At 40.7% G+C, this 576,716-nt stretch overlaps 1 protein-coding gene, 1 long non-coding RNA gene, 1 other non-coding gene and 1 pseudogene across 3 annotated transcripts; 3 read left to right on the plus strand and 1 right to left on the minus strand.

The window, feature by feature from the left end:
• Positions 1-42,540: 42,540 nt before the first annotated feature.
• Positions 42,541-428,257, plus strand: GRIN2A (glutamate ionotropic receptor NMDA type subunit 2A). Its single transcript, XM_028520832.2, has 14 exons — positions 42,541-43,431; positions 44,019-44,209; positions 45,603-46,034; positions 267,088-267,680; positions 309,058-309,172; positions 340,887-341,092; positions 346,886-347,054; positions 347,164-347,317; positions 354,221-354,346; positions 358,276-358,505; positions 366,189-366,349; positions 387,664-387,851; positions 411,306-411,544; positions 416,872-428,257. The coding sequence occupies exons 3-14, from the start codon at positions 45,621-45,623 to the stop codon at positions 418,669-418,671; spliced, it is 4,395 nt and encodes a 1,464-aa protein (XP_028376633.1). The 5' UTR covers positions 42,541-43,431; positions 44,019-44,209; positions 45,603-45,620; the 3' UTR covers positions 418,672-428,257.
• Positions 259,975-260,185, plus strand: LOC114514143. The gene has a single exon (XR_003685920.1). It is a non-coding gene; the product is annotated as a small nucleolar RNA SNORA73 family (small nucleolar RNA).
• On the minus strand, positions 263,279-291,613 carry LOC118499577. Its single transcript, XR_004902073.1, has 4 exons — positions 291,139-291,613; positions 266,564-266,798; positions 264,472-264,700; positions 263,279-264,380 (listed from the first exon to the last, which is right to left on the minus strand). It is a non-coding gene; the product is annotated as an uncharacterized LOC118499577 (long non-coding RNA).
• Positions 428,258-453,227: 24,970 nt separating the features above from the next.
• Positions 453,228-453,815, plus strand: LOC114502403 (annotated as a pseudogene).
• Positions 453,816-576,716: the final 122,901 nt, after the last annotated feature.

The raw sequence follows: 576,716 nt of genomic DNA on the forward strand, positions 1-576,716 counted from the left end.
AGTTTGCAAACTTGCTTCCAATGTCCCTGACCCCATAGCCTGTGATGGTCCAAAGTCCTTCCCATGGTTTTGCAAGGGCTCAGTTCCCTGTGGTTTCTTCCATTTCCAGCTCCTGTGTGGGCATGCTGGCTTGCTAACTTGTTGAGGATGAGAGGCATCATGCCCCATCACACTGCTCCTGGACTCTCCCCCACGCCTGACACTCCCCTTCGTTTTTTGGTCTGGGGAGCAAACAGTCTTCTCATGGTCTCATGCAGAGCAATTTCATCCTCTTCTTTTGAAGTCTAGGAACCAGCAGCACTCATGCCTATAGAAAAGCAATTTTGCACCCAGTGAATTTATTAGCACATCCCTCCAAACAAATATAGTGCTTTCCCGAAAAGGAATCCTAGTGAATCAAGCATTTTCCAGTTTGTGGCATGCCTTTCCAGTTAGCCAGAGAGCTCTTCAAGAGTAGGGGCTGTGTATGAATAATGTTTGTCCTAGGTCAAGTTCTCCCAGAGTCAGACCCTGGATGATGATTCAATGTACATGTGATTTATTAGAAACGTGCTTCTGGGAGAAATTGACAGCAAAGGAGTAGGAAAAACAGGGCAGGAAAGAGGATGTAGCCAAACAAGTGGGAGATTTCAGACCAAGTCCAACTGTAACATGATCCCATGGGGAGTTCTGGAGGGTAAATGACATCTTAGCATCTGTCCCACCTTCAGTTAAGGGGCAGCTGGGTTTGTACACTCCTGCCCCCTTGAGCCATTGGGGGCAGTCAATTTACAAACACTTCTATAGACAGATGGGGTTTCTGTAGCTCAAAGGCAGTCCTGTGAAGAAGGTAGCAGGAGTGAGCTTGGCATATAAAAGCCAAGTGGTAAGCATAGAAAACTGGTAAAAGGGGTTAGGCAGAGCACTGATGGTGTCCCCTACACTACTTAGCTTCAGTTTCCAGAACAAGTGATGCAAGGTGGGTGCTTGGTGGTGTTTACTAAATGAATAAGTGCATTACTGTCCAGGATTTCAGACTGATGTGGATTGAAGTGGGTAGGAGGTGACTAGAAATGTGGAAAACTCTCAGTGAAGAAGATTCTTCTGAGCTTTAGGGACAGGGTGTTGACAGGAACTCCCAGGGACAAAGGCAGGTGAGGTCTCAGATGCCACCATGATGATTAACCATGCCCTGATCTCAGAGAATGTTCCAGTAGCAATCATTGTGCAATGTTTGGACATTTATGAGTTGATTTTCCATTTAATTTTCTCATTTGGCCCTTAAGACAAGCCCTTGAAAGATTATTCCCATTTTGGAGATGAGAAAACTGAGGCTCTGAGAAGTCGACCCACTAAGTTTCATATAGCAAAAGAGTCCTGAGAATGCTTAAGATGATTATTTAATGATGTTGCTCTTTGCTTCTGAGGTAGCAGGTGTAAGATATAGTTACAAAATGGTGGCCCACATGCTTAATTTTTGAATGTGTACTGGCTAGCACAATAAATACTGTGGTCTGAATGTTTGTGTTCCCTAACCCCACCCCCCAATTCATATGTTGGAATTCGAACCTCCAAAGGTGATGGTATTAGAGGTGTGGACTTGGGGACTTTGAGACACTTTTAAATGATGAGGTGGAGTCCTCACAAATGGGATTAGTGCCTTATTAAAGTAGCTACAGAAAGATTTCTTGCCTCTTTCACCAATGGGAACCCAGTGAGAAGTCAGTAATCTGTCACCCAAGAAGAGGGCCCTCACTAGAACCCAACTATACTGGCACCCTGTTCTTGTACTTCTAGTCTCCAGAATTGTGAGAAATAAATTTCTGTTGACTATAAGCCTCCCAGTTTCTGGTATTTTGTTGTAGCAGTCTGAGCTGACTAAGATACATAATAACATATTTTAATTGAACAAGTCTGTTGTTTCAACATTGAAAGATTTCATATGGAAATATGGATTTCTGGCTTTCTTGAACACCATATCACATGGGTTCACATTACCTCTTAGTTGAGATTGTGGCAGCTCTCCAGTTTTTAAATATTCTTCAACACTCCCCATTGCTGCACTATCCAATATGGTAGCCACTAGCTACATGTAGCTGTTGAGCCTTGAAAAGTGGCTAGTCCAAATTGGGATGTCCACTTGAAAGTTTCAAGTTACAGATGGGATTCACACTGGAATTCTATTGGACAGTGCTGGCCTATACTTTCCTATATGAGGCTTGCTTTTTCTACCACCTACCTGATTGTAGAGGCACAGGAATTTGCAATCTCTGCTGAATGAAAAGGAAGCATAACTTGGAGGGAGGGAACTAGAGTTTAAGTCCAGGCCCTGACACTTGCTATGTGATCTTGGGAAAGGTATCTCCCCTCTCTGTGCCTGGTTTCCTCATTTCATGATGGGGACTTTGGACTTAATTTCAAACTTTCTGCAGCTGAAACTTCCTCTCCCACACACCTCTGAATTTACGCTTTTGTGGTGGGATGCTGCCTGCCAGCTTTGATCTGAGCTCTCCCTGCTGGGGGCCCCTCCCCTTGCCCTCATTCCAGCCCTTCTGGCTGTTTCTATATCTTTGGGGAGCCCTGATTCCATCAGGGGCCTCCCTCCTCACTTCTCCTTGGGGGTTGCATCCTGGATCATTCTACTTGGCTTGTTTACAAAATGAGAAGTTGACCATGTTTCTCTTTCTTTTTTAGTTAATATCTACAATTTGCCCTCATTTATTTTAATTCACATGTAATAGCTATTAGTCTGTTCACCTTCTGCATTTATTTTCATGCACCCTTGGGCTCATAAACCATTGTTCCAAGTAGTGTGTTGCCTATATTAAGAACTTAATTTGTTTGTAATGTGCACATCAGCTGCATGATTTGTTCTTTGCTTGTAATTAACTTTTAAGCTGATGCCAAAAATGAAACTCAAGGTAAAGTTGGTAAGATTAACCATGCTGTCTGCATCCAAATCTTTCAACATCTTCCTTGGACTCAGCAAATCTGGGAGAAATATTTTTTCCTTTCACTTCCATCTGTTACTTTGCTGATTTTGGAGTCAGTGCGTCCATTGGTGGGCTTGAATGTCGGAGTTGGAATCTGGCACTTTTCAGTTTCTCTACCAAGATAAAGAAACTTTCCCTCCAACCCTCTAACCCTGGAACTTGAACAGGTTTCTTTCTTCCTGAGAAGGCCTCTGGACTCATGGGCACCCATGGACATCTAAATTCCAGGCAACTTTCCTCCTTGGCTAAGTAGATTTAGAAGTTAGGTTGTGCTAGACCAGAGCTTCTTGAGCCCTACTGTGCATATGAGTCCCTGGAGATCTTGCTAAACTACAGATTCTGATTTAGTAGGTCTAGGATAGGCCCTAAGAATCTGCATTTTAACAAGTTTCCAGAATATAGTCTAGGACCATATTTTGAGAGGTGGGCACTAGACCTCATCCTTCATAAAGTCTGGAATTATATCAGTCTTGTTCCTTATTGGCACATTGAAACCCTCAACTGTTTGCAGACTGAACGAGTGAATGGATGAATGAATTACACTCGGGGATATAGATTACTCTCCATTAGATCAATCTTCTTGGAGTGAAATGTCTTCCTTCTTATTGCCACACTATAAAAAAATGTAATTTTATATATTTTCCAATTCAGGAAGGGCTAAATGTCATATGCTGATTTATCTCTTCCATATATATGGTATTTCTATGTGTGCACACACATATGTTTGGCTTTTGGAAGTGAATTTATAGTAACAGAAATGCTGTTCACCATGCGTCTCTTTCTAAGTATAGCCTGCCTGCCTTCATCCGAAAGGGCCTGCTTCCAGAGAGCCTTGCAAACTGAGAAATCCTTGTTCCTGTTTTTAAAATTCTTCAGAGAACTGCCTGGTTCTCCCTCTAAAGCACTGGCTCTTCCAACATTCTTCCAGGGCTCTGATGACATCAGTGGAGGAGCTTCAGTTAAGTGCTGAGTTTCTATAAGCCTTCTCTTAAACATCCTGAAGATTCTATTATCTTTTAATTACTATGGATGGATTATTAATTTTTCATGAGGCAATTTTTCATAAGATAATTTTTTAAAATGTTTTATTTGTTATTTATTTTTAGAGAGAGGGGAAAAGAGGGAGAGAAAGAGGAAGAGAAACATAGATTGGTTGCGTGTATTACCCAGGGACTGGGCCCCTAACCCAGGCATGTGTTCTGACTGGGAATTGAACTGGTGACCTTTTGTTTTGCAGGATGACACCCAACCAACTGAACCACACCAGTCAAGGCCACAACAATTTTGTTAGAAACAGAAAGTCAGAGCATAGGATCTGATGATGGTGCTCATTTAACAAGACAGAGGCAAAGAATTCTTTAAACTGGATTCATTTCCTAATATACCTGATTTTATATTGGAATTTCATATTTGCTTTCTTCCGGAGGCCCTACAAATTATTTCAACTTCAGGACCCACCTGAACTTCTTCCTCCATGACAGGCTATGGATTCTCCTGTATTTCCCCACCAGGCTCCCTGGACTATTGTGGACTCCTGTGGTTTTCTGGCTAAACCCCCCGTGGGATGTGGGAAAAAGCCAAAAGGAGGAATAGAGGAGCTCAGAGGCTGTCATTCACCCTGGGCCTCATGGATAAAAGACAGTAGAGACAGTCCACAGACTGAGACAGTCTGACCCAGAGCCAGCAGCCTTAACTTTCATGCTCCACTGTCGTACTTCTGAAACTTAATGTGCCAAGGACAGTTGCAGGGACCGTGTTAAAAATGCAGAGTCTGATTTGACAGGTCTTGGGTGAAGCATGAGATTCTATAGTTCTAACTAGCTCCCAGGTGATGGTGATGCTGCTGAATGTTATCCACACTCTGAGAACAACTGATCCAGTGGGTCACACCCTAACTGCTCATTGAGAGCACCTGTTTTTTCTTTTTCACAAAACCCTGCCACCTTGGCTCCACCTCGGGAATTCTGATTTAATTGATTTGGGGTGCAGCAGCCTGGGCATCAAAAGTTTAAAAGCTCCCTGGATGAATCTAGTGTATAGCAGGGCTGAGACTACTGTTCTAGTGCCTTTATGTTGAGACTTCATCTGATCCAGGACTAATTCCCCCACCAAGACCTCTGACTGTCTGCCTCCACCTTTTTTTTTGAAGACTTTTTTTCCCCATTTTGTTTTCTTTATTTTCTTCCTTTATTTTTTTTAGAGAGAGGGAAAGAGAGGGAGAAAGAGAGGGAGAGAAACATGGATGTGCAAGAGAAACATTGATTGGTTGCCTCTTGCACGCCCCTAACTGGGAACCTGGCCCAGAACCAAGGCATGTACTCTGACTGGGAATTGAACCAGCAACCTTTTAGTTGGCAGGCTGGCATTCAACCAACTGATCCACATTAGCCAGGGCCCATCTGGTCTCTTATAGAACAGTCTAACCCCTTACCCCTGGGAAAGTGGAGACCAGACCGGATCAGACTTGAGTTCTCCTCACTCCCTGTCCTGCCCTGGGCTGGTTGGTTGGTCTGGAGGTGCTCGGGATACCTTAGCAGTGGGGAGCAGGCAGATGTTAAGCTAAATGTGGCCATGTACATCACAATGAAAGGAACAGAGGTCTCCCAGGGTGGCCAGGAGATACTTCCAAGCTGTTTTTTTGCTGAAATGCTAGATGCTGAGCTGAAAATAATTTCCACATTGTTGAGAAGGCTACCAGGATTCCCTTCTTGCCAGAAAGTGGGTGCCAGTGAGGGCTCTGGAATCCCAGGGAAGTTAGTACCACCAGACCAGGATGTATCAGCAAGCCCTGGAATATTGGCTGCCTAGGAGGTACCTGTGTAGGGCAGACTTAGTGCAGCTTTGTCACAGATCCATGGTGATGCAGGTCATCTAGTTCAGTTGTTTTTTAGTGATCTAGGACTTTCTGGGAGACCAGGGGGTGGAAGAAATAGGAAATTGGTTTCCTATTGCTGCTGTAACAAATGAACATACTTTGTGGCTTACAAAAAACACATTTATCTTAAAGTGGTGGAGGTCAGAAGCAGGTCTCACTTGGTTAAAATCAAGGTGTTCTTTTTGGAGACTCCAGGGGACAATCTGTTTCCTCCTCCTTTTCACCTTCTAGAGGCTGCCTGAATTCCTTGGCTTATGGGCCTGCCTCTGTCCTTAAAGCCAGCAGAGCAGCAGGTTGAGTTTTCCACACACCTCATCATACTGACCTCTTCTGCCTCCCTCTTCTGCCTCCCTCTTCTGTTTAATTGGGCCCACCTAAATAATCCAGAATAATCTCCCTGTTTTAAGGTTAGCTGATTTAACAAACTTTATTTTCATCTGATACCTTAATTTCTTGTTGTTATGTAACAGCATATTCACAGGTTCTGGAGATTAGGACATGACACCTTTGTGGGGGGCATGATTCTGCCCAATAGGGAGTTGGGGGAACTCCAACTCCCTGAGTGTGGAAGTCTGAGTCTGAGTGTGGAAACTTTATTTTTTATCCCTCATTTCAACCTGACCAGTTCTGGTAAATACGTTTACATATAAAATTTCCTTTGAAGAGAGTATTCCAAGGCTAACAACGTTTTCAACCAGTGGTGTAGTCTCTCACTGCTCCAAATGGGCTCCTTGGAGCAGCAGCATGAGCATTCCCTGGAAGCTTTTTAGAAATTCAGACTCTCAGGCCAGACCTCCTGAACCAGAGTCTACAGTTTGGCACAGGCCTAGGACAACTTGTAAGCATGCTGACATTTGAGAAGGCCTGGGATGAGCCCCTGCAACCACAGCTGATCCTTGAAACAACCTAGCACTTTAAAAACACACTGAAGTCTGAGCCTCACCTGATTCATTGGCTTCAGGTGCAGCCTTGGTGTTGCAATTGTTCAAATCTCTGAGATAATTTCAATGTGTGGCAAAGTCTGGGAACAGCTGGTAGTGTCTAGACACCTCCTCGTGCAGAAGAGGACATTTCCCAGAGAGGGTACTGCAGAGAGACACTGGCTGTCCCCATGAGAGGATCTGTGCTCCTGAGTTTATGGGTTGAGGTTTCTGCCCTTGCCTAGAAAACAAAAACAGTAGCAACCTTGTGAACGACAATTTAGGTGGAGCAAGGATGAAACTTTTTTTCCCCCTGCCTCTATCTTTCTTTAGGGATCAAATTATTTTAAATGTCAAGCATGTTGTAGTTTTAATATATAAAAATAGTAAAAGTGGAATAAGAAATAAATAGTAATGTGACTCAGGACTTTGATACTGGTGACCATTTTGGAAAACCCACCACGTACCAGAAACTTTGTGTATGTTTTTCTATTCAGTCCTCACTGTGTCTTGGCAAGGTGGGAAATAATTGTCCCATTTTGCACACTTTGGGGAGGACCTCCAGAGTTCTGTGGTTTAGGCACTGGAATCTAGTTGACAGCTGACACATTGGATGACCCATGGTTAGTTGTTGGCTTTGCCCCTATTACAACGAGGGAGGTATGGGTGTTCAGTAGCCTGCAAAGATCTTGTCCCAATTTCCTTTTTCTATCAATTCACCTGTCATGTGCTGTTTGTCACTGTACTGTGACCATCAGCGTAGAACCACAACTAAGTCTCTGTGTGCTCCCTGCCCATTTCCTTTTTTCTTTTTCCTCCTGTCTGAGTAGAGACATCAAGAAACTACCTGCCTTGGCCTATATTTATTTGGTTCCTAAATAGCCTCATGGCACAGTAATACATTACAGAGGAAACAATTGGAAACTTTAATTATTATTATTAAATTTTTGAAGTTCAAATCCAATGCATAATGCTTACTGCTTTATTTGGTTAGTTGTAAGGATGAGAATAATAAGAAATAGCTAACATTTATTGAGGTTTATTCCTTGCCAAGCTCTGTTCTTTACCTGTTTGAACTCATTTAAATCTCACAAGCCTAGGAGGCAGCACTGTCATAGTCCCATTTTACAGGTGAGAAAATCAAAGCTCAGAAATGAAATGGCCTGATGCTTGGAAATGGCCCAGTAGTGGCTGTGGGCAAGGTTTTCTCTCTTGCACTCCCTTCCCTGCACCCCTCTCCCCCAGTCCACTCTCCTTGACTCTGCCCTACAGCTGTTCTGTCAAATCCTAGAGTTACCTCAGAGGACACCCTACGAGGCCTCCTCGGCTAAAGGTCCTTACTCTGTTTCTCCTCCTAGGTTCTGCCTTTCTCTCTGAGGTGCTGGGAGGATTCTGTAAATAGTTTCGTTGAGGTGCTGGAAGCACTGGGTGGAGAAACTCACTATAAATACCCAGCATTTATAATTAGTCTTAGTGGCAGCACAATTCTGCGCATGGGGGAGGCAAACACCTGCAGGGGCAGAGAGTCAAAATACAGGGCCTTGAGGGCTCTGGAGGGCTGGCTTCTTGGTGCTACCTGAACTAGGGAGAATCTAGAACCCACGGGGAGTGCAGCCCCCAGACAAGAACACAGTGGCAGGGCCCCCTCAGCCTCAGACAAGAGCAGTGGGGGCTGGGTAGGGGCTCCCTGTCTGTGAGATCTCTTGCAAATTATAATTCTTCCCTGAGCCTCAATTTCCACATCTGTAAGATGGGGACAATCATTTCAATTATAAAAAAATTAAAGAACTTTTTTTTGGGGGGGAAAGGGGACAGCTAACTGAACAAGTATAAAAAAGTTTAGAAAAGGAAGAAAGAAAAATAGTTTTATTAACACTAAAATTATCACGTATGTTTTTTAAAGAGAAAGGTCTTCATGAGCCAACCCATGTAACTGTGGTTTACCAAAATTAAATACATGAATTGATAAATTTAAAAAAAATAAAGAAAAATTTATGTAAAGGTCTCAGAACTGGTACATGGAGTAGGCACTTCATACATTCTTGTTTCCTTTGTGTGAAAAGCTGGACAGATGCCATTGAACTTGCATATTAAATGGGCCTCTCCTGCTTAAAGACTATCCCAGATTGCTCACTGGTGCCAGAGGTCCCTGTGTCTGTATCTTATCCCAGTGGTCCTCCTCTGCACTGAGACTCACTCTTGGCCACAGTTGCTCACCGCAGGAGTGTATCCAGTGTCTTCTGCTTTCTGCTCCCAGGCCTACTTGGAGGCTGCCAGAATCTGCTCAACCTATGCAAAAGTGCAGAAGGGCAAGGGAAAGAGCCCAGGGGTCCCCCTCAGCCAGTGGGAAAGGGAGAGGGTGAATAAATGTGCTACTCCCCCACCCTTCAGAAGAAAATTTCTGGAAGACTCCCTGCTCACTTCTCAGAGGTCTAGCAGCACCGACCTCTGTGATTCCAAGTGCTCATCTTTTATCCACAACGAGTGTGTATATGGATTTCCTTCCAAAATGTTTCCACAACTTCATTTCCACTACCTGAAATCACCTCCCAAATAAGGACCTGCACCAAACCCTTGTTTCAGGCTCTGCTTTTGGGAACCCAGTTCATGACATCATACCTGGAATAAGGTCCAAACTTCTCACTGTGGCTGCACGACCTGTCACTATGTGTTTTTGCCATTCCAACCTCATCTTTCACCACTCTCCCCCACACCTTCTGCCTTCCAGCTGCACTGGCTTCCTGTCACCTTCTTTTAATTTATCAAGCAGTCCCTCTTCAGGGCCTTTGCACATGCGGTTCCCTCCAACTAGATTGCCTTTTCCTTTGCTCTTCACCTGCATCAGTCCTACCATCCTTCAGGTCTCAGCTTAAATGTCAGTCCCTTAATGCTGTGACTCACTCTTGGCCTCTGATCTTCTGAAGGTTCCAACCCCTTTCTTCTTTCTCATGACAGTTTGTTTCCTTTCCCTTTCATGGACTTGAAGGTATACATTTATTTATTTATTTTTATTGTTGTTCAAGTACAGTTGTCTCCATTTTCACCCCACTATGACCTCCTGTCCCACCCATGTCTGCCTCCCACCTTCGAACCTACCCCTTTGGCTTTGTCCATTTGTCATTTCCACATGTTCCTTGTTGGCGCATCCCCTGTTTTCCCTCATTATCCCTCTCCTACCTCCCCTCTGGTTGCTGTCATTTTGTTCTTAATTTCAAAGTCGTTTGTTATATTTTGCTTGCTTATTTGTGTTGATTAGGTTCCACTTATACATGAGATCATATGATATTTGTCTTTCACTGCCTGGCTTATTTCACTTAGCATAATGTTGTCCACTTCCATCTGTGCTCTCATGAAGGGTAGGAGCTCCTTCTTTCTTTCTACTGTGTTGTACTCCATCATGTAGATGTATCATAGTATTTTTATCCACTCATTTACTGGTGGGCACTTAGGTTGCTTCCAGCACTTGGCTATTGCAAATTGTGCTGCTATGAACATTGGAGTGCATGGGTTCTTTTGAATTGGTGTTTCAGGATTCTTAGGGTATAATCCCAGCAGTGGAATTGCCAGATCAAAAGGAAGTTCCACTTTTAGTTTTCTTAGGAAATTCCATACTGTTTTCTACAGTGGCTACACCAGTCTGCATTCCCACCAACAGTGCACTATGAGAGGTTATAGAGAAACGGTTCCCTTTTCTCTATAACCTCTCCAACACTTGTTTTTGTTGATTTGTTTCTGCTGGCCAAACTGACTGGTGTGAAGTGCTATCTCATTGTGGTTATAATTTGCATCTCTCTGATGGCTAGTGATGCTGAGCATCCTTTCATATATCTCTGGACTCTGCATATCCCCCTTGGAGAAGTGTCTCTGTTGAAGACCTTTGCCTGTTTTTTTCTTTTTTTAAATATATTTTATTGATTATGCTATTACAGTTGTCCCATTTTCTCCCCTTCATTCCCTTCCACCCTGCACACCCTCTCCCACCCACATCCCCCCTTTAGTTCATGTCCATGGGTCATAAGTTCTTTAGCTTCTACATTTTCCATACTATTCTTGCCCTCCCCCTGTCTATTTTCTACCTACCATCTATACTACTTATTCTCTGTACCTTTTCCCGCTCTCTCCTCCTCCTACTCCCCTGTTGCTAACCCTTCATGTGATTTCCATTTCTGTGATTCTGCTCCTGTTCTAGTTGTTTGCTTAGTTTGTTTCTGTTTTTGTTTTAGGTGTGATTGTTAATAATTGTGAGTTTGCTGTCATTTTGCTATACATGTATTTTATCTTCTTTTTCTTAGATAAGTCCCTTTAACATTTCATATAATAAAGGCTTGGTGATGATGAACTCCTTTAACTTGACCTTATCTGAGAAGCACTTAATCTGCCCTTCCATGCTAAATGAAAGCTGGATAGAGCAATCTTGGATGTAGGTCCTTGCCTTTCATGACTTGGAATACTTCTTTCCAGCCCCTTCTTGCCTGCAAGGTCTCCCTTGAGAAAGCAGCTAACAGTCTTATGGGAACTTCTTTGTTGGTAACTGCCTCCTTATGTCTTGCTGCTTCTAGGATTCTCTCCTTCATTTTAATCTTGGGTAATGTAATTATGATGTACCATGGTGTGTTCCTCCTTGGGTCCAGCTTCTTTGGGACTCTCTGAGCTTCCTGGACTTCTTGGAAGTCTATTTCCTTTGCCAGATTGGGGAAGTTCTCCTTTATTATTTGTTCAAATAACTTTTCCACTTGTTGCTCTTCCTCTTCCCCTTCTGGTATCCCTATAATTCAGATGTTGGAATGTTTAAAGATGTCCTGGAAATTCCTAAGCCTCTCCTCATTTTTTTGAATTCTTATTTCTTCATCCTTTTTGTTTGGTTGTTTCTTTCTTCCTTCTGGTCCACACCATTGATTTGAGTCCCAGCTTTCTTCCCATCACTCTTGGTCCCCTGTGCATTTTCCTTCATTTCACTTAGCATGGCCTTCATTTTTTCATCTAATTTGTGACCAAATTCAACCAATTCTGTGAGCATCCTGATCACCAGTGTTTTGAACTGTGCATTTGATAGGTTGGCTATCTCTTCTTTGCTTAGTTGTATTTGTTCTGGAGTTTTGATCTGTTCTTCTGTTTGGGTCTCTTTTTGTTTTTGTTTGTTTTGATGTAACTGTTACATAGGAGGGGCAGAGCCTTAGGTGTTCGCCAGGGCAGGGTAACCCACATCACTGGGTTGTGACGCTGTATGTGGAGCAGAGGTCAGAGAAGGAACAATGGTGCTTGCTCCACTCTCTGTTGGATTTCAGTTCCTTCCACCACTTCCCCCAGGCAAATTGGGCCCCTCTGATACTGATTCCTGGGTGGGTGGGCTTGTGTAAGTTCTAGGACCCTGTGAGTCTCTCCAACAAGCTCTCCTCTGAGGCTGGGAATCTCTCCTGGCACCTCAACCCCCACAGGTGTTTTCAGTTGGTGTTTTGAGGCTTTATTCTTCTGCACTGGGGCCCTGGTTTGTGAGGTCTGTCTCACTCCCCATTTTTGCCTGGTTTATCTGTGTGCAAATGTGGTACCACCTGGTCCACCAACCACCTTGTGTGCCATGTCCTGCTCTACAATCGCTACCTCTCTGGGTCTGCCTGCTGCCACCCTGTGCCCAGGGTCTGCCCACTGCCATCTTGCATGCCTGGGTTCTGTCAGCTGCTGCCTTGCGCTCCCTGGATCCTCAAGCCACTGAGTTTTTTGCTCTGACCCTTCTGTGCCTGGCCGCTGGACTCCATTCCTCCTACTGGTCTGGATGAATGAGTCCAGTTTAACTCCTTGGTTGTCAGGCTTCCATACAGTTCAATTTTCTGTCAGTTCCGGTTGTTATTTTGTTTCTAAATCATTGTTGTCCTTATTTTGGTTGTTCAAGGAGGCACAGTGTGTCTACCTATGCCTCCATCTTGGCTGGCAGTCCCTTTGCCTGTTTTTAAATTGGGTTTGTCTTCCTGGAGTGGAGTCATGTGAGTTCTTTATGTATTTTGGAGATCAGACTCTTGTCTGATGTAGCATTGGCAAATATGTTTCCCGTGTGGTTGGTTACCTTTTTATTTTGCTGATGTTTTCTTTGGCCATGCAGAAGGTGTTTATTTTGATAAAGTACCATTTGTTTATTCTTTATGAGGGAATGTTAACTATTCCTTAACAGTTAAGGAATTGAAATTACATTCCACCCTTTGAAAGCAACTGCGAGGCTGATATGGTCCCTAGTGAAAATGAATTTGACACCCTTGCTCTAGGGGATATATTGATGAAAATATTGCTGTGTGGAATATCTGAGATTTTCCTGCTTATGTTCTCCTCTAGGACTTTTATGGTGTCATGACTTATATTTAAGTCTTTTATCCACCTTGAATTTATTTTTGTATATGGTGTAAGTTGGTTATTGTGTTTCATTTTTTTTAAATGTAGCTGTCCATCTCTCCCAACATCCTTTGTCGAAGAGGCTATTTTTACTTCATTTTATGCTTCTGCTCCCTTTGGCAAATATTAATTGACCATAGAGACATGGGTTTATTTCTGGGCTCTCTATTCTGTTCCACAGGTCTATATGTCTGTTCTTATGTCAGTACCATGCTGTTTTGATCACATTGGCCTTGTAATATAGTTTCACATCAGTTATTGTGATCCTTCCTACTTTGTTCTTCTTTCTCAAAATTGTTGTGGCTACTCAGGGTCATTTATGGTTCCAAATGAATTTTTGAAATGTTTCTTCTGTACCTTTGAAATATGTCATTGGCATTTTAATAGGAATTGCATTGAATCTATAAACTGCTTTGGGTAATATGGACATTTCGATGATGTTAATTTTTCCAATCCATGAACATAGTGTATGCTTCCATTTATTTGTGTCTTCCTTAATGTCTTTCTTCAGTGTTGTGTAGTTTTCTGAGTACAGGTCTTTTACATCCATAGTGAGGTTTATTCCTAGGTACTTTACTTTTCTTGTTGTTATAGCAAATGAGATTTTTTTCCTGATTTCTGTTTCTGATGTTTTATTGTTGATGTATATACTTCTGAATACTGACTTTATATCCCACTATTTTGCCAAATTTACTTATTAAGTAGAGTAGTTTTTTGGTGGAGTCTATAGGGTTTTCTATGTGCACTATCATATCATATGCAAACAGTGACCATTTTACTTCCTTCTTTCCAATTTGGATGTTTTTTATTTCTTTTTCTTGTTTGATTGTTGTGGCTGGGACTTTCAATACTATGTGGAATAGAGGTAGTGAAAGCAGACATCCTTGTTTTGTTCCTGACTTTGATAGGAAAGCTCCAATATTTTGTCCATTGAGTATGAGGTTGGCTGGAGGTTTCTTATATATGGCTTTTTATTAAGTTGAGGTATGTTCCCTCTATACCCACTTTACTGAAGGTTTTTTTTTTTATCATAAAGGGGTGTTGTACCTCATCAGATGCTTTTTCAGCATCTATTGATATGATCATGTGATTTTTGTCTTTCCTTTTGTTTACATGATATATTACATTTATTGATTTGCGAATATTATACCACTCTTGCATCCTTGGCATGAATCCCACTTGTTCATGGTGTATAATCTTTTTAATGTATTGATGGATCTGGTTAACCAATATTCTTGTTGAGGATTTTAGCATCTATGTTCATCAGTGATATTGGCCTGTAGTTTTCTTTGTTGTGTCTTTATCTGATTTTGGGATCAGGATGATACTGGCTTCATAAAAAGAGTTTGGGAGTCTTCCCTCTTCTTGGATTTTTTTGGAATAGTCTGTGAAAGATAAGGGTTAGCTCTTCCTTAAATGTTTTGTAAAATTCTCCTGTGAAACCATCTAATTCAGAGCTTTTGTGTGCTGGGAGTTTTTTAAATTTATTTTTTATTGCTATGATTTTATCAGCTGTTATTGGTCTGTTCAGGCTTCCTGCTTCTTCATTCAGTTTTGGAAGATTATATTTTTCTAGAAATTTGTCCATTTCACCCTGTTTTTCAAATTTCTTGGCATATAGTCCTTCAGAGTAATGCCTTACAATTCTTTGTATTTCTGTGGTATCAGTTGTAATCTCTCCTCTTTCATTTCTGATTTTGTTTATTTGGGTCCTCTCTCTCTCTTTTTTTTTTCCTTGAATAGTCTGCTTAAAGGCTTGTCAATTTTGTTTATCTTTTCAAAGAACCAGTTCCTGGATTTATTTAATTTTAATATTGCACTTTTAGTATGTATGTTGCTTAATTCTGCTCTGATCTTGGTGATTTCCTACCTTCTACTTGCTCTGGGCTATCTTTGTTGTTGTTTTTCTAGTTCTTGTAGGTGTAGGATTAGGTTGTCTATTGAAATGCTTCTATCTTTTTTAGGTAGGCCTGTATCACTATGAACTTCCCTCTCAGGACTGTCTTTGCTGTGTCCCATAAGTTTTGGGTTGTTGTGAGTTCATTTTCATTTGTTTCCAAAAACTTTGATTTCTTCCTTGATCTCATTCTTGATCCATTCATTCTTTAATACCATGCTATTCAATCTCCATGAGTTTGAGTGTTTTTTTTGAATTTTTTCCTTGAGGTTGGTTTCTAGTTTCAGTCCCTTGTGGGCAGAGAAAACGCTTGATATGATTTCAATTTTCTTGAATTTGTTGAGGCTTCTTTTGTGTCCTGTCATGTGGTCTATCATTAAAAATGTTCCATGTTCATTTGAAAAGAATGTGTATTTTGCTTCTTTGGGATGAAGGGCTCTATATATATCAGTTAAGTCCATTTGATCTAGGGCATTGTTCAATGCCACAATATTTTTGTTGATATTTTGTTTGGAAGACCTATCCATTTTTGACAGTGGGGTGTTAAAATCCCCTACTATAATTGTGTTGCTATTTATATCTCTCTTGAAGTCCTCCAAGATTTTCCTTATGTATTTGGGTGGTCTTATGTTGGGTGCATTTATATTTACAATGTTATGTCTTCTTGATGGATTCTTCCCTTGAGTATTATGAAGTGTCCTTCTGGGTCTCTTTTTACGGCCTTTGTTTTGAAGTCTATTTTGTCTGATATAAGTACTGCTACCCCAGCTTTTTTTTTCCCTGTCCATTCACTTGGAATATTTATTTCTAGCCTTTCCCTTTTAGTCTGTGTAGGTCTTTTGTTCTGAGGTGGGTCTCTTGTAGGCAGCATATATGTAGGTCATGCTTTCTTATCCATTCAGCTATTCTATGTCTTTGGACTGAGGCATTTAATCCATTAACATTTACAGTTACTATTGATAGGCACTTATTCATTTTTCCCCCTTTGTACCTGTGTTTCTCTCTCTCTATCACTCTCTTTCTTCCTCTTCTTATAGCAGCCCCTTTAACATATCTTGTAGTGCTGGTTTGGTGGAGGTGTATCTTTTAGCTGAAACTGCATATTTATTTGAATGTTTTTTCATCAATTATATGACTCCCCTACTAGACTATAAACCCAATGTAAGTAGGGATGACTCTTCCTTGTCCCATGGACTCTGTAGCATTTGGCACAGTTCTTGACACATGGGGCAAGGTTAATAAATATTTATTGAATAAAGGTGGAATTCAGGTTGGTTGGTTCTATTTCAATCCCAAGCTTTTTCTTTCTTCCAAGTTATGGGATGTTGTGTGTTTGTGCGTGTGTGTGTGTGTGGGGGGGGGGGGGTTATGGGGGATGGTGGGAGAGGATGCAGGAGTCAGGAGGCAGAGAAATAAAGTCTCTGCCCTCACTACCCATGCTCCTTCTTTGACAGAATCAGAGGATCACCGGTGACTGAAATACAGTCCAGTCTGGGCTCAGGCTCTAGGAGGATGTATCCTAATGCTTCCCTCATGACTAGGGAACTTCTTGAACATCTGGTGCTATTTTCATCAGGACCATGGGTGGAGTATGACTTCAGGGGGTTCAGAAGTCTCATCTGCATTGTTGACCTCTGTAAGGATAGGACTAACTTGCAGCTTGTCCTCAAAACTCTGTGCTTACCTCCAGAGATGTTGAAACCATGGACTCGGACAAGAAGGGATGGGACATATTAAACAGTGATTTATAGTGTGCTGTTTGAAGTCCAAACTGTCTAGAAGTGCCATGTACTAACTTGCTACACTGTTCATTGGAAAACATAGACGGATGCTCTGCACCTGGATTCGGTTATTAAGCTGAGTTTCTCAGTCTGGCTTTGGCTACTTGACCATGGGAAGGTAAAATGAAAAATGTTTCATTGAAACATATGCCTTGGCATCCCTGAGGCTGAGATCTCCCACACACATCTAGGTGGTTCATGGTTTGGAGACCAAGCTAGTCCTGTGCAACCAAGAGGGGCCCTTAGTGACTGCTCATGGATATTGCAGATCTTTCTGAAGGTGCTCAGAGTTTCCTTATTCTATTGTTCTGTGTCTTTTGCTTGTAACAAAACCTTTCATAACTTTCTTTGTTTGAATCCTGTGAGTCCTTTCAGTGATCTGACCCAGCACCATTGTTGCAGCCCTTTTTCAATGCTGGTCATTGGTTCCTGGCAATTTCCCCTCTTGACACTGAGATTGTGGAATCCTGGGATGTCTTACCCAGGAGAGCCCTCAGGACTCACAGCCTCTGGCTTGCTTCTTATGAATGAGAAGATGGAGCCATGGAGACCCACCCTGCATCTCGTGAAGGAGAAGGTAAGGCCATGAGGACCCAACCTCTATCTCATGGAGAAGATGGAGCTGTAGACCTAAGCTGTATCTCATAGAGAACACAGAGCATCAGAGACCCAACCTGATGGTATGAACAGCTCATAATCACCAAGCAAGTTATACACAGAGAATATAAATGTTACCTGTAATTCCATTATCCAGAGACAGCAGCGGCTAATGTTTTAATATGTTGTCTTTTGGTGTTTTTCCCTCCACTCATATAAATAAAATTGACACATATTGAATAAACCATTTTACATCCTACTCTTTATGTCAATATTACATTGTGAGCATTAGTTGACAATCTATAAAAAAGACTCAGTTTCTTCATTTGTAAAGTGGGGATAATAATCATGATGATGACAGTAATACCAGTACCTATGTTAAAAGGTCAGTGTAAGGGTTAAATGAGATAATGCATATAAAAGCTTTTATCACAGTATGTGGTATATGCTAAGTGCTCAGCAAAATTATTACTTAAGAAAATACTTTAAAATTGTAAATGGCTGAAGAGCAGTTTATTAAGTGAATATATCACTATTCATGTAACTATTCCTTTATTGAACTTACAGGTAACAGTTAAGAATCAGGTAATTAAGTTAACTCTCAACTCTGTTTTTTCTACACAGCACTGTTACCTTCTAGAAAAGCAAAATTTCAATGCAGGGCCATGGGAGCCCATTGATGGCAATGATCACAACCACAATACAATTAGGGAGACCCTAAGCCAGTAGACTTTTAGGTGACAAGGAACATGGTCTTAGAGCTGAGTGAGGAGTGAGCTCAGAAGTGTACTATGACCATGGAATGGGATTGGGTCAACCATGCAGATGTCTACATGGTTGACATCTACGCAGGTGTCAGACAGAGTGGGAGACACAGGATCAAGTCAGCCTGGGGGAGAGGTCAGTGAGGGTTTCCTGGAGCAAGTACAGAGGTGATGTCACTATAGGTGTACATCTAGGTTCAAGTTCCTCTGAAAATGGATCCTGAGACAAGGATGTGGGTGCAGGTGTTTTATCTGGGATGAGACTCCCAGAGGCAGAAGGGTGGGAACAGGGAAGGAGTGTCTAGAAAGGGTGGAGGCTCATAAAAGTTGTGTTATTGAGCTGTGGGCAGCTAGGCCTTGGTGCTCTAGAACCCTATAGAATTGCCCCTCCAGAGCACTGAGCCATAAGTCCTTTGCCATTCTAGGCTGCTTTGTACATGGAAACTCACTGAGTGGGATTTGCAGGGCTCTGAAAAAAGCCCTGAATCAGAGACATGGAGGGATGTGGAAGCAGCTTTTAGCACTTGAGAAAATGATAATTGAAGTAACAGTAATAGTTACTGTACATTGAGCAAATGTTACCTCTGCAGCTGTCCAATTCCCATTGGACAGATGAGGACACTGAGGCTCATGGAAGCAGAGATTTACCAAAAGCCACACAGGTAGTAAGCATGGGAATTAAGTTCCAAACTTAGCCTCTTTGACTGCAAAGCTCATGAGATTTCCCAGTAGCAGCTAAGGGGTGCCTTCTGTAGGGTAGCCATAAAGTCCAGAAACAAAGGTGAGATTGTATAATGACTAATTTATCTGCTCAAATAATGATTGGTGCCAGGCTTTATGTCCTCCCTGTATGAGCCTGGTTGGGGGAGGAAATGAGAAATGATTAATGGTGGTAGGTAACTTTGACATAGCCCTCGGTAGAGAAAATGATGATGGGGGCTATAGGGAAGTGCCTTTCTGGATCCAAGCAGAGTGAGGTTGGGAATGGATGGGGAGTAAACTTGTTTCCTTTACAAGAAATGCACCAGTTACAGACCCTTTTGCTCAGAGGACCTCTGAGAAGATCCATCTCCTCTGTTACTTTTGGATTAGTCAGTGGAGGCCCAGATAGAGGAAATGAACGATCTCAGACCCCACCTCTTTTCAGGGGCACAGCAAGGCCACACTCATGGAATCCCTGCTCTCTGCTGTGCAGGCTCCCCACCTCCTGGATTAACTCTGAGGAGGATTCAAGAAAGACTCCTGGTGACCTGTGTGTGACTCCTTCCCTCCATGGCTTCCATTCCTCACCCAGCGCTGCAGCTTTCTCCCTCGTTCTTCCTTCCCCCTCGCTCTCTGACTAAGAGAACCCCTGAAGCCCTCCCTTCTGCCAGCTCCCAGCCACCCCCTCTCCTCTGGAGCCCTCAGGCTGTGATGGGTGGCTCCTAGGAGAAGCAGGGCCGTGGGTGGGGCAAGTCAGATAATTATATTCTTGGAAGGTTTGAATCTCAGGCTAAGAAGCAGGGAGGCAGTTCTTCCTGCCCAGTTTGGGAGCTGGGTCTGAGTCAGAAACCATCTCCCACAGCCCAGCCTCCTAGAGAGGGAAGCTGGTCCCACTTTACCTTTTCACCTGTGAGCCAAACCTTGAGCCAATTCATTTATTCATGTAGCATTCATTTGTTTATGAAATGCTTATTATGTACGTACTACATGCCACACACTACATGGAGCCTGGGGATACAGACTGGAAGTGAGGGCAGGGGCCATGTGGTATGATGGTTCAGAGTGTGTTCTGTCAGTCAAACTCCCAAGGTTGAAGTCTTGTCTCCACCATTTACTAACAGTCCAATTTTTCATGGATTATATAAGTACCCTATGTCTTACTTGCCTCATTGGAGACAGGGGTATTATCAACACCTTCCTTGTAAGGATTCAAGGATAGAATACATATAAACCACTAGGTGCAGTGCCTGAAGCATATTAAAAGTCTACAAAATGTTACTTGTTGCTGATATTACTTTTTAAAAATTCTATTAAAGGGTTGAATATTGTATAGTTCCTGCTCTGGAAAAACTGAGTATAGAGATAGCAAAGAAGCCTTATTTCACATGTCAATTCTGACTGATTGATAGAGCGTGCTTGGAATACTGTAATTAAGATTTGGAGGATTGGTTTAGATCCGGCAGGAAAAGCAGCTTGATTGGTTAGCAATTTCTGCAATGGGTTTTAGACAATGAAGAGGTGGTGCATATTCCTAATATTCCTAGTGTCATCTACGTCTGTTGCAGAGTTACTCTGGGAGAAGGAGAGGGAATGGCAGGGGTGGTAAGAAATTTAGAGGAGTGTCATATTTTTAGGATTATAAGACACATAGGACCATAAGACACACCTAGGTTTTAGAGGAGGAAAATAGGAAAAAAATTTTGAAGTAAAAAATGTGGTAAAATATTTAATAACCTGTGACCCACTCCACCGCCCCCCCCCCCCCCCAGCAAACCAGGTAAGCTATATTTGGACTATAAGATGAACCCCACTTTCCTCCCAAATTTGGGATAAAAAAGTAAATCTTATAGTCTGAAACAAACAGTATATGGTCACGCCTTATCAAATGTTGGAGGGATAAGGGCTGCAAAAGAGCTGTTCTTATGCTGATATTTCTGAGCATCCACAGGAGTTGTGGACTCTCCCTGCTCCAGGGTGCCAAGAGCTTCTTATCAGAGCATTCAGGTTTGAATCCTGACTCTGGTATTCACAGGCTATGTGGCCTCGGGCAAACACTGGACCTATCCTAGGCCTCAGCTTCCCCATCTGGAAAATAGGGAGAATGACCCACCGCTCATCCCATCACCTGCCTGAATTTTGGTGGGGGCGAAATGAAATAATGCATGTTAAGAATTTAGAACAGTGCCTGACACTAACAAACAATCAAAACCTGATGGTTAGCCATTAATATTTTGTCTGCCTTAAAGAACTTGGGGGTGGGGAGGAGCTTTCTTTCCTTGGTAATCCATTATCAGTCAAATAGCTCCACTCTGTGTGAGCTGAAAACAAAATCAAGGATTAGTTGGAACAATCAAATTGTTCAAAAATAGAGGATTAACAGGAAAAAGCTTAACACTTCAAAATAATTGGTACATTGCTCACATAAATTGTGGTAGGTTATACAACACTATATAAAATGTAATTCCATTTTTTTATGAAAAAGTATTGATTCATAACTGACCAGAAAAGATGTGGAAATTTGAACACCATGATGTTAACAATGATCACTCCTGAGTAAGTGGATTGTGGGTGTTCCTATTAGAGTTCTTAACAATATCTGTCTTGGGCTCATTAAACAGAAAAGGCGCTTGTTAAAAGTATGTTGGGGAATCCCAAACCTCAGGGGAATGTCTCGGCTTTGAAGAGCATGACCCAGACTTGTCTGGTGGCTTGCCCAGAGCCTTGTGTATACCAGGAACTTGCTTCAGCAGCCACCACAATTCCTGATTATAACGAACACAACTCTGTGCCTGAGGGAGGACTAAGAATAACAACCTTTATGACGAAATAGTCAGTAGCCCAGAAGAATATACAATGAATTGCTTCAGCTCTGAGTCTTATCTTCTAACTCATGGAGTCTATGGTGGGTGGCTTCTCAACCCAGTTCACTTGGCTCCTGCTCCCTGGTGGGCAGGTTCTTCCAGTTGAGTTCCTAGAGCTTCTCTGGATAGTCAAATCTCTTAGGGAGCAATGTCCCCAGCTCTCAGTTACCCCTTTGGGCCCTTTCTCTCTTCTAATTGGTATAGGCTATCTGCCTTTTCAGTGTTAAGACCATCAGACTCTTCTCCCATCATGCAGCACCTTTTGGTGTGAAATAGTTCTGGCCAAAGGGCTTTATGAGAGAATGGTTCCATTATGGGTCAGAATGGATCTAGAATCCCCATGGAGGAGAGACGTCAGAGATGAACCTGAAAGGACAGTCAGGATTTTCACAGGCAGACATGGGGTGGAGAAGAGAGAGGGCGGTGCAGGCAGGAGGTGAAAGCATGTGATTTGGGCAAAAGTGATTCCATTGAAAACAGTCTGGAGGTTGATAGAATCATTGGTCTTATTTTCTGTTCTCTCAATAATGTCCAAGCAAAGTGCCTGACACTCAGTAGGGATTTAATAAATACTAGATAAGATAGTAAATAAATGAAGGAATGAAGGAATCAATGAATACCAAGTCTTTGGGGATGGGGGAGGGACAGATCTAAAGTCCAGCTGGGCGGTTGATATTTAAATTTTTAAGTTGTGTCGCCATTGACTTAGGGCAATAACATGGTTGTAATTCTTCCAACTGAGTCCTAGTGATGCCAGCCTCTAGTAATGGGGAGATGGGAAGGAAGGAAAGATTCCCCACCCTCTCCCACCACCTGCCCAGGTTGGAGCGAGCATCCTCCAACCAGCTAGTCCTTGTCTGTTTAACTGCCTCCAGGAGGCCAGGCCATGATGTACAAACCCTTGGGCAGTTGGCTCTTGCCGTCTTGTCCAGGTTTTTCTTGCTCTCTTCTTCATTTTGAACCTTTCTGAGAAAGAGAAAAACAGTCCCTGGGAGCTAGCCTGGAGCTCACAGCCTGACTTTGGTGTTCTCCTGTTGAGCAGATACACGTTCACATATCACCAACATCTGACAAGGTCACTATGACCAAGAAGGGTCAAGACAAAGCAAGACCCCTTTGCAATTGTGTCTGAACAAAGACAAAACAAGAGTGCTGTCTAAACCATAAAATTGACCAAATAGCTCCCGTCCTGGCTAGTGATTGCTACATCTTCATCAGTTACAAATTTAGCCTTATTTCCCTACTTTCTTGATAACATTAAGATACCCAATTATAGGTAGCATATTATTTTGGTTAGAAGCAAGTCCCAGATTCCAGTTGCCCTTAGGAGAGGTGATTGCACAAGGCATAATATCAGGAAGTGGAGATCGTGGAGGACATCAAAATTCTGCTTATGATGCCAGGTTTTCATTGTAATGAACCCACTCCCCCATGCCCCCAGTGGTTCAGAGGCAGGTGAAAGGTGAGGACCTATCCAGGAGACAGTATAATGTGGTGGCAAGTAGGTGTACTCTGCCAGGGTCCAAATTTTTTTTTTCACATGGGACTTTGAGCAAGTTCCTTAAACTTTAAAAGTTTTAGTACCTCCATTTAAAAATAGGAATGATCATAATAACAATAATAACTACTTCGTAGGGCTGTTTTGAAGATTAAATGAGGAAATTTTGCCATGTATTTTTGCTGGGTATAATGCACACTCATGTTTTGTTTGCATTATACATGGGATTATTGTACCCATGGTATGTAATCATTATACCCATGTATAATGTGCATCCTTATTTTTCCAAGAATTTGAGCAAAGAAGTGTGCATTATACATGGCAAAATACGACATGTAGAGACTGCTTAGAGCAATCAATAAATGTTAGGCATTGTTCTGTTGGGTAATTCTTCCTCCCAGCTCAAATTGGAAGGTAGGTTTTGAGGACCCTTCCCACCCAGTCCTTCCTGGTGAGATCTGGCATTCCTCTTTGGGACATCCACAGCCCCTTTGCTTTCTATTGTCAAAGCCTTGATCTGTTTATCATGTCTTCTCCAGACTGAGAGCATTGTAAGGCAAAGTTCTGGGTCAGTTATGATAGGATAGGTTTTGCTGTAGCAACAAATTATCCCTAAAGTTCAGTAGCCTCCTCACTCAAAAGTTTATTTCTTTCTCACATTGTATGTCCATCACAGGTTGGCAGTGGCTCTGCATCATGTCATTTTCACTCTGGAACCTGGTAGGTAGGAGAAACTCTATGTGAAACATTGCCAGTCTCATGTAGGAGCAATGGGGAGGGAAGACAGCAAATAACATGTTGGCTGCTAAATTTGTTGGGAAGTGACACATGCCAGTTCCACATGCATAAGGGTGACCAAAACAAGTTACATGGCTGTTACTGAGTTCAATAAGTTGGGCACATAAAATCTTTTTATGGGAGGTAATCCAGAATCTTTTACAAATTGTGTTAAAATCTACCAAGTAAATCTTATAAAATTTATTTTATGAACAATAGCAATATTAATATCAGCAAAGTGCCAAGTATGGTTCCAAATTGTTTACATAAATCAATCTGTTTAACACTCATAACAACCCTGTGAGGAAGGAACTATTATTAATCAAATTTATAGATGAGGAAAGTGAGGCACAGGGCAGTTTAAGTTTCATGCCTAAGGTTGCAGAGCTAGTTGGAGCTTTCAGGGCTGGCTGGGGAGGGGCAATGTAGCTTTGATGGGAAAAGAGTAGAGAACCAGGAAGGAACAGTGGGACAGAATTCCTGGGTCTGCGGGGGAACCATGATGCTCCTTTACCCTCTGGCTGCTCCTCAGTGACCTCCTTTTGTACCGGGCTCAGTGGGGCCCATCCCTTCCTATGGCTCACATTCAGCTCCCCAGCAAAAAATCCTGTGTCTAGGCCCTGCTCAGCACCATAAAAATGTCAATTAGGTTGATTTAAAAATGCTCCCAGTCTCATTAACAATAAACTGTTAGTGCTGGTGCAGGCAGCCAGAGCTAAGAATAAATAATATGAATATTAAAAGGTTTCTGGCATCATTAATTATCAATAATAAATTATCCCCCAGCCCTACTCTCTCTCTGTTGCCAGGGATCCCTTCTTTCCTGGACAGGAAGAGTCATTACTGGAAATCTGAGATTTGGCTTATTCATCTGCTGCAGAGAAGGAATGCAGGCATTGTAGACTCAGACCCCGGAAATCACTGCTCCTGCAACCTCTAGTATGATGGATTTAAATTGTTAGCCATTCTGCTTCAGTCCACACAGCATGGGCCACAACCCAGGTCAGCACCTGACCTATCCATGTTTGCTGAATGAATAAAAGATTAAGGGTGTGAGGTTACATTTGTACTTCCAAGACTGGGCTCTGCTACTTCCTAGCTGTGTGATCCTGTCAATTATTTCCAGGATTGTCAGTTTCTTCTTTTGTGAAATGGCATTGATAATAATAGTAACTACTTCACAGGTGGCAAAGATTAAAAGAGATGATGCCTGTTCTAGCTCCAGGCACCCACTAAGTGCTCAATGACTATAAGCCACCATCACCTTCTTCATCATCATCATTTTAATGATAATTACAACTTTGTGGTGGAGGAACTTGACGGCTTTCTGGCTCATCCCTTCAAAAGAATATTCTGCCGCGTTAGGAATGATGTTTGCAAAGACATCTTAATAACAAAGAGAAATGCTTATGATAACTTCGAAAAAAGCAGACTGCAGAGTTTCATATGCTTGGTGATTGCAATGATGTTAAAATAGATAAAAACAAGACAGAGATACATCAAATATTATTGATTTTTTTCTAGGTGATGGAACTATTTTATTTTCTTCAGTATATTTTCTGTAGCTTTTATTTTTTTACAATAAGCATGTCTTGTTTATTGTGAGAATTTCTCAATATGCACAAAAATACAGAGACTGGTATAATGAATATCCATAAACTCATCACTTAGATTTAGTGATTGTTGATATTTTGCCTATTTGCTTCATTTATTTTCCCTTTTGGGTGAAATATTTTAAAGTTACTGACATCTTGATATTTTATTCCTGAATATTTTAGTATATATCTCTAAAAAAAACCCCAATAAGGATATTTTCCTACCTAATCACAATACCATGTTCACATCTGAGAGGATTAGGAATAGTTCCTCAGTGTTATCTAACACATAGTCCATATGCATATTTCCCCACTGTCCTTCAAAAAAAGTGTTTTGTAACTGATGTGTTTGAACCAGGATATAATTGAGGCAATACATGATTTTAAAGGCAAATATATTACATTTGGTTGTCATGTCTCTTAAATCCTTTAAATTGAGCACAGCATAGCCCTGCCTTTTTATCTATCACATTGACTTGTCAAACAGACCATGTCAGTTACTCTATTGAGGTCCCAACTTCTGTATTTGTCTTTTCTTTGTGGTTGCACTGCTTTTGTTATATAAAAATAGTGATTAAAAAATACTTCCCTCAGTAGTTATTATTCACTCTCTCAACTGTGTAAGTAATAATAATGATTCCAAATTTCCATGTGCCAGGCATGGTACTAAGCACTTTATTTGTAATATCTTATTTAATTGTTACAATAAACCCCTGACATAAATATTCTTTTTATCAATTCCATTGTATGAGTGGTGAAAATGAGGCACATAAGGAAAATAACTTCTAAGGCCCCATTGTCGGGTGGACTAGCTCTGAAGCCTGCAAGCTTAACCACTATGCCGTATTAAATGAATTGAAGGAGAGGCTGCAAACTAAGAAGGAAGATAGGGGAAACCAACTCTCTCTCTCCTTCGGGATGCTAAATGACAACTAGAAGCGAATTCCCCATCCTGACCAGTAAAAGGTCTGGAGGGAGGTGATTGAGTGGCACCTGCAATAATTAAATCTATTCTGCCAGAGCTTGGAGCTGTTCTGGGTGTCTCCAGGGTTTTCTTCTGCTTTCTTTTCTTCCATTCTTAGTAGGTTGGAAGGGCCCCAGGAAACTTGTGCTTTTCCTTCTCTGGGCTTGAGAGTCCCTGGTTCTGCTATTTTTGTATGCAAGGAGACCTCAGACCTCAGATGGCAGATTCATACCCTAACAGACCATCTTGCCTTCTCTTTCCAGGCCAGACTTTTTATAACAAGGGGAATAAACAAGGTATGGTGAGGCCTTTGAGATTCAGAAGCTGCAACATTCCTGTCCTGGGAAGTTAGCTGTTCCCATGAGCAGGTGATTGTCTGTCTTTCCCTGGAGCACAAAAGCCCAGATGCCTCCAGTTCTCCCCAAGCAGTAATCTTTTAGCAGTGCCCCAGGAGGTTGGCTGTTTTCCCAAGAGCCAGGACAGTCTTACTGGTAGTTTCTGAAACAAAAGTTTTAACATACACACTACTTGCTAGACTTACAAGACTTGCTAGACTTTTTACCTTAAGCTAACATTTTCCAAGTCTTGAGTTCCCTATCAAAAGTACACAGTGCATGTTGGGTAAGTGCACTAGAAGGGAAGTTCAGGTACCTGCTTCCTTAGCTTAGATTTGCCTCTGCTGTGGACAGGCTGTGTATTCACTAAGGTTCGCTAAGTTCCTAAGTGCATCACCTTGTCCTTCCACCTCATTTGACAACTGAAGTCAAGCATTGTCAATCACCTTGCCTCAGGTATCTCAGTAAGTAAGCATCAAAACCCACAGAAGAATCCAGTTTTCCTAACTTCTGTCCCAGGGCTTCTTCCACCCCTCCGATGTGCTTCTTTTCTATCTGGGCAGCATATGATAATGCACATGTTAAAAAACAATGACTCTTACTATTTACTGAGTATGTACTAAGTTCTTGCCTCTGCCAAATGATTCTCATGCATTATCTTAATAGTGGCCCAATGAGGAAGCTATTATTTTTCTCATTTCGCATAGTGGACTACTGGAGTTCAGAAAGGTGAAGCAACTTCTAAAGACACACATGTAGTAAGTCACAGAGCCAGAATTCAAGGCATCCTCCCCAATCTTTGGTTTCCTGCTTTCCTGAGAGTGGGATGACCACACACTCCTTTGAGCCAGTGCCTTGCTGAGTCTGTGAGGGACTCTGAGCAGTCTCGAGAGGGCTGTCATTTCCTACATCTTGTGGCTACTGGTAAGGGAGTATTGTTCTTCGACTTGTGTTATTTACCTAAGAATTTGCAAGGCTGCTTCTTGCTTAGGTTACAAATACTTCTGCAAATATAAATCGAAATTTGGCTTTGCTTACCCAGAAGTAGGGAGAGTTCCAGGCAACCCTAGAAAAAATGCTGATGCAAACATGTATGTGCAGAAGAGGCCCAGGTTTTCCTCATCATCCCCATGGTAGAAAAAGGGATTCTTGAAGTCTCTCTGCTAAAGTGGCTTTGATGTTTATTAACAGAAAGTGTGACCTGTGGTGGATAAGGAGGGTTCACTGAGGTGACTTCCAAGGTCATAGAGATGGCAAAGTTCGATCTATTACAAAGTGCCAACTTCTGATCACCTGTGATAGAACCGTCTGAGAGGCTTGTTAAAGATACAGTGTATAAGTTATCTTTTGCTGTGTAACACCAAGTCCCAAATCTTATCAGCTTAAAACAACAGCAATTGGTTTGCAGATTAATCTTTAAGTAGGGCAGGGTTTAGCACTACTGGTTTGCTTTGCTGGAGCAGCTGAGCTGGGGAAAGGAGGATCCACTTTTTTCTTTTTCATTATTTTTAATGCTTTAAAATATTTTATATTACCTTCGACATACAATATTATATTAGTTTGGGGTATACAATATATTGATTAGACATTTGTATAACTTATGAAATGAACAACCCAATAAGTCTAGTACCCATCTGACACCAGGCAGGGCTATCCAACCTTTTGGCATCTCTGTGCTGCACTAGAAGAAGAATTGTCTTGGGCCACACATTAAATACATTGCAACAGGTAATCACAAAAAAAATCTCATAAATGTTTAAAGTAAATTTATGTTTTTGTGTTGGGCTGCATTCACAGCCATCCTGGGCTGCAGGTGGCCCACAGACCACAGATTGCACACCCCTGCAGATACTACAATGTTGTTGACTATATTCCCCATGCTGTACTTTACATCTCTGTGACATTTTTTTAAACTGAAAATTTGTACATCTTAATCCTTTTCCCTTTTTTATCCCCCCACGCCCTCCCATTTAGCAGTCTATCCCCCCACGCCCTCCCATAGAGTCTCTGTCTCTATGAGTTTGCTTCTGTTTTGTCTGTTTTTCTTTATTTTTTACATTCCATATATAAATGAAACTGTATGGTATTTGTTTTTCTCTGGAAGACTTTATTCCTCTTGACATAATACCTTCTAGGGCCATTCATGTTGTCAAAATGGCAAGACATCCTTTTTATGGCTGAATAATATTCCATTGTATATATGCACCGCATCTTTATTTATCCATTTTCCCATCTCTCAATGGGCACTTAGGTTGCTTCAGTATCTTAGCTATTGTATATAATGCTGCAATGATCATAGGGGAGCATATATATTTTCTAATTGGTGTTTTTTGATGTCTTTGGATAAATATCTCAAAGTGGGATTGCTAGGTCACAAGATAGTTCTAGTTTTAATTTTCTGAGGAACCCTTATCCTGTTTTCCATAGTGGATGCACCAACTTACAATCCCACCAACAGTGCATGAGGGTTCCCTTTTTTTTCATACAGGAGGATCCACTTTTGAGATGACTCACCCATATGGCTGGCAGGTTGGTGTGTTTGTTAGAAGAAAATCCTGCCAGGGTCGTGGGCTGTGGGCCTTGGTTCCTCTTCATATAAGGCTTGCCCATGGATAATCAGGCTTTCTCCCAGCAAGATGGCTGGGTTCCAAGAGGAAATGTCCCAATAGAACAAGGTTAGATTACATTGCACTTATATGATCTAGCCTCAGAAGTCACTTAGCAACACCTCTATTATACCATATTAGTCAAGGAAGTAAAAAAAGGCCCACCTACTTTCAAGGGTTCATAAACTGAATCTCTTGAGGGTAGTGGCAGTAGTAGTTTCCTATAGGGAAGTATCTGGTGTCAGGAAAGAGATGGATGGGGGAGCGGGACAATAGAGAGAGGCAGACAAGGGGAGGAGGTACATGTCTCACTGTAGAGCCTAAGTTTTTGATACACACACATTATCTTTTATTCAAAAAATAAATAAAAGGCTGAAGAAGCACCAAAATATATAAGGGAGATCTTGGAGGACTTCAAAAAAGATATTAACAGCAACACACTCATTGTAGGGGATTTTAATACTCCCATTGTCAGCAATGGACAGATCTTCCAAACAAAGAATCAAGAAGGACATCATGGCTCTGAACAGCACTCTACATCAAATGGACTTACTTTGTATATACAGATACAGAACCTTTCACTCCAAAGAAGCAAAACTTACATTCTTTTAAAATGTATATGGAATATTTTCAAAGATAGACCACGTGGTAGGTCACAAAATAAGCCTCAACAAACTCAAGAAAAATTAAATTGCAGCAAGCATCTTCTCAGATCACAATGGCTTGAAATTAGAAACCAACCTCAATGAAAAAACTAAAAAACATTCAAATACATGGAGACTGAATAACATGCTATTAAATAATAAATGGGTTAACAATGAGATCAAAGAAGAAATCAAGAAGTTTCTGGAAACAAATGAAAATGAACACACAACAGCCCAAAACCCATGACACATGGCAAAGGCAGTCCTGAGAGGGAAGTTCATAGTCACACAGACCTACCTAATAAAGATAGAGTATATCAAATAAGCAACCTAACCCTACATCTACAAGAACTAGAGGAACAACAGAAAATGAAGCCCAGAGCTAGTAGAAGGAAAGATATAATCAAGATCAGAGCAGAATTAAATGACATAGAGACTAAAAGAACAATTCAATAAACCCAGGTGATAGTTCTTTGGAGAGACAAACAAAATTGACAAGTCTTTAACTAGACTCATTAAGAAAAAAAGAGAGAGGACCCAAATATATGAAATCAGAAATGAAAGAGGGGAAATTACAACCCATATCACAGAAATACAAAGGATTGTAAGAAATTACTATAAACAACTATATGGCAAGAGATTTGACAACCTAGGTGAAATGGACAAATTTCTAGAAAACATATTATCTTCCAAAGTGGAATCAAGAGGAAGCAGAAAGTCTGAATAGACTGATAACAATTAATGAAGTTGAAATAGCAATCAAAATACTCCTGGCATACAAAAGCCCTCAACCAGACAGCTTCAGAGGCAAACTTTACCAAATATTAAGGGAAAAACTAACCCCTCTTCTTCTCAAACTATTCAAAAACATTCAGGAACAGGGAAGACCCCCAAACTCTTTTTATGAGGCCAGTATTATCCTAATTCCAAAACTGGGTAAAGACAAAACAAAGAAAACTACAGGCCAATATTACTGAAGAACATAGATGTTAAAATCCTCAACAAAATATTGGCAAACTGGATCCAGCAATATATTAAAAAGATCATACACCATGATCAAGTAGGATTCATCCCAGGGATTCAAGGATGGTATAATATTCGCAAATCAATAAACATAATATATCACATAAACAAAATGAAAGACAAAAATTACATGATTATATCAATAGATGCTAAAAAATCATTTGATAAGATACAGCACCAACTTATGATAAAAATGCTCAGCAAAGTGGGAATAGAAGGAGCATACTTCAACATCATAAAGGCCATATTCAAGAAATGTACAGCCAGCATCATACTCAATGGGTAAAGGCTAAAAGCTCTCCCACTAAGATCAGGAACAAGACATGGATGTCTACTTTCACCACTTTTATTCAACATAGTATTGGAAGTTCTAGCAACAGTGATCAGACAAGAAAAAGAAATAAAAGGCATCCAAATTGGAATGGAAGAATTAAAACTGTCATTATTTGCAGACAACATTATGTTGTACATGGAAAATGCTATAGTATCCACCAAAAAACTACTCTACCTAATAAGTGAATTTGGCAAAATAGTAGGATATAAAGTCAATATTCAGAAATTGAAGGTATTTTTGTATACCAAGAATGAAATATCAGAAACAGAATCTAGGAAATAAAGTCCCATTTACTATAACAAGAAAAATAAAGTACCTAAGAATAAACTTAACCAAGGAGATAAAACACCTGTACTCAGAAAACTACTGAAGAAAGAAATTAAGGAAGATGCAAACAAATGGAAACATATACCATGTTCATGGTTTGGAACACTCAACATCATTAAAATGTCTGTACTACCCAAAGCAATCTATAGATTTGACATAATCCCTATTAAAATATCAATGATATGTTTCACAGATTTGGAACAAATATTTCAAAAATTTGTATGGAACCATAAATGATGCCAAATAGCCTCAGCAATCTTGAGAAAAAAAGAACAAAGTAGGAGGGGTCACAATGCCTGATATAAAACTATACTACAAGGCCATTATAATCAAAACAGTCTGGTATTAGCAAAATAGTCTGCTATAAGAATCAGACACAGAGATCAATGGAACAGAATAGAGAGCCCAGAAATAAACCCATGTCTCTATGGTCAATTAACATTTGACAAAGGGGGCAGAAGCATAAAATGGAGAAAAACTAGCCTCTTCAACAAATGATGCTGGGAGATCTGGAATGGTACATGCAAAAAAGAAAAAAATGAAATTAGACCACCAACTTACACCATACACAAAAATAAACTCAAGATGGATGAAAGACTTAAACATAAGCCATAACACCATAAAAGTCCTAGAGGAAAACATAGGCAGGAAAATTTCAGATATTCCATGCAGAAATATTTTCATCAAAACATCCACTAGGGCAAGGGAAATAAAGGAAAAAAAGATAGGACTATATCAAATTGAAAGCTTCTACATGGCTAAAGAAAATATCATCAAAATAAAAAGGGAACCAACAGTATGGGAAAACATATTTGCCAACAATACCTCAGACAAGGGTTTGATCTCTAAAATATATAAAGAACTCATATGACTCAATGCCAGGAAGACAAGTAATCCAATTAAAAAATGGGCAAAGGACCTGAACAAACATTTCTCCAAGGAGGACATACAGAGGGCCCATAGACATAAGAAAAAATGATCAACAACACTAGCTATCAGAGAGATGCAAATTAAAACCACAATAAAATACCACTTCACACTGGTCCGAATGACCATTATTAATAAATCAACAAACAACAAATTCTGGTGGGGATGTGGAGAAATGGGAACTCCAGTGTACTGTTGGCGGGAATGTAGACTGGTGCAACCACTGTAGAAACAGTATGGAATTTGCTCAAAAAACTAAAGATGGAACTGCCTTTCGATCCAGTGATTCCACTGCTGGGACTATACCCTAAGAATCCTGAATCACCAATTTGAAAGAATCTATGCACCCCTATGTTCATAGCAGCATTATTTACAATGGCCAAGTGCTGGAAACAGTCTAAGTGCCCATCAGTAAATGAGTGAATCAAAAACTGTAGTACATTTACACAGTAGAATATTACACAGCAGAAAGAAAGAAGAACTCCTACCTTTTGTGACAGCATGGGTGGAACTGGACGGTATCATGTTAAGTGAAATAAGCCAGGCAGTGAAAGACAAATAGCATATGAGCTCACCTATTAGAGGAACCTGATGAATAAAACAAATAAGCAAGCAAAATAGAACCAGAGGCACAAAAACAAGGGACAAACCAACAGGGACCAGAGTGGAAGAGGGTGGGCAGGTAAGGGAGGAAAGAAGAAGAAGAGGCTAGTTAAAGAACAAGTATAAAGGACCCATGAACATGGACAACAGGGTGGTGATTGACTGTGGGATCAGGGAGTGGTGGTAAGCAGGGCAGGGCAGAGCAACAGGGGAAAATTGGGGCAGCTGTAATAGAACAACAATAGCAATAAGTAAGTAAGTAAGTAAATAACTGAGGTGGAAGGGAACTGTGGGTGGATGTGTTCATGTGTGAGCCAGTGTGTCTCTGTGTACTCACAGTCTTGGGGCAGGCGTGGGTAACATAGCTAAAGAGACAACTCCAATGGGAAACAAAGGACAGGGTGCCTCCATGGCAAAGACAGGGCATTGGGCTCTAGCATGTCCATGCCCTTGAGCCTCCTAGAGGTATATTCCCCCTGACCTGGTCCATCTCTTCAAATGGAAAGAGATCCATCTGTCTGCCTGGGGCTGTGGACGTATTGGTGAAAGCAGTAATCACAAAAATCCTTTATCCTTTCACTAAGAGTAAAACAAACAAAACTCCAAACAGGCCAAAAACATCCACAACAACAAAAAATAAAACTCCACACATACATCACTCAATAAAGAAAGCTGTGAAGCATAATAATATCTGCTATTTATTAAAGACACAACATGTGCCAAATGCTTTACCCAATTTAATTCTCACCCAGTAGTGATGTTGTGGACAAGGAAACTGAAGCTTCAGAGGTAGAATGAATTGCCTGTGCTGGCACAGCTAGAGGAAAGGTGTAGGAGTATGGTTCCAGCTATGTCTGTTGGCACGTGGGTCTACTTGTTGAACTCCCACCTTTCCTCCTTGTCCTGTTGCCTGGATCCTTGGGTGACTTTGCCTAATGAAGAGAAATGTTCTTTATGCAATTTGGATCTGACCGCTGGACTTGGCAACAATTTATTTTGTGATGTCCCAGTAAAAATGGAGTTCTTTTTTAAGAACAGTGACTCTCAGAGGGCAGAGCTAGGAATTTTAATTGGGTGAGAGGCAGCAGGGAGTAGTTGGAGTGAGTACCAAGTGGGGAGTCAAGAAGCATTCATTCCAGCCTCTACTGGCTGTGCGACCTTGGGCAATAATACTAATGCTCATTAATGAGAATAATAGCTTCTATTTATTGATCTCTTACTATGTAGCAGATGCTGTGTCAAGTGGTTCATGTGTATCATCCATTTAATCTTCTCTGCAATCCTGTAAAGGAAGGAGGTATGAATATTATCCCCATTTTGTAGATGAGAAAATTGAGGCTTTATGTATTGAGCAACATGCCCAACACCACACAAATAGGAAGTTACCTGCAAGATTTGGGTTTGGGTAGAGGGGTTCCAGCATCTGTGCTTTTACTATTGTGCTATAATGTTGATAGAAATATGAATGTAATACAGGCACACTGACAGAGGCTAATATTTATTGAACATTTTCTATGTGCCATACAATATTCCAATCCCTGTATGCAATATATCATTTAATCCATACAATGACTTTATGAAAATGATATTATCTGAATTTTTTTCAGATGAATGAATGGACTTCTCATGTGTTTAATGAAGGGGTTATCTCCCTTTGCTACATGGTTCTTTTCTAAGAGCTATTACTTACAGAAAAAAGGGCTAAGATAGGCATGAACTCAGGTCTTGTAGGGTAGGGCTGGATTCTGATTAAGTCCCTCCCTCTCTCTCCCAGAGAGAAGCTAAGGGAACCTGATTTGCTCAGGGAGGTAGCTGGACTATGCCTCACCTGTACCTTCTTCAGAGGCTGGAACACAAGCTGCTCCCTCGAGCTTGCCACGCCTGTCTTCCATCAGTTTGGGCTGGGCAGCCTGCCCCTTGGCAGAGCGGGCTACAGCCTGAGGCTCCTGGGTCCTGCGCAGCTCAGTGAACTGTGCAAGGGAAGGGAGGCTCTGCCAATGTGTCACCAGCCAGCTCCCCTCCGGGCACCATCTGGGATGCTCTAGCTGGAAAGGCAGGACTAGGCAATGGCTGCCTACTCTGCTTGTGGTCCTCACTGCCCGGGGCACACACCAGGAACACTCTGCCCTGGGAAGGTGTCAGAGCGTCAGGGGACAAAACATCCCAGGGGACTTCTTCTTTAGGCCCCCAGGGGCCCTATCAGGCAATAATAAGCATTTTGATAACTGACATTTGTTCAACTGTTACTATGCCTGGGCTCTATGCTAAGTGCTTTGTGTATGTTGTCTCATTTAACTTGCACCGCACACCCCACAGTATTCAAGTACTATTATTCTCATTTTATAGGTGAGGAAACAGAGACAGAGAGGCTAAAGGACCTACCCAGGGTCATGCAGCTGGTAAGTTTCAGAACCAGTGTTCAGATTCTAAATTTTTAAAGCTTGGCTGACTCATGAGTCCTGGATTCTAATCTTTGCTCAGTCTCTTACTGACAAGTAATTCTCTTCAGTCCCCTGATCTTCATAGGTCTTCAGTTTCCTCTTCTGTACAACGTAGGGATGGACCATATTTTCAAAATGTGTTCATCAGAGTCCCAGAGTTCCATCAGGAGCTGTGGTGGAACAAAGCTGAGGAGAGGGTGGAGTTAAGGAAGGTGAGGATACATTGAGGATAAGCATTAGAACGTCAACCTCTTACCTCGTTTTCAACCTGAGACAAAACTGCCATTTTTCACTCCTTCCCATATTACAGTTATGTGTGAGAGTTGGCTTACTGAAGGGGTTCTGCTGCTTATGATAAGTCTGAACATTAGCAGTTGCTTATCTGACATTCTTGTACCTTAAGAGAGCAGAAAAATGGGACTTGGAGAGGATAAGGGGACCCATGTTAAGAGGGTCAGCTAATTAGTGACGAGCAGATTATGTGCTGGTTCAAAGTGCAGGTTCTGCAGCTAGATACAAATGGGTTCAAGTCTTAGCGCTGCCTATTACTAGTATTGTCCTCAGGAAGGATCAAATCTCCATTGCTAGACAGCCCCTCTTTTTCTACTACTGAGTGCTCCAGTGAGAGTAGTTGATGACCTGAGTTATTTCTCTGATGGAATAACTCAGTAACTGGGTCATATTTCCTTTTCCACTTTACCTACAACCCTAACTCCTAACCCAAAGGGCAGAAGACACCCAAATGTGTTTAGACCTGTTCAATTATGATGCAAATACCAAGGGTACCCAAGGATCGTCTTCTCCCTGCCTTCCAACCAAAGAATAGCAAGAAATAGTGACTTTCTATCTGGCAACCTGTAGTACTGGAATTCATGCCCAGCAGAGTCTATATTCATGAATAGGGCAGAGCTGTGCTTGTGACAAGAAGGCATGAATAAGAGACAGTGTCTGACCATTAGTAGCTATCTGACCTTCAGCACATTCCTTCCAGGCTTCAGTGACCTCATCTTTAAAGAACAATGTTGGCGGTTTGCTGATGCCCATGGGCACTGCAGCTTTGAGATGGTGTGCTTCCATGATCCCAGGCACCAGGAAATATAGCTTCTTTCCTTGACATCCAAACAGTTTCTTGAGAAGTCTTCTTCCTAAGCAACTTGTGAATCAGAGCTATACTTGGCCAAGTCTCCCTCTTTCTCTGTGGGGTGAATGATGAGGCTTTTTAGTACTCTTGGTCTTGGGAAATTGGCCATAACTGGTCTTAATTGGTCTGGCTGCAGGGTTTTCAAAGCACTGGCCTGAGAAACTATTCTGACCCACCCACAGAGAGTGAGAAAGCTTCAGGTCATGTCAATGAACCTTCACAGTAATGTCTGAGCCTGTAAGGGAAGAGATTTCCTGAAGAGGCTCCTGTTCTCCTCTGGGCATGAAGCTGCCCTGCATTGGTGAGTGTGAGAAGGACCACCCACCATTCCCCCTTCAGGGTCTAGCAATGTGACCCTTTGGGTATTTCAGGAGCTTCTCCTTGTTCCTCCTGTTAGAGAGGGAGTTGCTGATTTGGTTGATCAGAGTCTAGAGCACTCATGGAGCCACATTTCCTCATGGGCAGGGTTGATTGGCTTTCTTTTCTCTGAAGCTCAAGCAGTAAAAGGTTCAGGCTGATTTCACCACAGAGGCCATCTCTCTCCCTCTGTCCCTTCCCTTCAGTCCCACACTCTTTGGTGCTTTCACTTGATCCATGCCTTTCTGTTTTGTTAGACAGTGTGGTCAGGGCACCACTCACATCTCCTTCACTCACCATGTCTATGGCATCACTTATAGAAAATCCACAGGTGCCTGATGGCTTCCTGCATTTCTCTGTGTACAGGCTAGGCTAGAAAGGTGGGGAGTTAATGCCCCAGGAGTGACCTTAACCAATGAAGGAAGAAGGAGTGGATAAACACTCCTCTCCTTCCCTGCTATCAAGTCAGATAATTCTGAGGTGTATTTTACATAGTCTCTTGGCCTGCTTTGACTGGATTGGGATTTTTAGTTGCTCCCAGTGGCCACCCTTCCATTAACATGACTTGTATTGGCTTTCTTCCTTCCCACTTCTTCCTGCGCTTCTTAAATAACCTCTCATGTTCTCAAATTCTTAACTCAGGGTCTGCTTGTGATATTGTGATTTATAAGAAGAAATACATATTTGGTCTTTACCCCTGTTTCTAGCATAGAGCCCCTAAAACCTTTGGAATTTCCTAAGCCTTAAGAGCATAAAATTGTCTGTTGTGATGTTAATGAGGTGACTTTGGGGAAGCAGCTAAGGACTAAGGACAGGGTTTGGTTGCCTGCCATGGGCTAGTGATTGGAGGGCTGGAACTTTCAGTTTCTCCCCTGGACCTGCAGGGAGGAGAGACTAGCTGGAGATTGAATTAACAATGGCCAGTGATTTGATCAGCCATGGCTATGTAATGAAACCTCCATAAAAAACCAAAAAGGTGAGGTTTGGGGACCTCTGGATTGGTTAACATGTGGAGATTTGGGGAGAGTGGAGAGTGGTGTTCCAGGAGAGGACATGGAAACTCCATGCCCTTTCCTCATACCTTGCCTCTATATCTCTTTGATTTCTGTTCTTTATTTTCCATTGTAATAAATCAGTAATCTAGTAAGTAAACTGGTTTCCTGAGTTCCATGAACTGCTCTAGAAAATTAATTGAACCCAAGGAGGGGGTAGTGGGAATCTTTGATTTATAACCAGCCAGTCAGAAGCACAGGTAACAACCTGGACTTCTGTTTGGCATCTGAAGTGGAAGAAGTCTTGTGAAATTGAACCCTTAACCTGTGGAATCTGACATGGTCTCCAGGTAGATAGTGTCAGAATTGAGTTGAATTTTGAGACACCCAGCTGATGTTCAAGAATTGCTTTTTGGCGTGGGACCTCTTTTCCCACCTCTGTCCTACCCCCAACATATTGGATATGAGTGCAGAAACTTTACTGTTCTTTAGAGGGATCCACTTTAAGACATATCCTTGTACAAACTTCACTACAATGCTGTGAGTGTCTGAAGCAGGGTGATTTAACTCCCATTTTACTAATGAAGAAACTGAGACCTGGAGAGGTCAATGATTTCCTAGAGTGGTAGAATATAGACTCCTGACTCCCAACTTGCTATTCTTTTCTCAATGGTATGTCTTGGTGCCTCCTGGGTCCCTGTCTAGTATAAAGGAGGAAACTAGGTTGCATTAGATAAAGACCAATAATGAACATAATCTTTTGTTGCTATCTTCATTTTAGTTTTCAAGACTAGCAGTGGATTTGTTTAGAAAAAAACCTTGCCCTTTGATTAAAACTACTGATATCTGAATGGGTCATGGGAGCAGGCAGGGAACTGTAGCCTTTTGGATAAATTACTGTGGAATGATTAACTAGTGCCTTTGTTAATCCAAGGGTCTAGACCTTCAAGAAAATCACAGAATCATAGAACATCAAATGTGGAGGACAGCTTTGAGGTCATCTTGGCTAGACTAAACCTTTCTTTTACAAGTGGGGAAACTGAGGTCTAAGGAGGGAAAAGTCCTTAAGGTAATCAGGCAACATGGAAATTAGAATCTGAGAGAAAGTAAAGGAAATATAGGCAATTAGAGTCAGATTGTGCTAAAATCAGGAATCTATGAGAACTTGTTAAGTCAGGTATGGCAAATTAGAGCCAATCAATGGATGGGGTTACCCAGAACACCTACAACTGAGCAAGCTTGTGAAGTTCTATTTAAACTTTGAGAGAAATAATTCAAAAATTGGTTAGTGATGTCTGCCTTGGCACAGGACAAGTGAGTCCTGCTTATCTGCCAGTACATTAAAGACAAGCTCAAGAAAGCTGGGACCCTGGTTCACCCAAGAGTTGGAACACACAGGCTAGGATTTGGAGGGATGGGGAAGATGGATCAGCACTGAACAACAATGCCTAAAGGTGGTAGCTAGTCTGGTGTTCAGGTTACTCAGTTATCCTAAATTACTGTGTTTTTTTTTTCTTCTCTCTCTTCCTTTCTCTCAGGATTCTATCACACTGCTTTGGAATCCCAATAACCTTGTAGAATGCAAATACATCTACTTTATTTTACACAGCAGACACTCAAAGCAAAAATTCTGGATTCTGTTCTGAATTTTGCCTTTAGCCTTTTGCCTCACAATACTAAAGCTGATTAGTCCCACTTGAGTCTTACACCCTCCATATGCAAAATAAAGGGCTAGGTCAGAAATTCTCAAAAAGCATTAAAAGAAACAATCACTCTGTAGCATGGTAGCAGCTGTTATGGGAAATAAAATAGGTTTCCATGATCAATTTCTTTTGGAATATTGCTGGATTATTATAAAAACATTTTTTAAACTTCAGGACTTCTCAGATCCTTTAAAACAGGAATTTATCTTAAAGTGATTTGGATAGGCATAGCTCCCTAAATTTACTTGAAAACAAAGCCAAGCAGGATAGTCTCTAAGAGTTTTGCAGCTTCAAGATACTATAATTCTCCTTTCAGAATATACATATAAAGGGAAGCATAGTCAATGATTGCTTCATCTCTCCTATGAATATGATATGGTGTTTTTAACCAGGGTGTAAGTGGCTCAAAGCAAGTGGCAACTATGGGAGTCCTTTCCTTAGTAGAGCATTAAAGATAAATCAATTGGTTTGCAAACAACTGACACAATTTGTTTCTTAAGAGTAGACCAGGTTATTTCAGTTACTTTAATAATATAACTGGTGGTAAAAACCAACTGGCAAAATTACAGGACAGTGTTGACTAAGGAACTTTTTTTTAATAGTCTTTGTCAGCATAGCTGCTATGGTTTTCCATCTGAAAGTCTTGAGTAGCAAAATCCTGCTGAGCATCCTAAGCTGTGTGGTGGGTTGAGTTTTGCAGCCCAGCAGAAGGTAAAGTTATCATGATAACATTAACACTGGTTCTCCACAATGGGGAGATGTCCTGCCTAGAGCAACTCCAGTTGCCCCTGTTTGTCTTCCTCCTCAGTTCAAAAGAGGCCACATCCTGTTTGATCTATCCTTTGACACGCCTGGTCACAAATAACTTTAAACTCTTTGTAACAATAGTTTTCATCAAAGACTATTTCAGGGTCAGCATTGATATACAAGGATGAATGTACAGTGACTATTAACCAGGGCATCATCAGCATGGTCTGTGGAATTAAAACAAATAAACACACTTGCCCCTCTGGAGATTTTCATGGAGAAGATGTAAAGTGGGTTCAGGAATCTGTATTTTTAAAATATTCACAGATACAACCCACATGTCCATCAATAGAAGACTGAGTACATAAAATGTGTTTAATTCATACAATGGAAAGCTACTCAGCAATAAAAAAGAAAAAGCTGTTGTTACTTGCAGCAACATGGATGAATCTCCCAGACACTAGGTTAAGTGAAAAAAAACTCCCAATAAAAAGTTATACTATGTAGAATTCTGTTTATATGAAGTTTGAAATGAGCAAAGCTAGTATAGGGTATTAGAAACCAAAACTGGTTTTTCCTGGGGTGTTGGTGAGATGAATTATGAAGGGATGCAGGTGTACTTTCTGGGAGTGATGAAACTATTCTATACGTTAATTAAGGTGACGGTCTACACAGATGCATACAATTTCAAAACTTAAACTGAATCCTTAAGAGAAGTGCATTTTATTGTATATAATTTAAACCTCATTTAAATAAAACAGCGTAACTTTCCTGTAAGCCCCCAAATTAGGGCCCAAGTCCAAGAAATGATCATCTCCATAAGAGAAGGGCCTAACTCAGCTCAGCCCAATTACAGCCTCAAGAAAGGGAATACTTCCCTATTCTCTGCTTTATATCATACAACCCCCCATTTTCACCTACTTTCCATAATTCTCTCATCCTTTCTCTGTCTTTTGGATAATAAAACGCCATAAAACTCAACATACCACAACCAGTGTAATAATAAACCCATAGGTGTCCAGGAACTGTGCCCCTTTCTGTCTCCATCTCAGTAGCCACAGCTACATTCTTGGAAGGAGGTCCTTGAAGAGACATCATATTTGTCAAGCTCCTACTATGTGCTAGACCTTGTTGGCTCCCTTATCAAGGTTATGTGGTTTTCTTTTCAAAATAACACCAAGAAGTAGATTTTTTACTATCCTTCCCATTTTCCAGATTTGCAATCAGAAAGGGAAGATAAACTGCTGCCCCAAAGGTGTTAGCGGGCTAAGTGGAAGATGCAGGGTCAGCACAGTGATTGTACCTCTTATAATTTAAGGCCTCTTTCCTTCCCAGGCCTGAGGAGAGAAAAGCAGAGATGGGCGTTGGAAGGAGAGATACAGTTGAGTGTAAAAGGGGCAGTGGTCCTCACTTGGCAATGCTTTTCATTCCTATTCCTCAGAATTCAGGCTAGTCACCGCCGTCCCCCGCCCCCGCACCCCCAACACACACACTAAGACAGTTCCATGCTCTCTGAATAGCCCTTGCTGGGGGCTTAGAAGTAGCAGCCTCAGGGTGACTTTCATTTGGTATAACTTAGGAAACAAGAAGGAAGGAAGTGGGGAATATAAAGATGCAGTTATTACTTTTAGGATTCTGGCTCTCTGAGAACAGAGAAGTGGTTTCCTCTACAGGAGTGGCAAGGTATAGGGAGAAGTATTGGAACAGAATGTGTGCGCGTGTGCGTGTGCGTGTGTGTGTGTGTGTGTCAGCACGTTTGTGCGTGGAGGGGGGAATTGCTGTACTCAGCGCGAGGCACTTGGGGAGGAGGAAACTGTAGCGGAGCTCTGAATAATTGATTCTTCAGCCGCACCAGACGCCCGGGAGCGGGCTGAGAGCGTGGTTTCAGCACCACGGAGAGCGGCACGCCGCCACAGGCGCCTCGGCGGTCAGCCAGCCACCTATCCTGGCCTTGTCTCCACCGTGCGCTCTGGGAGAGCGGGTGGCTGCGCGCCAGCGCCAAGGGAATGCGGGGTCTGCCTATGAGGACCTCCGGGGAAAGCGGCTGAGGGCGGGAGACGCCTTCGCTCCCTGAAGCTCCAAGCCTCTACAGCTTTCGCGGGGGCTGCTGCGTCTCACCGACTGGGAACAAGTCCCTAAGTTGGCGTGGGGGCGCCCTGCTTTCCTCCTCCTCCTCTTCTTCGGAGGCGACCGCAGCAGAAGCACGCTCTGGGAGCCCGGCTTTCCCAGTGCTGTGAACCAGGATGGTCAGGTGCTCTCGGGACTCCCACCGCGACGCGGAGAGCTGAACGCCTGGCTCAGAGCTGGCCCCGCAGCGAAGGGCTAGAAGGGAGCTGTTTTTTCCCTGCCCACGCCTCTCTAGGCCAGGGGCCGCGGGGATCCCCGGCTACAGGCGCGCGCGCGCTCCAACACTCACTCTCACACACATTCGCCCTCACACACATCAGCCTGGAGCCTGGGCTGCGGAGAGGTCTCGCGGGCGCACTCAGAGTACTGGGCAGCTGCTGTCAGGAGTGGGGCAGAAAGCCGAGCGCCAGCTCTTTGAGGGAGGCTCCGGGGGCTTAGCCGGAGTATGGAGCCGGTTGAGCGCTGAGAGTCACGGCCGCAGCCATCAGCCCTGGAGATGACCAGGAGCGGCCACTGCTGAGAACTATGTGGAGAGAGGCTGCGGTGAGTGCTGGAGCGGGACGCGGGGCCTGGGCGACCCCTTTGGGAAGAGGACTGTGGAAGGCCTGGTGCTGAGGAGCAGCAAGACCGCAAGAGAGTAGTTGGGAATGATCGCACCTCCTTCGGGGATCTGGGAACGCGGGACCTGGAGTCATTCCCTTCCCCTCTTATCCTGCCGGCTCATCCCAAACTCAACCAGCCCCCACTCCTTATCCCCCCACCCCCATTCTCTCTTTCTCTCCCTACCCCCTTCACTCAGCAGCTCCTGGACGCACAACTCCCAGCAGCCGGCGCTGGGGAGGTGGTAGGGGGTGAGGGTGGAGGTGCCCAGTTAGCTTCTCGTGGGTGGCCAAACTGGGGCTCCGGTTCTCCTCTGCGCACTGGAGCGGAGCTCTCCATTATCAGCCACAAGGTCTGAGGGACCGGTCCCGGGCGTCTCAGACACGGACCTCCCGCTCTCACTCCCGGGTCGAGCCCCCTGTGTGCGTAGAGGAGCTGTGAGCATTGCAGACTGCAGCCTGCCTCCCACCCCAGTCCCGATCCCCGTGGGCTGACCCTGCCTCCCCATCTCTTCACCCCCTCCCCCCCAGAGCCCTGCTGCAGAGCCTCCGGCTTGGATAGCCGCCCCCCGTGGGGGCGATGCGGACAGCGTGGGACAGCCAGTGGAGCTCGCGGGGGCCGCAGCATGCGGGAACCCGCTAAACCCGGTGGCTGCTGAGGCGGCCGAGATGCTTGTGCGCACAGAGCACCCCACTGTATCCTCGACCTTCTCAGGCTACAGGTACGTCCCAGCAGGAGAGCTGGGTTTGGCGGGATGGGTAGGTGGAAGACTCAACCCCAGCGAGAGCGGGAGAAGGATCTAGCGAGAGAGGGAGAGAGAAAGCGGGAGAGGGAGCATCGGTAGCGAAGCGAGGGAGGAACACCAGGGGGCGCTGCGGCTCCGCAATGCACGCAGCACAGCAGCGCTGAGGTAAGTGCGAGTTCGCCCCAACTTCCCTTAGCGCTAGCAGCGCCAAGCCGGAAAGGCGCGCTCCTGTGCACGCGTGCACGACTGTGCTGGTATTTGCAGGCACGCGCCTCTGTGCACCTGGCGCGGTACATATGTATGCACTGCCTGAGCACATGTGCTGACTCCAGATAGCCATGGGAGGCCTGTGGGTGTGCGCAGAAATGCGCGCGTGCCTGTGAGCGTGTGCAGACCCACTGCCCACGTGCACCTAAGACTTGGTAGCAGGACTTGAAGTGGAAAGCCTGGGGAGGCGCTGTACAGTTCACGTCCGTTGGAGAGCTTCTTGGGAGCCTACCTTTAGCCCTACGCATTTTTTTTTTTTTTTTGCCAGCTCTCACATGCTGGCCCGTGGGGGGTCGCGCCTCCTTTCCAGAATTCTGCATTGCACACGGGGCGCGTGAGAGAGGATGTGTGTGTATGCGCGCGTATAGGGCGTGGGTCCTAGCGCTGCTTGCTTCAGGGCCCCTCTGCAGGAGGAGGGATGGGTCCTAAGTTCCCCCAGGCGCTCCAGAGGCTGGGGCACACAAACGAGAGTCCTCACTCCCTTGCATTTGGGGTGTACCCTACAGGAGAGAAGCAGGGTCTGCAGTGGGTGCCGCGGGTAGCCAGGTCTGTGCTGCATCCTGCGAGTTTGCAGGGGGCGGGGTCAGTCTATTCGCTCCAGTGCCAGGTCAGGGTTACCTTGTCACTGTGCTGTCTCTGCACGCAGGGGCTGGTCTGTAGTTCGCTCCTTGCGAGCAAGGGGCGGGGTTGGTAACTTGGTCGGCTCCTTCCGGCGTAGGAGAGGAGTGGGTGGAAGGTTTGCTCCGCGCGCCTACGTTCGGCGGCTGTGGTCTGCAGCTAACTTGGTGGATGTGGTGGGAGGTGTGGGCGGAGTTGGACGTGGAGAAGAAGCTGGAGATAGGGGATGAGAAGGAGGATGGATCCGAAGATGTATTTACTGCCAGGGATGGAGAATTAGCAGGGACTGGAGTTGGGGATGGAGTTGGAGATGGGTCTAGGGACGTAGATGGCGTCGGGGATCCAGAATAGAGTAGGCAACTCAGTCAGCTTGCGCCGCAGGTGGGCTCTCTGCCTGGCTAGTGGAGCAGGGGCAGGGGCAGCAATCTGTTTCGTCTGGAATCCTTGCTCAACGCGGTCTTGACTCTCCCTCCCCACCTTGCAGGGACCATAAGTGGCGACTATGGGCAGACTGGGCTATTGGACCTTGCTGGTGCTGCCGGCACTTCTGGTCTGGCGCGGTCCCGCGCAAGGCGCGGCGACGGAGAAGGGTCCCCCGGCGCTGAACATCGCGGTGCTGCTGGGTCACAGCCACGACGTGACAGAGCGTGAACTGAGGAACCTGTGGGGCCCAGAGCAGGCAGCTGGGCTGCCCCTAGACGTGAACGTGGTAGCACTGCTGATGAACCGCACTGATCCCAAGAGCCTCATCACACATGTGTGCGACCTTATGTCCGGGGCGCGCATCCATGGCCTCGTGTTTGGGGATGACACCGACCAGGAGGCCGTGGCCCAGATGCTGGATTTTATCTCCTCACAGACTTTCGTCCCCATCCTGGGCATCCACGGGGGCGCATCTATGATCATGGCTGACAAGGTAAGGCCAGGAGGTGATGGACTGCCAGGACTGTGGAGCGTGCTAATCATAGGGCAGCCACCAAGGGTCTTCCGGAGCCCCTGGGATCGATCTTGCTGTGAAAAAGGGTCGTGGCCACTGACCCTGGTGAGAACCAGGTCCTACCACTGCAACTCAGAAATGAGTGGAAATTCTTTTTGCCTTGGGTCTGAAAGCAGGGTATTTAGAAGCACCTTGGGTCTACCAGGAAGGACTCGCAAAACACAAAAGTATAGTAACGTGGTGGAATGCTTGGAGATTTCTAAGTAGTGTACAAGATGCCAGCTTGGGGCCACTTGAAACGGCATGACTTACATTCTTATAATATCAATTTTACCAGGCTGTTTTGTGGAAAAGGTCCATTTTTTCCTTCTTGTGGTGACTAAAACTATTTCAACAAGGATTAAATGTGGGTATGTTGTGGGTAAAAATGCAGAGTTTTTAGGTAAAGCACAAAAGAACAGGAGAATGTCATGCTTCTGCAGCCACAAGAAAGGCGGAAAGTTTGAGAAGCCCTGGGCTACAGGCCACAAGAGAGAGCTCCTCCTGGGGAGTGGGTGTGAGTGGAGAGGAGAACTGGCTGCAGAGCCAGAGCGTGGAGGGCCTGACACTTTCCACATCTTCATGGGGTGGAGCTGGTTGGGTTTCCAAGGCCCATAGATGGAAGCATTGGCACCCAAGGGTGGGCTTTGGTACTGAAGTTTGAGAGTGTCAGAATGAAGGAAGGTGTGTCCAAATTTCTCAGCTTAGAATGAGAGGGAGGTTTTTTTTTTGTTTGTTTGTTTTTTGTTTTTTGTTTTTTGTTTTTTTGTGGACCAGATGAGAGGGTTGGGAGAAGAGGGTAAAGATACTTGAACATTTGAGTGAGATGTTATGAGGGCTGGTTTGAGAATTATGCAGAATTGGAAGGACAAAAGACAGTCAGAAGGACAGAGGAAGAAGCAAAGACAGGAGTGAGAAAAAAGGGAAGGATTAGAGTTGTGGGAACACTGTACCTCTACCTAAGCCCCAGCAAGGGACTGGGGCCAGGAAGGAAAGGAAATATTAAGTGTACTTGTGTGCCATGGTCCCCAGCCCTGAGTGAGACCTTCTTAGAGCACGTTCCTCAGGTAGCAGGAGATAGCCAGCTGGAGCGAGCACAGATTTGTCGTAGCACTTTCCTTCTGATGTTCTCAAAGCACTTTTATATTCATCAAATCAGATTCTGTCTCTGCCTCAGCAATTCCCACCAGCTCCTTTGGGAACTGTATTAATTCTTTCAGGTCTCCTGGGCTGCAGTACGTTCAGCAAAAGTACACAACTGATGTACTATCTTATTAAACATTTATTTCAAATGGTTTGTGGCCTGGAAAAATTCCTTATTATGGTTGAGCATTTTCCCAACCGACTCTCAGCTTTGGGATTCCTTTCTCGGGTGAAAAAAGTAGGGAATGTCTGTACCCTGCCACCAACATATGGGCCACTCCAGAACTGGAAAGGGTCTTAGAGTCTACAAGAGCAGCCTGTAACTTTCAGATGAGGTGACTGAGGCATAAGGCAGTTAAAGACTTGGCCAAGACCACATGGTGGGTGATGGATCTAGATCTCTGAATTCTTTTGGTCCCAAGGTCTGATCTCAAGCCTATCTTTTAACTTTGTCATCCCACCTTCAGGAAGGTCAAGAAATTTCATGTAATGGGAGGTCCTGGGCCATGGAAATGTGCAACCAGTCAGAGCCTAGAGAGTTTGTGCATCAAGTGACCAGCTGGAGTGACAGCCTTCCTGTGAAGTTATTAAGAAGGAGAACAGTGGTTTCCAGCAGGGACTTGGAGTGTGATTTTGAGATCTAAATATTATCATCAATCCCTCCTCCCTTCTGAAGTTTTGACCGAAGGAGTAACCACAGAAAACAGTGGCCATGTTGAAAGTGAAATTCTGGACTGTGTAGGGCCCAGTACCTCAGTGGAGAAATCTGGTAAAAGCAGCATTGAAGCAGGTGGCTTGAGACTCGGGCTGGGAGGGCTGAGCTGGCAGCTGTGTGGCTCTAACTTATGCATCTGATTATAGCCAAAGCAGCAGGAACACAGGAGGGCTCCTAGCTAAGTACCCCACTGATATGCAGGGACCCTCCCCACTGTGACTGTCAGGCTCTGACCTGTGGCCAGCAGCTGCTTCTCTCTCTCAAATAAGGTATTAGAAAGGGAATTTCGAGAAGTCCAAGGGATATTGGTGGAAGCATCCTCCTTCCTATGGAATGTAACTGCCTTCTGGGGATTGGACAAGAGTGTGACCCCACTTAAAAGTGAAGAAGAACAGGGAATCAGGAAATGGCAAGAGGGAGATGAGAAAGGACATTTTCAGAGAAATCAAGATCAGAGAGAGATTTAAGAGGGATGGAGAGGAGAGGAATGAAGGGTTTCAATGGCTCAACAGTGGTGAAAGAAATTGGATACTCCTCATCATTAGGGCTTTCCAAGTTGGTCTTGATAGCAAGGAATCAAATAAGTCAGTGGAGACAATGTTGGGGTGTATGTTGGACCCCATGTGTGGGATATGCAGGTGATGTTGAGTGGAGTTGAGTTAAAGGGTGGTATTTTGGAACACCTGGATGTGTTAAAAAAAAAAAGGAGAGAGGCTGTCTGAGACATGAACAGCCCTTGTTTCCATTAGTAACATATCAAGTTGGCTAGTGAATTTGCCACCTGTTTCTTTTGGAGCTGAATGCTGAAGACAGTTTCTTTGGGTCTGAAGAAGCAGTCATGGATGTTGCCTAAAACTCCACCTTGCTTCATTGGGTGTGCCAGTGGTGTTAGGGTCACAAAGTCTGAATCTCCCCATACTGACAAGGCTTTTCTGTCTCCCCAAAGATGATGTCTACTTGGTAAAGTCCAGAACATACCTGTGTTTTTGCTTCTAAATTGGTAACATGATAGTGCCCCCATAGATAATAATAGTACTTAATTTGACTATCAGTTAAATTGAATACTGTTCCCCACTATCTTTATTTTTCTCTCAATCTACTTGGCCCTTGGGGAAAAAAGAACAAAGTTTTATAGTAATTGAGATGTGTCAAGTGACAGATTTTTTTGTGGTGTTAATTTAATTTGCAGTGAAGATGTTAGTTTTTGCTTCTATCAGTGGGTGGTCTTGTGATATAATTAAGTTAGAGGTGGAAATAATGTTTTATGTAGATAAGTTCTAACCACATTTTGGTTTGGTCATTTTGATCTCGTTTAAATGGAATACATGCTGGTTACAGTATCAGCCCCTAGTAAATCAAGTGTATGCACTAGATTTTCAAGTTTCTGCTCAGTGCTCTCACCTCCTCCATCCCTTTGCCCCTTATTTCTAACTGCTCCATAGAGGGAAATGCAAAGCTTAGATTTTAATTACGTTTATCCATGCGGGTTAATGCTATACATGCCTCATCTCCTTTACTAAAGTATAAGTTCCTTGAGGACAGGTTGTTTTTAAAAAAGTGTATTGGAAATAACAAATACTCCTTCTCCACAGACAGTTTATAAAAACATTTTTTCATTGTAGAGCACCTAGAAAGTACATTAAAGTTTAAAGAAGAAAATAAAAATCTCCCTGTAAATCCTATCATCAGGAGTAAACACTGTTGACACTTGGGTCTATTTTCTTTCAAGCTCTATTTATTTAGTTATAAATTCAGGATTATACTGTCTGTATGGTTGTCTTTATTGTACTTTGCACTCTGTAGGCTTTCTTAGTCAGAAGATTCAAGTTTTGCTTTAATTCTGGAAAAATCTCAGCCATTATTTGTTAGATGTTTCCTCTCCAACATTCTATTCATATGTAGTTTCTTCATCAATCCTCCATGTATCTTAACTTAAACATCCTCCCCACCCCCTAGTCCTCTGTTTCTCTCTGCTATGTTTGGGAAGTTTTCCTCAATTCTATACCCTAGTTAACCAGCTCTTCTCATTTGTGTCTGGTCTATTATTTTGCCTCTGTCTTAAGTTTTTTTAAATTTCTTTTCCAATCTTACCCAAGGACATGATTATTGATTTCAGAGAGAAAAGAAGGAAGGGAGAGAAACATTGATGTGAGAGAGAAACCTGCAACCTAGGTATGTGCCTCGACCTGGGGTCAAACCCATAACCTTTGGGCTTATTGGATGATGTTCCAGTCAACTGAGTCACATTGGCCAGGGCTATCTGTTAAGTTTTAAACTTCAACAATGGTTCATTTTATTTCCAGGATAAATAACTAGTCCCTTTTCTATACCTTCCTGCTTTTTTTTGTTTTCTTAAAAAGTCTTCTTACCTTGTGGATGTAAATCTCTTCTCTTTTTCTAGCATCTTTGTTTCTTCAGGTACAAATTCTCCCATTTTGTGATTCTGATCATTGGATGTTCTCATACATTCTCTAATTTTTGTTTGTAACTTATTTTCAAGGTAGATTTATGTATTCACCTGCTCCCTAAGGGTGTGTGCTTTTAAACTAGAGCTCACATCAACAGCTCAGGTCAGATCTCTCTTCCTGCTGTACATACCCTGTTGCTGCAGGCTTGGGTCTTAGTCTCATGTAGATAGCTTCATTTTGGCTTCTTGACACAGATAGGGGCATCCTTTTTGGCTGTGACTCATGGTGGATGGTGCACATATTTCAACTCTATTCACAGCTGGCAGCATGGTTCTGGGTCCAGTTTTGCCCCTTAGCCCTGGTGGCTATTGGGACTTCTGCACCCATGGCTCATATTGGACCCATCCACCTGTGGACCTGTGGCTGTGATTTCTACTTGAAATTGTAGAGTCTCATCTTTTGATTCATTTATTTTTAGGGGGTCCTCTCTATTTTTGATCTGTGATTCCCTTCTCTTATTTTTAAGCAGTGCTATGTAAATTTTAAATATGTAGAGATTTATCTATAAATTCTATGTTGTAAAAGCAGAACATAGAATACTGAGTGTGTTCACGCTGACTTTAACTCAGTTATATTTTACAACCTGCTTTTATTTTTTCAGACTTGATTATGTTTTCTTGGAATTTCCCTGATCATTAAATAGACTTCTCAAACATGATTTTAAGTGGGTTCAGAGTACTTTGTTTGTGCCATAATTATTTTGACTGTTTTTTCTACCTTTATTAAAGTTAATTTCCAATTCACATGTATGTTCCTTCTGGCACCTTGTGCTGTCTTGTTCTTTGCGTTTGTTACTTGGTGTATGTTTCTTCATTGGATGAATTAAGTCGTTGGTTTTCTTGGCAGCTTGCAGCAGTTTCCTGGTGCACTTGCCACACTGTGGTTCAGGGCTTTCCATTCAGTGGTTGTTCTCCAAATGCTGACTGATTGCATAGGTGTGTGCCACGTCTTCTCTCTTCTCTATTGGGCAGATAGTTACTAGTCATCTTGGGGATTAACAGAAATTGAGGGGTTCCATACAAAAGGCCTGTGTAGCACTGCTGAGTAACAGCTCATCAGCAGGTGATGGTGCCCTTGTAATCCCACAGCTCTCGAGTTTGGATGTGAGTGACGGGCCTTGCCATTCAGCACTGAAAGCTCATGGAAAGGGCAGACGTGCACATCAGAATGTTGGTGGAGCCCACTCAGCTCCTACTAGAGGCAACAGGTAGTTCCTGAGAGTGGGGAGGCCTATATTTAGCCTGCTCGATGAGGCACGTCAGATGTAGTCATCCACTCCTCCTCACTTTAAGTCATCGGAGAGCAACCGGCATCTCCCCAGAGGCACGACTAACTTTCCAAATGGCCTCCTGGGGTTGTTGGTAATCACGTGGACCCTTGATAACTGTGGTCTGTTGGAATTTGAGGGGAGGAATATTTATCTGCTCCTTGGTAGCCTCAGGTGGAAAATAGAGTAGAGTGTGTGTGTGTGATGGTGGTGGTGGGGGCGGGGAGCAGGGAGAAGTGGGGGGAGAGAGACAAACAGAACTTTGGGTTTTTGCTGAAGAGCTGGTGGCTTCTGATAAGGCCATCATGTCAGTTAGAAGTTAGATTATTAACTGGTATGTTTTGTTTGTCCTGCACTCCTTATCATTCAAATTTTAGCTGTCAACATTTTAAAGTTAGTTGCCAACATTTAAAGACATTACATTTAAAAAATCCAAATTTCATGCTTCTTTGAAAAAATCAGAAGGCCTGATCTCACTGGGCCCATTTTTCTTAGGGCAACAGTGGACTAGAGATAAATAGCAGCCACCCCCTCAGATAGGGCAGGTGCTCTTTCCTTTCTTCCACTTACCCACTTCACTCATTTGTGTTGTGGACTTGGTCCTGAAGGCATTTGGTTTGAGATCCCTCATGCAGGTGAAAGAAATAGCTATTCTTCATCAGGAGGCCTTTCCTGGGCATTCTCCTTCCCTCCCAGGAGCTGCCAACTCCAGGAGTTGCCCAGGAGTTGGTGGATGGCAAACTCACAGTGTGCACATAGCCACTTGGCTGTGTTCATGTTAATCTGCTATAGCCTTTTGTCCTTCTGAGTCCACAGGCCTAAAATCCTTCTCAGCCCAGGACCCAGGGAGCCACTACCAAACAACTTGAGCCAGAAGTCCCTAGAAAACCTTGGACAAAGAGTCTGAGAATCTAAATTCTGTTTTCAAATGGCAGTGTGACCTTGAGAAAGGCCCTTCACCTTTTTGAGCCTTAAACTCTCCTTCTGTGATATGAGGGTTTGGGATGATATTACCTCTAAGTCCCCTTCTGACTCTGAAAATGTAATGGCCTTTGAGGAAATGCTGGCAAGAAACATACCTAACTGTGAGCAGTGCTTGCCTTTAGGTGGTAAACTCACAGCTGTCTTAATTTTTTTTAATGTCCTTGTAGCATGGTTAATAAGTTGAATCTCAAGTTACAGTGTCTGGGTTTAAATTCAGACTCCATCATTTACCAGCAGGGTGATCATGGGGGAAAGTTCCTAAAGGCTCAGTGCCTCAGTGTCTTCCATCTTTTAAAAGGGAACAATAATAGTACCCACTTCATAGAGTTGTGAGCTTTAAATGAGATAATGGATACAAAGTACATAGCTCAGTGCTTGACTTACAATAAATACTTATTACAGAAATCCTATGTATTGTGTCTGTATTTTATAGTTTCTTTTTTTCTCCAGTGAATATGCACTTTTTAATAACCAGAAAAAAGGATGAATGGTAAAGAAGTTATGCCCTGCACAAAACTGGGAAGGAATTCCACAGAACCCTTAGGAGTGGAGACTCCAACATGAAATGACTCGTATTTTCTTAGCTGGGACAACCAGAAGCTTCCTTCAAGTTCTTTGGACTTGCCATGAGCTTTGTGCTGGCAAACTGAAGATTGATTATGGCCAATGCGAAAGTATCTGTAAGAGGAGACTGTCTCAGTGACCTTTGCAGTAAATAATTCCGCCGATTGGTTCATATGTTTGCACTGGGCTTAGGGCTTTAGGGTGTGGACATATATAGTCTTTCATTTTATCTCTGCCAATGATTAAGTAACTCGTTGATGGCCTGAACAACCTGGCAGTTCCAGAGACATTTGATTGAAGAGTCCTTATGCGCAGATGAGAAAATAAAGGTCCTGAATTTTGCAGTGATTTGTTTAGTCACAGAACCAGAACCCAAGTCTTTGGGGGATTATTCTTCTGTTCTTCTTTTATTGCCCTTTCAAGTTAATCATTATGAACGCATTTGGTTTAGAGAAGGCACTTAGATTCAAGAGAGACAAAAGATTTTAATGTTAATGTTTTGGTTGTCATAAGATTAAGATGTTGGATAATGGAATTAAAATTCAAAACTGCCTTTCCAGATGGAAATGATGAACCCATACTACAGACTGCACCGGAGGGTTTAAGAAGAATTGGGACTCCTGTAGAAAGGGGGAGATGTGGTTTTCCAACTCATTTGAGAATAATTTTTGCAAAGGTCATGAACTGGTGAACTGCCTGCTGAATCTGGCTCATAAATGCATTAGTATTTTATTTCCCACCATACCATTTAAAATGCTTGAATTTTAATGTCTTTAGATGAGGTGGGCATTGTCAAGTTCACTAGAGCCCTCCTTGCTCACTGCTCTTTCACATCTAGACAGATTCACACATTTACGTAAAGTGCACAGCCTCTGCAAGCATTGAGATTGTGATCCCCTGTCGAATGGGTTTTATTTGTTATTTGCTTATTGTTGTGCATTGAGCAGATGCTCATCAGATTCTAAATAGTGATATGGCCCTTAAAAAAGTAAAGGCCACATTTCTCAAAAGATAATGCTCAAATCAAGAGTGGTGATAGCTCTATTATATTTTTTATATTGCTAGGAGGGCTTCCAGCTGCAAGTAACAGAATATTTGACCAACAGAGGCTTAAGCTATTAAGCTATTCATTTTTTAACTGGTTGTTGTTTAACAAAGAGTCTCAGGTGTGGTTTAATGACTAAATATCCCATCAAGGACTCAGGCCCTTTTTCATTCATCTACTTGGCCTCCCTCAGCTGCTAGTTCATCTTGGTCATAGGATGTATACTTCTTTCTGGCCATCACATCTTCACACACCAGCATTCAAAACAGGAAAAGAGAGGAGGGATAGAAAAGAGGCTTTCTTCTAGGCTGTCCATCCTTTCATTAGAGTAGACTTCCCTTACATTTTTTGGCCAGAAATGGTTCTCACTCCACCTCTTGTACATCACTGGTAGAGAGTAATAATGAGGATTCTTCTCCAAGAAGGGATAATTGCAACTGAAGAAAAATGAGCTTTTGCTAGCAGGGGTGTAGGGCCATGGCCAAGTGGTACAATGGAAGGTGTCTTTGGCAGCACGAACACCATTATCTGGAGACTTGACTCAGTTCTTAGGGGTGGAGGTAATATTTAAAGATGGATGCTGAAATTTTGCAGTGTATCTAGAAGAAGGGCCTCCAGAATTGTGTGGGATCTAAATGACATATGGTAAGAGTCTCAGAAGAAATATTGAAGAAATATTTTGGGAAGTTTATCCCAGAGAAGAGAAAGCTCAGAGAGAATGTGAGAGATGTCTTCAATGGCATCATTAGGAGGTAGAAGGTTTAATATATACTAATATAATTATATATAAATATACTTTAAAATAGAATAATATAAATGTCTGTCAGATGTGACTGAGCTGAGAGTGGCCACACATCCATCAGGAATGCACTGGAGAGTTGCATTCACTTTGGCAAGACAAGATTGGGTCACCTCTGAGGTCCTTCTTAACTCAAAGACACTGTACCTCTCAAATCCTTGAATTTTTTTGTTCAAATATCCAAGTCCTCGTTCCTCAGGCCCTTGGATTTGGCTGAAAACCAACATCCTCACTTTCTGCAAGTATATGAGTAATTCATTTTAAATTTGCCTGGCATGAGGGAGGAATTTATGAGCCCTGCATCATCACCTCAAATCCCCAAAGGACTTTATATCACCTTGAAGGGTAGACAATATTTGAAAAGCAGAAAACCTATGTATATATCAACTCTCACACATACAAATATAAACATAAGTAGGTCAGCTGACATCATATTTACTAGTGGAAGTGTTTTTGATTAAGAAGCACATCTACAGAAGATGATGTTTAGAGTAATTGCCAATGATCTTCAAATGGGAAGTTTTTGCAGTTGCATCCAGTTAATCACAATTACTTATTAAAGTATATTCACATTTTTGCACATCTTACTATAATAATGCTTTTATATTCTAAGGAGATAGCCTGAACCTTGTCTGAAATTTCAGTTGTGAAATTATTCTTTTTTTGTCTGTTGTACTCCCCTGTGTTTTGAACATTTGCTTATGGCAGAAATGACTCTGGGGACTCTTCTGTTGTTTGTCTACTTCTCCTAATTTCCCCCTCACATCTTCGAGGGGGAAACAAATCTGAAACTGCTTTCCAAATTATTTATCTTTCTATTTAAATCTTACAATGTTCCATATGATAGAAATTGAGATATTCTTTCTAATTATTTATTTATTGCTAAGAGGTAATCATGGGCAGGTAAAAAAAAAACCCTAAATAATACCATATAGCATTTAAAGAAAGAATATCCTCAGACACATGTTATTCTCCATGGAGGTGACTATGTTACTCATTCAAAGAAAAAAAATTAAATTGTAACAAAAGTTTATTTCCATTTGTAACTTTCTTCTTTTAAAGCTCACCGATCTGAAAAAGGTGAACGATTTTCTGTTACTCTCTAACTGTGCCTATTTTCCCAAAACAAAATAAAAACTCATTCTAGTATATAAGATCACTTCTGAAAATCACTGGCACCTCAAGCCTAGACCCCCACACACACCTAAGAAATCTGAGATAATTTGGGGTGATTTGGGGGATAGTCATGATCACTTCATAAGCTAATAAAAGCAGTGGATCCTCTCCAGAGGAATGCACCTTCATAAACATGCATTCAACATTATATGTAGTTTCAGAGGATCTCTGAGCCCCATTCACAGACCTCATTAGAATTAACTTATTGGCTATTAATATGTTAATTCTTCAAACATTTATTGAGCCTGTACCCTGTGCCAAAACATTCTGTAGGTATATCTATGATGAAACTATTTGCGTTGGTGTAACTCAGCATCTAGTTGGAGACTGACCCCAGCGTGATGCATCTACAGTTGGGGTAGTTCAGAGGGCTGTGGGAATAGAGAGGATGGGCACCTCATTCAGTGGTCCGAGGGGGAGCTCGTCAGAGAAGATGCCCTACCGAGCTGTAATCTAGTGTTGAATTTGGGAACTTCTGATCCAGAAAGCCTGACCTTCCATGTGCCCGCAAGCTGCATCAGCCCGGGGAAGGATGAGCTGAGAGTGGAGTAGGCTGGCTCATGGAGGGCCAGATGCCAGTTTACAACCTAGGCCTTTCCCTCCTCTTCACAGACTCTTCAAGGCTGCCAGGCTTAAGTGTTGTTTTGATAGCTCCTGAATTTTCCTCTGGACAGCAGTTCTCACAGTCAAAACATTGAGCTTTTTGCTTATTTCTGTTTTGTTGTCACCAGCAGCTGAATGTCTCCTGCTCTCTCTTGTCTCTTCCAAATTAGAAAACTTGCCAGAAAGAGTGAGTGGCATTTGAAACCCATATTGTCTTGCTTGTCTCTAGTCCTAGAGCTGAAAAAATGGCACAACTTATTTATCAGGTGAATTGTTTCCAAGCTTAGGTACTTGGAGGGTTGAGGAAACACAGTCTTGGTTAACTTCAGTGAACAGAGCCGAAACCACAGGAAGAGGGTGTTGAGTAACACAACAGGACAGGCTTGCTGTGGCTCTGATGCTGGGCATGGGGTGGGCATGGCTCCCATCAATGGGATTTTGCAAACGGCAGGCTTCATGGTCAAATTATACTGGAGTTAATTGCTATTGGTTTTTGTCTTAGTTAATTGGTACTTTTGTTCCCTTCTTTTTTCCTTTTTAAAGCTACTTGGCAGCTTTCAAAGAAATACTTTTATCATGGAACATTTCGAGCACATAAAAAAGTAGAGAGAGTAGTATGATGAACCCTTGTTTACCTGTCACCCAGCTTCAACAGTTATTAACACGTGACCGTCCTTGTCTCATCTGTGACTTCACCACTCCCCACTCCCTACTCGCTCATGGGATCATTTTATAGCAAATCTCAGACATCATTGTTTCATCTGTTAATATGTCAGTATAAATATGTGTAGTATAAACATGTCAGAATAAATATATCAGTATATATATCTCAAAAGAGATAAGGATTTTAAGGACTGTTCAAAAATAACTGCAGCTAATATAAAAGTAATTGCATACACGCACATTAGAAGATCAGTGAGATTCAGAGAGGTACAGAGAAAGGAGAAATCATCTTTGATCTCAGCATCCACAGGTAACTGCTAGTGACATTTTGGTATATTTCCTTGTAGTCTTTTCTACACCTAGTACACAAACATATACATATTGATTATATAATTTTATGTGTAGCTTTTAATTCACTTAACATTTTATCAGAAGAATTACAAATTATTTGTAAGCATTTTATCTGCTACATTTTCTATGCTGAAGACACATCATTATTTACTCAATAATTTAGATTTCTTCAAATTTGTTGCTATTAGAAACAACACTTCAGTGAACATCTTTATAATGCAATGTCTGAATTGCAGATTGTTGGTTTTAAATTGAACCTTACGGTTGAAATTATTGGGTTACTATACATAAAGCATTTTGAAGTTCTTAATACATACTTCTACTGAACTTTTGGTTTCCAGAAAGATTGGACCACAGGACACTTCCAGTAGCTGTTTTAAAGTACCTCTGTTGTCACCTAACTCCAACCAGTACTTGAAATAAAAAATTTTCTAATGTTATCTCATTATTCTAATTTGCATCTCTTTTATGGCACCTGCTGTGGAATATATTTTAGTTTAGTCACACTTTCATATTCTCTAGGTGTTGCACATTTTAACCTCTTTAAGATTTCTCATTGTGTAAATAGAAAAGCCTAAAAAAATGATGGATTCCAATATAAAATAGAGTGAAAGAATTCAAATTTTTAAAAAATAATAAATATTTTGAAGCCTGGCAGGCAGTTCTATAATTATTCATTCTTAGTCACCGGGCATTGCTCAACCGTTGTGTCTGTATCAATGTTATTTCAGGAATTGCTTTAAAATGTAAAATTCCCGAGCAGAAAATTATTCTGTGGGGCTTGACTATTAAAACTTGCCAGGAGGAGGTAAGAACCATGTCCTAGTGGGCCTGAGATGTGCTCACACTGCAGGCTCTGTGGGGAATGGTCAGGATGGGAACCCATGGTTTGTTCCTTTGTCCATAAAGTCGAGGGCAGGATGAGGATGTCACAGTGACCGCCCCATGAACTCAGAGGGATATTGCATGGGTGGCAAGGAGTAACTGTTCTCCTTTTCCATAGCAAGGGTAGTGCCAGTGAAATGAGTTGTAAACAAAAGTAGGAGGGACTTAGGGTTGGGTTGATATTCACGATGTGGAAGATCTTCCAAATATTTAACCTTTGCTACAGCATGCCCATTGTTACAGACTGAATGTTTGTGTCCCCCCAGATTCACATAATGAGTTTGTAACCCCCAATTTCATGGTGTTAGGAAGTAGGGCCTTTGGAAGGTGATTAGTTTGAGGGTATAGCCCTCATAAATAGGATTAGTGCCCTTATAAAAGACCCCACAGGGCTGCCTCAACCCTTCTGCCATGTGAGGACACAGTGAGAAGATGGCCATCTGTGAACCAGGAAGTGGGTCCAAACCAGACACCAAATTTGCTGGTGCCTTATTCTTGCATTTCCAACCTCCAGGACTACGAAAAATAAATTTCTGGTGTTCATAAGGTGCCCAGTCTATGGTATTTTGTTTTAGCAGCCTGAACTAAAAGATACCCCTGATCAATCAGAGCCAACACTCTCTTTGTAAGATTCTGTGGATTAGGGCACAGATATGCACAGATATGTAGACCATATGAAGACATAGGGAGAAGACCACCAACTGTACACCAAGGAGAGGGGCCTCAGAAAGAACCAAACTGCTGATGCCTTCATCTCAGATTTGTAGCCTCTAGAACTGTGAGAAAATTGATTTCTGTCATCTAAGCCCCCCAGTCTGTGGTGCTTTGTTATGGCAGCCCGAGCAGACTAAAGCCCAGAGGTTGGGAGGAACTTCAAGCTTCATGCCAAGCTTGCCTAGTGCTCTTCTTCTACTCCTGAACTGGGAGGGAGTTCAGATGCTCCGCTCAGAACTCATACCTCCATGTACTCTAACACTGACTATTTTCTCCTTCTGTTGGGGTTTCCATTCTGGCAATGGGGTTCACATATTGAGGTATCAGGTCCTTGTCTTAGAATCCTTTCTAAAACATATAGGACTTGCAGGTTCAGTGTTTCCTAAAAATTTTACTCAAATAGCCTTAGGGCGTGTGGTAGACAGGATAATGGCCCCCCAAAGATGTCCTAAACCCTAGAAACCTGTGAATACATTACTTTATATGACCAAAGGGACTTTGTAAATCTGATTAAGTTAAAGAACTTCAAATGGGGAGATTCTTCTGAAATCTCCAGTGAGTTCAATGAAATCATAAAGATTTCATTATGAGAAGGAGATGGAGAGAGCAGCAAGAGTCAGAGGAGGCGATGTGATGACAGAAGCAGAGACTGGAGTTATTTCCCTTGAAGATGGAGGCAGGGGCCACGAGCCAAGGAATACAGTCAGACTCTAGCAGCTGGGAAAGGCCAAGAAACAGATCCTCCCCTAGAGTATCCAGAAGGAATGCAACCCAATGACACCTTGATTTTAATCCAGTGAGCCCCATTTCAGACTTTAGACCTCTAGATCTGTAATAGAGCAAATTTGTGTTGCTTTAAAGCACTTAGTTTGTGGTAATTTGCTATATAGCAGCTGTAGGAAATCAACACCTGGAAAGTATGGTAAACATGTGGTGTTGGGCAGGCTGTGCCACATATGGCCTTCTCTTTGTGCTTAGCCTTAAAATTCATGCAAATTATGCATAGCATCCCATAATGTAACTATGTTGGAATCAAGGCCAAAATAATTTAAAAATTACTTACTAGATAGATGTGTCAACTTGTCCTTTCTCCAAATAGCTAAGCAAAAGTAAGACTCTGGGAAGTTTTACCATGTTTATTCTCTGCACGTGTATACTTCTGAGCCATGCATGCCTCTCTTTGAGAACCTTTGAGGTGAGTGTGCTTTGAATCCAGGCAATTCAAAACTTGGCTCCTTAACTTACCAGCCTTGTGTCCATGGACATGCTATGTAACCATCCTGAACCTCAAGTTTCTTATCTATAAAATGTGTTAGTGGTAATGTCAATCTTGCAAGCCTTCTGTAAAGATCAATAATTATCTGTGAAAAGTTTATAGCATATTGCTTGGCACATAAAGTAGAACATACTATATAATGAGCACTGTTCTAATACTAATATATTCTATGTATTAACACTTTTCATCTTTGCAACAGCAGATGAAGTAGGCTTCATTATTATCCCCATTTTATAGATGAAGAAACTGAGACTCAGAGAACTTAAGATATATGTCTGAATTCACACAGGTGGTAAGTGGTAGAGCCAGGATTTGAACCCAGCTAGTTTGGCTCTTGGGAAGAATTTCTGAAGCTGGCACTACTGACCTATTGGCTGGGTAATTCTTTACTGTGGGAGGCTGTCCTGTGCATTGCAGGATGTTTAACAGCATCCACAGCATCAACCCATTAGTTCCAGTATCACCACCACACCCTGAGCTGTGACAACACCAAATGTCTCCAGACACTACTAAATGGTTTCTGGGGGGCATTTGTTGCAGGTTGAGAACCACAGCTTTAAGTTTGAAGTCTGATCACTGTGTGGTACTTGTCTACACAGTAGGTGCTTAATAAGTGAAGTCCTCCTTACACTTTGGGCCCCATGTTTTGCAAAACCTTCAAAGCTCTAAGTAGACAAGGGTCCAATGATGTTCCTGTCTCTTTGTCTAGTCAGCACCCAGTGGAATCTGTTCCCTCTCTAGGGGTTGGTGTCAGGGCCAAGTGGGACTTGGTGTGCGAAGATGTTAACACTCTTTGGCTTCTCTGGCATCTGAGGAAAGCTGCAGCAGATTGAGGAAGGGCACTGAGCAGATTGCAGAAGGCATAGATGCTTGTGCACATAGGTGCTTAATATTCTTTTGAGAAGGATGATTCATGTAGCTCAAACATGGCCTTATAGGGAGTTGTCTGAACAATTAATATGCTTCCACCAAATTCTTTGTGAACAGTTTCACTATCACCCTTGGACCTGGATGGAAAAAAAGAGGGGGGGCGGAGCAAGAACTTCAGGATAACTGAGAGAGAAAAAAGAAGAACTAATTGATAACAAGCTTTCTGTTAACTGAGACATTTCTCCAAAATACACTGAGATCAAGTTTTATTTCTTAAATGAATCTGATAATTGATTTTGGTTAGTGCCAATTGTTGGAAGAATTTATTAAAGCAGCCAAATCTCTGGTTCAGCTGCACCCAGGAAAGTTCTGTTCCCCAACTGTCCTTCTCCCTCTGAGTGGCTGTATCAAAAATATGAATCATCAGCCACACAGTGACCACAGGAGAGGTCTAGATAGATCCCTGATCCTACCTGTTACCAGGAATCCTGTTTAGCATGTACATTTTATTGAGTACCACCTCCAGCTTCAGGGAGATGCTAGACTGCTGGCGTTTAAGTTGGAGGAAATGGTCATGAACCATGCAGCCTTCTCTTTTGTTCCTAAAACCATGTCTGGTGTCCTAGCTGGGACAGAATTTCAAAGCTAGATGGAGGCTTGCCCAAGTCTGTGTGCCATTCACATTTCATCTGTCCTTGGCCCACTCCTTGGTGTGGTGTGTGTTCCTATTCACTTACTTTGTGGAAACTGTATCCTATTTACATTTATGACTTCATCTTTCCCTGTTTCCAGCACCCAGTTTGGGGACAGGGTACATGTTCAGTAGATGTTTAAGTAAAACAGTGGATTAATAGAAAGGGCTAGGTCCAGGACTATATTCATTTCCCATGGCCACTATAACAAATTGCCACAAACTTGTGTCTGAAAATAACACACTTTCACCCTCTTGCAGCTCTGGAGAGCAGAAATCTGAATTCAGGTTCACTGTGCCAAAATCAAGGTATCGGCAAGGTTGTGCTTTCTTTGGAGGCTTGGGGAGAGTCTGTTTCCTTGTCTTTACCAGCTTCTAGGGTGGCATTCCTTGGCTTATGACCATTTCCTCCAACTTCAATGCCAGCAGTGTAGTATCTTCCTTCAGTTGTCACACCTCCTATAAAGACCCTAGTGATTGCATTTAGGATCTACCCAAACAGCTAGGATAATCTCCCCATATCAAGATCCTTAATTTAATCACATCTGCAAAATCCCTATAGCTATTTAAAATAACATTTACAAATTCTGGAGATAAAGACTTGGATGTCTTGGGGGGCATGATTTAGCCAATCACAGGGGCCATTATAATTGTCTCACTATAAGGACATGGCAGGACTGTGCTAATGGGTTTAATTTGCTTCATCATGTTGCTAGGGTGGGCATAGTGGGCAGGCCAGGCAAACTCTGGACTTCAGTTTTCTTATTTGCATGTGAGAAAGTTAAGCTAATTGCCTTTCCAGCTTTAACATCTTTCCTTGTTTGGGTGAGCTCTATGCAATAAGAAAGGCAGATTGCGTTGGAAAAATTTAGAGCTTTGCATTAGGCAGACCTAGGGTTTAATGTGAACTTCAATATTCTTCCTGGTAAAAAGGAATAATATATATAATAAAATATTATGCACTAATATATAAGAAATAATACATTTATAATATATCTTTTCTTTTTCCTTTCTGGGCCTCACCTTTATTCATGTGTAAAATTGGATTGGGCTAAGGTCTACCTCTTCATAGGGGAGTCCACTCCTTCTTTGAGGTCAGCAGTCACTCCTACTTGGCTGATAATAATCTGCCTCCCACTGTGTTGGTGGGACCGAGGCCCCTGTAAGGTGAGATAGGACCTTCCTCAAAGCATCCCTAGTAGCTGTGCTTCTCCAGATGTGGTCCTTATTAGCTGGAGCCATGCAGATGCCTTCACCATCTATACTTGTGGTCCCAACCTCTTGCCCTGGGTTCCCAACTCATTTCCTTAGCTTCTTGGTATGCTTACTCCCTTGACATAAAGTAGGATATGCTGTGCAGTGAGCCACGAACCCCTCAAATTGAACCTGCCTAGAACCAGTCCCCTTTGGACTCATCTTCACACTGGGTTTCCTCTCTCTGTCAGTGCTGTCCCAGCTCTTCAAGTCACTCCCACTCAGAAAGGAAAGGAAGGGTGGGTGGCTGTTGAGTTCCCACCTGCACAGGTGCCATATTGCTGGCAGGAATAAGAGGAGCACTGTCTTCAGGAAAGTGAAGGACACAGAAAGGAAGAGAAGCCCAGAGCGTCACAGACACTTGCTCTTGGTCACACAGCTAGTAGGTGATAGAGCTGGGACTTAAACTCTGGTCTGTGTTTATTCTACCACAAGAGTTTCCTCAGGGCTTCCCATGACACCTTCATAATTTTTTCTGGTCCATTTTGACTGTCTTTTTTTTTTTTTAATTGTGGTAAGGAAGGCATCACATAACATTTGCCATTTTAACCACTGTAAAGTGAACAGTTCAGTGGTATTTAGTGCATTCACAATGCTGTGTGACCTCTATCTAGTCCCAGAACATCTTCATCACTCTAAATGGGGGCTTCATAGCCATTAAGCAGTCACTCGCACCCCTTCCTTCCTTTAGCCTTGGTGACTGCTAATCTTTCTGTTTCTATGGATTTAGCTATTCCAGGTGAAATGGTATCATATAAAATTTGGCTTTTATGACTGACATCTTTCATGAAGATATGTTTTCATGGTTCACCCATCTTATAACATGTATTAGTACTTCACTCCCTTTTATGGCTGAATAGTATTTCGTTATGAGGATGGATTACATTTAGTTTATCCATTCACCCATTGATGGATGTTTGTGTTGGTTCTACCTTTTGGCTGTTGAGAATAGTGCTACTGTAAACAATTGTGTACAGTATTTTTGCTTGAACACTTGTTTTCAATTATTTTTTAAAAACTATTTTATTTATTTATTTTCAGAGAGAGGTGGAGGGAGGGAGAAAGAGTGTGAGAGAGACATCAATGTGTAAGATACAGTGATCAGTTGCCTCTTATATGCCCGTAAATGGAGACCTGGCCTGCAACCCAGGCATATGCCCTGACTGGGAATTGAACTGGCAAACTTTTGGTTTGCAGGCTGGCACTCAATTCACTGAGCCACATGAGCCAGGGATGTTTTCAGTTCTTTTGGGTGTATATCCAGGAGTGGATACTTGTATGGTAATAGCACAATTAACTTGATGGTGATTGACATTTTTCCCACACTGTTTTTCTTTATTTCTTAAAGAAATAAATTTCTCCTTAAGAAAATAAACATATTTTAAAAGGAAATGTCATATCATTACAAAAAAAGGAATCCATTTTCCTTTGCTGTAAGTAGATGGCAATAGTAAATGAACAAATAAACAAAATCACACAAGTTAAAAAAACTCTCAAAAGAAAAATTTAAAAAAAGGAAACATAACAGTGCTATTAAAATGTAACTAGCTGCTTAATAGGCTTAGCATATTACACTTTCCTTAAGAAGTAGATTAACAAGTGTTAGGAAGGTGTTGAAGATCTATTAGCACCAAAATGAGACATTCTCATTAGTTAATTAAAGGATTAAAAGAGAATCAGGGCTTTGTCTTGTATGCTTTAATGTCTGTTAGTTCCTCATCTAGTGTGAGACAAGACCTTCTCTGGTACTGCATCTGGCACTCTGGCTGTGTTCATTCTTCCACTACCCAACTTGTGGTGGCCTCCTTCCTCTCTGTGTCACCTGGTCCTTATCACTTTTCACTTGGACTATGATTCCAGTCTTCTAACTTCCCTGCCCATATGCACGCCATCAACCACAGCTCACACCACCAAAGGGGAGCTTTGACCATAGTACTACCCACACTTAAAGCTTTGATGTGTCTCCATTATTTCCAGGGTAAAGTCTAAACCCTTAACCAGGTACTCAAGAATCACCACAGTCTGCTGCCTATCGCCTTCCAGCTCTTTCTGTCTCCTATATTGACCCACCAGGTGAACTAGAGAGCTTGCTCCTTCTTCCACATGCCACAGTTATGACTGTCACTGAGTTCTTCTCTTCCTCCCCCATCTTCACCAGTGTTGATCATCTTGGTTGAACTAACTCTCAGGGTTCTTACAAAGATCAAATAAGGCATACAGAACCCCTGGAAACCTTAAAAAGAAATACAAGTGCAAAACATGTCATTACTGGTCCTCTTTGTCCTAAGTTCTTGAACTTTTGAATGTCAAGGGCTCCAAGGTGCCTTTTCCATTTCTTAGGTTTGAAGCAATTGCCTTCCCTGCCTCCTATGCCCTCAATATCTTTCGTACTACCTACCTGACAGATAGAATGGCCTTGCACATGGCAGAGTATATTCCTGTTCTTTATCTTTGCTTTAACCATGTCATCTTTTCACCCCTCAGTGCCTAGTATATGTGGTTTGAAAGAGCAAATCTATGCCTATGTGTGGGAAAGATCATCTTGTTATGGTAGACCAGGAACAAAGAAAGCCTTAGCTTCACTGGCTCTGCCAAGCATAGTTTCTTTCCTTATTTTTCTTCTCATATTAGTTGCACCTTTGAATATGTTTCCTCTAATAGGAAGTGGCAGTTCAATTATTTGGATGTTTTAAATTTATATTCTGCTACACAGCTGACCACACGTGTGAGCAGGCCATCCAATCTTGTGACATGATTCCTTCCTTTTTGTTCTTTGCATCAAAAGTTTGGAAGGAGCCACAAGACAGCTGATCCCAAGAGTATTGAAAATCACTGTAGGGGACAGAAACGTCCCTTAGGAGAAAGGAGACAGGTATGTGTACAGGTGCAGAGGTGGAGCAGGAAAGCTGACGGTTCTCCTGGCCTCAAAGCTAGGCAGTCCCTTTCATTACCCTTCTGCAAATTAAAATGGATTTTCTGTATGGTTAGTTACTCCCTTCTCTTCTTTTGAAATAATTTTGAGCCTTTGAACTTTTTCAGTGGAAAGCATGGTACCACAGTCCTTTATACCCAACATCATAAACATTGATACTACCAAAGTTGCATGATCAAACATAATCATGGACAGAGACCATAGAAAGGATTATTTAATGTGGGCCATCAAACAGATGTGGAAGATGAGGCCCAGAGAGGTTCAGGGACTTGCTGAATCTCAGGTACCCTCCTTCTTGAGTCCAAGTCCACAGGTCCCCTGGCCCATCAGACGTTGATTACTGGTGTTGTTGTAAGGACCAGCAAGGACATTCTTATTCTGTGATGGGGATGGTGATAAAACCCCTCCTCATTGCAAACTCATTACTTACACCACACTGTCTTCAGATAAAATGTAAACTGCTGGACACACAGATTCTCTTACCATGTTTTCTGATCTCTGCCCATCTCTCTAATGTCTACTCAATTCTCTCCCCCTTTTGCAATTTGATTTGGTTCTGCATTTCCCTAAGAAAGTTCTGAGGAATACTAGTCCTGGGAGGTGGTCCCTCCAAAAAGGAGTTTAAACCAAAACAAGTTAGGAAGATGCTGAACATCATGAAACCCTCAGATATTTACAATACGTATTAGCCCATTCAAGGCTCTGAGAAGTCCTGCACTAAAGACATCTTTTAAACTGCATTTAAATTATTTCCTAAATTGATTCAATCACGAAACTCTCCTTTTGTTATTTTATGCAATTCTTGTTCTTGTTGGCTTGATAAAATATAACAGAAAACATCGCTCTGGTTGCTTCAACACAATACACCTGGCTTCTTTCTCTTTTTCTGGTCCTTACCTGTGCTGCTGCTCTTGCCTCTCTCATATCCTCCAAAACTCATCTCAGAAGCCGTGCCCTATGGGAAATTTGCACCGTCACCTTCACCCAACCCCAAAATGGGATTAGGTACTTTCCCTGTGCTTTTGTAGCTTCTGCTGAAGATATTCTTGTTGAGGCTAGGGACTGTGTTTTATCTATTTCTCTTAATTCCCTCATTGAGTCATCCCATAAATATGGATTGTGCCTCCTCCTGTGTCCAGGCATGTTGTTCAAGGCATTGGGGATTCTGGAGGACCAGACAAGGTCCTTTCCCTCATGGAGCTTACATTCAATTAGATGGCAAAATGTGAACTTATGACAAACACATAATGTTAGATTGTATTAAGTGCTAACATAAAAGCAGGGTGAAGAGACGGAGAGTGACAGGTGATGATGCCCTTTTGCATAAGTTTTTCAGAAAAGCTACATTAGCTGAGATGATTTAGGTTATGGTGCAGAAACTATAATTCCTATATCTTAATGGCTTACAACAATAAAGTTTATTTCTTATTAACTCAACATACCCAGCAAGAGTTGTCTAGGAACTCTGCTCTACCTCTCTCTACTTGAGGACCCAGTTGGACAGGGCCTATGTCACATGGAGCATGTCTGTTTGTCATGGAAGGGTGGGGAGAGGTGTGTGATGAGTCATATACTGGCTCCTAAAAGTCTTCAATTCATGTTTGATTGGCCACAACTAACTCAAGGGAAAAGGAAAGTATTTTCTTTCTTTGTGCCTGGGAAGAGAGGGAACTGGAATTGTTGATGGACAGCATTAATGTCCTCTCATATCAAAGAGGACAAGTGAGCAGACACCTTAATGAGAGGAGAAAGGAGCTATGTAGATGTGGGGGAGGAAATAATACATACAGAAATCCTGATTGGCTAGTGTGCAAAGACCCTGCCTGCTCCTCCAGTGCACTGATCCTTCAGCATTCAGCACAAGGTTTGGTATTAAGTAGGCAACCAGGCAGTGTTTACTGAATGAATAACTTGAATTTCAGGACTTTCAATGTGAGACGTTTCTATTCCAGTTGTCCAAGTGGCAGATATAATTGAGTGTACATTTGTAGGACTAAATCACATTGAATCAGCCCAAAACAGGGTTGTTTGATATTGGAGTCCCTCAATGAAAGGATTTAGAATCAGTTTACTGAACTTATCTCTAGCTACATGATTTATTTTGACCTGTCCTTTGATTAAGTGCTTTTCCCTCATGGATCTTATGTTATAGCCAAGGAACAAGACAGAAACATATAAATTCACTCTAATCATACAATATTCATAAAATGCATACAAAAAAGAAAATTAAAAAGTGTTTACCCATGTGTTTATTTGGTGTCTTTATCATGCTTAGAATGACTTTATCACTGTCCACATTCCTTGGTACACTCAAGGAGGGCAAAGGCATTTTTGTTGCCATCACTGAGTATCCCCAGCACCTTGAATAGTGTTTGGCAAGTAATGGATGACCAATGCATCCAATACTTGTGAACTGGTTGGCTGAGGAAATATGCATCTTTTAAAGTATGGTTTGGGGAGAGTTCTGATTTCAGCACCATTGACTGTCAAGGAGAAAAAAAAATTGACTAGAGCAAGAGTGGTGGTCAAGACAGTGGTGGACTGAGCATCAACCCAAGAAAGTTGACAAAGCTAGAGAACGATTAGATGAGACCACAATGAAATGAACTAGATCAGAGTGAGCACTGGTGAGGAAAAAGAATAGACTTGATGGATAAATGGGGTTTCAATAGTGCAGCTGCGGGAAAGATTACCACATGCAATCCATGGCTTTTAATCATAATTATGTCCATATTAAATGCTAACTTTGGCAACAATTTCCCTGGGCTTATTCATCCAAAGAGAACAATATGAATAAAGAAGTAGGTGACCAAGTACATGGTACATATGGGGAACTATATGTAGTTGGTTGAGTTTGGAGCTTGGGGTGTTTACATTTTAATCCTAACTTCTCATGACTTTGATGCGAATTTTGGGCAAATGGAAATGGCACCAGTCATGTTCTTGGATCTGCCAGGTGTCTTGATTTTTTGGCAACAGTGTGCTCAGTCTTATGGTCCTTTCTTATTCAGACCACCCATTGTACTGGCTTCCCTGGTGGCCACTGTAATGGAGAGGGTGTCTGCTTAGGCATGCTGTGACTCCTCAGAATGAGTGACAAGTTCAGCATCCCTGTTGGCAAGATGCTAAGATAGCAGAAGGCTCTGAGTGTGCAGACTCAGCATTTATATTCCTGCTGGTATGAATGAATTTCTCAACTGCAGTTGCCTTGAGAAAAGCTGCAATGTCTGATGAGAAAGGTCAAGGGTGAGACAGAGGCTGGACAGTCTTGGTGACTTTGAAGGGTTTTTTAATAAACTTTTTTCAAAAGATTTTATTTATTTATTTTTAGAGAGGGAAGGGAGGGAGAAAGAGAAAGAGAGACATCAATGTGCTGTTGCTGGGGGCCATGGCCTGCAACCCAGGCATGTACCCTGCCTGGGAATCGAACCTGCTATGCTTTGGTTCGCAGCCCGCACTCAATCCACTAAGCTACGCCAGCCAGGGCTAAAGGGTTTTTTTTGTTTGTTTTTAACAGGTCGGTATCTCCACCTGGAGAGTCTTTAATGCCTCAAACTCAGAGGCTTTGGAGAAGCCTCTATGTTAATGGGCTTGAAACTTCTCTGAAAAGCTGAGATTTCTGGATAAACACCAGGTGGTAATAGCCATTATAGTATATAATTATGATGAGGGTGGGAGGAAACTTTCAGTTGTCCAGCCTGATGCAAAAATGGAGGCTGATGATGTTGGCCAAGCATTGATCTTGAAGAAAATGTTTTCCTGTGGGTAGGAGATGCTTTAGGAAAACACTCCTGCAACTTGTGAATGGAGTCCATAGGGAGTTCTAGAATTTTGGAGAATATGTCTGTACCTTGAAGAAACATTTGATTTTCATGCCTCATCATTTCCTATTGGCCATGCTTCACTACCTTGGTAAAAGTTGTTGCCTGCATTTAGAATGCTCTCCCCACCTAAACAGCAGTCAAGAACAGTTTTTCACTGATAAGCATGAGACATTCTCTGGTCAGGAAAAGAGAGAGAAGTTCGTAAAATTGAAACTCTGAAGGGGTAGAGCCAAGGCAACTCCTGGAATTAGGGGATCAAAAACTTCTCAGGGTTCTTGGCGGGATCTTGGCAGAAGACACACTACTCAAAATTAAAAAGGCTGTTGTACTCAGCTTACATCCTGTGTCTCAGATCTTGACCAGGGACGGGCATTTAATAGATTCACCAAGATGGTGGATAAGGAAAGTGAGGATTCCTCAGAGGCATTCATGGCAGTGATGCAGCCACATCGCTAAAGAAATGAACATATATACATTTCATAGCTGTTCAGGCCCCAGCTTATCTGCTCTGGGATGCTTTCTTTCACTTCTCCAGCCAGAGTTCAACAAATATTTGAACATCTACCATGTGCCAAGTGTTCAAGACAATAAGATGCAGTAAGAAACAAGATAGGTAAGATCCCTACCAATAGGGAATGTACTCTCTGACAGGGATGATAGGTGGTAAAAGTATGAATAACCATATAAGATAAATTCAGGTATCCGTAAGTACCAGGCAAGGAAATAAAGTACTGTAAGCTGTAAGAGTCAGAGTGCTGAGGATGGATGAGGTATAGAAAGGGGGATTTCTCTAGTTCCTCACTGGTCGTGTTATCATGACATTTTACATCCAAGTGGAGATAGATGTCAAATTCGCTGGCTGGAAACATGAATCTGGAACTCAAGAGGGAGCTTGGGCTATAGGTGTTGCTGCCTGCACTTACATGGTATTTAATGTCATAGAGCTGTCTTCTCTGGTATATTTTTATTATTTCTATAATAAAAAGTCATTTAAAAATTGAGTCAATTTAACAAAAAAGAATAGTTAAATAAGAATTTTGTTCAGAGGTCAGCATACTTTTCTATAAGGGCCAGGTAAAAACTATTCTAGCTTTGTGGGTCATATGATCTCTGTAGCAATGACTCAACTCTGCCATTGGAAAGAGAAAGCAGTCTAGACAATATGTAAATCAATTGGCATGGCTGGGTTCCAATGAAACTTTATTTACAAAAACTTGGTGGTGGACTGGATTTGGTCCACAGGCTGTAGTTTGCCCACTCTTGAGTGCCCTCAATGCTGAGGGTTCAGGAGGATGGGAAAGAATCATCAAGGAGGCTGAGAGGTAGCAGCCAGTAGAGTAGCAGGAGACCAGAGAAGCATAATGCCCAGAAAAGCAAGTCAATGAAAGTAGAGATCCACAGTGTCAGATATTCAATAAGATGAGGGCTAAGAATTGGCCGGTGCATCTTGCAATGTGGAGACTACAGAGACCTTAGCGAGAGCCTTTCAGTGATGGGATGGGAACCATGAAGTGGGGGCGGTTGCTATAGACAACTCTTAGATCATTTTTGCTGTAAAAGGAAACAGAAATGAAGAATTATGTACAGGGGGTAAATAGGGTCAAATAAGGGTTTTTCTTTCCATTTTTAAGGTGGAAGCTATGTTTATATTTCAGAGTTGATCTTTTTCTTGTGTTATAGTTGTACCCTGTACATACTTCTATAATTCCATCTTTCACACAGGCATTTGTTTAAAATCTATGTCTTCCATGAGAGCAGGGTTTTCAAACCTTAGTGCGTTTATATTTTGAGCTGGATTATTTTTTGCTGTGGGACCATCATGTACACTGTAGAATGTTTAGAAGAACTCTTGACCTCTACCCAGCAGATGACAATAGTACCCCTCTCCTAGTCATGACAACCAAAAATGTCTTTGGACATTGCCACATTATCATCTGGGGATGCTGTTGCTCCTAGCTGGGAACCACTGAGTTATAATGGGAGCACCTAGAAGGAAGAGACTATAATATTCATCTTGGTCTCTCTGGTTGCCAATACTGTGTCTGGTGCATATTGAGGGTTCAATAAGTATTTTGTTGAGTGAGTGGTGTTTTGATTATATGATGACAAAGCCATATCATACCCAAGTGACTCAATGGAGAAGGAAGGGAGGTCTCCAGAGAAGGTTTCAATATGTCTGATCTGTGCTGGGGATCCAGGATTTTCAGTCACACTTGGGAAGGTTTTTGGTTGTCATCACAGAGACAACCACATCCAGCTGTCATTTCTCATACAGTTTCTGGATGACCAAGATCTCTTGCTTCATGCCCCCTTTAGCAGCTTGGTAATATCACTGTCATATAGTTTCTGCAAAAGCAAGTGGACAACAGAGATGGGGAAACTCTTTATCTTAAGTGTGAGTTCTACTATTCAGGCTAGTGCTTAGAAATGCCTCGGAGTTCCTTCCCCAGCCTCTGTCTTCACGTCCAGATGGAAACCCAAAGATGAGTAGACTTGCCGAGTCAGAATGATAATAATTTTAACCTTCATTCTGAAATAGCTTTACCATTATACACTCTGAGGTGTAGCTTTTACTTCCACACCGGTTAAGCACAAAGCAAGGAGGGTCAGGGGGGCAGGGGGCAGTAGAGGTGTGTGAATTGCTGAGGCAGGAGCTGGAGATGACAAGGAATAGATTAAATACCTTCCCTTGCACCATCCCCTCGTAGAAGCTGACATGTCCTCCTACTAGGGGGCTTGAGGGTTTATAAAATGTTGTTGAATTAATGGATGACTGGATATATTTCTTGTTCTGACCTTGTCCTTGTTTTCCTTTTGTCTGTGTCTCTGCCTAGCATAGGGCCTCTCTGAATTAATAAGAACTTATTACTCTGAAGAAAGGAATCTCAGGGATCCAAGAATTGAGTACTTTCTTCCCTTTTACAAGTTTTCCTATACCACCGTCATGGTTTTTCCCATGTTATGACCTCAAATGTTTTCAAATTATGGGCTGCCTCCTCTTTTTGTAAGTAAAGTTTTATTGGAACCAAACCACATCCCTTGTGAACAGAACTGTACCTATTTGTGTATACACGGTGCATGGCTGATTTTGTGATACAAATGTAGAATTGAGTAGCTGCCACAGAGACTGTATGGACCACGGAGCCTAAAATAATTACTATTTGTAGAAAAGTATGCAGACATCTCTTCTACATTATTATTTAGCCAATTTTTTCTTTAAGTTGACTGAATTTTAAAATTTATTTATTATTACAGAAATGATCAAACACACAAGAGTAGAGAGAAAATGTAATAAACCTTTATGTACCCTTAATCCAGCTTCACCTCATGGTCTATCTTGTATTTTTGATAATCCCTCCTATTTCATACCCAATAACAGTCTCAATTATTTTAAAGCAAGTTCCATGGATTTTATTATTTTATTATAAAATTTCAGTAGCTGTCTTAAAAGATAATAGCTCCATTTATCAAATATAAACATACTTTTGTTATTACATTTAAAAAGTAATAATTCCTTAATACCATCAATTACCCACAAATTGACTCAATGTTTTAAAACATAAACATAAACTTAAGCTTCCTTCCAATAGCAACTTGCTTGAAATTATAATTGGGATGTGCTATTTATATTTTTCTCTTATACATTAGATTAACTACTGAATTACTAAAAACTTTGAAGGAAAATATAGCCACCTACCTTCACTTTGGAGCAAAGCACATTAAGGAGGCCCTTGCCACTGTCTCCCTTGCTCGTGTGAAGGGCCTTAGTGTGTCCTTGTTTTTACCATGCTGACAGAGCCAGTGAGTGTCTGAGCGAACACCAGGGATATGCAAATCAACCATGAAACCCGAAAGAACAACAGCTTCTAGTCACCTTCGCCAGCTCAACACAATTTACAATACAAGTAAGACCGACAGATATAATTGGATAAACAGAAAATAAAATTAAGGTAATCTATCCTAAGTGTACCAAATTCCTATAATGAGTTGCTTTCAGCAGTTGTGGAAACATATAATTACCAAACAAATTACATGTTATTTTTATCTTAGAAGCTAATTAAGTGTTCTACGTAAATTATTATGTAGTGGCACAAGGATCTAAGTTGTATTAAGTACCTAATTGGAAAAGGGACGAGACCCGAGAATTTTACATGGGAACACGATTGAGAGAGATCGAAGCAAGAGGGCCTGGTTCCAAGGCAGGGAGTTGTGTGAAGGAAGAGAGATCTGGAGAGACTTTGGGCACCTACAGGTGGTTGAACTTGAGCCTCAGTGTTTCAGGTAAATCAGAGCTTTGGCCTTTATGGAGCTCTGGGTCCTTTTTAAGCAGTGAAGGTTAAGTTTGTTCCAGCTCTGTCTTCTTTGTAGCACTTGCTTTGCTCCGATTTTCTTGTGATTCAGCAAATCCTCAAATATCTCCTAAATCTTCAAACATCTCCTTGTGTGTTTGTGCCCCTTTACTTCCTGGAATGAGAAGAAATGGACATTTTGGAATGTACACTTCTTTTTGAAATGGAACTTCATTTAAGCTGGAGCTACACCTGCCTCCAAAGACACATCCCTGTTGAGTGTTGAAGAAGAGATGGGCACATCTCTTTGGTTGAGGCAGGGGAGGGGTGGGTGGGAAGTTCTCTGAACTGAAGTCATAGATTAGGCTTACTGTTCCTTTCCTGCCACTGGCTAGCTGTGTGGCTATGCAAAGCATTGCACCCCTCTGAGCCTTGGTATCTCATCTGTAAAAATGTGGAAAACAGCCCATTGTCTGTTTACCTCATGGAGGTGCTTTGAGGATGACATGCCATAATGCAAATGCACACTATTTGTAAAGTCTTAGTAACAGTACAAAATAGTCCAGTTTTGCAGTTGTTATCATTATCCAATGGCAGCAGTACAAAGCCAGACAAGGTAGGCATTATAACTTAAAATACCTGGAATCGTTTTCTAGCCTGGCTAGGTCCAGGTGTCATTGTGAATGGGTTTCTACTGCTACTCATCTTGGTTCTTCTCTGTATTGGCTTCATTCTCAGGGAATATCCTCTCAACAGCACTGCCAATGTTGCAGTTTAATGATTCAGAGGAACTAGAGGTCAGTTTCCTTCTTGATAGCTCCATCAAAAGGCCCAGGGCTAACTCTGATTGGACTCCTCTGGATCATGTGCCCCTAACTGAGCCAATCACTGTGGCCAAGGAATGGAGTATGCTTATTGGCCAAGCTGGTCATGTGCATATCCTTAGAGCTGGAGATGGGGTTGACCCCACTTGTGATGCTAGTGCTGGCAGTGTCTAGAGGTAGGGAGTTGGGGAGAGTTGGTTCCCAAAAACTGTCAGAAGGAAGAATGTTTTCTTGACTAGAGAATACAATAGATCTCATTTGCCCATGTGATACCATTTTGAATTACAATAGAAATGTAACTCAATAGAGTGGGAGGCAGGAAGAACTTGTATTCTAGTCTTGATTCTCTCACTAACTGTGTGAGCCTGGGCACGTAACCACCTTTTTTGGGGACTCCATGTGGCCAGTGGATCAGCAGGGTCTGCATTTTCTGGGGTATGTTGTTTAAATTACAAACATCAAGCCTTCCGTCCCCTCCCCTCCTGCCCAGACAACCAGAATCTGCATTTCAACAAAGCGTTTTTTTTTTTTCTGATTTGACCTCTTTTCTGTTTCCATTTTAATAGAGTTTCTTATGTGCTCTTCTTGCCCAAGGCCTTTTCAGAAGAGCCAGGGTCCCTCTCCTCTTCCCATTTGAGGGCATAGTAGAGACCTATCCTATCCCTGAGAGATGTTCACACCTCCCTTTACTATCTCATCACTGAGAGATGACAGTGGGAATCATGAGAGAAAGCAGACTTGACTTCTAGATCCCAGGAAAAATCAGCTTCAGCAGGTTCCAGGCCCCTAGGCCACTCTCATGATCTTGATCTTGACTCAGGCTGATCTGTGCTGGCTCCCTCAGATGTTCTGAGGCATTTTATACATGACTAGGCTTAGGGAATTTGGCTAAGCCTGTTCTGTTCTTTTTCAGTTTTCTTAATTGAAAGACTTCTTGTTTCCCCAGTGGAGAACTTCCATATGAAGAATTATAAAATCCAGACACTGCCAGACTAGCTAATGATGTTCTTCTCTCAGCATTCATTCAGTCATCCATTCATTCATCAAACTGTCCTTAAACACATTCTATATTCAAAGAATTCTGATAATGATGGCACAATAATAACAATGACAATGGTAATAGTTGGCATATACTAGAATTTTATTATATGCAAGACACTGTGCCAAGTGCTTTAAATATCTCATTTAATCCTCATACTAACCCTATGATGTAGTTGGTAGTCTCACTCCCATTTGGTAGATGAGGAAACAGGTTCATTGAAATGAAAGAGTACCCAAATAGCTGGTAGGTAGTCAGATCTGGATTCAAGCCATCTCTTTCTGACTTCTGAGTCTGCTTTATTAACTGTGACACACACTAACATGTTAGACTTAATGAAAAGAACTCATTGTTTATTAAACTTTATCTAGCCTTTAATTCTTACTACTGCCATGAGGAAGTTACTGTGCCCACTTTGGTGATGACAAAACTGAGATATGGGAGTGGATTGATGAGATCAAGGTCACATGACCAAGGATTAGCAGAGACCAGATTTAGACTCTGGCTTCTTGCTTTAAATGCAAAGCTCTTCCTGCCATCTCGGGCTGTAGAGGTCATAGTCTCAAGGCCCCTTGGAGGGAAATAAGTCATGTCCAGTACCTGGAAGTCTGTGACAAGTACTACATGGCTCTTGCAGGTGGACCCTGGGCTCTAAGGTTGAAACAATGACTTGGTTGAGCTTATGGTAATAATGCAGGTTCACATTGATTCAGCATGAACTTTGTGCTAAGTACTTTATATTTTATTATTTGATCCTTTTAACAGCCCTATGACTCCCCATTCTACAGATGAGGAAACAAGGAGCACATAGAATATGTGCTCTCACACAGAATAGGTGTGCAGTGAATTTTTAAAAAGATTTTATTTATTTATTTTTAGAGAGGGGAAGGGAGGGAGAAAGAGGGAAGGAAACATCAATGTGTGGTTGCCTCTCGCACATCCCACCACAAAGGACCAGGCCTACAACCCAGACATGTGCCCTGACTGGGAATTGAATCTCTGACCCTTTGGTTCACAGGCTGGAACTGAATCTGCTGAACCACACCAGCCAGGAAATTTTTTATTGAAAAAAAGAAAGGTGGCACTTGAGCTGGATCAAGTATAGTTCAGGGCTAGGGCAAGAAGAACAAAGGTGGCCGTAAGGACAGTTTATGAGCAGAGTTGAATGCCTGAATAGAGAGTTTGAACTTAATCTTGTAACATGTAGGAAGGAAGGTGAAATTGGTTGTGGTGTGCAGAAGGACTGGAGGCAGGTGAAGCGTTAGGTTAGTGCAGGCCTGCAGGTGCATGTGAACTAAGATGATGACAGTAGAAACATAAAGGAACCACCTACATGGATATCAACATGTGAAGTGGGTGAGAATGTGAATTTAGAGTCAGACACACTTGATTTTTAAAAATTTTATCTATGGAATGAACACTTAACATGATATATACCCTCTTAACCAATTTTTAAGGGAACAATATATTATTATTGACTATTGGTACAGTGTTGTACAGCAGATCTGTAGAGCTTATTCATCTTTCTCAGCTGAAAGTTTATGCTCATTGATTTTGCAGTTCAATTTTTAATTTTTTCAGGAAACTCCATACTGTGTTCCACAATGGCTACATCAGTCTGCATTCCCACCAACAGTGCACTAGGGTTCTTTTTTCTCCACATCCTTGCCAGCACTTGTTATTTGTTGATTTATTAATGATGGCCATTCTGACAGGTGTGAGGTGATATCTCATTGTGGTTTTAATTTGCATATCTGAGGTTGAGCATTTTTTCATGTCTATGGGCCATCTGTATGTCCTCCTTCCTGAAGTGTTTATTCAAGTCCATTGCCCATTTTTTAATTAGATTATTTATCTTTCTGGTTTGGAGTTGTTATAGAAGTTCTTTATATGTTTTGGAAATTAAACCCTTAACTGATATCATTAGCAAATATGTTCTCCCATACAGTGGGTTCTCTTTTCATTTTGATGATGGTTTCTTTAGCTGTGCAGAAGCTTTCTAACATGATGTAGTCCCATTTGGTTATATTTTCCTTGTCCCAGAAGATATATTAGCAAAAATATTGGTACATAAGATATATGAAATTTTACTGCCTATGTTTTTCTCTAGGATCAGTATGGTATCATGACTTATATTTGTTTTTATCCATTTTGAGTTTATTCCGGTGTATGGTATAAGTTGGTGGTTTAGTTTCATGTTTTTGCATGTACCAGTCCAGTTTTCCAAACACAATTTATTGAAGAGATTGTCTTTACTCCATTATATGCTCTTGCATCCTTTGTCAAATATTACTTGACCAGAAAGTCATGGGTTTATTTCTGGGCTCTCTGTTCTGTTCCATTGATCTATATATCTTTTCTTATGCCAGTATAAGTGTTTTGAGTACAGTGTCCTGACAGTATAGTTTGATATCAGGTATTGTGACCCCTCCAAATTTGTTCTTCTTTCTCCTGATTGGTGAGACTGTTCTGGGTCTTTCTTGGCTCCGTGTAAATTTTTGGAATATTTTTTCTAGATCTGTGAAATGTCATTGGTATTTTGATAGGAATTGTGTTGAATCTATAAGTTGCTTTGGGTAGTATGGACATTTTAATGATGTTAGTTTTTCCAATCCATGAACATGGTATGTGCTTCTACTCATTTGTATCTTTCTCAGTTTCTTTCTTCAGTGTCCTATTGTTTTCAAAGTATATGTCTTTTACCTCCTTGGTTAAATTTATTCCTAGGTACCTAACTTTTTTCATTACAATAGTAAATGGGTTTGTTTTCTTAGTTTCTCTTTCTGACAGTTCATTATTGGTGTATAAAAATGCCATCAATTTCTGATTATTGATTTTGTATCTTGCTTATTTGCCAAATTTATTTATTAAATCTAGTAGTTTTTTGATGGAGTCTGTAGGGTTTTTTTTAGGTATTGGAAATATATTTTATTTTTCAACAGAGCCCAAATGATATTTTTCTTTTATTTTTATAATTTAAATGTATCACTTTTATTGTTTTCTATTACAGTCATCCCAATTTTTTCCCCTTTTCCCTACCCCACCCATCCCATGCCCTGTTCCCACAGTCAATTCCCATGCTGTTGTTCATGTCCATGGGTCATTCATACATATTTCTATAGGGTTTTCTATGTAAATATCATATCATCTGTGAATAATGACCATTTTACTTCCTTTTTTTCCAATTTGTATGGAATTTTATTTCTTCTTCTTGTGTGGTTGCTGTGGCTAGGACTTCCAGTACTATCTTGAATTTGTGTGGTGAAAGTGAACATCCCTGTCTTGTTCCTGATCTTAAGGAAATGCTTTCAGTTTTTGCCCATTGAGTATGATGTTGGCTGTAGCTTTTTTGTATATGGCTTTTATCATATTGAGGTCTGATTCCTCTATTCCTGCTTTGTTAAGAGTTTTTATCATAAATGGGCACTGGAGTTTATAAAATGCTTTTTCTACATCTATTGATAGATATAATCATGTGATTTTTATCTTTCATTTTGTTTTGTGATGTATCACATTTATTGATTTGTGCATATGATATCAACCTTGCAGCCTCAGGATAAATCCCATATGATCATGGTATCTGATCTTTTTAATATATTGCTGGATCCAGTTTGCTAATATTTTGTTGAGGATTTTAGCATCTATGTTCATCAAGGGATGTTGGCCTATAATTTTCTTTCTTAGTTGTGTCTTTTTTTAAAAAATCATAATTAGAATAATGCTGGCCTCATAAAAAGAGATTGGAAGTCTTCCCTCCTCTTGAGCTTTTTGAAATAGTTTGAGAAGGATTGGTGTTAGTTCTTCTTTGCATAATTGGTAAAATTCACCTATGAAGCCATCTGGTACTTTATTTTTGCTGGGTGTTTTTTGATTACTGCTTCAATTTCATTAGTTATTATTGGTCTATTCATGTTTTCTGCTTCTTCCTGATTCAGTTTTGGAAGATTGTGTGTTTCTAGAAATTTATCCATTCATTCAGGTTGTCTAATTTCTTGGCATACAGTTGTTCATAATATTTTCTTACAATCCTTTGTGTTTCTGTGATATCAGTTATTACTTCTCTTTCATTTCTGATTTTATTTGGGTTCTCTCTCTCTCTCTTGATGAGTCTGGTCAATGGTTCATGTATTTTGTTTATCTTTTTAAGGAACCATGTCCTGGATTCATTGATCTTTCAAATTGTACTTTTAGTCTCTCTGTCATTTGTTTATGCTCTGATCTAGATTACTAACTTCTTTCTGCTCACTCTGGGCTATTTGTTGTTTTCTAGTTATTTTAGGTGTAGGGTTTTCTTTCTTCTTGAGGTAGGGCTGTAATGTTATGAACTTCCCTGTTAGGACTGCTTTTGCTGTGTCCCATAGGTTTTTGGGTTGTTGTGTGTTCATTTTTATCTATTGCCAGGTTATTTTTGATTTCTTCCTTGATCTCATTGATAATGTATTCATTAATTAATATCAATAATATGCTGTTTAGCCTCCATTCATTTGAATGTTTTTGAGTTTTTTAAAAATTAAGGTTGATTTCTAGTTTCATGCCATTGTGATCTGAGAAAATACTTAATATGATTTCAATCTTCTTGAATTTCTTAGAACTTATTTTGTGTCATAACCTGTGGTCTGTCTTTGAAAATGATCTATGTGCACTTGAGAAGAATGTATATAATGCTGCTTTGCAATAAAATGTTCTATAAATATCAATTAAATCCATTTGATTTAACATGTTGTTTAAGGTCGATATTTCCTTGTTGATTTTTTGTCTGAAAGATCTATCCATTGTTGACAGTGGGGTGTTAAATTCCCCTACGATGACTGTATTGCTCAACAGCAATCAGCCAGGAGATCTTTAATAAGATCTCCTTATTAAAGTTCATGAAGGTATTCTTTATATATTTAGGTGCTCCTATATTAAGTGAATATGTGTTTACAAGGGTTATATCCTCTTGTTGGATCCATTCGTTTAGTATTATGTAGTGACTTTCTTTCTTTGTTTCTTGTCATAGCCTTTGTTTTGAAGTCTATTTTGTCAGCTTTAAGTGTTGTTACCCCAGCATTTTTTCATCTCCATTTGCATGGAATATTTTTTTCATCCCTTCATATTCAGCCTGTATAAATCTTTTGTTCTGAGGTGGGTCTATAGACAGCATGTGTATTGGTCATGTTTTCCTATTCATTCAACTACCCTATGTCTTTTTATTGGAAAATTTAATCCATTTACATTTACGGTTATTATTGATATGTACTTATTCATTGCCACTTGTTTTTCTTTATACCAATGTTCCTCTCTTTGTATATTTCTTCTCCTTCCTTCCTTCCTTCCTTCCTCCCTCCCTCCCTCCCTCCCTCCCTCCCCTCCCTCCCTCCCTCCCTCTCTCTCTCTCTTTTCTTTCTTCTTTCTTTCTTTCTTTCTTTCTTTCTTTCTTTCTTTCTTTCTTTCTTTCTTTCTTTCTTTCTTTCTTTCTTTTTTTCCTCTTCTTAAAGCAGTCCCTTTAATATCTCTTGCAATACTGGTTTGTTAGTAATAAACTCCTTTAGCCTTTCTTTTTTTTTTTGGTCTGGGAAGCTCCTTATTTCACCTTCAATTTTATTTTAATTTTTTTATTGTTGTTCAATTACAAGTTGTCCCCATTTTTCCCCATTACTGTCCCCTGCTCAGACCACCTCCACCTCCCACATCTAATCCCCCACCATGTTATCTTTGTCCATGGGTTCTTTATTCCTGTTCCTTGACTTGACCCTTTTTCTTCTTTCCTCTGTTATCCCCCTACCTCCTCCACTCTGGTCACTGTCAGTTTGTTCTTTATTTCCATGTCCCTGCTTCTAATTTGCATGCTTGTTTGTTTTGTCGATTAGGTTCCACTTATAGATGAGATCATATAGCATGTCTTTTACTGCCTGGCTTATTTCACTTAGCACAATATTCTCCAGTTCCATCCATGCTGTTGCAAAGGGTAGGAGTTCCTCTTTTCTTTCTGCTGCATAGTATTCCACTGTGTATATGTACCACAGTTTTTTTATCCACTCATTTACTGATGGGCACTTAGGCTGTTTCCAGCACTTGGCTATTGTAAATAACACTACTATGAACATTTGGATGCATATGTTCCTTTGAATTGCTGTTTCAGGATTCTTAGGTTATAATCCCAGCAGTGGAATTGCCAGGTCAAAAGGCAATTCCATTTTTTGTATTTTTGAGGAAATTCCATATGGTTTTCTACATGGGCTGTACCAGTCTGCATTCCCGCCAACAGTGTATTAGGATTCCCTTTTGTCCACTGCGTCAGAAGTACTTGTTTTTTGCTGATTTGTTTATGATGGTCATTCTGACCAGTGTGAAGTAGTACCTCATTGTGGTTTTAATTTGCTTCTCTCTCATGGTTAGTGATATTGAGCATCCTTTCATATGTCTATGAGTTTGTCTTCAATTTTAAATGATAATCTTTCTGGATAGAGTGTTCTTGGTTGCAGGTCCTTGCTTTTCATTACTTTGAGTACTTCATGCCAATCCCCTCTGGCCTGAAGTGTTTCTGTTGAGAAATCAGCTGACAGCCTTATGGGGTATCTCTTGTAGGTAACTTTTTCTCTCTTCCTGCCTTTAAGATTCTCTTTTTGTCTTTAAATATTGCCATTTTAATTATGATGTGTCTTTGTGTGAGTCTCTTTGGATTCATCTTGATTGGGACTCTCTGTGTTTCCTGAACTCATGTGACATTTGTCTTCACTGGGTTAGGGAAGTTTTCTGTCATTATTTCTTTAAACAGATTTTCTACCCCTTGCTCACTCCCTTCTCCTTTTGGTACCCCTATGATGTGGATATTGTTAGGTTTTATGTGGTCCCAAAGTTCCCTTAATCTGTCCTCATTTTTCAGTCTTCTTTTCTTTTTGTTTCCCTGAATGGGTGTTTTTCTATCTTGTTTTCCAAATTGTTGATTCATTCCTTTGAGTCATCTAGCCTGCTTATAATTCCTTCTAGTATATTCTTAATTTTGGATATTGTATCCTTTATTGCTGACTGGCTCTTATTTGTAGTTTCTATGTCCTTTTTCATGTTGATGTAAATCCCACTAAGTTTCTTGCAGTTCCCATGAAGTTCTTTAAAGTTCTCACTGAGTTCATTTAGCATCCTATAACAATTACTTTGAATTCTTTGTCTGATAAATTGCTTGCCACAATTTCATTTAGCTCTTTTTTGGGGGGGTGGATTTCTCCTTTTCTTTCATTTGGGGGTTGTTTCTTTGTCTCCCCACTTTAGCTCTTTCTGCTTTGTCTCCTAGTTTTTTGGGGGTGGCCTTTATGTGGTAGGAGTCTGGTGGGACCCAATGGTGTAGTCTCTTTGATCACCTGAGATGATGCTCTAGGAATGTCCCTTGTGTGTGTTATGTGGGCTTTTCTGTTGTATTCAGGTCTTGATTGTTGTTGGCCCATTTGTTGATGGGGTCTTCCCTCCAGCTGGCTAACTGAGAGGCTCAACCCCAACCATGTCTTACAAGTTTTGTATAGGTGTTGACAGAACAAAACAAAATAAAGCAAAACAAAACAAAACAAAAACAAGCAAAGGAACCCCAACAACAACAACAACAACAGAAAAATCAAGAACAAAGATCAAAGAATAAAAAAGATGAGAAATGGAATAGTAAAAGAAAAAAAAAGACTCAGCAAAGGAAAATATCAACAAAATAAAAAGACAACACAGAGAATGGGAGAACATATTTGCCATTACATCTGATAAAGGGTTAATATCCACAATTTATAAAGTACTTACAAAATTTAGCACACACACACAACAAGGAATACAATTAAAAAATGGGCCGAAGGCCTGAATAAACACTTCTCCAAAGAGGACATACAGATGGCCAATAGACATGAAAAGATGCTCAACATCAGTAGTCATCAGAGAAATCCAAATAAAAACCACAATGAAGCCCCAGCTGGTGTAGCTCAGTGGATTGAGTGCGGGCTGCGAACCAAAGTGTTGCAGGTTCGATTCCCAGTCAGGGTACATGCCTGGGTTACAGGCCATGACCCCCAGCAACTGCACATTGATGTTTCTCTCTCTCTTTCTCTCTCTCCCTCCCTTCCCTCTCTAAAAATAAATAAATAAAATCTTAAAAAAAAGGAAAAAAAACCCCACAATGAGATCTCATCTCACACCTGTCAGAATGGCTGTCATCAATAAATCAACAAACAACAAATGCAGGTCAGGATGTGGAGAAAGGGGAGTGCTTTTGCACTGTTGGTGGGAATGTAGATTGGTGCAGCCACTGTGTAAAACAGTATGGAGATACCTCAAAAATTAAAAATGGATCTGCCTTTTGACTCAGTGATCCCACTTCTGGGAATATATCAAAAGGAACCCAAAACACTAATTCAAAAGAACATGAGCACCCCTATGTTCATTGTAGCATTATTTACAATTGCCAAGATATGGAAGCAGCCCAAGTGTCCATCAGTAGATGAGTGGATAAAACAACTATGGGACATTTACACAATGGAATACTACTCGGCTATAAGAAAGAAGAAAGTTTTTACTCTTTGCAACAGTATAGATGGACCTGGAGAACATTATGCTAAGCCACTGAGAGAAAGACAAATACTACATGATTTTGCTCATATGTGAATCTAATGAACAAACCAAAAAACAATCAAAACAGAGACAGACTCATAGATGGAGAGCAGATGAAAGCTAGTGGTGGCGGAGGGTAGAGGGAGAGGGATTAAGCAAAAAGGAAAGAAGACTCATGGACATGGACAACAGTGTGGTGATTGCATGGTGGAGGAGGGTATAAGAGGACTAAATGGTAATAAAAATACAATAAAATATTGAATAAAAAGATTTAAAAAGAATACAAGAATTCTAAAGGAAAGAAGAAAAGATTATCAAGGGAGAGAAGAAAGAGACACTCAGCATAAGGATTAGAAAAACAGCAAAAAAAGGACAAAGAAAGAGAAAGAATAAACAATAAGAAAAGGAAAGAAAAAATATAGAGTAAGAAAAGGAGAGTAAAATAAGATATGATAAAAAATAAAGAAAAGATATAAATTAGTAGAAAAAGAAGATATAATAAAAAGGTTATGAAAAAGAAAAATAATGTAAATAATGAAAAAGAACAAAGTAGAATTTTTCTCAGCAGAGTTTAGTGCCTGCTTGCTGGGATCTCCCTTTGGATACTACTCTGATGTTGTCTGAAGCTGATATCAGCCAATTTCAGATGCTATCCGAATTTGGCCTTTGACAGCCTGTTCAAAGGTGCAAGTGATCCACAGTTTGTGTCTGCTGCTCCCAGGATTGGCTGTACATGAGAGGGGACAAGCTACACTGCAATTCTGGCTTTTACCAACACAAGGCCCAGGGATGGGTCAACAAAAGTCCCAAGGCACTGCAGGATCTGCCTCCGCCTGCCTTTGCCTGCTGACCTGCTGTCTTTCTTCACCACTGAATAGCCTGTTCCTGAAAGGGCTTCTGGCAGAATCTAGAGCTTAGGATCCCTGGATCTCCATGGTGGGGGAGGTGTTGTTCAAACTTCATGGAAGATGGTGGGTGTGTTTCCCCATCTCTGAGCTGCATGTCTGAATGTGTACTGAAATATTACCCTGGACTCAGTAGGGCAGAGCCTCTAATAGCCAAGCAGTTGGGGCGTCTGGACCCAGGGTTTAGATCTGTTGGAAACCAGGAGGGTGTTAGAAACTCTCTATATCTTGCAAATCAAGACCACAATGATATATCACCTCACACCTGTTAAGATGGTCATTATAAAAAGGACAAGAGACAACAAATATAGTCAAGGATGTGGAAAAATTGTTAATACTTGTATATTTTTGGTGTGAATGTAAATTGGTGCAGCCACTATGGGAAGGTTCCTCAAAAAATTAAAAATAGGACTACTACCATGTGACCCAGTGATTCCACTTCTGGGTATATATCCAAAGGAAATAAAATCACAATCCTGAAGAAATATCTGCATTCCCATACTCATTGCAGCATTATAACCAAGATATAGAAATATGTGTCCATCACTAGATGATAAAGAAAAGCATACATATATGTGTGTATATATATGTAAATATAAATATAAGTATAAATGTCCCCAGTGTGTATATATATACACACACATATACCAACACACACACGAGTATTATTCAACCTTAAAAAGCAAGGAAATTATGCTATTTGTGCCAACATGGATAAACTTGGAGGACATTAGGCTAAGTGAAATAAGTCAGGCACAGAAAGACAAATATCACATGATCTCACTTCAATATGGAATCTAAAGAAATTAAATAAATTAGAAAAGTCTCAGTGATAGTAAAATAGCAGCATCATGGTTACCAGAGGCTGGAGAGGGGGAAAGGGAGAGATAATGATAAAAGGTATAAACTTTCGGTTGTAATAGGAGTCAGTTCCGGAGAACTAATGTACAGCATGCTGACTGTAGTTAATAATAAGGTATTATATATTTAAAATCTGCTAAGAAAGTATATTTCATGTTCTCTCTCCTCCACACAAATGATGACTATGTGAGGTGATGGATATGTTAATTTATTTGATTGTGGTAATCATTTCACAATATATACATTGTGTACCTTAAGTATATGTAATTTTTGTCAAAAACATAAAATAAAAAAAAGAAAAGAAACTCCCCATTTTACCCTCTTTTTACCCACTGACAACCACCTTCACACTCTTTGATTTTATGAATTTGACTGTTTTAGATAGTTCATGTAAGTGGAATCATGCATTATTTGTTCTTCTGTGACTGGCTTATTTCACTTAATATAATGTCTTAAAAATTCATCCATGTTGTCGCATATTGCAGAATTCCCCTCTTTTTTTTAAAGGCTGGATAGTATTCCATTGTATGTATATACCACAGTTTCTTTATCTCTTCATGTGTAGATAGACATTTAGGTTGTTTTCACATCTTGGCAATTGTGAATAGTTCTGCAATCAATATAGAAGTGCAAATATCTCTTTGAGATCCTGATTTCAATTCTTTTGGATAAATACTCAAAATTGAAATTGCTGTATCCTATGGTAATTTTTGGAGAACCTCCATTCTGCACAACAGTGTGTAGGTGTTTCAATTTCTTCATGTTTTTGCCAATACTTGTCTTTTGTTTTCTAGATAATCATCATCTTGGCAGGTAGGAGGTAGTATCTCACTGTGTCTTTGATTTGCATTTCCCTGATGATTAGTGACATTGAGCATTTAAAAATATATTTATTTGCAATTTATATACCTCCTTTTCAGATAGGGTTGATTTTAATCTAGCTCTATCATTTGAGCATGACTTTATTCTGAGCCTTAACTTTTTTCTCTAAAATGAGAATAACACCACCTGCTTCTTAGAGCTGTGAACCATGCACTGCTGGTGCTTGCCCATATCCCCCTAGGTCTCACTTTTGTTTACCAAAGGCTGCTGATTACAAATACATGTGAACCTCTACATGCAGTGTCTTCTCTGGAAGCAGGTTTAGCCCACCTGCAGGGTGAGTGAAGGTGCTGGAAGTATCCAATGTTAGATAAGGAGTTCTGGATAAGTACTCTAGTTCCTTGCCTTTTAGGTGTGATGGTTGTGATGTAGATATTTTGTGCCTCTTCCTAGGTATCCCCAGTAATAATAAGTTCAGTTGCCCATGGTTGTAACTTGTTTAAAAATGCACCATTTATTGTTTCCTTTTCCTTCCCTGTCTCACTTCCCTTTTTCCCTACCTGGGTTTCCTGGGATCATTTCTCAAATAAGCTACTAGAAACCCAAATCCTTTTTCTAAATTAAAAAACAAAATTAAGTGTATTTTATTGATTATGCTACTACAATTGTCCCACTTTTTTCCTCCCCTTTAGTCCCCTCTGCCCTGAAACCCCCCTCCTACCAGCATTCCCCCTCCCCTTAGTTCATGTCCATGGGTCATACATATAAGTTCTTTGGCTTCTCCATTTCCAATGCTATTCTGAACCTCCTGCTGTCTTATTTTGTACCTACCATTTATGCTTCTTATTCCCTGTACCTTTTTCCCCATTCTACCCCCTCCCTCCCCACTGACAACCCTCGATGTGATCTCCATTTCTGTGATTCTGTTCCTGTTCTAGTTGTTTGCTTAGTTTTTTGTTTTTTTTTTTAGGTTCAGTTGGTGATAGTTGTGAGTTTGTTATCATTTTATTGTTCATAGTTTTGATTCTCTCTTTTTTCTTAGGTAAGTCCCTTTAACATTTCATACAATGAGAGCTTGGTGATGATGCATTCCTTTAACTTTACCTTATCTGGGAAGCACATTATCTGCCTTTCCATTCTAAATGATAGCTGGTAGGAGGGTGGAGACCCACAGCCTAGGCAGAGAGGATGGGCAGCAAGGCAGTGGCTGGAGGACCAGGCAGACGAGGTAGTGGCTGGCAGAGTAGGCAGTCCCACATTTGTTTGCAGATAAACCAGGAAGAATAACTGGACTCTGAAAGATATCACTCAACCCAGGCTTCTAGCATGGGAAAAGAAAGCCTCAAAACCTCTGGCTATAAAAACCTGTGGGGGTTGCAGCAGTGGGAGAAACTCCCAGCCTCACAGGAGAATTTGTTGGAGATAGCCACAGGGTCCTAGAACATATACAAACCTACCCACCAGGGAATCAGCACCTAAAAGGCCCCATTTGCTTATGGGTAGAGGAGGAAGTGACTGAAAGCTGGCTGAGAGCCAAGCAAGCAGCATTGTTCCCTCCCGGACCCCTCCACCACATACAGTGTCACAACACAGTAATGTGGGTTGCCCTGCACTGAAGAATACCTAAGGCTCTGTCCATTACAATAGGTTTGCAGAGACAAAAAAAATATGGCCCAAATGAAAGAACAGATCAAAGCTCCAAAAATAGAACTAAGTGATGAAGAGATAGCCAGCCTATTAGATGCATAGTTCAAAACACTGATAATCAGGATGGTTGAGTGTGGTCACAAAATAGAGGTAGAAGAAGGCTATGCAAAGCAAAATGAAGGAAAATGTATAGGGAACCAACAGTGAAGGGAAGGAGACCAGGACTCAAATCAATGGTTTGAAGCAGAAGGAAGAAATAAACATTCAACCAGAACAGAATAAAGAAACAAGAATTCAAAAAATGAGGAAAGGCCTAGGAACCTCCAGGACAACTTTAAACATTTCAACATCTGAATCATAAGGGTGCCAGGAGGAGAAGAGGAAGAGCAAGAAATTGAAAACTTACTTGAAAATATAATGAAGGAGAATTTCCCTAATCTGGCAAAGGAAATAGACTTCCAGGAAGCCCAAGAGGGTTAGAGAGTCCAAAAGAAGTTGGACGTAAGGAAGCACACACCAAGGCACATCATAATTACATTACACAAGATGAAAGATAAGGAGAGAATCATAAAAGCAGCAAGAGAAAAGGAGACAGTTACCTACCTAGGAGTTCCCATAAGACTATCAGTTGATGTCTCAAAAGAGTTCTTACAGACAAGAAGAAGCTGGAAAGAAGTATTTGAAGTCATGAAAGGCAAGGACCCACATCCAAGAATACTCTATCCAGAAACTCAAGTTCTTGTCTTAGGGTTCTTTGCTGGGAGAACTCAAAGTATGACAGGTTATAACAATGATCAAATTAAGTACGGTGTATAAAGTGTTTAGAAAATTTTAAGTCCCAGTAAATGGTTGCTGCTATCCTTATCATCATTGTCATCATCATCATTCTGAAGGCAGAATGAACTCATTGTAAGACATTTGCACTGACAGATAAGTTCATTTAAAATGAAGAAAATGTGATAGGAGAGGTCACCTAAAAGTATTGTAATAGTTTCTTTTTTAAAGGAAGGTAGTTTTTTTATTATTAATCAGTCCTTGTCAAACACCATGGATAACAATATCTACAATTCAATATGATTATTCAACTGTCTCTTGCATCCCAAATTTGCTATTCTATGTTACCCATTTTGATTTTTTCTTGGAAGAATAACTCACTTTATTAGAACCCAGTTGCAAGTGAACCTTACCTTTGATGTTTCTATTGATATTTGAGCTTTCATGCTTAGTTGTAGGCTAGAGAGAGAATTACTCTTGGATTTTCATTGGTTTAGCCTTCATTTGTTGAAGAGTGGGATTATAGAGTCTGTGCTGTGGGTTATTAGTTTCCAATGTTTATAATATTGGCTTCCCAAAGTATAAGATGATATACTTGCTGGTTTGCAAGAATAACATGGAACCTTTAGAATTAATGGGGTTGGGTGGTGGAGCAGGAGGGAAGAATGATGACAAGTAGTGATGTAAAGCCCATTTGCCTGTGAACTTGATCATTTGACCTGTGTATGTTTGCTCTGGACCTGGGACTTGGGGGAAGAGGTATGAAAGTGCATGAAAGCCTGTCTTGAGTGTTAAGAACATAGCATGATAAGTATAGCACCTGTGTGACAGTTTTATGTGTCAACTTAGCTAAACTACATTCACCAGTTACTCAATCAAACACTAATGCAAGTGTGGTAGTGAAGGTGTTTCATAATTGTGATTAAAGTCTAAAATCAGTTTACTTTAGGGAAGATTTATCCTAGATAATTTGGATGAGCTTGAAACAGTCAGTTTTGGGACTAAAAGTGGAGCTGAGGTTTTCCTGAAGAAGAAGGAATCCCACCTAAGGAAGAAGCTTCAAATCATGGCCAGGAATTCTAGCCTGCACTATAGATTTTAGACATGTCTAGCCATTCTCCATAATAATGTAAGCAAATTTATTATAATAAATCTCTTAAAAATTGTTTCCTATTTGTCTGTTTCTCTAATTAAATCCTGACTCATACAGATTTGGTGTCAGGAGTGGGGTTGCTTCTATAAGAAATACCAACAAGAGTGGAAGAGACCTTAGAATTGAGCAGTGGGCAAAGGCTGGAAGAATTTTCAGACAAATCATTTAAAAAGCCTAGATTTCCTGAATAGACTGTTAGTAGAAATTTGAAAGCTAACAATTCTGCTATAGAAGACTTGGAAGAAGTTAGAACCATTGTAGAGAAACTGTTACAGGGTGCAGCCAAGAGGGGGGGACCCCAAATGGACATTTGAAATGTGGTCCAGTACTTAAGGCGTCCAGGAGATTTTAAGATGTCTCCATTCCCCACCCCAGGGTGTGGGTTGGGGGAAGGGACAAATGAAGCAGGGCCATTGAGAGCTGTTTTGCATAGCAACAGCCTTGCAGCTAACCTCTGGGTTGGTCATTTAACATATCTATAGCCTTTGGCTGGTTGCATAGATATGTTAAGTAGCTGTGAACAGCTCTAAGACAGGGGAACAGAAGTAACTTCCCTACCCAGAAATAACTTCCCCACCTAGATGTAACTGGTGGGGGCAGGTCCCCTGCATTACAGTGCCTGCGTGGGAGCTCAGAGAGGATTGGCTCCAGGACATGGGGCCACGCCTGCCCAGACTCTTGATGGCAGCCCAGTAAAGCTGGAAGGATACGAGTTCCGGCCTGTGAAGCCGAGTGTGGGAGGAGTCGGAAATGAGGCTGCAGAAGAAGACTGGCCGCGGGGATTTAAAACCTAGACGCGGCAGCCCTGAGAGGAGAACCATGCTGCTTTAGGAGGAAGAACCACGTGGACTCGATGGAGTGGAGAGCCATGCACAGCCCTGAGAAGGAGAACCATGCAGACCTGACGGAGTGGAGACTCCTGCAGCCCTGAGAGAGGGAGAACCACGCGGCCTGGCAGAGTGGGGACCCCCGCAGCTTTAGAAGGGGGAACCACCACCTGGTTTTAGCAGAGATCCCGGCGACTCAGCTGAGGGTGCCGGGAACCCAGGGAGGTCTCCCAGTCGAGATGGAGTACTAACTGGGAAGAACCAGAGGACTGCCTAAGCCATGGACTTCTATTTCCTTTCCTGAGATACGGTACTCTGGACTGGGCAAAGGGGGAAGGAAGGAAGGAAGGACTGTGTCTGTTTGTGGGTGTCTTAAGGGACTTTGGGATTTTGGTAAAGACATTAGGTCACTACTTTAAGTTTGTATAGCATTAAATAAACGTTTCCTTTCCTTTTCACGAATCTCTGGCATTGAGAGACGTCTTTCCTCTGGCGGCGGACATAACGGACCCGGGGCCTTCTTTCAATAATAGTATATCGTCCCAGGCCCCCCTTGTTGTGTTCTGTAACAAAACCACAACTTAAAGAATACCTAAATCACCATAAGCAGACTGTTTGTAGAAATATGGATGTTAATTACCAGTGAGGGTTAGCCAACATGGAAGTGAGGACTATATTATTGGAAACAGGAAGAAAGGGGGTCCTTCTTATATAGTGTCAGAAAGTTTAGCTGAATTGTGTCCTACAGTTATGTGGAAATCTGAACTTGTAAGCTATGAGCTTGGGTAGTTAGCTGAGGAGATTTTCAAGCAAAGTGTAGAAGGTACAGTCTGGGTTTTTTGTTTGTTTTGTTTTCTTGTTTTTTGGTTTTTCTGCTTTCTGTAAAATGTGAGGGGAAGAGATAGATTGACAGAAGAACTGTTAGATGAAAAGGATGACTTGAGAACTTCTCACCCTATTGGAACTGTTAAAGATGCTAAATTAGGAGACTCACTGTCAGAAAAACTGCTCCAAAGAGAAAGCCGAGGGTATGGCTGGATAACCTATTCCTAGTGCCTGGAAAGGATCAAAAAGTCCTAGATCTGTAGATTAGGTGTGTGGCTCATGACCATCTAAGCAGAAGCCAGGGATACAGATAGGATTACCTCAGAGAGATATTTTGAAGAGCCTCTTTTCTAATGGAATGAATTCCTATGAAATACACAGGAGACCCACAAAGTTCTTGAAATTTCCTGCCAGCAGAAACATTGTCAACATGGACTGAAGGGAACAGAGAAAATGAAATGAAAGAAGGCCACAACACTCCCAAAATTCTACAGACAAAAACAGACTACTAAAACTACCAGGCTGAAACATGCATGCTACCCCTCATGAAGAAGGAAGGATTACTCTGAAGGCAGAGCCATGGAATGCAGAGAATTATTGCCAGGCCTTGAAACCTAATGTTGGGTTGCTTAGCTGGATTTCCAAATTGTCCAAAGGTAAGGTCCACTTGCAACTGGGTTCTAATAAAAGTAGTTATTCTTGGAAGTTGTTATTCTTCCAAGAAAAAATCAAAATGGGTAACATAGAATAGCACATTTGGGATGCAAGAGACTGTGCTGGAGTCACTGGCGTCATTTTTTCTTCCCGTTGTTTCCCTTTTAGATTAGGAATGCCTATACCTGATATCCGATGACTGTCCTACAATTGTATTTTTGGAACAGATAATTTGTTCTAGTTTTACAGGTTCACAGATGGAGAGAGCTTTTGCCCAGGAATGGATTATATCCAGAGTCTCATACATACTGATTTAGGATTGAGATGAAGAGACTTGGGACTTTTGAGCTGATGAGATTTAGATGAGATTTTTTTGGATTGTGAGTTGATGCTGTACCAGGGTGAAACTTTTGGGGATGGGATGAATGCACTTTGCATGTGGGGACAGAAGTGAATCTTTGGGGGTCAGAGAGTGAAATGCTATAGGCAGAAATGTGTTCCCCTCCCCAACAATGTCTACCTTGTAAGCCCTGAAATTTGAGAATATGTTATCTTTTATGGCAAAGGGACTTTGAAGATGTGATTAAGAATCCTTCCAGTTTGAGATGGGAAGCTTATCCTGGATTATCTAGGGTGGGGGCAATGTAATTATAGAGGCACTGAGAGGGAAGCCAGCGGGAGTGTGGGTGGGAGTCTGAAGTGAGGTGGAAGCAGAGTTCAGTGTTGTGGCCGAGAGTCATGGAATGCAGGCAGCCTCGAAAAGCTGGAAAAAGCAAGATTCTCCCCTACAGCCCTCAGAAACAAGTTTTAGGAATTTCTGCTGACCCATTTTAGATTTCTGACCTCCAGAATTCTAAGATAATAAATTGTTTTAAGCCACTAAGTCGCTGGTAGCTTGTTACAGCAACAATAGAAAACTAATACAACTTGTGTGCCAGACTTTCTGCTGTACTCTTTAAACACATTATTTTATTTAATTATTTCTGGAGTCATTTGGGGTATAGGTATTGTTATCCTCATTTTGTGACTGTGAAAACTGAGGCATTGCAAGTTCGGATAAATTGCCTAAATGATAGAGGTAGTAAATGGTGGGTCTGAGACTTATCCCTGTATCCAACTTACTCCAGTGTCAAAAGAGTAGGCCTTGAATGATTACTGCTAAGGGACATGAGGGGTACAAACAGGTAGGTTGGCAAGCCAGAAAGACATAGTTAAGTGTGAGGCTTTATATAAGGTGTGCATGATGACCTAATGAAAAGTAGTGTAGCAGATGTCTAAGTGTACTGGTGGCTTATTGCCTGGGCTCAAATCCAGCTTTGCCATGTTTACTGGCTATGTGACTTTGGGCAAGTGGCTTTACCTCTCTGTACTTCATTTTTCTCACTTATCATAGTAGCATCTTATAAGGATGTGGGACTTAAAAGAAAAAATGTTAAAATGCTTAGCATAGTATCTGGCACATAATAAATGTTCATAAATAAGATAGTAAGAATAGCCCTTGCTGATGTGGCTCAGTGGATTCATCGGTCTGTGAACCAAAGGGTCACCAGTTTGATTCCCAGTCAGGACACATGCCTGGGTTGCAGGCCAGGTCCCTAGTAGGGGTGTGTAAGAGGCAACCACACATTGATGTTTCTCTCCCTCTTTTTCTCCTTCCCTTCCCCTCTTTCTAAAAATAAACAAATAAAATCTTTAAACAAAGATAGTAATAATAATAACAGTAGTAGTTATAACAAAACAACAAAATACTACTAACAATGATGTATTTAGGCAAAGTGATATCAGGGGGAAATAACACATGATCTGTGGTGGTTTGGGGGGTACAAGTATGTTACAAGTGAAGGGAACAGCAGGTTCTCCAAGCCTTTGGGCATGCCTTGTTTCCCTGGTGTACCACTCCTCTTTGTTTCTTAAATTGCCTACTCTCTATTCTGATTCTTTATTCCCTCTTTTCAAAAGCCACTTCCTTGACCTTGATTGGAATGGATACCCTTCCCTTGTGGGCTAATAACTTGAAGTACTTTCCTAGTTCACTGTTGTCAATATGCTGATGCCTGGAAACTCCTTGAGGGTAAAGTTTCCCTCTTTCCCTTTCTTATGAATTGCTATGTCCAGGGAATTTATTTATTTATTTATTTATTTAATTTTGGGAGAGAATTTATTTTTTAATTGAATGAATGATGTGATGAGACTGGAGCAGTAGACCTGAGCCATACCAGGGAGGGTTCCCTCAGCTTCCCCTTTTCTCATGAATTTGCCCTAAGTTAGTTTGCTTTCTTTCTGAAACTGAGAACTCCCCAGAGAGAAGCTCAGACATGGGACCTGCAGAGATGATGAGGCTGGTTGCTTAGCATCTCCATGGCCCTTCACCAGTACATCCCACTCCCTATGCTGTTCCTGGCCTCATTAAAACTGTTCTCTACCAGCCTTGGTACTTAATATATACTGATCACCCACAGTATGCAAGCTGGTCAGCAAGTGTGTTCAGGAGCCTCACTCCACATCTGCTTCTCGGCTCCTACTGCTTCTTCATCACCCCAGCTCTTGCAATCTTTTAGATGTGACTTGACTTTTTTCATCTGCACCTTTCTAACAGAGGTCCCAGCTGCTAAGATGCAGTAGCTAGAGTTCCATTTCATTTGCCTCTTCTGCCTTGAGGGCTTTGGTTTTTATATAAGCTGCCTCCTCCCTCTTACTTCTCAGTCCCCACACTTCTGGGAAATGCTGAAGGGAGGAAGGGCTGGTGATTGGTTCTGAGTTCTAGCTCTCCAGTAGCTATGCCTGTGTTAATAGCATCTCTATTAGCATAATCCTTTTGACTCCCCCAGCTGTTTGCTTTGCTGGGGACCTGCCTGAGTCACTCTGCTCCTGAACTTTCTTAATGAAGATATGATAGTGGGTGGTTGGAGACAGGAAGTTGGAGGAGAAGGGAGAAGGGGAGAGTCCCTTGGGTTATTTCCTTGTTACTCAATATTATTGAACTGGATCCTCAGCATTCTATCACGTGATGTTTGGATGCTGGGAGGGAAGTTAAATATAGAATTGCTCCTTTTGGCTTTTCAGAAGGTTTATATAATGTCCTGTTCCTTTGACAGTGCGGGGGGGAGTGGATAGGATAGCTTGGAAGATGGGTCGGTGTCCCGAACTCCATTCAAAGCAGTCTACTCAGCAGTCTGACCCGTCTGCCTACTCAGGGGATGTTCTGTGAATCATATTTGCAAAGACGCAGGTGCTCTTTTGAGCCCAAGGATCTGCTCAGCTTAAAAATTCTATTAACTCTATGATTCTACAAGTAGCCTTCACAAGAGTGGGTGCTGAAAATAGAACAGTTGCGTGGCATGTCCTGAATTTGCCTGAGTTACTGATTTGATTTTTCCTTCAATTCTTCTCTGAACCTGGCTTGGAAATTCAGCTTGCTTTGCTATCTGATTCCTGCCCTGGGGTCCCAGGGACCAGCGTTCAAACTTTGCCTGTATCATATCTCAGCTGTGTGACCTTGAACTAGTCTCTCGGCTTTTTTAAGTCCCATTTTCTCATCTTTGGCATGTCCCCAAACCTGTGCCTCCCTCCACCTTTCCTATCTTAGTCAATGATCCACTTTCCATTTAGCTGTTTAAAGTATAAACCTAGGAGTCATCTTTGATTTCTTTCCCTCTTACCACTATGTTCAAATTACCACCAAGTGCAACTAGCTCTGCCTTTAAATGTAGCCATAAAATCTTTCCCCATCTCTGTGCAACTTCTTATGCAAAACACCTTCGATGACAGCATCATCTTCTAAAGTGGTCTCTGCTTCCAGCTTTGATTACCTACAGTCAATGCATGGCCTAGCTGCCTGAGGGATTGAGAGCAACAACAAAACCCCTAAATCTAATCACATTACTCCTAATAAAATCTTCCTACAGCTTTTTGTTTTACCGAGAATTGAAATCAGTTTCTTATCTTGATCTAGAAGGCCTGCCATCATATTCTGATCACATTGCAGACCGAATCCGGTGCTCCTTTCCTTTGGTCCCTCTTGTATCTTCTAGGAACAATCCTGGTATGCACCTTAGGTCCTGTGCACTGGCTGTTCTCTCTGCCCGGGATTTTCTTTTCCCAGGCCTTTCAATGGTAAGCTTCTCATTATTCAAGTTGTATCTCAAATGTTGCTGCCTCTCCCAGGCCTTTCTTGATCACTCAAGTTCAAGTTGCCTCTACCTCCAGCATTACTGTACTACTATCAGTTCCATTTTCTTTTGTAGCATAGGTTTATCTAAACATTATTTTGTTTATATTTTTATCTGACTCCTTCTAGTAGACTGTATGCTCTTTGAGAGCAGGGAACTTACTTGTCTTAGTGAACACTATATCCTATATCCTGAGAGTTGTGTACACAGGTAGGTACTTAATAAACATTCATTAAATAAATAGATAAAGAGTGGCCATGGGGACAAAATATGAGACACGCACACACACACACACACACACACATTTATATATACTTTGAAACTGCCAGAGTAAGAAACTCTCTGTTAAGTTGGGAGTCAGACTTTCCTTAGCTCTCCAGCTGCCTTGGGCCATTCTTGATCATATTATGTTCCCAAGAAACTTTTCCTGTTTTTTGTTGAATAAAATTCTTTTAACTTCTCAGCTACCTCATGGGCCTTTGCATCTGTTCTGCATCTGTTTCTTAGCAGACGAGCTTGGCACATGGTACTTTTTAGAAACATTTAGCATGTAAAGATATTTATAAAGGAGGAATTCTTTTCTATTTTTGCCCAGTCATCTGTTAGAGAGAGGGAGAGCAGTGAGCAGGCACTCTTGATTCATGCTCTTGCCTAGGGGGTGCTACCTGTCTCCATCCTGGACAGGTGGGATGCCAGAGAGGCCCCTCTGCATTCCAGGCTGGTTTTAATGAATGAAACATCCACAATGGTGGCATGGCCAGTCTTAGCATTGTATAAGTTGGACCTGTCCTCTATGTTTGACATTTTCCAGATGAGTTATTATTATAACCACCGCCTTCTGAATGTCATTAAGAGTGGAACTGCCAAGTTAGGGGGACACAGTCCACAAAGCCACTGTCATTTTTGGTAGTAATTACAAGTGTGGAGATCCACAAGACCACCCTCAGTATTGATAATTCACTGGACACTCACAGAACTCACTGGAAGCTATTATACTCCTAGTTATGATTTATTATAGCTAAAGGATACAGAATAAAATCGGTGAAGGGAAATACATAGGGTAGAGTCCAGGAGAGTTCTAATTGTGGAGTTTCCAGCTGCCCTCTTCCTGTGGAGTCATGGGCAGTGCTACTTTCCCTGCAACGATGTGTGACAATAAGCATGGAGTATTGCTAACCAGGGGAGCTCGCTACAGCCTTGGTGCCCAGAGTATTGGTGCCTATGGCTAGCTGTCTGTGTGGCTCATCTCAGTCCCCAGTTGAACTAATACTGTGTGACTCAAAGCTTACAACCTAAATCCTATTGTTACACTATCCAGTGTGAGCCCGGGCCCCCAGGCAAACAAAAACACTCTTATCAGCCTTGAAATTCCAAGGGAAAGAAAAAAATCTCCTTTTGGGCAAGATTTAATTATTTTTAAAAAATATTTTATTTATTTATTTTTAGAGAGAGAGAAGGGAAGAAGAAAGAGAGGGAGAGAAACAATGTGTGGTTGCCTCTCGCTCATCCCCCTTCTTGGGACCTGGCCCACAACCCAGGCATGTGCCCTGACTGGGAATTGAACCCGCCACTCTTTGGTTCACAGGCCTGTGCTCAATCCACTGAGCTGCACCAGCCAGGGCAGATTTAATTCTTTGTAAGAGCTAAGCCTGGTACTGCTGCTGTGGACTTTTGCAGATGGCATTGGGGCTAGCTAGCCCTTTTCTTGTTCTAACACTTAAAAAGTCCATCGATTCCACAAATGTGTATTGATTGTGAGGCATGAGTCTGGCTCTCTGCCAGCTGATAAGAATACAGTGGTTCAAGACATAGTTCTTGCCCTCAAAAGCCAGCAATGGCAGCAACACAGATTGGTAAACAGGCAGTTATACATAATTATATAATTGTATAATAGACCCCCCTCCCCCAAGAACCCTTAATATTGCTTCTAGCACCATAATTATATAATTATACAATTATAATTAGAAGTTGAGTGGTGTATGGGGGTGGGAAGACATGTCTTGGCCGAGGAAGATCACCTACAAACATATGGGGGTGAGCACAAGGAACGCCCCCTTCTTTGGGAGGTCACAGGTGACTCATATCAAATGTACAGTCAATAAATACCATTGAGGATTCCTCCATGTTGTACCAAAGCAGCTGGGTTTTGAAACCAAGAGAATGGGGTTTCTATGAGGGATTCTTGGCACCTGTTGCTGTCAGGAGTCTTTTAGACAAAAGGGAATGGAGGCGAATGGAAAGGGTTGAGTGGGGCCAGTGAGTTCGAGTCATGGAGATTCGGAAACCATACTTAAAAGATATAAACTATTCTTGGTAGAAATAGATGGCTGCTTTGTGGTTCTTTTAGAGAGCTCAAGAAACACCATAAAAATAATAGAAACAAACAAACAAGAGGAAAAAATATTGGCAATTCTTGCCAAAGGGTTAATATTATTCCTTCATAAAAAGATTACTTACAGCCCTGGCTGGTGTGGCTCAGTAGATTGAGGGGAACCAAGAGGTTGCTGGTTCGATTCCCCATCAGGGCACATGCCTGGGTTGCGGGCCAGGTCCCTGGTTGGGGGCATGTGTGACAGGCAACTATTTTACTCCCACACAATGAATTTTCTCTCCCTCTCTGTCTCCTTCCCTTTCCCTCTCTCTAAAAATAAATAAATAAAATATTTTAAAAAGATTACTTACAAATTAAGGAAAAGGCAAATACGCTAAGAAAACAGGCCAAGAAAATTAACAAGTGGTAAGAAAATAAAAACATAAAGGTTAAAAACTCCCTGAGAAAATGTTAAAGCCTGCTAATAACACAAAATACTCAAACTAACAAAGTTAATCAGCTAACACAAAAGTGTGGTTAAGTGGGGCTAGATATTATTTTTATAATAAGGAAAGCAAAATCACAAGGGGCAAACAGAGAAGACAGCTAGAAGGGGTTTTTACAGTAGCCTACCTACTTTTTCTGGTGGGAAAAAGGGTGGGGGGAGGACATCTGGCATCTTCTTTTCTGCATTTTTGCTTTTGTCCCCTCCCTCCCGTCCCACCCCATTTCTCTGTAGTGTGAATGTGTCAGATCTCCTTCTGTTCTGAGTGGGAGAGAATTCTGTACTCTAGTGAGCTGAGGATAGGGAACGATTTGCCTTCGAGCATCCTCCTGTCCCAACTTATTCCTCCATCCCTGCCTCCTGCAGGATGCTTGACTTTCTTGGCCCAGGAGGAAGGTGCCCTTTCTCTTTCCCCAGGGTGCCTGATCACTGTAGCAGGTAAGGCAGCCCCTTTGCCCTTGGCCAGCCAGCTTCGTGTATGCAGACCTAGGGCTCAGCTAAACAGGGACTAGAAGACTCAGGGAGCCCTGCTTCTTTCTGGGGATTATATTTTAGCTTCTGGGCTTTTCTCAAGGCTTTCAAATTCACTGAAGGAGACTCTGCTGCTCCTTGTCCTGTCTAGATTTGTGTAATTGAGGGAGGCTGCCTGGCAATTTATGTTGGGATTTACTTATTCCTTAGGAGGGCAGAGCTCATGGCGGATGGACCAGTTGGGCAGTAGTGTGTTTACTCAGCAAAGTCTCCCCAAGGTTCCCACTTCTCTTAACAAGCTTTGGGGGTGACTCTGTCCAGTGCCTTTTCGGACTTCCAGGTAAAGCCCAATTCTTTTCCCCCTGCACCCCCTGTTTTTTTGGCACAGAACACAGACGACTTAAGAAATTTTGTACCAGAGTGGTGTTCCCAGGGTCAAAGACCTTTGGTTTCTAGTGGGAGGCAGAAGGCTTGTAGAAGACAAGTCTTGACCCCATGGTCTCAGGCTGCTATAGAACTTAATTGCTGCAATGTTTAACCTATTGTTTTATAGGACAGATGTGTGGCATTCCCCTCTTTTAAACCCTTCCCTGGCATCCGTGGTCTTCAGAATGAAATCCAGTATCCTCACTGAGCCCTGCAAGGCTCTGCATGACTTGGCTGCTACCTGCTATTTTGGCCTTTTTTTCCTATTGTCCTCCTTCTTTCTAACCCCAGGGCCTTTGTACTCACTGTTCCCTCTGCCTGTGATGCTCTTCTACCCCTCTGCACTTGATTGGCTCCTTCTTATTCTTCAAAACTCAGTTTACCTAAATTTCTTTTCATCAGAGAGGCCTTCCATGATAATCTAGTTTATTGCTCTCATAGCGGCCCTCCTTTTGTGAACAGTACTGAAATTCCACATTCTATCTGTTTATCTATGTGGTTCTGTCTCCTTCATGATGTGGACACTTTTTGTGGGTGGGACCCCTGGTTCATTAGTAGATGTTCAGTGGAGCAGCAGATGCATGAGCCAGCTTGAAAATATTAGGAGTGAATTTATAGATAACTCTTTGGAAAAGCAATTTTGATTATATCTCTCCTGCCCTCTCCCAGCTCAGTCATACCTGGGCCACATGGAAGCACCTCTTGCAGCCAATAATTTCATTAAATCTGTATTTAAGTCCACAGGAAAGCTGTGACCCCAAGCACCAAGCAATCCTGCCCTCATTTATTATTACTCTTCAGGTTGGCGACTAGCCCTGCTTGACCTGGGTGAGCAAAGAGTTATCCAGGCTAAGCTGCTGGTTAGGTTGTGAATCTAACTCTTTTGCTGGGTGAGAAAAGAGTTATCCAGGCTAAGCTGCTCGTTACGTTGCTTCCTCTGCTGTTTGTTGTGAATCTGAAATTTTGATGGCAAACCTAATAACATCCTCCACTTATTGAGTGCCTGCTGCTCATGGGGGCAGGCACTTGACATACGCTATCCCTGATCCTCAGAGCATCTTTATGTGGTAGGATTTATTATCCCCATTTTACAGGTGAGGAAACAGAGGCAGTCAGAGGTAAATTTGCACATTGTTTTGCCAGACTTCAAACCCTGTGCTCTTTTTCCACTATACAACATGTCCTAGCTGTTGACCCACATGTATACAGCCCTTCTGCACTAGGATGACACTATGATGATGTAATGAGCTGGTGAGACCTTGCTTTTTTTTTTTTAATCTCAATAGTATTTGCTTTTTATAAAGACTATGCTGGTGGATTGAGTTGATTGAGTTATGAGGGTCAGAAACTTTTGATTTCACTTCTTCTGCCTCTGGGGACTCTCCTGGGTTTCCTTTGACTGGGAAGGAGACAGACCCCAGGAAGCTGATACCTGCGAGGATACAGGGCAGCCACGGCTCACATCTTGTGTGCTTTTGTGCCACGTGTGGTGCTGAGTGCTGTACAGGTACTGCCTCGGTTATTCAGCTCCAGTTCACTTCATAAGGTCCTTCTAGATGCTCCTTAAACACCCGCATACTTCAGACCAGGGGTGTCTGCCTTTTGGCGTCTCTGGGCCACACTGGAAGAAGAATTGTCTTGGGCTACACATTAAATATGATTGTAACATGTAATCACAAAAATATCATAATGTTTGAAGTAAATTTACAGTTTTGTGTAGGGCTGCATTCATAGCCATCCTGGGCTATGTGCGGCCGAGGGCCACAGGTTGGACACCCCTACTTCAGCCAAAGAGAGCATTTTAAAAAAACTCTCCCAACTTCTAAATGTCCCAGGAGCCATGAGGCACCCACGTGGGCTTTACCAGTGTGAATGTGATCATGCTGGAGTCAAAAGGATGAGCGGTTACGTAGGTGATGATTGATGTGGTGTCATTTTGGGGGCAGGGTATGCTGAGCATACACCAGTGTTTCTAGGGGACCCCAGAAAGGTCAGTGCCATTTTTATACTACTTTGCTTTTTCCTCTCATCTTGCCAAGTTACAGTTAGCAGGTTATTCATCTAATTCCTTTTTTTTAAATTTTAATGTTCCTCATTTTTTTTAAGGGACAAAAGGAGACTTTTAGGAAATAAGATTCAGGAAACTAATCAAAGCAGAAACTTTCTGGGAGGAACCTGACAGTGGCATATCTGTAATGACCTTCAAGAAGATCGCATGCTCCAGGCAGTTTCAGGGTTTGGGAGAAAATAGCTTGTTCTGAATAGCCTCACCTGCTGCAGCAGTCCTTCAGTCCTTCACTTTGCAGAGGTCCCCCCAACAGCCCACTTTCGTCGCTTCCTGGCCATGAGTCTCCTGAAAGAGGTTTCACTGGGATTAAAACTCCTCCAGCTTTCACAAAGGGCAAAGGGGACAGCCAATGCTAAAAAAGGGGGCCTTTTGCACACTGCCAGGTTTCTAACAAGGTTTTTGGCTCTGGCTACAGGAGGTGTATAATGCATTCTGGTTTGGGGCCAAATATTATTAGAAGATTTTGCTATTTAAGCTCTTGAGTATGGGTGGGTGCAGCTGGAAAAATAACATGTTAGTCAATAGGTTACCAATTTCACAGCTGGTGATGCCCAGAAAGGAATGGCATTGAATGAGCTGCAGCCAGACACATGGTGCTTGATCAACAAAGCTCCTCTGACAGGAAGCCTTTGTGAAAAGGGTATTTGGGAACTTAGAAGCAACATTTTATTTTACTTTAATTAAACCATGTTTCCCTCTTGTACGCAGAGCTCTATGAGATCTTATGTACATTCTGTTTTTATTCCCTTTTGCCTGACAGTGTCGCCATTATTTGAAATCTTGAATGTGGAGTAACATCAGCCAAGGCCAGTGCTGTATTAAAGTGTCAAAAGTGTTAGCATTTGCTCACCCTCCTTTCCCAGGGAGAACAGCTTTTTCTTCATGTTGGCCTGTATGCTTTACTGTGGGTCCTAGTTTAGAGAAACCCTCACATGTCTGTGCTGTGAAAGAAGCAGCGTCATGATTTCAACTCAGGCAGAGTGGCCTGGAAACTCTGGGTGCAGCTGGACCCCATCAGTGCCTTCACTTGCGTTGGGGTTATGAAAATGGGTAAGCTTGTGCCTTTGTGTTCATGAGGTTCTTGAGAATTGCCTGATTTCCACAGTCACAAGGACCCGGCACAGGGTGTGTGGACCCAGGCTCTGCTGGCTCTGCTGTGAATGATTCCAGAGCTGTCTATGGGGTGATACGAATGTTATTCTGAAAAGCTCCGTCTTTCCCCTTCACAGCTTCTGAGCTCTGAGGACCAAGGGTTGTGATCCTCCAAAAAAGTGTTCCCAGACAAGATGGGTGTCCTTCCCCCAGCAGGGGTGTGAGCCAATAAGAGGGGCAAAATGATTAGGTGACGTCCTAGTAGGAATTTAACTCAGTCTGTGGTTGATGTCACTAGGGACAGAGGACAGGGGTGTGAGGGAGGCAGTGTCCTAGGGAGGCCAGTTCTTGTGGTGTTCTTGCAGTGGCTCACAGCCCCTGCTTCCTGAGGCCCCACCCCTTCTCCCTGTGCAGGGCTGGTTTGATCAAGGTTTTGGACTGATTAAAGTGCAGCTCATCCACAGACTGCCTGATGACCTCTGACTTTTGTGGCTGGGCTTGAAAAGAGGGACTTGAGTGTGGGGGTTTGTGAATTAGAAATCAGATAGGATTTTCCTGTAAGCCTTGTTGGTATGGGAGCTGAGAGGATGCCTGACAAGCTGAAGTTAGGAATGATCAAGGAAAGTCTGTGGGTGGAGAGAGTAGGTGAAGACTCTAGAGGGGGCAGAAATAAGATGCCATGGAGAAAGAGAGAGAGACAGGCACAGACAAAGAGAATGAGAACATGATTCCCAGTGGCAATCTGCATGTGTCTTTATATAAACAGTTTTCTTTTTCTTCAGCTAATGAGAATGGGGCTCTTTTCTTGTGAACACAAAACACCTGCATAGGAAGAGGGAGCCAGAAAGAAAGAGGTCGTAAGTGTATTTCAGACAGAAGATCAAGGTGTTTAAATGTGGAGCCTTTCTGCTTTGCTCACCACCCTCTCACCTACCCACATACACAGTCTCTCTTTCACTTAATGGATTCAAAAAAGAGAACTTTAATTACGAGGTAAAATTCTAAGACACATCCAGAAAGTTGATGTTTCATGACTTAGGAAGTTGAGGAAAGGTCCTTTGATTTCAGGACCCAGCAGAGTTTAGTAAGAAAAAGAGAACTGAAAGAGGGATAGAATGATTAATTGATCAAGTTGGGGTGGGAGCCATAGGTTAGACCAGGATTTCTCAACCTTGGCAGGGAATTCTTCGCTGTGGGGGCTCTCTTGCGCATTGTAGGCTCTTTAGCAGCATCCCTGGCCTCTACTCACTAAACTCAAGTAGCATTCTGCAGTTGTGACAACTAGAAATGTCTCCAGACATTGCCAAATATCCCCTAGGTGTAAAATCAGCCCAGTTGAGAACTACTGGGTTAGACAAAAAGAAACCCTTATTCCCTTTCTTGAATGAGTTTTTTCCATTTCTATTGTACCTACTGTCTGTGAAATGCTGTGGAAGTTACAGAAATGAATAAGGCACAGTCCCTAACCTGTATGAAGTTACAGAATACCGGAAAATATTTGACGTGAGACCAGCTTATCAAATACAGTTAGAGAATCCCTTTTGCTTGGCTTTGGAGATCAGCAAAGATATCCGTCTGAAATGAGTAAAGTGCATGCTAATTCAAAGTATATGAAGATAATGGTAGATGCTGTAATAAGCCCCAGAATATCAATAGTTTAACACAGTAGAAGTTTGTTTCTTGTGCATGTAACATTGTTCCTGGCTGGTCAACAACGTTCCTCCATGCGATGATTCAGGGACCCAGGCTTATGCTATATTGTGGCTCTTTCCACCACCCAAATCTCATTGTTTCCAATAAGCAGAAGAAAGAGAAAGGACAAGGCATGCCCTCTTTAAATAGCGTATGCTTGGATGTAATTTCATTTATGCTCACCTTCCACTGGTAGAAGTTAGACTCCTGATGATTTCCAACCAAGGAGAATGAATCAATATTGAATTGCTCATCTAGGCCACACTCTATGACACTGTCTGGTCATGCAAATTGATCAGGAGCCTATCCATGTGGAGTGTCTTCTTCAGTAATGGTGAGAGTTTTGCATGGAGTCCTCCTTTCTGGACAGTTTGAGGTGGAGCTGGGATAGGAACCCAGATCTCCATGTCCAGCAGTCTGCCCGCTCTTTGAATTTCTTTTTCTCTTTTCTACCAGGCTTGGAGATACGGATTGTGCCAAATTAATTCCTATAACCCCAGTGCCCAGCACAGGGTTGGGCACATAGATGGCATTCAGTAAATGTTTGCAGAGGGGATGAATGGATAAGAAATATTGCTGAAACAAGACCACTAATTCAAAAGGATAGATGTACCCCTATGTTCATTGCAGCATTGCTAGTAATAGCCAAGATATGGAAACAACCTGATGTACACTGATAGATAAATAAATAAAGAAAATGCTTTATATATGCATATTTGGCAATATTATTCAGCAATAAAAACGAATGGAATCTTGCCACTTTTGACAACATGGATGGACCTAGAAGGTGTCATGCTAAGTGAAATAAGTCAGACAGAGGAAGACAAATATCATATAATCTCACATATATGTGGAATATTTAAAAAGTAAATAAATAAACAGAACAGAAACAGACTCACAGATACAGAGAACAAGCTGATGACTACCAAGGGGAGAGGGTGGAGGAGATAGAAATAAAAATTACTTCAAAATGAAAGTCAAAAAGCTATTAACTAAACAAACAAACAAACAAAAAGGAAATATTGTCTGCACCTTGAGATGCGTGCACTCAAGGCGGGTTTTACTTTTTAGTCTGCAAATTGCAACACAGGTGCTTAGAGAGCTGTACCCCCAGCTGTACTCTGATGTTACAAGGATCAGGGCAGGACAAAGCCCAAGTGCTGCATTGAGGGTGATCAAAGTTTTCTGTATTAGTCAGGGAAATAAGTGACAGAAGTCTAACTCAGAGAGCTTTAAGCCAAAAATTTATTTTACTGTGTAAGGAAAAAGTTTAGAGTATCTGGCTTCATCAGGAACCTTTTTCTCTTCATTTCTTGACTCCACTTTCCTCTGTGTCAGACTCATTCTTTAGTAGACTGTCCTCACTCTCTTCAGTGATGACAAAGATGTCACCAACAGTGACAGACTTTTATCCTTCAACTCAGCCACCTCAAAGTAAAGGGCTCCAGAGAATGTCCCAGGGTTGAGTTTCATTGGGCAGTCTGGTGTCATATGCCCATTTTTGCACCAATCACCATAGCCTGCCTCTCATTAGCCAGACCAGATCATTAGAACAAGGGGTACCCAATCCATAGGGATAGAGGGGTAGGGAAGGCAGTTCTTCTGGGAAAACCTGGAATGCTATTACAGTAAGATGGGGAGAGTGGTGCTGGATGGGCAAAGATACCCAATGTCCACTATATTTTTAATGTTCTTATATAGTGGACCTCTGTATATTTGTTCCTAAGACTCATTAACATTCCTCTGGTAACTGTATCCAATTAACCTCTGCTAAGCCCCCTCCCCTTCTGTGGCCTCTGAAGTTCGTGTGGAGATTCTTTCCCTAGTTCAGAAACAGAATATATAGTTAACACTGGGGCTATTGACACCATTATATCCCTCTGATCTCAATGAAAGGTTTAGGAATGGTTACCTGGCCTTACCTGGCTCAGGAAGAGCCAATAAGATGAAATCAGTTTTTAGCTCAAACTTCAGTGAAGGATATTATTTTTTAAAAAACTAACTTCTTACATGAAAAATTTCCAACACACACAAAAATACCCACCATCCAGCTTTGGCATTTATCAACTCTTGGGCAGTCTTGTTTCATTACAGCACCACTCACAGTGGATTATTTTGGACCAAATTCCCGAATCATGTCATTTCATCTCTATATTTTTTAGCATATGCCTCTAAAGATAAGAGCTCTTGGGGAAAAAGACTTGGTATTTCCTATTGGAAAGGAATTTGAGAAGATAAAAGGGATAAAGTTGCTCCTGTCATCTTGCTTCCTTGTGGGGCCAGCAATTGGAGCCAATTAGATGATGACAAAGCAGCAAGGAGGAGAAACTAAGTCCTGACAACAAATTTGGGGCTCTGAATTCAGCTGTGCATGAAGTAATAAACTTTACCACTTTCTTTTTCAAGTTAGCTGAGCCAGAATAATCTTTTTATACTATGTTGTTGTCACACTGCCTGTATCCTCTTGGCCCACCCTGAAGGTCACTTGAAGCTTAAGTGGACAGTTCTCAACACAATGATGGCTTCTCATCCTAAGCCTGGGTATCTCTCTGCCTGAGGGCTTTCTCTGGCCATAGGATTGTGCTTGGTTTTTGCAAATGGCAGACCATAAGTGGAAAGGAATAAATGCCCCCCAGAGCTACACTCAGCCACGAGGGACAGAAATTGGTGTATAAATATCCCAGCTTCCTTGTGGCTCAATGGGAAAACACTGAGGCATGTATTGATACTGGACTGAGTGTCAGAAGCCCCTTGTGGGATTAAGGCCCAGTTGCCCCCAGCAGTAACCCTTCCATCAGTGCACCTGTGATTGGCTTTCTGTCTCACTTGTCTAGTCCCTCACCATACTTCCTGTGATCACCTCTCAACTAAACCGTGTGCCCCACTTTCTTGTCTCAGGATCTCCTCTAGTGAAAGCCTAATTTGAGACATTCCCCTTTTCCCCAGTCCTTCTCAAAAAATAAAAATAAAAAAGAATTATAAGTAATTATGCTCCATATTTCCCACCCCCAATATTTGCATGAAATAGGAAATAATGGATAGTTCTGGGAAACTGTGACTCCCTGCCACCCCAAATCCCAGTATTCACTCTCCTTCCAGCTCGAGGATCCAGTTGCAGAACCCAGTCAGGTCTCAGGAATACATGGTATGCAGTAAATTTCACCTACAGCACAATAATATCCAAGTGCTGTGGACTTGGACACAATTCACAGCCTGTAAGTAACAGGGACCCACTAATAGCCTCACCTGGTGGATCAGATGAGAATGCGCACGTGGAGGGATGCTCTCTCTGCTCATCCTCCTCCAGATGAATTTCTCTTTGTATCTGAGACAAGGAGGGGTGCGGAACAATAGGGAGAGCTGCTGTCTGTGTAGGGACATTTTAAAGTGTTTTTTTCTACTATCTACAAATGAAAACACCTGTGCAAACGAACACTTAAGTTGTGATGAAACAAGTAGCTTCATTAAGGGCCCTGTCAGTGTTTCACTAATCTGGAGACCAGTTATCCAGCGTTGTGAACCTTTAAGGAAATCACCCAGTAAACTGAGAAAAAAAATCTTAGAACACCCAAAACAAAATCTCAAAATTCGTGCACTTTACTCAAAGGAGAATCTTCTTAGACTCTCACTCAGGGCTAGATAACTGGTACTTTGCACACAGTGCCACCACAGGACTGGAAGCACCGCAGTTAAGCAGGAAGGAAACACCTAGGGCAAACTCAGAAATTAAAGGAGCCAGGCAACAATTGTGAAGGAGTGAACAGAGGCCAGTCAACTGAGCAGTGCTCCGGGAGAATGTGGGTCCAATGCGGTCAGTTCTTCAGTTTTCCAGGAAAAAGTGGATGCTGGAATTTTTAAGTGAAATGAACTTACTTTTACATCAAAAAATATTTAAACAAAACAGTTTTAAAAACAATGTGCAGGTCTGACACGTTGGAGGCCTGACGTTGCCCCATTAGCTGAGGCGTGGATTCTCCGTTTTGTCACTGTTGCTTTTCCCTGGCTCCAGTAGAACACTTTATTTTGTGATTCCTTGGTCAGATAACTCGATATTGGAGCACAGAGCTGGGCTTTATTTAGGAAAGCCTTGTTGGAGAAGTCAATGGGTGCATAATCATTTGCAGAAGTCACTCTTATTTTGGTTGAGTGGGCAGTATTCATAGCTCCCAAAACAAACTAGCCGTGCATATCCTGGGATCCAGTGTCGCTGCTGCTGGGGGACTGAGGGGACACAGAAGATACATCTTTCTCTTCCTTCTCATGTGTTTACACCTTCAGCTTTCAAAGGTTAAGGTTCCTCTGTGGGTGACTGGCCTGCAGTGTTCCCTCTGCTTTGCTCGATTCAGTTAATTTCATCCAGACTGGAACCTCTGAGTCTGGAGCTCTGACTGTGCACACCCATACCCTGTTGAGTAGATTGACATAACCCCTCAGCTCTCTCAAGTGTCCAAGCAGGTTCTCCTATGGGGCTTTCCCAAGAGTGTATTTCAGCTTCGGCATCGCAGAGCACAGTGAGGTTAAGTCCTGGTGTGTGGATTTATGAACTGTTGAATCAATACTCTTTTTTCTTAGGATGCTTTTCTCAAGATCCTCCTCCTTAAGATCATGAGATGGTTTTTTATAAAAATTTAAAAATAATATGCATTGTATTTGTTTTATCTGATCCCAAGAGTGTTATATACCCATTTTTTATAAAAATAAAATTTAAATTATTAATAATTCTGTCATACATATTAAACAAAAATAGCATTTTTTCCTTTTATTTTCTTTTATATATGTGTGTATTGGGGTATGTGTATGTTTTAGTCCATTGAAGCTGCTAACAGATACACCATAAACTTGGGTGGTTTATTTAAAAAAAACATTAATTTACCACAATGCTGGAGCCTGGGAAGTCCAGGATCATGCACTGGCAGATTAAGTGTCTGGTAAAGGCCTGCCTCCTCATTGATGGTCAATGTGCCCTCACAGGGAGAAACCAGGGAACTCTCTCTGGTCTGTTCTTATAAAGGCACCAATCCTATTCATGGAAGCTCCACTCTCATGACTTAATCACTTCCCAAAGGCCCCACCTCCTAACACCAGTGGTGATTATCAACATGGGAATTTCAGGTGGGCCCAACATACAGCCCACAGCAGTGTGTATGTATGTGTGTGTATTGCCTTTTGATATATTTTTAGATTTGATCTGCTAAATATTTTGTGGGACATTTTTGCATCTGTGTTTATGAGATACTGATCTATAGTTTTCTTACGATGGCTTTATCTGGCTTTGGAATCAGGATAATATTAGCTTCATAAATTGAGTTGGGAAGTGTTTCTTTCTTCTCTGGTATATGAAATAATTTGTGTAGCATTTTTATCCCCTTAAGTATTTGATAGCTATAAGACAGGTAGGGCTGTGGTTTTCTTTGTGAGAAGATTTTGAAATGTGAATTTAATTTCTTTAATTGCTGTAGGGCTGGTCAGGCTTTTTATTTCCTCTTGGAAGAGTTTTGATAGTTTGCATCTGTGATATCATGATCTTTAATAAGAAATATATACTTGGTCTTTGAATCCAATTTTGGCACAGAGCTCTTAATACCCTTGGAATTTCCTAAGTGTGTTGAGAGTGATAAAAAGTGTCTTTTGTTGTGATAATGAGTGACTTTTGGAAAGCATCTAGAGATGCAGGGGCTGGTCGCCACTGCAGCAAAGCATGTAATTAGAGGGTTGGTACTTTCAGTCCTACCCCCATGCACAACCTCTAGGGAGGAGAGATGGGCTGACAGTTGAATCAGTCATCACTGGCTAATGATTTAATCAGTGGCTTATGTAATGAAGTCCTCTTAAAAATCCACAAGGATGGGGTTCAAAGAGTTTTTGGGTTGGTGAACATGTGGAGATGCCAGGAGAGTGGTGTACCTGGGGAGGGAGTGGAAGATCCATGCCCTTTCCCCACACCTTGTGCATCTCTTCATCCTATTGTTGATACATATTTTTTAATAACCATTGTAATAGACTGATAATCTAATAATTAAAATGATTCTCTGAGTTTTGTGAGCCACTCTGACAAATTAATTGAATCCGAGGTGGGGAAACAGTCTTTAAGACTGAACACTTATCTATGGAATCTGATGTTATCTCCAGGTAGATCTCAGAATTGGGTTGAATTCAATTTAAGTTGAATTGCTTGTTGGTATAGGGTAGCTTTCACCTCCCATCAAAATTTCTTGGCTTATCTACAAATTTATCCATTTCGTTTAGGTTGCTGAAATACTCTGAATTGTTCATAATGTTCCATTATTATTCCTTTAATATCTGAAAGGTCTATAATAATGCCTCTATTTTATTTCTGCTAAGTGTGGTGAGACTGGATGAGATAAACACAAAAAGTACCTAGCCTAGCATCCATTTGTTGTATATGAAGCACTCTTTTAAACTCTGTTATTATCCTCAAGAATATCATCTCTTCTCCCCAGAAAGTAAACATGACAAGCACTTTGCGTGTTTGTTCACTTCTGTGTCCCCACCATCTAGAACAGTGAGTTTAGATAGCAGGCACTCAAAAATACTTGTGAAATGGATTCTTCTGGTTTAAATCTGAGCCTTTGATTTCAGTGTCCTGAAGCTCAGCAGGAAAACAATGGCCTCAACAACCTAGCCTGAGGTTATCTCAGCCCTGGGTTATGCTTGTCTTGGGTGAGCTGCTCACTTTCCCCTTGAGATTATTCTAGCTGGCCAGGATCTTTGGGGAGGGACAGGACCTTCAGGGGTCTTGTGAACTCCAGAAGACTAACAGTTCTCTGTCACGGGAGGGTGCCCACCTTCCTTCAGCCTTGGTTTGCAAATTCCAGACATGGCACTTTGCTAATTGCTAACCCTGCCTGGCAGGAGAATAGGCATTTATTCAAAAGTAAAAAACAGACTCAGCAGGATCCTATAAGTACTTCCCACGCAACTACCTGTGGTGAATTTGAAGTTGGCACATGGCAATTTCCACACCAGAGCTGGAGGAAAGAGGTTGGATGTGTCATGTCCTCTGGGGGTTCCTGCTGTTGTTTATGCCCTGTGGTCTCCCTTGGTGCATGAAGATCCATCTTTCTAACCTATCCAGTTATCTAGTGATGAAGCAGGATATCCAAACCGTCAGTGCCATAGACTTGTCCTGAGATCTCCCATCATGTTCTCAATTGCAGAAAGAACTTCCCTGTGAGTGGTTAGGTTTAAAGTTGCACACTTGGTGCAACATTCCCTCAGTAGGAAAGTCTGGTCCTCACCACTCCCACACCTTGGGGTAGAGATTTCTGGATTTGAAGCCAACTGACCTGGGTTCAAATCTCCACATGTTAATTGTGAACATAATGTCTTCAGTCTAACTCCCTTGTCTTGGTTTCTTTACTGAAAATGGAGATGATGACAGGACAGTGTCTACCCTGGGGGCGGTTCTTAGGAGGATGAAATAACAATGGGTTTACTGCTGCTCATTGCCAAGCCCTCCTTTCTCCCTTCCTTCTCTCCCTTCACAAATCCTCCCATCTCCCAATCTGCCCGCTGCATTGCTGTTCACAAGAGGAGTTAGAATTCCCACATTCTTCTTCTTTCTCTAGAAGTGAAGGAACTGACTTTCTAAATTTCTTGCAATGCCATTTTACTTTGTTAAAAATCACATTTCCTCTTGTGCCTTCATATGTGTTAATCCAGCAAACACTGAGCACCTTCTAGGTGTCAAGCTGCATCCAGGCACCAGGACTTTAGAGGCACACAAGTCACGCTGTCTGCCCTCCTGGGGCTTAGCATCAGCCACAGAGCTGATGCTATAAATAATCACATGCACGATGGTGTGTTTGGCATGGTTGTGTTAAGCTGGTGGTATTTGGTAGCTTTTTCTTAGGTTTAAATAAAAATATTTTATAGGAATTTTTTTAAAAGTTAAAAAAACACGCAAACCAAAACCAAAACAACACCAAAACACCTCTTTCACTATTTTCTTTCCCTAAAATATTCATCATCTTGGATATTTCATATGGGGATATATGTATGCCTCATTTTATCCATACTTTCTAGAGTCCTTGGAAGTGCGTGTCCTTTTTTTTATACATAATTCCATATATAAGAAGTGATTATACAAAAATGTTAGTGTAATGTTTGCCTATAGATATATAAATAATTTATACATATCATACAAATTTTATTTTATATATATTTTTATTTTGCCTTATTTAGGGTGTCATAAGGAATTCCTGTCATTAAAAGTATTTATGTTTATAATGGCTGCCAAATGCAATATCATAGCTTGTTTCATATGCATTTAACCACCTCCCCTTCTGTATTGTGATTTTTAAACATGGCTTCCTTGTGTTTGCCTATTTTTAATATCTTTATTAACGTTGGGTCAGCTGGTCCCACCACTCAGGCCTGAAGCGACTCCTTCACAGCCTAAAGCCCTCCTGGTTCTGACATGACCCTGACATCTTCCCTCTCATTTTCCCACGTCTGCAGAAAGACACAGTGCACACTGTTAACTTTGGAGGTTTTGGGCAGCTTTGCTGAAGGGCCCGGGCTTTCCTCTCGTGGGACTGGCTTCAGGTTGTAATTGTGTGGTCAGCATTGCTGAGGAAAGATCGTCAGGCCTTTCATCAGGGTTTCCGAGTCCACTGCTTTTGCTCAACTTCTCTGGCTCCATCAGGCGAAATGATTCAGGATGAACTCTGCACCTTTGGGACAATGGCCACAGGCCCCAGACCCAGAGCAACACTGCTTTAATCTTGGCCGAGAAGACCGAAGACTTTTCTTGGGCAACTAATTAAAAGTTGACTTCAGGCTTCTTTCATTTTATGTTTTTTTTTTTTTTTTCCTGTGTTCCTATAACATGAGCATGTGCCTCTGCTATGGCATTGATCACACTGTGTTGTCTTTTTATTTTATTTTATTTATTTTTTTGTGTGTCTTTCCCATCAATCTTCCTGATAGACTCTAAGCTCATGAAGGACGTGGAAAAATGACCCTTTTCTCTTTGTGTTCCTGGCATTTACGGAAGCGCCTGCATATGCTGTGGGGTCTAAAGTCTTGACTTGATGGGAACTGACAGATGATTTTATTGATTTTTAAGGCTAGGTATTTACTCATAGGTACTCCTTGAACTTTTTATCTCAGGAATCAGGACTCGGTGTAAAAATTTGGCATTGTCATATGGGTGGCTTAAAGAATCCAGTCATTGAGGGAAAATATATATTTAGCTCATGTGGAAAATAATACAGTAATTAGCAAATAATAATAAAAGAGTAATCTCTGTGTTTCACATACTCACAGCTGTAAACCTGCTTTTGTTCCACCCTGTGTGGTCTCATTCCTCCCTATAGGCAGCAGAAATCACGCTTGTGCAAGCTCCCCAAATAAAAGTGCATTTAATCAAATGGAAAGTGAGTGACAGGATTAATATAACTTACGTATTTATTATTTAATTGCTTCGTTGAATAGTGTATCCCAGTAATATTTATTAGACTCCTGTGATAGTCAGGCCCTGTGTTAGGCACTGGGGATAAAAGCTGAAAAGACATCGTCCTCATTCTCATGCAGCTCTCACATCTGAAACCATTCACTTAACAAATATTTATTGAATGTCTACTGCTGCTTGAGGTGGTGGAGAAATATCAATAGATAAAACAGACAAAATATATTGACTGTCATCCACAACGGGAACATGAAATGACAGAGACATGAGCAGTACTGTCATGCCTGGCTCTTGGCAAAAGAGCAAAAGAACAAAACAAAATGCACAAATCCTACAACAAAGCTCTGAGCAAACATTATGTTGTGGTTTCCCTCTTCCCTTTTGCCCTTTCTTCTGTTTTTCTTCTTACCCATCTTCTATTTTCTTCTGGGGGTTGGAAGAGGATAGGGAGCTATGAACACTGAGTGTCATATTTGGTGAGATTCCTTTGGGAGCCTAAGGTTGAAATATAAATAGTTCATACCATGTCTAAATCACTAATCAAGGTTGTGTCTATGTACTATATAAGCTGGTTAAAAGGAAAAGTTTGAACTCAACTTTCTTACCCAGTTTCTGTGCTGTAGCAGAACCACTTTTGATAGAATTAAATCACACATTTTTTTTTCTCCTGTATATCTGTGGTATCTTTTCTTTTCTGACTTTGCACCTGTATTTATCCTTTTTTTTTAAATCACCTATTTTATGCTGTGCAAGTTACTAGCCATGAGGGATATACAGGAATGGAAGACAGATACAGTCTCTGGCTTTATGGAACTTACAGTCTTATTGGAGAGAAACACCAAATAATGAATGATAAAACAAATTATTTAGTTAAAATTTCCATAATTGCAATAACAAGAATTACAGACTGCTTTGAGAGGGGGCCTCAGGGTAGGGGGCTGATACTCAAGGGAGCCTTTGGCGTTAGCTAGGTAAAGATACGGGTTGGAGGAGAGAGTGGCAGAGGAGTTGAGCATTCCAGCAAATGCAAGCCCTGTGGCTGCAAGAACTACGGCCCCTTTTAAAAACCAGGGAGTGGGAATAGACGAATGGAATTATACTAGTGGCATCAGTAAAGGCCAGACCATGTAGGGGTAAGTGGGCAACTTTAGGGGGATCCATGAAGGGTTTTATTTATGCAGAAAACAGACATGATCAGGTTTTTGTTTTTTAAAAGATACCTCTGGCTGCTGGGTGGGGAATAAATTATAGGAGGCAATAGTTGAAGCAGGGAGAAAGGCTAGTATGTTATTAAACTTGTCCAGGTGAGAGATTATAAGGAATTGGGCCAAAACAGGAGAGAAGGAGGTGGATATGAATAGTACATGGGAAGCAGAGTGACTGGGCATGGGCGATGAGGGAAAGGAAGGAGGCCAGAATCCCAGAGTCTTAACTTGGGTATCTGGAGAGACGGTGGTGCCATGCACTGATAAGGGGTTTAGTTTGAAGAGAGGAACGTGATGGTTTTTTTCTTGAATATGTTGGGTTAGAGGAGGCTTCAGGTCATTTTGATGGAAATGTCAGGAAAACAATCTAGAGCTAGTGGGGCAGGTGGCATTTGGGAAGCAACAGCCTTGGAGAGAAAGATCACCCTGGGAGAGAAGAAAGGATGGGAAGAGAAGAGGGCCACAGACTGCGCCTTGAGGATGATCAGTAAAGAGTAAGGATTGAGTTTATGTACCATTATATGCCCAGCTCTTCTCTTAGACCTCAGTTTTAGAACCAGCACAGATCTTTGAAGTGAATGAACAAATGAATGAGTGAGTGAGTGAATGAATGAATGAATTTAATAGTTTCTTCAAACTGCTTTGTATTGAGAGAACTATAGTTTACATTTTTGCTTTGTTCCACAGGTAGAGGGTGATTCTTTTGCTTCTGCCTAATATAGTTTTCAAAGCCACTTTACAAATATTTTTATCTTTGGCTATGATCATTTTTAGGTTCCACAATTTATGAAGGACACTTATAAGTTGGATTTCTTAGGAGGAATGCAATTCTAGTAGGAAAATGACTGGGGAGGTGCAGGCTGTTGGAAATGGTCCCTAAAAATATCAGAGGAAGGATAAGTGTGTGTGTTCCTGGGAGCAGGGAAAAGTGGGAAAGGGAGGGGATTTAGTAGATTGCTATACTATAGAATTATCTGAAGAGCTTCCATGTTGAACATGGAACAGATATATTCTATGTTGCACTGGAATCTAAAGGAAGAGTAACGTCCAGAGGAAATAGACTCTGGCTCCAGAAAAATATAAGGAAGTGCAGTGGATGGACTCACTAAGCTGAGAGTTGTCACTGGAGGTTCATTGGGCAGAAGAAGCACATGTTGCAGAGGCTCCAGTGAGAATTCTTGCACTGGCTTGCCTTGGATGTGCATGGGCTTTTTGTCCTTTAGATTCTGTGGGGTTATTAAGACTTCTGGTAACAGTTCCCTCATGCAGCTAGTATTGCTTCAGCTGTTTAAAGTAATATTTTCCTGTGCCTCTTGCTCCCCACCCCCCCAAAATGTTCTAGAACCATGTTCATAGAATTTCAAAAAGAAAGATTCTGGTGATTAGTTAATACCCTTGACTGTTAGAATTGTGTATAGTTGTGATTCTTTTTGTATCTATTCTGGTCTCACTTAAGATGGCTGAAATGATTGATCACTGCCCTTCAGAGAGTCATATATTTTCTACTCTGCAAAATATCTGCAAATTGCATCCTGACTTATGCAAGGAGAGCCTTCTCTCATCCCCGAGTGTGCTGTTTTTGTCAGCAGTGATGATTCAGAGGCTGTGATATCTTGGCTTACCTGGTTTGAGTTTCAGCTTTGTTAGGACCAGATGTACATCTTTGGACAAGTCTACATTTTCCCATCTTCAGTTTCTTCATTCTTAAAAAAAAAAAGTAGCTGTTGCTGCTGATGGCATCTACTTCCTCAGAGTTAAGTGTAGGTCTCCCATGAGAGAATTTAAGAGAAATTGCTACATGGCATCCCCACCTGCCTGTGAGCTTCTTGATGTCAAGGATTATGCATTCCTTTTTTTCAGTGTCTCGTCCAGGATGTGGCTCAGAGCAGACCATAAATGCTTGTTTAGTGACATAGCAACTGAAGTATCCACTGTATGTCTGTGGGTGGGAGAGTATCTCCAGAATGAGTGATCCAAGGAGTAGGAGTAGGGAGGAGTAGGGAGGAAGGATGATGATAAATGGAGTCTGATTCTTGAGAGACCTAGGTTTGAATCCTAGCCCTGCCACTTACTAATTCTGTGGCCTCAAACAAGTTACTTACCCTTCTGAGCTTTTGTGCACTCATTGAAAAAACAGTAATAATATCACCAATGGTAGTGAGTTAATTATGTAAAAATACCTCACTTGGTCCTAGAAACATACTTGTTGCTTCATAAATACTAGTTGCTGTTGTTATCATCTTTAAGGTTACCAGTGTGTTGTCCATTTTGTCTGTCACCTTTGCCTTCATGCAGGTAGCTTGATGTCCTAGAAATTGAGAGTAGACTAAACGTTGAGTGGATTCCCCCAAACCTGCTAAACTATCCCCCCAGTTATGGCAACAACAGTTTCCGCTTGGAGAGGAGCTAGCTCTCCAACAGATTTAAGAGTTCTGTTAGGGATGGGGGTATTTTATGTGCATTTTTTTCTTTTCTCCATCTGACTTCATTTAGTCTGAGAACCACACTGATTTTCTTTTCTTTTTTTTAAACTTTATTTATTTTTATTTACAGAGAGGGGAAGGGATGGAGAAAGGAGGGAGAGCAAAACAATGATGTGAGGGAGAAACATCCATTGGTTGCCTTCCATACTTGTCCCAACCATGAACCTAAACAGCAACCTGGACATGTGCCCTGACTGGGTATCAAGCCAGTGACCTTTCAGTTTGCCGGGTGACACCCAACCAGCTGAGCCACACTGGTCAGTGCCACACTGATTTTCTAGGCAAGGAGAGGTAAAGTTGACTGACATTCCTAGTTTTCCTTGCTGGAAGATTAGGCTCTTGTCCCAGGTTTATAATTAGTATCCCAAATACTGGATTGAGAAGTATTGGCCAGAAGGGGAGAAGAACTGGCTAAATCACAGTCCTAAATGACCCTTGGGATTCTGGCCAAAACCAAGGAGCAATCTTTCTTGGAACTCTGACATCTGCTATTACTCAGAAAGCTGCCTGGTAAGTTAAGCCAATTTAATTAATTAGACCATTTTTTTTTCATAACTCTTGCAGTTTTTAATCCTTTGATACAGCAGACAGCTCTGAGTTACTTAACTTACCTAGTTCTTTTCGATGCTTCTTCATGTTGTAGCTTTTAGTTTCTCTTCTTCCCAAGGTGTGCCCCTCAGATCCCTCAGGAAGCAGAAGCTGAGTCGGACTTGGGAGTGCAGAGGTTTACTAGGAGAGGGAGGAGGGAGTGTCAATCCCTGTGAACAATAAAATGAGGGAGGAAGCAGGACTGGGCAAGGGAGAGCTCCAGATCTGAGATGCAGATCTGACAGTCTCTGTGAACACAACAGGTAGCTCTGGAGCAGAGAGACATTGCCCATTAGAGGAATCCCACACTGGGCAGACATGGCCAGGCCCCAGTACCCACCACACTCAGTCCCTGGCTGGGGACTGCAGGGAAGAGCATCGCCTCAGCCCCAAAGCTGAAACAGATCCTGAAGGTAATGCAGTTGGAGGCCATCAGTGAATTGTGCTCCTAGTGGCTGAAGGAGCCATTCTTTCTTGAAGGCATGCCTGACAGGTGCTTGAGTGGAAACTACACCTGGAGACCCACACGTCTATGATAGATAAACTCAGCTGATTAGGGAAGCTAGCTGAGTGCTGCCATCAGGGCCATTCAAGCCAGTTTCCTTCATAAACATTTATTTACTCTTTCTGGATGCTAGTCACCCTGGTGGACAACCTGACTTGAGATATAGTGAATTCAGCAGGGAATGTGCCTTCAAAAAACATAAAGCCTTGCAGATAAAATGAGATGTGTGGGCAAGCAACTATTTAAAAAAGCATAAATGGACAAGGATCTTAGGAAATGTGCAGAGAAGATCACTATAATAGCTATCATCTCTAGAATCCTCACGGGGGGTACCTGGTATATTCTACATTAACTAATTTCTTCATGAGGTGTGCGAATTGTGATCTCATTTTAAAGATGGAGAAATAGAGGTGCAGGGAGGACAAGTGACTTCACTAACAGCGTATAACCAGTGAAATCCTTCTCTCCATATCCACCATAACTCTGGAGCCAGTGGGATCATTTCACCTGTGAACTAATCATGTCACTCCCCTGCTTAACCTCCTTGGATGGCTTCCTTTGCTACTATGGTGATTGTGATAAAAATGTCTCTGTGGTCTTCAAGGTGCTGACCTCAGCTGCTTACCCAACCTCTTTTCTCACCTGCCCCTCGCTCCTCACAAGTCACGTTGCCCTTCTTGCAGCGCCCTTGTGTTCTCCTGCTCCGTTCTGTCACAGGCCCTTTGCACTTGCCATTCCTTCCACCGTCACTCCTTGACTAGTAAATTCTCTTTGTGTGCTTAAGTAGCTCTCATTACAGTTTGCGATGCTCCAGTGGCTTTTGTGATTATTTGACTATCTCCTGTCTCGCTGCTCCATAAGGGTAAAGAATTATCCATTTGTCCTCACTTGACATTTCCGGCACCCGTCACAGTGCCTTGCCCATAGCAGGTGCTCAAGAACTGTGTTGAAAGGGCCGGTGTTCCAGTGTTTGAACTGAGGACATCCCGATATCACTGCCACGAGAAAGCAGAGTTCCTTCTAACTGGTAGTGAGGGCAAGTCCTAATGGCATTCTGGAGGGAGTAATGTTGGAATCCAGCCTTTGAAGCAAGTTCTGTCTCTTAGCCTCAGTACACAGGACAGGAAATCAGAACCTTAGAGCTACAAGGACAGGGTAATAGAGTATGGACAGGTCTATTCTGACCTGCCCTACAGCCTGGAAGAAACTATCTAGTATCAGCCGTGTGAAAGTGCACCTACTTCCATATTTTCTTTGATTCAGGAGAACACTGGTTTGCTGAGGAGCGGGTAGGAGGGAGGGAGGCAGGACTGCATTTCCTTCCCTTTTCTGAGTCTTTCCCAGGTGCTGAATCTAGGCACTCCATTCCGGAGACAGGCCCTGCATTTGGAACACTTGTGATTTGCATTTAATTACTGAGAATGTTTCTCTCTTTTAAAATTGTAATGTTGCTTGCAGCATTAAAGGAAGTTCCTGTTGGAATGAAAACACCAAAAGCTTTAGAATAAGTATCTTTTATACTGACCACGTGGAGTCATCTCAAAATAGGTAGTTGATTTTCATAATGGTTTTTGCAATTACCTAAAATGATGCCCTTTCTAAGTCTTTAAGGTCAAGGAGGACATCTTTGGCCAGATGCACCAAATAGGAGAATTTTAGGAACTGCTTTGCTTTGATCCAAATTCCCGTAGAAGAGGAACCTTAAGAAAAAAAGTGCAGGAGGGCTCCCGCTATTTAAAGATCTGACCACATTTATCAGCCATCCCCTGTCCCCACTGATGCCCAGCTCTGGCTCTTGTAATACCCAGGATTTTCCCTCAGGGGCTGGCTTGATCACAGTCTCTTTCTAGCCTCCAAGTTTCATAGAACAGAAGTAGGTTCTGCTAGTCCCTCTATTGGAACTGGTGTTCCAGTCTGGCTAGAGGCTCTGTTCCCTCTCTGATGTCTCCTAGCTCCTGTTATGGAAGGATGCATTCCCAAGATGCCAAGATGGTATGTGTAGTGGGAAGATTGCACAAGGAAGAGTCCTGGGTCCTCCTCTTCTCAGATTTCCAACTTCAAATATATCTATGATTATTTGTTTAATGTGTGCTTTAAATCACTTGCTTTTAAATTTCAGTACAATTATTTTTTAAAAAGCAACTTGGCATCAGAGCCATAAGTGAAAAACCAGCATCACGTCCTACAAACAGAAAGTCAGTGTAAAAATAAATACAATGAAGACCCAATAAGCTTTTCATTTCTAGCTGGAGACCCCTGTCTGCCTAGACCTCTGAGCCTGAGGCCTGATCTCTGTTGAAAAGGGAGATTATCAAGTATTGCAGGGTGTCCAGGATATTTTTCCTTGATGGTTTCAGAAAGATTGAAACAGTCTTGAAGGGAGCAGCTGTCTCATCTTATAATTTGATGTTACTTAATTCTGTATCTTTGTACCACCTAAAAATTATCACCAGTAGGTAGCATCGTGCTTGGGAAAGGATCCTATCCTTTTCTAGTAGACATCCTTGAATTGGTTAATTTCGTATATTCTTTGTCCCCTGGGCAGGCTCAGGAGACCTGGTAGTGATGAGAGTGATGTATGAGACTAGTCAGTTTCAAGGAGTCGATGGTGGCTGTAGCAGGGTGGTGCATGGGGGGTGAGCAGAAAGGGAAGTAAAAGGGGTGAGGTGTCTGCTGTGGGTAGGAGGGTACTTGGCATGGGTTGGAACAGTAGAAGTAAAATCCATGATTTCACTGTTGTCTCTGGACTCTGCCCTTTGGGGACATTTGGGAAAGGTGGTCTGAGGCTTGAAATCTAGCCTGACTTGATATTTTTCTGAGTTCTTTTATCTCGTCTAACTGGTCTAGTTCAAAGTTCTTTGCTGTTCAAAGTGTGGTCTGCAGACCAACAGCATCAGCATAACCTGGGAGCTTGTTAGGAAGAAGAATCAGGGCCCCCACCCTCATACTCCCTCCTCCCGAGACCCAGCCTATATTTGAACACTATTCATAGGTGATTCATAGGCAATTTAAAATTGAGATTGCACACCCATGACTGTGGCAGCCTTATTCACAGTAGCCAAGAGATGGAAGCAACCCAAATATCCATCATGGATGAGTAGTGAACACAATGTAGCACATGAGGTCTGTCCAGAAAGTATCCAGCCACATAACATGAAAAATAGAGACATTTGTTGAAGAAGATATGAGAAACATTGTACATAGGACAACGATGCCTCAGCCCCTTTCAAAGTAGGGACCTTGGGACCTCACACAGTTCTCCCAGCATCTCGTCTGCTGTTCAAAACACTGTGAAATCCTTTGTTGGAATTGTCATCAGCTGCCCTGTCTTATTTTCCTGAATCTCATCAACGGCCTGAAATCTCTTCCCTTTCAAAGGTGATTTTAGTTTTAGGGAAGGCCAGAAGTTTCAGGGCGTCAAATCTGGGCTGTAGGGGGGTCACTGAGTCATGTGAGAGATTGCATGTTTCTCAAAAAAACTGTGCACAAGACGTCATGCGTGAGCAGGTACGTTATTGCAATGAAGTTGCCAATCACCAGGTACCCATAGCTGTGGCTGTTTTCATTGTATTGCATCTCTCAACCGATGAAGAACGTTGAGGTAGTACTCTTTATTAATTGTTTGGTCTGGAGGGGCATACTCCTGATGCCCAACACCTTCCTAATTGAAAAACACAGTTAATGTGGTTTTAATCTTGCTGTGACTTTGCCACCCCTTCTTCGGGCATGAGGAACCAGGAGACCTCCATTGGAATGACTGGACCTTTTTGTTTCCGGATCATAGCTGTAGACCCACGATTCATCTCAGGTTATGAGCTTGTTGAGGAAATCTGGTTCATTGGTAGCAGTTTGAATCAAGTCATTAGCAACTGCAGCACGATGTTCCTTCTGTTCTGGTAGCAGAAGCCACAGAACAAAGTTTCCCATGACATGTTCTATGCCAAGCTCCTGCATCATAGTCTAAGACACAGTAGTTTTTGGAATCTCCAGATCAGCTTCTAGTTCTCTCACTGTCAGTCGCCGATCTTTGTTGTTGCAGCCTGTGCATGTTTAACATTCTCAGGTGTTCTGCTTGTTGCAGGCCTTCCATCCAAGAGAATGTGGATCACTTTCACAGATTCTTGACTACCTTTGAAGCATTCATGCCACACTTTTATTTGTGCTGTACTCATTGCATCGTCCCAAAAGCCTTCTGAATCATCTGAATGTTTTCCTCAGAGGAATGTTCAAGATTAACACAAAATTTGACGCAGATTTGTACACACACTCACTTAACAGCATCTACCACACCCATTGACTAATATAGTGAAGTCGTTATTGTTCATATGTGTATTTCAGTCCACTTTCCTGGGCTGCCAGGTAACATTGATGTCATGCAAACCGTTCTTGTTATATTAACAATGGCTGGACTTTTCCTGGACAGGCCTCATTGTATACAGACAATGAAATATTATCCAGCCTTAAAAAAGGAAGGAAACACTGTCACATGCTGCAACATGGAGATACAGGACTTTATGCTAAGTGAAATCACCCAATCACAAAAAGGCAAATACTGTATGACTCCACTTATGTGAATTATGTAGAGTTGTCAACTTCACACAGATTGAAAGTAGAATGGTAGCTGCCAAGGGCTGTGGGGTGGGGGGGGAAATGGGGAGTTGTTTAATGGATGCAGGGTTTCAGTTTTGCAAGATAAAAATGGAGATCCATTGCACAACAATATCAATATACTTAAAACACTACTGAATTGTACACTTAAAATGGTTAAGATAATAAATTTTGTTATGCATTCTTTACCGCAATTAAAGTAAATTACAAAGGAAAAGAGGAACACTAGTAATCACCTTAAAAATGGTTGGGAAGCAGTACAGACTGTGGTTCTCCAAGTTTAGTGGGTACAATGGTCCACTTCAAGGCTTGTTAAAATACAGGTTGCTCCTACCTCCAGAGTGTCTGATTCGTTTGGTCTGAATGGGGCCCATGGATTCCCATTTCTAACAAGTTTGTGGGTGATGCTGCTGCTGGTCGGGGACTGGATTGTGAGCCGCACCATCCATGAGCCTTGCTGCATGCTAGTCTAGAGAAAGTCAGAACGTAATGGTCCTCTAAGTCCCACAGGAGGCCCCAACCCAGGAAGCACATTTCTATCACGCAAGGAGCTTGAACAACACAAATAAAACAAATACATAGATGCCTGGGCCCCACACCCAGTGAATTTGATTTTATGATTCTGGGATGGAACCTGGACCCATATATTAAAATACCTGTATGCTTTGATATAAATTGAGTTTACAGGAAAGTTGAAAGAATAGTAGAAAGAACCTATATACCCTTTACCCAATTTCACTAATTGTTCACATTTTGCCTCATTTCCGTTACACATTTTTGGCAGGAATATCATTTCAGTGACATATTTTTCCTGTTGAGTCACACGAGGAGACACATGAGGTCTCTTGGTCCTGATTATTGGTGGTATTCATTTTGATTACTTGGTTAAGGAGTGTTTGCAGTCTCTATTGTGAAGGTACAACTTTCCTGTGTGTAACTGATAAGTAATTTGTAGGGAGATGCCTGAGACTCTGTGAATACCCTGTTCCTATTCCTGATTTTGCTCACTGGCATCAGCATCACTGATGTTTTCTAACTCCATCATTCCTTATCTGTATTAGTTGGTATTCTGTTGTAAGGAAGAGTGTTTCTTTTTCCTTTATTTGTTCTTATCAGTATGGATGCACGACTCTCCATTTTTTTTTTCCAGTGGGCTATAATCCGCTATTGTCATTATTTACTCTTAAGCTTAGATTGTCCTGGATTTGGCCAAGCAGCACCACTTCAAACTGGCTCTTGTGTTCTTTTAACTGTTCCTATCTTAGTGAGTTTGAGCTGCCATACAGACTTTCATAGACCGGGAGGCTTAGGCCACAGACATTTATTTTTTTGTTACACTTGTGGAGGCTGGATGCCTGGGCCCAGGGCACCAGCATGGTTGGGTTCTGGTAAGTGCTTTCTTCCTGGCTTGCCCATGGCTGCCTTCTTGCCATGTGCTCACATGGCTTTTCCTCGGCATTTGCTCACTGGATGGCACATCAGTTCTCCCCTTTGGGCCACATTTCTCATTTATGAAAGGAGAGAAACCAAACTGCATGAGCTCTGTGGTGATGTCTTGGTCAGAAGACCCCAGGACCATCCCCTCTCTGGAGTCTGAGCGCCCCCCCCCCCCCACTCCCCAGCAAAAGCCACATTGTAACAAAGTATATTGGTTAACTATTGCTGCATAGCAAACCACCCTAGAATTCAGTGGCTGACAACAATAATTACCTGTTATCACTAGCACACCTGTGGGCTGGGGGAGTGTGCTGATCTCGGCTGGGCAAGCTCCTTGATGCTTTAAGCCAAGAGTATGGCTGTGCTCAGGTCCTCTGTGAGCTCTGGACTCAGGGTTGCATTGGTGTGTTTGTACTGTGGCCGAGGCTGAGAAGGCAGTGGCTGTCTAGGAGAATTCCTCATGCGATAATAGTTGGGGCTTCACAGAACAAGCAGAAACATGCAAGGTCTCTTAAGGCCTAGTCTCAGAACTGGTACACTGTCACTTCTGTCTCCCTCTACTGACTAAACCAAGTCATGCTCCTTTAGTAAAAGGGACCACAGAGTCACATGACAAGGGATGCAATAAGAAATAAAGAATTTGGCTGAGAATTCAATCTACCACATAAAGGATCCATCCCCTTTTTTGATCACTAGGGTATCCCCTAAAATAGCCAGAGACTCTAGGTCTTAAATATAAAGCCAGTTGATGCCAACTGATTTAATACAGTCACTGGAGTCCAGGTGCCGGTGCCACGTGACAAATGGAAGAGTGACAGTAAGTATGAGCTGTGTGACTTTAGAAGCTGTGGACGCCTGGGTCTCTTCCACCAGTCAGGGCTGAACTCGGTGGTCCAGGAGATGGGGAAATGTAATGAGAAACAGGATGGACACCTGCCACGTGCCTCTGATAGTTGAGGTTTTCTGACAGTCTGTTCTTTTCAAGACCAGGCAAGAAAATAAAAAGGATACAGTTGCCATTGGGACCAGCATGCTGCTGGAACAACTACATCCCACCCGCATCTGCCATTCTGACACACATATCCTGTCTGCAGTGGGAGGAAACTGTAAATCTTAGTTCTACTTGCTTTTCTTCCTTTCTGGGTCTCAGCAGGGTGAGACGTGGCATTAAAAATTACTTATATTTTTCTCAGTCCTTGCGATTTACTGAGCACAAGAGGTGGAGGGTCTAAGAGAAACAATTCCAGAGTTATCTGCCTCATTTGAATCCTAGCTCCATTATACGAACTTGCTGTGTGATCCCTGGCAGGTCACTTAACTTCTCTGTGTTCTCTGTGTCCCCTCTCATCTGTGAGAGGGGAGTAAAATAGGACTGACCTCAGAGGGTTGTTATGAGCATGAATTAGTTAATATGTACCGAGTGCTTGGAACAGGGCCTGGAATATGGTAAACAGTTAAGTGTTATTATTATTCAAGGCCAAATAATGCAAAGGAAAAAAAGGGCCCTTTTCTAGTAGTCTCTCTGGAGCTGAGAGGTTACTTTGTCAGACAAAGGAGGGTTCCTTCTGCTCCGACATTCTTGAGAAGAGGGAACTTATCAAGCTCTTGAAGACATAACCATCTTCGTCTGCCGCCTTCTCACTGACCTGTAGGACAAAGGGGCCGCTGCTATTCCCATGTGGTCTAACTTCTAACACAGGAAGATCTCACATGACGTTGCCTTTCTGCTGAAATGCTAATTTATTATTCAGCATAAAGACCGGTTTTCTCTGGACTTGAACATGACCCCCTTTCCAGAACTGAAGATTAAAAATATATGCATGTAACTATTGTGCTGACACAACTGTGCCCATTTGTGTTACTTTTTTTATACTTCCTAAATATTGTTTGGATAAGATTATTTAGAGAGAAAGAGGTTAAGCTGTCCCTCCTCTGACTATACTCTTCTGCCCCTTGTGGAAAGGACGAGGTTGGTGGTACAGCAGGCCACACAGTTGACTAGACTTTTGGGTGGGCTACTGGGGGCTAATTACCTCCTCTGTTTTTACAGCTTTATTGAGGCATAATTTTTTTTAGTTTTTTTTAAGAAATATATTTTTTAAAGATTTTATTTATTTATTTTTTAGAGAGGGGAGGGAGGGAGAGAGAGTGAGAGAGAAACATCAATGTGCAGTTGCTGGGGGCCGTGGCCTGCAACCCAGGCATGTGCCTTGACTGGGAATCGAACCTGCAGTGCTTTGGTTTGCAGCCTGCGCTCAAGAGGTATAATTTAAAAATCATAAAATTTACTCATTGTAAATTCAATAATTTTTCCCCCTACAAATGTACAGATTTTTGCAACTATCACCACTGGAGAGCTTTAGAACATTTTTATCTTCTCTACAAAATTCCCTCAAGCCTGTTGGTAGTCGACCACTGCTTCCACGCCCAGCCTCTGGCAACCACTCGTCTGCTTTCTCTGCATATAGATTTGCCTTTTCTGGACATTTCACATGAATGGAGTCCTACAGCATGTGGTCTCTCGAGTCTGGCTTCGTTTACCTAGCATGATGTTTTGAGACTAACCTATGTTGTAGCAGGTGTCAGTGGTCCATGCCTTTCTATCACCACACAATTCCCCGTTGCGTGGATACAGAGCCTTTTGTGTGTTCAGCCCACCGGCTGATGGGTGTTTGGGTTGCCTTCACTTTTTTTCTGTTATAAATAATACTCTGATGAACATTCATGTACAAATATTTGTGTGGACATAATGTTTTAACTTCACTTTGGTAGAAAACTTTGCTGAAACTGACAAATTGTTTCCCAAAGTGGCTGTACCACTTCACATTCCCATCATTTAAGTTTTTCCATATCTTTGCTTTATTAAACCTTTCTTTATTTTATTTTCTTTATTAAACCTTTCTAGTGAGTGTGTAAGTGGCATCTCACTGTGGTTTTAATTTTCATCTCCCCAGTGACTAATAGTGTCGAGCACTTTGCCATGTGTTTATCAGCCATTTGTAGGTCATCTTTGGTGAAATATCTATTAAGCCTTTTAGTTAAGTTGTCTGTTTTCTTATGGTAAAGTTGTAAGAGTTCTTTATTCTTGATACAAGTTCTTTATTATATATATGATTTGAAAAATATTTTCTCCTAGACTGTATACCTAGGTACTGGACATGATCCCAGAGAGCCTATGGTGGCAATTTCCATGCTAATGGTTAGGGAATCTGTTTAAGGATGATATGATGAACTTCTCAGATTCCACACGGGGATCTGAGCCTGGGATGTCCGGACCACCTATAGTTGTGTGCATAATTGTGTCTGTATGTAATTGCTCAAGGGAGAAGCTCCAAAGCTTTCATTTGTTTCTTAGTGAGGTATGCGATGTCTCCACAAGGGTGAGAACCACTGACGATGATATTGATATTAGTAATAGTAAGTAAGTTTTATCAAGGACTTAAAGAATGCCAATATGTGCCCTGGCTGGTGTGGCTCAGTGGATTTAGTGCTGGCCTGCGAAATGAAGGGCTGCTGGTTTGCTTCCCAGTCAAGGCCCATGCCTGGGTTGTGGGGTGGGTCCCCAGTTGGGGGCGTGCAAGAGACAACTGGTCCGTGTATCTCTTGTACATTGATGTTTCTCATCCTCTCTTTCTCCCCTCCTTCCCCTCTCTCTAAAAGTGAATAAATAAAATCTCTTTAAAAAATGCCAATTTGTACTGAGTATATTCATAGATTATCTCATTTAATCCTTGTATCAGTCAGTTTAAGCTTATTTATGCTGCAATAACAAACAACTCCAAAATCTCCACGGCTTACAAAACAAAGGTTTGTTCTTTTCTCACAGTTTATGTTAGGTTGTTGTGGTTCTGCCACATATCTCAGGGCCATGCCTCAGGGTGAAGGAACAGTTCCTGTCTGGGTCCTTGCTACTCTCACAGTACAAAGAACAAAAGTATAAATCAGATGTGAGTCTGAAAGCTTCTTCTTGGAAGTAGGACGCCACACTTCCACTCACACTCCCCTGGCTCTGAGCCTGACATCAGTGGGGACTGCATTGCCCAGTGTGGAGGGATCCTGCAGAGAGGAACAGTGAATATGTGAACAACAATGTAATCTATTAAAGTGCTTAAGAAAAGCCATGAGGTAGATGGTGGTGATTATTATTTTTGTTCCCTTTTTACAGATGAGGAAATTGAGTGTCAGAGAGATGAACTTTCCCCCAGTGCTGAGTCCAGCATTGAAGTGGACTCAGTCCGACTCCAGAGCCTGTGGCTTTAATCACTGAATTTTACTGACTTCCCCTGGTATATAGCAGCAGCAGGCAACTTCTGTCCTCTTTCCTAGCCTGCAGCTCAGGCAATCCAGACACGACAGTCTCTTAAAGCTTCATCGATCTCTGATAATGCTCCAGAGAAAATCCACTTCCCTAGCTGGATTCCCTGTTTTCATAGTCCCCAGCCTTGAGATTCATTCTGGAGCGTCCAGCTAGGCATTTGTTTGGCAGGGTTTCTGTTTGCTAAGAGCTTACCATTCGTGCCATGGTGGGAATGTGCTGGGTATTTTTAGAGCTCAGCAGCCTTGCAGTGCTGCCTGCTTTTCCCCGCGGTCCGTGGATTAACCCAGGAGTGGCATATGCCCACGCATTGCCTGCCTGGTCCTGGTACACAGTCCTCGCTGCTGTTGAGAAAACAGATTGTCCCAGGCAGACATGTAGCCAGGTTTTTCCCCCTGCTTCCCTCCTCTTCTGACTGCTCCCCGCCTTTTCATGGTGCAGCTTCTTCTGGGGACCCACCATGATTTTATAGCTGTTTCTAAGCCAGCAAAGATGATGGGATTTGCTTACTTGCAGTTAAGTCTAGCCAGGAAGCTGCTGGTTCTTGTTGCAGATGTCTTCTGTGTTTGCAGCTTTGCCTATGGTTCTGGGCAGGTGGACTGAACATTTCCTCCTGGGGAATGAGAGGATTCAGAAGGCTCAAGAAGTGATGACTTTTTTCAGAATCATGGTTCCTCCAAACTCGTTTTCAATGTGTATCAAACATTCACATGCCCAGAAACTGATGGCAGTATTACTGTGAGTCATGATGGCTTTGCTTTGGTTATTATTAAAAGCTTCAGATAAGGACCAGAAACATCGCAATTAGTTGTGTAGATGTTATGGGTCTTCGTGGAAGGAAAACTGGAGATTGCATGAAAAGGTATTTAGATTATCTGGAAGCACTAACTATGGCGATCTAATTGAAGAAATACTTCCTGAGTGCCTACTGTGTGCAAGGTGTAGGATTTCATTTCGTGCAGTGGTTCCAACATTCCAGAAGACACCGGAGGAGCAGATCAGCACATCCCTCAATATAATCTCCAGCATACATTTACAGGATATGACAGACATTACATTTTTCATTCATCAATTCACTCACTCACTTTCTCATCCTAGTGTTGTGGTTAAGAGCACAAACTTTGGAGTCAGGCTGCCTGAGTTCGAATCCTTACTCTAGAACTCACTGGCTATAAGATAGCACCAGTGACTGAAATGCTCTGTGTTTCAGCTTCTTCCTAGGTGCTATTAGTAGTCCCTAGCTCACAGAGTTGTTGCATTGATTAAATGAGTTACTAGACATATAGCACTCAGAATTCCTGGTGCATAGGGAAGCACTATCAAAGCATTGGCTCCTTCTCCTCATATCATTTGTTCAACAGACATTTATTGTGTCTTGTGTTGCCAAGCTCTGACCTGGGTCCTAGTTACAGAGCAATGAAGCAAATCCAAACCCTTGCCCCTGAGACGCTTACATTTCAGAGGATGGAGGCAGAAAATAAATAAGTAAATGTATAATGCATCAGTTGGTGATTAGGACTTGGAAGAAAAGTGCCGAAGAGATTCCAGGCAGACTCTGGAAAAGTCAGATGAGGGAGAGATTAATTCCTAATGAGCAGAGATGATGTAAACCTCCCCAGAGGAGCCGACAGCTGCTGGGATGAAGACATAGTCTTGTGAGGCATGCACATAACATGTAATCCTGAAATGAGATTTTGCCAAGATGTTGAAATATTCTTCTCAGGAGGTCTATTTGTCATATCTCCCTTCTTCTTGTTTCCTAGAAATTGTGATCCTAAATGAGGTCAGAAACGAAGGTGCATTTCCTGTCTTAGTGACCTTGGTGTCAGGCTCAGGGAGGTTCCAGGAAGGCTTTTCTCCCAGCGGCAGATTCCAGGAGAGGACTCGTGCAGAGGAGGGCAGTGTCAGCAGAAGCAGCTTCTGAGGGAGATTTTGGTGTGTCTGCAGGACAGAGTGCAGACTGGGGAGCAGTGGGAGATGAGGATGGAGAGGTGGGTGGAGGGGAGCATGAGAGGCTGTGTAGGCCTTGCTCAGTAATTCAGATTTGTATCTTGATGGCATTAGGTATCCATGCAAGTAATTCCTGAAGCAGAAGTGTTCCCTGATCAAACGGGCTTCACACGAAGGTTACCACTTACACCCAACAACCAACAGTTTAGCAACATTCAGCCCCACCTCCTAGCAGCCAGGCAGGTTCTCATGTGCATGAGCACCCACTGCGGGGCTGGGGTGGGAAGACTGGACACGGGGATTGTTGTGCTTTGCACACCCGTCAGAGATTTGCATGCCCAGAACCAGCTCCCTTCTATGTTGTCTCTCCTCTAGCCCCTGCAAATGCTAAATGGTGGGGGTGTCTTCTTGGACGAAGTTGTTTTTTAGGTTTGAGACTCAAATGTTTCTTTTGAAAACATGGTTATGTTTTTTTAATCGTCAAAGAGCAACTTGTTCCTCCTATGCTAACAGAGTCCTCTTTTCCTTAACTCTTAGGGGAAGCTTACCTAATCAAGCTGTGATCAAGTCAGTCCAGGGCGCCCATGTCGGCCTTTAATTTTTTAAAAAAGAGAATGACAGATAAAGGAAATGGGCCAGCTAGATTTTGAAGTCTTTTCTATTTTATTATTATTAAAGGAGGCCCATGTGGGGGAATGCCTAGAGCTAGCTCCTCATTTTGGTACCAGTGACATCATTCCCACCTTGACCTCTTTAGGAATTGTTGGCTCTGGGCTGGTATTAGCTGTCTGTTGCTACATAATGAATTACTCCAAAGTTGGTGGCTGAAACCTATTTATTGTTTTACAGATTTTGTGGGTCAAGAATCTGGGCATGGCTTAGGTGGGTTCTCTGCTCAGGGTCTCACAAGGCTGCACTCCAACTGTTGCCTGGGGCCGGGGTCTCAACTGAGGCTCAGGTGGTTTTCCAAGTTCACATGGTGGTTGGCAGAATTCATTTCCTTGCAGGTGTAGAACTCATAAAGACATCCTGTTCAAAAACAGCAATGGGGAGGGAGGGAGGGAGGGAGAAAGAGAGAGAGAGAGAGAGACTCCTGTTTCTTCCAGTTCCTGAGTGCAGGGGAAGTCTAAGTCCCCTTTAAAGCACTCACCTGATGAGGTTGGGCTCACCTAAGATAATCTCTTTTATGCTTAACTCAAAGTCAGCTGATTAGGTTCCTTCGTAACACCTGAAAATTTCTTTGCCTTTATCATGTGGCATAACATAATCACAGAAGTGATATCCCACCATACTCACAGGTTCCACCCATACTCAAGGGGAGGAGATTATTTGAGGGCATGCATCATTGATGGTCATCTTAGAATTCTGCCTGCCTCAGCTGGTAACCAAAATCTGAGAGAGCATATGGTTTGGAGAACAGCTCTTTTCCAAAGCCCTCTAATAACTCCACTGTGAGAAGAGGTGGAGTGTGGCCACCCAACATTTTGGAGGTCCCAAGTATGGGTGAAGTAGAGCCATTGGATATAGAAGAGGCAGCTGTTGTTTGCAAAGCAGGTGAGAGTCACCTGTTTCAGAATGGCTTTGTTAGGACTGATTTCTGCTGGATGCAATAGACCAGCGACTTTGTAACACTGGAAAATTAAGGGTTCTGGAAGTTGACAAGTTCAGGAAGTGAAGCTAACCTTAGACCTACTGACTCTGGGACTTTTTCTGCTTGGTGCCATTGAGTTTGCTATTTTCTGTTCACGGGTCTTAGCCTTTCTCTCTCTGAAAAAGGAAGGCATAGATAGAGTCAGGAGGTCTCTGAGGTCCCTACTCATGTTAATATCACTGCATGACCACAGATCTAGTGACTCTGAGCCAGTGAACATCAATTTTGGTGCCCATTAAGAAGCAAACAGGTATGGGGAGAGGTACCTAGGAGCACATCTCAGTTATGTTTCCTTTTGGAAACAACCAGTTTCAGTTAGATTCTGTCTTCACAAAGGTAGAGAAACCCTCTAGGCATAGAGAACTTATTTTAAAAAATTATTTATTTATTTATTTTTAGACAGAGGGGAAGGGAGGGAGAAAGAGGAGAGAAACATCAATGTGCAAGAGATACATGGATCAGTTGCCTCTCACACACCCCTACTGGGGACATGATGTGCAACCCAGGCATGTGCCTTGACTGGGAATCGAACTGGCGACCCTTTGGTTCACAGGCAGGCACTCAATCCACCGAGCCACATCAGCAAGGGCGAGTTCTATCTCTACTTAAAACTATCACCAGTTGTATTTGAAAATAGCAGAACCAGGGGCCACCTGGTTCATGGGGCTTGCTTTCTTAATGCTTCAATCGTACTTTTAATCAGAACAAATTTCTAGCATTAATCTTTGGTGCTTCTTCCTGCCATTTCCAGCCACTTGACACCTTTTCATAAACAAAATGACAGTTTGATTGAATGTAGTTTTTAATTAAACTGCCTTCACTTGGAGCAACTTTTTGGGAGCATATGTGAGGAGCCGCACTTCAGAACTGTGAGCTGTGGCTGACTTCTGAGAAACGCTGCCAGGCAGTTGGGAAGAACAAAGGGAACCAGGCAACAGGAGCTAACCAGGCACCCAAATCCTGGGCAGCAGCCTCACTCCATCCCAACTTGCCATTTCTTGTAATAAGTGTACGAAGACTTAGCAGCGGGTGCAGATACCTCTCATGGTACCCAGGACATAGCATGTGAAATCTTACGAAATTGCCTCATGGTGGCTGTTTATATTATTGGCATTTAAGCTGTTTGTGGCATGTCACTCCTTCCACAGTTGAGACTTTGCAATGAAATGAAACGAGACCACTGTTATTCTGCCTTCAGGCACAACTCAGAGTTTTATGAGCAATGGTGAACTCTGCAATACAGAGATCAATACAAGATCTCAGAGTCTCACAGGGAGGTGAAAATGTTGATGGGGACCGCACACAAAAGCTAAGAATTAAAGAATGGGCTACCTCATGTAGGGTGGAGATGTGGCTGGGAATAACTTCACAAGCTCTTCAGAGGGCTATTCATATAGGAGTGGGGGAGCAGTATGTAAAGAACAGCCTTTGGCTTCCTGGAGGTGGGCATTTACTTGGTGAGAGGACCCCAGGCATTCTCATCTGGATACAATGCAAGGATGCAGGTAGAGATGATGCTGTTTTAAGTAGCATCAGATCAGAACCCACCCCTCCCTTTGTGTTCTGGTGTTCTGTGGAATACAGATCTACCCAGATAAATAGCTGCTGCCTTGGAGAAATCCATCAAGCCTTCACCCTCTGCATGACTCATCTCCCTGTGGCAGGCGGTGCTCAGCTTCCAAGAATAGCCTAGCCTGAGGGATCCAAGCTCGGAATCCCTTCCAACTTTCAGGGCTCTGAAGTTGGGCGCCCACAGAGGTCTGTGCTTAGGTAACGGGGTGCAGATGGCTTGCTGTTTGCAGAGACAGTGGCTAATAACCATCTCCCTTCCACCTGTCCTTTCTGCAATATTCCAGGAACACAGAATTCCAGGCTGGATCACATTGCTTTACAAAGGAAGCCTAATCACAAGGAGGCTTAATGAAATAAGACCACTGTGCATTTTAGAGGCTTAAAGATAATCAGGAAGCCCACTCATTCATTTATTTGCTCATACAACAAATATTTTCTGACTGCCTTGGAAGTGAGAACCACAACAAGAAACAGTGCGGATCTTGAAGAGGTGAATCAGACCTATGTGCTAAGCCCTGAACGTGCTCTTCTGTACTGAGTCTTGGCCATCAGGCAGAGGAGTGATAAAAATAAGAGCTGGCATTTATTGAACACCTCCTATATGCTGTGCTTTGAGCACTTCATATGAATTAACCTTCACAACTGTTCCACAAGTTAGGTTCCATTGTCAGCCCCATTTGCTAGTCGAGAACCCTGGCAAACAGAGAGCAAGCACAGAGGGGAACTTGCTCCAGCTCATACAGGTCGGTAGGGAGCTGTGTCCAGAAATGAACCAGGGTTCTCTGATATGAACCATTTAAAAATCATGATGTTGTCGCCATTCCATCATCACAGCGATTTTCTGTCACTTCTTCCCAGAACATACCGAGCTCTCTGTCTCCAGGGGCTTTACATGCCCCTGTGCCTGAAACATTACTATGTTGGCCCTTTCTCATCCCTCAGGTCTCATCTGTGGGGCCAGGGAGACCTTCCCTGACCACCTAGTAAGTTCTTTCCTCTTATTCTCTAGCCCAACATTTTTTTTTATTTACTTCATAGCCCTTATCATAATGGAACAGTACTATGTTTATTTGCTTTTATCTATATGCCCCTCTGCACCAATCCCCACTAGAATTTAAACTCCTGAAGGCATGGACCTTGTATATATTTGCCTCCATGTCTGTAGCCTGGCACATGGTGAGTTCTCAAAAAATACTGGCTGGGTACTCAGAGGTGGAATACAGGAGCAGAACAAATTGCAGGCATTGTTGATGCCTGGATGTGAGAATGAATGAAGCTGTGAGCATACAGCTGTGTGGTTGTTGTTATTACTGTCATTACCATGGCTACTGAAGAGGAAGGACACTGGAGACTTAGAAGGCACAACAGAAAATTTGGGGTTACAATGCAGAACCAGCAACCCAGTCACAGTTGCCTCATCCCAGTCACGGTTGGCTCTGTCAGCAGGAGCTACACGGTCCTCAGGTTCTGTGTGGGTAATGGAGGCTTCCAAGTCCCTACAACTCCCCCAGCCTCACCCCACCTCACAGCTTCTGCTTTCTGTCTGCGGCAGGGGCTGTGCCCTTGGTTCCCCACAGCTACTGCAGGCAGAGAAAGGGAGGTGATCTGGCCTGGGGTGGTGCTTCTGCAGGGCAATAGTGGCTGAGCACAGAATTGATGCAGGCTGTATTCACCTTGGGGATGGCACTCTTTGGCCAGGGTTCCCCTCCTCCCAGAAACTGGGGAGCCATCAGATGCTTAGAGAGTCCCCTGGTCCTGTTGGCTGCCCCTTAGGTTTGCTTTTTTCTCTTATCCCTTGCTTCATGTACCACTAGTATGTGCTAGTAGGAGGACTTTGTTCTAGAATGTTCCACTGGTATGGCCTGTGAGTCTCTCTTTGTTCCCCCATGAAATAGGGATCATACTGACTGATGGTGTGGTTACAATGATTAGGTGAGGCTGCTATTTCCTTGGCACAGTTCTGGGCACATGGCTGGTAAAGTCCCCATCCCACTAACAGTAACAAATCGACATCTCACATTTAATAAAGGCACTTCAGGCATTGGACTAAGTATTATGCCACTATTGTTGCCATTAGTATTATGTTATTAAAAATTTTCAACTCTAACAGCTTTATTGAGGCATAATTGATGTGCAATAAACTGTACAACCAAGTAAGTGTTGGCATATGAGTACACCTATGAAACAAACCATCACCATGATTTTATTCAGTCTTTATTGCATCCCCATTTTACAGACAAGGAAACAGGTTTAGAGAAAGAAATACTTCATCCTGGATCACATGGAGGGCCAAGGGCAGAGCTGTGCGACCTGGGCCTGAGCTTCTAACCATGGTGCAGACTGCCTGCCACTGTAGTGAACGTTTCCTTGCTTGTGATGTCCAGGATGCTCACACCTGCGTTGGAGGTTTGCAGAACTAAAGTGAGAACCTACTAGTGTCAATCAGTCAGTTTACCCAAAGTGAAACCTTGCCTTGCCCTCTTCAAGTGTGAAAGATGTCACTGAGCTCGCTTAACACTGGGATGAGCAGTTCTAGGAGGGTAGCAGGCAAGTCAGGTTGCCGAGATTGATAGCATCCAGTTTTCAGTGGGGAATCTGTGTGCTGGGTGCATCCAAAACTCAGAGCCTGATTCTGACACCCATGGGAATGTTTTGGAAAATCTTATGGTGTTATTAGATATGGCAGCCCAGTTGCCCAGGGCTAAGGGATGCTGGGTATATGTGGAGGTGCTGGAAGCGGCAAAGACATGAGACCCAGTGCCTGTCCAGTTTGTTTAAACTCTTGCAGTTTTGGGGTGTTTTCCTTAGACTCCACATGTTTTCTTAGACTGTCTCTTCTGAATTATGTTTTCTCCATCTGCTTGGCATGTCCAGTCTGTGTAGTCACACTACCTGGTTTAATTCTCACTGCCACTGCTTACTAGCTGCCTGACCTTAGACAGGTTAATCTCAGGGCTCTCCACTTCTTCAGTGCAGAGAGTCATAGTGCCGACCACATGTACTTGTTAGGTGCATTAAATGTGGCAGCACATGACAAATGCTCAGCATGATGCCAAGGCCAGACAAAGCATGCAGTAAATGTTGGCTGCCAGTATTATTGTTGTTGGTTATTTTTGTTGTTAATACCACACATTTGCCTCATTGCTCCCTCTTCTTGTACTAATCTGTTCTTTTACCTTCTCCTCCTCCTGCAACTGATTATATTTTTGCTTGCTCTTCAAGATGCTGTCTTCTTCAAAAGCCTTCTATGAGATATGATTCTCTCTTCTGAGGCCCATTTATTCATTCTTTCAACAAATGTTTATTGAGCAACAACTATGTGCTGGGAAAATGAATAAGGCAGACAAAAATCCCTGCCGTTATCACACTTCCATTTTTCAGTGAGGAGGAGGGGAAGAGGCAGAGGATAAACAAGATCAATGAGCAAAATATATAGTTGAAAAAGTAGTAACTACTATGGAGAAAAATAGGGAGGGAGGTTTGGGATCTGTCCCAGTTTAAGTCTGTTGTTTCAGGGTCGTTATGGATAGTCTCAGAAACATCTCAGTCTGGATGATAATATGTTCACCGTAGAGCAAGGAGTGTCAGAGATGAGGCTGAAGTTTTAAATGTGATGTCAAGAAGGGCCTGGCTGAGAAGATGATACCTGAATAAATATCCAAAAGAGGCGAGGGAGTGGACCATTCAGAAGAACATTCTTAGAAAAAGGAACAGCATGTGCAAAGGCCCTGAGGTGGGGGGCATTTCAGGTGTGTTTGAGAAACATTAAAGAGGTCATGATGGCTTGGGCAGCAAAGGTGATGATGATAGCAGAAAGGGAACCAGAGGTCTTCAGACTGTAAAAGGGCTTGTGGGACAGAGGGAGGACTAGCCTGGGAACACCTTGCAGGGTTTGGGGCACATACGGGAGATAGACTGACAGGGCCATCCTGGCTGCTATGTTGATACTGGATTGTAAGAGGGCATAGGTGGAGACAGGGACTGTCATCTGGGGGAGAGGTGACAAGTGGTATGGACCAGTCTGCTAGTGGCAGTGGTGAGAGGGAAGGGTGGCTTTGCTGACGGACGATGGGATGTGAGGAGCAAGAAGAAGAGAGCAGTCACAGATGCCTCCAAAGGGTTTGGTCTGAACAGCTGGAAGGTGGAAGCCGCTATTGACTGAGATGCCTGTTTTCTGTTGCTGCCCTAACAAATCACCAAAAAAACCTAGTGGCTTAAAACATATCCATTTCTTATGTTCTGGTTCTAGACACCAGAAGCCTGACCTCTCACTGGACTAAAATCAAGGTGTCAATAGGGCTGTGTTCCCTCTGGACATTTTAGGGCAGGGTTGATCTTTTGCATTTTCCAGATTTTAGAGGCTGCCTGCCTCCTTTGACTGTGGCTCCTTCTTCCACCTCCAAAGCCAGCAACAGTGATTTCTCTGTGTCTTTCTCCTGAAGTCACATCTCCTTCTAACCAAAGCCAGGAAAGGTCCTCTTATTATAAGAACCCTTGTGATTATATTGGGTCTACCCAGATAATCTAGGATAATCTCCCCATTTTAAGATCTTTAACTTAATCAATCTGCAAATTCTCTTTTGCCCTGTGAAGTAACAAACTCCCAGGTCCAGGGATTAGGAAGTGGGCCTGTTTGGGTGTCATTACCTTGCCAACCTACACCTTCATCAAGGTGGAGATGATAGGAGACACATCTCCTGTCATCTGTTTGAGTGATTGACTGTTTGAGTCTGGATTTCAGGGGAGAGCTGTGGCTGAAGCTACAGCTTTGGGAGAGCCCTAGACTTTTCATGACAAATACACTTTGTATTTGTTTGGGCCCCACGGCTCTTTCTGCTCCAGACTGCAAGCACCATGATGGTGGAGCCATGCCCTTTCCTCTTGGTATTTCTCAGAGCCACACCCCAAAGAGTGTTCCAATGACCTGTGACATGAACATAGTTTGAAACCAAATTTACCTCTTAGAAAGGAAAAGGATCTATGTCCCAACTCAGGGACAGTCACTGATACCTGCTGTCCACCTGCCTTGCCACCATGGTGAGCCTCTTGAGAGCTCATAGCAGACCACTAGCCCACTGAACCCATGCTTTAGCTTTCGGGTCCCCACCTTTGTTACTCTGGATATAAACTTGGCTCATGGTTCAGACTTCTGTGGGACCACTGCAGCAGATGTGACGTGTGAACATTCTCCTGTGGATGGTTTTTGGGTTGAGGCCCAGTCCTACAGCCCACTGGACCCTGTTGTGAGCTAATTTGCAAAGCTTAGCAGTGCCTAACAGAGCAGAGGGGATAAATAAACACAAGCTGCAGGATAGACTTCCTACCAGTGACTCAGGCAGGCCTGTGTGGGTGGTATCCTCGACCCACTTTGCTTGCTGACATCCTAGGCTGTGAAATAGTCTGGTCAGCTCTATGTCTGAGCATTAACAATGTTACAATGTTTCTGTGCTTTCTCAGGCCTCACAATAGCATGTTTTTTCACTTTTGCAGATGGGGCTCAGCATGAATTTCTTCACACTGTAAAAGGGAGTGGTTTGAATTATCTTACTGTCCTTATAGAAGCATAGTGATTAAGAATAGTTTTCAAAATCCCTCTGTCTGGGTTCAGTGCCTGCATCTATCTGTACTAGTTATAGGATCTTAGGTCATGTCATCTCTCTAGGTCCTGATTTCCTAATCTGATTGTATATGATTTTGAAGACCATAATAACCAACATTTATTAGATCTTTACTCTGTGTCAGGTACAAGATATTATTATTTTCACCAATATGCAGAATAGGAAACTAAGGCACAAAGAGTTGGAATGACCAATGCAAAGTCCCAGAGCCAGCAAGGTCAAGGCTGAGAGATTTTTGTTGCTTTTCAATTTTTATTGTGGTAAAATGCACATAAAATTTACCATCTTACTCCTTTTTCACTGTAGCATTCAGTGGTATGAAGTACATTTATGTTGCTGTGCAACCATCACCACCATCCATCAAACTCCTTTCATCTTGCAAAACTGAAACTGAGTACCCATTAAACACCACCTCCCCATTTCCCCTCTCCCTAACCCCTACATACCTACCTACCCACTACCATTTATTTATTTATTTATTTACTTACTTACTTATTTATTATCCTTAGACATCATGGTGGCTTAGGAATTTGTTAGTACTCTGCTGGTTCTGGGGGTGAGGAAGAAAAGACCAGCCCTCTGTGCTTTGTCAAACTCCACACTCAAGATGAGAGGGAAGGAGGGAAGAGGACTGTCTGGCTACCATGTCAGTGGCCACCATCCCCAACACTGGCTTCAAAATCCCTTTCCTAGACCAACCTCACATAATGTTACCAGGTGATGAGTGGGTCCTTTGGAACCTTTAGAAGTCACCAGTCAATAAATGATAAGCATGAGTTCTATCTCCTGTGGGCCTCACCTGCAAGTTCCTTCCATCTCTCCCGAGGGGTCAGAAATGCTCAAGAATTACCAAGTCTTGTTCCCGAGTTTTCTTAGCCTGCCTCTGTATCTGTCTCAGCTCATTTTCCTTTTTTTTTCATAGTCACCTTGATGAAAACCAGATTCATGCCCTGCCTGTCCCCAGTTCTAGAGGGTTTTGACCTTCATTGTGTGTCAGAACCACTTAGGAAGGTCACCATTAAACCTCCAAATGCTTGGGCCGTTCCCTAGAAATATTGAATTAGAATTTCTAGGTGTAGGACCCAAGGATGCACATGTGTAATCAGATCAAAGATGTTGGGCACCCACAGACTACATCTGGAGATGCACTGCTCTACTCTAGAAGCCTACTCACCCAAACTGTCCTGAGATCCCAAAGGGAGGGTAAACCATGTGTTTCTCAGTTGTGGCTGCATGTTATAATTACCTTGGGAACCTTAAAACCTTTTGACACCTGGCCACACTGCAGACCAGTCAAATCAGAATCTCTGAGCGTGGGACTCAGCCACTGATATTTTTTAAAGCTCTTCAGGTGGCTCTAAGGCACAACTAAAACTGAGAATAAGAGGTTCTGTAACCTGCCTGGGACTGGCAGCCATAAAATTATATCTGTTGATTCCCTTGGCTAAGCCCTCCAACCCATTCAAGTCAGCTAGATTTAGGATTTTAGGTCTTCTCTCTTTCCCTCTCTCTCTTTTTTTAAGAGAGAGAGGTGAGGAGAGAGAAAGAGAGGGAGAGAAACCTCAATCAGTTACCTCTCATATGCACCCTGACTGGGTACTAAACCTGCAACCCAGGCATGTGCCCTGACTGGCAATTGAATTGGAAGCCTTTCACTTTGTGGGACTATGCCCAACACAGCTGAGCCATGCCAGCCAGGGCTCTCTTCTCTTTTACTTCAGTGTATTCTTAATTCTCATGCTGCAAACTGAGAGCACTGAATTGCAAAGGGTGCACATGCCTCCATGTTACATATAGCAGGGCTTGGCTAACCATATAGGGCATTGCTTGAGGAATCTTCTCTTACTCATGATGGTGCTAGAATGACCAATACTTATTGAGAGCCACTTACTGATGTCCCAAGTCCCCAGATGAAGGGGCTATCACTATCTGGTCATGAATATGTGGCACTAGGGCCTTTCTGGGAAGGATCGTTCTGCAAGGTGGGCAAGAGTGTGGACTCTGGAGTCAGGCTATGTGGTTTCAATTTAAGCTCTACCACTTAGGTGAGCCAGCTACTGACCTTTTCTGATCTTTTGTTTCTTCATCTGTGCAATGAGGATACATAAAAGCACTAAAGAATTGTCTTAAGCAGATAAGTGTATAAGGAAAATGTGGTGTATACATACAATGGGGTAATAGACTTTAAAAAGAAGGAAATTTTGATCCTGGTCTGGTGGCTCAGTTGGTTGGAATGTCATCCCATATATCAAAAAGGTTGCAGGTTCGATCCCCAGTTGGGGTGTGTATGGGAGGCAAGTGATCAATGTTTTTCACGCTTTCTCTCCCTTCCTGTCTCTCTAAAATAAAAAAAAAAAAGTATACTGTCTGCTGAGAGGGGGGAAAGAATAAGAGGGGAATTTTTCAATATGGGACAACATGGATAAACCTGTAGGACTTTTTTTAAGTGAAAAAAATGTTTTATTTTGTCTGGGTGTGATCTGAATCATATCTTATGGTCACAACTTTTACAGGCAGGCTATTAATTCAGCAAGCTATTCCCCTACATTCTTTCTCCTCTCTCCTACTCTTTTGTCATCTACCAAAGTGCAAAGATACCTCTAACCCCCTCCCCTCACCCCTAAAATCAGAGTATAGTGTATGGTAGTCAGCAAAACTGAGGGGAGACTCCTGTCCAAGAGAGAGACTCTCCAAAAAGTGGCCTTTTTGTTCTGATCATTTCAAACTGAGAAGGGCTGATGTGACCATGCTGACAGTGCCCCTGTCACCGACTTGGAGCACCACCGGTGGTTCCATGTCACCATCATTTTCTTTTGAGACTTTGAGTTTCCAAAGACATTTTTGATCTTCTTCAAATGCACAAAGAGCATGTGCATATACCTGGGGCAGCGTTAGGCTAAAAACATAAGGCCGACCTCTCCTAGACCAAGTCATCTTGGGCAGGATCACAATAACCTGTCTGATTCCAAGTATATATTCCAGGAGCAACAATAATATATCATTCACTGATTCCATATAGTATAGTGAGAACCAAGCAAAGAGAAAGTTTTAAGATATGATTATGAGACAATGTAAAAATCTCAATTTCTAAAACCCAATGAATTAGTAAAAACAGTGAATAGAAGCAGCAATTAAGTCATTTTATTTTCATGAGGAAAATTATTTTAGGGTCCTCAGGAAAAAAGACAATAAACAACAAGTTGGGGATGGTTTGAAACCCTCAGAACCAAAGGTTCCAAACACCTGTCCTTCTGTGACTGTACGTCACCTAGCTCTTTCCCAGCGAGGAACCAGAATCAGATTCCTACCAACAGAAGACCCCTAAGACATGTCATGTTGGTTCCTGCAGAATTGCATCTTGTGAAGTAGTCTTTAGAAATTAAAATGAGAAAACCAAAGAGTATAATCCTAAGCTACTTTTGAACCTGGAGGACATTATACTAAGTGAAATAAGCCAGTCACTGCAAGACAAATACCACATGATTCCACTTGGTATCTAACAAAGTCAAATTTATAGAATCAGAGAGTGGAATGGAGATTGCCAGAGGCTGGAGGGGGAGGGAGAAGGCAGAGTTTCTAATCAATGGGTGTAAAGTTTCAACTGAGCAAGATGAATAAGCTCTAGAGACCTGCTGTACAACACTGTGCCAATTGTCAACAATAATATATTCTTCACTTAAAAATCTAGTAAGAGGGTAGATCTCATGTTAAGTGTTCTAACCACAATAACATAAAATTAAATATAATAAATTAGTAAATAAATAGATATGAGTCAGCTTTCAGAACAAAAGACAATCATCTTAAGAATTAAACAAGGTAATCTACACAAAATATTTGACCTCATGGCTGCTGTCAACTCCCCACTTTTTCTTCTCTAGGGTTGCCTTCCAAGAAGCCAGGTTGACAGTCAGGGCAGGTGCTTGGGATGATGCCAGTGCTAGAAACAATGGCCAGGTTCCTTGTCCAGAATGCTCTCAAGGGCACAAGCTCAGAATCTCTCTCATTTTTCCACCCTAGCCCTGCCTGGTGAGACTTCTTCATTTGTCCTCTACTCATACCTTCTCAAACTCCTCGTCAGTCCCTCTCAGAAAGCACAGCCAGGATAATACTCTGAGGCACCATCCTGCCTATCTAATGCACTTGAAGTTTTTTTGCTCACTATGAAGTCATTAGTGCGAGGAAGGGCCTTTCATATTGAAGGAACCAGAAGAGATACACATCCGTCTTCTTAGCGAGACCTATGTGTCACCTGGTGACCCTCATTTATCCTGCTGGACTCCCTTACTGCAGGTGTGGGGTGTAGACTGTATGGTTTTTCTCTTACCTAACCTGGGTCTGCATCCAAATGACTGACAGTGGCATGTTCTCTTTAGGCCAATAAATTTACTACTACTAACATAATTTTAGAATATTTCCAAGTTTATAGATTATTATGATTATACCTTCACAACATCTCTAACTTCACACCTCAGGTTTTCATTCAGCAATATTCAGCATGCACCATGTGCTGGGTGTGTTTCTTTTATGTGCATATTACTTAAACTGATTTTCTAATTCCCACAAATTAGATTTCCCCTTCTGATCAATACCACCCACTGGTTGGCACCAGGAAAGTGCTGGGTACTTGACAGTCATTACTCTGGGAGGACATGGAGTCCCATGGTCTCCAGGTCTGCCACTCTCAAGTAATGTAGTTACTTACTATGTTGATGCTAGCTGCTCTCCCAAACAGAGAGAAGTGGTGAGAGGAAGACAGGAAAGGAAACCTAAACAGACAGAAGGGAGTGAACTCCTTGGAGAGGAAAGTGCCCCTGAGAAAAAGCACAGAAGAAAGAGACATGTAAAACTCATCTCCTCTGGAAGCAAACAGGTCCAGATGGCCTGCATGTGAGGCAGCCCTCAGAGCTGGCTAATCCAGCCTCCCAACAATTGCCAGCCAGTTCACAAAATCTCCAGACAGCAGTACAGGGAAAAGAAGGGGCTACTTAAAATTTACTATCTGGAAAATCTGATGATTGGTGATCAGAGAACATGAGGGGGAAATTCATAAACATCTCAGTGTCACCAGGATCTTGGGCCCTGGGTGGCTCTTGAAGTTTAAGAACAAATCATTTCAAGCCTCACTGGCAGCACTTTTACCGTAATTACAAACAATGGACATACAGGAATGTTATAGATGGCTGCCTTCTGAGCTGTAGACAGACCAGTGCTTCACAACTGAATGTGTGCACAGGTTGCTGGGGACCTGGTTCAAATGTAGATTCTGGTTCAGCAGGTCTGAAGTGGTACTCAAGACTGCATTTCTAGGAAGCTCTAGGGAAACATTGATACTGCTGGTCTGTAGACCATAGCCTGAGTGGTGGGGGTAGAAGAATGCTAGTTAAACAGATCCATGGAGGCCTGAGTGGAGATATTTTGTGGTGGCATAGAAGTAGCTGGGGTACCTAGAAAGCATTGCTGGTGTTTCTGGGATTCATATGCAGGGGAGGGCTTGGGAACTCCCCTAGGTGGGGGGTGTAGAGTCAAACTTTCTGACTACCTCTCAGGTAGAGAAGAGAAAGACATTGCCATTGAAGTCCCAGGTTTGAATGACTTCTGGAGTTGCTGGGGTTGAGAACATCACTGTTGTGCTTAGGGTGAGAGGGAAGGCAGGCTGCAGGGAAACTATAGGTACTGTTTCTTAATCGCCTGTCCTCTTTTTCTGCCTCCAATGTCTTGCCTCACTAATTGTGCCCACAATTCACCCAACTGAGTAAGCCAAAGACTTAGGAGCTGTCCTTTATTTTTCCTTGTTGGCAAAGGCAGACTGTGGCAGCTTGCTCCACCCCCACATGGCTGTGTAAGAGTGGCCTTGGGCTTAGAACATTTTCTTGCAGAGATAAGGAGCCCTCACAGTGTGTACTGGACAGATCTCCTTGCTTGGGCATATCTTTCCCTCTTCTGGGCTTGACATGTACTTCTTTGTTCTGCTCAAGAGTGTGCATTGGATGGCACCTGCCCACCCCCACTGCTATATCTGTTCTCTGTGAGGAAGGATTGGGATCCTTACACTGCAGTGTAAAGTAGGGTGTATTCAGCCACACTGCGTCAGCTGTGGAGTAGATCCCTGGCTGTGGGGACAGACACATTGCAAGGGCCTGGATCTTGTGCACTCTCTCATTCCTCTTGCTGTAAGTGAACCCTGGACCACTTGAGCTGGTGTACATACTGCCTGTTCTCAGCAACCTTGAATCATGCCCTGATCTAGTCTCCATGTGGCACTTACCTGTCTTTTAACCTTGACCACACAGCCCAACCACCCAAAGGATGAGACTTCCCCTTTCTCTCTTCACTCATCCCCAGACTAGTACAATTTAATTATTCTCCTTCAAACAGATATGTCAAATTCTTCACGTCTGTATCACCCCCATCATCTTTCACCTAGACCTCTGGATTGGCCTTCTTACTGGTCTCCCTGCTTCCACCTTTGTCCCTCTTCAACCCAAGATTTTCATCTCTCCTAAATAGCCTTCAAGAGTTTCTCATGACATCTTGACTAGAATTCAGGTGTCCTCTAATCACCTATGAGAACTTACCTTTCTCATTCTTCTCCCCTTTGCCAGCTGTGTTCCACCACACTGGCTCTATGACACTTCTGAACATAACTGTGTGTTCTTATAGTCTTTGCATATTCTGTTCCTTCTGCCTGGAACCAGTACCCTGCTCCACTGCCGCCCCCCCCAAAAAAAAAACATTCCCCTCACCCATGGCTCCTGCTATCTTTCACAGCTCTTTTTCACTGCTGTTTCCTCAGTGATGCCTTCCCTGAGCACAAGGGGAGCATCTCTGGCACCTCTACTTTACCTCCATGGCACTAATCAAAACTTTGGCTTATATGTTATTGATCACCTTCCTCTTCTGCTTGGATGTAAGTTCCATATGAACAGGGACCCTCCCTTTCTTATCTGCTGTTAAATACCCATTGTCCAGGTCCAGGATCATAGTAGACCCTCAATACATATTAGTAAAAGGAGTGATTCAGTTAGTGAATAAATAAGCTTTGGGAAAGTCGGAAACAGGGAGGAGTACATAAAAGAGGCTAACATTCATCGAAGCACCTACTATTTACATCATGCACCTACTGTGTGCAAGATATACCTACCATCATATTTGCTTTGTCCTATAGATTGCTATCAGATTCATACTGCAGCCCAGAGAATTTGATTAACCTGCCCAGGTTACATTGCTATTGTGTAGCAGAGCTGGTATGCCACTTAGCCTAGGGTTTATTGACCTTGGCACTGTAACATTTGGGCCCAAATAATTCTTTGTTGTTGGATGGAGGGGTGGTTGTCTTATGCATTGTAGGATATTTTACAGTATCCCTGGTCTTTACCCTCTTTATGCTAGTTGTACCCTCCTCAACTTATGACAACTAAAATGTCTCCATACATGGTTAAATGTCCCTTTGGGGCCAAACTAGCCTCTAATTGAGAACCAATGGCTTAACCTTTGGATAATTCCAGTCTCCCCTGTGCCCCTCTGCTCCAATCCCTGCCCACACCATTTCTCTTGGAGAGCTGCTTTTTTTCTTGTGGATTCTTCATCCCACCATTTCCCACAGTCTTCCTTGTATTGTGCACCCCACTGGGATTGCAACAAACAAATGGTGATGTTCTAGTGAGTGTTGCAATAAACATTCACTTTTCTGGTTTATTTAACATCAGCCCCATGTTCAGATACTTATATCATTGGCATGGATGCTAACATGCTGAAGAGAAAGTGTGCAATTTTTTCCTTTGCCTAAATAGCACATCTGATTGTTTAGTGTGAGATAAACCACTGTGTTTATGAGGAGACAACTTGTCAAAACAGACTCATGGCTTCACCACTGGAATAGCTTAGCCTCCTAGCCTTCATTCAGAGATAGAGTGTGAATTTTTCATGTGTATTTAAAGTAGAATTTATTTCCTGCCTTTTTTTTGACAGAAAAAAAAAAAAAAAAAAAAACAGCAACCCAAATGCTGGTGTCTTAAAACACAAGGGGTGAAAAGAGAAAGGAAAGGAGGAATATGTATGCTTCACAGAGAATGTGAGTGAGTTCCTGCAGTTAAAGGGAGGGCTCCCTTTTTGGATCATTCATCTCTCCATCCATCAATCCACATACCCACCCACCTAACTATTTATCCATCTACCCATCCATCCACCCACCCATTATCCATCCATCCATCCATCCATCCACCTACCCAAACCCTTATTTATCTATCCATTCATTTACTCATTGATCCATCCATCTACCCATCTATTCATCTATTTGTCTGTCCATCCATACATCCATCAAAAATATTACGAGCCAGGAGTTTGCTGGTTCTGTGGGCTGGTAAAAATTTGTCTTCACTCTCTAGGTGTTTTCTTGGAAGACACACAAGTCAACAATCATTGCATTACAACAAAGTATGTCAAATGCTGAGACAGAGGGAAGCACAGGGGCTAGGGTAGTCAGAGAAAGGCTCGTTGGCCCAGCCTTGCGGGGTGATCAGGGAAAGTTTCCTGGAATGGGCAAGCTGAGGGTTCCCTAGAAATCCTCACTCCCCCATCCGTTCTAGCCACAGTAAATGCCTTGAGTGGAGAATTTTTCACTTTTCAACAGGCAGCTTAGAAGAGGGCAGAGTGAGCTGTCCATGCTAATGGCTACAATGGCTAGTTTCTTTAGAGCTTCATTAGTGCTATGCTACTTCACAGATGATCTCATTGAGGCCTCAGCTGTCCTGTGAGGTCAACACTATTATCACATGACACTGAGGCCCAGAGAGGTGGCAGATGACAGTACTTTACTTTCAGGGTTGTTATAACAATTAGGGGTAATGTATTTGAAGTCTCTGGTACCTAGTACTTCATATCATTATTGTTATCCACAGAGTTCCCTCCTGCTAACATAGGGACAATTTCTTGGTTGCTAAACAGAGCTGATTTCAGTGTCCACCCTCCTCTTCTTGCTTGGAGTATGGAAGCTTCTCTCTTTACACTCTTCACAAAGCAGCCTGAGGATCTCTAGGCTGGAATTTGGGGTTGTAATGGGTTTGCTTGTGGGGGCTTGAGCCATCTCAGCGAGTGTTCAGCAGTAGTCATCAGTTTTAGAACACACCCCTCTCCAGCCTAGATTGTGGCCTGCACCCTGCCATCCTGACTTGAGGCATCTGTATCGTTTTGGTTTGCTGAGTGGGTCTTTCGGTGAGGGCCACTTTCCCATTGCTTTGGAGCCCAAAGAGCGAGATGAGGAGGAAGAGTTCTGGAGTGCTGCCCCCACTCCCAATTCCCTGCCAAAGTCTGGAGGCTATTTCAGGCTCCTTGTATTTTTTCCTTTTAAACTATTTAATATTTTTAACTACACAATTCAGTGACATTAAGTGCATTCATATTGTACAACCCCCACCACCATCTATCTTCAGAATCTTTTCATCTTGCAAACTTGAAACTCCATACCCATTAAACACTAACTCCCCATTCCCCTCTCCCAGCCCCTGGCACCCACCACTTTACTTTCTGTCTCTGTGAATTTGGTTATCCTGGGTACCTCATAGAAGTGGAATCATATAGTATCTGTCCTTTTGTGGCTATCTTATTTAATCTAGCATAGTACCCTCAAGGTTCATCCACACTGAAGCATGTATCAGAATTCCCTTCCTTTTAAGACTGTATAATGTTCCATTGTATGGATACACCACATTTTCTTTATCCATTCATTTGTTGGTAGACATTTGGGTTGTTCCAGTTTTTGGCCATTGTGAATAATGCTGCTTTGATGGGCTGGTCTTAGAATTCAGTATTAAAGCCAATAGCTACTAAATGGCTTCTGTGCAGCAGGCACTGTGCTGGGCTCTGTGTATACATTCTCTCATTAAATCCTTTTAATCCCCCTCGAGGTTGACCTTCTGTTGTTACATTTAACAGACATTGGGGTGGGAGGCTTAACATGGTTCAGTCGCTTATCCCCAGGTCTCAGAGTGACAGATCCTGGAGGGAACAGTACTTCCTTTGTGGCTCATTGTTAACAGAGTAAGCAATTGTGAGTGAGGTCCTATTCCACAAGGAAACTCAGATGGCCCATAGTTTTGTCTCAGCCGACTAAGATGCTCTCTGATATTTGCCCAGCCCTCCTTTTTCAGCACAAATCCACCTTCAACATTTTCACTTCACAAACATTGGCTAACCTTGAAAGTCTCTGCTGCTTCTCCCCTTTCTCCTTTTTATGACTGAGAGATAAATAAGTTGGTGATGTCTCTGGAAGGACATTCTAAGACAGACAGAATCAGAGTCCAGGAAGGACCTGGAGGCCACTTTGTGAGCTAGTGCTCAGTCAGTCCTCCCCAGAAGTGCAGTGTAGCAGAAGTAAGGACTCTGAAAGGCACAGAGAGGAAGACATATCCCAAACATCAAAGGCTGTCAGGCCCCCGCTTCAACACTGAGAGATATGAATCCTATGTCAAGACAGAGCATCATCTGCTTCCTAAAGCCTGAAGGACGTTCCCACTCAGTTTCTAAGCAGGGGCACAGTGTGAGTGGCTATAGAAGGTGTCAGGAGGACAAGAGAAATTATTTCCTGGTTGTTGAAGCCATAATGTCTAAAGCCATTTACAAAAGCTTTCTCTCAAGGAACAGCCTCTAAGGAATGAACAGGCAACTTCCAGCATGTTATTAGTATAGTCCTGGTTTGGGATGGGGTTGGAGTAAGTGATGTATCCAGTCCTCTTCCAGCTTAGCATTCTGCTGGGTGGCCAACAAGATATTCCATAATTATTAACACTAATGAAGACACACTACACAGCAAGCCCCATGCTGCTTCATGTCCATGATCTCATTGGGCCCTTTTATAACTGCTATGAGGTAAGAGCTATTATTAGCCCCATTTTACAGAGGAGGAAACTGAGGTTAAGTAACTTGCCCAAAATCACACAGGGAGCAAATGACAGCAATCTAAATATATATTACATGCACTCTGGGGTGGGTGGATCCTGGAGGCACCTTGCAGAGATGGGCCATATCAGCCTAAAGTAAAAAGAGAGACTTCTGTGGCACATGTCATAGGCAGAGAAAGGAAACAGTGGTTTTAATAAGCAACCCTAAATAAAAAATCATAAGGGTAGATGCTGTGAATTGGAGGTGCATCATTTTGCTAACAAGTTGTTTCTTATGTGGGTACCTCCACACAGTGGGCTCCTAGGTAGCTAGCTTCAGGCACACATTTAATGATGGTTAACAATTCTCCCAACAAATACCAAGCAGGTGGGTTACCTTAAAGTAAAGCACAACATTTGTTAGTGTGTATAGATTTGCAATTGTGTCAGAGATTTATTAACATCCTAATTTGTGTGAGATGCTGTAGAGAGAGCCCTTTTACACATTATCACCAGACTTTACTAAATTTCCATGTAATTTTTTGCATGGTCTCAACCTTTCATTTACACACTATTATGAATTCTGATTTATGTTACCTTCTGGTCCCTGCAGGTAGGTTATGCTCAACAAGTTTAACACTGGTCAGGCATAGGCACTGGTCAGTTTGAATGGATGCACTGAGCAAATTAATGGAATGTGGCCGTCAACAACTGACTGAATATCAATGCAACTTAAGTCATTGGAGATTGCATTTAGCTTAGTCCATAGGATCCAACAGTAATTTGTGTTGTGACAAAGTGTATGCAGAAGTCAAAACAGAGACCAAGCAAGCCAGAGTCAGAGAATAGCAGGCCTGTGAAACAAAGATTTTCAGCTGAGTCATATGGGTGTAATATTCCTGGGTTGGTGACTGGGGGCTAGTGAACAATGATGTCATGTGATATATTTGAATTCACAATATTAATTGATCCTGAAATTTAAAATAACATTAGAGGAGCATGCAAGTTTAAAATGTATATCAAGATAAATGGATAAAGTGAAGATAGTATATGTATACGGTGGAATATTGAACAGCCTTAAAAAAAAAAAGGAAATCCTGACATTGTGACAACATGGATGAACCTGGGGGATATTATGCTAAGTGAAATAAACCAGCCACAGAGGACAAATTTTGCATGATTTTATTTGTATAAAGTACCTAAAATAGCCAAACTCATAGAGGCAGAGAATTGCGCTGCAGTTGCCAGTGGCTAAGAGAAGGAGATAATGGGGAGTTGTTCAACTGGCATAAAGTTTCAGCTGCACAAGACGAATTGTTTCTAGAGCACTGCTCTGCAGTGTAATACCTATAGTCAACAATTCTGTATTATCCACTTAAAAATTTGAGAGGGTAGATCTCATTTTAAGTGTTACTACTATATCCAAAACAAAACAGTATACACAAAAGACCACAAAGGAAGACCAGGAAACTTTTGGAGGTGATGGCTATGGATATTACCTTAACATTGTGGTGATGGTTTCACGAGTACATGCATGTGTCCAAACTCATCAAATGATATATATCATAGATATATATAAATATATACATATATATCATATAAACATAAAACTCATATAAATATATATCATATATATAAATCATATATATATAAAATTTTATATCCAATATATCTTAAAGCAGTTTCAAATGTTTATCATGGAAGCATGTGTTATAAAATCTTGAGAAACACTAATGTGAAGGCATGAACAGTAGAAATAAGTATTGGTTTGATGTAACTGTTGGGATATCATGGAGCAAAACTGTTCATCTTTTTCTGGTTGGTAAATGAGGTCCTCATTGAAAATGTTTGAGTACTTCTTTTGCAGGGCTTGGGAAATCAGGCCAGGCCTCAGTCCCCAGAAAGTGAAAATGGGAAAGGAACAGTGTGGATACTGTTCTGCTGCATCAAAACTGGCAGAGGAGAGGAAGTTCCTGGGATGCACTAAGCAGTATTCATAGAGTGACTGTGGGTGCAGAACTCGTGCAGGTTGCTTTGGATAGTGGGAGGTTGTTTGACAAATAGGAAAGTTAGTATCAAGTTCTCGAGGAATTTCTGTTCTATTAGGAGAAACAAAACACTCACCAATGAAGTCAATTCAATTCCACAGATATCGATTGAAAAGATACCATAGGTAAGAAGAGCACTGTGCTTGAAAAGTAGCTTGAGAATCATTGCAAAATGACAGATCACTGTGAACAATCCTGTGTGTATTGCTAAGAGACACAAAACCCAGAATGCTAGGAGTGCTCTGATTAGGAAGGGTTTCCAGAATGAGGTGACTGTGGATATAATGACTGCTTCCTCAGGGGAGCCTAAGAAGAGGGTTTTTGCTCCATTATCAGCTTGGTTTTGGGTAATACAAGACATAAAGTCTACCATATGTCTAGAAGTTTCCAGTGTTTTCACCAGTGGCTCTTTTTATTATTTTGGCCCCGGCAGACACTGTGTTTTGAAGAATTGTTTTGACTACTCAAATATACCAGTAACTTGTTATTCAGATCTTCTGATTTGCTTTTGATTGTTATTCATTCAACACATATTCACTGCACACCGAACCACTTGGATTAGGTTTGGTGGTTTATGACAGAAAATCAAAATTAATGATGGCTTAGTGAGACAGAGTTTTATTTCACTCTCATATATAAAAGAAGCCTGGCAGTGGATACCTCAATGCCTATAAAGTGGCTACACAATGACAAGGACACAAATTTTGTTTGTCCTGTTGTTTCTCCCTAGATGGTTTCCATTCCTAAGGTCACCTCATAGTATAACATGGCTGCTGGGACTCCAGCCATTATGCCTGCATTTCAGAAAGCTGGACAGAAAAAAGAGAAGAAAGAGGCAATAAGTGTATGTAAGTTGTCTTTTAATGGAAGTTCACCAGGAGCTGGAACACAATACTTGCCTTATATCCCATTGGCCAGAATTTAGTTATAAGGCAAAACCTAGTTGCAAGGAGCCTGAAAAATGTAGAAATGTTGGCTTTATACTGGGTATCCATAATTTCAGCTGAATCTTGGGATTTTAATATAAGGAAGAAGAGGGGAATATATGTTTTTTGGGGGTGGGAACCTCGTAGTTGCTCTGACAGGCACATGCTGGAAGCCAAATGCCAGACTGTATACTGGAAATGACAAAAAGGGAGATGATGCCAACACACCATGATTTCTATGATTCTAGTCCAGCAGTTTTCAAACCCCAGTGGGTGTCAGGATTATCTGGAGGGCTTATGAAAATAGATTGCCAGATGCCATTCCTGGACTTTCTGATTCATTAGATGTGGGGGTGGTGGGAACTGAGAATTTGCATTGCTAGATGCTGTCGATGCTGCTGGTTCAGGAACCACACTGATCTAATGATTTAGGTCAGAGGATGACAACCTAGGGCCCATGGGTCAAATCTATCTGGCTACCTATTTATGTATATAAATTTTATTGAAACAGTCATGCCCATTTGTTTATACTGTTGTTTAGGGCAGCTTTTCTGCTATAGCAACAGCAGAGTTGAGAAGTTGCAACAGAGACCCTGTGGCCTGCAAGCCTAATGTATTTATATCTGACCTTCTATAGAAAAGTTCGCCGACCTCTGCCTTGGACAAAAGCTTATTCTCATAATCCATGAGGAAGTGTGCACATCAACAGAAAAATCAGTAAGTGTAGGATCCAGATTCCTGTTCCATCCCAGCCACTTCTTTTCCATGTGACTTTGCCTCAATTGCCTCACTTCTATAGTAGGGGCATTAGGCAAGTGATTCCAAGTCCCTTTCAGCATGTCCCTGATTTCAGCAGAGAAGCCGATGGAATGGCCTTACAAAATGTCAGGCACTGACTGAATTGAGTCCATTTTGCTGCAAAGCTGGAGTTGCCCTTGTGTTCTGTTTGTGAAAGTGTTCCCTTCACTGCTTTTGGAGGAAACACCTTCCTTTCTTCACTTGTAGTTGACAACTGACATTTGTCAGAGCTGACATTCATTAATCCCTACTTTTCTCAGCTATTTTCCAGTGTGTTCTATTTATCACCTTGACTTTTTGGTGCCTTTGCTACTACTAACCTTCTCAGAGTCAGAAAAGAGACAGAGTTTATAATGACACATACAGTATATAATGTCACGCCACCTCTCTCTTGTTTCAGCTTATTGCACTGGGGGTATGAAAGTCTTTTTCAGGAGCAACACAAGAGAAAATCTCATTTTGATGGTACCCCTGTCAACCAAATGAGACACACAGTTGACCACATGTAAATCAGAGTGAATGAGTGGAAGCGAATATGTAGACAAGCAGGAGCGTCCAACCTGCAGCCTGTGGGCTGCGTGTGGCCCAGAGTGCTATGAAAGTGGCCCAACACAAAATCGTAAATTTACTTAAAACATTATGAGGCTTTTTGGTGATTCTGTGTCACAATGTATTTAATGTGTGGCCCAAGACTACTCTTCTTCTTCCAGTGTGGCCCAGAGACGCCAAAAGTTTGGGCATCCCCGATTAAAGGAACCTATTCATTTGGATTTTGGTAAGCCTTGTGGGCAGGTTCCTGCAACCTCCAGTTGCTTAGGACTTGTATTTTCCAGTAGACAGGCTTGGAATCAGTTGTTAAAACAAAATAGAAGTTTATTTCTGCCTAGGTCAGGGCAATCTGGAGATAGATGGTTTGAGGCTGGCATGATGCCATCATAGATCTAGGCTCCTTCTGTATTTCTGTTGTGTTCCTAAGCACATGGTTCCTGAGCAACGTCAGTGAAGTTGTTTCATGGTCCAAAATGGCTATGGGAGATCCACAGTTTTTTGTCAGGACGGTGTATATAATTTTGCTTCTTTAATTTCTCCTTTATTAGAGACCCCCACCCCACCTTTAATCTGTTGCATAAGCTCCTTCCTAAAATTATTACTCACTTCTTAACTTTAGAAATTCTCAGAATATTTTTTTTTTGCCTGTCTTGCTCATTACCTCCAAAATCTATATTCAAACTACCCACATCCTTCTATCTCCACCACTAGTGCAGGCTGGGGCTAACTGAACCCTGCATTTACATAGCTCTCATAGTGAGTGAGTGCTTCCCTAAATTTTATACCCTAGATGTCTCACATGCCTCAAGCTTACCCCAACCCTGGCCCAAGCCACCATTGCCTCTCACATGGATGAATGCACTAGCCTCTAAGGTTGTTTCTTTTGCCAGTTATCTTTTCCTTCACAACCCACTCTCCAGTCAGCCTCCGAAGAAATCTTTTAAAACAATATATTCATACCCTGTCATTCCCCTGCCTAAGCTACCCAAGTAGCCACCCATTACACTTAAAATACAACCCAGACTTGTTCCCACGGTTGGTCTATCAGGTCCAGTGGAATCTGGCAGCTGCTCCATTTTTGTTCTCATCTTTGACCTCTCCTTTTGCCATCTTCACTGAAGCCAATGAGCTTTCTTCCTCTTTCTGAGAGTCATGCTCCTCTCCTTTTCTAGGGCCTTTTTGTTCTCATTTCTCTCTCCTGTACTGAGGCTGCTCAGCCTGTCACACAGCTTGCTCCTTGTGGGTTCCCACACCAAGTGTGTGTCCTGTCTCCCCACCACAGTGCATCTCTACTATGTCCCCATGTGGATTCCCCTCAGCAGTTATCACAATCTGTAACTGTCTTGTTCAATTGCTGGCTTCTTGACTATGTTTCTGCCCACTGGAATATAAGCTTGCCAGGGCAGAGACCACATCTATTTTCTTGCCCCAGTGTGTTCCTAGTACTTACTACAATGTCAAGCATGTCATAAACACTTAGGATTTGGGGAGCAAATGAGTGAATAATGAATAGATTTAAATGCATAAATACCTAAATACAAGTATCGGGAGATCTTAATGTGAGGGCACTTGGCCCACAGACTCTGCAGAAAGAATTCAGTGAAGTATAAACTTAGATGTGGGAAAAGTTATTTGTTTTCATTTACCTGTAGCTGAGATTTTCATTTTCCTTTAATTTTGAATCATAGCAACAAACCATAGTAATATTAACAATAGTCTGATTTTTTCACTAAGAGAAATCATTTATATTTTTGTATCATATTACCATTGTTGCAGATATCTTAGAATCATTGTTTACTTTCATCAAACCACTTGGAATAACTATAGTTAGTTGACATAACAAATCTTGCTATTTAATATAATATAGGCTTAGATATGTATAACAGACATATTTAAAAATATTGTTATGACTATATTCTGATATAATTAGTTTCTTTTGTAACTTAATATATTTAAAGTCATTTAAGGTATCATTTTTAACATTTCATTTTTAGTATGTCATTTAACAGCTTTGTTCTGAGAAGGAATCCGAAGGCTTCACCAGCCTGCCAGAGTGGTCACTGGCGTCAAAAGTCAAATTCTTTGTAATGAATGAATAACTTTTACATTTTTGTTTTTTGAGGACCACCCTAAGAATAGGAACATCCTTACCACCCCCCAATTACTTAAATTCCATTTATCCTTCAGGGTCCAGGCAGATCTTTTTCCAAGAAGACTTTGCGGCCTACTGTGGGCTCCTCCTCCTTTGAGATAGTGTAGCACTTACTTATTTGTCAAACCAAAGAAACCACCGATCCTACATTAAACCCCTTTGTGAGGGGACATTTCACTTCTTATGAGTATGCATTATTCCAATTCACAGAGGCCTTCCCAGTTACAATTAGTGCCCTGGCCCCTGCAGTGTTATCTTCATAGAACTAGATGTTTTCTTCATAGACTTTAGTGTACTTATAGATATATATTTATTTGTTTAATACCCCTATACCCATCAGGAAAGAGAGCATGGGTGTTTTGCTTATAAAGGCTTCAGAACTTTTATATCAGAAGGACCAACCAGCCAAGATAGAGGCGTAGGTAAACACAGGCGTTGTGCAAGGAGGCACAACCAAAACTAAGGACAACAAAAATTTAGAAACAAAAAAACAACCAGAACAGAGAGAAATGAACTGAATGGAAGTCTGACAACCATTCATCCAGACCCGTAAGGAGGGGCGGAGTCAGAGGCCAATGGAGAAGGGTCCAGGGTTCCCGGCAGGAAAAAGCAGTGGCTGGCAGATGTGGGAGCACAGGGCGGGCACAGGCGGTAGTTGGCGGACCCCAGAAGCGCAGGGGAAGCTGATGGACTGGTGGCAGACTCTGGGCTAGGGAGACAATGAGCAGACCCAGTGAGGTGTGCAAGGCAGCTGGCTGTCCACAGTCACACATTCTCGTGCAGATAAACCAGGGGAAAATGGACAGTGACACAGACTGTGCAACCCAGGGACCCAGCACCAGGAAACAAAGCCTAAAAGCACTGATTGAAAACACCTGTGTGGGTTGAGGCTGGGAGAATCTCTCAGCCTCACAGGAGAGCTCCTTGGGAAGACTCACAGAGTCCTAGAAAGTACACAAGCCCACCCACCCAGGAGCCAGCACCAGAAGGGCCCAATCTGCTTGTGGGAAGTGTCCGAGGGGACTGAAGTCCTAGAGAGAGTGGAGAAGGTGCCGTTGTTCCCTCTCAGATCCCACCCCCACATATAACGTCACAACCCAGCAACTGAGGTGCCCTGCCCTGGTGAACACCTAAGGCTTTGCCCCTCATACTTAACAGGCATGACCAGACCAAATGGAGAGAGGAAAGATGGCTCAAACAGAAATGAAAGCCCCTTAGCCAGTACTTTTCAGCAAATGAGAGATAGCCAACCTATCAGATGCACAGTTCAAAGCACTGGTGATCAGGATGCTCACAGAATTGGTTGATTTTGGTCACAAATTAGATGAACAAATGGAGGCTACAATAAGTGAAATGAAGAAAAATGCACACAGAACCAATAGTGATGGAAAGAAAACTGGGTTTCAAATCAATGGAATGGACCAGAAGGAAGAAAGGAACAACCACACAGAAAGGAAAGAAACAAGAATTCAAAAAAATGAAGAGAGGCTTAGGAACCTCCGGGACATCTTTAAACGTTCCAACATCCAAATTATAAGGGTACCAGAAGGAAAAGAGGAAAAACAACAAGTGGAAAAGTTATTTGAACAAATAATAAAGGAGAACTTCCCCAATCTGGAAAGGGAAATAGACTTCCAGGAAGTCCAGGAAGCTCAGAGAGTCCCAAAGAGGTTGGACCCAAGGAGGAACACACCAAGGCACATCATAATTACATTACACAAGGTAAAAATGAAGGAGAGAATCTTAGAAGCAGCAAGGGATAAGGGGACAGTTACCTACAAAGGAATTCCCATCAGACTGTCAGCTGATTTCTCAAAAGAGGTCTTGCAGGCAAGAAGAGGCTGGAAAGAAGTATTCCAAGTCATGAAAGGCAAGGACCTACATCTAAGATTGCTCTATCCAGCAAAGCTTTCATTTAGAATGGAAGGGCAGATAAAGCGCTTCTCAGATAAGGTCAAGTTAAAGGAGTTCATCATCACCAAGCCCTTATTATATGAAATGTTAAAGGGACTTATCTAAGAAAAAGAAGATAAAAAATATGAACAGTAAAAAAAGACATCAAACTCACAGTTAGTAATAACCACACCTAAAACAAAAGCAAACTAAGCAAACAACTAGAACAGGAACAGAACTACAGAAATGGAGAACACATGGAGGATTAGCAACAGGGGAGTGGGAGGAGGAGAGAGGGAGAAAAGGTACAGAGAATAAGTAGCATAGATGGTAGGTAGAAAATAGACTGGGGGAGGGTAAGAATAGTATGGGAAACGTAGAAGCTAAAGAACTTATGACACATGAGCTAAAGGGGGGATGTGGGTGGGAGAAGGTGTGCAGGGTGGAGAGGAGTGAAGCGGGAAAATGGGACAACTGTAACAGCATAATCAATAAAATATTTTTTAAAAAAAGAAGGGCCAAAGTGCCACCAATCTGGTTCTGGGTGGCAGGGATGGCTAGAACACTTGCCTGGAAGCTCAGTTTGCTTAGCAAGCCCACTGTATTTACTATTATATTTATACTTGATATCTGGTGATATTAATGGGAATATTAGCATGCATGGCAGGCAAAACCCATATCTTTTTAAAAAATTATTTTATATTTTTAAGATTTTGTGTATTTATTTTGAGAGAGGAGAAGGGAGGGAGAAAGAAAGGGAGAGAAACATCAATGGGTGTTTGCCTCTCACACACCCACTACTGGGGATCTGGCCTACAACCCAGACATGTGCCCTGACTGGGAATCAAACCAACGAGCCTTTGATTCGCAGGCCCATGCTCAATCCACTGAGCCGCACTAGCCAGAGCCCATGATATCTTGTTACTGTGGTTGTTACCATTGTAAACCTACCATACAGAACAATGCTTGCTTGGTACATAGACCTTAAATAAACTATGGATAGATAGATGTATAGAATAAATAGTGAATGGATGAATGAATGAATGATGAATGGTGGATGGAGTGGATGAGTGTAGGGTTGGATGGTTGGAAGGGTTACTGGTGGGGGTTGGAAAGGTGGAGAGGAGTGGTGTATCAGTTTCAGAGAGTTGCCTAAACAAGGTATTGCAAATTTGGTGGCTTAAAATAACAGAAATGTATTGTACCAGAGTTTTTTTTAAAAGTATATTTTATTGATTATACTATTACAGTATAGTATACTGTACCATTTTTTCTCCCTTTTCTCCCCCTCTGCCCTGTACACCACTCCCTCCAGCATTCCCACTACCACCCTTAGTTCATGTCCATGGGTCGTACATTCAAGTTCTTTGTCTTCTCATTTCCTATACTGTTTTTAATCTCCTCCAGTCTGTTTTGTGCCTACCACTTATGCTCCTTATTCCCTGTACATTTTTCCTTCATTCTCTCCCCTCCCCTCCCCTCCCCTTCCTGCTGATAACCCTCTATGAGATCTCCATTTCTGTAATTCTATTCCTGTTCTAGTTGTTTGCTTAGTTTGTTTTTGTTTTATAAGTTCAGTTGTTGATCTTTGTGAGTTTGTCATCATGTTACTGTTCATAGTTTTAATCTATTTCTTAGATAAGTCCCTTTAACATTTCATATAATGAGGACTTTGTGAAGATGAACTTCTTTAACTTGATCTTATCTGGGAAGCACTTTATCTGCCCTTCCATTCTAAATGATAGCTTTGCTAGATAGAGTAATTTTGGATGTAAGTCCTTGCCTTTTATGACTTGGAATACTTCTTCCCAACTCCTTCTTGCCTGCAAGGTTTCTTTTGAGAAATCAGCTGATAGTCTTATGGGCTCTCCTTTGCAGATAACTTTCTCCTCTTCTCTTGCAGCTTTTAAGATTCTCCCCTTATCTTTAATCTTGGGTAATATAATTATGATGTGTCTTGGTGTGCTTTTCCTTGGATCCAACTTGTTTGGGATGGGACTCTCTGAACTTCCTGGATATGCATGTCTATTTCCTCTGCCAGATTCGGGAAGTTCTCCTTCATTATGTTTTCAAATAAGTTTTCAATTTCTTGCTCTTCCTTTTCTCCTGTTGCCCATATGATTCAGATGTTGGAACATTTAAAATTGTGCCAGAGGTTCCTAAGCCTCTCCTCAATTTTTAAAATCCTTGTTCCTTTTTTCTGTTCTGGTATGTTTATTTCTTTCTTTTGTTCCAAATCATTGATTTGAATCACAGTTTCCTTCCTTTCACTGTTGGTTCTCTGTATATTTTTCTTTATTTCACTTTGTATAGCCTTCACTTTTTCCTTTATTTTGCAACCATACTCAATCATTTCTGTGAGCATCTTGATTACCAGTATTTTGAACTCTGCATCTGATAGGTTGGCTGTCTCCTCATCACTTAGTTCTTTTTCTGGAATTTTGATCTGTTCTTTCACTTGGACCATACTTCTTTGTCTTGGCACACCTGTTACATTGTAAGTGGTAGAGGCTTAGGTATTCCCTAGGGCGGGGAAACCCACTGCTGCATTGTAGTGCTGTATGTGGGGCAGGGGTCAGAAAGGAAACAATGCTGCTTGCTTGGCTCTTGCTCTGCTTTCAGTCACTTCTCTCTCTTTCCACAAGTGGATTGTGCCCTTTCAAGTACCAATTTCCAGGTGAGTGGGCTTGTGTATGTTCCAGGGTTCCATAAGCCCCTCCAACAGAGTCTCCTGTGAGACTGGGAGTTTCTCATGCCGCCACACTCCCCAGTTTTTTACAGCCAGAGGTTTTGAGGCTTTAGTTTTCTTCTCTGAAACCCTGGGTTGCATGGTCTGTCTCACTCCCCAGTCTTTCCTCCCATCTTATCTGCACATGAATGTGGGATATTCCAGTCTGCCAGCCACCACATTGTCTTGTGTCCTCTCTTCCCTGTCTTCCTGTCTCTGCCCTTCCTACCAACATGTGTGAATGTTTCTTCTTTAACTCCCTGGTTGTCGGACTTCCATACAGCTCAGTTTTCTAGGAGTTCTAGTTGGGTTTTTTTGTTTGTTTGTCTTTAAATTTGTTGTTGTCCTTCTTTTGGTTGTACAAGTAAGCAAAGTACACCTATTTATGCCTCCATCTTGGCTGGAAGCCCTTTGTTTATTTCTGTACCAAAGTTCTGGAGGTTAGAAGTCCAGAATCAAGTTGTTGGCAGGACTGTGCTCTTCCTGGGGACTCTAGGGGTGCATCCTCCCTTTCCTCTTCTATCCAGCTTCTGGTGGTTTCCAGAAATTCTTGGCATTCTTTGGCTTATAGATGCATCATTTCAAGCTCTGACATCATTATATCACATTCTCTTATGTGTGTTTCTGTTTTTCCCTCCTATAAAGGTGCCAGCCATTGGAATGGGGCCCATTTTAATCTTGTATGACCTTACCTTAACTACAATACATGTGAAAATATTCTATTTCTAAATAAGGTCATATTCTGAGGTTCCAGGTAAACATGAATTTCTGGAGGATGCTACTTACCTCTAGACAGGTGTTTAGAGAGTTTAAGGGATGGATGAGTAGAGCAATAGAAGGTGGTGGAGATGGTAAGTAGAGTTGGGAGGGGGGATCAAGGTGATTTCAAGGGTGAAAGGGTGCATGGGTGAAGGCGTTATTGTATGAATGAATGGAAAGTGTAGGGTTGAACAGATAGAGGGTGGGAAGTTGGATGGGTGGAAGGGTGAATGACTGGAGGGATGGAGGGTTGGGTGGTTGGATAGATGTATGGTGACTCAATTAGATTATAAACTTCATAGTAGAATTCATGGCATATATGTTTCTCTTCTCTTTCTTAACTTACAGCACTTGGCATTTAGAAAATGCTCATTAAATATTTGTTCTTCTTTTTTCCCCTGATTTCAGAAATGCTGTTCACTGGGATGGCTACTGACAGCTGTCCTCAGCTGTGAACATCCAAGGGAGAGGGATGTATGTGTGAATTCAGTTGGCACAATGACCAGTCTGGATATGTCTAGCCTGGACTGTGTTCCTGGTGCCTGAAGCAAGTCTGAGAAAGAAAGTGAGTGTTGGGTATAATTCCAGCTGTTAGGAACTAAAAAATATATAAACACAACTATTTTATATCCCAACATATTTTAACTCACAAACATGATGTCAGATAAATACACCTTAGGCATGTACAATTGCTTTCATTATTTCAGACTGGACAGGGGGTAATGCTATAGTGTTGGTGGTTCTAAAGTTTAGGTTGAAGGTTAAAACCTTAGGTTAAAACCTTCTGTTGAAGGTTTTATTTTACTTGCCCAAGGAAGGACTTAGTTGAACTTAAAAGTACCTGTTCTGGTGTTGTCTATTTAAGTGTTTGAGTTTGTCGGTGCTCTTTCAATGGATTTGCAGGTTGGTGCTAGATGGATTAACTTTGTAAGATGCCAAACATCTTCTCAGATGCTTTTTCTCCTCCAAACATACTTAGCACTGGTCCAGATATCTCTGATGAACTGAGAAGACTCAGAAAGGCAGTCATATCATTGTGATGCAAAACTTTCTTTTTTCTGTTTTAAAAGAAAATATATATAAATGCTAGAATATTTCAGACATACAGAGAAGTACAGAGAATAAGAAAACAAACCCATGTGCCAACTATTCAGATTTAACATGTTAACATTTTTGTCACATTTATTTTAGGTTTTAAAAATATACTTAAATAAAGACGTTGAATCCTGCCACCCTCATTCCATTTTCCTCTCTTCCTCATTGAGGAAACCACTAACCTAGTTAACAAACTCATTTTTCTATATGTGTATGCAAACCTAAAGAGTATTAGTATTTTAAAGCTTTTTATAAACAGTACTATATTGTATGTATCCTTCTGCAACTTGTTTTTTTATTCAATAATATGTTACTGCAATTCATTTATGTTTAGCTCTAGTTGATTTGACTCTTTTATAGTTTCTATTATACAAATGTATAAAAAGCTCACAGATCTACCTGTAAACTAAATGATGGTCACCTTTTTGTTATTACAAACAATGAGCCAGTGAACATTCTTGCATACCTGAGAGATTTTTCTCAAAAATATATACCTGTAAGTAGAATTCTTGAGTCAGGCTATGGGCTAGATATCACTCAGCATAACAAGAGATTGCCAGTTCCTCAAAATGACTGAGTCAGTTTATTCTCCCTCATCAAAGAATGAAAGACAAATTTCTCATACTATATTCAAATCTTGGTATTACTACTCTTGTCCATTTTTGCTTATATGATAGTTATGAACTGGAATCTATTATTTTTGATTTCCATTTACCATATTACTTGGGATATTGAGCATATATTTTGGCTAGTTGTTTTTTTTCTATTAGGATGATTATTTTTCTTATTGTCTTGTGTGTATATTTTTTATATCATGGATATTAATTTTTGAATCTGTTAAATGTATTGCTGAATTTTTCACCCTTGTTTTCAGTTTATCTTTTAAATTTAAGTACAGGGTCTCATAATAAAAAAATTAAAATTTTAGCACATGAGAATTTGTCAAAAGTTTTTCTTAGTGGATTTTCCTTACTGCATGTTTCTTTTTTTGTTTTTAATCTATGAGCATACCAAGGATATGCTCACAGATTTTAAAGAGAGAGGAAAGGAGGGAGAGACAAGGAGAGAAACATTGATGTGAGAGAAAAACATTGATTGGTTGCCTCTTGCATGCGCCCTGACCAGGGACACAATCCACAACGCAGGCATGTTTACTGACTGGGAATCAAACCCAGCAACTTTTTGGTTTACAGGGTGACAGTCCAACCAACTGAGCTACACTGGCCAAGGTGCTTTTTGAATCTTTTAAAATAACTCATTCCCTACTCCAATGATAGATCTTTTGAAATATGTTTTGTCTTTTACATTTAGATACTTACGCTATCTGGAATATCTTTTATATAGGTTATGAAATAGGATATACTTTTATTTACTTTTCATGTGGAGAGTGAACTACTTCAGCACTGCTTGTTGAATATCCCATCATTTTCTCAAATTTGCAATAACTCCTCAGTGATAAAATTCTTTCTGGATTCTCTGTTTGTTCCATTGAACTACTTGCTTATACTCAGATCTTTTTCATGCTGTTTTCTTTTTCCATTAATGTACCTTTATAATAAGATTTGATTTCTGAGAAAACAAGTCTTTCTACTTTTTCTTATCATAATTTTCTTTTCTCTTATGGGCCTTTATCCTTAGATATAAATTTTGTACTTAGGTTGTCATATTCTATAAAATTCCATTGATTGATTAAAGTTCTATTTTATTTATAAATTAATTTAGAGAAAATCAAATTTTGATAGGAAATCTTTTTATTCATGACCATGATGTAGCTTTTTTACTTATTTGGGACATATTTTAACATATTCAATGGAGTTTTAAAACATCTCTATAACTGTGTCACATATCTTGTTTGGGATTCCTAAGTGCTATCTATATATAGCATATACATATATATATATATATGTGTGTATATTTTTTCTATTTTGAATGTAATAGAGAGCTATAGCTATGGCAAGGAGCACAGGTTTTTTAGTTCTCAGGTTCAAATTCCAGCTCTGATCTGATACTCATGGCTCAAACTCTTTAGTCTTTTTCTTCTTCTTCTTTTTTTAAAATTTATTTTTGTTGAGATATAATTAACATATAACTAGAATGTGTTGATACTTTTATATTTTGCAATATGATTTCCAGTGTAGTGTTAGCTAATACTCCTATCGTGTCACATAATTACCATTTATTTTTTGTGATAGAAACAATTAAGATATAATCTCTTAACAACTTTGAAGTTTATAATACAGTATTATTGTCTATAATCACTATACTGTTCATTAGATCTCCAGGACTTAATATCTATTTGCATGTTTGTACCTTAAACCACATGTTCCCAATATCCCTAACCCCAGTTTCTATTAACCGCCACTCTACTCTGTTTCTACAAGTTCAGCTTTTTTAGGTTCCACATATAAATGAGATCATACAGTATTTGTCTTTCTCTGTCTTATTTCACTTAGCATAATACCCTCAAGGTACATCCATGTTGTTGCAAATGGCTGGATTTTTTTCTTTCTCATGACTGAATAAGATTCTGTCAAATATATATATATATATAAATCCTCTTTATCCATTGACAGACACATAGTATTGTTTCCATGTCTTGGCTATTGTGAATAATTTTGCAGTGAATGTGGGAGTACATGTCTCTCTGATATCCTGTCTGCACAAATATCCAGAAGTGGAATTGCTGGGTCATATGGTAGTTCTGTTTTTAATATTTGAGTAACCGCGATACTGTTTCACACAGTGGATCCTTAGTCCTTTTAACCATAAAATGGTGATACCTGCGTCCACCTCACAGGCCTTAATGGGAAAATTAAATGTGATAGGTTCTAAGAAAATTAGTTTCCTCTTCTTTTCTATTACAAATGGGGAATGGCTCAAACGACCAGGAGAATACATACATCTATCATTAAGATTATCTTTTTGTTATTCGCAGTAAGATTTAATAACCTCTGGAAATTTTTGACGATGTTTTGCTCCCAGCATCTGTGACATTGTCTTCTGGCCTCGATCTTAGTCTTTAAGGGACTTACCTTTTCAGTTCATGACAGTTCTGCAGTTTTTCTGCTGAAGTCTTCAGATAGCTTGGGATCTCTTGGCACAGACAGAAGAGATGTTTGTTTGTTTGTTTGTTTGTTTAGTGGTGGTTGTTTTTCTTCTGCTGCAAGTGTACTCTTTATAAGATACCTATCTAACCATGTCACCCTTATGCTTGAACATCTGAGCTGGCCCCATGGCTGACAGGAGCAGGTCAGCCCCACAAATCAGGTAGGACCTTGTTCATCTCTCTCCCCATCTTGTGAGCCGCCTGTCCAACATTGCACTCACCCTGGAATGTTCTGCTTTCTCTAGTATTTTTCTACCTCCTTGGTCTGGATCATGCTGTTCCTGTGTCTAGAATGCCCTTTCTCCTTGATTGATCTTAGAAATCTAGCAAAGCTCAATTCAAATGGTCCACTCTTTGATATCTCTCCTCCCTGACCCTCCAGACACACACACACACACACACACACACACACACACACACACATACACACACTGAAGGCAGAATTAATCTCTTCCAGTTTTGTATGCCTAGAGCACTGTAAAAAATACTTTGATTGGTAAACTTGGAAGGCATTATGCTAAGTGAAATAAGCCATACAGGGAAAGAAAAATTTTGTATATGGTATCACTTATAAATGGAATCTAAAGAAAAAAGAAGTTAAACTCATAGACTTGAACTGTGAATGCATAGAAGAGAGAATAGAATTGTGATTGCCAGGGGCTGGAAAATGGGGAAAAGTGGGGAGACGCTGGTTAAAGGGTGCAAATGTTCAGTTACAAGATGAATAATTACTGAGGATCTAATGTACAACATGGTGATTATAATACTGTATTCTATACTTGAAATTTGCTAAAAGAGTAGATATTAGGCATTCTCACCAAGAAGTAAAAGGTAACTATATGAAATGATAGGTGTATTAATTAACTTTATTGTGGTAATCATTTCAAAATGTATACATATGTAGAATCATCACAGTTTATACTTTAGATATATACAGTTTTATTTGTCAATTTTAACTCAATAAACCCAGGGAGAAAAGTGAGTCCCAAGAGCTTAGGCAACATTGACCTTATGCATGCCCATGCTTTCCTTGCTCTGCTGAGGTGCAGGAAGGGAGTGGGCTCTCTGCAAACAGAGGGGGAGGAAACAGAGAAGCAGACTCTGTGAATTTCATGGTCTCCCTCTTGCTGATGTTTTATGATCATTCCAGTTTTACTATCAAGAACAAAACAACACAACATTGTGAGCTGATGATTACATAAATATTGAAACTCTAAATCATAAGATAAATGTTACTTGCTTGAAAGAAAGCCATTTATGAGAAGATTTTGAAACCATAAAATTACTTTGAGTAACTCTTCACAATTTGTTCATTCAACAAATATTTATTGATCACTTACTATGTGTGAGTCTGCTATAGACTCTGAGGATACACCTGTGAAAAGGTGATGTCCCTGCACCCATGGAATCTACCTTTCCGGTGTTTTTCAAAAATCCTCTCCCAAGGATACATGTATTGATTTTAGAGAGAGGAAGGGAGAGAGAGGGAAAGAGAAAGAATCATCAATGTGGGAGAGAAACATTGATCAGTAGTACCCCAACCAGGGATTGAAACTGTAACCTAGATATGTGCTCTGACTGGAAGTCGGACCTACAACCTTTTTGGTGCATGGAATGATGCTCAACCAACTGAGCCACCCAGCCAGGGCACCTTCTCAGTGTTTTAGTACTACTCACTTATGACTCTGTCTGCTCCACTGTTCTCTGAGACACATTTGAAACCATGTCTTGTTCCTATTTGTGCATTTTTACTGCTGACTGTAGTCATCTGAATTGGGGTGTGGTAATTCCACGCAGAGGAAAAAGTACACCCCAAAGTGCAAAATGATCAGTGCTGAAGTAATTGCAGAGTGAATGAACATGGTATAAGAGCTCCAACACTCCAAATCCAGGAGCTAAGTGTTTCATACAGTCTTTTTCTTTTCATCTGACTAATACACTGAGCTCCAACTCCTGTGATGTACAGGAATTAAGAGGAAGAGCTCTGGAGTTAGGTTGATTGTGTGTACATCTATGCTCCTCCACTTAACTACCTGTGGGACCTGGGACACAATGCCAAGTCTTGGCTTCCTTATCTGAGTAATGGATGTATTAGTGCCTTCTTGTTGCTATGACAAATTACCAAAAATTTTAGCAGCTATAAGTGAAGCATCATTATTGTCTTATAAAGTATATGTTCTGGAAGACCAAGGTTCAAAATAGATCTTACTGGGTTAAAATCCAGATGTGTAAAAGCAGAGCTACATTCCTCTGGAAACTCCAGGGCAGAATATGTTTCCTTATCTTTTTCAGCTTTTCAAGGTTCCTGCTTTCATTCCTTAGGTTCATGGCTCCTTTTTCTGTATTCAAGTTATCAGCATAGCATCTTCAAATCTCTTTTTCCCTCTAACACTTCTGCTTCCCTTTTATAAGCATACTTGTGATTACATTGGGCCTAATCAGATAATTCAAGGTAATCTTCCATACCAAAAGCCTTAATCACATCTACTAAGTCTTTTTGGCCAGGTAGGGTAGCATATTTACAAGTTTCTGGCAAGAGGACATGGACATCTTGTGTATAAGGGGACATTACTCTGCCTATCAGGTATGATGGTATGGGTATGATGATTGCTGTGGTTATCAGAAGGATTTAATTCATTCATTCATTTATTGATTTAGCAAGTATTAATTGAATGCTTCCTATGAGCTAAGCACTGCTGGCAAAAAAATAGAAAATTTCTGCCCTCATAAAGCTTTCATTTTAATCAGGGAAAGAGACAAAATAAATGAGTGAAGTATATAACATATTGGGGGGTGCTAAGTGTGATGCAGAACAATCAAGTAGGGAAGGAGAATAGGGAAGGCTGGGCAAGGCGTTGCCATTTAAATAAGGTAGTCAAGCTAGGGCTCACTGAGAAGGTGACATTTGAAACAATGAATATAAAATGCTTAGCACAATGTCTGGCACAAATTAAGGACTCTAAAATGTAAGTTAAAAATAAATTTACATAAATAAGTAGGCAATCCATCTGCTCAAAGTCACCCCACTACCTATAAAACAAAATTCTGGTCTTTCTGGATGATAACATTCTCTAAAATTCAATGGGCTTTTGCCAAGAGGCACTCTTAGCTTTGGAAGGGCTATTTCAGTATGGAGTGTGACATACCAGAAAATTAAAATGCTATTATAGATTTTCTTTCCCCTTGGCTCTCTTTTGGAATAGAAAGAACTGAGAGGCAAACAGCTCAGATGAGGGAAAGTATTGAACAGGCAAGTGCTGGGACCAGAGAAGCCTTGCTCTGCTTTTTCCTGTGTATCAGGAGGAGACAAGCATGTAGAACTCAGCCCTGGAGCTTACATTGAGATCCCAACTGCAAAGTCAAAAGGTTTTGGAAAACAGAAGACCTACAAGTTTGAAATGGAGAGAAGAAGTGGGGAGAGAAATCCTTTATGCATTGAGACATCTTGAGCGAGTGACCCAGGGGAGGCCAAGTGGGGTGAGTGTGATTGTCTTTCAGGCTGGACCGTTGCTTGCCTTTTTCACAGCCTAGGGAATGCCCATTTCTGTAGGCCACAGTGCTGGGTATGTCAGCATTTGGGGACAGTGATATATGTGCTCTGTTTCCTAGGACAGAGGGGTTATTCCACAGATGCAGACTTATCTAGACACGCTTTCTGAGTGTTAAATCAAGTTCAGGAATCCAGGTAGTTTGTAAGCAGCATGTCCCCACATATGTCTTCACCAGCGAAGACTGGAATTGTGCTTGGGGCAAGTGGGCCAAGTTTCTTTCTTGCTGTATTCAGAAATTAGTTTCTTACGCAATTCCTGACGTGCTTGCTTGAGATGGTGGGCAGCAATCTCAAGTGCTGAAAACTTAACCCAGGCAGCCAAGGAGGCTGAGATTCAGTATGAAGGAGTTTAAATGAATAATTTCTTAGGTGGTACTTAGTAGGTATCTGGCACAATTTTAAGTATTTAACAAATATTAACTCATTTAGTTATCATAATAACTCTGTAAAGTAGATATTATTATCTCCATTTTACAGAAAGAAAATGGAGTCATGGGGAGGTTAAATAACTTGCCCAAGCTACAAAACTAATACGTGTTGAGAATGGGATTCTAACCAGTATATCTCTAGAGTCCATAATCTTAATCACTAAACTAAAGAGGAAGTATCTCAGTTGGTTTTCACCTAGAAACAGATGCTGAGTAAGGTCTGAGCAAAACTGGTTTGTCTAGGGTATGCAGAGGCACTGGTGGGAGAGAGTGGAGGTGATATAAGGAGGGGAAAGACTCTAATTAGGAGTATGGTACTCAGCCAGATACCATAGTGGGCAACTAAACATCAATGCTGCAGGAATCCTTTAGGAATCAATGTAAAACATTTGCCTAGGAACCCCTGCCAAGGAATGAGGGAGCTGGGGTATTTATACTCCCATACCCTTTAGTCATCAGTTAAGGGCTGCCCCAGGGTGGGGTATGCAGGTCAGTCAGAAGTGTCTGGGCAATGTGGGGTCCCATACCTGCAGAGTTGCTCTCTGACAAAGATGCAGGTGCTGGGTCTCAGAAGTCAAGCTGGTCTTGCTGAAATGGTAAGAAGATCTGAAGGAATTTTGGTGTAGCATTCTCCACCAAAATGTCTCATATACAACAAAGTACTAATGGTATGTGCAGCATTTTTCTTAAGGGTTTTTCACTCATTATTTTATTTAATTCTAGGAATGATCCAGAGAGGTAGGTTTTATCATCCCCATTTTATGGATGAGGAAACAGATTGAGACAGTAATGTCCCCAAGTTAGCAGAGAGTGGAGTCAGCATTTGAATCTATATCTATGATCTATCTGCTACCAAATAATGGTTGTGGTAGTTTTATAGTATAAAAACAAGTGATTGCTTATGCAAGAATGTAAATTACTTGAGTTCTAGGGATAAATCATTTTATCTATATATCTCCATCATCTATAACAGTGGTTTTCAATGAAGGGCAGTTTTGTCCTTCAGGGACAAATGTTCCCCATTTGTCAATGTCTGGTGACATTTTTGGTTGTCATGACTGGGGGAGGAAGTGCTATCAGCCTCTGCTGGGTTCAGGTCAGGATGCTGCTAAATACCCTACTATGCACATGACAGTCTTCCACAACACAGAGTTGTCAACAGTGCCAAGGTTGGGGGAACGGTTGGGATTGATGCAGGGCTTAGTTTAATGTCAGGCTTAATAAATGTTAGCAGAATGTCTGACGGTTGTGTGGTGCATGTGTAGATGGGCCACTCTTCAAAGGGTGGTAGGGACTGAAAATAAAATAATAATCATGAGTGATTTAGAGTTCACCTAGTATTTTTCATATGCACTATCTCATGTAACAATCCTAAAATCCCCCCAAAATGCAGAATTGATAGTATTGCTATTGTTAGAAATTAGAGAAATTAAGTGACTTCTGAAGATAACAGAGACATGTATGGAGCAGCTGCCTGAACTTAGCTCTGTCTGACTCAGAGTCCAGGGCTCTTTAAATTATCCAACTCAGCTTCTGAACTCATTTAAAGATGGTGTTTGATCTACGTATGAGTGGAGGGGCAAAATGGATTTGTTATAGAAAAGATAGGAAGGTACATCTGTTAGGATGCTTTTGGCTGTAAGTAATAAAACCGCAAGTCAAATTTGTTTCATCATTGAGGATGTTTATTATCTCACGTAACAGAAAGTCTTGAGGTATTTCCCTGACTGGTATTGCTCAGTGGGCTGGGCGTTGTCCCTCAAACCAAAAGGTCATCTGTTCAATTCCCCATCAGGGAACATGCCTGGGTTTCGGGGAGTTCATTCCCTGGCTGGGGGCATGCGAGAAGCAACAAATCAATGTTTCTCTTGCACATCCATGTTTCTTTCTCTTTTTTCCTTCCTTATCCTCTCTCTAAAAATCAATAAATAAAACCTTTAAAATAAGTCTTGAGGCATGGTGGTCCTAGGGTTGGTTAAATCAACTGAAGAGGCATGATTTAAGAAAAAAAATAGCAGTTTCATCTTTTTCATTCTTTTCATTGGCTGTGTTCTCAGGGTAGTTATGAGATGCATGCTGCAGTTCCGAGTCACAGATTGAGACAAGTCAGCAACCAGAAAAAGAAGGGCCTTCTATTTCATAAGACGTGAGTGGAAAAAAATTCTCTGAAGCCCTCAAGATGGCTTCCCTTCATGTCTCATTGGTCAGAAATGGATCACATGCTCACCCCTAAACCAATCACTGGCTGAGGCAATGGGTATATCATATTGGCTCAGAGCAGTGCATCTCAACTGGGGGGCAATTTTCTCTCCCTCTTCCTTAAGGATAAGGTCTGGAGATATTTTTTGGTTGTTGCAACTGGGTATGGGGAGGTTACTATTGGTGTTTAGCATATAGGAGCCATGAAGCTGCAAAATACCCTACACTGCACGAGACAGTCCCCACAGCAAAGAATTATCTGGTGCAAATCAACAGTGCTGAGGTTGAGAACCCCTGATATAGGGAAGAAAGGATTTAATTTGAGCTTCATGGGGCAGGGTAAACACCTGAACAAAATGGGGAGTCCATCAGCATGGAAGAAGAGGGATATAGAAAGTGGGTGGGCAACCAAGATAATTTGCTACGGAAGGACTTTTGTATATTGTTGACGACTGATGTCATAGGAGGCAGGTGCAGCTCTTTTTTACAAAACGTCTCTGGATGCCTGTCAGACAGTGCCGTGGCCTGAACGGGCCATTGGTCTGACCCAGTCTGGCATTTCTTATCTACATCAGGCTTGCTGCCAAACCCTGAGGATAGAACGTCACCTCTGGCAGGAGATCAGTTGGGATTAATTGATGGTGAAGCTGTGTCCCACTTTGAACCTCCCTCTTCTGCAGCTTGAGCAGCACAGGCCAGTTCCAAAGAGGCCTGAGTGGGAGCCTGCTGTGCCAAAGAATGTGAACTAGCCAGAGACCCCTGGCAAACATAAGGGGAAGAACATTTTAAACTTGCTTCTTTTTGGTGGAGAGGGTATCTGTATTTTTTAAATATGCCACTTTATGGTTATGAACTCCCAGGATACATTTTCACAGGCAAACCTTAACAGAAATCCTTGAATCAGGTCTGCAAATGTGCGATGCAAGTCTCCAAAGAAGGCTTTGGCCAATTGTCAAGAAGCTGCCACCAACTCAAAAAAGCACATGACATCAACTAATTGTCCCCCAAAATTTGTTTTAAAAAGAGTTCTCTTTGAACTCTTTTCTCCCAGATGATTATGTATAGTAAATGTTTAATTCAAGACCAGTTGCTTTGTATTGTTCAATAATTCATTGGCCATTGATTGGGGAACTGTACCTATTTTAATGCTTGACTAAACAGATAGCAGTCATCACACATTTATATGCAAATATTTGAGTACTTGTCTTGTGCCCTGTGTTTGATGTTAGAGACACACACGGTGAAAAGAAGCCATTCCTTGCCCTTGGAAACTCACAGTCTGATAGAGGAGACAATTTTAAACATCTAATTGCAATGTATTGAGTAAGACCAGTGATAACCATTACAGAAACATAGCAGACATTGGATAGCATGTGAATGATAAATGTGTTTGTTCATTTCATTAACATTTATTGAGAATTTGCTGAATATAAGCCATTGGTACTTGGGGGATTGAAAGTATAGTTTTTCACATAACTGATTCGCCAAGAGCTTTTCCAGAGCAGATGATCATAAAGCAATATGATGCTTGTTTTATTGAAGATATATGCAGAACACACTGATAGCTTAGAAGAATGACTTAGTTTGAGGGCTCAGGAATGGCATTAGGAAAGACCTCACAAGCATTGAGCAAAAACATGGAGTAAAGAAGAGGCATAAAGGAGGGCAAGCCAAACTTCACGATGCAGCAAAAAGTCACATAGACATGATCTTAAAAATAATATTGTAGCCCTTTCCATTGATCAGACAGTGTGAAAGTGTGTATGTATTAGCAACCACATTATGGTTCCTACTGTTTCTTAAGATCCAATTCTGTGCCAGATGTTTCTGTTATTCAGCCTGAGTCTTGGTATGAAAATATTAGGCATAAATAACTCTTACTCTTTCCAGCAGCATGGAAATTATTATGCTAAGCAAAAGAAGCAAGTCACAGAAAGACAAATACCATATGATTTCACTTATATGTAGAATCTAATGAACAAAATAAATTAATGAACAAAATAGAACCAGAGGCGTGGATACACAGAACAGACTGACAGCTATCAGAGGGGAAGGGGGAGTAGATAAAGGAAGGTGAAGAGATTAGCCAAAGTGTTGGGGACCACCCTGCCTGGTCTCAAGAAGCTGTAACCCCCCGTGACTTAGGCTGAGTGAAAGACCTCTGGACCAGGAGCCACTTCCAAATCTTACTTCCCTGGCATGAACGCTGCCTGTTCTAATGCCTGGCTTCCCTTTTGCGTGATCGGCAGTCAATGATGGGTAACAATTCTCTAAGAAAGAGAATGAATCTAAGACAGACACAATCACGTGGGATGGCCTGAGGGAAGTAACTCATGGGGCTGTGGAAATGAAGGGGTGATCAACATCAACCCCTACACCCTTTGGCTTTGTCAAAGCCCGAGTCTTTGTTCTTAGATGTGAGAAATCCAAGTCTCCTGGCTGCCTCTGTGTTCTGCCTGCAGGGGCAGTGCAGTCCAGACCAGAACCGGCAGGTCCCTGGGGCAATCAGGCCTGGGACATAGAATATGCAAGATCCTGTGAGATCTGTTTGCTGGAGGATGTTATTAACTTAGAATTTAAAAGCACAGGCAGGAAACCTTTGGAACCTGTAGCCCTTTCATATGTTAAAGACCACAAACCTTGCCCAGAATCACAGCAGGAGTTCTGTCCCTACCTTTGTAAGTTGCCTGCATCTTTTGATCTTTTCTGCCAGACTGTGAATCCACAAACTAAGTCTGTTTTCTCAATAAAAATCTGCTTGGGTATGGACATGGGGCACTCTCCCCACTTGAGAGAGGGTGGCCATTCTCTCCCTATTCCTCAACAGGACCTGGTTGTCTCTGTGTATGTTTTTCTTGTGTTTCGATGAACCATTCACAGTGGTCCGTGCTTACTCCAAAGAACATATGGATAGCCCATGGACACAGACAAGAGTGTGGGGACGGCCAGGGGAGAGAGGGGCAAGGGCTGGGTGGAGGTGGGCCAAGTGGGGGGATGGGAAAACATCTGTAATAGTCAACAATAAAAAAAAACTGGGTTGATAGGGGTCAGGTTAGGATGATTGAACAATTTGAAAGCACTTGAGCACTAAATTGTAGTTCTAGTAATCAGCACAGTAGGGGCTCAGATCAGGGAGCCTTCACCATGGCTAGAATGGTTGTGAGAGCATTCCCAGCTGAGATAATTGAAGGTTGGTGGTGCCTTTGTAGGATATTGAGAAATAATACCTTATATAGTGAGCAGTGGAAAATCACATCAAGACCTGTCCAGCTTTGGGAAGCTCTATGGCAGAGGGCAGTGTTGGGCTCTCCACAAAGATGAGGAGTTAACATTTATCTCGAAGAGCTTTCTTAGTGTGCCATTGTGCTCATCAGAACGATGTATTAGAAAGAATGCGAACTTGGGAGTTCCACAGGCATGCACTGAATCCCAGTTGTGCCTCTTAATAGCTAGGTGACCTGGAACAAGTTATTTAACCTCTTTGAACTTTAATTTCCTCATATTTAAAATAGGGATATTAATACCTAAACTATAGAATCCTGGAGAGTTTATCTACAATCTATGGGAAGTGTCAAGGATAGTGCTTATTGTGAAGTCCAGGTAGCCCATTAAATGTTACTATGAATGAGTTGGGATGTGCTTAGCTGCAAGCGAAAGAACTTTGACTTAAAATAGCCCATACAATGTATACATTTATTATCTCACATCAGGCTTTGGGATCCTTGGGTTCAGTGGTTCAGTGTCACTGTCAAGAGCCAAGTTTCTTTCCTTCTCTCCACCCTACAGTCCCTGGTTTTGGCTTCACTGACAGACTGGTACCAAAGGTATTTCTGAGGTTTGGGGTATCATATCCAGACACAGAAGAGGGACTTCACCTTTCTATGGCCCATTTAGGAGTGAGCAAGTAAGCCTTCCCCAGAACCTCCTCTCCTTTAGCGGCTTCCTCTTAAGGTGTCATTTTCCAGGACTGGATCAAATTCCTGAACCATGTGCTGATGGAATGCATGTTAGCTATTGGGGCCTAATGAATAATCCCCCAGCTTAGCAGCCTGAGACAATAACATTTTCATCTCACAGATTCTTTTGGTGAGGAATTCAAGAGCAAGGTTCTGGTCAGTATGTTGGCCAGGACTGCAGTTGTATAAAGTCCAGACCACAGCTGGAGGACCTGTTGCCAAGATGGCTTGCTCATGGAGCTGTTGGCAGGAGGCCTCATTTATTCACTTTGAGAACCTCTCCGTGGGTTACTTGAGCATCCTCATGTTATGGCAGCTGCTTCCGCCAGTGTGAATGATAGGAGAGAAAAAAGGGAGCCAGTGTTTTTGTTGATCTCATCTTAGAAGTCTCAGGCTGTGACTTCTGCCAGATTCCATTTATTAGGAGTGAATCATTGAGTGCACAAGAGGGGGTCACTCTCTCCTTTTGAAGGGTGGGAAAGAGTTTATAAAATTTTTTGTGGACATATTTTATTTTTATTTTTAAATATTTTACTTATTTATATTTAGAGAGGGGAAGGGAAGGAAAAAGAGGAGAGAAATATCAATGTGTGGTTGCCTCTCACATACGACCCCCACTGGGTACCTGGCCTGCAACTCAGGCATTTGCTCTGACTAGAAATCGAACAGGAGACCCTTTGGTTTGTAGGCTGGCACTCAATCCACCGAGCCATGCCAGCCAGGGCTGTGGATGTGTTTTAAAACTACCATGTCACTGGTATACTGGAAATTTCACAATTGTTTTAGAACAATTACCTTGTGGTTAGGGTGGAGTGCATGTTGGGGAGCGAGCCAACCACTAGGTCTGCCATGCTGTTACCTTACTAACATGAATAACCCACATGGAGCTCCTACTGTATGCATCTCATTGTTCTGGGTACTGAGGAGGATGTGAAGATCGGTTAGAAATGGACCCTGGCAATTATGGTAAAAAGGGAGTGTAAAATGTGCTGGAGACTATACTCCAATATAGAAAGCTAATGGTGCCCTGGAGAGGGACATCAGCTAAAGTGCCAGAGGGTGGGTGTGGATTACAGAAGGACACAGTTTACTTCCAATGAGCACATTCGTGAAGAGACTTCACTAGGATATGGGATTTGAATTGGGCTCCATGGAAAGGGTTAAATTCACAGTCAGAGATGGGAACTGGGAAAGAACATGTGATCATATCCAAGGTATCAGCCAGCATTTATTGAGCACCTAATATGTACCACATGTTGTGTGTGTATTAGCCCTTATTACACTCCTGGAAGACAAGCAACATTATCTTCATTTTACAGAGAAAGAAACAAGTTCACAGACATTAACAACCCTTCAGAAGACCTGTGCTAGTAAGAGGCCTCACTTAGAGTGCTTGCCTAAGGCATACTTATGTTTCAAAGAGCTTGGGGCACAGTGACTTGCCTTAAGAAACTTGGTTAGCTTGTTCAAAGTCAGGCTTTTATATAATAATTTAGCTTTAGGGAGTAGGTACAGCAGAGTGAGTAATCTCTTTACAAAAGAGATTTGTCACTTTATTGAAACTTTACTGAAGATTCTCCCTAATTATCAAGCCCACACCCCACCCAGAACATTGAAAATATGATTCAAAATTCATTAAGATTTATTTTGCACACCTCCCTCTCTGGAATTCCTACTCTGCATTATATACTGTTTGTAGGCTGAGTTGTTGGAACAAGAAGCTTGTGAAACTGGGAAGGTCTCATGGAAGAAGTGAGATCTTTCATATTAAATTCACTTTTCAAAGTATAAAGGTGATAAAATTTATTGAAGTAAAAAAAGCACCCGTTAATTGTTGTTAATTAACACCTGGAACCCACCCACTCGGATAATCACTTGTGGTTGGAAAGTGAGCATTGAAGAAAGAGGGGAGTGAGTCAAGCGTGGTTACTTTGCCAGGACGCTTTGGTTTCAGGTAGAGGTTTGGGAGGGCTTATAGGAAGCACTGAGAAAACCCTCTCCCAAAACCTGAGACAGAAAGGAAACACAGGCTTTGATCAGTTGCCAAACACAGATGCCTCACCAGGAGCAGTGTGCTACCTCCAAGCCTCATCCCAGATATCTAGCTCCCTTCACAGCTGTATCTCCCCTCACACCTGCATCTCTCCCACAGTTCTATCTCCCATACAGCTGCACCTTCCCCCACAGCTGCACCTTCCCCCAGAGCAGCATCTCCACCTACGGCTACATCTCCTCCAATAGCTTCATCTCCCTCCCAGTGGCATCTCCTCCCACAGATGTGTCTCCTCCCACAGCAGCATCTCCTCCCACAGCTGCATTTCCCCCACAGCTACATCTCCCCCAACAGCTGTATCTCCCCCAATAGCTACATCTCTCTCACAGTGGCATCTCCTCCCACAGCTGCATCTCCTCCCACAGCTGCCTCTCCCTTGCATTTACTTGTGATGTGTTTTTATGTGTTTGAGATAGAGTGTGTACAGTCTGCCTGTAATGTGTGTTTCATGAATGTATAGTGTGTTTGGGGGAGTATGAATGCATATATTTGTGTTTGTGAGTATGTGTGTATTTATGAGTTTATATGGCTGAGTGTGTGGGGTTGTAATCTCTCCTTCAGCCTAGCTCTTTTGTAAATAGCTAAGAGAGGGGACATATTTCAGCCTGTCGCCCTGTTCTCAGAGCTTTTCTGAAAGATAGTCTTCTGTCACTAGCTGAGAGGCCAGGAGCCAGCCCCTCCACGGCACTGACACCACGGTGATCTTCTGGAGGGGCTCCTGCTGACCCCTCCAGCCTGTTCCCTCTGCTGCTTGTCTCTCTGCTGCCCTGCTGCTCTGTAGGTGGCAGCATTGATAAACCTTGCTCCTATCCTGTGTCTGGGGAGATTAGCCTTAGAAATCTTTAGATTCTTGCCTAAAAACAACAAAAAACAAGAAACAAAACCCCCCAAAACCTATCTTTTAAGGTTTAAAAAGAAAAAAAACCCCTAGTAACTGTGGTTTTATAAAAGCAACATTTATCTGAGGCCCCAGGGATAGAGAGCAGGCTTGGTGAGGGGTTGGAGTGCGATTCATATATGGATCCTCTGCATGTGTGTCTTCTCATTGACCTTTGAGAGGTGAGTATGAGAAGAACTAAGAATATGCTGTAGGCAATGAAACCTTTTTACATCTGGTAGCAGGGGGCAGGACCAACCCCCATCTCTCCCTTTCTTATCCACTCACTTTTTTACTTACTTGGTCTATAAATACAACGCTAGAGTGTAGCCCTGCTCAAACAGGCATTGTGCTGCCACCCGAGACACAAGGTAGAAGCATATGTGGTCCAGTCTAATGTGGGGGGAGACCCAAAGTAAACATGCAGTCAATTTGCAGTGTGAGGGATGTGGTATAATCTTTGCACTGTGGGGCCTGGAGGAAGGGCAGAGAGCTTCCTAGAGGAGGTGACACCACCTTGATTTTTAATGGACCACTTGGAGTTATCTAGGCCAGGGGACATTTGTCAATGTCTAAGAACATTTTTGTTTGGCCCAATTGGAGGTGGGGAGTAGTTGCTACCGGCACCTAGTGGGTAAAGGCCAGGATGTCTGCTAACCATCCTGCAGTGCACAGGACATCTTCTCACAAGGCAGAATGATCAGGCCCCAAAGGTCGCCAGAGCCTCCACAAATCCTGGTCTCGGCAGAGCAGAGGGAAAGGCATTGCATGGAGGGTGACAGGCTGAGAGTAGCTGCAAGGATCTGGGCCTGTCTGGAAGGACAGCCAGGTGTGGAGGAGGGCTAGAAATGGGAGTAGAGGAGTTGCCATACACAGAATAAGGAAGACCTTCAAATGTCCTGTTGAGTTTAGATTTCATCTTAGGATGGAAGGAGGGGCATTAAAGCATCGTGAGCAGGGGAGTGACGTAGTCAGACATGCTCTTTAGAAACATCACTCTGGGTGCTGAATGTGTGTGAGATGGAGAGGGGCAGGGCTGGACCCTGGATGGGGAGCTGCAGGTCAGGGGCATTTACTGCAGGTAAGGGAAAGGCAATCACTGTGTTTCCACAGAAGGGCTTCGAGTCGCTTTAGTTAACTTAGTGTAATGGAATGCAGTTACATAACAGGGCCCTTTTTTTTTTAATCTATCAAGAAAAAAAGCCATATAAAGAAAAGCATTGGTGAGATGAGGATCCAAAGTTCTACACAGCTACCAACGCCCTTTCATTTAAATTACCAACCAGGTCAGCACATTGCATAACAACATGAGCAATCCACTTTTGCTAACCCGAGCAGAATTCCCCAGTAGCCCAAATTCTGATGCTTGGACCGGTGATGAGGGACATCTATGAGATGATGTGTCATCAAGGCAAGTGAATTATTTATCTCCACAGCATGATCCTCTGAACATTAGAGATGTTACTTGACAGGGTGTTATGGGTCAAACTGTGCCCGCCCCCCCCCCCCCAAAAAAATATGTAGAAGTTAACTCCCAGGACCTCAGAATGTGACCTCATTTGGAGATAGAGACCTTACAGAGATAACCAAGTTAAAATGGGGTCATTAGGTGGACCCTAATTCAAAATGACTAGTGTCCTTATAAAAGGGGGACATTTGGACCCAGAGTCAGACATACAGAGGGAACATGATGCAAAGGCACATCGAATTTTTAAAAATAGTAAGAACTGATATTTTCATCTGTCATACATCGGAGAGTGCCATCTACAAACCAAGGAATGCCTGAGGCTACCAGAAGCTAGGAGAGGGGATGGAACAGCCCTGAGCCCTCAGGAGGGACCAGCCCTATTGACACTGTGATCTTGGACTTCCAGTCCAAAAATTCCATTGTTTAAGCCACCCAGTCTGCAGTACCTTGCTACATTAGCCCTACGAACTAATACACCAGGGGAAACACAGTGATTTAAAAGGGGGAGTTCCTGGTATGTTTCAGGTGGACCCACTGATCTCAGTAACACAAGTGAGGGGGTGATAGTCATTCAGTCACCACTTTTATCTGGAAGCAGGGGGCAGGGGTTCACAAAGTGTGGTCCCCAGACCAGCAGCATCACCATCACTGGGGAATGCAGATTCTTGGGCTTCCCCAAAGACCCTCTGAATCAGAAAATCCTGGTGGTGCTGAAGGACACTGATGTTTGAGAGCCACTGGCCTGGGTGTGTGCATCTCTGGAGAAGGCAGGTGAAGCTTCCTAGGCAAGGTGATACTTGAGATATGACTTGAAGGGTGGGCAGGGCTTTAGGAGGAGATGGGTGGGAAAGGACATTTTGGATGGAGCAGAGGTAGACAGCTGAAAGTATGAGACTTATTTAGAGGACATGGGGACATTCCGTTTACTCAGGGGGTAGAATATGTGAAGAGGAGCAAGAGAAGGTAAGTACAGACACACAGTGGGAAGTGAAGATGAAACTAAACATGTTATTTTGTAAAAGATTTAAAAGCCAGAATGAGTTTATACTTAATGGGCTCCCTAGAAGGAGTTTCAGGATGCCTGCTGTAGGACAAATTATTGGTAGGCATTTGTGTGTGACCCTCAAAGTGGTTGCTCCCAGCCAGCAAATCCCTGGATACCCAACCACTATATCTCAAAGTGCGGGCTGCAAACTGGTGGTTCTTGAGGTTGACGGAGGGGGTCACACCAATACTGGATTCAGTCAACAGAATCACCAGCTTCCTTTTAAAATTGTTTCTCAGTTTTCTAGATTATGTCAAGGGAAAAGTGTTAGTCAGAAGTATCACGTTTCCAAAACCAGCTTTTTTCCCTTCTTAACAAAATGTCAGTAGGTCTCTAGCTGAAGGTTTTTGTCAGGCTCCTGCCCCAGCTAGAATTCACCAGCATTATTTTACATTCTTTGTATTTATTTTTATGGCTGCCTTTATGTTATGGTGAATGATACCAGTGTTTCACTTAAGATGCTGTGGATAAAAGTATCTTTCAAAATAAATTTATTTAAGAAAAAACTAACTTAATTTTTAAAACTAATAAATTATTAGTAAATGGGTGGTTCACAGATAAAGCAGAAATCACAAAGATGGCTTTTAAATGATGGAAGATGAAGAAAGCAACACCACTGTAGAACATGAGAAGAAAAGTATAAATGTTAAAGAAAGGAATAATTGAGTGTAAGCAGGGTGAGCTCAAAGTGTAGAGGTCTTAGGGCTGGGATAAGTTTATTTTTCATGAAGGACAACTGACAATTATTTTAGACAATTATTTTAGAGTTAGTATGTGATATAACAGCAGTATGTGGATGCATGTATCTACATATACATATGTGTGTATTTCTCTATACATGTATATCATGTGTGTCTCTCTGCTAATACATACATTCATCCCTCTATATATTTGTGTGTCTGCATGTGTCTATGTGTGTATGTCTCTATATATTATATATGTGTGTACATATATATACATATTTGTATCCTATGCATGTGTCTGTATGTGTATCTATATATGTGTGTGTACATATATGTATATACATATATAAAGTATGTGGGTGTGTATTGTGGGGATGTTGGAGATACCTAAATTTTGGGAATCTTCAAGAATGCAGTTTCTTAAATAGATATACCAGTTTTCTCCCACCTGAGACTATTAAAAGACTAGTGAAATCTTTATCTCTTGACCTTGACCATTAGCCAGCAAGTCAGGATTCTTTTCCCCAAAGCCTATCTCTATTATATCTGAGTCAGCTTTAAACCAAGTTTCTAATCTCTCCTGATCACTCACCCAGCCTGAAGGCACAGAAAGAATGGGCCCTTGTCTCTGGGGACAATATGACTTGGCCGGATAGGATGGAGATCTGCCTGCCCTTTACGCTGCTGATCTCAGCTTTCATTGGCAGTCAGCCTTCCTGAAGACATCCATCTAGGCCAAGGTTCACGCCCTTCCTGTGAGGTGTTCTTTGCTGGTTGTTTGACCTGGGGTGATAGCCAATAAAAAATAAAATAAAATAAAATAAAATAAAATAAAATAGGCAAAAAGTGAGCCTATTACACGGCAAGGTGGGAGGAGGAAGATGCCTCTTGCCTACTTTTCTCACTGTTGGCTGCTGGGCTGGACAGGGCTAGAGCACTTGCCTGTTTCAGTGGGCAGTGAACGAGCCTGGACTCAGTGCAAAGAGGGCTGCTTCTGGAGGAACAGGGGCAGGGCTCCAGACTGAGGATGGCGTCTCCTTAATGCTGTGGTGCATGCCTTCATGTAGTCTTTCACTCCTCCTAGGTTGCACATGGTATCTTGTTCATACTTGAATGCCTAGCACTGGCTTAACAAAAGCATATTTCATTTCTGAGCATATTGCATATGTAGTAGATATTACCAACATCACTCACAGATTTGGAAATGGTAGCCTGGAGGGGTTGAGAGATTTGACAAAGGCATGAAACTTGTCAGGGGCAGATTATGGCTTTATTTTACAGATTTCTCCAACCCTCCACTCTCAGTTTTATCCTACCATACCAACCCATTTATTCGCATCATTGCTAGCTTTCTTATTTGTTTGTTTGTTTACTGTCTTCATGTCTGTCAGTTTCTCCCACCAGGCTCTGAGTTCCTGATGGCAGCATCCCTGTCTCTTGGGTTCCCCATGGTAACCTGAGTGCATAGCAGCTCCATCATAGAGCTAGGGCTCCACAATATTTGTTAACAGAGTGAATGAAGGAGTAAATGAATGAATGAACAAAGGATTTGAATCCAGGCTATCTGACGAAAGCCTTGCTCTGTAACCTCTGCTCTCTACAGAATTCCACGTGACAGAATCATGGTAAATGTTGAGGAAAAACTGGCTTACAGCTCAAAGTTGTCATGACAGGGAGCACCAGTATGCACACCTGAAAAAGTTTGAAAAACACATGCAACACAGATATAAACATATGCCCAGGAGTTCAGGATGAACTGCAGTCAAAAGTGCAGACCAGCTGGGGTGTTAGGGGTGTCCATGGAGCCCGGTGTGCTGGGATGGGGGGTGGATGGCATGGTGATGGGTTCAGAGAAAGGGTTCCCTGTTGGGCAAGGACATTGGATATTGTTTTATGTGAGCAGAGGCCTCATATTAGGAGTATCAGCTGGGAGTCAGGCAGGACATATGACTAGACCTCTTCAAGACTGTTTCTTCATTAGTCATTCAAAGTGGGTTTTACCACTGCTTCAGGATGTTTCAGAGCATGGACTAAATTTGAATGCCTGGGTTCAAATCCTCCATCCACCACATTCTAGTTGTGTGTCTACTGGAAAGTCCTCTTCTTCCTTCATGCCTCAGCTTCCTCACCTGCACAATGGGAATAATGGTAGTTCACAAGGGCTGGATGTGTTAATTTTTATAAAGCACTTAGAACACATACAGCAAATGCCCAACTTGCTGGCTTGGTGAGATCTTATAAGATTTGACTTTTAATAGTATAAAAGGCTACTAAAGAAACTTAGCAGAGGTGATGTTTGGATTAAAGTGTCTCTGTTTCAAATTCAATGGCTAAATGAGAGACCTACAAGTGGGCAGGCCTAAGTCTTTAAATAACCACTTAATTTGGCCCTGGCTGGTGTGGCTCAGTCTGCAAACCAAAGGGTCACTGGTTTGATTCCCAGTCTGGACATATGCCTGGGTTGCAGGCCAGGTCCCCAGTAGGGGACACACAAGAGGCAACCACTCATTGATGTTTCTCTCCCTCTCCTTCTCCTCCATTTCTCCCTCTCTCTCAAAATAAATAAAAATCTAAGGAAAAATAAAAATAAAAAAATCAATTAATACTTACAAAGCATCATCACACATTTTATCTCTTTGAGGTCTGTCATCCCTATGGCTTAGCTATTGTTGCCTGAGGTTTAGCAAGTGTGTTTGAAAGTCATGTTCCTTTGATTATTCATTCATATATTGCTTGAAAGCCTATTATGTGCTGGGCTCTATGAGTACAGTGGGGAGCAAAAACATGCTCTCTCTGCTCTCCTGGGACTTAAAGTCTAAAAGGGGAGGAAGCATATATGGAGAAAGGTATCATCTAAATAAATATACAATATCCTGTAGTAAGTACAGACGGTCTCTGACTCATGCTGGTTTGACTTACAACTTTTCCACTTTATGATGGTGTGAAGGCAATATGCATTCAGTAGTAACCATACTTCAGGTCTTGAATCTTGGTCTTTACCCAGGCTAGTGATATGCAGTAAGACACTGTCATGATATGGGGCAATGGCAGCAAGCTAGAGCTCCCAGTCAGCCATGTGAGAACAAGGATAAACAGTCAATACTCTACAGTGTATTCATTGTGGTAGATGATTTTTCCCAACCGAAGGCTATGCAAATGTTCTGAGCATGTTTAAGTTAGGCTACGGTAAGCTATGATGTTCAGTAGGTTAGGTATATTAAATGTATTTTTGACTTAGGATATTTTCAGGTTACAATGGGTTTATCGGAATGTCACCCCATTGCAAGTCAAGGAGCATCTGTATTGTGAAAGTACAAGGAACTATGAGAACAGGGGGGGGGGGGGGGGGTGTTAATCCACTTGGGAGGTCAGACAAGGTTGCCTGAGGACATGGACTGAAACTGGGATGTGGAGACTGGAATGTGAACCTTGTAGTCACACCCTGGGATGTGACTGGGTGAAAAGAGAAGAGTGTTCCAGAAAGTGGGAACAGCCTGGACAAACCTCATGGCCAGAGGACCTGTAGCAAACATCTGAAAACATGCCAGAGACTCTGGTGCTTGGAGGGTAAGGATGCGGGCAGGCAGGCATAAGACCACGCAGGGACTTGCAGGCCACTATTGGCAGTTGCATCTTTATCTTAAAGGTATATAGAAGCCACTGAAGATTTCCATACCACGGTGGAGTGGGGGGGTGAGGATCAGATTTAGTCTCTGACAGCCACATGAAAACCAGCTGGAGTTGATATTCTAGTGGAGGAAGACAGACAACAGAGACAAATGGGAATATCGACTGTATCAGGGAGTGATGTGGGCTGGGAAGAAAAACTGATAGTAGATGTCTTAGTCCATTTTGGTTGCTATAACAGATTACCCTACACTGGGTGGTTTAAACAACAAATATTTGTTTCTGACAGTTCTGGAGGCTGGGAAGTCCAAGATCAAAATGTCAGCAGACATGGTTCTTAGTGAGGACCTATTTTCAGGCTTGCAGATGGCTGTCTTCTTGCTGTGGTGATGAGCAAAGAGAGAGAGAAAGGAAGGGAGGGGAAGAGGGAGAGAGGGAAGAAAATCGGAGAAGGGGGAGAGAGGGAGAGAGAGAGAGGCTTAATATCTTTTTATGAGAGCACTAATCCCATTCCTGAGGGCTCCACTCTCATGACCCGATTACCTCAAAGTCCCCACCTTCTGTTACCATACCATTTGGGGTTAGGATTTTAAATGTATGAATTTTGGGAGGATGTGGGGAATTCAATTCATAGCAGTGGGGCAAAGAATAGAAAAGCTCAGCTGCTGTTTAGGTAAGAAGGACCTCTTGAAGTGTTGATCATTTGAAATGAGAACAGCGCTACATGAATATCTGGGGAAAGAGAAATCAGCATACAGCAGGTGCAAGTGCCCTGAGGTGGGCACAGGCTCTGTGTGTCTGAAGAGCAGCAAAGAAGCCAATGGACTGGAGAGAAGAAATAGAGGATGCATTCAGAGAAGTGACAGAGGCAGATCATGTGGGGTCTTTATTTTTTAAAATCCTCACCCAAAAATATGCTTATTGATTTTAGAGAGAGGGTAAGGAAGAAAGAAAGAGGGAGAGAAACAGCAATGCAAGAGAGAAACATCAGTTGGTTGCCTTTCATACACTCCTCAATTGGGGACCAAACCCACAACCTAGGCATGTACCCTGACTGGAAATCAAACCTGTGACCTTTTGGTATATGGACAATGCTCCAACAATCTGAACCACATTGGCCAGGGCACATCATGTAGGGTCTTAAAGGCAATTTAATTCAGGAAGTGACAAGAGGCCATTGAAAGCTGGAGAACAGGGAAATGACGTGAGATGTGTGGCAGAAATATTCCAGCCTAGGCCCTTCCCCCTCCAATTCCAGGGCCCCAAACCACTTTCCTAAGTTCAGATTTCTCTCTGGCCTCATCAGTGTTAGCATATTTTTATGTCAGCAGCTAGTATGGCAGAGTCCATTGTCTGAACAATGCATGAGACAAAACCAAAAAGGCTTTCTTAAGTTTTTAAATTATATTTTATTGGTTATGCCATTGCAGTTGTCCTGATTTTTTCCACTTTGCCCCTTCCACCCAGCATCCCCCACTCCCTCAGGCAATCCCACACCATTGTTCATGTTCTTGGGTTCTGAGTATAAGTTCTTTGGCTACTCCATTTCCTATACTGTACTTTACATCCCTGTGTCTATTCTGTAACTGTCTGTTTGTACTTCTCAATCCCCATTCACATTTCACCCATTCCCCCACAGCCCCTCCTCATCTGGCAACCATCAAAATGCTCTCTGTATCCATGATTCTGTCTCTGTTCTTCTTGTTTGCTTAGTGTGTTTTTTAGGTTCAATTGTTAACAGATATGTATTTGTTGCCATTTTATTATTCACAGTTTTGATCTTTTTCTTAAGTAAGTCCTTTTAACATTTCATATAATAATGGTTTGGTGATCATTAACTCCTTTAGCTTTTTCTCATTTGGGAAGCTCTTTATCAGCCCTTCAATTCTAAATGTTAATTTTGCTGGGTACAGCAATCTATGCTGTAGGTTCCTGCTTTTCATGACTTCAAATATTTCTTGCCAATCCCTTTTAGCCTGCAAAGTTTTTTTTGAGAAGTCAGCTGACAGTCTTTTGGGAATTTGCCTGTAGATAATTAACTCATTTTGTCTTGCTTTTAAGATTCTTTCTTTATCTTTAATTAACCATTGGCATTTTAATTATGATGTGTCTTAGAGTAGGACTCCTTGCACCCATCTTGTTTGGGACTTTCTGTTCTTCCTGGACTTGCATGTCTATTTTCTTCACCAAATTAGGGAAGTTTTCTTTCACTATTTTTTCAAATAGATTTAAAATTTCTTGGTCTTTCTCTTCTCTTGCTGGCACTTCTATGATGCAAATGTTGGACCTCTTGAAGTTGTCCCAGAGGCTCTTATACTATCCTCATTTTTTGGATTCTTTTTTCTTCTCATTGTTCTGATTGTTTTTTTTTTTTTTTTTTTTTTGCTTCCTTATGTTCCAAATCATTGATTTGATTCTTGAGCTTCATCCACTCTACTGTTGTTTCCCTGTAAATTGCTCTTTATTTCAATTAGTGTATCCTTTGTTTCTGACTGGATCTTTTTACCCTATTGAGGCCCTCACTAAGTTCCTTGAGCATCCTTATAACCAGAGTTTTGAACTCTGCATCTGATAGATTTCATATATCCATTTCATTTAGTTCTTTTTTGGAGTTTTGATGTGCTCTTTCATTTGGGCCACATATCTTTGTCTCCTCATTTTGGCAGCCTCCCTGTGCTTGTTTCTATGTATTAAGTAGAGCTGCCTTGACTCCGTATCTTGGTAGTGTTGCTTAATGTAGTAGGTGTCCTGTAGGGTCCAGTGGCACAGCCTCCTTGATCACCCAAGCTGTATACTTGAGGTTCATTTTTCCTATGGACTGAGTACACCCTCTTGTAGTTGAGCCTTGGTTTCTGTTGGCAGGTCAATGGGTGGAATTTACCCAGGCCATTCAGCTGCAAGGATTGGCTATGACCACTGATCACCAACCTCTACTGTCTGTGGAGGATAAGCTGTGCAGGGGCATGGTGTTGGTGCTCTGAATGTAGTTTGTAGCTGGGTATGATGGCCCTGGGGTTTCCCAGGTGAGGCAGACCAAGGTCAGGCCCCACCAGTGTTTTGCCAGCAGTCACCCTGCCTGAGTTATAAAGTAATCTGAGATGGCTGTTATGGGTGCTGGGCTTGGAGATTGCCAGATGAATCCAAGCTCTGAATCTAGGCTGGCTGCTGCTAGTGCCAGGCCTGTAGCTCACTGAGGCCAGCTGTTGATTGAGAGGATTTAGAAAGTTGGGAAGCGTGAGCCAAGACCAGCTATTTGTGTGGAAAAGCAACTTGGATAGGCCTGTAAGTTGGTTGGGGCAGAGTCTCTGGGGACCACAAAGGCAGGTCAAACAGTGTTAGCTTGGTTGATAGAGTCTCAGATATGGCACCAGCCTGTCAGCTCTGTGGGGATAGGACCTAGAAAAGAAACAATAGCCTCTATTTTCCTTGATGCCAGACACCTCAGCCTCCTTCTGCATGACCCTCAAGCTGCTACCCCAGCGATGGAGCGCAGAGAGAGTCTGAGTAGGTAAGTCTGTGTGTGGGTTCTTTAAGAAGAACTCCTTGGGGTTCTAGCAATTTCTGTCACTGACTCAGTCTCTGCTGGTTTTTGCAGCCAGAAGTTGTGGGGACTTATCTTCCTGGCTCTGGAATCCTGGGTTAGGGGGCCTGGTGTAAGACTGGGACTCCTTGCTCCTGAGATAACCCTCCTGAATTTTTATCTACCACATGTGGGTGAGGGACCAGTCTGTTTCATGTTTGTGCCCCTTCTACCAGTCTCGATGGATGTAGTTTCTGTAATTCCATGGTTGTCAGACTTCGATTCAACTAAATTTCAGATAGTTCTGAGTGATGGTTGTTCTATATTTTTGTTGTAATTTTGGTATGGTTGTATGAAGAGGTGAGCCGTGCCTGCTTATACCACCTTCTTAAACAGTCTTTACTTTAAAAAACTTTTTTGGTAACAAATTCTAAACTCATTTTTGTTTTTCCTGCTGAAATGTAGGAACCTTGACAGCAGCAACTGTGTTTTGCTCGTTGCAGTATCTCTGCAGTGTTCTCCTCCTTTTTCTCTTCCTCCTTCTCCTTCTTCTTTTTGTAGTTTTACTTAAGTATATTTACTTACAAAGTTTTATTGTATTTTTATTACCATTTTAAAAAGTTTTGATTTAATCATTATTGTGAATTTTTCCCATTACCATTTAGTTCCCTTATACTCCCCTCTCCTCACTATCACCTCACTGTTGTCCATGTCCATGAATCCTTTAAATAGTATCTGAGATTGTAATAGATGATCACCCTGCACTTAAGTTTCTAAGTAATGCCCCTTGGCCTGAGAGTAGAGATTCAGCAAAGAAAGAGGAAGGAGAAAATTAGAAAAAAGAGAAACATGGAGAGGCCCTTTTGGTAACAAATCAATATAAAAGCCCCAAAGAGAAAGTCTTGGGCATAAGACAGAATGCAAGGAGAAGGTATTTGTGACAAAACTTTTCTGACAATGCCTGGTCCTTGCGTGGGACTTACCTGGGATTCGCAGGTGCCAGGTTAATTCCCCAGGGCTAGAGAAGGTGCAAGCAGGAGATGGAAACTAATACCCCCTGGATTTCATATCTACCTCCCCATGGCAATGCAGAGGCCTGAGTACAGCACTGGAGAGGGCGGAGGCCACACCACCTCAGAGCCTCACAGGGAAGCAGCATCTCAAGTCTAAGTATGCTGCTAACACAATCACATCACCTGCTGGAGCAGAGGAGGTGGAAGGATCCCCCATATGTATGTATTTGTTGTGTTTTCTGCCAGAACTGACAGTAATATTGAGTGACAAGAGAAATGTCATTGTATAATATTTGATTAAAATAAAATTTACCCAAGAATGTGAAGGTGACTTGGAAAGTCTCTGAAATGATTTCTTCCTGCCTGCAGTCCATTTCCATCACCAGCAGTAAATGCCTAGGACCTTGTAGCCTCTGTGGATTTTCTACTTTAACTGGCTGAACTATGCAAACACCAAAGAAGCTACTGCATGAATAAGATAGGGAACTTTTTAATCACAGGTGAGGCGAGACATATGCTTCATCCTCAAAACAAATGTTGGGGCATTAACTTTTAAGGGCTGCATTGGATTTTTCTATTTAATATTTTATTCAGCATTTTCTGTCCTCTTTTAAAAATGCTATTTTTCATTTGAATCTACGTGACTAAAGCTTTTGGGAAGATGTGCTATTAGACTGGGAAATAGAGGGTTCTCTTTGGGGATTCCCCCTCCTGATTTTCCACAGGCAGTAAGGCTTGTGGCCTGTATTCATGGCCTGTTCAAGCTTTGGGAGGAAAGATAGGCTGGGCATCTGACATCCCACTGGGTTTGTTTCAGTTTGTCTAAGGAAGCTTTCATGCTACAATGGCAGAGTTGGGTCACAGTTACAGAGACCGTATGACCCTGACCCTTAAAGCTGAAAATACTTGCTCTCTGACCCTTTATAGGAAAATGTTTGCCAACTTCTAACTTAATAGTAAAGCTTATTTCTTATGCATCTAATGGCCCAATGCAGGTCAACAAGCAGCTTCCTGTCATGTGGGATTTAGGGACCCAATCTCTACTGTCTTGTGGCTCTGTCACCCAGCAATATACCTTAGAGTGTTCTGCAACCAGGCATTGGAGGGAAGAAGGAGAGAGGAGAAACTTGCTCACCTCTTAAAAATTCGGGTTCATTTCCATTTGGTAAGAATTAGTCACATGGCCAACCCCACATGCAAGGAGTGCTGGGAAATGTAGTACCTGGCTGGGCAGCTGTCTCCTAGCAACAGTGCCGCACTATTTATATTAAGCACACATTTATTTTGGATAGCCGTCGCCATCATGCTCTTTTCCCACTATGCTGGATGCCTGGCTTTCAATAATCACTCTGATATTTAGTGACTGAATATTTGGAGGGATTTAAACACTCTGTGCCTCAGTTTCCTCATCTCTGAAGTGCGTACAACAAGAGTATCTGCTTCACAATGTTGTGAGGAGTAAGCAACGCTATATGCTACATGGAATGCTTGGCACAGATCTGGCATGAGGCAAACAGGAAACAAGTGTCAGTCACCAATGATAATGATGTGATTTCCAGTGACTCCATAGAAAGCCAGAAGCACTTCAGCAACATCCTTCAGAGCACTTTGTAATAAGTCCCCAACCACCTGAACTTCTTAAGGGGAAATGGTCTGGATATGAAAGGGGATACTTCCTGGAGAGATTTACACAAGCCAAGGCATTGGATACAGAAGGTGGAAAATGCCCTTTGTCTAATTAAGGCACACAGGTGTCTGTCTGGAATGCCTGGAGGACAGACAAGACAGGAGGAACCCACAGGCAGAGAGCGTGCTTGATTCATGGACACATCAGCATCTCTTGTTCTACCCTTTACTGAGCCAGCATCCCATTTGCTTGTGACAAGTGGCAGGAAAGCATCTGAATGGGAAGTTGCAGAGGCTTTGGGCCAAACCTCACTGAAAGCATGCTGACTTCAGCACTGCCCGCCCCCCCGTAACATGTCAATAAGGGCTCCTCACATCTTACTAGGTTTTCTTCCCTGCCCAGAAGCCAAGAAACTTTCCAAAGAGTTCAGTTGATTCTCAGAGCAGCACTAGTTGGTGATAAGGGCAGGATTTATTGTTCCATTTTGCAGATGGCTGGATAGAACTCCTGGGAGACATGCCAACCTCACATAGCTACTCAATGCAGACCAAAGAATGGCAGCCATGCTCCCACACTGCTGTTGGATTTTGGAGGCTGTTTCTGAGACAGGCTAGATGAACAGGCCTTAAAGCATGGAGAGGAAATTCCTTATATCCTAACACTGATAAATGGGTATTCTGTCCAGCTGAATTGCTGAACTTTGCTGTGAAATCTTGGACAGGTCTCATCAACTCCTTGTATCTCAGTTTCCTCATTGGTAATATGGATAACATTTTTCATAAGGTCTCTCACACCTTTATGCAGATGCCAGGGATTGCGGGAGCTATGAACAACTCATTCTCTCATGCAATAAATTCTATTCAAGAACTTTCTATCAGCTCTTAGTAATGAGGATCCAGCAGTCAACAAACCAAAAACCTTTTGTCTTATCTTTGGCTACAATCTACAGTGAGGTAAAGCAGATATAGACATACACAAGTAAAGCATGTAAAACATCAGCTGGTGATAAGCACTAGGAAAGAAATGAAGCAGGGAAGGGCAAGAGGGAGGGTTAGGGTGATGGTGCAATGGGGTTCCGATTTTAAATAGAGCCATCTGAGAAGGCTTCACTGGCAGGGAGCCATTTGAGAGCAGAAAGATCCAGTAGGAGAGAATGTGATTCCTCCAGGTACTTGAGGAAGAAGAGCATGGCAAAAGAGGGAACAGCATGTCAGCATGTGCAAAGGTCTGGAGGTCTTTCCATTTGATCTGAAGCAAATGAAAAGACCTGCCTTCACATTTCCCTAACTTCTTTTTTGGTGGGGAGAGGGTAGTGAGAGAAAAAAATAGACCAAGTTCTTGTTTGACATGTCTCTAATTGAGTGAGGTTTGTGGTTTTTCCCAGGGCCTTGTTAAGAGCTGTCATGGCTCATGTCTGCTTGTGGTGTTTCTGTGTCCTCTACAGTCCCTCCCAGCTTGACTGTGCAGTTGAGCAAAGCATCTTCAGGTTCTTCAGTTGAAAGAAAGGAAAAATTAGAGATGGGTCCTAATATTCTTCTTGAATCAGAGGGAAAAGTGATCTGAAGATTGAATTTAGGAAATATTATTGTTGGGTTTTTTTAAGTGGTCTGGAAAAAATCTTTCTGACTATGTCAGATACATTGCATAGACCACATTTATATGCAAGGAAAAAGATAGAAAGGAGATCTACTCAAACAAAAAATATAAAGAATAACAATAGCTTTCCTGTATATTATGCACATCAAGCATTTCTGTCATACTAGTGAAGAAATTGAGGTTTAGAAAGGTGAAGTGACTTCCCCCAAGTCATTCAATTCAGTTAGTAAGAACATGAGTCTGGATTTGAGCTGTCTTCAACCATTAAGCAGTCCTGTCCTAGGACTGTTGCCACTGGTCAGGAATTCTGGAAGTTTTCTTGGCATCCTTCCACTTATGCCTACTTTTTCCCATGTGGTGAGTGTACAGAGCTTCTATAAACAAGAAGGTTGGACTGAGAACAGTGGTGGTGTAGAGCCACATAGCATTGTGTAAGTCAGAAAGGCTGCCCTGAGGTTGACTCAAAGACTCTGGCTGCCAAGCTTGCTTTGCCTGACTTGCCCAAGCCTCTTGCCTTTCTTTTTCATTTGGAGGAAACTTCCACTGCCTAAAATACATAGCGTCATTGCAACCCTGTCCAAAGCCTTAGTCTGGAAGTCTCCAGGGTTTGCAACAAGATTTCTCTGAGGCAAGGCTGTATCTCCACCTGTGAGCCTTTGCATCCCTTAGACTGCCTCTCACTGCCAGGTGACATACCTGGGGAATGACTCTTGCCAATACCCTTGAGTGGGGCAAATAGTTATTTTCTTGGAATCAAATTAGGAGACACTATGGCCTCCTTACTTAAACACATTCCAGAAGTCCTGCTGCTTCCCCAGTCTGGCAAGTTTGAACACTTTTTGTTAAAACCTGGGGCCATGAGTTTTCTATAAACATGAAAGTTTTATAATTCATCTGCATCACTAATAATTTCCTTTCCTCACTAGCCCCTCTGTTCTTTCTCCCACACCTCTCTATTTTCTCCTTCGCTCTCTCTTCCTTTCTTTTCTGTCTTCTCTTCTCCAGCTTCTGTCATTTCTGTCCCTATTCCTCTCTCCTCGTCATCTCTTCTTTTTCACTTTCTCCTTTCTGGTTCTCTCATCCAAAACCCTCGGCCTCCCCAGCCTTTCTCCACTTCAGCTATTACCTCCTTCTCATTTACTCTTGGATTATTTTGTTGGAGGCTGTGTTTGAATTAAAAGCTTATTTTCATTCCCCCCTGACAAAATAAACAGCTAACCAACCAAATAGCTATTCTGTGTCTACAAGTGGTCTCTTTTGCCACTCAATGACTCTTACTGAACATAAAATAATAGCTAAGCAGTGGGAAAGCTATTGTGCCTACCTCTTCAATGAGTGGTGAGTTGGGGGTTGTGTTTGAACATGGGCCTTCCCAGTATTGTTTAGGCTTCTCATGTTGATCCCAGTCTAACTCCATGGCTTGAATGGAGTTGTAAAACAAGAGTCTCTGAATGGAAGGCCCACCATGGTTATGTGATTTTCAACAGGCAACAGGAAACAGAGAAAAGCTGGTAAGGACATAAATTAGCTACTACTGAAATGCATCTTTGCTCAGAACTGTGCATGTCATCGATAAGGTCTTCACAACAGCATAGAATGAGCCCCAAATCCAAATGATCTGGTGGATATCTGATGAGAGTTTGATGTGCTTAATTTGAACCCTTGTCTATATTGGGAAAAGCCAGGATGCCATGGTGCTTGAGAGTATGTCTTTGGGTCCAAATTCTGGCTCTGATGACCAGCTCTGTGACCTTGAGTGAGTCATTTAACTTCTCTGAGCCCCATCTGCTCTTCTGAACAATGGGCACCATAGCACCTTCATATGAATGGATTAAATGGCATAATGTACAAAGTGCCTGGCATGAGGCACATGCTTATTTGTCATCATTGCTTTCACTGTTTTGGGCCCTCATTTTTACTGTATGTAAAATGGCACCAATGCCCAATTCTTAGGGCTTTTGGGGGATTCGCTGAAACACCATAAGTCAAAGGCCTTCCTGGAAGGCCTACGGAAATGTGTGGACTTGTCATTAATATTATTTCTGTCTGCAGATTCAACTAGCAAGGCAAACGGTACTTATATGCACCCAGATACACATAGACACAAGTACTATAGAAATTAACATAGACCATGTGATCACTGTCCAGTATATTCTACTTGGCTTCTGGTGGCCACTGCCTTAGTTGGCTGCATTACTTCATATTTGGAAGTCTTTATTCTCTAGCATTGGAATGCAACTGGAATACTAGGAGCAGCTTGTGGTCACAGTTTTGTTTGTTTACAATGTGGTATAAAGTTAGTCTGGGAGAACTCAGTTGGAATCTACCCGTTTCAATGTCTGGTGGTTGTTCATTCTGTAGCAGACAGTTGAGGTGAGAACCCTGGCTTCACCACTTACCAAATGCTGGGCCATTGGGCCAAGTTTCTGAGCCTCATTTTCCTTTTCTCTAAAATGGGAATAATAATAGATCTTACTTGATAGGGCCATCTGGGAGGGCAGAATCTGACACAACAGGTGCTTAATAAATGCTGACCATCAGTTTGGTGAGTTTGTTCACTTGTTTTGTGATATACCTCCCCCACAAGACTCTAAGCTCCATAAGGGTAGGTAACCATCTGTTCTCTTTGTGGTTGTATCTCCAGCATCTAGTCCAATGCCTGAAATATAGTAGGTGCTCAATAAGTGTGTTGAATGGATTCATGCTTAATGTGTCTGTTTGTTCAATATGTCATTCAATACTTAGGTCCTGTGGCTGTCTTAGAGCTGGAAAGGCACAGGTTTCTTAGAGAACCCAACTCTGATCTTCCTTCTCCCACCCACATTGTGGCTGGTCCCCAAAAGCCAGGGGTATGCTTTTGTGGAGATTCTGGTAGCCCCCTGCCCCCCTGCAAGGATTTCTTCCAGAGCCCAGACTGCTGAATTGCAGCCAATTAGTACTGATTAGATGTTAATGAGTCTGAAGCTGCTTGGTAAGCTGCTTAGCACATACTGGGAGGTGAGAGGGAGAAGCCCATGGGATGTAGTGGCATTGCACACAGGCTGCAGAAGTGCAAGAGGCCTGACCGAGATCTGCAATAGCACAGTGATGTGTCCAGACTCTGCAGCTGTGGTCCTTTGTGCTGGGGCTGACACAGATAGGATCCCTGGCAGGGGAGTGAATGGATAATAATGGCATTATTATTATATTAAAGTAATGTTATTTACCGAGCACTTAACCAGGGCGAAGCACTATGCATGATGCATTATTGTACTTGATTTTATTTCATCCTTACACCATCATGGGTTACACCCCTCATGGATTATTTACCCTCATGTTGCTGCTAAGAATTGGAACACTTAATTAATTCACTTTATATCATGGACCTAGTAAGCACATGTGACATCTTGGCTGCAGAGTCCATATTTTCCTTGGTTATTCAGAAACTCAATATGGAAAATTCTAGTCTTACATTATTGACCACCTACTGTATTCCCTATACATGAAGCTCCCACCATGTACTGAAATCATAATATACAGAACTTCAGTTTTATATTTATTAATCACCTACACTCTGAAAGGTGTTTTATATGTAATTAACTTCTGGACTCATTGGAAAACTAACACAGGGCAGGTATGAGGATTCCCATGCTTCAGATGAGAAAACTGGGTCCAAAGAACTTCGATGAATGTGTGCAAATGCATGCCGCTACTGAAGGACAGAGACCAGGTCAGGGCAGAGAAGTTCACATGACCTTAAGGCTGATCCCTTATCACTACACCAGTGCTTCTAAAACAACAGCAGTGATGAGATCTGTTTTTTTTTAAATTATTAATTCTTCATTTCCACATAGCTTTGTAAAATACAATAAAAAGTTATTAGAAAAGTGACTCTATATTTGGACATTGCAGCAGTACCAACATGGATATAAAATTTTCTAAACACTTACTCTCCATTTCTGTACTGATCTTGTTATGGATGCATAGCAATCAGGTCCCTGGGCCACGCACTTTGAGTGGCCCTCCTGAGATGCACATACTGCTTCTCCACTATGTCTTCTTCTTGCCTTGGGTCTCCCAGGCCTGCATGCATATTAGCATCTTCAGAGGCTTTCTGATTTGATTGTTCTGGAGTAGGGCCCAGACATCTGAATTTTTAAAAAGTACCCCATGTGGTGCTAACATGCAGCCAGGATGGAGATGGTCTTTTGAGTGTTTATGCCCATTATTTCACCTGAAACCGTTCTTTAAAGGAGGCAGATTGGGATTATCTCCCCTCTTTCCCCTTTTCTTATAGACAGGGAAGCTGAGGGCCAGAGGCACTGAGTTCATAGTGGAGCCAGATCTAGTGCTAGTGTCTCGAATTTCAGCTAAGGGTTCTTTCTGTTCTTCTGGTACCCCAGAGAAAGCCTCCTCCTTCTTACAGGATTCTGGAAGCCCCTCTGCTTAATTACAAGCCTGCTTTAATGAGTGTCATCATGCATTTTTAAGATGTCTGGTTGAATGGTGGAAAAGGAAAAGGAGTGAGGAAATAGGTACTGAGGCAGGAAGAAAAGATCTGAGTTGCCTCTGGAGGCCAGAACTGCATCTGAATTGTAAGGGAAGTTAGTGTGCATCCTCAGTGACTTGCAGGGAAGCAGAGTTTGGATCAGCCAGCTTGGTAAGACTTCTTCCAACTGCGAGGTTTTATGATTCCAGCGTCGCTGAGCTCAGCAGGCTGGGTGGCACAAACCTGCATTTTTTACTCTTTATTTCTGAACTATCTCTAACATGTACAAAGGTACAGAGAGCTGTTTCACAACACTGACTGGCTTGTCTCCTAGAATGAACATTTACCCAAGTTTCTAGCCCAAAGTTGAGTTCATTAAAAAGTTTCTTTATGATAAGAGACTAAATGTTCTGAACCAAACCACTCATGGGGAAAACGTACAATTTTGTGATTTCAGGTCATGAGCACTGTGTTACAGAATCTTTTCATTTCTTTGGGGTCATTTCTAATCAGCCTGGAAGTTAGCGTAACTTAAGGTCAGCAGCCACTACCCCTGAGGCTTTCAGTTCTGAATCCTGTTTAGGTAGGGTTGAAATTGACCAGGCTACAGTTTCAGAAGAAAGCATTTGCCAAGCATATGAGTAGCAAAAAGAGGAATTTGGGGTGTGGGGTGGGGGTGGTTTAATCTACTTGAAAACAAACTGTGCTCTTGCCTTGGGTAGATAACATATTTATGTACAAATAATGCTAATTTTATCTTTAAAGTGTGCTTACAGATTTCTGCTTAGAAATACTATTTTAGCATTCTTCTTTGAAATGCCTCTCAGATTTTACCATTTCCTCACTACCATCCTTATGACAGTGTATGAGGTCTGTCCAGAAGATATACAGTCACATAATGTGAAAAATAGAGACATTTACTGAAGAAGATACAGGAAACATTAGACATAGGACAATGACGCCTCAGCCTCCTTCAAAGTAGGCACCTTGGGACCTCACACAGTTCTCCCAGTCACCATCAGCTGCCTTATCATATTTTCCTGAATCTCATCAATGGTCTATAATCTCTTCCCTTTAAAAAGGTGATTTTAGTTTTGGGAAAAGCCAGGGGTCACAGGGTGTTAAACCTGGGCTGTAAAGGGGCTGAGTTACCTGGGTGATTTGATGTTTCACTAAAAAACTCTGCCCAAGACGTGATGCATGAGAGGGCATATTGTTGTGATGAAGCTGTAAATCACCATTTTCCCATAGCTGTGACCTTCTGAAACATTCAAGTAGTTTCAGTGGAGGAATGTTCGAGCTTAATGAAAACTTTGATGCAGATTCATTGCATCTACTTGCTCAGTCATTTTGAATGTGATGGCCACAAAGTACACATGTTCACTCAATGTCCTCTACCACCCTCACTGACTACAGTGAAGTCGTCATTGTTCACACATATGCATCCCAGTCCACTCTCCTTGGCTGCCAGGTTACATCAATGTGGTGCAAACTGTTCTTGTTATATAACAATGGCTGGACTTTTTCTGGACAGACCTTGTTGTATACCACTTATGGTACTCCTGCCGTTTGCCAGACAGTGATGGATGCTTTACATGCAAAATCTGACTCTGGTACTTACTTTACTCTGGTACTTAATCTAATAAAAATAATGATGATGATAGCAATGATTATAGAATGATAATAAACAGCTGTCAGATATTGAACGCATCATACACATTGTGTGCAATGTCTGTTTTACCTGCACTGTCACATTTTATTCTCATACTGTCACACAGGAAAGCACTGTTAGTATCCCCATTTTACTAATAAAGTGTCAGCAGTGGGGTGATCTCCTCTTATTGATGGGGTAACTGAGGCATAAGGAGATTCAGCAATTTACTCACAAGCTGAAATAGGATCCAGGCCTTTCTTACAGATCTCACCTCCCTTGGACTTCTTTAGAGATAGGGTCATCCTCACCTCATGCTTTGCTAAAAACATGCTCTCTGGGGTTGGGGGGAAGATGTTTTTTTCTTGGGGCTTGCAGGGACTTGGGAGGAAAGGTAAGGTCCAAGCAGTGTAGACAACAGCCAGGGTCTGGAGCTGTAACTCCAGGTATAGTCTCATTTATGACAACCAGAGTTTCCCAGGTGTCTGTGACTCTGAGTCTGGGATCTGGATGGTCACAGCAGCCTTGATTTGAGAGGCAGGTTTCTTTCCTCTCATCTCATGGGCAAGCAGAGCTGGGTTTCGCAGTGTGTTTGGATGAATGGCAGAGACAGGCATGCCAAGCTGAATGCTGTGGCACTAGGACAGTCAGCTCCCTGACTGGAGTTCCTCTCCTGCAGCCTCAGCAATAGGTGGACCAGAGGTCCCTCATTCCCTCTGTGAAAGTGTCCCCTTTCTGTACAGCCTGAGACAGACTCAGGACCCTCTCACCTGTCTCCAAGCAGATCTGGCTATAGGATGGAGCTGAGACCCAGGCCACTGCAGTGCATTAAGTGCTTGTTGTTCCTTTTCACATTTTCATGAGCTACTCTGCAGGGGCTGCCAGGAATGTCAAGGTCAAATACAATGGGATTGCTGCCCCTGTGTGTGCCTTCTGGTGCTACCTGGCAAATCCCACCTCCTACTCTTTTGTCTCTTTCTGGAAAATACCAGCCTTCTCTTCTCTCACCCTGATCAGAATTCTTATAACACTCATTGTTTCTTTTTTTTTTTTTAATATTTTATTTATTTATTTTTAGAGAGGGAAGGGAGAGAGATAGAGATAGAGATAGAGATAGAGAAACATCAATGTACGGTTGCTGGGGGTTCTGGCCTGCAACCCAGGAATGCACTCTGGCTGGGAATCGAACCTGGGACACTTTGGTTCCCAGCCCGAGCTCAATCCACTGAGCTACGCCAGCCAGGTCATTGTTTCTTTTAACAGGTGCTTTATCATGTATTGTTTCATGGTTTTGTACTTGAAATAGCCCACATGTTTGGTTTGCCTTCCAAACTAGATTAAATGCCTTCAGGTCAAGCCTCATTTTAACAATTCATTTCTTTAAAACAAACAGCCTACTTTTTATTTCTCTAATGATAAAAATAACATATTTGTTGTAGAAAAATTTGAAAGAAATGTATTAGGGCCAGGACTAGGGTGAACTAGGGAAGGCACTCACCTTGAGTATAAACTTCAAGTGGCAGTAAAAATCTCAGTTATCAAGACACATATTATTTTAATGCAATATTTAAAAAATCAATGCCAAAAATTTCATGATGAACAAAATATTGACTTTTTAAATGAAGAGAGGATGCAACAGAGCTGGGACTAGGGTGACAAGCAAGCCAGGCTGAGGCAAGTATAGGGTCTGATTCGTCTTTGTTTCAAATTTGGTATTTCTTTCATCATAGATTTTTTTTGTGTTGATTTTGACTTATGAAAATATTGTATTAAATATTCCTTATCTTGTATCACTAAGTCTTTGACACCTTCTTAAATTTTGCACCCAAACAAGAGTATCATTCACCTCATACTGGTTCAAGCCCTGGTAATATGACCAATGTTTACTGAGCACTTACTGTGTCCCAGCCTTGTTCTCATATCCTATTGGTGTATAGTCATCACATCAACCCAATGAGCCAGGAACTGTTACTGTCCCTTCACATTTATCAGAGCAGTTGAGACCCCAGAGTAGGAACTTGATACCAATGTCATTCAAAACAGGCAGAACCAAGATGCTAATGCTGTTTTGCTGTAGAACATGCACTTGGGTTATAATACCCTGTGAAGAAATAATTTCCAGTCCCACCTTCAGTCATTACTTCCCCATGTAGCCTTTTCTGATCCCCAGACTCATCAGGTGCCCCATGATGACACCATCATAGCATGCCCAATGGCATACAATTATTATCTATTTACTTGTCCATCTTCTTCATGAGGCTTCTCAAAGATGGCTGTGTCCTTATCTTCCCACGGTTATTTTGTGACCCAAAATGGAAAGGTTCATAGACTGCTTTGGGCTTGCTCACCTGCTCATGATGGCTCTGGATTTGACTTCATTTGCCCCAATAGATACATGCTTCCTGAAGGACAGAAAGAGACTCCGTGGCATCTTATCTCTTAGTAATCACAATCTTTCTCTGCATTTGTGCTCATCCATCATGGCCCATTAAGTGGCAGTGGCCTGGAGCCCTTTCCTGTGTGACTGATGATATTTGAAGACTTGGCAGAGGAGATGCTGGAGGCTCATCTTGCATGCTAGCTCCACCCTGCTGCACTGTGTGAGTGACAGTGATGGGGTTAGGGTTGGTTCTGGTCAAGTCAGAGATGCCCTAGCCCATGTTACCTTAATGTGGAGGAACAATATAATCACTCAAAGCAGGAGAGAAACTATTGCAAAACCTCAACCCAACTAAACTCCTGGCCTCTTAATTATCCATTCATCCTGCAGTGGCTATGCCAGACACTGAGGGTTCAGCCATGATCAAGAAGGACAAGGCTCTTTGTCCTCTTAAGACACCTGACTGGGTAAGTGTATCATACACTAAAATGGGTTTTGATTGTCAAGTAGCGTGGTCCTTCAGACATACCACATGCAGTGCATCATGAGGCAATCGTCCTTTCCTATTCCACGTGTTAAAGTGAGAGACAACAAGCATTTATTTGAGATCAAAAAAAGAATAGCTACTCGTAGCACTGATTCAGGTAGAAACCCAAATAGTGTTTCCATTAGGAGATAAAGAAGATGGACATTTGTAAGAGGGGAAGGGGACAATTACATCAATAGAAGGGAGGCATTTGTATTGGTGCAAATAAGTGAACGCAGTGATGCTAATTCTAAACGAAGTTTTTAATTTTAAGTCTGGTAGTAATCAGCCCAGCGGTCATAATATCTGCTCTTATGTTGTCTTTGCAAACAGTTCTTTGGGCCATAACATTGCTTTAGGTCCAGTCCAAAGTTTATTGTGTCCAGTTTTAACATTCCAAAGGTTTGAGGCATAGGACATGCAAGGCAGGTCCTCTGGGATGGCCGTTCCTGTTCTATTTTAAAGTGGCTTTGTGTGTGTATACACACACGCATACACACATATGCACACACACATGAATATGTGGAAATCCAGTGTGCATGAAGTGGATGTCCTATCCTAGCCTGTCTGAGCTATGTGCTGAGAGTTGCCTGGAGTGACAGAGGGAACACTCACCATGAGAAGCTCACAGTCCATTTGGGAAACTAATCTCAGATTTTCAAGGCGTCTTTCCTGACTGTTGCCCAGCCCATTCCAGAATGAGTTAATTCCCCTTCTCTGTGCTCCTGGACTCCCCTGGGCTTCCTTCACCCAGGGGACACCCACCTTGTTGTTGAGTAAGGGTCTGCTTGGGTGTTCATTGCCCACACTGACCAGGAGCTCCCTCAGAGCAGGAGTTGAGCTGTTTCACTTCCCTATCCCCTGCACTTGCTAGCGCCTGGTAAATAATATGTGCTTAGTAAGTGTTTGTCAAAGAAATGCAATGACTGGATGATCGAACAGATGAAAATGCTTAGGAGCAAGCTGATGCAGCACTGTTAAATTAATGCAAATTAATCTAGTGCAAATTGTGTACATAAAGGCAAAGTGATTTTTCAAATGTAAGTATACTCAGAAATTTGAAGTGCTCTCTGAATCAGGAAGTCTTTTCTTTTTTTTGCTTCAGCAAGCTAGTTGTTGTATCACTGACTTGAAGTTCCATATTTTGCCATGTATAATGCACTCCCATGTATAGTGTGTGCCCATGGTTTTGGCCCAAACTTTCACGAAAAAAAAATCTTTCATTTTAGTTTTTTAACTCAATTTTTATTTACTTATATTTAGAAACAAAACATTATCATTCCAGGGTATTATTTTGCATACATATTTCATTATTGCTGTATAGAGTTACACTTTTAATGCATAAGCATAAATAAAAGAATTTAAAACATTTATATAGATATGGAATTAGTACCACCCATGTATTATCCTTATTTTCCCCTCAAAAATTTGGGCAAAAATGTGTGCATTATATGGCACAATATAGTATGTCACCTGGACCTGGAAGCAGGTCTCTAGTGGTACGTCACAGGTCTCTGTACTTCTGTACTTCAGTCTGCTCTTTGTTACTTTACATGGCAAAAAGTGTCATTAGAAGTAACAGGGATGACATTGCAAGCCAAAGGGTCACCAGTTTGATTCCCAGTCAGGGCACATGCCTAGGTTGTGGACCAGGTCCCCAGTAGGGGGAGCTTGAGAGGCAACCACACATTGATGTTTCTCTCCCTCTCTTTCTCCCTCCCTTCCCGTCTCTAAAACTAAATACATAAAATATATTTTTTTAAAAAAGAAGTAACAGGGATGACAATGTGGACATCTTTGGGGGCCATCATTCTGTCTGTCCCACATGGCCACCACTTTAGACTCTACTGAATGGGTTTATGTATTTCCTGTACCTGTCTCTCCACTATAGACATTTGTTTTCGTGAACCCTCGGTTAAATGGCTTGGCTAGATAAGATTGAAAAATAATTCACTGGTAGGTTTCAGGGATGCTCTGAAAAAGCATGCTTCTGCAAGAGCAGGAAGGAGGCCTTTCTAGGGACTTAGGAAGCAGGCTCTGATGGGCAGTGACTTTAGTACACATAAGTCAGGGTGAATCAGTCCCACCTTGTATTTTTCCCTTTAAGATGTGGACTCTTGGAGGAATGAGTCTTATTGGTTGCTCTGGGTTTCACCTTAACCTGAGGAGAGCATGTGCCTTGACTGATGTCCTGACCAATGTGATTGGGAAGTGGTGATTCCCAAAGACAAATAGGATGTTACTACCAGTAGAAGAAGGGTTGGATTCTGAGGTCCGTAGTACCTTTTTACTTGAAATGATTTGTAGAGTTGAGGCCCAGGTGATTCTCTAGGCCTCTTAGCATCTTACTAAGTACTAAAGGGTGAATTGGGGATATGGAATGGTGAGGAGAGCTGCTAATGAGCTGAATGAACTTGGTGACTCCATTTTTCTTTCTGGGCTTCAATTCTTCCTCTTTAAACAAAGAAGGGCAGCTTAGGGCATCTCTAAGTTCCCCCTCACCTCCAAACCTGGAATTTTCAGAGGTAGGCACTATTGTTAATCCTTTCAAGACTAAGTTCTCTCTTGTCTCTGGAACAAGCTCCATTTTTTAAAGTTCTGGAGGACTTAGAAAAATAAGGATGTGGGAATTTGGCTGTGTAGGGATTATTCTTGCATAAACACACAGATTAATTTAAAAAGCTAGACGAACATGCCAAATGGAAGAGCTAGATAATTAATATTAAAAATTAAGATACTAACCAGGTAGGCTTTGTTTTTATCTGCCTTTTACAGACTGGAGGATGGAGGCTCAAATTGTTTGTCAGTGTGCTCCAGGGCACAAAGCTAGGAAGTGGAGTTCAAAGCCCTGAGTGTCTGCTCCGGGCCTGGCTGCCCACTCATAGAACAGAGGGAACTAGGCTTAGTGCTGGCCCAAGATAAGTGGCTGCTCCAGGCCAGGCCACATCTTTGGGATCCTCAGGTTCAGTGCCTGTGTGCATTTGGCTGTCATCCCACCTGGTTCTGCCTCTTGCTCTTCTCTGTTCCATGTGACCTCTCCCTGTTGAGTTAGCCGCTGGCCAGGGCATCTAGCTGCCTGGATGCCTTTCTGTTTTGTGCTGGAATGATACATTGGTTTTTATTTCCTGCAGGAAAGATCAGGTTGGCAGGTTTGTTCATTGGAAGGAGGCACTCAGAATACTGAGGGTGACAATGGGATTGGCCTTTTACAATCATGCTTGCATAGTGAATTGAGCACAGGTAAGAAAGACCTGTGAGAATCACCTGTGGCAGGTGCACTGATGAGCTGAGGCACAGATTCCATTGCACCTTACCCTGCCCAGGTCTCTCCTCATTACCACTGGCCTCCCCTGATCTGTGTCTCAGAATTGTGCTGTCCTTGGTGATTGAGTTGAATCACAAATAAAAGGCCACTTATGGTTTCAAGCTGAGTGTACCTTTCTACAATATGTCACTGTCACCTGCTTGCTTTGTATTTAGAAAAATTCTACCTCCTCTTAGCTTTTAATTCTCAATTCATCTTTATCTATCGTCTACTTCTCTCTATGTGCCAATTCTATTGTGCTGCTATATGTCATATATTTAAAAATAGTTTTTCTGAATAAGCAATACATGCATGAGATAAAAAAAATTAATCAGCCCACCATGTGTGGAGTTAGCATTTCCCCTCCTCACTGTCCCTTCCTGGAGGAACTGCTGTTTATTTCTTTTACATCATTTTGTCTGTGTATGTACTAGGTAAGACCTTATGAAATTACCTTGTTTATAAGTCACAGAAGTCTTATATTTCACATGGTTTCAAATTCCAGCATAAATATGGAAGTTACATCTAATCACCACCTTGTACATGATCTATTTTCATGTGTATTATCCGTCTTTCTCCATGAAATTGCAACTGCTGTGGAGCCAAGCATGTTTTGTTTTGTTTACAGCTGTGTCCCCAGGGTCCATCACTAAAAAGGCTCTTAATCAATAAATGATTATACCACTCTCTTTTCACAAATGGTAGCCAATACTGTATACTGTCTGCACCTTGCCATTCTCATTCAACACTGTGTTTCAAATAGTTCTTTGCCAGTCCATGTAAATTGGCTTCATTTCCTAATTAGCTGCATAGAATGTGTTTCAATGGTGAGGATGTACCTATATTGGCCCTTCTGATGGCTAACCAAGAGATTGGTTGTTCCCAATCTCTTACTATTACAGACAAAAATGTCCTGAATGTCATTGCACAGACCTTCTTGTCCACACGTTTCAGTACCTATAGGAAGTTCTCTACAAGTAGAATTGGAGGGTCTGAGGTTGTGTTGTTACCTTGAGTGGATATTGCCTAGTTGTTCCAGTGTGTGCCCAGGGAGGAATCACCTTTTTCATGGGCTGGGTATTTGGTCTTTTGGTTGATACCGTTAGAAATAACCCACCCACTTTCTTGGGCTGGACAGAACAGCAGAAATTGTGGGTGGGTCGCACATTGATCAGACTTCTAGAGAAGTCTGTCTTGCTAACCCCTGTGGTCACCAGCAGTCCATTCTTTGTGTGTTAACTGTTATGTTTGTGTTAGAAGATGGGTTTCTCAGCATGATACGACCAAATTAGTTTTCCTGTTGGAAGCCACCATAGGATGCTGGTTGGGGCACAGCTGCAGCTGAGGCATGAGATATCAAATCCAGGGAAGGGGAGGCACTGCTGTGAAATCGCCATCTATCTTAGGAGTGGGAGCTGTCAGGGCTCCTCCACTCACTGCAGCCCCTACTCCTCTCTGTAGAGTTATTGCTTCCCTCTCCTCAACTGGTTCAACTTCACTCATTTTCATAGTGTGCTTTCTATATGCCAGGTGCTTTCTACCCAAGATCCAGTTTAACTTTCCAGAGAGTCCTGTGGGACAAGGATATTACCCACATCTTAGAGAGTATTAGAGGCTCAAAGAAGTGGAATAACTTGCTAGAGTAAGCTTTTTAAAAATGTAAATAAAACTAAGTCACTCCCTGCTTAAGACTTTCCAATTTAAAGTCCTCCCATGTTCTTACTTTGCACCTGCCAATAGTTTCAATTTATTCTTTTTAAAACAAAATCCTCATCTGAGAAATATTGAAGTGAGAGAGAAACATTGATTGGTTGCGCTCTGTATGTACCCTGACCAGGGATCAAACCTACAAACTAGGTATGTGCCCTGGCCAGGGATCAAACCCACAGCCTAGATATATGCCCTGACCAGATGTTGAACCTGCAGTCTTTTGATGGATGGGATGACACTCCAACCAACTGAGCCATTTGTGCAGGGCAGCCCCAATTTACTCTTAGTCCCATTCTCTTCCTCTCACATTTTGCTCCAGCTATCATAGCCTTCTGTCCACCAATGAACTCTATGAGCTCATTCCTACCTCAGGACCTTAGCATTTCTACTTCCCTCTGCCAAGAATAATTAGCCTCCTAACTTACATGGTTGGTGTGTTCTAGCCACAGCATGCATGTCACCTTCTCAGCAGTGGCATATCTTTCTTGGCTGATTCCACTCATCACACTTTATATCATTGCCCTGTTTCATCTTGTACACAGCTCTTCTCACTATCTGAAAAAAATCATTTTGTTGTCCACATGTTTTATTTGTTGATGTGGACTTTAGGATCATCTTTTAAAAAATGATGTTTTAAAATCTGGGTGAATACTTATTTCTCTGAGGTGTTTTTATTTCATTTAAGTCCTGACTGTAAGCAGGAGGGTGTTGATAACAACCTCTCTGGCTGCAGTTAGGATGGTGTCCTAGGTTCCTGGGACCATTTTGCTTAACTTGACCACTGGTGGAGGTCACATTGTATTTGCAGAGCTTGTTTTTCTCACATAAAGTTGATTATTATTAAGACAACCTATAGCCATACAGAGATCTTCACTGAAGGGAAAATAGTTAATGGTCAATGCTGGCCAAAGTTGTAAGATGGGAACAAAAGCTACCTTTTAAGAATTTATGGTTTCAAAAGGAATTTTTTCAAACAGTCAAGGTTTATGTGGTGGTGGTGGTGGTGGTGTGTATGTGGTGCTCCTTTCTCTAGGTGGGCCATGTACCCTCCAGTTCTCCACTTAACCTGTCTGGACTATTTCAGTAACTTATGTCACATGCTTGGAGCATTTGATTTTGTGACCTCTGTTCTAAAATTTCTCATTTATTTTCCTTCAGAATGAGAGATAGCAGGTAATGTGAGTAACAAAAAATGATATATCCATGTTTGTTAATTTGTGTAATTGCCCAAGCCTGTGAATACAAATAGCAGATGTGTGTGTGTGTGAGAGAGAGAGAGAGAAGGTGAGGAATGAACATTTAAGATTATATTTGCTCAAAATATAAGTAGCTTTTGATATCCAAATCTTCCCTGCTACTTTGCACATCAATAGTCATTTAAAGTAAGTGCTGCCAAAGAAGTAATAACTTGAAGTGATTACTTTAAGTGATGCATGTTGCTGGATGTAATTTTTAATGATTACTTAAATTGCTGATTATAACCTACAAATATGCCCATACACCTGTGATTCAGTCTCAAAATTGTAAAATTCAAAGAAACACAGTTAATAGTTATTAATTTTTTTCTATTTTTACTTGTATTTTCCCAACAATATTAATGAGCATCAATTTTATAATGTACTTTAAGTTACAATTCTTAAAATTACCTTTCCTCTCCACTTGTGCTCTTTCTTGCCCCATGGTAGTAGGATGGATTATAACCCCTTAAGGTGTCCATGTCATAATGCCTGGACTTGTGAATATGTTACTTTATATGACAAAGGGACTTTGTGGACGGATAAAGTTAAGGATCTTGAGATGGAGACATTATCCTGAATTATTCTGGCAGACCCAATGATATAATTACAAATACTCTTGTAAGGGGAAAACAGAGGAGATTCTATAAGAGGATAGATGAAGGCATTTGATGACTGAAGCAGAGTATACCCCTGCTGACACCCTGACTTCAACCCAGCTGATTTAGGACTTCTGGCACCCAGAACTGTAAGAGAATAAATGTGTTTGTTTTAAGCCATCAAGTTTGTGGTAATTTGTTATAGCAGCTATAGAAAATTAATACTTTCCATAACTGGCCTCTTTCTTTGTGTATTGGCAAGCCTCTCCATGAAAATTTTTCAGTCCCCTTTTTATTCCCTTTTATGGGCAACAATGAGGCAACACACACAAGGAACTAAGATAGCAGATCATCATCTTTCCCTACTCCATGATTCCTTCCTAAAAGGGGCATAGACAAATAGAGAAGGTGAAGCAATATGGATAGGTGACTACATAATCTGTTATCCATAATGACGATTAAAATCAGTGGGAAAACCAATGAGTCAGTAGAACTCAATTTTCTCAAGCATTTATCCTTTTTATTCATAACTCAATTTCTTTGCTTTTATGACCTTATTATTTGCTGCACAAGCCCACCCAAACTATTCACTAGACTTTCCTCTGACATGGCACTATCTAGACTACATGTGGCTCTGCCTCTAATTACTGTGTGCTTCATTTGCATGTGGTTTTACTCATTCCGATGTCATTAGCATAAAGTAGGAGTCTCATTGCCAAGGCAACCAGAAGTGGGAGCATATACAATTCCAGCCTTGTCCAAGTACTCAGATCTACTTGGTATATTCCCATTGTGTTCTTGGTTACCCTGTCTTCCATAGCCAAAATAATACAAACCGTTCCATGGTCATTCCTGTTTGTTTTTTATCTTTCTATTATGTTTTAGGAGGTCTACACTATTTTTCCCGAATTTATTGAACTTAGTTCTTTAATTTCTGTTAGCTAATCGAGACATCCTTTCCTTTTTCTATGTGATACATTTCCTACCTGAAATTCTTCTGTGTTAATTATTACCTTCAACACCTTCCACATGAACTTTCTTCTTTTTTTCACTCTTCTATTGACCAGTCCATGCTTCCACCATTGCAATTGGAACCCAGGATTTCTGTTTCTTCTCTACTTCTGGACTGGACACCTTGAAAATGGATGGAAGATTAGACCCTGTAAAGAAAGACAATGGAGGCTTTCAAGAAATGTGGTTCTAATTTTACACTTAGTGTTTTATGCTCTCTTTTCCCTTAAAACATGCATCTGGGGCTAGTTTGGGTTCTAATGTCCATAGCTGTTAGTCATTGCAGCCACGTACTCATTTGGTGGCAATATGCCAGATATTTCTAATAGTTAATGCTTAACAGTTTATTTTATTTTATAAAATGTTGATGAATTTTGACACAAATGAAAGTCCATGTGGTGCCTTATAGAGAAATCACCTTTCTCATAGAGGCCACAAAGTGGTGGGCGCACTGGACAATTCTTATTCACAAATGAGTCCTCTCTGACTCACACAAAATCTTAAATGTGAATAAGTTGCCAACTTTTAAAGTAGGAATATTTCACACAAAATTCTGATTTTTGGATTATCTGGAAATACTAAAAGATATGGGTTAAGTCTGTATTCTCATAGCCTATAGACAGCTAGAACTCAGTAGTTGCTGCCTCTGGGAATGAGGTGGCAATCTCTGGTTCATCTCTGGTATTTATCTACCCCACTTTGCTCAGTTTTGCTACCTGCCTGATTTCTGTAAGCACTTCAGTTTGCAACTTCTGTCATGGAGTTCCAGGCTGACAGGAGAAAAGCATGATATAGATGTCTACCCTTGTTGCTCCCTCGCCCATCTGATTGATGGATGTTCCTTTTCTATCTCTTGGTCATTCAGTTTTCAGAGATGATGGTCTCATTACCTTCCCATATAGCTATTTCTTCTGTAACCAGCTCTCCCTAGAAGAAAGTTCTTCCACAGATTGAAGTAACGTTTTCATCTCTTAAATCCTCCCACCCCTTAGTTGATGACATACTAGTGGGCATCTATTTGGGTTGCTCTCCCCTTCCAAACTTTATTTCTGTTAAATCCCCAAGGGCTGAAGCCCACTAAGGGTTGTGAAATTAACATTTACACTGTACTGATTATAAAGCACCAAGGATCCTGATGCCACCTCATCCTGTAACATGCTTTATCTGCTTATTTTATGCCATTTGAAAGCCATCTGCCATCTGAGAAGCTGCTGAAGGCTCACCTGGTAAGACCCAAAGGAAAATATGTTTGTTTTTATGATGATAATGGTGTTGATAACTATGATGATATTAATAGCTACCTTTTATTGGCAAACTGCTGCCAGGGTAAACAATATGCCAGGATAAATGATTAGTAAGAATTACCGTATCTAATCCAAATTAAATGTAGGTAGTAGGTATTATTTTAGTTTATAGGTAAGCAAACTGAGGCTCATAGAAGTTAAATATATTCTCAAAGACCATTGTGGCAGACATGGTGTTTGCCCTCCCCAAATTCATTCTTCTTTTGGCAACTGCCATACCTTTCCTTTGGATATAGACCCCTACCTCATGCAGTTCATGTCCTTTGGGGGAGGCAGGCTATGTGACTCAGGCTTAAACTAACCAATACAATTCCTATTTATTGGCTACAGTCATTGGCTCATTGATTAACATGAGTCACAGTTAAGAACAATGAGATTAGGGGTAATTTGGTTAGGGGCTTCTGAGAATCTTTTGAAGAGACGCTCTTATTATTTAGGACATGCAGGAGCATGCACGTGGCTCCTGGAATGGCTGGCAGAATCCATCTGTTTCCATAGGATGGTTTTAACACATTGACTACAGAATGGAAAGTTGGAAAGAACAGAATCTTGATGACATCATTGGCTCATCAACTCAAAATAATCCTGAAGCCAGTGATAGAACAGATTTCCTGGGGCCAGCTGGAATCTAGAGGTTTTTGGTGAAGTCTGCCTTTGTATTACAACCAAGACAAGCACCAAAGCAATGGGGATGAAAACCTAAAGACCTAAGTATTGCATCAGCTTCTAGAGAATGAGAGAGAAGGGAGTGAGGGAGAACAGCAGTTCAGGAAAAGAAAAGAAAAAGGAGAAAAAGGAAAAATGTGCTCATGAGATGCTGTTTAAAACAAAAGTAACATGAGGGATAATGTAGAAGAATCTTTGCCTTTCTACTTCTTAACACAATAAATCAGTACAGTTCAGATAGGCCAAGGTACCCAGAACACTTCTCTCTTCCGTTTCCTTTTCTGTTTCATGCCAAAGTATCTTCAAGAACTTTAGGACCACTTAATAGTACTTGAGGACATTACTCAGTGCTTAGTACTTTATATGAGTGACCTATTGGTGGGGAAGGAAAGAGATATTGCATTAAGTAATTTTGGAGGCATTTCCACAAAGAAAGATATTGGATTTTTACCATTTCTCTTGAGAGTTGAGCCATGAACGCTTCTCACTTTCCTTTTAGGAGGACAAGAAGTTTCCTTTCTGTGTAGTAGTGGGATTAATATGGAAGCAGCAGCAGCAAATATATGAGTCTCACCATGTGGGATATGAATAATAATGGCTTCTCAAACATGTCCACATCCTGATTCTCCAAATCTGTTTATATGTTACCCTACAGGTCCGAAGGGACTTTGAAGATAGGATTATGTTAAGGATTTTGAGATGAGGAGATTATCCTGGATTATTTTGGTGTGCTTAATATAAAACCACAAGGGCCATTTTTTAAAAAAATTGTTTTCTAAAATATTTTATTTATGTATTTTTAGAGAAGGGCAGGGAGAGAGAAAGAGAGGGAGAGAAACATTGATGTATGAGGGAAACATTGATATTGGTTGCCCCTTGCATGCCCTCACCAGGGACCTGGCCCACACCCCAGGTTTGTGCCATGACCGGGAATCAAAGTGGTAACCTATTGCTCTCAGGGATGATACTCAATCCAATGAGCCACACCAGCCATGGTACAAGGATCCTTCTAAGTGAAAGAAGGAGGGTTGGAAGTCAGAGCCAGAGGAGGAAATGTGACCATAGAAGCAGAAGAAGCAGAGGTCAGAGTAATGAGATTGCTGGGAGGGGGACATGACCCAAAAAAATGTAGTAAATCCTAGAAGCTGGAAAAAATCAAGGAAATGTATTCCTACTTAGAGTATCCAGGGAAACAGAACCCTGCAGACACTAGATTTTAGCCCAGAGGAGCCCATTTTAAGCCACAAAGCTTGTAATTTATTACAGCAGCAAATAGTATCTAATACACCATGTAACAGCATCTGTGCTGAACGTTTTGCATACATTTTTTGCTTGATCTTATCAAGCTTACATTGTAAAGATTACAAAATATTGCTCAGAGATGGCAGTTAATATGTCTAGGGTTACTATATTCGTTAAGCAGTTAATCGGGATTTGAACCCAGGCAATCTGATACCAGAACCTGGGCCCTTTATCACTGCCATCCTCTACCTCCCCAGCATAGCTGGGAAATCTTAGACATAAAGATGTCCTCTCTGGTGCCTGGGAAGCTGCCTTATGGGTAGAGCCCTATGCTCTTCTGAGGGGAATACTCGTTCATATAATAGAAATTGTGATACACTGGAACTTCTAACTTAACTCTGGTTGTTCTAGTCATGCAGCACTTCCACTGGCTTTGATCTGGCTACAGGGAACCGGATTTCACACATCCTATGCTGGCCCCTCCCTGCAGCATGTTTATGTTCCTGAACCAGCCATCCAAGAAGCTGGCCATGAGCAGCAAGAAGGGGAAGGCCTTACATGTGGTTGGAACTGATACATTGGGTGATTTTTTAAAGGGTGGAGGAAATATTTGTGACTATCATCAGAACCAAGCACAGTCTTGGAGAGGAAGGTCAGAAGGAGTTCCACACTCTCCTGAAAAGGAAACAGAGCATTGAGTAGGCTCGAAGGGAGCAAGGGAGAGAGGAAGATGGGGAAAGAGGGAGGGAGAAGGTGAGGGAGAGTCAGATATGAAACAAATTGGGAAAGATACATAGAACAGATATATACAATAATACCAACAGAGAGAAAAGGAGTAAGATTTTAAAGGACAACTTGCTGAGTGTTAATACAATTATAAGAGCATCTACTCTGTGATCCAGCAGATCTACCTTTGTTTTATTTTAACAAAATATCCATAATGTAAAGTTTACTATTTTAACCATTTTAAAGTGTTCAAATCAGTGGCATTGAGTGAAGTCACAGTTTTGTGCAACCATCACTGCTATCTAGTTCCAGAACTTTTTTATCACCCCACATGGAAACCCCCTGCCTATTAAGTAGTCATCCCACATTCCCTCCCACTAGAACTAGCAACCACCAGTCTGAGTTCTGTCTGTATGGATTTACCCATTCCAGATATTTCACATAAATGGAATCGTACAATATTATGTCTGGCTTCTTCCCCTTAGCACAATGTTTTTGCAGTTTACCCATGTTGTAGCATGTGGCAGTCGCAGTAACAACTAGACATAGCTAAATATTGACTTCAGGTCATGGCTAACCTATGGCATGTGTGTACATGGGAAAAAAATGTGTTAGAATGAAATAGTCTTATACTGACACAGAAGGTTTTCTAAGACATTGTTTTGGGTGAAAACAGCACATTATAGAAAAAATATATATCCTATTCTTTGTGTAAATGGTTATGAAATGGGGTCATATAATTCTCTATATAAATATGGCACATATATGCACAGGCTGAAGTTCGAATGGTAGCATGACAAACCCATAACAACAGTGGTTGCTGTGGGGCTGACTGAGTATTATGGGTGGTGGTCAAAAGGACTTTAGCTTTGTGTCTCAATTTTGAATTTGCCAGAGGAGAATATATTTATATTTTGAATGTGTACATATGAATTAATCAAATTGAAAGAAAACAAGGAAAGAAGCGAAGTACAAAGAGACTAATAATACCGAGAAAAATGCACAGAGGGAGTCCACAGAGAGGCAGAGATGCCCTGGGGTGGAATTTGGGTGAAACCAGTCATCACACCATTACTCTGCCCTTTGGTATGGAATAGCATGAGTGGGGAGTGCTGAACAATGAAAGCTTTTAGACTCAGCATTCTCCCCAGTGTGATTAGCAATCATAGCATATTGAATGCTTGGGATTATTGGTTCGTTCCATGGTTAGGAATTCTAGAAGCCAGTTCAGGGTGAAGCTATAGTTTTGAATCTTACTGGGCAATCAATGTTTTGATTTTAGAGAGTTTTCTAAGCTTAATCAGGTTGTTCTTTCTGTGTTGTCAGGATGATAAATTTTGGGGATGGGGTGATTAAAAAACAATTGTGATTTGTTTGAAAGAATGGACTGGTATAGCTTAAAGAATTGTGTTAAGATTGGCATCTTCTTTTTGAAACTTCATAGGTGTGAGGAATAATTATATGGTTTTAAAAAAAAACCTAGTAGAGGAATCAGACCAGAAAAATTAGTGGTGTTTCTTTCATTCTGGCTTCTTATGAACTGTGAGTTCTGGTTTGGGATCACCACCTCAGATCATCTACCCATTCTTCACAATTATTGTATTTAATGAGTAGTTAACGTGTTTTTCAGACCATAAGATGCACCTAGGTTTTAGGAGAGGAAAATAGTAAAAAAATTTTGAGGCAAAAAATGTGGTAAAATATTTAATAACATAAATAATATAATATTTCACCAATGTAAATGTAAACAGAACTCAACAACAGCATTAACAACCATTATTCCTCCCCAATTTTTTTTGGGGGGGGAGTGTGCCTTATAGTCCAAAAAATACAGTAATATGCACCAAATACTAAGGAGTTAAAACAATAGGCATGGCCTAGTCCCATGGATGGCGCTTATAGTGTATTGGGTAAACAGATATTTTACAGCAATCACAACAATTATGTATACATGATTATAAATCCTGACAAGGAAACTCTGCACAGACAAATGCATTTGCATTTGGAATATTACTTACAGGTGTGCCCACTACAACCCACTCAGGGACGGATCACTTGGGAGATGTCTACTTGGATTTCTGCACTCTGGCCTCAGGCAGTTAATTTTCTCTCTTAATGACTATGGTAACACGTATAAGCAGGTCTTCTGGGGTTCAGTTTGTATTTAGTTGAACTTAATTTCTATGAGCACCCAAGTCTCAGAGAATTGCTGTTTTGGGGAACAGAGGGAGTGGGAGAGACTGAGGTCTGTGTCTTCTGCAGCTGAATTGTTGAGACAGAAAGAAGCAAATAATGACACACACACAGTTGGATATAATTGTTGGAGATGACCTTCCACCTTATATAACTGCCATTTATTTGGCTGTGTTGCTTCTTCCCTTTCTGGCACCCTTGTCTTCCACCCTCTGCTTTATTTCTACACTTGTTTCTCTTTTCTTTTCTTTTTTTTGTTCCAAACCCTCCTTTCTCTTTTTATTTCCTTCTGTTCTCTTCTCTCCTTCTCTTCTCCCTCTTGCTCTTTATTCTCTCTTTGACCCCCCATTCCATTTTCTCCTTTATCTGTTATTTTACCTCTTTGGTCACTGTTGTTCAATGTACTTCCAATTCTTATTTCTTGATTTCTCTGCCTCACTAGAAGCCCCTCCCCCATTATATCTTAGCCCCCCTGAGGGTGCCACATGGATCCTATAAGCATTACTTCATTATCCCTCCTTAAGTGGAAACTAGGCTTATAGGGACCATTTCCTCCTTACATTGAAAAAATATTCTGAGAATATAGGATTGGGGGAACCACTCAAAGAAAAGTGAGTGAGGACATGGGAGAATGTAGTGTGAAGAATCATTAACATTAGAAGCACAGTACACATTGTGTGTGTGTGTGTGTGTGTGTGTGTGTGTGTGTGTGTGTGGGGTGGGGGTGGGGAGAAGACTAGGAGGTGGGTGGTCTTATTAGATGACCCGGACCTTGGGTACACTTACTTGTTTGAGGAGATTTCATTCTGAGCATGAGTCAGACTGCTTTGAACTCCTCTTCCACTCCCTCACCCGTATCCGGGCCTTGCCCTTGAATCTGTGCCAGTGTGGCCTGAGAGAGTAGACTGGCTCATGGTATCTTAGCCAAAACAACAACAACAACCACAACAACAACAAATGTTTATTTTATGGCACATCCTGAGGGGGTGAACCCCTAGGAAGCCTTTTGAAGATCCTATTTCCTCCTCTATCCCCTTCATGGACCTGCTTAAGAATCTCTCTTCTCTTAATTTCCGCAAATTATCTTGACCATCTCTTTGCCACCCAGATCAGTTTAGTCTTACTTTCCCTTGTCCTTTCCCCAACTCACCCCACATCCTCACATGCCTATTTTTTTCTTGTCATTGGGTCCCCACATGGCCTTCTAAAATGCTTCTCTTCTGCAGTTATTTCTAACCTTTTATAGGGGTAAAAGGCACTATAGAGAATCTGATGAAAGCCAAGGACTCTCTTCACAGGAACATGCACAGACACATAAGAGTTTTCATTCCCTCCGATTCCAGGGGATTTCTCAGCTCCCTGAAGCCCATTCCTGGACCTTTAGGGCACAGGTACTCCTTGACCATTCTCCAAAAGAGCCCCATCCCCTGTGATACCAACCTGCATTTATTTGCCCCTTAACCCTTATAACTAGCTGAAATTAGATTATTTGCTTATTTATTGTCATCAAGATGTTGCCTAAGAACACCTTCATTACCATGGCAACTGTAGGCAAAAGACACACTTTCAGGATAAAGGAAACCCAATGACATGGAGATGTTGGTTGAGTGTAGAATTTTGGGTAACATTTTTTTCATGCTCTGGTGATATAAGTGCCCTTGGCTTGAAACTTAGTCCAGAAATTCTCAGTGTTATACCTAGTGGTTTCCATTTGTATTCATATCCTTCTCTGTCCATGGTCTTCTATTTGCTCTTTGTCTATTTTGATAGAAATCAATAGTTTCCCTCATGTTACACCTGCATTTAGAATAGTGAATCAACTCCCCAGTCTCCCTCTTCCATTGACATGCAAAGGTTAGCATCTTGGGAAGTCAATCCTTGGGGCAGAATTTAGTTAAGGGAATGTTTTCTTTCTAATTGATTGAATCCCATTGCTGAGCCCCTCTCATTTCACCTCTCACCTGGGGATGTGCAAGGCTCTGCAGTTACCTGAACAATGACATTTTGCTTTATTGTCTTGGGGAGAAGGAGATACAAGACCTGGGCCCAGGCAATCTGAGTTGGGTAACCCAAGTCACCTCTTCAAATAAGTGAAAGAAACTATCCAGGCACTGATAAATGGGTTTTGTATTTTGACAAGTGCAAGGCTCTCTTCAGCAGTTTGCCTTGGAAATTGGAAAAACGAACCTTGCAGTTGAAGATCTCATGTTTTCATTTTGTTTTTTAAGTGGGAACAGGGGTGTTTCACAGCATTGCCTTTACCACTGAGCATTTGTGCCAAAGATGTGAGATTATGGCATGCAGAACAATATTTCATGTGATGAATTTTTTTCCCTTGCTCCAGAACGTTCAAGAATAAGTATCCACCTGCAACTCCTGTAAGATAGAAAACTACTCTTTGCAACTGAGCAGAAGTGATAGTGTAATGGAACACCAGGACATTGCAGTGATGCCTCTGAAATCTGGGACAGTACGAGAACAAGAACTGCATCCTCTTCCTTCCACAAGCCATCTGTATACTGACTCATGATGTACCCTGAGGCCTCTTGTCTCTGTGGACTTGGAGCCTATGTCTTTACCAAGTGGGGGTTGGACTTGGGGCTCATTTAGGTTCTGGCCTTCCTTCTCCACTGGACAAGAGATTTTTAGTGTTCTTGGGGACATGACATCATTCAGAATTACTCTGTGTCTTTATTTCCCCACCTGTAACGCAAGATGGAGAAACATCCCATGCATAGGAGAGATTCAAAATGGAACAGTCTCAACTCTTAGGAAAAATATTGTTTTTTAAAGATATGAGTTTAGTTATCATCACTTATTGAAGGAAAATGTAAGTTGGAAATAAGATAAAAAGGAGATAAATTGGGGCCTGGGTATGGCTTTCATTGTACTTCCTGTTATATACTATTGATTACTTTGTCAAGTGTTACTCCTTTGTCTCAGGTTTGTCTGGTGTCAACATTTCCCTATGAACTGCACTCTCCATGGCTGCTTTGATTCCTCTTTGTCCTGATTTATTAGCTCTGGTTGATGCAAGGATAGTCTCTGTGTGAAATTAAGGGCAATGTACAATCTGCATTTTTAGCAAATAGTTACACATGATTCACAATAAATGTTAGTTGTTTCTGTTCTTTACCTCTGGTTGAAGGCGCTAAAGGAGGGCAGGTTATTTTTGCAAGAGATATCTTCTTCCTAAATTCAGGAACTGAGATATATATTGACCTGTTTCTTACTTTTGATAGCACCAAGAACTATCGCACAAGCAGTTTGTAGTCAATTGGCTGAATAAATAGAATATCCCTTCACTGTTCCATCTTCACATGGGAACTTCAGCTCTGAGAGCTTCTAGACACATAAATCCCCTTTTCAACTCCTTCCAGCTTTCTCTATAAGCTATCTTATCATCTGAGAAGACTTCATGTTAAGAACCATGATTGTAACTTGAAGATACATCATTTATTTTGCCAGTCAGACCATTTTAATAATTCAGAACTAGACTTTAGAGCCAGAAGAAGTTCAGTTTGTTCCCAAAGGCCATTGTAGTGGACACTATATTTGTCTCCTTAAAATTCACCCTTCTGTCTTTTGGTAACTGTCATGGTTTTCCTTTTGATAGCCAGATGACCAAGATTCAGTTGTTTCTCTACTGTGGGGACATCATTTCCTCTCTGTTTTCCTGTATGGACTCAATAGTACCTAATCTGTAAGTGGACTCAATAGTACCTAATATCAGATTGTTGGGAACATTATATCTGATAACTCCTGTAATATGCTGAGTGGAGTGCCTCATTAAGAAATACCAGACATTTGCCTTTTTCCATTTCCTTTTTAATGAGAACATGGACATCTTACAAATAACAGGTCATTTGTTAAAAAAAAAGAAAAGAACTGTACTATTCAAACCCTATCCTACAAGCTCTGCTAGCCAAATTTCTCCTACACTTGACCTTTATGAGATAAAAACAGGTGGAAGAAATGCCAATATTAAGAATGTGGTCAGAACTCTATTTCTAGGCAGAAGCTAGGGTCAGCATTCATTTGTACCTCAACCTTATATTTTTGATCCCTAGGCAGAGATTATTCATGTTCAGAGTGACAGTACTAAACCCTTGCCAGAGTCTTCAAGATTCGACACATCAAAATTTTATCTCTTTATTAAGGCAAGAAAATGGACCAACAGATTAAGGTTTCAGCATTGATTAAGGGGAAAATAAGGGTTAGCTATAGGATTAAGTCTGTTAGCTAAGTAGATATATTGATTGTACTCTTCTTCCTTCTTGTCTTATGGTTGACAACATTGTGTTCTTCAGGATCTGGGGCTACATTCCATCAAAAATGAGAGAACTGGGGCCTCCGTGGTGTTGTGGAAAGAACATGGGCTGGGAGTTAGTCTGATTTGAGATTAAATCATGCCTTGATTTATTTTTAGCTGTATCAAACTGAGGAAGTTATATGGCATCTTTGAGCTTTAATTCTCTCCTCCTCATAATGTAGATAATAATAGCTTCTTTGGAGGGTTATTGTGATAAAGAAATAAACTGAAGATTAAGGCACCTATCACAGTGCCTGATATATAGAAGGTGCTCTTTAGATATTCTTTGTCCTTGTTAAAACTCTGTGTGGTGCGGGGGGAGGAGGGAGAGAGACAGAGATAGAGAGAGAGAAACCGAGAGACAGATGACCTGATAACTATTGGGGGAAATAGACTTGAAAGAAGCTGGAGGGAGATTTCTGGTGATGCTCTGTATCTTGATTTGGGAAGCAGTTACTTGGATGTATCCAAATTATAAAAAATTGAGTAGTGTTGTGTAATGATTTGTCCATTATTTTATAAACTAAAACTTTTCTAAAAATGTATGTCTGTAAGATATTTTATCCCTGCAGGTACACATACATAATGATGGGCCTCTTTCTTTCAGCATCCAGGAGAGGCACAATCCCAGAACATTTTTAGTGTTTCCTTCCCTTCACCATTGATTTCTGCCCCTGACATCAGACATGACTTAGGTCCATATTGTTCTTTGGACCTGGTATTTTCCCACTGCCTCTGATAGGTGATAGGTTGGTGTAATAGAAACCATATGGATTTTGGAGGCAGAGATGCCAGGGTTAGAATCTTGGGTTTATTTCTTACAAGTCTCTGATATCATGTTTGCAAAATGGTTGCTGTAAGGATTAGAAACAATCCAAGTGAACCATTGAATACAGTGCTGGATGGGTTGAAGTATTTGTCTTACACCTTTTGGACTCATCTCTTCAGTAGAAACAATCCTGTCCCCAATCTGGAAAGACTGACTTTTTGTAGAGCAACTTCCTGATATTTATTAAATTGGTTGCATGTGTGAGACTTTTCCCCTTTCTACCCAAATCTGGATCTGAGTTCATCTTGATTCTTCTAGAACTATCGAAGGCCATTACCTCTGTATTGGACTAATCAGAGTAAATAGATCTCATATGAGTGACAACTTCTCTCTTTGCTTTTATGTATGTTAAATGTATACAATTTGAATGTCTAATAATTTACTTCTATTTGGTGTCATTGGTTTTATTTTCTGCTTAGCACAAGGCAGAGGTGACTAGATATTTTGAATATGCCACTTTTTAGATATTTATGGATATATTTGCTTACATTCATATGCCCTTGTTTATTCTGCTGCATTTGCACAGGGCATAAACCACAGTCATTAAGTAGCCATTCTTTGTGGATTGGTAGAATTCCTCATGTGTGCCTGATGGCATACCAAGAAAACCACATTATTCTTTTTGCTTTTTATTTTCCCTTAGTGTCTGAATTATAGATGGAAGTGAATAGGTTTTGCTATACAACTCCATATGAATGTTTTAAAAAGGAAGAGGTGGCATGTATTTGGGTTGTCTTTATTGCTCAGAATAATTTTCGAGGGCTCTGGGACAAGTTGTGGCTGTTTATCCATAATTAGTAACCTGGTTGCAGGCATTACAGATGCTCTACAGTAACAGCCATTAACAGAAAGTATCAATCTGTGTGCCCAGTGAAAAGTCAAGTCTCCAATACAGTAGTTCGAAGTAGGGTCCAGGGAATAACTGCATTAATAACACTAGGTATGTGGTTCAAAATACAGATTCCTGAGCACCATATTCAGAGATTATGATTCAGTGGGCCTAGAGTGGAACTCAGGCATATGCCTTTTAATAACTCATCTGAGTGATTCTGATGCCCACCAAATTATTGACTTATGCCATTAGCACTGTAGAGGTCTGAAGGATGGACAGTCCCTAAGTGAGCTTATAGGGTTTATGGAACAGGGAGAGTGACATCTAGATCTTGAAGGGTGAACAAAACATTAGCAATATTAGCATATTTTATTCCTTTAAAAGGCTTTCAGTTATAATAAATGCATGAAAATACTATAAAATATAACAGAAAAAGATCACTTGTTGTCCCATCACTATTGTAACATTTTGGTAGGTTTTCCTTATGTGTATCTTTTAAGGTCACCTTGTAGATTTATTCTGTGTCCTGCTTTTACTCACCTAATGCCATAGCTTAAGCATTACCAAAGTTATTAATCCTCTTCCTAAATACTTTTCTCTTGGTTGTAGAATTCCTTTTTATTGGTGGATTTCCTGTCTTAGTATATATTGGCATCTAGGCAGAAGAGACAGTGGTGCTGATGGTTTCCATTTCCAGAGGAAGATGGATGCTTCTGTTTTCCATTGAACTTGTTCCCCAGCCAGATGATCAAGAACCCTCCACTTACTGGAATCAAGATGAGTGAGACTGCATATGATTTTGGTCAGGGGACAGCCTCGTTCCAATGTATTTCCCTTTTAAAATATTGACTAATAAACACTACTTCCTAATGATGAAGGCAGATAGAAACCAGGAGGATAAATTGAAATTTCATACCATACAGAGAACTATATAGAAATGAACATATAAATCATTTGGCCCCATTATTGGATGTTGTGATAACACCATTTGGTTCGTTCTTACTGATGGCAAGGGAACTGATCTCCCTAGGTTTGGACCAAAGTGAACTGAGGAGCATAGTCAGAGTGGACAAATCAGGAGACATTTGTTAATAGTTTAGTTTCTGGCAGAGCCTCACAAAGTCAAGTTACTTCTGAGAGAGAGAGTGTGCGTGTGCGCACATATGTGAGTGTGTATTCGAGAAGCGCATACTGGTACGTGCATTTGTAGTTGAAAGAGTGTCACATTAGGAATAAGCTTATCTGCTCAGATTTCATCAATCCTTGAAGTTGGCTGTGTCTGCATAGAATAAAAAGGCAAGGAAAAGTGGTCCTCTATAAATTAGAGATTGGAAAGTACCTGTTAGAACACCTAGATTTTGACAGAACTTTCCCCTCCAATATACAGGGCTTAAAAATTGAAGTGGTTTTCTCCTCAGAAATGCCTCAAAGAATTTTAAAATCTCCTTTGTAGTGGTTTGTGATTTCTTGTGCATCTGTTGCTCATACTAACTCAGTTTATTTATTTTTCATTTAAAAGTAAAGGTGATAACTTTTTCTGAAAAAAAGAAAAGAAAGGAAACAAAAAAAGAATAAGCTTACTAAGGAAATCTGGGATGTAGTAGCAGCTGAGCTTTTGAACATCTTTGAATCCACACCTCAATACAAGGACAGAACAGCAAAGGTAATAAAACAAATAAACCCACCTCCTAGGTAGTATCTGCAAAGGAATTGTGAGACAGGATGTCCCCATCAACCCTCCGAATGAGTGTGTGGATAAAACCCCCAGAAGCTGCAACTCCCATGTGGCATTGGAAACTGTGTGTGAGAAAGTAGAGGAAAAGAGTTACTTCTGATGACCCTGACAGTTTGAGAAGGTGAAACAATCATTGGGTCCTCCTGGAAAGCTAGGCAGACCATTCCAAGGATGACAGCAGAAACTAGGGGGGTCTTGCTGGCTTTATTTGAGAATGAGTGTAAGGGGCCTGCAGGAATGGCTGAGGAGGGTACTGGAGTAGCCTTCAGGTGTGAGCCTATGAACACTCAGAATGGACAGACCGGAGTTTTCTTCCAGGACAAAGCCCTGTACTGCAGGAGACAAGCTAGGAGCAGAAACTGCAGTCAGTAGGCAGGACACAGAGAACAGGGGAAATGATGGAAGTAGTCCAGATGGATACAGGTGAGAGGAGCAGAAGAGGAAGTGCTCAAAAAAATTAGACACCATATTTTTAATCACTTTATGTAAAAACAGAACAGGGAACCATAAAGCCATGAAAGAGAGAAGCTATCTTAGCCCACCTCTTTCTCCTGAAAGTCTAGGAAAACTGAATTCACTCAAAAAAGAACACTAGAGGATCATAGTTGAATCCCATACAGAGTTATCATGAAAAAAAAAAAAAAAGAAGGCAAAGTAGAAATCTGAATGACTATATTAGAATCTACTTTGTAACTATAAATATAATGATCTCCTATAAAAGGATAATTTCTACTAGGTTTCGGAGCTTCACCAGTATTTGCTCATTCTTAAAAATCACTTAAACTACAAATACTCTAAAACAGTAACCAACTCAGTAACAATAAGCACCCCTAGCATTCAGATTTTTAATTTTGAAATATTATTTTCCAAAGAGAGAAACCCTTGGGAAAGTGGCTGTTTCTAGGTGAGAGGCTCATCCTTGCTGGAGCACCTTTTCATAGAAGAGAGCAGAGATGTTACCAAGGACAACAGGTCAAAAGAATTCAGAAGGCAACCTGAAGTCCCCACTGGCCAGAGGTGGAAGACTTCGGATACCAATAAGGATGCTAGTTGTGAGAGATTGAAACACACAGAATCCATGAGTTTATAATAACACATTCATGAGTTTACAATGAAATATTTTAAAAGGTAACTCACTGGGAAATTTTGGTGGATGCTAAGAAACCAACTCATCATTTAAAAACTCTATGCTAAGGGGAAAGAATCAATATTTGTCCTGTCTTTCTTTTTTAAAAAATATTTTATTGATTATGCTATTACAGCTGTCCCATTACCCCCCCTCCATCCCCCTCCACCCTGCATACCCTCCCCCACCCACATTTCCCCCCTCCAGTTCATGTCCATGTGTCATAAGTTCTTTAGCTTCTACATTTCCCATACTATTCTTGCCCTCCCCCGTCTATTTTCTAACTATCATCTATGCTACTTATTCTCTGTACCTTTTACCCCTCTTTCCTCCTCCCACTCCCCTGTTGCTAACCCTCCATGTGTTCTCCATTTCTGTGGTTCTGTTCCTGTTCTAGTTGTTTGCTTAGTTTGTTTTTGTTTTTGTTTTAGGTGTGGTTGTAATAATTGTGAGTTTGCTGTCATTTTACTATACATGTTTTTTTATCATATTTTTCTCAGATAAGTCCCTTTAACATTTCATATAATAAGGGCTTGGTGATGATGAACTCCTTTAACTTGACCTTATCTGAGAAGCACTTAATCTGCCCTTCCATTCTAAATGAAAGCTTTGCTGGATAGAGCAATCTTGGATGTAGGTCCTTGCTTTTCACAACTTGGAATACTTCTTTCCAGCCCCTTGTTGCCTGTAATGTCTCTTGAGAAATCAGCTGACAGTCTGATGGGAACTCCTTTGTAGGTAACTGTCTCCTTATCCCTTGCTGCTTCTAGGATTCTCTCCTTCATTTTTACCTTGGCTAATGCAATTATGATGTTCCTTGGTGTGTTCCTCCTTGGGTTCAACTTCTTTGAAACTCTCTGAGCTTTCTGGACTTCCTGGACTTCCTGGAAGTCTATTTCCTTTGCCAGATTGGGGAAGTTCTCCTTTATTACTTGTTCAGATAACTTTTCCACTTGTTATTTTCCTCTTCTCCTTCTGGTACCCCTATAATTTGGATGTTGGAATGTTTAAAGATGTCCCGGAGGTTCTTAAGCCTCTCCTCATTTTTTTGAGTTCTTATTTCTTCATTCTTTTCTGATTGGTTGTTTCTTTCTTCCTTGTGGTCCACTCTATTGTTTTGAGTCCCAGTTTTCTTTCCATCACTGTTGGCTCCCTGTGTATTTTTCTTCATTTCACTCATTGTAGCCTTCATTTTTTCATATAATTTGTGACCAAAATCAACCAATTCTGTGAGCATCCTGATCACCAGTGTTTTGAACTGTACATCCGCTAGGTTGGCTATCTCTCGGTTGATTAAAAGGATGGGTTCTGGGGCTTTCATTTGTTCTTCTGTTTGAGCCATCTCTTTTTTTTTTTTTTTTTTTTGGTCTGGTCATGCCTGTTACGTATGAGGAATGGAGCCTTAGGTGTTCACCAGGGTGGGGCAACCCAATTGCTGGGTTGTGACTCTGTATGTGGGGGCAGGGTCTGAGAGGGAACAATGGCACTTGCTCTGCTCTCTGCTGATTTCAGTCCCTTCCGCTGCTTCCCCCAAGCTAACTGGAACTTTCTGGTGCTGATTCCTGTGTGGGTGGGCTTGTGCTCCCTGTGGGTCTTTCCAACGACCTCTTCTGTGAGGCAGGGAGTCTCTCCCTTCGCCTCAACCCCCCACAGGTGTTTTCAATCAGTGCCCCAAGGCTCTATTTCCCAGTGCTGGGATCCTGGGTTGCGTGCGGTGCCTTGCTTCACAATCACTGCCTCACTGGGTCTGCCAGTTGCCACCCCTCGGCCGGGGTTTGCCAGCCACTGCTTGTGCGCCCAGGGTCCACCCCCTGCAGTCTTATGCACCCGGTCCCAATGCTCTTTGTGCCATGCAACCCTTCTCTGCCCAGCTTCCTGACTCCATTCCTCCTACCAGTCTGGATGAACGTGTCTATTTTAACTCCTTGGTTGTCCAACTTCCATACAGTTCAATTTTCTGTCAGTTCTGTTATTATTCTGTTTCTAAATTGTTGTTGTCCCTATCTTGGTTGGGTGAGGAGGCACAGTGTGTCTACCTATGCCTCTATCTTGGTCGGAAGTCTGTCCTGCCTTTCTTATAAATATAAAGTATCCATTGGGTTAACTGAATAGTTAATGAGAGAAAGTTTATCTTTTTGACCTTGGTCCAGGCAATAAATGAAGAGGGAGTAATAGAATTAGAATATCACTGCCTTGCAAACTAATGTATTAAAGAATCTAGGCAATGATCATAAATGCCTGTTAATATTACAAAAAGAGACAACTGGAAATTTTTTTCCTAAAGGAAGTACGTACCACCTATGAAATAGTCTGGGAAAATAATTAAAATCTGCGTCTGATCAAACCTTTAGATTAAGCTAATCCAGTTCTCAACAAATATGGGAGGAGTATAAATCTGATTAATGACATCATAGAATCCAGTTGTCTCATGTTGTACAATCCAGACTGGAAAACTGAGATGAAAGACCCAGGTTTTCAACCAATAATACAATGAAATTAAAAAAAAAAAAAAAAGGTGGAAGGGGCCCTGGCCATGTGGCTCAGTTGCTTGGAGCATCATCCCATACACCAAAAGGTTGCAATTTGATTCCTGGTCAGGGCAGTTTTGATCCCATGTCTGCATGCATACTGGAGGCAACCAATCAATGCCTCTCTCTCTCTCTCTCTCTCTCTCTCTCTCTCTCTCCATCCTCTCTAAGCATATCCTCAGGAAAGGATTAAAATCAATAAATAGGTAAATAAATAAAAATAAATAAAAAGGTGGAAGGGAAATTTGTATGTTAAAAGAGACTTAAGAGTTATATTAACTAATCATAATAATATGTACCTTATTTGTATTCTAATTCGAAGACATAAAATGTTGGAAAGAGAAGTATATAGGACAATCAGGGAAATGTGAATATAGACCAGACACTTGATAATACTAAAGATTTAAAAAATAATTTTGAGTTGTGATGATGGTCTTATGGTGATATTTTAAAAAGAGAGTCCTTGACTTCTAAAGATACATACCACAATATTTACACATGAATTGACATGATATTTGGAGGTTTACATCAAAATAATCCAGGTAAAGGGTGACATTGGTAAGAATATGGATGAAACAAGATTGGTCATGAATAATTGAAATTTGGTGATGTTGTACATAGGAGTTCATTACAATATCCTTTCTCTTTTCTGTGTTTGACATTTCTCATAATGACAGGTTTATAAAGAATATAGTGTCCTAAGATTATGTAAATGTTCCTGTAAATGATCTAATTGGGTTATAATGAAACCTTGCAGATTGGTAAAAATTATCTGCCCCATTTCTTTTGAACACTATTAGGTGATAGAGGTGTTTAGCTAATGCTGCTGTGGTAATCACTGGTAATCATATTGCAATATATAAAATCAAATCAACATGTTGCACACCTGACTCTTACCCAGTGTTGTATGTCAATTGTATCTCAAAAATAAATTAGAATGAAAAAGAAGTAACAGAACACTAAAAAGTTATTGGAGGCTCTGAGAGCAGCATGGCAATGCTGTCTTGAGATCACAGAAAAGAATCCATCAAGTCAAAAAGTTAATAACAAACAGTCTTGATTACATTTTCAGTTTTTGTGCCTGACAGTCACAGTGACTGATATCTTTTCAGTCTGGGGTCCTTGCCAAGTGTTTTCCTCCTGTGCATTAGCTGTGGAGTGTAGAGACCACTGGGTGAAATGTTATATGGGGCGATTTTCCAGTATCATCAGAAAGAGTCTATGATTTCACTTTCTATATGGTGTGTGTGTATAAAATACATATACTCATGTATATGTATATAGAATATCTCTTATATGTACATAGGACTTTATAGTTCCCAAGTATTTTCTAACACATTCATTCATTCAGTAAATATTTATTAAATGCCTAAGCAGCTGGCATTGCACTGGATTATGAGGACACAGCACACAGAGATCAGATTGCAGTTTACTTACATTCTATTGTAGGGAGACATCTGTACACAGGTAAAGAAACTAATCACAGATTTTGAAAAGTGCTCTTTCTAAGTAGAAAGCTGTGGTAAAGACAAATGGACAAAGGCTCTGCTTTAGAAAGGGAAGACCTCTCAGAGCAGGTGACACTTCAGCTGAAGGCTGAAGGATGAAAAGGAGCCACTGAGGAGGGGAGGAGCTGGGGAAAGCATTCCAGAGGGAACAGCAAGTGCAAAGATGCCAAGGCCAGAAAAAGCTGGTCAGCCTGGAAGCTGCCGAGCTGCACTGTGGTGAGAGTAGAATGAGCAGTAGGAGAGTGGCCCCAGGATGGGTCTAAGTGGTTCTTCAGGGTAACCCCGCCGGGCTCTTTTCAGTGTCCCTCCCATTTCGGCTGTGTGGGTGCTGAGTTGTCCCTCTCCTGTCATTGCTCATAAGTCACAGAACAAAGCTCAAATCCTTTCCTCAGCCTCCAGAACTGGTGTTCTTTTTAAGCAGATAAAATAGACCTGTTACAGTCTTAGTCTTTTCTTGCCTCACTTTTCTCACAACCAGAGAGGTCAATTTAAGCTGTGCTTGGCGTGACCAGCACAAGGGGCTTGTGGTGAAAAGAGAGGGCAAGATCCCACACACTCCTGAAATCGACATCAGGATCTTTTCACAGGTTTCGCTGTGGGAGTAGGAAATGTGGGCACAACTTTTAATGTCTTAGAAGTGTCTGTGGGTACATAGCAGAATTTACTGTCACATCCATCTGCTGTTCTCCCTCTGTCTCGCTGAGTAACCTGCCATTTTGAGATGAGGAACTGGAACCACGTCATGTCACCAGATCAGAGATTAAGACATCACTCTGATTCTGGTGGGGCATCAGCTGCAAATACAGAGCCACTTCCTTTCATCTTCTGAGAGACACACACCAACTGTTGATCTCCTGCTTACTCTTCTTTGAAAAGAAAATAAATGAAAATTCCTTCTGCAGGAATGTTTCTTTTGGCAAAGTTGTTTTCATGGTGAACTTGGCCCAGGTCAAAGAATGGGAAAAATCTGATGTTTTAACTGAGGATGGACCCTTTCTTTGTGGAGGAGGAGCAGAAAGAGAGAAGAGGGGGAAGAGAATAGGGTGAAAGGGGGAAGGGGAAGAGGAAGTTGAATCATCCTCTGTAGCTCCACTCCCTGAGGCTCACAACTTCTCCATGGATGCTTTGAGAAATGAGTGGCTGGTGCTTTGCTGATGCTGTAGCACTGTAGTGTCTAGAAATGTAGCATCTAATTGTCTGATGTTGCACAGAAAAACAGGCTCAGAAATGTGAAGGACATGTCCCCACTCAACAAGTTATTAAGAAGTAGAGCCAGAATACAAGTTCCAGACTTCTCAAACAGTGGCCACTTTTTTCTTGCCAAACAGCTTTTTCTTCATTGCCTCTGTGGTCCAAGCTCCCAGGTCAACCTAATTAAGAACATCATTTTTTTCGTGAATTAGAAAGGATTTTATGTTTGCTTGGTGTTTGGATTAAAACTAAGAGAGGTATGTAGTCATCCAAGTATACTTCCCTGGGAGAAGTCAGCCATCTGAACTGAGTCATGTGTATGTACATGTGTGTGGTATTGATGGGGAGGGACACATTTACATGTGTACTAGTTAAAAAAAATCAGTGGCAGAATTCCTTAAACATACACTTGAGTTCTGCCTTCCACTGTCGACCTTGGAGTGGGTGGTACCCCACACAGAGTGCCTGGACATGCATGTAATTCTTCATTAGATTCTACACATAGGCTCCAATACACAGAAAAGGCTTAGCATAGTGTCTGAAAGATGGTGTGCAATGAATGTTATTAGATTTTACTTTAGCTTTCCTATTTAGAGTGAGATAAATAATATTTCCTCAGTATTACAGATTAAAAAATTGAGATTTAGAGACCAAAATAAGTTCAAATTGATCAATTAGCAAATGACAGTCCCAGGACCCAACATTAGGTCTGTTTAATTTTTGAAACAGCTGTTTTGCATGCCAGCCTCGCACTGAGTGGGGGCCATGTAAAAAACTGGTTGATTAGAGATTGATCACTGTGATCACTTAGGGAATATGGAGAGTTAACTCCCTATTTGTTCTTGAAAACAGAAGCAAAGTTGGTTTTGGCCCTCTTATTTCAGGCCTTGCACAAAGTTTATTTATAGCCAAGTACTGAGCATAAGCAGGATATACTATTTTGTATTCCACTAATGTGGTCTTTGCCTGATAAGTTGCATTCAAGATGTCATTTCTCATTGGGTGTGGTGCCAGGCTGGCCACCGGATGGATAGTGGCTTCCCTCCAAGGGATAAATTTACAAGTCATGAGTGAACAGCTTCAGTGGATGTGCATTACTTGTGAGATTCCTGTGTGATTGGGGTCGCCTGCCTGAGATTCTGTTACTGGAACTGGAGCACTCACTCCCAGTTTTCTGTCACCCCATGGATGACATCAGTCATGTTTGAAAGACAGTGCACACTTGGCTCTAAGGATTCTTGGATGCTGATTGCTCCCAGCACACTGTTCTGTGCCTGGGTCTTAACTTACAGAGGTGACTGAGTGACCATCTGGAGAGGTCGATGCATTGAAAGGAAAGTTTCATGTTACTCACAGTTCCCCTGAGAACAAGAGACACACCACACAGGGCCAAGGGAGGAACACTAGGTTTGGGTCAGGAAGCATAAGCTGGAAGGAGTGGAAAACCTGGACCAAAGCTTCTCTGGGGATTTCCAAGAGAAAAGCAAGACTGGATAGGGTAAACAGTTTAGGATGGCTTGTTTGAATAATTTTGGAGGGTTCTAAACTACAGGGATGGTCCCTGGTTGCCTGGCACCTTGGTCTTTGGATGATCAAGGCAAGAGAAATTTTGCCTCCTTGGGGGGGTGGGTGGCAGGAGGGTTAGGGTGGCAGATAGAAGGGGTATAACTCTGACTGGTTCCTTTGTGAATCAGTCATCCTCCTGCCGAGTCCTTTGCCATCTTGAAGAATTGACTAGCCCCAGAAGAGGCAATCTTTCCCCAGCCAGAAAGGATTTTTAAGATGCCAAAACATCTTAATATGTAGAAAATTTTAAAAGTATGTAATATATATACCTAACTATTTAAGTTGGTTCAGGATCCTGAATCTTAGGGTTTTCTGTTGGGTTCTAAATACCAACTTCAGGAAAAGTCTTGGGTTTCACTCTTACTGCTAATAGGAGACTGAGCAGAGCAGAGGAAGGGGGCACTCCACAGAGGTTCAGAAGATAGGGGTGTGGCAGTGACTCCTTTTGGGCATGAGACCAGTTAATCCCCCTCTGACTACATGAGAGAGTTGTGTTACATCAATGTTTCCCAGAAAGTGGGATGCACCTGGTGAATGAGATCGAGGAACATGGACTCCAGGTGGGCAGGAACTAATGCAAGAATGCTAGGATTTAATAATAGAGTGTGTTTTATTTTCATGGTGATTATTTGTGTAAGTGACACACAGTTCCCCATTTGTGCAAACTATAAAATTTCCCTTAAAATAGCTTAATTTCATTTGAAAAGTGAGTTGATTTATAGACAAAGAATGCCTAAAGGCAGACATCAATGATTGAGATTGAAGAGAAAGTGTGACTGTGGAGTTGTCTATTGCTCCCTTTAATGCTCTCATGTATTTTGGGATTCTAAGTGCACACACATTTATGGTTGTTATATCTTCCTGAAGAACTGACCATTTTATCATTATGAAAAGTCTGTCTGGTATTACTCCTTGTTTTGAAGTCTATTTTATCTGATGCAAATACAGATGATTCAGCTTTCTAATGCTTACTGGCTTTGTAGCATATGATTTTTCCTTTAATTTACTTTCAATCTGTTAGTGTCTTTAAAGTGCATTTCTTACAGATAGCAAATAGTTTGTCTTGCTTTTTTTGATACATTCTGATGATCTGTACCTTTCAATCCACTACCATTTCATGTGACTACTGAGGCCTTTGGATTAAGTATACCATTTTATCATGTGTTCTCTATTTCCCATTTCCCATTCATTTCTCTCTTTGCCCTGTCCTGTTGTATTAGTTTTCTATTGCTGCTGTAACGAATTAGCACACACTTAAAGGGTTCTAGGACTGAGATCTGCATTTCCTTGCTGTCTGTGGGCTGTGGGCTGGCTGATCTTTGATCCTGAAAACTGCCCACATTCTTTCTCAGGCGTTCCATGGAGCACCCCCCTCCAGCAATGGTGGGTTATGCTTCTCTCCCCCTTTCAACCTCTGGATCTCTTTGACCTCTCTGCCACATTGCTCTGACTCCAGGTAGAGGAAGTTCTCTGCTTTTAAGGACACAAGCAATTCAACTGGGCTCAAGGGACAACTTCCCTATTTTAAGGGTCTTAAACACATTTGCAAACTTTTCCCCATGTAACAACATATGCACAGGGTCTAGGGTCCAGGTCGTGGACATCACTGGGGGCCATTCTATTCACAATATCTGCCCTTTAAAAAATTTAGCATATTATAGAATTCCATTTTAAATGTGTTTAGTGGTTTTTAGCTACATGTCTTGCAATTTTAAAGTGATTGCCTTGGAGATTACAATGAACATCCTTAGCTTTTCACAGGCTACATGATGGGGTTAATGTACCACTTCCTGTAAAATGTAGAACCTTTCACTGTGTCAGCCCATGTGCCTCCCTCATCCCCCTTTATGCCGCAGTGTATGTGCATTAAAGCCATGGGAGACAGTGTAAGAATTTCTGCTTTAAACAGTCATATGCATATATATTTTTTTAAATTAAGAGAAAAAATAGTCTTTTACATTTTCTTAGATTCTTACCATTTTCCATACTCTTCATTTGTTTGTGAAGGAATTTGGGTTTCCCTGTGATATCATTTCCCTTCAGCTGAAGAACTTCTGGTAGCATTTCTTGAAGTGCTGGTCAGCTGGCAATGAATTCTGTTTTCTTTTATTTGAAAGTCTTCCATTTGTTTTCACTTTTGAGGGGCATATTCACCAAATATAGAGTTGAGGAATTTTCTTTCAACACCTTAAAGATGGTTTTCACTGCCTTCTTGACTCTAGACTTTATAGTTTCTAATCTTTAAGACTGAAAATTTTGCATCATAATCTCCTGTCACTTTTCTCTTGCTAATTTCAAGATTTAAAAAAAAAAATTTCATCAGTTTGACTCTGCAGTGCCTTTGTGGTTTTCCTCACATTTATTCTGTTTGGGGTTCTCTGAGTTTTTTTTTAATTTGTAAATTTCGGTCTTTCACCAAGTTTGGGAGTTTTTCCCCTTTATTCTCCAGTATTTTTTCTACCCCCTCTCTTTTTCACATGTTAATCATGTGTATTGATCACATTAAGTCCATCCAGTAAATTCTTTATATCAGATACTTTCTTTAGTCCCATAGTCATGGGGCCAACCAGATTCAAAGGGAGGAGAAAGAACCTATCTGTCAATAGGCAGGCTGGCAAGAAATGTGTGGTCATCTTTAATTTATCCACTTGATACTGAAATAGCTTCTAACTTGCCTCCTTCCCTCCATTCTTGCTTCTCTCAAATACCTATCTGCACTACTCCTTGCCTTCTTATAAACACCTTTATTTCCCAGAGTGAATGAACTTTCCATCTCAATATTATTTCACAGCATCCTGTATTTACTTCATTATTTACCACAGTGTCCTGCAGTTATAAGACCTGTTTGTTTTCCTCACCATTTGGTCTTCATTTCTCAGGGTGAGGGACCATATTTGATGCATTCAGAACCTCTTACATGGAGAATTCATCAGCCTGTCTTCCCAAGGTAGGGACTTGCCTGCTTTGTTTTTATTTCTAGTGCCTAGCTCCATGCCTGGCTTATCAAAGACGCCTAATAAACATCTCTTGAACTGGAACGATTTTTAAAAAAATTCAGTCAGTTAAGGCAGACCCAGAACTGGACTCCAGATTTGTCTGTTCTCTAAGTTAATTCTTTCCGGAGTTCACCAGCAGCTGACTGAACCTAAACAATCTTCAAGGCCTCTTTTCCTTATATATCCAGCTTATATTTTTATCCCCATATCTGAGGAGCACTTTCTCTCATGTATTAAAATATAAAGTGAGTATAATAGGGTGAAAAGTTTTGAGGATACTCCTATATTGGTCTGTACCCCAGTGTCTCTCTACTAGGCAATGCACCAAGCATTGTTCTGTTTCTTGGTTTCAAACTTAAAGAAATCAGCTTCAAGCTCCAGGACTAAGAAGCAGTTTGTGTATCATATAATTGTTGCTTTGGACCATTTACTTGGTAGGGTAGTCATTTCTTCTTTCTTCTGGAATAATTTAATAAAGAGAAAAAAGTGAGTTAAATGACTTACATGGAGGCCCAGGAAATTGGATCCTGAAGGCTGAAGTCATGTGTTCATTCAGACTTTGAGTTTGAGCTTCCCTTTCTTTGTTCCGATGCTTGACACAAAACAGGAGCTCAATGGATGTAGTTGACATTAAAGTTGTCTCCACCTACAGCAATCATTCACCAACTTTAGTGTGCATAAGAATCACCTGGAGAGCTTGTGAGAGCACTCATAGACTGGTTCAGTGGGTTGGGGGTGGGGCCCAGGGATGTGTGTGTCTATTAGGCTCCGTGTGATGCTAATGCTGAGGGTCCATAGGCTGCTCTTTGAAACTGTGTTTCTCAGCAGTGGAACTCCTGACATTTTGAATTATATTCTCTTATTATTATTATGGTAAGAACACTGAACATGAGATCTACCCTCTTGACAAGTATTTACAGGTACAATACAGTACTGTTAATGATAGTCACAGTGTTTTAAAACAGATCTCTAGAACTTACTCATCTTGCCATAAGTGAGTATACCCATTGAACAGCAACTCTCCATTTCATTTCCCTCCCCCAGCCCTTGACAACCACCAGTCTGCTCTCTGCTTTTATGAGTTTGACTATTTTAGATCTCCTATTTAAGTAGTATCATACAGTAATTGTCCTTTTGTCATCTAGCTTATTTCACTTAGCATAATGTACTTCTGGTTTATCCATGCTGTCAAAAATGGCAACATTTTCTACTTTTTAAAGGCTGAATAATATTTCATCATAGGTATGTGATGCAGTATTGTCTTTATCAATTCATCTGTTGATGGAAATTTGGGTTGTTTGAATATCTTGGTTATTGTGAATAATGCTGCAAATTAATATGGAAATAAGGATCTCTGTTTGAGATCCTGATTTCAATAACTTTGTTCAATTTCTCAGAATTGGGATTGCTGTATCATAAGATAATTCTATTTTAAACATTTTTGCAAAACCTCCGTACTACTTGCCATAGTGGCTTCACCAATTTACATTCCCGCCTGCAGTAAACAAGGATTCCCTTTTCTCCACTATCTTCATTTCTTGTTATCTTTTGTTTTTGTGAGAACAGCCATCCTTACATGGGGTGAGATGATATCTCATTTTGGTTTTGATTTGCATTTCCCTGATAATTAATGATGTTGAGCACCTTTTTGTATACCCATTGGCCTTTGGAGACATGTCTTTTTTAGAGGACGTCTAGTCAGATCCTCTGCCCATTTTTTAAAATTGGGTTATTTGTTGTTGTTATTGAGTTGTAGGGCTTTTTATATATTTTGGAAATTAACCCTTTATCAGATATGTGCAAATATTTCTCTCATTTTGGAGGTTGCCTTTTCATTTTCTTTTTTTTTCCTTTGTTGTGAAGTTTTTCAGTTGAGTCCTACTTGTCTATTTTTGCTTTTGTTGCCTATGATCCAGTGTCATATTTGAGAAACCATTGCCAAGACCAATGTCATGAAATGTCTCCTCTATGTTTTCTTCTAGAAGTTTTACAGTTTCAGGTCTCACATGGAAGTCTTTAATCTGTTTTGAGTTGACTTTTGTATATGGTGTTAGATACAGATCCAGTTTCACTGGATAATTCTTTGTTGTGGAGAGTGTGTGTGTGTGTGTGTGTGTGTGTGTGTGTGTGTGTGTGTATTGCAGGATGTTCAGTAGTATCCCTGGTCTTTATCCATTAGATGCCAGTAACACTCCTCCCCTGAAGCTTTGACAGTTAAACATGTGTCCAGACATTGCCGAATGACTCCTGGGAGTTGTAATCACCCCCTGTTGAGAACCACGGCTCTAGGGTTTCTGGTCTGGATGTCCCATGGATTGGCGTGTCATTCACTGAGCAGGTTCTGATGGTGGATTATAAGGTCTGTTTTAGAATCTGTTGAGTTTAGTTGGCTAATAAGATCTCATGAATGCCGAGATATTTGGATATAGAAGCCAAGTGGAATGGGCAGGCCTAACAATATGGATTTGAGATCCATCAACATATAGTTAAAGGCATAAAGAATGGGTAAAATTTCCAGGTAACTAATCTACCAAGAAAGGACCAATGGAGAAGAAACAGAACCATCAGGAACACCAACTGTTCAAGGGGTGAGTGAAGGAAGAGTTGCCAATAAGAAGAAATGATTGAGGGTATATGAGAAGAACAAGTAGGAAAAAGTTTCTCAGAAAACAATGGAAGAGAGTGTAGACAGAGAAAAGAGAGGTAACAGTCACTAGATGAAAAATTCATTAACCCCAGGTCTGAAAAGGGATTATGAGACATGTCTACCAGAAGATCATCTTGAGCACAGAGACCTATGCTATCCAATAGGAAGGCCACTGACTACATGTGGCCACTAGGCAGTGAAAATAATACTAGACTGAGCTGAGATATGCTGTAAATGTAAAATTCACACTGGATTTCACATTTACTATGAACAAGAAAGAATGCAAAATATCATATTAATTATTTCTTTAGTGATTGCACATTGCAAGATAATATTTGGGATATATTGGGTTGAATAAGATACCTTATTTGAATTGACTCCACCTATTTATACAATAAAATGTAAAATTATATATGTGGCTTGCATTATATTTTTTATTGAAGAGTACTGTCATAGAATAATTTCTGTGGAGGAGTGAGGACTGGGAACAGCAAATAGTGAGTTGAGAAAGGTGAGGATGTGGAGCTGGAGAGCAGACCACTCTTTGGGCAAAAGAGAAGACAAGTGATCATAAGGAGAGCATGGGCTGCTTGCTATTTGGCAGAAAAGGGAAGGTGAGCAATTGTTGCTTGGGAGAAGAAGCAGTGCTATGAAAGTTTATTTTTAGGAAGAGAGAGACTTGGGCATGTATGAGGCCAAGTCTAGAAGAGTCAATATAAGGGGAGAAGTGGGAGATAAGGGAACAAAAGAAAGAAGGATGCTAGACAGGGCTTAGAGAGATTTTCATTAAACATGTGGATGGAGTGGAGGGGAAGAACTTACCTCCATCTTTAACCCTTTGAGCCTCCTGTTTTTCTCCTGAAACATGGGGATGAGGCTCATGTTGTAATAGCAATGCCTCTTCATAGTGTTGTTCTGGATCTTAAATGAGATAGTAGTTGAAGATCAATTTTGTAGTTGGTGAAACACTATATGAAACTGTATTTTGGCCACAACCACTGCTGTCTTTCCATCAGTTTGCTGCCTCAGCCTCGTAGCGCATGCATAGTTCATATTCTGTATTGCCACAGAGTTGCAGGATAATTCACCCTAAATTCACCTCTACTCAACCCAGAATCAACTGCTAACATGTGGAACACAGTGACTTTAAAACAGTGATTGGCATTGGGTAACCCCCCACAGTGGTTCTCAGGTGTGGTACCTGGACCAGCAGCATCAACATCCTTTGGGAATAGGACCTAAAAGTGCACATTCTCATACAAGTCCTGCTGAATCAGAAACTCTGGGGGCAGAGCCTGCCAATCTGCTTTTTAACAAACATTTTGGTGATCCTAGTTCAATCCAAATGTTTAGAACCCTGCTCTAGTGAAATTAGGTTATACCCTTTGAGTGCAAGGATTCTCAGACTTTGGGAAACTAGTTAAAATTCAGATCCTGGGCCTAGGAAGCTGCATATAAAAGACCCTGAGATTATTTTGATCAGCTACCATAATACACTGTAAATATTTTAGGCTTGGCAGACAAAGAGGCCGCATGTGGTGCTGTTGGAGCTGAAACACAGCCACAGATAATACATTAATGAATGCATGTAGCCATGGTTGGTGTGGCTCAGTGGATTGAGTGCTGGCCTGTGAACCAAAGGGTTGCCTGTTCAATTCCCAGTCTAGGGCACATTCCTGGGTTACAGGCCAGATCCCCTATCCCCAGTAGGGGGCGTGCTAGAGGCAACCACACATTGATGTTTTTCATCCACTCTTTCTCCCTCACTTCTCGTCTCTAAAAATACATAAATAAAAATATTTTTTGAAAAAAGAATGTTTTAAAAAAGTTTTAGAAGGGAATGGGTGTGGCTGTGTTTTGGGGCCATATAAAATAGACTACATGGTAGGTTTAGCATAAGGGCCATACATAGATAGCCAGCCCTGCTTTGGAATCCAAATACCACCCTTGCTTGTGATACTCATTTCCTCATCTTCCCATCAGTGATTCTCTATCCATCCATTCATTCTTTAATTCAGTATTTTTATTGGGTCCCAACTGTGCCAGATGCTGAACTAGGCTTAGGAGATGCACTTATGACTTCTGGGCATGGTCCTTACTCTCGTGGAGTCAGCAGTTGCAGCAAGTGTGTGGGGGATTGTTAAGCAGTGTTAGAATCTATTACAATATCTCGTTAATATGAGGGGAGAAAGTTTATTAGCCATCCAAAGAGCTTCCTTCTATTCCATAGCCCAGCCCAACATGCTTTGTGTTCAGTTTCCTGGCTTCCTAGCTGCACAACTTTTAATGAAGTTGAGGCAACTTTTGAGAGCATTTTTTGGTTCTACCCCACTAATTGCTAAGAGTTCTTTGTAAATGGTTTACAGAGCTGTTGTCACCCACTACCAGGTAGTAGCCATTTATGGGTCAGACCAGACTAGCTGATTGATATGGCATCAGGGGTTAGGACAGAAATCTATTCTACCCATTGGTGTGGAAATGCTGAAACACCCAGCAGTGTTTGCTCTGCCACCATCTGACTATGTAACAGATAGTAGTACTTAATGAGAAAGTCTTACATTATTAGAAACTTTTGTTTAAGCGGAGACTAACTCTAGATTTATTTCATCTTTTGAAGAAGTTTTTTTTAAATTTTATTTTAATCGTTCAAGTACAGTTGTCTGTCCTTTACTCCCATCCCAGCCCACCCACCCATCCTTCCCCACCTCCCTCCCATTTCCATCCCTCCCCCCCAGTTTTTGTCCATGTGTCCTTTATACTTGTTCCTGTATACTCTTCCCCTTTTCCCCTGAAACTCCCCTGAAATTCCCTCCCCTCTCCTGTCTGGTCACTGTCAGCCTGTTCTCTATTTCAGTGTCTTAGGTTATATTTTGCTTGTTTATTTGTTTTGTTGTTTAGGTTCCTGTTAAAGGTGAGATCGTATGGTATTTGTCTTTCACCACCTGGCTTATTTCGCTTAGCATAATGCTTTCCAGTTCCATCCATGAGGTCACAAAGGGTAGAAGCTCCTTCTTTCTTTCTGCTGCATAGAATTACATTGTGTAAACTATGTACCATAGTTTTTCGAACCATTCATTTACTGATGGGCAGTTTTTAAAGACCTGAGCATCCTCAGGATTTACAGTTTATTTGGTTCACATTTACATGCCTGCTAGCCCCAGAGGCTCTATCACTTCCTTCTTTGAATCTGGTGTAATAATAAGAATAGCAATATCAGAGCAATGAACCATTCTTTGCCACATATAAACAAGGCATTGTGCTAAGCAATATAGTGTGTGGTAGATAGGATAATGATTTCCCAAAGATGCCCATGTCCCAATCTCTAGAATCTGTGAATTTATTAATTTACATGGCAAAAAAATATTTTTTAGTTGTGACTTTGAGTTGGGGAGATTATCTTGGGTTATCCAGATGAATCCAATTTAATCATATACATTTTGAAAAATTTTCAGTGGACCAGAAAGTTTCTTTTGCCCCAAGATAACTACTACTTTGAATTCAATCACTGTAGAGTAGTTTTGCCCATTTTTGAACTGTAAATAAAATTTCTGTCATGTTATGTTATAAATGGAATTGTATACTGAGCATTCTTTTTGTGGATGGTTTCTTTTGCTTAGCATAATGTTTTTGAGGTTCATCCATGGTATTGAGTATTGAAAGGTCTTTGCTTCTGCATTTTATCCATGAGCCCATATCATTAGATGAGTTCCCAGCCTGGAAGATGGGCTTCCTATGGGATTTTGGTTGCTTATTGACATTCGAATGGTACCTGGTGATTCAAGTTTAAAATGTCTCCCTCATGGGCTACTACAGCATTTGTGAGATAGTGGTTCCTGGCACACAGTAGAGGCTTAATGAAGGACCATTAAATAAGTGGGCATAAGGACAAATGTTTCTCTAGCTATTGGGTGTTTACTATATACCAGGCACTATAGTGCTGAGCATTTTGAATTTATTATCTTACACAAATGGAAACAATAACTCATTTGAATGGTAAATGTTATTATTTCTAGTTCATAAATAAAAAAATTGAGACCAAGACAGTTACCCATTGGGCCCAGGTAATATGATTAATAAATAATGGACTCCTTGATCCAACAAATATGTTCCCCATCTTGTCTGGGCTGTCTTTTTAAAGTAACATTCATTGACTTTTTTCCTTTATAAAGGAAAGACAGGTTAATTAAAGAAAATTTGAGAAATATAGAAAAGCAAAGGAAGAAAACATAAAGGCACCTATATGCCACCACCTCAGGACAATCACTATTTTATTTTGTAGTGTACAACCTTCTTGTATTATTCTATATAGTATATTATCTGTTTAATATATTAATGATCATGGTACACCTGAAAAATTATCTTACTTCCTATTTAACTTTTTCCTGGGTTGTTATAAATTCAGTGGATGTGATATATTTCATTCAATATTCATTTAACTGATGCTAATAGATTACTTTCTGTGTGACATTTGTTGAGCCCCTCCTGTGTGCAGAACATTAGGCAAAGCTCATATTCTGTACTATTAGGCTCTACTGTTCCCTTCTTGAGCCAGCTGAGTTGGGTCCCAACCCTGAAGCCACAGAATCTCCTAACCTTTAGAGCAGAGGTGTCAAACTCATTTTCACCGGGGGCTACATCAGCCTCATGGTTGCCTTCAAAGGGCCGAATGTAATTTTAGGACTGTATAAATGTAACTTACTCCTTAACTAGGGGTGAAGAACTCCACGCTGCAGCCATGTAGAAACAGGGTACTGGGATGGATAAAACAAGGTGGAGGAAAGGATTCAGCCCGTGGGCCTTGTGTTTGCCACCTGTGCCTTAGAGTGTTGGCATTGTTGGTGCCTTTAATGGATCCCTAGCTTTGTTACTATATGCTCCTTTTTTAATTAATAAAAGAAGAAAATCACATCAAAAATTCCCTGCAGATTCTCTGGGCTTCTTGCTTTAGCACAGCAGGAATCCTGTGTAACAAATTGGAGCGAGACTCCCGGAATTCATCATCCCAGGTGAGGAGTTCACATATCGCATACCAGAGCTTGGGTTGCATATTTAAATACTAACAAGCCTTGTTCTGCAAATAGATTGAAGGATTCCAAAACCAAAGTGCCAAACTTGATTTTCAGAATGAGGTGGAGCCTATAAGCCCATTATGAGCTCTTATTGGAGGATTTTCAGGGCACATGAGGTTTTGAAATAGGAGGAGACACAATGTCCGATTCAGAGATGAGAGCTGGTGGATGGGTGAGGGGTGGGCAGATGAAGGTAGACTTTTTGTGTCTGCGGAGGTTGGAGAAGATGTTTTCAAAAGGGCTGTGAACCTCTTGAGGAAGATTTCAAGGCATTGAAGAAGATTAATGCAAATCCAGCCTGGATTTTTCTGGCCTAGATGGTTACTTCTCCTTGTGACACTCAAAACCAAATGTTTGAGTGGAAATGAATGTTTATGGGACAGCACAGAGGCAGACTACACCACATTGGAGGCTCCCAGCAGTCCAGCAGTGGTCAGTGGCTGCATGGAAGATGACCGTAAAATGTGTGCTATGGGGCATAAGTTAAATATTTGTCCGAGTCGACATAAATTAGCATCAATTTTCTTTTTGTGGATTTTACATAACATCTCCTATATTCAATGTTAATTCATTCAACAAACATTTATTGAACACCTCCTATAAGCCCACACAGGTACTACACAGTGAAAGACCATGCTCTTATGGACTTTATAATCTGCTGGGGGTACTTTAAGTATTTATTGAGCACATGTGGCTTAGGGAAAGGTGGAAGTGTGAAGCCATTCAAATTCTAGTTTTTGTCCTCAAGTAGCTTGCAATCTAGTTTGAATGTTAAGATATGCAGTGGGTACCTACTACATGGTATATGAGCAAACATTCTTTTCCCAGCTCACTCTAATTCTTGACAGTTGTTTTGGCAACATGCTTCCATCCCATGGGATCTGCTCTAGGGCCAATCTGAGGACACAGTGACTCAGAGTCTGCTTTAAAAATACAGATTTCTGTGCCAAACCTTGACTCTACTATACAAATAAAATCTATGGGACTAAGGCCCAGAAGACTATGGGTAAAATAGGACAGTGGGGCTGAACTTGTGTGTGTATCTGTGTGTGTGGTATGCACATGTATGCGTGTGTGGCATCATTCATAGGTATGAGGGGTAGTCAACAATAACCTTTAGTTTGCCAACAGAGATGGGTTTAGAGGCCCAACATTGCCCAATGTGAGGAGCCATGACTCTGTGCAAGTCAGCATTCAAGGAGGCTGGATGTGCTGGCAGTTCAGGGTGGGCTAGATGGCATATATGGCAATTACAGTAACAACTAACTGTATTGGGAGTTCTTTGTGTGCCAAGTGCTTTTACATCATTGCCACCTTCAATCTTCATAGTCTCTTACACAGAAGGTATAATTGTAATTTCCACTTATAGAGGAGGAAACCAGGGTGTAGGGATATTAAGCAGTTTGTTCAAAGTGACACCTTGGAGAGAGCAGAGCTGGGATCCTAACGCACTTTATCACTATCCCTCCTCCCCAGTATAACCTAGAGAAGCATGCACCATAAATATGAAAAACAAGCCAACAAGTGCTTGAGGAGGATCTTTGGTGGCAGGTGATGCTTGCAAGGGTGACACATGTGACACTATGTAACCCTAAGAGTGTAGTTTTCGGGAGCCTTCAGGAAGAGGTTCAGGTGATGTTCTCCTACACATGTCTACAGAATGGTCCTTAGACAAGGTTCAGAGAGATCCAGGGAATACCTCTCTGAGCCACCAAGCCCTCTGGAGTTGTCATTGGTCATCATATTGGTTGAGAAATCACCCAAAGAACAAAGAGTTGAGGGTGCCCCATTCTTGCTCGCTTTCCTTATTTGGGAATTCTGGCCCTCTCTAGCTGTGATGTGATTGCATAATTCTAGTAATCTCCTTTCCTCTAGGAATCTACTTCTCAGGGTTTATATTTATTTTATTTCTGCTGTTCTGGCTGCTCAATATAAGCAGAGCATAACCATGGATAGAAGTTTTATTCCCGATAATGTCTTTCAAAATGAATTGGGGTTTTACAAGGGAATGCATGAAAAAGAAGGTTCCTTAAAGGAAACCACAGTATCTGGACCCAAATGCTGAGGAGTGCTTTTAGAGGTGAAAAGCCACATTCCTTCTTGGGTGGCCCATGAGGCATGTGGTGGCAGTCATGCAGCAAAATCAGCCCTGGATCTGCAGGCCCCTCCTGGATCCGCCATTTGTGAGTTGACAACTGTGGGCAGGCTCCTTCACTGAACTTTCCCGTGAGTAAAACTGGGTCTGGTCCCAGGTAGTCTAGGTGTTCCAGGTGTTCTTCCTAGCTGAGAACAGGCCAAGGCAAAGAGCAGCCAGGGTCAGAGTGACAGGCCAAGGGTATTCCCATGTTGGAGGAAGTTAAGAGCATTTTGTGGTCACAAAGAAGCAAAACACTGCTAATAAGGTAATTAGCACCTTTTCTCTGATTAGCAGCCAGGGAATTATTGAAAGAGATTAAGTAGAAACTGTGAAAAGATTTTTGGGCAACTGTGAGATGAGAAAACGGTAATAGCCTGTTCTTTATGTTTAAAAGATAAAAATATGTTTTATAAGCAGAAAACAGGTCTCTCCCACCCTCGCCCCACATGGCTTCCTTTCAGACCCTCACTCTTGCCTTTGCACGTGAAGTTCCCTCTTCACAAGTGGCATTCTTTCCTCTCCTGTCTGCCAAAGTCACTTCTATCCCAGTATCCCTTCCTCGGGAGAATTTCTAACCATCTACATTATTCAATTTTCTTCACTGTGTGTTCTTAAGGCACCATATACTTTCCCTTTAAAGTGCAAATGTCAATAGCAATTTTACATTTGCATCACTGTTTGATTAATGCTTGCCTGCCCCATCTAGACCATAAGCTCTGTGGGCGCAGGTTCCATAGCTGTTTTTGTTCACCACTAAATCCCCAGCCTTGGTACAGAGAAGAATAAATAATAGGATAAAGGAATGAATTAACTAAAGGAAAACACAATTGAGGGATACTTGACATTTGATCCTTTGTACAGTTCTAGGGGTTGGCAAAGCTGGTACAGCTTGTCATTCCATGGACAGACTGAGGTTCTGTGGATCAGTGAAATTAAATGCCTTTCCCAAGACATACACCTCGTAAAACAGACTCATACAGAACCCTTGAGGATCAGATTTTATACTCTCTACTTTAAATATGGGTATGATGTTGCTTATTGGTAAAAGCAGAAGTTTTAAAATTTAGAAATTAAAGTGAGCAAAATACAACAAAAACAAAAATGAAAGACAGTCAACAAAGCCCACAGGATGATGGGTGCTTTCAAATTCCTCCCCTCGGTGTGAGCTACCTTGGAACGAAGTCTGCCTGTTACATTGAACTTGCCTGGCACACACCTCAGTTTTCACCTCATAGCAGACAGGAATAGTATCGCAGCAAAAAAACATTTTGCATCGTGATCACCCACTTGAACAAGAAAACCTTTCTGGGATGACACAAGCAACTTTAGGGAGTGACATGGCAATAATGGGAGGGACTCACACCCAACACCTGGCCAAGATTTATCAGCATGACACAGGCAGCTGGGCATTTCTGATCAAAGGTCATGTAACCTTCTATGTTTCCTGCTTGCTGAAGTTGGAAGTGGAGAGAGAATCCGAATTAAATGTCCTCCTTGGTGTGGGTGTCTCCAGGACCTAATGCATGCTGACACACTTGGGCAAGATTGCTAGTCTCATCCAAAACCAGCCAGTAAACCAAAACAAAGCCATAAACTGAATCAGGCCCTTCTCTGTGCATGGGATATAGTTATTAGTAAACTCATGGAGAACAAACAAAATTAAACATCACACATAGTTCCTGACTTTATGGAGTATATGATTCAGTGAGGGACAGACACTCAAGAGAGCCTATGCAGTATTACCCCCACATCTGCAGTTTCACCCTCTGTAGTTTCAGTTACCCATGGTCAACCATGGTCTGAACACATTAAATGGAAAATTTCAGAAACAAGAAGTCATGATTTTACATTGCACACCACTCTGTGTGCCATACTTTATCCCATCACTCAGGCCTTGTATCATCTCACACCAGCACAAGAAGGGTTCAGCACAGTAAGATTTTGAAACAGACTGCCATCACTTAACTTTTATTACAGTATATTGTTATAGTTGTTTTAGTTTAGTGTTGTTAATTTATTATTGTGTCTAATTTATAAATTAAACATTATCATAGTTATGTGTGTAGAGGAAAAAGCATAGAATATACAGGGTTTGGTACTGTCTGAGGTTTCAAGCACCTACTGGAGTCTTGGGACATATTCCCTGTGGATAAGGGGGAATTGCTGTAAATAAAAGTTTATTAACAACCACATTAAGTGCTATATAAATACAAGGAAAACATAAAAGAGAGGAAATTTGCCTAATCAAAGAGGTCAGTGAAAGTAGCCTTTAAAAATAATGATTTGGCAATGAAATAAAGGATGAGTAAGAGGCTGAGAAAAAGCGAGACGGGATAGCACAAGCAAAGGCTCTGTGGTGGGCACAGTGGGCTGAGAGGTACTGCAGTGGACAGGAAGAAAGCAAGGCAGCATGTAGTTTCAGATGAGCCTACAGAGGTAGCAGGGCCCTGACCCTGCTTGCATCCATAGGCCACACTGTGGTTTATGCTATTTGTCCTGAGAGCCATTAGACACTGAGTGGTCAGCACCAGAGTGGAGAGGAATTCAGGTGTCAAGAGATTGAGACCCTCTCCTGACTCAGATAATTGGTTGTGAGGATTGTGGAGTGCCTACAGGGATGACATCAAACTCATCTCCAATCCCAGCCAGACAGCCTGCAGAATAAGTACATCATGATCCCAGGTGAGGGCAGCACATGGTTACAGTTACTATTTGCATAAAATCCATCACAGGGCAAATCTCTCACCACTTGCTATAACTCAACACTCATTGACATTATGAACAAAGTATGGCCTGGAGAAAGGAGGACCTTGACTAATAATGAATCCAGGCTAGTCCCACAGCCTGGCTGACTCCATTGATGCATTTTATCTGAGTGTGGAGAGAATTTGAGTGTTGGGCAGAAAGAGTCATTCAGAGGGAAAAGGCCTATTAAATTCTGACTTTCTTTTTTTTTTTATAACTGCAGAGCTTCTGCTTTCCTAATTTGTGGCCTGAAAGTTTTGTTGGCAAGGGATTAAGAAGATGTGTTGGGCTTCTATGCCAGAATTGTTCAATCACCATGTCATGTGAGCTTCAGAAAAAGAGGCACCTGAGGAGGCTGTTAATGAGCTGAGTGTTGAGTGGCTCTTAGGTGTTCTGTTCTCTTTGTCCTGTTCAAATGAGAGGATGTTGGCAATGCTCACTGAGATGGCAACAGAAAGATGATGCAGGGTATGTGAGCTACAGAGCAGCATCTCTGCCCCAGAGGGTGTCTGTGAGGCTGTCTCAGTCAGCTGACTACGTTCAACCTTTGCTTCATTTATGTTTCCAGGAGCAGAACATAATTAGGTTTTATATTTTCTCTGTAAAGAGAAAGGGATGTCCAGAGTGAAGAACTAAGGGACCCCATTTTTCAACATGGAAGGTATATTCCAAATAAATATTATGGAATTAAGAAGAAAAACATTCCCTTTGTGTTCCTTTAGCATGTAGGGACTTGTTTTAGGACTTCCTGTGTTTTCTTGCACATGTTTCTTTGTCCAGCACAGGAGGAAAATGCAGAATATCTGGTGAATGGGAAAAGAGATGGCAGGGGGAGGAACCAGCTGGCCTCAGTGTGATCTCACCAGCAGAGGGATTCTTCTCTCTGCCTCAAAATACTTTGACGTTTGAGAGGAAGCACAGTTTGGTTAGAAGTGTTGGGTCTTCTTCCAAGTGTTGGGTCTGCTTCACTTCTTGGGTCTCCTTCACTCCTCTGGATTACTGAGGTCTGGCTTTTGTGTCATCCACTTATGCCAAAGCTTCAGTGACCCTATCACTGCCCTGTGCATCAATTTCTTTCAGTCTTTGTCCTGCTGGGCACTTTGGACACCTCCCACCCTCCTCCATCTTCAAGCTCTCCATTCCCTTTAGCTTCTAAGACTTCATGCTCCCCTGCTTTCTTCTTGTACTTCTCCTGCATGCCTTCTCTGTCTCCTATTCATGTATTTTCCCTTGTGCTACACCATAATTTAATGTTTTCCTAAAGTTCTCCAGGCTCTTCTCACTGTGCATACGTTAGGAGATATCTACAGCTGTCAACAACCCCCTACAGGTAGACAGCTCCTAATTGTCACACTTAAGCCCCATTCTCTTTCCTAATCTCCAGACCTTCATATCTGCATATCCTGCTACCTGCTGGGCTCCCCTACCTGGAAGTCTCAGGAGCAGCTCATCCAAAGCTTTATTCCCTTCTACTTCCAGTAGGTGCTTGTCCCCTTGATCACGCATTTGTTTAACAAACACTTACTGAGCCACCTCTGTATGTCAGGTATAGTGGGAGGTACCAGGGATACAAGTGTAGGGAGAAAGCAAGGTTCCTCATCTTCTCCACCTGTGTAAGTGATACCACATTCAACTGGCCATCCTTCTCAAGTCCCTCCCCTCTCCACACCTCAAAATCCCCTCCAGTCCCATCATTTGGCTACCAGAGCCAATAGAATTGATCTCCGAGGCATATATGAATATTTCTCATATTCTTTGTTTCCATATGCACTGTACAGGTTCAGGTCTTTCCCTCTTTTCTGGGATTGCTTCTGTGGCCTCTTGATCTGCTCTTCCTGCCTCTAGTCCTTCCCTTCTCCAGGTGTTTATACTCTAGCCATAGTGATTTTTTTCAGAAGAGAAAAATCTGATCATGTCACATCTCTGCTTAAAATTCTTCAATAGATCCTTTTCATCTACTGTAGAAAACCTCAGCTCCTTACTTCTTTTTTCACTCCTTTTCTGTCTCTCCTTCCTCCCTTGTTTTCTTCTTTCATTTCTCCCTTCCTTCCTTCTTTTCTCCTCCTTTCTTCCCTCCCTCTCTCTTTGTCTTCCTTTTTCCCTCCTTCCCTACTTTCTCTTTGCCTGACTTTCCCCTTCAAACAAGAAGTTAAATATCTTCAATTCAGTTTCACAAATATATGAATTAAGCTCGCTCCATTACACAGCAGGCTCTGTTACAAATACTTGGAATATATCAGTTAATATATATTTTGTTTGTTTAAACAAAATATCCCTTATATTCTATCAATGACAGTCAGACAAGAAACAATAAACATAATAAGTAAATCATATGAATTATTTGGAACATAAAAGTGTTAAGTGCTTTGGAACCAGATTTAATGGTTCTCTAAATAATGAACCAGAAGGCATGGACCTACCCTTGGGCCTGCTTCCCCCCTCACCCTCCTCCATCCTCCAGCCTCAGGTTTTTATTGTATAAATGGGAAGAAAAAGAGCCATCTACTAATTTCCCATGGCTTCCACAAGGGTTGAAACAAATATGAACTATCTAAGGATGAGGGCTCTCGTTGGGGGCTGGGAGGTCAGTATGTCATGTTCATCAGGCCCTTTTGTGTTCATCTTCACTAGAGAAGATAAACCTGCCTGAGCTTGGAGAGCAGTCAGCTGACTTGGCCCCTGCCTGAAGCCGGCAGTGAGTGTGGCTACAATTGGGAGGCCCCAGAGCTGAGCAGGACCATAGTCAACCACAATTTTCATCTTTAAATAGTAATTTGGAACCTCTTTCAGAGGCTGACATTCAATTTTCCCTTTTGTGTCACTTTTCAGGAAAACAAACCATCGATTTTTCTGTTAAAATCTCTCCCTACCCACCACCCCTTGTTTACACTCCTAATTTGTGCTCAGAGTTCAATTGTGATGGTGGACTCCAGTCCCAATTAATTCATCCTCTTTTTTTGAGTTTCAAGTGGATCTTGGCTTAACACTTGCTGGAGAGAACATGTGGGAGTACACTCACACACAAATGCACACATGAGCATTTAGTGTGGCCTTGTTCAAAGGGCCAGCCATATTCCATATTTGGTCTGCTAGTCCCTGAGAATATGAAAAATGAATAAATCTGAAGCTCAGTCTATGCACATTATAGGAAGCTCTGGAATCTGTTAGCTTCATAGGGAAGTGATTAGCAAGAGGAATATTATCTCCAAGTAAAATGGAGCGGATTACCTTGCTAAATCTCTTGGCATTAGTTTGAGGTTCATTCTTCTGCTTCAGAGGCATTATTTCTAGAGGGGGAAGCCAGCAATGACCAGCGCAGTGCTGAGGAAGCAGGGAGCTTTAGACAGCCTTAGAATGTATGCAACAGGAGCCGGTGCTGGGTCAAGGAAAGGGAGTAAACAGGTTAAGACTTAAGAAGAGGAGGGTGCACATTGCCCAGTGGCAGCAAGCTGGGACTCTGGAATCCAACAAAATTCAAATGAATTCACTTTGACATTAACACTGCCTTCTCTATGGGGTTGTATTAATGAGCAAATGACATAATGTGGACTAAGTGACTGGTGTGTAATAATTAGTAAGTAGTAGCCACTGTAGGTCAGGCATGGTGCTGACAAGATTGTGTATGTGAGCTCATCTGATCCATGAGGTGGGTGGCAATTGCTTTTCTTATCTCACAGCAGAGGAAACGGAGGCTTAAGGATGTTGAGTCAGTTTCTCAAGGCCATGAAGCTAGTACAAGGTGGAACGGAGGTTTGAATGCAGATATGTCTCATCCCTGAAATCTGTGCGTCTTCCACTGAACCAGCTCTCATTCCAGGATTCTGCTGGGTCTGTGCTCTGGCAAAGCAATGGTACCATTCTGTTTGAGAGTGTGAGAAAACAGGAAGTGCCACACTCACTCAGGAGCTCAGGCTAGAGGAGACTGTTGTCACAGCCACTTAGTCTGTAGGTTCTGTAAGGTCAGAGGGTGACTGATGACTGCAAGGCTGCTTGGGGACTTCAGATACCCAGGAGGAGCATGAAGACATGGTTGGCAGTGTGCTCCTACAGGCCCCCAGGGATTATTCCTTCCAGCTGGGTCCGTGTCTCAAGTGAGCATGAGGTCCCAGAGTTCCCCAGGGGTCCCCATTGCACCAAGGGGGCTACAAACTGGAGAAACCTAGATGAAGCACCCACCTCAGCTGTAAGTCCTGCTTGCTTTATTTATTGTCTATTATGATAAAATAGTTAAGGTTTACCATTATAACCATATTAAAGTGTACAATTCAGTGGCATTAAGTACATTCAGAATGTTATGCAACCGCTATTTCCAGAGCCCCAAATGGAAACCCCATATCCATCAGCTGTCACTCCCCATTCCTCTCTCATTTCCAACTCCTGGCAACCACTGATCTGCTTTCTGTCTCTATGGGTTTGCCTGTTATGGATGTGCCATGTAAATGAAGTCATACAGTATGTAGTCTTTTGTGTCTGGCTTCTGTGCTGAGAATATGTAATTGTGAGGGGAAGGCAGAAGAGGGGGGCTGAGGAGTGAGGTAGAGTTGGGGAAGGGAAACTGTGTCCTGTGCTCATGGAAGCTCTGAGTCAGTGCTGACAGCAGCATGGACACAGGTTCTAGGTAGAACCTGTTCCATTCCTGGATTTGGATAGAGAGGGATACCATTTTTTACTAAATCTGTTTGGTTCCTAAGGTCTGGAGAGCAAATAGCAAGAGTTCAGACAGCAAGGAATGCCAGCCTAATAGCCCTAAAATTGTGTATTTGTTTCCAGCCTTTGAATTGTGAAAGTTTGGGTAGCAAAGGATTCCTGTGCATCAGACACTCAGATGTGCCTCCCAGCTCCCTTTACCTCATACCCCCATGCACGCAACTCTCACTTATACCCCACCTTCCCAATTTCATGGATGTGCCCCTGACACACTGTTCATTCTTTTACCTTGTCATACTTACAACCCATCTCTCTCTTTCTTCCTTCTTTCTTCACTCCCTCCCTCTTTTCCTCCCTCCCTCTTTCCTTCCTTCCTTTCTTCCTTCCTTTCTTTCTTTCTCTTTCTTTCTTCCTTCCTTCCTTCCTTCCTTCCTTCCTTCCTTCCTTCCTTCCTTCCTTCCTTCCTTCCTTCCTTCTTTCTTTCTTTCTTTCTTTCTTTCTTTCTTTTCATTTTTTTCATTCTTTCATTCCTTTGCTTACTTATACCTTCAACTAATGTGTTCTGGGCCCCATCATGTACCAGGAGGTAGACTGGTTGCTGCAGAGATGAACTAGCATTAATCCAGTCATATAGAGACAGATATTTAAATAGGCACTTAAAATGCCTCGTGGTGAGATCCTCTATAGACTGGACATGTTCTGGAAGCACCTTGGGGGTGGATGGGGAGGAGGGGAGAGAGGGGGCAGCAGTGCTCATTTGTATCCAGAGAGCTGGCACATTGCCCCCCACCCAACTTTGCAGTTCATGGAGCTTTGTGCATCCCTGTGTCACTGATGTCTGGCACCCCCCCAGGTAACCAGAGTCCCACTAGGTACATTTCAAAGATGAAAACATGAAGGCTCTAAGAGACTCAGCAACTCCCTCAAGTTTGAAAGCAGCAGGGCCCACATGCAGGAAAGCGGGTGGCTGTGTGCCTGATGGAATCATTTCTCACCAAGCAGATGGGTGTAGGCACCTTCTGAATGATGGGCTATCTCCCCAGATTTGCTGGGTTCCTGGGTGACTCCAGCTTTCTCCCTGGAGTAGGGTGGCTCAACCCAGGGTGGCCCCTCTTTCTTCCCTTCTCCCCAGTGCAGTGCATTCTGACTCATCGTCTCTCCTGAAAGCACTTTGTCAGATAAGACGACAGGACTGACAGGTTGTGACATGCAACTGTCACAGCCGGGAGGTCCGATGGAAACATGCAGAGGTGAGGATGTCAGGCAACAGACGTTGTCTTGTGTCACTCCCCACTCTTCTCTGGGAGAAAGAGGCCCCCTGGCATCATGGCTGAAGGCTGCTGTGGGGTCAGACCCCTAGGTCTGAACCTCTGCTTTGCTAAATACTGCACATGGCCTTGGACATGCTGCTGAGCTTCTCCAATGTTGTACCTCAAAGCTTGGCCCCTGGACCAGAACATGGATGCCACCTGGGAGCTTGTTGGCAGTGTTCTACCCTGCATCCACTTAATGGTGTCTGTAGTGGGACAAGGTCTCCCAGTGTTTCCCATGCTTACTGAAGTAATAAAGCATGTCCCTATAAGCCTCAGCTTCCTCAACTGTAAAATGGGAACAGAAATGTTTCTCTGAAAGTCAGTGTAAGGACTGAATATATTTGAAACTCTTTGCAAGACTGAGGAGTGGTTCTGGTTTGGTCTGAACCAGAGAAGTTCCAGGGATGCGGGACTTTCAGTTTTAACACTGGGCAGAATTATCAGCCTGCTCTCAGCTTGTGTCTGGCACACAATGAGAGCTCCTTGGGAGCCGTGGTGTCGGGCTGTCATCAGGACATGTAAGAAACATGTGGAAAGAGCCATAGGGAGACTATTTGTGTTTGCACTGATGTCGTGCTGGACTGTAGTGTTTTGGGTTTCACTGTTGTCATTGTGGTTAACTCTTTCATGGTGACAACAGCCACAGCCATCATGGCTCCTGTTAATCAAGCTCTGGGTATGTGCTGGGAGCAATCCATGCACGATCACCATCACAACCACTTCCTCCAGGTAAGGACTAATGTTCCCTCCAGTTGAGAAATGAGAAAATGGCTTCTCAAAGATATTAAGGATTTTGCCCAAGGTCCTGACATTAGTAAGAGAAAGAGCCAAGTCTTGAGCCCTCTGTCTATTTGGCACCAATGGCTGGGACTTTAATAACATGGACATACAGACCCCCAAAGGGAGCAGCAATTTCCTCCATAGGCTCAGCTCTCAGAGCTGTTTGTAGACATTGCTTAGAGAACAGTGGAGCGTTTTGAAGAGGACACTTCTATAACATTTCTATAATGTTTACCACCAGGGCCTGTCCCTAGCAAGTGTGTGGGAATGCCAGAGACTTTCTTTTTTTCCAAAAATAAAGTTGCTTCCTTCAATTCAGCAGCAGCCCTTCTGTGTGTGACAGCCAGAGATGAGGACTTAATGAACAGGACCTGTTTGTTTTTTCGCCTCTCTGGAACAGCTTAATCACAAGTGATTATTATTGGTGGCAACTGGTCATGTCTTTCATCTGGGTCATGAGGAAATCAATCACAGTGTCATGTTAAAGAAAAATCAACAATAAAAAAGGGGTAAAGAAGCTCATACAGGGAAGGGGGAGATATGGAGAGAGGGAACCCCCCCACCCCAGGGGTGAGGGAGAGCATGGATAAGAAAAGGGAAGGATGGTGAAGGGAAATGTACCACTCTGTGGTTTAAATTCTTCTGATCTAAGTTTGGAAGATGAATGAGGAATGAATCACATTATTTCTCTTTCTTTTTTTTTTCCTAGCCAAAGTGGCACCAGGAATCATAGGTTGCCAGTGTCAGAAAAGCTAATTCAAGTTGGCTTAAATAAAAAGAGATAATTATTTGGGACATGTGATGATACCATGGGTACTTGGCTTCAGGTATGGCTTGAACAAGGTCCTCAACAGAGATGTCAGAACTTGGTGACTCTCCATCTTTCAGCTTCACCTTTGACTTCCTTCTCAGGATGGTATATGGGGTAGCAGGATGGCTGCCAGAAATTATGGCTGAACATCCTTTCAGATTCAAGTCTAACAGTAAGAGAAATTGTCTTTTCCTGGTTGCTTTCTCCACAAATCCTGAAAGTCGGTCTGTATAGAGCAGGTTAGGACATATTCCTACCCTAGAACTAATTGCTGACATTGTGGGGAGTGGATGAGCTAATTGGCTTGACTGAGAGAGGGGAAAGGATGACTCCCAGTGGAAATTCACTGTTGTCAGTAAAGGAAGAAAGGATGATCAGTGGTCAGGATAACAAATATCTATGATGTGACCAAGGGAGGTTTTGCTTCTCTAAGAAAAGGGATCTGAAAAAAATTATTCAGGTGCACAGACCGAGGCCAGTATCTTAGTTAGAGTCGGGACTGGCAAAAAACAAAATAAAACATAACAACAACAAAACGAAGCTCCTGGGTAGCCTCAGTCAGTCTGTAATTGCTAACAGCCCTTGTCTGGAAGCCTTGAGTCAGATGCACTCACCTGCAGGTTGACAGAGCACTTGGGTGAAGCCAGCTTCCACCTTTGCTACGTCGTTGCATAAAAATAAGGGCCTGAATCTCAGCAGGTGTTACTTCTTGGCCAGCTCTGCTAATGATCCAGAAAGCCAGGCTGGGGCCAAGAGCATCAATCATCATGTGGTTTTGAATAATGCAGAGGATATTGGGCTGCCCTAAACTAGTTGCAACTGGAGTCAAGGAATACATCTCTCCATACATTTGTGCATTATCTCCTCCAGCATTATAGAAGGAGAACTTGGCTCTGGATGATGAACTAAGACAAGGTCTGGAGTACCCAGGTAGATATGGAATTTCCAACCTTACTATTCAAGGTTAGGATACCAACTGACTAAGTGATATAGACAACAGTTACATGCTTTATAGAAGGGGTGTCAAACTCATTTTCACCAGGGGCCACATCAGCTTCACGGTTGCCTTCAAAGGGCTGAATGTAATTTTAGGACTGTGTAAATGTAACTACTCCTTAACTAGGGGCAAGGAGCTCAGTGCTGCCACCAGATAGAAACAAGGTGCCAGGCCGGATAAAACAAGGTGGAGGGCCAGATTCAGCCCACAAGCCTTGTGTTCGCCACCTGTGCTTTATAGTATCTTCAATGTAGGATGCCCTCTGAGCACAGATCAGAATTCCAAAGGGAAGACTGGGGCTGGCTCACATGAAACCCCAACATACCCAAAGTTCCAGGTCCCCTCCTTGCTCCCTTACTGGGAGAAACTAATGCTGCATTTAACAGAGGACTTATTTGGAATAAAATTGACCTAGGAATTACATCCAGACCCCTTTCCATGATCTACAGGACACTCACTGCGTGATACGGCCTCCATTTACTGTCCTAACTCATCTCTCTCTTTTTTTTAAAGAGAGGGAAGGAAGGGAGATAGAAAGAGAGAGAAACATCAATGTGTGGTTGCTGGGGGTCATGGCCTTCAACCCAGGCATGTACCCTGACTGGGAATCAAACCTGCGACACTTTGGTTAGCAGCCCATGCTCAATCCACTGAGCTACACCAGCCAGGGCTTTTTTTTTTTTTTCCTAACTCATCTCTTACTGCTCTCCTTGAAATGTCAGCTGTTCTGACCTCTCTTCTGTTCCCTGAACTTGCTAGACCATTTCCTACCTTTACACATGCTGTTCCTTCTGCATGGATGGTTCTCCTTATCCATACTCCACCCCTCAGCTTTTCTTGGCTGACTTTTCCTTGGCATTCTTTTGAGTAGCACCAATGTAGCCAACCAACTGATCTAAAGTGGAGCTCCTCTATATTCCACCCCACTCCTCACCTATTACATCATCTGCTTTCCTGGAAACTATTTTATGTAGTGATTTCCTTTTTCCTTGTCTGTCTCCTCTCACAAGAATGGAAACTTCATTCAGTGTGGACACCCTCGGGAGGTCAGGTCATTCTTCTCAGGGCTCAATGCAGGTGCCATAGAGGAGCATAGGGCTCTACCCCATGACATACAATCCCTTTCTATGATGTTGGAAAGAAAGCCAGGCCATCAGTCTGTGTCTGCATATTCCTACAGCTTCTCGGAGTCCTGTGGATGATGCCTGAGGAGACAAGCCATGCAGGAAACATCTAGGAAAAAAGAGAAGAACACAAACATTAAAAGCAGGGACCTTCACTTTGGTACCTTCTTCCCTAGATTCACTTCCCCCAAACAACGCCTGGTGTGTGTCCGAGTTTGTTAAATTACAGAATGAATGAAAGGCAATAAATAGATGAATGTTTCTTTCTAGAGCAGTACATTTGGCAGGTTCATTCAAATACATAAAGCACTAGTCTCCCTTTCTGCCCACTGGCAGATTTACAGACTTAGAATGCTAGTCCTACTTTCGTTCCCAAGGGAGTAGCCCAGCACCATGCAAAGTTTGGAGGGGGACTTAGAAGGGTGTGATGCTCTGCCCTCCGGACTCTAGCCTGAGGGCAGGCAAGATACGTGCCTCTCAGCAGCTAGTCAACCATACACAAGTCCGGGCTGAGAGATGGAAGGTAAAGACAAAGGTGTTGGAAATTCAGAAGGGGAGGAATAAGTAGGAAGCAAGACACTAAGAAGTCCATGATGGATGTGGGACTTGGGGCTTGACAAGGTCAAGGCTATGATTACCAACACTATTAACATCAACTGAAGCTGACCAAGTGCCTCCTATATGCCAAGTACATCATGTTCATTATCTCTGAAACTATGTACAGTGACCTTCTAAGTTGGTGGCTATTACTATTATTCCAATTTTTCAGATGGGGTAATAGAGACATAAGTTAAATAACTCACTTGTAGTATGAAGGAGATCCTAGGTAGGCTGTCAGCAAAGACCGTGTCCCTCCTACAAACCCCACACTCCTTATAGAAAATATTTCATACCTGATGGCATCATGACACAGCAAAGAAAGCACCACATTAGGAGGCAAGAGGCCCTGTGTCTGTTCACATGGTACCACTGATTTGGATCAAGTCATTCAAGGTTCTGTGGCCTCAGTTTCCTCACCATGAAAATAGAGAAATTGGACTTAGCTATACTAGGTCTTGCTGTCCACCAGCATATTCTGGGGAAAATACATATTCTAAGGCTTCTTACAAAGGCTGTGTTTCAGTGGGGATGAAGTGTAGCCTGGAAATCTGTAAGCATAAAGAATTTCCCAAGTGAGCTCATGCACAGCTACAGGGTTGGATGGTGAAGGTTTAGATTAGTGTTTTCAACCCTGGCTTCACATTACATTCACCCAGGGTATAAAAAAAATCCTGGACCCTGTCCCAGACTAACTGAATTGGCATCTTTAGGGATGAGGTTGGCAGGGGTAGGAGAGCATCAGCTTTAAAGTTTAAAGACCATTAAGTTCTTGAAATGTAGCTAGTGTGATTGAGAAACCAAATATTTACTTCCAGTTATTACTTTATCTTTAAATAGTCACATGTGGCCAGTAGGTGCTGTGTTGGAAGCCCAGGCTCAAATGTGGTTGAAGACTTTGTAGCTCTACATGGCTTCATGCCTTGATTCCCAAATTGTAGAGCTCTTTTTAGAAAGTGTACCACTTAATACCCATCTCCTCCACTCTGTTCCGAGAGACTAGAGCACAGGCTCTGAGTTAAAACTGGCATTCCTCTCCTGGTCTCTGAATCAGAGCACTCCAGCCATCTTGGATAGCTCCCTTAGCTGGGAGTCCAGCAGTCACCAGAAAATTAAGATTAAACTTCTCATTTGAAGAGTGAGGAGGAGAGAGAGCAGAGCAAAGTGGTGTTAGGCTACTTTAGAAGAATGCTGATGGGTTTGCTCCTGAGAAAAGCAAACTAGGCCAATAACTATAAATCATAAAATGGTCCAAGGAGGGACGATTGCTTGGAGTGGAATTCTGTGTTTGTGGGTGACGGAGCTGGTGTGTTTTAGGGCAATGATAGACAAGGGAAAATAATAAGGCTTCCTTTGGTTTTCTCCTTCCAAACTCAATAATTTAGTTTTATTAGATCATTTAGTAGTTCAATTGTTACATGTTTATGGAGTACCCGACATCTCTCAGGTATTGAGATAGAGGCTGAGCCCCAAACACTTGAATCTACACTGTGATGGGTTTGACATGCATTTCTGCTTTATCCTGAAGTTTATAGGAGCTCCTGAAAAAAATTAAGCAGCAGAATACAATCCTCCAATTTGAACATTAAGAGGAGTTCCATTAGCAATGTGGAAGGTGGGTGAGAGAGGAAGGAGAGAGGCTGGGTTAGACACTTTATAGTGTGAGAGAACTGCTGTCGGTTGAATATGAACAGGTAAAATAGGGAAAGGAAAAAGAAATAAATCTGTGGGTGATGAAGAAATAATAGATGCTTCTGAGCTTCAGTGGCGGTTAACTGCGGTGGTAAGTATAGGAAGAGAGCTTTCTTCCTCACTGATAGGGAGAAAATGAAGTACAGAAAATAAGCTGTAAAATGGTCCAGAGAGTGGAAGTTGTGTGGGATGAAATATTGTGTTTGTGAATGGTGGACCTGATGTGCTTTAGGGAAATGGCACCTGAGAGTGATTTCCCCTTTCAGCCCCAGTCTCCTACATACACTGACTGCCAGTTGATGCAAGATCTTTGACACTGATTCTCATTTCTGTGGGATTTTCTTTTCTGGTTGGGTGCCTAAAGAAGGACTGAGTGGGCCCTGGCCAGGTGGTTCAGTTGGTTGCATCTCCCACACGCCAAAAGGATGCAGGGTTGATCCCCAGTCAGGGCACCTACCTAGGTTGTAGGTTTGATCCCTGGTTGGGGTGAGTATGGGAGGCAGCCAATTGATGCTTCTCTCTCACATTGATGTTTCTCTCTCTCTCTCTCTCTCTCTCTCTCTCTCTCTCTCTCTCTCTCTCTCTCTTCCCCCTTTCCTGTGTTTCTGGAATCAATAAATATATCCTTGGGTGAGGATTTAAAGAATGTTTAAAAAAAGAGAAAGATTGAGTAGTGGTTATTCAACACATGCGCACGCACATTCTATTTCCTGTTCTTCATACCTGAAATCACTTTCCCAGCAGCTAAGCATCCAGATACTAGATTCAGATGATCTGGTCTGGAATCCTGGCCCTGCTGTGTACTAGTGATGTGAGTTTGGGCAAGTTAGATGTGCAGCCTCCCCATACACATCCCAACGGGGGGTCGAACTCACAACATAGGTATGTGCCCTGAAGGAGAATAGAATTCAAAACCTTTTGGTGTATGGGAAAATGCTCCAACCAACCTAGCCACCAAACCAGGGCTCATCATTATCCTTTTTGTTGGTACCTACTCTTGTAGGCAGAAGGAAAATAAGTATGGAAATGAAGGCAGGGTTGATAACAATGCCCAGTTCTCTCATGCTTCCTGTGGATGAGCTTCCTGCTCATTTATTCCTCTCCAAATATTTATTGGGTCCCTACTGTGTGTCAGACATTGTTAGGCTTTGATGATACTAACTTGAAAAACATCCTGCCTTTGAGATGTGGTAGAGAAAAACATAAGTCAGTGTTAGATAGAGTCCATATACTCGGGTCACAGAAATTCAGTTTCAGTTGAACTGGCATGGGTACAAGCATTGGTATTTTTAAATAACTTTCCAAAATGTTTTCTTGTGCAGCCAGGAACAAGAGAGCCATTGTTGTGTGTAAGGAAACATTAGATGACATTTTGCAATAACTGAGCTATTGTTAGCAAGGGGCCACATGGATTTTAGAGAAATCACTTAACCTCTCTTCCTCTGTTTTTATGAGAAATGCCAGCCATGAGTGTTATAACCACTTGCAATACCTCATCTCTTGGCGAGTTAGAATCAAAGAGATAATGGGTGTTGGTGTCCTTTATAGCCTTTGTGAATGAATAAATGAAATGAAAGTTGATATCAGACAGCATTAAACATCAGGCTTTGATTCCCATGGAGTCAGGTCTCACCCTGAGGACTCAGTCAAGCTCTGGAACATTCTGGAACATTGGAGCGATACTTCTGTCATGTGGGACTGAAACAGAGTTGAGAGCAGACACCCAGAATCCCACACTTCCCTGCCTCCCTCGCTCTGTGTTTAAAACAGTTTGTTCTATGTTCTGCAGAGCAGTGAGCATGGGGAGAGAACTGCTTTTGCTTCAGAACCAAAGTGGGTGTCTGAAATCTGTTCCTCTCTCGCTGCTTCACGCTGCTGGAGAGGCTGGTGCCAGAGGTGGTCAGAGACTGATCTATGGAATCCAAAAAGGACAGGCTGAGTGGCGGCAGGAGGAGGTTAAGTGCAGGAGGGACGGCTTCTGCTATCCAGGCAGGAAGCAGGAAGAATGTTCAGGGCCCTGAAAGAAAGAACCATTTGGCATATCAGCTGCCAGGCTCTGGGAATGTGGCCAAATTCCCCCATCACCTCCTGCCAGTCCATAAAACTACCTTAGAAAAACCCACAGCTAAACGTGAGCCTCTTCAGTGCCTCGCTGTGCAATTCTGTTTTGCAAATAACTCTTGCTTCCATCCCTTCGAGGGGCTTACAGTGCCTTTGTTCCACAGCGGTTTTTGAAGTTTGTTTCAGATGTTGGTGGAAGTGAAAATGGTGTAAGGTAGCTGTGTGAGGTCCATGAAGGGCATGAGTGATAGTTTCTCCCCAAAGCATTATTCGTCACTGCGAGAAAAGACAGTTCCTTTTCTGCATGCAGCCTCCTTGGGCTCAGGCTGAGTGGGCTGGTTTTCGTTGCGGGGCGTGGGGGGGGTGCTATAAAACTAGCATGCCAATTGATCTGGCGATGCTAGTTTCTGAAATAGGCTAAGGATCAACTTAGGTTTCTGGTGTGTCCCTGTGGTCTGGAGGACAGCCGATGTGGAGAGGAGCCCCCAAGCTGTTGGAGTCTGCATGGACTAAACAAATAAATAAATAAATGAATAAATAAATATGCAACCTCAGATACTGAATTCTTCCCTTTCAGTTTCTGTTTAAACCAAGGACATTCTTCTTAGGCTTCATTCACACATTCATTCACTCATGCATTTCCTCACCCTCCATTAAGTGATGTGTCATGTGCCAAACCTTCTGCCAGGTTCTGGGGACAGAGAGATGAGGACAGCAAAATCTCTGCCCTTGAGCAGTTCACAGTCTTGTTGAGGATGATTTAAAATGATTAATCAATCCAAGAATATTGGATTTCTCCAAAAGCTACTGTAGGGAAAAAGATAATTATCCAAAGTCTTTAAATCTGTTTTCCACTCTAATTGATTTAATTAGGTAAAATTCATAGAACTGTAATGTTGGAAGGGGCCCAGAAGGCATTTATTCCTGTTTTTTCTTTTTGTCTTCAAGCTGCACTGCACCCTAACCCGTGCATTTTTGAAAAGGGGAGTGTTTTGAAGAACTATAGCTTTTGGGCCATTCAGATAAAGCTTTCCGTTCAGTGAGAGCCTACAGGAAATACTATGCAGACTTTTTCAAAGAATTGAGGTGCACTGCTACAATGTATTGTTCTGAAAGAACTCTTCACACACACACACAACGGAATCCCCATAGCTGTACTACTAAGTTTGTGTTAAGTGCACATGGTAAATACAGCATACAAAATGAAAGCGTGGCTGCAATACGATAAGGACCCTTTGAGAATTCTTTCAGTTTCCAGAAAGAAATATATCTAGCATTTGTGAAACCCTGTTTTGTTATAACACAGAGCCATACCTTCTGTTTTGCTGTAAGCATAGGGTAAGCATCTGCCATAGGCAGATCTTCAGTGATCCCAAGATGGTTGTGGTCTGTGTTGGAAAGGGTGGTGGGTGTGTATTCCCAGTCTGAGTTTGGATACTCACTAGTTGTGACCATTTTGAGCCCCTTTCCCCCCTCTTAACAATATAGCAACCTCACAGGACCATCGTAGAGATTTGACAGGTCAAGGGGTGTGAAGGTAATTTGTAAATTGTACCACCTGCCTTTCCTGAATGGAAATTTGTTCTCATGATCAGATCATAGACTTGGTGAGATGTGAGCTATTAGAAGCCCTTCAACCCCACCCAAGTTACCTTTCCAGTGTGAGAGCATTCAGCAGTTCCCCCTAATGCTCAGAATAAGGTCTAAACCCCCGAACATAACCCCTGAGGTTATATATGATGGGGTTATTGCCAAGCTGTTCAACATCATCTCACCCCCTCTATTTCACAAACCATAATGGGTTTATCTCCAATTCCTGGAGTAGTCAACATCTATTCTCCAGGCTCCTCTGACTCCAATGTTCACTCCTTCCTCTTCTTCTATACCTGGATTCCCCTTCAACATCCTTTTATTTCTCTCTCAGCTCCCAGATTACAGAAGTTGCCTTTCCACAGACAAGGCATAGGCAATGCCTGTGTCTGTCTTATATATTATTATTTCTCCAAGCTTTTAAATGATGCTACATTTTTAGGTGCTCACCAAATATTTGTTGATTCAGCAGATAGATGTTCACTCAGCATTTATTGTACTCTATACTACACAGGAATCTAGAATACAAGTGACAGAAATTCTACTCACATTGGCTCAAGTGAACGTGGGAACTTGTTGGCTTATAAACCAACAGGTCCAGAGTAAATGACTTCAGGCACAGCAGACTCCAGGTGGTCCAAGTGTATCATCAGGTATCTGTCTCTATTTACTGATCTTGTTTTGTCACTGTTGGCCTCATTTTCCAGTTATGAGCCTGGGGGCCAGAGAGAGTTCATTCTGTCGGGAACATATGGAGTCAAAAGGGCAGGGTGAATGGGATGAGCTAGAGGAAAATGAGGAGAATACATGATGGGATGGCAAAAATAACAGATGGTCTTCACTATACCAGGGTGTGAGCTGTAAGTTCAGGGCCCCTCTCACCTTTGTATTTCCAGTATCTGTTCCAGGATAGGGCATATAGTAGGTGCTCAGGAATGTTGAGAATGAATAGGTAGGTGACTTGTTTTCCTTTACTTCTAGGAAGGAGCTTCTTTGAGCCTATAAAGACAGATGGTGCTATATAAACTGCCTTCTGCCTCATCCTGTTTTCCTTTCTTTTAACCTGTTGGCAGGATCCGACGTCTACCTTCTTCCAATTTGGAGCGTCCATCCAGCAACAAGCCATGGTCATGCTGAAGATCATGCAGGACTATGACTGGCATGTCTTCTCCCTGGTGACCACCATCTTCCCTGGCTACAGGGACTTCATCAGTTTCATTAAGACCACAGTGGACAACAGTTTTGTGGGCTGGGACATGCAAAACGTGATCACCCTGGACACTTCCTTTGAGGATGCAAAGACTCAAGTCCAGTTGAAGAAGATCCACTCTTCTGTCATCTTGCTCTACTGTTCCAAAGATGAGGCTGTCCTCATCCTGAGCGAGGCCCGCTCTCTTGGCCTCACCGGGTATGATTTCTTCTGGATTGTCCCCAGCTTGGTCTCTGGGAACACAGAGCTCATTCCCAAAGAGTTTCCATCAGGACTGATTTCAGTCTCCTATGATGACTGGGACTACAGCCTGGAAGCAAGAGTGAGGGACGGCCTGGGCATCCTAACCACTGCCGCATCTTCTATGTTGGAGAGATTCTCCTACATCCCGGAGGCCAAGGCCAGCTGCTACGGGCAGACAGAGAAGCCAGAGACCCCAGTGCACACTCTGCACCAGTAAGAGGAGGCTCTTTGCTTGTCTGTATTTGCTTGGGATCAGAGTGATGTTGTTGTTGCTGTTTGTTTGTTTAAATACTAAGGGCAATACACACTCATTGCTGAAAATGTGCACTAAAAGTTGAGAATGCTGTGTATGTGTTTATGGGGTTTTTTTGTTTGATTCTGCACTTCTGTCCCTGCTTCCTCTCTTCTCTCCTTTTGTTTTTAAGTAACTTCATGCTTTGTTTCCTGCAATTTACTTTTCTTTCATTCAACAATATACCTTGGAAATGTACACTTGAGATCTATCATCTTTCTATCCATCAATTCTCTATCTATAGATATATGCATGTGTATATATGTAGATATGTGTGTGTATATACATGTGTATTAATGTGTGTAGATATGTGTACATATGTATGAATACATACACAAGTATAAATATATGTAGTTGTGTGTATGTATAGATATATGCATATGCATATGCAAACATATATATATGAATATCTACATTCTTTGTAACTTACACATTGCATTCTTCAGTAGGAACATACCATAATTTATTTATCCAACTTCATAGTGATAGAAATTTAGGTTGTTTTAGGTCTTTTCCATTAGAAACTAAAATGTAGTCTAATCATCCTACATGTCTCTTTATGCACTCTTGCAAGTATTTCCCTAGGGTTGATTCTGAGAAGTAGCATTTTGGGGTCATCGAGCATATGCATTTAAAAATTTAAGCATCTGTTGCCAGATTGTCCTACTGGGTAACCAAACCAATTTATGTTCACACCAGCACTTTGTGGAATCACTTCACTTCCCACATCCTCACCAACATGTTAACATTGGGGAGAACTGGCCATACCAGTGCTCCTAGTCTCTGATTGTGTTTCTGAATTCCTTTCCTTCTCATGTACTAAATATTTCTGTAGGTCACTAGAAATCTTGGCAAACACCACTTGTGAAGCTGCATTATATTTTTTAACATGGATGTATCATAATTTATATAATGATTCCCATCTTAATGGACATTTAAGTTAAATTTTACATTTCTGAGAGGTGTCATAGTTCTTTGTGGTCCAGTGTTATGGCTCAGCTGTTGAGATTTACTACAGTCACACTCATACACCCATTTTGCATGTTTTTGCTGGTGTTTGCTGATTTAATCCATGCTTCTCTTTTGTATAATGAGCAGTGTAGCACCATGGTTAAGGGACTGGGCTCTGGGGTTACACTCATCAGGATTTACATCTTGCTTCAACCACTTTCTGTATGACTTAGACAATCATTTTACTTTTCTAGCCCTCAGTTTTTTGTTGCAAAGCAATGATAACAGCCTCTAATTTTCTAGGCCATGGTTCTCAAACTTCAGCATGCAGGAGAATCACGGGGAAAGCTTATGAAATCACAGATTGCTGGGCCCCATACTCAAAGGTCTGGGGTGGACCCTAAGAACTTGTAATTCTAACAAGTTTCAGGGAGATGCTGATGTTGCTGGTCTGGGAATCGTGCATCAAGAACCAATGTCCTAGGTGTTGTGAGGATTAAGTGAGGTGATGCATGAAAAGTGCTGCTTAGCACAGTGCCTAGCACCTGGTAATTATTTAATGACAGAGTGATCAATGAAGTTGTTTTTGGTCATCAGGAATTCTACTCAGCAGACTAGTTTGGTTTATTATTAGCAGAGTAACACATGCCTCGGAAGTGTCTCCCAGAAGGTTTCAGGACTTCGAAACTGCTGTAGTTCAGGGATGATCTCTGGGCTGGGGCGTGTGTGTGTGTGAGTGTGAGTGAGTGTGAGTATACGTGTGTGTGCATGTATGTAACATGTGCATAAAATTGACATAACCCTGAAAAACTCTTGAATTAAGAAATCATGGTCCTTTGAAATTTCCCTTTCCCCTTCCTCTCTTTAATGATTTTGTGTCTACATTGCTACTTTCAGTGTTCTGAATAATTGTCCACATATCAGGAGTGGAGATAAATCAGTAGGAAACATGGGAGCCTCTCACAGAGGCACGATTCCTGCCAGCCGAAGACAAGAGCTGGGCTAATGAATTCCTACTTTTCATTATAAGAAGTGCCCTGCAGCTGGAATATTCAGAAATGCATGATTTTTATGGAAACATAACTTAATTTTAGAGTAATTGAAATATAACATATGTAAGAAAAGGAATTTGAGAAGGATAATTGGCAAAACATTCAAATCTCCTTTCCAGTGACCACCCCGAATTCCAGTGCTAAAAAAAGAAAAGAAAATCCTACTGCTATGAAACGCTGTTGTGCTATTTCCAGGAGTCATGCTTTTGAATGTGGCAGTTTTGTACATGGTATTTCAGCCCCAGAGAGGTAATGCATCAGGTGTGGTAAGCCATCATCCACTGACTGGTGTTTAATGAAACTTTTTCCATTTTTGGAGTCCGGTGGTGCTCACCTAGTGTGAGAGGCTGGAACCTGGCACAAGCCAAGGCCCCTGACAACATTTTCTCACTATCACGTGCTTTTTAAACACATGCAGGAAAGAGTGGGACATTCCCAAGGCCAGGCAAGTACTTGGAGCTTGAGAAAGCCAAAGAAGGCAGTTGTAAGAAAAGGATTAAGGGCACTATATATCTTTCCATCCTCCAGAAATCATTCCTATCGTCCAACGGGCCCTGTAGTCCCTGTGTGACCTCACCCCTCAAAGAATGTACAGTCTGATGTGGTAGGGGAAGTTCATCTAAAAAATAACTCAGATAACAAGAACTCTTTCTTTAATACTGAGAAAAAAGAATAGTACAGAAAAGTGCAGAGTCCAATAAAACACCCATCCCAATACCTACCACAGAGAGCAAAGGTTATCATGCAACATGTGTTTCAAAATTTTGAAAAAAATAAAACCTTACTGATAATGTAGTGATCCTGCTCATACCTCTGCTCAGTCCCGCTTCTCTCCCTTTCTCTCCATGGGAGGGGAAAACACTACAATGAATTTGGTGTCATTCAAATCCATGTACATGTTTTGTATTTCAGTATAGGTGTATGTGCAACCTTAGACCAAATATAGTTCTTCCTTAGGTACAAAAATGGTATCTAATATATTAGAATTTACTTTACCTCAACATACCATGTTTTCAAGATTCATCTATGAAGATACATGTAATTCTAGCATATTCCTCTCAGTTGCTGTGCTGTATTCTTTTGTATAAGTATTCCATCTTTTATTTAATCATCCCCCTTTAATGGGCATTTAGGTTGTTGATAGGATGGGATCTTCAATCTGGATGGCTGAGGGCAGAGAACAGATCTGTCTTCAGCCTGAGATGGGCCCATCAGCTTGCACAGTGGAGCCCAGGACTCTGGAGTTAGGTGTTCTCACTTCAAACTTTAAAAGTCACATTTTCCACTGGATTAAAAATTCTTCTTTTGTAAAGTATCCAGTAAACAAAGAGCTCTCCTTACTCCCTTGATGCAGAAGGGAAGATGTAGATGGCTTCAGAACAGGTCTCTAAGAAGTTGTGCCTGATGGTTGCATGTGTGACTGAGAAGATCTGGGGTCCAGCTTCAGCTAGTTGAGCACGACATCTCAGGGCTAGATAATTGTGTCCTCTGGTGGTCCTCACGGATATGATTTGTAATCTTATGCACAGAGCTTGGGTTGTTAGGATACTGTAACCATGACTTACTGCGTACGATGCTTGACCAGTACAAAAGAGAGCTTGCTGAGGATGATGTGCTAATGATCTTACTGTGGACCTGTTTCCATTTCTGGGATTTCAGAATAAAAAAAGTGGGGGAAAGGGGGGAATATTCTTTAGTTTAACATCCCTGGTTTTACAGAAGGCACTTTGAAAAGAGCAGTCAGCATTTTCGAAAGTTCAAAAATAGCTCAGCCATGTTATGTAACCTCCTCCTCGCTACCACAAAGTTATTAAACATCTGTTCCATCGCCAAGCACAGAGCATATCACTGGCAACTCCCAGAACTGCAAAGGTAAACCATTACCTGTTTTGCTGGTGTAGAACCTAGACTGTTCTGTCCAGTTCTGTTGCAAAATATCTGTCCAGTTCATTGGTGGATGGGGCCCCCTGGGAGGCAGGGTGGCATCAGGGTAAGAGTGTAGGCACTGGAACCAGACTGCCTGGTTTGAATCCCTGATTGGAACTCTCCTAGATCTAAGACTTTTGGCACGTTACTTACTTCCTCCAGTTCTGCTCCCTCAGATGAAACATGGGACAAGAAAAGTGCCTACCCCTTAACCCTCAGCTTCTAAATGGTTACTGTAATTGAGGAGATTGCAGAAGGGATAGGTAGATGTTTTTTAGATTTAAATCCTCTTGCCAAGGGATTGCTTGGGAGGAATATGGTCAGGGGGAAGTAGGGCAGTGTGGCACAAAGAAACTCATGGGCTGGGTATTATGATAGAATTGGTTTTGAATTAGGCACATACTGACCATGTATAAGTTGCTAACTAAGCACTGGGAACCCAGGTTTTGTTTTTTTGTTTTTCTCTAAAATGTATTCATGTGTGTGTGTTATACTTGTCTCTTCTTATTGTAGCAGATTGAAATGAAAGTGTATGTGTGTAACACTTCTTATCGTGCCTGGCGGGTGGTAGACATTTCATAAGTGTCATTACTGCCTTCTTATTATTTTATTATGAGAATGATAATCATCACCATCATTATATTACTTTAACTTATACTCCTTATACTGAAAGCTATACAAAGGCAGGGAAGTGAGAAATGGAAGTATGTTTCAATCTTATCCTTTAACAGCCGAATTGCAACTATATGTCCTGTTGCTCCCATTTTAGTCAAGAGAGTAGGAGTGGAGAAGTTACTGCAGAGCAAGTCAAATAGGAGTGCTCAAGTAGATGTATAGCCCAAATAAGTGAGAAAAAAACATCTTCTCCTGGGAGAATTTTGCATCAGTATTGAAGGGAAGGGTTGTTGTTTTTTTTTGGCCTTATAATTGATGACACCTGACTTGACCACTTATGTGTTTTACATTAACCTCTTGATTTATGAAGTCAGGTCTCCGCTTTAAGAAGCAACAGCATTGTAAATCATTCCCATGACTGGAAGGAAAGGGATGGAAGGTACGTGAGAGTGAGTTTAATTCATATCCAAGTTACCCTGATGCTTTTTTCATCCTTTGTTTCTAAAATAACCATAGGAAAAAGTTCCTGGTTTAATGACCCATTAAGAGACCACACTATCCTGGTTGGCACACTTTTATTTGATAATCAGAATGATCACTGTTGGTTCCTTTTTGAATGCCAGCAAAAGAGCCACTCAGTTGATCATCTGAGCTTGACTGGAGTTAAAACAGGGTGAATGTGATAACTTTTTGCAAGTATTTATCTGTGGGATCACCATATGCTTGACAGACATTTCTGGCAATGACACCAAGCACCCAGGAGACCAAGCCATCCTGTGGGTCTGTGATGTAAATCTGATTGGTGCTCTGGACTCAGGAACAGGGGGAAAGGCGGAGCCTTAAAGAGATATGTAGTGAGAGAATCCAGGAGACATGTAGCACACTGAGACTAAAAACATACTCCACAAAGCTACATGACTTTGTGGTATGTGGGTTTGGACAGTGTTGTGTTCAAACCCTCTCATTATCTGCATTGTCCTGGGTATGTAACTTCACTACTTTGTGCCTTTATATCCTTAGTTGAAAACAGAGATAATTCTAACCATAGAGGATTATGGAGACACTTAAATGCATGCAATATACTTAGCCTAGCATCTAGGATGTAGTTCCTACCCTATAGGTGTAAATTCTCCTCCTTCCCTGGACCAGCTGTGTAATTTGGTCTGGACTCCTCATGGGTCCTCATGGATCTGTAAGAAGTGGGAGATGTGCTCATTCTGAGAGCTAAGCCAACAGCCTCTCTTCAGCATCATCTCTGTTTGTGGCATCTCTCCTGGCACACAGCCCTCTCTTTTTCGGCTGGAAGTCAAAAGCACCGTATGCCAACCCTGCAATGCAAGTCAATCATTTCCAATTGGCATCCAATGAATAGCTTAACAAATGGTAGAAACCTGATGCTGGCAACTTGAAAGGATCAGAAATTGGCCGTGGCTTTATCTTGAGGGAAAGGTGGTTTAGGTTTTGGGGGGGTCACACATAAAGCATAAATAGTATTCAAATTTGCCTTCATCCAGATTCAAGTCTTTGGATTTGGGGACCAGCACACCTAACAGATATATCAATCTATTCCCTCCATGGTTCAATATGGGGGAAATTTCCATTTTGAAACTTGTTAATTTGGTGACATATACTAATAATTTGCTGCAACTTTTTTCCTGGAAAAAGACAAAGCAAAGCAAAGTACCCTATTTCTTACTCTGGTGCCTGCTAACAGAGAGCATATTGGGGCAGAGGGTCAAGCACTGGGACCAGTTAGGAGACTATGACATCGTCTTGAAGAGAGAAGATGGTGACTTAGGGATGGTAGGTAGGCTTAATGCATGCTTTTAAGGCAAAATTAACAAGACTTGATAGATGACCATAAGACAATAAAAGAGATGTGACAGTCAATCATTTTTCACTTGTACAGCTGATGGTGCCCTTTACAAAACAGATGAAGGAACAAATTGGGGGAGAGTAAAACAGGAACATCTACTTTCAAACATGTTCAACTGAACACACTTTTGAGACACCTGTGTAGAAATCTCAAGTAGGCAATTGGAGAGCAGAGTCTGAGTTCAGACTGAAAATACAGTACATGAGTTTTGAGCTTACTGATGACAGTTAAAGCTCCAGGATTGGGTGAGATCACACAGGGAAGAATGAAGAATCAGAGGAGGGACCAGGTGCAAAGCATGAGTGCCCAAGGCAGGAGGTGAATAATGGGAAGAAAGAGTTGGGCTCTGAATTTCAGCTGTATTCTCCCCCACCCCAATCAAGCCCCCTATCCCAGTCTTGATTTTGTTGTAAGTCAGGTGGATGTCTGTACAGTATCTGCTGTATGCTAGACATTGTGATAAGTACTATGACCTTCCAAAAACCTATAATCTATGACCATTGCTAACCTACCCAGGTTTACTGCAACCTAGTAGTAAAGTAAAATGTATCACAGAATAAACTGCCAGGAAAACCATCAGAACAGTGAGTCCTTTGAGTCAAAGGAAACCAATACCTTACTGGTCGAGAGCCATGACATAGATGGTGAGCCAAGCTTTGGATCTGGAGAGATGAGGAGCTGATACTTCAGGAAGGGGGAAACAACCTCTACTTTTTATTTTATTATTTTATTTTTCATGTAATAAACATTCTTTTTATTTTTTAATTGAATTTATTGGTGTAATTCTGATTAACAAAATTGTACAGGTTTCAGGTGCACAATTCCACAACACATCATTTGTACATTGTATTGTGCGTTCACCACCCCATGTAAAGTCTCCTTCCATCACTATTTATCGCCCTGTACTGTCTTCAACCACCCCATCCCCACCCTCATCCTGGCAATCACCACACTGTTGTCTGTGTCCGTGTCTTTTTCCTGTTTTTGCTCAATCCCTCCCCCTCTAGCCCCTAACCATCTCCCACACCCTCACCAACAGCTGTCAGCCTGTTCTCTATCTGTGAGTCTATCTCTATTTTGCTTGTTAGTTCATTTTGTTCATTAGATTTCACATTTTATTCTTGACATGTCTGGGAAACATCTGATGTCACATAATATAACAAAGTTAAAAATTCTTTCTACCACAAGAGAGGAGCATGTGGCCCAGTGTGAGGGGTGAGTGCTCATGGCTGGTTTGTTTACAAGCTGTCTTTTTTTGCTCTCCTGGAAGCATTTCTGTGTACTTCCTTGAATGTAGGACAGAAGCCCTCCTTGTCATCCCTTCCAGGTGGGAGCTAGACAGCCAGAACAGGCCTCTTCACCTGCTCTGCTTTTGTCCTCTTGCTTCTCTGCTTCCCCTGTCTCCTGCCTCCATGTGAGCGATGCCTGCCTACAGGAATGACTGAGCCCTTTTGCAGGCTCCTGGTACCTCAAAGGCTGGCATGAATCCCAGGAATGGAGGAGTCACTGTTCATCCTGGTGATGCTAGCTGGGCTCTGCATGGGCATGAGAGGCCAACCACATTTTTACACAAACCCCAAAGTTTCATGAATGAATTGGCTGATCTGCTAATGTTTGGTGTACTCTCGCCCAAATCCCCATGGCCAGTTTCCTAAGGACTTGTTTCATTTCGTTAAGTCCCATCTAAACACTAGGAATAAACATACACTGTTCAGTTTCCTGCATGAGGGAGAACAGCTCTCCTGAGACCTGTGCTCATTTCCATCACTATTAATAAAAAGACGTTTTAAATTTTAAACTTAATTAATACATCACTATGGGTGGGGAAAGGGGAAACTTCAAGTTTCATTAGTTATATTATGTATGCACATATATTTTGAAGTGTGATATAATAGAACTGTTAAAGTACTCTGATACAACCTATCATGTCTTATAAGTGCCTCCTTTATGCCAGTCACTTTAAATACTTTATCCTTTACCCTTAGGTGTGAGTTCGGGTGTTTTTGCTGCAGGTAATAATCCACTAATTAATTTCTGTGACAGAATTATTTGATTGGAATTCCAGAGGTATTGTGGACTTCAGGTATAGTCTGATCAAGGTTCTGGTTCTTTTTCCCTATGATCTGTTGACTTTGTTCTTTGGTAAGTGTCATTTTTATTCTCAGACTGCTTCTTTCATGACCTTAATTTTGTTGTCAGCAATACCTGGGATAACTTCTTTGTTTTTGTCAAATTAGGTCTTGTGCTCATCTTTGGTGCAATGATATCCATTTTGAAAAATGTCACATTAAGAATAAGGGAGAGGGAAATGGATGCTGGATGGATGACCAGCAAGTCAATTCTAAACCATAATAACTCATATTATAGATGAGGAAAGTGAGAACCAGAGAAGTTAGTTAACTTGGCAAAAGCTGCACAGCTAATATCAAATGAAGCCAGAATTTAAATCTAGTTTTCTTTGGATCTAAACTTCATTATAGTACTTTCAGAGGTTGCAAATTGACCTGAAGCTGTTGTTGTGGACTCACAGAATGGTTTACTATTTTCAAAATTATAAGATTTCATGAAAAATTATATTTTAGCTGATCTTAGAAAATATGAAGAACTGATAATAATTCCACATTCCTGCCTTTAATTCTTAAAAGTTGGGGCACTGCATTTGGGGGCAAACCTTGCGCTCCTCAGGGAAAACCTGAGAGTTGTGAATTCCCTCCCAGTTGTATGTTGCCATGGTGGGAGTGGGGTTTATGGAGAGTGTGTCTCAGCCTTTTCTATTCATTTTGATGTAGGTATTTTCTCATTCACCCAATGTGTAGGAATTGCTCTGCTAGTTTCTGGATTTCTTTCACAGGGAAACTATCCATGTGTAGGTCATGCATGTCAAATGCTTCATCTATAGCTGTAGATTCAGTGTGTCCAGGGGAGGAAGTGAACTCAGGAGCCTCCTATGTCACTGTTGTGTACTGGACACTTCCTCCTACCTGGAGACAGTCCACTGGATGTAGAAAGTGACCTTTAGAGTAAGAAGGGCCTGCTTAATTTACCTTTGTCTCCACCAGGGCCACTTACTCATTATATATTACCTCCATGTCCTCTTTAAGCACTTTATTTTGTCATAATATGTCTTGTATTTATTTTATTAGTTTATCATAATGATCATTATTTATAATCATTACCAAAACAAGAACTCGAGTCATAAATATCAGAATGAATGATGACAGGAAGTTCCGATATCTTACCTCTAGGTATCTTCATACCTGAGTTAGTTCAACAAGATCTGTGGACAACTAGGTCTCTCTCTTTCTACACACTTGCAGCTTTACTGGTCAAACATCTGGCAAAGTCTCAGAGATAACTGCTGGTCTATGATTTTCTGTGACTAGAGTCTCCACAGGATTGGAGAGGTGCCTCTAATCTTGAACTCACCTTTTCTCAAAACAATATAAAACGGTCTTTTAAAGTTTCAGCTAGAGGTGTCTGGGAGATGGTCATCTGGGATTAAGTGGTCATTTTCTGTGACCCAAGGTCGTAAACCTCCTTCTCCTGTCAACTTACAGGTGAAAATTTGAGTTGTTTGTGCCTGGATAGCTTGCCCACTCTTCAGTAGGTGTGAACTTACTGAATTATCCAAAGGGAGTTCACTTGTCAGATTAAATTAATGTGTAGATTGTTTTTCTAAAGCTGGAAGAAAATATTTGTTCTGGTAAGAGGAGGGGTGAGTGTTCAGTTTTTCTGCAATATCCTGAGATTTTTCTCAGATCAGTGGCAAATGATGGAGTCCTATGAAACCTGTGTTGTTTGTTCAGAGTCACTGCCAAGAGTATCAGTTTACCATTTAAACCTAGTAAAGTATATGGCTCTGATCTGATTTTTAGTGATACTGGGAATTTCAATATATGCTATAAAAATAACTTTGGGGTTTGCAAATTCTAACTTCTGGTATATGCTCAAAAGATTTATTGGTCATAATTATGGTCATTAAATTTCATCACACTGGCTTCCACTTCTGACCAAGACATGACAACAGGAAATGGATACACACTACTAAATAAAACAACCAAAATGGGCAAAAATATATGACATGATGATTTTCAAGACACTAGCTACAAGGCAAAGAAGATAGAAAATAAACTACATGACTCCTGTGAATGCACCAGCTCGCACTGCCTTGAGAGGGGTTCCAGGCTGGAACTTAAGGTCGGGGAACCCAGGTAAATCCTAGAAGCCTCTCTGAGCTGTGCAGATGAAGCTGAGCCCAGACCACAAGGGAAGCTAGAATTTACAAGACAGCATCTGAGAAAAATGATCTGTACAAATGAAGAACACTGGAGATCTGCCTAAGGTCCCTCTCGAGTATTGAACTGAGTACTGATCAATACAAGTGGATGAGGAAACCAATCAGGGCCAGGGAGAGGAATGCCCACAAAGATTAGAGGTAACAGTGCTCAACACTCACGTGGATCCAGAAATAGTATCTGATCCCACCAGCCAGACTGGGAAACCTCATGATTCATGCATGGAGGATTGGATTGAATACAGAAAATTCCTCCCTCAATAATGGGAAACTGTTCAACATTCAGACACAGAATATGTCCTCAAGTCATGAAATCATGGGGTATGGGGCTCTTTGCTCAGGTGGTTTTTATTCAGGCCAGTTAGGAATTGATGTCCACACAGAGGTTCATGAATATGAGGACATGAAGAGTGGGTTTGCTGACAAAAAGACTAAAAATCTGGGTCTAGATTGGTGTGGGTATAATTATCAGGCAATCCATGTTCCCTGCTGTCATGAAGGTTTTCATGTGGTGGTGGATATAGAACTTATATTAGGGCTCTCCAGAGAAACAGAACCAATAGAGAGAGAGAATAGATATTAAAGAATTTGCTCTTGTGATTATGGAGGCTGAGAAGTCCCAAGATGTACAGTCAGCCATCTGGAGACCCAAGAAAGCCAATGGTATAAATTGCAATCCAAGAGCTGGCAGGTTTGAGACCTAAGAACCAATGTTTCAGTTTGAGTTGTCCCAGCCCAAGGCAGTCAGATAGCAGGAGTTCCCCCTTACCCATGGAAGGGTTGTTTTTTGTGTTGTTATTCTATCCGAGCCTTCAACTGATAGGATGAGACCCACCCCATTGGGGTGAGCAATCTGCTTTACTCAACCTACTGATTCAAATGATAATTTCACTTCAAAACACCTCACAGACACACTGAGAATAATGTTTGAACACATGTGTGGGAACCTTATAACCCAGTCAAGTTGACACATAAAATTAACCATTAGAGAACACAAACTAAGTTTTAGGACATTTAGGGTTCCAATCTAAACTTTGCTTTTGTATATGACTGTAATCTTTGGAAAGACTCTGAGCTTTTCTCTGGGTCTCAGCTTCTTCATTTGTAGATTTATGGTGTTGGGTACCATAATTTAGAATTGAATTGCATGATATCAGAGCAGGAAGAGATGCTGGAGATCACTTAGACCAATAATTTCAAAATATTTTTCTTTTTTATGCATAAGGAGGCTTCTGGATGCTTGTGCAATAGTATCATGATCCCTGAGATATAAGTGGTAATTCCAACCCCTTTTTTCCCATTTAAGAAAACATTAGAATGCAAGCAAGTGATTACAGTGACTCTGCTGTAATTTATATTTTCAAAGTAATCCATAACATTTGGCTCAGATTCGTAAAAGATATTAGTTGCAACAAATTATTTTCAACTGGTTTTATAGCATTAAAATAATGAATTACTTCTCTGTGTTTTGTTACCAATAAAGAAATTGAGACCAAAAAGACACAGGGTTCATTTCTCACTGATGACAGACTGGTAATGACAAGTGCGTGCTATGAGCCCAATTTTTCTTCCTCCCAGACCTAGATGTGTTGCTTCTACTACATCAGTCCTTTCCTTCTAGGTCCTTTGTGATTAATAATAATAGTGTGATGATGATGATGAATGATGATGATGAACTTCATTTTATCTGTGTACACCAGTACCTAGCCTAGCATAGACATTAATGAATGTGTTGAATGAGTGAATAATGATACTTGCTAACACAGCACTTGCTCTGATCTAAATGCTCTGTTAAGCATTTTTACATGCATTATTTTATTCTCTCAAGAGCTCCATGAAATAGGTGTTATTGTTTTCATTGTCACATGAGAAAAATATCTTAGAGATAAAAATGTCTTTCCCAGGGTCACCTAGTAGAGTCAGGATCAAGACTGCCTCTCTGATTTTAGCATCAATTCTCTGATTTTCTGCTTCTCAGGGAAAGGTGAAGCTCCAGGTTCATTTTCATGAAGCACATACAAAGCACACACCCTGGGAAGTTCTCCAGTGCCATGAAGCACACACAAAGGTCCTCCCACACTGGGCCAGAGTCATTTGCTTGTCTTTTGTGTAAATTTATCACAAAAATGTAATGGATGGGAAATCATTGCATAAACCACAAAACCTTTCTGAAAACGTTACTATTCTTACCATCAATATCAATTACTATTATTGTCAGTATCATAGAGATTGATGTTTGGCACTGCCAAGAATAAAGCAACTGGCGAACAGAGGGAGAAGCTGGTCTTTCCTGGGAGAATTTTCATGAGAATAGTCAAAAGCTCAATTGTATAATCATCAAGCTCCTTTAAGTTGTTCTAGAAAGAGCCCCTTTAGACTCTGTATATCCCTGATGGAGGGCTCCTGCAAAATAACTGAATGCAAGAACTTAAGCAAAAATGTCAGCAAGGGGGTCTCAGTAATTCTGACTAGGCAAAAGAAGGAAATAAAAGCAGAAAGGAAGAGGGAAGCTAATACTTAATTTTGATACTGGTTGCAAGCCAGGTCATAATGAGGTCATCTGCGTAAGTGTTGTATCCACATATATGCAGGGAGGCCAAACCTTTGGCAAACATCTTCCCCTCAGTATAAGAGATGGGGGAGGAAGCCATCATGCCTCTGAACTGTTTACAGATCTTGAGTTTAATAAATCTGCTTTTGAAATAGAGTATTTCTTAAATAGACTTGAAGCCTTGAACACAGGACTGAGAGTGTTTGTCTTCAGGCAACTAGGTGAAAACAAAACAAATAATAAAAATGGTCCCCTGGCATCTGTTACCCACATCCATCTGCTGGTTGCCTGGAACTCATTCATTCATCTGCCCATTCATTCATGCATCCATTTGTTTTCATTCATTCACCCCTTTATGTATCCAACACTTAATACACGCCCCATTCCTGTAGTAGACAGCATACTACTACATTCCTACTAGCAGGTATGTGACACACACAGTGATGAGCAAAGCACACAAAAGCTCCCCACCTAAAGCTCCTATTCTGGTGCAGAGACCAAAAATCAGTGAATAAACACATAATGTCAAGTTGGTATTGACAGGGATTGGGAAGAAAAATAGGGCAGACTGAGGGGATAGAGAAGGAAGGGGGGTTATTTTAGACAAAATGTTTGGGAAGATGAAGTTCTGGCAGATGTCTAAATGAAAAGAGTAAAAAAGTGATGTGAAGATCTGTGGAAAGAATGTTCTGGATAGGGGCCCAACAAGTGCCAGGGACTAGAGTTAGGCAATTCCTTGGACAGATTGAGAACAGTGAGATGGCCAGAATGGCAGAAGTAGAATGGGTGAGTGGGACATGCCTTTGGAGAATAGACTGCATTCTGTAGGGTCTTAAATATATGGTGAAGGTTTCGGGTTTTGTTTCAAGTGCTATGGGAAGCTATTGGAGAGTGTTAGCAGGAGAGTGAGGTAGACTATAGCAGTGACCCCTGAGCTTGCACAGGTTGTATCTAGAGTCTCATTTGCTTCCTCTTTCCCCTGTGCCATTTAATTTCCTGTTTAAGTTTATTTGATAGAAGTTCAGGACTATTTGATTTAGGGCAAGTGTGCAGATGTGAGACCTGGAATTTCTGCTGCCATATTTCTACCACGGAAGAAATCAGCCTGAGGATAAAGGTAACTCATGCGTTAGACAGAACTAAGCGAATTATGATATGGAGAAACAGCCAGAGCCATGATCAAGCTTCACCTGAAGTCCACCCTATTACTGATCTATTCCAATGTTAACCATCAAATTTCTTTAGTGGTATAAGTTTGTTCAAGTTAATTTCCGCTAATTGTAACCAAAATAACTTTGATGGATACACATTTTTGGCAGTTAATCTGTAGTATTATGCTAATTAGTAAATGTGTAGTACTCTTTAAATTAATGTGGTTGCCTTTAATAAAGCTGAATTTGACCAAAAAGGAGATATTATAAATAAAAGTCTTAGAAAAACTGTTTTATACAGGACAACTAATGCCCTTTAATTCCAAACAGAAAACTCCTTGATGGACATAATTTGAGTTCTATATATGTTTGTAGCCTTTTGAGAATTCCATCCTATAAATCTGCAGATTTTGGAACCAGAGTCTGGCTTTTCTGCCACTTATTATCTGTGGGAGCAGGTAACAAAATACACATGTACCTCAGTTTTGTCATCTGTATAATGGAGAGAATGCTGGTCTTTACTCATAGTGGGGGAGTTTAAGAGAATTAAATAGGCATGAAAAGCAGGTAGCTCAATGCCTGGCACACACAGAGTGACCTATGAATGTTAGTGCTTGTATAATAATACAATTCTCAGAATGACCAAGGAAAGTGGGACAAAAAGTGTCACCTCAATGGCAGGATTGCTCTGCATAGCTTAATTGTGTTTCATTATTCTAACTCCCTGGGGCTTTTTGAAGGAAAAATTGATTTTTAAAAATTTAGAAAGGCAGTCCTTAGGGAGGAAATGAGAGGGAGGCAGTGGTGACATTGTGGAGTAGAATGCATTAGCGTTGATGTTAACTTGCTCCTTAAACAATAAATAGACACATGGAGCCCTGTAACCATATCTTTCCAGAGGAATCATTTTTTTTAATGTAGGAAAAACTTGGGTCCTGCATAAAAGTGAGATATTACCATATTTATATAGTCTAAGACTCCAGCAATTATAAAGTGATATTTTTTTTCCAAAAGATTCAAATGCAGGGCAAAAAAAAAGGGCATCTTAAAATCAATGCAATAGAGTACCAGGGCCTATCATGTCCAGTGTTCTCACTATGTATAAGGTAGGTGATACCTTTATTTTATAAATGAGAAAACTGAGGCTCTGGGAAGTTAAGTGACCTTTTCAATGTCATATCATTAGAGTGCAAAAGTCACAATTGCATTTGTCTGTACACTTGAATAATTTATCTGGTTTACATTGTCAAGCCCTGCAGGGGATACACCAGAGAAAATAAGAGTATGGCTATTTCTAATAGAGAATTTAGACTAAAATGAGAAGAAAATCAAAAAAATAAAATAGTTATCCTTTATTATGGCTGTGGAGAAGGAAAGCTATGGGGTACTGAGATGGCAAACTTTAGGAATGGGGGGAGAACTTCTTTGTATAGAGTGAAGAGAATGTTACTTCTCTGTGGAGGTAACATTTCATCTACAAGCTGAAGGATGAAGGCTCAGACATAAAAAGATCCAGAGAAATTCATTCCAGGCAAAGGGAACAAAGTGTGCAAAGTCCTTGAGAAAGGAAAGACTTTGATGTTTATAAGGAAATTAAAATAAATGTTTCCATGGTAGATTCCCTCAGTTTTGGTCTCTCTAACCATGAGACAACACTGCCTCTGCAGAAGAGATGGTTGAGCATTTGAAGGGCAAGAAAAGCCATGGAATAGTGGCTGTCAAAGGATGCTAGTCACCTCCTCACATCAATTACTCAGTCCTTCAAAAGGTAATTCATTTTAGGTATTATGTGATCAACACCATTCCTGTTTAGCTAGAGGAGATATTTCAAGAGCTTCCTCAAGATCTAGTGGTGCAAGGAGGATGGTGGAAGAAGATCTGGGAATGGGCAATTCTTGTTGACTTGAGCCAACTCCCAGTCAAAGCTGCGTCATGGGGCCAGCTCCCTGCTGGAACACTAGGTGTCTCTGTTAATCCACATAGTGGAAAAAATATTGCATTTGTCGTGGGATTGTCGTGTCTCTTTTTTTAAATACTTTTTTTACTTAAAGCTTTATGTTTATTTTTTATTGTTGTACAAGTATAGTTGTCTGAATTTTCCCCCCACCACTCCCCCCCCACCCCAGCCATCCCCACCTCCCTCCCCTGATCCCACCACCCCTTGGTTTTGTCCATGTGTCCTTTATAATTGTTCCTAAAAATCCGTCCCCCCTTGCCGCCGATTATCCCCTCTCCCCTCCCCTCTGTTTACTGTCAGTTTGTTCTTAATTTCAATGTCTCTGATTATATTTTGCTTGCTTGTTTGTTTTGTCGATTAGGTTCCTCTTAAAGGTGAGATCATATGGTATTTGTCTTTCACTGCCTGGCTTATTTCACTTAGCATAATGCTCTCCAGTTCCATCCATGCTGTTGCAAAGGGTAGGAGCTCCTTCTTTCTTTCTGCTGCGTAGTATTCCATTGTGTAAATGTATTGTAGATTTTGATCCATTCATTTACTGATGGCCACTTAGGTTGCTTCCAGCACTTGGCTATTGTAAATTGTGCTGCTATGAACATTGGGGTACATAGGTTCTTTTGGATGGCAGTGGCTCTTAAAGTTGTGCTGTTCAGGCCTGAATGGTTTCATATGAGCACCTTTCTTCCCAACAGTAGGCACTGGAAAATAAGGGAAGAATGAGTGTGCAAATTCAGGATGTGTGAAAAGCTCCCATTCTCAGCCTCTTGGTCTGCTTGAGAAGTTGAATGGCCCTTTAATGTAACTTTCTCTCTTTACTTTTCCCAAGATTCTATGTCTTGAAGCTTTGGGCTGTGCAGGAGGGTCTGTGGCTAACAGGACCATCATTTTGCCTGGTTCTCCTCCCATATAGCCAGAATTAATAATTATTACAATAATACTATATAGAGGTTTTTTAGATTCAAATACAAAATATCTTTTAATCCTTGTGACAATTCTGAACCATCTGAGCTTATTTCCATTTAACACATAAAGAAAATAAAGTTCATAGAGATGATGTGATATAATCAAGATCACATGAAGCCTTTGACCTAATTCTAATGCTTCCAATTCCAGAAGATAAAGGTTGGAAAGGATTGGAAATGTGATATTGTCCCACCTCTCTCAACAATCTCAGGGAGGAAGTAAAGATGTTGATAATGACAGCTAATGGTTTTACCACTTCTATGACAATTAACATTTATCAAGTGTGCCTGGCACATTGTGCTAAGTTCTTTTTATTTATTAACTAGTGTAATTCTCATCACAACTCTACGAAGTATGTGCTATTATTATCTCCATTTAACAGATGAGGAAGTTAAGGCTTAAAGAGGTAAAGTAATAACTTGGCCCAGTTTGCATGACTAGCAAGTTGCAGGGGGAGTTCCCACACCCTAACAATTTAACTCCAAAGCCAGTGCTGTTATCTCCACTTAAATTGCCTCTATTGATGACATACTTTTGATATCAATAGAATTTACTTTGCATTGAGCATATTCCTAGTTGTAAATCTCTGCTCTTACTCTGGAAAAAAAAAGAAAGAAATTGGAACAATTGCCTTGATAAATAATCAGACACTAATGCTGCCATCATAGAAAAAAATGGTTCCTATGTATTTTCTACCTTAATCAGCATGTTTAGAAAGTTGCCATTCTTCCTAAGGACAGGGGTCACCTTTATCAAGGATAGTAAATTCAGTTCTAGACCTCCCAATTTTTATGTTTCTTAACCAATTGATTCCTGTTTTCTTGACTTGTATTTTGCTGTCAGCGTCAGCTTCTTCAGCTTGCACTGTTCTGACTCTGCACAGTCAATAGGATGCAGTAAGTGGAAACATATGCACTGCCCTGCATGTGGGAAATGTCGCTCTTGGCTGTTTGTGCCCTTTAGCTGCCTTTGTAGCACAATGCTTTAGTTTCCAGTTGAGGTTTTTCATCTCCGGGGGCTGGTCAGACTGCTATAGTCATATCCAGGTGGTGGCATTAAGGGCAAGTTCACGTCATAGACTTCTCCCTCAGCTTTGGGTCTGAAAGCTTCTTAGCCTTGAGCTCCTTTCACTCTGGGGCCATTTGTACATTTCTGATAAGCTGAACTTCTATGCGCCAGAAGATTACAGCACTGGAAACTAGTTCCAGATCTTGTGCATTGGGATATTTTCTACTGCACTTTAGCACCAGAAGAAGAAACCAAATACTGTGTTGTTCAGAAGCCAGGTCTGACACTGTAAGCAGGTGCAGACCTGTCAGCCACACAGCTGGTTGAGTTAACTCTATTAGACAGTGTTGGGCAATTTTGTTGTCTGAAATAGAAACCAGTATGGTGGCAGGCCGTCCATTTGCCAAGTGCTGCTCCTGCTAGGCTGGTTTGGGTCTGCCTTTCTTGTTGGTGCATCTGCTGGGTTTGGCTGCCAGCACATTGGAAACTGGCAATTCTGTAAAGTTTTATTGTCTTTCTAGGTGTTGCTGTCAGGCAGAGAAATACTAAGACTTGCCATTTTTTTAATGATAATTTGGCATTTTTGACTCCTGTCTCTACTTCAACTAGAAGAAATTAGTCTCTGATTTTATATTAATAATAGAAGTGTATTGTCTTTTGACCAAGAATGATCTTCTACCTCTCTTTAAACCATGTATTCTCAGGAGCCTCTGTTCTAAATTGTTTTCTCACACTTGATTCCAGGGCCCTCACATAATGGATTTTTGTAATGTTTTTCTTCCTTTCTTTTGAAAATCAGCAACAAGTAGAAAGAACCCCTGTAGATGAAATACAATATCCTTCCCAAGAAGAGATGAGAAAAAAACCTTTTCCCAAACTTCAAGCCCACACAATAGGATCTGCCTTCTATATTTTAAGCAGTCTGGGAGCCTTTGAGGACTGAATTGGAGAATGCAAAACGTTGCCTCCTTGTTAAAGGCAAAAGCTAAAATAAAGGGACCGTGTACATCAAAAAGCTCTTACTAAAGGATGTTTTTATGAGTGAAGTGCAAATGAAGCATAGAATAGAACTTTTTTCCAGGATACAAGACCGAGATTCCGAAACATGTGAGCACTTTCAAAATTGATTGTATTAACAGCTTAGATGCAGAGCTGTTGAAGTATGAAATGGGATAACTTACGTAATACACTCAGCACTGTGCCTAACACATGTTGGGCCCCCAATTTAATAGTATAATTAATCATTCCTATATAGAGGAGAAACATAAAGAAACTTGTTTCAATTACTCCTTTGACCAGAAATACAAGATTGTGTAACTCATTGTACTGAATGCCTGTAAAGCTTTACACAGAGGTCCCTTGGATAGGGTTTTATTCTGGAAATTCCAGATACTGTTTGGAGAAAGGAGAGAAGAATCTGCGAGTGTGTTTTTGAATGGAAAGGAGCACTCATGTCTAACTTATGTCTGTAGGAGGGGTGGCAAAACAAAAGAGTCACCTTCAGAGTTTTAAAGGTTCTCCTTCTGGATATAGGAGTAGAATTAGTCTCCTTTGCTAACACTAGAGAACTAGAGTCAGTAGGTTGACATCCCAAGGGAATAATTCTAACTCAGTAGAAGTCTTTGCTAGACCTCTCAGTGAAGGGGCCCTCATAGGAAGTAGGGAGATACCACTCAGACTCTGGAAACCTCCCATCAGATGGGCAGCTGTCTATCGGGAAGGAGTTCTACAATGTGTGGTGAGAGGTAGTTCTGTCAGATTAGATAAATAACCTTAAAACCCTCTGTGTGGAGACCATTCAGGCCCATTGGCTTTTCACATTTGCTGAACTGCCCAGCTGTTACTGCCCTTTAGATATGAAATTCTATGGCATTTGTTCCTTGGCCCAGGTCACTCCACCTTTAATCGTGCACATTAATAACATGATAACTAATGTTTGTTTTCCAGTTACTCTGTTTCAAGCTCTTCACAAAGTGTACTGTGTGTATTGCTCTATTAATACTCAGAGTAGCCCTATGACATAAGTATTTTTTATTGAGGTACAATATAATTAATATGGAACATTATATTAGTTCTAGGTGTACAACATAATGATTCGATATTTGTACATATTGGAAAATGACCACCACAATAAGTCTACTTAATGTCTAACATAGTTACATTTTTTTCTTGTAATGAGAATTTTTAGGATTTACTCTCAGCAACTTCCAAATCTACAGCACAGTATTATAAACTATAAGCATCATGCTGTACATTACATCCCATAAGTTTATTTTATCTTATTTTTATAACTAGAAATTTGTACCTTTGGACCACCTTCACCCATTTTACTCACCCCTCCACTCCTTGCCTTAGGGAACAACTAAATTTGCTCTGTATCTGTTAAGTTCTGTTGTATTGTTCTTTGGTGTTTTTGTTTTGTGTTTTAGATTCCACATGTGAGATCATGCAATATTTGTCTTTCCCTGTCTGACTTATTTTGCTTAGCATAATACCCTCAAGGCCCATCCATGTTATCCCAAATGGAAGAATTTCTTTCTTTTTTGTGACTGAAAATATTTCCTGGGGGGGGGGGTGGTGGTTTCGCATTTTCTTTATCCAGTCATCTGTAGATGAACCCTTAAGCTGTTTCAATGTGTTGGCTATGGTGAATAATGCTGCCGTGGTCATGGAGGTGCAGAAATCTCTTCAAGACCCTCTTTTCATTTCCTTTGGATGCACACCCAGAAGTGGATTGCTCACCACTTTACCTTCTCACCAGCAGTGCTGCTGGGTTTCCTTTTCTTCACATCCTCGCCAACACGTGTTATCTCTTGTCTTTTTTTGTTGTAGCCATTCTGATAGGTGTGAGGGATATCTCATTGTGGTTTTGATTTGCTCTTCCCTGATACTTAGTGATGTTGAGCTCCTGCTCCTGTTCATGTACCTGATGGCCGTTGGTATGTCTTCTTTGGCCAAAAGTCTATTCAACTCCTTTGCACATTTTCAATTGTATTATTAGAGTTTTGTTATTGAGTTGTGAATTTCTTATATATTTGGACATTAGTCCCTTTTCTGATATACGATTTTTCAAATTTTTTCTCCCAATCCATAGGCTGCCAATTTCTTTTGTGTGTGTTTTATACACACACACACACACACACACAAAGTTTAATGTAGTCCCTCTTTTTAACTTTTGCTTTTGTTTTTTGTGCTTTTGGCGTCAAGCTCACATTTATTCCAGAGATGTAGAAATGATGCTCAGGTAGAAGGACACTCTGGGATCCCTGATAAACCTCATATCTCAATTTAAGCTATTTATTATAGCATTTCAATTAGCTCAGTCTCTGTTTAGTCATCTACTTTCTTCACTACTTTTTTAGAAACAAAGTTATTGTGTTAAATGCATATAGCATAAAATTTACCATTTTAACCATTTAAAACTATGCAGTTTGGTGGCAGTTAGTATGTTCACAATGTTGTTCAACCATCACCAATATTTAGTTTCAGAACTTTTTTCATTACCCCTAAAAATTCCATTCCTAGTTATATACCCGAAAGAATGAAAAACAGGTATTCAAACAAAAACTTACACAGGAATATTCATAGCAGCACTACTCATAACTAAAAGATGTAAATAACAAAAATGTACATATATACCAGTAGGTACATGGATAAACTTACTATGGTTCATCCATACTGTGCAATATTAGTCAGCCATAAAAGAATGAAATATTGGTAGATGCCCCAACATGGATTAACCCTGAAAACATTATGCTAAGTGAGAGAAACCAGATCCCAAAACCAACATATTGTATGATCCCATTTATATGAAATATGTTCATTGCTTTTTGTCATATCTCTATACCTTCTGTGATGTTTTTGACATAATACTTTTTATTTACTGATTTACTTTTTTAGAGATATAAAATTCCACCATAGTTTCTTCCTAAGCAGTGATATTTGTGAAGTAATAGGTATGATATTGCTAGCTCCATTTTTGAAGTATGCATTTAAATGAATTTAATTTAAAAAATAAAGTTAGCCCATATGCCATCCTAATGCATCTATCTGTGTACCACTTGAAGTACACTGATGACATTTGGGAAAGCAGTCCTTTTGGTTCCTCTTGGCAATCAAGTACTTTGTGAATATGATGAATACAGCCCCCAGACTTAAGTTACCTAATATGACAGCCACTAGCCTTGTGTGGTTCTTTAGATTTAAATTAATTAAAATAAAATGAAATGAAAAATTCAGTTCCTCAGTTATACTATCCACATTTCAAGTGCTTAGTAGCCACAGGTGATGGGCAGCTACCATATTGGACATCAGATATTGGCTGCCATATCAAACATATTACATTTCCACCCTTGGGGAAAGGTCTACTGTGCATCGCTGCTGGAACTGGCTTTCATTCTTCCTTAGACACTAAGGAAGTGCCACATTTCCCAGATCCCATGTCAGGTCAGCCTCTCACTCGGCATCCTCACTTCCTATCACTTGTTCCTGGCTGACCATTCATCTCTCAGCCAGCTCTGAATCTGACCTACTTTCCCAATGTCACCATGGAGGGCCTGATGCCAGACCACAGCGAGGGACCTCCTCTCGCCTCTCCCCTTCCTGCTCACTGCTCGACCAGCTCTGGACTCACTCCATCTTGTCACTCTTGCTCATACCACTGATGAGCATCTCCTCCCACAGAGCCCTTTCCAGCTTTCCTGAAGGGCCCTGCTCTGCTTCAAACTCCATTTATTTTTGGTTATGTAAGTGTGAGAAGACATCCCCCTTCTTTCCTCTCACTTTTCTCTCCAGCCTTGTCTATCCTTTTCTCTCTTCCCCAGACTCTTCCTTCTCTTTAACTTTTCTTCCTTCTTTTCTCCTTTCTACTCTTTTGTTTTCTTTTTCCTCTTAATTTTCTTACAATTATTTCCCTAGAATTATAAAATCAACTCTCTAAAGCTATTTGGAAAACAAGCAGGAAAAGGAGCTATAGAGAATCAAAACTTATATTTTTTCTATCACTTATATAAAGAAAAAAAAAACCCAAACCCACCTTGATCCAGTGGTTCTTCATTGCTTCTTAGCAAGCAAATACATCATTTTCTTCTCCACCAAGAAAGTGGCCTAGCAATTATGGACAAAGATATGAATATCAGGACAGTGGCTGGGACTGCAAAGCTGAATCTTCTGGGGCACACATTTCCACACCAGAAATCCATGGCAGGATGAGAAACGTTATTACTGCTGAATTTACACAGGGCTGTCAAGTCTCATTACAAGATCGGGCAGCATTTAAGCTGCTATTTAGGCCAGAACATATTTAACTCTGTCCTGATGGTTCTAAGGTGTCATCCAGCACACCGGGACATTCTCCATGCTGCTGAGGACTCCAACTCTGGCCAGATGAAAATCTGCTCCTGTTCATTCAGCAAATGGTCACTGATCACTTACCATATGCTGGATGGTGTGCTCAGGGTGTGGTACATGTGGCAACAACTCAGACATGGTCCCCATTCCTCAGGAGCTTACCCTCCAGCAAAGAAATGGTGTGTATGGGTGGTGGTAGTGTGTGTGTGTGTGTGTGTGTGTGTGTGTGTGAGAAAAACTTTATAATAACAAGGTGGAATGGCAGATGCAGAGGAAGTGAAGGGGGCTCTGAGGAGGGAGTTGAGGCTGGAAGCTCCTTGAGCCCTTTGGGAAGAGGTAAACTCTGTGCTTAGTTTTGGAAGATCTGAACTCATGATTATATAGGGGGAAAATCTTTACATTGAAATATTTTTTATTTTAAGTGATAGAAAAACATATCTCATTAATTTGAGCAAAAATAAAACAAAAACAAAAGGATGTATTTGTCCATTCAACTGGAAAGGTTGGGGTGTGCTTGCTATCTGGCACATCTAGATCCAGGCTCAGATGATATCTTTAATTTGTTCTGTCTCTATCTGTCTATTTTTTTTTCTCTCTCTCTCTCCCTTCCTCCCCCCTCCCTCCTTCCCTTCCTCTCCTCTATTCCTCTCCATGATGGCTCATTGTCCCCACCCCACACCATATGATAAGGAAGAGTGTCATCTAAAATAGATGTGAATTCACATATTTTCATCACTGTATCTCCTTAGATCAAAAGAGACAGTTACCTCCTCTAGCTGCAAGAGAACATTCCCAGACAAAGAATCTGATTGGATGAGCTTGAGTCATATGCCCATCCATGAATGAATCACTGTGGCCAGAAAAGGGAAGATCTATTACCAGGAAATGGAAGTACCCAGAAATAACAGCTATTACTGCTTTCTCAGGGAAAGAAAATATAGAAACAAAAGCCAGAAAGTGGGATATCACAAGGCTTTAGTGGGACACCCTGAAGTGCTTGGTTTGCTCCAAAGCAGGATACATACAGAAGAGTTTTAGGAAGTAAGGTTGGAAGTTAAAGTTGGCTAAGAAGTGTGGATTTTATTTCTGGACAATAGGGAGTCATTTAAGACTTTTGAATAGAATTGAACATAAACAGCACTAAGGTTTAGGATCATTTATCTAGCAGGTGGGCATATTAATAGAAGTGTGGGGGATAATACACAGGGAATCTGAAGACCAGGTAAGATGTTGTAACAGTCCAGGTAGGAACAAAGTGTATTACTTAAGGTATTTTGTCATTAAGTTGAAGAAATTAACTTTGACCAGCTTACTTTAAACAAAAGCAAGTAGTGAAGAAGGAATGGTAGAACATGTATTGGAACTTTATCAGAGAATCTTTAAAAATCAAAGTAAAAGTTGAGCAGCCAAAGTTTGGTAAGGTCAGAAGGTAAGGCAATGTTTATTGATGGAAGAAAGTAACTATCACCTTGGTCCAGATCCAAAATCTTCTTGTCTGTCTCATCTATCAAGTTTCAAATTCCCAAGAGAGTCTGATGGACCCAGCTTGGGAGGAGGTGCACCCCTCCTCCACCAGATCTGTTTTTTTATGGGGAATTAGGGGAGTGGTGGGAAGCATACTCAGGTGTATGTAGGTGGGGGGAGGCCCTTTCCAAAGATGTGTGCTTTTCATGTGTCAATAAGCCACCCTATGAAGGAGATAATTATAAAAGAAAGCCTGCATTTTTGCTAAAGGAAATAACATGGGTATTCTTAACTTCAAATATAGAATAGCTGTGTTTTATTTCATTTAAAGTATAGCTTTTAAATGATTTTAAATGCCTCTAGCTGGGATTTTCACCACTCTCTATAATCTTGCACCCGGCCCATTCCACTCATGGATGTTATCTTCCCTGTCTGGGAAAGCATGAGAGCTTTTTATTCCTCCTGAGAATTCAACTTGGTGTTTTCCCTTAAGAGAAGCAGGTGGATTGTTTCTACTTGAACAACAATGAAAAAAGAGAAAAGAAAAGCAGGTAGAAATGGAATACTAGACCACTAATCAGTATTCTATTAGGTTAGGTCTCCCTGCTAATGTTCCTATAGCATTAGGGGCTTTGGTTACAAATATATTTCTTTCCATTTATTGTAATTACTTCCTGATAATAATTGTTTTTTCCCTAACTAAACTCTAAATGACATTGGTGGAAGGACTACAAGTCTTTTTCTTTCTTACTTACTGTCTTATCTCCTGAACATTGGTGGCATAGAATAGGTACTCAAATAATATTTGTTTGCATTGATGTGTTTGCTAAGAAATGGATTTGGAGCCACTTTGTAGATGTGCTTTTCAAGTGTTGCTTAATGACCAAACTCATAATCTATGGCCTGTAATTTATGGCCCTGGTTTTAGCACTGAATGTTTCATGCTCCAGGAAACCCCTCAGTTCCAGGAATACCAGGGTAGTTGTTTACACTACTTGTGGATCTCAGTTAAGAAATGTATTTGTTATGGGCCCTCTTCTAACTCTAGCACTACAGCCATTAAGCAATGTGATTGCAATGCACTGAATATTTGTGTGTCTCCCCACCCCCGCCAAATTCATATGTCGAAACTCTAATCCCCAATGTGATGTTATTTAGAGGTGGGGCCTTTGGAAGGTAATTAGGGCTAGATGATGTCATAAAGGTAGGGCCCTTATGATGGGATTAATGCCCTATAAGAAGAGGAAGAGACACCAAATCTGCCTCTTTGTACCACTTGAAGGCACAACAATGAGATAGCCATCTGTAAACCAGGAAGTGAGCTCTCACCAGAAGTCAAATCTGCAGGGGCTTGATCTTGGACTTCCAGCCTCCAGAATTATGAGAGACAAAGGCTAGCTGTTTAAGCCACCCCATCTGTGGTAGTTTATTATAGCAGCCAGAGCAGACTAAGACAATAGTGTTACCCAACCCCTGACACAGGGTTGAGCTGAATCTCAGAGAACTTGGGTGATTTGCTTAAGGGTATAGTGCCAATAATGGGGTATTTAAAACTCAACTTCCACTTGTCTGTCCTTAATTCGGCACTTCTTTCTACCTGACAATAGAGCTCAGAGTGCTGAGTTAGGAGCTCTTGTCCTTGGGGAATTTATAATCTAGTAGAAGTGATAAAGTTGTGCAGATGAATAATGTAAGTCCAGGAGTGTCGTTTTGCATCATATTTACCACAGGTTTATGTCTTATTTTCACAATTCTGGCCAATGGTAGTATCTGGTTTTATTTGTCAGGGTCCTACACAGAAACAGAGCAAATAAGAGATATAATATATTATATATATTATATATATAATATATAAATAATGAATCTATTATATATAACAAATTATACATAATAGATTTATTACTTATATTAATATATAAGTAATGCACATAAATATGAATATTTATATTTAAATATAAATAATATTTGTATTAAATATAAATATTTATTATATATTTATAAAGATATATAATGAATTATATATAATAAATATTTATAAAGAGATTTCTTATGAAGGATTGGCTCACATGATTATGGAGGCTGAGAAGTTCCACAATCTGCCATCTACAAGTAGGAGGTTCAGAGAAGCTGGTGGTATAGTTCCAGTCTTAACCAGAATGCCTGAAAACCAGGGGGCCAGTGATGTAAGTTCCAGTCCAAATCCAAAGAACAGAGAACCAGGAGCAGTGATATCAAGGGCAGGAGCAAATGGACATCTGAGCTCAAGCAGAGGGAACAAATCTGTCTTTTCTTTGCCTTTTTGTTCTATTCAGACCCTCAACAGATTGGATGATGTTCACCCACACTGATCAGGGTTATCTTTCTTACTCACTCTACCAATTCAAATACTAATCTCTTCTAGAGACACTGCCACTGACACGCCCAGAAATAATGTTTTACCAGCTATCCAAGCACCTCTTAGCCATCACAAGGATCTTCAAAAAAAGGTGTCTTTTAAAAATTCTCAGCCCTAGCTGGCATAGCTCAGTGGATTGAGCGTGGGCTGTGAACCAAAGTGTCGCATGTTCAATTCCCAGCCGGGGTACGTGCCTGGGTTGTAGGCCATAACCCCCAGCAACCGCACATTGATGTTTCTCTCTCTCTCTCTATCTCCCTCCCTTCCCTCTCTAAAAATAAATAAATAAAATCTTTAGAAAAAAAATTCTCTCCAAGTGGATTAGATTACACATAAATAATGAAAGTTTATTTTAAGAGAGGAGAATACCACATGAGATATAGGAAGTGAGAAATGGGAGAGGGCATATCTGACTTGGAGGAATTTGGTAAGACTTTGAGATGATCATGAGGGGCAGCCAATAAACATCATGTAAGGGATGGAAAGGAATTTTAGCTAGCTACAGAAAATAATGTGGACTAAGACATGTGGCCTGGCTTATCATCACCACTCAGTCCTTTGTTTGGTGTCAAGTGAGAAAAAGATAGTCCTGAGGTGAAGATTAACGTACTGCTTTTAGAATAGAGTCAGTAAATGTTGAGCATGCTCTGCCTGACAGCATGGTATTAGATCAACATAAATGACTAAAACCAAGATCTAATCTTTGCTTCTGGTGAGACCAAATCAGTGGATGTGAAATTCTTAGAGAACAGTAGGGCCAACATATTGCTAAAAGCTGTAACATGAGGTATGGATTAAAAAGAACTAAGAAAAGGCAAATATTAGGAAAGGCCACATGGCAGAAATGGAGCTTGAAATTAGACTTGCAAAAAAAAAGTACTGGGTTTAGATTGAACATAATGAGGAGGAAAGGCATTCCAGGTCGGAGGAACAGCACATATTAAAAGACAGGGGTAGGACAAAATATAGGAGTATGTACTGGGAGGAAAATCAGGAGATCAAATATTGCAGAGCTGGAAGTCAACGAAAGATATGTGATGTCATGCCCATATTATTCAGGGAAGGTTAACTGAGGTGCAGAGAAGGCTAAAAGGTAGCAGGTACAGCTTTATTTGAAGTTTTGGAATCCATTTTGATTCATATAGTCTCTCGACCACTTAATCCAGCTAGAATTAATTTTGTTTTAGAGGAACACACAACCCAAAACATGAAAGTGGCTTAAACAAGATTGGCATCTAATTTTCTTTCCTGTAAAAGAAGTTCAAAGTTCATTCAGGGATTGTGTGGTATTTCAGAGTGTCAGGGATCCAGGCTGCTTCGGCCTTGTGGCTCTGTCACCCTCAGCCAGTTGCTTCTGTCCCAGAGTGTGAAGGTGGCTGTTGGTGCTCCAGCTGTCACATCTGTTGCATTGTAGCCAGCAAGAGGGAGGGTGGAGCAGAGAAGAGATCATTCCCTCCCTATAAGATACTTCCTATAAGTTATACAAATCATATCTTCTCTCTTCTATTGGCCAGAACATAATCACATGATCATACTTGGCTACAAGGAAGGCTGGACAATGTAAAGTTAATTATAGAAGGCTATGTGCCTGCTAAAAATGGGGGTTTCTATTATGAAGGCACAAGAGGAGAGAGGATATTGATGGACAATTACAAGTGTCTGACACCCTATGTAGCCTTTGGCACCATTATAAAATCCTCTGAGTTTTTTTTCTTTCTCTGTGAAATAGGAAAATCCACACTTAGTTCTTAGGGTGAAAATTCAGGAACATATGGAAAATATCTGGTATAGTACTTAACACATATTAGGTGCTGAATACATTTTAGTCTCTTTCTTTAAGAAGTTGTTATTACTCACATATACAGGGAGGTGGGACAAGATCATAGGTCTCCTGATTTAAAGACCAGAATTCTTCTTGTACATAAACATGGGGGGACAAGTCTCTTAATTGTTTTCTGACTTGCTTGTTTAATTGACTGATATAAGTAGTAGAATTTCCCCAAATATTAACTTAAAATAAGTATAATATAGTTAATATTCGAGCAGAGGTGGAACTCCTAGGAGCCCAGGGCTTCATCCCCAACCTCTTCTCTGTTTCAGTTACCTCATCAGATACCCAGTGATCCAGGGAGCACAGGTGGATACCCACTGGACAGATGGATAAAGTAGGGCTCCTTGACAGGGGCAAGAAAACATAACAAAGAACAGAGGAACATTTATTCCCTTGGTAAATGTGTATTGACTGTCTCCTCTTTGCCAGGCACTTTTCAAATTCTGGAATGTTGAATACAGCTGAGAACAAAATAGATAATTACCCTGTTCTCATGGGAGCTATATTCTAGCATGGGGATATCCAGAAATTCTTCAATAAAATTACACCTTGAATTGAGTCATATCATCACATTCTATACATTTGGGGGTGAGGTAGAGCTGGGGAGGGCAACATCCATGCACAACTGCCTGTTTGTGATCCCAGATATTTTGGAAGCATAGACACAGATGATCAAGTGACCTCACAGAAAATGCTTGTCAAGTTACCTAATTTTTATGGCTCTCTTGGAAGAGATGCTCATTACAAGGGCAGTTCCATTGACCTCTGTGCTAGCCAGTTCCAAATGGTTAGATGAGGTAGAGTCATTGGAGGTAAATGGCGATAATAATTGGTGCTACTAATAGTGTTACAAAACACTATCCAGAACTTCAAGAGTTTTCCAGATCTCCAACCAGGTTCCTGAAAGAACCACACATATAAGGAACAAGGGCAGGATGAGATTCTGAGAACTACTTTATTAATGGGCACACGGGCCTCTGATAACTCTTGATATGTAGAATTAGGACATGCATCTAAATTCCTACCTTATGTGTCCTTCTCCCAGTGTAAACTTTTAGCCAAATGGCTCAGGTTGCTATCTGGTGAGGGATTGTTTGGGATGGGAAGTGGTCATACTTATAGAGTAAGCTTTGCCCTAACTTACTATAAGTTGTTATTACAATAGACAGCATGTGGAACATGTCTCCAGAAAGTCACCTTTGGTTCAGGTGTGCTCACCAAATAGAGATGAGAAGCCCAGGAGAAGTGACAGGCAGGGTGGCATTGAGTCCTCACCCTTGTACCACAGCCTGGTCTGGGGGGACTGCAGGCTCTGAGCAGTCACATTCTCTTCTCCTCTTTTCTTGGTGTAGGGGACTCAGGGATATGTTGTCTCCCTTGGGGGACTGGAATTAGCAGCCAAAATGATCCTCTAGCATCTAAAGGAAAGCCTTTATTCTCAAATTTTAGGAGAAAAGATAAGTATGTAAAACCATGGCAACTGCAATCATCATTTATTATGTGCCAAACACTGCTGGCCACATTCCATACCTTACTTTTACAGAAGAGGAAATGGATGCTCTGAGAACTTAGGATACTTACCTCCCTGGGATTGAATGTCACAGAACTACATTCTAACCCAGGCTCTCAGATTCCAAAACCAAAGTTGTCTTGCAAAATTTCCTGTCTGAAGTTGTTGCACAGGAAAGAAGCATTGAATATGCAATCTCCTGGAGGACTCTGCTCATCCTTCTAGGTGTTTTAGAATTGCAGCAATCAAAACAAAGATCCCTGCCATCATGGAGCTTACCATCTACTGTTCTAATTTTTTAAAAAATTCACTATTGCTCAGCCAGGATAATTAACATTATTATTTTTTAAAGACTTTATTTGTTTACTTATTTTAGAGAGAGGGAAAGGGAGGGAGAAGGGAGGAAGAGAAACATCAATCAATTGCTTCTCGCACACCCCTAATGGAGATCCTGGCTCCCAACATAGTCATATGCCCTGACCTGGAATTGAACTGGCAACCTTTTGTTTTGTGGGACCCACTGAACCACACCAATCAGTGCACATTATTTTTTTTTATTTGGCCACAGTAAAATTTGAGTTGAAAGAATAAATATTCCCCTCCTCTCTTAAACCTAGATTTTTCTTTTTCTTTATTACATAGTTTCTGAGTCTGTTTTGGATGATGCTGAGCTAGAATATGCACATCTGTGTGTTGGAGTTATTACAATTCTGTCCTGACATTTATGTCTCAGCTCTGTGGTCATGACTTCAGTAACTGTTCAGAGGAAGTGGGAAACCACCAAGGTGTATAAGACATTGAGCCATGGGCAAGGAGGAAAGTGCATTCATTCAGAAACTTGCTGAAAAGAAACATGTAAGGGTGTGTTTAGGGGTAGGGGTGGTACAGAAGCTGGGAACTGAACACGGGTAACAGCTCCATGGTTTTCGTCTAAAGACAACAAAGGGCTCATGCCCATAAAGGGAATGGAGGAGAGAGGGTGCTAGGAGAGACAGCAAAGTTGAAAGGATTTCAAACCTACAAAAGAAAACTGGGAAGAGCAAAACCATTAAAAAAATGAGAGTGTCTTGCGAACTTAAAAGAGGTTAAGGAAACAATGACTCTGTTTTGAAAAATAAAAACATGTGAATTAAATGACAAACGAAAAATAGTGACACCCAAAGCAGTTCAAAGAAGTATTTAAGGGACAGCATGATTTGGGAAAAGGCCCCGGGGAATGTGGGAAATAGCAAAGCAGATGGAAAATTAACCTCATATCCAGAAACTCTAAGTGGGTTATTGTGGCATTTATGAAACAGTAAGAGAATTAAAGTCTGAAGGGAAATGGTGAATAATAAATATGTCTAGAGAACATTTCAAATAATCAGATTTGGGAAGTTAAAGGAGACTTAGCACCATAAGGCAAAAGAGAGAAAATAGAAATCGAGAGGGATGAGACATTTTAAGTCAAGTTAAAGGAGCTGATGTAGCCCATATGTGGTTGTCTTGACAGAAGGACAGAGGGACCCTGGAAATGAGTATATTGACATGGCATGGATTTTAAAAGACCAGCTTGCATTTGGGGTGGAATGTTCAAAAATATGACAGGATGGTAAAATAGTAAAAAAATTGCATCAAAAATTTACATAAATGTTAACTGTTATTTATTAGGCAATAACTGCATACTAGCCATTGTGCTAGGTACTTTATATGCTAGCCATTGTGCTAGGTATTTTATATGCACTATCACTAATACCACTACCAGACCTGGCAGCTAGATACCTGTTAGGTCAAAGCATGTGAAACTGTCATGGCCAGTTTATAGGGTTTAACCTGATCTATTTTTATGAAGAAGGAAATGGAAGCTGGGGGAATTTTATTTGCATTTTTTACTTTTATTTTTTAAATTATGTATTTATTTATTTTTGGCAGAGGGGAAAGGAAGGAGAAAGACAGGGAAAGAAACATGAATGTGTGGTTGCTTCTCGCATGCCCTCTACCTGGCCCACAACCCAGGCATGTACCCTGACTGGGAATTTTATCAGTGACCCTTTGGTTCACAGGCTGGCACTCAATCCAGTGAGCCACACCTGCCAGGGCAGAGAATTTTAAATTCACTGTCCAAAATGACACACTGGGGGATGGTGGAATAAGGCTTTATTCTCAGTTCTGTCATCCACAACATAGAAAGTATCAGTTTGTTCTCTCTTCCATTCTGCATATGTTTGTTCAGCACCAGCTATGTGCCAGAAACTCGACAACACCAAACAGGGCAGAGCAGGCACTGCCTTAGTCATGCAGACTGTCTATTGTTTAAAAAACACCAAAGACAGTCTCAAACGGCTGTCCAATAGATACATAATGTGAACCACAAGTCATCTGAAATTTTCTGTCAGCACATTAACAAACAAAAATTAATCTTAATAAAATATTTTTATTGCATCCAATATGTCTAGTCTTTTTCAACATGAAATCAATATAAAATTATTCATGAGCTCTTTTACACTATTTTTAATACAAAGTCTTCTAAACCCAGTGTGTATCATGCCCACATAGCACATCCCCATGAAGATGAATCACCTTTCAAGGGCTTGACAGCCACCTGTAGCTGATAGCTACTCATTTACATAATGCAGGTCTAAAGAAAACATGACATTTCTGGTCCAAATTTTTGCAGTCATAGTTATATAGGAAAAAAGGACCTACCTGTTTTACAATGTTATTTCGTATCCCCAACATCATAAGGCACAAATTGCAAGCAAGTATTCTTATTTTCACTTGGACTTTGGCTTCATACCCCCTAAGAGTAGATACCAAAGAAAACTTATATGCAAGTCATACATACGGTGGGGCAAAAGCAGGTTTATAGGTGTGAGTATGCAAAAACACAGAGTTTATTTTTTATTATTAGTTATTGTATTATTTTGTATATGAACAACTGTAAACCTACTTTTGCCCCACCTTGTACATTTATATATTTTTTGGTTTAGTGTTGTATATATCACTAACAATAAAATCAAGTGCTTGACACTTTACCATCAGTGGATGATGAAGACCCAGAAATGAACCCTCTGCAAACCAGTGGAGTCTCCCCTTTCTGTGTTTTGCCAGTGTGCTTTCATGTATTTATTGCTCCTGATCAAAATATTGAAAATGTAACTTGAAATTTAGCAGTAGCCTGAATTTCTCATATTTTATCTGGTCACTAAATGTTTATAATCCATTTTTGAGAGGTAAACAAAACACTGATAAAACTTTACTATTTAATACAAGTGCCCAGCGAGTGTTAATGGGGACTAAGCAATGGGGTGTACAATGATATTTCCCTAGGTAAAGAATTTTGCTCTGGAACAAGTTTAAATGTGAAGAAAGCCTAAAGAAATATGGATTGTCCTTCCTAGGAATTGGACGGGGGAATTGAAGGTAATAGGTACTTGCTCCCTGCCAACTTCAGAATGAAATTACCATTTAGCAAAAAATTGTGTTAAAGTTTTTTTCCTCCCAATGGACTGAAGACCTTTAATAAAAAAAAAAAAAAGAAAGAAAGAAAGGAAAGGGAATATTAACACTGAGTATATGGACTCATTGGTCCAGAATGTTGAATCTTAAAAGAACATGGAAATCTGGAGCATGAGAATTTCCATATAATTATTTCCATAAAATCTGAAGAAGAGGGATTATATCTAATAATCACCCTACTAATTTCTTCTGATTGCACTACAAAGTGGGAGAAAAGGGAGTGAGTGGAAGAAATAGAGACGGGGGATTAAAGAAGATGGGGATTTAAGTAGATTCAACTGGCAAAGCAAAAAGGGACCTAGATATTCAACAGTACATGCTAGCTTCTTGATTAGAATGGTGACTGTGGCCCTGGCTGGTGTAACTCAGTGGTTGAGTGCAGGCTACGAACCAAGGGGTTGCCAGTTCCATTCCCAGTCAGGGCACATGCCTGGGTTGCAGGCCAGGTCCCCAGTGGGGGCCACGTGAGAGGCAACCATACATTGATGTTTCTCTCCCTCTCGTACTCCCTCCCTTCCCTTCTTTCTAACTCTAAAAATAAATAAATAAAATCTTTTAAAAATTGCTGACCATGACCTTTGGTTCCTACAATGTAACCCTATGAATGACTCTCCCTGGGGCTGGTATATCAGTCAAACCCAAAACATCTGTTCTCTGGTCTGCCTCTTCCAAACAGATAACATATTGAATATTTCCAAACCTCTTTATCATCAACTAAGTTTTTCAGTTTCACCCACATTTAGGGCCATAGGTAGATCCAATCTGAACTCTATTTGTTCCCAAAGTGTTGAATAACCAAAACCTGGCTTGCAAGCTCATTGGATTTTATTGAAATTAAAAGAAATAAAAAATACAGACCCTCAATGAATTGGCTGGCCTAACTATGAGTTTGGGCTGCAGCTACAAAGTGACTTGGTAACAGATTTTCTGCTATCCCAGGTAAAGGACACTGGTAGTTTTGTCTTCAGTCTTTATGTTGAAATTCTATGAACAGAGTTCCATTGTGTTTCATGGTTCTAGGCCTTTGACTTTGCCACATTTCCTCTGTGCAGTGCATCTCCTTTCCTTCCCCTTGCTATTCGCCTGGCCAACCTTTGTTCTTCTTCTTTGACATAATCCAAACATCTTCCACTCTGTTTTCTGATTTCAGCCTGACCTCCACAGTAGAATTGGCCACTCTATTCCTTATGCTCTTCGCCAACCTAATTAGTTCATATGTGTATAATTTTTACATCATTGTTCTTTATTAAAGTTATTTGTTGCAGGTATATGTTTGTTTATTTTTGTATTATTTTCCTAGTACTGTTCTTGGCATGAGGTGTGACATATATTAGGTATTCAAACATGTCTACTACATGGATGAATGGATGACTATATTGAGGGATGGATGGATGTATGGATGGATGGCACTTCTGGTAATGATCTGTCAACACACTGTACCACCAAATGTTAACTTGGCCCTGACAGTGTGCCAGATAATGTGATAGAGCTAAAAATAACAATGGGGAACAAACTCAAAAAACCAACTTGAAAAATATAAACAGCTTAATTTAGATCCCAATTAGTTACTTTAAAAGCTTGTTGGTAATGAGGAACTTGACCAAAATTCAGTCCTTGTCTAAACTCCCAATCCATGCAAATTGTCTTGTCAAGGGTCTCAGTAAGGATATATGAAGTGGAACACTCCTCAAATGTGCCTGCCTGGACTACACACACTCAGTTCATCAAATGCCACCCAGGAAGCATCAAAGGATATGTTACAGAACAAACAAGGGGGGCCTGGGACGATATACTATTATTGAAAAAAAAGCCCCCAGGTCCATCATGTCTGCCACCAGAGGAAAGACGTCTCTCAATGCCAGAGACTTGTGAAAAGGAAAGGAAATGTTTATTTAATGCTATACAAACTTATAGTGACCTGATGTCTTTATCAAAAATCCTAAAGTCCCTTTTAAAACACCCACAAACAGACACAGTCCTTCCTTCCTTCCCCCTGTGCCCAGTCCAGAGTACCGTATCTCAGGAAAGGAAATAGAAATCCATGGCTCAGGCAGTCCTCTGGTTGTTCCCAGTTAGTACTCCTTCTTGACTGGGAGACCTCCCTGGGTTCCCGGCACCCTCAGCTGAGTCGCCGCGATTTCCGCAAAAACCAGGTGGTGGTTCCCCATTCTAAGGCTGCGGGGGTCCCCACTCTGGCAAAGGCATGTGGTTCTCTCTCTCAGGGCTGCAGGAGTCTCCACTCTGTCAAGGCCGCGTGGTTCTCTCTTCGATGGCTGCCGTGTCTGGGTTTAAATCCCCGCTCCAATCTTCCTCTGTAGCCCCATTTCCGACTCCTCCTACACTCGGGCACACTTGCCCTCAATCTGCTGTCTTCTCCAGCTTTTCCGGTCACCATCGTGGGTCTGGGCAAGTGTGACCCCATGTCATGGAGCCAATCTTCTCCGAGCTCCCACGCAGGTGCTGTAACTTGGGGGACCTGGTCCCCAGTCACATCTTGGAGGGGGAGGTCCCTTTCCATCCTCCTGGCCTTGAGCATGGCCATAACTATTTAGCATATCTAAGTGACCAGCCAAAGGCTATAGGTATGTTAAATGACCACGCCATGGATTAGCTGCAAAGCTGCCCTGCATGTTCTTGCTCTGTGTGCCTGTTCCCCCAACTCACATCTGTGGGGGAAGGGGTCAAGACATCTTAAAATCTCCTGGACACCTTGAGTTCTGGACCCCATTTCAAATACCTATTTGGGGTCCCCCCCCTTGGCTGCACCCTCTATAACAGATAGACAAACAAACAAACAAACAAACAACCCCAATTCCAATTGTCTAGATAATGAATGTTTCTTAACCATAAAAAATGTTTAAGTTGTCTTCAAATGCTGAGAAACTTTGTTTTTACTTCTGCTTCTATTGGCAACAAATCTGAATGCATCCTACCTCTACTTAAAATCTTTCATGCATCCTGATAGCCTTCTGAACAAAATCCAAACTCTTTAGGGTATCATTTAAGGTCCTTTATGAACTGGCTTCATGGATTATCTCCAGACAAACTCCACTTCCTGCCAATCTTGATAAGCTGTTTCTTACTTTCCCTAGCATGTGTAACCCCTTGTGCTGAGTCTTCCTTGCTTAAGGTTATTTCCCTGCTCAGAATCCTTTTCTTGTGCCTCTCCTCAATCCCCTCATTCTTCAAGATTCCCCAGGAATCCACCCTGGTCAGTGTGGCTCAGTTGGTTGGAGCATTGTCTTGTAAACTGCAGGTCCCTGTTCAATTCTGGTCAGGGCCCATGGGTAGGCTGTGAGTTAGATCCCTGGTTGGGGTGCATACAAGAAGAAACCAATTGATGTTTCTCTTGCACGTTGTTGTTTCTTTCCCTTTCTCTCTCCCTCTCTTCCCCTCTCTCTAAAATCAATAAGCGTGTCCTTGGGTGAGGATTAAAAAAACAAAAGATTCCCCAGGAATGTCTTCCTAAATCCTTTAGGCTGAGTTAGAGGCCCTTCCTCTATGTTCTCATTGTCCATCAGTACGCAAGCAGCATTCTAGTATTATCATTATTTATGTGTCTATGCCACTGAATTGTAAGAATGAGGGTAAGAGAGCAGGAAGGCACTGTGTTTTTTATTTCTGTATCCATAGGACTCACCAATAGTTCTGACACATAGTAGGCATTCAGTAAATAGTTGTGGAATTGTTACAGGGTGCAACCAAGAGGGAGGACCCCAAATGGGCATTTGGAATGGGGTCCAGAACTCAAGGTGTCCAGAAGATTTTAAGATGTCTTCATCCCCCCCCCCCCTTCACTGCCCCTGCCCCAGGTGTGGGTTGGGGGAAGGGACAAATGGAGCAGGGCCATTGAGAGCTGTTTCGCATAGCAATAGCCTTGCAGCTACCCTCTGGTGTGGTCATTTAACATATCTATAATCTTTGACTGGTTACATAGATATGTTAAATAGCTGTGGCCTTACTCTGAGCCAGGGGAATGGAAGTAACTTCTCCACCAAGATGTAACTGGTTCCCAAGTTACAGCGCTGCCTGTGTGGGAGCTTGGAGATGATTGGCTCCATGCCATGGGGTCACACCTGCCCAGACTCATGATGGCAGTCTAGTAAAGCTGGAAGGATATGAGTTCTGGCATGTGAGGCCGATTGTAGGAGGAGTTGGAAATGAGGCTGCAGAGGAAGACTGGTGCAGGCATTTAAACCCAGACTCGGCAGCCATTGAGGGGGAACCACGTGGCTTTGGCAGAGTGGTGACCCCCCCTCCCCGCCCTGAGCGTGGCCCTGAGAGGAGAGTAGCATGCAGTTTTGGCTGAGTGGGGACTCCCGTGGCCCTGGGAGAGAGGACCATGTGCCTTTGCCAGAGTGGGGACCCCCGCAGCTTTAGAAGGGGGAACCACCACCCAGCTTTAGCAGAGATCCCAGCGACACAGCTGAGGGTGCCAGGAAATGAGGGAGGCCTACCAGCCTAGCACAGAGTAGTGGGAAGAACCAGGGACTGCCTGAGCCATGGACTTCTATTTCCTTTCCTGAGTAAAATACAGTACTCTAGACTGGGCAAAGGGGGAAGGAAGGACTGTGTCTGTTCGGGTGTTTTAAGGGACTTTAGGATTTTTGATGAAGACATTAGGTCACTACTTTAAGTTTGTATAGCATTAAATAAACATTTCCTTTCCTTTTCATGAATCTCTGGCATTGAGAGACATCTTTCCTATAGGCAGCGGACATAACAGACCTGGGGTTTTCTTTCAGCAATAGTACATCATCCCAGGCCCCCCCCTTGTTTGTTCTGTAACAGAATCAATAAGTTATCTTACTAGGAAATGATCTAAGATGCCTCAAATGCACCAAATAGAATAGTAATCACTCTTTGCTTCTTCTAGAATAGCAGTGTTTTGTGTTAAAAACAGTATTTTTGTTTAAAATAGAAAGTATCTGCATAAAATTTAGAGACTACAAAGACACAAAAGAAGTGCCTGTAATCCTTCCAAGCATAGACAAGCTTTATCTTCATTTTCTTTTCTGCTTGTTGAACATTAAATACCGTGCCTTTTTTCCATGTCATTAACTTGTCTTTAAAAGTATGATTTTTAATGACCCAAATGGTGTGCCGAATGGATACACTATAGTTGTTCTTTGACTTTAGCCCAGTTTCTTCACCTCATTGTAGAAGAACTGATTAACCGATTCTCCCCACACACAACACAGTTAATTTTTCTGCACTATGGTGGCCCAGGCACGAACATGTGACCAGTTAGGTCAATTCCTCTTTTTGGAATTTTTCTGCAGTCTAATATTCCTCTTTAATACTTTATTTCTTCAGCTGACTTTAGTGTCAAAGGAATATAAAGGAAGAAAATGACATGACTTTGAGATGCCATGTCTTTCTGGGAAGTCTTTAAATACTTCAATTCAACATACTTTATTTATTAAGTGTCTGCTAGGTGGTATTTTTTTTGGAGGTCTTTAACAACATCATATTCTTCTCAAGCTGCTAAGAGATGTGAACCCCTGGGGATTCCCTATCCAAATCCTGAGAAGCGAACTCTGCCTTGCCTTCCCATCTGAGTCTAACCTGACTACAGGCAAGGTGACTTTGAGGAATGGTGGAGATAAGAGTACTGTAAGACAGACAGATGTCACCTGTGTTGAAAATGCCTGTGCCAAGAGCTGACTGCAGAGATATTATATAAGGCAGATACTGAGGCATTGTCCCTGATACCTGTCTTTCTTGGCCTCACATCTAATTCATCATTAATTACCTGCTAAACATTTCTCTACTTGGTCCTACTTGTTGCTGCTCCTACTCTTACTTCTCTTCCTTCAAGGCCACAACAGGACCAAAGCTAATGTCACCTCTCATGTGGATAATAAAAACATGGTAACAAAGGCCCCTCTATCCACTCTGGTTTCCCCTAAGTCTATTCTCTACACAGCCTTCAAGTCATGTTATACAAGAAAAGTCTGATTATATCATCTCCCTAATTAAAACCTTCAGTGTCTTCCATCACTTTGAAACAAGATGGAACTCCTTAACATGGCCTGAAAACCTTTGCATCGTCTGTTCCTATTCACCATCTCAGTCACACCACTTCCTACATTTCCCTGTGCCTCTCTGCTTCATCCTCACTGAGGCGCTCAGTCCCTCATATGTACTACCACAGAGCTTTTGCCCAGGCTGTCCCCTTTGCCTGAAGCATGCTTATGTCTTTTCCTACCTAGTTAAAGCTGACTCATCCTGCGGGGCAAGCTGCACTTCCTTACAGATGTCTTGCCTGATGACCATTGTTTCACTTTCACCCAGCACACCCACCTCGATATTGTAGAACTTGTCCTAGATCTATAATAAGTCAATTAATGCCTGTACTCTCCCTTACACTATAAGCTCCTTGAGGAGAGGGGTTACCTCTGTGTCCTTATCTCCAACCAACTAGCTGAGTCCTGGCATGTACCAAATGTTTAATAAATATGAGTTGACTGAATAGTGAATAGATGGGAAATAATTTCTTTGAAGTTGTATATCATGTAGTTTATGAGTTTATGTGTTTCCTTTAGGGAAGCTTGTTAAAACATAATAGAATATGTGTTCATATCCTCTTGTAAAAAGGTCATTTGAACAAGGGTGTAAGGGTCTGACAGGACAGAAAGGCTCTATCCCACATGCTAAGTGCAGTCAATTACTAAAGCCTGTATAGAACTGGAGATTCTGAAAATGAGTACAGGCTCATGAAAAAGAGTACCTAGCAGGGCCTGTATGTATGCTAATACTTCCACAGGTAGAGGCTGCTTGAGATGAGTGATGGCATTGTACATTTATACTTTGTTAGTGTTACATTGTTGGTGGCATACACTCATTTGTTTGACTCCTCTTTGATTCTTCCCTAAAAACTGCCTTTCTTTCTTCCTTTTTCTAGATTTATGGTCAATGTGACATGGGATGGCAAAGACTTGTCCTTCACTGAGGAAGGCTATCAGGTGCACCCCAGGCTGGTGGTAATTGTGCTGAACAAGGACCGAGAATGGGAAAAGGTGAGTGTCCTGCTATGTGCTGAACACAGGGGAGGGATGAAAGCCTGGGCAACAGAGGACTTGAATTACTTCTTTTCCCAAATCATTTCCCATTGAGCTGCTCTAGAGCCCATCCCATGCCCAGGGGCAGAACCTTCTTCGAACAAGGCAGACAAATACTGTCAGGTGCGATTGGGATGTTTTCCCCAGGTACACTGTAGTAATCGTGCGCTGCTCTCTGTGCTAGGTTCTCAAATCTCAGAAGGAAGGGTCCTTGAAGGACTTCGGATAATTTCAAAACAATGAAGTTTTGTTTACATCATTGCAGTAGCAGCTGTTGACAATATAGCAGTTATCACACCATTTTGCCTAAACCTCATAATTGTGTACCCTGTTTACACATTTAACCATATGGACAAAGCCCTGTATTTTCATTTACGTAGTCATTACTTTAAATCAACTAATTTCCAAAATTTAAGTGTGCCACTTCTATAAAGCATAGGTTGAAGAGGGAGGTTATATTTCTCATAAAGCACACTTTCTAGTACATACATATTAACTATAAAAATGTCTTTGCAGAAAAAAAATTACCTCACATACCACACAAGCTATATCCTGAGACAGAGAGGGGAGACCTCACAGGGACTGGTAGATGATGGCACGCATACAATGACAAGAGCTGTCCCAGTGGCACTCTCTTCTCCCCCACAATTGAACTTTCAAATTAGTTACTACAATAGCACATAAAAGGCAAAATAAAAGACATCAAAAAGGAAGCCTGTATTGTTATCCTGTCTATTTTTGACAAGCAACGCATGGCCTCCAAACTGCTTCAGCAGCTTGAGATTTATCTTCACTTTGCATATTACATAGATACCTGAGAGACCCCAGGGAGCTGGGAAGGTACTGGATGCAGTGTGGGTACCATATTTAATTAACTAAGATAAAAAAAAATACTACGCAACAGAAGCATTGGCTTTGGTGGGGTGGGGGTTAATATTACAGATTCCCAGACAGGAATGATGAAGCAGTGGAGGGCTTTTGTGGTCCATCCACAGTGACAAAACACACATTCCTCCTAGTGCACTTGGAAAATTCACCAACTAGACTAATTCTGGAGCATACAATGAGTTGGAATATATTTTAAAAGACTGAAATAATGCAGAATGCATTCTTCTACCACATAGCATTAAAATAAAAGTTAAAAACAAAAATATATCTGGAAAGTCAACACATGTTTAGAAGTTAGGTAACACACTTCTAAATAACTGATGGGTCAAAGAAGAATTCAGAAAGACATAAAGTATTTTGAATAGAATCACAATAAAAAACATGACATCAAGAATAAAGTTGATGATGTGCTAAGAGGGAAATTCATAGCTTTAAATGCTTATAATTAAAAAAAAAAACAAGAAAAATGTAAAGTCAGTGATTTATATTAAGAAGTAAAAAAAGAAGAACAAAGTAAACCCAAATGAAGTAGAAGGAAGGAAGTAATACACATAAAAATAAAAATAAACAAAGTAAAGCACAATATAGAGAGGAGATTGACAAAGCCAAAATCTGGTTCTTCGAAAAGATTATAGTAGTAGGGGGTAAATGCTGACAACTGTACTTGAACAACAATAAAATAAATTTTTAAAAAATGACATGGCTCTTAAGGGACCTAGAAAAATTTAAGCCCAGCTTATCCATATCTTCTTTGATCACACATTTTAAATACTCTTAACATTTTTAAAGAAACTAGGTCCAGCCCTGGCTGGGTAGCTCAGTTGCTTAGAGCATTGTCCTGATATGCCAAGGTTGCAGGTTTGATCCCCAGTGAGGGCATATATAAGAATCAATCAATGAATATCTCTCTGTTCCCTCCTCTCTCCTCTAAAATTAATAAATAAAAATTTTTAATTAAAAATTCATAATTCCTAGCAAAAATGTTCATACAAAAATATACAAATACAAATAATCAGTACTCAAAATGCAAGAGGGGATATCACCAGAAATATTACAGATCCTATAGACATTAAAAGTATTTTTAAAAATTATAAAAACTTTATGCCATTAAATTTGACAATGTAGATAAAATGGGAAAATTACTTGAAATCCCACAATATTCCAAAACTGACACAAAATGAAATAGACAATCTAAACAGCTCTAAATTTACTAAGAAATTTAATTCATAACTGAAAACTCAAATTATTTTGATGAAAAATTATGACAATGGGGGAAAGGAAAGTCTTTTTAACAAATGGTATTAGATCAACAGGATATCTGTAAAGAAAAAATAAACGTTGACCTCATACTATACACAAAATAACTTAAAATAAATCTCAGACTTAAATGTAAAAGATAAAACTATAAAGTCTGTAGAAGAAATTATGGAAGGATATTTTTGTGATCTGAGAAAGCAGAATGCAAAAGGGCATTAAGCACACAGTAAAAATAATAAACTAGCCTCCATCAAAATTTGAAACTTTTGACTGTGTATAGAGATTGCTAGAAAATGGAAAAAGTAAGCCACAAACAGGGAAAATTATTTTAAAAATATATATAACAAAGGGCTCATTCAGAACACATAAAGAACAACTGTAAGTCAATAATGAAAAAAGGCAACTAAAATTGAGAAATTGATTTAAGCATGAAAACATGCCTTAACAGCGTTGTCATCAGTGAGATACCACTGTCATCCTCAGTGAGATACCACATTGCACATGCTGGATGGATACAATGAAAAGAAGGACAAGTGTTGGTAAGGATGTGGAGCTACTGAAAATCATATATATTTCCAGCGGGAATGTAAACTTACGGCCATGGTGGGCAAGTGTTTGGCAGTTTCTTATGAAGTTAACTGTACATAAACCTTATGATCCAACAATTTCACTCTAAGGTATTTACTGGAAATAAATACAAACATATATTCCAAAGTAATATTTGTATAAGAATATTCATTGCAACTTTATTCATAATAGCAAAACATCAAAAAGAACTCAGATGTCCATCAATAAGGAAATGGATAAATAAGTTATAGTATATTCATAAAATGGAATGCTCCTCATTAATAAGGAACTAGCAATTCCCACAACAATGTGGGTAAATTTCAAAACCATTATGTTGAATAAGAGAAACCAGACACAGAAGATTATACTGTATGGTTTCACTTATGTGAAGTTCAAGGAGAGGCAACACTAGTCTGGGGTTAGATATCAAAATAATGGCTGCTTTTGGGGAGGTGGGTCATTGACAGCAAAGGGACACAGGCAACTTTCTGGATTTATGACAATGTTCCTTATCTTGAACATTTGTCCAAATGCATCAACCTAACACACAAGATATGTTTATTTTATCGCATGTAATTCTACCTTAATTTAAAAAAACTGAAACCCTTCAAATTGAGATACCCACTACAATTAACTACCAATGTTTACTGAGTTTCATGTTTAACTGCCAGTAATGAATACTACTCATAACAATATTAGGCATTGTTCAGTGAACATCTACTCTTATTTTCCTTTAGGTGATACACCCAAGGAGTGACAACTTTGTTTATTCATCCATTCAACAAATATTTATTCAGTTCCCTTTATGTTTAGGGCACTATTCTTGAGGTTGGACATCTATTAATAAGGAAGAAAGACAAAATTAAAATAATTTCTGTACTCCTGAAAGTTAGGTTCGTGTGTGTGTGAAGCGAGGTGGAGTGGAATTCTGTGTACTTTTGTGGTGCTTGAGGGCAGCACTGAATTCTAGTTAATTGTTCCTTGTTACCTCCTCTCTTCCTCTTATATACCCTGTGACCAACCACACCACCGTACAGTGGGTTCCTTTATGCATCTGGGTCTTTGAGTATTTTTTTTTTTGCCTGTAATTCTTTCCTGTATTCTCCCATTTTTTTACCCATCCTTCAGGTTCTGATTTTTCTTTCATCTTACATATGCAAAGCCAAAATACAGGTTATCTTTTTCTTATCCTTAAAGGAGGTAGAGAACTTGAGCCTTTCTGCCTATGTTGTTGAGTTTGGGGTTATTTTTCAACCTTTTGAAGTGACACAATCTGAGGATCACTTTTGGAGCTGTAAAATCATTCTCTCTGGATGGATTCACCAGCCCTGGGTCCAGCTTGGCTCATACCTGTGAATTTTGTCTGCTGCCTTTGGACCTATTTTACTTGCCCAGGAGCCTCTTTATAGGGAGGCCACTGCAGGGCAAGTGATAACATTGCATAGGAGAAGGCTGCCATTGATATCCTCCATTACCAGATACAGAAAATGCCCTTTTAATATTTTGTGTGCCCTCCTTCAAATTCCTGTTAAAATACAGCAATTTCTCAAAAAGGCAGCTTGGGGAATTGCTGCTGAGTTGAGCTTAGATTGTACAAATGCTTCCTGTGGCTCGTCTATTCTCTTGGCACTCAGGAGATTCAGTGTTTCAGAAATAACTCCTTGTGCTTCTGTCTCAAAGAAAGAGGAAGCCAGTGGAGCAGGTAAATACCAGTCATGTTTTCCTTAAATCTGCGCCCTGAGTGGCACACACTGGTACAGCAGGTCAGCAGAGGGGAAGGTCTACAGAAGGGGAGATCTGTTATTCTGGGATTCAGAGGCAATTTCTTTTTATCTCTGAGGTCACCCAGTGGCGTCACTATAAGCAGCAGTATGTAATGAGGGTGTCTTGCTAACAGTGACAAGCCCATAGAAGGGATTTGTTTTCTGCTATGCCTTTATGTGCAGCCGGTGTGGGTTATTGCAATGCTCTGCACAGTGCCTGCCTGCATTCAGCAGACGGAGAACTCAGTTTTGAGCAGGATTTCTCTTGCAAACTGGAGCTTCTGTGCCTGTTGTCTCTTTTTTTCTTCAATGGTTTTGCTCTGCCTTGGAGTTTGGTGGGTCCAGCGCTTCCCAGAGATGCTTGAAAACAATACCAGGATGCCAGCCAATTGTCAATCCAGGACTGTGCAACCAATATCCTTGTTTGCCAGCTCTATGGCGAACGTTCCAGCAGACAGCAGGGCTGCTACAAGGATGAGTAGGAAGCAATTCCTCTCCTTGAGTATCCCATAACTGAGCCACCTCTGGGGAAAGAGGGGTGAACATGACTTGGTTAGTTGGGGAAATCTGAATGAGGGCAGGAACATTGGCATTATTCCTTGAGTGATAGAGTGGATTTCTTCAAGCCAAATCAATTTTTTTTATTTAAGATTTTTAAAATTTATTTATTATTTTTAGAGAAGAAAGGGAGGGAGAGAGAGAGAGAGAGAGAGAGAGAGAGAGAAACATCAATGTGCGGTTGCTGGGGGTCATGGCCGGCAACCCAGGCATGTACCCTGACTGGGAATTGAACCTGCAACACTTTGGTTCACAGCCCACACTCAATCCACTGAGCTACACCAGCCAGGGCCAGCCAAATCAATTTTTTATTAACTACCTGAAAAAATTATTTGGGAATAATTCTATTTACCATTTTAGGGTTATACTAGCTTTAAAATTAAAAATATGTATGTGTATCTACTTTATATATCTACATATACACATACAGACAGACTAGCTTTAAAAGGGATACATATTTATATTCAAGGAAATATATTTAAAATTTTTAAATAATTTCACTGATTTTAAAGGGAGAGAGGGAGAAATATCAGTGTGAGAGAGAAACATAGATTGGTTGCCTCCCATATGGGCCCTGACTGGGTACTGAACCTGCAACCTAGATATGTGCCCTGATCAGTAATCGAACCCCCAATCTTTTGGTATATGGGACAATCCTCCAACCAACTGATCCACACTAGCCAGAGCAAGAAATATTTTAAAAAGCAGGTTAGAAATTTTGATCGCAAGCATAAAATAGGACAAAAAACTATAAATATTAAAGAAAAATAACCCTCTTATTTTCTGGAGAAGTGCTAATTAAAGATGATAAAGATGCCCCAAAAGACATAAAGTAGACCCATAATTATGTCTTCCTGAACAAAGTGTCTCATTCCCTTTGCTCTGATGTGTCTGCTTCCTCTTCACTCTCATCACTCTACATTCTCATTTGGGCCATTTGTCTCAGCTGCCCTCCACACTTTGATCCCTCCCTCCAGCCCAGATCTCCTGACCTACAGACTTGCCTGCAGAACATGCCCATGTGAATAGTCCACCAACCTCTAACTTCATCTTGTCCAAAGTCAAAGTCATTACTTTCTTCTAACAAATATGGCTATTTTCCTGTGGCCCAGTACAGAAAGCTTTATTTTTGTCCTCTCAATATCCCCCAGGCCCTCATATTCAGTTGTCAGCTGCTCATGCATGGCATGTCCTGATGTTCCTGTCCTTTGAATGTTTTTCCCTCTTACCAAGGACAACCCTTTCCATTGGTTCTACATTTGCATAATCCAAAGTGGGTTCAGTCCTTTCCATTTCATTTCTACAGACTTGTATACTAACTCCCAAGAGTGTAAGCAGCTTGCATTATAATTGTTTGCTTGCATATTCACCTTCACTTAGACTAGAGACCCATCAGCAATAGGTCTGTTGCTTTCATGTTTCTTGAGCTCTACTACCAGGCTTTGTTTCAGGTGCATGGAAGGTCTTCTGTATAATCTTCTGGTAATGATGACTTCACTCACCATTTATTAAGAGTTACTCTATACCAATAACTATGCTGAGAATTTCACATCCATAATTTCATGAAATCATTTCAACAACTCATCTAAAGTCAGTATTCTTATCCCTGCTTCATAGATGGAAATTCAGGTCTAAAGAGGCTAATGATCATCTTCAGATCCTTCATCTAGTATGTGATAGAAACAGATGTAAAAAGAGGTCTTCCTTACCCCAAAGTCTACATTCCTAATTGCTACATCATCCCTGTAGTAGAAAAAGTATGGTTTAGAGGAGAAATTAAGGTAGTTCCATCTATCCTCAGAATGAAATCCACCTCCTTTTTCTCACTTGGTACAGCAGATTCTACCCAAACCCAACTAATTGGAACTTGGGGTATAAGTATTTATCACATCCCACAGACCCTGTCTTTTCTGGTGGACAGAGCAGTTCCATCTTTGAATTTGTCTCATTAAAGAAGAGGATTGTACCATGTCCCTAGTGCCATATGCATTATGAAGTAGATGGGAGTTTAAAGCATTCCTAGAAGAAATATGATAAAGGGCATCTTAGAGAAAGCTATATTTGGTCTCTGGTGTGTACAGGCCTGACTCTGACATATCAGTGCATTATCAGACCTAGTTAGGCTTTCACCATCAATGGCGTGTAACTGGATACAATTATTACCTGATATGATTTCTCATTATAGAATGCTCTAACTACCTCCCTTCTACATCACTGTATTTTAACTACCCCTCCATGACTCTCTTACCACATTTAACCCAGAATAACCAAGTGAGTCTCCAGAATACATGAGAGTGTGATAAGGATTTTAAGTGTGTGTGTTCATTGGTGTGTAATTTCAGTAATCTGGAAAAATATTCACTCTGCTAAAGGATTGATGTATTTATGCAAACATTGTACTTGGCTTCAACACACACATTCCAATGATTATGTAAAAGGAAAATGGAGGAAAATTATAATTGAGAGCAGTAAGTGACAATTGGTAGAATATTTGTGTGGGTTGCTGAAAAGAAAATGCATTAGGGTGTCCAAACTTTTGGCATCTCTGGGCCACACTGGAATAAGAAGAGGTGTCTTGGGCCACACATTATATATACAAACACTAAAACTGATGAGCAAATAAAATAATTTTAAGTCAATTTTTGCTTTTGTGTTGGGTCGCATTCATAGCCAACCTGGGCCCCATGCAGCCTGCAGGCTGATGGTTGGACATTCTGGAAATATTCTCCATGTGGATACAAACATATTATAGCTTCTGCTATGTGCTCACTCTGCTTAAAAAAACAATGGTAACCTGTTGATGAAGGCATGAATTCTGGCTATGAGTGATAGAATACTGTTTGTTTGCCTCCAGGTTTTCAGGTTTTCCTTTACCATTAAATCTCTGGTGCTCAAATGCTGAGAGTCAATATTTGTAGAATGGATATAAGAATGAATGAAAACATCTTTTATGAACATCCCCAAATTGGAAACATCATTTAGTGTGGTCTTTCTGTCAGTGCAGTCCATTGGGCTTCCCAGATCAGAGTCCATGGAAAAGATATAAAGGCCTTAGCCCTACCTTAGATCTAGAGAGTAATCATTTCTGACTCTGCTTTTTCATAAGCTCCCCTAGTGATTCTCATGTCAATTAAAGATGTAGAGCTACTGCTTTAGGGCATAGATTTATTCCTTATAGCCCTGACAGAATGGTTTCATTTAGCTCATTCTAGTTGTCAAGTGTTCTTGCTTTTTAGTCCTTATGCCTTTTTCCTGTACAATGCACTACTTAGTAGCAATGCTTAAGAGAAATGATATAGGAGAAAAGCAAATGAGGAAATTGGAGTCATGTTACACCTTGAATGAGAGTAACAATGCTAAATAAAAGGCTGTTTACGGATATAGTTTAAGGCCTGTCATGTGGTGAGTCCTGAATAAGTATTGAATTATTAAATGATTTTAACAGTTAAGTCTGTCCCCAATAAATAGAGTATGTTCAATTATAGACATATGACTCTGATTTATTTATGCATTTATTCCATTAAACAAAGTTTCCCGAGTACCTACTATATGCAAGTCATTGTGCAGAATGACAGTAAGACTTGAACCAGCCTTTTCTATACTGAGTCTAATAGGGCACTAGGAAATGCTCATAGCCATAAGATAGCGTGAAAGGTGCTGCAAAAGGTGTTCTGATAAAACTGTCCGGCATTTAGAGAAGAGATGTATTAAATGTAGGGAGAAGGATCAAGGGCATCTATACAGAGGGCTTCTCATTCAAACAAGGTCTCAGGGAAGAAGCATGATCTGGACTTCTGAACATGTGTAGGAAGACCATTCCACGTAGGAAGAATATCGAAGGCCAAAGTTCAGAGGCAAGAGTGTTCAAGGCCCATCTGAGGAAGGGTTTAGTATGTTTGAAACACAGCTTGTGTGTTTGGAATGACCCTCACCCATCTATAATCTTCTCCCCTCAGTGTGTGAGTGGGACCATGAGTTTGATGAGGTATGCCTTCAGTAATTATGTTAGATAGCAAAAGGATGTTTTCAGTTGACTTCACATTCATCAAAAGGAAGATTATTGGGGTGGGCCTAACATTCTTTTAAAAGTAGAGAAATTTTTGCAACTAATAGCAGAAAAGGAAGTTAGAGAAATTTGAGCATAAGAAGGATTTGAGAATTGAGGATTGAGAGGGTCACATGGCAAGGAATGTGGATAGCCACAGGAGCTGTGTTTAGTCCCTGACCAACAGCCAGCAAGGAAATGAGGACTTCAGTCCTACAGCCTCAAGGAACTGAACTCAGCCAACAATTTGAATGAGTTTGGAAGTCACTTCTTCTCAGACTCTCCAATTATGAGCCCAGCCTGGCTGACACCTTGATTTTGGCACTGTGAGACCCTGAGCAGAGAGCCCAGCTGAGCCCGCTGAACCATGAGATCACAAAGAGGTGTTGTTTCAAGTAACTTAATTTGAGGTAACTTGTTACATGACAACATAAAATGAATACAGATTGTTCTAAGGGAAATTATGGGCATGAAGGACCACACTGGAATTGGATTACAGACTACAGCAGTTTATTCGGTAATCTTTCAAGCACTGTAGAAAAAGGTTGAGATGAGAGAACAACATAAAAATAATAATAGTTTTTGAAAACCCTTCTCCTGACTGTCCCCTTCCCCTCCCCTCTGACTATTCTTAGATTATTCCTAATTTCAGGGTTTTCAGGAACTACTATAAGGACACATGGACAAAAATCAAAGGAGAAGGTGGAAGCAAGGGAGGGAGGTGGGTTTGGCTGGGGTGGGGGGAGTGGTGGGGAGAAAATGCAGACAACTGTAATTGACCAATAATGAAGTAATTAAAAAATTAAAAAATAATAATAGTAACGGGTAACATTTCTTTGGTATTGATGATATACCATGCAGGGTGCTAAGCATTCAAATAAATAAACCCATCTAATCCTCACATGAACACTGTAATAAGGACACTGCCATTCCTCTGTTTTACAAATGTAGACAATGAGGCCTGGGGAATTCAATAACTTGCTCAGGGTCACAGAGCTAGGAAGTTGCAAAACCAGGATATATGAACCCCATAAATTAGACTGCTTCTTTAGAAATAAAATGGCAATTGGTATGTGTGAATCTTTGGGAAAATTTCTAAGGGGTTATTTAAGTTGCTCAGGTTAAAGGGAATGTAGGTGTGAGCAAGAACAGCAGCAGCAGGATCTGAGAGAAATTTCAAAAACAGAATTGAAAGCAGATGGCGTTCACTGGATAGTTTGCTGAGAGATTTGTGACAGAGAGGAGTCAGATTTTTTTTTTTTTAAATTTCAGGCATGGGTCTTTGCTTAAGCATTTTCAGACTATTTCCAGAAGAAATTTGCCATTCCTGTAAATGACATTGCTCATCTCTCTTCTCTCCCTCTTCTCTTCCTCTGTTTCTTTCCTTTTCTTCTCCCAGATCAACATTCAAAGTCAAGTGCCCTTTTGTAAAATGGGTTTGGTAATGCCACTTTCTTAGCAGAGTCTGTGTGAAATTTAATTTGTTTCCTTATATAATGATCACTAAGTTTCTCAAATTATGTGAGCCATAGACAGGGAAAGTTAAGCCATTACAAAAGAGTGAGATTATCATGCAGAGTCATACATAATGACTATTTTTAGTACCCACACAGCACACAACATGTTAGGTCACAATGGGAAAAACAGAGTAAATCTCTAGCAAATTAACACATCAAACTGAAATAAATGGTGTCATTTCCTTGTGTATGAGTGTGTATGTGTTTCTGTCTAGCATTGTTTTTTGTTTGTTTTGTTTTGTTTTCAGTTGTAACATCAGCCCAACTCAAAAAAGACCAACAGTTGAACCAGTGCTTCCTGCAAAGCAACACTGCACTAAAAATTTTTCTAGGCTTCTGAAATATAAGAAAAGCAACTCATAGAAAAGATATCTATCTCTTCAAGGAAACATGCATTGATGGAAAAGATGACTGATGATGATGGTGGTGGCAATGCTGTTGATTGATGTGATGATTATGATGGCAACTGAAGTCATTGGCTCAATTCCCATTCTATGCCAGACCCCATGCAGAATGGTTATCTCTTCAATGCATTATCTCACTGAAATATCATAATATTCTCTGCATTTTCACATATCTAAAAGGGGGAGAATAATAGTACCTACCTCATAGGGTTGTTGGAAAAATTAAACAAAATAACATATCAAGTGCTTAGAATACTGACTGATGCTTAGTACATGATTAATAAATGCCAATTCAATTATAATTGGAGCTCTAAGATATGAGAGAGAAATTGGAAGCCACATGAGATAAATGATTCACCCAAGGTGATAGTGGTAAAGGAAGAATTGAGCCCAAGCAACATTACAATAGAGGCAGAGTCAGTAATTATGTTGTCTAGAGTATCCATCTCTACCTAACTCACAAACCCGGTTGTTGAGGAATCTGTGTGAGGGTTATGGGGGCATTATTAAGCTGACAGATGGTATAAATGTAAGACAAAAGCTGCACCCTTGATACTTTGCCATTGCCATCAATTATGAAAATGATGAATAGATTATTTAAATGATCTTGGATGAGTAAATTATTCAAAGAGCCTCTTGGAAGTATTTCTAGAAACTCCTGAACAGACAGTTAAAAACCATTTGTATTTTTCTGACAGGGTCATCAACTCATCTGTGTTGTAGATGAATGCAAAGCCCTGAGCTACTCTAACAGAAGGAGGAAGAGAGGGAGAATGTGGGGAGTCAGGGAGAATGAGAACAGCAGCATTTAGGCCCAGTGCTGCAGAACATAGACTGAGACTCCATTTGTGTCATGTGGGAGAAAGATTTTTTTCTGTGTTCCCTGGGATGATAGATTCTTTCAGAGTGCCTCAGGGGTCTCTGAGTAGATAGGGGTTACCAAGGGGTTACCAAGACAGGATCCAAATTTAAGCAGAGATGGTAATGCTTTATCTGGTTGCTATATTGGTATTATAAGTGAGCTTTCATTTGGGGAAAAGATATATAAATGCAGCCAACTGTAATTGAACAACAATAAAATAATTTAAATAAATAAATAAATAAATACTGCCCCTCCAAGATGAGTAGAATGCAGGTATTGATGTTAGTGAACCCCTGAATGTAATTTGTAAGCTTAGATTTGTTGAGCACCTATTATATGCCAAACCTTACAATATTGGCTTTCATATTATTTCACTTTAGCTACATGATAACCCTGTGAAGTAGGTGATATTCTCTGCTTTTTTAATAGAGAAACCTTAGAGATATTCAGATACATTTCCTATCAATAGCTGAGAAAAGATTCAAAATTAGGTATTATCAGTCTCCAAGTCTGGTGCTCATTGTCCCACTTGCACAGTTTCTAGGGTGAATGATGGGAATTTTCACAAAAGACCTAGAGCTTCTCGTGGATAGTCTTCACCTTTGAAGTTCAGTGAAGGGGAAAAGTTATGATAAGTAGCCCTTCAAGTAGACTCAAATCTTACTCTTTAGGATAAAGAACTATTAACTATGAATGTATGATGTGATTAAACTATTTTTCCATCCATTTATCCATCCATTCATCAAGCCAATCATCAATGATCAATCATCTAATAAACCATCTGTCTGGCCATCCATCCACCCACTGTCCATTCACCAACTCATCAATCAACCCAGCTGAACAACTGTCTTTTATCTATCATCTGGTCATCTATGCTCAAACCCACCCTCTCACCCACTACTAATCTGTTTGGCAAGTATATACCAATTCCCTTCTCTGTGCCAGGACTGTGATAGGTATGGGTAAAGCAGAGATGAATAATACAATATCCTTGCCCTTAGGATGCTCACAGTGTAGTGGGAGAGACAGAGAAATGAACTTTTGATTATGATGTAGTAAGAGCAGTGCTGATAGTGTAGTTAAGCCTAGGTCACCAGGGAACACCTACCCAACCTGGGTGTTATGAAAATATCAGAAAAGGCTTCCTAAAGAGCTAACATATGTCCTGAGTACTCGTGGATGAAGAAATATGTATACAAAGGGTCATCTAACCCATTGTATTGACTGAATCACAAACACTTGAGGGTCCTGATCATTTTCTGCATTTCACAATTAATCTGGATAGCATCAGCTGAATTGCTTCCCACCCCACCTACAATGACCTGACCTCAGTGGTTTGTCTTCATGACCTGCTTCCTACTTTCTCAGCATTGTCTCTGTCAGTTTCCATTATTGCCCCATTTGCAGGCTGATGGTGCAGACAGGAATGACATTTGTCTGTATGAAAAGAGACGGAACAGTGAAGTGCTCTACCCCACCCAGAAATCTGCTTCTGGTTACAAGTGGCTGTGTCAGGCTGCCTTCTGGAGCTACAGTTTGGTTTTCTCAACTGTGCTACTGACAGCAGAAGCTGTGCACCCCACTACACTGTTTTTCTTGGCATTGGAGCCTGAGGGCTAGGGGGAGATGTAGAGATAGAGAGGGATTGAATATTCCCAGTGTTAATCTCTAAACTGTAGAAGCCTTACCGTGCTTTCTAGATTCTGAAGACAAAGGAATTGGCCACCTGATACCTTGAGACAATTCCCCCACATTTTATAACATAATTAATAATGAAAAATAATAGTTACCATTGTTCTCATTATAGCCTAGGGGCTGTATATACATTACTTCCATCCTCTCTTAACAGACGTTATCCCTCCCCCAGTTTATATACAAAGAAACCGAGGCTCTAAGAGGATTCCCAAGGTTACAGAGCACATGAAAATGTCTCAATTCTAATTCAAGTCTGTCAGACACCAAAGTCCATTTTATTTTGATGACACCATGTGGTAGAGGCGGGGGCATCTTTGTATATCAGTAGAGAAAGCTGTCATTGCATTAATTATGAAGACCTACATTGGTAGCCCCTCATTCCTTTATGGTAACATGCTCCCAGTGTTTGCAAGAAGGGCTATTACAGGTAAAAGATGCCCCCACAAACAAGGCTCCTCTTCCTGAGCTTAGCTCAGAACAGCCCACTGAGCTGCAGGCAAACCTGCCACATAATCAGTCTCTTGCATCTTTTTGCAAAGCCAGTCAGCATTACTCTTGGAACCTGAAGGTGTAAATCGCCCCTGACTTCTACTGTAAGCTGCTTGTTCATTCTTTATTACTCCACCCTATTGTTCGTTATCTATAGCCATGGCCTTTTGAAAATGTGTTTTAAAACCCATCACAATCAGATCTATAGAGTTCTTAGAGTCTATTTTCCTTCCACTTGAATTATAATTTTGCAAATTAGAAAGACTGAATGGGCCTGTTTGAGAAGGAAGGAGGCAGGGACTAAACCATCCAATTTCTCTCAGTGTGCAAATAAAGAGTTCATTGGAAATGTATGTAGTGGAAAAACCCAAAGCTGGGAAAAGGCAAGAGAACCCACTTTTATTTCCTTGAAGAGAGTTATAGAATGACGAAGAAACCAATGACCTCTCTCTTGTGTTTAAAGTTATTTCAAACTTTAAATAACTTTGAAATAACTTTTAAAAAATAACTTTTTTAAAAGTTTGAAATAACCTTAAAGTTTGAAACAACTTTGAGACCATCTGAGTTGAAAGAACCCTGATTTTTCATATCATCCCCCACCATGCTGACTTCTATGTCCACCAGGAGCTTATAGCTGAGGGCATATTTTCTCTTTCCTGATTAAAATATGTTTGAAGAAAATAGGGCAAGCAGATATAAGGTAGGGAAGGAGGGCAAGAATCAGATTTGGATATTGGACCCTGATAACCACTCTTTCTATAGGGAAAGCAGGAATATCAACCTCCTTTTAACAGGTGAGGAGACTGAGATTCAAACAAGATAAGTGACTTGTTTAAAGTTCTTTAGCAAAGACTATACACATTCTCCCCAAAGATAGCTTCTGAGTTGGTAACTTGAATCAACACAGCAAGATTTGAGTTTCATTACCAAAATGACATTCTAGGTTTTGCATTCAGGAATTGCCATTTATTTGAAAATGGATGAAGATTCAGAAATATGGGACATCCATCAAGTTATCCTAGCAATCAACCAGAACAGAGGTTGGAGACAATGATATGTCTAATCCAGAGCCCCAAGTCCTGAATCAATGTCAAGAGATAAGGAAGTGGTCTGTGCTGACAAACAGGTCAGCACCATGGTCAGTGGAAATGGGCTGATGCTCTCACAGGGCACTGGTTAGTAGCTGAGACATTTAGGGAAGAAGGGAAGTGTGATCAACGTTATAAGATTAAATTGGCTATGGATAACACTTAGTTCCAGGATCTAAGCCAAACCTGAAAAATTTCCATTCTTTGTGTTTCTCAGGTAATCAGTGTTTCCATCAGTAAAATGGGGTTCCTGTGAAAATGTAACTGCTACCATTTATTAAATCCATCCTGAGGTCAGAAAGAGCTTAAGACATATGATCTCTCTCAGTTCACTCTAAAATCCTATGTGGTTACTATTATTATCCCCATTTTATAAATAAGAAAACTAAATAATACAGAGAACGAGTTAATTTTCAAGAATCTGAGCTGGATTTTAAACCCCCATTTGTCTGATTCTTGATCCCATGCTTTGGCCACTAAGTTCCACTATCTTCCTAGATCAAATTCTAGAATGCAGGTGACATCACCCAGTGTTGGGTGAGGCAGGGGATTTGAGTGGGAAAAGCATGGGGTTTGTGTTTCCTTTATAACTGCAATTCCATATAATGAAAACAAAAAGCCTAACTGTTTCTGAGCATTGACTCTGTTATAGGCCCTAAGTCAAACATATTATATACATGACCACATTTTTATTTCACCACAACCCTAATCAGTACATATTATAATTATTTTTGTTTTACAGATGAGAAAATTGAAGATCAGAGAAATGAATTAATTAGAACATAGTCACCCAGCCACTTCATAACTTGTGTGGGATTATAAATAATGTATGTAAAGCATCTAGCGTAGGCCTTGGTACAAAATTGAAAAAGTTTAATAAATGGGAACTATTATACAAAGTACAATATGGGTTTTTAAATGATAGTTATTAGGGTGGGTTTTTGTTTTGTTTTGCATTTTGAGGATTTCTAGAAGCCTGATGCTGTCATTCTCTTTTTCAGAGGATCTGGGCTCAAAGTTTAAAGATGAATGTACTCAAGAATCATCATCCCTTTGTTTTCTCTTTGAGTGCCCCACAAGGAGATGAAAACAGGGACATATATAATTAAGCAACCAGCAGTCAAAAAACTGCTTCTAGTTCTTTTACATATTTGCTGTACTTTCTAGTCCCACTTACTTTAGTTCACTGCTCTGAAAAATCACAATAATATCTTCTTCATCTTTTCATGACTCTCTACCATGAAGGTCAAATGAAATGAAACAATAAATAGCAACTTGTAGCCCATGAAGGGCTATCTAAATTCTGAGGATTTTATATTATTATCTGTATAATGACATACAGCGCTCTGATCAGGATGTCTCTTCCAAGTATGTCTGTTATCTGAAATTTCCTTTTTCTATTTCTTTTCTTTTTTCCCCTATTATAGCTTTTTAGCTAGTTGAGCTCTAAAAAGTATATTCATAAGGTCATACTTCTTGGCATAAGGATCAAGAAAGTTAGGGTTACGTTTACAGTTATGAAGTTAATGGTATGCATTAATTGTGCAGAACCTTAATCCAGAAAATGGAATTAAAAATAATTGTCAGGTCTTTGGATTTATCGATAGAGCTAAAGCAATGCCAGGCTGCTCTTGGCAGGACCTTCTTCTCTGTGCACAGAATTAAATAAATAGGCAATATCAGTTCTATCTCAAATAGAGAGCAATAAGTGAAGAACATATCTGTCTCCCCTTAGGGGGAAAAATCAAATGCATTTCCTAAGTGTCATTTTGATGTACATGCTCTGGGCCTAGAGTATTGATAAAATCAATGCCTCACACTCCCCTCTTCTGGAGTTACAGCCAGTGTCCCACATTCAGGGGTGAACTTCGACTTCATGAGACATGTACATTGTAAATAGGATGGAACTAACCTTGACCGAATAACTACCATGGGCCAGGCTTGTGGGAAGGGGTCACGTAAGTGAATTAATACAGTCCTCAGAAGAGCCTTGTATATAATAAAACAGCTAACATTTGGTTGGGCAGTGACTATGGGGCAAATGGGATAAGTGCTTTATAAGCATTCTTTTATTAATTCTCTCAACAATCATATGATATGATTACTCCTATTATGCCTGCCTTACAGAGAAGGAAACTAAAGCTCAGGAAATAAACTTAGCCAAGGTCACACAGCTAGTAAGCAGAAGAACGAATATGCAGACTCAGTTTCAGCTGACTCCAAAATCCACATTATTTTTAGTACATATTAATTACCAGAAGAGAGCAAATAAAGTTTATACTTGATTACAGGAAGAACATGGTTATGGTGGTCATGTTTGTAATTTATTTATTCAGTGGTTTAGTTACATTTATGCATCTGCTATATAAGAGGCCCTGGGCTGTGTGTTAAGGCCAACAGAACAGTACCCCCTCACCCTCCCCACCTGCCCCTGCCCAGTGAGTCAGCTAGGGCAGACAAGTGAACATATGAGTACTTGTAATACTTGGTGAAATAAGCAAAGAGGACTTCACCTGGACAGTTTTACAGGGTCTGGGTCTGCTTCCCAGAAAAGCTGACCTCTATGTAGCATTCTGAAGGTTAAATAAAAGGGTGTAAGGCAGAGTAGGAGAGGGTTTTCTGTGCAGGGTGAGTAGCGTGTGTTGAAACCTGGCACTGAGAGGAGCACAATGTATTTGGAAGTCTGTGATTAGTTCTCTGGGATTCATGAGCTGATGTGGGTGGGACAGAAGTGGAATGGGAAGGTGATTGTTAGAAATGAGGTTAGCATGAAGGCAGAGCCAGAGAGGTTAGGGAATGGGCTGGGTCACTTAGACTATGGTCAAGGATTTTCACTTGATTCCAAGTGTAGTGAACAATGATCAAGAGCTTTAAGGGGGAAAGTGAAATGATCACACAGATGTTTAGAGTAATGGCTCAGGCTGCTGCTTGAAGGGTCCCCTGAGAGGAAAACTGGGGCAGCAACACTAGTTGGAGGCTTATACTAGGGTGGTGGTCACAGTTAGGAAAGAAGTGAACAAGGGAAAATATTCAAATATTATAACTGCCAACCCTTGGCAAATGATTTAAAATATATGGGGTGGAGGGAAAGAGATAAATTGAGGAATATTTCCAGGGTGGGTTCTCAAGAACTCATATTTGGCACATTGGAGAGAAACTGCAGTTTTTTAATGGTTGAAGGTGAGATGATGAGTTCTACTACAGGCTCATTGAGTTTGAGGTTTCTCAGAGGCAATAGAGAGGAGCTGATGAGAGATAGTCAGGAGTGAGGGATATTAACATAGAGATAATGAGTGATAAGTGGGCAGTAGAAGAGGCCTGAGCATGGATGTCTCGGGGCAGGAGGAAGGGGAAGGACAATTAAAACATACAGAGAAAGAGGAGCTTTTGGCAAAGCTGGAGATGTCAGAGAGAGGTGGAAAATAGTCTGTAAAGGGCAGGATCATGACAGTCTAAGGCAGGGAGACTCAAGGAAGGTGTGAGTAGCTTCAATGTCAAATTGATGCACCTGTTGGATTTAGTGATAAAAAAGTGACTGCTGATCTTGGTGAGGCCAGTTTTAGAGGAGAGGTTGGTGCAGAAGAGAACTGTGTCCATAGCACAAATAATGGGATTAGTGTTAGGCTAGGGGAGAGATGCCTCTTTTATTACCAAAGGGAGAAGGAAGATATGTGCAGAGGTAGGTAAGTTTGTGTGGTATGTGGGTTGCCCAATGACTCCGTGAAATAAGAGACAGATTCATCAGCTGGGAGTGAGGATGAAGCTGGTGGAATTGCAGGTTTGTGGGCAGGTGTGAAGGCTCAAAATAGTTTCTAGGGAATGTGAGATAGCCAATCAAGGAGAGAGAGAGAAGGCTTCCAGCCAGAGAGGAAGTCCTTACATTTAAAGGGGTTATGTGATATTCTTTGCTTGTACTCAATGGTTTACAGGTGAGGAAATTGTTGGACTGACCCAAAGTTGGAGGAAGGAGTAGTGGTGTCTGGTGGGTATGACAAAGCAGGAGCAGGATAATTGTGGGTATGGCCAAAAAACCCCAAAACAACTATTAATGTGATTGAAGTGATAGATGAAGAAGTGCAGGTTTTACCTTGTAGGAAGTAGAGCCATGAGTGAGTAGATCAACTGGGATAAAATAGAGCAGCCCAGGGGCCAATGGCCAAAATGATATTGGAGAAAAGACATGAAGATAGCTGAGTGAGAACGCTATGGATTATCTAAATTTAGAATTGTTGAAATTAAGCAATTCTAAGTGAATTGTACCTCTTTGGGAATGAGTGCCTAATGTGAACTGGAGGTGGTCAGTGAAGAGGTCAAAAACTGACCTCTAATTATATCAGAATAGTCTGACAAGTATGAATGTATTTATAAAAGAAATGATATAATTGTATGAAAATAGGGCAATTCCAAAAGATGTGGGAGGTGATAAATATCAGCTGCACGTGGATGAAGTCACCAATGTTGTCTCAGGTGTTGAGTGAATTGTTAAGGACTCGCAAGGTCAGTTGCCAATTTGAAGTCAAATGCTACCACATTCCACTGTACGCATCTGGGTTTCCCTCCAACCTCCAAGGGCTTCTGTGATGTTATCTCTCAGTGTTTCCTTTATTCCTTTTTCTCTCTCATTCCCTTTGTATCAACATTTGTATCAATATCAATTGTTTCTTCCAGTTTGGGCAGCTTCCTAGTGCACAAACATGCCCCTTAAACTCAACTTCTGCACTTTTGTCCACACTAATCATTCAACCCTGTAGTCCCGTTTCTCCATTCGGATTTTTCAACCACTTTGCCGACTCCAAACTCCCCTCAGTGGCTCTCCCAATATTTTCCTTCTCTCATCAGATTTGCTCTCTCATTTCTGATACCCTCTGCATTTATTTCACCTTGCTTCCTTTGGCACTTGTCATTTTCTGTTTTATTTTAATTCTGAGGGCATTTTTCTTATTTTCTCTACTGGCAAGTGGATCCCTTATAGACAGGGACTCATATTAAGGGTTAGCAAATATTTTACATAAAGGGCAGCTGGTATATATTAGTTTTGTATGTTGGCCATACTGGGTATGATAAGTACTCAGTTTTGCTGTTTTAGCATCAAAGCAACCATAAATAACATATAAGAAGATGAGCATGGCTGTGTTCCAATCAAACTTTATTTATGGACACTGAAATTCAAATCTCATATAATTTTCCTGTGTCAAAATATTATTCCATCTTTTTCAACCATTTAAAAATGTAAAATCCATTTTTAGCTTGTGGGCTGTACAAAACAGTTGGCCTTGGGCTGACATTTGCTGATCCCCAGCTTAAAACCTATTTACTGCTGTATCACCAGTGCTGGAACAGTTAATGGGCTAGCTACTCAATAAACATTTGTTGAATGATTTAGCCAGTAAATCAATGTCATCCAATTCTAAGTGACTGAATACCTGGAGAATAGCTTCACTTATTGGTTGTAACAGTCAGAATAATTAGGAACCCTGGGATCCTAGCTTAGGCTACAGTTTGCGTGAACCTGAAAATTTTTGATTTAACTAAGGTGACATAGCTCATAAACATCATAGATGAACTTGAATTTGGGTCTTCTGACTCCATTCTAGGGCTCTTTTATTCTGCTGAGTTTGCCAGTGTAAGTCAGTAGAGAAAGCAATACTGAGTAGCTTGCCTGGTTGGTCCCCAGGATTGTCATTTCCCCCTAGTAACTCTACTCCAGGGCTCTGGAATTGTTCCTTAGTGTCCAAGACAAGGATAATAGGTTTGGATGAAATTGGACCAGCCAGTAGAGGGTTACTTAGGTTTTATTTTTGAAATAGCAAGTCTTATCTGGCCCATCCCAAGGGAATCCTCGTCTCCTCGCTGCCTTCTAATCATGTTCTCAACAGTGCGCAAAGCTGTGGTTAAGCTTATTACTGTTTCTTCACCATTAAATCTTGTTCTGGCTTTAGTATTTCAAAGGATCCTCTTGCTGGAATACTTTAGGGCTCAGACAAGCCTGGAGCAAAGTAGTTTGGGGCCAGAGCTGAGCAAAGAGAAACAATTGTCAAAATACCATCTTATCTACAGAGGATTGAAATTCTGATCCATGTGCAATTTATCACAGTGATGGATTTCGGCCATGCACAAGGACTTTGGTTAGCATCTTCATAATAGCCAGCAGAGCTCCAGGCACCAACCCCTGGCTCACCCTTTCATTGGAAGGAGGAAAATGCCCATCTCAAAGATTTAAATTTATTGTTTTGCTCCAGATATGAAAGAACAAACACCCATCAGAGACCTGACACCAAGTTCCAAACATTTCAACTTTCACAACCCAGTAATTCTTCACGGTGAGGGGATAAAATGTTTTGCAGCTGATTGATACCCCCAGGTATTAGAACCTTATTTTAAAACTCTGTAGAATCTGTCAATGAGGTTCACTTTGAATGCTCAGGGCCTAGATCCAAATGAAATTGGCTGTTTTATAAAACACTGTTTTACAAAAGCTGATGAGAAAATCCATCAGCCTTTGGCTTATTTCATCCCCCAAGTCAGGTTTGATGCATTGAAGAAGTCTCCTGCTTCCTTAGTCTGCAACTTAATTACCTAGAACTTATCTCCTTTCATAAACTATTAGACACTCAGCCAAGTATTTTGCTACTTTTCAAGGTTTTTATTTTTAAAAGTTGCCCGGCGGTAAGAGGAACATTCTTATCTATATTCAGATACAATCTTGTCATAATTTTCAGGCTGGTAAGAAAGACTTGATAATCCCAATAAATGCAAGGTGCTCTCAGCTATCATCCAGCATCAGAGCATTCCTCTCTTGACAATACTCTGACTCTTACTGGCAACCCTACTAAGGGAACAAGAGCTGCTAAATACCATTCAGGTAAATACTCCCAGAAAGAGCTATTTGCTTTGCCAGATTGCAAATGGCATTTCATTTATCTTACAAGTAGAAACAACACTGATCTTTGAAATTTACCCAAAAAGTACATTAGAAGGTCAAAAAGAAATCTTTACAGTATTTCTAAATTGTCTTTGTAAAAGTGTTAAATAAATAATGGTTATCACTATAATTGTTAAAGAGGACTTAGGCCAAGTTATGATTGAATGTTACGTGCTTATCCTCCCCCTTTCACCCCATCTCAGTTTCTGTAATTGTTCCATTTTTTTCCCACATTTTCTCCTGAACTGTTTTTGCAGACCTATTGCATTCTGGTTTTCTCCTCAAAGGCAGTAGCCCTTTAAAAACTTCAACCAAGTTTATGTTTGGGTTTTGATAATAACAGATGCAGCACTGTAAACAGTCTTGCATTGTTGTGGCCATCAGCATCTCAAGTACAAGGGCTTACAAAGGGAAGGTACAATCCTCTCTTCGAAGTCCCCTTATGTAAGGAATGGAGATGACTACAGAGGCGAAGAAAAAGACTAATCAGCTGTTAGGGACTTAATTACATTCCTCTTGGTTGAAATCACCAGATTAACTAATTGTCACTCAGTTCACATCAGAGCAGTGGATTTTTTTCCCCCTGATCTATTATTCTGGTCGGGTTTTGGGTGTCAGTGTTAATAGCGGTGAAATTCAACCTCAAGCCAGTGAAGGCTCACTGCAGTTCTGCTGGTAGAGGCATTTTCATGGTGGACTTCAAGGTCCTTAGAAGAATCAATTCACAGGTAAATAAAGCCGGCATACATGAAAGAAAAGTGCAAGAGGACCACTGCTGGCTGTAATTCGCAGAAAAGGTAGACTCTGCTCCTCCCCAAAGAGGGGAGGCTGTGCATAGTGAGAGGCTGACCTGAGGTGTGCCAGCTTCCCAGGCCATCCCTCCTTCTGCCACAAGGTTTTTCCAACTGACCCATGGAATGTTGCCTCAACAAACCAACTGCTCCCGTTTGCCATAATATTTCCCAAAGCAAATCTGATGGCAACCTTGGGACTATCAAGGACTGGTAATGGCCCCAGGTTCTGAAGTCAGGTACTCTGAGCTCAGATTCCAGAAGCTCTCACTAGCTGTTTGATCTTGGGCAAGTCATTTTAGCCCTCATGTCCTAATCAGTAAAAGTTATAATGGCCTTTTTCATGCAGGGTTGTGAGGGTGAAATGAGAAAATGCATGTTGGGGTGATCACAGTCCTTCAAGAAACGCCAGTTATTATGCTTATTAATTATTTAATAATCATTATTACAACCCATGGAAGATTGGCTGATATGGAAGTTACACAGTGAAGGACTCCCAAGAGCATGTTCAGAAAATTAATTAGTAATTATGAAAGAGCTCCTTTATATGTTCTGCTGAATTTTCAAGTCTCTCATGTTATATTAATCCAATGTGGAACCAAAGAAGAGACAGAAAACACTATTAACTGTTTAGCCAATTACCAGGGCATGCCACTTTTGAAAGCACACAAAGATTTAAAAGAAAACCAAAGAAATAGAAATTATATCGATCCCTGGGGACCTGGGAACAGGAACCGTGGAGAACCAAAGATTATAAATGAACTTTTGAAGGAAATGGTGGCTTATGGTTCCAGGGACTTTCACTTTTAAATCTGAGGTTGTACGAGCTTTGAGCTCTTCTGCTGTTGGCTGAACATCAAGAGGAGACAGGAAGCAAATATGCAAGTTGTTTGTGGAAATAACGATGATCAAAACACGTTTTCATGAATTACCATCTCAGTGCTGGGTTCTAAGACAGCTGACACTGTTATCTGTAAAGGTATTAGATTATCTTGAGAGCAGTTATAATGGGAGAAAAAAAATCAACTGCTCCAATGTGAGCTGTGTAACAATTAGGCAATTCTGAAATTTCAACTGAGAGGAATTTAATTAAGGCTCTAATAGCTGATTAAACTCATTTAGATCTGCTGGCAATTGCCGCTGGTTACATAAGTAACCCAAGAAGAAAGATTTCCATCTTTTTCATATGTTGTATTTAATCCTGCTGTACCCATAGGTACAATTCTTTAGGTAGTTCTCAAAGTGTGGTCCTTAAACCACCTAGAACAGAATGACCTAGATCCTGGTTGAAAAGTCAGGTTCCCAGGCCTCATCCCAGACCTACTGGTACAGGCACTTCTGAGATCTAGGAGTCTATCTTCTTATGCAGCTCCCAAGGAGAGGTTCTTATTTGTGCTGAAGTTTCATAGTCCCACTACCTTAGATAATTGCATTTAAGTGGGTGGGTGGGCTGGAATGGAAGTAAAGGACAAAAAAATGTACTTGAATGATGATTAAAATAAAATTTTTTTAAAAGAAAAGCAAAAAACCCCAACAACAACAACAACAGTGCATTCCAAGATCACAGACATATCTCAGTGTCTAAAAAGAAATTCTTCAAGTCACTCTGCTGGTGGCCATCTGTGGCCCCAGGGCATTGAAGACAAGATAGATTTGACCCACACCTACTTTTCAGCAGTTTCTTTGTAGAAGAAACTGAATATACCCTGCAGGGGAAAGCTGAGTTCCAATGAGACATTTGGTTTCAACAGACTCTAGCTGTTTGGGATGAACTTTAGCTTGGGTCTTTGAAAACAAAATCACTGGACTCAACTGCAAAGTACTCCTGATAAAGCACATTTCAACGTAATATCAAGCCGTGGCTCAAATATATGTGTTCTAGTTTCCAGATCAATCAAACTGAAATCTGTGTTTGGTTTCAAGCAGCAACCCAAGACACAAAATTATTTGTGTATAAAACCTGCTATCTGCCTGCTTGTGTATTAGATTTGCATGCCGAGGCATGGAAGTGATGCTAATCGATGATGGTAGTTATGCTGAATATAGACATTAAATCATTTTAAATTTCCTTCACGGCCATTTATCTCATATCCTTTGGAAGTCTTTATATTTCAGGTGGAGAGAACGTGGCCTCCTGTTTGCTTTTTTTCCCTTTAAATTCATCTTCCTGAGGAGTTAATTACTCATTTTCTCCAGCTTGGGAGTAAATCACTGCTTATTATCCAGAGTGAAATATTTTCCAGTGTTTCGCACACATGAAGTGTTTGTTTTAAGGCCTGTTTCCACCTTGGTTATGAAATCACCCAGTGAGCTAGCTAACTGAGGCCAGCTGAGCTAAAACATAGACAGCATGAACTGTGCTTCTGTGGTCAATTTTAATAAATTTCCTTTTTAATGTTGCAACCCCTATTATCTTTTCTCCAAGGAGAGGAAGCTCAGTAAACAGGCCATTTTCCGCTTTTAACTTTAAATTCCAAGTAAAAATTGATGGTATGCTGCAGTCTGAATTGAGTTCAATTTAGCAAATGTTCATCCAACTGACTTGGGGGCAAATGTTACAGTATATCTGATGTGGGTGACAGGGTTGTGGAAGCCTGGCCAGGCTGAATACTCAACAGAGCCATAATTCAGCGCTACCTGGGCCATTGTTCCCCACTTCCATACAATTATAAAATTGGTCTCCAAGTTCTATTGGTTCTACCACTTTGTAATCTCATGAGCTATGCTGGCCTCACTGGTGTGGCCCTATGTCAGCATTATCTAGATTAATGCAACTACTTGCTAACCCACCTCTCTGCACGCACAATTGTTTAGCCATAAGCCATGTCTCTGCACTGTACTGGGAAGAAGTGTTCTAATGCGTCATTGATTTATCACTTCCCTGATTAAAAGACTTCAGTCATCCCCACCCTTAACTCCTCTATACACTTCAGTTGCCCTGTGAATAAAGATAGAACCTTTAACAAGCCACACCTCAACTTTGTTGGTCTGGCTCACAGTTGGAAGCCCCTTCCTACAGGAAGCATCTTTTAGTTCCTTCCAGAGCAGGAAGCTGTCTGCTTCAGTAGCATCTTCTGCTTACCCTAACAAGGCAGTCATCTCACTTGATTGACACTGAGCTTTGACGTCTCTCTAACCAGACTGGAAACTGACGATAGGGACCAGGCCTGGATTGATCACAGTTGTAGCCTCAGAGCCTCCTGCAATACCCAGCACAGGATAAAGCACTGGACACATGTGTGTTGATAGCATGAATGAACAGTGAGAGAATTCAACGGGAAAAGAAAATGTCCTGGAGGCATGCAAAATGTAAAATGAAATCTAGCTAGAGAATTAGGCTCCATGGGAGAAGTGATATTTGAGCTGGACCTGGAAACAATGGATAGGATTTCAATCTGTGGAGATGATAAGGTAGAAGAAATAGTGCAGGCAAAGCAGGGAAGTGAGTATTGTTCAGGGTGTGTGGTGAGAAGTGAAAACTAGATGCATCATTGTGGCTTAGCAGTGTGTGGGTCTGTGTGTGTATGTGTGAATGGGTAGAGGTGTGAGTTTATGTGTGTGCTGGGTACATGTGTATGTGTAGTTGTGCATGTACGTGTGGGTGTGAGTGTATATATGTGTGTATTGTGAGTTTGGGTAGGTATGAATATATGTAGGTAGGTGTGTGTTTATGTGTAGGTTTATGTATGATGCATAGGTATGTGATACCTCCATATATGTACATGTATGTGTATGTACATGTGTGTGTGGGTGTCAGTGTGTGTGTGTTTTGAAGGTGCACATGTTTTAGTGTGATAGTAAGTATAGAGTATATGAGAGAGAAGGAGCTCAAGAAAGTGATAGATAAGTGAAAGTGTGGTGAGGTTAGTTGGACCTATATAATAGGGTCCTTTTTTAAAAAAATCTTCACCTGTATGTTTATTGATTTGAGGGAGAGAGGAGGAGGGGAGGGGATGGAGAGAGAGAGAAACATCAATGTGAAAGAGAAACATTGGTCAGTTGCCTCTCATGTGTGCCCCAACCAGGGACTGAACCTGCAGCCTAGGCTTCTGCCCTGACCAGGAATCAAACCCACAACATTTTGATGCGTGGACAATGCTCCAACCAACTGAGCCACCTAGCCAGGGCACAGGTTCTTTTAATGTAAAGGGGCGTCTGGATTTGATTCTGTAGGCAGAATGCACCATAGAAGGATCTGAGTAAGGGTAAATCTGTGATTTTTGTGTCTAGATATGTTTTTAGGGGGTGGCTTGGGAGACCAGGAGACCAGGAATGAGGCCATTTTAATCATCTCTTGTAAGCATTTTATGAATAGATCAAATAAGATCAAACATTCTGTATCTCTTTGAAAGGAAAGCCACATATATTTATTAACCTAATTTCTTCCAGCCTCTTACAGCCTCTGTGACATATCTGAATTTATCCAGACATGAAGGGGTAAATATTAACTTAAGAGTCTGTTTCTGGAGCTGAAATTATCTTTCCTCTGAACATTTCAAGAAGTAATCATTGTCCTTTCACAAAACACTTTCCAGGATCTAAAGAGCAATTTGCTTTCTTAAAAACACTGTATTTAAATTTTATTAATGAGAATGGATAAAAAATAATTATAAAGTTAATTTCCCCTTTATCTATTTCTCTCAACAAAATAACTTTTCTTTGTCCTTAAAACTTCAGCATACTTGCTGAAAAAATGCTCAAAGGTTTATCACCAAAATGCAGTTTGTTTTGAAGGTAAAGATTTTTTTGTCTTCTCCCGCACAGTCTGTTTGGGACTGTTTTTAAGTAAAAAAAAATTATGATAGAGATAAAAATTGTCTGCCCTCACCTTTTTCTTGTGTATAAAGTGTTTATAAGAATTAAAATAGTACTAAAAATGGTGCCTAATACATAAGTGCCCAGTGAATGTCAACCTCTATTATTATAAGAGCTCAAGTCATGCCATCATAACTTTATTGCTCTCTTTTCTCTATTTCTTAGCTCCACTTTTAATCACTGACTGCTTCTTCTGTCATGACCACCCTATTCTAACAGTCCCAGCAAGTTCCATGGAAAATTCCCATTGGCCCAGCATAGATCATTCTTTAGGGTGCAAGAACCCATAGCTAAGGCACATAAGGCACATTGACCAATCTACTAGCACTTTCTGACTGTATGTTCATTCATTCCATCAACAACTATCCATTAAGTCCCTCCTTGAGCCAGGCCCTGAGTTAGAAGCTGGGGACATAGAAATCAATCACTATATATATAAAATCTCTGCTACACTGGGAATTATAACCTCATGAGTGAAACAAATACATAAACACATAGATTGTTGAGGTATAATGTTATTAAGCAAGTAGTGATTAGATATTTAAATCAAATTAAAGATTTGTGAATGCAATGACATGATGGCTGGGATTTTCTTCAATTTTGTATGGGAAAAGTGGGTCGTGTATAAATGAAACAGGACTGGACATGAGTTAATAACTAATGGAGCTAGATAATGGGAATACAGAAATTCATTCTACTACTTTACTTTTGTATGAGTTAACTTTTTCATAATAAAAAAGAAATAAATAAATTGAAGAAGATAAGAACCTTTACTTTCAGGCAGGTAATGTACAGAAATATGTTTATGATGACTTCTATATATCTTTTTCCATTTGGGCTAAGAGACTATATTAACTCTGAGAGTAAATCTCAATTCCTTACAGGACCAACAAGGCTTTGCACCTTCTGACCCCTTCCTTCTTAGAATACTCTTCCTTCCTCTTACTCCCCATCCATTCATCTTAGATTTGCAACTCAGAATGCTTCCTCCTCTGGGAAGTCTTCTCTGATTTCTTTTCCCCTTTTTCCTCTCATAGACCCAGTTTTTCTTCCTCCCAGTTTATATGATGTATACCTTCATCTGATTATTTGACCCATGTGTGTCTTCCCAATTAGCATAAAAATTCCATGCAAGTAATTTGTTGTTTTCTCTATAGTATCCTTAGTGTCTAATACAGTTCTTGGTATTTATGAAATGAATGAATTTCTGTTAAACCTGTCTACAAAAACTAGACTCATTTATAGTCCCTTGAAACAGAGATCTAGGAAGGGGAAGTGAAGGATGTCTGTTCTCCCCTGTCTGGTATATAAGTCTTGGAGTGGGATATTTGGTGTTTGGAATGGTAGCCTATCAGAGGAAGCTGTCAGACTCAGAAGCGTAGCTAAGAGCTCTCAGGATCTAGGGCAATGTTTACACAGCAGCTTCAGCTCCTGATCAAGTTTTTACATCCTCCTTGGCTGACTCATGGGTGCTTACTTAGACATGTTGGGAAGGGAGAGAGAAAAGATTTAAGAAGTTATTACACTTTGGGAACTCATAAACCTTTGCAACCTTTCTCTCCATGAGTCAGCCTTGGGCTGGAACTTTCGCCTGTCTCCTACTGTGTAGGGTATGTGATGTGGTCAATGACATCACTAAAGATCGGCTAGCTAAACAGTCTTTGCCTCTATTTATGTAGTATTGTGACTCTAGGGGTTGCCTCTGAAGGAAGGAAGGGTCTTAGAGTTATAATGTGATTAGTACAGATCAATTAATAGAGAAGCACAAGAAGGAAAATGCCTCTGGATTCAGACAGCCCCATGCTATAGCTCTGGTTCCACCATGTACTAGCTGTATGTGTTTGGGCAAGCCATGCAACCTCTCTGTGTTTCAGTTTTCTGAATTGTGAAGTTGGAATAATAATCCTCACCATCTGGAATTTAGAAGGTTTAAACTAAGTGGTGATATTGGCACATTTCTTGACCCAGAAGTGCTCAAAAGAGACATTGTTACAATTGTAGCATCAAATGCTATGGTGGAGATAGGTGCAAAGTTCTATATTACTAGGAAAGATAGAAATGCCTTTGAAGATTATGTGATATTTGAGCTACATCTTAAATGCCTACTACAACAATAACAGCAGCTACCACGTGTGTCATGTGCTAAGTTCTATGCTTAATGCTTCTTGTACATTTTTGGCTCATTCAAATCTCACTATAGTCCTGTAAGTCATATCCTATTTTTATCCACATTTTACAGATAGACAAAATGAATCTCAGAGAGGTTCAATGACTTTTGTAAGGATACTCAGCTAATGAGTGAAGCCAGGATTAACACTTAGTTCTGTTTGACTCCAAAAGCTATGCTCTTACCCACTGAACTATCTAGCCTATGGGGGAAAAAAAACAAGGGGCGGGGAGGGTTGATATAACATGTCCCAAAAGAAAAAAGTTGGATATCTCTTTGACTGTGCATATTTACTATTATTGGTATGATCTTTGACCTGCAGCCAACTGATTGTTCCAAGAAGGAAGGAATCATTCTGTTTTTATCCACCACCATTCCCAGGCTGGTGCCAGCTCATAGTTGGTGTTCAATAAATCTGTGTTGAAAGGATGAAGGATTGGAAGGGCTCGATATTCTCTTCAGCTTATGTTGCACATCATGGCATGGGTACATGAACATGTTTGTTTGACCAAATTACTCTACTCCCCCTCCTATCTTAAAAAGGAAGGTACCAGTGAAGTTGGACAGTTTTGTAATTGGCCATGGAATATTCCTCTATAAGTAGCAAAAATTTTCCAGTCCAAATGATGAGGTCATCTTAGACAGCACTGACTGCCTTCTCTCCCCCACCTCTCCACCTCTCCTGGTATTCAGAGAGTCTGAATTCTCTTTAATGGCCTGAGATTCATTTCTGGTGACATGTTCCAGCAGGAGAGGTGAGTGGGTCATGTAACACAGATGAGCCTGGACTTGGCACTTAGCGTTTCAGATGAGGTGTTTTCCTTGAAGTTGGTATTACAAATAAAGAGCTGACGTGTGGTGTCAAGCAATTGCACGTGGGAGTAGGAGGAGGATGGGGAAAGTGCGATGCTGGGGGCAGCTTTCTCCCATGTGCATGTGAACAGTGCCAACAAACTGTCAAATAAAATTAAGGTTCAAAACATGCAGCCTTCAATTTGATTTCACTAAGATGCCAACTGCTGCTCAGAAGGAACACATCAATTCCATTTTGACAGGAGTTGATGTATACTAAGCAGAGGTCTCCACTCTGTGCTGGATTAATAAAAGTTCCCCTTAATTTGCAACTGAAATAGAAACATATCTGAGCTTGAAGTGATACTTCTAACTTCCTCACCTACTCTGCCCCTTGTGTTATCTCTCCCCCTAATCTTCCCTCCACTCCATCTTCCTTTCCCCTCTCCTCTTTTTCTTTTTATAGCACTTGTTTTGTTTAATCTTCCTCCTTTTCATTGCCTCTATTCTACACTTAAAAGGAAAAGTATGTGGTCCTGACTCTGGGCCGGGCACTGTGCTATATGGTTTTCACAAATTGCCTTATTTAATTCCCACAACATCCTTAGCAAGTACGTAACATTGTTCCTATTTACAGATAAGAGACAGACGCTCATAGTGACTAAGAACTTGCCTGGGATTGTATATCTAATAAGCGGCAGATTTGGGGACTCAAGCCCAGATCCCTCTGATTCTAAAAGTCGGGCTGTTTTCATGACATCAGGGATCCTGAACTCCAACAGGACTTTGGAGTCACCCAGGGACCTCTAAAACTATCAGTGCTTAGGCAAAAACCCCCATGATTAATCAGTCTAGAGAGAGCCCACACACTATGTTCTCTCTTTGTCCCCATTTTTCTTAGCATAGAAGCAGATATGTATGTGGAGGTAGATAACGGAAAAACCCTTAAGGTGGATGGATTCTTCTTCCGTTCCCCTTATGGGGAAAGACTTGTCTTTCCAGAAGTCAGCAGTGCAAGAAAACACAGACCTGTCTTTGTCTTTATGATGCAGGTGGGCAAGTGGGAGAACCAGACCCTGAGCCTGAGGCATGCCGTGTGGCCAAGGTACAAGTCCTTTTCAGACTGTGAGCCGGATGACAACCACCTGAGCATCGTCACCCTAGAGGAGGCCCCCTTTGTCATTGTGGAAGACATAGACCCGCTGACAGAGACGTGTGTGCGGAACACTGTTCCATGTCGGAAGTTCATCAAAATCAAGTGAGTTGGGGATGCTGTCAGTTTAATGTGCCCAGTCATTTAAAATGGCATGTACCATTGATAATAGCAAAGTCTATAAAATAATAAAATATAATAGAAAATATACCTTATTGCAATAGATATAATAGATTTTTTTAAAAGACTTAAACTAGAACTACTCCAAGTGGTTTGCATTACTTAATTTCAATAACAGCAGTACAGGTAAGTGTACTTTTTATTAACAGCAGGATAAGTGTACTTATCCTATTTTTAATAGGATAAAAACTGAGTTATGGAAAGATTAAGAAACATGTTTAAAGCCATTCAGCTTGTAAGTGGAAAAGGCAGAACTCAAACACTGGTCCAGATTCTTAGCCATTATGCTAAATCAACCCTCTCTTTCAATTTTTCTTTACACAATCATTTTCTTTGCATTTTTATGGCTGTCTCTCTCCTTTAACCCTGCACCTTCCACTAACTTTCATCTCTTTTATATTTCCTGGATCCAAACTTTTCAAAAATTTTCAAAACATCTCTCCATTTGGGGGTCAACATATACCTTACAAATGACATCCTGATGAGACCAGGGTGGACCTGATCTCCTGGCAATTCCCTAGCTCACCAGCAATAAGCAAACATTGCATCTATGTCATTCCCTCCTTTATTACATTTGAAGAAAGAACTGACTTTTTTTATCACAGCCTCTGGTGAAGTGTTCTCCCTAATGTATAAACCTTTTAGAGAAGCATACAGTTTTATGGCTAAGTCCAAGGCCCTGATTATAGTCTCTGCTAATACAAACATAAACAGAAATACCACCCTTATGGGAGATTTACTAAAGGAAAAGGCCTACAGTTGGATGGAAATCTACTTTTTTTTTTCAGAGTATTTTCTGATCATCTCCTTTCACTTGGCTAATTCTCGTTTGTCCTTTAAGTCTTAACCACTCCCTCCCCAAGTTGTGTTCATTCTCCCTAATTCCACAGTACTCTGGATATGTCTCTGTGTCTTAGTTAGTTCAGGCTGCTATAACAAATTATCACAGACTATGCAGCTTAAAAAACAGACATTGATTTTTCATAGTTTCTGGAGGCTGGAAATCCAAGATCAAGGTGCTGGCAGATTCAGTGTCAGATGAGGCCCTCTGCTTATCATCTTTTTCTCACATTACAGAGAAGAAAGCAAGCTCTCCTGTCTCTTTTTATAAGAGCACTAGTGCCATTCATTGAAGGGCTTCACCCTCATGACTGAATTACCTCCCAAGGTTCCCCCTCCAAATACCATCACACTGGGGATTAGGTCTCAACATATGAGTTTGAGGAAACACAAACATCCAGTCCCTTCCACTCTATCTCTATCACCATTTTTGTGGCTTACAGTTTGTCTGTATTCCCCCCTGGATTATTAGCTGCCTAAATATAAGGAATGTGACCTATTAATTTTGGTGTCCCCAGTGTCAAGCACAGAACATGACCTACTGATATGGAAGATACTTGAACAGCTGGGTAAAGGATACTTTTCCTCTCCCACATTACAAATTCCAACCTCAGTTATTATACAAGATGCAAATCCCCAGAGCTCAGCTCTTGGGATAAAGATAATTTTTTAAAAATATGATTGCTAAATATATTTTGAAGGAACATTTTGGTTTGGAGAAAAATTTTTTATCAATAAGCAGCCATTTCAGAGTTGAAATTCTGAGTAGATTATTCAACAAATAATGATCAGCCTTTTTGGAGTTGTCAGCCTCTTTGGAGTTGAAATTTTGAGTAGATTGGTCAATAAATAAATACATGTTAAGCACAGTGTATGAGTTAGGCAAAAGTGCTTGTCACAAGGGAAACAGCAATGAACAGGGAAGACAGAAGACAGATCTTGCAGTCGTGGAGCATAAACAGGTAAAAACAACTCAACCAATAAAGGACCAGAGCAACTCCACGTTATGATAAACCTAGTTCAGGGTGTAAAGAAGGTAGTGTGATAAGAGGGTATTTTAAGGTATGCTCCTTTAGCTCACACAGGTAAGAATTAAAGTGACAAAGGATAAGAAAGAGCGAAACATGGAAAAAACCGGGGGAAGTGCCTCCCAGGAAGAGGGAACAGCAGGTGTAAGTAAAGACCTTGCAGCAGGAAAGAGACTGGTGAGTTTTGGAAACAGATGGAAGCCTAGAGCAGCACTACAGGGTGATGAGCGGGGGAAACAATGGGGAAGTCATCAAAGGACGTTTTGATTTTAGTGGGTGATCTTTGAGCAGGACTTGGTCAGATGAAGAAAGCAGAGTGGCTGGCACAAAACAGAGTGTAACCTCAACAGGGCACCTCCCTTATGATAATGCCTTTTCTGTTTCAATATGGTCAGTAAGGAGGGTCTCTTGTGCTTCACGATTGAAGTCTTTAAAATCAGAAGTGTTAGAGCTAAAAACAAGAGATCACCAAGTCTTGAGTCATATTTATATAGAGAAAAGGAACCCCCAAGTATATTACTCTTTTTGAAAGAAATGACTCTTCCACTGAAGAATTTAAACAGATGGATAGATTCAAATTCACATTTTTAGTTCCTGTGAAAAGCGGTGACTAGTTAGCTTTCCTTTTGCCACTTGGGGACATAAAGAATTTACTGTGCATCTAGGTGACATTAGTCTTTGTTTTACCTAAGAATGAAGAAAATTACTAGGATCCACTAATCCCAAGAATAACACATCTTGGATCAATTGAATTTCTTAAAGGTAATATCCTTGAGGCAGGCTGATTGGTTCCAAAAAAGATTTCTGTTAGATAACACATTGTATGTGTTTTCTTGGTGATATTCTCCCAGAGAAGACCCTTTGTTTCTCACTTCTGGTAAATGGTGGAGTCTTGAGGGCATACAACGGTCTTCTACAAACGTAGGTAATAGGAAATGAGGTGAGAAACCAGACTTTTCTTCTAGCCTGCTATTTGAATGTTAAGGCACAAAGAGAAAATTATTAAGGAGAAATTATCTGGCCTTGCTATATAGAGAAAAATGGCCGTACTATCAATTAATCCCCAAAACTGTCAAATCATTGGTGAGCAGAGAGATACATTTTTAAGTGCTTACATGAGGGTGCTTTAGATACTTTGTTTTATCTTCTCAATTATCCTGCAAGGTAAGTGTCAGCCTTCTCAATTTACAAACAAGCAAACTGAAGCTGTGACTGAAGAGACTCATCTGAGTTTTCAGGGTTGTTAGCAGGAGACCCAGGATCTGAAAGCTGCTCTGTCTGACTGGTGTGGCCATGCTCATATCCACTGGCCACACTGGAGCTGAAGGACTGGAAACCATAGAGCTGAAGAACTGGATTTCTTGGATCTTCTTCCGTATATATATTTTCTATGAGTCACCCTTTATTTTGGGTGATGGGACAGACCTGAGAGAGAATACATCTGCACCATTTCTCAGATGTCTATGTAGTTAAGTCACACCCCCTACACACACACACATGCACACACACACGGGCTGTGATAGGAACCAACTACAAGTTCCCCATTACAAACTGGTGGTGTTTCCATAACTCCCATGATAAATTCAAGTGCTGCATTTGCTGCATGTCTTCTTTGTCCTGTGACCCCAGGGACTAGTGCTGTGCCTTGCACAGAGCAATTATTCAGTGGGTACTGGTTGGGTGAAAATGCATCAGTAACTTAGTATCTAGAAATAACTTAGTATTAGGGGACATGAGGGCATAATTAACTTATAAACTGGTTGAGGTGTCCAGTGAAGCCAAAGAATCATATAGGTCACAATATGCCTGTGACCCTGAATCTTAAACCTCAGGCATTCGTAACTCTTGTCCAAACTCTTCTAAGAATCTTGACCAAGGGAAGGAAGAGGCTGTAATAAAAGAAGCAAAGGGGCAGAGAGTGAGGATGACACAAATGGCAAGAGGTAGAGAAGACACAGTGATGCATGGCCTACAGTGGCTAGGAAGAAAGAGAATTTGATTTTGATACATTTTTTTCAGAGTCACAGATACCAAGAAGGAAGTCATATTTGGAAATGCCATTAATTTAATGTGCTTATAGCAGTTGTAACTCCAGCCTGACCCCTTCTGCTCTGCAACATTGATGGGGATTGGGAAGATGCCTACTACCTATTACACTATGGAGTTCAGTGCACCAATCATCATATGTAAATGTATAGAGATGTAGTCTCCCATGTCCCCCAAGCTGAGAGTCGCAGGGTCAGAGGAGGTTATTGAGCCTCTAGACTAGAAATAAAGTCTCCATGGTGTTCTGGCTGACAGAAGCAAGTTGGTTGAGCAGAGAGTGGGGACAGGCTAGGAAGGAGACAATGGTGAAGACAGCAATTCAGAATAGGTGATCTGTGATCCTGAGATAAGATAAACACTGAAATAAAGATTTCATTTTGCAACCTGCTTTCATTACTCACAGTTATATTATCAAATCTATTTATTTTCATGGGTAAAGATGTAGCTCTATAGCAAAGATGCTTGATGTGTGTGTATCCAGTTATGTATGTAGTATATACTCACTGCAGATAATTTGGTGAGGGGGAGGCTAAAAATATGAAAATGAAAAAACCATGTCTGACCATTGAAAAATAGCTATGCTTCATATTGTATTGTTTTTCCATTCAGATATTTCCTAAGCGCATCTGTTTTTATATAGCTATGGTCATTCTGTATATATCACTATGTAACTTACTTTTTCATATGATGTGGAAACATAAGTATTTTCTTATTATGATGTTGGATTTCTCATTTTAGTGCTCAGGTAATGGTTTGATGTGTAGATGTGCTAACAATGAAATATTCTACTAGGGCACATATCTCATAATGTGCATGACTCAAAAGCAGAGGAAATCCACAAGTGCAAGGTGGAATCAAGTGTATTGCCCAGAGAGGTCTCAATCTTCCTTCATGTTTCTTTCCCTTTTAAAGGCATTTCTTATTTTTGTGGGTGTCCTTTGAGTATGTCCTTTGAGTATGGTCAGGTAAATAAAGCAAGGTAGCTAGCACAAAGCAATGGATGTAATCTTGATAAATTATGATAGCTTTTAAGACAGTTTTTAAAACACTGTGTATTTTAATAGGGCTTTTTTTTTTCCTAATGAAGGACATTGCTCTTTGATAGTGTCATGTTTTATACTTCCTGCCATGTAGGTAGGGAAAATGTTATGAGTGAGCCCTCCTTTGACAGATGACTCAATCGTGAGGCATTAAATCTGTGGCCTCAAATATGGGGTAAACCTCACATCTCCTGATTCTTAGCTGAAGTGTTTTTTCTTAGTAAGGAAAGTGCCTTTCCTAAGCCAGCCATCCTTACTTTGTCCCTCTGTTTGCAAACCCCTGTCTGCAATGATAGGATGCGGCACAACTCTTCCCTTGTGAATTGCACATCCTCTTCTATTTTCTAGTAAATTTTTGTAGTTCAGTTAAGATCAAATTACTAAACTCTGGTCTAAAGAGGTTATATGTGTTATAAACTGTTAAAAATAAGAGGCAGTACCTATAGTGCATGATAGGGATAAAAATACTGCCTAATTAAGAGAAATGTCATGGAGATTAAGCCAATAATTAGTACAAAGCATTTAGCACACTGCATAGCCAATAGTAATTACTCAATAAATGTTAGCCGTTGTCATGATTACTCTCATAATTAAGAACACTTTCCACTTTTGCTGTCATAAACTCACTACATACCCTTGGAAAAACCACTTCCTCAATTTGAGCTGCAATTCCCCATGTGAAAAACAGCAGAAGAGCATAGCTAATGATTGTGAACAAATTTTCTGGTACTAATAGTCTATGGTCTTGGGGTTTTTCTCTACAGTAATTCAACCAATGAGGGAATGAATGTTAAAAAATGCTGCAAGGGGTTCTGCATCGATATCCTAAAGAAGCTCTCCAGAACTGTGAAGTTTACCTATGACCTTTACCTGGTTACAAATGGGAAGCATGGCAAAAAAGTTAACAACGTGTGGAATGGAATGATTGGTGAAGTAAGTTGTCTTTTCATCTCATGGGCTCTCATTCGGACTTAGGATCTGAAGGCCTCAGTGATGTGGGGAGTATGAATTAATGTACTGTGCTTTCTTGCCTTATATCCAGGTGGTCTATCAGCGGGCAGTCATGGCAGTTGGCTCACTTACCATCAATGAGGAACGTTCTGAAGTGGTGGACTTCTCTGTGCCCTTTGTGGAGACAGGGATCAGTGTCATGGTTTCAAGAAGCAATGGCACTGTGTCACCATCTGCTTTTCTAGGTATTTGAACTTCATAGTCTCTATTACTTTGCTAAAATGAATTATGGGTATGATATCTTGCTTGCTGAAAGGATGGAACCTAGATAGGAGCTGGTTCAGTTCCATTTAACCACATCAACATATTCCAAAGCATGTCATATATGAATTATCCCAATTCACTTTTTCCCTCAGTTAATATATTTCATTTATCTTTTAAAAAAATTGTGGTTCAAGTACAATTGTCTCTATTTTCCCCCCACCACTCTCATTTATCTTTAACTGGGAAAAATCTACTGAAAACACAATCACAAATTCAGATACTGGTCTTGATTGTGTAGGATGTAGATGAGTAGACATATTTCTTAGAGCCTTAAAGACATTTAAAAAATAAACCTACCTGTCCACAGTTAATTTAAATCAGCCCATAATCTGTTATTGAACATCCACATCCCCATCCTCCATCCCTCACTAGGATGACAATCACTTATTTACTGGGTATAGGAGTGAAAATAATGATGACTAAACAATTATTTATACCATTACTCTAATAAACAAAATAGAAGTAGTCTGAAAAATATATACTGATTTAAGATTAATAGAGTCATATTTTAAATGTGACTATCCTTTAAGTTGAATGGCTTACAAAGCAGAAAATTCTGTTTATGTTCCTTTCAACTATTTTATAAATTTATGTTTTTACATAAAATTGTTGTTAGGCAAAGTCAATTTGTATTTTGTATCATCTAGTTTTTTTAGCACTATCAGTATAAATGCATTAGGTAGTCTGGCTAGAATAGTTGAAACTGCATGGAACATAGCCAAGCATTTTTTTTAAAGAAAATGTGTTGAGCATTAGACTAGCATAAATATTTTTTGATAGTGGCTGTCTTGAAGATCACAGGGTTTAGATTAACTTCCCCTTGACATTCCCCTATTAGTGTTTCTCCCAAATTTGGAGGGTTAAGATGAATATTAACACCTAAAAGAAAACTGTACAAGAAGGGGAAAACAGATTAAGGTCAACTAAATTTATGGCATTTTTTTAAGACTAAAATCCCTTTGTCTATTAAAGAATTCAAACTGCAGACGAGAGCCAATTCATGGACACCAGCTTCAGGGCTATCATCTTATTCCCCCATTGTCTTTTATTTACTTGTTTGTCAGCATCTAGTGAAACTTTTTATGCTTCATTTTCTTGAGTGAAATGTTTACTAACAAGGTTTTGGATACTGCCTTGCTCACAGAGACATGGATTTACTATGTTCATTTTTGATAATTTATTTAAGCTGTTGAAATTCCTCCCACTCACTGGGTTATGATTTTGCACCCTTGCTTCAAATGTCATAACCTGTGTTGGCATAATGTAGAAATTAACAAGTTCACACTTCATTATGTTCCTTTTGTGCCTTTGTCTGGGATGGATAACAATGCCCATGTCTTAAGAAAGGAGTCCCATTATACCATGAAATACACAACCCACTGATCCAAATATGCAACATGTGCAGAATCTTAATAATTATTAGTTACTCCTAGTCATTTCCCCTCCTATTTTCTACGAGACTTTTTCACAGGGATCTTTATCCCTAAAGGTTCAGAAAAGTTTGGAGGAAGTGAATTTATGGAAAGAGATCTTTTTCTTTTCACAAATTGTTCACATATATTATTAGCGAGCTAGAGAGAACTTTTTTCCCAGTTCAATCAGAGAGAAAAAATATTGATTGGCTTGTTTCATAAAAATGGGTCGCTGATATTGAATCTGGCCTTAATCCAATTTCTCTAGATTTTTATCTTACCTTCATTAGAACATTTTCATAAAAAGTCAAGCATTTTTGCTAAATTTAGCCAAGTTTCCCTTTCCCCCTACTCTTCCTACTGTATTATAAAATAAAATAAAATAAAATAAAATAAAATAAAATAAAATAAATTGTAGGTATATGAAACTATTTTCAAAGCTGTTTTTACACAGTAGGCTTAATATTTTTCCTACTCACTAAATTACATCCCTATTCGATTGACTGTGCAACCCTTTATTTACGGTCATTATCCGCAGGTTTTCAAAGTCATAATGAACCATGCTAAGCTACATTTTTTTCCATTCACTGGCTCAGTCATCTGGAAGAGCCAAAACATTCAAAATCTGATTGCACAGCTCTTCATTATTTCCTATTCTCTCTTCTCTGCAAACCCCATTAACTCACATCAGAAACCCTTGTAGGTAATGCCACTGAGGTTTTGTGTAAAAATGTAACCAGTGACTTTTCAAGGACAGAAATGACATCTCTTGCAATATTTCCATTCAGTTAATTCTAAAGACTTTCTAAGCAGGTTGTATTCTTTGATTGAAAGAAACGCTGACCTGGAGTCTCATAGATTGATGTTCCCTCTTGGAGAAATGTTGCATCTGCTTTAAACCAGTAGAGGATGTAATCCAGAGTTATCCAAATTCTGGCTCACTCCTTAGACATTATAGATAGTGCTTTAACATTGTTCTAATGCTTTTCTTTGTTGGGGGGGGGGGGCAGGGGTTGTGTGTATGCGTGCACACACACGTGAAGTGTAGTGTCTGACAACAGCAAACCTTCAGGGCACTAATAGGTACCTAACTTAAACTTACTAAAATCAGAATACTGCAGCAGAATCCTTTTAGCTCTGTACTGTGCTCACAGGTCAAAAGATAGATGTTGTCCCTGTCAAGTTAGAAATCATCTGGCATCACTTACTTGCACAGCTTCCACCTAATTTTCTCACCAGTTAGTGACTAGGATGAATCAACTGCCAAATGAAGCCCACTTCAGGTTTATAGACTCTGAAATGTGAGTATAAGAATTCAATAAGGATTTGCCCTAATATTTTTATAATATTTTCTCACAACCTGCAGAGAAAAGGAAGTTATCAGAGAAGTAAGTGTGCATGTTTTGAAAACAAGGATGCCTTTTTCAGGACCCTGAACAGCATCCCCTACCACCAGTAACTAGAATCAAACAGTTATTTAATTTGTTATGTGCATACAGCGTGCAGAGCATACCACCAAATATTTCCCATGTACTTGTTCATTTGCTTATCACAATGATCCTTCTCTGGTAAGACACACTGTGCCATTAGTATACCAACTTAGAGAATTAATTAAATATCTCTATTCTTGAATATTAAGTAATTTTTAATATCTCAACTACTCATTTATTTCTCCTCTGCTTTGGGTACACCTCATTACTAAATTGCTATGATGTTAGGGACATAATATTATTTATTACTTAAGCTAAATTTAGCTGATTTTCAGTTGTCTTGCTGACTTCTTCAAACTCACCTTGCATTAGTTACTTGTGTTGTTACCTGTTGCTTTTTAATATATTTGCACTGTCAAAACTGCATTGTAAAGCATTCTGTCCAGTTTTAAAATTATCTGAAACAGTTAAAGCTTCAGCTATATTATTTTCTTGTTACATCTTAATCTCATTAAATGGGAATTTATGATGACCTCTAGTTGTATTAGGTAGTCACAGACTTTAATAAGGTGGACTGTTATCAGCCTAGTTCTTTAAGATTATTACGAGCTCCATCAGAAAGACAATTTAACAATAATAAAATCTACTCTTCAAGGGGTATTATTAGGCTTCTTTCACTTTACTCTCAGAAAGTGTTTGCTTATGATGAAAAGGGTTATAAGCTTATTGTTGTCCCAGGGCAGTTTCTTTTCAAATGATGCATTCAGGTACAGATACAGGCTGGGCTAAAAGTAGGTTTACAGTTGTAAGTAAGTGAAACACAGAGTTTGTTCTTGTATTAGTATTTATTAATTACTGTATTTTCCATTTGAACAACTTGTTTTTGTTTTTTTTAAATATATTTTATTGATTATGCTATTACAGTTGTCCCATTTACCCCCTTCTCTCCCCTCCACCCTGTACCCCCTCCCACCCACATTTCCCCCTTTAGTTCATGTCCATGTGTCATATTTATGAGTTCTTTAGTTTCTACATTTCCCGTACTATTCTTGCCCTCCCCCTATCTATTTTCAACCTACATTCTATGTTACTTATTCTCTATACCTTTTCCCCCTCTCTCCTCCTCCCACCCTCCTGCTGCTAACCCTACATGTGCCCTCCATTTCTGTGGTTCTGTTCCTGTTCTAATTGTTTACTTAGTTTCTTTTGGTTTTGCTTTAGGTGTGGTTGTTGATATTTGTGAGTTTGCTGTCCTTTTACTATACATGTCTTTTCTTTATCTTCTTTTCTTAGATAAGTCCCTTTAGCATTTCATAAAATAAGGGCTTGGTGATGATGAACTCCTTTAACTTGACCTTATCTGAGAAGCACTTTATCTGCCCTTCCATTCTAAATGAGAGCTTTGCTGGATAGAGCAATCTGGGATGTAGGTCCTTGTCTTTCATGACTTGGAATATTTCTTTCCAGCCCCTTCTTGCCTGTAAGGTCTCTTTGGAGAAATCAGCTGACAGTCTGATGGGAACTCCTTTGTAGGTGACTGTCCCCTTACCTTTTGCTGCTTCTAGGATTCTCTCCTTCGTTTTTACCTTGGCTAATGTAATTATGATGTGCCTTGGTGTGTTTCTTCTTGGGTCCAACTTCTTTGGGGCTCTCTGCACTCCTTGGATTTCTTGGAAGACTGTTCCCTTTGCCAGATTGGGGAAGTTCTCCTTTATTATTTGTTCAAATAACTTTTCTACTTGTTGCTCCTCCCCTTCTGGTACCCCTATAATTCGGATGTTGGAACGTTTAAAGGTGTCCTGGATGTTCTTAAGCTTTTCTTCGATTTTTTGAATTCTTATTTCATCATGCTTTCCTGCTTGGTTGATTCTATCTTCCTTCTGGTCCACTGTATTGTTTTGAGACTCATATTCCTTCCTTTCACTATTGGCTCTCCTCTGCGTGTCTTCCTGCATCTGTTTTATGGTATTCTGCATTCTTTTATCTAAATTTCGTCCAAAATCCACCAGTTCCGTGAGCTTTCTGATCACCAGTGTTTTGAACTGCACATCTGATAGATTGGCTAATTCTTGGTCGCTCAAAAGGATGAGTCCTGGGGGACTGATTTGCTCTGTTGAAAACATGGGGTTTTTTTCCCCCTGTCTCTCCTTTTTTTTTTTTTTTTTGGTCTGGTCGCTCTTGTTACGGTGGGGGGCGGAGTCTTAGGTGCTCACCGGGGGCTGGGCACCCCTGTCGCTAGATTGTGACGTTATAAGTGGGGGCGGGGCGGGAGCGGGAGCGGGGCGGGAGAAAACAATGGCGGTAGTTCCGTTCCCCTGGACTCAGACCCTTGTCTGGGCTTCCGGGCCGCGAGTTCTGCCCTGGTCCACAATCGCTACCCCTCTGGGTCTGCCAGCCGCAGCTTGCGTACTCAGGGATCACCGCTGCCTTCTTGCGCACTGGATGGCTTTTGCGCCGATTTCGCGCCAAACCTTCCCCCGACCTCTGCGCGCCGCCAACCCGAGCTAACCCCGCGCCCGCCGGCTCATCTTCTCCTACCAGTCCGGATGAACGTGTCTACTTCAACTTCTTGGCTGCCCGACTTCCATTCAGATAAATCCTCTGCCGGATCTGGGTGTTATTCTGATAGTAAATTATTTTTGTAAATTATTGGTTTTCTAATCTTGGTTGTACGAGGAGGTACGGTGCAACCACCTATTCCTCCATCTTGCCGGAAGTCCGGCAACGAGGTATTCTTGAACAACTTGTAAACCTACTTTGGTCCTACTCTGTATATTCATTTTGAAAAATTTTAATCCCTGTTGATTTCCTAACAAATCCATGTCATACACAGATAAATTGTTCCATTCAGCTCATTTGCATAGCCTCAATCCGATTGAATAGAAATGTTATTTTCAGCCCTGGCTGGCGTAAGCTCAGTGGATTGAGTGCGGGCTGGGAACCAAAGTGTCCCAGGTTCGATTCCCAGCCAGGGTACATGCCTGGGTTGCAGGCCATAACCCCCAGCAACCACACATTGATGTTTCTCTCTCTTTCTCTCTGTCTCCCTCCCTTCCCTCTCTAAAAATAAATAAATAAAATCTTTAAAAAAAAAAGAAATGTTATTTTCTATATCTCTTACCTTTTTAGAGTGTTCTAACATTTAGAACCTTGTGACCTAGTCTGCCCTCTTGTGACCTCCACATGAAAATGAACTAGTGGAAACTACTTTTAGGGGAAATAATCATCTATCAATCTATTTCTTTATTCCCTCTGCTCTTTAAGTGATGCTTTTTCATTGAATTATGATGGGAATGTCTTCAAATGACTTTTCAATTGCATTTAAGCCCATTACCAACATCAACAAAAGTCTAAAATTGTGTAGATCTCATCTGTCTGGAACAGAAGGTAAGATGGAGAGTGTGTTAGCAGTGGTGGCAGACAGGACTTTCCAATAGTCCTATCTACCCCATGAATTATGATCCTTTTCTAACAGGTCATAATTGTCACTTTACTTCTGGAATATCCTGTACCTCATCCCTCCAGCATATAAAAATAAGAGTGAAAACAACTAATAAAACCCATCTAATTGGTAGGAGCCTGACGGTTGACTATTTGAGTCTAGCCTTGTTTCTCTCCAGCTTTGGTTCCCTGGGTGATTCTGTGATTATATAGAACCCTGTGGCCTCCTTATTTGCATTCTAGCTGCCTCCCCTGGTATTACCATTCTATTTTGTTTTTATTATCCTTGACCTGATTTGTAAAATGTCATATGCTCTTCTCTATTTTTATTCTATTCTGTACAGTTTTATAAAGTACCTCAAATATTTTGTAAAATAAAGAATGGTTTAAATGTATGAGTAAACAATGACTAGCTCCTTTTGAATGATCAGATTCACACTAAAGAAAGTTTCTCAGTGAGCCAGCCTGTGGACCTCTGGACTTCTTGCTGGCCCCAGTTGTGAGGAAGAGTGAATTGACCATGTCTCCTGTTTCTCTGCAGAACCATTCAGCGCCTCTGTCTGGGTGATGATGTTTGTGATGCTGCTCATCGTGTCTGCCATAGCTGTTTTTGTTTTTGAATACTTCAGTCCTGTTGGATACAACAGAAACTTAGCTAAAGGGAAAGGTAAGAACACCTTCATAAACATGATTCAACATTGATGCTATTTCATTTGCTTTCAGTTACTATTTCAGACTTGGAACACATTATCCTCTATTTGCCTTGCTGAACCATTGTACAAATGGTTCTGGGTCATTGATATTACTTATTATTTTATCTGAAAAGAAGGATAAAACAAAATGAGACACTTCATCTTGTTATAATGTAGAGTTCATAATTGTTAGGTGAAAACTACTGATATTCAATATGTTGAGAAAGCAGATTTGAAGTTTTTCTGGCAATTAATTTTAATTATCTGTTTCCAAAGAAATCTTAAAATTGTACTAATTCTCAACTTTGACTATGTAATAAAATGGTTCTATAGAATCTAGTTAAAGAATATTCTACAAAGTGCTGAATCATAATTGCATTCATTTGACAATAAATATAATTATAAAATGGTATTTTCCCCCAAAGAGTTATATTTTCCTCTTGATAGTGAGTGACCTTTTTATTTGATAAAGTGGCAATCAGTAGATAGGAAATTGAATTGGGAGGCATTCATTGGCTATAACTTATTAAGAGGCTCCCACACAAGCCAATGTTCATGTCAAGTACCTAAACACATTACATCATTTTGAGAGAATTTTCCTCATTGCACCATAAATTCTAAGTGGATAGTATATCAGAAGGATGCCAGGACCAAATCTTTCTCCTGAAAAATGACTTGAGATTGTAGAAGACAACATATCTTCAAGGAACAGTTATTCAAAAACAAAACACTTTAATTTGTCACATACTCTTCTCACTTGGAAGATTCAGTGTTGGAAACAGACAATAGGTGATGGGAACCTACTAGAGGCTTGGTTTTATTGTAATCCTCTACTTCTTTACCATTGAAAAGTGGTGATTACTATATAAACTATCTCCAATCAACCAAACCTAGTAAAAATGCCATAAAAAATCATGTTGCGTTTAAATGGGAGAATTGCCAGGTCTTCACTAAAAGGTAATGCAAAAAACCAGTAAGGAGCTCTCCAGCAGAGTGGAACCTGAGACAATTTTCTGTAGGTGATGAATAGAGTAGGTCTTTACCCTTGTAGAATCAGAATTTGTGCTGTTTATGAACTCATGCATTTATTTGATGACTATTGGTTGAGTGGGTACTATGAGCCAGGCACTGTTCTGGTGCAGGGGGGTAATTTGGTAAACTGGCTAGAAACTTACTGACCCTAAGGGAACTGAGAATTCAGTTATGTAGATAACATGTAAACACATGAATTAATAATCACAGATTGTAATAAATCTCAAGAAGGAAAAAAAACAAAGTGAAGTGATGACATGGAGATGCTACTTAAGTAAGATGGTCAAGCAGGGAAGAACTTTTGGAAGAAATGACATTTGAGCTAAGACTTAAAGAATGAGGGAATTTCAATCATGAGAAAAACTGAGGGAAAAGCATTCCATGCAGAGGGAACAGCAAATACAAGACTTTGATATGAAATAAATCTTGATATGCTTAAGAAGCAGAGAAGAGGTAAGTGAGAGAGTTGGACAGCGGTATTAAGATGAAATCAGAAAGGCAGACTATTGACGATGGTAAGTATTTCAGGTTTTCTTCAACATATAGTAGGAAGGAAGAAGGGGATAAAACATGGCCAGTGTGGAAGGTCACTGGAGCTATCTATCAAGACAATGAAAGGGTGACAGGATTGGAAGGAGGGGGCTAGTCAGGAAGGTGTTACAGTTCTCCAAGAGAAAAGATTACAGTGGTTGGACTTGTATGGGGTAATAGAGATGGAGATAAATGGATAAATATGAGATGTATCTTGGAGAATAAAAAATTTTCCAGAGCCTATCATGTGCAATAATTTCTCCTTCAGCTGAATCACACACTAGAAGTTTACTGTAAAACAAGGCTTTCTATTTCCTACTCAACAGCATGTGGAAACTCTCAGGAAATGACAGCTACTTGTTTATTTGTGTAAAATGGTTTTCATTTCCATTTCACTGCACTTTATAGGGAAAATTATATGGCCTAGTAATAGTAATCATGAATCAGGGATTCCCAAAAGTCTTGGGCAGATCCCTTGCAACTGCCCATTTCTGATTCCCAGATCGCTGTCACTTCGGATCAACATGCACTCTTAATAAAATGAAGTAGTTCATGAAGTTAAGTGGATTGACTCTCATTATTTTTTTAGAGTTCTGAGCCTCTTTGGAATAAGCCCAGAAGATCATAAAACTGGACAAAGAGAAACAGGAGTGCTTGAAATTGAAAAGAATAAAATTAATGGCCTTTTCTTTTGTGTTATGTATGGATATTATAAGTATTACTGTAGCCTGAGTTTGACCTCCAGTGTGTGAAAAGCATGCCTCTTCTAGGCTCTCTGCCAAGAGCTTCCATCATTCTAAATTCTCTTCTGCTACTTTATTTATTGCCTACTTTGCTGGCATCTCCAACTGAATTCTGAGCAGATCAATTTTTTACATCTTCATTTACTTAAATGAAAATTAACCTTGTGTTAAAGGAAAGCCTTTTTTAATAATGAAATGAGGACATACATTGATTTTTTCCCCTTGAGCAAAATAGTGAGTTGGCCAAAAAGTTTGTTTGTTTGTTTGTTTGTTTGTACGTACAGTGGCTCTAGTAGTGCTTAGTTGTCTTTAACTTAATTTGAAACAATTGTGTTATATGGTATTGTGACAGCTGTCATATCAACATGTATTTTTAAAAAAAATCAAAATTGATGAATTTATGTATTGCCATTTTAATATTGAAGATGGAAGAAAATAAGCAACTTACACTTTATTATTTCAAGAAAGGTAGAAATGCAACTGAAATGCAAAAATAAAAGATTTGTGCAGTGTATGGTGAAGGTGCTATGATTGATTGAACATGTCAAAAGTGGTTTGCAAAGTTTCTTGGTACTATTGGCATTATGGCCAAATAATTGTTGTGACGCTGTCTTATGCATTGGAAGAAGTTTAGCAGCACTCCTGGTCTCTACCCACTAGAAGCCAATAGTGGGAGATAACTGACATACTCAAAATATCCAAATCAATAAAATTATTGGTGAAAATGAAAAATGTGATTTTTATTTTACAGAAAAAATAGAAAACTAAATGGACTTTTGGCCAATCTAATAGACCTGAAAACCCTAACATGTGCTTTTTATGGCCCGCATTCTCCCCACCCCAGTAGATTTTGCCATATTGTCCTTCTTCTTAAGTTAAATCTGTTGCAAAGGAACATTTAAGAATCCTAAGAGGGACACAAACTTGTTGCAAGGGTACACTGAGGGGAGGAGAATTAACATAATATCACAGTTCATTTTCCATGACCCTGCAACCAACTGACTTCCATTTGTGAAGTGTTTGGAGAATTAAGCTCTATTGCTTTGTTCCTTAATGTTTCCATTTGGAGAGAGTTGTAGTTGGGTTTAATTCTTATATTGTGAACACTGTACATCTGAATTTGAATAGGAGCAAATGCTAGGGACAATTAGATTAGAATACCAAACACCAGTGCCACTGAATTGCATGGTTCTTATGTGATAGCATATCAAGTGAATACTGGAGCTGTCCCCATGCACACATTTCTGTAAAAGCTTTTTGTACATTTATTGAGGAGATTGCCCCACCAATAGAAATCAAATATAAATATAAAATAGGTCATAACACTACTTCTCATTCAAACCCACATTTTGCATAATCATTTTTTCTTCCTTTTTTTTTCTTTAAAGAAACCTGGCAAAAATCCAGCTAGATAGAAATATGGGACAAATGCTAATTTGTATAGAAAAAAGGAGATATTGTAGCTGTGGTTCTGAGGCAATGGAGAGGTGCAACTGTGGTGTAATTCCATCTTCTAGCAACTTCAGTGGGGCCAGTGGCCATCATGAAGTCAGTAAACACTCAGAAAACACTGAGAATGTCCTTTCTGTCATTTGCAGCACCCCATGGGCCTTCTTTTACAATTGGGAAAGCTATATGGCTCCTTTGGGGCCTGGTGTTCAATAACTCCGTGCCTGTCCAGAATCCTAAAGGCACCACAAGCAAGATCATGGTGTCCGTGTGGGCCTTCTTTGCCGTCATATTCCTAGCCAGCTACACAGCCAATCTGGCTGCTTTTATGATCCAGGAGGAATTTGTGGACCAAGTAACTGGCCTCAGTGACAAAAAGGTAAGGTCACCTTGCTTACATCTCTGCCTGAGGTGTTTATCATAAATGCTCTTCTCTTGGAAGGAAATGATTCGGATTCTATCATCCAAACCCATCCACTCAAAAGCACAAAGCCAGAGGATTGTTTTTCTCTCAATTTAAATTGGTATAGTTCTAAAAATTTTAGGAACAGAACTGTAAACATAGGCCTCCCAGGTCTGAAAGATTCCAGATCTAACTTGGAAGCCATTTCTCCACAGGCTCATTGTTCATAGTTATATGATCTTGCCAGTGATGAGGCTCTGTGACTCAGGGCATGTTCTAGCTCAGGCTGGAGCTCACCCTTTCAAGGAGAATGTGACGTTGAGGAAGATCCACTAGCCTGGACAAGGAGAAACGTGGAGCAAAGTGGGGTGCTCTAGGCTGTCGGTGTCTCCTGGTTCTGTGATCTTGGAGGAGGGTCTTATAGACACCATGCCTTGGATTCTTTATCTATGATTTAAAAAAAAGTCATCTTGAAGCCATACAGAGAGAGAAAGCTGACAGCTCCTTTTTACTCTGTGGCTGATCAGCTCCATTGTCAGCACTCCTGACTCTCCTGAAATGTCTTCAAGGGACACGAAGGGAGCATAGCTTTTCATTTCCTACCAGTTCCTTTCAGTCAGACACACCTCCAACCCTCCCTCATGGGGCTATGCTTACATCAGTAAGCTGAGAGCGGTAACACCTGCTCTCATCCTCCACTGAAATGCAAGGAGGGTTTTGGGGTGTGAGCAGCTATTCAGAAATGCACACAGAGGAAGAAAGGAGGTAAACCGGGTGCATCCTGCTATTGAAATTCTCTAGATTCAGGAAACAAATCCTGTCTTGCTATGCTCAGCAGTATGGAGATTGCACCGCTGCAAAGATCTGCTGTCTTGTGTGTGGATAATTTGTTTCTCTTTATAAAATCGCACCATCATGCCTTGTTGACATAAGTCTGCATATATGCTTTTGGCATTCATCAATAAACTACTGAATAGAAAATCAGTCTGTGAAAAGCCCAGCAGCTTATCCGTGTTATCTGCCTGTGGTTGAAAGGGGTACAGAGAGCCTGTCATCAGAGAGATACTGAAGGGTTGGGATGAGTCACCTTCACAAAATTGCCATCACTCTTGGAAATGGTTGTTCTCTCTCTGATGACTTCCCACTGTAATTTGAGTAAATGCCATTCTACATACCATGGTGACAAAGACCTTTGTGTTTTGCCCTACACCAAATATCCCCTCTCTCTACCACATTAAGGCCCCTCTCCATTCCTTAAAAACTCCAAGTTTATTTCCAACACAGTGCCCTTGCACTCTATGTCCTCTGCCTCCAGTGTTCCTCCCATTCTCATGGCTGGCTCCCCTTTGACTTTCAGGTCTCAGAGAAACCTGAAAGTTTCACCACTTGGGACTGTCTTTCCTGGCCACTGTAGTGAACTTAGCAACCTGAGCTGGTGCTCCCATGAAACTTAAATTCTAATAGAAAGAAATAAACAACAAATAAGTAAGTGTAAACAGAGAAGAAAAATCCAGGCAGAAATGAGTGTTGTAGAGGAAATAAAACTGATGAGATTAAAATTGACTTGGGAAGCTCAAGTGCCCAGCAGGTGAGCAGATAAAAAAACTGTGGTACATTTACACAATGGAATAAAAAAAAGGAAATCTCACCTTTTTTGACAGTGAATGATGTCACAAAAGGTGGACCTGGAGAGCACTATGCTAAATAAGCCAGTCAGAGAAAGACAAATGCCATGTGATTTCATTCATATGTGGAATCTAATGAACAAAAAACTAACAAACAAAATAGAAACAGACTCATAGAGAACAGACTGACAGCTGTCAGAGAGGAGAGGGTTTGAGGTGGCTGGATGAAAAGGTGAAGGAATTAAGAAAAAAAAACCTCATAGACACAGACAACAGTATGATAATTACCAGAGAGAAAGAGGAGTGAGGAGATGTAGAAGAGAGTAAAGGGGTGATAATTGGTGATGAAAAGAGACTTGACTTGGGGTGGTGAACACACAATACAGTATACAGATGATGTATTATAGAACTGTACACCTAAAACTTACATAATTTTAGTAACCAATATCACCCCAAAAATTCAATTAAAATTTAAAAAATAAAAATTAATTTGGGGTAGGGGATAGCAGGAGAGTATGTATGAAAGAGTAGTCTGGCAGTCAGTGGGTGCTCAGGTCATACTTGCTGATTGAATGAAGCAATCAGTGTGTGGATACTGTTGACACCCACCTGGCTGCCCTGAGATCCCTCTTCCAGCTCTGTGTGCCAGCCCCACCTTGGCTGATAAAGACTCAGACAAGGGATCTTCACAGGATCATTGCCGGTGGGCACAGGAACTGTAAATGCCTGGGATTTAAGTTCCTCAATTTTTTCAGTTGCCTGTAACCAACCACTAACCCGTGTGAGAGCACACAAGCCCAGCTGTTCTGTTGCCTCCAGGCAGCACAAACTCAGGAACAGTTTACTCTCCAGAGCTCCCTGCTAGATCAAGCTGAGACTAAGACTTTGCCTCAAATTATACCCTTGGTTGACTTCCTGTCTCTTCCTGACCTCCTTCCTCCTCTCTCTTCTGGTTTGACCTGGAATCCTTCCTTAATAAATCATGTTCATGCAGTTCCTAGGCTCAGGCTTGACTTGTGGCCAAGCTCCGCCTAAATCATACAGCATCTGTGAGGCAGCAGAAAAACCCTGCTCTCAGCTGGGAAAGCTGAGTTCCTGTTTCCTCTCCACCATACACAGGCTCTGTGATGCTTTCACAATCATGTAACCTGTCCGTGTCTCCTTACTCCTCTCTGTAAATTTGGGAATCGTAGTTGTAGGAGGATAAAAGGAGACTGAAAACATGAATGTACCTTGTAGCCTGTGAGACTCCTTCAGACACAAAGCCCTGTAACAATATTCTATCATATTGTGGGAGCAGAAGTACAGTTTCCAGAAGCAGTGATGGGAGGTGCAATAGAAGCACTGGGGAGCCATGTCCTGGATGTGAGGATTTTTCCAGAAAATCATCAGCAGTCTATTCTGCCTTTTTTGATGCTATTTTCAAAGGCTAGGGGGGAAAAATCCCTTGCTGCATAGTTTTGGTTCTAAATAATATGGCCACTTGTGGGAAAACTAATTAGAACCACTAATAACTTAACTGACCTTCTCTGATTTGGAAACACCTAGTACCAGATAGTACATCCTCATTGGATACAGCTCAGTTTCCAACCTCAGAGCATTAGCAGCAAGCAGGTAGCTCTTTTAATTAAATGTTTGGTACAATTAGATAAATAGCAAAATTCTTGGAGTAAATAAGCTAAATCCTCCCAGATGATTAATAGCAGGTATACCAAGAAAGTCTGCACAATAAAAATCTATATTGAATCAATTTATTTTAATTCTGTACACAAGTGGGTTTTCTCTCTTTCTTTTAAATCATGAATACATGTATAACATTTGCAATACTAGTGCTTGCTGTAAAGAAGCACCTTTGGAGCCCATGGTGTGGTCAGATGAGCACACCATGGTTTAAATTACAACAGGGTGAATTCATTGGTAGATGCTCCCCTAGGAATTATTAAAGGAAAATTGGAAATCCAAAATGATGGGAATCACTATGGTAGGGGAAACCCATTGCTGGGAGGCTGATTAATGTAGTGGGAAAAGCAATGTCATATTTGGGGTCAAATGCACTTGGGTGTAAATCCTGGCCTTGCCTTACAATGGTTATATGGCTTTTAGAATGTAGTATCCCTCAAGGCTTAGTTTCACACAGAGAAGGAAGGGTATTAATACCATTCTGGCAAGGTTGACATGAGGATTAGAAATTATCTACTGCTTTTTCCCTGCCATTCTCTTCATCTCTCTCCTCCTTCTCTTTATAATCACCCCTGCCTGATTCAAACCATTCCTCACTTCTGGAGTCTAAAGTAATATTGCACTGGGTTGGCCTTTGGTGACAGCAATGTAGGGAATCCAGGGAACTGCCCCTGGTTCCTGTGAAGTCGGGCTGTCTCCAGGTACTGCAGTTACACTGCCCATGATCCTGGTCCACCAGATTTACTAAATAAATGGAGGCCTCTGAGCCTACCCTGCCCCTGAAGGGCCATAGGTATCTGATGCTGACAGCAGGAACATGCGGAGCTTTGCCAATGGGAGAAGACTGTACTAGAAATAGGGGCTCTAGTCACCAGGGTTGCTAATTTACAGCCACAGAAGACAGATATTTTTAATAAATGTGTAGCTTTGGTTCATAAGAAGAACAAAGAAATGTCCTGGTCAATGGCCACATTTTTCCTAAACAATTTATTTCCCAGAACTGCATCTCTACTTCCTCCATCATAAAGTGCTTGCCATATCTTATTCACTTGGATGACTTTCAGACCTGACCACAGATGAGATGGGAAAAAAAATTAGACTATAAGCCTCTAATCCTCTCTTCTCCACGTTGGAAGGAAACTGGCTCAATTATTTGGCTAAGGTCACTCTGGGCAACAACAGGTGATGATGTGATGTATATCAAGCATGCTAGGAAGTCTTTCAGGCATTTTGTGATTAATTGCAAAAGCAATCCCTAATTTACAGACAGAGTAGCTGAGGCTTGGAGAACTTAAGCAGCTGCTCAAAATGACTGCATTCCTAAGTGGCAGATGCAGCCAAACACTCTAAGTCCAAGTTAAGGTGAAGCCGGTTAATGTGAACAACGAGGGCAGCCTCGAGAAAGAAACTGTGAGGAGTTCGCTGACTCTGAGCACTGTGATTAGATGGCTCTCTGGTCCTACTGGCAGTACATCATCCCTTCCTTTGCTAAAGCCCACATTTGTGTCTTCCTGCTTGCCCGTGAATGTTTCTGAGAGAAAGCTGCAGTAGAAATCATTCCTACAAGAAACAGCGTGTCCTTGAGGCAAAAGCCTGGGACTCAGGAGATGAGTCATGCTTGCCCCTGTTTTTCACACTAGATGTTGACTCTTTAGTGAGCCATGAAATTAATTTAAGGGTTGTGACCATTTGAAAACCCCAGAACATAAAGGATGTTGTCAAGTCTATCACACTTAGAAAGAGTGAGTACTATGAAGTGGCGTGTGTGTGTGTGTGTGTGTGTGTATACAAGGTGTCAGTGCGAAATGTATTGTGAGCCATGCTGTAAAAAGTTTGACAGCCTTTAGTCTTGTGGGAAAGGTTTCTGGATCTTGATCTGGGCTGAGTCTTGTGTGGGAGATGGTACAATCAAGGCCAAAGGGTTATGAAAATTCATCCCAGAGGCTGATTATCTGCACGTTGCACACATCACCGTGCAAACCAGAGACAGGGAAGAAAGAGAATCTAAAAGACATGCTCGGCTCCCCTGCAACAGATGGGGAGTGAAGTGGAAGACAGTTCGTCAAATTGGCTATCACTGGATATCTCTGGAGATTGGGACCTGCTGCTACAACATGTAGATTTATGAACAGTGCTATTGCTTCTGCCTCCCAGAGCAGGCAGCTGCCATATAGACGAGTCTGGGCTCAGGCCTCCTACTCTTTCACTGTTGAGTTGAGGAGCTGCTTGCTGGAATGAGTGCAAAGAGCATTTTGCTGTTGACCCACACACACTCCCAGCCAAGGCACCCAGCAGGAAGATCTCCTTTGGACAATGTATGGCCACTTCCCTCCAATGCTGTTGTGGCAGCTAATATTAAGCAGCAGCATGCCTAATTTAGGGGAAATGGTTTTCAACTGGAAATTTTAATTAACAGTGAAATGAAGTCTGGGAAAAAATAGTGTTTCTGGTTGGTCCAACTCTGGGTAAATTTGCATGCTTTCTCCAGCAGTTCTCAGTTCTTCGAAGGACATGATGGCCTGGAAGTCTGAGAGACCTGTGCATTCTAGTCCTGGTTTCACCATGGAACTGCTTGGGGGTCCTTTCCCTCTCTGGGTCTCAAGGTCATGGCCTCTAAGAGAAGGGATTATTAGTACAGTCTCTGAGGAACAATGGAGTTCAGACCTTAGCTTATGGTCTTATTTTCATCACTTTCAAGTTTCAGAATTATATATTTCATAGAAAATTGAGGCCCAAGTTTCTTTTTTTGCCCATAATGACAGTAAAAGTGAAAAATAATAATAGTTTTATTTTTGAGTGCTTGCTCTGCCTCAGACACTATTCTAATTACTTGACAAATGTTACAATTTTAGATCTTCCCATTGACCCCACAGGAGAAGTACCGATATGTTTCCCACCCTACAGGTGGACAATAAATGGAGGCAGGATGAAATGAAGTGATTTATCTAAGATCCCACAGCCTGTAAGTGATAAAACCTGATTTTTGCAACCTGTGAACCTGAGCTCAGACTTGTAGCCATTGACCTGTGTTGCCTCCAGATTTTCATTGTGTTTTGCAGACTCAGGCCCAGTTCTCTCGACTCCTAATCTGGTTAGGTTGCCCCAAACACTGAAGTTGTGAATGGATAGTATCAGCCAATCATGGGAGACTAGTGGAGCATGGACAACGAGCTTTCATGAAGGCTGGAGGACCATATGCAACATGGACACCCCCAGGAAGTTAATGCTAATGAGTAGGGACATCAGCTCAACAAATCTTCATAAGCCTGACATTATGCCAGGAGTATGTTAGGCCTCCAATGAGTATATCACATGTATAGATGAATGAGTGGGTAAAGGATGAATTGATGGCAACATATAGTCGTTATAGGGAAAAGATAACTTTCCTTCTACCCTTCTATGTTTTAGGCTGAGAACTGCCCCACTCTCATAATAAAAGGCAGATTAACAAGAGAAGAGCAAACAAATTTAATAACAAGTATAGCATCTGTATGCAGGGGAGATACCCAAGAAAACTGAGTAACTCCCTTAAATAGCCCAAGCCATGACTTTGAATACCATCTCCAGCTAAAGACAAAAGATGATGTAGGGAGGCAGATTATGGGAGGTTACCAGGAAAAACACAGTTAACAAGGGTTTGGTTGTTATGCAGACTTAAGTCAGTTGCCTTCTCCACCTATAAGAGTTATAAGAGATTTAGTCATCTTCCTCTTCCTGGTACAGAGAAAAAGATGCCCTTACAAATAAAGATTCTCTTAATAAATGTAAATATCTCTCACAAAAGGGTTAACTTCTACTTGGTTTTCAGAGCTACACCTGTGTCTACTGTTTCTTAAAAGTAACCACCCCCAAATAATCCTTGTGTCAAAGAAACATATTTTGGGGTGGCAAATTCTGCTTCCCTTCCTCTTTTCTGGGTGAAGTGAAGGTCGTTGTAAATGGAGTTGACATAAGGGAGTGATGGGTGAGGATCACAGATTTCATCATAAGATGGATAAATTAACTGAACTAAAATAACTTCATTCCTGCTCAACCAGCATTTCCTGAGCTCTTCCAGCTTCCCAGTGCCTACCACTAGGCTACTGTCTATAATGGCATGAAAAAATTCAGTCCGACAGGTATCTTTTGCATATTCAGTCAGTATGTACACAGGAACAGCATGGAACAAGACACTGGAGCTCACAGACCAGTGGAAGATGTGATTAAGAAGCACAAAAATGATTGTGTTTTTGCTGTGTTAATGCATGCATATGTTTAACTCACACAAGGTAAGGTGATGGCTGACTTCTTTTCCTCCTCCTCTTTCTCCTTTTTTTATCTTTCTCTCTGTCTGTCTCTGTCTCTCTCTCTCCAGTTTCAGAGACCTCATGACTATTCCCCACCTTTTCGATTTGGCACAGTGCCTAACGGCAGCACCGAAAGAAACATTCGGAATAACTACCCCTACATGCATCAGTACATGACCAAATTTAATCAGAAGGGAGTAGAGGACGCCTTGGTCAGCTTGAAAACAGGGTAAGGATGTTGGTTTCTTTTTCTCTGCAGGCCTGTCAGCTGATAAACCTTATAGAAAATTACTCTCTGCATGTATTGGTGCTTATCTGCCCCCATTAGAGGGCTATGCAGTTAAGATGGACCCCAGTTAGGGGCTGCTTTTGTTAACCTGATGAGCATCACAGGTTTCCTTCTGAGTTGTGTTAAGGAAAAGCAAATCCAGGACACTGTGAAGTGCAGAGAACCAGTGGGGTTTCTTAAACTGATAAAGAAGTTGGTCCAACTCCATGGGCTATTTTACCCAAATAGAAATGTTAAAAAAAAACACAAAACAAAATTCAACTGAGTTCTTCTGGCTGGGAGAATAATTAAAATGACATAAGGTAGATTAAGAGGAGAAAATCAAGTTTAGTACATGTGCACAGGAAATTCACATAAGCATGAGAATTCCAAAGACAGTGAGGCAAAGGGAAGTATATGTGTCATTCTGGACTAAGGAGTAGGGAGTAGGGGTCCAGGACTTCAAAAGGAAGTAAGACAGTTTACAAGGGGATGAAAAAAAGTTAATGTTTAGTAAACAAATGTTTGCTGAGCCATCTTGAAACAGTGGGACACAGGGAAGAAGGACTTTGATCAGATGAGTTTTGGTAGGTTCCTCTTTGTCTACTGCACCAAGTTCATATTAAACTGTAGTTACCAATGATGATATCTCCCTTTTTAGAGCAGGTTCTTTATCTTAAATTCTTTGGGGTGGTAAGGTGGGGGACAAAGTTTCATCCTGAGCCTTCTGGGCCTCAGTTGTTTTTAGCTCAAAATAATCTGTATGCCAGAGTGGGACATCTTGGGGTGATTCATTCTGAACCCCCACTGTTCATTTGAAGATCTAATTGGGTTTATCCAATGATTCATTAAATGGGCAGCATCCCATCTAGCAACTAAAAGGGAGTTCTAAGGATCTGTACAAAATGGAAGGTTTTTATAGGCAGAAGAGGGCAGGAAAAGTAATTTCTAGCAAAGAGTGGACCATTTCAGGCCAGATCACTTTCCTCTGGGGAGGGGCATGTAGGCAGGCAGATTACCCCACTAGTGCTGACCAGGCAATTCCAGATTGACTGGTTAAAGGTCACATTCCTGGGGAGAAGCTGAAACTGCAATCAAGTCTTGATTTGCCGATGTTGGGCTTGGCATAAGAAACTCCATTTGGGGGCCCTTTTCTTTCTTCCTTTCTTCCTTTCTTTCTTTCTTTCTTTCCCTCTCTCTCTCTCTCTCTCTCTCTCTCTCTCTCTCTCTCTCTCTCTCTCTCCTCACAGAAAGGTCTAAGGAGATTGAGAGTTTGTTTAAAGTGGTAAAACCACAATGCTATAGATTTTTAGCCAATTTTACAGTAGGAGTTTGGGGGTATGGTTTTATGTGAAAACAAACAGTGTAACTTTGATAAAGGAGAAAGGCAATACAAAGAGAAAAGCAATGAGAACTCAATCTCTGTACAGTTATACCTAATATTCTTGAGTACCTGTGGCATTGTGATAGCATATGCAAAATAACTGAAGCTGTAAAGAGAAGAGAGCACAGTGGTTGGTTAGTTCAGGCTGTGAAGCTAGAATATGCATCTCCTTCTTCCTTGCTGTTACTTGCTGTATGAACTTGGACAGTGTTTTAATGGCTCTCAATCTCATATATAAATGAGAATAATACTGGGAACTAATTCACAGGGGTTTCATGAGAAAATGTGCAAGAAAGCATTTTAGAAATTGCCTGGCATAAAGAGAAGGCCTAATTGTTACTGCTGTAATTTGGTGTAAAGGTTAAATTCTATTCTGTGGACTTACCAAAATATCAGGGATGTGTGAAATGTGTTTTTGAAAGGGTTTCGCTAAAAATGATTCTGCTTTAAATAAAAGAGCTGTTTAATGAGGAAAGTTTTACTTATCCAGAAAATTAACTTACGTGCATTGTCCCAATCACCAGGAATTCCTGACAAGCAAAATGTTACTCTATTGCATTCTCCTGAATCCAAAGCCTTGTCCTCTGGGCTGTTCCTGCAGGCCCAGTGCAAAGGCCTCAAAACTCCTTTGTGTCTGGGGGTGCCGAGGGGGCCTCCTCGAAACCACCAAACCCAGGTCTCTGCATAATTTCCCAAGAGCTTTGGCTGATAGCAGTTTGTCCTTTCAGTCTCTGGAATCTCTTTGGTATCTTGGCAGGGGCTAGGACAGAATTTATTTAGATGTTGAGTCCATTCCTTATCCAAACTTCATTGACACACTGCTCATCCTGGATTCCAATCATTTTTCAAAATGTTTTACAAAGCTGAAAATGCAGAAAACTATGTAAATATTGAGTTTACTGTTTGATGACTTTGTACAAACTGATTCCTCAAGGTCAATTAACAAGACCTCACCAAATTGCCAGAACCTACCCCCTACTACCACAGCCTCTTCCAGTCACTATTTTGTGTGGACCATCCTCTCTTCCAAAGTAGGTTCTCTTTGCCTGTTATTCCAACATATAAGTAAAAACATCCCATATTGGGGGGGCGGGGTTGGCTATTTTCTTTTTCAGCATTTTGTTTATGAGATGGTTGCATATTCCAGTTCTCTCATTCTCGTTGCTGTATAGAATTTCATTGTGGGGATACAGCACAAATTCTTCTGTCTCTTCAAGTCTTGATGAACATTTGTGTAGTGTCCCAATGAGGCTGTGTAATGTGTAATGTTTCAAACAGCATTTTCACATCTATTTTGTTGCACAAGTGAGTACCTTTCTCTTGCTGTATACCCAAGACTGGAAGCGCTAAGCTATAGAATGTATGTTCAATTTTAGTACATATCAGAAAAGACACATTTTTTATGTCTCCCCATTTTAGCCACAGGTATGGTTTTGTTTGTTTCCATTGTGGTCTTTTTGTCAACATTTATTTTTTTCCATTGGTTTATTAGGGTTTTTTTTAATTGTATAGTAGAGAAATGAGCACATTATATGTGGTGTGATTATAAAGGTTTTTCCCAGTTTTCTTGTTTGCCTTTTAAGTTTGTGGATGAGTTCTCTTTCCATGAAGATTTTTATTTTTTGTACTCATATTTACCAGTCTTTATTTTGTGACTTCTGGATTTTGAATTATAATTTAAAAGTCCTCCTCACTCTGAGGTTACAAAATAACTATCTCCTGTTTCCTTCAATTTTGGTTGCATTTCTAATATTTAGCATTTTTCTGAGTATAGAGTGTGAGATATGACTCCAACTCCTCATATGACAATGAGAACCAAAATTTGGGGACAGCTACCATGGTACCGCACAAGTCAGACAAACCATGCTGATCATGTCTGCTCACCTCCCACTTCTCTCAAGTGGCAGCTTCGCCACACTTACTGGTCTTTGTCTTCCCTCCCACATTTTGTTTCCTTTTGAAATTTTTTTATTATGAAATACTTTAAAATGTGAAATGTATTATAAAATCACTTTACAAAGTAAATATAATGAGGTTATGCTATTTAAGGAATAATAAATAGTAAAATGAACTCCTAGGGAACTACCACCATCTTTAAAAAATAGCCATTTCCCTCCTTCACTATATACAGCATCTCTAGAAGATTCCAACCCTATGGAAGGTAGAGGTGGGTGCTCCACATGCTCCTGAATCATTAATTCCCCTAATAGCTTAAAATCCAGTGAGCCTTGACTTAGACAACCCAGAGCACCTAGCTTGTCTTTTGGGTCCCAGCCCTTCACCTACAAGTCTCAGCAACAGTCATCTGCTGCCCAGCAAAGTGTATGCATAAACACCAGTGTCAGTAAGGTGGGAAGGCTTCTTTATAGATTGCAACTTCCTGTAAGACTCTGGAACACAAGAGGGACTTTGGATTATGGTTGAATGAGAGTCCCAGCTTGGTTTGAGTCTTGGCTTTATTGTTAGCAAGCTGTGGCCTTGGACCTCTTTGAACCTCAGTTTCCCCATCTAAATAATGAAAGGGCTGGAATCTCTGATCTGTAAAAATAGTTTTGAGATTCTTTTATTTGTGTTGAACACTTGAACATGTATTTAAAACATTCCAAAATTCAAAATCAAGACATCCTGGTTGGTGGCAGTGAGAATGACACCAGATGTTAGACCCATGGGGTCAGACTAGACCCTAGTTCAGCGACCTCAATACTTGTGTTCCAGATAGGAAAGAACTGAGAGCAAAGACTGAAAATATTAAGAGAGACTTTATTTAGAAAGTTATAGATGTAGAAGTAAGCAGAAGAAATGGGCTCAGGAATAAGTTACAGAGGAAAAGAAAAAGGCCCTTGGAGCCTAGGAGAAAGAAAGAGGCAAAGAAAGTGTGCCTGAGGGAAAAAGAGGGGGAGAGGGAGGGGAAAGGCCTGGATGTGCTCCCAGGAAGGAGAGCACCCTGGGTCCTCTGTTCTAAGGTGTTTTCAGCGTGGAGATTTTAGGGGATGTCCCAGGGGAGGATTTTAATACAATATTTATCAGCTTTCCAGGAGTGTCTTTTCAGGGTCCTTGTCTCCACTGATTGGTCAGTGCCAGAGCAGAGATGTCATTAATCAATACAGCTGGTCCTGAGGCAGCCAAGGATTCAATTGTCTGGTTTTGCTGCTTTTCTGGGTCTGGGGCAGAAATACAACTGAGGCCAAGATGTTGTCTCCAGGGAAGAAAAGTCAAGGGGTCTAAACTGCTGACCAGTGATGTGCTAGGGGAGGAAAGGTTACCCTGGGACAAGGTCTTTATTTTCCCAGTTTTGCCTGTTGCTAGACATCCCGGGCCTTCTGCCCTGGTGACCTTCTGTACCTGGTCCATCTCCCTTGCTCTGCTCATGTCTGTCTAACCGCCTGTCACAATACTATGTATATAAATGGTTGTCAATTTTGCCCAAAGGATTTAGAAAAGCCTCGAAAGTTGGGCATCTCCAAACCTGGCCAGTGGACTAACCCTACCTGAATCACTTGTCAAAGTGTTTGGGCCCAATACAGAACCTTCTCTCCAGTGAGGGAGCCTATAAATCTGTATTTGAACAAGCATCTCTTACCCCCCTGCTCCAGGTGATTTTGATTCATGCTAAAATTTAGGAAGTACTGTTCTAAAGTGGTTCAATAAATACATTTTATTGAGACAGCATAAAAAGATTAAAGCAAAGAAGTGCTTGTCTCTGGGATCCAAAATTGCTTTAAGAAGAGCATAGACAACAAGGAACTTGAAAATAAGTTGTTCAGTTTCATTGTAAATGAAATTTATAATAAAAAGAGATAAAGCATCCAGAAATTGTTGTATAAATCAGTGAGGAAATAAGATTTGATGTGCAAACAATGACAGAAATAGGATTTTTTAGGAATAGAACCAAATGTATATGAACTGTTTGTGACCCCAGATTTCTAGATCAGTGTTTCTCAAATCCTAGCCTGAGTCTGTCTGAATCAGTAGGGTGCAAATAAAAATGTTTGTCCTGAACCCAACTAGCCAATAGAAACAGGTTTTCTGGGCAGGGCCTGGAAATCTGCATGCTTTCAGTTCACAAGCTCTTCAGTTGGTTCTGCTGTGTGCTAATCAGATTTTAGAACATCTGCTCTAGAAGACTGAACTGAAGCCGAAATGAGCAGAGACAGATTTAGATTTACAAATGCTCAGTCATCAGGAGCCAATGTTCTCCAAGAAGTTTTGGCAAGTGGGCAAAACTGCAAGCATAGCGCTTATGCCAGATTTAAATGAAACTATCAACATCCCTAGGACTCCAAGGAGCCTCATATCTCAAGGCACAGTGGGATGATTTTTTACTTTAACTGATTTTATATACACTTATGTGTATAAAAATTTCTGAAAAAGTCCCAATTTCCTTTAGAAGCATCAAACTTTAGCCCTCTGGCACTCTAGTTCCCTATCTGATTTTATTTCCAGCTCAATAATGTTGGGAAAAAGATAAGTATCTTTGGCTTCCTTTACATTGAGTAGTTTGGGAGAAGAATTAGGAAGCAAAGTTGTCTTATCACCAATAAATATTATTTTTGCAAGGTTCAAATTGTGTCCATAAAAATAAAAGAAGGGGTTGGTCACTTTTGTGTCCAATGATATGTCCATAAAAATAAAAGAAGGGGGAGGGAATTTCAGGGGAAAAGGGGAAGGGTTTACAGGAACAAGTATAAAGGTCACATGGACAAAAACAAGGGGGGTTGGAAATGGGAGGGAGGTGGGGAGGGCTGGGGGGGTGCACTGGGAGGGGGAGTAAAAGGCAGAAAACTGTACTTGAACAACAATTAAAATTAAAAAATAAATAAATAAAAGAAGGGATTGGTCACTTTTACCTGCAAGTGTCAAAACTGTCTTTGTAGAAAAGGTGCACATTTGAACCCCTGTTTGAGAGCACAGATCCTGAAAGCCTGTGGGGTTCAGGAGTCTGTGTCTTTAGTAGCACTTCTAGTGACTCAAATACAAGTAGGGCCCGGGCTTTGAGAGGCTAATTAGTGGAATCTTGAGAATTGGTATTCTCTCTGGCATGGGTAGAACAAGAAAGAGGAAGGGCAGTTCAGGAAAAGTGGAGGCATAGGGGAACATGAGTTTAGGTTTGATCATGCTAAGATGGAAGTGCTTTGGGGAGAATATCATCATATTTCCATATTATCTCTGCATTTGTTGAAACCTAACAATCTGTGACATGAAACCCTGAGTGCTTCACATGAATGATCTCATTTAATCTTCAAACCCTCCTGTGATCACAACACTCCCATGAGCTGGGTACCATTGTTATCTTCTTCAAGAGGTGAAGAATCTGAACTCCCCAAGGTTAACTCATAATCCAACAGGCTATTTAACTGAGCAAGTACATCATAGCATTATTAAGTATAGGAGTTAGGCTTGCCTCCTCACTTGGCAATGCCTATAGACAATTGGATATGTGAGATTAGAGTTGGGGGATTTATATTTGATATAATCATATATATGCATACTTAATATTATATACAATATACATATATTACATAATATATATTTATTAATTGATGGCATGGCAATTGACAAGATCACAGCATCCTTATTTCCATCCTCAAAAGAAACTGATCCAGGGGTACAGAAATTTCAAAGGCAAAGGTAGACCAGAAAGGTAAAAGGATCCTCATGAAGTTTAGTTGCTATACAGAGCAAATTTAAGGACATCATTTGAACAGGTTTTATTAGCTATATTTTATCATTCAAGCAGAATTAAACTCAGAGGGTTCATTTTCAGCTGCTGAGTTTGAAAGCAGGCATAGATATCAGGGTTCAGTGAGCTGTTCTCCTAAATGGAATAACATCTTCTCCAGAGAAAATCAGATCAACAATGACCTGGTTTCTGGGATCCACCCCCACACTGCAAATAAAGCTCAAAAATAATTGCTACCACATCATAGACTTAGGAATTTTTTTCCATAATAAAAGTTCAGGAAAGCACAGACATCAGGTTTTCTTTTGTGCTTGGAATTACTTCTTGTTAAAACCTATTAAAACTATAGTAACAGAATTTCAAGGCCACCCAGAAAGTGTTAAATATAGAAAAAGTCAGGGGAAAATTAGATGAAGTGAGATCCTAATTCTGTAAAGTCAAAGATGGAGTGAGAAGGAAAGAGAGAGGGAAAGAAAGGAGATTAAAACCAAATACATCAAAATGTTCTCAGAGGTCTTGCTAGTTGATTAGGATTCTGGTCTTTTTCATATCTTTTTATACTGTATTTAACAAATTTTCTGCAACAGAAGTATTACTTCTAATAATCAGGAAAATGTTTCTTCTGAACATAATTCCTCATTTCTTCCTACATTTCCTTTGGGTATTTGTCCACATGTTTACACACATTGAATCAGTTTGCATGTAAGTCTGTGTTTTACTTTTCTCAGTTAAATCTATACCATTTTGTTGGACAATTTTCACATTTAATTACTAGGTTGAGCTAGAGGAATTTTAATTAACTTTACTGCTTTGCATTTTCATCATACCTTGACTGTCGTTGGAGGGCCCTACAAGAAACAGTCATTTTTTACAAGCTTGCTGATACCATTATTGCAGACCAATTTGCTGAGAATGTCATCCTACATCATTTCTCAGACTTCTGTGCCATGCACAGCATTGTTTTTCTTCACTATAAAGGCATGCTTTTATCTTGTGAACAACACAATTCCTGAAACCACTTGCAGTTTTCCTTTTGCTTTGGCTGCTATATAATTCAGAGCTTCATTTATGATCCTCTGTTAGCAACTGTGAAGAGCTTACATCCTGAATATCTGCTTCTAGACTTTACCTAAGGCCTTAGCTACCATTCTACCCTGATTTCACTGAACTCTAATTGCTTTATCCATATGTTTAAACCTTATTCTACTGCAATTTGAATAAGCTACCTCAGTTGTTTTGGGAACTGAGTGAGGTATTTCTTGATGGGAGACAGAGGGGGTGGAGAGAGAGAGAGAGAAAGAGAGGGAGAGAGAGAGAGAGAAAGAGAGAGAGAGAAACAACAATTGGCCACCTCCCATACCCACTCCTACCAAGGATCAAACCTGCAACCCTGGTATGTGCCCTGCCCGCAAATCAACCCATAACCTTTTGGTGCACTGGACAATGCTCCAACCAACTGAGCAACCTGGCTAGGGCTAAATGAAGTATGGTGTTTCTAACTAACAGATAACATTTATTGGGAGCTTACATATGTGCCAGGTACTGTTTGTTCTAAATGTGTTGCCTGCACTATCTTTTTAAACCTCATAACAACCCTATGAGACAATGACTGTCATGATGCCCATTTACAGTGGAGAAAATAGGCACAGAGAGATTCAATAGCTTGTCTGAGGTCACACTTGCCCCAGAGCCCATGCTTGGAGTCATATCATAAAATAATAAGTATGAATATTCCCATAACATTATACAGTTAGCCTGTTTCTAATTGCCTGCCAATTTTGTTCATACTTTAAAATGTCTCTTTTTTCTTTGAAAGCCTTAAACTGCTTTAAAAAAGGGCAATATTTCTTCTTCCACTGAGCTGGAGAAAAGAAGTGAACTCACAGAAGAAAATAAACCAAAAGAAGGATGTATTCCTTATAGTGGGATACAGCTGGTTAGGAAGTTCCTCCTGGGGAGACTGAAGAAGCAGGAGCTCCTTGGAGATTCCATCTCCTTAGGGATGGCCTCTTTTTTGATTGCTGACATTTCGGAGGGCTTCAAACATATGATCTCATTTCATCCTGACTCAATTTGCCAAATAGATGTTCTTCCCATTTTACAGAAGAGAAAACTGAGACTCAGGGAATAGGAACAAGTCATCTGAAGGATAAGCCAGTAGCAAAGCCAGCATTCAAACTCACCCTGACCTCTCTTTCTCCCCTGATGTGCTGACTGCTTGTGCTGACAAGTGATCTGTCCTGGGAAGGGCTAGACCCCTTCCCTATGAGGTGATGGAACTAGAACCAGGGAAGTGGATGCTTTTGCCCACCAGCAGCTCAGATTCAGAAAACTTCCGTATTGTGCTTTCTTTCTTCACTGTGAAAATTGTAAACAGGTTCCCACTGACCTGGTGCTAAAATGGTCAAGGTGTTAAAGCATCAGGCTGCATATATCTTCCAATCTCTTGATCTAACAGCAGAGTGAGAAGTGAGTTTCCTGGGGCTGGGATAGCTCAGACCATGGAGGCCTCAGCACATGTTAGAAGACACTGTTTACAGCCCCTGGTAAGTGTGGGGGCCAACCCTGAAAAGCTGCACCTACACTAACAACTCCTGTCTCCTTCCATTGAAAGAAATGCAGGTGGAGGAATGATAGAAACTCAGGTACCACCCCATCAGGTTACCCTACTGAGGTAGTTTCCTGTGGCTTCCATAACAAGTTACAAAAAACTTGGGGGTGTAAAGCAATAGAAATTTATTTTCTTGCAGTTCTGGATACCAGAAGTCCAAAGTCAAGGTGCTGCAAGGCCATGTTCCCTCTGAAGTCTCCAGGGGAGGATCCTTCCTCGCCTGGTTCAGCTTTCAGGGTCTCCGTGGATTCCAGGCATTCCTTGGCTTGTGGCTACATCAATCCAGGCTCTGCCTTCATTTCTATATGGCCTTCTCCCCTGTGTGTCTCCCTTTCTTATAAAAGATTCTTCTTCTAAGTCATTGGATTTAGGGCCCTTCTAAGGATTTCGTTTTGAGATCCTTAACTCTTAAACATTCAAAGGCCCAATTTCTAAATAAGGTCATGTTCTGAGGTGCTCAGGGGACACCTCAACCCACAACAGTCACCTGGGTTACAGTGTAGTTTTCCCAACACCATCTTCTGACAGATGTCCTACCTCAGCACAGACAGAGTGAGCTTTCCTCGGGTGTATGGGTGCAGGGCAAGCCCTCAGTGCTTACTGCTCTACTGAGTGGGTGCTTCTGGGAGTGACACCATATCCACCTGATGCTCAGTGCACAGGTATGCAACACGGGCTCTCGTGTGTGAACTTCCACCATCAAGTGATGTGATCATTGTGCTGGCTAGATTTCTGTGCCTTCTCCTTCCCAGCCTCTTAATCTCAGTTGTTTGGTGGACCTCACTCTGTGCCAGGCACTGTTACAAACACTTTACCTGTAATTCTTCACTTAATTTTCACAGTGGCCCCTTGAAGTTGGGATACCCAACAGCTCCATTGTATGCACAGAGAAACTGTCATGCAGAAAGGTTAAGGCACTTGTCTGAGCAACGGCTGGTCAGCTTCAGAGCTGGGATTTTAGCTGGTTCTAGCATCTGTGCCCTTAACCACAGGGCTATATTGCTTCTCATTAAAAATATATTCTCATTATAAAAAAATACAAATATATAGGCATTTTCATGACCATGTTCCAATCTCAGACCACCCCACCACCAGGTAAGCACTGCTCTCTGTTTGATTTCATACCGTTTCTCCGACACCTTTGTTAGGTATTTGCATATATTTATATGTCTACACATAATTATAAAATTTCATTCTGTGGGATGCTGTTAAACTATGCATTATGTCACAGTTTGGTTTTCAATTAATCATACCTTTTCAAGAGTCTTCCATATCTGTAGGTGTCTTTTTCTTCATTTTCTCCAGCTGCTGGAACAATTCCATGGTATGCATGCATAACAATCTATTTAACCATTTCCCTCTGGGGAATATTAGTCAGGTGGTTGTGTTAAAAATCTAGATGAATCCACTGTGCACTTTCATGAGTAGTTCTGCAGAAATGATGACAAAAAGTAGATTTTCTGAGTCCAAGTATTTATACTGTCTTGAAAACTTTAGTCTTAGCCAATTGATTGATTGATTGACTTATTTTCTGAGTGTCTTTCTGGTGCAGAACATGAACTTTGGAGTCAGAAATGCCTGGCTTCCTACACTGGCTGTGATAACTACTATGTGACCTTTGGCAAATTAAATAACCTCTCTGAGCCAGCCTTCTGGAACTCCTTTGAGAAGAGAGTGACTTGATTTAGGAAAAGTACCTGGCATTATATCTGACACATAGTAAGGATTTTATCAGACATTGATTCTTTTTCCACCATCTTATTTTTATTTATTTATTTTTAATATATTTTATTCATTATGCCATTATGGTTGTCTCATTTTTTCTCCCCTTTATTCCCTTCCACCCTGTACCCCCCCCCCACCATCATTCCCCCAACTTAGTTCATGTCCGTGGGTCATACATACAAGTTCTTTGGCTTCTCCATTTCCTATACTATTCTTAATCTTCCCCTGTCTATTTTGTACCTACCATTTATGCTTCTTATTCCCTGTATGTTTTCCATTATCCCCCCTCTCCCTCCCTATTGATAACCCTCCAGCTGATCTCTATTTCTGTGAATCTGTTCCTGTTCTAATTGTTTAGTTTGTTTTGTTTTTATTTTTTTTTAGGTTCAGTTGTTGATAGTTGTGAGTTTGCTGTCATTTTACTGTTCATATTTTTTATCTTTTCCTCAGATAAATCCCTTTAATATTTTCTATAATAAAGGCTTGGTGATGATGATCTCCTTTAACTTGACCTTATCTGGGAAGCACTTTATCCGCCCTTCCATTCTAAATGAAAGCTTTGCTGGATAGAGTAATCTTGAATGTAGGTTTTTGCCTTTCATGACTTTGAATACTTATCATATTCACCTAACATCTCTTTCATTTTCATGTTTTCTGGCCTATGAGATTCCCTGTCCTGTTGTCCTGGTGTGTGACAGGTTCAGCAGCATCATTTATCACTACCAGGATAATGTGAAGCTTAAAAGCTAAGCATCCTGTATTCAAATTTCCTCTCTGCTAATGTCCAGCTGTACGACCTTGGGCAAGTTAATTAACCTCTTAAACCCCAGTTTTCTCTTTTATAAAATGATGCTAATTTTGGTTCCTCCATGTAGGAGTCCATTGTATGGATTAAATGCAATATGCAGACAAAGAGCACAGTGTGTGACCCATAGTAAACATTTAAGAAAAGTTTGCACAAAGAAAACAGGTTTGAGCATTTTTTATTATATACTATGCACCTTGAAATTTGCAGTAAATGGTCAGCTCTTATCCCAAATCCTTGAAGAGTATATTCTAAGGAACTTTATAAAATACTTATATTACAGAAGAGATCAATATTTTTCCTATGACAGAATATGAGTTATAGTGTGAGGAAATAATAGCATTTGCATAATGCTTTAAAATTCACCAAGCAAATTTATAGCAAATTCTAACAAATTTATAGCAAATTCCTTCAACTGGTGGACAACCATGTGGAGAGATTGTTTTCCTTCTAGTCACATGAGGAAATCAAGGCTTAGAGGAGTATACAGATTTGCCCACCATCCCATATCTTGCTCCTTTGACCCCACATCTCACCTGAGGACTTGCCTTTGGATTTTGAAAGCTCTGCATGGACACCCAAACACATTGCTGTAGCAAGTAGCAGACTGTTCTGGGATCACTGACTGTGGGATGCCTTGGACAGAGATCCCTGGGCCTCAGTTTCCTTGTCTGAAAAATTAAAAGAGTGCATTACATGATCTATCAACTTTTTGGACATGGTTAGTTTGGGTCTAATATTAAATTAAACAGAAACAAAGCAGGGTTTGTTGTATCATTTAACTCTTCCCTGTTTTTCAGGTTATTAGTCAATAGGCAAAGTGTGTGCACCCAATCTCTAGTGTTTGCTCTCTCCCTCTCTTTCTCTCTCGCTCTCTCCTCTTTCTCCCCGCTCTCCCTCCCTCTTTGTTTCTCTCCCTATAAGTTCATCTCCTTCTTATTCTCTCCCTCTCTTAGTATTACTATCTCTTTTCCTCATCTCTTTCTTGTTCTTTTCCTTTTATTTCTCTTACTTTCTCACTGGCTTTCTGTTTTACTCAGTGCCTGCCTCCATCTGTATCATTCTCTCCCTCTCTCTCTCCCCAGCTTGTTTCCTCCCTCTGCCTATGCATATCTCTCTCTCTCTGTCTTAAAAAATTGCTCAGAATTTTCTCAGTTAAAAAATAAATATTAGCCATTAGTTTGGGTTTTTTTTTACCCAATTCACAGTGACTATTACTGGTAGAAGTAATTAACACAAATTAAACTCACAACAGCTAAAAGCACACAGGACAAAATTTGTTATTGACTAAAAATCCATAAATGACTCAAATCTTCTTGGCCAATTTTGGATCTCTGTACAGTTTTGATCCAGGAGCATAGGACTTGATGGAAATAATAATCACAAAAGAAAAGTCAAAATAGCAAAAGTTATAAATCAGTAGAATTTGTTATGGTTCAAATGCCAATCAATGAATCAAAGCCTTATAATTTAAACTCTAAAGAATTGATTGCAGTGAAAATAGTTTCCAAAAGAAAATGGAAACAATTTAACTATGCTATGTAAGACATCAATCTAGGAATTAAATTAGCTTAATGGATTTTGCTCTGAAAAATGCCTCCTTATTGAAAATGCATTAAACTTTGTATTCATAAACTTAGAGTCAAAATGTGAGTCTAAGCCACTTTCCTAAAGCCAGTTTTAGATTATCCTGTGCTGATTATAGTTTTAGTTTCTGTGCATTTGAATGTCTCTTGCCTAAGCCGGCACTTGCAAAAGTTGTCATGCCTCAGTGGTACTGCTTCTTGGGCCAACCAATGCCCTTCCCCCACAAATAGCCCTGTGTCTGGGTGCTTGATGATGGTCTACATCACCATTGCTTTTCTGCCCAATGAAGTCCCCACTGATCTTCACTGAAGGCCTCAATGATCTCCTGGATTTGTGTTGCACGTGGGTCACCGGCCAGCAGTGACCACGGAACGCTGTGGATGGCTCGCCGAAAAACACGTGAGAAAAAAACACACATGCACAGAGACAAGACTAGTTTCTGTGGGGAAGCAGGGACAGAATGGCCACCCCCCCTAGTGGGGGGCGCCCCGATTTACCGTCCATACCTGCTTTTATTGGGCTCATTTTGCATAATAATTCAGGTAAAGTACAGTACTTATCAGGGGGAAGTAAGGAACTATAGAAAACAGGGAACTCTGCTGGTCTATTGAGTCGGGGTCAAAGAGCTGTAAGACTTTGAGGAACAAACTTCCTCCTTGGACCCCTCTCATTCAACTGAGAGCATTCCAAACAAAGAAGGTTTCACAGTAATTTACATGTTCTTTCTTAGGCCTGATCACTCAGGGAATCTGCCCTTTTCAGCACAGAGCTATACCACCCTGTCATTGTTTCAGGCTTAGCACGGGAACTAAGGCAAATAAGGAGATTTTCTCCCAGACAAGAGAACTCAGGCTATGTCAAAGCCGAGGAGTGAGGGTCCGTCACCCTCTTTTGCTGCAGGTCCACAAATCCTTCTTTTGGGGGGCCTCCCAAAGTGATCGTGCCTGCCTTAGGTCGTTCCCCCCGTGGGGAATCTTACCCGTCTTTGGCTAACCAACCAAGCTTTTTGGGGTTCAGTTATGAATAAAGCAGCAGAAGTAGCATTCCTGCCAGAGAGATAAGCTTTTGTCTCCTTGCTGGCTTACGGTTCCAAGGGCGTTCCCTTAGCCTTAGCCTAGGCAGGGGTTTCAGCTTCTGATACCAGTCAGGGCGGTTCCCAACAGATTTGCATCCAAATCTGCAATTTACAGAATACCTTCATTTCCATTTTCATCTGTCCAAGAGCTAGCCCTGTGAGAGCTACTATTTCGCCATCTCACAGATGAGCAAGTTGAAACTGCAAAAGGTCTCAGAACTAGGTCTCATTCATAGAGCCAACAGAGGTGGATCTGAACCCCACCCACTGTTCCACAGTGGTCTAGACGTGTTGACTGGCCTAAATTGCTGGGTGATATATTTCTCTACCTAGAAAGGCTTTGATGTGACCTAAAAAAAATGACATTCAGTTATCATCAGAGAGATGTTTAATTTTCAGCAGCACTTTAGACCTCCAATACATACACATACACACATACATGGAGGTTTCATTAATTCATCAGAATAAGTCAATGTCTTGTTAAAGGCTTCTTGGATGCTAATGAATGAATAATTAACTTTAACTATATAATTAGGCTTTAAATATGCTGAGACCCCCAGAGAGCATCTGAAAACATGTATAAGGAGATGAAGAGCTAAAATCAGAAACTTTTGATTAGGAAATATCAAGTCACTTGACAATACAAGTTCCCATTCTCAAAAGATCATGGTCTTCCTTTATGTTGGGGGAATCGAATTTGCCCACAAGTAGTGTTGGGGCTAGAGTGAACTTTCAGGCCATCGTGCAGGTGTAAGAAAGACTGACTGAAGTAACATGATCAGATCTACACACTCCAGCAAGCTGTAGCTGCTCTTCAAAGCTGTTAAAAAATTGGGCAGGAATGTTACAGAACATACAACAAGGGGGGCCTGGGATGATATACTATTATTGAAAGAAGGCCCCGGGTCCGTTATGTCCACCGCCAGAGGAAAGACGTCTCTCAATGACAGAGATTCGTGAAAAGGAAAGGAAATGTTTATTTAATGCTATACTAACTTAAAGTAGTGACCTAATGTCTTTACCAAAATCCCAAAGTCCCTTAAAACACCCACAAACAGACACAGTCCTTCCTTCCTTCCCCCTTCGCCCAGTCCAGAGTACCGTATCTCAGGAAAGGAAATAGAAGTCCATGGCTCAAGCAGTCCTCTGGTTCTTCCCAGTTAGTACTCCATCTCGACTGGGAGACCTCCCTGGGTTCCCGGCACCCTCTGCTGAGTCACCGGAATCTCTGCTAAAACCAGGTGGTGGTTCCCCCTTCTAAAGCTGTGGGGGTCCCCACTCTGCCAGGCCACGTGGTTCCCTCCACTCTGCTAAAAACGTGTGGTTCTCTCCTCCAGGGCTGCCGCGTGGTTCCCTCTCTCTGGGATGCGGGAGTCTCCACTCTGCTAAAGACGCGTGGTTCTCTCCTCAGGGCTGCCCGTGGTTCTCCCTCTGTCAGGGCTGCGCATGGCTCTCCTCTCAGGGCTGCACATGGCTCTCCACCTTCCTAAAGCAGCATGGTCCTCCTCCTCTCAATGGCCGCCAAGTCTGGGTTTTAAATCCCCACGGCCAATCTTCCTCTGCAGCCTCATTTCTGACTCCTCCCACACTCGGCTTCACATGCCAGAACTCATATCCTTCCAGCTTTACTGAGCTGCCATCATGAGTCTGGGCAGGTGTGGCCCCATGTCCTGGAGCCAATCCTCTCTGAGCTCCCACGCAGGCGCTGTAACGCAGGGGACCTGCCCCCCCCCAGTTACATCTAGGTGGGGAAGTTACTTCTGTTCCCCTGTCTTAGAGCTGTTCACAGCTACTTAACATATCTATGCAACCAGCCAAAGGCTATAGATATGTTAAATGACCAACCCAGAGGTTAGCTGCAAGGCTGTTGCTATGCAAAACAGCTCTCAATGGCCCTGCTTCATTTGTCCCTTCCCCCATCCCACACCCTGGGGTGGGGAATGGAGACATCCTAAAATCTCCTGGACACCTTAAGTTCTGGACCGCATTTCAAATGCCTATTTGGGGCCCCCCTTCTTGGCTGTACCCTGTAACAGGAAGACACTAGGTTGAAGTGGCACAGGGTACATATGACAATCTTCCTTAGTTTGCTTTGTTGCACATTTGCTGAAAGGTTGTCTTATTTCCCCCTCTCATTCTGAATTAGTGTCATTTTTAATCATTTGCTTTTCTTGAGGACTGCCAGTGACAGGGAGAGGTGACAGCACCACACAGCCTTAGTGATGCTGGGCAGGGCCATGGGTATGTCACAAAACCCACACAGTATTCATTTCAGGGTCTAGCTCTGTTTCAGCCCTCACATTGGGGAGCCCAGGTGTTGTTTCATTTGTCACAAATGTTTGGAGAAATGATCAGCCTTCTGTAGGGAGTAGAATTGGGCTGGGTAGGGGCTCTATCCCCATCACAGGTCTCTGATCTTGATCTTTGAGCCTCCTCTGCCCAGTAGGAGAAGCACTTAGCCAGTAACAGCCATGTGGCCTCAGCAGGAGCTGAGAAGGTGGGAACAAAGATGATTTCCTCTTGAAAAGCAGGAGAAGAAAATACAGAGCAGAGAATCATACTGGGTTCCTTACCCGTGAGCCCTCATGCTTCCAGCTGACTGCTCTAAGTTCTGAGGGCCTCTTTCCCACAGTGCCAGCCTTTCATCTCTGTGATGTTGCAAACCCAGAGCCTCCAATTACCATGTGGCAGCCTAATATATCCCTTCGCCTTCAGCAATCACAACTCCAATCCCCAAGTGCTATTGGTCTAAATTGGGCTTCATTTTCAGATGGTCTTCTCTTCATCCTTACTTTTAGCTTCAACAAGGAACTATGGCCATCTACATCTTAACATCTCCTGAACGAATGGACCAGAAATGTTTTCTGTGGGGCAACTGCAGACCTTATACAACTATGCATCTGCTGGAAAAGGGACACATGAACAACCCACTAAAATCTTTTAAAATTCTATTCTGGTCTCATCCTTGCTTTCTTTTTCATATCATTGATCTTGACTTATAGCTGTAACCCCCAGTCCAAATTTCATAAGTAATAGAGCTGCCTTAGTTTACTTCACAAGTCTTATGGATCACATAGTGGCAGTGGTTATTCTGTGGCCTTTGGTATCAGACTGTGTTAAGTCCAAATGCTGATCTGACACTTCCAAGCTGGGTGGTCGTGTAGAGTCACTTTACCTCTCTGTGACTTAGGTTCTCAGCTCATAATGGGGATGGTGGTAGTGTGTAAATCTATGCATAATTAGAAGGAATAATTGACATGAAATAACAGATATAAAATATTTAGGACTGGATTTGTCACATAGAATGCAAAAGAGTTGTGAACCCCTTTGCTGTAAAGTCTGAATTTGATTGGATGCATCCGTGTTTCTTGAGCATTTGTTATGTGCCAGTCATTGCACACATTTTATTTATATAACCTCCCTTTATTCCCAGCATCCCACAAAGGTCAGATATCATCCACTGCTTGCTCAAACACTTTGGCCAAAAAGCCCACTTGTGAAGATGTCAGCAACTTTTAATTTTTCTTTTTAACAATGGGAATATTTTCCTTTCTATTGAAAAAAAGATTCATCATGAAATATAACAATGATTGCTGATATCTGTGCTTAATGTTTTAAACCACTGGTGGACATATCTCTTGTGGTTGCCAGATACAGTATTAGATTGCCATCCCAGAAATGCAACAGCATGTGGAGAGTTAACAACATGGGGAAAAGCTTCACCCCATGAATACCAACATATGTTCTTAACATTTGAATGTACCTGTGCACACATATGTGTGTATTTATGTTTATTTTTTGAGGAATTGAGAGAAGAGAGTTGAGGAGGCTTAGAAATTCTTAAAATAACCCAGGTTCTCCAGGTCTCTGTGGTAACTTTCATATGTGAAGTAGGGATGTTGCAAAACACCCCACTTCAATCAGGAGGACAGATGCCGCCCATGGCCTGAAGTCTTCAGAAAACACACATTATCCAGCGCCTCAACTTCCCTATAAAGAGTGCCAAAAAGTGACTATTAGCTTGCAGCATTATAAGATGCCAAAGCTTGGCGAGTTTCTCAGCAGGACCACCGCCCATACCAAAGAAGGAAGTGACTTTCCTGAGGATACACCATGATCTGAATCTGGACTAGAACTCAGCTCTCTTCTACCTGCTGGTCCATTGCTCCAGTCATGCCCCCTACAACCATCACACACAAACTAATCTCTTAAAACTCCCCATCCCTTATATCCACAGGTCTCAGTATTGCTCACTGTGCAGAAAGGCTTTTTTTTCCTTGGTTTGTCACTGCTGGTTCGCCATCACCATTGACAATGCCATTTTCTTCCATTTCTGTTTGGATGATCTGATCCCCTTTGAGTACTCTCAGAGTATAAAACAAATCCTGCAGCCTTGGATAAAAGCTTCAGGATCTTTCTATTGGTGAGACTACCTTGTAGTCTTGCCCCATCTCTAACCATTATAGAAACAAAAAGTTAAAATGTAGAATGCAGCTGTAAACCTTCCAAACAGTTCTGTTCCCCCAGGGAGTCCTCAGCAGCTGTCTCTGAAAGGATGCAGCAATTATATTCACTCCCTGCCACTTTAATTGTTCTTTGCTTCATTGTTTTATGTTTTCTTGTTAAAGAAAGAAAGGAAGTAAAGTTGAGAAAGTGCCAGGAAGTTGAGTGATTTCCAATTTCACTTTCCTACCTACTTTAGAATTGAGTATTCATCCCCATATTCAAGGATGATAATTCCAGCCTTGTTAAATAACTTTAAAAATTGGAAACAATATGAACACTTGCTAAAAGGGATCTAGGTAATGAATGAGGCACAGGAATGCCATTGAGGGGGTTATGTGGTGCTCACCTTTTGGAGAATGCTGAATGGGAGGGGCATGCAGAACTTCTAGGACGATGAAAATGTTCTATACCTTGATCTGCATGGTGATTTCAAGGATGTGTACATATGTCAAATTTTATCTAACACTTTATTATATATAAGTTATACTTCAATAAAAATAAATGTATCTGAAAAAGTACTATGTGTATCGATATGAAACATGTTCACTATGTGTGGTGTGAAATGAGAAAGAAAAGCAATTTGTGAAATAGTTTGCATGGTATAATCATATTTAGGGGGTTAAAACAAAGGCTGGCAGCCAATGGCCCATGGGCCAATCTGTTGTTGTAAATAGCCTTTTACTAGAACAGAGCTGAGTTCATTCATTTATATATTATCTACGGCCGCTTCCATGCTGTGTGTTAGTTCCTAGGGCTCCCATAAGATGTACCACAAACTGAGAGGGTTAAACAACAAGATTATTTGTCTCATAGTCCTGGAGCCTGGGAGTCTGAGATCCAGGTGTTGACAGGGCCGTGCTCCCTCTGAAGGCTCTAGGGAGGGGTCTGTTCCAGCCTCTCTCCTGGCCTCTGGTGGTTCCTAGACTTGTGGCAGCATCACTCCATCCCTCACATGGTGTTCCCCTGTGTGTCTTGGCCAAATTTCCCCTTTTTCATAAGGACACCTGTCCTTATGGTACCCACCCTACTCCAGTATGACCTCATCTTAACTAGTAACACCTGCAATGACCCTATCTTTAAATAGGATCATATTATGAGGTGCTGAAGGTTAGGACTTCAACATATGAATTTTGGGGTGGGGAACATAATTCAGGCCATAACATGCTACAACAGGAGAATTGAGTAGTTTCAATAAAGACCATCTAGCACACAAAGCCTAAACTATGTATTATCTTACCTTTACAGGAAAGTTACTAATCCCTGTTTTAAAAGATGTATGTATATGTTTGTGACTCTGTATGTGCACATGCATACATTTGGAAGGTTATTCACCAATACGTTAACAGAGGTTGCCTCTGAATTATGGAATTATGGACAATCTTAATTTTAATTATATTCTTGATATTTTCTATATTATTTGGGGTTCTAGAAACTATTATGTAATCATTTTTATAATATAAGTACACAGTAAGCATGTTTCTCTTAGGAAGAAGAAACCTTGTTTTTATTTAGTCCCTCTCCCTTTCCTGCCTGCTACCACCAAACCCTCCTGCCCCTTAATAGTTCACTTTGTTCTGATGCAACTGTTCTAAATAGGCCGCTGTTCTCCACTGTTGGGAGTGCTAAAGGCAACACTTCACAAACCAGCAAACTCAACTGTTTACTCACTTGGGCATAAGGATTCTCATGTCTTTATTTAGCTGCCTCTTGTAACTTGGAGAGAAAAGGTTCTGGCTTTTATCTCCTCATTAAAAATAGATCCCTTTATGATGAGAGGATGGACTGGACATGAGTCACCATCTCCAGCATGAAAAGTGTGTGATGCAGTATCAGGCTTTGGGAATTGGGCCCCAAGACAGTATCCCACCATTCCTGTGACTCCTTCATTTCTTGTTGTTGCAGGAAACTGGATGCTTTCATCTACGATGCAGCAGTCTTGAATTACAAGGCTGGGCGGGATGAAGGCTGCAAGCTGGTGACCATCGGGAGTGGGTACATCTTTGCCACCACTGGTTATGGAATTGCCCTCCAGAAGGGCTCCCCTTGGAAGAGGCAGATAGATCTGGCCCTCCTCCAGTTTGTGGGTGATGGTAAGACCTTGGGTGACCCCCTTCTTTGGGGGACTCGAGACCCTTATACTTTCTGTTTCTTCATTGGCTTTCCAATAGATCTTTGTGTGATGAACTTGAACACTAAAAATTATTTACTGAGTGCCTATCATATGAAACCATGATTCTTTGGGTTTTTTTCTAATGGAGCCAGTTAGATAGCTACATTTTTTAAAGGAATCCATTTTAAGGATGCAGAAGTGTCCATCTCAGTGAATTTTGGAAAGGGTTGACCAAATAGATTTAAAGGAAAAACAGCAACCAGGGTAGTCTGGGAGCCACAATGGGATTAATTCATAGGTCCTCTCTCTGCAGCAGTGGTTCTCAAGACGGGGGAGGATTTTGTGCCCAACAGGGCACTTGGCTATGTCTGGAGACATTTTTGATTGTATGTTTGTTACTGGCATCTAGAGGGTAGAGGCCAAGGATGAGGGATGCTGGCAAGTATCTTACCAAGCCCAGGATAGCCATCCCCCATATCTCAAAACACAGAATTATCTGACCCCAAATGTTAGTAGTACTGTAGCTGTGAAACTCTGCTCTACAGTGATGACATTACATAACCAGTTTACATTAAGTACCCATGTCTAGTCTATTATAAATTCCAAATTCCAGATGAAGAATTCTTGGCACATTTTGGGTCAAGGACTCTTTCCTGGACATATCATGAATGAATAAAATGTGGGGCTATATTGTACTAACACAATAGCTCCTGTTATTATCCCATGAAGAATGAAGGAGGAGCAAGTTATAGAAAAGGTATAGGGAGCAGAAATTTCATGGATTTTTAAGTACAGTCTACTTTTTGACTTAATATCATGCAAAAAAAAAGTTTCCACTATCAAGGGGATCGTAGTCTAATGGGATTATGGCATTCATGAAACTGCAGAGGTAATTGGGTCAATTTTATCTCCAGCAATGTTTCCTTCTGTCTGTCCTCTTTCTCCTCATTGGTGATCTCACCACAGCCTGTTCAATGACATTGTTTTTAGAGTCCTATTGTGGCTGAGATGGCAGGTTCATTTTACTCTGAATTGACAGACCTGAGATAGGAAAAACAAAGCCTGCAGAGATGGCAGGTTAACACTGAAAACTTGAGTAAGTGTGAGTAGGGTAGAGACACTCGGGACATAGGCAGAAGCAGTATTCAGGAATTATGGTAGCTACTGTCAGAGTGGCTATAAAATATGCTATGCCTGTCTACAGCTAGGAGAGGAAAATCTGGTGACTACTGTGGCCAGATACATTGAAAAGGGCAGAGGTTAGTATGTAGGGTTGATGTGAATTTGAACCAAGGACATAATTCCTTACAGTTTCTCCTCCTCTTTCTTCTTTCAGAATTGAACCCTAGATTCTCATAGTCCTACCAAGAAATATAAATGTGTTTTATATTTAACTCCCAAATAATAACATCTGATTTTTTAATTCCTTATAGGATATTTGTTTGTACCTTCCTCAGATCATGAGCCATGTTCTCCACTGTGAAATAGTGCTTTGTGGCTATGCTGGCCAGCTATAATTGTGAAATATTAGAGGCATACAACAATAAGCATTTATTTTGCTCATGGGAGTGCAGGTTGAGTGTCAAAGCTCTGCCTCAGGCTATGATGGTTATGGTGACTCTACTCCCTCTGCAAGCTATGTGGTCTCTGCTCCATGTTTGTTTATTCTGGGTCTCAGGTTATCTAAGAGAAGATTAGCAGCTATCTAAGGCTCTTTTCTTGTCTAAGTCAGAGTCACAAAAAAGAACACCTCACTGCCCATGCACATTTCAAATCTCTGCTTCATCACATTCATGTCTGCTGACTCCCTTCTGCCTAAAGCAAATCAGATGACCAAACCTGAGGTCAAGGAATCAAAAGTACACTCAACCTTTTAGGAGAGGAGTTTTGGAGTTATATGACAAGGGGTGTGGACACAGAGAGAGTTGAAGAATTGGGGCTAATTGTCCCATCTACCACAGTGGTTGCCTAAGCAACTCTACATGGGGCAAACTACTCAGTAAACAAGAATCTTATTTCCAGTAGTAAACATCACAAAATACTGAACATAATGGATAACTGGTCAATGAAGAATTTCATGAATAAATATGCACATGGATGAATGATCAGTGTTGGGATGTGTTTCATTTGACAGGAAACTTTTAAATATGATGGATAGCTGTCAAATAATGAATTCTAACTCTACTCCTACCTACTATTGCTGTCACTCATGCAGAATCTGTTATGAAACAGGCACATATTTAGGTAATAGAATATGCCAATTATACTGTGTACATTACATGTGTTCTTTAATTTAATATTCATAACAACCTTATGAAGTGAAGAATTGTTTACACTCATTGCACAGAGGAGAAAACTGAAGCTCAGAGGGCTTGGAAGCCTCCTACCTAGTCAGGAGGGAAAGCCTCTACTTAAGGGAACTTATTCTAGAAGGGGGTCAATTATGTAAGACTCTTGTTACATTTAATTCTCTAAAGCATCTTTTAAAGTTGGCTAATTAGACATTTGAGATTTGTAGACCCTTTAGAAAGGAGTAATTTAGTGTATACGTAAACCAAATCTATTGTCCCATTTATAAATAATTCTGTGAAGGTGATTTTCTTAGCCCCATCTGTGAATGAGTATAAAAATATTTACCTGATAAAGTTGGTGTAAGGATGAAATGTGAGGATGCATGTAAAGAGCTTAGCTAACATATCACCACCACCATCATTACCACCAGCACCACCACTATCACCATCATCATTATCATTGCCATCATTATCATGCTACCACCATAATCAGCATCACCAACACCATTATCATCACCATCATCATTATCATTACCATAATCACCATCATCACCACCATCATCATCTTCCTCCTCTTCCTCATCCTCATCATCATTATCACTGTCCATCCACAACTCCTTCAATGTTTAACATACCTTAGTTAGTATTGTATTGGTGATAACATAGTCAAGTCAGTATCACAGAAAAAAACAGAAAATGTCCTCTTTTTGGCAAACAAAAAATAAAAAGTAAAGGCATTTAGATAGGCCAGAGGCATGTTTCTTGTACTAGCAGAGCATCTAAATTCTTATAAATATGTTCTGGCTCATTGCTTTCCTGGTCAGACTGTCGGGCTTGGGAAATGTGTCTTCTCAGCTTCATCTTTAGAGACCATCTGGAGGCAAAGACATTGGAGAGAAAATGACGTTGCTACAGAGGGCATCTTAACATAATCTTCATGGAAAGCCATGTCCAATTCTGAATGTCTCTCTAGGAGTAAATACATGCATTAACACAGCTGCATAAATATTTCACTTATCTTATGCAGTTTCAGCAGGATTAATTATGCTCTAAAAATAGACCTGTAAAGAGCATAGTGCTGAGCAGTACCTAATTATTATTCATCCTCTAGAATAGTGTTTATCTCTTGTTATAGAGTAACTTCAGTGGATGATTGCGAGTGTAATGAGTGTCAAAAGTATAAAAATTTTTCTTAATGAGCTGTATAAGTGCAATGTTTGTTTGAGTGGAGTGTTTGGTTATTGGGGTAACCTCTTACATGAAGCCTGCTAGGCATCTCCCTAGGAAAAGGGCCACCGATCTGCCTGAAGAGATACACAGGATCCCAGTACAATCTTGCCTTCATTTTTCTATAAAATCATTGTATCCTTTCTGAAACAGTAGAGTGCATCATGGGGATCTTTGCTCTCAGTAGTTTTAAGTAACAACACTCATAGGTGCTTTTCAGCTTTGATCATGAATATCCAACATTTACTGAGAAATATACCTTCCTAGGAACTGATGTCCCAAGAAAGGAATGTCACAGTCTTTTTCCTTTTTCCTTCCAGGAACTTATAGTCCATTTGGTGGGTTAAAATATCTAATCCCAAAATATGAACATTTTTTTAATCCTTACCCAAGCACATGCTTACCAGTTTTAGAGACAGGGGAAGGGAGGGAGAAAATCATCAATGTGAGAGAGAAATATTGATGAGTTGCCTCTTGCATGGACCAACCAGTGACAAAATCTGCAACCTAGGCATGTGCCCTGACCAGAGATCAAACCTACAACCTTCCAGTTTATGGGACAATGCTCCAACCAACTGAGCCACACCAGGCAGGGCTGAACATATTTATAATAACTTATATATATGAAGTAATACAGACATGTGTGTGTATATATATATTCTTAGGTGTCTGGAGTAGGTTAGAAAGTAGTCAAGGTGAAATATGAGATAAGCTATTTTTTTTAAGATGAAGAAATGAAAGGACTGAAAAAGTCATGAGGAACGCAGATGTAGTGAGGTGTAGACAAAGAACAGAATGGGCCAGAATTAATAGAGCTTCATTCATTAACTCATCCAGCAACCAGCAAGTATCTATTGAGTACCTGATATCTCTCTGGCACCTGAAAGATAACACTTGAATGATAACATAAATAATGAGTAAATCGGGCCTAAAAATGGCATTTCTGTCTTCAAAGGGGAGGTTGAACAGGAGATCTCGTAGGTTCCACCAATCTCATGGATTTTGTAACTTTTTATGTGACTCAGATTTGAAGAGAGAGAAGGAAGAAAGATCAGAGAGCTTAAAGCCCTTTTGATGTATACAAGCAAAAAAAAGATATTGAGAACAGATTGTGTAATAATATTATTCAGAAGCAAGTAGTGCTGATAAAAAGGGAGGAAATGATTGTTTTGAGCTCACACTCAATGGTCCAGCTCTGTGCCAAGCATATCACAAACGATTTTAGTAACTCCATATAACATTCTGGAGTTGATCCTTTTTATCTCCATTTTGCAGACCAGGAAAGTGAGACTCAGTTAAGTTAAGTGAGCTACAACAGAGCTTCTCAAACTTGAACAGGAATCACCTGGGGATTATTATGTCAGCAGGTCTGGGAAAGAGAGCCTGGGATTCTGCACTTCTGACAAGCTGCCAGGTGATGCTGATGCTGCTGGTCTGCGGACATTCTGTGTAGATTGTAAAACTGAACTATGTTTATATAACTCCAGTTCTGATCACCGTTCCATTAAACTATGCCAGTGGCCAGATCACCTTAGTTACAAGTAATATGCTTTAGCATGAACACACATTTAATCTTCCATTTTGTACTTTGCTCAATTTTCATGGTTTCAGTTTATTTTTAAACTCAGAAATACATTACTTGTCCATGTCTGAGACATTACTAGTCTGAATTCACTGAACAAATAAAATTAAATATATTCAATCACCATATATTTTTATAAATTATTTATATGGTATACCCCATTGTACTTTACATCATATTTAGTTATATGTGATAGATATCACATGTGAAACACTTGAAAGATATGACACATGTATCTCTTATATTAATATTTTGTTAAGTAGGTGACCAACTCAACCCATTTTGTGGGGACTCTCCCAGTTTTAAAACTAGCTAGTGACCCTAGTTATCTCATACTGGGGCATATGAGATAGATGTGTATGAAATAGTTGATGTATACCATATATATCATTATATATACACCATATATTATATTATATGATATTATATATACACCATATCATGATATTATATATACCATATATATCATTTCAGTTGATAGGTACATTGGGTACCTATCCATTCCCTTTATCCCTTTTGTTCTACAAGTTTGCAAGCAGCCTCGTCTAGATTGATAACAAATTGGAAGGGACCACATACTCTGCTCTTGTATTAATTCAGAACCTTGCTGCATTTGACTCCAGAGCTTTGAAAATCACCACTCCAGGATAAAGATGCTCACAGATCTTGGAGTGGGGGAGCGCTAGAGCAGAGTCCATGGAGAGGCCTGCTCCCTACTTCCCAGTGAGTCAATGTTAATATTCCTGGTTTCTTTATGTGTTGGCTACTCCTCCAATGAAGCATGCAGGATGGCTTTAGATGGCATGGGACCCCATGCTGCCAGCCAGGGTACAGAGTGTTTGTGTGATTATAGAAGTTCTCTGTATATCTAATTAGGATTCTCATAAATTACTCTCAGCCACTGGATGGGTTGCTAATATCCTTAGCATTGGCCTTGTCCAGCTTCCCAGATTAATATCTTTGGACTGACATCTGTTTCTCTGGGAGAGCTAGACAGCCCCTCAGCTTGGGTCATGATGACCACCAATGCCTCTGCTCTGAGGATTGATACATTTGTGAGCAGCCTTTGTAGCCCACCTTTTTAGGGCGGGCTTAGAAATAGTATGGCAGTGTGCATTGCAGAAATTGCTGAAGGCCAGCCCACTCCTAGATACTTTCCCCATTCAGTTTTCTACAGCATCTGCAGTTCCACCATCTTTAAAAAATTCAGTTCTTTTATCAATGGAATTGATAAAAGAATCTTTCTTCCCTCTTCTCCTAACCCCATTGTTTGATTTGATGTTTGGCCCATCCTTCAGCTTATATGCCACCCCATAAAGACCTCCTTAAAGTCCACAGCTCTCAACTAGATGCCCTTATGAACTATAAACTCCTTTAGCTCCATACTTATAGCATTCTTGTGGCATTTAGCAAAGCAAATGAAGGGTTAAGATAGAAGGTTCTATAACTTCCTAGCTGTATAACTTTGGGCAAATGAATTTCTGAGTTCCAGTTTCCTCATCTTTAAATGAGAGATGTTTAAGGAGTAAGTGTGAGAACAAACAAAGAAACTAGCCCAGTGCTTGGCATATAATAGATACCTACTCATTGCTGCCCTGTCTGTGTGCTCTGGCTTACGGCAGTGCACTGCATTATAAGTCTTTTGAAGGCAGACACTATCATGCCCGTGCCCATTTGTGTTGCCTCCCTCTCCCCTCAGGTCTCACTACTGAGCCTAGAACCCAGTAGGTACTCAAGTAAAGTTTGTTGAATGAATGAATGAATGAATGAATGAACAGATTTAATGCCATTACAGATATACTTTTTTAGGTCTTATATCATCAATTAAATATCTTTTCTGATGAGGGAGATGCTGTTTCCATTGGGAAGGAGATTAGATATCTTTCGGGAGAGAAAAGCACAAGGTAATCACTATCCAATCTGACAGCCTTCTCAAGCCTCTGAACCCCTATTACTGTAAGAAGACAGATTCCTCCACTGTCTAATCTGCATACAATTGTAGTCAAATACCCCTGTTTTACTTATTCTTTTTAACAAACCCTCGGGAATGAATATAATCAGCAAGATGATATTTTTTCTGGGTTTTAGGACTATAGCAGATCATAAATTATTACTGAGTTTTGGTCAAGTTGGTAAACAAGAGAAAGAGTATTTTCCACAGGGAGTGGCAAACTATGGCCAAAACTGTGGCCATGGCCCAAATCCAGCCATTGTCCATTCTTGAAAATAAAGTTTTATTGAAACACAGCCACATCCATTCACTCTGGTATTTTCTGTGGAGGCTTTCACACTACAACAGCAAAGTTGAGTTGTATAACAAAAACTATATGACCTGCAAAACTCCAAATATTTACTATCTGGCCCTTTCTAGAAAAAGTGTGATACTTTTGAGATCATTAACTCCTGGTCTTGGACTGTCTAGAGAAAGACAAGGAAGGAAGACTTAAAATTGTAGGTTGTCCAGTTCTCCTAAGGGAAAGGGAAAAATTTAAGATGACAAGAGGAAGAATAGAGAAGAGAGGAGTATGGGGAACTAAAAAGGGACAGATACACGAGGGAAAGAAATAGAAGGGAAGAAAGTAAATGAAGAGGAGTAGAAAATTACAAAGAAATAAAAACAGTCAAAAGCCAAGAAAGGGGGAAAGAATGAGTGATGGAGAAAAAGGAGAGATGAAGAGAGGAAGGAGTGGGGAAGGGAGGTCCTAGAGAGATGTGTGCTAGGTGACTAGTCAAGCAGTATTCAACCTGAGCATCTGTGGGGCAGGCTGTATTTGCTCAGCTGAGCACTTAGCGTCATTGCAGACAAAACTGAAGGCCCACTGGCCCATCTTGGCTCTGTGATGGAGCAAGGCACAGACCACCGGCTGACTCACTCCTGACTCGGAGATGTCTAATCTATCTCCCTCTGGCTCCCTTGCCAGCACTTCTTCGTGACATAGGTGCCTATGTCCTCAGATGACTCAGCAATACCCCACTGCAACCATTTAGAGATAAATGCCAAAATAAGGACAGAGGTTTCTGGGGAAAGGAGGTACTGAGAATCTCTTCCCCTTTTAGGGGAAAAGACAGTGTTCCATTCTGTAAATGGAAGTCGTTCAACAGTTACCATTATCATTGTTATTTGTATAGACATTTATAACAATAGGTAATGCTTATGGAGGGATAACCATGGGTCACAACATAATCTCAGTCCTTAAATGTATTAATTTCATTCAGTTCTCAAAATGATGAAATAGCATTAGTTATGATTATTTATCCCTGTTTGCAGATGAGGAAACTAGGGTACAGGTACGTTAAGTAAGGTGTCCAAACTAGTAAGTGGCAAGCAGGTGCCAGGGCCTTCCTTTAACCATTATGCAATGTTGCTTCTTTATCTTCTGTAACCCTCATAGGCATCTCCTAAGGCAAGTTTTCTTATCTGGAAAGAGGCAAAGCTGTGATTTAAAAGATCAGTCCGAGTCCAGAATCAGTGCTCCTTCCTCTTTCACTGATGAAACAGCATTGGTGTCCTGCGGATGATGCTGGGCAAAATAACTTGGTGACAGAGATTGAGGGTGGGAAAGAAAGTGACCTACACTTTTTTCTGTGGAGAAGGAATCTTGTCCATGCCCCAGGCCCTGGCACTGTGAGAACAGGCTCAGCCTAATTTTTGAGATCATTCAACCCTGGCTGTTAGGGGAAAACTCAGGACCCAGAAGCAAGAGATGAGAAGGAATGAAACAAGGACAGAATGTAATTAAGAGGAATCAGATGTTTGGCCCCAATAGAGACTTGCAGAACAGCCTCTCCAGGTTCACAGAGACCCGATTTTGTTGCCCAAATTGCTTGTTCCCCACAGAGCTCCTCAGAGCTGCATAATCTCTGGCATTTCAGAAAGTTATTGTTCCTTGCTAAACATGCTTTAATCAAATTGAAACTTCAAAGGCAGAAATCATAGTTTGGGCTGAGCTAGGCTGATCTGCAAACCATGAACTTTCTAATGATTTGGCAAAGACCAGGTGCCATTGACAAGACCCCAATTTATTCATCCATTTGCTCATTCACTCATTCTCCCTGTAGACATACATTCAACAAAAAATAACTGAGCAACTTCAAAGCTCAAGGTAGTGGTGTATAAAAATGACTGAAGACTCCTTGTTCTATTGCCCTTAAGAGTTATGTTATTTATGAAGATGCTGTGCCACTTCTCTGTCCACCAGACTTACTTAGGGAACCTGTGGAAAATGCAGATTCTGAAGCTTTACTCCCCAGGGGTACTTTCACATCCTCTGTCAACTGTAAAATAAAATTTAAGAACTGCTCTTTTCTTTTAAGATTTTGTTTATTTATTTTTAGAGAGGGAAGGGAGGGAGATTGAGAGAGAGAAAAAAACATCAATGTGCGGTTGCTGGGGGTCATGGCCTGCAACCCAGGCATGTACCCTGACTGGGAATCAAACCTGCGACACTTTAGTTCACAGCCCACGCTCAATCCACTGAGCTATGCCAGCCAGGGCAAAGAACCGCTCTTTAGGATAACAATATTTAGCATTTAGAAGCATCTCATTCTCTGATTGGCAGTTACTGGATACATATGATGCCCCTGGCCAACAGATCACTCACTCACTTGGGATCCATGAATTGGATGTTTGCCCTGTATTTTAGTCATCCTCCTTCTCTCTGGCTTCTAACTGGCTTTCCATATCCAGAGACCTTGGTGTTTGTGAAACCTGAGGAATAAAGGTGTGGAACTTGGAAGTGTTCACGTGCAAACAGTAAGGAACATAGGAGACATAGGGGTGGTGCATGAATGGCAGAAGTAATCAAATAGACTTTAATGCTAAACTTCCTCATTCAGAAAGAAACAAAATAGGCATGAAAGTGTTTGTTCCCAAAGATTTCATTTTCATGTAATACCAGTGTTAAAATAAAGCAGACAAGACTGAGAAACCCACATTTGGACAGACAATGAGCCAGTGCTTTATTGATGAAATTGAATATGAAACCAGACTTAGATACAATAACTCTCCCGATCCCTTACACTTGTGATGTGGATCCATTTAAAACCACTGGGAAGTGTGGCTAGAGGTCATTACTGGTGATAGGTTGACAGAGTCTGATTTTTTACATGCACACACATCTCATTTATACAGAATAGCAGCTTCGATGATATAAACCCAAAGGGGGTGATTAATTACCATTTTGATGCCCCAGCAACTGGCACCTCCTATATATAACCTAGACACTAAGTTCAGGGAAAACTACTTATTGGGAAATGAAATGTTTTTAAAAAAGGGAGTGTCAGTCTTAAGCAAAGCTTAGCAATAAAGGGCTTAACTGCTTCTCCATTGGCCTGTGACCAGATGGTACCACAAAAATTAGACTTGTTTATCTCCCTCCTAATTATAACTAGAGACATACTTGGAATAATAATGGAACAGTACTTAAGAAACAGATAAAATACATAAATATCCCAGACAGCCATTGACTCTTCCTTTAAGTCCACAGTGAATTTCCCAGGATGCCCCTAGAGACCCACAGTTGCACCGTTTGTTATCCATCTGGCACCAGGATTAGAGCAAGGTCGCAGTGTCAAACTGTGCCTCATGAGCAGTGAATGGCTCAAACCAGGGAAAGTCAAATGTCAAGAGAACCATCAAAGTTGAAATAAGGCATAATGAATGACTTGCTGGTAAGTCAAACACTGATGTCATAGAACTTCATATAGTACTTACAGGATGGATACAGAGACCCCAAATCCCTTTCAGTCTACATTTTTTAGTCACTTTGATTTGGCAAAACAATCTAATTACATATAGAAGCACCCCAAACTACTGCCTTAACATAATTATTTTTAATATATATTCCCCTCTGGTCCTTGTTACTTGCAAACACATTTATTTAAATAATTATTAGTCATGTACTCTTTTATATTCCACTATTTCACTTACCAGTATATTTTAAACATTTTTTCATGTTACATAATCTGGTCCTCGTAATTGCTTTTAATTTTTGCATAAAATGTCATAATCATTATCAAACCATATTTCATTACTTTATTTTCTTAATGTTAAACATTTTATTTTTTGGCTTATATAGATAATGATGGAAGGAACATCTGCATGCTTTTTTTTTTAATTTACTTGTCTATTTTTAACAAATTCTTACTATAGATTTGAAAAGGTAAATGCTATAACTATCTCTAGGAGTCTTGATTTATGATGCCCAAATTGATTGTTGCCATCTAAATGTACTATTAATAATGAGTCAAGGTACCAAGATTAAAACAATGTTGCAGCACTGAATATTGTGGGGTTTTTTGTTTTGTTTTGGGGGATGGTTTTTGCTATTATAGAAGGCACAATGTGCTATCTTGGGGTTGCCTTAATTTGAATGCTTGAGAATACTAGTGAATGGAGAAAAAAAATCTGAGTTTTCTTTTTCATCTGTTTTCCACCATTTAACTACTTTACATATAACTTTTAATGAACATTTTATATTTCATAGTTATTTGTTAAATTTCTATTGTAATATTTCACACGTTTTGCAAGTGTCACAAGTGTCGCAGCATGGGGTGCAGCTAAGAACAAAGGCTTTGGGTTCAAACATAAGAAGTGATGTTTACTTGCTCCACCACCTTGGGAAAGTTTCCCTTTTTAAGGGCCAGTTTCCTCCTCTTTCAGTTGGGGATTGTAATGGCACCAACCTCACCAACTGGAATGATAAGGGAACACCTAAATATTGCAGGTAAAAACAATGGTAAGGATCTCCTTAAGATGGAATTTATTCTTGTTCATATACATAGTTTTCTTAAAAATCCTTTTGTTTCCTTTTTTGATTGCTTAAATAAGGATTCCACTATGTGTGGCCCCCAGGGGCCCATTGCCAGTTTTTGTGACTGACGTCCTGTTGGAACACAGACGTCACTCACGCCCTGCGTGTGCCTGTGGCAGCATTTGTACTGCAGGGGCAGAGGTGAGCCATCGTGACAGAGACCATATGGTCTCTGAAAAAATTTGCTAATTAGCCCTTTGAAAACAGATTGCTGACCTCTGGCTTCAATTATAAAAGTAAAAAAAATATATTTAAAAAATTTATTTTAGAATAATTCCAACAATATAGATGAATTTAACATAGTTCACACCTTTTTCTCCTATAAGACTTTTTTCTTTGTTAAAAGTTCACATAAAAAAAGTGTTTCTTTCCCTGTTTAGAGAGACTGTGTCTGTCTGCCTTCCTCATTGTTTCCTCTCTTGACTCCCAAAATGGAAAAACACCTGACATCTACTAGGCCACTCATTCTTTTTTTGCCTTCTATAAACTATCATATACATTCACTATGTTGCACAAATCTCAATGTGCAATTAATTTTATACCACTGTGTAACTACCACCCAGATCAAGATCTAGAACATGACCACCATCCCAGAAAGCTCCCTCATGACCAATTTCAGCCAACACCTCCTCCAAAATGCTACCACCACTCTGTCCTCCATCATCATGGACAGGCTTTTCCTCCTTTGGAACTTCAGAGAAATGGTGGAATTATACAATATATACTCATTTGTATCTTTTATGTCATCAATCCATATTAATGAATTACTTAACTATAGCTCATTATTATTTTGTTACTGCATGGCATTCCATTGTATGAATACACTATAATTTATGTATTTGTGCATTTGCTGTTTATGGACATTTGTGTTATTTTTCATTTTTGTCTACTTTGAATATCCTTGCACTTTTTTTGGTGTATGTGGGCACTTAGTTGTTTGGGAATATACCTAGGAATGAAATTGCTGGGTTATAGAGTGTGCATATATTCCACTTCCGTCAATACTCCCAAACAGTTTTTGGAAGTACAGTGAATTTACATTTCCACCAGCAGTGCATGTGGTTCCTCTAATTTCTGAGTACCCTGTTTCTACCTTCTAGGAGAGAGGTAAAGCAGGCTTGTATAACTAAACTCTAGGTGTGTTCCTTGGTGGCTGCGTGGTTGAGGGTTGTAAAATCATAGCCAATATAATTTAGGGATTCAGATTCCTTCCCTAGCTTCCTTAATTTATGACCTTGGCTCCTCTAACTTGACCTCAGCTGCATCATTAATAGAATGGAGCAAGAGGTCAATAGTGTCTGTTGCTCCATTACAAAGGGGCTGTGATCTCTCACCTGAACTGGAATCTGAATATAACCACTTTCCTATCTCCATACACCCTCCCACTCATCCCTGCCTATGGTCCCATCACCATCCGGTACTTCTGACCTAGGATAAATGGACAGGAAGCCAGAAAAGAACCACCACCCCCATTTTTCTCTTTCTGTTCTTCTTTCTTCTCCTTTTCTCTCTTCTTCCTTTCTTTCTCTCCCCTTTTCTTTCCTTTCTGCTTTCTTCTCTTTCTCCTTCATGCCACAGCTAAGTCTTGAGTGCTCATTAAGCTCCCACTATCCTAGGCAGTGGGGAATGTAGATAAAATGGACAATGGATGTGCACCCTTTGCTTAAGGATTTTATAGTCTCAGGAAGCTTATTCACAACACTTTAATAAAAACAGAACTGAAAAGCAGTGATGTCATTTAGTTACTGAAAGAAAGAAGATATTTTTTGGCATGGAATGTGGAATTACTGCTATCCTTTTTGTTTTTTCTTCTCTTATGGCTGCAACCTTTTAAAACACAAGGATTTCTTTGTGATATTAAAAAGTCCTCACACTCTTATACAATGAGTCACAGAAATTTGAGCACTATTTATTGGAAAAATGTGCAGTATCAGAAAGTTACTATGAATTCATTTACACTTACAAATGCATATGCCTTTTAAGGCATACCAACTTGACCATTTCTATGTGTGTGAGACAAATTGGTTAAGCAGACTCCAGAAGTGCTTGTTAAGCATAGAATTTCCTGGACTTCTTGAAATTTTTCTGGAGTCTTACTCCAGAGAATTATTTCTTGCCAATTCTACCCTCTAATGGAAAATTGTGACTATGTACATTGTTTGACATTTGACAGAGTTGCCCAACTGTCTCTCCAATTTTCCCCTTTTCTTCTTTAAGAGACACAGGCTGGGGACCTGTGTGCATTTCCCAACTCCAACTTGCACGGTTGATTATGTGGCTGATGAAATCCCAGCCAGATGGAGACAACCCACAATGAATTCTACAGTACACGAGCTCCATCCACAGAGCAGAGACCTCAACTGGAAGGTGGAACATTTATGCTAAAGACAGCCTGTCTCAGAATCTAACTGGATACATTTAAGCCTATTTTTATTTTTGGTTTTATGACTTCTCAGCATTATACAGAAATGGAATATTCTGACATATAAATAAGGGAGACTTATCTTCTAAATTTTCTCTATTTGTGTTCAGAATCTTGTACTCTTCCTCTTCCCAGCTCCCACTCCACAGCAAAGGTATTTTTTTCTCTCCAGCAAGTTTTTCAGTGACCCTCAGAGATTATGGATACAGAGATCCTAGATTCTAAATGCTATTAGTTCCAGATCCAAGATCACCTGTCTTAGACTCAAGAGTTTCAAATTAATGAAGCTAAGCCCCCAAGGTCATTAATAGGATAGTGACCAACCTTACTCTGTTTCAAGGCCACATACTAAATCCCAGATCTGAGCAGCAGCTTCCTTCCAGGGCAACTGGGCAAGAAGACGATTTGGCCTCAACCCTGAAGACCCCAGGCTGTCCTCACTCCCAGAGCTGCCATTCAGATCTCACAATGGCCAAATCTGGTCTCACTGAGAACACGAGCCAGCCAATGATGGTGCCCTAGATTTTCTACAAAGAAAGTTCTTCCTTTGCCATTTCCAATTCCATTTGGGCTTCTGAGAAACTCAGAGTGTCAAATCCTTGAGCAAGACATGAAAAAGGATTGAAATGGGGTCAGTCCCCCTCTTGTGTTCACAGCAAACCCTGAAGGGACCAGCAGCAACGTCACGTTGATGTCTTTGTCTGTGGATGGAAGTTGTTTTCCTGTAGGGAACCACTGGACTCTATTGGTTGGACTTTGATTAGAACTTGCTTGCCCCCAGAGTCCGCCTTGATTTCCAGGTTCCAGAGTTTATTTTGGGTCCCTTTATCTGTGCTTTACAAATTACTTCCTCTCTTGGGTTCTTGCTGATCCTCAGATCCGTGAATCACCAGCTAATCAAGAAGGGAAGCCTTGTGTCATCTACAGTGAACACACCTCTATGGACCCACCGACTATGACCAAGACCTGTGCGAGGGGCTAGGGATACAGAAAGAGTAAGACAAAATCCCCACCCTGAATAAACTTACCTCCAAACAGGGAGAACGTAGAAGCAATTGACAATTATACTCAAATGTGACAGATTGTCTATTGATGAGATATCCTAATATCACCTGACAGGAGAAACTGTGGTCTCTTATCAATATCCCTATGCATTCAGGGAAAACATCCTGGAGATGGAAACCTCTGAGCTGTACCCAGATATAGCCATTGCCAAGTTTTCAGCATGATACCATGCAGTTGGTATATCCAAAGTAAATTGGTATGGTTTTGGTGATATTGATAACAATTTACAGTGGATATTTGTCAGCACTTTTTGCTATATTTCAAACAAAAACTTTAATTGTTGTTCAAGTACAGTTGTCTTCATTTTCTCCCCACTAGTCGCCCCCCTCAGCCATCCCTACTCCCCACCCTTGACCCTACTCTTCTTTGGTTTTGTCCATGTGTCCTTTGTATATGTTCTTGAAAACCCTTCCCCATTTCCCCCCATTATCCCCTCCTGCCTCCCCTCTGGATACTGTTAGTTCTTAATTTCAATGTCTCTGGTTATATTTTGCTTTGTCAACTTTTTTGCATGTGAGTTTCTCCCAATCATTACATATCCTGGGAGAAGGAGAGTTTAGTCTGTACATTCTGCCTGCCTTTGAGACCAGGATCAGTTGTGTTACTGTGATAGAATTTCCTGGTGACCTTTCTCCACACTCTAGCAGCATTGTTCAAATTTTCCATCCCTCACCCAACTGTAACAGCACTCCTTATACTATATGTGAGGAGACACTGGGTTACCAGGGACAATAGTTGAAGAATCTTGGGTCCACCGAGCATATAGCTGGTCTTATCCAATGGTCTCACTGTTCCCAGGATACCCCAAATGCCTTAGCAGGAAAGCTGAGTCCTTTGCAATGGGTTCCTACTCTTCAGCCCCGCCCCCCTTTGATTGCTTCTTACTTCTCCAAAATCACAAAAAAAACCCATGTTTTTTCCTCTCTCTAGCCCTATGCCAATTCAGTCATGTCATTTTGCCATAATTATTGGTTTATAGGGCAGTCTTTCCCACAGGACTATGAGCTCATAGGGGCCAAAGACTGTGTTACCCACCTCTGTATGCAAATACAGAGATGCTGACCATGTGCTAAGTGCTTCAGAAATGTTCTTTTTAAAATATTAATGAATGAATGATTGAGTGAGTAAGTGAATGCAAGTGTGGAGGAGTAAGGCAAAACCAAATAATGTCTTTGAAGAAGATCCAAAAAACATTAATTTTCTTGACTGGAAATGAAACAGAACATTGAATTCATCTTCTCCAAATCACACACTATTTCTTTCCATACCATCACTGCCTAGGGTCAGGTGTCTTGGGCTGGAAAACAAGGGAAGAAAATATGGACGTGTGTGCCTGCAAGGGTGTATGTGTGGACTGATTTTAGAACATGTATGCCAGCAAATTCTCAGGCCCTGGATGAAGCCTAAAGGGTGCAGATTCAAAATGGACATTTTGCAACTGACCTTGAGGGAGAAATGCTCAGAAAGTTTGAAGGCTAGTCACATTGCATGCTATAAAATCCTTTCCCAGAGAAATCCCCTTAGTGCTCAGACAGTCTTAGTGAATAGAATGAAATCTAATCTGAAAAGCAACTGCAGTCCCTGGGGAGGTGGGGAGAATAAGTCTGAAGGGGAAATAAGGAACTGATTTCTCTTACTTAGGACATAACAGATTCTTCTTGGAGGCCTAAGTCTTTTCTCTGGACATGCATCCTTGGACTCATAGACTCCACAAATTGCAAGGGCACAGGGAGGGATATGTAAGCTACCCCATGCCCCAGCTTCCCTTGCTTCCAGCAGAGAATGATGAAATCCCCAGTAATGCTGATTGTGTAATGAGTGTGCACCAGGCACTGTATCTGTGCAACCTCACTCAATCCCATCCAACAAAACTCTTACATGGTAAATGCTGTTGCCCTTCATTTGGAAGGTGTTAGAACTGGCACTCAGACTGTTCAAGTTCCTTAACCTCCTTTGTAAAATGGGTGTGAGAAAAGCACCAGTTACATTAAGCTGATATGAGGACTTTAAGGGTTAATGTTCAAAAATTCTAGTAGAGTGCCTGAAGCAGAGTAGGATTTATGTAATTTTGTTAAATAATAGAAAAATAGATAAATGAATGAGTCTGGGGATGGATAGATAAGAGGAGTATCGAGATCAAGATCAAATAGGTAGCAAGTGTTGAAGGTGGGGGTTGAATTAAGGAGTTCTGGTTCTCATACTTCCTCCTGAGGCTATCTAGACCTTACAGTATGATTCAAGATGCTCCCCAAACCCTCAGAAAAAGGCACTACCTTCTATAGCTCATTCTAGTGTTTTCTACCTGAAATGTTCTTTTCTGTGATTTTTCTGGATGGTGTCTACTTGAATTTTCATTGATTGCTTTTTACAAATTTAAAGCCCATGGCTTCTACCTGGTGAGTGAGGTATGGGTAACGTGAAACTCCATGCTCATTCATGGGCCTGCACTGTCCGTATCCTTTCTGCACAGGATTTTGTCTGACCAATTCTGTACATTTCATGCAGCCTCTTGAAGCATCATCCAAGCTGCTAATGGAAGCAAGTCTCAGACATATGCACAGTGCTGTCTCAATTATTCTTGCCTGTTCCCTTTTAGATTTTACATCTTTTTGGTTCCTGCCTCTAGAAACCCACCCCTCTGCCTTTTAACTGGCAACATTAGGGGAGAGAGATTGCTGTGACACACAGCCTTCCTAGGATGTCACAGAACACAGAGGCTGGCAGAGATGTGCTGGCAATGCCTTCTTCCCTGAAGACAGATATAGGAAGAGCTTTTGAACAGGTGTAATTTCCATGGATGCAACGGCATTCTCAATTGTGCATGAGCTCTCTCTCTGTCATTAGAGGTATAAATAGAGAGGAAGAGAGCTCTCAGCTCTCAGGTGGAGAGAAGAAGACAATATGGGCCTGGCTGCAAACCCAAAGATGCTCGGGCTCCCTCTGCTCCCAGAAGAGCTCTTAGTTTTTGTCTTCCCAGCAAGAATGAGTCTGCTGCAGGAAAGCCATTTAATTGTCCCATTTACCAGCTCCGGTTTACAACATCACTTTGACAGAGATCATGGCCTCTTTGTAATGGAGCAACAGACAGTGGAATGAACATCACAGAGCTGCTCCTTGGAAAAATGGCATTTGCTGCTTCACCCTAGCTGAGGACACATGAACTTCCTAGCATTTTACTCTCAAGTCCACTGCGAGTTCTCTTTTACTCTGTAATTTCTGTATTCATATGGCAGAAACACTTCCCCAACAGATCTGCACATTTTTTGCAGTGCTGCCCAATTTAAGCCTGGGGATGTAAGGAAAGAAACAGAAAAAGCAAATGTGGATTCAGTGCTTGCTATATGCTGCAGGCCACGAGAAATATCAAAACCATAAAACATGGTCTCTGGTCTCCCTCAAGGAGATTACAATATACTTGAGTAAATTAAAAACAAAATAAGGAAGTATTTGAACTGCAGTTCAGTACACTAGTAGGAGAAGGCTATGAGGCAGGAAATGATTAACTGGAAAATGATTGGAACAGACTGTAAATGGTATTGAGAATTGTGCATTTTGTTCTCTTTTCAGAATGCAGGTCTGGTTTACCAAGTTGACTTATTCAGAAAGAGAGAGAGGTGTTATTTCGGCATAGGGCAGAGGAAAAATCTTTACATTTACATTCTAAAAGGAATCAAGATGATGTTTCTTATCCCCAGACTGAGCCTATTACAGACATACAAACTCGGCTCTCTTTGGGACAACACCAAAAGGAAGATATGCTAAGAATTTGACAAAATAAGGTGAAAAGACCCATTTCTGTGTCCTCACAAATGCCAAAGGGAAGGGAAAAGTCAGCAGCCACTGTATTTTTGAAGGGATGGCATCATTGTTTTTGTGAGAAGAGGAAGTAATACTGTAAATCTTGAGGCACAGAGAGAGAGCAGAATTTGGACAGGTTGTTGGTGGTGTTAGAGGGACAATGAGATAACATGACATTTGTGACTGTGTGAAAGCACTGGAGGCTGATGGAAAGAAAGGACTCGAAATCAAGATATCCCTTCCCATCACTTTGGCTGCTCCACTGATTAACCAGCACCTTTCATTGTGGGTGAAGAATTTATAAATATGTACATTTCCTATTTTCTCCTTCATAAATACTTGTGCTGTTTAAATCCTAATTACAAAACTTATACGCACACATATGGTTGTGGTACAATGGAACATCAAACTGACATGAGGAAACACACAACTCAGGATTAAAAGTAATTGCATACATACTCACACACATTCACACACTCATACTCACATAATGCATAGTCAAGGTGAAAAGAAGAAACATCCTTAGGTACCAGAAACAGAGGGGATAGGATATTCTCATGGTAGTTTTCAGCTGAGGTGCAGCAGCCTAAGGAGATACAAGCTGTAGGGGTGGAGACTGGGACTTTAACATCCACTGCATGAATCTGAGACTTTCAGTGAGTCAACATATCTGTGCAAAGGAGGTTAGAAAAACTGTCCGTCAAAGCAAAGAAAGTACAAGAAGGCTTGCCATCTGTTTGAAGTTCTGAGTGAGAAATTCAAAACAAAATGGGTATGAAGGTCTAAATGTAACTACTTAAATGGTGCAGTAATTATAGTAAAAATTTTTTTCACACAGAAACTGGTGCATTGAAAGTCCCTGGAACCATGGTGGGAGCAAACCCTGAAATCCACCATGGGGACATTTCTATAGCCCAGTATGCCTGGTAGCCCCATGGAGAGTAGGGGAAGAATAAGTCTGATGAAGATTAGCTCATAATCAAAAGTTACTAATATTACAGGGAAGTAATCCACCATGAGAGTCAGCACACACAACAAACAGAAGATTGTGAACCCCAAGACCTAAGTGAGTGGGGATGGAGGCAGAGCAGAGAATAATCTGAAACACTGTAGGGTTGAAATTATTAACTATAAAAATTTAAAAAATAACAAAGGAGTAGGACATTATGCTAAAAGGAACAAGCACAACTTTGAAAGAGCCAGATGTATGGCACAATTAAAATAGATGAAAATTAAAATATAAAGTTTAATATTACTAATGAAAGAATAAATGAACTGGAAAGTGTGGGAATCATATAACTACAGAACAGAGAGATAAAAGAATAGGAAATATTAAAGCAAAGTTAATATCCTAGAGGATATAATGAGAAGGTTCAGAATAATTTAAATAACATTTTCAGAAAGGGAAAAAGAAAAGACAGGGTTATCGTGTGCCATTAGAGAATTATGGTGGCACTACACCCCTTATTAGAGTGGCTGAAACACAGAACACTGACAACATTAGTGAATGCTGGTGAAGATGTGGAGCAACAGGAACTCTCACTTACTGCTGGTGGGAATGCAAAATGGCACAGCCACTTTGGAGCACAGTTTGGTGGTTTCCTACAAAACTAAACATAGTCTTACCATGCACCCTAGCAATAGGCTCCTGGATATTTGCCCAAATGAGTTAAAAAGCTATGTATACAGAAAAACCTGCACATGAATGTTTATAGCAATTTTATTCATAATTGGTAAAACTTGGAAGAAACCAACATGTCCTTCAGTAGGTGAATGGACAAACAAACTGTGCATCTTTGCAATGGAATATTATTTGGAAATAAAAAGAAATGAGCTATCTAGTCACTGAAACACACAGAAGAATGTTAAGTGCATACTATTAAGTGAAAGAAGCCTGTATGAAAAGGCTATCTATGAACTATATGGTTCCAGCCATATGATGTTCTGGAAAAGATAAAACTGTAGAAACAATTAAAAGATCAGTGGTTGCAAGGGTTGGAATGGAGGGTAGGGAGAGATGAATAGCTGGAACATGGGATTTTTAGGGCAGTGAAAATATCCTGTTATGCTGTAATGGTGCTTATGTGACACTATGTATTCAACAAAACCCACAGAACTACAGCACAAAGAGTGAACCCTAATGTAAACTAAACTATAGGCGTTAGTTAATAGTAATGTATCAATATTGGTTCATAAATTGTAAAAAACTTACCACACCAATGTCAGATGTTAGTAGGGGAAACTGAGGGGCATGGGCACAGGGAGTACATGGAAACTTTTTACTTTCTGCTCAGTGTTTCATTATATCTAAAACTGCTGTAAAAATAAATTCTATTAATTTTTTTTAAAGATAGAATGGGGAGAATTAAAACAAAACAACAGTGGGTGAGATTTTTCCAGAATTGAAGTTATAAGTCACCAGATAGAAGAATCACAGAGCCCAGAGCAGAACAAATAAATCCACACCTAGATTCCACACCAAAGACAAAATGAAACTCTCAAACACAAGTGGAGAGAAAATAGAAATTGTATAGCAAACAATGACAATTAGGTTATGATCCAACTTCTCGTAACAGCTTCACTGGAGATAAGAAGAAAACTCATAACATCTTCAAAAGGTCAAGATAAAATAATTGTCAACTTAGGTTTTTATGTTCTACCAAGTCAGTCAAGAGTGAAAACAAACCAAAAGCAATGCACATTTATTCCATAAAACTTAAAAAGAGAGCAATGTGAAAGCAATCATTATATTAACCTCTGCAGAAGAGATCAAGTAAACATGTGGAGTGTTTATTTTTCTCTGCATGCCTCCTGTATCTTAGAGATTACACACACACACACACACACACACACACACACACACAAATAGTCCTACCTTCCACTTATCGTATTTTTGCTGTGTCTAATATGCACTGTTTTGCCCAAATTTTTGAAGGAAAAATAAGGATGTTCATTAAACATGGGCAGTACTAATTCCATATTATATAAATGACTTTAATTATTTTATTTATGCTTATGTGTTAAAAGTGTATCTCTAGAAAACAATAACAATATCCATATGCAAAAAAAATGATGATCAGTTTTGTTTTTAAAAATAAATAGATGAAAAATTGAATTAAAAAATTAAAACAAAAGATTTTTTTCCTGAAAGTTTGGGCCAAAACCATGGGCACACATTATACACAGCAAAGTACAGTATATTATGTGCCTCTTCCTTGATTTTCACTGTCCTTGAAGGATAGTTTGTAAAGGCTGAATCATAGTCTAAGTGCCATCGTTTGGTGAATTGCTAGACAGTTAGTATAATTGCTAGACATTTAGATCAGAGAATTTTCACATAAATGGCAACTAACTAAAATGCACATAAAAGAGGGACAAAATAATGTAAGCACATGTACTACTTTTTTCCCTTTGAAAACCCCACCCTACTTCTTTAATTTCTTACTGAAATGTGGAGGTGTTTTGTTTGCAAGGAGCCTTTGGGAGCCAGTTGAGATGTTTCTTTTCAATGAATGCTTTGTGTCCAAAGTGCAGTTTGTGGGTAAGTTTTTGGAATAATTCTGCATACTCTTTTAAAGAAAAAGGAAAAAAGAAACTCATATATTTGAGGATGACTATGTTTCAGGCACTGTGCTGGGTATTTACTTCACAAAAGTCCTGTGAAGGCTACAATTTATGAGAAGTTCCTGTGATCCAAGCACTACATTTAGTAATTTTGCATATGTGAACACCTTTGATCCTCGCCACAATGTAGGAAATATGCTGCATTATTATATCCATTTCGCAGGCAAGATGACTGTGGCTCTGAAGTCACACAGCTAGTAAGTGATGAATTCATAACTAGACTGCAGGTCTCTCCACTGTAGCAGACTGCCAGTTTATCCCTTGTCCTATTCCAGGATTGGGTGTGTTCGAGGTAGAGACAGAGAAAAACAGGGTGGGCAGGACATAATGATAATCACCAAAAAAAAAAAGAAAAAGAAAAAACCCCAAAAAGCAACAAAAGGGACCATGCCAAATTCTCTAACGCTATCTCACTTTATCCTCCCACAACGATATTAGGTAGGTATTATTATTAGTAGTAGTATCTTCACTCAACAAGTGAGTGGGCACATAAACCAGGAGAGCTTAGTAACTTGCCTTAAGGCGACACAGCCATAAGTCACACATATTTGTCCCAAACCCAAAGGTGCTTGCCCTGCCCCCTCACTGCCTGTGGATCTTGTCTTCTGCTCAGGTGAGATGGAGGAGCTGGAGACACTGTGGCTCACAGGGATCTGCCACAATGAGAAGAACGAGGTGATGAGCAGTCAGCTGGACATCGACAACATGGCGGGCGTGTTCTACATGCTGGCGGCTGCCATGGCCCTCAGCCTCATCACCTTCATCTGGGAGCACCTCTTCTACTGGAAGCTGCGCTTCTGCTTCACGGGTGTTTGCTCAGACCGGCCGGGACTGCTCTTCTCCATCAGCCGGGTCAGTACCCCTAGCAGTTACTTCCTTTTGCAATAGCAGGTCCAGGAAAGCATCAGGCTTCCAGATAGTCAGGGAGTTTTGACTCTTTGCTGTGGGGGTGGGGTTCTGTATATCTTCCCCTCACTCACCAACCTTGGGTATTTATAAACTAGGGTGCAAACTCAGATGACTGTGGAAACCAGAGAGGAAAGGTGAATGGATGAAACAGGCTGGGCATGAGAAAGATAGCACCAATGACATGAAAAAAGCTTCTGAAGCTGGGCATCACTGTAAGGGAACCATGGAGAATACCAGGAACCATGGCAAATTGCATAATGCTTACCACATCTAAAGGGGACAGTCATCCTCAATAGAGGATAGAATGCAGAGCCAATGTTATCAGGCTTCCTTATTTGTAAAAGAGAAAGCAGTCATCTGATTTTATATGAAACCTTTCAATTTTTTAATATTAGTAACTAATTACATTAAAAAAACAACAAAAAATCCTCCAAAACATCATGTGGGCCAAACAAACCAGTCTGTAGCCTCCATCATTAGCACCCAGACATGCTAACCATGTTGATAAAATTCCTATGCAGGATGTTACATTGTGTGCATGCATTCCCACCAAACATGCATGACGAAATGTAATCTACACTACCACCATGTATATGTATACACACTTAACAAAACACAGAGAGCATGTGTAATGCAACAGAGCCTGAAATGAAACACAGACCTGAAGAAACATGAGAAAATGTACACACTTCAAACGAAACAAAATACACATTCAACCCAACACAAACTATACCACAGAGTACACATACTGTAGTGAGTTCACATACAATTCAAGAAAAGCTCCTTTTATGCTATGCTGCAAAGTATGGCCCATGTGTGTTGCCATAAAAGGGTACATGTGACATCATTCATCAGTAATGATAACAATCATGGAACATGCTTATATTTGTGGAGCACATATATGTGCCAGGCACCATATAAATGTGCCAGGTACTTTACATGGTGCCTTTATACTTTCCAACTCATTTAACCTGCACATCAACTTTATGAGGTAGGTACTGTAATTAGCTCCAGATTACAAATAGGGAAACTCAGAGTTATGAGGCTAGGGGAATTATCCAAAGGACGCAGAGTTTTGGTGGAGCCAAGATTTGAATGTAGATGGTGTACCAGCTAGAGCCCACACTGTCACACAAGCAACAAATATCAAACACAAGCAACACAAGAGACTTGATACAAATCATACTATACAATATATACATACATTCAACTCACATAATATATTTACATATTCAACACAATCTAGTTACTTAAATCATAATAAATATAAATACATACATATTGTTTACTCATCTTCCAACATAGTATAACATTATCTATTTGGTAATCTATTAATCATCCATCCATTCATTCATTCATCTATCCATTCACCCATCTATTCATTTATATGTCCATTTGTCCAGTCATCTGTCCACCTATCCATCCATCTATTTAATCTATTTATCTCCCTTTTCTTCCATTTACTGACCTTGGATTTTTTTCACTCTGAAGGAGTTTAATGAGTTAGAACTTGAAATGTGATGAAAAATATTTGATTAAAAACATCTAATTTTATATGCTAAAGTTTACTGAGAAAACTAAATAATTGTTTTAAAAACAATTTATGTAGTCTAAGCATTTGGTAATTTTAAGAACTTTGGAGATTCAGAAAGTACACATTAGCTTATTGAAAAAGATTTATATTCTCTTTTCAGTGGCTCTGTAAACTTAAATTCTGTGCAAGTACATATTTATTAGTTAGCTTGATAGCATCTAAACACACAGATTGCTCAAAAATAACAACATGCATGCATACAACTAGGTATGCCAACTTTAAGCTAATTCTCTCCGCTGATTACTAAAGGCTTTCCATATCTAAAGGATTCTGGGATTACCATGAGCAAATGCACCCTGTTGCATTTACTTATAAATCCTGTTTACATTTGGAAGAGCAGTTTCTTTGGTTTGAGATACCATTAAGGAAGCCAAGTTGATAACAAGCATCTTGAAGAATGGGAGTGGAGGGGAGACTGAGCACGCAGGAGCAGCCATTGTTGTGTTTGCAGCTTGACAGGCTGGATTTGAACTTCAGCCTCCCTTCCCTAAGGCAGGGAGGACCCTTATCCCATAGGAGCACTGAAGGGACTTCTGTATCCCCTTGAAACTCCTAGCCACCCTCGAAGGTTGCAGGGAACCTTGCTTGAGCACTGACCCTCCTTCTCCTCAGATAAATTATCTTTTAAAATAGGCACAGCCTGATATGTGTGAATAAAAAGATCTCATACTTGATCTACTTTTCTCATTCTGAGTTCCCCTAATAAATATGTCTTTCATTTATTAGGGAAATCCAGAATGGGCTTAGGTCCTGAGGCTGTGCATAGAAGGTCTTCTAGGTTGCAAAAACAATGTTCTTTCTAGTCAAGGACCAGCACTCACCTTTAAAGCTTGTCTTATGTGCTTAGTCACACATATGCCACCCTACATATATGCTTACTCACAGTTCAGAGAACACACACCAAAACAAAAGTGTCTTCATTGTGTACACACAATCATTTTCTCAAAACCAAAAACAAAAAAAAAATGCAGTGGTGAATTCTCAAGCAAAGAACCTACTTTCCTGCAAATGCAAGATCACAATGACACAATGAATTATGCCTAGTGTGAAACAAGACATTGGGCCATTATCTCTAATCCTCATAATACCCTGTGAGGTTGATTTGATCACACCCATCTTATGTGTGGAGAAAGTGAGGCCCAACAGGTTAGAATGGGACTCTTCAGGGTCCACTTTATGTTTCCTTGAAACAACAAGGGTCTTCTCACTTCATCTCTCATGCCAGAAAAAAAATGATATGAAAGAGGAGACCTGTCTGTGTATGCAGGGTTGGGTGGCATATTTTTGTCAGTTTCAGAGTTTGCACTCCTATCTAAGAGACATTCATCTAGGATGCTCTGAAATTGACTTCTACTTCTACCCCAAGGCAGGCTTTTCTGCACATAAGCCAGGTCTCTTCATTACTAGTTCTCCAAACTAAAGCGCACTGCCCAGACAGACAATACATGTAAAGTTGTTGCCATACAGCACATACACACAGCCTTCCTTGTGGGATTGTCTTCCCTTGGGAAGTTCTGGAAAATCTGAACAAAAACAACTGGAGACACATGTACTTCTGGCACTGCCCAGAGAGCAGGCCAGAGCTAAGAGAAGCCATTTAACATTAGAACCAAGCTTCTCCCACATCTGTGGCCTTTGTCTTTGACAACTTACAAAACTGTACCTCTTGTCTATGGGATGCCTTTAACTGTTGTTGTCTCTGTAAACGGCTTTCCCTTTCATGTAGAAAAATACATTCCCTGTCACATTAAAAAAGAATGGCCTCAGTGTCCCCTGAGATATGAGGAATGGGAGACAGAGCAAAGATAAGGATCAGAGAGATGGAACTGTGACACCTTCCCAAGGAGCTCAGATGAGGGGAGCAGGAAACAAGAAGCTTCTGGCTAGTGCACAGCTGGGGCCAAATAGAGGAGGCACAGACACTGTCTTAGTCCACTTGTGCTGCTATAGCAAAGAACCAGACTTAGTAGCTTATAAACTACAGAAATATATTGCTCACAGTTGTGGAGCCTCGGGGTCTGAATGGTCTGGTGAGGGCTGTCTTTGGGTCACAGACATCAGTGTCCTCACATGATGGAAGGGCTGGGAGAGATTTCTGGGGTCTGTTTTATGACTGCACTAAGCCCATTTATGAGGGCTCCATTCTCATGACCTAAGTACCTCTCAAGCTTAATCTCCTAATTCCACCATATCGGGGGTTAAGATTTCAATGTATGAATTTGAGAGGAGAGCACAAACATTTGAGTACATAGCAGACACCTTAGGTATCAGGCCCAGGTCCCAAGGACAGTCAAGCCACACCCCATGGAGAATGTTCTGAGAGGTCAAGGGCCGTTGGCAGGAGCAGAGCAAATTGTCTGGATCAGCATGTTGAGTCTTCATGCTAACCTCTCATTAAAGGCCAAAGTGGAGACTCTCTAGGAAACTATAAGAAAAATACAGCAGGGTTAAGGCTGTCGCAGTTCTTTGAGCATCTCTGTGGGTTAAACTCTTCCTCACCATGGGTAACTGATGGAGCCACTATTATCAAAGTCCACAGATAATCACATATACTTTCCACAAGTTTATGCCAAAGTCAGCAGCTGCTGCTGCATTCACTTTTACAAACTCTTTCTTGGGCTAGCTTCCCATCATTCTTGGGAGGAGCAGATCAAATCCTTCAGGCTTGATCTGATTATTCCTTTTAGGTATGGTTGCCAAACTCTGGAAGCAGGAGTGGAAGGGGAGGGGGCAAAAATCACAATGTCACTGATTCCTTCTTGCCTACTATTTAGCATGAATCAAGAGTTCTTCCCTTGAGTTACTATTCAGAAATAAACAGCTATGTTTTAAGTATGGAAGAAAGTGTAGTGGAAAACAAGAGACATATACACAGACATGCCTATATTTGAGCTACCCAGGAGTTTGTAAGTCACTCAGTCCCTAGATGGATTTAAATGCTATGCACTATGTCATTAGGACTCTCCTCCATCCCTAGTAATCAAAACCCAACTCCATGTTGAACAAGTTTACACACAAACTAACATACAAAGGATATATGGAGTGGGGTAAGAACAAAGTTCAAGAGACTGGCCCCAGAGTTTCAACATGTCATGTCTCTCTATCCCCTGGGTTCTACCTTTTTCTATGATGGCTTCAGTCTCAGGATAATGTCCCTACATGGTGGGAATACTGGTCTCCTGAAACTGCTCCTTCTATCCCAGCATCTGTTTATTCCTCAAAAAAAAAGTCTAATTGATCACGTATCTATTTCATGCCTACCCTTAATCAGAAAGGATTCTTCTGACTGACCTGCATGGGTCTCATGATTTGATTGATTGCTTCAGTATGTGAGTAGGGGTAATCTCCCAAAAGAATTAATAATACGTGGTCCTTTTAACGCCAACTTTGTTTGTCAATAGCTGACTCGAGTATCGTGAGCATTCATGGATACCTCTTCTCAGACTTCATGTATTTGCAAAAGTCTCCAATAGTCTTGAGCCACAGAGACAAGATTAGCATGATGCCTTGTCACTGGTCTCATCCGCTTAAGAAACATTATCAGGCCTCAGACTGAATTTAAGTATTTCTCCAGGACTCCTACAAGAAGGCCATATCTGACCTTTCAGGTTGGGTTCAGGTGAGGAGTGATTTCTTTGTTGCTGCTGCTGATGTTGTGCTATGTCACTTCCCACAGGGCATTTACAGCTGTATTCATGGGGTGCACATTGAAGAAAAAAAGAAGTCACCGGACTTCAATCTGAGCGGGTCGCAGAGCAACATGTTAAAACTCTTTCGGTCAGCCAAAGACATCTCCAACATGTCCAACATGAACTCCTCAAGAATGGATTCTCCCAAAAGAGCTTCTGACCTCATCCAAAGAGGTTCCCTCATCATGGACATGGTTTCAGACAAGGGAAATTTGATATATTCAGACAACAGGTCCTTTCAGGGAAAAGACAGCATATTTGGGGACAACATGAATGAACTTCAAACATTTGTGGCCAACAGACACAAGGATAACCTTAATAACTATGTGTTCCAGGGTCAGCACCCTCTGACTCTCAATGAGTCCAACCCTAACACAGTGGAGGTGGCTGTGAGCACAGAACCCAAAGGGAATTCCAGGCCCAGGCAGCTTTGGAAGAAATCCGTGGAATCTCTACGCCAAGATTCAGTGACCCAGAACCCAGTCTCCCAGAGAAATGAAGGAACAGCGGAGAATAGGACCCACTCTCTAAAAAGTCCTAGGTACCTTCCAGAAGAGGTGGCCCACTCAGACATTTCAGAAACTTCGAGTCGGGCCACATGCCACAGGGAACCTGACATCAGTAAGAACCACAAGACCAAGGACAACTTCAAAATGTCGGTGGCCTCCAAGTACCCCAAGGATTGCAGTGAGGCTGAGAGGTCCTACTTGAAGACAAAAGCAAGCTCCCCCAGGGACAAGATCTATACCATTGATAGTGAGAAGGAGCCAAGTTTCCACCTAGATCCCCCCCAGTTTGTTGAAAACATGGCCCTTCCTGAGAATGTGGACTTCCCAGATGCCTACCAGGATCACAATGAGAATTTCCGCAAGGGGGACTCCACACTACCCATGAACAGGAACCCTCTGCACAATGAAGAGGGGCCTCCCAACAATGACCAGTATAAACTCTACTCTAAGCACTTCACCTTGAAAGACAAGAGTTCCCCTCTCAGCGAGGGCAGTGACCGTTACCGGCAGAACTCCACACACTGCAGGAGCTGCCTTTCTAACCTGCCCACCTATTCAGGCCATTTCACCCTGAGGTCTCCCTTCAAGTGCGATGCCTGCCTACGGATGGGGAATCTCTATGACATCGATGAAGACCAGATGCTTCAGGAGACAGGTAATCCAGCCACCCAGGAAGAGGCCTACCGACAGGACTGGGCACAAAACAACACCTTCCAGTTCCAAAAGAACAAGCTAAGAATTAGCCGTCAGCATTCCTACGATAACATCCTTGACAAACCTAGGGAGATGGACCTTAGCAGGCCCTCTCGGAGCATAAGCCTCAAGGACAGGGAACGTCTTCTGGAGGGAAATCTATATGGGAGTCTTGTTAGTGTCCCCTCCAGCAAACTCTTGGGGAACAAAAGCTCCCTCTTCCCTCAAGGTCTGGAGGACAGCAAGCGGAGCAAGTCTCTCTTGCCAGACCACACCTCTGATAACCCTTTCCTCCACCCCTATGGGGATGACCAACGCTTAGTCATTGGGAGATGCCCCTCGGACCCTTATAAACACTCCTTGCCATCCCAGACAGTGAATGACAGCTACCTTCGATCGTCCTTGAGGTCAACGGCATCGTACTGTTCCAGGGACAGTAGAGGCCACAACGATGTGTATATTTCCGAGCATGTTATGCCTTATGCTGCAAATAAGAATAATATGTACTCTACCCCTAGGGTTTTGAATTCCTGCAGCAATAGACGTGTGTACAAGAAAATGCCTAGTATTGAATCTGACGTTTAAAACCTTCCTTTAATGTTTTATCTATAGGGAAACATATAATGGCCAACGTTCTGGAGGGAAAATGTTGGATGTCCAATAGTACCCTGCAAAGAGGAAGAGGATTTAGGAAGGCATTTTTTTTTGTTGGTTCTTTTGCACATGGCTACATGCCATAGTCTTCCACTCAAGGAATATTGTGAGGTGTATACTGAGAGTGGTAGATATGAGATAGGTGAGTCCTTGACCAAAAATAGTAAATAAAAGGGCAAGTCTCCTGGACATGCCCACTAGGTATGTTGGCAGTAATGATGCCTTGGATGTCAATGGTGATGTTGTGATTTCCTATATTCCAAATTCTATTAAGTCAGTCCACCATGTGATTTTCTCATCAGAAATGCCTAATGGTTTCTCTAGTACAGAATAAGCAATATGGTATGCATGTAAATCCAACACAGACCAAATAAATCTGCATTGCAGTGAGATTGATATGTGCAAGAGATTAGAAAGTTTGGCTTTGTAACCGTTTCAGCTTTACTGTCATGCCTTCCATCACAGCCCACACCCAAGCCCAGGACTCCAGACTCCCCCAAAGAATAGCAAATCAGTGGGTTTCAAGCTAACTATGCTACCTTCATTATAGTCCATTTCTAAGACACATCTGGAATAAAAGACCAAAAGGGCCCTCAGGCACAGAGCTACAAGAATATCTTTGGCTGTCCATTTGCGTGTTTCACAGACACTCTCACCCTTGGCTTTAATGGTCTTGTTCAGAGCTGTGTAAACTAACACATGTATGACTTCAATATCTAAGTGTGGATCTTCTGTCTATGACATAGTGGCCATTGTAGTTTATCTTGAAGACTCCTGTGTATGTAAGTTTGCATTTCATCCCTTCTGGTGATGACTCAGGGTTGTATAGTATCTGTTACCCCTTTCCTCCTAGAGTAACCGTAGCTTACTCAGTTGCCGAACAGCCATGGTGGTGTCTAATTAACTGTGTGTTGCTGTTCCCAGGGTTGTTAATGTGGTGGCACGCACCAACAGCCATATGTGTGCTGTGATCTGTGAGAAGTCCAATGCCATCTGTCTGCAGAAGGCTAGTGTGGTTTTAGGTTTATGTTTCTTAACGTCATGAAATTTAGTTGGACACTCATTTCCACCCCAGCCTCCTCAAATCAAAAGCCTTCAAAACATGAGAGACACTCAAACATCTACCCTGAGCATCCTCCAAATTATGGATAAACATCAGTGGGACAAGTAATTTCTCTCTTCTGAAATATTCACTCTGTTGGAGCCTGTTTCACTAGCACCAACAGAAGCAGATGAAAAATTCCTCAAAACATTTGTCATTTCCTAGTCTCCTCCATTATCCCATTTTTACTCTACTGAAACCTGTGCATGTATGATATGAAATGATACTCATTTAACATATTTGGGGGGAGAGAGAGGATCTTGATCCCTGGGGAGCTCTCAGCACTGTGCCTGGCACATGCCAAGTGCCTAAATAAATAAAGACCATTGTTATGATACTTTATCAGACCAGAATTTTCTAGTTTAAAGATTAAATATTATAAAAAACACAAACAACATTAAACATTGTATATATTAATCTATTAATTACTGTATTTTAAATATATTACTATCCCTGAAATATTTGGGAGGAGTAGCCATCAGTTTTTTCAGAGTACCTCGGTCTGTTTTGTGACGTGCTGCAGAAACCCTACACTAATGCACACCAGCCTGACTGTTGTTTCCTCCTGCATTTTGCTTTGGGTTCTTAGAAAAGGGGACAGAGTGGCATGTTGAAAAGTTTTCTTGTTTCTTTTATTAATGGTGAGTTCTATTTTGTAGGTAGTGCTTTCCTGTGAGTGGGCAGGTGTCAGGAATAATTCTCTTTGAGCTTGAGGATTCATTGAATGGCTCCATCTCTGGGGAAGTGCACCTGACTTACAATATTCCCACAATGATGAAAACTGTTTGTAGTAAATCTCAGTCAGTAGTAGAGAGGCAGAGAAAGGCTGGGTGAGGAAGTCTTGCCATGATTTTTGAGATAGAAAGGGAGAAGGGACTGACTAGATGTGGATAACAAATATGCTTGAACACTGTATTTTGTATTTGAACACAGGATACTGCAACTTTGCCTTTTGTAAAGGCAAAGGCCAATAATGGAGGAGCATAGATTGAAGGACCTTGAATAGTCACCCCAATTTCCAATCTTAGGTATATCATTGACTCTACCATCTTTTAGAACATTCTGCCTTTGCCCTTCCATTGCACCCCAGACCTATCTTCCCTCAGCCAAGATCACCTTCATTCACCTACAAGTTTGGCATGTCTTAACATGACATGAATTAAAAAGTCTCCCCAGAATACAGAGCAGTGGTATGTCACTAATCCAAAGAGGCTTTGTCTTTCTCCAGTGTCCTCAAAACACATGGGGTTGCCAAATGTGACAGAGATCTCCAGGGAGAGTGCAAATGACATGTGGAATGATTCCATGGCTGAAAAGGCCTTCTAATAACAGCATTATTTCTGTTATGAACTCCATACTCCTCTGGGTAAGAAACTTAAAGTGTGACTTTTAGAAGAACCAATAGTAATGTGCTGAAAAACTATACTTCCTTCATACCAAAAGTTTTTCTAAAAAATAGTCAGAATTTGTTGCTGTATAATAAATACCTAATTTCCCTCCTATACTCATTCACTGATTCTTAGTTGAATCAGTGAATGATTCACTGATTCATTTTCTTATATTCTGGATCACCCCAATATAAGAAAATTGACCATGGATGAGATGGTCAATTTTCAAGTGACAGGTGATGCTTGGAGCTCTTCAGAGGTAATTCACATCTGGTAAGTTCTTTGGGAAAAGAATATCAGGAGTACACTGCCCAACAGTAAAGTGCGCCTACAGTACGGGAGGTGACAAAAATTAAATAAAAAGCCCTGAACCATGGATCTATCCCAAAGGGCTCTGTGACCTTAGATTTGTTCATGCCAAGGAGCCAGAATCTCTGAACCCAATTTTGTGCCTGAGTTATACCTGACTCAAGTCAGAGCTGGTGTCGTAATGATGTTTTATTAACTTTATATGATTTTCTCCTCTTGAGAAGGACCCAACTAATATACCTGAATGCAAATGCTCATGTTCCTGCCCATGTGTAACAGTACATACATGCAACCAACTTAAAATATGCTGTTAAGAGGACAGTCTTCTAGGGCATAAATTCTATCCTGGGAAACTTGTGTATTTGTGGAAAATAGTTTTGCTTATTACCCCACACTCAGGTTCTTAGGTCACGGCTGGCTTCAATTCTCTAAGAAGGCATGTTCCCGATAAGTCTATTTTTCTGCCTGTGAGGCTTCCATGAGATGTGTGAGATTATAATCTCCCCACATGTTACTCTTCCGTCCTTTGCAAATCTCACTGCATGATTATAGCCAGCACCATGACCAGGTGTCTCATGGAGTGTACTTTGTTTTCTCTTCCCTGATTCACAGGGAGCCTGAGCAGTGTTCATACTTAGCTTTTCTGATGAAAGCATTAAAATTCACCCATTGCAGCAAAATCAGTCAAATCAATTCATGCTTATTTTCAGGGGAGAAAAAAGAAAATTACACCTTGTTTACAAATGAAATAGTTTCACTTAAATGGGACTCTAGCCAAGGCAGTTAATTAGTCAAAAGATCCACGGCAGGCACACATTGTTTATTCTATTTGATATGTCTAGTGCTGATGTGTATTTAATATTCTGCATCCTTCTCAGGAAATGACAAATGCCCTGAATTCTTTGCAAATAGAATTGCTAATGAAAAAGGAAAAAAAGTTGGTGTTAATTAAATGGTGATTAAAAATTTATCTCCTTTAAACCTAAAAAGTGCAGCTTTAATAATCAGTTGTCATATAAATAAATACGTTACACTGGAATCCTTTGCAGTTTGAGACCTAAATAAATACTCATTTGAGAAACCTAAATATCTTTCAGAAGAGCTGAATTACTCGTTAACTTGATGTACATCCCTGTACTGTTTCTTTGTGCATTGCTCTTGTGCGTGAATCCTTGAAGAGAGGACATGAGCTGTCTCTGCAATGGACCCTGTTTTTGTATTAACCATGGCTATAATACACAAAATTGGACTTCAAGGTAAAAATACAAAATGAAACTGAGTAGGTAGAAGCTAAACTTATTGGTTGATACTTAATATGGGTTAAAGGTTCTCTATAAAGGTAATTTCCATTCCAAAAGCATTGTTTATTTTCACTTGAGATAAAATGAGACTTTGCTGGATACCCCCATCTTCTTTTGGTCAACAGGGTTGAAAGTGCTTAATGAGAGGTAAAGTGGGGCCTCTACTTGAAAAGTTCTTCCAATATGCTGTTGCCCTTTCCCATCTGATCCCTTTCCATTGTACTGTGTTCATATCTAATTGTATCACATGGGGTCAGCTTACCACTGGATAGAGATCGGAGATAATCAAATGCACTTATCCTGTGAATACAAATGCTTGTGTACACATGTATATACTATACATGCTTGATTTCTACAATTCACACATAAGTGTATTATACAAATAAAATTGTACATAATGTAAAGTTTATGTTAAAAGTTGAATGGTGATAATGGTATTAACACATGGAAAACCCATTCTGGTTACTGATGGGATGATATTTATGTAGAGAGGGCACTATTTTTTTAAAAATCTCAGTTCTAGGGAGGGTGACAGAGCCCAGTGGGATTTGGGTGTTGGTGTTCTTGACCCCTTCTTTAAAAATGTATCTGGAGTTAGGGGTATGGAATATATTCTGCTCACATTTGCTTCTGAAGACAATACTGGTAATGGACATGTGTATAATTTCTGTAAACCAATCAAAGGGCATGTTTCCTATTAAATTCCTTATCCTCTTCCCCCACCCTCACTCTTTCTGTGGCCAGAAGTACTCTCAGTAGAGTATCAAAGGTGCCTGCTCAGGAGGGCCTTAGAAAAATATAACTTAAAGAAATACACCAAGATGTAGGGGAAGGGGTGAAAGATGGGAACACTAAGAGGAAATGAAGTTCCCAAGGAGTCAGTAATCTATATGGTCTTCAGGTTGACAGTATCAGAGCCAGGCCTAGAACCTAAGACTTCATGGCCCAATTCCCAGCTTGGTTCCTTTTACCATGCTGACTTATTTCTATGTTTCTCTTGAGGGTTCTCTTGAGTCCCTCTGTGATAAGAGCCAGAGAACCTCATAGAATTGACCCGTCTTTCTTTGCCTCTTGCCTTACACAGACCCAAGCATCCCTCTTTGAGTTTTGGTTTTCCTTTGAGATCCCCAGCACTCCCTGCCTCAGAGTCCTGGAAAAGAGAAAACTTATTTTCAAGGACCTATTTCCTGGGAGGAGTCAATGAAGGCTATAGTTTAAAACCTCAAACCAAAGATGTAAGCTGGCAGTGATCATTGAGATGATAGAGTTCTCTTCCTCATAAGCTAAGGATGAGTAAAGTACACTGATCAGCTGATAGCAATCGACTGAATATCCACTCTCCTTTTAAGGCCAATTTGGGAGTGAGGGGCTGCAAAGGGAATAGAAAATATAGTCTCTTACCATAGTAGCTTATGGTCTAGGCATTAAGTTCCTTAATACAAAAGATAACCAAGGACCCAGGAAATGCAAACAGAGTAAATGTAGAAATTAGAAATGATGAATAAAGTTTTTGCCAGAAAATAAAAATCTATCTGATTCCACGATCAAAGAAACAAAACACCCTCCCTAGATCTGTCAGTAACTTTGGAGAATATAATTGGTGCTCCTGGGGATGCCCTTGGTTACTTGAACCTTCAAAGTTGGTATTTAGGAAGCCTAGGAATGTCTAAACAGGTGACTAAACTTGCCCTTCCGTATTTTGCACAGACAGGCTCAGATCTGATTCCACTCAGTTCTCCAGCCTTTGCCTCCTTCCCTCTCTACTTTATATGTACTTTAAGGAGAGGTTGGAAAAAATCCTCAAAAGTTTAAAAAATAGACAATGATGTAAAAAGACTATTTCCTGAAAACCTTTTTGTTTGGTTTTGTTTTTGACTTGTGAAGAATACTTTTGATAGTTCAGGTTATAAATGTATCAGGGAAGGGAGCAGGGAAAATTCCTTGTTGAGTCCCAAGTGCCTACTGTTGTGGCTGGTGAAAAAGAACACATCAGGTGCCCTGGAGAGAAAACGGGGCAGGGAAATTTCAGGAAAATGGTGGGTGGGGAGTGAGCTTATTTTTCTCTGTCCACCCTATTCTTACATTACTGGAATATTAGATTTTTTTGCTTATCCTAAGTATATGCCTTGGGTCAGAAGTTAAACTTGGAAGTATTAAAATATATCTGTGTTGAGTATAGACAATATTCTAGTCATATCCTAGAGTATGATTCTTAAAATAACCTCAGGCTGTAAGTCTGAGTGCTCCCGTTTTACAGATAAGGAAACCGGGGCTCAAGTCCATCTCAGCCTCATCAATAAGAATTTGCTAGTAAATCCCTAATGTTAGGCATATATTCTTAAAGTGCCTGATCTCCTTCAGAGAGGTCAGAATAGAAGTCAGAAAGAGAGATATGCTGTTTAGAGGTCCCCGCGGCTCTCTCTTGAGTTTCAGCCACTCTTGTGAGGAAGTTAGTCAGTGTCCTCCCCTCATAGTCTGGTTTGGGGTGCATTGAGAACTCCTGGGTAACTTAACTTCGTTCTCAGTTGCTTCTGAGATGTGAATGCTATTTGTGTCTCTCCCCTGTATGCTTGCACTCAGCATTTACTTTTCTGGTTCCCAGAGAGTTATTTTCTCTACTTAGCATGTGCCTAATCTTAAATATTCCCTTCCTTTTTTTCTCAGCAGACATCAGGGCTAATTCCATTAAATATATGCAAATAGTATGTTTCTACGTGTGTGGACACACACTTATGCACGTACACACACAAAGCCTTGTAGCCCCCTCATTAAAGCTCTCCTAACAAAACATTTGGCCCATTTTCAAAAAGGTCATTTACTTGCAAGTGACTGTCCCTTCTATTTCATCTATATTTTTGGTTATTTTTGCCAAGCAGACAGAATAAGGTTTGAGGTATGACAGGAAATAGACTTTTGCATAAATGACCAAGAGCTTTGGTGGTCAGAATGACTGAGGGCCAGCTAGTAGAATTGTTTTTCCTTCTCAGTCTTTTTTTTTAATCATCTTAGAGTTACTTTCCTGGTCACTGACATTAAGATAACTATTGAATTAGTGAATGCTTGTTCAGTTTGTCTCTTTAAAGAGTGTTGAACTGGAATGTTTCCATTAGGTATTCTAGGATTTCAGAATGGCATAGCACTTAATCCATTGTGTGGACAATGACACTGAGCCCACGCATTCTTTTCTTCTTGCCCTCCCGTATTGTAAGCCACACTGCTCTCTCCTGGCACTTTATATTTACTGTGAGTGGGAGCCCATTAAGTCCATTTTATAGATGAGGACACTGATCTGGAATCTGAGGAATGTTTTTCTAGAAGTTTCTGTGAATCAGTCAGTTGTCCTAATGTCCTCATCCCTGAGAAATTCTCTAGCTGTTTTGAGCTGGTGGTAAAAAGTCTCTAAGGGCAAAGAGGTTATTATTATTTAACAGCTACTTGGAGACCCAGTTTTTGGGTCCACAGTGCATGACCACATTCTTCCAGGGATGTTGAGCTGTGCAGAAACTGGAACACTCAAAAGAACAATTTGGCCAGTGGTATTTCTTCACTGGGGCCATATTTCAAAGCACACAACTCTCCAGGGAGCAGAAACCAAATTGTTTAAAATGGAGCCATTTCTCATTTTAACTTCCTCAAGTAAGATGTCAGCAGTGTGCAGAAACAAACAAGACAAAACTGAGATCATCACTGATAAATCCCTCTTATGGACCATATCCATGAAAAAAATGAGTTTGCGTTTTTGCAGTTCTAGAACATTCCTCATTAGCCATAGCCCTGGGTCATAACCTCTTCCTCTTAATTCTGTCTTACCCCTTTGGGAAGGATTTAAGATGAGCCTTCAAAAGGATATTAACATAACATGTAGCCAATACCACAGCTGCCTTTTAAATTAATAAGGTTAATTGTTCTCCAGCAACATAAGTTTGTCTCTAGCATTTTAAATACTCCTCATCGATCTGACATTTTGCTGTTTTAAGCTTTAAAGGGCTCAAATCAAAGACCATTGATAGCTGAACAAATAGTGAAGGTCCAGATATATAAAAACATGGTTGGTTTTTCCATGGAAAACAGTTATAGCTTTTTTAATTCAATTAAGATTTTTCATTAGTCACCTAAGACTTGCTGAATTATTCCTATTTTCAGTTAAGCTAATTCAAATAAATGAACACTATTGAATTTTTAACCCTGTTTTATTTTTAAAAATTTTTTAAATGTTTTAGGTTCATATCTCTGGGGCCATGACCACTAAGGAAATGTTCCAACTTAGAAATTAAAGATTCAACAACTATTTGGGGTCAGATTCTGATGAGTTTGGGGAAGATGAACATGGCACTTGTGACGTTCATGTTTCCCATATTTTTCAGTGGTAAAGGATGTCAATTGCCTTTTTTTTTCAAATAAGAAGTAAGATAAAGAATAATATTTTCATAGAAAATTCAGTAAACTCCTAAATATAACTAATTACATGAACAGAATTGGCTTAGACAGCTTCCAAGCCTGAGAGTCCCCAAAGATTTCTTCATCAGTTGTTTTTAACTGTGAATCTTAATCTTGTCCATCCCCCTGCTAAAACATAGCTAAAAGCATATACTTGCCAAATTTTTTAGTCAGGATATTTCAATGTTGTTTATCATAATGGAATGTCTGTGCATATGTGTTTGTGTATAGTATATATATTTCAAGCTGAATATTCAGAAAGAATTTGGTGAATTTATTTGGTGGCTAGAATAAGAAGTAGATTATTAAAATCATAATTAATGGCCCTCTTAGACAGAAAAGGAGAGTAAACTATTGATCTTTCACTCATGTTAGATTTATTGCATAAGACACCAACTGGCCATTACCCACAAGAGAGAAATTGAATGACACAGCTTTAATGGTCCATGTCTGAGTCTATTTTAACCCAAAATGGATGGGATTGAGCTTTATATAAAGGGTTTCCATTCACAGCTACATTCAAACACAATTCAAAACCCACATCAGAACTGGCTTGATCTCTTGTATGGTGGAGCCCAAAGCAAGCTGTGTGCTCTACTCAATGGTTTCCATTTGGGAATAGATGTTCATGTACCAATCACAGCAGCTTATATCTGTCATATTTTAATCCATTGCATGAAGAAGTGCTACTAACTGTATTAAATATTTCCAAGGATAGCTACTAAATTACATGTTTGCTTAACACCTTTCTACGATAGAGGAAGTATATACTATGGTTGTCTTCTTGTAGTATGTCTTTTATTTTTGTTCAACATGTTATCAACTGTTTTAAGGAATGGGGTTTGAAATGTGTGTGCAAACTGATCTGTATATAACTCCCAAGACAATGAAAGTGCCCAGTCCTATGGTGTAAAAATGTAAATACAGGAAAATTTCATTTTTCTAATAAAGATAATTTCTGCCAATTGATATGAAAATAAGAAACAGTGTTGTGGTCTTTGTTGTCATCGTTGCTGCAGCAGTGGGCATCACTGATGAGTCAGGTAGACTTATTATTACAAGTGGAAATAACTTGATTTCTCCTCTTTCTGCACTTAAGGGGTATAAAGGGATATAAGGGGTATATAGGGGTATGTAATTGGGAAGAATCCATGGTTTAGCTTCAGGATTTTACTGACATTCTCTGCCATGGTCTCTTATCTGGATCTCATCTTCCTGTGCAGTTCCCACACTTGCAGTCTTGACTCTGGATAATGTTGAACTTTACCAAGCCCTGTGAATTGTGATTCTGGAAAAAAAGGTGATGGTTAAAAACCTCCCCTCCTTTTTTGTGTTCCAAGACATAGCATATACTGCAAAGAACCACCCTTCTTTATGTGACTTAGTTATGACTCACAGATGCCCCCTTGTTTACCAAGGCCAGACATAGAAGCCTCCCACACACACCAAATTCCCTTTTTTTGCTGCATAAATGATTGGCTGAATTTGTGGTTCCCATTCATCACTGGGAACAAAATGCTTGTTGACTGAGTGCTGGTTAAGCTTCTCTCCTCCTGGGTTCCTGACTTTGGCCCACCTTCAGTCTGAATCGGCACACAACCTCTCCTTAACCGCCCCTCCCAGGGATAGGCTGGCCTCACATTCTCTGATCTTGTGAAATCATGCTGCTCCTGTTCGTCTCACATCTCACCTGTTCTTTTTAGCTTTGTTTGCTTCTCCCTATAAAAGAAAAACTCTTTTTGCCTAACCCTTGAGACACTTGCAGAACTTATGGTCAGAGCATTCTCTCTACATCAATAGTCCTCTTCTCTTATTGCTATCATGTATTTCTCCCCTTGAGGCAATTGTTCTGAACAAAGTCACTCCCTACTAAAGCCAGACTTAATTTTTATTTGACAATCTTCATCCCCAAATCAACTGACATTTCTAAAACCAAAATATGACCATGTTCATTCCACCTCTCCTTTATTTAAAGACTTTAACTTAAAGCAATGACCCACGGGAAAAGCCCAGAATCCATGACCCATGAACACACAAAGTTTTCCAATTTCTTCCATACCCCTTTCTACCATGTTACTTATGCTGTGTCAGAGATCTTTCTGCTCCTCTGCAAAGAAAGACACCAAATGCTCTCATTTTCCCATGCCTTCACTCAAGCTCTTCTCTCCTCCAGGACTGCTGGTCTTCTCCATGTCTTCTTGTCAATTCTTAATCCTCCTTCAAAATGTATTGTCAGTAGAAACCTCTTATTAGCCTTTCTAAGCCCTCCCCTAGCTTTAATCATTCATGTTGCTTAAAGTCTACTGAATATCTACCTATTTCATTTTCTTGATTCCAAAATACTCTTTATTATAAGATGCACTCCTAATTTAAGAGTGGCCTTTGGGTGATGAAAGGAAGAAATGAAGGAAGGAACAAAGAAAGGAAGATAGTCTAATTAAATGTGTATACTTGAAGTAAGAAGTTTCAGAAGCAGAGATAACAGCTGACTGATCTTCCATCAAATAATTTGGCAGCTTTACTGTATGTTTTATGTATGCTATCTTAGAATGTGAGCTTTTCCAGAAAGGGGTCATATTGTTTTTCACCTTTGAATCCTAGCACTCCACCCAGCATCTGACAATGAGGGCACTTACTAAACATTTGTAGATAGGTAGAAGGATGGCTGGGTGAAAGAGTAGTAGATGTTGAGTGGGTGCATGCTGGGACAGGCAGATAGAGGAAGTGCTTTGGAATCTGTTTTTGGTTTACCTCACTCTCTATCTAATCTACAATATCTCACCCAGTCCTTTTACTTTAAATGCCACTGACAATCCGCCCCTCATTTTTTAAATTTGGATTTAACCACCCTTGTAAGCTCTAGACTCACATATACATATCTATACTTTATATCTCCACCTAGAAATGTTAAAGACATCCAAAATCTAAAATCTTTAAAAAATGCTCTTGACCACCTGCCAACACATACAGAAATCTGATCCTCCCCAAGGTTCCTTATCTCAGGGAACGGCACTTCTACTGACTTGGCTACTCAGACCAAATACCTATTCATCATCCTTTGCTCCTCTTTCACCCCTCAGATCCAATCCAATAGCCAGCTCTGCCTTGGTGATCTGTAAAATGCATTCAGGATCCCTCTGCTTCTCATCACTTCTATCACTGTCACCAATTCCATCACCTCCCATTTATATTACTGTAGTAGCTTTCTAATCCATCCACCTTCTTTTCCTCTTGCCTTCATGTGCATCTGTTCTCTAGAAAGAAGCCAGCATAATCTTTTAAAAATGCTAATTAGAATATATTCTTCACCTTCTCTCAAGCTTTCAGTACCTTTCCATTATGGTCAGAATAAAATCAAAACTGTCCCTATTTTAACTTCATGTGCCAAACTCATGCTACACTACATTCACCAAGAAAAAGAATAATTTTTTCCTTTTTTGCTTGCCTCATTCCCTGTCTTTGGAGCCTTTTCTCATTCCAAGCCTTTTCTCTCTCTTTTTGGAGCAGTTAAAAATGGGCCATTTCCAATACATTTTCCATTAACTGAAGTGGCACTAAATACCATTGCTGCTATGAAACTAATCGGCAATTTGTGAGATGTCTTTACATTCATGTAGCCCCATTTGGGGGCATAATTATTTCCTAATTAGGAGCAATTTATACTCAGGACTTGGGGCATTTGCTTCTGCTAGTGACATGGCTATCTACATGTTTCATTTCTTTTTCTCTCCCCCAAGATTCTGCTGGCTGAAGCCAGATGACCAGACAGCCAAGCAAACTTAATTAACAGGCAGTTCCAGTCTTGTGGGAGGGAAAAGATCTCTTACTTACCAGTCAAATTTGCTATAATCCTGAGATTAAAACAAAAAAATTATTTCTCTTGGAAGATTCTGTAGTCTTCTGCTAGAAATGGAGTGATTTGGACCATTTATCTTCTTTTCCAAGAGTTCTGCTGAAACTAACCCATCTTTGTAAAGAGCCCTGTAGAAATCTTTAGAGCACTTCTATATAGCAGGGGTTATAATCTTCCTTTTACATATTTAGAAACCAAGGGTCAGAAAGCTGAAGTGAGCCAGGTGGTTGTGAAGCAGGGGTCAGGGGTAAGCATGTGTCAGCTCAAGTTCAAATCCCATGACCTTTTATCTTCATTTCTATGCTCACTATTACCTAGATTCCAATAGAGTATAGGCAGGAACTGCCTCTGTCCCTAATGCTTATCCACTCTGTGTTGTGTGTGTGTGTGTATTATATATGTGTGTGTATATGTAACTATAAAATATAGTATTCCATATATGTATATAATACTCACCCATGGATATGTTTATTGATTTTAGAGAGAGAAAGGGGGAGAGAGAAAGATAGAGATAGAGAAACATTGATCTGAGAGAGAATCATCAATCAGTTACCTCCTGTATGTTCTCTGATTGGTGATCAAACCCACAGCCTAGGTATATGCCCCAATCAAGAATGGAAACCACAACCTTTTGTGGTACAGAATGACACTCCAACCAACTGAGCCACCCAGCCAGGGCTCTATAAATATTTTTAAATAAATGTGTAACAGAAAGAGGAGCCAGAAATTCTTGGGTTCTTGGCCACATCCTATAGCTTTGTGACCTTTGACCAGTCAGCCCAGCTCTCTGGTTCTTCTTACAGTCTTCTCCTAGTCTTCTCATGTATATCTGTAAAATGAGAATTTTCAGCTCCAACTTTTCTCTCTTCATAGGCTGTGCAGAGGTATGATTAATCATACAATACAAAAGATAATTCCTTTTGCACTTTTTAGTTCCAAAATGTAGAAGTTGTGCTCAGGGTATGTCAAAAACAAACAAACAAACAACAAAAAAAACAAAAAACGAAACAACTGCCTTATGAGATGGAAGTCCATGCATTACTGGGGATAGAGAGTGTCTTTTCATGGAAGTGAGATGGCCCATGAATTAGAGGTGATGGATCAAGCTCTTCACCTAAGGAAGCAGACAGAAAAGTGGCCACAAGCTTTTTGGGGTTTTTTTGTTGTTTTGATGAGCTTTCCATGGTGCTGAAAGTTGTAGGCATATACATGTGCAAAACCTTCACTGCTCTCCTAAAACAGCAGATAGAAATGAAGTCCCCATTTTTGCTTCTGGAATCTCCAAAGTGCTCAAATTTCTGGGGATGTATGTTCATATTTCTGGGGATGTATATGCAAAGTTTGGTTCACTCAGGTTCAGCAAAAACTTCCACTCAGCCTGCATGCTGGCAGAAGCCAGGAGCAGACTGCTGTGACTTTCCATTTGAAATTTGAAATTTTCTCTTGAGGTAGTGTCCAGCTCTCTTCCATTTCCCACCACCCACTGACATGCTAGGATGTTTCAGAAGTTTTGTCTTTATCTTACCTTCCTCTCACTTTGTCTCTGTTCCTGCCTGAAGAGGAAGCAGCAGCCTTGTCCTTCTTAACTCAGAGGTACTGGAGGTAGCCTTGTGTTCTAACTGACAGCCTCTTCTTCTTCTATTTCTTCCTAAGCAGATAAGAGATTCTAGTCACCATTTCAGAGTCTAAGGTCCCAAGAACTGGCGGCATCAAATATGCTCTCTGCTTTTGTTATGTTTAATTGCTTGGGGCCATTACTGAAAACAAAAGCCAAGGAATAAAGAACATGCAGCAGAAAAAGAGAGAAGGAAGAAACTTTCATTTCTTATCATACAGCACCCAGATCCAATTCTTCCTCCTCCCCAGTCAGCAAGCACAGTGAAGAACAAGCACATGGACTTCCCACTTGGAAAATTATAATGCTGTAGCTCAAGAAGGTGATTATCTATGGCCTCCCTAGCAAGCTCAGAGTAATACAAAGAAGTCAGGGTCTAGTCTGGTTCATGGAGCCATGGCATATTTTACTGACTTCAAGATGTAAAAACACCATCAGCACAAAAATATGGTGACAATGGGCCTATTTTAGTACAATTACATGCACAGAGGCTTTGTAATTTGGATACCCAAATCCACTATTATGAGTTAAATCACAAGCCAAATTTGAATCTTTCCCAGTCCTCTCCCTCCCATCATCTAAACAACTCACATTCCATCACAAGCTGCAGGGGAGGAAATGTAAGCACTGGTATTGCCTTCAGACCTTGAAAGCATTTTGCTGATTTGGAGGATATTTGATATTTGCCCATAAGGAATAAAGCTTAGGGTCATAGAGTTCACATTTATTCATCAGTGATAAGAAGTAAGACGAATAACACAGAAACGTATTTTCAGCTGCCTCTTGTATATCTTGAAAGCAATCCAAATTCACATATTCAGAACAAAATGCACACGCTCCTTCCCCTGCTGTCAGCACTTGCTTCTCATCTTTCTGATCTCAGAGCAGAGCATCATCAGCTCTTATTCTCCACACCAAAACCCTCAGTCTTTTTGAATCCTCTCTTTCCTTCTCTCCCTCAATTTTGGTCACTTTTCTGTCTTTACCCTCCTACATGCCTCCTGCTTTCCATCCCTCCTGCCAGATTGCCATCTCTCATCTCCTCCTACATAGATTATTATGATAGTCTAGTAACAGGTCTCCCTGCCTCTGATATTGACTCACCTTTAATTCTTTCTCTATATAGCTGCTACAGTAATTGTGCCAAAATAAAATTTGGACCAAGTCATCCCCAGCTGAGAGTCTTTTAATGGTTTCCTGTTGCCTAGAGTGTAAAGACCAAAATCTTTGATATGTCTGACAAGGATTTTTTCATCTGTTATTGCTGTCATGGATTCTCTAACCTCATCCCCAACTCCTTTCTTGTACTCAGGTGATGATCCAACAACAACAACAACAACAACAAAAAAAAACTGTTGTAACCTCCCAAGTGGGTCCTTAAGTATACCATGTCCTTTAGCTATCTAAAAATAGTTATCTTTTAACCTCTGACTCACCTCTGTGAGTCTTTCTTGGTTTACCCAAAACAGAGTTAGTGACTCCATCTTCATAAGATGACTCCTCTGACTTTTTGGTCACTTTCCCAATGTAACATGTTATTTGTCTCTTTAATATATCTACTTCCCCCTACTGTGAAATTCCCCATCAACATAATGGCTTGTGTAATCCTACTGGCACATGAAAAAAATGTTCAACACCACTAATCTTCATAGAAATGCAAGTAAATATCACAATGAAATATCACCTCACAATGGTTAGAATGGCTATTATTTGAAAAAAAAAGATAGTAAGTGTTGGTGAGGATGTGGAAGAAAGAGAACTCAGTGTAGCACACCCATGTTACACTGTTGGTAGGAATGTAAATTGGTACAGTCATTATGGAAATCAATATGGAGGTTCCTCAAAAAATTAAAAATAGAACCATATGACCCAAAAATCCTACTTCTGGTTATTTATCCAAAGGAATTGAAATCAGGACCTCAAAGAGATACCTGTACTTTCATATTCACTTCAGTGTTATTCACAATAGCCAAGATATGAAAGCAACCCAAATGTCAGTCAGTGGATAAATGGATAGAGAATATTTGGTATATACACGCACAAAAAATGAAGTACTATCCAGTCTTAAAAAGGAAGGAAATCTTGCCGCTTGTGACAACATGGATGGACCTGGAGGACATTATGTTAAGTAAAATTGAAACCAAGAGGCAAATATTTTATGATCTCACTTATATGTAAAGTCTCAAATAGTCAAACACATAGAAGCAGAGAGTATAATTGTGGCTTCCAGGGGTATGGGGGGGCTGGAGAGGGAATAGGGAGATTTTGGTTAAAGGATATGAAGTTTTAGTTATGCAAGATAAGTCAGTTCTAGAGATCTATTATACAGCATAGAGCCTATAGCTAACAATATTTTATACTTAAAATTTTCTTAGATAGATCTTAGGTGTTCCTACAATAACAATAACAGCAGCAACAACAACAAACAACAATAGTGGTGTCAGGATTCTGGGAAGCCATGCATATATCTGTGGCCTTGATGGCAGTAATGGTTTCATGCATGTATACTATTCCCAAACTCATCCAGTTTTGTACATTAAATATATACAGCTCTTTACATGTCAATCACAGCTCAATGAAGTGATTTGAAGAAAAGATAGTGAGCTGTGTGAGGCACAAGAAAAAGATTAAAATAAAGACAATTTGGAAGTCACCAAGACACAGATTTTAATTAAAACTGTGTGAGTGAATGAGACCCTTAGAGAGATAGATAGAGATAGAGATAGATGGAGAGAGAGAGAGAGATTGAGAGAGAGAGAGAGAGAGAGAGAGAGAGAGAGAGTTGGATTTGTAATGTGTCAACTTTCTGGTTAAGATGGACCATAAGGGATACGAAGGGAGATTTGGAGGGAGAAAGCAGTCATTTGTTTCTATGCTTGGACAGTCAGGGTAGCACACACATGTTGCTATCTATGTGCTGGCTCACTCATTGGGGTACAGTCAATACAACCTGCAACTGCTCCACCTCTCCTGAGTCCCCTTCAGCTTCTCCAACTCTGAAACCAGGTGTGTGTTGAGCTCTATGACAAAGGGTGCCAGTTTCTCTGGCAGGACATCCATTTCAGTAAGGTTTGAGGCAGTGGGAACTGACATGGGTTTCAATTACTCATCAGAATTCCAGGCTCATTCTCATGGATTCCATAGAAACTTTTCTCTTCCCCTCCCCTTTACATCTACCTTCCCTTCCTGTTGAACTTCTTGTGACTTCAACCTTCAGCATTAGACATAAAGACAACAGCCTTATAGATACTATTTAATCACCTCCCACAATTGCATAAGGTCAAATCCATGTAACAAATCTATCATCTAACTATAATCTCTTAATGGTTCTTATCTGATTGGACCCTGACTAATACAGAATTTAATACTAAGAATGGAATGAAAATTTTATTAGTTATCTATTGCTACAAGACCAATTGTACCAAAGTTTAGTGGCTTCAAACAACTAACACATACTACTTTCACGTGGGTCAGGAATTTGAAAGCAGCTTAGCTGGGTGGTTTTGACTCAGGGTGTCTCATGAGGTTCCAACCAAGATGACACTAGGGCTTTAGTCATCTGAATGTCTGACCGAGAATGGAGGCTATAAGTTCACTCACATGACTGTTAGCAGGAGGCCTCAGTTTCTCACTACTTGGGTCCCTACATAGGGCTGCTTGAGAGAGATAATGATATGATATCTGGTTTGTCTAGGGAAAGAGAGAGAGAGAGAGAGAGTGAGTTACATACAGGAGAGGGCCAAGTATATATGACCTCATTTATCTAAGGTGGTTCAACTATTTTTCTGTTCCTTATTTTTGTTCCATGTGAGTAGGTCATTCATCCATCCAAACATCCAAACCCTGGCCATAGAAATTTAAGTACCAGTTTTACCCCTCAAAATTTTGAAACTCTTTCTAGCCTGGAGATATCTCTTAAACCTGCAATCATACACCAAAAATTGTATTAAGTTGCACCCCTATGCCATAAATACCAAGCTGAATTGAAAGAAAGTAGATCCATGTTTGTCTAATAAATAGATTCCATCATTCAAATATCTGCTTATTACCTCATCTATTTATTGAGCATATACATGTGCAAGGCCCTGTACCAAGCTGTGAGGCATACAAAAATGAATAAAATATATTCCCTATCTTTAAGGATCTCTCATTTTGTTCTAAGTAAGTAATCCTCCATATAAAGCCTTCAGAGGTATCCAAGGTGAATTTGCCTTATGCTCTTAAGAGCAGAAGCCCAGCTGCCTCTCAGCAGTGGTTTTCTTGAAACCCCTGAATCAATACCTTAAAGAGAATAGGCCAAGTGTCCCTGGGGTGATGCATTGGCCAGAGTTAGGGCATCCCTCCCTTTGGGGCAGTCACAAAGCTGGGTTACCAGGGCCAGGTGGAAGGAGTGGGACTTGCTCAAGGTGAGACACTGCAGAAAGTCAAATGATGGGTCATAAGGACTCTTGTCAGTTCCCTGCTCCTGCCTGGCCTTATGACATACATGAAGAGTGAGTCAAAGGGAAAGTGACGTACATAAAAGCCCAACTCCTCCTCTTGCCTTACTCTGCAGCTATTTTTGGAACAGGTGCCCTAGATTTACTCCATGTCACAACAAAAATTGTCACTTTAGAGCAGGTGGAGGAGTTAGAATCAGATTTTTAGTTTAAAGGGACACTGGAGTTACATAACTCAATCTGATGAGCAGCTCCTTCATATGTTGTTTTCATAAGCAGTTGTCTAACCTAGATTTGGGCATCTTTGGTGATGGAGAGCTCACCCATTCCTGAGGCTGTTCCTTGCACTATGGGTCAGCTCTACCCATTGAGACAAACAAAATTCTCTATAAATTCTACCCATTTGTCTTCATCTTGTCTTCTGTACTCATCCAGAGTAATTTAATTTCCTTTCAACAATGATGATGATGATGATGATGATGATGATAAAAACTAACATTCCTAAAGTGCCATGTGTCAGACACAGGACTAAGTGCTTTGCCTGCATTGTGTCCTTCAGGCATAGAATAACCCCACAAAGTAAGCATTGTTATTATCCTCATTTTACAAATGATGAATTTGGACCAAGCATAAAGTAAACATCAAGTTCCACCAAACCTTTATTTTGAAGACTAAATATTCTCAATAGTATTAGCTTTTTCTCTTTTGTCTGGAAGGACAGTTCAATATAGTGGAAAAACCATTTGAGTAAGGCTAACCCAAATTAAAATGTCTTCTCTGTCTCTTACAAGTTAAACCACCTTCAACAGGTCACTTAAATATCTGAGCTGCCAGCCCCCTTGCCAACAGGTTAACATATTATAAGGCCAGGAGAAGAGTTTGAGGCTATGTGTCCTAGAAAATGCTGGATATGAAATAAATGCTCAGTGTTTTACATTTCCCTGTCAGTACCCTGGATACCATCAAGATGATGATGGGGTCTGTCAATTCCTTGAATGTGTGACATGCAGAACTGCATGTGTCATACTCTAGTTTCAGAAAAGACAGGGATACATGTCCCCTTTTCCTGGAGAAATAACCTGAGATAATATGAATCCTTTTGGTGGCCATGTCATACAGATAATTCATACAGTATTTCTACTTGTAACTTTTCTTTTGTTTCTGATTTTATTTATTTGGGTCCCCTCTCTTTTTTTTTTTATTGATGAGTCTGGTTAAAGGCTTATTGATTTTGTTTAAGTTTTTAAAGAACCAGCTCCAGGATTTATTGATCCTTTGAATTGTTTTTTTAGTTTCTATGTCATTTAATTCAGCTTTGATCTTGAGTATTTACTTCCTTCCACTTGCTCTGGGATTTATTTATTATTGTTCCTCCAGTTCTTGTAGATACAGAGTTAGGTTGTTTATTTGAGATTTTTCTAACTTTTTTAGGCAGGCCTGTATTGCTATGAACTTCCCTCTTAGGACTGCCTTCTCTGTGCCCATAGGTTTTGAGTTGTGTGTTCATCTTCAATTGTTCCCAAAAAACTTTTTGATTTCTTCCTTGATCTCATTGTTAACCCATTCACTATCTAATAGCATGTTAGTCTGTCTCCACATATTTGAATGTTTTGAGTATTTTCCTTGAGATTGGTTTCTAGTTTCAAGCCAATGTGATCCTAGAAGATGTTTGATAGAATTTCAATTTTCTTGAATTTGTTAGGGCTGGCTTGTGCCCTACCATGTGGTCTATCTTTGAAAATGTTCCATGTGCATTTGAAAAGAATGTATATTTTGCTTTTTGTTGGTGAAAGGTTCTGTATATGTCAATTAAGTCTATTAGATCTAGAGTGTTGTGCAATGCCACAATATCCTTGTTAATTCTTAGCTTGGAAAATCTCTCTATTGTTGACAATGAGGTGTTAAAATCCCCTAGGAGTAATGTGTTGCTGTTGATATTTTTTTTATGTCCTCCAAGATTTTCCTTATATACTTAGGTGCTCCTATGTTGGGTGCCTATATGTTTATAGGGGTTCTATCTCATAATGGATTGCTCCCTTAAGTACAATGTAGTGTCCTTTTTTGGTCTCTTTTTATGGCCTTTGTTTCGAAATCTATTGTGTATGATATAAGTATTGCTACCCCAGCTTTTTGTTCATGTCTTTGCTTGGAATATTTTTTTCCATCCCTTTACTTTCAGTCTGTGTAGATCTTTTGTTCTGAGGGAGGTCTCTTGTACACAGCAAATATGTGGGTCATGTTTCCTTATCCATTCCACTACTCTTTGTCTTTTGATTGGAGAATTTAATCCATTTACATTTAAGGTTATTATTGATAGGTATTTATTCATTGCCATTTTTACCCTGTGTTCTTGTGTTCCCCCCACACCTCTTTTTCTTTATCTTATTAAAGCAGTCCTTTTTAGCATCTCTTGCAGTGCTGGTTTAGTGGAGATGTGTTCTTGTAGCCTTTTATTATTATTATTTTTTGTCTGGGAAGCTCCTTATTTTGCCTTCCATTTTAAATTAGAGTATTGCTGAGTATAGCAGTATTGGTTGCAGGTTCTTGCTTTTCACTTCTTGGAATATTTCTTGCCATTCCCTCTGGTTTGTAGTATTTCTGCTGAGTAATCAGCTGATAGCCTTACTGGGGCTCCCTTATATGTTACTCACTGTTTCTCCCTTGCTGCCTTTATGATTCTCTCTTTGTCTTTAAATTTTACCATTTTTATTATGATGCATCTTGAAGTGGGCCTCTTTGGATTCTTTTTCACTGGGATTCTCTATGCTTCCTGGACTTGTATGATTTTTTCTCTCATCAAGTTAGGGAAGTTTTCTTTCATTATTTTTTCAAACAGGTTTTCTATGCTTTGCTACTCTTCTTCTCTTTCTGGTATTCCTATGATATGGGTATTATTATGTGTCATGTTGTCTTGCAGCTCCCTTAAACCCTGTTTATTCTTTTTTAGTCTTTTTTATTTTGTTGTTCTGTCTGGTAGTTTTTTTTTTCTACCTTGTCCTCCAGGTCACTGATTTGATCCTTTGCTTCATCTAGACTGCTTTAATTCCTTCTACTGTGTTCTTTAATTCAGAAATTGTATTCTTCATTTCCTCCTGGCTCTTATTGATAGTTTCTATGTCCTTTTTCATGCTGATGTAGTTTGCAGTAAGTTCCTTGTAGCTTCCCTGTAGTTCTCACTGAGCTCATCAAGCTTCCTTTTAACAATTATTTTGAACTCAACATCTGATAGTTTGCTTGCCTCAGTTTCAGATTCAAAAGTGCCCCCCATGTGCTCAGATTAGAAATAATATCCCTCCTTTGTTCTTGGAAAGTGGATATTGGGAACCAATTGCAAGAATGTGTGCTTATCCCAGTTAAGCTATAATCTATGCAGTCATTCAGATCACAAGCTATTGTCAAGTATCTTCCTCTTTCTTCCTCTTTGGACCAGTTGTGGATTGGGTGACCAGCTCACTATGCCCTTGACCCCATGAGTAAACATTTAATCTTCTTTCTCCCTTAACTCCAATACCAATTAACTGCAAAGTACTGTTCATTTTGCCTCCCAAGTGTATTTTTTAATCTGTCAGCACTTTTCCAACTCAATCATCACCACTATAGTCCAGGCCTCTGTCATCTCATTTTAGACAATAGTGGAATCATCTTAATACTGGTTCCCCTGATTCTTTGATTACCCTTCTCACCTATTCTTCACCAAACAGCCAGAATGAACTTTAAAAATGAAAATCAGGTGATCTCTCAATTTAAAAACTCTTCATAGATGTGCATGGTTCTTAGGTTCAAGACTAAAATCTCTTCTATAGCCTGGAGGCCTTTCATGGTGTCTCTCTGCCTGTCTCTCCAGTGTCCTCTCTAATCACTCCTATCCTCCTGAGCTTTAGCTCCATCAAGCTGCACCCAGTCCTGACCATACCCTCTGCTCCCAATCCTTTGCCAGGAATACCCTCACTTCCACCCTTTATTATTTATTTATTATTATTTATTTATTAGTTAATGCTGAGTTAATCCTTTAGATCACAGCATGCTTAAGACCATAGACTCTGGAGACAACTGCTGGTTCACCTCTGCCATTGCTAGCCATGTGACCTTGGGCAAATAAATCACTTAACCTTGTTGTGTCTCAGTTTCTCTTCTCTAAATGGGCATAATAGTAGCAATATATAACAGGGTTGGTTACTGTGAAGGTATTATGTAAAGCATAACACAAAAACACAATGGCTGACAAATAGTAAGTGATGTTATCAAAGCACTAATAATTATTATTACATCATGATATAATTACCCAGGAGAGCCTTCTCTGGTCTTTAGACTAGGTCAGGGGACCAGGATGTGTATGTATATGTCAAACAGGGACCCTGTACTTTTCCAATGTAGAAATTATCTTCATTATCATTTTGTATTTATTTGGTGATTATTTGCATTATACCAGCATTTTCCACTCAATTGTAAGCTCCATGAGGGCAGAGAGTTGAGCTACATTTTACTCATCACTTTTGTATTCAGTATTTGGCCCAGTTTGTGACAATTCTAGGAGCTCCAACAGGTATTAGCTGAATATGTGAATGGGTGTTGTTGAACACAGCACAGATGCCTTCAGGGTGGTCATGTGGTTCCTTGCTCTGTCCAGTCATCCATCTACTCATTCACATCCTAGAATACTAGTTTTCAGTCATTTACAAGTCTTGGACTCTAGTTTTCCATCACATAGTTAACTCATGGGTACAATAGAAAGAATACTGGCCTCAATTACAGAAGACATAGATTAAATCCTAGATCAGACACTTGTCTATAACATTTCTGAAGGAATATGTATCAGATACAGGACTGAGTGCTTTACCTGAATTATGTCCTTCAGGCCTAAAATAACCCTATGAAGTAAGTACTATTGTAATCCTCATTTTACAAATGAGGAATATGAAGCAAGTAAACATCAAGTTCCACCAAGTCTTCATTTTCAAGGCTAAATATTCTAACATCATATCAGCTCTTTCTCTTTTCTCTTGAGAGACAATGAAGTATAGTGGAATCTTTTATCCTCTTTGAGTTTCTGTTTGGCTAAATTGGAAAAAAGAGAGAGACAAAATATTAGCACCTGCCTTACATAATATGGTAATTAAATAAGATGATAAAAACTGACATAGAGCAGTTACCACATCACAACTAAAGTCCTTCTTCTTTTACAGTATTGTCCCATTTAATCCTTACAACAAAACTATAATATGAGGCAGGTGGTATCATTTCCCTCAGGCTATATGATGAAGACATGGAAACCTAGAGTGATCAGTATCTTGCTCAAGGTTACATAGGAAATGGAAAAGACCACATTTGAACCAAACTTGTAAGGACCCAAAGTCTTAGTCATCTTCCCCTTGGTCATGCACAATATTTAGAAGTACCTGGTACAGGTCACATGTGGGAAGCACTGGTTAAAAGATGTTATATTTGCAGAAGGCCTACATGACAGGGGCACAGATAACATTCTGCAATGTGCAACTATTTATTCTCATCTGTCTCTTACAGCTTCCCCTAAACACCCCCTGACATCATCTCAAGATTATCTACTGACATCATCCAGTAAGCATTAAGGGCTAATCAAAAGAGAAACTTTCTAAGAATAGCTTTTATTTTCTTCACACCACTGGCTAATATAGTCCCCTATCTACACAATCTAATCAGAATTCTCACTGATTTGAAAGCAAATATAATAACAATAAGAACACTACTTATTAGCATGCAGCTTTGAAAATGGCTCATCCCAAATAGTCTTATTTTTTTTCCACATGAGAAGTTGGCAGATTGCTCAGATGAGCCAGATATTACTCAGAGGCAGAAAAGGAGAGAAAAATCTGAAATCAAAGAAACCCCACAGAGAGTTATCAGGGATCTGGCTTTTGCTGTTGGAAGTTCGGAGTGAGCTTAAGAAAGAATGTGGTATGAATCAAGGAAGTGCAGAGCTGGGGACACAGGCTGGGTAGTCAGGGATAAATCTAAGAGTAAAAGCAGCCCCAAGACCTGCACTCATATGTAGTGCACTTAGGATGTGCCCAGGGGGGTTAGTTCACATCATTTCCAATCCTTATAAAAAGCTCAAGCTATATATAACATTCTTCCATTTCATGGTAAGGAAAGCATGGTTCAGAGAAGTGGGATGACTTGCCCAAAGTTGCAAAGGCTGTACAAGGCAGAGACAGAATTCAAATAGTCATGACACCTAGTTCTTTGCCTATGGTGTGTGTGGGCATGTGGGTATTACAGAGCACATTGGACTCAATCTTTATCTCTCTGTGTATTCTTTCTCCCTGTATTCTATGTCCCCACTCAGTCTCATGACATCAATCCAAGCTGTAGGCTGACAACTCTCAAATTCATATTTCTGTGTGGACCTCCCTTGAGAGCTTCAGACTTATAATTTTTATTTGCCTACTCAACTTTTCCATTTGGATATCTAACAGCATTATTAGATTTAACATTCCCCAAAATAACTGATCTCATCCCAAAGCCAATTTATTCATCCTGCAGCAGAGATTGGTACCGACAACCTTTCCATTGCAGAGGCTGGCACCACCGTCCTTCAAACTCAATACAGAAAGCAGAAGCCATTCTTGTCACTTTGTTCTGTCTCAGCCCCACACATGACTATAATATAGCCCCATTTTGCCTCTCCCAGACCCCCATCCACTTCTTTCCATTTCCATCACCACCACTGCAACAAATCACAGTCTCATTAATTTCCCATGGTTCAGCCTCACCCAGCATGCTGGGCTTCATATGGCTTATAGCTTTCACTTCTAATAATGACCTTTTGTTACCTCCATTTCATAAGTGAGAACACTGAGTTCTAGTGGGGTTAAGAAACTTCCCAAGGTCACAACAGGTAAATGCAATGTCTGCCTGGAATTCATCTCCCAGAAATCCCCACACTGGTGCATTCTCATACTCCAGGTTGTAGTTTAAAAGTCACTTCTACAGAGGGGGTCTTCCCTGACTTCTCCCCTACCACAGTTAAAGCATCCCTCAGGCCCTTTATTACACTACCCTGTTTTGCTTTCTTTATATCACTCATTGCCATCTGCTGCGTTCTTGCTTGTATGTTGTTCTCTCCCTCAACTTAACCTGAAACATTATGAAAGTAAGGATCCTATCTTAGTGACTGCACCTAAAATAATGTCTGGCGCATTGTACGTATATAATAAATGTTGTGAAATGAATGATCAAAGGGGCCAGGTAGTCTAAGTCCTTAGCCACTGTACTATACCACCTACCTTTGCATGATTAGGGCTAAGGTCTTATCGGTGTAGTCTTGTGCTTGTACGTGTAGACCCAGGAAAAGGCCCTGAGACTGAAAATCCATATTTGGAAGTGGAGGGCAGGGAAAGACTGAAGAGACAGGTTGGCCTCATCAGTGTGCTAATTAGTAGAGCTTATTAAGGGAGACTTACATATGAGGTGGGTCTTAGGCAGCTGCAAGATGAAATGGATGCTTATGCCTTTTAACAGGTGCCAAAAAATTATAAGGGACAAAAGGAAGACATTCACATGCATGACTGCTATCAGGTACAGCAAATTGTGTTGCATGCTTGACTAGGTCAGAACAAAAGGAATGTTTCTAAACCCAGCCTATTCTAGGAGACAGGGAAGGGATGCTGGTTTGTGTCAGGACATAACGATGATTAATATCAAAATGGGCTTCATGGAAATTCCATGACAAATGACCTCCCTCCTGGCCTGGGTCCACCTTGCAAGTCAGTCAGTGGTCACACCTTGGAGCAATCTCTCCTCCACAGCTTTCAAGTGCAGTTAATTGCCTTTGAGATAAAACAGAGCCCAACACTTGGAGGAAGAAGTTGGTGAAAGGGAACCTGCCCTCCCCACTGTGGGATTTGTTGTGAGCATCACTGGTTTCCCTGCCCCCATATTCAATGTGTAATCACCAGTATTCTCGTGGATGGAGACACAGTATCCAGGGCTTACTTTCTTTTTGTTCCAGAATGGGGGTGGAGGGACTGGATCAGAATCTCCCAGGCAGAAAACCATGGCGACGGATCTCTGGTTCTAATAAAGGTTTGATGACTCAGTGTCTCAAATGACTACAGCCAAATTGAGCCTGATCACATCCATTTTTATAAGGCCATGTTCAATCCCATTATTTGGTAGGAATAATTGTTCTGGAGGTCATTACCAGCATGAGTTCACATAGATAAATTGTTTCTGCTGGTGATCAGAAATGCTGGGCATATTTTCTCAGATGTGCTTGTTGTCTAGGGAGGGAATTGTGAACGTTATCCGTCCCTCTGGCAGCATGACCCTGTGCCCATGTGCTCACTACTGTGTCAGAGACCAAGCCCTGTGAAAACCCACAAAGAATCTCCAGCCTCAGGCTTCCTGGGTGGAGATGTGCAATAGCAAAAAGACCATCGTCTTTAGAGTCCAATATCTAAGTCTGAATCTCGGCTCTGCTTCTCTCTAGCATACAGCCTTGAAGAAATTGCTTAACCTCTCTGAGCTGGTGGTATCAATGTTTAGCAGATAAAGGTGTCCTTAAAGTCCCTCCAGAAAGAGGCTAGAATCAGATATTTTAGGTGTTCCTTCCTGAGCCCATGTATTGTCAGAAGAGCCCAGGTTCTGTGAGTCTGAGAATAACCAGTTAGTATTGCTGTGTGGGTGGGTTACAAATAAAGTTTTACTCTTAACCACTTTCTTTTTGGGAATATTTATACAATGATGTAATATATCTTCCACTGAAAGTTTGTTAGAAATACAATTTTTAAAAAAGAAAATAAAAATCACCTATAATCTAACCAGCCGCTACTTATATGTTGGGGTGTTTCTTATCTGATATTTTTCAATGAAGATATAAAGTGAAAATATTATTTTAAGACATGGCCATGAATTTCTTTTAGTGTCTGCAAGAGTACATTGGAAAGCCATTTAGTGTAAAAAGCAAGCCTGAGCTTGGGGAAATTGGTGTGGGGGAGAGAGAGAGAGAGAGAGAGAGAGAGAGAGAGGAAGCAGAAGGGTGAGAGAAAGGTCTACAGAGCTCTTGAGAGGAAGGGATAAGGATCAGAAAGGGAGAAGAGTGAGGTGTCACCAAGATTGAGTGAGGTTATGGGCTAATGGACATTTTCTGAGGGAGAGAACAGATATTTAAAAGGAAAAGGATATACATATTACCCAATTTAAAGTTGTTTGTGCAGTGATTTTTGTATTTCAGTCAACTTTATTACATTCACAAATGCTGTGTGTCTGTGTGTGTGTATATGTCAGTGTGTTTTACTTTGTACTTCAGGAAGGTCTGAATTTCACACCAGTTCAGTGGAGACTGCAACAGAGGCAACCTCAGAGAATGAGGATCTTGAAGGCAGAGATAACCTCCAGACCCCTTGAACATGAGCTGGCCTCGAGGCTTGCTTTAGGTCAGTAATGTACAGAGGAAGTATCAGCATGTGCTAGCTCTGAGCAGAGCTCTCAAGGGGGCTTGTGTGCTTCTGCTGTTATTCTTGGAAACTTACTGCCATGTAAGTAAGCCCAGACTAGCTTGCTGAATAATGAGGGATATGTGACCCAATCACTCTCTGCCCCACCCAACAGCCAGCCAACCACCAGGCATGTAGGTGAGGTCCTCTAGATCGGCTAGCCCGAGCCAACCTTCCAGGTAACCATAGATGTATCTTCAAGATTGGTCAAGATCACTTGAACATTTTAAGGTATGAGATGATAGCACTGGATAAATAAAGAGAAAGCAGCCCTGAGAAATACTTAGGTGGCTAAGAAAATAAAGTAAAACCATTTCCTCCTTATTCCCCACATCTTATTTTGGGCCTCATGTTTGAAGGTTGAGGCTTCAAAACCAACCAGGCTTAGCCTATCAATATGTCAAATTGGCATCCACCAACCCACAAATTTCAATTTTCCTGAACAATGCCCTGATTTACATCAGCCCCAAGAATGAAAATCTATATCCTTTCCAGTCCCAATGAGCCAATGTCTAAAACAATAGGTATATATTTAGGGTTTCCAAAAGAGATAATGAACAATTGCTAATAATTATTTCAAGTCATTGGAGTTGGACCCAGCACAATTAATGCTACTGTTGAATTTTTATAATACCAGGAAGATAATTTAAGCTCAGTGCAAGGATGGTTGCCAAGACATGCTCAACAATTGAACTGAATTTTCAAACATAGAGATGGAATCTTTTCAAGCGGCATGAATTCAAGTGAATTAAGCTGTAGTGCAATCTCTTGTACATTTCCTAGAACACTCAGAATCTAGAGGCCGATGTTTCCAGGGAGGGGACAAACTTGTAAGAGTCTAGCCTGGTTCTTCAGGAGTTGGATGGGGTGCAAACATACAGCACCAGTTCAGAGCAGAGTGATGGAGGGCTCTTGGATTCAACTTTGAGTCATGACTTCTGTATTAGTTTCCTGTGGCACTTTAACAAATTACCACAATTTTATTTTATTTCATTTATTTTAAATATATTTTATTGATTATGCTATTACAGTTGCCCCATTTCTCCCCTTTGTTCCCCTCCACCTTGCATGCCCCCTTCCACCTGCATTACCCTCCATTAGTTCATGTCCATGGGTCATACATATAAGTTCTTTGGCTTCTACATTTCCCATACTATTCTTAACCTCCCTCTGCCTATTTTCTACCTACCAATTATGCTTCTTATTCCCTGTACCTTTCCCCCATTCACCCCCATCCACTCCCCACTGATAACCATCCACATGATCTCCATTTCTCTGATTCTGTTCCTGTTCTAGTGGTTTGCTTAGTTTGTTTTTGTTCTTTTTTAGGTTCGGTTGTTGATAGTTGTGACTTTGCTGTCATTTTGCTATACATGTTTTTATCTTCTTTTTCTTAGGTAAGTCCCTTTAGCATTTCATATAATAAGGGCTTGATCATGATGAACTCCTTTAACTTGACCTTATCTGGGAAGAACTTTATCTGCCCTTTCATTCTAAATGCAAGCTTTGCCAAATAGAGTAATCTTGGATGTAGGTCCTTGCCTGTCATGATTTGGAATACTTCTTTCCAGCCCCTTCTTGCCGGTAGGATTTCTTTGGAGAAATCAGCTGATAGCCTTATGGGAACTGCTTTGTAGGTAACTCTCTCCTTTTCTCTTGCTGCTTCCAGGATTTGCTCCTTATCTTTAATCTTGGCTAATTTAATTATGATGTGCCTTGGTGTGTGCTTCCTTGAGTCCAACTTCTTTGGCACTCTCTGCACTTCCTGGGCTTCCTGGAAGTCTATTTCCTTTGCCAGATTAGAGAAGTTCTCCATTATTTTTTTAAATATGTTTTCAATTTCTTGCTCTTCCTCTTCTCCTCAGGCACCCCTATGAGTTGGAATGTTGGAATGTTTAAAGTTGTTCTGAAAAGTTCCTAAGCCTCTCCTCATATTTTTGAATTCTAATTTCTTTACTCTGTCCTGATTGAATGTTTATTGCTTCCTTCTGGTCCAAACCATTGATTTGAGTCCTGGTTTGCTTCCCATCACTGTTGGTTCCCTGTGCATTTTTCTTTAATTCACTTTGCATAGCCTTCACTCTTTCCTCTATTTTGCAACCATACTCAACCATTTCTGTGAGCATCCTGATTACCAGTGTTTTGAGCTGTGCATCTGATAGGTTGCCTATCTCTTCATTGCTTAGGTATATTTTTTCTGGAGCTTTGATCTGTTCTTTCATTTTGGCCATTTTTTTTGTCTCAGCATGCCTTTTATGTCATAAGGGTTGGAGCCTTAGGTATTTACCAGGGTGGGGCAATCCAGGTCACTGTGTTGGGTGCTGTACATGGGAGAGGGGTCCAAAAGGGGACAGTGCCACTTGCTAGGCTCTCTGCTGGCTTTCAGTTGTTTCCCCCGCTACCCACAGGTGAATTGAGCCCTTCTGGTGCTGATTCCCAGGTAAGTGGGTTTGTGTACCTTCTAGGACCCTGTGGGTCTCTCCCATGAACTTGGAGTTTCTCTTGCCATCTCAGCCCTTGCAGGTTTTTTTCAGTCAGAGGTTTTGAGGCTTTATTTCCCTGTGCTGGAATCCTGAGTTGGATGGTCTGTCTCACTCCCTAGTTATCCCTCCTGGTTTATCTGCATGCAAATGTGGGACTACCCACTCTACCAGCTGACATTTTGCCCAGTCCTTGAGCTGATGCCTTGCCCTCCCTGGTCCTCCTGCTGCCACTTTACCATGAGTCCTCTCTGCCCCAGCTGCTCATCTCTGCCCCTCGTACCAATCTGGATGAATGTTTCTTCTTTAACTCCTTGGTTGTCAGACTTCCATACTGTTCAATTTTGTGGCAGTTCTGTTTTTTTGTTTTGTTTTGTTTTATTTTTAACTTTGTTGTTGTCCTTCTTTGGTTGTGCAAGGAGGTCCAGTATATTTACCTATGCCTCCATCTTGGCTGGAAGTCAAATTACTACAATTTTGATGACTTAAGACAACAGAAATTTATTCCCTCACAGTTCTGGAGGCCATGATTCCAAAGTCAAAGTGTTGTCAAGTCTGGTTCCTCTGGAGGCTCTGAGGGAAAATCGATTCCATGCTTCTCTCCAGCTTATGGTGAATGCCAGCAATCCTTGGCATTTTCTGGCTCCAGTTTCTTCCTGAGTCTGCATATCACCCTGTCTTCTGTGTATTTCTTCTCTTCTTTTCTCTTATAAGGATACTCGTCATTGGATTTAAGGCTCACCATAATCCAGAATGATATGATCTCAAGATTATTAATTTAATTGTACCTGAAAAGATCCTTTTTGTCAAATAAGGTAACATTCACAGGTTCTGGATGGACACATATATTGGGGGCCACCACTCAACCCATTACAACTTTTAGGGCAGTGAGGTCCTACCTCTGACTTCATCTCCTACCATGCTTTTCATCACCCATTCATTCCAGGCATATGGGCCTCATGACTGTTCCTCAAACACACCAGGCTCGTTTGTAATCAGGAATGCTGCTCTCATTTCCAAGAATGTTATGCTGCCTTCTAGCCATTCAGCCTCAATTCCAATGTCCCTTTCATAAAGTAACCTTTCTTGACTCTCTATATAAATTGGCACCCCATCTCTAGTCTCTATGCAATTCTTCTGTTGTATTTTATTCATGGTATTTAACACCATTTGAAAGTATTGCAGGTGTCTATTTATTCTTTAGTTTCTGTTTATTTAACTATAAAGCTCTATGAGATCAAAGACTTCCCTGTCTTATTGACTAAAACAACATCTCCAATGATCCGAGCGATTTCTGCCCCATTGTCAATGCTCAATGAGGCATTCTTAAGCAAATGAGTAACTATATAGTCCATTTTGGGTATCACAAAGTCAGGTTCATAACGTGAAAAATTGACCTTCCAAAATGTGGGGAGTTCTCCAGATTTAAGACCACAATATATGGGACAAGGAGAAAGAACTTTTGTCCACAGGAGAACTGATCTGTGGTGGAGCCGAGGCACCACTGCATTATATAAGCCCCACCATGTGATTCTAATGGGAAGCCAGCATTGAAGACCACTGATCTAAGGCAGCCATGGAAAGTCATTCCTTTTATCAAGGGATTGATATTGTAGTCTGGGCACACGACATAAACTATGACACTACAACAGCTGGGGGATTTTCTGAGAAAGTTTTTATTCCATTCAGAAAAAGGAAAAGGGGAGGGAATTTCAGAGGTAAAGGGGAAGAGTTTACAGGAACAAGTATAAAGGACACATGGACAAAAACTAGTGGGGGGGGTGGAAATGGGAGGGAGGTGGGAAGGACTAGGGGCGGAGATGGGAGTAAAAGACAGAAAACTGTACTGAAACAACAATTAAAATAATAAATTTAAAAAGAAAAAGAAAAAGAGACACAAAGAGAAAAATACTGTTTTCTACCCCCAGATGGCACTGTCCTGGAGGACCATGGACCAGACCGCCCCGTGTGACTAGAGAGAGATTACACTGCATATGTCACTCTTTTTTTTTTTATTTGAATTTCATATTGATACACATATTTTTATTGAGTTTGTTGGGCTGGCATTGGTTAATAAATTATATAGGCTTCAGGTGTAAGATTCCATAATATATCATCTGTATTTTGTGTGTTTACCACCTCAAGTTAAGTCTCATTCCATCATCATTTATCCTCTCTTCTCCCTCTTCTACCTCTCCCACCATCACCCTTCCCCTCTGGTAGGGTGATCCTTCTGGTATGTAATCACCATACTGTTGTCTGTGTCTATGAGGGTTTTTGTTTATTGGCTTAATCCCTTTATCTTTTTCACCCAGTCCTCAACCCCACTCCTCTCTGACAATGACATGTCTTCTGCAATTTTTCTATCATAGTTATCTTATTGGTTGTCATATAAGAGAGATACAGTCCACTTTCCATCATGCAAGGACATGAGATAATCTGGATGCTTCCATGTTCAAAAAATTAAGGAGCATGAAGACAGATGTTGATGTCCTTTCCCTTCTTCTGATATGCAATCATCACACAGGGTTTATCCTTACCTCATGGCCTCAAAATGGCTGCTACAGTTCCAGGCATCCCAGAAAGACAATGCCAGCCAGGGTCAGAAAAGAGGTCTTAAATGTTTCAGTCCTTCTTCTGAACAGCTAAACAGCTCTCTGATCTTAGTTCTCTTTATCACTACTTAACCTCTCATGCCTGAGAAGTCAGAACCCAGAAAGCTGAAGTGTTCTTTCAGCACCTTTGATTTTTCCCTTAGACAAGCCACTCTGAGAGGCCAAAAGAAAGCAGTCGTTAAAGAGAATTACATCCCAGGTGATTTAAGCATGCACTAACTTATTAGTTATAAGTTGGAAAAAAGAATCAACTAGATGGAGGTGCCCTTCCCCTGACAGTTGCTACCAAATTGTTATCATTTCATTTCTCAGGAGAAGCCCCAGCTATAAGATATCAGAGGGAAAAATAAAGGTTCTTTTCTACCCTTCACTCCAAACTCTGCTCTGACGTAAAGGCTTTAAATATTTCCAAGTTCTTAAAAAAAAACATCTTCTGGGTAGATACTCAATGTGTCTATGGAAGTATGCCACTGGGAGGATATGGCCTTGCACATGTGAGGTTAGAACATGTCACATCAAGTGAAACATGGAAATCCAAGTCCCAAGCTTCCTTTCTAAACATTGACATTCTCGTTTGCAGGTTTTAAAGCAAAAGCATCCTCTGACTTCCTCTTTTGAAGTAGCAGTACCCTATCAACACCTGAATGGCTGAGCCATAAGAGTTTAATAAATTGATCAGCAGCCTGGCCCCCAGCTGCCCACAGAGCCCCCTGCCTTGTCAATTCTCACTGCTTCTGATCTTATCCAATGGACGTCAGCAAAAGTCCATTCATCATGGCTAATGTGAGAACATGTTTACTGCACACCAGACACTGTGCTAAGCATATTAACAATTATCACTGAAATTGATATTGAACTTGCCGCATGTCAGGCTTTGCTTTATGTGCTTTTGATATAAATTTACCACATTCTCATAGTAACCCTATGCAGTCAACAATCTCTACATTTTACATTTGAGGAAATGGAATCAGAGAAGCTGAATAAATTCTCTGAGGACCTTTAGGTCATGAGTAGCAGAGCCAGGCTTCAAACCCAGATGCAAAAGTCACAAATCTACACTATACATGATTATGTAAGTTCATATACTTCCCAGGAATGTAAATGTACTATATGGAGTCATGTCTTGTAAAACAGTGGACTATACCTGAGCTTTCTCTGTGTAAAAATGTGGTTAGTGGGTTCATTGTGAAAGCAAGGAAACTACTTTTAGTTTTTAAGTAGAACTGAATTAAAATATTATTTTATTTCCAGAAAGAAAAGTAATGCTTTGAATTCTGGTCAATACTGCAGACTTTAGTTCTACCAAATGAAAGCCATTTCCTGTCTAATCACAGCTCTTGCTTTGTTGCCAGGAAGGACACTCACGTTTACCAAGTGCTATCCTCGAAGTAGATCTATTTATATTTTGAATCTCTGAGAAACACTATGAATAAAGTGAAGATTTACATTCTTGCTCTTCCTGAATTCCTGAAAGCGGCCAGAGGTGACCTCTGAAGATGGTTTGCTATTCAATTAACACAGAAAACCCCACAAAATCCTGCAAATCAAGAGGTTCAAATCTTCATGTTTACTTTAAGAACAGTCATGAAACTGCCCAGGCCATCAAGGGTATGCATATTTGAAAAGCCACCAAGTACCTGAAAGATGTCACTTTAAAGAAGCAATGGGTCCCATTCCATCTGTACAATGGTGGAGTTGGTAGGAGTGCCCAGGCCAAGCAGTGGGGCCGGACACAGGGTCAGCAGCCCAAAAAGAGTGCTGAGTTATTGCTGCACATGCTTAAAAATGCAGAGAGTAATGCTGAACTTAAGGGTTTAGATGTAGATTCTCTGATCATTGAGTACATCCAGGTGAACAAGGCTCCCAAGATGTGGCGTAGAACTTACAGAGCTCATGAGTGGATTAGCCTATACATGAGTTCTCCCTGCCACACTGAGATGATCCTCACTGAAAAAGAGTGGATTGCTCCTAAACCAGAACAGTAAGTTGCACAGAAGGAACAGATGTCCCAGAAGAAACTAAAAAAATCAAAACTTTATGGTCTGGGAGCAAATTCAGCATAAAATAAATACTAATAAAAGTAAAAAAAGAAATACATTCTTTTCCTGAGAAACCTGAGTCTTAGTTTAGGTAACACTCCCAAGGCCATTCAGCCACCCAGTGGAGGAGCTGGGATTTGAACCCAGGTATTAGGAATGCCAACAGTCAACTAAATAGAACTGCTCTAATAGAACTGTTCTAATATTCCAGAAACCCATTTCCTAAAATTTGGTGTGTATCAGACAAGGAAGGAACAAAATTAAGGCTGCAAGTTGGACTTGGAGTGTTTTTAAAAAGGATTTTATTTATTTATCTTTAGAAAGAGGGGAAGGGAGGGAGAAAAACATCAGTGTATGGTTGCCTGTCACAATCCCCCTCCCATGGATCCAGCCCACAACCCAGACGTGTGCCCCGACTGGGAATTGAACCGGCAAACCTTTGGTTCGCAGGCTGGCACTCAATCTACTGAGCCGCACCAGCCAGGGCTGGACTCAGAGTGTTTATACAGATATTTATTGACCATGAACTCTACGCCACTGTGAGGAACAAAAAGGTCAGTGTAGCAATTTTAGTGTTGAGAGGGCCCAGGTCAAGAATAATGTTAGAGAGGTAAACTTGAAGTCCTGCCAGGAAAATGACTCAGGAGGTCCTAGCTTAGGCTAATCAGGAAAAGGTTGGCACCTGTAGCAGTACACCCAATGAGTTAAGACCTCTGGAAGTCACAAGGGAGGGCTAGGAAGGAAGGTGAGCTTTGGGCACAGAACAGAGCCACAAAGGTGTACAGGTTGGAGGGGTTAGCTTCAGTGAGCAGGTCAGCATCCTCCTGTCCCCATACAAGCCATTTCTTCATCCCTAATATCTCTGTGATGTTAGAGCAGGCTCTGGAAACTGGTCTTCCTGTCTCTTAACTGGTTTCATTTTACTCAAGTTTGCCATTGTGACTTTCCAAAACACTGATCTGAGAACATCACTACCCAGCTTTTGGGATAAAATTAATAGTCCTTAGGTAAAAACATCAGCTCCTTGGTGATTTGGGGTCTGCCTACCTCTCACTGTGTGACTCTCTCCAACTCCCCCAACCTACAGAATTCAAATTCCACCTCATTCTGTGGGGTTCCATAAAGACTGGCTGCACTCACCGATAACTGACAAGATTATGTCAACAATCTTATCTAGTTCTAAGAATGCCCAAAAGAAATGCAAACCCTATTTTTGGTAACAGATACAACAGATCTGTATTTTTCTCCCGTACCTCCCTCTGGAGCAAGCATGAGTTCAAGCCCAATGACAAGGCTGTGTGTGAGCTCCGTGGCAGTCCCACTTTCATTAGATCTGTTTGCCTTCATTTATGGAGACATATCCTTAAAACCATGGCTTTAGAATAAGAGCTGCTTGGAGAGTTTCTTTTGTGAGAAGATGTAGCTATAAGCTATATTGAGCTGTGTTCCCTTCTGGGGAGGGGCAATGGGTTCTGATCACCTTTATCTGCTCCCTCGGTCTTCCTTATTTCTGGTTATTAGCTGGTAGTATCTCAATTGTTTTGTGAAGGGGACTTTTCTGAGGAAGAAAGTAGCATTTGTTAAACAGAGAGCCCAGGAGGCAGAAGGTGTGGCAGAAAATATGGGAGGATTTTTGAGCTATGAATGCAGGGTCATCAAGAGGTTGTGGGATTAACTGGAAGAGAAGCATGTTGTTTGAATGATTGGTGATGTTTGGGTGTCCTCCCTGCTCAGGTGAATACTGGAGGGGTCTGCTTTGTCCAGTCAGAGGACAAAGGATGAAGCTTTTTGTCCAATCTGCTCAAACACAATATTGTACTTTAATGCCCCCAAAGATTACAGAATGACCATTACATTCAGCATTCTACTATATTTTCATAATCAATGGGCCTAAGTACCTACATGAAGGATGAGTGGAAATAACAGTATTTTAAAGCAATTAGTTGGGGTAATAGAAATGCCCATAGGAATGAAAGTAAAATCAGTTATGTTAATGCCTGGTCATTCACAGCCATTTTCCTTGAGATAATGTCAAATACTATTTACCAGAACACTTGTGGGTAAGGGGAAACATTACAGGAAAATACATTCAATATTTTACCCCATACTAATCCTGTATTAACTAATACTGAACCTGAAAGCAAGCGCTGTTAGGCCCAGGTACCTCTGACTTATTAATATTCTTGATCACATAGTGCATCTGAGAACTTCACCAAGTTCTATGATCCTGGGAGACTTCAGAAATATCCAGGCCTGAGTGGGCTAGGTTGTAGGAAAGACACACCTTTTGAGTTCTGTCTGTTCCTGGTTTTCTGTATCCTCCACAATGGGGCTGTCAACTGCCCTTCTCCCACATGCTTCTCTGTGTTTCTCCTTGTCTCTTTCTTTAGTTGGGTGCAAAGGGTGAGATAATTTGCCTCCCATGCAGACTTCAGAGGCTATAGTTGTCTGAGCAATATTGGTGACATTGCTTTGGGATTCTCTGTTGCATTTTGATGTGGAGGTTGCTGGCTCAATCTCTGCTCTTCAAAGGGGATTTGACTAGGCAAGGCTGCTGTAAAAATAACCACTGGTATACTAACAACACATTTTGTATAATAAAGGTCAGGGGTTTTATTCCATTTGAGATTTGCCCAAGAAAAAAAGAGGTTAGGAATAACCCCAAGAGAGATATTTTCAATGTTCCTGCCATTTTAGTGACTTAGACCTTTTGATTGTCTAGTAAAGCATCAGTGAGATGCTGTGGAACGAAATGGGTTTTACAGCTGGATGGAACTGAATTCCAATTCCAGACTTAGTGACCCACAAACATAATGTGGAAGCTAGTCCCTCAATCCACCAGAATCTGGGGTGGGTAGGTTTATGGATGTCAAGTGTAGGTCACTCAAGAAAGCTGACCACCTTAATTTCCATCCACTGAGACATATCCTATTTCCATGTCCCTTCCTGAGATCTTTACCCCCAGCTGCCTAGTGGAGGCACAGAGTCCAGACCCCCCAGAGGAGACTTCCATGAGGGCAGTGCCCACTCTGTATCTCCAAATCCTGGCCTGCTGCATAAACAAATGATTGAAATGGACTGGGGTCTAGGATCAGGCCAAGATTGTGCTGGCATTTATGGTAGTACATGAAGGGTTTTTTTTTAGCTGTTTCATCCTAATTAAGACTGTGCTTAATTGAAATTCACAGCCTCCCAAACACATCTCACCACCTCTACTTCTCTTTTGCTGGTTCCTTGCAAATGCCGGCATCACTTTTGTTCTTGGCAGCTCTGTGTCTGGTGGAAATGGGCCCGGCTCAGCCTCCCCCTGCCTCTAACCTGGGTAATTCAGTCCAAGCTGCAGCTCATTACCTCTCTGCAGGTGTTAAGTGAAGCAGAGCTGACCTCTTACGAGTTTATTAGTCAGATGATGACGAAAACTGTGGACTTGGATTTCGGGGGCCTCTGTGACAGCGCTGTGGACTAGACATTTCTCTGTTAGAATAGTTTTACATCATCATGTTTAAGAAATAAAACAATAACAACCTGTCATGTCTTGGATCTCACCCTATAGTATGTCTTCATGCCAAACTTTCCCTTAATATGGTACTACTGACTTGTATTTAGGAATCAAGTGAGAAATAACCCTTAAACTTGTTTTGGGGTTTGCTCTAAGGTTATTATTACAGCCATGCTCATTACATAACATAGGACCCTCCTTCTGAAACCCCTTAGGGGTGTCAAACTCATTTTCATCAAACTCATCAAACTCATTTGATGTGACTGGGGGCCACATCAGCCTCGAGGTTGCCATCAAAGGGCCATGTATAATTTTAGGACTGTAAAAATGTAACTACTCCTTAACAGTTAAGCAAGTGCTCGGTGCTGGGTAGAAACAAGGTGCCAGGCCGGATAAAACAAGGTGGAGGACCGGATTCCATCTGCAGGCCTTGTGTTTGCCACCTGTGCCTTAGAGAAAATCTTTGTGGTTTTCAGTTGCACTCCAAAGCAGCTGTGGTGGAGAGGGACAGCACAGTCCAATGGGAAGGGGCAGGTCTTGGAATTTCATCCTTACCACTTTTAGCTCTGAAAACTTGGCCCTCTCTTTTACTTTGAAACACTGAGGATGTATTTATTATTTGCTTACTAATACTAATACTTAGTTTGCAGATTTGTTGTGAGGATTAGGTGAGACAATACATGAAGAGACTTGGTTCTTAACTGTGTTCAATAAATGCTCATTGCCACTGTAGTTTGTTTCTATGTATAGACATGAAATTCTTATAACTAATCATCTTTGCTTCTTCTAGTTAGATGATGGGAGGTTACAGAAGCAGAATTTGTGGCCTCCTTCCAGCAAGCATGGGTTTTGTGTAACAAATCTTACTCCTGGTTCTCCCTCACTTCATTGTGTATTTGGTTGAGGGCTTTTATAGTTTCATCTTTTTAATTAATTAGCTATAATATATTATAACTGAAATATTGTATATCTTTCATACCTGCCTCAAATCCTGTTTGGAACAAGCTAGGATAGCAATCTTCTAATACATAATAAAAGAGAAAAAATACCCTGACAGCCTCTGGCATTTTAATTTTCAGTGCTCAATTTTTAAATATTGAAAGAAAAAATCATATGGAGGCTACCAAAATAATAATGTACACTCTTTAAAAATGGAATGTATCTTTTGGACATCAACTCTTTATCAGATATATGGCTTGCAAATATTTTCTCCCTTTCTTCAAATACAGTTGCCTTTTCACTGTATTTACTATTTCCTTCGATATGCAGAAGATTTTTAATTCACCATAGGGCCACTTGTCTATTTTTTGCTTGTGTCATTTGTGCTTTTTTAACAACCAAATTAAAAAATGGCAAAAGACTTGAACAGGCATTTCTCTTAAGACATATAAATGGCCAACAGGTATATGAAAAGATATTCAAAGTCACTAGTCAACAGAGAAATGCAAATCAAAACCTCAATAATGATGAAAAATTGAAAGCTTTTCCTCTAAATCAAAAACAGGACAAGGATGCCACTCTCACACTCTTATTCTGGAGTCCTAGCCAGAGCAGTCTAGCAAGAGGAAGAAATAAAAGGCAACAAAATTGGGAAGGAAGAAGTAAAAGTGTCACTTTTTGCAGGTGACACGATTATCTCTATAGACAACCCTAAAGACTCCACCAAAATACTATCAGAAACAATAAACAAATGCCATGAAGTTGCAGGATACAAACTTAATGTACAGCAATCCACTGCTTTTCTGTCCTAACAATGAAACTTCAGAAAAAGAAATGAATTTTTTGGTTGCAATTACAACTAAAAGAATAAAATACCTAGGAATAAACTTAACAAAGGATGTGAAAGACCTATATACTAAAAACTACAAAGCATTATTAAAAAAGATTGAAATAGACATAATAAAATAAAAAGATAATCTGTATTCATGGATTGGAAGAATCAACATAGTTAAAATGGCCATACTACCCAAAAATTTAAGAATAAAATTACCATATAACCCAGCAACCCAGTGTAGATTTAATGCAATCCCCATCAAAATCCCAATGGCATTTGTTTAAAGAAGTAGAACAAAAAATCATATTCATATGAAACCACTAAAGACCCTGAATAGCCAAAGCAATTCTGAGAAAAAAGAACAAATCCAGAGGTATCACACCTGGATTGTGATTATAATACAGAGCTATGATAGTCAAAACAGCATGACATTGGCAGAGAAACAGATACACAGACCAATGAAACAAAATTGAGAACCCAGAGATAAAACCACATGTATTTTCTCACAAAGGAGCCAAGCACACAATGAAAAATAGAAAGCCTCTTCAATAGATGGTTCTGGGAAAGTTGGAAAGCCACATGCAAAAGAATGAAACTAGATTACAGTTTGTCCCTATGTACAAAAATTCAAAATGGATCAAAGACCTAAATATAAGACCTGAAACAATAAATTATGTAGCAGAAAACATAGGTACTAAATATGTGGACCTTGATCATTGGGAACATTTTATGAATTTGACCCCAAAGGCAAGGAAAGTAAAGGCAAAATAAATGAATGGAACTATATCAAACTAAAAACCTTCTGCACAGTGAAAGAAACTGACAACAAAACAAAAAAAGGCAACCAACCAATGATATTTGCAAACAACCTATGACATTTGCAAACTAGCTCTGACAAGGGGTTAATATCCAAAATATATAAGGAAATCATACAACTCAACACCAAACAAATCCAATTAAAAATGGGCAGAGGACCTGAACAGATACCTCTCCCAAGAAGACATACAAATGGCCAACACACACATGAAAAGATGTTCAACTTCGCTAGCTATTAAGGCAATGCAAACCAAAACTACAATGAGATACCACCTCACACCTGTTAGAATGGTTGTTATCAACAAGACAAGTAATAATAAGTGTTGGAGATGTTACAGAGAAATAGAAACCCTCATTCTCTGCTGGTGGGAATGTAAACTGGTACAGCCACTATGGGAAACAGTATGGCAGTTCCTCAAAAAAATTAAGAATAAAATTACCACATAAACCAGCAACCCCTCTTCTGGGTGTCTACCTGAAAAACTCAAATCATTTATTTGAAAAGATATATGCACCTCTGTGTACACTGCAGCATTATTCACAGTGGCCAAGACATGGAGACAACCAAAGTGTCCTTTGCTAGAGGACTGGATAAAAAAAATGTGGTACATATAAACAATGGAATACTACTCAGCCATAAGAAAAGATGAAATACTGCCATTTGTGAAAACATTGATGAAGCTTGAGAATATTATGCTAAGAAAAATGAGTCAGAAAAGCTAAGAACTATACGATTTCTCTCATATGTGGAATATAAAACTGAAACTCATGAACAACAGACATCGGTATGGTGGTTAACCACAGGAAGGGAGGTGGGGGTGTAGTAAAGGGTAAAGGGGACTAAATGTATGGTGATGGAGGATGATTTGACTTTGGGTGGTGGACACACAATGCAATATGCAGATCGTGTATCAGACAAATGTACATTTGAAACCTATATGATCCTGTCAACCAATGTAACCCCAATAAATTTAATTAAAAACCTTCAATGACATGTTATCTCACACTTGTTAAGATGGTTGTTATATTTTTTAAAAAGACAGTAAGTGTTAGTGAGGATGTGGAAAAATGGAACCCTTGTTTACTGTTAGTTTCAAAAATAGTATAGACACTATGGAAAACAATATGGAGTTTCCTCAAAAAAAGAAAAAAAAAAGAACTACCATATGATCCAGCAATCTCACTTCAGGGTATTTATCCAAAAGAATTGAAATTGGGATCTCAAAGAAATATCTGCTCTGATGTGGACCCCAGCTTGTGGGGTCCATGATGTTGTGGATGGGGGAGAGACATTCACACAGACTACCAAGTCCTATGGAGGACAAGGGCAGGAGGCTTTGCTTTCAAAGGGAGCAAAAAGCCGTGGCCTCCGCCATGACAGCTTTTTATTTCTTTTCTTGGCACATTACATGATGGTCCTCATTTATTATGCATAGGTTGGCTTTTGGTGGTTACCTTATACAGAAAACAAAGGAGTCAATGCTGCTACATCACAGAAGAAGGAAGTTTGCAAATGAAAAGGGAAGAGTAGTTGGACTGGTTACACTCATCCTTGGAAGGTTTAGCATGGATTTTAGGAAGTTACAATAAGCACTTGCTGTCTCAATTCAGGGTAAGGGAGTTTTTAGCAAAAAGCAAGACTCAAAGTGGCCTAGGCACATTGCAGGCCTGATTCCCCATGGGAGAACCTATCTATGGGCATGAGTCCTGTGCATCTCTGAGTGACAGCTGGACCCACACCATGCAGAACGGTCTCCTACACTCTCCTACATTCACTCAAGCACTATTCACAGTAGCCAAAATGCAGAAACAGCCTAAATACCCATCTATGGATGAACAGATGAAGAAAATGTGATATATGCATACAATGGAGAGTTAAAAAGAAGGAAATCATGCAATGTGTGACAACATGGATGAATACTGAAAAATAAGTGTATTAAGCCAATCACAGAAGGACAAATACGGCATGACTCCACTGATATGAAGAATCCATAACAGTCAAACTCAGAGAAGGAGAGAGCAGAACAGAGGTTGCCAGGGCCGGAGCAGGGGTGGGGGGTGGTGTTGGAGGAAAAATGGGGAGTTGGTAATGAAGCAATTTAAGCTTTGTTATGCAAGATGAGTAAATTCTAGAGATCTGCTCTACAATGCAGCACTTATAGATTATAAAACTGTTTAACACTCAAAAATCTGTTAGGAGGGTCAATGTCTTATTAAGCGTTCTTACCACACAATAAATTTTAAAAAGAAGAAGATATAACATTTGCTTTTTTCACATTTTTTAATTTTAATTTTTACATTATTATTTTATATTGTATTTTTTCCATTATCATTTACCCACCCCCCCCATTCCCTCTTCCACCTGCACTCACTCCCCTCCTTCCTGAAATCACTGTGCTGTTGTTGGTGTCCATGAGTTCTTTCTCTTTTTTTCTTTTTTGCAGGATCCTTACAATCCCCTCCCTGGCCCCCACCCCCAAATGTCAGCTTGCTCTCTATTTATGAGTCTTTCTCTATTTTGCTTGTTAGTTCATTTTGTTAATTAGATTCCACATATGATGAAAATCATATGGTATTTGCCTTTCTCAGATTGACTTATTTCATTTAGCATAATGTTCTCCAGGACCACCAATGCTGTCACAAAGGATAAAATTTTCTTCTCTTTTTACAGCCAAATATTATTTGCTATTTATTTCCTCTCTCCCACTAGGGGGTTCAGGAGTGACTGTATGTCCCTGTTTTTTCCCTTAAGGTTCCCCTTCCCCTTGGAAATATTATTTGGCATACATTAAACCAAATGTCAATGTTTTCAAATGAAGACTGTTTGGCTTCCAATCCTCTTCATCCATTCTCTTTTCCCTCTTTTGTGGGCTAGACTCCCTTCACATACTACAGTGGTTACAATTCCATCCTGTTAGATTCCAAGGACTCTCCCAGTTTTCGAGGTCAGTGAGAGGTGTGGGCATGTCCCTTAACTTCTCTGAGCTCACCTTCTTTAATTTCAGCAGTTCACCTATAAAATGGAGAGGATCATTTCTTTCTCATAGACTATTTGCATTAGAGGCAACAATGTGTTTGAGACCATTTGGCAGGTGCTCAGTAAATGTTATTTGCCTTTCTCTTAGTTTCCAAAACCTGGAGGAACCCAATTTTAGAATTTTATACTGAGGTTGTTTGAAACACCTGTTCATCCTTACCGGATCTCACCTCATTATTGGGTAAGCACTGTACATTTCCAACGCTAATACTCTGAATCAGTTCCCATTATACTAAGCTAGTTTCTGCTGAAATTGGATGATTATAAATTGTATTTCAAATAAGGGGTACATCAGCTTGGTCATCTTTTGGCTATATAGATATTTGCGAAGATGGCACTTTTAGTATGGAAGCATGGCTCCAGATTGGGGTCTATTCAGCCCAGAAGGTTATCTCTGATGGACACAAGGAGATTTATAGCCTCGTACTTACTATCTTGAATCTATAATGCCAAACTCTTTCACTATAATATTAAGAATAACTAGTATAAACTGTGCTTGAACAACAATTAAAAATAGCTAGTATAGAATACTTAGCCAGGCACCATGCTAAATTTATGAACTTTATATGTATTATCTCATTTAGCCCTTATATGAGTTTTCTATTGTTACATAACAAATTATAATTCCTATAACAGCTTAAAACAACAAACATGTATTATCTCCCCCTTTTTATGGGTTAGGTAGGATTCCAGGCGCAGCTTAGATGGTTCCCCTATTCAGGACTTTATAAGGCTGCACTCAAGGTATTGGCTAGGCTGCCTTCCTATCTGAAAGCTTGACTGGGGAAGAATTCACTTCAAATTACTCCCAAATTGTTTGGCAGAATTCATGTCCTTGTAGTGGTAGAACTAAGGTCCCTGTTTTCTTGCTGGCTGTCACCCAGGGACCTCTTCAAGATCCTAGGGGCCACCCTCTAGCTCCTGTCATGGCCCCTCCTCTAATAACAGGACAGCTTAATTCTTTAAAATGAGCAACAGAATCTCTAGCCCCACTTGGCTAAGATGGAGTCTCCTATAATGTAATGCAATCATGCGAGTAGTCATCCCATTACTTTGCCATATTCTGTTTGATAGAAGCAAGTTGCTGTTTCCACCTCACTCAAGGGAAGGGATTATGCAGGGGCATGGATACCAGGGAGTGGGGATCATGGACCCATCTGAGAATTCTGCTTGCCATACTTCTTATCACAACACTGTAAGGTAGGGGTTTTTATGATACCCATTGTATGTGTCAGGCACTGAGGCTTCCATACTTGCCAAGGTTGCTCAGTGATCTGGCATGCAACCTTAAGCAATAGGCTTCAGAGTCTATGTTCTTCAAACAGTATGAGGAAAACAGTTCTTGTATTTTTCCTAAAACTGCCTCCTTCAAGCTCCAGCTGTGATGCTCCTTTGAGCACCCAGACTATGATATGAGATTTGAGGAGCATCTGAATGTACATGATTCATAATCAAAGACTACATAGAGCTGGAAATGATCTTAAACACATTGTCCACATCCCTCAGTTTTGTGCATGAAAAAATAGGAGATCAAGAAGGAAAAGGATTTGCCTAAAGTCACAGAGAACTAGTAAATATCAGAGCCAGTATGGACAACAGATACAATGGACATACCTTTCTTTTCTTTCTTCCTTACTTTCTGTCCTTCTTTTCTCTTTCCATCCCTTTCTTTTTCCTTTTTCCTTTTATTTTCCTAAACATCATCCATTGCCCTCTCCATTCATTTGGCAACAAGACCTCAATTTTCCTTTGGATGACACCTTTTCTTGCCTCTCTGCCCCTGTAATTAGGTTGAGCTAATCCTTCCTAGGGATCTGGACTATAACCACATAGTCCAGGCTTGGCCAATTAGAGAACTGCATCTTCATGACCACAGGGATGCTGAAAAGTAGGCATATAACCCAAGCCGGGTCAACAAGAGTCATTGAGAATCTGCCCTAAAGCTTCTTCTGAGATTATTGAGAAAGACATGCTCTCTTTCTGGTAGGACTACTAAAGACCTAGGATGGGAGTCAGGAGTTGCTGGTGCCCATCCTTACGTTACCATCATATATGGACAATCACCTTGACAATAAAGCCAACACAGAGGAAAGTACGTAGAGATTCCTGATGTTGCTAAGAGCCCTGATTGAGCCACACCTGAACTAGCGCAACCCCTAGAATCTGAAGAGACAAAAACTGATCATTTTTTAAGCCAACACATTGTTGTACCTCTCCTTAACCTAGTTTGAGACGGCTTCTGACACCACCAACTAAAAGAATCCCAACTGATGTAGTCTCTTGACTTCTATTGTTATGCTCTACCCCTTGCATTTTTTATTTAAAAATATTGACAGAGATTTCAGATCCCCATTACTTTCTCTGAGAAGGTTAGATCTTTCCATCCTATCTCCTTAGTCATCTTAGTCACCACTTTCTCTATAGTCTGAATATAACAGGACTTTCTTTACATCCCATTAAAAGCTATAACTCACTGAGATGTTCCAGTGTGTCAGAAAGATGCTTGGGTGAATTCACACTTTTTTCTCCAAAGGGAGATACTTTGAGATACTTTACCTCCAAAGGGAGCCAAACTATTGGGCAGATGTCTTCTAGAAACAAAGTGTACAGTAATTACTGAATTCCTTTCCAGGTCTCAGCTACTAGCTATACATGTCTTTCATTTTCACAAGTACAAAATTAACTGTTTTTCCTTAAGTATGTTACCTGCATTTGACATGAGTAGCCTCAGCTCTGTGTCTTGTCCAAAATGGTTATCTACAAAATTGGAGTGAAAGGTCAGGATTCTCCCTGGCAGCTGTGTTTTCAAAGGATAAGGCATAAAGCCAGAGAAGGAGGCCATTCCCTTCACAAATCACCATGAAAGAACAAAGGCATAGAAAGCAATGAATTGTCTTAGGTTTTTATTGAACAAAATTGCTTTGGGACTTGATGATCTAATTCCCGCACTTAAGGGCTGCCGTCAATCAACATTATCTGAGAAAGGAAAGCATAAGCTTTATGCCTGCAGGTAATAAAATGATGATATGATATTAGCACATGGTACTGCAAGATGAATAGACCCTGGAGCTAACACAAACTGGGTTCAAGTCCTGCTTATGCTAATTACCAGCTGTTTACTCTTAGTGAATTTATTTAATTTATGTAAGCCCTCATAAAAAGAGATAATACTTATTTCACAAGTTATTTGGGCAAACCTTTAAGGTATGAATCAGTTTTGAAACTCAAATTACTCTGACTTTGATGAATAAGCCCTTAACTATTTCTAGTCTATAAGGATATTGCTATGCTTCAGAAACAGCCAGATTATCCTAATTCTGGGTAGGATTGGGTGAATGCTCAACATCTTGCCTCTCATACTGAATAGAGCTATAAAACCTGGTACATGTATAGATCAGCTTTTGAGAACTAAAAAGTAACAGGCAGGTTGGAGTAAAGACTAAAATTTGAAGCACTACAGAATCATCAGTAAGTTTAGCATCATTCTCTCTCATGTCCTCTGGCCTAGACTCAAAGTAATCCCCAAACCAAGACGTGGGCATCAGTGAAGACAGAAAGCTCCAAGAAAAGTTCTTCAGCTCAGGTTCTTGGGACAGAAGAGGGGTATCCTCATAGTAACAGCACCAGCAGGGAGCCTAAAATCCTTGAGAAATTGAAGAAGCTATGGTCCCAATAAGGTGAGGGAAAAACTTGTTCTTTTTCCTTCTATCCTCATACTGCTTGACCCCATCCCCGGGGGTGTTTAGAACCAAAATGACTAGAACCAAGATAGAAGGTCTCCATGACCAAATGTCTCCATGATGTTGTTTGAACCATGGGGCTCATCCCTGAGCTGCACCTGTCATGGATCTGGTTCTGTGCAGTGAAACAGACCATCAGCTGGACTCCAGACTGAGTAGTGGGTGGCTCAGGAAAGGGCCAAATCCATAGAGCACTGCAAAAGCTTTGAAAGTGGAGGAGGCATTGAAACTACAATCTAGAAAAGGGCAGTAGAAATTTGTGGTCTCAACCCAATGGGGTCAATTGTCCACTGAAGCAAGATTTAAACATTTAGTCTTGCACTATAATATGAGGATGCAATCCAAAATTACTTACTTTGTGAAGAATCAGGAAATATTGACTTTTCATGGGAAAAAGCAATCCAACAAATGCCAACACCCAGATGATGCAGATACTGGAATGATCTGAACACAACATTAAAACATCTATGACAGAAATGCTCTGATAGGCACACACTTTTAAAGTGAATGAAAGTATTAAAGATTTCAGCAAAGAAACTTTGAGTCCCAGTCAGAAGCTCTAAAGGAGAATCAAGCAGAAATTTTAGAACTGAAAATACAATCACAAAAATTTAAAAAGCTTACTGAAGGATCCAATAGCAGAATAAAAATAATATAAGAAAGTCAGTATATTTTAAGACAGGTCAGTAGAAATTAAAATTACCCAATATGAACAACAGAGAGGCAAGATTTTTAAAAACTGAACCCAGTTTCAGAGATAATACTAAAAGGTATAACAGCCATGTTCTGAAGAGTGCAGAGAGTAAACCGTATTTCAAATAATAATTGCTGAAACCTTCCCCTTAAACCCCATAAACCTACAGAACCACAATAGAATACACCCCAAAACTTCATGTCCAGATATATTATAATCAAACTTCAGAAAACTAAAGGTAGAGAAAATCTTAAATGGAGACAAAGGTAGGGAAAGTGCAATATCTATAAGGCAACAACAACTTGAGTGACTAAATTTCTCATCAGAAACTATGGAGGCCAAAAGAAAGCAAGATATTTTTAATGTGGAAGAAAAAACCTGTCCACTCAGAATTTCATATACAGAGAAAATAATCCTTTAAGAATGAAGGTGAAATATAGACATTCCTTTTTTAACTTTCTTTATTTTTTTATTTTTCAATAACAGCTGACAGTCAATATTATTTTACATTAGCTGCAGGTGTACAGCATAGTGGTTAGACCTTTATATAATTTATAAAGTGATTCCCCACCCCTGATAAGTATAGCATTCACTTGGCACCATACAAAATTTATGTGAAGAAAAAATAAGAGAGTTTGTTGCCAGCAGATCTTCCCAAAGAGAATTGATAAAGGAAATTCTTCAGGCTAAGAGAAACTATACCAGGAAGAAATTTGGATGCTTGGTAGCCGAAGGTAGAACAACTTAAATGGTAAATTGCTAAGCAAATATAATAAACTCCTTTTCTCTTGAATTCTTGAAAATAGACTTATTGAAAGCAAATGTAACATTGAGTTGGGGAATTTTTAATACATATTTACATATATATTACATATTACACCATGGTGGTAATATTTCTATATTCCACTGGAAGTGATAAGAACTGACTCTAAATAGACTTGTGAGAAGTAGGGCAGTGTTAGGCCAACCATTACAAAATACATGTATACAAGAAACGTAGTCAAAACCACAACTTGTAAACTACAATGAGATTCAAAAAAAGGTTCCAAGATTCAAAGGAAATTGTGAGAAAAATGACAAAATATCTGGACCTAATGAAAATAAAATAAAGTGTATGACAGTTTGTGGAATGGCAATAGAGTAGTGCTTGGAGGAAAATTTATTAGCATCAAATGCTTACATTAAAAAAGAAAATAGGTCTCTAATCAACAGTCTAAGCCTCCACTTTAAGAAACTGAAAATAATGAGCTAAAAATCTATCCCAAAGCAAAGAGAACAATGTTATTATATTTGCTTTCAACAACAAAGTGATTAAAAGAAAAGTGGACTTGAGAATAGAAAAAGCATATGTAAAATCAATAAAGCCAAAAGATACTGGTTCTTTGAAAAAAGTAAACAAATTCGATAAAGTTTCAACAAGACTAAAAAAGAAAAATGTGAGAAAACACAAATTACCAATGTTAGGAATGCAGGAGGGAATAATATCATCCCACGGTCATTAAAAGGCTAACATGGAAACTCTACAAACAACTCTATACACATAAATGCAAAACAAACGTTTAGATAAAATGGACAAATTTCTTAAAATGTAAAAGCTGCCAAACTCACCAAGACAAAATGAGTAACCTGAATGAACATAGATATATGAAAGAAATTGGATTCATAGTTTTAAAAAATGCTCCCAAAAATAATCTTTTGACCAATAAAATAATTTGAAAAGAAAGAATACATTTGAAGGAATCATATCATCTAGTTTTAAGACTTAGTATAAACCATAGTAATCAACACAGTATGGGATGGGCAAAGGGATTGAAAGGCATAGATCAAGGTCAAGAATAGAGTTCAGAAATAGAATCATGAAGAAAGATGTAAAGGATGATGCTTTTGCTTCTAGAAACACTGTAGCAAGAGAAAAATGTTGCATGATCAATAGCAAACCTTTACAAACACCTACTTACCCAGAACTGCAATGTTACTCCATTTTATCTAGTTCAATTTTCCTAACAACACTAGACATTGGTCTTATTCTTATCCCCATTTTGCCAATAAGAGAAACCAAGACCCAAGTTAAATGGCTTGCCAAATTCATTGCTAGGAAGTGGAGCAGCTGGTATTTGAACCAAGGTCTCATCAAATCCAGAGACTGGGCTTTGTGCCAAGCACAGTCTACTGCTTTTGTGGCTGCAGTATTGTGTGTGTGCGTGTGTGCACATGCATGTGTGTGTGCTTGTGCATGTGTGTGTGCTTATTTTAAACTCCTGCATGTAAACTAGGATGGTCTTGTCAATGATAAATACCATTTTTGCCATGTAATAGATGCTCATCTCACAACTGCCCTAGTCCATGAGAAATGCTGACTCTGGCTGAGAAAATTCTCCTATATTGATTTCCTGTGTTTTCTTTCTTTAATGCAGCTGTTAAGTTCATTTAAACAATGTAATTCATCATGAGATGACCAAACCTGAGTTTTACTGATGCAACAATTAATTAGTTGGCTGCCTTGTCCTGCCAAGTTTGTTCTAAATGAATGGCTGGCCAGGCACAGGGAGCCATGATACAAATATAGCAGACACATCAGACATACTGCTGACTTAATCCCGCTTGAGTTGTTACCAGGAGCGGGTCCCCTCTCGCCCCTGGGCTGGCCAGTGACTGACACAGCATAGACAGCTATTGCTGGCACTACCTCTGCCAGCAGCAAAGTTGGTGGCTGGTCATTCCTGGTCTTTTCCAAGTTGGGTCCCTGGGCCCCATGAGAAAAGTTTCTGTGACCCAGTAAGTTTAAGGTTTGCCTTCCTACTGGAGTAAGGTTGTGATGTGGGTGAGTGAGTGGGGTCAGACTGCTTGGGGCTGAGTGGTTGACCCTCACTAGCTGGGGCAATGGACCAGTCATCTTTTTAACAGCTTTATTAGGGTAGAATTTACATACCATACCATCCATTATAAGTGTACAATTCAATGACATTCAGTATATTTACAGAATTATACAACCATAACCATAATACAATTTTAGAATATTTCCCTCACTCCAAGAAGAAACCTTATGTCCATTTGCAGTCACTCCCTAAGTTCTCCTCCTTCACCCATCTCTTAGACACCTACTAATCTACTTTTTTCAATAAATTTGCCTTTTTTTGAAAAAAGGGGTTATTATGAATATTATTACTATGAATATTCATGTACAAGTTTTTGTGAGACCATGTTTTCAGTTCTCCTAGAAATGAAATTGCTGGTTCACATGGTAATGCCATATTTGAAATTTTGGAAATTTTAAATTCTCACACTATTTTTCGAAGTGGCTGCATCATTTTGCCTTTCTACCAGCAAAGTGTGAGGATTCCAATTTCTTGACATTCTTTCCAACACTTGTTATTGTCTATCTGTTTTATTTTACCCATTCTCATGAATGTGAAGTAGCATCTTATTGTGGTTTTGATTTGCATTTCCCTGATAGCTAATTATGTTGAGCATCTTTTCATGTGCTTATTGGCCATCTATATGTCATCTTTGGAGAAATGTTGATTTAAATCTTTTTGCCAATTTTTAAATCAGACTATTTGTTTTATTATTGATTTGTAAGAATTATTTTCTTCCTACTATATTTTTTATTGTTTATTCTATTACAGTGCCCCAATATTTCCCCCATTGCCCCCCTCCACCCAGCCTACCCCTCTCACCCACAGTCAACCCTCTCCATTGCCCATGCCTATGAGCCATTCATAAATGTTCTTTGACTGATTTGTAAGAATTATTTATATATTCTGGATATAAGTTCCTATAGACCAGCTGTTTAAACCCTTAGCCCCTGTGTGTTTTCCCTCCAGGCTGCATATCAGTGTTTTATTCCAGGAAATATGTACTTCTGTTTTCATCTGGTCTGTGACTTTTTTGTTGTTCCCATCAGAAAAGAGATTTTTTTTGTTATTGTTGTTCTATTACAGTTGTCCCCATTTTCCCCTGTTGCTCTCCCCTGCCCTGCCCACCCTGTCCCTTCAACTCCCACAACCGATCCCCACCCTGTTGTCTATGTCCATAGGTCATCAATACATGTTCTTTAACTAGTCCCTTCCCCTTCTGTCCTCCCTTATCCCCCTGCCCCCTCCCCTCTGGTCAATGTCAGTCTGTTCCTTTTTCCCATGCCTCTGGTTCTATTTTGCTCATTTGTTTGTTTTGTTCACTAGGTTCCACTTAGAGGTGAGATCATATGGTGTATGTCTTTTACAACCTGGCTTATTTCACTTAGCATAATACTCTCCAGTTTCATCCAAGCTGTTTCAAAGCTTAGGAGTTCCTTCTTTCTTCCTGCTGTGTAGTATTCCATGGTGTAAATGTACCACAGGTTTTTTATCCCCTCATTTACTGATGGGCACGCAGATTGCTTCCAGCACTTGACTATTATAAACAATGCTGCAATGATTATAGGGGTGCATAGGTTCTTTCGAATGAGATTTGATATGATATACTCTCTGCCTCAAGGGAGTAAGCCCCAGACACATCATACCTGACACAGAATCAGCTTTCCTCAAACTCAGACCTATCAGTTCTCACATTCAAAAGGCAAATTTCTCCTTTTCCACTTCCCATCCATTTGAAATACTTTCCTCATCCCTCTTTCTTCCTAAAACTCTGAATTTGGAGTCAAAATCCCAGATTCTCAAGCCCTTCTAAAAGGCATCAAAGTACGTAAGAAAGGGACAAACTTGGGGTTTGACTGTTTTGCCTTTAAGTTGCCACTGTGCCACCTTCTAGCTGTGTGTCTCCAGGCAAGTTGTAACCTCTCTGAGCCTAATTTGCTTCAACTATCAAAGAGAAAATGAAACTTAAATTGGTGTTAAAATGAGGAAGAATATAAAAAACATGATTGGGAAATTAAATGATCACTTCATGTGTGTTCTAAACTTTCAATAAAAGAATTTCCTCTACTCTTGGCACATTTGCTTTCATAGCATCTCCATGAAGTGGGTTTTATTATCCCCACTTTACAAGCAACAAAAAAGAGACATGAACTCACTTGACCTATATAACACAGCCTGTGAGGGGCAGAGCTGGATTTCAAACCCAAATGTGACTCTCCTCAGAACCTGTGTTCTTCTAAATGAGTTGTAAATAGAGGGACTCCCCTATAAACTATCACCCCATGAAAGTGTTTCTTAGAAATATGAATGACATAACAGACAAGGATGTCCCTGTGGGGGTCATTTGTCTGTGATATGTTTGCTTTTGTGGTTGATTTAATCTTTATTAAGCAAAGGCACTGTGCTAAGTACAGGACACAAACCAGAAAGAGTTTCTTCTCTAAAGCCATGAAAAATAAATGCACACATTACTATTTCAGTACACCTGTACTAACTAAAGAACCTGGGCTTGAATTTCAGCTCCACAGTTTCTTAGATTCTTTAAGCATCAGTTCCATCTGTACAATGGGAGGGTTAATTCCTGTCTCACTGGCTTGTGGTAAAGACAAGGGATATTAGCAAGAAAAGATCCTGCTCAGAAGCTGGCATCCAATTAAGGTTTGTGGCAGGGCATTGTCTTGAACTCCTGTTTTCCAGATATCTGCTTGCTAATACTCTGAGCTTCATTTTGTTGCTATGCAGCCAGAGGCAGCTTCCCCTCTCCATGCTGCACTGTGCCAGGTGCTCAGGAAAAGCTGGATACTGTGACTTCTTCATCAGAAGGAAAAGCAGACCTTGAAGCATGCATTGAGAACACCGCACCTCCACAAGGAACTGCAGGGAAATCGCTGTGCATGTACATAATTACAGCTTCAAGAAAGCCTCATGATATAGACCCACTAGGAGTTGGTATCCCTGCCAGAGAACAGGGACAACCTGAAGCCCTGTGGGGAGACTTCCATTAGTTATATTTTAAGGCTCTTTCTGAATAAACCAGGGCAATTACTTTTACTGTTGCACTTAGTAATAGGTTCTAGCTTGCCTGACTTGGGGCAGTGATGGAGGGTCAGAGAGAGTAATAAAAGTGCATTGAAAACTGCTTGCTATGTTTTTGCACTCTCTCTCTTCTTACATTTGGGACTTTTATTTGACTCCAACACCTGGTTCTTATGGGGAAAGTACTCTAGTGAATGAATACTCTAGTGAATGAGAAAGTGAAAAATCTGTAGGTGAAAAAATAACCCAAACTCTGTAACACGGCATCAAGAACCTTTACGATATGGCTGATGGATTTCCCTCTTGTAGTGCTTATAGCCTCATTTTCCTTGTCTGAGAAATGGGGATAAATCCACTGTCTCATAGGGCTATGATGCTGATGAAGTGGTTCAAAGTCTATAAAGTGATCAGCATGAGGTTGTCATACAGCAGGGTTTCTTGACCTCAGAGGTACTGGCTTTGAAAGGAAAGCTGTCTAGTACACTGAAGGGTGCTTAGAAGCGTCCCTGTCTTTTATCCCCTAGATGCCTATATCACAACCCCCGCCTCCATTGTGATAACCAAAAATGTCTCTAGATATTGGGAAATATCCCCAGGCACACAATAAGTGCTCAGTAAGGGTTATCTTCATCATCTCCCACCACCTGCCTCTAAAACCCTCCACCTAAATCCAAAAGCTTAAAATTCCCTAGACTGAGATGTCCTTCCTGACAGTCCTTGCTGCCTTTGCTTCCACCTCTCCTTCTGCCTGAAATTCCCCTTTGTGCTTTCTTTTCCTGAATACTACTATATAACCTCTTCTGGAAAGCCTTCCCTTTTCTCTCCTTCACCCCAAAAGAGCCCATGGAGCATTGTTTCATGTCCTAATTCATCTATTCTTCTGTTCTTAATTTAAAAAATAAATTACCATGTGTGGCACACAGTAGGCATGAAAGGACCACTTATTAGCACAGCATGTCACTGTCTGTGTCTCTCTCCCACATGGGACTGTGATTCTTGAAGGTCAGATTGCTGGCATATAGTGGGGGCTAGTTGAATATACAGTGCAGGGTGTGGGAAAGGGATAAGCCTTTGGTTGTCCACCTTCCCAGGAGGACAAAGAGAATGGCAACCCCAGAGTCAAGCTTTCTTTCTCCTGCTTTCATCTGGTTCCCCAGGACACAGGGCAGGAAACAGCAGGATTTGCGTCACTACCTCTAAACAAGACCCACCCGCTCTGTAAATACATCATTAGAAACTCATTTACTGCCAAGCCACCAAATCCGCATGAAGCAAAGAAAATAGGCTTGTTCATGACCGTCTTTCTCTTGTTCCATTTGCTCTCTTTTTTGTCTATTTTTTTCTGCATGTTTTGCTGATTCTCTTCATTTCCAAATAATTCTTTTCACTGCTCGTTGCTGCCAAGTGCCAAACCATTGCGCACAAGATCTGTGTTGTTCAAGGCTGGAAGAATGCCTCTGCGACTGCGCGCTTTCTGCAGTTTGCAGGGGTTTTAGTTCCAACTCCCAAGTCGCTGGAGCTCAGTCTTGTCCACATATTAACATCCAATGGTTGGACTTATTTTTTCTGTATTAAAAAAATGTACGTAGAGCTTTTCAATACGGTATTAATAGCTTTCATTTCCCTAAGTTTTATGTCTTTCGTGCACAATCCTGTTCAGGGCTACTGATCAGGCTCTGGAAAAATTTTTAAACGTATTTGTATTTTCCATTCACTCAAAAGTTTCTTAGTTTTTAACAGGGAGCTTTGTTCAGGGTCTCTGTGCTCTGGCTGCTGCAGTTTGAGAAGAGGAAGGAGACATAGATGGAGAGTGATTCCCGTGCCCACTGCATGCCAGGGCCCTGGGGTGAAGTACACAGGAACCCACAATTACCACTGAAGAATCTGGGCACAGAGACCTGAAGGAGCAGTGGAAATTCTTTTCAATCTGCCTACTGTAAAAGGAAATTCCAGTCCCCATCCTCCTAGGGCTGATTTGAGGATTAAATCTCACAAATCTATGTTTGCTCAGTCAGGTACCCAGGAAGTACTTTATAATTATTAGCTGGCATTATTATTCCCTCCTCCAAAATGCATCATCTTCTATCCCATTCCCTGGACTCTGCCTGCTATCAAGATTTCCAAATGATAACTTCTTTGAGGATTGGGTCCATGTTAGAACCTATCCAGCTGCAAGCATGCTGCCTGGCAGTGAGCTCAGCAAATGCTGGTGAAATTGCAGCTCTGGTTGAATAGATGATGTATTTGCAAATATCTTACCCTGCCTAAGCAGTACAATGCTTTTGGCTGTTACAAATACACCTCTAAAGACCCTAATAGATCAAGCTCTTAGCAGAAATATTAGACATGGTAGCAGGCAAGAGAGAAAATGTTTAAGGGTAGATGGAAATTTTTGTCTCCTCAAATTATATTACAAAGAGAATCATGTCTTCTTTTCTATGCATTGAAACTTCTATTTTTAAAGTTAGGTTTTCTAACATTTTGCTCTTCGATTGTTTTTTTAAATTGTTGTTCAAAAACAGTTGTGTGCATTTTCCCCCACCACTCCCCTCCACCCCAGCCATCCCAACCTCCTTCCCCTGATCCCACCCCCTCCTTGGTTTTGTCCATGTGTCCTGTATAGTTGTTCCTGAAAACCTTCTCCCTTTCCCCCCCATTATCCCTTCCTACTTCCCCTCTGGTTATTGTCAGTTTGTTCTTAATTTCAATGTGTCTGGTTATATTTTGCTTGCTTGTTTGTTTTGTTGATTAGGTTCCACTTAAAGGTGAGATCATGTGGTATTTGTCTTTCACTGCGTGAAACACCAATCCAAAAGAACCTATGCACCTCAGTGTTGATAGCAGCACAATCCACAATAGCCAAAAGCTGGAAGCAACCTAAGTGCCCATCAGTAAATGAATAGATCAAAAAATTATGGTCCATTTACAGAATGGAATACTACACCGCAGAAAAAAAGAAGGAGGTCCTACCCTTTGCAACAGCATGGATGGAACTGGAGAGCATTATGCTAAGTAAATTCTATCTGTATGCTAGGCACTGTGATTGGAGCTTTTGTGGATAAAGGATGATTCCTCTTAAGGGGAAATGGGGTTTATGTTAACAGAAATAACATTATCAGCAAGCACAAGTGGGTCTTCTCCCTTTAGATACCTGGGAGGTTTTTATCTCCTGGCTCCATGGTGGGATCTTGTTACTCATTCTGGCAAATGAGTTGGGAGCACAAGTGTCCCATTTCATTTCTGAGTTGGACCATTCATTTGCCTGGTATGACCAGTTGGACTTTTTCTTCATCAGCCCAGCAACCAGTAACATTCAATGAGATGGTTTCTCCATCAACCTGAGGACTCTAAGTGATTAAAATTCACAGAGCTCTCCTGATTACAGTATGTGGAAGAAAGGAACATTTGTTTTAAGCCAATGAGTTTCTAGATTAGGAGCTGTTTGTTACTGCAGTATAACCTAGCCTATCCTGACTTATACAAAATAACCATATATTGGATTCTTGCTGTGAACAAGACACTGTTAATTGCATAACAAAAATTAGCACATTCAATCATTATAATAATCTCACAAGAAAGATTATTCTGCATGTTTCTTCCTCTTTTTAAAAAATTGAGCTTTGAAAGTTGACAGGCTCACACTTATAGAAAGTAGAAGAGCCAGGATGAACCCCAGTGGGCTAATTCCCAAGTTCTTGTTTTTTACTCCTGTGTTGTGCCATATTGCTGACTCTCAAATAATTCAGTTACCATGTACAGGGGTAAAAATGAAGCCAGGAATAAGAGAGAAGGAGACATGATCCAGCTAGATAGGAAAGGCAATGGCTTCATGGGGGAGGTAGATTGGGAAGTTCTCCTTTGAAGCACAGGTAAGAGTCCGTTGCCCCAAGCTTCTAGCCTCTGGGTTGTCATGTCCTGTACAATCCCAACCCCCTTTGAGTGTGGGCAGGACCTATGATGTGCCATAGGCAATATAACAGAGCCAGGGTGAAGGGATCTTACAGATGTTAATTAAGGTCTCAATGGTTTTTTAATTTAAATTCATTAAAAGTGACATTATTCTGAGTAGGTGCAACTTAACAACCAGGTGAAACCTCTTAAAGGTGAGATAGGGCCCTTCCTGATTTGAGTGTCCCTTCTTGCCAGCTTGATGCAGTGAACAGATACATGGAGGAGTCCTATATGGCAGGGAACTATGGGTAGCCCCAAACCAACAGCCAGCAAAATACTGAGCCTCCAGTCCCATAGTTGAAAGAAAAGGAATTCTACCAATACCTGCATGAGTTGGGAAGTAGATTCTTCCTGGTCAGACCTCCACAGGAGAGCATAGCCAATGACAGATGTCCTTATAAGGGCAAAGCCTAGAGGGAGAAGACACCTTAATGGTAGCTTTGTGAGACACTGAGCAGAGGGCTTGACCAGGCTATGCCCAAACTTCTGACTCACAGAGACAGTGAGATAATAAATTCATGTTGTTTTAAGCCCCTAAATTGGTGGTAATTTGCTCTGCAGCAACAGAAAACTAAAACAGAGTCCAAGGTGGGAACATGGATGGAGGGACATGCATGATGAAGGATGAGAAAACAAAGGGCACACAGCTCAACACCTGCAGTGCAGCATGTGTGAAAGGAGAAACTTGAGGCCTCCTCTTGGAAGACCTCTGATGGCAGAGGTCATCCACATGGAAGACCATGTGGTCAGAGGTCTTTTAGGTTCAAATAAGGAGGCTTTGTAGGTTTGGGAACCTGGGATTGATGTGACATCAGCAATAGAGGTATATTTGAGGAAGACTAACCACAGAGTTGGGATGTGGAGTTTGGGATGTATAGTGGGTTGAAAAGTTGCCCCCAAAAGGATATGTCCAGGAATCTGTGAATATGACTGAATTTGGAAAAACAGGGTTTTGCAGATATAATTAACTTAAGTGCCTCAAGATGAAATCCTGAATTAACTGAGTGGGCCCTAGATTCAATGACAGATGTCCTTATGAGGGCAAAGCCTAGAGGGAGATTTTACAGACAGAAGAGAAGACACAGAAAAGAGAGGAGACATCCATGTGAAGGCTGAGGCAGAGATGGGAGTGATATATGTAGAAGCCAAGGAACGCCAAGGGTTGCTGGCAACCATCAGACCATAGGAGAAAGGCATGGGATAGATTCTCCCTCGGCATCTCCAGAGGGAACCAACCCAGTCAACACCTCAGTTTTATACTTCCAGAGTACACAGAATTCTAAGACAATAAACTTATACTGTTTTAAGCTTCCAATTTTGTGGCAATTTGTTACAGCAGTCCTAAGAATCTAACACAGAGTGATTTGGAAAGAGAAGATAGAGAAGGAACTGCACTCATATCAAAGAATATTATACTGGTCCACACAGGAGTTGTGACACTCTAAGCCAAACAGTGGTGGTGGGGATGGATGGAGCAGAGAAGAATCTACACCCTGATTTTCAGGTTTGATCTCCCATTTTCTCCCTTTGTATTACACATACTCACAGAAATTCACTTACTGAATACTCATCATATGCCAAGTACTGTACTCATTGCCTTAATTATTTAATTCTCATAACAAAAACACATTAAAGTAGATATCATTACTATCACCATTTTATAGATGACAAAACTGAGACTCAGAGAGGTTAACAAACTTGCCTATAGATATAGCTCTTGTAAATGGCAGAGTTTAGGTTGAAATGCAAGTCTGTAAACTGAAAGAGCAATGCCTTTCACAAATGCTATACTGTCTCTGAGCTCTTTCTTTCATAAAGAAAATTCAGAAAGTGTTCTTAGATGTGGAAGTTCAAGGAGTCATGAAAATATAAACACTGGGCTTGGGTCTATGCCTGTGGCATTCTCTGGATACAGCCAGAGTGCTAATTAACATTTGTTTATTACTTCTAATCACACCCAAGACTCTGACAACTTGAGTTCTTGAATGCTAATGTGTAGGCAAAGTCTGGAGAAGTTCAGATAGAGGCCTCAGGCTTACAGAAACAAAACTTTGTGTTTTAGCTGACCCAGTGATTTTCAATAGGGTAGAAGGACAAGGAGATTTGGTTAAAAACAGGGATTAAAATGAAGAAGAGCCACTTGCCATATACCTCCTATCCCAAGAGTTCTCAGCCTAGTGGAATTACTCTCTCTATAACTCAGCTCAAGGACTAATGAGGTTGAAAGATTGAAGAAATTTTAACATTTGTATTGCTGAAGGTTTTGGAGCACATGTATTATATTTTGCCTTCCCCAAAACCATTGCTGCCTCTTCTGGTAATAAGGCCTTAATTTTGTTCGGGAAGCTACCCACCCCTCCTTTTAGTTTATCTGATTCTGATGTGGTTGCTTTAGGCTCTCTTAACTCACACCACAGCCCTTGTCTCCAAAGTGTCATATGATTCAAACCTGGCCAATCAGTGTATTCCATCCCCTTGGCCTCAATGATTGACTCCTGAATAAGCCAATGAGATTCAACTGCAGTTTGTTGGCAATGTTGTAGATGTAAATTGCAGATAAACCTAATTGACTTTAGGCTCAGCTATGTCCTTAGGCTCAATGGTATAAACAAGACCCCATCCTTCCCTATCTTTGGTCCTGTTTCCTTTGATGTTGCTTCATTTTCAGGTTCATTCTTTGTATCAGGAATGTTGGCTACCAGCAGGACCCTTCTCTGACCCACCAACCATATGTCAAATTTTGCAGAACCCTTAGTTGGTCCTACTTGCCCGCACATTCCACCACTTGGGCCATCACAATTGGAAAAATGAAGTTCTGTGACAGATCCAGGTTACCCTCACAGCTATGGGGAGGTAGGGCAGACAGGCACCATGAAGTTTATTCCCAGTAAGACAGGCAAAATACAAACACTGTCCAAAGTTCCTTGCAACTATGAATGATTCCCTTATCTTTTGCAGGTGTTTGGAAAATTAACTTATCATTAGACTTTTCAGACTTGGAAGGGCATACTGGCTTCTCTGTCAATGGTTTAATTTGGCCAAGACTCCTTTCTTGGAAGCCTTACAATCCAATTTATATGCAGGTGTTGATTACATACTAGCATGCTACTGCCAAGACTCAGTCTGATGGGTCACTTAGAGTGGAGATCCTTAGGGGTACATATCCATCCAAAATCAGGAAACAGAAGGAGATGGTGATTCCTTCCATCCTCTGTCACTGTCCTGGAACAGTCTCTCTCCTCTTTCTGTCTCCTCCAGACTCCCTCTTAGGTCCATTCTCCATACTATTGCCTGAGAGATTATTCTCGACTCCAAGCTGTTCATGTCACTCTCCTCTCTAAATACCAGTGGATCCCCATATTACTAGGTCAAATCCAAGATTCTGTTTGGCATTCAGAGCTCTTTCCAGGTCAACCAGACCCCAACTTTCCAGTGAACATCTCCATCTTCCCCTGTCCCCCATTCCTCATTATGCTCCAACTGCAATGACCTGGTTTTTTGTTCCCTGTATGTGTAAATTTTTTGGCACCTCGAGACCTTTGCATGTGTGATTGTCTGTCTAGAACACCTTTGTCCATGAACAATATTTAAACCTACCCCTCTGTTAAGCCTACGTTATGTTATAGTCATCCAAGGGAAGCTGCAATACAGTGGTTACAGGCATAGGCTCCTGAAATCCAACTTCCTGCTTCTACCACTAACTAACCATGATTTTGGACAAGTTAACCTCATTTCCTTATCTGTAAAACAGGGACAAGAGTAGTACCCTCTCTTGGAATTGTTGTAAGATTGAAAAGTGGAATATTATTTAACAAACTTAGAGCAGTGCCTGGCACATACTAAGCATTCCAGAAATGATTCCTGTTACCTTTATCTGATCACATTTCTGGCTCTTTGTAAACTGTGGCCTCTTTGAGGGCGGTGACTGTGGCTTGTTCCCCTCTGATCCCTGAGTATTTATCATCTGTTCTCTTTTCTCCCCTCTACTGCAAAAGGAGATAGGGTTTCTGGACACTGTGAGCCTTCACAGCCCTGGGTTTCATCACATGGGAAACTCACCCAGAAGCAAATCTCAGCACAGAAGTAAACTGAGCCAAGATAGTGCTGGAGCTGTTGGCCAGCATTTGGGGCCAATGAGGATGTCATGCCAACTGTTAATCTAGTGGCCATGATTGATCATTTCAACAGGTGACAGTACAGAAAATTGACATGTTCCCATGGAAACCAGCATTTGTGCAGGGTGTGGCATGTGGTAAGATGCCAGAAGCAATACCAGGGAAATCATTTAGGGGAAACTAGTCTCCCATTGAGCTCTTCGTGCTGAGTCATCTGCTGGGAGGCTGGCAGAGGACCTGGGCACAGAGCGTATTTAACCACTGTGTTCTTACTCCCAACAGCTGGGCTATAAATGCTCATACCTCAGATGAAGAACAAACTATCTAATCTAAAACTGCATTTTGGTAAAACTAAAAACAAGCTGGATTGGAAGACAGTTGTGTTGCCTTTTGATCCCCTCCTGCCCACACAACTCCCTTTTATTGCAGGAATTGAATCGTTGTTTCTCCAGCTGTGGTGACTTTTTCAGGAATAAAAGCTCTCTTCTGCCCTAAACAGACCAACAGAAAAATTTATTTCTCCTGATCTACCTGTTTATGGGTATCGAGTGCAGTAGTAACTGGAATTTGTATATTCCCTGAAATGAGTTATCACTGGACCCTCAGTGCAGCCACTGGAGGTAGGTGTGGGAATCATCTCAGTTACAGACTGGAAAATGAAAGATCAAGGCAAAATGGTATTAAGAAAAAAAACTCCCTTTTGAGATCAGAGAGATCTGGGTTCTAATCTCTGCTCTGCTAATTAGCATTTAATAACTAATTCTTAGTTATTAAAATGGTATAGTAATGCCTACTCCATAGATTTATTATAAATTAAATAAAACATATGTAAAAGGTATTAACATCATATATACTGCTTAATAATCTCTTTCTTTTTGCTCATTCCCTTTTCCTTTTTCATGATATTGAATAGAGCTGGAGCTTGAACCCAGACTAGTTGATCCCCCAGCCTATGTGCTTTTTGCTTCCCATGCTGCCTGGAACCTTTACCCCTGCCACCGTGATAATACAATGGCAAGGTTGAGGTACTGCCTTCTTGTATATCACCTGTGATACAGCAAAGGAGGACCTGGGTACCACAGGAACCTGAATTTATTCATTTGTTCAGTGAGTGATCTCTGTGTGTATTTAGAGGGATGGCCAATCCAACTCAATATTATCTGCATGTTAACTTGTCTGTGAGAAGCCAAGTGCACTGTCTCACAGAGAGAGGGACTCACTGAGCTAATGCTGGAAACCAACTGAAGCTTTGGCTACAGATTTATGACTCATCATTGTACAAGTTGTCAGGATATAATACCTGCTGTCATGACTCCCAAAGATGAGGTGTGGTATGGACAGAAATATTTTAATACAATATAAAATGCAACAAGTGCTAAATTACAACAGATCAAAGAAGACAAAACCCCTGTTCTCATGAAACATAGGTTGCAGTGAAATTTAAGAGACATTAATTAAATTATCATTTAAATGGATGTTAAAAATTGAAGTGCCAAACTCTCCAACCAGATCCATGGTGTCTCCAAAACTCATTTATTTGTTCCTTCTTACACAGAATATTTATTCTGCTTTTGCTTTGGGCCAGAAATCATGCTGGGTGCTGGAGATACAATGATGAGCAAAAGAAGATACACTGTCTTCCTACCATGAAGCTTAGAGTCTATAGGAAGATACAGATAGTAACCACACATTTGTGTAATATACATAAAATCACAACTGTGACAAGGAATATAATGAAATAGCAAATGATATTAGAAAGTTTTAACCTACACAGGGAAGTTGGAAAGGACATCCCTGAGGAAATAATGTTACAGCTGAGAACTAAAGTATGATGAGAAATTAACTAGGTAGGGAAGAAAGGATGGAGAACTCAAAAGAATATCAGGTGCAAAGGGTTTGTGGTGAGATCATTGTGCATAGGGAGGATTGACAAAAGCTAGTATAACTGCACTCAATAAGCATCTGACTGCAGTATAAAACCCTTGCTTGTATCCAATCTACAGCACAAATCTGGGTCCTTAATACTTACTTATTTTGATTCTAAGATACCAGTGATTATAAGATACCAAATTGGTTTATTAACATTATTTTTATGTGGAATTTTTTAGTGAGAGCTTTATTACCATATTTAATTAAAATACATCAATTTATAAACAAACTTTTTTATTTGGATAATTTTAGATTGACAGAAACATAAATTTTAAGATACATTCTGAACTTCAAAATATCAAGAAGATGCATCTTGAAATTACAGCAATTTCTATGATTACAATAATCACAGCTAATATTTATTGAGTTCTTACTATGTACCAGACTCTGTGCTAAGCAATCTTGATTTAAAACTCAGACAATACAAATGGAAAAACTGAGATGGAGAGAGGTTCACACTTTCCCAGGGTCACCCTATTAGGACTGATTGCGTCAAGACTTGAATGAGGCAGTCTAGCTCCAAGACCTTATAACCAGTACATAGGACCGTGCTTTATAATCTCAGCCCAGCTCCTATTCCCATGATGGGTTTTTCTTCCCTCAGTTGCTTTTGGAAATAGTTGATGAGATGAGTACCAATTGATGAGACTGAAGGAGGCTCAGTCCTCAGCCAGTGACACATCCCAGGCCTTTGGGCATACCCCTTCTTTCCCTGCGCCCACTTCTCCCATGCCAGATCAAGTGCAACAGGAAATGTTATGAAGTTCTGGCCTCAGAGGAGATGATGCTCCCCTCCAGACTTGAGACAAGCCTGGCCACACTGGCTGCACAGATTTGCAGGGCTAGTGCCAGGAGCTTGACTTTCCAATGAGTGGGGAGCCCAGCCGCTGTGGAGGACCCCACGATTATTCATGCTCCTGTCCAGATGATCAGAGTCGTCCTTCAGTGTCATTCATCTTGTTCACCATGAGAGGAAGGCAACCATTATTCACCAATACCTTGTGTTAATTTGTTAATTGGTTTTGTGCCAACTTTGGCGGCAGGTATAAAAGTAAATAAGAGACTTCCATTATAAGAAAGGTTAGAAAAAATATAAGGTAACCTTGCTCATTCTCAACCATTTGAAAGACCCTGTGATTAAGTATACCAATAGCTGTCACCTATAAGGTGTGAGGGTCCCAAAATTTTTTTCTTGGTTTAATGCATGAATTTTCCATTCTCTACTTTTCCTTTTGATTTAGGCATTTATGTATTTTATAGCTCACACAGAGTCCTATAGCCTGTAAAGGTTAGAGCTTAAAGGCATGCCTCTGTATTCAGACTATCAGGGATTGAACCCTACCTCCACTACTCTCTTTGTGAACTTAAATAAGTTACCTATATTCTCAGTATCTCAATTTCCTAATATAAAATGGATTAGTAATAGTGCATACCTTATAGAGTTGTTGGAGATCCTAGCCCATTGTAAGTTATCAATAAATACTCCTTTCCTCCTCTTCCTCATTACTGTTGTTATTTCCAATAGGCTATTTCATTAGATCTTTCCAATTAGCCTGTAGGAAAAAAATAGCATCATTCTTAGTTAGTATAGCCCACTCAGAGAGGAACGGGAGGATTCTTCTCTGTTCTGTAGACTTAATATCCCCTTACTTTTTTTTATAATAAACCAACTTTATTGAGTTATAAATTAACATAAAATTAAATGCCCACATTTCAAGTGTATCATTCATGGACTTTTATTATATGATTGTAGCTGTGTAACCTCTATCACAATCAAAATACAGAGCATTTACAACACCCCTTGTTTCTTTTCCTGCTCAGTTCACACCTTTCAGCCTCGGTTAACTATTGACCTACTTTCTGACACTACAGATTATATTTATATTTATAGAATTTCATATAAATGGAATCATGCAATATATACTCACTTGTGTTTGGCTTCTTCAGTGCTTCTGACTTTCACCTATGAGGGTGTATCAGTAGGTCCTTTTTATTGCTAAGTAGTATCACATTGTTTGTCTACAGTACAGTTATTCATCTGTTCATCAGTTGATGGACTTTTGGGTTATTTCCACTATTTAGACATTGGGAATATGGTTTATCAATAACTGTGCACAAGCCCAAATCCATGTGGACTATGTTTCATTTCTCCTGGGCAGATACAAAGGAGTAGAATTGCTGGAGAACCACACAGTCTTGACCACATTATGTTTTATTAAGAACTGCTCCTTCTTTCCTACCTTTTTTGACAACATGGATGGAACTGGAGAGCATGATGCTAATTGAAATAAGCCAGGCGGTGAGGGACAAATACCATATGATCTCACCTTTAACTGGAACCTAATCAATACAAGAAAAAAGCAAGCAAAATATAACCAGAGACATCAAAATTAAGAACAATCTGACAGTAACCAGAGGGGAGGTGAGAGGGGATAATGGAGGGATGGTGGAAAGGATTTTCAAAAACAACTATAAAGGACGCATGGACAAAACCAAGGGTGGGGTGGAAGCAAGGGAGGGAGGAGGGTTTGGCTGGTGGAGGGAGGGAAGTGGTGGGGAGTAAATGCAGACAACTGTAATTGAACAACAATAAAATAATTTTTTTAAAAAAAGAACTGCTCCTTCAGGGCTGGAAAGAAGTATTTGAAGTCATGAAAGGCAAGGACCTATATCCAAGATCATTCTATCTGGCAAAGCTATCATTTAGAATGGAAGGGCAGATAAAGTGTTTCCCAGAACACTTTATATATATATATTTTATATATATTATTATATATATATAATATTATTATATTATAGACTCAGACTGTCAGCTGATTTCTCAAAAGAGACTTTGCAGTCAAGAAGGGGTTGGAAAGAAGTATTCCAAGTTGTGAAAAGCAAGGACCTACATCCAAGATTGCTCTATCCAGCAAAGGTTTCATTTAGAATGGAAGGGCAGATTAAGTGCTTCTCAGATAAGGTCACATTAAAGGAGTTCATCACCACCAAGCCCTTATTTTATAAAATGTTAAAGGGACTTACCTAAGAAAAAGAAGATAAAAAACATGTATAGTAAAGTGACAGCAAACTCACAACTATTAACAACCACACCTGCCCTGGCTGGCATAGCTCAGTGGATTGAGCACAGCCTGAGAACCAAAGCATTGCAGGTTTGATTCTCAGTCAGGGCACATGCTTGGGTTGCAGGCCAGGTCCCCAGTGGGGGCCACATAAGAAGCAACCACACATTGATGTTACTTTCTCTCTCTTTCTCCCTCCCTTCCCCTCTCTTAAAATAAATAAATAAAATCTTAAAAAAAAAACAACCACACATAAAACAAAAACAAACTAAGCAATCAACTAGAACAGGAACAGAACCACAGAAATGGAGATCACATGGAGGGTTAGCAACAGGTTAGTGGGCGGAGGAGAGAGAGGGAGAAAATGTACAGAGAATAAGTAGCATAGATGGTAGGTAGAAAATAGAAAGGGGGAGGACAAGAATAGTACGGGAAATGTAGAAGTTAAAGAACTTATGACACATGGACATGAATTAAATGGGGGGAATGTGGGTGGGAGAGGGTGTGCAGGGTGGAGGGGAGTGAAGGGGGAAAATGGGACAACTATAATAGCATAATCAATAAAATATATTTTTTTAAAAAAAGAACATGCAGTATCCGGGAGACACACAGATTACAACAAACGGCTTCAGCCCTCCTGCACAGTCTTTCAGAAAATAGCCTCGTGCTCATGGAAGACTTGTCACCAGAAGTTCTTAGAAGCAGTGGTACCTACCACACTGGTCCCTAAATGATGCTAAAGCTTGTCCTTGGTCAGATTCTACCATTTCTCAAGGTTCTGTCATCCTGCCTTGTTAAAGTCAGCATCCTTCTTTAATGCTTTTTGGTAAAAAATGCAACAGTATCAACTTTCCCCATCTTCTTCTGTTTTATTTATGTATTCATTCCACTTTAATCCCACTTCCAAATTTATTTTCTCTTTTCAACAGATAAGCATACCAATACATTTAATGTGCATCATTTCTGTATATGTTCTCTCAAAATATTATTTTGGTGATGTTCCATTTAATTTACAAATACATTGTGCCATATCTGGTTCTGTTTTTTTCTCTTTTATTTCCCCTATACTCTGTCACATTCCATCTATATTGGTAGGTGTGAAGCTAGTTGGCTTCTTTTAACTACTGTTTAGTACACTTTGGAGGGTGTCCTTCATTTCTTATCTATCCACTTTCCCTGTGACGGGCATCCCATTCCTCTCCAACTCATGTTTCCACAAACAATGCTTCAGTTCTCATGCATGTTCCCTTAAAGACCAAGTGAGAAAGTTGGTATGGGGCATACCCCTTGGGGCTGCATTGTTGGCCCAGGCTATGAGTACTGGTGTGCTCACAACAAAGCACTGCCATGTTGCTCCACAATGTCTGAACCACACCACACTTCCTCCTGAGAAAACAAATCCACATCTTCCCCCAGCCAGCACTTGGCCTCACCCAGCTTTCTAATGTTTGTTAATCTCACAGGTGTAAATTGATATCATGTTGTTGTTTCCACTTGCATTTTGCTGGTGATTAACGAGTTTGAGCATCTCTTCATTTGTTTGGTGGTTTGGGCGATGCTTCCTGTTCCAAACACTGGTTAATTATATACTTTGCCTGCTTTTCAAAACTGAGGTTACCAACATTTCCTTGTTAATATCCAGGTAATATGAACTTCAAAAGGATAGCACAGTACCCTGAACAAAGTAGGCCTCAAAAAGACTGGTTCACTAGTTAAATAAGAACAGAAAACACTGCTCATTGCAGGTGCTCTGTGACCCTAGAGATTCAATGAAACATGCCAAACAATGAATGATTCAATGCCTGAGCTTGTAGAGACTGTTTAGTTGCAAACGACAAAAACAGACTCAGTTACCCATAAGAATCAATATGAGGAAACACATTGGGGCATATTAGTTTCAGGTCTTTTTTTGTTTGTTTGTCTGTTTGTTTTTTGGTCTTTGTATCACTCTGCTGATTTTTGAAAAGCCTGGGAGAGAGAGACTATTGACCCAGCCTGTTGGTCAACCACAAGCTGGGGTGGGATGGATCACCTTGACTAACAGTCTTACCAAAATTATGTTCAATGGGTAGCTTACCAAGGCACAACAAAAATGTTCATAACCAAAAGAAAAGGGAATGATTCCTGAATAGGTGGAACTAAAATATATTCACTACAGTCTTCACCATCCCAACAGGATCCTTCCTGCAGAGCTCCTTAGGCATTTAGAATTGTAGGCACTATGGCCAGGTAAGTTGGTAGGGAAGATTTGGGATGAGGGGAGCTTAATAAGTATCTTTTCATCAAACCATTATTGAGTACCAACTGTTTGGCAAATACTCTGGAGTGATAAGGAGAGGAATCAGACATGCTAACCTCCAATTTTCTTTTTATAGCTTGTGGTCTAATGGGAAAGACTGGCATGGAAAAAGAATATCTTCTACCAGACATATTTTTATAGGTGCTAAAATAAATGGACAAAGACCTAAGACATAGAAATAAGGAAGAGGCTAATTTTGGCTTTGGGGAAAGGAGGGAGTCAGAGAAGTCTTCCTGGAGGGGGTGCCATTTTGTGCTGATCCTAGGTGCTGTGGACACTGCAGTGAATAAGAAAGACAAGGTTCATGTCCTCATGTGGTTTCCATGCAGAGTCTAGGAAGTTTGACTCTTACCTACCTGTGCCTAACCTTCTAGCCTAATGCCTCCCCCAGCCCTAACCACTACTTCACATTTTTGTTTTAGCCACATGCTGACTATTCCCCATCTGATACATGCTCATGTTCTCTCTTGTATCCATGAATGTGTTTATGCTGTTCTCTTGGCTGGACCCGTCCCTGCCCTCTTTTATATCTAACCAATGGCTATTTATATCTTTTCCAGGGACCTTCCCTGGAGCCCCTCTCTCTTCTCCTGCCTGGACCAGGTCCCTCTTCTTCTGAGCTCCCGCAGGCTCCTGTAGTCTCCTCCATAATTTCATCGATTACAATATAAATCTTGATTCAAGTCTCCAACTCTTTGAGGGCAGGGACTGCGTTGGATTCATCTTATTTCTAAGTACATGGTCACTAAATATTTGATGAATGTACAAGTTAATATTGGGAGAAAACCCAGACTGAGATCTGTGTCTTGGTTCTAGTCTTGCCTCAACAATGAAATTACTGTGTGACCTGAGATAAATCTGTTGCCTAATGTGCACTTCCATTTCTTCATCTGTGTGTTAGAGGCTGGGACTGAAAATCTGTGAGGCCCCATTCTTAGTTCTGAGCTTCTATACACCCCTTTCTCTTTTATGATGACTGTCTTGGTGATAGGGGACTTAAGAATTGGAAAATTTTGGCTTAAGGTAAATAGTTATAAGCCTAGTAAGTGATGCATATGTTAAAGCTTTTGTTTCAGAAACTACAAATAAGGCCCATCCTAGCTCCTGGGAGAAACAGCCAACCTCCTGGGGCACTGCTAAAGACCACTGCCTGGGGACAACTGGAGGCATCTGGGCCTTTGTGTTCCAGGGAGAGACAGATGACCACCTGACCACCTGCCCCTGGAAAAAGCTAACTGCCCAGGCCAAAAATACTGCAGTTTATTTAATCAAATTTCCCCTAAAATTCAAAACCCCTCACCACACTTTGTTCTCTGTTATAAAAATGCTGGCTTGGAAAAAAAAATGTAAGATGGTCCATTAGGATATGAATCCACACTCTTCTCAGTTCCCTGGCCATCTGAATAAAGCTCCCATAAAGATTCAATCTCTGTTTCTGCTTATTGGTTTTAGGTAGTGCCAGGTAGCCCAAACGCCAGTGTCTTTTCTAGTTTCATTGGTGGAAAAAATACATGACTGTCCTAAAACAGTTAAATAATTCAGAAAAGTACAAAGAAAGTATGCCAAATGTACCTCAAATCTTATCATCTCAAAATAACTGCAGTGAACATTTGATGAAGATCATTTCAGACATCTTTCTATGCTTATATACTAATAGATAGGAGATCAACAGATAGAAATAAAATGATAAGAAAGGGATCCTAGGATCCTCACCTTTTTGAGATACAATATTAAATTGTTTTTCTCTGAATAAAATAGAAGAAAAAGAAATTGAAATTAATTAAGGGAATTGCTGAACCTCAAAGTCTCATTATTCTGACATTAAGCACTCATGAAAGGAAAGTCCCCAAAATACCAATAATTCAGATACAGAGAAATTTTAAATCAGAAGACAGAGCAGGAACCTTTTAATTCTGATAGTGAAATCTCAAGCACTAGCATGGAAGAACAGGCTGCAGGGTCCCAACGATTCTGTTCCAGAGGACTGTGAAGGCTTGATGGATGACTAGCTGTCCAGCCTTAGGCCATAATTGATGACAGAGTAGTATAGACCCAAACCATCCAGCAGGAGAAACCCAGTACCTGAGGCTGTCAGCCAGGGGCAGCAGCACTCCAGTCGGGCCGGGGCATACCCTGCAAGCCCTATCCTGCAGAGCAGACATATCTGACTGCCTGAAAAAACATCCCCGGAATCCCAATGATTGAGTGCAGATGGGGGAAGTGTTCTGGCAGATTTGGAGACAATGTTCTGACTTGATGCCAGGCATTCTTCCAGCAATGAATTAGAGATTTGACTGAGAGTGGCCCATCTCTGCCCCATACTTAGCTTCTATAGACAGAGGAACTCACAGTCTGATTTTATCTACTCAAAAGGTGGGGAGGGCTGTGATGAGAGATGTCTGGATTGATGAAGCAGGAACATGGAAGGCACAGGGCAGAACATCAACTGTGTTTTAGGATTGGACTGTAGCGCAGGGAAAGTTCCGAAGTTCTGGGTTTGAATCCAGAGTCTGCCCTTTACTGACTATGCAAACTTGCTCAAGTGTCTTAGCCGTTCTGTGCCTCAGTTTTCTCACCTGTAAACGGTGATGAGAATGGTAATGACTGCTCACATTTACTATGTGCATAACGTAGCTAGCACCCCAAGGGTTTTCACTAAATTAAAGCTACTTGTATGACCTTAAGCAAGTCAAATAGCCTATTAGTATCTCTATTTTGTCATAATAAATATAATAACAATATGATAATAATAGCTAACCACGAATAACATGCATTGAATTTTTAGTATGTGGTGAGCACATGCCAAAGAGTGTGGGTCCTTTATATAAAATGAACTGATTATAGGTGTTAACCACATTTATAAAATACTTCACAGCAACACTTAGATTAATAACTCATTTGTGTTATGGAATGACTAGGTACTGCAGCCTAGCCAGCTGGACACATAAAGTGTCACAGCATCCTTCCATACTCCCATGCTTTTTGAAAGCTATTCCATGTCTGGGCTTCCCTCACAGGCTTCACAGTTTCATGGGCCTTAGAGGAACAGCTTAAATACTCTCTCCTTTGTGAAACCTTCCCAGATTTCCTCAGGCAGGGTGAGAACCCTCCCTTGTGCTCCAACAATCCCCACCAGGCTCCATTCTGTTACAGCATTTATCACACTGCACAACAAACACTTACTCCTAGCCTCTTTACTGCCAGCTAGACTAAGAAGCAGAGGCTGGGTATTTTTTCCAGCCAGTTTCCCCGGCATCTAGTACATGAAAGGGGCTCAATAAATATTTGTTAAATGAGTCAATTTGTGATAGAAAGCAGAATGTGAAGGAAAAATCCTTAAGCTCAGTGGAGGCATGGGGAAATCCACTACTGCATAAATTTTGCTTTACTCAGTTCCTAATTTCTTTCCCTCCCTATTACATAGAACCAAGTCAAGGCAGGACTGCCATAGGGCAAGCCCTTCATTAAGCAGTGTGTGTGGGGTTGGGGGAGAAGGCAGCAGGTCTACGGAAAGTCCCCAGTGGCCGCTTTCTGGGAGAGGTTATGCAATTGGTATTCCACAGAATGTGACATTTTTTCAGCTTCTTGCTGGAAAACACCAAGAGGTTGTAAATCATTCCACCGCAGCTGTCCAAGTGATAAGTGCCTGGGAATTGGGAAGGGATGTGGGGACGTGCTCCCACCCTCAGAAGTCACACAGGGCTATTTCTGAGGCTCTGCAATTTATGCTGAAATGCAGGGGTGTTGGTCCCTTAGCTCCCAAATCAACAGGAGTCAGGACAACATTTGTTCCCATGGTGGGGTCCACAGGGAGAAGATGTCAGGAGGCTGGCTCTCCTGGGAGAGCAGATCCTTCAGCACTCTCGAGAGGTAGCCATTTTAATAAGGAATCCACCTCCAAGTTCAGTCAACCTTGGGACAATTATTTAAACTGGCTGATCTTCACTCTACTTATATGTAAAATAGAGACAAAAATCATAGCTACTATGTGGAGTGGTTGAATGCTATGCAAAACATTTGTAACATTTCCTGGCACGTGGTAATCATTAAATAAATGTTTGCAATCACCATCACCATCACCACCACTATCACATCATCATTATCACTACCAGCATCACCCTCTATGTTGTTGTCATCATTACTGTCTTGTCAAATATTTACTTAGATTCTGTTACCAGGTTCTGTACTAGGTTTAGAGAATTCTTAGGGATTAAAAGATATGATCCTCTAACAGGAAGCTGGCATGTAGACATCCACAGGTGCTTCAAGAAAGGCCTATTCAAGGGCCACAGAGAAGAAAGAAATGAAGAGTTTCAAGAGCAGCAGTTGAAACTGACTCTTCAAGAAAGACCAAGAGAGGAAATTGGTAAGGCAGACAAGGGGGTGCTTTTTAGGGTACAAGTTCACATTGTAGGCAGAGGAAAGGCATAGAGACACATACTTGCAAGGTGCATTCAGGAGTTATGTTATCTGACACAAAGCCTTGTCAGAGATCAGATCCCTGTGGTCATCAGCAGGACTGATGACTACTCAGAACACTCCTAAGTTGTATTCCTGGCCACAGAAGATTCTTGGACCTCCACACACTCAAACATGTGTTCTAAGTAGGTAAAAGTTTCTGCTCGTATAGGGTCTTTACAGCCTCACTCCATTATCTCCATGTTAATGTGGGTAAGATTAGATGGATAAATTCTAGCTAAACTGGTCTTGGGTTCCTTCTTCAACCCATGAGAGCTCAGAAGATGGAGAAGTTGCCATTCAAGTTTCCTATGTGCTTTGAATTTCCTCATACATTGTGCAATTGTAAATGTTCAAGGTGATGCAGGCAGAGTGGCAGAACAAGGATTTGAATCTCATTCTATAAAATCAATCTTTGGATTGCTCTAGAACTCCACTGTCCAATATGGTGACCACTAGGCACGTGGTCATTTATATATAAATTTAAAGTAATTCGAGTGAAATAAAATTTAAAATTTAGTTTCAAGTTGCATCAGCAACATTTAAAATATTCAATAGCCATGTGTGGACAGTAGCCACTGTATTGGATAGTGCACACACTGAATCTTGATCACCAAGAAAGTTCTGTGGATCAGTGCCACTGTAGAGAAAACACAACACACTTTCTGTATGTCTTGTGCTATTGGAAGAGCATGCCTGTGTGCAGAGGCTTATAGTACAGAGGAGGAAACACCATCAGAGAGGCTAAACTCACGTCCAAGGTCACACCACTGATAATTAATTAGCAGAGGAGGTGATCAAGCCCATATTTTTCTGACTCTGAAGGTGTTTCACTGTTCCCCCAGGACAATAGAATTTTGTAATTGCCAAGAGCTGTGGAGATAGTGGGGAGAAAAAAATGCTTCAGCTGTCTACACAGAATCAGGGCCCTGCCACAGCCCCTTTCCCAGTCACATGCCCAATAGGACTGAGCTCCTTGGGATGTGCTGTTTTGCCAAAGCCACCTGGTCTCGTCACCTGGCTGAGGGAGGAAAGTCTTTAGGAGAGCAGAGCTCCCTGGAGCCAGAGGAGGTAAGCAGGTCCCCAGGGAAGCTTTCCCAGGGTGTTGAGAAGCTGTCTCTACTCACAAGTCTCAGGTTTCCTCCTCCATTGGGATCTGCATGCTTATCTTTTAAATTATATTTAACTGAATTTTTCAGTGTAAACACTTCTGGAAGAATTTTCTAATTAAATGAAGAAGCAATATCCTCAAATTATTTGGGGGCAAACTCTATCTGCATTTCCTGCTTAGAGAAGAAATTAAAAACCCACATTGACCTTTTTAGAAAGATCAAGGCCGGTTTTGTTCTTGTGCATTCATAGCTGCCTCCTCCTCCTCCTGTCCTTCCTTCCTTCTCCTTGCAAATGTACATCTCGGTTTAGAACAAAGGTAGTTAACAGAACTGGGGGTTGGAGGATAAATTTACAAGTGTTATGGGTGAAGTACTCACCTTTGCATGTGTTTGGTTTTTGCTGGTTGATCAGCATGCCCGTGGTTATTTTTATGCTGTGACAGTTTTGATCTTCCAAACTAAGATTACTAATTACTCAAGCGGTGTTACCATTAGTCCTGCTTGTGATACCACTTGGGTTTGTATCAGGTGGCTGCAGCCCCTGATGTTTAGTGGATGCCCTACAGTTCTTGGTTATTTTGCTTTATATGTCCTTCATACATTGAACACTACTTGGCCTCATTTTACAGGGTGTGGCAAAAGTAGGTTTACAGCTGTTTGTATAAAAAAATAATACAGTAATTGCTGTGGCTGGTGTTGTACAGTTGGTTGAAGCATTATCCCGTTAACCAAAGGATTGCTAGTTTGATTCCCAGTCGAGTCACATACCTAGGTTGCAGGTTTGATCCCTGGGCTGGGCGTGTGTTATCCCTGGTCCGGGCGCTTATGGAAGGCAACTGATTGATGCCTCTCTCTCACATCAATATATCTTGCTATCCCTTCTTCTCTATCCCTTCCTCTCTCTCTAAAAGCAGTGAAAAAATGTCCTTGGGTGAAGATAAAAATAATAATACAGTAATTAATAAACAATAATACAAGAATAAACTGTGTGTCAGGTACTCACAACTGTGAACCTACTTTTACCCCACCCTGTATGCACGTTTTATTTTCTCTATTCCTAGCATTTAAGTCACAAACAATCAGATACTTTGTTTCTTTAGTTCACTGCTCTGTCTCCAGCACCAGGAAGAGACACTGTGTCAGTATTTGTTGGATAAATAAAGCAGAGAAGAGACACAGTTAGCCTTATGGTAAGAGCTGCCTATCTTGAATTCCAAATTTAAGGTGAGAACAGAAATGAAAGGCAGTACTTGGCATCTTCAGGGAAAACAAATTAGGGACTTGTAAATCTGAGCATGGAAAATAAAGCTGCCAAGTAAGAGTGCTTTTATCAGTAAATATCTCATATACGACTTGTGAAAATAATATCTAACATTGCTTGCCAACCACTCTAAGAGCATTTTACATGTGTTATCTTACTTAGTCCTTTGCAGCTGCCATATGTGGTAGGTGATTCCTCTTAAAGGATGCTGTTTTGTTAAAGAACACAGAGATGAGAAAATCAAGGTAAATAGAAGTTAGGAGAATTTTCAGAATCAAAGGACTGGCAAGTGAGGAAGCCAGATTTGGCCTTACTGCCCACCTGGCTCTTCCACCCCCCTAGGGAGGAAAACCAGCCATTGATAGCTACAGCACCATTAACCAGTCAGCAGCTTAATATTCAGACATAGTTGAAATGACCTAAGCTAAAGGACAAAAAAAAATTTCAACCCCCTTTCCCTCTTTTTTTGTGTTTTAACAAGCATCTTTAGGCTTCTCAAGAACTAATCCCCTTATTTCCATAATTGATTCTCTTTTTTTCTCTTTACTTTCCCAGATAAGTGCTTTCAAATATACAGTATTTAACTGCTATAAGTGAGGAAAACTTTTCCCTTTTTCCCTCCTAGGTTCATTGACTGGTCTAATAATTAACTTGACTTAAAATAGATTAACAGAAGAAAAGAAACAAATTTAATTTCGTATGTATGGGAACTCCAAAGATATGAGGCTCCACAATAGTTAGGCAATTGAGGCTTATATGCCACCCTGAGTTAAGGAGAAGTGGGTAGGCATCTGGGACTTCAAAGGGGAGGAAGACAATTCACAGGGTGTGGGAAGAGCAAATGTTTGGTAAACAGATGTTTGCCCTGCCAGCAGATAAGTTTTTCTGATGTAAAAATTACTTCTGGAACAGCTCTCTTCCTGATACAATCCCCCTATCTGAATTCTTTTATGCAGCTACAGGGGAGGTAAAAAGCTCTTTGGGAGTCTACTGGGCCTTGATTATCCTCAGCTCCAAATAATCCCCATGTCAAAGTGACACTCTCTGGGGTAGCGGGCCTGAACCCTATCACCCCCATGCTTGCCCTCTTATCCACTAAGTTAAAGCTCTTATGACAGGAGCCTAAAGTTTCCCTCTTTATTCAAATTCTCTCTATTATAGGATTTTTGACAATGCCAAACCAGAGCTCCAGAAGAACAGGGAGCTGGTCTAATCCATTCTCTATTTCATCCATCCTCAACATCTATACCAGTTCTAGGCACAGAGAAAAGATACCATAAGTATGTCTAAATGAACAACAAGGGTGTCTCAGATACAGGTAAAATAATAGAACCTAAAATATTATTGATCTGAGTGAGGGAAATCTGTCTGCACTGAAGTCAGGAGATCCTGGAAAGGTGAAAACAGGCATCTATCTTGTGAGGGACCCCTGGCTATGTATTATAATCATAAAAGGGAGTAAGTTTGGAAAGAAACTGTAAACAATACTGTAAAGTTGAGTGAGTCTGGCTTGTAACTAACTATAATCTGTTTTCAAGAAGCTAAAAGAATCTAAGGTCAACCTCTTTCTTTACTTTGGATATCAGGGAAGGTCCTGGCATTGGTGTCTACATGACCAGATTGATCCGACACAGAAATCTTCACGTAAGTCCTTTAAATCCAACTGAATTTTTAAAATTTACTTTTAGAGAGAGGGGAAGGAAAAAGGGAGAGAAACATTGGTTGCTTCTTGCACACCCCCAGCTGGGGACCTGGCCTGCAACCCAGGCATGTGCCCTGACCCAGAATCGAACCAGTGACTTCGGTTCGCAGGCCAACACTCAGTCCACTAAGCCACACCAGCCAGAGCCAATCCAATTGCTTTTAACGAATTCTATCAAAGCTAGGTTCCGTCTTTGTCTGGAGCAAAATAGAAGTAGTGAACACTTTGGAAGGTGCTTATGAGGCTTGAGATGCCTGAGGTCTTGGCCAGAGAGAGTCCGCTCACTGAACTCAGTCCCAAGTGGATTGTTGTCTGTTCAGCTGCTTTCTATCCTATCACTTAGGTGGGTCACCAGCTGTATTAGTTTCCAAGGGTTGTAGTAACAAATTACCACAAAATATTGGCTTTGAAACAACAGAAATTTATTATGTTACATTTTCAGAGAATAGAAGTCCAAAATCAAGGTGTCAGCAGCAGGGCCGCATTTCCCTTTGAAGTTTCTAGGGGAGGATCCCTCCTTATCTCTTCGTAGCTTCTGTTGTTACTAGCAATTCTTGGCCTTCCTTGGCTTGTAGCTGCATCACTCCCATCTCTGCCTCTGTTATCACTTGGCCGTCTTCTCTCTGTGTTTTTGTATTTTTCTTGCATTATAAAGACCCCTGTCATTAGATTTAGAGCCCACTCTAATCCAGGATGACCTCGTCTTAACTTGATTACATCTGCAAAGACCCTAGTTTCAAAAGAGGTTACATTGAGAGGTACTGGGGGTTAGGAATTCAACATATCTCTTAGGGGGACTCAAGTCAACCTACAACACCAGTCAAACTAGTTTCATCAGGCTTCTTTGTTCTTGGTGTAACTCTGAATGGGAGAATTGACTTAAGACTCTTTAATCAATAGAAACCAGAAGAATCATGGAGTGCAGGTGAGATGGCATTGCCAGTTGGCAAAGGATGGTTCTGATCTCACAGGCCTTGACTGCAGTGCACCATGGGGTTTCCATGTCTAATTGAATATTTTAATACTTCTTTGAGGCAGGTGAAAACAACTTTTCTTTTCACCATCTGGCAGGCCTTGTAAAGAACATCACAATTACCCACCCATCTCATGAAGAAACAAGCAAGGAGGTTAATAGACACCTGGGACCTATTTAGAACTGCTAGTAGTTGAGTAGCGATGACCTAGTTACTTTTGAGAGAAAAAACTTTTGCCAGAATATGAGTCATGGGCAATCACTTTCTTCTGTATATAAAACAAACAAAAAAATTAATATGAGGTACCTTTTTCTCTTTACTTTTTATGTCTTTTAGGTTCAAAGACACCATCGGACTGACCACTCCTGCTGTTTTCTCCTAGCTCCTTTCTTGCAATATAGAGTTATCATATCACATCTCCTTACATCCCAGTCTTCTCAAGAAGGCTGTGGGCTCCCCAGAGAAAGGGCACACTCCATGAAATCATCGCTGGCGCCAAGTGCATCTTGGATGTATCTTGGAATCACCTAGGAAGCTTTAAAAATATTAATCCCTGGATTTCATCTACAAAGATTTTGATTTATTTGGCCTGGGATGTGGCTGCAAATCAAAATTTTAAAAGTTCCCTAGGCCCTGGCTGGCATAGCTCAGTGGATTGAGCACAGGCTGTGAACCAGGCATCACAGGTTCGATTCCCAGTCAGGGCACATGCCTAGGTTGCAGGCCATGGCCCCCAGCAACCGCACATTGATGTCTCTCTCTCTCTCTCTCTCTCTCTCTCTCTCTCTCTGTCCCTCTTCCCTTTCTAAAAATAAATAAATAAAATCTTTAAAAAGAGTTCCCTAGGCAACCTTAATATCCAAGCAGATAAAGGTTGAGAACCCTCACCCTGGCATCTAGTATTGAAGTTTGATAACAGTAACAGAAGCTAACATTTATTGATCGCTTATTGTGTGACCTGGACACTGTGCTTTGCAATTTATACATATTGTTTCATTCATTATACAACCAATCGAAAAAGTAGAACTATTTGGTATCTCGATTCCCCTGACACCTGGACCTCTACCCTCCACCATTGTTTTACTGCTTTTACTGTGCTCTTTGCTGCCCTCTATTGGAACACAGGAGATGCTCCTTAAGCAGTTTTTTTTTGCCTCAAGCTTTATTGAGGTATAATTGACAAATAAAAATTGTGTTTATTTAAGGTGTAAATGTGATGATTTGATATACATATACATTGTGAAATAACTTCCACAATCACTCTAATTAACACACCTGGGGGAAGGGGACACTGAATGAAAGAAGGTGAAAGGATCAGCCAAAGAACATATATGCATAACCCATAGACACAGACAACAGTGTGGTGATGGCCAGAGGGAGTGGCGGGGGGGGGTGGTGGTGATGGTGAGGGCTAGGTGGAAGTGGCAAAGGGGGGAAAATGGGAACAACGTTAATAGTATAAATAATAAAAATAAAGTTAAAAAACACAAGCCCATCACCTCACTTAGTTGCCCTTTTCCTGTGGTGAGAACTACAATACACATACATTCCATCAAGAATTCTCACAACACTTCTGTAGGTTACATAGTATTATCCTGAATTTACAGATGGGAAACTGAGCTTCAGACAAGTGATGTGAATTGTCTAAGATCGCAGTTAATAGAGGAAGGTACTGGACTTCCCCTCAGAACTGCCTGCTCTTTCTACTACGAGTCACACCCAATGAGCCCATTGTGAACAGAGACCCTCTCTCTCCCATTTCACTGAGTTTGGATGTCTGATAGTGTAGCCATTAAAGGATAGGACATGGAACTAGGCAGGTGGATCAGACTCTTACTTTTCTCATCCTCAGTGTGAAAATGAGGATAATCACCTTTAATGGATTTTTTGAGAAATAAATGAGATAATTTATGCCAAAATGCCTCCACAGTCCCAGACCATAAGGAGTATTCAGTAAATGCTAGTTTCTTTTTTCATTCCTTTCCTCACCCTTTTATCCTCCAAAAGAATTCCAACAGGTACTATGAAAAGGAACTATTCTTTTTTGTGTGTGTGAAACTCTGGTTATAGAACATGATATAAAATATCTGAAATAAAATTAAAGAGAAGATCAGCATACTGAGCAATTAATTGCCTTAAAAGTCTGTTTGTTTTGTACTAAGGGTAGGGAATGAAGATCAGGATTTTAATTCTATATCTTCTATTTCAGCCTCAGTGTTCACCAGCTGTGTGACATTCAGGAAATCTCTCATGTCAACTCTTGCTTTTTAGATACCAACATGATCCCATGATGAGAAAAGTTGGATATCTGTGCTTTGAAAAGTTGTTGGTACCTGTTTTCAGGACTCTTGCAACTAAGGTCCATAGGAACCCATCACAAACTAAGCACACCAGAGAATGACATCAGCCAAGATAACAGAAAGTCCGGTGAAGACCTCAGGCATCGACAAATCCAGGTGCTGAAATGATAGAAATAGGAATATTTTGCTCTTAATATTTTCTTTCTGGTAGCCTCTGTATTGGCTTATCAGCTTCCCAAATGGTGGCAAAGAGGTAGCCAGCACCCCATTTACTTTCTTCAAGCCTGACTGCCATGGAGAGCTCCATGTTTCACTGTAATTAAGTTAGCTCATGATACCTTCAGGCCTGAGCATGTGGTAACATAACAGAGCACTGACCTGAAACCCTCAGCACCCCTTACCTGTCTCTCAGCTTCTGCCTCCAACAGACTCTTTTGCCTCTTTCTTACTTACCACCACAGGCTGCAAGACCACCAATTCTGACCTTGCCTCTGCTTTACTTCCCTCCACTCCTCCTCACCTCTGTGATTCTCTGTTTTCTTATTGGTAACAACAACAAAAAATATAATAATAAAATTAATCCCTCAGGGTTGCTGCCAAGGTTAAATGAACCTCTGTATAAATACCTGGCACAGAGTAGAAGCTCTGATGACATTACACCTCTTCCCTCTGTATTTGCATGAGCTCATGGTATATACAAAAGAGGGATACAACATCATGATTAAGAGCTCAGACTTCAGGGCATTATTGTAGCTCTGACTTCTCCCATTCCAGCCCAAGGCTCTGAGCAATTTGCTCAATCTCCCTAAGTTCACATCCTCATTGGTAAAGTGGGGATAATAAGAATGCCACAACTTAAGTTTGTGTAACAGTTAGATGAGGAAGTACCTGCCCAGTGAATAGCTAAGTGCCAAATCTCATTGTATGCAGCCCTCAGGGGGCAACAAAGTTTTATTACTAAGCCCTTGGAGTTCATGGAAAAGATGGAGGGAAGTTTAGTATGTTCTGATATGTGAAATATGTTTGAAAGCCAAACAGATAATCATCATAAAGGAAGTGCTTTCAGTCTTATTGTGGGTGATGGGAAATTGCTCATGATGCCCCACATCCTCTTGGATTGAGATGAGGGAACCAGATGAGAGGATCCTAAAATACATACATAAACAGAATATCTTGGTCATCTACCACATTAAAATATTTCACAGATGCCCAAGGCGTTTTTTCTCACCCATGAAACATTGCACAAGACTTAGATTCACACTTTATGTACAACTGTTATGTAACAGATTCACTTCTGATGTCATGATTCCTACAAAGATGTACAGTTTTGAATCTTAATATTTAATATTTTGAAATGAGAGTAAAAAGTAAAACTGAAAGTTTAATAGCTTAAATGCCAAATATTATTGATGCTATTTTCAGAATAGTTATGCAGAGTTCCATGCTGTAATCTCAAAGACCTATTTTGTTAATGTGTGTAAAAATCCTTAATAATGAACATTTATCTATAGGTTTCAAGGAGTTTTAACATTCTTGATTATGTCTAATTTCCATAACAGTTTTGTGGACTAAATAGAGTATTATATCCTGATGTTAGGGATGGGAAAACTGACTCACAGAGAGATTAAACAGCTTAGTTTACTCATACATCTGGAAAATGTTGAAAACATAATCAGAATCCCAATGCTAACCTCCTTTCATCTTGAAACTTTGAGCCACAATATGTGATAAAACTGAAAATTTGCTTTTCCTCCCCTTTTCTCTTCTTGAGCTCATACTACCCTTGGACATTGGAAAAAGGCATAAGTAATGGTTGTAACTGAACCAAGATGGATAAATAGCAACTGCGAAGTGGACAGTTCTGATCAATCCATTGCCTGGCATTACTTCCCCTCATTTTTTCCATCTTATGAAAAATCTTACACTTATTAGCACTCTCAAAGGTTCACCGCAAGAGAGTTTAGTTTAACAAAGCATATCTTGACATGAATTTTAGTATGTATTTTAAAGGTTTTTTTTATTCAAGTCATACATATGGTAAAACACCAAATAGAACAGAAAGGCTTGTAGAATGACTATCATGCTGTTCGTCACCAACCCTACATCCTTCCCACTCTCAGAATACATAATGACAAAGACACCACCCTTGCCACCTTTCATTGTTTTTCAGGACAGTTACTTCTATATTTACAAATAATATGATTATTCTCCTACTTATGGATCAATGAGTATTATAAATTATCTATTGATTTCTTGCTATGATAGCTGAGGATTTTCTTTATTTAAAGTACTTCACCTTTCTCCTTCTCTTAAATAAACACATTTATAAGTACCTCTATTGTAAACATTCCTTACATATCTTCTTTCCCTGTTCTTTTAACTGGAGACAAAATCTAAAATTCACCTATCAACTCTGCTCCCTCTTCTACTTCCCAACTTTTATCACCTGTGCATTATCAAGACTGATAATATTTATATGGTGATGAACATATAAATACCACATATCATCAATTTTAAGGTTCTATGGATTGCAAATGCATCATTTTATTTGCCACTAAGAAAGTAAAAAAAATTGCCAATCTAATTTTAAAGTGCATTGTTTATGATACCATCAGCAATGTCTGATGGTATCATTGTTTTGAAAACAGCTCAGCAGTTCCACAAAATTTTAAATATAGAGTTACCACATGACCCAGCAATTACACTGCTAAGTATTTACCTAGGAAAAAGAAATACTGATGTCCACACAAAAACTTGTACCTGAATGTTAATAGCAGTATTGTTCATAATAATCAAAAAGAGGAAATAAGGTAAACATATATCAGCTGCCAAAGTGATAACTGAAACGTTCTATATCCACACAATAGAATGCTACTCAAGAAAAAGAGGAATGGTGCACTGATACAGGTTGCCTTAGAGCCTGAGGATAGGCACTGTGGTGAGGTCTCTGGATTTTCTTTTTGTCTCATATTCCCAGGTATGGAGATGAAGAAACTGGTAGCCTAGAAATGCAAAGAGGAATAGACAAAAAAGGCCCAACCAGGGGATAATTATATTATAGAGGAGGTGGTAAAGAGACAGAAAGGTAGGCAAGATTTCCATACTTGCTGGAACTGGTAAAATGATGACACTAGTAAACTGTGATAAGTTTTGTATATATAGGGGCTGGCACAAGTAATGTTCTACTTTTATTATAAAATGTTTTATTACAAAATCATAAGCACGTGATTCTGTAACATAACAATATCACACTCAAAGACACCATATTACATTTTCGGTGAGATGTTTGAATTAAAGCTGTAAATTATTACACCCATATTATTACAAATTATTACACCCTACCAACCACACTCAAGCAGGTGTTACTTCTGTTGGACCCTGTATAATGGAATAATTACAGCAACACTGAAAAAGCTATACAAAAAATACACTAAAAAATGCTATGAACATTCACAATGGAATTCTGAATGCCCAAGTAACTCACAAAAGGCAAGAACAGAAAAATGAAAGACAGAAAGAAGCAGTAGAAAAAATTCCTCAAAAACATATTTAAGCCCTTACAAATCAATAATTACATTAAATGCAAATGATCTAAATATACAATTAAAAAACATAGATTAGAGAATGAATTTTAAAAATAATCCAAATAAATATATGCTCTCTATAAGAAGCTTCTTTCAAATATAACAATATAAGTAGTTTTAAAGTAAAAATCTGGAAAAGATATAATATATAAAATTAATAAAAGGAAAGGAGAAATATCAGATGAAGTAGCTATTATAGCAAAAAAGAAAAAATATCAAAAAATATGAATATTATATTAAGATAAAAGTGTTAATCAAACAAGAACACATCGCAATCCTAAACACATAAGCACCAAACAATTGAGCTGCGAGATATGTAAAGCAAAACTTGATAGAAATGAAAGAAATAGACAGATCCACAATTACAGTTGAGACTTCAACCTTTCTCTCTATAATTGATAGAACAGTTAGACAGACAATTAGCAAGGATATAGAAGGACAGAACAACACTATCAACCAACAAGATCTATTCAGATTTTTAGAACACTGCATCTGATAACAGCAGTATTCCAAGTGCCCATGGAATATGTTCCAAGAAGACCATGTCCAGGGCTGTGCAAAAACCTTCAAGTAATGGAAGAGAAATGAAATCATGCAGAGGGTGTTCCACAACCATATTGGAACTAAATTAGATATCAATAACAGAAAAATAACAAGAAAATCTCCAAAGAATTGGAAACAAAACAACACATTTCCAAATAATCCATGGAGCAAAGAGAAAGTGTCAAGAAAAATTTTTGAAGTATGTTGAACTAAATGAAAGTGATAATACAACATGAAAATTTGTGGTCCACAGCAAAAGCAGTCCTGAAAAAGAAATTTAGACGGCGGGGGAGACAGAAGATGGCGGCTTTACTCTAGGCAGCATTTTTCTCGGCTTCTGTGAAGAGGGGGGAAACTCGAGGATCGGTGGAGAAACAGAGCAAGTGGACTAGGTTACCGAATCACTTTTGAAAGCAGGACATCAAAAATTATTGCACTCACTGAAAAAACAGACAGTAAGGAGACTGCTTCAGGACAAAAGGGGCCCAGGGATCAGCGTGGGGTCTAGGGGTGTGCAGTCCCCAGGCCCGCCTGGTGCTCCGGGTTCTGCCTCAGGGCTCCCAGGAGAGGGAAGTCACTGCTCTCTCCCCCGAATACAGGGGGTGAGCAACTCCAGGGGAGAACGTGTTGCTAGAAGGAACAGATTGGCCAGTTGGACTGGGAAAAAAATCGCCCAAGGACTATGAACACCTGTCCAGAGACCTAGGAGAAGTAAGGGCTTCTAGCCGACAGGACCAGGGGCAGCCTGGGAGAGCGCCTGCACCCCTAGCCCGGCGGAAGTACAGATCGGTGGAGAGCACAGAGCCGGGCTGAGCTCGGCTCTCGCCCCATAGGGAGGCCTGAATCTCCCGCAGCGATCCTGGGAGGGACGTGGCGCTTGGTGCGCTCCTACAGTAGTGGCTCAGAAATTTCCAATCAGCCCTACCGGGCTAGCCGGGAAAGGCGCCAACACCCGGTCGGAGTGCGGTTCGGTGGGGAACAAGGAGCTGGAAAGGGCTTGGCTCGCGCACCATCGGGAAGACTGACTCTCGCGGTTTTTGAACTCGGAAGGGTCTCGGCGAGGCACTTAGGGTGATCCTAGACCCTGAATCTCAAAAGTTTGGGGGAGGGGTGCACCCTTTTACGATTCCCAGGGAAGGCACAGTGAATCCCAAAATGTCACAGGTGCCTCCTGAGATCATAGAGCTGGAACCCTGCAGGACCCCGGAGTCCAGAAGAACGTGGAAGTGAGATCCAGAGAGCCAGTGTGTTCAGGAGTGCCCAGGGTACCTGACAGACTTGCTGAGATCTGGTTGGGAGAGAGAGAAGCATTTCAAAGGTCCCACAGCCAGCTGAAGCTAGCAAGATCAGAAAAACTGGTCTGGCCAGTTAGAAACCAACAAGAGGTTTTGTTTTGTTTTGTTTTGTTTGTTTGTTTGTTTGTTTTGGTTTGGTTTGGTTTTTGTGGCTGTTGTTGGTTGATTGATTTTATCTTGTGTTTTATGTGACATTTTATTTTTCAATTCTGATTATTTTTATCTCGCAATCCCTTATGTTTCTCTTCCATCCATCCTAATATTATCTTCCCACTTCAAATTTATCTCTCCTGCACTACATCTTCTGCTATTCTTTCCTTTTTTATTAATCTTGCAAGATACTGTAAATTTGTATTATCTTTTTCTCACTTTTCCGACATATATTATTTTAATAATAAAATAAAAATATTTGGTATTCTTTTGGTATTCTTTTCCTTTCTGTATAATCTTCTTTGTTTGGCTGGTTATACTGTCATTTGATAGGTTCCCCCTGGTATCTCAGTCACAAAGTGTTGATAAGTTACTATCTTTCATCTGTGTTCCATTAATACACCTCTCAAGGTTCTATACTCTTTATTCTTGTTATCTAGACCTCATTGATTCTGCCACAAGACTGTCACTTTACTATTACTGCTAATAAGACCTAGTCTATACAATTGTAAATGCTTCTCAATACTCCTACCTGATCTCAGCCCACTTTGCAATTTTCTGAACTATACTATTGTGGGGGTTGTCTCTATTCTTTTACACACTACTCCTATATACTAATCTTTAGTCCAACCCTACCTTAGAATCTGACCTCCCACAGCCTCACAGCTTGCTAGATCTAACTAACAATCTTCTCATCCCCAATAAGAGTCTTACCTTCTTTCCATCCTTTCTAAAACGTAGATAGTGGGGTGGAGGATCATGGTTAACACTATAAGGAGCCAAAGGATAACCCATCTCTTCCCTACTGTCTGCTAATGTAAATATCATAGTATACTGTCTTGCTATTTGAAACCATTTTGTCTTACTCCTCCAACTCATCACAGAAAAGAATAGGGGGAAGTTGTGAACACCAGGATACATGAAGGAGATTGCACCACTGAATCTCACAAATATTATGCCACAGAAGTTCACACCATAATTACAGGGAATCAGAACAGATCAAATTAACAAACAAGAAGAAAAAAGAAGAAACCCACGAACAATGAGAAAACAAAGAAACAACCCCCAATTGAAGGGAAACGAGGAAGCCTCAGGAAAAATGCTAAATGAAACAGAGGCAACTCAACTATCAGATAGTGAGTTCAAAACAATGATTACCAGGAAGTTCAATGAACTCACAATGAGCTGTCAGAAACTAGAGGGAAGCTACATCAATCTCACTGCAAACTATATAAACATTAAAAAGGAAATAGAAACTCTCAACAAAGGTCAAGAGGAAATGAAGAATACAATTTCTGAACTGAAGAACACAGTAGAAGGAATGAAAAGCAGGATTGATGAAGCAGAAGATCGGATTAGCGAGCTGAAGGACAAAGTAGGAAACAGCATCCAGAAAGAGCAATAAAAGGAAAAGAGGCTCAGAAAGAATGAAGATGGATTAAGAGAAATGCAAGACAATATGAAATGTAATAATATCCATATAATAGGGATACCAGAAGGAGAAGAAGAAGAGCAAGGGATCAAAACCCTAGTTGAACAAGTAATGAAGGAAAACTTCCCTAATTTGATGAGAGAAAAAGTCCCACAAATCCAGGAAACACAGAGAGTCCCAATCAAGAGGAACCCAAAGAGGCCCACCTCAAGACACATCATAATTAAAATGGCAAAATTTCAAGACAAAGAGAGAATCTTAAAGGCAGCAAGGGAGAAACAGGAAGTAACATACAACGGAGCCCCAATAAGGCTAACAGCTGACTTCCCAATGGAAACACTTCAAGCCAGAAGAGAATGGCAAGAAATACTCCAGGTAATCAGAACCAGAGGTCTGCAACCAAGGCTACTTTACCCAGCAAGGCTCTCGATCAAGATAGAAGGCCAAATAAGAAGCTTCCCAGACAAAAGAAGTCTCAAAGGATACACCTCCAACAAACCAGCTCTGCAAGAGATCCTAAAAGGACTGCTTTAAGGAAGGGAGGGAAAAGAGAGAGAGAGATAGAAAGAGGAACACACATACATAAAAGACAATGAATAAGTACCTATCAATAAAAACCTTAAATGTAAATGGATTAAATGCTCCAATCAAAGACATAGAATAGCTGAATAGATAAGAAAAAATGACCCACATATCTGCTGTCTACAAGAGACCCGCCTCAGGATAAAAGACCTACAGAGGCTGAAAGTGAAGGGCTGGAAACAAATCTTCCAAGCAAATGGACAGGAAAAAAAGCCAGGGTAGCAATACTCATATCAGACAAAATAGACTTCCAAAAAAAGGCCATAAAGAGAGACCCAGAAGGTCACTTCATAATACTCAAGGAAAGAATCCACCAAGAAAACATAAATATTGTAAATATATATGCACCCAACATAGGAGCACCCAAATACCTAAAGAAAATCTTAGAGGACTTCAAGAAAGATATGGACAGCAACACAATTATAGTGGGAGATTTTAACACCCCACTATCAAAAATGGACAGATCTTCTAGACAAAATATCAACAAAGATATTGTGGCATTGAACAATACCCTTGATGAAATGGACTTTACTGATATATACAGAGCCTTCCATCAAAAAGAAGCTAAATACACATTCTTTTCAAACGTGCACAGAACATTCTCAAAGATAGGCCACATGATAGGACACAAAACAAGCCTCAGGAATTTCAAGAAAATTGAAATCATACCAAGCATTTTCTCAGACCACAAGGGACTGAAGCTAGAAACCAACCCCAAGGAAAAAAACCAAAAACACTCAAAATCATGGAGATTAAATAGCATGCTATTAAACAATGAATGGGTCAAGAATGATATTAGGGAAGAAATCAAAAGGTTTCTGGAAACAAATGAAAACGAACTCACAACAACCCAAAACTTATGGGACACAGCCAAGGCAGTCCTGAGAGGGAAGTTCATAGCGATACAGGCCCACCTAAAAAGGTTAGAAACATTCCAAACAAACAACCTAACCCTACGTCTACAAGAACTCAAGGCACAACAACAAAGGCAGCCCAGAGCAAGCAGAAGGAAGGAAATAACCAAGATCAGAGCAGAATTAAATGACATAGAGACTAAAAGCACAATTCTAAGGATCAATGAATCCAAGAGCTGGTTCTTTGAAAAGATAAACAAAATTGACAAGCCTTTAAGCAGACTCATCAAGAAAAAAAAAAAGAGAGAAGACCCAAATAAACACAATCAGAAACGAAAGAGGAGAGATTACAACAGACACCACAGAAATGCGAAGGATTGTAATAAATTACTACAAAGAGCTGTATGCCAAGAAATTTGAAAACCTAGGTGAAATGGACAAATTTCTAGAAAAATATAATCTTCCAAAACTCAATGAAAAAGAAGCAGAAAGCCTGAACAGACCAATAACAACAAAAGAAATTGAAGCAGTAATCAAAAACTCCCAACACACAAAAGCCCTGGGCCAGATGGTTTCACAGGAGAATTCTACAAAGCATTTAAGAAAGAGCTAACCCCTATCCTTCACAGACTATTCCAAAAAATCCAAAAAGATGGGAGACTCCCAAACTCTCTTTATGAGGCCAACGTCATCCTAATTCCAAACCAAATAAAGACACAACAAAGAAAGAAAACTTCAGGCCAATATCACTGATGAACATTGACACTAAAATCCTCAACAAAATACTGGCAAACTGCATCCAACAATACATTAAAAAGATCATACGCCATGACCAAGTGGAATTTATTCCAGGGATGCAAGGATGGTACAATATTCGCAAGTCAGTAAATGCAATACATCACATAAACAAAAGCAAGGACAAAAACCACATGATCATATCAATAGATGCAGAAAAAGCATTTGATAAGGTACAACACCCATTTATGATAAAAACCCTCGGCAAAGTGGGAATAGAGGGAGCATTCCTCAATATAATAAAGGCCATACATGAGAGACCTACAGCCAACATCATTCTCCATGGGCAAAAATTAAAATCTTTTCCACTAAGATCAGGAACAAGACAAAGCTGTCCACTTTCACCACTTCTATTCAATATAGTACTGGAAGTTTTAGCCACAGCGATCAGACAAGAAAAAGAAATAAAAGGCATCCAAATCGGAGAGGAAGAAACAAAACTGTCACTGTTTGCAGATGACATGATAGTGTACATAGAAAATCCTATAGATTCTACCAAAAAACTGCTTGACCTAATAAATGAATTTGGCAAAACAGCGGGATACAAAATCAATATCCAGAAATCAAAGGCATTTCTGTACACCAACAATGAAACAGCAGAAGCAGAGATCAAGAAAAAAATTCCATTTGAAATAGCAAAAAGAAAAATAAAATATCTAGGAATAAACCTAACCAAAGAGGTAAAAGACCTGTATTTAGAAAACTACATAACACTCAGGAAAGAAATCAAGGAAGACACAAACAAATGGAAACATATACCATGTTCATGGATTGGAAGAATTAATATCATCAAAATGTCCATACGACCCAAAGCAATTTACACATTCAATGCAATTCCTATTAAAGTACCAATGGCATATTTCACAGACATAGAACAAACACTTCAAAAATTTATATGGAATTATAAACGACCCCGAATAGCTGCTGCAATTTTGAGAAAGAAGAGTAAAGTAGGAGGGATCACAATACCCGACACTAAACTATACTACAAGGCCACTGTAATCAAAACAGCTTGGTACTGGCATGAAAACAGGCACATAGACCAATGGAACAGAACTGAGAGCCCAGAAATAAGCCCAAGTCTCTACAGTCAATTAATATTTGACAAAGGAGGCAGCAACATAAAATGGAATAAAAATAGCCTCTTCAACAAATGGTGTTGGGAGAACTGGACAGCCACGTGCAAAAAAATGAAACTCGAGCACCAACTTACACCATATACAAAAATAAATTCAAGGTGGATAAAAGACTTAAATATAAAATGGGGCCCATTAAAGTTCTAGAGGAGAACGTAGGTAGGAAAATCTCAGATATTTTACGCAGAAACTTTTTTACTGACTTGTCCCGTAGAACAAGGGGCATAAAGGAAAGAATAAACAAATGGGACGTCATCAAACTTAAAAGCTTCTGCACAGCTAAAGAAAACAGTATCAAAATTAAAAGAGAACCAACTGTATGGGAAAACATATTTGCCAATGACACCTCAGACAAGGGTTTAATCTCCAAAATATATAAAGAACTTATAAGACTGTATTCTAAGAAGACAAGGAATCCAATTAAAAAGTGGGCAAAGGACTTGAACAGACACTTCTCCAAGGAGGACATACAGAAAATCCAAAGACACATGAAATGATGTTCAATATCGCTAGCTATCAGAAAGATGCAAATTAAAACCACAATGAGATACCACTTCACACTAGACAGAGTGGCCATCATAAACAAAGCAACAAACAACAAGTGTTGGAGAGGTTGTGGAGAAAAGGGGAGCCTAGTGCACTGCTGGTGGGACTGCAGACTGGTACAACCACTACAGAAAGCAGTATGGAACTTCCTCAGAAAACTAAAAATGGATCTGCCTTTTGACCCAGCAATTCCACTGCTGGGACTCTATCCTAAGAATACTAAAACACCAATACAAAATAACCTATGCACCCCAATGTTCATAGCAGCACAATTTACAATAGCTAGATGCTGGAAGCAACCAAGATGTCCATGAGTAAATGAATGGATCAAAAAACTTTGGTACATTTACACAATGGAATTCTATGCAGCAGAAAGAAGGAGCTCCTACCCTTTGCAACAGCTTGGATGGAGCTGGAAAGCATTATGCTTAGCAAAACAAGCCAGGCAGTGAAAGACAAATACCATATGATCTCACCTTTAACAGGAATCTAAATAATAAAACAAAGAAACAAGCAAAATATAACCAAAGACACTGAAATAGAGGACAGGCTGACAGTGCCCACAGAAGAGAGTAGAGGGAATTTAAGGGGACAGTGGGAAGGGTTCACAGGAACAAACTTAAAGGACACATGGTCATAAACTAAGGGGAGGGTGGTAATGGGAGGGAAGTGCGGAGGGGTGGGAGGGGGGACTGGATTGGGAGTAAAAAGGAGAAAACTGTATTTGAACAATGATTTTAAAAAGTGAAAAGAAATTTAGAGGGCTAGATGCATACATTAGGACACAGTAAAAGTTTAAGATCATTAATGTAAGCTCCTACCACAAGAAGCTAGAAAAAGAACAAATAAGCCCAAAGCAAGTAAAACAAAGGAAATAATGAATGTAACGGCAGAAATCAGTCAATTTGAAAACAGAAAAATAATAGAGACAATAATGAAGCAAAGAACTGCTTTGAACAATAAATGCATACACTTCTAGTAAGACTAACAAAGGAAAAAAGAGAAGACACAAATTACCAACATCAGAAATAAAACAGGGTGGCCTTACAGACCTTGCTGACAGTGTAATGATAAGGGAATGCTATAAACAACTCTATGTACATAAATTTGACAACATAGATGGGATACTTCTTTGAAAAACACAAACTGCCACAACTCAATATGAAATAGATAATGTAAATAGTTCTATAGCTATTAAGGAAATAGAATTTGTAATACAAAGCTCCTAAAAAAGAAAACTTCAGGCCTAGATAGTTTGCTTGAAGAAATCTAATAAGCAATTACAGAGGAAACATTTAAGGAGGGGAAACTACCAATTCATTTTAAGAAGCTAGTATTACCCTGATTCCCTAATATCAAAACCAGACAAAAATAGTACAAAACAAGAAAAGTAAGACCAATGTAACTCATGAATATAGATACAATATTCCTTAACAAAGTATTGGCCAACAGAATTTGGAAATATGTAAAAAGAATTATGTACCTGACAAAGTGGGGTTTATCCTAAGTATATAATGTTCAAAAATTAATCAATATATCATACCATATTAACAGATTCTTTAATCTGTTAAAAAATGAAACCACATGATTATGTCAACTGGCAAAGCAAAACACTTGACAAAATTTAATACCCATTTTTACTTAAAAATCTTAGAAAAATAGGAATAAAAAGAAACTTTCATAATTTGACAGAACATTCTGGATATTTTCCCTCTAAGATTGTAACAAGGTAAGAATATTTATTCTTGCCCCCTTTGTCTGGCAAATGTAATAAGACCAGAAAAGGAAATCAACTGCTCTTATTTGCAGATGATGTGATTGTATGTGGAAAACCTCAAGTTATTTCTAAAACAAAACAAAAAAAGCTCCTAGAACCAATAAATGAGGACAGCAAGGGTTGCAGGGAACAAGATTATTCTAAACTTTATATGGAAAAACAAAGAAACTAGAATCACTACAACCATTTTGAAAAGGAGGGAATAAGTGGGAGGGATCAGTCTTCCTGATTTCAAGATTTATTACATAACTACAGTAATTAAGAATCTATGATGTTGCCCTGGCTGGCATAGCTCAGTGGATTGAGCGCAGACTGCGAACCAAAGTGTCGCAGGTTCGATTCCCAGCCAGGGTACGTGCCTGGGTTGCAGGCCATAACCCCCAGCAACTGCACATTGATGTTTCTCTCTCTCTCTCTCTAACTCCCTCCCTTCCCTCTCTAAGAATAAATAAATAAAACCTTAAAAAAAGAGAATATTTTTAAAAAAAGAATCTGTGATGTTGATGGAGAGATAAACACATAAACAAATGGAACAGAACAGGGAACTCAGAAACAGACTTACATAGATACAACTTAACTTTGACAAAAAAGCAAAAGTAATTTCATGGGGAAAGGTAACATTTTCAACAAAAGATACCGTTGAAATTGGATATCCAGAGGCCAAAAAGAAAAAAAAAAAAGAAACTTCAACCTCTCAACCTAAGTCTTGTACTTTATACAAAAAACAATAACAAACCAAAAACCCCTCAAAATGAAACTACAGATTTAAATGTAAAACCATAAAATCTTTAGAAAAAAGCACAGGTCATCTTTGGGATCTAGGGTTAGCAGGTTCTTGGACTTGCTACCAAAAACATGATCCATAGGATTCATAAAATTGATATGCTGGACTAAAATTAAGAGCTCTTGCTCTGTGAAAGACCATGTTAAGTGGATGAAAGATAAGCTACTGATGGGAAGAAAATATTTGCAAATCACGAATCTGACATAGGACTAGTATCTGGAATGTAACAAGAATTTTCAAAACTCAATATTAAAAAATTACCATATGATATCACCTTTAACAGGAGCCTAATCAACAACAACAACAACAAAAAAGCAAGCTAAATATAACCGGAGAGACACTGAAATTAAGAACAATCTGATGTTAACCAGAGGGGAGGGAGGAGGGGATAACAGGGGGAAGGGTTGCCAGGAACAACTATGAAGGACAAGGGGACAAAACCAAGGTGGGGCATGGAAGTAAGGGAGGGAGGTGGGTTTGGTTGGGGTGGGGGGAGTGGTGGGAGTAAGTGCAGACAACTGAAACAACAATAAAATAATTTTTTAAAAATCAAATATTCCAAATAGAAAATGGGCAAAAGATAAAAAGAAATGTTTTATTGAAGAGCATATACAGGTAGAAATAAATACATGAAAAGATATTCAGTACCATTAGCCATTAGAAAAATGCAAATTAAAATAAATGAGATATTATTACACAAATGAGATATTATTTACACAAAATGAAAAATAGTGACAACACCAAATATTGGTGATGATATGGAGAAACTAGATCACTCATACATTTATTTCTGTTGAGAATGTAAAATGGTACAGCCACTTTGGAAAACTATTTGCCAGTTTCTTTAAAAACTAAACATGCAACTACCATGTAACCCAACAACTGCATTAGGCTTTTCTCTCAGAGAAATGAAGGCTTATGTTACCACAAAATCTGTATGCACATGTCCACAGAAACTTCATTCATAATGGCCAAAAGCCCAGATGTCCTTCAATGGGTGGATAGTTAAACTGATGTATCAATACCATGAAATAGTGCTTAACAATAAAAAGGAACAGATGATACATACAAACAACCCAACAACTCTCTAGACAATTATTTTGAGTGAAGAAAACCAACCTCAAAAAGTCATGCAGTGTATGGTTCCATTTTTATGACATTCTTGAAGTGATAAAATTGTAAAAATGGAGATTACATTGTAGAAATAGCAATAACATTGTAGAAATAGAGGTTATAATGGGTTAGGGTCAAGGGGAAAGTTGTATGACTACAAAAGGGCACAATGAAGGATCCTTGTGGTGACAGCACTGTTCTGTATCTTGGGTTTATCAATGTTAGCATTCCAATTGAGATGCTGTACATAGTTTTGCAAGATGCAACATTGGGAGGAAACTGGATAAAGCATATCTCTCTGTATTAATTCTTACAACTTCATTTTTTATATTCTATTAAAATAAAATGTTTAATTTAAAAAAAATGAGAGTGGTACTGAAATGATTTTACTCAGGAAGCACCATGCTACAATACTTGGCTTCAGCAAGTTATCACTTTCATTGCTCAATTGCCCATAGATTATATTTTAAAATATTTCAGAGGGGCTGAGGTGTCAAATTCAATCAAAACCACTCGCCTTTTAAGAACTGATGTTCTTAAGAACTGGCAGACACCAGCCCGCAGTGTCCATGGTGTTATGAATAAGATACAAGATAAATTCACACAGACTGCCGAATCCTGTGGAGGAAAAGGGATGGCATGGCTACTCTCTCAAGGGGAGAGCACCTCGGAGTGGCCTGGCAACTCTCTCAAAGGAGAGTGCCCTGACCCTTGCCTTGACAGGTTTTTATTGGGTTCTAATTTGTACAGGAATATAGCTAAAGTTCATTAATCATTGTCAGGCAGTAAGGATCAAACAATAGATAGCATGCAAAGAACTACAAGGGCTTATTCTGAGTTAGGGTCTGTTAGCTAAAGGGCTACAAAACTTTGGGAAACAAACTCATTTCCTGCTCAGACCCTTATTATTTAATTGAAAGCATTCTTAGCAAAGCGAGTTTCACAGGATTTTATGTATTCTTTCTCAGGCCTGATCACCCAGGGAACCTGCCCTTTCCAGCACAGGGCTGCACCACCCTTTGTCATTGTTTCAGGCTTAAGTCAGGCAGGGGAAGTAAGGCAGCCAAGAGATTAGGAGACTTCTGGCAGACAGAATGAGGACTCAGGCTTTTGTCAAAGCTGAGGGGCTAGGGTCCATCACCCACTTTCTCCATAGCCCCCCAAGTCCTTCCCTGGGGCTTCCACGTGATTGTGCCTGTCTTAGGTCATTCCCCCTTTGGGGAATCTGACCCGTCATTGGCTAACTGATCAAGTACTGGGGGCCAGGTAGGGTGAAGTAAAAGGAGCACAAGCGGCACTTCTGCTGAGGAATAAGCTTTGTCTCCTTAGTGGCTTAAGGTCGGAAGGTCGCTCACTCAGCCTTAGCCATGGGGGGGTTACAGCTTCTGAAACCAGGCAGGGCAGTTCCCAACACTGATGAGTAGTTCAAGTAGCTCATCTAAATACTTATAGCACAGGAACCAGGTACAATTCATAGGTCTGCTTCCTGTAGGTCAGAGAGCTATTTTTGTACCTGAAGTGGTACACAGAATGAAACATTAGGAAGCAGATATCAGGCAAATGTCTGGCTGACATTTGGTGATGGATATTTAACAGTGATTGTGTTATATGTTGCCAGAAATGAGTCATGGCAAAGGACACAGGGTTGGAACTCCCAGGTGTCTGAGCAATAGACCAAAGAGTTTAGAAAATTGTGCAGCCGTTCATCCAGACCAATAGGAAGTCTGTGGACAGGAACATGAAATGGTTCACAGTCTCCTGAACTGCTCCATCTGGGGCTGCAGTAGCTGTGGCTAGGTTCCATTCCAGATGGCAGAGTCTTGGAAATAGAAGGTAACAGACTGAGATGCTATTGGGCTTTGTGGGATTAGCTGTGCTAGAGAGCAGAGCAACCAAACAGTGGGACTGAAACCATGCTGAAAATGATAAAGCCTTTTTTTTAATTTGGGGGTAAAATCTCCCCATGTCTCACATGCATGGTCACAGCTGAAAGCATTGGCCCATGGTGGGATGGGTTTGGTTTGTGTGGAGCTGGTGTCCTCAGATTCTTGAGGATGATGCCAAAGCCTGCTGCATGGAAGAGAGATCCAAGAACAAATAGTGTGAGTTGCTTTTATGTGCAGAGCTTTTGGCGAAGATGTTAAAGGACAGAATTAATTGTCTGCTCCTCCTGATAAGTCTAAGAGCAATTGGACATTCTAAACCATGCTTTTCCACCCACACTGTCTGCCTGATGCTTTTTAATGGCCTGTCATGATAGCTTTGCTTCTCTGTCTAATATATTTAGAGCTAGACTTGGTAATCTTCCCCAGGGCAGGAAAGAAGTTTGAACCACATGAAGATCAGGTAGGTGAGCTTTACCCCTTTTCTGACTGACAGGTTACAAACCATAGAGATTAAATGTCAAGGCTGAGGCTTGTCTTCCTGAAAAAAAAAAGTTTCTTCTTCTTGTCTGCTGGAGAAAATGATACCAGAAAGAAGCATAAAGACTTGAGAAGCATGGTAAAGAAGGCATGGCAGAATTTCTAGTTCTGGAGATTCTGTCAAGGCTGGAAAGATAAGTGGCAGGAGGGGGCAATTGAATGACTTTGTATTCAGTGTAGACCAGTGCTTCTCAGTTTCAATGTGCATGCATATCACCTAAAGACTGTGTTAAAGTGCAGCTTCTTACTCAGTAGGTCTTAGGTGGGGCCTGAGATTCTGCATTTCTAACAAGATCCCAGGTGATACTAATGGTTTAGGGATCACACTTTGGAGAACAAGATTCAGGACTGTAAATGTTACAAGAGGCATTCATCTGTGTGTCACCTCTCATCCCTCTCCATCCCCCTGGAGAAGACACTAGATGAACTGGCAGACCACTGAGTTGGTACTAGAAAGAACATTTTTATTTAGCAAACTCCTGTTCCTATGCCAAGGCTTCATTCACATGCATCATATTCCCCATTTGAAAGATGAGAAAACTAAATTAAAGCTCAGAGAAAATTTTGGTTGTCTACTGTTATGGGGTGAATGGTGACCCCCAAAATTCATGTGTAGATGCCCTAATTATGGTACCTTAGATAAGACTGTATCTGGAGATAGGATCTTTAAGAGGCAGTTAAGTTAAAAGAAGGTCATTAGGGTGGGCTCTATTCTACTATGACTGACACTCTTGTGAGAAAAGACTAGAATACAGACACACACAGAAGGAAGATTGTGTCACACAGGGAGAAGATGGCTAACTGCAAGCCAACTGGAGAGGCCTCAGAAAACACCAGCCCTGTTGACACCTTAATCTTGGAATTCTAGCCTCCAGAACTGTGAGAAAATAAATTCCTATTGTTTAAGCCACCCAGTATTTGGTACTTTGCTGTGGTAGTGCTAGCAAACTAATACACCAAGGGATGAAGAAGAACATTCCAGACCAATGGAACAAACAAGCTAAGGTCCAGGGAGAGAGGGCTTCACCCTGTCAGGAATCTGAGAGTTGATCTCAGTGGCTAGAGGATAGAGTCAGTGAGATGCATGCAGGAGAGGAAGCTGGGGAGACAAACCAGCCCTGTAAGTGCAGGAAGGTCTCAGTTTTTATCAAAGGAGCCATGAGGAGCCACAGAAGGGCTTTATACAAGAAAGTGCTATGATCAGATGGCTCTGGTTGTAAATGACTAAGTCCTGGGATAGAATGAGACCATTAGACTGTTTCTGTGAAGCAGAAAGGGAGAGAGAAAGACAGCAGTGGAGAGCCAACTGACTTCCAGATGGACAGATGGACATAGTCATTCTGGCATGGTGAAGGAAGAATAGGACTTCTCAACCCCGTCATGACTGACACATAATTCTTTGTCATGGGGCTGTTCTGTGAACTGTAGGATGTTCAGCAGTATCCCTGGCCTCTACCCAACTAGATTCCAGTAGAACCAACCCCAACCCTGTTGTCACAACCAAAAATGTCTCCCAAGATTGCCGAATGTCCTCTGCAAGAGGCACAATCAACCACTGGTGGAGAGCCAATGAGGTGGAAAAGAGTGTAATTAAGAAATTAATGGTTCTCAGTGTGGTCCTCAGACCAGCAACAGCATCTGGGAACACATTAGAAATGCAGATTATTAGGTCCTATCAAAACCTGCTGAATTAGAAACTATGGGATTGGAACCCATTAATCTGTGTTTGAATAAGCCCTTCAGGTCATTAGACTCTAGTGTGAATATTATAAGCACTCAGACCAGATATGGAAGGAAGTTTGTGGCTACTGGTGAGAGGATTTTGATGTGGAAACTCAACAGTTGGGAGTTTTAGTTGTAGGTAATAATAGTTAATAAGCTTAGTAGTTAATGCATGTAAACAGCTATTACTTCAGGAACTGGAGTTACAGTCCACCCTGACTCCAGGAGACCACAAGTAATTTGACCTTTGTGAGCCAGAAGAGACCATAAGCAATCAAGGTGGTATCCAAGCCATTGTATTCTGGGGAGATAGAGTCCAGTTACCAGGACACAGATAAAGGAAACCACCCAGGACACAAGACACAGGACCCAGATAGAAAATCACTGGTCAGCGATGAAAGAATGTTAGAGAAATTGCTGGACTGCAGCTTTTATCTGATTAATCTCTTTCCTGAATTCCAAACCCTATACCTACACTTTTCCTCCTTACAAAAAAGGCTGGCTTGAAAGGAAATGGAAGATGGTCTGTTAGGGTACAAACCCACTGTCTTCTCAGATAGCCAGTCATCTGAATAAAGCATCCATAAAGATGGAATCCCTGTCTCTGCTTATTGGGTGTGGTAGGTGATGACAGCATGAACATCAGCATTTCTGGTTTAATATTTGAGAGCTCTATTCACTTCAGGTACCAAGGAGCTTCCTCATAGGCTCAACTCTTCTAGGAGTGCCTCCTCTCCAAATGTTCCTCTCTTTCTTCACACATTAGGAACTGTGACACCCCCACAAGTTCAAAAATTATTAAGGCACAGTCCTTACCTCCAGGTGTTAAAATCCTGTGGCATGTTATTAATAACCATTTTTTTCTGATAGAATGAAGAAGCAAACATTTGTTGGGTGCTAATTATGTGCCAGAAATGTCTACTCAATCTTTACAACTTTATGATTCGTTACCAGTAACAACCTCATTTAACAGATGATGAATCCTAGCTCAAGGGGAAAAAGAACTAGCCAAGGAGAAGGAACTAGTCAGGCAGCTGCCAGGCACATAGCTTTCAGGACCATCTGACGTCAGAGATTTTTAGCCTCTTTACATCATGTTGTACATAAATGATACTTATTCCCAATTATGAAAATGTCATAAAAATTAGCAGAGTTTTGGAATTCCTCAGAATTGAATAAGAGCAAAGGAAAAAATACACAAGGGTACAAAGGGGACTCAGGAGGTTATAATGGCCATATATGCAATCTAGAGTATAGTAAGCATCAGTTCTTTGTCAAAGGCAAATAAGTAGATTGGGCAAGTATCTGCAGATGTTTTGAAGCAGAAAAGGCAAGTAGCAAGAATCAGGGAGCATTAGAAAGTGAACTTTCTGGTCAGAACAGGGTACAGTCTCCAGGGAGGCTGAGAATGGATGCATGGGGCTAGAAAGAGAAGGAGGTCTTTGACACAGCAGCACAGTCCAGGACTCTGAATTTAGGAGATGTTGCAGCCACCACCTCAGTCAGTTGGTAAGGATACATATAAAAAGACACTACACAAGAAAATACAGCTCTGTAGCTGGACATAAATTGAGGCAAATGGGACTGGGTAATTCATTATATCTGATGTAATACCACTACTACAAAGCACAGTGGCACAATGAGGCTCCAGCCACATAATTCAATGTGATGGCTGAAATGTCCAGAGAGGAGGTATCTATGTCTACATCAGCTGTGCTCATTTGGATGGTAGCTGTATGAGGGGACGTTATCAAGGAAGGAGCTGGCAGGAAGCTGGCCAGAGGGCAAATTAAAAACATAAAGGACAAAATGCCAGGACTGTATCACTGGGCTGTTCATTATCATAAGAGCTAGTCTTTATCTGTGCCAGGCTATGAACAATCAACAAATAGATATTCACTATGAATTATTAATGCATTATATTATTAAATCTTTATAACAACCTAGAGAATTAGGAATAACCCCCATTTTAATGATGATTTGGGAGTTAAGAATATTGCCCGATGACACACAACTGGACACATAACAGAGCTGGGATTCAAAAGGAGGACGTCTGATTTCAAAATCCATGGCTGCAAATACTTTACTCCATTTCCTCAAAGCTGAGGTGTCCTCTAGTGTCTAGCATGAATGCTTTGAACACAGTAGGAGTGGATATGTGCGTAATAACTTAATAATTGCAATTTTTATGAGCTGATTCTACAATGAGGCTATTTCGATCAGGGGCCTTTGCTGGTCAGACAACCACAGATATGTTTTGTTTGGCTCACAGAATGGCAGCTCATATCCTGTTAAAAAATAAAGTTACAATGTCAGAATATTCCCCATAAAAATCCAGATTCCCTGTGTCTTTAGAAAGATTGGGAAATCCAGCAGTACTCAGCCCACATGGCAACCGTCTGTTGGAGCTGACAATGCCTACACTCTTCGATTTGCAGCCCTGCACACCATTCCTTATCCTCTCAGAGTCCAAATCCAAGTGCTCCTTGACATCTATCATTGCATTTGGATTATTTTCCTTTCAGGATAATTAAGGAAACAGTGAAATAATTATTATACCATCTCTATCAAATGCAGGAAAACAAACATAGACTGACAGGACCACAATTTTCGAGAAAATTTAGAATTATGGAATGGAAATATATCCTGTGTGTTTAACATATAATTACAGTTTGTGTCAAAAGCATATGTTTAACCCAGATGTCTCCGTTCATTTTCATTTCCAGCTTGATCTCTGTATGGGTTTGGTTTTTGGCCCCTGGTTTAGACAGTCGATTTCAATAGCCCAATAGCATATGAGCTCTTATCAATATGAGGATTGGTCTATTTATGATGAGTTAGGAAATTCACAAGTAAAAGCCAGTCATTTAGTTGTTGCTGTATATGAATTTAAGGATTCATAAATTTTTCAAAACCCAGATCTTGAAACTGTCAGTGATCTACTGCATTTCCTTTTTAGAGCAGAAATCTATTTTAAGATAGTGATAACTAACAAACATGACTCTATATTAGGCTAGCTGCCATGAGCCAAAATAATTAGTAAGTTTTATACATATATTTTAGCATTCATTTTAATTATCACAATTACCCAAAAATATAGGTATTATTTAATCCTGACTTCTTAATAAGGTAGTTGATGATCAGTTAAAGTTAAGATAGAAACTTATATCTAAGTGCAAAGACCGGAATCTTTGTATTGTACTGCTTTAACTTTGATTGTAATATAGCCTTTATCATTTTTTTCTTCTTAAAAAAAATTTTCCTGAGGTTTACTTGCTGGTTTTTCTTTTATTTATAACCCTTATTTATCCTTTAAGACACTTAAAGGCAACATAACTTGGATTTTTCAGACAATTTTTACAAAGAATGTTAGCTTTATAGCGGAGAACTTATACCTATGTTTAACGTCATAATTGGTACCCTGTGTATTTATGTGTATTCATTCTTCCTTTTATTTCTTTTGTACTTTCACATAGTGAAACATGTCAGAGCTTTGTGAGCAGTAGGCAATCAATGAACATTTGTGGACCCAGAAAGGTTCTTAGCATCAGTGGGGACAAAAGACTTTAAATTAAACAAAGTTGGGCTGTTTATTCCTTAGCTCCTGGGAGCTGTAAAGATGAAGTGGCCTGAGGTTTACATCTTTTTTTTTTCTTATTCTCTCCTCTAAAGAGTTTGAAAAGTTTTCTTGTCCAGAAGCCTTAATAAATATGATTGAAACTTCAGGGAACATTGAAGTATTATACAAGCAGTCTCCTACCTTCCAGCCCCTGGTAACCACCACTCTACTCTCTTTTACTATGAGTTTGGCTTTCTTAATGGCACATGTAAGTGGGATTAGACAATATTTGTCTTCCTCTGACTTACCTTACTTGGCATAATTTCTTCAAGGTCCATTCATGTGGTTGCAAGTGGCAGGATATCCTTCCTTGTCTTGGCTGAAAAATGTTTTTATATTTATATTTATGTTCCATATATTCTTTATCCATTAATTCATCTTTAGCATTCTTTCTTGCATGCTTCCTAGCAACATTCTCTCATGGTCATGAAGATACCAAGATCAGTATAAGAAATGGGGAGAGGATTTGGGCAAAGGAGAAAGAAGATCTAGTCTCTAAAATCCATATTCTCTCCTTCTCATCTCTTTCCTTCCTCCCAATCACCATTTCACTTTCTCTCACTGTCTCTATTCTCTCTCATTTTCATCCCATTGCTTTTATTTTCTCATCCTTCCTCCATCCCTCCCTCCTTCTCTCCTTCCCCTGCTCTCGTCTCCTTCCTCCCTCCCTTACACAGGTCATGAGTGCAGCCTGTGATTTTGTTTGAAATGCTCTGTGAAAAAAATGCTTTTTAAGAAAACCACAAACAATGGCTCTGAGAGGAGGAAGAAGAGAGAACATTAGCTGAAACTGTGTCCGCAACAGCCTTGGATTACCAAGTGGTAAACAAAGGAGGTGAGTGAGAGAGGACGTGTGATGGGTGCAGCTGTCTGACAGACCTGATTGTGCCCAGTCTTTCCTCAGGGCGAGCTCCACGCTTCCTAGGAACAAGGCCAACTGAGCACAAATTCAAATTTTTGTAGGGACAGGCTTTCTGCCGAGCTCCTGCACCAAGATAGTCCTCCTGCCCCAGCAACTAAGAGGGGCAGAGAGCAAAGAAAACTCTCTCACCCAAGCTCCATGTCTGAAGACAGCTTTGCGAGTAACCAAGATGAGGGTATGGACAGCCTCCAGTCCCCGTTAAGGGAGACCAGGCTCCTGTCAGTGCCCTGGTGGCTGGCAGAGACCACTTCCCTTTTAACCCACCCTACCTTCAGGGGTGTCCAAACTTTTGGTGTTTCTGGACCACACTGGAAGAAGAAGAGTTGTCTTAGGCCACACATTAAATACATTGTGACATATAATCACACAAAAAAAACTCATAATGTTTTAAGTAAATTTATGATTTTGTGTTGGGCTGCATTCACAGCCATGCTGGGCCACAGGCAGTCTGCAGGCCACAGGTTGGACACCTCTGCTACTGGTTGCTCCTTCTTCCACCCACCTTCATCCAGTGTCTTCATCCTCCATGTCTTCTCTGGAAGGCTCTGCACATGTTTTTTTCTGGGTGTTCATGCTTCTCCACAAGACCATGTTCTCAGGGAAGGCATACTTGAAAACTGAGGTACAATTTACCAATAAAATACATAATTCTTAAGTGTTTAACTCAATTATTTCTTACATAGGCAAACCATTGTGAATCTATCACTCAGATTAAGATCCTAGATATTTCCATCATACCAGAAAATTTACTCCTGCTCCCTTCCAGTGAGTATCAACCACTATTCTGATGACTACTACCATAGATTGGTCTTGCCTGCCCTTGAACCTCATATAAATGGAATCATACTGCATTTGTGCTATGGTGTCTTCCTCCTTACCCAGCATGATCTTGAGATTCATTCATGTTTTTGCATGTACCGTGCATGTTTTTGCATGCTTTTCAGTAGATTTTTTACATGAATTAATATACAATAATTTATTCAGCCATTCTTCCACTAAAAGAGAGCACATTTTAAATGATGAAATGCTGATATTTGGAAAAGGTCTCTGTGGAAAGAGAAAGAAAGCTAGTCCCACTGAAGCAAAATATATTGTTGTCACTGCTGTGACATCAAAACTTGCTGGGTCTGACTCACTCTATCTCAGCATGTGGGCAGAGGAAAGACACTGTTTTGGGGATTATTCTGGAAAAGCAGGCTGGCCAGAAGCCCAGAAGCCACTCTGCCAGGCATAGAGCTTTCCCTCCAGGCTGGACTCTGGGTCCAGGGAGCCCAGCAAGTGCTGTCAAGAAATATGCAATCAAACTTACTAAGATGTAATAGAAAAGCAAGAACCCAGACAGACCAAATGGGTTCCATTTCTGGAAGTTACCCATAACTATGTAACATAAGCCACTTAAATGTTGTGGTCCTCAGATTCTACTTCATAAAGTTGGTGTTATAATACAAACTTTATACCATTATGAGGTTTCAGTGAGGCATCTGGCAAACTCTGATATGTAGTAGGAAAATGCATAGTCAGAAAGGAACGTTTTCTCAGACTAAGGTTTCTAGAAGCTTCTTAGAGAAATGAGAATCTTATAGATTTTTTCTCTATAGAAAAAAAGCATAAAGAAAAATTTTAACTTGCAGGGAAGAATTCCATAATATATTCTAACACTGAACATTCTCCCCTGGACTTACAGAGTTACAGTTACATCTGTTACACATCATTAGACATCAACAGAATACACACTCTGCTGTAGTTTGTGTTGCAACCTTCTGCTGGGCACTCTGCTCATTCTGCCCCTTCTGACCAGACTCACTTGCTGTAATTCCGCATTATCCAGGCATCCCTTTTCTCTCCTATATTATTGCTTCGGCTTCATTGGATCATCCCCCTGGCTTAAAAATGTGACTTAATAGGTGCTACAGGAGTCCTTCCATGGGGTCTTATCCTCTCCAGATAATGGCCATCTTCCCTTGTTTCAGAGCAAAGTTCCTCAAAACAGTTGACTTTACTCACTGTCTTCACTGCCTTACTTCTCATTCTCTTGTCAATCCACTGCACAGTAATGACTATTACCAGAAGTGGACAATGCCCTAGATCTTGCCAAAGCCAATGAGAAATGTATTTATTCATTCGACAGCCATTTATGGAGCATTTGTTTACACAATGTTTGCTCTAGGTTCTGGCATGTATCTCTGAACATAGTAGGCAAAAATCCCTGCTCTCCTGGAGCTTTCTTTCCTTCCAGAGGAGAGGAATGATGTAGAAAGCCATCATTTTTTTTCTTTCGTTCTCACTGCAGCACCCCTCCTTATTGAAACACTTTCTACCTATGTGACCTTGGGCAAGATACACTTCTAGTGTTTCAGTTCCCTCTTTGTTGGAGGAGGTCGTCAAGAGGACATGACCAACAGTTGATGTTCCACCCATCATTCCCACAGCTGGTGCTATGTCAAGGATGCATCCTTGAGAGAGGCATTGTTGAGGGCATCTGGACAGTATAAATGATGGAACCCCATTAAGGCCTCTGTATAAACTTTAAGATTCTGACCTGTGGGTGCAAAGATCTCCTTGTCTTGTGGCCATCTTATGTAAGCCTCTTATTTAAGTTCCCTTGTTTGTTAAAACTACCACCTTCCCCACTACAGTGGCCAGGCTCTTTCTTAGGTGTTTCCTTGCCCTCCAGGAACAGGGCCAATTTGCAAGCCAAGACTCCCCTGTAAGATGCAGATGGTAGCAGCCACCAAGAGGGTTGCTGGGAATATCCTGGGAAGAAATGAGTGCCCAGTGCCTGGTATACACACAGGCAGAGAAATGTCAGCTCCCCTTCCTGATGTTTTTCCTTACTCCACAGAATCTTTAATACAAAGTATGTAACTCTCTATTAGTTATGCTTGTAATTATAAAGTAACTTTCAGAATAATATATGCAAAGGGATTAAATTGCCTGCAGCTCAACATGAGTTTTTTTAACTTCCAATTTTATGGTCTAAACTAGCTCTCTGATTTCCAGACTTGTAACCACTTCCTTTCTGACAGTGCCTGCCAACCCAGGGATGGTCTGGCCTTGTTTAGCCCAAAACTCACAGAACTTAACAGCCCGGCCTGAGACCCTGTTCTTCAGGAATCACATCCTGGATCTCTGTCTCTCTGTCTCTCTGATAATTTCAAACTCACAGAAAACCAGCAATATGAGTACAAGGAAATCCCAATGCCCTTTAACCATATTCTTAACATTTTCCCCATTTTATTCATGGCTTTACATATGTATTTTTTTCTGAAGCATTTGAGAAGTTGGAAATTATGTCCCTTTATTATTAATTTTAGTGTGTATTTCTTAGAATCAAGAATATTATCTTTCAAAAACACAGTATAATTATCAACTTCAAAAAAATTAACAGTGATAGAAAACTATCATGAAATCCAGTCTGTATTCGAGTGCTATCAGTTTTCCCAACAATACCTTTCATTGTCTCCCTCCCCACTCTATTCTACCATCCCATCCAGGTCACATCTTGCATTTAGTTGTCATGTCTCTTCAGTCTTCTTTCTGCTATAATGTTCCTCAGCCTTTCTTTGTCTTCCTCGAGCTTGATATTTTTAAATAAATTTGATTGTTTGTTTTATAGACTGTTCCTCAAAACCACTTATATAGTGTGTGTTCCAGGTTTCTCCACTGTCTAGTCACTGTTTTCCTTTTGTAATTAACAAATAACGTGTGTGTATACCGTGTAAATAACCTGTCCCTTTATCAAATTTTCACAATGGCTTAGTTTTAATTGATAATTTCCCTCACTCCATCAATCTTTCTATATTTATTACCTAATATTTTTTAAATTTTATTTTAATCATTGTTCAAGTTCAGTTTTCTCCCTTTTACTTCCAATCCAGCCCACCCTCCCAACCCTCCAACTTCCCTCCCATTACCAGCCTTCCCCTAGTTTTTGTCCATGTGTCCTTTAAATTTGTTCCCGTGAACTCTTCCCATTGTCCCCTGAAATTCCCTCTTCTCTCCCCTGTGGTCACTGTCAGCCTGTCCTCTATTTCAGTGTCTTTGGTTATATTTTGCTTGTTTCTTTGTTTTGTTATTTAGGTTCCTGTTAAAGGTGAGATCATATGGTATTTGTCTTTCACTGCCTGGCTTGTTTTGCTAAGCATAATGCTTTCCAGCTCCATCCAAGCTGTTGTGAAGGGTAGGAGCTCTTTCTTTCCTTCTGCTGCATAGAATTCCATTGTGTAAATGTACCATAGTTTTTTGATCCATTCATTTACTGATGGGCATCTTAGTTGCTTCCAGCATCCTAGCTATTGTAAATTGTGCTGCTATGAACATTGGGATGCATAGGTTCTTTTGGATTGGTGTTTTAGTATTCTTAGGATAGAGTCCCAGCAGTGGAATTGCTGGGTCAAAAGGCAGATCCATTTGTAGTTTTCTGAGGAAGTTCCATACTGCTTTCCATAGTGGGTGTACCAGTCTGCAGTCCCACCAACAGTGCACTAGGCTCCCCTTTTCTCCACAACCTCTCCAACACTTGTTGTTTGTTGCTTTGTTTATGATGGCCCTTCTGACTGGTGTGAAGTGGTATCTCATTGTGGTTTTAATTTGCATCTCTCTGATAGCTAGCGATATTGAACATCGTTTCATGTTTCTTTGGATCTTCTGTATGTCCTCCTTGGAGAAGTGTCTGTTCAAGTCCTTTACACATTTTTTCATTGGGTTGCTTGTCTTCTTAGAGTGTAGTCCTGTAAGTTCTTTATATATTTTGGAGATTAAACCCTTGTCTGAGGTATCATTGGCAAATATGTTTTCCCATACAGTTGGTTCTCTTTTAATTTTGATACTCTTTTCTTTAGCTGTGCAGAAGCTTTCTATTTTGATGAGGTCCTATTTGTTTATTCTTTCCTATATGTCCCTTGCTCTAGGGGACAAGTCAGTAAAAAAGTTTCTGCGTAAAATATCTGAGATTTTTCGGCCTACATTCTCCTTTAGGACTTTAATGGTGCCACGTTTTATATTTAAGTCTTTTATCCACCTTGAATTTATTTTTGTATATGGTGTAAGTTGGTGCTCGAGTTTCATTTTTTTGCACGTGGCTGTCCATTTCTCCCAACACCATTTTGTTGAAGACGCTATATTTACTCCATTTTATGTTGCTGTCCCCTTTGTCAAATATTAATTGACCATAGAGACTTGGGTTTATTTCTGGGCTCTCTGTTCTGTTCCACTGGTCTGTGTGCTTGTTTTTATGCCAGTACCAGGCTGTTTTGATTACAGTGGCCTTGTAGTATAGTTTAGTGTCAGATATTGTGATCCCTCCTACTTTACTCTTCTTTCTCAAATTTGCAGCAGCTATTCGGGGTCATTTATGATTCCATATAAATTTTTGAAGTGTTTGTTTGGTGTCTGTAAAATATGCCATTGGTACTTTAATAGGTATTGCATTGAATGTGTAAATTGCTTTCGGTAGTATGGACATTTTGATGATATTAATTCTTCCAATCCATGAACATGGTATATGTTTCCATTTGTTTGTGTCTTCCTTGATTTCTTTCCTGAGTGTTATGTAGTTTTCTAAATACAGGTCTTTTACCTCTTTGGTTAGGTTTATTCCTAGATATTTTATTTTTCTTTTTGCTATTTCAAATGGGATTTTTTCCTTGATTTCTCTTTCTGCTGTTTCATTGTTGGTGTACAGAAATGCCTTTGATTTCTGGATATTGACTTTGTATCCCACTGTTTTGCCAAATTCATTTATTAAGTCAAGCAGTTTTTTGGTAGAATCTATAGGATTTTCTATGTACACTATCATGTCATCTGCAAACAGTGACAGTTTTGTTTCTTCCTCTCCGATTTGGATGCCTTTTATTTCTTTTTCTTGTCTGATCGCTGTGGCTAAAACTTCCAGTACTATATTGAATAGAAGTGGTGAAAGTGGACAGCTTTGTCTTGTTCCTGATCTTAGTGGAAAAGATTTTAATTTTTGCCCATGGAGAATGATGTTGGCTGTAGGTCTCTCATATATGGCCTTTATTATATTGAGGAATGCTCCCTCTATTCCCACTTTGCCGAGGGTTTTTATCATAAATGGGTGTTGTACCTTATCAAATGCTTTTTCTGCATCTATTGATATGATCATGTGGTTTTTGTCTTTGCTTTTGTTTATGTGATGTATTGCATTTACTGACTTGCGAATATTGTACCATCCTTGCATCCCTGGAATAAATTCCACTTGGTCATGGCGTATGATCTTTTTAATGTATTGTTGGATGCAGTTTGCCAGTATTTTGTTGAGGATTTTAGTGTCAATGTTCATCAGTGATATTGGCCTGAAGTTTTCTTTCTTTGTTGTGTCTTTATTTGGTTTTGGAATTAGGATGACGTTGGCCTCATAAAAAGAGTTTGGGAGTCTCCCATCTTTTTGGATTTTTTGGAATAGTCTGTGAAGGATAGGGGTTAGCTCTTTCTTAAATGCTTTGTAGAATTCTCCTGTGAAACCATCTGGCCCAGGGCTTTTGTGTGTTGGGAGTTTTTTGATTACTGCTTCAATTTCTTTTGTTGTTATTGGTCTGTTCAGGCTTTCTGCTTCTTTTTCATTGAGTTTTGGAAGATTATATTTTTCTAGAAATTTGTCCATTTCACCTAGGTTTTCAAATTTCTTGGCATACAGCTCTTTGTAGTAATTTATTACAATCCTTCGCATTTCTGTGGTGTCTGTTGTAATCTCTCCTCTTTCGTTTCTGATTGTGTTTATTTGGGTCTTCTCTCTTTTTTTTTTTCTTGATGAGTCTGCTTAAAGGCTTGTCAATTTTGTTTATCTTTTCAAAGAACCAGCTCTTGGATTCATTGATCCTTAGAATTGTGCTTTTAGTCTCTATGTCATTTAATTCTGCTCTGATCTTGGTTATTTCCTTCCTTCTGCTTGCTCTGGGCTGCCTTTGTTGTTGTGCCTTGAGTTCTTGTAGACGTAGGGTTAGGTTGTTTGTTTGGAATGTTTCTAACCTTTTTAGGTGGGCCTGTATCGCTATGAACTTCCCTCTCAGGACTGCCTTGGCTGTGTCCCATAAGTTTTGGGTTGTTGTGAGTTCGTTTTCATTTGTTTCCAGAAACCTTTTGATTTCTTCCCTAATATCATTCTTGACCCATTCATTGTTTAATAGCATGCTATTTAATCTCCATGATTTTGAGTGTTTTTGGTTTTTTTCCTTGGGGTTGGTTTCTAGCTTCAGTCCCTTGTGGTCTGAGAAAATGCTTGGTATGATTTCAATTTTCTTGAAATTCCTGAGGCTTGTTTTGTGTCCTATCATGTGGCCTATCTTTGAGAATGTTCTGTGCACGTTTGAAAAGAATGTGTATTTAGCTTCTTTTTGATGGAAGGCTCTGTATATATCAGTAAAGTCCATTTCATCAAGGGTATTGTTCAATGCCACAATATCTTTGTTGATATTTTGTCTAGAAGATCTGTCCATTTTTGATAGTGGGGTGTTAAAATCTCCCACTATAATTGTGTTGCTGTCCATATCTTTCTTGAAGTCCTCTAAGATTTTCTTTAGGTATTTGGGTGCTCCTTATGTTGGGTGCATATATATTTACAATATTTATGTTTTCTTGGTGGATTCTTTCCTTGAGTATTATGAAGTGACCTTCTGGGTCTCTCTTTATGGCCTTTTTTTGGAAGTCTATTTTGTCTGATATGAGTATTGCTACCCCGGCTTTTTTTCCTGTCCATTTGCTTGGAAGATTTGTTTCCAGCCCTTCACTTTCAGCCTCTGTAGGTCTTTTATCCTGAGGCGGGTCTCTTGTAGACAGCAGATATGTGGGTCACTTTTTCTTATCCATTCAGCTATTCTATGTCTTTGATTGGAGCATTTAATCCATTTACATTTAAGGTTTTTATTGATAGGTACTTATTCATTGTCTTTTATGTATGTGTGTTCCTCTTTCTATCTCTCTCTCTCTTTTCCCTCCCTTCCTTAAAGCAGTCCTTTTAGGATCTCTTGCAGAGCTGGTTTGTTGGAGGTGTATCCTTTGAGACTTCTTTTGTCTGGGAAGCTTCTTATTTGGCCTTCTATCTTGATTGAGAGCCTTGCTGGGTAAAGTAGCCTTGGTTGCAGACCTCTGGTTCTGATTACCTGGAGTATTTCTTGCCATTCTCTTCTGGCTTGAAGTGTTTCCATTGGGAAGTCAGCTGTTAGCCTTATTGGGGCTCCGTTGTATGTTACTTCCTGTTTCTCCCTTGCTGCCTTTAAGATTCTCTCTTTGTCTTGAAATTTTGCCATTTTAATTATGATGTGTCTTGAGGTGGGCCTCTTTGGGTTCCTCTTGATTGGGACTCTCTGTGTTTCCTGGATTTGTGGGACTTTTTCTCTCATCAAATTAGGGAAGTTTTCCTTCATTACTTGTTCAACTAGGGTTTTGATCCCTTGCTCTTCTTCTCCTTCTGGTATCCCTATTATATGGATATTATTACATTTCATATTGTCTTGCATTTCTCTTAATCCGTCTTCATTCTTTCTGAGCCTCTTTTCCTTTTATTGCTCTTTCTGGATGCTGTTTCCTACTTTGTCCTTCAGCTCGCTAATCCGATCTTCTGCTTCATCAATCCTGCTTTTCATTCCTTCTACTGTGTTCTTCAGATCAGAAATTGTATTCTTCATTTCCTCTTGACCTTTTTTGAGAGTTTCTATTTCCTTTTTCATGTTTATACAGTTTGCAGTGAGATTGATGTAGCTTCCCTCTAGTTTCCGACAGCTCATTGTGAGTTCATTGAACTTCCTGGTAATCATTGTTTTGAACTCACTATCTGATAGTTGAGTTGCCTCTGTTTCATTTAGCATTTTTCCTGAGGCTTCCTCGTTTCCCTTCAATTGGGGGTTGTTTCTTTGTTTTCTCATTGTTCGTGGGTTTCTTCTTTTTTCTTCTTGTTTGTTAATTTGATCTGTTCTGATTCCCTGTAATTATGGTGTGAATTTCTGTGGCATAATATTTGTGAGATTCAGTGGTGCAATCTCCTTCATGTATCCTGGTGTTCACAACTTCCCCCTACTCTTTTCTGTGATGAGTTGGAGGAGTAAGACAAAATGGTTTCAAACAGCAAGACAGTATACTATGATATTTACATTAGCAGCCAGTAGGGAAGAGATGGGTTATCCTTTGGCTCCTTATAGTGTTAACCATGATCCTCCACCCCACTATCTACGTTTTAGAAAGGATGGAAAGAAGGTAAGACTCTTATTGGGGATGAGAAGATTGTTAGTTAGATCTAGCGAGCTGTGAGGCTGTGGGAGGTCAGATTCTAAGGTAGGGTTGGACTAAAGATTAGTATATAGGAGTAGTGTGTAAAAGAATAGAGACAACCCCCACAATAGTATAGTTCAGAAAATTGCAAAGTGGGCTGAGATCAGGTAGGGGTATTGAGAAGCATTTACAATTGTATAGACTAGGTCTTACTAGCAGTAATAGTAAAGTGACAGTCTTGTGGCAGAATCGATGAGGTCTAGATAACAAGAATAAAGAGTATAGAACCTTGAGAGGTGTATTAATGGAACACAGATGAAGGATAGTTAATTATCAACACATTGTGACTGAGATGCCAGTGGGAACCTATCAAATGACAGTATAACCAGCCAAGCAAAGAAGATTATACAGAAAGAAAAAGAATACCAAAATACTATTAAAATAAAAAATGTCATAAAAGTGAGAAAAAGATAATACAAATTTACAGTAACTTACAAGATCAAAAAAAAGGAAAAAAAGTAGAAGATGAAGTACAGGAGAGATAAATTTGGAATGGAAGGAATAATACTGGGATGAAGGGAAGAGAAACATAAGGGATTGAGAGATATAAAAATAATAATAATTGAAATAAAATGTCACTTAAAACACAAGATAAAATCAGTCAACAATAGCTACAAAAACAAAACAAAACAAAACAAAAAGACCTCTTGTTGGTTTCTAAGTGGCCAGACCAGTTTTTCTGATCTTGCTGGCTTCAGCTGGCTGAGAGACATTTGAAATGCCTATCACTCTTCCCAGCCAAACCTCAGTAAGTCTCTCAGGTACTATCCCCAGGGCCAATCTGACTTTCCCCTACAGGACCCTGGGTTCTCCCAAGCATGCTAGCTCTCTGGAGCTCACTGCCGCATTCTCCCGGGCTCCGGGGTCCCTGCAAGGTTCCTGCGACTTTTCAGTTTCTGGATGCAAGCTCCCAGAATTGCAAGGAGACTTGCCCTTCCACCAAATTACACCATGGTGAGCTCTATGATCTCAGGAAGCACCCGTGATGTTTTGGGATTTACTGTGCCATCTCTGGGGATCGTAAAAGGGCATGCCCATCCACCAAATGTTTGAGTTTGGGGCTCTAGGAATGCACTAAGCACCACATCCCTTCCAGGTTCACAGCTTGAGAGTCAGGATTCCCAATGGGGCGCGCGCTTCCACAGTTCAGCACCGCAGGCTCCAGAAACCTGAGAACGCCCGAGCCCGTTCCTGGATCGGGGTTGTGATGTCTGGGTTTTCCACCGATCCACACTCCTACTGGGCTAGGGGTGCGGGTGCACTTCCAGGCCGCCCCTGGTCGTGCTGGCTGGAGGCACTCACTTCTCCTGGGGCTATGGGTGGGTGTTCACAATCCCTGAGTGATTTTTTCCCAGTCCAACTGGCCTCTCTGTGCCTTCAAGCAACAAGGTCTCCCCTGGTGTTGTTCAACTCCTGTATTCCAGGGAGGGAGCAGTGACTCCCCTCTCCAGGGAGCCCTGAGGCAGACCCAGGAGCACCGGGCCTGGGGGCTGCAACCCCCCTGGTCCACGAGCTGACCCCTGGGTCCCTTTTGTCCTGGAGCAGTCTCCTTTCCATCTGGTTTTTCAATGATCGCTATAATTTTTGATGTCCTGTTTTCAAAAATGTTTTGGTAACCTAGGCCACTTGCTCTGTTCCTCTAGCGATCTGCAAGTTTCCCTCCTCTTCTCAGAAGCTGAGAATCACACTGCCTAGAGTAAAGCCGCCATCTTTCCCCCCTTATTAGCCGATATTTTGTCGTTAGGCAGAGCTTCTTTTCTTCCCCATTTACTTATTTATTCATTTGTGAACTCGTGTACTCTTATTTTATCCAGTGAAACATAATCTCTTGCCATTATTTGTTTTCATTCTCAAACTGTACCAGACCAAGCCTACAGGAACCCCTTCATGTTGATCCCAGGTCCTTTTGACAAATCTACATTGCTCTTGAGCACTTCCTTCCCTTCTGGCACAAAAAGAAATTCTAGGCTCAACTTATACTCTCCCTTCCCCAGCCCTGGATTTGTCCTTTTCACTGAGAAATCTGGGTTCATTTCACAGGAGAATAATATTTGGAAATGAAGCTCTGAGTCTAGATGTGCACACTGCTACCACTGTAGCATTGCTTCTAGACCTTCTCAGTAGACAGAGCTAGAATATGTATGTATGTCTACACACACACACACTTACACACACAGTCCTTTATATTAAAAACCATGAATTTTATTATTGCCTCTAATTCTAATCCAATGGTACAAGAAACATTCTAGCTTTCCCCCATTCTATATTTGCAACTGCCTTTTCTAACAGTGAGAAACCTGGGTCTCATTATTTTCAAAATATTTACTCTGTCACTCAAGCCCAGGATATACAAAAGTAGTTTTAGAGTTGCTAACTCCTGCCACTGTGAAAAGCAAACCAATTAACTGGAGCTCAATTTTTGGCTTTGATTCTTTTTGCAGGTAAAGTTTACATTAAATGAAATGCATAAATCTTAAACATGCAGTTCGTGAGTTTTGGAAAATGCACACATCTTTGCAACCCATAATTTTACCAATATAAACAGAATTTTCTATCACTCCAGAAAGTTCCCTTAAGCCTCAGTTTCCAGTCATTCCTCATAAGAGTTCATCTATTTTTTGTTTGTTTTTCACCATTGACGAGATTTATCTCTTTTAAAACTTTATATAATTAGAATCATACAGTATATTCTCTCTTGTGCCTGGCTTCTTTCATCCAGCATACTTTTGAAGTCATTTAATCTCTGCTGTTATATGTTCATTCTTGTTTATTGTTGAGTTGTTAATTCATTGGATAAAATTGTTTCTACTTTATTTTGTTAATGGCTATTTTGGTTGTTTCCAATATTTAGGTATCATGAAGAAGCTGTGATCAGCATTCTTGTGCAAGCTTCTTTTTGTGGTGATCTGATTCCACTTCTCTGTGATGTATGCCTAGGGGTGGAATTGCAGTTATTGGGTAGAAGCTGCCAGTTCTTTCCAAGGTAGTTGTAACATTTTACACACCTACCAGCAATGCATGGGAGTTACAGTTGCTCCACTTTCTTGCCAACATTTGGTGTTGTCAGTCTTTTTTAGTTTTAGTTATTCAGGTGAGGGTGTAGGAATGTGTCATTGTGGCTTTAGTTGTGCATTTTCCTGATGACTCACGATGGTGAGCACATATCTGTGCTTATTCAAAATTTAATATCTGTGTTTGTGAGAGAACATTCAAGGCTTTGCCCATTTTTAATTAAATGTAGGAAGAGTGTGTAGGCTGGATAAATGGTAATGAAAAAGTACAATAAAGAAAGAAAATATTTTAAAAATAAATAAATGAATAAATAGCTTGTCTTTTCATTAATGACTTGCAGGTGGTCCTAATATGTTCTGATGCAAGTCATTTATCAGATGTGTGTTTTGCAAATATTTTTCATGACCTATAGTTTCTTGATTAATTCTTTATTATTTTATGTTTTTTTATTTATTGTTGTTCAGTTACAGTTGTCCTCATTTTTCCTCCATTACTCTCCCCCATCTTCCACATTCAATCCTCCTTCTGCCCCATTGTCTTTGTCCATGGGTCCTTTATACATGTTCCCTGACTCTTCCCCTTCTTTCACCCATTGTCTCCCTCCCTTCTCCCCTCTGGTCATTGTCAGTTTGTTCTTTATTTCTATGTCTCTGTTTCTGTTTGGCCAAAATGTTCATTTTGTTGATTAGGTTGCACTTATAGGTGAGATCATATGGTATTTGTCTTTCACCACCTGGTTTATTTTACATTCTTTATTTTACACCTGGTGACTTTTGATGAGCAAAAATATTTAATTTTGATGAAGCCTAATTTACCATTTTGTATGTGTGTGTGAGTTCTACTTAAGAAATTTTCAACCACTCCCAGATTGTGTGGATATCCACCTATATTTTCTTCTAAACTTTTTTCTTTTGACTTTTATACTTAGGTCTATGATCCATTTCAGATTGATTTGTTGTAAACACAGTGTAAGAAAAAATCAAGGTTTATATCCCCCCCCCCCACTGAATTGCTGTGGTGTTTTTATCTAAAGTCACTTTATCATGTAAGTTTGAGTTTATTTCTGGACTCTCTAGACAATACCATTGCTTTAGAAGTCTTTCATTGGATAGAAGCTGCCAGTTCTTTCCAAGGTAATGAAAAGAACTAATATTACATGTGTCAATATCACAGCTTTGTAATAAGTCAGATAAGTTAGATAGCATCATTTCTCCAACTTTGTTCCCTTTATCAACATTACTTGGATATTCTCTGCACTTAGATGTCCTTTGTACTTCCATTTAAATTTTCAAAAGCCTACACCTCAGTTTTCTCACATACAAAACTGGGACATTAGGATGGCACCTACTTAATGTTCTTTTGTGAGAAAAAATGCTTTATCATATATAAAACCCCCATAACAGAGTCCACAATATCATAAAAATAGAATAAATTCTTGTTACTATATATTTTTTTCTGGTACACCTGATTGAACTCAGAAAAAAAAAATGGTATGAATAAAAACTTTAGCTGCAAGAGAGGGAAACCCTCCAAGTCAGGTCTAATAAGTTCTAGTTGTTCCCATTTGTACAACAGCCTGGTTTGCTTATCGACGTCTGTTCTTTCTGGAAACTGACATGTAATTTTCTTACCAGTTAACCACTGACTTCTCATATGCGGCAAATATATAAAAGCATCCATCACACATTGTAAGGCTGACTTTGAGCAGACCATGAAACTCAATAGCCTGTTCAGATTATTTTTAGAATCCGTAGGTGAATCTAGATTCATTTGCCTTGAATTTTATGAAAAGCTCATCTTTTATTATCATCCCCTGTCAAGTTGGCCTTGTGTTATTTGCTTTAAAGTATGATAAAATATGTCATTATGCATATATAAATATATTATGTTTAAAATACCATAAAAAATTAATGTGCATGATAGCAAATGTAAAACATTCACAGTCATATAAAGTACATAAAACTATCTATAATTCCCCTAGCTTCGAAAGCATTATAGCCATAGTAGATTAAATTATATATGATATGTTAAATATCATATTGTATATTACAACAGAAGAGATTTTGAGTCAGAAAGCAAAGGTTAAAATGTAGGCTGTGCCATATACTGATTCTGTGACCTTGAGAAATTTGTGTATTCTCTTTAAAATTAATTATCTCATTATAAATAAGGACAATGATGTCTGATTTACAGGATTGTTATGAAGGTTAAATGTGAAATATATATAAGATTCTAGTATTGTGCCTAATAGACCATGTGTGCTTCATAAATCAAAGATTTTATTATTATGAAAAGTCATATTTGTGTTTATCAGTATTTAAAGTTTAGTTGATAGACCATTGCTTTATTCCTCCAAAGAACTGTATCTGGAAAGAGGAAATCTAGATAAATAGAAAACTTAATAATTTGAAAACAGCCTCCACCAGGGAGGGGAGGAAAGGAGAGGTTTGAGCCAGGACTTGGGGTGTCTCCTGGGTCTTTCTCATTGTCACATGGTCTCTTCCTGATCATCACTTACGACACGCTCATCTGAAGACAGATTCCCAGGAAAGGCCTGTCCCGGCATCTTCATTCACACCAGCTCTTGGGGCATCGGTACTCATATGTCTTCCATTCCTCACTGTCAACCCGAGGACTTGGGGACAATGTAACTGCATCTTTGCAGCACTTCTCCTGATGAAATGTCCCTGGACACTTCACACATGCAAAGGAGTAAGTTCAGAAAACAGTCAAGAGAAGGCCCTAAATAGTCAGTGTTAAGGATTAGAGAGCTCTTTCCTATTTGATATCCTTCAGGGTATGAGCTGAGGGATAAATTAAATCAACAGATAAAAATGAAATGAAATATTAAAAGGTATGGGGAAATGGATTTTGTTGTCATAGTCCCTGGGACCAAAAACTCTATTAAAAAGCACTCAGATAAGAAGATGGTATTAAGTTGGAGTCATAAGTGGACTATAGGGAAATAATAATAGTAGTAAGTATAAAAATAATGGCTATGTTTTTTGAGTATTTACTCTGCACTAGGCACTCTCCCAAATGCTTTCTATATATTAGCTCTTAAATCTTCAAAACAATTTTGTGAAATAACTACTATTATTTTTAATATTTTTAGATGAGAAAACCAAACTAGAGAAGGCAATAAACTTGCCTGAAAGCACACAGCTACTAAGGGGCAGAGCAGGGATTCAATCCCAGGTAGTTAGCTGGAATCTAGAGACAGCAAGCCACTGACTCTGGTTTCTCTCCCACATAAAAAGGTGCTCTTGGTGATGTGAGTTTAGTTTAATGACAAGGAGACTCAGACATCTGTAAACATCCCTTTAAACAGAAGCACATGTATTGTTACTGTAAGTTATTCTAACAGGTGGAGAGATTTCTGTAAACACCAAGAATAAAATAGACAGTTGCGCAAAAATGATTGTGCAGCTCTCATGTTTTGGCAGGAACCTACCCACTCAGACATTGCCCTTAGTACAAGTGTCACATTCAGGGGGCAAGAAAGTCCCTATCTGGGTTATGCAATATCTATTCCTATTCTTAGCAATTTACTCTGCACTCTTAAAAAGTCCCAGAATTTTATCTTTTAAAATTTGTAACCTACAGTAGATCTGTGTGTGCAACCATGTGATACATAACCCACCTGAAATGCTGCAAATAATAGATCCTTTGTGTCTTTTAGAGCCATGCTTTTAAAAGTGTGGAGTGTGGACCTGTAGCACCAGCAGAACTTGTTAGAAAAGCAGAGTCTCAGGCCCTGCCCAGACCTCTTGCAGGAGGGAGAATTGTGTTCCCCCAACTGATATATCCATCTCGTATCTCAGAGGGTGACTTTGGCTTTTTACAAAATCATTTCCTTGCTTATTATTTAGAACTAGTTTTTGCAGATGGTACTAACTGAAAGACCTCTAGATGGAATTACACACCTTGCTGTCCTAAGAAGAGAGGACACACAAACACACACAGAAAGAAGGTGGCCATGTGACATTGAGGGCAGAGATCGGAGTTATGCACCTACAACTCAAAGCATGCCTAAGACTGCCAGCAGCCACCAGAAGCCAGGAGAGAAGCCTGGGCCAGATTTTCCCTCAGAGTCTCCCAAAGGAACCAGCCCAGCTGACATGCTGATTTCAGACTTTTGGCCTCCAGAACTGTGACAGAATACATTTCTGTTGCTCAAAGTCACCAAGTATGTGATGAACTGTTACAGCAGCCCTGGAAAACCAATACAGTTACTGAATGAGAACCTGCATTTCTATAAATCCCTAGGTGATTTGTGAAATGCACATTGAAATTTAAGAAGCCTTGCTTTAGTGTTTCCAATGCATGTTGACATCTATCATAGTTGTGCAATCTGTTCTAAGGAATAAGACCACTTTACCACATTGAGTCTCAAGTTAAACAGATGGAAGTGATTTGTCTCTGCTAGAGGCAGGAGTTGATAGCCCGGGACACTCCACTTCACTCCTCTCTGCTGACTTCACCCCTGACACATCTGTCTGTGTGGATTATCTTTGACTCATGAAATGCTCCTGTGAGGTAAGTAAGGTCATGGTGTTAATGAATAATGGAACCAGAACTCAAACCCATTTCTTAGGACTCAAATTAGTTTTGCTTTTGAAAATTGTATATTTTTTGGCCTACGATCCTATAAAATCTTACTCAGCAAGGATGTGGAGATTACAGAAAGATTATTCCTTGTGCTCTTCAATCATGGGTGGGAATTTTGAGTTTTATTGGTCATAAGATAAGCTTTGAGATCCTGGTGTTCATTATGGCCTCACGGTAGTAGCTTTCTCTTTGAAACTGGACCCATGTGGGGAGCATATCTCTAGCTCCATTTTTGTTAGAGAAGACTCCTCTCTAGGATGACCATGACTGGAGAGAAGCTCTCCCCTCCATAGATTGTAGTCAGGGGCCAGACAGGGTTACAGATTTTTCAGTCCATTGGCCTCACAATCCTGCTTGAGTGGGAGTCATTGACTGATAGGTAGATACAACCCAAATGCCCCAACCAGAGTTGATCTTTATGTAGCCACAACACCCTTCCCTAGACTGACCACTGACTACCACAGGGAACCTGACCTGTCTTGAGCCTAAGCCTACTGTGGCTCTAATAGATGACCAGTCTCTCCACACTCTTTACAGAGCAGTGATTAAGAGCAGGGTTTCTGAACCCAGAAAAGCTGAATCCCTACCTTGTCTTTTTCTGTGATCTTGGGCCTCTTAGTTCTCTAAACCCCGTATAATACCAGTACTTACATGAGAAGGTGATTGCCAAGAATGAGTTAACACACATAACATACTTACAACAGGATTGATACAAGCACAAAAGAAGCTAGCTGTTACGTGAGTTTCACCCTTGCGTTGGTAAGTGTCCATGTGCAGCATTTTATTGGTGAAGAATGTCGACCTTCCCCAAGTCCTGCCTTGTATAGCCCATGCTTCATATCCCACAAGACACTAGACCCTTATTAACCTGGAATTGAATCCATGGAACTCACCATTTCACCTGATTTCTTTAGGTATAGCATTACTCAGTTGAAGCACTCATTATGTCCCATAAAAGAATAGTCATTATTTTACTGTATCTTTGACCTATTCACCTGTAAGTGGCTCCTCTGATTTTGCCACCATTTTTCAACTTCACACCCACACACACCTAATGGCTGTCCACCTGTCTTGGTTTCATGTGTATATGATCTCTCTGTATCCTAGTATTTAGCCCAGAAATAATCAGGACTGTTTTTGGCTGAAAGGAAATTTAGAAACCATTGAGGTCAACTATCCATTTTTAAAATGAGGAAACAGAGAGGGAAGGACAAAGGGAAAGAGAGTTGATACATATGGCCATCAGTTGAGCCCCTTCCTGGTTCCGAATGCTGTGCCATTTTGTCTGTATTATTTGAGTTCACCCATGAGCCAATCTTACTAGGTTGGTGTTCTCATTCTCCATTTACCAATGACAAATGTGGGATTTGAATAATTTGCCCAAGGTCACACAATTAGAATGTAGAAATCTAAGATCTGAACCAGGCCTTTCTGTTTCCAAAGACTACTTTTGGTCATTTCACTAAATCTTGTGACTTAGCTGTTATGTGATTTATCCAAGGTCACAGAGCTCATGTAGTGTGTCTAAGACACACTACACCACATTCAGTTTGGTTGATTTTAAGGCCTTTAAAATATATGGTTTTCTAATCTGTTCAAGTTAAAAAATGCTTAAATGCAGATGCCTCATTTCTATAGCAGAAAGATTAAATGTTGTTCATGCAAAAGGCATCATCTGATAAACCAGCTACTTACAGTTTGTCAGATCCAGGTGTTGTGATAAACTCTGCTTACCATAAGAGAATGCATTGATAAAACCCAAGCAAGCGTATCTAGGGTGGACACTAAATCCCATTTATCTTATCTTTATAGAAGTGTTTCCCTTCTCAGCAAACAGAGGGCTGCAGGGTAGAAGGGAGGGGTGATGCTGTCCCTCTTAAGTTTCCAATCTGACTTACAGGTCATTTCTGTGAGCTGGCCATCCCCTTCCTGCTTCTTGGAGCTCTAAGGACATTAGTCTTGGGACCAAGAAAGAGAGTTTGCTTTTTCCTAATGGTCATGTATGCTGACCTTCACTTACCATGTATTTATAAAATGCACCTGCATTTCAAAACTTTGAGGAAGATGACCAAGAATTCCTTGTGTATGAGCCTCCACCTGTTTGAGTCTTCCTGTCATCAACTGCCAGGAAGGTGAGTAAAGAAGTATTCACAAGGACCTCTACCCCAGTCACCATCTAACCGCAGTTTCATGAGAGACCCCTAAGCCAGACTGCCCAGCCAAGCTGGTCTCTAATTCCTGATTCACAGAAATCATAAAAGAATAAACTGTGATTTTAAGGCACCATGTTTTTTGGTTATTTTGCTACCCAGCCATAGTAATGAAAACATGGGCTATGCATGGAATTATGGCACAGAAGTTACTTGTTACTATCCTCCCTATAGAATGTAAGTTTCATCATGGTAAGGACTGTCTCTTTTGGTTTTCTGACTTATCTCCAATGCCTACTGCTATATCTGAGACAGAATGCATTCTCAATAAGTGTTTGAGTTATGAATGACTGAATAAATCAATCAGTGCATGGCACTTGAGGCCAGGAATGGAGAAGGTACTTGTGCGAAGTCAGGGAAAGGCACAGACCTCAAAGACTGCAAAGACCTGGGAAAATGGGACTTCTACCATCCTCTGGAAACTTGTGCCAGGCCTGGAAAGCAGATCACAAACCATTGCTACAGATAGAAAACAGAGAAGTGGAAGTGCGGGTGTTTCAAAAAATAATTTGAGTCCCAAAATGTTGGTTTCTAAGTGGCACTTTTGATTTATTCTATTTGGGTCTCTGTGGCTTGGCATAAATAACTTTGGGGGTATTTGAGTGTTTTGGAGGGAAGTTGACAATGCATAGGTCTATGGTTATGTAGTTCAATACTCTTGCCAACTCATATCTGGCTTCTTCAATTTAAATTAATGTATATTAATGCACATCTATGCTCACTGTAGCATTGTTTTACAATAGCCAAGGTTTGGAAGCATCCAAAGTGCCTATCAGTAGATGAGTGAATAAAAAATGTTGGTACACTTACACAGTGGAATACTACTTGGCTGTTAAAGAAGAAAGAAGGAAATCTTACCTTTTGTAATGACTTGGATGGACCTAGAGAGTATTATGCCAAGTGAAATAAGCCAGTCAGAGAAAGACAAATAACACACTATTGCACTTATACATGGAATCTAATGAACAAAATAAACTAACAAAATAGAAACAGACTCAGAGATACAGAGAACAGACTGACAACTGTCAGAGGAGAAGGGGGTTTGAGGACTGGGTGTAAAAGGTGAAGGAATTTTAAAAAATGAACACATAGAAACAGACAACAGTATGGTGATTATCAGAGGGAAATGGGGTGTGGGGGGAGGTAGAAAATAATAAAAAGGGAAGAAATGCTGATGGAAGGAAACTTGACTTTGGGTGGTAAATTCACAATACAATATACAGATGATATGTTATAGAATTGTATACCTGAAACCTATATGACTTTATTAACTGATGTCACCCCAATAATTTCAATAAATTTTTTAAAAATTGAGCAAATTAATGACAAGAATATGAGGTATATCTGGAAAAAGTCCAGCCATTGTTAATATAATGAGAACAGTTTTGTTACATCGATATAACCTGGCAGCCAAGGAGAATGGACTGGAATTCACATGTGTGAACAATGATGACTTCATTATACTAGTCAATGGGAGTGGTACCTGTCATTGAGTGTGCATGTATACTGTGTGGCCATTGCATTCAAAATGACTGAGCAAGTACATCTACAAATCTTCATCAAATTTTGCATTAAGCTTCAACATTCCTCCATGGACATTATTCCAATGACATAGAAGGCCACAGCCATGGCAACTGGTGATTGGCAGCTTCATAATGACAACACTCCCTCTCATCCATCATGTCTCATGTAGAGTGTTTTGGCAAAACATCAAATCACCCAGGTGACTCAGCACCTCTACACCCCAGATTTGGTACCCCATGGCTTCTGGCTTTTCCCAAAACTAAAATTACCTTTGAAAGGGAAGAGAGTTCAGACTGTCAATGAGATTAAGGAAAATATGATGGGGCAGCTGATGGCAATTGGGAGAACTGTGTGAGGTCCCAGGGTGCCTACTTTGAAGAGGACTGAGGTGTCATTGTCCTATGTACAATGTCACTTGTATCTTGTATCTTCTTCAATAAAGTTCTCTGTTTTTCATAGCATGTGTCTGGATACTTTCTGGACAGACCTCATATATTTTTAATCTGTCTTCAGAAAGGAGCACACATGTCACTGGTTTATATTCAATGCTGATGTTTCATTAATGGATTCATATTGTTCAGCCTCAGAACTCATCAAACCCTGTATTTGTCGCATTTTGATGAGAAAGAAATGTTTCAGAGCTCAGTGCTTGCTGAGAACTCATCACATTTGCTAGAACTTGCATGAACCACAACAACACCCCCCAAGGGAAGATGTTTCATCACTAGTTGCATTTGGTACTCACCCTTTTCAGCACTTGTCACAAGTTCTGAAACTTACTAACAACAAGTACCAAGGTACGACTGTATATAGTTTCAAGAAATTCAAAAAAATAAGTTAATGTATATTAAATAAAAAATTTAGTTCCTCATGCACACTAGTCATATTTCAAGTGCTCAGTAGCCTTCTGTATCTAGTGGGAACAACACTGGGAAACATCTATATAGGACATTTTCATCATCACAGCAAGTTATATTGGACAGGGAAGGCCTAGTGCTTTGAGTCCCTCCATCTCATCACTGTGATAGTTCCAAGACTTTTTATTTGTTGAACATTTATTATTTCTAAAGCACTAAGGATAAGGCATTCCATATCCTACCCCTTTCAATCTTCAACATGCTAAAGGTGAACAGTCAACCCTGCTCCCACCCTATTTTACAACTGAGGGGACTAGCGCTTTGGAAGGTCAAGTGACTTGCCCAATGTCATGCTGCTCAGGTGTGCGGGGGAGAGCTGGGATCTAAGACCAAGGCTATTAGATTCGAAAGTCAGAGCTTGTTCTTTCTGCAGTAATAACGTGCCACTGTGTATGTGCGGAATTCCTTATAGGCATCCTGAAATCTTTGGATTAAAAGAATTAAAATTCAGTCTTTCACCCTGTGTTTCAGTCCTCTATATCCCAGACCAGAGGTAGGATTCAAGGCAAGTGCCCCACTTCACCACTATGACTTTGACGTGCATCCTTGTCTACACATCTGATTTTCAGGGGAGTGTTTTCCAATATAAGAGATAATAAAACACCTTTAGTCTTTTTTCTAACTTATAACGCATATTACTCATAGAAATATATAACACAAGCTAAAACTGACAACAGTTAAGTCTGCATATGGTAGAATTTGTTATAGTTAAGAAACTGACTAAAGAATCACAGCTTTTTGGTAACACTCAAATCTGCAAAAGAAAAAAATATGACCTGAAGAAAAAATTAGACTTGGTAGAATAATTAACAGAAAGTAAAACTGATAACAGATAAGACTGTACTGACTAGTGAAGTCTGTGTTTGGTGAAAAATAGTTGGAAGATTCAAATATTCTTGACAAAATTTAGACATGCAAAATTTCATCTGAGGAAATTTGATTTAGTTTAAAAAATAATTAATGATGTTTTTTAAGTGTCTAGCACTAGTGAGAGCTATTTATGGATCAATCAATATGATAAACACTTTTTATGGTTTATTTTACTTAATTCTCAAATAAGACTGGGAGATTGATATTAATATTACCCTTATTTGACAGTTGATGAAACTGAGACAAAGGGAATTTATGGAACATGACCAGATAGATCAAACAGAAAATAAAAAGCAGATGGTGGAATAAAACCTAGGAGATTTGGATATAATGCTTGTGCTCTTCAATATTTATTTTACTTTTTTTTCTTTTTTATTGATTCTAGAGGGAGGCAAAGGGAGGGAGAAAGAGAGGGAGAGCATCATCAATGTGATAAATACTGGTGGGTTGCCTCTTGCACATGCCCCACTAGGGACCAAACCCACAACCCAGGCATGCACCCTTAACAGGAAACGAACCTGAGACCTTTCAGTTTGCAGGGTGATGCTTAACCAACCAAGCCACACTGTCCAGGGCCAATGTTTATTTTATTTTACCATGCTTTTTACTTGGTTCCTCTTTTGTGAAATTATTTTCTAAACCTCTTTTGGTTCATAGGAAGTATTTTATATTTAACAATTGAAATAAATATTCTTGGACTTTGTATTTCCAAGTGATTTTAAATATGGAGAAAAATTGTACAAATAGTCAAATAAAAGGTTTTTGAACCATTTCTGAATGTATTGAAGACACAATGTCCCATTAATTACAAAATTTTCATAATTCCCTAGACAAAGAAATTCTCTTGAATAACTACAGTACAGACAAGAAATTGAAGTTGAAACATTTTTGCCATCTATTGGATAAACCCATTCAAGTTTTTGCCAATTGTCTTAATCATGTCTTTTATAGCAAAAGGATAAACTCCAGGACCTCATGTTACATTTTAGTTACTATATGTTTTTCAATGTAAAATACTCAATTCCATAGTCTTTGTCTCCATGACCTTTATGCTTTTAAGGTTTATATGCCAATTATATTTCTAGACTATTCCTCAAGCTGCAATTATCAAATATTTCCTTTTTATTAGATTAGGGTTATATGTTTTTGGCAGGAATACCACAGAAATTAAGATGTGTTCTTCTTGATATATGATGTCTTGGATATTAACCAATTGGTATTTAGAAATAATGATTGGGGCACTAAGTGCTCTTGTTACTATTGGAGTGTTATTGTTCCCAAGCAGAACCAGGATGGTATATTTTATAAGATATTTATATGCACATATTTGTATATATTCCATAGAAGTATGTTTCTTTGTAAATATTTTATTATAAAATATACTTAATAAATTTAAGCACATTATACCTATTTTTTCCTTTATCTATATAAAGGAAAACCATGAATTCACAGCACTATCTTCTATTTCAATCCAATGCCACATAGGGTTTATACCAGTTTTCTCCTTTTCTGTATTTGTGAGTCCCTTATCTTACAGAGAGTAAAACTGGCTTATATTCTGCTGAATGTGTTTGCTTATTTAGTCAAACTCCCTGTATGTAGCCAATCTCCCACCATCACTGCTTTTCTCACCCCATGCACACACTGATCCATAAGGAGGCTGCTGCTACCACCTCACCACGTGCACACCCACCTTGCTCAGTCCAAACCAGCATCTTTAAAAAGGAAGACAGGAGGAAGAGGGCAGAAGGAAAGGGGCAGGGGGGGTAGGAAGAACAAAGGAAGGTAGAAAGGAAGGAAAAGGGAAAGATAAGGAAGAGAAAATAAAGCAAATTAACTTTAGGAGAACAAAAGAATTACAATGTATGAAAAATTGATGACATAAGCTGATTTAATAAAATTCATATAAAAATATTACATCAATATAAATTAATCATTTGGAAATTATTGTAATTGAGGGTCTATTTTAAAAATACAGAGTAAAACTGCTCAATAATTAAAAATGTTGAACATTTGCCAGGTAAGAATGATAGAGTTAAATATTTACCAGGTCAAAAAGTGGCACTCACACCACAAGGTTAAAACATTTCTAATCAATATTTATGTCAAAAGGATTGATCTGATGAAAATAAGTTAGTATAACTAAAATAAAAATGGTAGGAAATGACATTGCTCTGAATGTATTATGTAGGCAATGTATCAAAAGTTAAATTGGCTTAATTAAGGTAATAGCCTCAAGAACAGCCCCTGTTTCCTAAGGCTATATATTGTGAGGACTAAATGGATTGAAGGACATAATGTATGTGCAACACTTAAGCCTTGGTAAGTGCTCACCTAATGGTAGTGATGATGGTAACAATGACAATTTCCAAGAATGAGTCCCAGGTTTCTTGTTTTGTCCCTGGAAGTTGTGAAAAGTAGATATTAATATGAAGGTGTAATATACACACAGGAAGAATTCAAATTTAATGACTCTGGGTCTTATGGTGAGTCCAGCTTAGGCATTGGTTTGAAGAAGGACACCCACGTGGGTGAATATGTTCCAATAAATCAGCCACTGTGATTTGATTAAAGACCCAGTGCTATAGAACCAGCAGCAAATAAAAACATCAATGGGATATCTCAATGTGAAGGTGAGCAGCAAAGACCATGTTGGCTGAGAGTGATTGAGCTGTGTCAGATGGAAACTGATTAAGGGTATCTGCTGATGAAAAGGAAGAAAATGGAAATCAGTCTTGCTTTGTCCGAGGCCAGCATCTCCCACATGGGCTTGAAACTTTGATTAATGGCATTTCTCCAGCTGGAGGAGAAAAGCTTCTCCATAACCATTTAGGCAATTTTCAGAAGGGGCCACTGCAAGTGGACATTATTATTGCATGAAGAACTTTCCTGATGGTTTTCTTCTTTTTCATGGCTTCAAGGAGAAAAAAAGAGAAAATACTCAAGAATATTATAATTATCTGGAGTCAGAGAATATAGAAAGCACTGAGGTAATACACAGAAAATTGCCCAAACTTAGACCATTAAAACTTAGACTCAATGGTCTTTGGAACACTGCTTAGCATGTAATAGGTGCCAACACATGTGTTGAATGAAAAATTGAATGAACATAGGTATGCATACTTAAACACTAATTCAAAATGAAGTATGCATCCTTTATGTTCATGGAAGCATTATTTACAATAGCTGAGATATGGAAGTAACTTAAGTGCCCATCAATAGATGATTCAATGAAGAAAATGTGGTTCATATATACAATAGAATATTGTTACTCAGCCATTAAAAAGAATGAAATCTTACCATTTGCAGAAACATGGTTGGACCTAAAAGGCATTATGCTGAGTAAATAAGTCATAGAGAGAAAGACAAATACTATATGATTTCACTTATATGTGGAATCTAAAGAACAAAAATATAATAAAACATAAACAAACTCATAGACACTGAGACCACACTGATGGTTGCTAGATGGAAGGAGGGTGGAGGGACTGGGTGAAAAAGGTGAAGGGGTTAGAAGTACAAATGGGCAGTTACAAAATAGTCATGAAGATGTAAAGTACAGCATAGGGAATATAGTCAATAATGTTGTAATAATTATGTATGGTGCTAAGTGGCTACTAGACTTATCAGGGGAACCACTTTGTAAATTATATAAATGTCTAATCACTATGTTATATACTTGAAAAAAATTTTAAATAATATTGAATGTCAACTGTAATTAAAAATAAAATAATTAAAAGTAGAAGAATGAATGAATGTGTCTCAGATACTGAAATGTTTTTTTCCTCACAGTGTCCCTCCCATCTGTGATCTAATTTAATTATACCCAAGAGGTGAAAGACCAATAGCTAAGAAGATAACAACATACAAAAGTTCAAAATAAGTTGGGGAAAATGGAAACAACTGTCAATGTGATTGTGATTCTTGCACTCAGTGTTTGTTGAGAGCTATGTTTGAAGCATGATTTACAAGGTTTGGAGGTTGCAAAATGAAGCCATCTTGCCCTCATAGAGCTTATGGATCAGGGGGAAGCAGGTACATTAGGTCCATTTACCCATCACACAACAAGGTTTATTGAGTACTTATTATATTTTAGGGGACACAGATATGAATAAGGCAAAGTTGCTGGCCTCCTAAGAGTTTATGGTCTAGACACAAACAGAAAATTCAACAGGAAATGGTCTCCCTGTGGTGAGTGCTGTGCTAAAAGGCAATTGTGGGAGCAGAATTGCATTGAACTAAGCCCAGATGGTTGGAGGAAGCAAGTTATAACCTAAGTACAAATGGCAAAGTCAGCCACCCAAAATTTTGCTTGGTGTATTGCTAAAGTAAATGGCTAACCAGTTGTTCAAGCACTATAGGTTGAATAATCCTTTGTTTCACACCATTTTGAAACAGCACCCCTATCATGAATTAGGTACCGTATTGTGTATGTGTTATATTAGCATGCATTAGCATGCAACAGAAGAGAGTCTCTCTCTTCTGTTTCAAAGATCTCTTTTTGTAGCAGTGTCACATTTTTTAATTTATCATCCCCCCCAGCACTCCTGGATATTAAATATATTACAATTTCACCTTGCTACCTTCCATAATATATTTTTTCTTGGCTTTCATCCCCTATGTGTTCATCCAAATGCATTTTAGAATCACTTTGTCAAGATTCCCAAAATATGTCCTGCTGGAATTTATATCATAATTGCATTAAACCAGTGCATTAATTAAGAGAGAACTTATTTAAAATATTGAGTCTTGCCTTTTAAGAATGTAATGTGTTTCTCCATGAAGCCAAGGTATTTGTTAATATTTCTCAGTAAGGTTTTGTAATTTTCTTCATATAGTTACGTTTATCCCCTAAGGGTTTAGAAACAAATTATTTGTAGCTGCTGTGGGGGAATAAGACTGTTTTCCATTGTTATTTTCTAACTGCTTGTTGCTAACATACAAGAAAGCTATTGTACAGCCACTTAACTGCCTTTTCTTGTTAGTTCTAAGACTTTTTCCATGGCTTCTCTGCATTAGAGAATCCTATTGCCTATCAACAATGACAGCCCTGCATCTTCTTTCCAAATAACAGGATGCTTCAAAAACATAAAACTGATGGTTTCTACTTCCTTGCTCCAACAACTGTCATGTGAGATCCAAGTCCCTAAAATGGGAATAGAGAATACGGTTCCTAGTGTTCATGTCCTCCCTTCTAAAGCCCGTTTCCTGCAGCCTTCATCCAAGTGCAGCCAACTCCAATTCCTGGCAGTTCCCCACACAGAGGCCAGTTCATACCTGGCCTCCTCCTTCTTTGCTGATCTAGCTCTTCAAGACTCAGCTCAGGTATCTGACACAGCATCATGAAGGCTCCCCACATCCCTCAGGTTCCCTCGTGCCCCTGGTTGCCCAATTCCAATTATTTGCCCCTGCAGCCTTTTCACAATGCAGACTGTGTTGACTGGTTAATACCACAGCTTTGGTGTGAAAAACCCTGAGTTTGTATCTTAGATCCACCATTGCTAGATAGAAGCCATAGCTAAGTTAATTCATTCTGCATTTCTAAAATGAAAGTAAGAATACCTAACTCATAGAGCAGTTAGGAGAATTAAATAGGATAATCAAAACATTTTGTACAATCTCTGGTTCACAATAAGTCTTAAACTAGAATTAGTTATGATTTTGTGTGTGTGTGTGGTTGTGATGTGTGGTTAAATTTTTTTCTAATAAACTTACAATTGTTTTCATGACCCTCTGGACTATTAGCTCCTTGAGGGCAGCTTCTATTGTTAGTATTTTGGAGTTTTCAGCCTACCCATTGTAGCTTCTCAGGTGTGTTCTGATGTTACCTGCATCACTCATCTGGGCCCTTTGTGGAAAAGGTGGCTTCTCAGACTACTTATACCTACTGAACCAGAATTTTCAGAGCTTGGGCTCAGATACAAAGGTTCTTCACAATCATCAAGTAAGCTTTCTGTAGTCTAACATTTAAGAACACTGTCTTAGTGCCCAACACTGTGTGTGCTTAGCCAGTGTTGTTTGAATAAAGTGAATCAAAATAATTGAACTGAATCATAGCTTAGTTAGGCAGCATAGTGAGGAATTCACAAGTTGCTTTATCATTAGGGACAAAAGCATCCCTGGTTATAGAACACTGTCAAGACCTCCCAATCTGTCTACGATTCATCAGTGAAGTTCAAGGGCTTCAGACACTATCTGGAACTTAGTTGGCACTTAGCAAATAGTGTTGAATTGGTAGGTAGATGCATGGATATGAGGAAAACAAAGGCAAGGTGCCTGTCCCTGAACCCAGCAAGGTTCCTCTGTTATTCTGGAGGAAAGGGCAGATAAATCCCATCCCCTTCCTTGTCCCAGGCACTCTCATCACAGCATCTCAAGATCACTTTTAAAGGGAAACCTCTGTTATGGAATCAGCCCCATTGTTGCAGATACATCCATTATTTTTGCTACTTAAAGATTCAAAGTAAGAATTTGTCTTTTCTACTTAAGGAGGCTAATTCAACACCCAAATATGTGCAGTTTTTATTTGTTCTTGTTTTAAATGATAAAAGCAGTGTGTGTTCATTGGAGAAAACTTGGAAGGTAGAGACAAATATAAGAAATAAAATAAAACATCAACCATAATCCCTCTGTCTATTATTGTTATCATTTGAACATTGCTACTGTTGTCCAATTTTACTAGGATGTGTATTTTTTTACACAGCTCATAAATTGCAGAGAGAGCTCTAGTAAGCAATGCCTAAATCCATAAAAAGAATTCAAAATGTTATTTTCAGTGGCTAGATAATAATCTGTCATGTGGATATCTTATAATTGCCATTTTATTCTCCTATTGGACATGTAGCATATTTCCAAAGTCTCATTATTACAAAAAATGGTTTCTTTTTTTTAACATGAGAAACTTATATAATTTTATTAACAAATGTTACCCCAATAAATTCAGTAAAAATTAAACAAACAAAAAACCACATAGGACACTGGTTATCATGGTGGAGCCATTAGCTACAACTTTTACATCTTCTCAAAAAATAAGGGCACATATGGAATGACTGAAGAAGTGACATTTATAAAACAGAAAAGAGATAATTAGGCAAACACAAACCAACAAGCTTAATGTGTCTGAATGTCTTTATATATGATAATTGGTTTTCATTTGTGGTTATTTCCTTATGACAAATTCCTGCAAGTTGAATTACTGTGTCAACAAGCAAGAATATTTCTCAAGCTCAGGATTTGTACTGCAAACTGCTTTTCAGAAAGTATGTAAAAATATATGTCCCTACAGAGAGTCCGATGATGTCTGTGAATGATATTTTCTGAGGTTTTTCCCCACCTTTCTTAATGGAAATTGTTTCCTGGATTTGAGGATCAGACTGGGTAACATCTGAATTTAAGTTCTGCCATGTACTAGCTGCAAGATTTTAAACATGTTTGACTCTGGCTGAATGACATTCCTTCAAATTGTCAGCTCAAAAGTCCATTTCAGCTTCTCATTTGAGATTTAGCTCAGTCCAAGAATGTTATCTAAAACCCTCAAATCACCCTCTACTTTTATTGGACCATGTATTATATCTACTCAAAAGACAGGTATGGATGATTACTCAGAATTAAGTAAATCAAGTGAAATTTTACATACCCACGCATAGAGAAGTCTTACTTTGAATTTATTTTCTGTTTACTCTTCTATCTTTGCTAAAACATCTTCATAAGTGAAGATAGAGACTCAGCTCAAGTTTCAGGCCTACATAAAGCCTGCCTCAACTCCCCATCCAGGGACTTCACCCATTCTCCCTTTTGCACACATCCTGTTATACTTTCACTTTTCCATGTTTGTCTCCTCTACTGTCCATGTGCTTCTGTACAGATCCTGAAATTACTGAGGCATTTATCTCAGCTGCTGTCATGATTCCCACTTTACACATGAGGGTCTTACATATCTCCAGGCTTAAACATTGCAGAACTTTCTGTGGAGGAGAAGTCTGCCTAGTTGGGAGAGGTGTAGCTTAATAGCTTTCAGCAAAGACTATGGAAATAGACTGCCTGATTCAAATCTGCAGTTCATCACTTACCAGCTGTGTGATGTTGGGTAACCTAGTTAACCTCTCTGAGCCTCAGTTGCCTCATTTGTAAAATGAGGATAACAATATTTATCCTTTACACTTGTGAGGGTCAGATGAGATAATGTATTAATGTCTGATGTTAACTCAGTGCCCAGTTCATGATAAGTACTCACCCCCAAAATGTTAGCTGTTATCATCATTCTCCACGTTAAATAAGTAAAAGGACTAGGTGATTTAAATATCTCCAATTTAAAGAAGGAACCTAAAGATGTTATTTTCACCATGGAAAAGCCCTGGTAAGCATATGATGGTCAAGACTCCAATTTATTCATGTGTTAATGTCAAATGATTGCCCCCAAAATGTGAATCCTGGTGCATGTTAACACCCAAAGATAACTGATAAACATAAAGAAGAATCATGGCATCCTGGTTTGGAAGGAACCCTAAAGATCACTTATTCCTTCTTCCTATCCACTCTGCAAGATCCCTGTTGTTTGTCCCCCTTCTAACAATGGAAGTGCTAATTCAAATAAGTGTATTTTATTTCATGAGAACTCAGATTTCCTGAGTGTCTGCCCTGTGGTAGGCATGCTGTTAGGTACTTTAAAATTTTTGTTTCAATAAATATCCCCCACTGCAATGAAATAGTAGGTATTACTGTCTTAGGATGCCAATGACACTAAAGCACAGACAGGTTAAGCAACTTTCCCTAAGCTACACAGCTCATAAGCAGTACACCTGAGACCAAACCCCAGAACTCTTTGCCCTCGAAACCCTTATATTTTTTGCAATATCCTGCTGCCTTCAGAAAAGTAAAACAAGATTTGCTACACTGAACAGATAGCCTTTTCCTCCCTTTAGAAATAGAGATGTGGTTGTCAGAACCTGGATTTCAGTGGAATGCCAAGTTTAATGCTCTCTTATGACCCTATTTAAAGCTCTCTTCTACTCTTTCCACTTTCCCAAAGGCTAGGGTAACAGTTTATAAAACAGTATTATCCCGTATGACACTTTCCTCAATGTAGAGGTCAAGATCCTTGGTCCCTGGGAAATAACCTGTTAAAACAAGTCTCCCTCTGAAACCCAGTGGATAATAATTCACCTTTTTATTAAGTCTTTTGTTTTTGGTGTTCTATTATAGTTGTCTCAGTATTTCCCCCTTTCCCCTTCTCCACCCACTGCCCCCCCATTCCTGCAGTCAATTCCCACGCTCTTGTCCATGTCCATGGGTCATTCATACATGTTCTTTGTCTAGTCCCTTCCTTTCTTCCTACCCTTACCCCCCTCCCACCTCCCCTCTGGTCACTTTCAGCCTATTCCATGTTTCCATGCCTGTGGTTATATTTTGTTTGTTACTTTGTTTTGTTCTTTAGATTCCTCTTATAGGTGAGATCATATGATATTTGTCTTTCAGTGAGACTGGCTTATCTCACTTAGCATAATATTCTCCACACCCATCCATGTTGTCACAAATGGTAGGAGTTCCTTTTTTGTTTCTGCTGCAAAGTATTCCATTTTGTAAATGTGCCAGTTTTTTGATCCACTTATTTACTGATGGGCACTTAGGCTGTTTCCAGCACCTTTTATGTTTTCCCTGCAGCTTCTGCCTCCTCACTTGGATTTAGATGGCAGCTGCCCATGATGAGGGGCTTCTTGAACCTGCTCTGAGCTTGCCACTCACTTCAGTAGGAAGGGGGTTTCCAGAGGACACCAGCCTCAGATTTGCTGTTCCTGGCTAGGCAGCCTTAGGCAAGTCACTTTCACTCTCTAAGCTTTATCTGTAACTTTAGGGATCATTTATTTATTCCTCAGTGGGTCTGTGGAGACCTACCAGAGGCCAGGTACTACATGAGGTATTGGGATTCAGTAGTCAGTAAATACCTCTCAGAAGTAATCATAGAGATGACCTCAGGCTGAGGCCAAAAACCAGACCTCTCTTTGGGCAAGAGTAAATTCTTTAGCTTTTATGAGCCTCAGTTTCCATACCTATAAAACAGAAATAACAATAACAAGCTCACATGACTACTGCAGTAATAACAAGAGAGAGTGGATGTGAGGTCCCAGAAAAATGGTACCCAAAACATTGATGTGATGATGATGATAGTGATGATGGGTGGGAGTTCAGAACTAGTCATTTCAACATGTGCTTCTGCAGTATGGAGATTGTTTTCAGTCAAGGGCAACTTTAGCTTCAGGCTCAAGAGAAACTTCACCCTTCCCTTTAACTACCTAGAAGAACTGAAATTAGAGACCTTTCCCATAATAAAAGATTATCAGCAATAATCTCTTCTTGACCCCTTTATTTTGCTGGGCAAACTTTTATTTACTAACATCTGTTCTTCTTATCATTCTGCAGTGACCCGTTGGAGTCCTCAAGTCACCTTACCTCATCCCTAGCTCAGAATGCTTTATATACCCATCCATGTTCCCTTCCCCTCTCAGAACTTCTCCTATATTTATGTATCTGACTCTCTCGTGGATGCACATTTCCCATACATATTTATGTATTAAATTTGGTTATTTTCTCTTGCTAATCTGTCTCATGTCTATTTGATTATTAGACCAGACCAAAGAACCCTGAGAGTAGAGGAAAGTTTGTTCCTCCCCCAATGATGATGACAATGTTGATGGTGATGGTGATGGCAATGATAATGATGACTGTAATGAGAAGGGAGCAATTCTGAAGGTATTGATGATGTTGCTCAGAAAGCTTTACTGTGAGTGTGGATACTACACAGAAGTCACATTGTTACAGCTCTATTCTCACCCTTCTTACACAGAATCTTAAAAACCCTTCTCATAGCCAAGTGCCAGTGGGCTATTCAGAAAGCTTTGCTCTTTATCATCACTGGACTTAACTCTGTCCCCATAATTATTTGCTTATCACAGTCCACTTCACCATATTTCAATGACAGCTCATCTAACAAAGCCAGCTCAGAGAAACACTGTCTTGTTCTTCACGGGAATATTGTTCCCTTTTACCAGCCTAGGTATCATGGCCTATTGTTTGGGCCAACACAAAAGAAGCCTTAATAGGAGACACACTTGGCAGAGGGATCTGTGTCTGAATGGTGTCCTTCTGTTGTTTTAAATGGGTCTGAGGAGCAGTTTCAAAGTTCTTCATTCACTAACTCAAAGGGCTCTAAGTCTCTGTCTTCATTGTTTTCTGAGTCTTCTCTCTAGTGACAGTAAAGCCCTATCAACTCCCACTATCCCTTCCTTGTGGCTCAGAGGAGGCCCAGACACCTGCCACGGAGCACAGCACAAATGAACACTATACACATACCCATGCACTGTAACCTATGCAAGCAGGACAAGCTGCCGGGGTGGGTGTGGGGTGCTCTGGAAAGAGAAGAAGAGGGAAGCACAATGGCATAGAGGAGACATGAATAGATTTAAAGTTCATACAGGGCCGGCTTCCCATCCAAGTTCTGCAAATAACTCACTGCATGGCCTGACAAGACCATTTCACCTTTGTGACTCATTTTCTTCATCTGTCAAATAGCAATGTCTCATAGCATTGTGCTAAATGCTATGCTTTTGCATGGATTCTTATATATGACCCTCACACCAAATCTATGATGAGACAGGTGCTTGGGTTAGTTCCATTTTACAGGTAAAGATGCTGTAAAAGTTATCATATTTTGCCATGTATAATGTGCATTTTTTGCCCAAATTTTTGAGGGAAAAATAAGGGTGTGCATTATACATGGGTAGTGCTAATTCTGTATCTATGTTTTTAATTCTTTTATTTATGTTTATGTGTTAAAAGTATAACTCTAAAAGCAATAATGATATCCATATGCAGAAAAATACCTTGGAATATAATAATCAACTTTATTTCTATAACATAAGTAAATAAAAAATGAATTAAAAAGTTAAAATGAAAGATTTTTTTGCTGAAAGTTTGGGCCAAAAACATGGGTGTGCATTATACATGGGAGTACATTATATATGACAAAATATGGTAAGTGACTAAGGCTAACATCACAGCTAGTCAGAACTGTGGGACTCAGTTGGTACCCATTAATTCTCACCTTCTCTAGTCTTTCCTGATAAGTTATAACTGTCATGAATCCCTAAAGTAGAGAATGCTGTGTTGGGTCAAGCCACTGACTGGAAGGTGCTCCCCAAACTTCATTTTAAGCTTTGAGCCTACAGGGCTTTTGACCAGGGTTGATAGGGACACTATAAGCCATCAAAGAAAGATTTTATTATCAACATAGCTGAAGATGGACTAACAAGTATAGTTTATTCATTGAATTCAACAACCTTAGAATTTAAGCAACTTAAGCCAAAATTTAAAATTTGTTCCAAGCCTGAAACCTATTAGTATTTTAAAATTTTTGCTTATGCTTGTTCTCATTTTTAAGCAGATTTTCAATGACATCTTGTCCTGTGGTCTTTCTCATCCTGTGATTTTTTTTCAAGATCAGACTGGCTTTTGAAGAGGTGCCTTATCTAAAATTATTCATCAATGGATTGAGTCCTTTGGGGGGTGGAGGATTACTTGTCACAGCAGGGGACTCTAAAACATTTAATTTGGGCAATAGAAAGAACAAAAGAAATTCGTGCATGCCTAAACACACAGCCATTCCGTTTATTAGGCTCTAAAGACTGGGGGATTCCATTGGGTTTGAAGTGTTTAGTCTGAGCTGATTTCCAAATTTGTTTTAATGGCAGGTCTCAGTGTGCTTAGTTAGCACCTCTCCTCTGAATTTGAATTAATATTCTTTCCATGTCCTCGAGTTTTGAGTTCCCTGAAGAGTGGTGTCATATCTGAATGCCCTTTCCCCACTCACTTAGAAGGGGAGCAGGTCTGGGAGGGGATGGGGAGCACAGCCTCAGCAGCTGCTGCAAATTTCTGGCCATTTGTACCTGAAGTCGATGCTGAGTGATGCTGGCTTAGTTCTTGAAAGTTAAACCCCTCCTCAGCTTGTCCAGATGCTGCCTGTTACCATTGAGCTTTTATGAATCCCAGGCAACAGGCAGGGAAAGAAAATCTGAGCCATAAAATGCAAGGATGCCCACACCTCCCATAAAGTTACTCTTCAAACAAATTTATTTTTTAAATACAGGAAAGAATGATCACATCTCCCATGACACCATCTGTCATGGGCTGGGTGCTGGAATTATACAAGAGATATAAAAGACACAGGCCCCATCCCCCAAGGAGCTTTATGTCTACTTCCTCCAAAGTCGGCAAACTGTCCATGGTATTGCTCAAAATAAATAACCAGAATCTAATACCTGCTGCACTAAGCATATCCTTATTTAGTCCTCAGCATAACATGGAAGGCAAGTGCCACTATCACCCCATTTTATAGATAGGGGAGCCAAAGTGCAAGGAAGGTAAATCTCACACCAGGTCTCATGTATTTCAAACAATTGTGATATTGTGTTTTATGAAAAACACATATTTGGCCATTTGTTACCTTACAGTTGAATGATTCTTTCTAACTCTTACAATCAAGCTGACAACTACTCTTAACAATAAATAATAACAGTAATTTATTTAGTACCTAACAGAAGCCAAGCGCACATGCTTTACTAACATGATCTAATGCAATTTTAACAACAGCCCTGATGTGGCAAATACTTGCATTGTCACAGATGAGGAAATAGTGTCAGGGAATTAGCAATAGGAGGTAGGTATAGAATCCAAAGCTGGGTGGGCTGGATACCAAATTCACACTCTGTCCACCGCAATGCATTTCATGAAGCTTATTGTTCTCAACCTTGGCAGTCCATTATATCTTCTTGGGGAAACTTTAAAATAACCAGTGTTTGGGCTTCTTTTCAGTCCAAAAGAATGAGAATTGATGGGGTAGAGAAACAGTTGGTCATCCAGCATTATCAAAGGCCATCCTGTGATGTTTGGTTTTAATTGGGGTGAAATTCACATAGCAGAAGATTAGCCATTTTAAAGCATACAATTCAGTGACATTTACCATGCTGTGCAAACATCACCTTTATCTAGTTCCAAAATATTTCTATCACCCCCAAAGAAAACCCCTTACCCATTAGCCGTCAGTCCCCATTGCCCCTTCCCCCAGCCCCTGGAACCAGCAATCTGTTTTCCATCTCCTTGGACTTATCTCTTGTGACATTTCCTATCAGTGGAATCCTATAATATGTGACCTTTTGTTTCTGGCTCCTTTCACTGAGTTTCATGTTTTCAAGGTTCATCCACTTTGTGCCACAATTTTTCTTTTTATGGCCAAATAGTGCAATAATTATTGAGAACTGGAGTTTCATACTAAGCCTCACAACCACCATGTGAGGTTTGGGAGAGGGTGTGTTTGTATTTACATGTTGACAGGTAAGAAACTCAGAGCAAGCGATGTACAAAAAATCTCATGAAATCTGCCTACTCTCCTCATTCCACTCCAAGCCACTGGCATTGTCACTACATGATCCTTGACCAAACCCAACAAATAAACCATTTCTGTAATTTGTGAGGGTTTTTTTTTTCTCCATACAGCTAGTAAGTGACAGAGCTGGACTGTAACCCTGGTCTGCCTAACTGCAAAGCTATACTCTTTGCACAGCATCTACTGATATGAGTCTTTATTCAGGGGTCTGTTAATTTTGAACCTCAGCTTGGTTAGAACATCTGGTGCTGGGACAGAGGCAGGCAAATGTAGAGCTGGCTTCATGTCATGAATTACAAAATGCTCTCCTATCCAGTCCTCTTGCTACAGAAACTCTTTCCCTCCCATCCTGACAACTTTATCTGGTATTTTTGAGTAGCAAATTTAGAAAATAAAAAAAAAAAGGTTGGAACCAGCTTAAGCAATCATACAATGTGCCTCACTCCCTGTCTCTTTCTCATCTTTCCCTGTTTCCACTTGGCTTTATCCCTCTTGCTGTTGGCAGTCTATATCCATAAAAGCCATGCTGAGGAGCTGAGCTGTTACTTCACAGAAGATAGGGATCTGTTTTGTAATTTCTCCCTTATTCCCTGGCAAAGTTACAGGCAATTGAGCAAGCTGGCTCATTTATTAGGAGGTCTATGACAGCAAATCAGACCATTGGAGCTGATTCAAAAAGATATAACAGATTCCAAGCCCAAAATTGACCTCCAGCTGAAAGGGTCCCTTATCAAGCCAGTATTCTCTGGACCAACCTTTGACAAAGGAAGCTGGTAATCTATCATAGTGTGGGAAATGTATGTGATATAATGTTAAACGGAGAAAAAAAATAGACAAGAACTCAAAACTAATAGAGGTCATAGTTATTGCCTTGGGAAGGGATTCAATTGATTTTTCCACTTCCTAATTATTTCCCATACTCTCTGACATCCAATCACATACAGAACACAATGACTTTTACCCCTGTATGGCATCTAGGGCCTGTCGATCTGCCTCCACCTCTACTGCCAATACCTTGGCCCAGGTCACCTTCATCTTTCAGCTGGACAATAGTAACAGCCTCCCAGCTGGTCTTCTAGACATAAGGTCTGCCCCCTCCAGTCCCATCTCATGTCAAAGCCACAGTAATTGATCTTTATAAAACATGAATATGACCATGTTATCCCCTTGCTTAGCCCCTCTGATGGTTCCCCACTGCCGTCAGGATCAAGTCCTTAATGTGGCTCCCACTTCCCTCTCCAGCCTGATACCATGTTTCAGCACTTTTCATCTCTCACTCTCCATTCCAGCCATGCAGAGAGTTTTACAGTCCTTCTGACCTTCCAAGCTCCTTCTAGCCCCAGGCCCCAGTCACATGGTGTCCCTCCTGCCTGGCACACTCTCCCTTCCCTTGGCAAACTTCTGCCTGTCCTTCTCTTCAGCTTAGATATCACTCCCTCCTGGTGGCCTACCCTGGTTCCTGAGACGAGGTCAGTGTTCCTCCTGGGAGCTCCCGAGCTCCACTTCCCCATTCATGGCACTGTTTATATTTTGTTATAATAATCTATTCTCATGCCTGGCTCTCACTGCAGAATGTAACCTCCATTAAGTACAGGGGCACCAGTGCACTCAGTTTTGCTGACTGGTTTGGGGGTTTGAATTATCCAGTTATTTACAGGGACTTCAACTTTTGGGGCAAGTTTATGTGATCCATATCTATTGTATAAAAGGAATCTTTCCCCTGAAATATAATTCCATTGTCTTCCGTGCTATAAGGTATTAGACTCCCTATACGGTAATGTGCATGGAAACCACCAGGGGGTCAAAGAAACACTTAAAAATACAGATACCCAGGCAAATCCTGGGTATTAGAATACCACAAGGATTCTAATTCAGCAAGCCTGGAGTGAGACCTGGGAATCTGTATTTGTAAGAAGTCCCACAGGGAACTTGGACATACACACACTCAACTTAAGGTACCACTGAAAAATATATAAGCCTAGCTTCAACCTTGGCACAAAGCAGGGGCTCTAAAACTGTTAGTTCTACTCTTCTCTGCCAGTTGAGAGTAGACCTGGTGCCTCTTAATTCCCTTCTTCTCAGGTCCCACATTTTCTACCTATTGAGTGACACACATGCAATAGCCCAGCCCTCAGAGTGGCAGAGCCATCCTTCACTGAACACACTCTGGAACAGAAATGCATCTACAAAGTCCTTCAGACAGCAGAACAGACCATCCTTCCTGCTTATTAACGATATTATAGAGGCAGCTGGTTGACCATGTTTGTATGACAGGTCTATTTTCATATGGAAAAGAAAATTATAGAGAGGCATAAACATTTGCTAACTACAGAGATGTTATTATAGCTTGCAAATTGCATTCAGATGTTCAGTAATACTGGAGTTAATGGGTTTCCGAGAGTTTTTCAGCAAGCGAGCCCATCTAAGAAGAAAACCTTTCTTTTCTCAGTTTTTATTAAAAGGGTGTTGCCCAGCCTCCCAATTCAGCCTTAGAGTTACTAGCTGCGAATGGGGAATCCTGAGTCTGCAGGGGTCTGGGTGCTGTGGGAGGACATTACTCCTGCCCCCAACTCAGTTAAGTGCAGAACTGTCAGGGAAGTCCCTCCTGCTCCCACACCCTGCATCTTTGAGGGGAAACTAAGGAGCAGAACAAAATTACTGGCCATTTACTGTGTGTCAGGCCCTGTGCCAAGCACATTCCATTCATATCTCAGTTTATCCTCTTTGAAACTCAATGGAGTGTCATCATCTCCTTTTTACAGATAAGGAAACTGCCATACAGGAAGTTCAGGGGTCTTGTTTCCAATCTGATAGCCAATAAGTACAAAGGTGGCCTTGGAACTCATACCATCCAACCTTAGAGCCCAGACTCTCAACCACCAAATTCTAGATAATAAGCTTCAACAGCCTTTCGAGGTAACTATGGTGATACCCATTTTACAGATGTGTCTCTGGAGGCTCAAAAAGCCATTTATACAAGAGGCAGGGCCAGAATTTGAACAGGTGCTATATGACTTACCCAGCCAGTAGGTCAGTAGATATTGTTTGAAACCCCACTCTATGCCAGGCTTTGAGCAACACAGTTGGGAACACACCAGACACCACCCTAGTCCCAGGATTTTACACTCTGTGCTGCTCTTGGACTCTGGCATGGCAGATAGGCCATTGAGAAAAAAATGTCAAGAACACTGTTGTTTATGGTTATCATGCTCTCTCTCCTCACTCTGCTTATCTTGAGCCATAGCCCTTAGCCATCAGGATACCCTTCCCTGGTTACCATCTAGAATCTGACCCAAGTAGATTCTCTACTCTACCTTTAGGACCACTCTTTGGGATATAAATCCTTAAAATCTAGTGATGGCCAGTTATCCTTTCCCCATTGTGAAAGCCACTGAAATCTTGAACCAGCAGACCCTGTCTGCTGTTTGCATTTGTGTTTGGGGAGGCTAAGACCAAGATGGTGAGTGTACAAGCCAAGGGACACCGACGCTTACTGGCAACCACCAAAAACCAGGAGAGAGGCATAGAATGGAGTCTCTCTCAGACCTCCAAGATGAACTATCCCTGGCAACGTCTTGATTTTGGACCTCTGGCCTCCAGAATTGTGAAAGAATAAATTTCTGTTGTTTTAAACCACTTACTAAGTATTTGTTAGGAACTAACATACCTGCCTTTTCCCAAAGAGCCCTGATAGAGTTAATTTAAGATAAAATAAGCTTAAGGAAAAAGCCATGTAAAGTATATAGCAGAAAAGATGGAGATAAGAGCCACACATAGGCACAATGGAAATTGCTAGAAACAGATGGCACAGTTGGGCACAAGCTCCCTGGCAGCTGATGCAAAAAGAGAACCCAACATCTTATGTGACCCACTGTGTCTCTAAGAAAACAAGTCACACAGAGTGACTACTAGGACCTCAGGGGGGTAAAATATTCCTTAAAGAGAGAAAAGGCCTGTAGTGGTTTCTCAAACAATAGCCTTAATAAGAGTACCTAGTAAATATTTCTGGAAAGCATCAAGACTTTCCCCACAGAGGCAAGTGTTCCAGAGAGTACACAAAACCCTCAGGTTTCAAAGCATATATTAGAGTAAAGAAAAACTGACTAATGTATCTTGAAGATATATTTTAAAAACACATAATATTAAAATATTAAATAGGCCTCCGAGGGACACACTGTCTGCCACTTCTTCATTCAAACCCTGGGCATGGATCATGAGTTGTGATTGCACTTTTTCCCAGAGGCTGCAGGAGGAAAACCAATCATCTCCATCTGCCTCCGGCAGCTCAGTGGTAACTCTGGGCCTCAGGCTGAGCTGAGGGTCTACCCTCCCACAAGACACTTGTTTCCTCTTCCTAGAGGAGCCATATATCTAAATTCACTCATGTCATTATTCATAACTTTAACCATCTTTTTGCTTATCAGATGCCAGCCTCAATCTAGGTGCCAGGAATTCAGTGATGAGAAGAATAGATTCAGTGAGACAGTAAACGGAGAGTGCCCAGCACAGTGACTGAGAAGCAGCAGATGCCCAAAGAATGTTGTCACTTTTCTCCTCCTTCCTCTTCCCCAAACAAATTTTGGGAGATCCTAGGTGGATGTGGTTGGGGAACATTGTAGAAGGCATATTGTTCTGTTCAGCTCTCAGTGAGTGAATATTGGGTCACAATTTTTGAAGGCTAGATGAGCAACTCTCAGCTTTTAAGTATTCAGTGGGTATTTAAGTGAATGAACAAATAAATATAACAAGTTGGTGCTCATTTTCAATATGAATGCCTTGTTTAAAAAACAATATTGAGACTTGCAGCCAAGATGGAGGCATAGGTAGATATGCTTCACCTCCTCACACAACCAAAAGAAGGAAAACAACCAATTAAAAAAAAAAATAGAAGTGCCAGAAAATCAAACTGTATGGAAGTCCAACAACCAAGGAGTTAAAGAAGAAACATTCATCCAGACTGGTAGAAGGGGTGGAGATGGGCAGCAGGGCAGAGATGACACATGGTAAGCAGTGGCTGGTGGACCAGGCTGTCCCATGTTTGTGTGAAGATAAAAATGGGGAGGAACAACTGGGGAATGAGCAATCCCAGCCCAGGAGAGACCACGCAACCCAGGGTTCCAGCACTGGGAAAATAAAGCCTCATAACCTCTGGCTATAAAAACCTGTGGGGATTGTGGCAGCAGAAGAAACTGCCAGTCTCTCAGAAGAGTCTGTTTGAGGGGGCCCCCAAGGTCCTAGAATGTACACAAGCTCACCAACCCAGGAATCAGCACCAAGACAGCACCTGGAAGAAGGACATTACTTGTGGGAAGTGGGGGAAGTGACTGAAAGTGGAGTGAGAGCCAAGCAAATGGCATTGTTCCCTCTCTGACCACTACCCCATATACAGCACCACAACAAGGCAAAGTGGGTTGCTCCACCATGGGAAATACCTAAGTCTCTGCCCCTTGCAATGTAAAAAGTGTGCTGACAAATTGAGGAGACAAGGAAATATGGCCCAAATGAAAGAGGAGATCAAAACTCAAACAAACAAACAAAAAAACTAAGCAACAAGGAGATAGCTAACATATCAGACACATAGTTCAAAACACTGGTAATCAGGATGCTCACAGAAATGACTGAGTACAGCCATAAAATAAAAGAAGAAGTGAAGGCTATACAAAGTAAAGTTAAAAAAATGTACAGAGAATCAACAGTGAAGGGAAGTAAACCAGGACTCAAATCAATGATTTGGAACAAAAGGAAAAAAAATTAACATTAAGCTGGAACAGAATGAAGAAACAAGATTTTTAAAAAATGAGAAGATGTTTAGGAACCTCCAGGACAACTTTAAATGTTTCAACACCCAAATCATAGGGGTGTCAGAAGGAGAAGATGGAGAGCAAGAAATTGAAAACTTATTTGAAAAAAAATGAAAGAAAACTTCCCCAATCTGGCAAAGGAAATAGACATAACAGTCCAAGAAGCTCAAGGAGTCCCAAACAACTTATACTCAAAGAGGGCCACACCAAGACACCTCATAATTAAAACACCAAAGGTTAACAATAAAAAGAGAACCTTAAAAGTAGCATGGGCATGGATCATGAGTCATGATTGCACTTTTTCCCAGAGGCTGCAGGAGGAAAACCAATCATCTGCCTCCAGCAGCTCAGTGGTAACTCTGGGCCTCAGGCTGAGCTGAGGGTCTACCCTCCCACAAGACACTTGTTTCCTCTTCCTAGAGGAGCAAGATAAAAGAAGAGAGTTACCTACAAAGGAGTTCTCATAAGACTGTCAGCTGATTTCTCAATAGAAAACTTGCAGGTAAGAAGGGACTGGCAACAAGTATTCAAAGTCATAAAAAGCAAGGACCTTCATCCAAGATTACTCTATCCAGCAAAGCTATCATTTAGAATGGAAGAGCAAATAAAGCGCTTCCCAGATAAGGTCAAGTTAAAGCGGTTCATCATCACCAAGCCCTTATTATATGAAATGTTAAAGGGACCTATCTAAAAAAAAAAGAAGATCAAAACTATGAACAGTAAAATGACAACAAACTCACAACTATTAACAACTGAACCTAAAAACAAAAACAAAACAAACTAAGCAGACAACTAAAACAGGAACACAATCATAGAAATGGAGATCACATTGAAGGTTATCAGCAGGGAGGAAAAGGCAGGGAAAGTACAGGGAATAAGAAGCATAATTGGTAAGTACAAAATAGATGGGGGAGGTCAAGAATGGTATAGGAAATGGAGAAGCCAAAGAACTTAATATGTACAACCATGGCAGTGAACTAAGCGGGGGAGGGGGGATAGTGGAGGGAATGAGGGTACTGGGGACAGAGGATGACAAAGGAGAGAAAAACAATGGGACAACTGTAATAGCATAATCAGTAAAATAGACTTAAAAATAAAAATTTAAAAAAATATTTTAATTAATAAAAGTAATACATGCACACAGTAAAAATTGAAACAGAACATAGTATATACAATGAATATTAAGGATTAATCCCACCCCTGACATCCTCCCTAGTTCTCTCTAAATACAATCATTATTAATAAGTGTATGTGTATGTGTGTGTGTTTGTGTTTGCACATGTGTGTTTAGTCTTTGAGAAATACTCCAAGCATGTGTGTATGTGTATACCCTTGTTTTTATAATTAAAAGTATTCTCTAAGCACTTTTTAGTATCTTACTATTTTTCTACTGAAAAAACATATCATGGGTACTATTCTTCATGAGGGTATATTGGGCTATTTTCTCCTTCCCAAATGCCACAGAGTGTGCCATTGTGAGGATGGATTAAGAATTTAGTCAACCCTCCATTGTTGGACACTTAGATTGCTTCCAGTCTCTGCTGTTTTAAACAGTGGAAATCTTCATTGTGAACAGATATGAGCACATTTGTAAGATCATCTTAATATTCAAATACCTGTATCAAAGAATAAATGTACTTTTTTGTACATTTTGACAGATATTACCAAATAGCTCTCCAAAGTATTTGGATAGTTCACTCTCCTTCCAACAGTATGTGAAAATGCCTGTTACCCCTCACCCTGGCCAAACCACACATATCTGACATTTTCAATCTCTGATGTTCTGGATCCTTAGTGATTTCAGTTACTCATCTTGCCCTCACATAAATGCTTCTGAACAGCGAGAGACTCTATAAGCTGTGTTAATGAAATTAAACACCCTTCATTAAGGGCCATGTTCAGTATAAACTAAAATGTAATTCTGTTCCACCTAAGGTGTTAATTTATATTTTTACTACTCTGCACTGCTCTCTCTAGACTGGAGTTTAGTGAGTCTTCCTCAGAGTAGAAGCTTGGGTGCTATTTGCATAGCATATAACACCGAGCAAACAAGGCCAAGGGCTTGGCATCATCATGAATTAGGTTGTTCCAAGACGGAGCTCTATTTGCTCATCCAGATGTGAATCATATTTTACACCCTTGGATTTTCTCCTATGAGGCATTGGAAGGATAGACTCACAAGTTCTGGCAATGGTTGAAGATTGAATGTGTCTAGAAAGATTATTTTACCAGTATAAAGCCTGGGTACACATTAAGGATTCCCAAGGTATAAGAGACTTTGAGAAATCAGTTGGTCCATGATCCTGTTTCTCAAGTTAGGAAATTTCAGTTCAATCCAATTCAATAGAAATGTGTGCAGCCCCAATATTAGATGATAGGCTCTGTGATACAACCTGGCAATCCATGATAAGCTAAAACAGTCAGGTGCAACCCCCAGAGTGTCTTGTCTGTGTGTCCTTTGTTGGGTTCAAGGGGCTCCATTAACTCTAAAATTATATATGCAACTGTGCATGTATGTGTGTGTTCGTGTGTGATTGTATGTTCTTTCTGGGAAGAAGGCCCATACAGTCTATCCTATAGTCAAAGATTCCCCCCTTTGATAACAACAACAACAAAGTTTAAGAATTTATAAATTCAGAAACAATGGCATATCTACTTTCACCTTGAGGGCTTTTGGAGCCATTTCCAGTATTTTTATCACCTCAATACTCACCAAGTTCTTGCTTTTTTCCCATTTTGATCCACCTTTCTGCCTACTGTTTTACCATATGAAACAAAGTCTTCCAGTCTTTAGAGAAAGCAATTGGTTTTACTTTTTTAAAATTACTTTATTTTTGTTCAATTATAGTTGTCTGCATTTTCCCCCCCCACTCCCCCCCACCCCAGCCAAACATACCTCCCTCCCTTTCTTCCACCCTCCCCTTGGTTTTGTCCATGTGTCCTTTATAGTAGTTCCTGAAAACCTTTCTCTCCACTGTCCCCTCCGGCCTCCCCTCTGGCTATTGTTAGATTGTTCTTAATTTCAATGTCACTGGTTATATTTTGTTTGCTTTTTTCTTTTGTTGATTATGTTCCAGTTAAAGGTGAGATCATATGGTATTTGTCCCTCACTGCCTGGCTTATTTCACTTAGCATAGTGCTCTCCAGTTCCATCATGCTGTCACAAAGGGTAGGAGTTCCTTCTTTCTCTCTGCCGCATAAAATTCCACTGTGTATATGTACCATTGTTTTTGATCCATTCATTTACTGATGGGCACCTAGGTTGCTTCCAACACTTGGCTATTGTAAATTTTGCTGCTATGAACAATTTCTAGGGGTGCATAGGTTCCTTTGAATTGTTGTTTCAGGGTTCTTAGGATATAATCCCAGCAATGGAATTGCTGGGTCAAAAGGCAGTTCCATGCTTAGTTTTCTGAGGAAATTCCATACTGTTATCCACAGTGGCTGCACCAGTCTACATTCCCACCAACAATATAGTAGGGTTCCCTTTTCTCTGCATCCTCTCCAATACTTGTTTGTTAATTTGTTTATGATGGCCATTCTCAATGGTGTGAGGTGGTATCTCATTGTGATTTTAATTTGCATCTCTCTGATGACTAGTGATGCTGAGTATCTTTTCATATGTCTCTGGGCCCTCTGTTGTCCTCCTTGGGGAAGTGTCTGTTCAGGTCCTTTGCCCATTTTTAATTGTGTTTTTTGTCTTCCTGGAGTGGAGTCGTGTGAGTTCTTTATATATTTTGGAGATCAAACCCTTGTCTGAGGTATCACTGGGAAATATGTTTTCACATATAGTTCATTCTCTTTTCATTTTAATGCTGTTTTCTTTGGCTATGGATGGTTTTGCTTTAATTGTGCTAAATAATGCAGTGATTAGTGGGTACAGAGGGTGCTAACATCTGGTGGAGAAGGAACTTAACCATTAAAAGATCAGAAATAAGGACTGACTTCCAAAGTCTGATGCTGACTCAGACTTCTCTTCATTTCCTCAGTCATTGTTCATCCACTTGGTGATCAACACAGGTGTTCACTTATACACACCCTTTCCCTCCCTCACTCTCTCATTCACTCACCATTCAAGCAACACATGCTCACTTTTACTTTTACTGCCACATACCCATACTGTCATTTGTTTATTCTTCAAACCCTCACTGAGGACATGTCACGTGTCCAGCTCCATGGGATTGTAGAGGCCAATGGCCCACGTCCCTCCTTTAAAGGAGTTCATATCTTTATGAGGAATCAGATGCTCAGACTAATAGAGTAATCAGATGCTCAGACTAATAGTTAATACAATATATTATGTTACATACCAAGGAAAAATTCTGTAGAAAGCATCCATGCAAATCATTGAGAAGGCTCCAAGGAAAGGGCAACAGACTCATCATTGGGAGATAATGAAGAATGCTTCCCAAGCTGGGTCTGGAAGGATGAGTAGGAGTTTTCTAAGGATTGGAAAGATCAAGCAGTTTAAGCAGATACATCAGCATGTGAAAAAGTCCAGAGGTGAGGAAATATTAGAACATGTTATAGAGGTCAGCATTTCCTCTCCCTAGTTATAACCTGATTTGTTTTGACCTGGGAGTAGAGCTGCTTTGGAGGGAAAGTGTTCAGATAATGAGATTACAGGAAATTCTCCAGCTCTTGGTAACACATTTGCTGCAGAGACAGGGCACCAAGAGCCAGAATGTTTGCTTCCTTCAACACGAAGTTGATTGGTCTCCAGACGCTACTTTTACTTGATGAACTCACTCCACAAACACATTTGGCCTTCAGCAATGACAAAAGCCCTGCCTGCAAGTGGCTGATTTACTGTGAATGAAATAATCTCCTTCCATTCTTCAACCTAGATTATGGGACTCCTGCTATGATTGAGTACCTGACCTTCTGAACTTTTCCACGGCCTGTCTCTTTGTCCCTCCTATGACTCCTGCTACACAGGGGTGGGACAAAGAAAGGCTCATGAACAGAAGTTAAATTTAGAAAGGTGAAATGAAAGCTGTTTTACAAACATGTGGAACAAAAATATGTAGAATTCAATACTCTTGGCAATGACCCATATAATCTGGTTTCAAAGCTGTGGATGCTTGAAGATCTTGTCTAGGAATACTTCAAGTGACTCAGAAACAGGAAATGCTGTTTAACTGGAAAGACAATATGATATATTGAGCAAGGTCATGGAGTCCTGAGTCACAGAGAACAGTTTTCAAATCTTGACTCTGCTATTTAAACCTGTATGTGCCAACCATGACCCATTGGGTACAAGTGACAGAAAACCTAACTGAAGCTGACTTAGGGTAGGAAGGAAAAGGGTCACCTCTCTATTCCAAGAATGCAACGTGCTCTTTGTCATCTTCAAAATTTTCAAATGACATTTTTTTATCCTTTAAATGGTCTCCACTTTCCCAAACCTTCTCTGGAGTAACTCCTACTTACCTCTTTAGAATATATCTTAGATATCACCTCCCCCAGGAACCTATAGTTGGTGCAGAATCACCTCCAGCCACTGCGACATCAGTGGCTGACAGATCTCATCTAAGTCTCTCCCCAGGAAATGCATTCAACCAAAGAGAACTTTTCTACCCAAGGTACTGTACTTTCCTGGGGCCAACCCATATTCATGTATTCCACATTGTTCCACATTGTTCCACATGGCCGTACAGTAACCTTACCCCTTTGTCTCAGGAAGTACAACTCTTGAGGGTATCCAAGCTCCACAGCTTACTGTGGGATCTGCTCAGGCCTTGTTACTGTATCACAGTTCAACTCCTCTTTTGCTTGATTCCACCTCCCCTCACTCAGTAACAGATGCTGATCTCAAGGGCATTTCCTGATAAATCTGCATAAAAACTCCAATTCAGACAGTCTACTTCTTGGAGAACATGTTTGGAAATAGAAACCTTCTTTGACACCCCATGAAACTAGTGTGATATCAGGTCAAGGTAACTTTCAGCTGTGCGTTACCAAACTCTTAGTCAAAATTACCTAAAAATTAGGAATTTATTGATTCTCATGGGGATTCCTAAAGTAGTACAAGCTTCACAGTGGGTCGATTTATCAGCTCAGTGATGCCCTCAGACCCTGATGCTTCTCCTCCCTCTACTGGAACCACATTAGCTACTGGCTCCATCCTCAAGCTGTCATCAGCAGTTGAAGGCAACACATCTAGACATGGTGATGCCTAAAAGCAAAAGAAAGACCATGTATTTTTATGAAAGAATATAACTTTCCCAGAATCCCCTGGGTAGGTTCTTCTATCCTCATTGGCTAGAGTTAGGTCCCATGCCCACTTCTGAACCAACCAATGCCAAGAAGAAAAAGGGCCATGTGGGGATGAAGTTTCCTCCCCATGAGGTATTTGGCTACAGGGGAGGTGTGGATACCTGAAGAATGTTTAAATTCTGTTACTGAGGAAAAGACTAAAAGGATGGAGGATAAGCAACTAAAAGCAGCATTTTTCTCCGCATCCTTAGTAGGTTATACCTCCACTTTATAATACATTATTATCCATACAGCGAAGAAATCTGCTTACTTTTCTGTCTCCTTCATGAGACAGAGCTCTGTGCCAAGAAGCAGCTCATCTATTTATGCCAGGCACTAGAAGAATAAATCAAAGCCCCTGCTATTTGGAATATACATTATGGTAGGAGAGACATAAATAAATAGACAAGTTGATGTACAGCATATACAGATAAGTACTATAAACAGAAAAGTACAGACATAATACAGGTAAGTACTACAAACAAAAAAAAAAAAAAAAACAAGAAAAGGTAATCAGGATTGATTAGGTTCTTCTTTAGAAAGTATGGTCAGAGAAGTCCTCTCTGAAGAGATTACCTGAATCTGGCAAAGAGAGGAGCCATGTGCTATGCTAAGTAAAGTGTTCTCTAAGATTGGTAGACAGCAGGTACAAAAGCCCAAACTATGATTGCCTTATTCAAGGACAAGTAGGAAGCCAGTGTAGCTGTTAGAAAATGAGTAGAGGTTAGTTCAGTACTTCCTAAGAGAAATAGAATATACTCACAGTTGTAATTTAAAATTTTTACTAGCCATGTTTTGAAAACAAAGGTGAAATTAATATTAACAATACCAGCCACTATATTCAAAATGTTATCCTTTTAAGAGTAATAATATTTAAAAATATGAACGAACTATTTCATATCTTTTATATTGTCTTCAAATACTTCAAATAGGAGAATACACACCAAGTGTGTTTTACATTCACAGCTTCTCTGAGTTTAGACTAGCCATATTCTAAGTGCTCAGTAGCCACATGTACACAAAACAGATCAAAATCATTAGTTTTTACTCTTTGGGTTTTATTCTTAATAAGATAGGAAGCCACCAGAGAGATCTGAACAACAGGGTGGCTTCATTTGTTTTAAAAGGATTGCTAGGGGGTGGGTAGGTATTCTAGATGGCAGCAGACTAGGTGGATGTTACACTCACCTCCTACGAAGACCTACTTAATAGTAACTAAAATATAGAACAATCATCCTGAATTCCCAACTGAAGATAAGCTGAATAGAAGTCTCATAACCAAAGATTTACAGAAAAAGCCACATCCAGACTGGTAGAAAGGACAGAGACATGAATGGGACTGGCCTCACTTCCATGGGCAGTGGCTGAGGTTCTGTAGTGATATCTCAACTGCAGCAGTTCCCCCACTGAGGAGCCTGAGGTCTTGACCGCCACCAGGCTTCCCATTCCAGAGCACCAGAGCACCAGAGAACCAGATCTGGGAAGAGGCTCCTACATAACATCTTGTTGTAAAAAAAAAACAAAAAAACAAAACAAACAAAAAAAAAACCAGCAGGGATCCATCCCATCAGGGAAAGACAGGAATTTGCTCTAGATAAGCACCCTCCTAAAGGGCCAGTGCACAAAATCTCATTTGCAGCCACTCACCCTGGGCTCTGGCAGAAGAAGGGCAGAGCAAACTAGGGTCATGTGAGGAGAAACTGAGGTTTGTGGCTCTGGCAGAGATCTGAGGTGACAGCAGCCAGGATTCCTGTGCGAAGTCATTCTACTGCACTGCAGATGCAATCTTTGTTGGGTGGAGCAGTCCCCTTCTTATGACATCAGCCTGGGACAACAATTTTCAACTGATGTGTCACAACACACTGGTGTGCCACAGGAGTCTTTAAAACATAGAATACTTGACTATTTAGTCAGGGACATTGACCTTTTTTCTCTTACACTGTCAAATTAAAAAGCAACAACAGCCAACACAACAATAGACATCTGGTATGAATGAATGAAAATCATACCTAGTGTTTGGTGTGCCACAGAATTTTAGTAGCTAGTTTATGTATGTCAATAGCCCCATCTCTAGGCTCCCTGTTGCGTGACCCTGCAGAGCTCACATTCTGCTGAGGAGTCAGATGCTTGGGCTGGGGTGTAGAGGTCTGAGCAGACTCAGGCAGTGTTGGTGACTGAGTAGTATGATTTTGGGGCAGGGGCCATTTCCCTTACTGTCCTGTGACCCTGACTGGAGCTTCCCCCTCACAAGAGATACTCTAGTCCCACTCTCCAGGCTCCAGGTGACCCCACCTTCTTGACTCCTGGTGGCCTGCCCCACCCTAACAAGGTCTGAGTAGAACTGGACAGACTGAGTTCTGTGGCTCTGGGACAGGGGCCACTCCTCCCACCTTCCCCCAAACCTGACTGGCACCTCCACCTCATGGGAGATCCACTAGCCCCAGCCTCCTGACTGCCAGAAGCCCTGCCCTGTTAGACTTGGGCTCCTGGCAGAATCTTGGACACATTGACTTGTGTGGCTCTAAAATAGGGGCCATTTATTCTCATATGACCAACCAGTGTAAAGCCCTCCACTCATGTGACCAAATCTTGGTCTGTTTGGGCCTAATAAATTCTGCTGGTCTCAACCAGATGACTCCTGAGACCCTACCCCACCACAAAGTTCTGAGGGCACTAGGGAGGGGTAACTAGACTTGTTATAGCTTGGGAAATTTGCTGAGTAGCCTCAGACCCAGCACTGGCACTGAGTTTGAACCTGTATCAATCAGGTAAACACTATTTGTCCCTACTTCATGACTCACAGAGGTAGTCATGCAACTCTACTTCATGCAACTCAAGTACCACCAGAAGCTCTTCAGTGACTGAGCCTATAAGGCAGCCAGCAGGCAGACACAGATGAAGACTGATCTTGGGTGCTTTGGGACCTTTGATGACTTTCCCCTGGGCCCAGGGCTGGTAAAGCTGGCCTTGATACACAACCCGATCCTTCTCACACATACCCAAGTCCAGAAGAGGAAGTCACAAACTGTGGATTGCTTTGTAGCTCCAAACAGGTATCCAGGTCCAGTCACAAACAGTGTCTGACAGTGGTCTGAACCAGAGTCCTACACAAGAGGCCCCAGGACCAACACACCCAGTGGCCAGCCTCAGACAACATCAGAACAGGAGCCAATTGGCTTCACAAGTGGCATATACAAAGGGAGATTTTGGCAGGCATCAGACTCTACTGAGGAGAATTCCACTTTGTTTGGTCAGCACCTGCACAGCAGCTCTAAAATGTTGTCAGAGTCAGTCCTCATAGTCAGCCAGCCTGAGGGCTGATCCCATACATAAATGGGCCAATAGCAATTAAACTCGGTTAAAACAGAAGTGCCCACATAATCCATACAAAAGATGTTCTCAAAGCACCCAGATCAGGTAAGTAAGGAGACTGTACCACTGGGTCCCACAGGATACCTATTACATAAGGCCACTCTACAAAGACTGGGTGTCATAGCATATCTACCTAATACATATAAACAAACACAAAAGGCAGCCAAAATGGGAAGACAAAAAAAAATGTCATGAATGAAAGGAAAGAAGAAATCTCCAGAAAAAGAGCTAAATAAAACGAAGGCTAGCAATTTATCAGATATAGAATTTTAAAAAATGGTTGTAAGGATGTTCAAGGAAGTTGGTGAAACCTCCAACAAAGAGATAGCAAGTATAAAAAAGGTCATAGCAGCAATAAAAAAACAGCAGTCAAAAATGAAGAGCACACTACCTAAATTAAGAATACACTAGAAGGAATAAACAGTAGGTTGGATAAAGCAGAGAACTGAATCAGCACTTTGGAAGACAAGGTACCAGAAAACACCTAATCAGGGTAGCAACATGAAAAAAAAATTATGAGGAATTTTAAGGGACCTTAGGGACAAGATGAAGTATAACAACATCTGCATCATAGGGATACCAGAAGGAGAAAAGAGAGAGCAAGGGAGCAAGAACCTATTTAAAGAAATAGTGACTAAAAACTTCGCTAACCTGGTAAAGGAAAAAGACACACAAGTCCAGGAAGCACAGAGTCTTAACTAAGATGAACCCAAAGAGGCCCACACCAAGACACATCATAGTTG

This window comes from Phyllostomus discolor, chromosome 3, assembly GCF_004126475.2.
Source record: "Phyllostomus discolor isolate MPI-MPIP mPhyDis1 chromosome 3, mPhyDis1.pri.v3, whole genome shotgun sequence".
In the NCBI taxonomy this organism is placed as follows: Eukaryota; Metazoa; Chordata; class Mammalia; order Chiroptera; family Phyllostomidae; genus Phyllostomus; species Phyllostomus discolor.

Coding starts and splice junctions, on each gene's coding strand:
- GRIN2A (XM_028520832.2), top strand. CDS start 45,621: ATGGGCAGACTGGGCTATTGGACCTTGCTGGTGCTGCCGGCACTTCTG. Junction 267,681..309,057: donor CCAGTGCACACTCTGCACCA/GTAAGAGGAGGC, acceptor TCCTTTTTCTAG/ATTTATGGTCAATGTGACAT. Junction 366,350..387,663: donor TTGGTCAGCTTGAAAACAGG/GTAAGGATGTTG, acceptor TTGTTGTTGCAG/GAAACTGGATGCTTTCATCT.